Here is a 576,716-nt window from a genome sequence, read left to right on the forward strand (position 1 = left end):
GTTCTTTTTGATCATACATCTTGTTTGTCTCGTTTTGTAATCAATTACTGTTGGGCTTCAGTTGTATACAGGTGTTGGAAGCTATGGGTCTACACACTGCGTCTGCAACACATTGAATGATTGTTTTTTTGACTTTGTCAATGTGTTTTGTATCTGCCACTTAGCTCACAAGCATGCTGATTTTTAAGGGGAAAAATGGCTAGATTCTTTGGTATAAAAGTCCCCCTCAAATATTGTCCTATATACCTAACCCTCTTGGTTCCTGGAGGGTGTACTAGAGTGTTCTAACGTTGCCGGTCTATTTTCTTCATCATGACAAGCGGATCTCCTTGAGTTCTGCGTCTAGACACCTAGAGCCTTAAACGTTTAGTTATACAAATCCTAATCTTACTTCCACAGCTCATCTGAACTGTGTGAACATTGAGTCTGTGAATTATTGTTAACTATGGTTTCCTTCTCTTGCACAGTCAGTCACCTATCAGTTTCATACTCCTGTAGTTTAATACAGCTCTACACTCTTAGAAACAAAAAGGTGTTATCTAGAATCTAAAAGGGTTCTTCCGCTGTCCCCATAGGAAAACCCTTTGAAGAACCCTTTTTGGTTCCAGGTAGAACCCTTTTGAGTTCCAACTAGAACCCTTTCTACACAGCTGAAAAACCCTTTTGGAACCCTTTTTTCTAAGAGTGTACAGCCTAGATTGATTTTTTATTTATTCATTAAAAAAAAAGATTTCACCTTTATTTAACCAGGTAGGCTAGTTGAGAACAAGTCCTTTATTTAACCAGGTAGGCTAGTTGAGAACAAGTCCTTTATTTAACCAGGTAGGCTAGTTGAGAACAAGTCCTTTATTTAACCAGGTAGGCTAGTTGAGAACAAGTCCTTTATTTAACCAGGTAGGCTAGTTGAGAACAAGTCCTTTATTTAACCAGGTAGGCTAGTTGAGAACAAGTCCTTTATTTAACCAGGTAGGCTAGTTGAGAACAACTGCGACCTGGCCAAGATAAAGCATAGCAGTTCGACACATACAACAACACAGAGTTACACATGGAATAAACAAAACATACAGTCAATAATACAGTAGAATTTTTTTTACAAAAACTCTATATACATTGAGTGCAAATGAGGTAAGATAAGGGAGTTAAGGCAATAAATAGGCCATGGTGGCGAAGTAATTACAATATAGCAATTAAACACTGGAATGGTAGATGTGCAGAAGATTGAATGTGCAAGTAGAGATACTGGGGTGCAAACGAGCAATATAAATAAATAACAGTATGGGGATGAGGTAGTTGGATGGGTTATTTACAGATGGGCTATGTACAGGTGCAGTGATCTGTGAGCTGCTCTGACAGCTGGTGCTTAAAGCTAGTGAGGGAGATATGAGTCTCCAGCTTCATTGTTTTTTGTAGTTCGTTCCAATCATTGGCAGCAGAGAACTGGAAGGAAAGGCGACCAAAGGAGGAATTGACTTTGGGGGTGACCAGTGAGATATACTTGCTGAAGCGCGTGCTACGAGTGGGTGCTGCTATGGTGACCAGTGAGCTGAGATAAGGCGGGGCTTTACCTAGCAGTAACTTGTAGATAATAAGATGAGCAATGTGAATCATCAAGTCATGTCTCAGAGATTCTTATTTCAATATCTGGTGCTAAAGGTTGTAGTGATATTAATCATGTATTCAGGCCTGCCAAGTTGAAAAAGCAGTGACTTACTTGATATCTGGTATCAACATGAGGCACTTTAACTAGATGGACCTCCCATCCTTATTATTTGTTTGTATTTTATTTAACCTTTATTTAACTAGGCAAGTCGGTTAAGAACAAATTCTTATTTACAATGACGGCCTATCAAAAGGCAAAAGGCTTACTGCGGGGACGGGAGCTGGGATTAAAAATACTAAATAAATAAAATATAGGACAAAACACACATCACGACAAGAGATACACCATAACACTACATAAAGAGAGACCTAAGACAACAACATAGCATGGCAGCAACACATGACAACACAGCATGGTAGCAAAACCACATGACAACAACATGGTAGCAACACAACATGACAACAACATGGTAACAACACAACATGGCAGCAGCACAAAACAGGGTACAAACATTATTGGGCACAGACTACAGTACAAATGGCAAGAAGGTAGAGACAACAATACATCACATAAAGCAGCCACAACTGTCAGTAAGAGTGTCCATGATTGAGTCTGAATGAAGAGATTGAGATAAAACTGTCCAGTTTGAGTGTTTGTTGCAGCTCGTTCCAGTCGCTATCTGCAGCGAACTGAAAAGAGGAGCGACCCATGGATGTGTGTGCTTTGGGGACCTTTAACAGAATGTGACTGGCAGAACGGGTGTTGTATGTGGAGGATGAGGGCTGCAGTAGATATCTCAGTTAGGGGGGAGTAAGGCCTAAGAGGGTTTTATAAATAAGCATCAACCAGTGGGTGTATACAGAGATTACCAGTTTACAGAGGAGTATAGAGTGCAGTGATGTGTCCTATAAGGAGCATTGGTGGCAAATCTGATGGCCGGATGGTAAAGAACATCTAGCCGCTCGAGAGCACCCTTACCTGCCGATCTATAAATTACATCTCCGTAATCTAGCATTGGTAGGATGGTCGTCAGATAACGAAGCAATAACTGCATCCCAAATGGCAACCCCTATTCCCTATATAGTGCACTGCTTTTGACCAGAGCCCATAGTGGCCATGTAGGGAATAGGGGGTGCCATTTGGGACACAGCCCTTATCTGAACGGCTAGATGGACGGTGTGGAACATTTATAGGTGCTCCCCTGCATGTAGCCAATTACAGACCTGTGTCTGAAGCCTGCCCCTGCTGTCTGGGCCAGGGAAACCCCTCACATCCGTTGTCATATCACCATTCCTGTGTTATCTGCTCTCAGTCAGGCTGCTCTTTCTGCTCATTTACATTCCCAGGCATGTGTAGCCTGACTCTCTCTCCCCCTCTCTCTCTATCCCTCTCCTTCTCTCTCTCTTTCTCTCTCTCCCTCTCTCTCTCTCCTTGTTCTCAAACCCACTGCCTACTAGAGGGAGAGGGAGAGAGTGGGAGGGAGAGAGGGGGAGAGGGAGGGGAGAGAGAGAGAGAAAAATAGAAAGGGAGAGATTTCTTTATTCCTTCCTGCATGCCAGAGAAGGCCCCTCTCCGAGGATTACATTGGTTAAGCCCTTATCACTCCAGGAAATTCACTGCAAGAAAATCAAGGGGAAATGTTATTCTTTTTAACTTTCTCCCCCCTCTCTTTCTCTCTCTCTCTCACTCTCTCTTTCCTTATTCCCATGGAAAGTTATTATGGCCTTGAAGAAAAAGTATCTTTCTTTGGCAGCACTCAAGTTTTCTTTTTTTCGTAACTGCATTTCATATTTCCTGCTTCTCATTCCTTCTCTTTTTTTATTTAAAAAATGTCTGGTGGTAGAATATTAGAAGTGGAAAATGTGGCGGCAGGTGCTTGTGTGCGAGGAGGGGAGGGAGATTGAGGTCTCTCTGTGTGGCTCACTGTGAAGCAATGTTAAACATCCAGGGGAAATGTTTGCTATTCTAATGTGATGCCGCCATGGTAACAGCTTTTACACTCTCTCATGGCTTTGCGGGAAGGGTATGCATGTAATCTCCCCCCTAATTTATTTCAGGAGTTTCAGTGAATGTAATCAATCCACAGTATAACATTACCCAAGTTGCCCACTAATCTGTCTGTATTAATGTGAAATAATTGAAACTGAGCACAAGCTAGCCCTTATGATGATAATGAGCTAGCCCTGATAATGAGGAGTTAGCTAACCCGGATAATGAGGAGTTAGCTAGCCCTGATAATGAGGAGTTATCTAGCCCTGATAATGAGGAGTTATCTAGCCCTGATAATGAGGAGTTATCTAGCCCTGATAATGAGGAGTTATCTAGCCCTGATAATGAGGAGTTATCTAGCCCTGATAATGAGTAGTTATCTAGCCCTGATAATGAGGAGTTAGCTAGCCCTGATAATGAGGAGTTAGCTAGCCCTGATAAAGAACTATCCCTGATAATGAGCTAGCCCTGATAATGAGGAGGAGCTATCCCTGATGATGAGGAGGAGCTATCCCTGATGATGAGGAGGAGCTAGCTAGCCCTGATGAGGAGGAGGAGCTAGCTAGCCTTGATGAGGAGGAGGAACTAGCTAGCCCTGATGATAATGAGGAGCTAGCCCTGATGAGGAGGAGGAGCTAGCTAGCCCTGATGATGAGCTAGCTAGCCCTGATGATGAGGAGGAGGTAGCTAGCCCTGATGATGAGGAGGAGCTATCCCTGATGATGAGGAGGAGCTAGCCCTGATGATGAGGAGGAGCTAGCTAGCCCTGATGATGAGGAGGAGCTAGCCCTGATGACGAGGAGGAGCAAGCCCTGATGATGAGGAGGAGCTAGCCCTGATGTTGAGGAGGAGCTAGCCCTGATGTTGAGGAGGAGCTAGCTATCCCTGATGAGGAGGAGCTAGCCCTGATGAGGAGGAGCTATCCCTGATGATGAGGAGGAGGTAGTTAGCCCTGATGATGATGAGGAGGAGCTAGCCCTGATGATGAGGAGGAGCTATCCCTGATGATGAGGAGGAGCTAGCCCTGATGATGAGGAGGAGCTAGCTAGCCCTGATGATGAGGAGGAGCTAGCTAGCCCTGATGATGAGGAGGAGCTAGCCCTGATGATGAGGAGGAGCTAGCCCTGATGATGAGGAGGAGCTAGCCCTGATGTTGAGGAGGAGCTAGCTATCCCTGATGAGGATGAGCTAGCCCTGATGAGGAGGAGCTATCCCTGATGATGAGGAGGAGGTAGTTAGCCCTGATGATGATGAGGAGGAGCTAGCCCTGATGATGAGGAGGAGCTATCCCTGATGATGAGGAGGAGCTAGCCCTGATGATGATGAGGAGCTATCCCTGATGATGAGGAAGAGGTAGCTAGCCCTGATGATGAGGAGGAGCTAGCCCTGATGATGAGGAGGAGGAGCTATCCCTGATGAGGAGGAGCTAGCTAGCCCTGATGATTATGATGATGAGCTATCCCTGATGAGGAGGAGTTATCTAGCCCTGATAATGAGGAGTTATCTAGCCCTGATAATGATGAGTTATCTAGCCCTGATAATGAGGAGTTATCTAGCCCTGATAATGAGGAGTTATCTAGCCCTGATAATGAAGAGTTATCTAGCCCTGATAATGAGTAGTTATCTAGCCCTGATAATGAGTAGTTATTTAGCCCTGATAATGAGGAGTTAGCTAGCCCTGATAATGAGGAGTTAGCTAGCCCTGATAAAGAACTATCCCTGATAATGAGCTAGCCCTGATAATGATGAGGAGCTATCCCTGATGATGAGGAGGAGCTATCCCTGATGATGAGGAGGAGCTATCCCTGATGATGAGGAGGAACTATCCCTGATGATGAGGAGGAGCTAGCTAGCCCTGATGAGGAGGAGGAGCTAGCTAGCCTTGATGATGAGGAGGAACTAGCTATCCCTGATGATAATGAGGAGCTAGCCCTGATGAGGAGGAGGAGCTAGCCCTGATGAGGAGGAGGAGCTAGCCCTGATGATAATGAGGAGCTAGCCCTGATGAGGAGGAGGAGGACCTAGCCCTGATGATGATGAGGAGCTAGCCCTGATGATGAGGAGGAGCTAGCCCTGATGATGAGGAGGAGCTATCCCTGATGATGAGGAGGAGGTAGCTAGCCCTGATGATGATGAGGAGGAGCTAGCCCTGATGAGGAGGAGGAGCTAGCTATCCCTGATGAGGAGGAGGAGCTATCCCTGATGATGAGGAGGAGGTAGCTAGCCCTGATGATGAGGAGGAGCTAGCCCTGATGATGATGAGGAGCTAGCCCTGATGTTGAGGAGGAGCTAGCTATCCCTGATGAGGATGAGCTAGCCCTGATGAGGAGGAGCTATCCCTGATGATGATGAGCTATCCCTGATGATGAGGAGGAGGTAGCTAGCCCTGATGAGGAGGAGGAGCTATCCCTGATGATGAGGAGGAGGTAGCTAGCCCTGATGATGGGGAGGAGCTAGCCCTGATGATGAGGAGGAGCTAGCCCTGATGATGAGGAGGAGCTAGCCCTGATGATGAGGAGGAGCTAGCCCTGATGATGAGGAGGAGCTAGCCCTGATGATGATGATGATGAGATATCCCTGATGAGGAGGAGGAGCTAGCTAGCCCTGAGGATGACGAGGAGCTAGCCCTGATGATGATGAGGAGGAGCTAGCCCTGATGAGGAGGAGGAGCTAGCCCTGATGATGAGGAGGAGCTAGCTATCCCTGATGATGATGATGAGCTAGTCCGGATGATGATGAGGAGCTAGCTAACCCTGATGATGAGGAGGAACTGGAAAAAATTAAAAATATGGTTTGCTTAATATAAATGTCACGCCCTGACCATAGAGAGGGTTTTGTTCTCTATTTTGGTTAGGCCAGGGTGTGACTAGGGTGGGCATTCTATGTTCCATTTTCTATGTTTTGAGTATTTCTTTGTTTTGGCCGGGTATGGCTCTCAATCAGGGACAGCTGTCTATCGTTGTCTCTGATTGGGAGCCATACTTAGGTAGCCTTTTCCCACAGGGTTTTTGTGGGTAGTTGTTTTCTGTCTTGTGTTTTTCATCTGACAGAGCTGTGCGTTTTTTTCCACTTTGTTTTTGATTCAGTGTTCAGATAAAATAAATACCATCATGAACACGTACCACGCTGCACCTTGGTCTACTCCCTGCAACAGCCGTTACAATAAGGAATTTTTGATTATTTATACTTTTACTTTTGATACTTAAGTACCTTTTAAACCAAATACTTTTAGACTTTTACTCAAGTATTATTTTACTTTTACTTGAGTCATTTTCTATTAAGGTATCTTTACTTTACTTTTTCTACTACTGCCCTAGACTAGTTCTCCATCCCGAATGGCACCCTATTCCCTACATAGTGCACAATTCTTAACTTTTGAGTCCTATAGGCCCTGGTCAATAGTAGTGCACTATATAGGGAATAGGGTGCCATTTTGGATGTGACCTAGGAGAGAGACCAGTATGTTTGCTCGTCCTGACTAAAGGCGAAAGGCTGTCTTTCTGATTGAATCCCTTTCATTGATTACACTCTGTTGACTTACATGGTTTATTGTCCTTCAAGCAATTACTCCGTCCTCCACCTCCTCCCTGCTCCATCCTCCACCTCCTCCCTGCTCCATCCTCCACCTCCTCCCTGCTCCCTGCTCCATCCTCCACCTCCTCCCTGCTCCATCCTCCACCTCCTCCCTGCTCCATCCTCCACCTCCTCCCTGCTCCATCCTCTACCTCCTCCCTGCTCCATCCTCCACCTCCTCCCTGCTCCCTCCTTCCTGCTTCACTTCTCAGCCTGCTGTCACCTCAAATAGTTCATTTTAAGATAGTGTGTGTGTGTGTGTGTGTGTGTGTGTGTGTGTGTGTGTGTGTGTGTGTGTGTGTGTGTGTGTGTGTGTGTGTGTGTGCTTCTACTACTGTTCAGTCATACAACTGCAGGTTCTGACTAATGTTGATAGCATAATGCATGTGTTTGTTTGTTTGTTGTCCTAAAGTCTCTCTGAATGGAGATCTGTCCACTCACTGTGCATTACCAGCCGTACCCTGTGTGCTCAGCTGAGTATCATCCAATTGGAGTGTGATCCACGCATTAGGAAGTCTCCATATCTATCACTTCACACTGCCCAGGCTTCAGTTACCCAGCCTGATGGCAGCCTCTCCAAGAAATCTGAAGTACTGTGAAATATTGAAGAGAGAAAATGCCTCCCTGCCGATGTCTCTGTCTGTCTGTCTGTCTGTCTGTCTGTCTGTCTGTCTGTCTGTCTGTCTGTCTGTCTGTCTGTCTGTCTGTCTGTCTGTCTGTCTGTCTGTCTGTCTGTCTGTCTGTCTGTCTGTCTGTCTGTCTGTCTGTCTGTCTGTCTGTCTGTCTGTCTGTCTGTCTGTCTGTCTGTAAGGCAGTTATTGTCTGCATCCCAAATGGCCCAAAAGGCTCAGGTTATTTGGAGTGCACTATGAAGGGAATAGGGTGCCCACTATGTAGGGAATAGGGTGTCCACTATGTAGGGAATAGGGTGCCCACAATATAGGGAATAGGGTGCCCACTACTTAGGGAATAGGGTGCCCACTACTTAGGGAATAGGGTGCCCACTATATAGGGAATAGGGTGCCCACTAAATAGGGAATAGGGTGCCCACTAAATAGGGAATAGGGTGCCCACTATATAGGGAATAGGGTTCCCACTATATAGGGAATAGGGTGCCCACTAAATAGGGAATAGGGTGCCCACTATGTAGGGAATAGGGTGCCATTTTGAATGCAGACATCATTATAATGTGTGTCTTCTCTCTACGACTTTGGCAGAATGACAACATTGATCACATAAAAGATAATGCATCTCAGTAGATATTGACAAAAATAGTCCCATTCACTTTGAATATCCGTGATGCCATTAGCTTTGAATTAGTTATTAGTGTAAGAGTACGGTCCATCCTGGTCTAAAGTAGTGTTGATGAATAGGGAATAGGACTACAAAAAGAAAACCAGCCCCGTCGCGGACCCCGATATCTTGCTCCCAGACAAACTAAACAACTTCTTTGCTCGCTTTGAGGACAATACAGTGCCACCGACACGGCCCGCTACCCAAACCTGCGGGCTCTCCTTCACCACAGCCAATGTGAGTAAAACATTTAAACGTGTTAACCCTCGCAAGGCTGCCGGCCCAGATGGCATCCCTAGCCGCATCCTTAGAGCATGCGCAGACCAGCTGGCTGGTGTGTTTACGGACATATTCAATCTCTCCATATCCCAGTCTGCTGTTCCCACATGCTTCAAGAGGGCCACCATTGTTCCTGTTCCCAAGAAAGCTAAGGTAACTGAACTAAATGACTATCGCCCCAAAGCACTCACTTCTGTCATCTTGAAGTTCTTTGAGAGACTAGTCAAGAATTATATCACCTCCACCCTACCAGACACCCTAGACCTATTCCAATTTGCTTACCGACCCAATAGGGCCACAGACGATGCAATCGCCATCACACTGCACACTGCCCTAACCCATTTGGACAAGAGGAATACCTATGTAAGAATGCTGTTCATCGACTACAGCTCAGCATTTAACACCATAGTACCCTCCAAACTCGTCATTAAGCTCGAGACCCTGGGTCTCGACCCCGCCCTGGGCAACTGGATCCTGGACTTTCTGACGGGCCGCCCCCAGGTGGTGAGGGTAGGTAACAACATCTCCACCCCGCTGATCCTCAACACTGGGTCCCCACAAGGGTGTGTTCTCAGCCCTCTCCTGTACTCCCTGTACACCCATGACTGCGTGGCCATGCACGCCTCCAACTCAATCATCAAGTTTGCAGACGACACTACAGTGGTAAGCTTGATTACCAACAACGACGAGATGGCCTACAGGGAGGAGGTGAGGGCCCTCGGAGTGTGGTGTCAGGAAAATAACCTCACACTCAACGTCAACAAAACAAAGGAGATGATCGTGGACTTCAGGAAACAGCAGAGGGAGCACCCACCTATCCACATCGAAGGGACGGTAGTGGAGAAGGTGGAACGTTTTAAGTTCCTCGGCTGAATTGGTCCACCCACACAGACAGCGTGGTGAAGAAGGCGCAACAGCGCCTCTTCAACCTCAGAAGGCTGAAGAAATTTGGCTTGTCAGCAAAAACACTCACAAACTATTACAGATGCACAATCGAGAGCATCCTGTCGGGCTGTATCACCGCCTGGTACGGCAACTGCTCCGCCCACAACCGTAAGGCTCTCCAGAGGGTAGTGAGGTCTGCACAACGCATCACCGGGGGCAAAATACCTGCCCTCCAAGACACCTACACCATCCGATGTCACAGGAAGGCCAAAAAGATCATCAAGGACAACAACCACCCGAGCCACTGCCTGTTCACCCCGATATCATCCAGAAAACGAGGTCAGTACAGGTGCATTAAAGCTGGGACCGGGAAACTGAAAAACAGCTTCTATCTCAAGGCCATCAGATTGTTAAACAGACATCACTAACATTGAGTGGCTGCTGCCAACATACTGGCTCAAATTTCTAGCCACTTTAATAATTAAAAATTGGATGTAATAAATGTATCAGTAGTCACTTTAAACAATGCCATTTTATATAATGTTTACATACCCTACATTACTCATCTCATATGTATATACTGTACTCTATACCATCTACTGCATCTTGCCTATGCCGTTCGGCCATCGTTCATCCATCTATGTACATATTCTTATCCATTCCTTTACACTTGTGTTTAAAAGGTAGTTATTGTGAAATTGTTAGATTAGTCGTTAGATATTACTGCACGGTCAGAACTAGAAGCACAAGCATTTCGCTACACTTGCACTAACATCTGCTAACCATGTGTATGTGACCAATAAAATTTGATTTGATTTGGGTGTGCCATTTGGAATGTAGTCCTAGTGACACAGAAATACCGTAGAACTGTTTATTCAGTCTGTACTGCAGGGTCGTCGCCTTACTATGACCTCACAGATGATGACCTCACTGTTACAAATACATAGTTATTCTGGCAGACTGCCCTTGTCTCGACCCCAACAGGGAAGGCTACAGTATTAACTGATTAGGGTTTTTGTCTGTGTAAAAGCTGCCTCCCAAATTGCACTCCTATTCCCCGTATAGTGCACTACTTTAGCACCCTATTCCCTGTATAGTGCACTACTTTAGCACCCTATTCCCCGTATAGTGCACTACTTTCGCACCCTATTCCCCATATAGTGCACTACTTTAGCACCCTATTCCCCGTATAGTGCACTACTTTTGACAAGAGCTCTATGAAACCCTATTCTAAAAGTAGTGCACTATAAAGGGAATGTGTGTGTGTGTGTGTGTGTGTGTGTGTGTGTGTGTGTGTGTGTGTGTGTGTGTGTGTGTGTGTGTGTGTGTGTGTGTGTGTGTGTGTGTGTGTGTGTGTGTGTGTGTGTGTGTGTGTGTGTGTGTGTGTGTGTGTGTGTGTGTGCACTCGACACAGCTCCTCCCCAGGCAGGCCCACCGGGGGAAAACAAAGCTAATGAGAGTTGATCCCTAGCATGAGAGTCGACTCCTAGCGTGAGAGTCGACTCCTAGCGTGAGCGTCGACTCCTAGCGTGAGCGTCGACTCCTACCATGAGAGTCGACTCCTAGCATGATAGCATGAGAGTCGACTCCTAGCATGAGAGTTGCCTCCTAGCATGAGAGTTGACTCATCATTACAGAGCAGTGGAAATGAAAATACACAAACACACACATTTGTTTTACTGTCCTTTTGGGGACCAAAACAATTTATTCACATTCAAAATCCTATTTCCTATCCCTAATCCCTAACCCCTTTAACCCTAACCTTAACCCCTAGCTCTTAACCCTAAACCGAACCATAATTGTTACCCAAACTCTAAGCCTAACCCCAAAGCCTAATATACTATAGACATTTTCCTTGTGGGGACCGTCAAAATGCCCCCACTTGTCAAATTTTTTCTTGTTTTACTCTTTTACTAGGACTTATGGTCCCCACAAGGATACTAAAACAAAACACACACACACACACACACACACACACACACACACACACACACACACACACACACAGCTGCTATGATGAAAACACGACAGAAGAAAGTACAGAAAGTGAAGCCAACCAGTTGGTTTAATTTCGTTTTATTTCATTTATTTTGTTTAATTTAGTTTTATTTAGTTTAATTTAGTTTTATTTAGTTTAATTTAGTTATTTTCACAGATCCAGAAATCTAGATTTAATTTCAGCAATTTTCACACAAGATTCTAAGTAGGTGTATAATAACATAACAAATGAATATAATGCTCCTCCTATCCTCCTATGCCTTCAGTCAGTTTCAACCTACATTCACTGTTTTATCTACAAGTACATTCCAAAACAAGCCAGTTACTTTGCCCATTATTGCTGCTTCCTGCTGTAATACCCCTGTAACATCCCAGCCCCTCTCCTCCCTCTGACCCTCCCTCTGACCCTCCCCCTCCTTCCACCTGTCCTCAAAGTCTAGTTTGGTGATGAAACAAAAAAGTGATGACAGAGAAACTGTATGTGTTTTCATTGGGGTCCCATTATATTACGGCTGCAATAAGATGCTTTTTCATACAGGCGTGTTCTTACATTTTGCCATGTGATGTGACACTTCTGTTTTTTTATTTTTACACACACACACACAGACAGACACACACAGACACACACACACACACACACACACACACACACACACACACACACACACACACACACACACACACACACACACACACACACACACATACACACACACCCAGAGTGTATTTTTAGATTGGGTTTTAGCAGCAGGCCTGTCTGTGCTGGAGTGTGTTCTGGCTCTGAACTTTAACAGTGAGTAAAGTACTGGAGCTTCATACAACATTGTGGAGTTTGACAGGCTTCACACAACAAGGACTTCTCATACTGTTTAAATGGAATACGGCAGACAGATCGTTTCTGGAGTTGGGGGTCTCTCTCTCCCTCTTTCTCTATTTCCTATATACTCTCTCTCTCTCTGTTTTTGTCTCTGTCTGTCCGTCCGTCCGTCCGTCCCTCCCTCCCTCCCTCCCTCCCTCCCTCCCTCCCTCCCTCCCTCCCTCCCTCCCTCCCTCCCTCCCTCCCTCCCTCCCTCCCTCTCTGTCTCTCTCTCTGTCTCTCTCTCTGTCTCTCTCTCTGTCTCTGCTTCTGTCTCTCTGTCTCTCTCTCTGTCTGTCTCTCTCTCTCTCGGTCTGTCTGTCTCTCTCTCTCTACTCTTAAGCATCTCAGACTATGTAGGGGAATGTGTATCAAATGAATTTCAAACAGCTAGAACCTCCAGTCCAAACCCCTGTGCCCTCCCTGTCACCTCCCTGTCACCTCCCTGCCTTCTCCCTCATCCCTCCCTCTCCCTCCTCCCTCTGCCTCCTCCCTCCACCCCTCCCTCTCCCTCCTCCCTCTGCCTCCTCCCTCCACCCCTCCCTGTCCCATCCACCACTCACACATCTGACCATTCACTATGACTGAACCTTCTGCTTTATACATCTGACCCATATATTCACTATGACTGAACCTTCTGCTTTATACATCTGACCCATATATTCACTATGACTGAACCTTCTGCTTTATACATCTGACCCATATATTCACTATGACTGAACCTTCTGCTTTATACATCTGACCCATATATTCACTATGACTGAACCTTCTGCTTTATACATCTGACCCATATATTCACTATGACTGAACCTTCTGCTTTATACATCTGACCCATATATTCACTATGACTGAACCTTCTGCTTTATACATCTGACCCATATATTCACTATGACTGAACCCTCTGCTTTATACATCTGACCCATATATTCACTATGACTGAACCCTCTGCTTTATACATCTGACCCATATATTCACTATGACTGAACCCTCTGCTTTATACATCTGACCCATATATTCACTATGACTGAACCCTCTGCTTTATACATCTGACCCATATATTCACTATGACTGAACCCTCTGCTTTATACATCTGACCCATATATTCACTATGACTGAACCTTCTGCTTTATACATCTGACCCATATATTCACTATGACTGAACCTTCTGCTTTATACATCTGACCCATATATTCACTATGACTGCACCTTCTGCTTTATACATCTGACCCATATATTCACTATGACTGAACCTTCTGCTTTATACATCTGACCCATATATTCACTATGACTGAACATTCTGCTTTATACATCTGACCCATATATTCACTATGACTGAACCCTCTGCTTTATACATCTGACCCATATATTCACTATGACTGAACCTTCTGCTTTATACATCTGACCCATATATTCACATTTCCTTCCCTGACAATTCAGCAGGAAAAAAACTCTCTATTCTCAACATCTGTTTCCATATAGGTGTGTTTTGTGCTCTTTTCACATTTTTCATCCTCCTCTTCCACCACCTCCACCTCCTCCTCCTCCTCCTCTCCCCTCCTCCACCACCTCCACCTCCTCCTCTTCCTCCTCCTCCTCTTCCTCCTCCTCCTCCTCCTCCTCCTCCTCCTCTCCCTCCTCCACCTCTTCCTACTCTTCCTCCACCTCCACCTCCTCTCCCAGTCCCCATCCTGAACTGAAGTGCTGTTGGAGCAGCAGGAGCCCAACTTGACTCCAAAGTGTGTATGCTTGTCCGTGTGCAGGTCCAGACTAGAGAAGCAAGGTTTTCTTCTCCCTCAGAGAAGAGTATTGAAGGTGAAAGAGAGAGAGAGAGAGAGAGAACTGCTACTGATAACTGCAAAAATGCTCATTTAAAAAACCCACCACAGAGGAAGTTGCTGCACCTGTCATGTACTTCCTGTCCTAGAGCAGAAATTCTAATTTAGGTTCCACCTCGAAGACTGGCGCAGGCTGATAATACAATGCCTTATAAAGTATTTATACCTCTACATTTTGTTGTTACAGACTGAACCAGGTTTTCCTTTAGGATTAAGTCTGTGCTTAGCTCCATTCTGTTTATTTTTTATACTGAAAAACTCCCCAGTCTGTAATGATTTAGAAGCATACCCATAACATGATTCAGCCACCACTATACTTGAAAAGTTGAGGAGTGGTTCTCAGTAATGTGTTGTATTGGATTTGCCCCAAACATAACACTTTGTATTCAGGACAAAAACTTAATTGTTTAGCCACATTCCTTTCAGTATTACTTTATCGCCTTGTTGCAAACAGGATGCATTTGTTTTTTGTTTTTTTTATTTCACCTTTATTTAACCAGGTAGGCCAGTTGAGAACAAGTTCTCATTTACAACTGCGACCTGACCAAGATAAAGCAAAGCAGTGCGACGAAAACAACAACACAGAGTTACAATAGGGATAAACAAACATACAGTCAATAACACAATAGAAAAATATATACACAGTGTGCGCAAATGTAGTAAGATTAGGGAGGTAAGGCAATAAATAGGCCATATTGGCAAAATAATTACAATTTAGCATTAACACTGGAGTGATAGATGTGCAGATGATGATGTGCAAGTAGAGATACTGGGATGCAAAAGAGCAAGAAAAATAAATAACAGTATGGGGATGAGGTAGTTGGGTGGGCTATTTACAGATGGGCTACGTACAGGTGCAGTGATCGGTAATCTGCTCTGACAGCTGATGCTTAAAGTTAGTGAGGGAGATATAAGTCTCCAGCTTCAGCGATTTTTGCAATTGGTTCCAGTCATTGGCAGCAGAGAACTGGAAGGAAAGGCGGCCAAATGAGGTGTTGGCTTTGGGGATGACCAGTGAAATATACCTGTTGGAGCTCGTGCTATGGGTGGGTGTTGCTATAGTGACCAGTGAGCTGAGATAAGGCGGGGCTTTACCTATCAGATACTTATAGATGACCTGGAGCCAGTAGGTTTGGTGACGAATATCAAGCGAGGGCCAGCCAACGAGAGCATACAGGTCGCAGTGGTGGGTAGTATATGGGGCTTTGGTAACAAAACGGATGGCACAGTGATAGACTACATCCAATTTGTTGAGTAGAGTGTCGGAGGCTATTTTGTAAATTACATCGCTGAAGTCAAGGATCGGTAGGATAGTCAGTTTTATGAGCGTATGTTTGGCAGCATGAGTGAAGGAGGCTTTGTTGAGAAATAGGAAGCCAATTCTAGATTTAATTTTGGATTGGAGATGCTTAATGTGAGTCTGGAATGAGAGTTTACAGTCTAACCAGACACCTAGGTATTTGTAGTTGTCCACATATTCTAAGTCAGAACCGTCCAGAGTAGTGATGCTAGTCGGGCGGGCGGGTGCGGGCAGCAATCAGTTGAAGAGCATGCATTTCATTTTACTAGCATTTAAGAGGAGATGGAGGCCACGGAGGGAGTGTTGTATGGCATTGAAGCTCGTTTGGAAGTTTGTTAACACAGTGTCCAAAGAAGGGCCAGATGTATACAGAATTGTGTCATCTGCGTAGAGGTGGTCCAGAGAATCACATAGCAAGAGCGACATTGATATATACAGAGAAAAGAGTCAGCCCGAGAATTGAACCCTGTGGCACCCCCATAGAGACTGCAAGAGGTTCAGACAACAGGCCCTTCGATTTGACACACTGAACTCTATCTGAGAAGTAGTTGATGAACCAGGCGAGGCAGTCGTTTGAGAAACCAAGGCTATTGAGTCTGCCGATAAGAATGCGGTGATTGACAGAGTTGAAAGCCTTGGCCAGATCGATGAAGACGGCTGCACAGTACTGTCTTTTATCGATGTCGGTTATGATATCGTTTAGGACCTTGGGCGTGGCTGAGGTGCACCCATGACCAGCTTGGAAAATAGAATGCATAGTGGGGAAGGTACGGTGGGATTCGAAATGGTCTGTTTGTTAACTTGGCTCTTGAAGACTTTAGAAAGGCAGGGCAGGATTGATTTAGGTCTGTAACAGTTTGGGTCTAGAGTGTCTCCCCCTTTGAAGAGGGGGATGACTGTGGCAGCTTTCCAATCTTTAGGGATCTCAGACGATACGAAAGAGAGGTTGAACAGGGGTTGCAACAATTTCGGCAGATAATTTGAGAAAGAGAGGGTCCAGATTGTCTTGCCCAGCTGATTTGTAGGAGTCCAGATTTTGCAGCATTTCAGAACATCAGCTATCTGGAGTTTGGTGAAGGAGAAGCTGGGGAGGGTGTGCTTGGACAAGTTACTTCAGGGGGTGCAGAGCTGTTGGCCGGGGTAGGGGTAGCCAGGTGGAAAGCATGGCCAGCCGTAGAAAAATACTTTTTGAAATTCTCGAACATCGTAGATTTATGGGTGGTGACAGGGTTTCCTATCCTCAGTGCAGTGGGCAGCTGGGAGGAGGTGCTCTTATTCTCCATGGACTTAACAGTGTCCCAAAACTTTTTGGAATTAGTACTACAGGATGCACATTTCTGTCTGAAAAAGCTAGCCTTTGCTTTCCTAACTTTTTATTTTTATTTATTTCGTCTTTATTTAACCAGGTAGGCTAGTTGAGAACAAGTTCTCATTTCCAACTGCAACCTGGCCAAGCAAACTGACTGTGTATATTGGTTCCTGACTTCCCTGAAAATGTGCATATCGCTGGGGCTATTCGGTGCTAATGCACTACACCACAGGATGGTGTTGTGCTGGTCAAGGGCAGTCACGTCTGGAGTGAACCAAGGGCTATATCTCTTCTTAGTTCTACATTTTTTGAATGGGGCATGCTTATTTAAGATGGTGAGGAAAGCACTTTTAAAGAACAACCAGGCGTCCTCTACTGATGGGATGAGGTCAATATCCTTCCAGGATAACCAAGCCAGGTCGATTAGAAAGGCCTGCTCGCTGAAGTGTTTTAGGGAGCGTTTGACAGTGATGAGGGGTGGTCGTTTGACCGCGGACACAGGCAATGAGGCAGTGATCGCTGAGATCCTGGTTGAAGAATGCAGAGGTGTATTTAGAGGGCAAGTTGGTCAGGATGATATAGCCCATGATAGCCCATATTTACAGATTTAGGGTTGTACCTGGTAGGTTCCTTGATAATTGGTGTGAGATTGAGGGCATCTAGCTTAGGATGGCCGGGGTGTTAAGCATATCTCAGTTTAGGTCACCTAACAGTACGGACTCTGAAGATAGATGGGGGGCAATCAATTCACATCTGGTGTCCAGGGCACAGCTGGGGGCGGAGGTGGGTCTATAACAAGCGGCAATAGTGAGAGACTTACTTCTGGAAAGGTGGATTTTTAAAAGTAGAAGTTCGAACTTTTTGTGCACAGACCTGGATAGTATGACAGAACTCTGCAGGCTAACTCTGCAGTAGATTGCAACTCCGCCCCCTTTGGCAGTTCTATCTTGATGGGAAAATGTTGTAGTTGGGGGTTGAAATTTCAGAATCTTTGGTGTCCTTCCTAAGCCAGGACTCAGACACGGCTAGGACATCGGGGTTGGCAGAGTGTGCTAAAGCAGTGAATAAAACAAACTTAGGGAGGAGGCTTCTGATGTTAACATGCATGAAACCAAGGCAGAGGAGGAATAGGATAAGGGTATGGCTAAAAGCTATAAGAACTGGTTGTCTGGTGCGTTGGGAACAGAGAATAAAAGGAGCATATTCTGGGTGTGGTAGAGTAGATTCAGGGCATAATGTACAGACAAGGGTATGGTAGGGAGTGAGTACAGTGGAGGTAAACCTAGGCATTGAGTGACGATGAGAGAGGTTGCATCTCTGGAGGCAGCCGTTAATCCAGGTGAGGTCTCCGCATGTGTGGAGGGTGGTACAAAAGAGCTATCTAAGGCATGTTGAGCGGGACTGGGGGCTCTACAGTGAAATAAAACAATAAGAACTAACCAAAACAGCAGTAGATAAGACATATCGACATTAGAGAGAGGCATGAGACATAAAGCAATCACAGGTGTTGATCGGGAGAGCTAAGACAACAACGGGTAAATGGCGATGAATGGGTAGAGAGGGTCAGTTAGGTACACACAGGACCTGAGTTCGAGGCTGGGGCCGACAGATAAACAACATGAGGGACCATGTTAGTGAACAGTCCAGCAGGCATCAGCTGTGTAGCCGAGTGATCATAGGGTCCAATGAGCAGCAATAGGTGAGTCAGGGAGTCGTTCGGTAGTCGCTACTGCGCTAGGCGAGCGGGAGACGCGGCATTCAGAAAGATAGCGGGCCGGGGCTAGCAGATGTGTCTTCGGCGACATCGCAACGGAAAAGCCTGTTAAAGCCACATCGGACGATTACGTCGGCAGACCAGTCGTGATGGATCGGTGGGGCTCGGTGTCGACAATAAAGGATCCAGGCCAATTGGCAAAAGAGGTACAGTAGCCCAAGAGTTAGCTGGTATACATTCGTTGGCTAGCCGGGAGATGGGCCTAGCTCGAGGCTAGCTCAAGGCTAACTGGTGCTTGCTTTGGGACAGAGGTGTTAGCCAACAATAGCCACTCGGTTGCAGCTAGCTAGCTGCGATGATCCGGTGTAATGGTCCAGAGCTTGCGGCAGGAATCCGGTGATGTGGTAGAGAAAAGCAGTCCGATATGCTCTGGGTTGATATAGCGCTGTGCAGACTGGCAGGTATTGACCGAGCTAAAGCTGGCTGGTGTCCGAGCTAAAGGTGAAGACCGCTAGAAGTGGCTAACAATGACTAGTAGCTAGTAGCTAGTTAGCTGGCTAGCTTCTGATGGGGGTTCCAGTTATGACGTATAAAAATAGCAGATCCTTACCACATTGGGTGAGGCGGGTTGCAGGAAAGTATATTTAGATCGTAGATGGAAAGAGAGAATAAAATACATACAGAGGAAACAGACTATTTACACTGGACAAGACAAACACACGTCTGACTGCTATCCTATGCATGTTATACATGTGTTGGAATATGTCCTTCTTTTCACTCTGTCATTTAGGTTAGTATTGTGGAGTAAATGCAATGTTGTTGATCCATCCTCAGTTTTCTCCTATCACAGACATTAAACTCTGTAACTGTTTTAAAGTCACCATTGGCCTCAAGGTGAAATCCCTGACCGGTTTCCTTCCTCTTCGGCAACTGAGTTAGGAAGGACGCCTGTATTTTTGTACTGACTGGGTGTATTGATACACCATCCAAAGTGTAATTATTAACTTCACCATGCTCAAAGGGATATTTAATGCCTGCTGTTTTTTTTTACCCATCTACCAATAGGTGCCCTTCTTAGCGAGGCATTGGAAGACATCCCTGGTCTTTGTGGTTGACTGCCCGACTGAAGGGCCTCACAGATAACTATATGTGTGGGGTACAGAGATGAGGTAGTCATTAAAATTTTATGTTAAAACACTATTATTGCACACAGAGTGAGTCCATGTAACTTATTGTGTGACTTGTTTTTTACTCTTAAACTTAAAGGGTTGAATACTTATTGACTCAAGACATTTCAGCTTTTCATTTTTAATTACATTTTTAAAAAATGTATAGAAACATAATTACACTTTGACATTATGGGGTATTGTGTGTAGGCCAGTGAATTTTGTATTTATTTTTTTCAGCCTGTAAAACAACGAAATGTGTAAAAAGTCAGTTGTTTGGAGTACTTTCTGAAGGCACTGTACAGGAATTGGGGTTGGGAATGTTGTGGTGATTTCCACGTGTAGCAGAGAAATAACAACCAATATGGCACTGACTGACAGCTGTCAGTGTAACTAGTTAGCGTGCTAACCTTAGCTAGCACCATTTCAGTAAGTCAGGTGAAAATAATTATTTTGGAAAAAGACTACCAGCCTGCTTGTCAAAAGATCAATCTCAGCTAAATCAGTCTCAGCTGTACGACCTGTTGACATGTTGAGGGTTGACGTTTGTCTAACTCTTGCCGTTTGATAAGTCCAGTGAAACCGGGTCGGATTCCAGACGTCATTAATATTTGGACATGCACACGGATATTATCAAATAGCTATATTCTTTGTTCTCTCTGTTATCATTTCAGCAAGCTAGCTAGCTAACTATCAATGCATTATCTAAACTGCACAGCTATATATTTATGCATTATCTAAACTGCACAGCTATATATTTATGCATTATCTAAACTGTGTCCGTGAATCCACCATAGAAATAGAAAGAATATAATCTCTGGTAATATGTAGAGCCTAAATATTGGAACGGTTTGGATCATATATTGAAGCAATGGGCCAGATCATTTATAAGACTGTTCTATATATATATATATTTATTCAAATTAAAATAAGTGAAACTTGACAAAGTATCCAGTAGATTATGATAATTTGCTGGTAAAAAAAGGGAAGGTCCAAAAACATTTGTTTCACCCACTATTTTAATTTGCTCCATGGCAATGCTAACCCTGTCTATTTCTTAATTTGATCTTCTTAAAAGCGGATTTTAAACCTGACTCTCACATTAACCCTAACCTTAACCACACCGCTAAACTTAGCCTAACCCTAACCTTAAACTAAGACCAAAAAAAAGAAAATGAATTTGTACGATATAGCCATGAAAATATCCGAAGTGTCACATTCGGATTTGGCACTTCAAGACCAATTATATCATACTTTGCCATCGTCTTTCAGCGTTTTAGTGTAATGTGGAAGAGGACAATTGAATACCTAACTCCCTCCCTGCGAACCCAAAATCTTGTCTGTTTTAGATCTTAAGTACATTCCTTGGCATTCCTTCTTCCCTATCCGCCTGTCCTCTAACTCTGGCCAACACATTTTTGACCCTTGCTTTGAGGGAGCGAGAGAGAGATGAAGACTCAGGTCACTTCTGGGAAAATTGGAAAACACTGAAGAAACAACAACAGGAAGAGACACAGTAGCTACCCACAATGGAGATCACACTGGATTCTCCAATTACATTGAATGAACTACAGGACAAAATACAAACCCTCCAACCCAAAAAGGCCTGTGGTGTTGATGGTACGACACACCACGTATACACCCTGCACACCCTAATTGACCAACAAACAAACACTGTTGTTTCATCGGCAAACTTGATGATGGTGTTGGAGTCATGCCTGGCCATGCAGTCATGAGTGAACAGGGAGTACAGAAGGGGACTGGGCACACACACCTGAGGGGCCCCCGTGTTGAGGATCAGCGTGGATCAGCGCATATGTGTTGTTCCCTACCCTCACCACCTGGGGGCGGCCCGTCAGGAAGTCCAGGATCCATTTGCAGAGGGAGGTGTTTAGTCCCACTGACCTTAGCTTAGTGATGAGCTTTGAGGGCACTATGGTGTTGAACGCTGAGCTGTAGTCAATGAATAGCATTCTTACATAGGTGTTCCTTTTGTCCAGGTGCGAAAGGGCAGTGTTGAGTGCAATAGAGATTGCATCATCTGTGGATCTGTTGTGGCGGTATGCAAATTGGAGTGGGTCTAGTGTTTCTGGGATAATGGTGTTGATGTGAGCCATGACCAGCCTTTCAAAGCACTTCATGGCTACAAACGTTGAGTGCTGCGGGTCGAAAGTCATTTAGGCAGGTTACCTTCGTGTTCTTGGGCACAGGGACTATGGTTGTCTGCTTGAAACATGTTGGTATTACATAAAATACCACAGTGTGTAAGCCCAGCAGCAAAATTTGTGACCTGCTGCCACAAGAAAAGATAAACCGGTGGGTCAGAAACACCAATGTAAATATAACCTATATTTATCGGTCTATTGATTTCCCCCTTGTCATTCGTACAACACTGCATACTTTAAGTGACATTTTAAATCTTATACCACATTTTTTAACAGCTAATAATAGATTTTAAACATTGTTATTCTCTTGCTACTTTTTTGTGTGTAATGTTTACTGTCTGACTGTTTTTCTCTTTGTTTTGTTTAATTCACTTTGTTGGCTTTTGTCTGTTTTTTTTCTTCACTTTGTTGGTTTTTGTCATTCTTGTTTAGTTTTTACCTTGCTTTGGCAATGTAAACACATTTTTCCCATGCCAATAAAGCCACTTTGGAGAGAGAGAGAGAGAGAGAGAGAGAAAGAGACAAAAAATCAAGTCACTTCTGGGACAATTGTCCAGTGATCCCCTGAAGACATATCATCATATTATTTGGAAGATAGATTGGTAAAAACCACCCTGATTATTCCAGCTCCTCAGTGTTAGGATGCCAGCTCCATTTTACCCTGTTGGGTTTTTCATTTACGTAATTGGTAGTTATTCTCTGTTCCTTTTAAAGCAGTATAGGCACTAAAGGTTAATGCAATTGTGTTCCCCCATGGCCGTACAAATTGCAGGCCTGTACTGTGACACGTTACCTCCCCCTGCAGTGTTCCGCTCAGTGTGTGTCTGTGTTCCGCAATAAGCCCTAATGCCTTGTTCTAGCCGGGATGTGACAGCGTAATGAGGGCGACCTTGGACATTACCACAGCGACCTTGGTTCCAGCCGCTACATCTCCATATTGTATAATAACCTTTTGGAGGGAACAGGAGAACCAAGCCTGTCAATCACCATTCTGTATACATCTGGCCCTTCTTTGGACACTGTGTTAACTAACCTCCAGACGAGCTTCAATGCCATACAACACTCCTTCCGTGGCCTCCAACTGCTCTTAAATACTAGTAAAACTAAATGCATGCTCTTCAACCGATCGCTGCCCGCACCTGCCCGCCCGTCCAGCATCACTACACTGGACGGTTCTGACTTAGAATATGTGGAGAACTACTAATATCTAGGTGTCTGGTTAGACTGTAAACTCTCCTTCCAGACTCACATTAAGCATCTCCAATCCAAAATTAAATCTAGAATCGGCTTCCTATTTCGCAACAAAGCATCGTTCACTCATGCTGCAAAACATACCCTCGTAAAACTGACCATCCTACCGATCCTCGACTTCGGCGATGTCATTTACAAAATAGCCTCCAACACTCTACTCAACAAATTGGACACAGTCTATCACAGTGCCATATACTACCCACCACTGCGACCTGTATGCTCTCGTTGGCGGGCCCTCGCTTCATACTCGTTGCCAAACCCACTGGCTCCAGGTCATCTACAAGTCACTGCTAGGTAAAGCCCCGCCTTATCTCAGCTCACTGGTCACCATAGCAGCACCCACCCGTAGCACGAGCTCCAGCAGGTATATCTCACTGGTCATCCCCAAAGCCAATTCTTCCTTTGGCCGCCTTTCCTTCCAGTTCTCTGCTGCCAATGATTGGAACGAACTGCAAAAATCACTGAAGCTGGAGACTCATATCTCCCTCACTAGCTTTAAGCACCAGCTGTCAGAGCAGATCACAGATCACTGCACCTGTACGTAGCCCATCTGTAAAGAGCCCATCTAACTACCTCATCCCCATACTGTATTTATTTATTTATCTTGCTCCTTTGCACCCCAATATCTCTACTTGCACATTCATATATCTATATATATATATATATATATATATATATATATATACAGTGGGGCAAAAAAGTATTTAGTCAGCCACCAATTGTGCAAGTTCTCCCACTTAAAAAGATGAGAGAGGCCTGTAATTTTCATCATAGGTACACGTCAACTATGACAGACAAAATGAGAAAAACAATCCAGAAAATCACATTGTAGGATTTTTAATGAATTTATTTGCAAATTATGGTGGAAAATAAGTATTTGGTCACCTACAAACAAGCAAGATTTCTGGCTCTCACAGACCTGTAACTTCTTCTTTAAGAGGCTCCTCTGTCCTCCACTCGTTACCTGTATTAATGGCACCTGTTTGAACTTGTTATCAGTATAAAAGACACCTGTCCACAACCTCAAACAGTCACACTCCAAACTCCACTATGGCCAAGACCAAAGAGCTGTCAAAGGACACCAGAAACAAAATTGTAGACCTGCACCAGGCTGGGAAGACTGAATCTGCAATAGGTAAGCAGCTTGGTTTGAAGAAATCAACTGTAGGAGCAATTATTAGGAAATGGAAGACATACAAGACCACTGATAATCTCCCTCGATCTGGGGCTCCACGCAAGATCTCACCCCGTGGGGTCAAAATGATCACAAGAACGGTGAGCAAAAATCCCAGAACCACACAGGGGGACCTAGTGAATGACCTGCAGAGAGCTGGGACCAAAGTAACAAAGCCTACCATCAGTAACACACTACGCCGCCAGGGACTCAAATCCTGCAGTGCCAGACGTGTCCCCCTGCTTAAGCCAGTACATGTCCAGGCCCATCTGAAGTTTGCTAGAGATCATTTGGATAATCCTGAAGAGGATTGGGAGAATGTCATATGGTCAGATGAAACCAAAATATAACTTTTTGGTATAAACTCAACTCGTCGTGTTTGGAGGACAAAGAATGCTGAGTTGCATCCAAAGAACACCATACCTACTGTGAAGCATGGGGCTGGAAACATCATGCTTTGGGGCTGTTTTTCTGCAAAGGGACCAGGACGACTGATCCGTGTAAAGGAAAGAATGAATGGGGCCATGTATCGTGAAATTTTGAGTGAAAACCTCCTTCCATCAGCAAGGGCATTGAAGATGAAACGTGGCTGGGTCTTTCAGCATGACAAAAACACCGCCCGGGCAACGAAGGAGTGGCTTCGTAAGAAGCATTTCAAGGTCCTGGAGTGACCTAGCCAGTCTCCAGATCTCAACCCCATAGAAAATCTTTGGAGGGAGTTGAAAGTCCGTGTTGCCCAGTGACAGCCCCAAAACATCACTGCTCTAGAGGAGATCTGCATGGAAGAATGGGCCAAAATACCAGCAACAGTGTGTGAAAACCTTGTGAAGACTTACAGAAAACGTTTGACCTGAGTCATTGCCAACAAAGGGTATATAACAAAGTATTGAGATAAACTTTTGTTATTGACCAAATACTTATTTTCCACCATAATTTGCAAATAAATTCATAAAAAATCCTACAATGTGATTTTCTGGATTTTTTTTCTCATTTTGTCTGTCATAGTTGAAGTGTACTTATGATGAAAATTACAGGCCTCTCTCATCTTTTTAAGTGGGAGAACTTGCACAATTGGTGGCTGACTAAATACTTTTTTGCCCCACTGTATATATATATATACACTGCTCAAAAAAATAAAGGGAACACTTAAACAACACATCCTAGATCTGAATGAAATAAATAATCTTATTAAATACTTTTTTCTTTACATAGTTGAATGTGCTGACAACAAAATCACACAAAAATAATCAATGGAAATCCAATTTATCAACCCATGGATGTCTGGATTTGGAGTCACACTCAAAATTAAAGTGGAAAACCACACTACAGGCTGATCCAACTTTGATGTAATGTCCTTAAAACAAGTCAAAATGAGGCTCAGTAGTGTGTGTGGCCTCCACGTGCCTGTATGACCTCCCTACAACGCCTGGGCATGCTCCTGATGAGGTGGCGGATGGTCTCCTGAGGGATCTCCTCCCAGACCTGGACTAAAGCATCCGCCAACTCCTGGACAGTCTGTGGTGCAACGTGGGTTTGGTGGATGGAGCGAGACATGATGTCCCAGATGTGCTCAATTGGATTCAGGTCTGGGGAACGGGCTGGCCAGTCCATAGCATCAATGCCTTCCTCTTGCAGGAACTGCTGACACACTCCAGCCACATGAGGTCTAGCATTGTCTTGCATTAGGAGGAACCCAGGGCCAACCACACCAGCATATGGTCTCACAAGGGGTCTGAGGATCTCATCTCGGTACCTAATGGCAGTCAGGCTACCTCTGGCGAACACATGGAGGGCTGTGCGCCCCCCAAAGAAATGCCACCCCACACCATGACTGACCCACTGCCAAACCGGTCATGCTGGAGGATGTTGCAGGCAGCAGAATGTTCTCCACGGCATCTCCAGACTCTGTCACGTCTGTCACATGCTCAGTGTGAACCTGTTTTCATCTGTGATGAGCACAGGGCGCCAGTGGCGAATTTGCCAATCTTGGTGTTCTCTGGCAAATGCCAAACGTCCTGCACGGTGTTGGGCTGTAAGCACAACCCCCACCTGTGGACGTCGGGCCCTCATACCACCCTCATGGAGTCTGTTTCTGACCGTTTGAGCAGACACATGCACATTTGTGGCCTGCTGGAGGTAATTTTGCAGGGCTCTCGCAGTGCTCCTCCTGCTCCTCCTTGCACAAAGGAGGAGGTAGCGGTCCTGCTGCTGGGTTGTTGCCCTCCTACGGCCTCCTCCACGTCTCCTGATGTACTGGCCTGTCTCCTGGTAGCGCCTCCATGCTCTGGACACTACGCTGACAGACACAGCAAACCTTCTTGCCCCAGCTCGCATTGATGTGCCATCCTGGATGAGCTGCACTACCTGAGCCACTTATGTGGGTTGTAGACTCCGTCTCATGCTACCACTAGAGTGAAAGCACCGCCAGCATTCAAAAGTGATCAAAACATCAGCCAGGAAGCATAGGAACTGAGAAGTGATCTGTGGTCACCACCTGCTGAACCACTCCTTTATTGGGGGTGTCTTGCTAATTGCCCATAATTTCCACCTGTTGTCTATTCCACTTGCACAACAGCATGTGCAATTTATTGTCAATCAGTGTTGCTTCCTAAGTGGACAGTTTGATTTCACAGAAGTGTGATTGACTTGGAGTTACATTGTGTTGTTTAAGTGTTCCCTTTATTTTTTTGAGCAGTGTATATATTCTGCACATCTACCATTCCAGTGTTTAATTGCTGTATTGTAATTACCTCGCCACCATGGCTTATTTATTGCCTAACCTCCCTTATCCTACCTCATTTGCACATACTGTATATAGACTTTTTCTACTGTATTATTGACTGTATGTTTGTTTATTCCATGTGTAACTCTGTGTTGTTGTATGTGTCGAACTGCTTTGCTTTATCTTGGCCAGGTCGCAGTTGCAAATGAGAACTTGTTCTCAACTAGCCTACCTGGTTAAATAAAGGTGAAATAAAAAAAATTGATTCACCTTTTTTTGGCGGGGCCAGAATGAAAGTATTTTGTTCAATAACTACTATAGCAGTCAGTTGATTTATTTGAGTTCCAGTTGTTAAATCCTGTGTTTGTGGCACATTTATGTTTCTCTGGAGGACTCAGCATGACTGATTTGATACCTCTTTTCATCTCCGAGGGGCTTTTACAAGCAAGCACAGCATCCCTTTAGTTTAGTTTCCAGAACAGCTGGCCTCATTCCAGGTCTCTCTCTCTCGTTTTCTCTCTCTCTCTCTCTCCTGTTCTCTCTCTCTTTTTTTCTCTCTTTCTCTTTCTTTCTTTCTTTCTCGCTCTCTCTTTCTTTTTCTCTCTTTCTCTCACTCTCTCACTCGTTCGCTCTTTCCCTCTTTATTCAACTAAATGGTTTTTATTGTTTACATATGTTTATCTTTATCTCTAACATTCTTTTTCTTTCTCTCTCTGTCCCTGTCTCTCTTTCTCTCCCTCTTTCTCTCTCTCTCTTTCCCTCTATAGGGAGGGAACAGAGAGATGTTGTCAGTGTGATCGGATTGCTGAGCAGTCAGATCAGACACATTTTAAAGAGATGGGTTGGTTGGTTGGCCCTATAGGCCCTGGTCAAAAGTAGTGCACTCTATAGGGAATAGGGTTCCAGTTGGGACGCAGCCTGATATTTCTCCTCTGGGGCAGATTTTATCATCAGTTAAACTGGTCTAATTGAACTTGGGTTCTAAATGAAACCAACAGGCCAGTCTGATATGAACAAAACATCATTAGTGCTATAAAATATCCCTATACTTTATTTTGCCAGCTTGCTCCGGTCGTATTCTCACTTTGTTATGAGCGATACAGAGTAGTCATAAAAACATTCTCATCCTCTTTGGTTTTTTTTTTGTCCACTCAGGATATACTTTCAGTATCATTACTCTCTTTCCTCTGTCTGTCTCCTCTTCTCTGCTACTCACTCTCTACTCTTCATGTGTGAAGCGCTGTGTGTGTGTGTGTGTGTGTGTGTGTGTGTGTGTGTGTGTGTGGGTGTGTGTGTGTGTGTGTGTGTGTGTGTGTGGGTGTGTGGGTGTGTGTGTGTGTGTGTGTGTGTGTGTGTGTGTGTGTGTGTGTGTGTGTGTGTGTGTGTGTGTGTGTGTGTGTGTGTGTGTGTGTGTGTGTGTGTGTGTGTGTGTGTGTGTCGGAGGTGTACTGAAGGAGATAGAAAAGTCACACTAAGTTAACAAAGTTCCAAACCTCTCATATTGATCCACACTGAGTTAACGAAGCTCCAAACCTCTCATATTGATCCACACTGAGTTAACGAAGCTCCAAACCTCTCATATTGATCCACGCTGAGTTAACGAAGCTCCAAACCTCTCATATTGATCCACACTGAGTTAACGAAGCTCCAAACCTCTCATATTGATCCACGCTGAGTTAACGAAGCTCCAAACCTCTCATATTGATCCACGCTGAGTTAACGAAGCTCCAAACCTCTCATATTGATCCACGCTGAGTTAACGAAGCTCCAAACCTCTCATATTGATCCACGCTGAGTTAACGAAGCTCCAAACCTCTCATATTGATCCACACTGAGTTAACGAAGCTCCAAACCTCTCATATTGATCCACACTGAGTTAACGAAGCTCCAAACCTCTCATATCGATCCACAGAGCAACACACACACAGCAGAGTCACTCACACTATGATCAGTGTGACATCTAATTATGTTTAATGAACCCTCAGCACCAGATAGCATGACGAATGGGCGGGCACACACAGACGGGCTGTCTATGGTAATGAATAAAGTGCTTGGCAGCAGGGCTGCAGCATTTCTGTACCTTTGATAGAAACACTGTATAATCCTAGTAACACCAAGGTTGCAGGTTCAATTCCCACAGGTGTCACAATACACATACAAAAAATGGAAACACTCACCGTACTGCACTTTACTGTACTATGCTGTGCTGTACTTTACTGTACTTCACTGCACTGTGCTGTACTGTACTATACTGTACTGTGCTGTACTATACTGTACTTTACTGCGCTGTACTGTGCTGTACTGTACTGTGCTGTACTGTACTATACTGTACTATATTGTACTGTGCTGTACTATACTGTGAGTGGCGTAGGATGAATGTGTCTGCTAAGTGGGATATACAGTCCATTGGGAAAGTATTCAGACCCCTTGACTTTTTCCACATTTTGTTACGCTACAGCCTTATTCTAAAATTGATAACGTTTTTTTTTCTTATCAATCTACACAAAATACCCCATAATGACATCACAATACCCCATAATGACATCACAATACTCCATAATGACAAATCATAAAAGGCTTTTCCTCAGTAAAAGGCACATAACAGCCCGCTTGGAGTTTGCCAAAAGGCAACTAAAGAACTCTCAGACCATGAGAAACAAGATTCTCTCGTATGATAAAACCAAGATTGAAGTCTTTGGTCTGAATGCCAAGGATCACGTCTGGAGGAAACCTGGCACCACTTTTCAACCAACTGGTCAATACCATCCCTACGGTGAAGCATGGTGGTGGCAGCATCGGGCTGTGGGGATGTTGTTCAGCGGCAGGGCTGGGAGACTAGTCAGGATTGTGGGAAAGATGAACGGAGGAAAGACCTGAAAATAGCTGTGTGTCGACACCCCACATCCAACCTGACAGAGCTTGAGAGGATCTGCAGAGAAGAATGGGAGAAATTCCCCTAATACAGGTGTGCCAAGCTTGTAGCGTCATACCCGAGAAGACTTCATGCTGTAATCTCTGCCAAAGGTGCTTCAACAAAGTACTGAGTAAAGGGTCTGAATACTTATGTACATTTTATATTTCTGTTTTTATTTGTAATACATTAGCAAAAAAATTCTAAAAACCTGTTTTTTCTTTGTCATTATGTGTGTGTAGCTTGATGAGGGGAAAAAAGTTAATGTAATCCATTTGAAAATAAGGCTGTAACATAACAAAATGTGGAAAAAGTGAAGGTGTTTGAATACTTTCCGAAGGAACTGTTTATGCTTCTATAATCAATGTCAGCTACGAGTAAAATGAGAGCTGGAACAAGACAAACAGCAGGAGAGCCATGATGAAGCACGTTGATAGATCTTTGTATAGAATGTGAAGTATTTGTACCCGGCTATAAAGGCTGTGATGGCTGTTTGGAATGTATTCTTTCCGTCGTTCTACTGAGTAATGGGAACTGTCAAGTAAAGCGTCATTCATGATACAGTATTTTAAACACACCCCCTTAAGAACCTCAGCAGAATTAAAATAGCCCTGCGCCTAGAAAAAATATATATATTTTCCTTTTCCATGACTACCACCTCTGCTGGCATAAATGAAAATGCCCTCCCTTCCTGAAATAGATCATTTTTACCCTTCACTCGTCTAGTTTTATTTTAAGCTTTAGTGACATCATTCCTCATCATCACACCCAGATGTTCAGATGTTAAATTATAGGAGCCTAGAGAGGAACTCTGATACGTGGGCAGAGAAAGTGTCGTGTGTGTGTTGCCGTGTGTGTGTTGCCGTGTGTGTGTTGCCGTGTGTGTGTTGCCGTGTGTGTGTTGCCGTGTGTGCGTGCGTGTGTGTTCGTAACTAACTATTCTAACTGCACAGTAAGTCTTACTGTGGTCAGAGAACCAGAAGATTTCATTTCAGAACTGCCACTTAGGGCATTTTTTTTATTGTGAAGAAGTTGAAGTCATTCGTCTTTGGGTAAACAGTGAAAAATGTACATGTCGCTTTCCAAGTCCTCCCTCAAATAACAGCTCGACAGAAGTCAAACATCACTTTGTATCATTGTTTGCCTAGAAAACAACATGTCTGAACCTCTAACTGCCCTTATTAAATGTTTCGCCTGGATAGAAATGTTACAAAAAGTGCACCTCCGAGCTACTTTGATCACGGTGACCTGGAAAGGGGTTACGCCCTCTACTTCACAAGCTCTCTCTGATATTCTGGACACCCAATATACTCTAGCACTAAAGACTGAAAAATGACTTGAGCTTCTGCTTCTTTCTTACCCACAAGCCACTACTGGAGTGGATCCACAAACCAAAAATAGCATCCTATTCCCTATATAGCGCACTACTCTTCATCAAGCCCCCGTTGTACGCTGGTAAAAAGCAGTGGAGTATATAGGGTAGGGGGCCATTTTGGACGAAGCCTGGACGAAACAGGGGGGAGGCCTGCATGATTTTCTGAAAGGCCAGCCCAAGGCATTATTGGAACTTCAAACACGGAAACAGGAAAAAAAAAGTTTTAATAGGGAAAGGATGTTTTTTTTCTTCTCTTTGCATCAAAGCTGCATCCAAAGCATGGTTTGGAATAGACAGATGAATTGTGAAGTAGGAATTCATGTTGAGGTGAAAAATGTCCATCATAACTCTTTGATACTTTATGATGAGATCTAAAACTTTTTATTTAAAGCCTGCTGATATAATGGTTTATAAATTGTTATTAGCATGTATGAGATTTTAGGCTATGTGTCATTTTTTGTTTACTATAACTCAGTAAACTGTAGTTAGAGAAAGGTAAATTGAGCCTGTGTGTGATGAGAGGGAGAGCGACAGAGAGAGAGAGACAGAACGAGAGAGAGATTGCTTTGGCAATGTAAACATATGTTTCCCATGCCTATAAAGCCCCTTAAATTGAAATTGAAATTGAGAGAGAGAGGGACAGACGGAGGCGTCATGGTTTTTAAAGTTCAGTTCACCTCAGGGGATCTGATAGAGTCACAGCCCTTTGATCAGAGCGCTAACGTTAGGCTAACCGCGACAGAGTCTGGTTCCAGGACAGAGTCTGGTTCCCGTTCCTCTGACATGTTGGTACATTCTGACATGTTGGTACACTCTGACATGTTGGTACACTCTGACAGAGAAATGTCAGGGTCAATTAGGTAAGAGGTTTTGGGTTTTTACACATACACGCAAGCAAACATATCCACACACTTTCATGATCATTTCCCATTTCAAACACCTTTCATTTTACACAGATGGAAACATTGTGGCACCGTGACACAGCAACCCAAGGGCACTGACCCAGTCCTAGTCATTCCTAACCAAAGGCATTTTACATATTCGCATGATTGCATACAGTGTAAAGCAATATAAAGTAATTTATAAAGTAATGAGAATTTCCATTGACAGAACAAAAATTCCTCTAAAGACTGCATGAATATGTGAAGAAATATTCCCCCACTTAGTACCGTGTAGTACATTGTTACTTATGATTGACTACACGGGTACCCTCTATTCAGCGGTATTACTGTCTCTTTCTTTTACAATATGAAGGTCGCTCTTCCATTCACTCACTGCAAATGTCATATGCGCTTTAATGAGAGAGGTGCACTGTTCAGCCACAACGGAAGCTTTTCAGCTAGATTAAATGTATCACCAAACACAAGGACTTCCCCCCCTTTCTCTACCTCTATTGTGACACACATTGTGAAGATGAAAAACAAGTTTAAAGGAGACCACTATGAGAGAGAAGGGTGGTTTGGTGTGGCTTGCAGGAAAGTCTCGCTTCGGATTTCAACCTGCAACACAGAAGTGTTGTCTTACCTGATTTATTTTCATTCACACAATGAGCAGTCCTCCTGTTTCTCAGTAACCAGAGTCCAAACCAGACTCTTGTTTTCCCGTTAATCCGATACGTGAATGTTGCTTCCTTCAGAGCAGGGCCTTGGACCAGAGCCAGACACTTTGTCCTCTGTGGATTTCGCTGCCTTCTCTTTTCTTTTGATGGAACAGTATATGTTCTAAGAAACCATTTTAGATAAATGGTGAGGCCTAAACCACCCCTTACCACCCCTTACCACCTCTAACCACCCCTAAACACCCCTAACCACCTCTAACCACATCTAACCACCCCTAACCACCCCTAACCACCTCTAACCACCTCTAACCACCCCTAACCACCTCTAACCACATCTAACCACCTCTAACCACCCCTAAACACCCCTAACCACCTCTAACCACCTCTAACCACATCTAACCACCCCTAACCACCCCTAACCACATCTAACCACCCCTAACCACCTCTAACCACCACTAACCACCCCTTACCACCCCTAACCACCTCTAACCACCACTAACCACCCCTAACCACCTCTAACCACCCCTAACCACCCCTAACCACCTCTAACCACCTCTAACCACCACTAACCACCCCTTACCACCCCTAACCACCCCTAACCACCTCTAACCACCTCTAACCACCCCTAACCACCTCTAACCACCTCTAACCACCCCTAACCACCCCTTACCACCCCTAACCACCCCTAACAACCCTAACCACCCCTAACCACCCCTAAACACCCCTAACCACCCCTAACCACCCCTAAACAACCCTAACCACCCCTAAACACCCCTAACCACCCCTAACCACCCCTAAACAACCCTAACCACCCCTAACCACCCCTAAACAACCCTAACCACCCCTAAACACCCCTAACCACCTCTAACCACCCCTCACCACCCCTAACCACCCCTAAACAACCCTAACCACCCCTAAACACCCCTAACCACCTCTAACCACCTCTAACCACCTCTAACCACCCCTCACCACCCCTCACCACCCCTCACCACCCCTAACCACCCCTAACCACCTTTAACCACCTCTAACCACCCCTCACCACCTCTAACCACCCCTAACCACCCCTAACCACCCCTAACCACCCCTAACCACCTCTAACCACCTCTAACCAAGCCTAACTACCTCTAACCACCCCTAACCACCCCTGACCACCCCTGACCACCTCTGACCACCTCTGACCACCTCTAACCACCTCTAACCAAGCCTAACTACCCCTAACCACCCCTGACCACCCCTGACCACCCCTGACCACCCCTGACCACCTCTGACCACCTCTAACCACCCCTAACCACCCCTAAACACCCCTAACCACCCCTAACCACCCCTAAACAACCCTAACCACCCCTAAACACCCCTAACCACCCCTAAACAACCCTAACCACCCCTAACCACCCCTAAACAACCCTAACCACCCCTAAACACCCCTAACCACCTCTAACCACCCCTCACCACCCCTAACCACCCCTAAACAACCCTAACCACCCCTAAACACCCCTAACCACCTCTAACCACCTCTAACCACCTCTAACCACCCCTCACCACCCCTCACCACCCCTCACCACCCCTAACCACCCCTAACCACCTTTAACCACCTCTAACCACCCCTCACCACCTCTAACCACCCCTAACCACCCCTAACCACCCCTAACCACCCCTAACCACCTCTAACCACCTCTAACCAAGCCTAACTACCTCTAACCACCCCTAACCACCCCTGACCACCCCTGACCACCTCTGACCACCTCTGACCACCTCTAACCACCTCTAACCAAGCCTAACTACCCCTAACCACCCCTGACCACCCCTGACCACCCCTGACCACCCCTGACCACCTCTGACCACCTCTGACCACCTCTAACCACCCCTCACCACCTCTAACCACCCCTAACCACCCCTAACCACCCCTAACCACCCCTCACCACCCCTAACCACCCCTAACCACCCCTAACCACCCCTGACCACCTCTGACCACCCCTGACCACCTCTGACCACCTCTGACCACCTCTAACTACCTCTAACCACCTCTAACCAAGCCTAACTACCTCTAACCACCCCTGACCACCCCTGACCACCCCTGACCACCTCTGACCACCTCTAACCACCCCTAACTACCTCTTGTACATGACACTGTTGTTCTCATGACTTTCGAATGCCTCACCTTGTAACAGCGTATTGAATTGTACCTTGAAATTCTCTTATCATTCTTATAAAGCTAGAAATTAGCAGTAGTTTGATCATTCAGGGAGCTCTGTTTCAAACCATTTGCGCTCATGTTCTCTGTTAGACCACAGACTGTATGTCCGTACTGTATGTGTGGAGCTGTGGGGATTGCACTTGGTGATCATAACAGTAGAAACGTGATGCTAGTTTATACTATAATAGTCTTCCTGTGTGTGTGTGTGTGTGTGTGTGTGTGTGTGTGTGTGTGTGTGTGTGTGTGTGTGTGTGTGTGTGTGTGTGTGTGTGTGTGTGTGTGTGTGTAGAAACATGATGATACTAGTGTCACGTATTGACCAGTAAAGGGGTCATTTGTAATTGTATGGTCAGGGCGTGGCAGGGGGTGTTTGTTTTGTGTGGTTTTTTGGGGTTTTTTTTGGTTCTAGGGGATTTTGGTTCTAGTTTTCTATTTCTATGTTTCTTTTTCTATGTGTGGCCAAGTATGGCTTCCAATCAGAGGAAGGTGTCTTTCGTTGTCTCTGATTGGAAGCCATACTTAGGCAGCCTGTTTTTCCTGTGTTTTTGTGGGTGGTTGTTTTCTGTATAGTCTGTGTGCCTTATGGAACTGTTTCGTCGTCTGTTTATTTTGTTTTGAGTGTTCTTTCAAATAAAGAAGAAAGATGAGCACTATACCCGCTGCATTTTGGTCACCGTTCATCGACGCCTATGACAACTAGTGTATATTGTCTCGTGTTTGATGATGCTATAGTATTATATATGTACTGTATACATTATATATACTGCTCAAAAAAATAAAGGGAACACTTAAACAACACAATGTAACTCAAAGTCAATCACATTTCTGTGAAATCAAACTGTCCACTTAGGAAGCAACACTGATTGACAATAAATTTCACATGCTGTTGTGCAAATGGAATAGACAACAGGTGGAAATTATAGGCAATTAGCAAGACACCCCTAATAAAGGAGTGGTTCTGCAGGTGGTAACCACAGACCACTTCTCAGTTCCTATGCTTCCTGGCTGATGTTTTGGTCACTTTTGAATGCTGGCGGTGCTTTCACTCTAGTGGTAGCATGAGACGGAGTCTACAACCCACACAAGTGGCTCAGGTAGTGCAGCTCATCCAGGATGGCACATCAATGCGATCTGTGGCAAGAAGGTTTGCTGTGTCTGTCAGCGTAGTGTCCAGAGCATGGAGGCGCTACCAGGAGAGAGGCCAGTACATCAGGAGACGTGGAGGAGGCCGTAGGAGGGCAACAACCCAGCAGCAGGACCGCTACCTCCACCTTTGTGCAAGGAGGAGCATTGCCAGAGCCCTGCAAAATGACCTCCAGCAGGCCACAAATGTGCATGTGTCTGCTCAAACGGTCAGAAACAGACTCCATGAGGGTGTATGAGGGCCCGACGTCCACAGGTGGGGGTTATGCTTACAGCCCAACACCGTGCAGGAGGTTTGGCATTTGCCAGAGAACACCAAGATTGGCAAATTCGCCACTGGCGCCCTGTGCTCTTCACAGATGAAAGCAGGTTCACACTGAGCACGTGACAGACGTGACAGAGTCTGGAGACGCCGTGGAGAACATTCTGCTGCCTGCAACATCCTCCAGCATGACCGGTTTGGCGGTGGGTCAGTCATGGTGTGGGGTGGCATTTCTTTGGGGGGCCCCACAGCCCTCCATGTGCTCGCCAGAGGTAGCCTGACTGCCATTAGGTACCGAGATGAGATCCTCAGACCCCTTGTGAGACCATATGCTGGTGCGGTTGGCCCTGGGTTCCTCCTAATGCAAGACAATGCTAGACCTCATGTGGCTGGAGTGTGTCAGCAGTTCCTGCAAGAGGAAGGCATTGATGCTATGGACTGGCCCGCCCGTTCCCCAGACCTGAATCCAATTGAGCACATCTGGGACATCATGTCTCGCTCCATCCACCAACGCCACATTGCACCACAGACTGTCCAGGAGTTGGCGGATGCTTTAGTCCAGGTCTGGGAGGAGATCCCTCAGGAGACCATCCGCCACCTCATCAGGAGCATGCCCAGGCATTGTAGGGAGGTCATACAGGCACGTGGAGGCCACACACACTACTGAGCCTCATTTTGACTTGTTTTAAGGACATTACATCAAAGTTGGATCAGCCTGTAGTGTGGTTTTCCACTTTAATTTTGAGTGTGACTCCAAATCCAGACATCCATGGGTTGATAAATTGGATTTCCATTGATTCTTTTTGTGTGATTTTGTTGTCAGCACATTCAACTATGTAAAGATAAAAGTGTTTAATAAGATTATTTCATTCATTCAGATCTAGGATGTGTTATTTTAGTGTACCCTTTATTTTTTTGAGCAGTGTATATACACACACACACAAGCGGTTAAAAGTTTTAGATACCTACTTTTTCAAGGGTTTTTCTTTATTTTACTATTTTCTATATTGTAGAATAATAGTGAAGACAAAATATGAAATTACACATATGGAATCATGTAGTAACCAAAAAAGTGTTAAACAAATTTTAAAAATATATTTATTTGAGATTCTTCAAATAGCCACCCTTTGCCTTGATGACAGCTTTGCAAACTCTTGGCATTCTCTCAACCAGCTTCACCTGGAATGGTTTTCCAACAGTTTTGAAGGAGTTCCCACATATGCTGAGCACTTGTTGGCTGCTTTTCCTTCACACTGCGGTCCGACTCATCCCAAACCATCTCAATTTGGTTGAGGTCGGGGGATTGTGTGGGCCAGGTCATCTGATGCAGCACTCCATTACACTCCTTCTTGGTTAAATAGCCCTGGAGGTGTGTTGGGTCATTGTCCTGTTGAAAAACAAATGATAGTCCCACTAAGCCCAAACCAGATGAGATGGTGTATCGCTGCAGAATGCTGTGGTAGCCATGCTGGTTAAGTGTGCCTTGAATTCTAAATAAATCACAGACAGTGTCACCAGCAAGGCACCCCCACACCATAACACCTCCTCCTCCATGCTTTACGGTGGGAAATAGACATGCAGAGATCATCCGTTCACCCACAAAAACACGATGGTTGAAGTCAAAAATCTCCATTTTGGACTCCAGACCAAAGGACAAATTTCCAACGGTCTAATGTCCATTGCTCATGTTTCTTGGTACAAGCAAGTATCTTCTTCTTATTGATGTCCTTTAGTAGTGGTTTCTTTGCAGCAATTCAACCAGGAAGGTCTGATTCAAGCATGTCTCCTCTGAACAGTTAATGTTGAGATGTGTCTGTTACTTGAACTCTTTGGCAGTCCTCATGAGAGCCAGTGTCATCATCGCGTTTGATGGTTTTTGCGACTGCACTTGAAGAAACTTTTGAAGTTCTTGAAATTTTCCGGATTGACAGACCTTCATGTCTTAAAGTAATGATGGACTGTCGTTTCTCTTTGCTTATTTGAGCTGTTCTTGCCATAATATGGACTTGGTCTTTTACCAAATGGGGCTATCTTCTGTATACCACCCCTACCATGTCACAACACAACTGATTGGCTCAAACGCATTAAGAAGGAAAAAAATTCCACTAATTAACTTTTAACAAGGCACACCTGTTAATTGAAATGCATTCCATGTGACTACCTCATGAAGCTGGTTGAGAGAATGCCAAGAGTGTGCAAAAGCTGTCATCAAGGCAAAGGGTGACTATTTGAAGAATCTCAAATATAAAATATATTTTCATTTGTTTAATACTTTTTTGATTACTACATGATTCCATATGTGTTATTTCATAGTTTTGATGTTTTCATTATTATTCTACAATGTAGAAAATAGTAGGAATTAAAAAAACAACCTTGAATGAGTAGGTGTTCTAAAACTTTTGACCATTAGTGTAGATATATATTATTTATATATATATATTATATTATATCTCCTGTTGTTTTCAGAGTTTCTTCCTGACTGTGTCCTCAGAGTCAAACCTGAAGCTGGTGAAGCATACGTCTGAAAACAACAAGATCTTTGGCTTGAACCTCTTGGCTGCTTTCATCAGCCAGTTCTTCAAAGAGGCCATGATGAAGGTCATGCTGTACGTCGACATATAGTTTGGCAACGAGACAGTGAGTGAAACGGGCCATTTGTCAAAGGCTTTCCCCTGGATTGATGTGTTCTTTTTACACAGTTCAACAGTACATTGTTCTGGTTTAGTGGGGAGAGAGAAGGAGTGTGTCGGAGAAGCGGTGTGTGTGTGTGCTGTTCACTATTACAGGAATAATTCCAACCATGCCATACATTCCAATAATGTGGACTGACGTCTGGCTGTGGTTGTGTAACGTGTTTTTCAAGAGGTTGTGTCAGCGACACCACATCGCTATTGACTTATTGAGCTAGAGAGTTGGAGACAGTTAGGCAGAGAGATGGAGATGGAGACAGTTAGGCAGGGCAGAGAGTTGGAGACAGTTAGGCAGGGCAGAGAGATGGAGACAGTTTGGCAGAGAGATGGAGATGGAGACAGTTAGGCAGGGCAGAGAGATGGAGACAGTTAGGCAGGGCAGAGAGTTGGAGACAGTTAGGCAGGGCAGAGAGATGGAGACAGTTAGGCAGAGAGATGGAGACAGTTAGGCAGAGAGATGGAGACAGTTAGGCAGAGAGATAGAGACAGTAAGGCATGGCAGAGAGATGGAGACAGTTAGGCAGGGCAGAGAGTTGGAGACAGTTAGGCAGGGCAGAGAGATGGAGACAGTTAGGCAGAGAGATGGAGATGGAGACAGTTAGGCAGGACAGAGAGATGGAGACAGTTAGGCAGGGCAGAGAGTTGGAGATAGTTAGGCAGGGCAAAGAGATGGAGACAGTTAGGCAGAGAGATGGAGACAGTAAGGCAGGGCAGAGAGATGGAGACAGTTAGGCAGAGAGATAGAGATGGAGACAGTTAGGCAGAGAGATAGAGATGGAGACAGGCAGTGCAGAGAGTTGGAGACAGTAGGCAGAGAGATAGAGATGGAGACAGTTAGGCAGTGCAGAGAGAGTTAGGCAGAGAGATAGAGATGGAGACAGTTAGGCAGGGCAGAGAGATGGAGACAGTTAGGCAGAGAAATGGAGACAGTTAGGCAGGGCAGAGAGATGGAGACAGTTAGGCAGAGAGATGGAGACAATTAGGCAAAGAGATGGAGACAGTTAGACAGGAGAGAGATGGAGATGGAGACATTGGAGCATTATGTCCTCACCTTGCTAAAAGTAAAATGGATTACCTTGTTCCCTCTCACCTGTCGCTCTCCCTCTCTCTCTCTCCCTCCCCTTCTCTCTTTCCCTCTCTCCCTCTCGCTGTTTCCCCCTCTCCTGTCTCTCTATCCCTCTCTCCCTCTCCCCCCTCTCCTGTCTCTCTATCCCTCTCTCTCCCCCCTCTCTCTTCCCCTTCTCTCTTCCCCTCTCTCCATCCCCCTCTCTTTCCCTCTCTCTCTCCCTCTCTCTATTTACTTAGCCACCAGCCACCAGCCTATAAAGAGACAGATAAGAATTAGCAGGGTAATCATTCACCATTTCATGCCAGTTAATCTATAGATTTTTTTCCAGTCTGTGTGTAAGTGAGTAGTTGGTTGGAGGTCAGGCTGTGGTCACACACTATGTACGTCCCAAATGGCATGCTGTTCCCTTTATAGTGCACTACTTTTGACCACAGCCCTATGAGCCAAGGTCAAAACTTGTGCACTTTATAGCAGTTTTGGGCTCAGTTCAGAATTTTGGAATTGACTCCCATTCAACTCATGAGTTGAAATTCAAATCGAATTGGCCACACCCCACAGGATGTAGAATTAGAGTTTGAGTGACAGGAAGTAGAATTTAATTCAGTGGAATTCAAATAAATTCCACTCAGTCATAGAACATGAGAGTTTCATTGAATCTGACAGGTCACACTTCCAGATACCAAAGAATATATCACTTTTCTCGAGAAACAATGTTCATAGAGTTACTCTTTTAACCTTAGTGCTTAAAATAGCCAGTTATATTTCCACCCTCCATTTAATTTGTTTTGGTCAACTTGAGGGTTGAACTAATGCATTCTGGGAAATGCCGTTTTTTCTCCCATATTGAACAAAATTGAAGGGATTAATGAAATATAATAACTTAAGACTATTCGCATACATTTTATGTTTTCCTTGATCATTCATTTTAAAGGTAGACTCAGCAAAATGAACAAACAAACACCGCAGATATTGAGATGCGCGACTTTGCTCCAATAATCACACACTGTGCATGTGTTCACTTCATACTGTCACACCACTACGTTATAGTTAGATTTAGATGTAGTAATGGGTGGTGTATGTAGTCCACCACTAGGTTACAGTTAGATGTAGTAATGGGTGGTGTATGTAGTCCGCCACTAGGTTACAGTTAGATTTAGTAATGGGTGGTGTATGTAGTCCGCCACTAGGTTACAGTTAGATGTAGTAATGGGTGGTGTATGTAGTCCACCACGAGGTTACAGTTAGATTTAGTAATGGGTGGTGTATGTAGTCCACCACTAGGTTACAGTTAGATGTAGTAATGGGTGGTGTATGTAGTCCGCCACTAGGTTACAGTTAGATGTAGTAATGGGTGGTGTATGTAGTCCACCACGAGGTTACAGTTACATTTAGTAATGGGTGGTGTATGTAGTCCACCACTAGGCTACAGTTAGATTTAGTAATGGGTGGTGTATGTAGTCCACCACTAGGTTACAGTTAGATTTAGTAAAGGGTGGTGTATGTAGTCCACCACTAGGCTACAGTTAGATTTAGTAATAGGTGGTGTATGTAGTCCACCACTAGGTTACAGTTAGATGTAGTAATGGGTGGTGTATGTAGTCCACCACTAGGTTACAGTTAGATGTAGTAATGGGTGGTGTATGTAGTCCACCACTAGGTTACAGTTAGATTTAGTAATGGGTGGTGTATGTAGTCCACCACTAGGTTACAGTTAGATGTAGTAATGGGTGGTGTATGTAGTCCACCACTAGGTTACAGTTAGATTTAGTAATGGGTGGTAAATGTAGTCCACCACTAGGTTACAGTTAGATGTAGTAATGGGTGGTGTATGTAGTCCACCACTAGGTTACAGTTAGATGTAGTAATGGGTGGTGTATGTAGTCCACCACGAGGTTACAGTTAGATGTAGTAATGGGTGGTGTATGTAGTCCACCACTAGGTTACAGTTAGATTTAGTAATGGGTGGTGTATGTAGTCCACCACGAGGTTACAGTTAGATTTAGTAATGGGTGGTGTATGTAGTCCACCACGAGGTTACAGTTAGATGGAGTAATGGGTGGTGTATGTAGTCCACCACTAGGTTACAGTTAGATTTAGTAATGGGTGGTGTATGTAGTCCACCACTAGGTTACAGTTAGATTTAGTAATGGGTGGTGTATGTAGTCCACCACGAGGTTACAGTTAGATTTAGTAATGGGTGTTGTATGTAGTCCACCACTAGGTTACAGTTAGATTTAGTAATGGGTGGTGTATGTAGTCCACCACTAGGTTACAGTTAGATTTAGTAATGGGTGGTGTATGTAGTCCACCACGAGGTTACAGTTAGATGTAGTAATGGGTGGTGTATGTAGTCCACCACTAGGTTACAGTTAGATGTAGTAATGGGTGGTGTATGTAGTCCACCACGAGGTTACAGTTAGATGTAGTAATGGGTGGTGTATGTAGTCCACCACTAGGTTACAGTTAGATTTAGTAATGGGTGGTGTATGTAGTCCACCACGAGGTTACAGTTAGATTTAGTAATGGGTGGTGTATGTAGTCCACCACGAGGTTACAGTTAGATGGAGTAATGGGTGGTGTATGTAGTCCACCACGAGGTTACAGTTATATTTAGTAATGGGTGGTGTATGTAGTCCACCACTAGGTTACAGTTAGATGTAGTAATGGGTGGTGAATGTAGTCCACCACTAGGTAACAGTTAGATGTTGTAATGGGTGGTGTATGTAGTCCACCACTAGGCTACAGTTAGATTTAGTAATGGGTGGTGTATGTAGTCCACCACTAGGTTACAGTTAGATTTAGTAATGGGTGGTGTATGTAGTCCACCACGAGGTTACAGTTAGATGGAGTAATGGGTGGTGTATGTAGTCCACCACTAGGTTACAGTTAGATTTAGTAATGGGTGGTGTATGTAGTCCACCACTAGGTTACAGTTAGATTTAGTAATGGGTGGTGTATGTAGTCCACCACGAGGTTACAGTTAGATTTAGTAATGGGTGTTGTATGTAGTCCACCACTAGGTTACAGTTAGATTTAGTAATGGGTTGTGTATGTAGTCCACCACTAGGTTACAGTTAGACGTAGTAATGGGTGGTGTATGTAGTCCACCACTAGGTTACAGTTAGATGTAGTAATGGGTGGTGAATGTAGTCCACCACTAGGTAACAGTTAGATGTTGTAATGGGTGGTGTATGTAGTCCACCACTAGGCTACAGTTAGATTTAGTAATGGGTGGTGTACGTAGTCCACCACTAGGTTACAGTTAGATTTAGTAATGGGTGGTGTGCATAGTCCACCACGAGGTTACAGTTAGATTTAGTAATGGGTGGTGTATGTAGTCCACCACTAAGTTACAGTTAGATATAGTAATGGGTGGTGTATGTAGTCCACCACTAGGTTACAGTTAGATTTAGTAAAGGGTGGTGTAGGTAGTCCACCACTAGGCTACAGTTAGATTTAGTAATAGGTGGTGTATGTAGTCCACCACTAGGTTACAGTTAGATGTAGTAATGGGTGGTGTATGTAGTCCACCACTAGGTTACAGTTAGATGTAGTAATGGGTGGTGTATGTAGTCCACCACGAGGTTACAGTTAGATGTAGTAATGGGTGGTGTATGTAGTCCACCACTAGGTTACAGTTAGATTTAGTAATGGGTGGTGTATGTAGTCCACCACTAGGTTACAGTTAGATGTAGTAATGGGTGGTGTATGTAGTCCACCACTAGGTTACAGTTAGATGTAGTAATGGGTGGTGTATGTAGTCCACCACGAGGTTACAGTTAGATGTAGTAATGGGTGGTGTATGTAGTCCACCACTAGGTTACAGTTAGATTTAGTAATGGGTGGTGTATGTAGTCCACCACGAGGTTACAGTTAGATGGAGTAATGGGTGGTGTATGTAGTCCACCACTAGGTTACAGTTAGATTTAGTAATGGGTGGTGTATGTAGTCCACCACTAGGTTACAGTTAGATTTAGTAATGGGTGGTGTATGTAGTCCACCACTAGGTTACAGTTAGATTTAGTAATGGGTGGTGTATGTAGTACACCACGAGGTTACAGTTAGATTTAGTAATGGGTGTTGTATGTAGTCCACCACTAGGTTACAGTTAGATTTAGTAATGGGTGGTGTATGTAGTCCACCACTAGGTTACAGTTAGATTTAGTAATGGGTGGTGTATGTAGTCCACCACGAGGTTACAGTTAGATTTAGTAATGGGTGGTGTATGTAGTCCACCACGAGGTTACAGTTAGATTTAGTAATGGGTGGTGTATGTAGTCCACCACTAGGTTACAGTTAGACGTAGTAATGGGTGGTGTATGTAGTCCACCACTAGGTTACAGTTAGATGTAGTAATGGGTGGTGAATGTAGTCCACCACTAGGTAACAGTTAGATGTTGTAATGGGTGGTGTATGTAGTCCACCACTAGGCTACAGTTAGATTTAGTAATGGGTGGTGTATGTAGTCCACCACTAGGTTACAGTTAGATTTAGTAATGGGTGGTGTATGTAGTCCACCACTAGGTTACAGTTAGATTTAGTAATGGGTGGTGTATGTAGTCCACCACTAGGTTACAGTTAGATGTATTAATGGGTGGTGTATGTAGTCCACCACTAGGTTACAGTTAGATGTATTAATGGGTGGTGTATGTAGTCCACCACTAGGTTACAGTTAGATTTAGTAATGGGTGGTGTATGTAGTCCATCACTAGGTTACAGTTAGATGTAGTAATGGGTGGTGTATGTAGTCCATCACTAGGTTACAGTTAGATGTAGTAATGGGTGGTGTATGTAGTCCACCACTAGCTTACAGTTAATGTAGTAATGGGTGGTGTATGTAGTCTACCACTAGGTTACAGCTAGATTTAGTAATGGGTGGTGTATGTAGTCCACCACTAGGTTACAGTTAATGTAGTAATGGGTGGTGTATGTAGTCTACCACTAGGTTACAGCTAGATTTAGTAATGGGTGGTGTATGTAGTCCACCACTAGGTTACAGTTAATGTAGTAATGGGTGGTGTATGTAGTCTACCACTAGGTTACAGCTAGATTTAGTAATGGGTGGTGTATGTAGTCCACCACTAGGTTACAGTTAATGTAGTAATGGGTGGTGTATGTAGTCCACCACTAGGTTACAGTTAGATTTAGTAATGGGTGGTGTATGTAGTCCACCACTAGGTTACAGTTAATGTAGTAATTGGTGGTGTATGTAGTCCGCCACTAGGTTACAGTTAGATGTAATAATGGGTGGTGTATGTAGTCCACCACTAGGTTACAGTTAGATGTTGTAATGGGTGGTGTATGTAGTCCACCACTAGGTTACAGTTAGATTTAGTAATGGGTGGTGTATGTAGTCCACCACGAGGTTACAGTTAGATTTAGTAATGGGTGGTGTATGTAGTCCACCACTAGGTTACAGTTAGATTTAGTAATGGGTGGTGTATGTAGTCCACCACTAGGTTACAGTTAGATTTAGTAATGGGTGGTGTATGTAGTCCACCACTAGGTTACAGTTAGATTTAGTAATGGGTGGTGTATGTAGTCCACCACTAGGTTACAGTTAGATTTAGTAATGGGTGGTGTATGTAGTACACCACGAGGTTACAGTTAGATTTAGTAATGGGTGTTGTATGTAGTCCACCACTAGGTTACAGTTAGATTTAGTAATGGGTGGTGTATGTAGTCCACCACTAGGTTACAGTTAGATTTAGTAATGGGTGGTGTATGTAGTCCACCACGAGGTTACAGTTAGATTTAGTAATGGGTGGTGTATGTAGTCCACCACTAGGTTACAGTTAGATTTAGTAATGGGTGGTGTATGTAGTCCACCACTAGGTTACAGTTAGACGTAGTAATGGGTGGTGTATGTAGTCCACCACTAGGTTACAGTTAGATGTAGTAATGGGTGGTGAATGTAGTCCACCACTAGGTAACAGTTAGATGTTGTAATGGGTGGTGTATGTAGTCCACCACTAGGCTACAGTTAGATTTAGTAATGGGTGGTGTATGTAGTCCACCACTAGGTTACAGTTAGATTTAGTAATGGGTGGTGTATGTAGTCCACCACTAGGTTACAGTTAGATTTAGTAATGGGTGGTGTATGTAGTCCACCACTAGGTTACAGTTAGATGTATTAATGGGTGGTGTATGTAGTCCACCACTAGGTTACAGTTAGATGTAGTAATGGGTGGTGTATGTAGTCCACCACTAGGTTACAGTTAGATTTAGTAATGGGTGGTGTATGTAGTCCACCACTAGGTTACAGTTAGATGTAGTAATGGGTGGTGTATGTAGTCCACCACTAGGTTACAGCTAGATTTAGTAATGGGTGGTGTATGTAGTCCACCACTAGGTTACAGTTAATGTAGTAATGGGTGGTGTATGTAGTCTACCACTAGGTTACAGCTAGATTTAGTAATGGGTGGTGTATGTAGTCCACCACTAGGTTACAGTTAATGTAGTAATGGGTGGTGTATGTAGTCTACCACTAGGTTACAGCTAGATTTAGTAATGGGTGGTGTATGTAGTCCACCACTAGGTTACAGTTAATGTAGTAATGGGTGGTGTATGTAGTCTACCACTAGGTTACAGCTAGATTTAGTAATGGGTGGTGTATGTAGTCCACCACTAGGTTACAGTTAATGTAGTAATGGGTGGTGTATGTAGTCCACCACTAGGTTACAGTTAGATTTAGTAATGGGTGGTGTATGTAGTCCACCACTAGGTTACAGTTAATGTAGTAATTGGTGGTGTATGTAGTCCGCCACTAGGTTACAGTTAGATGTAATAATGGGTGGTGTATGTAGTCCACCACTAGGTTACAGTTAGATGTTGTAATGGGTGGTGTATGTAGTCCACCACTAGGTTACAGTTAGATTTAGTAATGGGTGGTGTATGTAGTCCACCACGAGGTTACAGTTAGATTTAGTAATGGGTGGTGTATGTAGTCCACCACTAGGTTACAGTTAGATTTAGTAATGGGTGGTGTATGTAGTCCACCACTAGGTTACAGTTAGATGTAGTAATGGGTGGTGTATGTTGTCCACCACTAGGTTACAGTTAGATGTAGTAATGGGTGGTGTATGTAGTCCGCCACTAGGTTACAGTTAGATGTAGTAATGGGTGGTGTATGTAGTCCTCCACTAGGTTACAGTTAGATGTAGTAATGGGTGGTGTATGTAGTCCACCTCGAGGTTACAGTTGGATTTAGTAATGGGTGGTGTATGTAGTCCACCACTAGGCTACAGTTAGATGTAGTAATGGCTGGTGTATGTAGTCCACCACTAGGTTACAGTTAGATGTAGTAATGGGTGGTGTATGTAGTCCACCACTAGGTTGCAGTTAGATTTAGTAATGGTGGGTGTATGTAGTCCACCACTAGGTTACAGTTAGATGTAGTAAAGGGTGGTGTATGTAGTCCACCACTAGGTTACAGTTAGATGTAGTAATGGGTGGTGTATGTAGTCCACCACGAGGTTACAGTTAGATTTAGTAATGGGTGGTGTATGTAGTCCACCACTAGGTTACAGTTAGATTTAGTAATGGGTGGTGTATGTAGTCTTCCACTAGGTTACAGTTAGATTTAGTAATGGGTTGTGTATGTAGTCCACCACTAGGTTACAGTTACATTTAGTAATGGGTGGTGTATGTAGTCCACCACTAGGTTACCTATAGATTTAGTAATGGGTGGTGTATGTAGTCCACCACTAGGTTACAGTTAGATTTAGTAATGGGTGGTGTATGTAGTCCACCACTAGGTTACAGTTAGATGTAGTAATTGGTGGTGTATGTAGTCCACCACGAGGTTACAGTTAGATGTAGTAATGGATGGTGTATGTAGTCCACCACTAGGTTACAGTTAGATTTAGTAATGTGTGGTGTATGTAGTCCACCACTAGGTTACAGTTAGATGTAGTAATGGGTGGTGTATGTAGTCCACCACTAGGTTACAGTTAGATGTAGTAATGGGTGGTGTATGTAGTCCACCACGAGGTTACAGTTAGATGTAGTAATGGGTGGTGTATGTAGTCCACCACTAGGTTACAGTTAGATTTAGTAATGGGTGGTGTATGTATTCCACCACTAGGTTACAGTTAGATGTAGTAATGGGTGGTGTATGTAGTCCACCACTAGGTTACAGTTAGATTTAGTAATGGGTGGTGTATGTAGTCCACCACTAGGTTACAGTTAGATTTAGTAATGGGTGGTGTATGTAGTCCACCACGAGGTTACAGTTAGATTTAGTAATGGGTGGTGTATGTAGTCCACCACTAGGTTACAGTTAGATGTAGTAATGGGTGGTGTATGTAGTCCACCACTAGGTTACAGTTAGATGTAGTAATGGGTGGTAAATGTAGTCCACCACGAGGTTACAGTTAGATGTAGTAATGGGTGGTGTATGTAGTCCACCACTAGGTTACAGTTAGATTTAGTAATGGGTGGTGTATGTAGTCCATCACTAGGTTACAGTTAGATGTAGTAATGGGTGGTGTATGTAGTCCACCACTAGCTTACAGTTAATGTAGTAATGGGTGGTGTATGTAGTCTACCACTAGGTTACAGCTAGATTTAGTAATGGGTGGTGTATGTAGTCCACCACTAGGTTACAGTTAATGTAGTAATGGGTTGTGTATGTAGTCTACCACTAGGTTACAGCTAGATTTAGTAATGGGTGGTGTATGTAGTCCACCACTAGGTTACAGTTAATGTAGTAATGGGTGGTGTATGTAGTCTACCACTAGGTTACAGCTAGATTTAGTAATGGGTGGTGTATGTAGTCCACCACTAGGTTACAGTTAATGTAGTAATGGGTGGTGTATGTAGTCCACCACTAGGTTACAGTTAGATGTAGTAATGGGTGGTGTATGTAGTCCACCACTAGGTTACAGTTAATGTAGTAATTGGTGGTGTATGTAGTCCGCCACTAGGTTACAGTTAGATGTAATAAAGGGTGGTGTATGTAGTCCTCCACTAGGTTACAGTTAGATGTAGTAATGGGTGGTGTATGTAGTCCACCACGATGGTTACAGTTGGATTTAGTAATGGGTGGTGTATGTAGTCCACCACTAGGCTACAGTTAGATGTAGTAATGGCTGGTGTATGTAGTCCACCACTAGGTTACAGTTAGATGTAGTAATGGGTGGTGTATGTAGTCCACCACTAGGTTACAGTTAGAATTAGTAATGGGTGGTGTATGTAGTCCACCACTAGGTTACAGTTAGATGTAGTAATGGGTGGTGTATGTAGTCCACCACTAGGTTACAGTTAGATGTAGTAATGGGTGGTGTATGTAGTCCACCACTAGCTTACAGTTAATGTAGTAATGGGTGGTGTATGTAGTCTACCACTAGGTTACAGCTAGATTTAGTAATGGGTGGTGTATGTAGTCCACCACTAGGTTACAGTTAATGTAGTAATGGGTTGTGTATGTAGTCTACCACTTGGTTACAGCTAGATTTAGTAATGGGTGGTGTCTGTAGTCCACCACTAGGTTACAGTTAATGTAGTAATGGGTGGTGTATGTAGTCCACCACTAGGTTACAGTTAGATTTAGTAATGGGTGGTGTATGTAGTCCACCACTAGGTTACAGTTAATGTAGTAATTGGTGGTGTATGTAGTCCGCCACTAGGTTACAGTTAGATGTAATAAAGGGTGGTGTATGTAGTCCACCACTAGGTTACAGTTAGATGTAGTAATGGGTGGTGTATGTAGTCCACCACTAGGTCACAGTAACATTTAGTAATGGGTGGTGTATGTAGTCCACCACGAGGTTACAGTTAGATGTAGTAATGGGTGGTGTATGTAGTCCACCACGAGGTTACAGTTGGATTTAGTAATGGGTGGTGTATGTAGTCCACCACTAGGCTACAGTTAGATTTAGTAATGGGTTGTGTATGTAGTCCACCACTAGGTTACAGTTAGATTTAGTAATGGGTGGTGTGGGTAGTCCACCACTAGGTTACAGTTAGATTTAGTAATGGGTGGTGTGTGTAGTCTACCACTGGGTTACAGTTAGATTTAGTAATGGGTGGTGTATGTAGTCCGCAACTAGGTTACAGTTAGATGTAGTAATGGGTGGTGTATGTAGTCCTCCACTAGGTTACAGTTAGATGTAGTAATGGGTGGTGTATGTAGTCCACCACGAGGTTACAGTTGGATTTAGTAATGGGTGGTGCATGTAGTCCACCACTAGGCTACAGTTAGATGTAGTAATGGCTGGTGTATGTAGTCCACCACTAGGTTACAGTTAGATGTAGTAATGGGTGGTGTATGTAGTCCACCACTAGGTTACAGTTAGAATTAGTAATGGGTGGTGTATGTAGTCCACCACTAGGTTACAGTTAGATGTAGTAATGGGTGGTGTATGTAGTCCACCACTAGGTTACAGTTAGATGTAGTAATGGGTGGTGTATGTAGTCCACCACTTGGTTACAGTTAGATGTAGTAATGGGTGGTGTATGTAGTCCACCACTAGGTTACAGTTAGATTTAGTAATGGGTTGTGTATGTTGTCCACCACTAGGTTACAGTTAGATGTAGTAATGGGTGGTGTATGTAGTCCACCACTAGGTTACAGTTAGATGTAGTAATGGGTGGTGTATGTAGTCCACCACTAGGTTACAGTTAGAATTAGTAATGGGTGGTGTATGTAGTCCAACACTAGTTTACAGTTAGATGTAGTAATGGGTGGTGTATGTAGTCCACCACTAGGTTACAGTTAGATGTAGTAATGGGTGGTGTATGTAGTGCACCACGATGTTACAGTTAGATGTAGTAATGGGTGGTGTATGTAGTCCACCACTAGGTTACAGTTAGATTTAGTAATGGGTTGTGGATGTAGTCCACCACTAGGTTACAGTTAGATTTAGTAATGGGTGGTGTATGTAGTCCACCACTAGGTTACAGTTAGATTTAGTAATGGGTGGTGTATGTAGTCCACCACGAGCTTACAGTTAGATTTAGTAATGGGTGGTGTATGTAGTCCACCACTAGGTTACAGTTAGATATAGTAATGGGTGGTGTATGTAGTCCGCCACTAGGTTACAGTTAGATGTAGTAATGGGTGGTGTATGTAGTCCACCACTAGTTTACAGTTAGATGTAGTAATGGGTGGTGTATGTAGTCCACCACTAGGTTACAGTTAGATTTAGTAATGGGTGGTGTATGTAGTCCACCACTAGGTTACAGTTAGATGTAGTAATGGGTGGTGTATGTAGTCCACCACGAGGTTACAGTTAGATTTAGTAATGGGTGGTGTATGTAGTCCACCACGAGGTTACAGTTAGATTTAGTAATGGGTGGTGTATGTAGTCCACAACTAGATTACAGGTAGATTTAGTAATGGGTGGGGTATGTAGTCCACCACTAGGTTACAGTTAGATGTAGTAATGGGTGGTGTATGTAGTCCAATACTAGGTTACAGTTTGATGTAGTAATGGGTGGTGTATGTAGTCCACCACGAGGTTACAGTTAGATTTAGCAATGGGTGGTGTATGTAGTCCACCACTAGGTTACAGTTAGATTTAGTAATGGGTGGGGTATGTAGTCCACCACTAGGTTACAGTTAGATGTAGTAATGGGTGGTGTATGTAGTCCACCACTAGGTTACAGTTAGATTTAGTAATGGGTGGTGTATGTAGTCCACCACGAGGTTACAGTTAGATTTAGTAATGGGTGGTGTATGTATTCCACCACTAGGTTACAGTTAGATGTAGTAATGGGTGGTGTATGTAGTCCACCACTAGGTTACAGTTAGATGTAGTAATGGGTGGTGTATGTAGTCCACCACTAGGTTACAGTTAGATGTATTAATGGGTGGTGTATGTAGTCCACCACTAGGTTACAGTTAGATTTAGTAATGGGTGGTGTATGTAGTCCATCACTAGGTTACAGTTAGATGTAGTAATGGGTGGTGTATGTAGTCCACCACTAGCTTACAGTTAATGTAGTAATGGGTGGTGTATGTAGTCTACCACTAGGTTACAGCTAGATTTAGTAATGGGTGGTGTATGTAGTCCACCACTAGGTTACAGTTAATGTAGTAATGGGTGGTGTATGTAGTCTACCACTAGGTTACAGCTAGATTTAGTAATGGGTGGTGTATGTAGTCCACCACGAGGTTACAGTTAATGTAGTAATGGGTGGTGTATGTAGTCCACCACTAGGTTACAGTTAGATTTAGTAATGGGTGGTGTATGTAGTCCACCACGAGGTTACAGTTAGATTTAGTAATGGGTGGTGTATGTATTCCACCACTAGGTTACAGTTAGATGTAGTAATGGGTGGTGTATGTAGTCCACCACTAGGTTACAGTTAGATGTAGTAATGGGTGGTGTATGTAGTCCACCACTAGGTTACAGTTAGATGTATTAATGGGTGGTGTATGTAGTCCACCACTAGGTTACAGTTAGATTTAGTAATGGGTGGTGTATGTAGTCCATCACTAGGTTACAGTTAGATGTAGTAATGGGTGGTGTATGTAGTCCACCACTAGGTTACAGTTAATGTAGTAATGGGTGGTGTATGTAGTCCACCACGAGGTTACAGTTAGATTTAGTAATGGGTGGTGTATGTAGTCCACAACTAGATTACAGGTAGATTTAGTAATGGGTGGGGTATGTAGTCCACCACTAGGTTACAGTTAGATGTAGTAATGGGTGGTGTATGTAGTCCAATACTAGGTTACAGTTTGATGTAGTAATGGGTGGTGTATGTAGTCCACCACGAGGTTACAGTTAGATTTAGCAATGGGTGGTGTATGTAGTCCACCACTAGGTTACAGTTAGATTTAGTAATGGGTGGGGTATGTAGTCAACCACTAGGTTACAGTTAGATGTAGTAATGGGTGGTGTATGTAGTCCACCACTAGGTTACAGTTAGATTTAGTAATGGGTGGTGTATGTAGTCCACCACGAGGTTACAGTTAGATTTAGTAATGGGTGGTGTATGTATTCCACCACTAGGTTACAGTTAGATGTAGTAATGGGTGGTGTATGTAGTCCACCACTAGGTTACAGTTAGATGTAGTAATGGGTGGTGTATGTAGTCCACCACTAGGTTACAGTTAGATGTATTAATGGGTGGTGTATGTAGTCCACCACTAGGTTACAGTTAGATTTAGTAATGGGTGGTGTATGTAGTCCATCACTAGGTTACAGTTAGATGTAGTAATGGGTGGTGTATGTAGTCCACCACTAGCTTACAGTTAATGTAGTAATGGGTGGTGTATGTAGTCTACCACTAGGTTACAGCTAGATTTAGTAATGGGTGGTGTATGTAGTCCACCACTAGGTTACAGTTAATGTAGTAATGGGTGGTGTATGTAGTCTACCACTAGGTTACAGCTAGATTTAGTAATGGGTGGTGTATGTAGTCCACCACTAGGTTACAGTTAATGTAGTAATGGGTGGTGTATGTAGTCCACCACTAGGTTACAGTTAGATTTAGTAATGGGTGGTGTATGTAGTCCACCACGAGGTTACAGTTAGATTTAGTAATGGGTGGTGTATGTATTCCACCACTAGGTTACAGTTAGATGTAGTAATGGGTGGTGTATGTAGTCCACCACTAGGTTACAGTTAGATGTAGTAATGGGTGGTGTATGTAGTCCACCACTAGGTTACAGTTAGATGTATTAATGGGTGGTGTATGTAGTCCACCACTAGGTTACAGTTAGATTTAGTAATGGGTGGTGTATGTAGTCCATCACTAGGTTACAGTTAGATGTAGTAATGGGTGGTGTATGTAGTCCACCACTAGCTTACAGTTAATGTAGTAATGGGTGGTGTATGTAGTCTACCACTAGGTTACAGCTAGATTTAGTAATGGGTGGTGTATGTAGTCCACCACTAGGTTACAGTTAATGTAGTAATGGGTGGTGTATGTAGTCTACCACTAGGTTACAGCTAGATTTAGTAATGGGTGGTGTATGTAGTCCACCACTAGGTTACAGTTAATGTAGTAATGGGTGGTGTATGTAGTCCACCACTAGGTTACAGTTAGATTTAGTAATGGGTGGTGTATGTATTCCACCACTAGGTTACAGTTAGATGTAGTAATGGGTGGTGTATGTAGTCCACCACTAGGTTACAGTTAGATTTAGTAATGGGTGGTGTATGTAGTCCACCACTAGGTTACAGTTAGATTTAGTAATGGGTGGTGTATGTAGTCCACCACGAGGTTACAGTTAGATTTAGTAATGGGTGGTGTATGTAGTCCACCACTAGGTTACAGTTAGATGTAGTAATGGGTGGTGTATGTAGTCCACCACTAGGTTACAGTTAGATGTAGTAATGGGTGGTAAATGTAGTCCACCACGAGGTTACAGTTAGATGTAGTAATGGGTGGTGTATGTAGTCCACCACTAGGTTACAGTTAGATTTAGTAATGGGTGGTGTATGTAGTCCATCACTAGGTTACAGTTAGATGTAGTAATGGGTGGTGTATGTAGTCCACCACTAGCTTACAGTTAATGTAGTAATGGGTGGTGTATGTAGTCTAGGTTACAGTTAGATATAGTAATGGGTGGTGTATGTAGTCCGCCACTAGGTTACAGCTAGATTTAGTAATGGGTGGTGTATGTAGTCCACCACTAGTTTACAGTTAATGTAGTAATGGGTGGTGTATGTAGTCCACCACTAGGTTACAGCTAGATTTAGTAATGGGTGGTGTATGTAGTCCACCACTAGGTTACAGTTAATGTAGTAATGGGTGGTGTATGTAGTCCACCACTAGGTTACAGCTAGATTTAGTAATGGGTGGTGTATGTAGTCCACCACTAGGTCACAGTTACATTTAGTAATGGGTGGTGTATGTAGTCCACCACGAGGTTACAGTTAGATTTAGTAATGGGTGGTGTATGTAGTCCACCACTAGGTTACAGTTAGATGTAGTAATGGGTGGTGTATGTAGTCCGCCACTAGGTTACAGTTAGATGTAGTAATGGGTGGTGTATGTAGTCCACCACTAGGTTACAGTTAGATTTAGTAATGGGTGGTGTATGTAGTCCACCACTAGGTTACAGTTAGATTTAGTAATGGGTGGTGTATGTAGTCCACCACTAGGTTACAGTTAGATGTAGTAATGGGCTGGTGTATGTAGTCCCCCACTAGGTTACAGTTAGATTTAGTAATGGGTGGTGTATGTAGTCCACCACTAGGCTACAGTTAGATGTAGTAATGGGTGGTGTATGTAGTCCACCACTAGGTTACAGTTAGATGTAGTAATGGGTGGTGTATGTAGTCCACCACTAGGTTACAGTTAGAATTAGTAATGGGTGGTGTATGTAGTCCACCACTAGGTTACAGTTAGATGTAGTAATGGGTGGTGTATGTAGTCCACCACTAGGTTACAGTTAGATGTAGTAATGGGTGGTGTATGTAGTGCACCACGAGGTTACAGTTAGATGTAGTAATGGGTGGTGTATGTAGTCCACCACTAGGTTACAGTTAGATTTAGTAATGGGTTGTGTATGTAGTCCACCACTAGGTTACAGTTAGATTTAGTAAGGGTGGTGTATGTAGTCCACCACGAGGTTACAGTTAGATTTAGTAATGGGTGGTGTATGTAGTCCACCACGAGGTTACAGTTAGATTTAGTAATGGGTGGTGTATGTAGTCCACCACTAGGTTACAGTTAGAATTAGTAATGGGTGGTGTATGTAGTCCACCACTAGGTTACAGTTAGATGTAGTAATGGGTGGTGTATGTAGTCCACCACTAGGTTACAGTTAGATGTAGTAATGGGTGGTGTATGTAGTGCACCACGAGGTTACAGTTAGATGTAGTAATGGGTGGTGTATGTAGTCCACCACTAGGTTACAGTTAGACGTAGTAATGGGTGGTGTATGTAGTCCACCACTAGGTTACAGTTAGATTTAGTAATGGGTGGTGTAAGTAGTCCACCACGAGGTTACAGTTAGATTTAGTAATGGGTGGTGTATGTAGTCCACCACTAGGTTACCTTTCGATTTAGTAATGGGTGGTGTATGTAGTCCACCACTAGGTTACAGTTAGATTTAGTAATGGGTGGTGTATGTAGTCCACCACTAGGTTACAGTTAGATTTAGTAATGGTTGGTGTATGTAGTCCACCACGAGGTTACAGTTAGATTTAGTAATGGGTGTTGTATGTAGTCCACCACTAGGTTACAGTTAGATTTAGTAATGGGTGGTGTATGTAGTCCACCACTAGGTTACAGTTAGATTTAGTAATTGGTGGTGTATGTAGTCCACCACGAGGTTACAGTTAGATTTAGTAATGGGTGGTGTATGTAGTCCACCACTTGGTTACAGTTAGATTTAGTAATGGGTGGTGTATGTAGTCCACCACTAGGTTACAGTTAGATTTAGTAATGGGTGGTGTATGTAGTCCACCACGAGGTTACAGTTATATTTAGTAATGGGTTGTGTATGTAGTCCACCACTAGGTTACAGTTAGACGTAGTAATGGGTGGAGTATGTAGTCCACCACTAGGTTACAGTTAGATGTAGTAATGGGTGGTGAATGTAGTCCACCACTAGGTAACAGTTAGATGTTGTAATGGGTGGTGTATGTAGTCCACCACTAGGCTACAGTTAGATTTAGTAATGGGTGGTGTATGTAGTCCACCACTAGGTTACAGTTAGATTTAGTAATGGGTGGTGTATATAGTCCACCACGAGGTTACAGTTAGATTTAGTAATGGGTGGTCTATGTAGTCCACCACTAAGTTACAGTTAGATATAGTAATGGGTGGTGTATGTAGTCCACCACTAGGTTACAGTTAGATTTAGTAATGGGTGGTGTATGTAGTCCACCACTAGGTTACAGTTAGATTTAGTAAGGGTGGTGTATGTAGTCCACCACGAGGTTACAGTTAGATTTAGTAATGGGTGTTGTATGTAGTCCACCACTAGGTTACAGTTAGATTTAGTAATGCGTGGTGTATGTAGTCCACCACTAGGTTACAGTTAGATTTAGTAATGGGTGGTGTTTGTAGTCCACCACTAGGTTACAGTTAGATTTAGTAATGGGTGGTGTATGTAGTCCACCACGAGGTTACAGTTAGATTTAGTAATGGGTGGTGTATGTAGTCCACCACTTGGTTACAGTTAGATTTAGCAATGGGTGGTGTATGTAGTCCACCACTAGGTTACAGTTAGATTTAGTAATGGGTGGTGTATGTAGTCCACCACGAGGTTACAGTTAGATTTAGTAATGGGTGGTGTATGTAGTCCTCCACTAGGTTACAGTTAGATTTAGTAATGGGTGGTGTATGTAGTCCATCACTAGGTTACAGTTAGATATAGTAATGGGTGGTGTATGTAGTCCACCACTAGGTTACAGTTAGATGTAGTAATGGGTGGTGAATGTAGTCCACCACTAGGTAACAGTTAGATGTTGTAATGGGTGGTGTATGTAGTCCACCACTAGGCTACAGTTAGATTTAGTAATGGGTGGTGTATGTAGTCCACCACTAGGTTACAGTTAGATTTAATAATGGGTTGTGTATGTAGTCCACCACGAGGTTACAGTTAGATTTAGTAATGGGTGGTGTATGTAGTCCACCACTAAGTTACAGTTAGATATAGTAATGGGTGGTGTATGTAGTCCACCACTAGGTTACAGTTAGATTTAGTAATGGGTGGTGTATGTAGTCCACAACTAGGTTACAGTAAGATTTAATAATGGGTTGTGTATGTAGTCCACCACGAGGTTACAGTTAGATTTAGTAATGGGTGGTGTATGTAGTCCACCACTAAGTTACAGTTAGATATAGTAATGGGTGGTGTATGTAGTCCACCACTAGGTTACAGTTAGATTTAGTAATGGGTGGTGTATGTAGTCCAATACTAGGTTACAGTTTGATGTAGTAATGGGTGGTGTATGTAGTCCACCACTAGGTTACAGTTAGATTTAGTAATGGGTGGGGTATGTAGTCCACCACTAGGTTACAGTTAGATGTAGTAATGGGTGGTGTATGTAGTCCACCACTAGGTTACAGTTAGATTTAGTAATGGGTGGTGTATGTAGTCTTCCACTAGGTTACAGTTAGATTTAGTAATGGGTGGTGTATGTAGTCCACCACTAGGTTACAGTTAGATTTAGTAATGGGTGGTGTATGTAGTCCACCACTAGGTTACAGTTAGATGTAGTAATGGGTGGTGTATGTAGTCCACCACGAGGTTACAGTTAGATGTAGTAATGGGTGGTTTATGTAGTCCACCACTAGGTTACAGTTAGATGTAGTAATGGGTGGTGTATGTTGTCCACCGCTAGGTTACAGTTAGATATAGTAATGGGTGGTGTATGTAGTCCACCACTAGGTTACAGTTAGATTTAGTAATGGGTGGTGTATGTAGTCCACCACTAGGTTACAGTTAGATTTAGTAATGGGTGGTGTATGTAGTCCACCACGAGGTTACAGTTAGATTTAGTAATGGGTGGTGTATGTATTCCACCACTAGGTTACAGTTAGATGTAGTAATGGGTGGTGTATGTAGTCCACCACTAGGTTACAGTTAATGTAGTAATGGGTGGTGTATGTAGTCCGCCACTAGGTTACAGTTAGATGTAATAATGGGTGGTGTATGTAGTCCACCACGAGGTTACAGTTAGATTTAGTAATGGGTGGTGTATGTAGTCCACCACGAGGTTACAGTTAGATTTAGTAATGGGTGGTGTATTTAGTCCACCACGAGGTTACAGTTAGATTTAGTAATAGGTAGTGTATGTAGTCCACCACTAGGTTACAGTTAGATTTAGTAATGGGTGGTGTATGTAGTCCACCACGACGTTACAGTTAGATTTAGTAATGGGTGGTGTATGTAGTCCACCACGAGGTTACAGTTAGATTTAGTAATGGGTGGTGTATGTAGTCCACAACTAGATTACAGTTAGATTTAGTAATGGGTGGGGTATGTAGTCCACCACTAGGTTACAGTTAGATGTAGTAATGGGTGGTGTATGTAGTCCAATACTAGGTTACAGTTTGATGTAGTAATGGGTGGTGTATGTAGTCCACCACGAGGTTACAGTTAGATTTAGTAATGGGTGGTGTATGTAGTCCACCACTAGGTTACAGTTAGATTTAGTAATGGGTGGTGTATGTAGTCTTCCACTAGGTTACAGTTAGATTTAGTAATGGGTGGTGTATGTAGTCCACCACTAGGTTACAGTTAGATTTAGTAATGGGTGGTGTATGTAGTCCACCACTAGGTTACAGTTAGATTTAGTAATGGGTGGTGTATGTAGTCCACCACGAGGTTACAGTTAGATTTAGTAATGGGTGGTGTATGTAGTCCACCACTAGGTTACAGTTAGATTTAGTAATGGGTGGTGTATGTAGTCCACCACTAGGTTACAGTTAGATGTAGTAATGGGTGGTGTATGTAGTCCACCACGAGGTTACAGTTAGATGTAGTAATGGGTGGTGTATGTAGACCACCACTAGGTTACAGTTAGATTTAGTAATGGGTGGTGTATGTAGTCCATCACTAGGTTACAGTTAGATGTAGTAATGGGTGGTGTATGTAGTCCACCACTAGGTTACAGTTAATGTAGTAATGGGTGGTGTATGTAGTCCACCACTAGGTTACAGTTAGATTTAGTAATGGGTGGTGTATGTAGTCCACCACTAGGTTACAGTTAATGTAGTAATGGGTGGTGTATGTAGTCCGCCACTAGGTTACAGATAGATGTAATAATGGGTGGTGTATGTAGTCCACCACTAGGTTGCAGTTAGATGTAGTAATGGGTGGTGTATGTAGTCCACCACTAGGTTACAGTTAGATTTAGTAATGGGTGGTGTATGTAGTCCACCACTAGGCTACAGCTAGATTTAGTAATAGGTGGTGTATGTAGTCCACCACGAGGTTACAGTTAGATTTAGTAATGGGTGGTGTATGTAGTCCACAACTAGATTACAGTTAGATTTAGTAATGGGTGGGGTATGTAGTCCACCACTAGGTTACAGTTAGATGTAGTAATGGGTGGTGTATGTAGTCCAATACTAGGTTACAGTTTGATGTAGTAATGGGTGGTGTATGTAGTCCACCACGAGGTTACAGTTAGATTTAGTAATTGGTGGTGTATGTAGTCCACCACTAGGTTACAGTTAGATTTAGTAATGGGTGGTGTATGTAGTCCACCACTAGGTTACAGTTAGATGTAGTAATGGGTGGTGTATGTAGTCCACCACTAGGTTACAGTTAGATTTAGTAATGGGTGGTGTATGTAGTCCACCACTAGGTTACAGTTAGATTTAGTAATGGGTGGTGTATGTAGTCCACCACTAGGTTACAGTTAGATGTAGTAATGGGTGGTGTATGTAGTCCACCACTAGGTTACAGTTAGATTTAGTAATGGGTGGTGTATGTAGTCCACCACTAGGTTACAGTTAGATTTAGTAATGGGTGGTGTATGTAGTCCACCACGAGGTTACAGTTAGATTTAGTAATGGGTGGTATGTAGTCCACCACGAGGTTACAGTTAGATGTAGTAATGGGTGGTGTATGTAGTCCACCACTAGGTTACAGTTAGATTTAGTAATGGGTGGTGTATGTAGTCCACCACTAGGTTACAGTTAGATGTAGTAATGGGTGGTGTATGTAGTCCACCATACTAGGTTACAGTTTAGATTGTAGTAATGGGTGGTGTATGTAGTCCACCACGAGGTTACAGTTAGATTTAGTAATGGGTGGTGTATGTAGTCCACCACTAGGTTACAGTTAGATTTAGTAATGGGTGGTGTATGTAGTCCACCACTAGGTTACAGTTAGATTTAGTAATGGGTGGTGTATGTAGTCCACCACTAGGTTACAGTTAGATTTAGTAATGGGTGGTGTATGTAGTCCACCACTAGGTTACAGTTAGATTTAGTAATGGGTGGTGTATGTAGTCCACCACTAGGTTACAGTTAGATTTAGTAATGGGTGGTGTATGTAGTCCACCACGAGGTTACAGTTAGATTTAGTAATGGGTGGTGTATGTAGTCCACCACTAGGTTACAGTTAGATTTAGTAATGGGTGGTGTATGTAGTCCACCACTAGGTTACAGTTAGATGTAGTAATGGGTGGTGTATGTAGTCCACCACTAGGTTACAGTTAGATTTAGTAATGGGTGGTGTATGTAGTCCACCACTAGGTTACAGTTAGATTTAGTAATGGGTGGTGTATGTAGTCCACCACTAGGTTACAGTTAGATGTAGTAATGGGTGGTGTATGTAGTCCACCACTAGGTTACAGTTAGATGTAGTAATGGGTGGTGTATGTAGTCCACCACTAGGTTACAGTTAGATTTAGTAATGGGTGGTGTATGTAGTCCACCACTAGGTTACAGTTAGATTTAGTAATGGGTGGTGTATGTAGTCCACCACTAGGTTACAGTTAGATTTAGTAATGGGTGGTGTATGTAGTCCACCACGAGGTTACAGTTAGATTTAGTAATGGGTGGTGTATGTAGTCCACCACTAGGTTACAGTTAGATTTAGTAATGGGTGGTGTATGTAGTCCACCACTAGGTTACAGTTAGATGTAGTAATGGGTGGTGTATGTAGTCCACCACTAGGTTACAGTTAGATGTAGTAATGGGTGGTGTATGTAGTCCACCACTAGGTTACAGTTAGATGTAGTAATGGGTGGTGTATGTAGTCCACCACTAGGTTACAGTTAGATTTAGTAATGGGTGGTGTATGTAGTCCACCACTAGGTTACAGTTAGATTTAGTAATGGGTGGTGTATATAGTCCACCACGAGGTTACAGTTAGATTTAGTAATGGGTGGTCTATGTAGTCCACCACTAAGTTACAGTTAGATATAGTAATGGGTGGTGTATGTAGTCCACCACTAGGTTACAGTTAGATTTAGTAATGGGTGGTGTATGTAGTCCACCACTAGGTTACAGTTAGATTTAGTAATGGGTGGTGTATGTAGTCCACCACGAGGTTACAGTTAGATTTAGTAATGGGTGTTGTATGTAGTCCACCACTAGGTTACAGTTAGATTTAGTAATGGGTGGTGTATGTAGTCCACCACTAGGTTACAGTTAGATTTAGTAATGGGTGGTGTATGTAGTCCACCACGAGGTTACAGTTAGATTTAGTAATGGGTGGTGTATGTAGTCCACCACGAGGTTACAGTTAGATTTAGTAATGGGTGGTGTATGTAGTCCACCACGAGGTTACAGTTAGATTTAGTAATGGGTGGTGTATGTAGTCCACCACTAGGTTACAGTTAGATTTAGTAATGGGTGGTGTATGTAGTCCACCACTAGGTTACAGTTAGACGTAGTAATGGGTGGTGTATGTAGTCCACCACTAGGTTACAGTTAGATGTAGTAATGGGTGGTGAATGTAGTCCACCACTAGGTAACAGTTAGATGTTGTAATGGGTGGTGTATGTAGTCCACCACTAGGCTACAGTTAGATTTAGTAATGGGTGGTGTATGTAGTCCACCACTAGGTTACAGTTAGATTTAGTAATGGGTGGTGTATATAGTCCACCACGAGGTTACAGTTAGATTTAGTAATGGGTGGTCTATGTAGTCCACCACTAAGTTACAGTTAGATATAGTAATGGGTGGTGTATGTAGTCCACCACTAGGTTACAGTTAGATTTAGTAATGGGTGGTGTATGTAGTCCACCACTAGGTTACAGTTAGATTTAGTAAGGGTGGTGTATGTAGTCCACCACGAGGTTACAGTTAGATTTAGTAATGGGTGTTGTATGTAGTCCACCACTAGGTTACAGTTAGATTTAGTAATGGGTGGTGTATGTAGTCCACCACTAGGTTACAGTTAGATTTAGTAATGGGTGGTGTTTGTAGTCCACCACTAGGTTACAGTTAGATTTAGTAATGGGTGGTGTATGTAGTCCACCACGAGGTTACAGTTAGATTTAGTAATGGGTGGTGTATGTAGTCCACCACTTGGTTACAGTTAGATTTAGCAATGGGTGGTGTATGTAGTCCACCACTAGGTTACAGTTAGATTTAGTAATGGGTGGTGTATGTAGTCCACCACGAGGTTACAGTTAGATTTAGTAATGGGTGGTGTATGTAGTCCTCCACTAGGTTACAGTTAGATTTAGTAATGGGTGGTGTATGTAGTCCATCACTAGGTTACAGTTAGACATAGTAATGGGTGGTGTATGTAGTCCACCACTAGGTTACAGTTAGATGTAGTAATGGGTGGTGAATGTAGTCCACCACTAGGTAACAGTTAGATGTTGTAATGGGTGGTGTATGTAGTCCACCACTAGGCTACAGTTAGATTTAGTAATGGGTGGTGTATGTAGTCCACCACTAGGTTACAGTTAGATTTAATAATGGGTTGTGTATGTAGTCCACCACTAGGTTACAGTTAGATTTAGTAATGGGTGGTGTATGTAGTCCACCACTAGGTTACAGTTAGATTTAGTAATGGGTGGTGTATGTAGTCCACCACTAGGTTACAGTAAGATTTAATAATGGGTTGTGTATGTAGTCCACCACGAGGTTACAGTTAGATTTAGTAATGGGTGGTGTATGTAGTCCACCACTAAGTTACAGTTAGATATAGTAATGGGTGGTGTATGTAGTCCACCACTAGGTTACAGTTAGATTTAGTAATGGGTGGTGTATGTAGTCCAATACTAGGTTACAGTTTGATGTAGTAATGGGTGGTGTATGTAGTCCACCACTAGGTTACAGTTAGATTTAGTAATGGGTGGGGTATGTAGTCCACCACTAGGTTACAGTTAGATGTAGTAATGGGTGGTGTATGTAGTCCACCACTAGGTTACAGTTAGATTTAGTAATGGGTGGTGTATGTAGTCTTCCACTAGGTTACAGTTAGATTTAGTAATGGGTGGTGTATGTAGTCCACCACTAGGTTACAGTTAGATTTAGTAATGGGTGGTGTATGTAGTCCACCACTAGGTTACAGTTAGATGTAGTAATGGGTGGTGTATGTAGTCCACCACGAGGTTACAGTTAGATGTAGTAATGGGTGGTTTATGTAGTCCACCACTAGGTTACAGTTAGATGTAGTAATGGGTGGTGTATGTTGTCCACCGCTAGGTTACAGTTAGATATAGTAATGGGTGGTGTATGTAGTCCACCACTAGGTTACAGTTAGATTTAGTAATGGGTGGTGTATGTAGTCCACCACTAGGTTACAGTTAGATTTAGTAATGGGTGGTGTATGTAGTCCACCACGAGGTTACAGTTAGATTTAGTAATGGGTGGTGTATGTATTCCACCACTAGGTTACAGTTAGATGTAGTAATGGGTGGTGTATGTAGTCCACCACTAGGTTACAGTTAATGTAGTAATGGGTGGTGTATGTAGTCCGCCACTAGGTTACAGTTAGATGTAATAATGGGTGGTGTATGTAGTCCACCACGAGGTTACAGTTAGATTTAGTAATGGGTGGTGTATGTAGTCCACCACGAGGTTACAGTTAGATTTAGTAATGGGTGGTGTATTTAGTCCACCACGAGGTTACAGTTAGATTTAGTAATAGGTAGTGTATGTAGTCCACCACTAGGTTACAGTTAGATTTAGTAATGGGTGGTGTATGTAGTCCACCACGACGTTACAGTTAGATTTAGTAATGGGTGGTGTATGTAGTCCACCACGAGGTTACAGTTAGATTTAGTAATGGGTGGTGTATGTAGTCCACAACTAGATTACAGTTAGATTTAGTAATGGGTGGGGTATGTAGTCCACCACTAGGTTACAGTTAGATGTAGTAATGGGTGGTGTATGTAGTCCAATACTAGGTTACAGTTTGATGTAGTAATGGGTGGTGTATGTAGTCCACCACTAGGTTACAGTCAGATTTAGTAATGGGTGGTGTATGTAGTGCACCACGCGGTTACAGTTAGATTTAGTAATGGGTGGTGTAGGTAGTCCACCACTAGGTTACAGTTAGATGTAGTAATGGGTGGTGTATGTAGTCCACCACTAGGTTACAGTTAGATGTAGTAATGGGTGGTGTATGTAGTCCACCACGAGGTTACAGTTAGATTTAGTAATGGGTGGTGTATGTAATCCACCACTAGGTTACAGTTAGATGTAGTAATGGGTGGTGTATGTAGTCCACCACTAGGTTACAGTTAGATGTATTAATGGGTGGCGTATGTAGTCCACCACGAGGTTACAGTTAGATGTAGTAATGGGTGGTGTATGTAGTCCACCACTAGGTTACAGTTAGATTTAGTAATGGGTGGTGTATGTAGTCCACCACTAGGTTACAGTTAGATTTAGTAATGGGTGGTGTATGTAGTCCACCACGAGGTTACAGTTAGATTTAGTAATGGGTGAGGTATGTAGTCCACCACTAGGTTACAGTTAGATGTAGTAATGGGTGGTGTATGTAGTCCACCACTAGGTTACAGTTAGATGTAGTAATGGGTGGTGTATGTAGTCCACCACGAGGTTACAGTTAGATGTAGTAATGGGTGGTGTATGTAGACCACCACTAGGTTACAGTTAGATTTAGTAATGGGTGGTGTATGTAGTCCATCACTAGGTTACAGTTAGATGTAGTAATGGGTGGTGTATGTAGTCCACCACTAGGTTACAGTTAATGTAGTAATGGGTGGTGTATGTAGTCCACCACTAGGTTACAGTTAGATTTAGTAATGGGTGGTGTATGTAGTCCACCACTAGGTTACAGTTAATGTAGTAATGGGTGGTGTATGTAGTCCGCCACTAGGTTACAGATAGATGTAATAATGGGTGGTGTATGTAGTCCACCACTAGGTTGCAGTTAGATGTAGTAATGGGTGGTGTATGTAGTCCACCACTAGGTTACAGTTAGATTTAGTAATGGGTGGTGTATGTAGTCCACCACTAGGCTACAGCTAGATTTAGTAATAGGTGGTGTATGTAGTCCACCACGAGGTTACAGTTAGATTTAGTAATGGGTGGTGTATGTAGTCCACAACTAGATTACAGTTAGATTTAGTAATGGGTGGGGTATGTAGTCCACCACTAGGTTACAGTTAGATGTAGTAATGGGTGGTGTATGTAGTCCAATACTAGGTTACAGTTTGATGTAGTAATGGGTGGTGTATGTAGTCCACCACGAGGTTACAGTTAGATTTAGTAATGGGTGGTGTATGTAGTCCACCACTAGGTTACAGTTAGATTTAGTAATAGGTGGTGTATGTAGTCCACCACTAGGTTACAGTTAGATGTAGTAATGGGTGGTGTATGTAGTCCACCACTAGGTTACAGTTAGATTTAGTAATGGGTGGTGTATGTAGTCCACCACTAGGCTAGAGTTAGATTTAGTCATGGGTGGTGTATGTAGTCCACCACGAGGTTACAGTTAGATTTAGTAATGGGTGGTGTATGTAGTCCACCACGAGGTTACAGTTAGATTTAGTAATAGGTGGTATATGTAGTCCACCACTAGGTTTCAGTTAGATTTAGTAATGGGTGGTGTATGTAGTCAACCACGAGGTTACAGTTAGATTTAGTAATGGGTGGTGTATGTAGTCCACCACGAGGTTACAGTTAGATTTAGTAATGGGTGGTGTATGTAGTCCACAACTAGATTACAGTTAGATTTAGTAATGGGTGGGATATGTAGTCCACCACTAGGTTACAGTTAGATGTAGTAATGGGTGGTGTATGTAGTCCAATACTAGGTTACAGTTTGATGTAGTAATGGGTGGTGTATGTAGTCCACCACGAGGTTACAGTTAGATTTAGTAATGGGTGGTGTATGTAGTCCACCACTAGGTTACAGTTAGATTTAGTAATGGGTGGGGTGTGTAGTCCACCAATAGGTTACAGTTAGATGTAGTAATGGGTGGTGTATGTAGTCCACCACTAGGTTACAGTTAGATTTAGTAATGGGTGGTATATGTAGTCCACCACTAGGTTACAGTTAGATTTAGTAATGGGTGGTGTATGTAGTCTTCCACTAGGTTACAGTTAGATTTAGTAATGGGTGGTGTATGTAGTCTACCACTAGGTTACAGCTAGATTTAGTAATGGGTGGTGTATGTAGTCCACCACTAGGTTACAGTTAATGTAGTAATGGGTGGTGTATGTAGTCCACCACTAGGTTACAGTTAATGTAGTAATGGGTGGTGTATGTAGTCTACCACTAGGTTACAGCTAGGTTTAGTAATGGGTGGTGTATGTAGTCCACCACTAGGTTACAGTTAATGTAGTAATGGGTGGTGTATGTAGTCCACCACTAGGTTACAGTTAGATTTAGTAATGGGTGGTGTATGTAGTCCACCACTAGGTTACAGTTAATGTAGTAATGGGTGGTGTATGTAGTCCGCCACTAGGTTACAGATAGATGTAATAATGGGTGGTGTATGTAGTCCACCACTAGGTTACAGTTAGATGTAGTAATGGGTGGTGTATGTAGTCCACCACTAGGTTACAGTTAGATTTAGTAATGGGTGGTGTATGTAGTCCACCACTAGGCTACAGCTAGATTTAGTAATAGGTGGTGTATGTAGTCCACCACGAGGTTACAGTTAGATTTAGTAATGGGTGGTGTATGTAGTCCACCACGAGGTTACAGTTAGATTTAGTAATGGGTGGTGTATGTAGTCCACAACTAGATTACAGTTAGATTTAGTAATGGGTGGGGTATGTAGTCCACCACTAGGTTACAGTTAGATGTAGTAATGGGTGGTGTATGTAGTCCAATACTAGGTTACAGTTTGATGTAGTAATGGGTGGTGTATGTAGTCCACCACGAGGTTACAGTTAGATTTAGTAATGGGTGGTGTATGTAGTCCACCACTAGGTTACAGTTAGATTTAGTAATGGGTGGTGTATGTAGTCTTCCACTAGGTTACAGTTAGATTTAGTAATGGGTGGTGTATGTAGTCCACCACTAGGTTACAGTTAGATGTAGTAATGGGTGGTGTATGTAGTCCACCACTAGGTTACAGTTAGATTTAGTAATGGGTGGTGTATGTAGTCCACCACGAGGTTACAGTTAGATGTAGTAATGGGTGGTGTATGTAGTCCACCACTAGGTTACAGTTAGATTTAGTAATGGGTGGTGTATGTAGTCCACCACTAGGTTACAGTTAGATTTAGTAATTGGTGGTGTATGTAGTCCACCACGAGGTTACAGTTAGATTTAGTAATGGGTGGTGTATGTAGTCCACCACTTGGTTACAGTTAGATTTAGTAATGGGTGGTGTATGTAGTCCACCACTAGGTTACAGTTAGATTTAGTAATGGGTGGTGTATGTAGTCCACCACGAGGTTACAGTTATATTTAGTAATGGGTTGTGTATGTAGTCCACCACTAGGTTACAGTTAGACGTAGTAATGGGTGGAGTATGTAGTCCACCACTAGGTTACAGTTAGATGTAGTAATGGGTGGTGAATGTAGTCCACCACTAGGTAACAGTTAGATGTTGTAATGGGTGGTGTATGTAGTCCACCACTAGGCTACAGTTAGATTTAGTAATGGGTGGTGTATGTAGTCCACCACTAGGTTACAGTTAGATTTAGTAATGGGTGGTGTATATAGTCCACCACGAGGTTACAGTTAGATTTAGTAATGGGTGGTCTATGTAGTCCACCACTAAGTTACAGTTAGATATAGTAATGGGTGGTGTATGTAGTCCACCACTAGGTTACAGTTAGATTTAGTAATGGGTGGTGTATGTAGTCCACCACTAGGTTACAGTTAGATTTAGTAAGGGTGGTGTATGTAGTCCACCACGAGGTTACAGTTAGATTTAGTAATGGGTGTTGTATGTAGTCCACCACTAGGTTACAGTTAGATTTAGTAATGGGTGGTGTATGTAGTCCACCACTAGGTTACAGTTAGATTTAGTAATGGGTGGTGTATGTAGTCCACCACTAGGTTACAGTTAGATTTAGTAATGGGTGGTGTATGTAGTCCACCACGAGGTTACAGTTAGATTTAGTAATGGGTGGTGTATGTAGTCCACCACTAGGTTACAGTTAGATTTAGCAATGGGTGGTGTATGTAGTCCACCACTAGGTTACAGTTAGATTTAGTAATGGGTGGTGTATGTAGTCCACCACGAGGTTACAGTTAGATTTAGTAATGGGTGGTGTATGTAGTCCACCACTAGGTTACAGTTAGATTTAGTAATGGGTGGTGTATGTAGTCCACCACTAGGTTACAGTTAGACATAGTAATGGGTGGTGTATGTAGTCCACCACTAGGTTACAGTTAGATGTAGTAATGGGTGGTGAATGTAGTCCACCACTAGGTAACAGTTAGATGTTGTAATGGGTGGTGTATGTAGTCCACCACTAGGCTACAGTTAGATTTAGTAATGGGTGGTGTATGTAGTCCACCACTAGGTTACAGTTAGATTTAATAATGGGTTGTGTATGTAGTCCACCACTAAGTTACAGTTAGATATAGTAATGGGTGGTGTATGTAGTCCACCACTAGGTTACAGTTAGATTTAGTAATGGGTGGTGTATGTAGTCCACCACTAGGTTACAGTAAGATTTAATAATGGGTTGTGTATGTAGTCCACCACGAGGTTACAGTTAGATTTAGTAATGGGTGGTGTATGTAGTCCACCACTAGGTTACAGTTAGATGTAGTAATGGGTGGTGTATGTAGTCCACCACTAGGTTACAGTTAGATTTAGTAATGGGTGGTGTATGTAGTCCAACACTAGGTTACAGTTAGATGTAGTAATGGGTGGTGTATGTAGTCCACCACTAGGTTACAGTTAGATTTAGTAATGGGTGGTGTATGTAGTCCACCACTAGGTTACAGTTAGATGTAGTAATGGGTGGTGTATGTAGTCCACCACTAGGTTACAGTTAGATTTAGTAATGGGTGGTGTATGTAGTCCTCCACTAGGTTACAGTTAGATTTAGTAATGGGTGGTGTATGTAGTCCACCACTAGGTTACAGTTAGATTTAGTAATGGGTGGTGTATGTAGTCCACCACTAGGTTACAGTTAGATGTAGTAATGGGTGGTGTATGTAGTCCACCACGAGGTTACAGTTAGATGTAGTAATGGGTGGTGTATGTAGTCCACCACTAGGTTACAGTTAGATGTAGTAATGGGTGGTGTATGTAGTCCACCACTAGGTTACAGTTAGATATAGTAATGGGTGGTGTATGTAGTCCACCACTAGGTTACAGTTAGATGTAGTAATGGGTGGTGTATGTAGTCCACCACTAGGTTACAGTTAGATTTAGTAATGGGTGGTGTATGTAGTCCACCACGAGGTTACAGTTAGATTTAGTAATGGGTGGTGTATGTAGTCCACCACTAGGTTACAGTTAGATGTAGTAATGGGTGGTGTATGTAGTCCACCACTAGGTTACAGTTAGATGTAGTAATGGGTGGTGTATGTAGTCCACCACTAGGTTACAGTTAGATGTAGTAATGGGTGGTGTATGTAGTCCACCACGAGGTTACAGTTAGATTTAGTAATGGGTGGTGTATGTAGTCCACCACGAGGTTACAGTTAGATTTAGTAATGGGTGGTGTATGTAGTCCACCACGAGGTTACAGTTAGATTTAGTAATAGGTGGTGTATGTAGTCCACCACTAGGTTACAGTTAGATTTAGTAATGGGTGGTGTATGTAGTCCACCACGAGGTTACAGTTAGATTTAGTAATGGGTGGTGTATGTAGTCCACCACGAGGTTACAGTTAGATTTAGTAATGGGTGGTGTATGTAGTCCACCAGGACGGGGGGGGGGGGTACTGTAAAATCGTGGTGGTGTATGTAGTCCACCACTAGGTTACAGTTAGATTTAGTAATGGGTGGTGTATGTAGTCCACCACTAGGCTACATACACACCCCACCCATTACTAAATCTAACTGTAACCTAGTGGTGGACTACATACACCACCCATTACTAAATCTAACTGTAACCTCGTGGTGGACTACATACACCACCCATTACTACATCAAACTGTAACCTAGTATTGGACTACATACACCACCCATTACATTTACATTTTACATTTTAGTCATTTAGCAGACGCTCTTATCCAGAGCGACTTACAAATTGGTGCATTCACCTTATAATATCCAGTGGAACAACCACTTTACAATAGTGCATCTAAATCTTTTAAGGGGGGGGGTTAGAAGGATTACTTTATCCTATCCCAGGTATTCCTTGAAGAGGTGGGGTTTCAGGTGTCTCCAGAAGGTGGTGATTGAGTCCGCTGTCCTGGCGTCGTGACGGAGCTCGTTCCACCATTGGGGTGCCAGAGCAGCGAACAGTTTTGACTGGGCTGAGCGGGAACTGTGCTTCCTCAGAGGTAGGGAGGCGAGCAGGCCAGAGGTGGATGAACGGAGTGCCCTTGTTTGGGTGTAGGGCCTGATCAGAGCCTGAAGGTACGGAGGTGCCGTTCCCCTCACAGCTCCGTAGGCAAGCACCACTACATCTAACTGTAACCTAGTGGTGGACTACATATCCCACCCATTACTAAATCTAACTGTAATCTAGTTGTGGACTACATACACCACCCATTACTAAATCTAACTGTAACCTCGTGGTGGACTACATACACCACCCATTACTAAATCTAACTGTAACCTCGTGGTTGACTACATACACCACCCATTACTAAATCTAACTGAAACCTAGTGGTGGACTACATACACCACCTATTACTAAATCTAACTGTAACCTCGTGGTGGACTACATACACCACCCATTACTACATCTAACTGTAACCTAGTGGTGGACTACATACACCACCTATTACTAAATCTAACTGTAACCTCGTGGTGGACTACATACACCACCCATTACTAAATCTAACTCTAGCCTAGTGGTGGACTACATACACCACCCATTACTAAATCTAACTGTAACCTAGTTACGGTTAGATTTAGTAATAGGTGGTGTATGTAGTCCACCACGAGGTTACAGTTAGATTTAGTAATGGGTGGTGTATGTAGTCCACCACGATTTTACAATTAGATTTAGTAATGGGTGGTGTACGTAGTCCACAACTAGATTACAGTTAGATTTAGTAATGGGTGGGGTATGTAGTCCACCACTAGGTTACAGTTAGATGTAGTAATGGGTGGTGTATGTAGTCCAATACTAGGTTACAGTTTGATGTAGTAATGGGTGGTGTATGTAGTCCACCACTAGGTTACAGTTAGATTTAGTAATGGGTGGGGTATGTAGTCCACCACTAGGTTACAGTTAGATGTAGTAATGGGTGGTGTATGTAGTCCACCACTAGGTTACAGTTAGATGTAGTAATGGGTGGTGTATGTAGTCCACCACGAGGTTACAGTTAGATGTAGTAATGGGTGGTTTATGTAGTCCACCACTAGGTTACAGTTAGATGTAGTAATGGGTGGTGTATGTTGTCCACCGCTAGGTTACAGTTAGATATAGTAATGGGTGGTGTATGTAGTCCACCACTAGGTTACAGTTAGATTTAGTAATGGGTGGTGTATGTAGTCCACCACTAGGTTAAAGTTAGATTTAGTAATGGGTGGTGTATGTAGTCCACCACGAGGTTACAGTTAGATTTAGTAATGGGTTGTGTATGTATTCCACCACTAGGTTACAGTTAGATGTAGTAATGGGTGGTGTATGTAGTCCACCACTAGGTTACAGTTAATGTAGTAATGGGTGGTGTATGTAGTCCGCCACTAGGTTACAGTTAGATGTAATAATGGGTGGTGTATGTAGTCCACCACGAGGTTACAGTTAGATTTAGTAATGGGTGGTGTATGTAGTCCACCACGAGGTTACAGTTAGATTTAGTAATGGGTGGGGTATGTAGTCCACCACTAGGTTACAGTTAGATGTAGTAATGGGTGGTGTATGTAGTCCAATACTAGGTTACAGTTTGATGTAGTAATGGGTGGTGTATGTAGTCCACCACTAGGTTACAGTCAGATTTAGTAATGGGTGGTGTATGTAGTGCACCACGCGGTTACAGTTAGATTTAGTAATGGGTGGTGTATGTAGTCCACCACTAGGTTACAGTTAGATGTAGTAATGGGTGGTGTATGTAGTCCACCACTAGGTTACAGTTAGATGTAGTAATGGGTGGTGTATGTAGTCCACCACGAGGTTACAGTTAGATTTAGTAATGGGTGGTGTATGTAATCCACCACTAGGTTACAGTTAGATGTAGTAATGGGTGGTGTATGTAGTCCACCACTAGGTTACAGTTAGATGTATTAATGGGTGGCGTATGTAGTCCACCACGAGGTTACAGTTAGATGTAGTAATGGGTGGTGTATGTAGTCCACCACTAGGTTGCAGTTAGATGTAGTAATGGGTGGTGTATGTAGTCCACCACTAGGTTACAGTTAGATTTAGTAATGGGTGGTGTATGTAGTCCACCACTAGGTTACAGTTAGATTTAGTAATGGGTGGTGTATGTAGTCCACCACGAGGTTACAGTTAGATTTAGTAATGGGTGAGGTATGTAGTCCACCACTAGGTTACAGTTAGATGTAGTAATGGGTGGTGTATGTAGTCCACCACTAGGTTACAGTTAGATGTAGTAATGGGTGGTGTATGTAGTCCACCACGAGGTTACAGTTAGATGTAGTAATGGGTGGTGTATGTAGACCACCACTAGGTTACAGTTAGATTTAGTAATGGGTGGTGTATGTAGTCCATCACTAGGTTACAGTTAGATGTAGTAATGGGTGATGTATGTAGTCCACCACTAGGTTACAGTTAATGTAGTAATGGGTGGTGTATGTAGTCCACCACTAGGTTACAGTTAGATTTAGTAATGGGTGGTGTATGTAGTCCACCACTAGGTTACAGTTAATGTAGTAATGGGTGGTGTATGTAGTCCGCCACTAGGTTACAGATAGATGTAATAATGGGTGGTGTATGTAGTCCACCACTAGGTTGCAGTTAGATGTAGTAATGGGTGGTGTATGTAGTCCACCACTAGGTTACAGTTAGATTTAGTAATGGGTGGTGTATGTAGTCCACCACTAGGCTACAGCTAGATTTAGTAATAGGTGGTGTATGTAGTCCACCACGAGGTTACAGTTAGATTTAGTAATGGGTGGTGTATGTAGTCCACAACTAGATTACAGTTAGATTTAGTAATGGGTGGGGTATGTAGTCCACCACTAGGTTACAGTTAGATGTAGTAATGGGTGGTGTATGTAGTCCAATACTAGGTTACAGTTTGATGTAGTAATGGGTGGTGTATGTAGTCCACCACGAGGTTACAGTTAGATTTAGTAATGGGTGGTGTATGTAGTCCACCACTAGGTTACAGTTAGATTTAGTAATGGGTGGGGTGTGTAACTGTAAAATCGTGGTGGACTACATACACCACCCATTACTAAATCTAACTGTAACCTCGTGGTGGACTACATACACCACCTATTACTAAATCTAGCTGTAGCCTAGTGGTGGACTACATACACCACCCATTACTAAATCTAACTGTAACCTAGTGGTGGACTACATACACCACCCATTACTACATCTAACTGTAACCTCGTGGTGGACTACATACACCACCCATTACTACATCTAACTGTAACCTAGTGGTGGACTACATACACCACCCATTACTACATCTAACTGTAACCTAGTGGTGGACTACATACACCACCCATTACTAAATCTAACTGTAACCTAGTGGAAGACTACATACACCACCCATTACTAAATCTAACTGTAACCTAGTGGTGGACTACATACACCACCCATTACTAAATCTAACTGTAACCTCGTGGTGGACTACATACACCACCCATTACTACATCAAACTGTAACCTAGTATTGGACTACATACACCACCCATTACTACATCTAACTGTAACCTAGTGGTGGACTACATACCCCACCCATTACTAAATCTAACTGTAATCTAGTTGTGGACTACATACACCACCCATTACTAAATCTAACTGTAACCTCGTGGTGGACTACATACACCACCCATTACTAAATCTAACTGTAACCTCGTGGTGGACTACATACACCACCTATTACTAAATCTAGCTGTAGCCTAGTGGTGGACTACATACACCACCCATTACTAAATCTAACTGTAACCTAGTGGTGGACTACATACACCACCCATTACTACATCTAACTGTAACCTAGTGGTGGACTACATACACCACCCATTATTACATCTATCTGTAACCTAGTGGCGGACTACATACACCACCCATTACTACATTAACTGTAACCTAGTGGTGGACTACATACACCACCCATTACTAAATCTAACTGTAACCTAGTGGTGGACTACATACACCACCCATTACTACATCTAACTGTAACCTATTGGTGGACTACACACCCCACCCATTACTAAATCTAACTGTAACCTAGTGGTGGACTACATACACCACCCATTACCAAATCTAACTGTAACCTCGTGGTGGACTACATACACCACCCATTACTACATCAAACTGTAACCTAGTATTGGACTACATACACCACCCATTACTACATCTAACTGTAACCTAGTGGTGGACTACATATCCCACCCATTACTAAATCTAACTGTAATCTAGTTGTGGACTACATACACCACCCATTACTAAATCTAACTGTAACCTCGTGGTGGACTACATACACCACCCATTACTAAATCTAACTGTAACCTCGTGGTTGACTACATACACCACCCATTACTAAATCTAACTGAAACCTAGTGGTGGACTACATACACCACCTATTACTAAATCTAACTGTAACCTCGTGGTGGACTACATACACCACCCATTACTACATCTAACTGTAACCTAGTGGTGGACTACATACACCACCTATTACTAAATCTAACTGTAACCTCGTGGTGGACTACATACACCACCCATTACTAAATCTAACTCTAGCCTAGTGGTGGACTACATACACCACCCATTACTAAATCTAACTGTAACCTAGTTACGGTTAGATTTAGTAATAGGTGGTGTATGTAGTCCACCACGAGGTTACAGTTAGATTTAGTAATGGGTGGTGTATGTAGTCCACCACGATTTTACAATTAGATTTAGTAATGGGTGGTGTACGTAGTCCACAACTAGATTACAGTTAGATTTAGTAATGGGTGGGGTATGTAGTCCACCACTAGGTTACAGTTAGATGTAGTAATGGGTGGTGTATGTAGTCCAATACTAGTTTACAGTTTGATGTAGTAATGGGTGGTGTATGTAGTCCACCACTAGGTTACAGTTAGATTTAGTAATGGGTGGGGTATGTAGTCCACCACTAGGTTACAGTTAGATGTAGTAATGGGTGGTGTATGTAGTCCACCACTAGGTTACAGTTAGATGTAGTAATGGGTGGTGTATGTAGTCCACCACGAGGTTACAGTTAGATGTAGTAATGGGTGGTTTATGTAGTCCACCACTAGGTTACAGTTAGATGTAGTAATGGGTGGTGTATGTTGTCCACCGCTAGGTTACAGTTAGATATAGTAATGGGTGGTGTATGTAGTCCACCACTAGGTTACAGTTAGATTTAGTAATGGGTGGTGTATGTAGTCCACCACTAGGTTACAGTTAGATTTAGTAATGGGTGGTGTATGTAGTCCACCACGAGGTTACAGTTAGATTTAGTAATGGGTTGTGTATGTATTCCACCACTAGGTTACAGTTAGATGTAGTAATGGGTGGTGTATGTAGTCCACCACTAGGTTACAGTTAATGTAGTAATGGGTGGTGTATGTAGTCCGCCACTAGGTTACAGTTAGATGTAATAATGGGTGGTGTATGTAGTCCACCACGAGGTTACAGTTAGATTTAGTAATGGGTGGTGTATGTAGTCCACCACGAGGTTACAGTTAGATTTAGTAATGGGTGGTGTATGTAGTCCACCACGAGGTTACAGTTAGATTTAGTAATAGGTAGTGTATGTAGTCCACCACTAGGTTACAGTTAGATTTAGTAATGGGTGGTGTATGTAGTCCACCACGACGTTACAGTTAGATTTAGTAATGGGTGGTGTATGTAGTCCACCACGAGGTTACAGTTAGATTTAGTAATGGGTGGTGTATGTAGTCCACAACTAGATTACAGTTAGATTTAGTAATGGGTGGGGTATGTAGTCCACCACTAGGTTACAGTTAGATGTAGTAATGGGTGGTGTATGTAGTCCAATACTAGGTTACAGTTTGATGTAGTAATGGGTGGTGTATGTAGTCCACCACTAGGTTACAGTCAGATTTAGTAATGGGTGGTGTATGTAGTGCACCACGCGGTTACAGTTAGATTTAGTAATGGGTGGTGTATGTAGTCCACCACTAGGTTACAGTTAGATGTAGTAATGGGTGGTGTATGTAGTCCACCACTAGGTTACAGTTAGATGTAGTAATGGGTGGTGTATGTAGTCCACCACGAGGTTACAGTTAGATTTAGTAATGGGTGGTGTATGTAATCCACCACTAGGTTACAGTTAGATGTAGTAATGGGTGGTGTATGTAGTCCACCACTAGGTTACAGTTAGATGTATTAATGGGTGGTGTATGTAGTCCACCACGAGGTTACAGTTAGATGTAGTAATGGGTGGTGTATGTAGTCCACCACTAGGTTACAGTTAGATTTAGTAATGGGTGGTGTATGTAGTCCACCACTAGGTTACAGTTAGATTTAGTAATGGGTGGTGTATGTAGTCCACCACTAGGTTACAGTTAGATGTAGTAATGGGTGGTGTATGTAGTCCACCACTAGGTTACAGTTAGATTTAGTAATGGGTGGTGTATGTAGTCCACCACTAGGTTACAGTTAGATTTAGTAATGGGTGGTGTATGTAGTCCACCACTAGGTTACAGTTAGATTTAGTAATGGGTGGGGTATGTAGTCCACCACTAGGTTACAGTTAGATGTAGTAATGGGTGGTGTATGTAGTCCACCACTAGGTTACAGTTAGATTTAGTAATGGGTGGTGTATGTAGTCCACCACTAGGTTACAGTTAGATTTAGTAATGGGTGGTGTATGTAGTCCACCACTAGGTTACAGTTAGATTTAGTAATGGGTGGTGTATGTAGTCCACCACTAGGTTACAGTTAGATGTAGTAATGGGTGGTGTATGTAGTCCACCACTAGGTTACAGTTAGATGTAGTAATGGGTGGTGTATGTAGTCCACCACGAGGTTACAGTTAGATGTAGTAATGGGTGGTGTATGTAGTCCACCACTAGGTTACAGTTAGATTTAGTAATGGGTGGTGTATGTAGTCCACCACTAGGCTACAGCTAGATTTAGTAATGGGTGGTGTATGTAGTCCACCACTAGGTTACAGTTAGATTTAGTAATGGGTGGTGTATGTAGTCCACCACGAGGTTACAGTTAGATTTAGTAATGGGTGGTGTACGTAGTCCACAACTAGATTACAGTTAGATTTAGTAATGGGTGGGGTATGTAGTCCACCACTAGGTTACAGTTAGATGTAGTAATGGGTGGTGTATGTAGTCCAATACTAGGTTACAGTTTGATGTAGTAATGGGTGGTGTATGTAGTCCACCACTAGGTTACAGTTAGATTTAGTAATGGGTGGGGTATGTAGTCCACCACTAGGTTACAGTTAGATGTAGTAATGGGTGGTGTATGTAGTCCACCACTAGGTTACAGTTAGATTTAGTAATGGGTGGTGTATGTAGTCCACCACTAGGTTACAGTTAGATTTAGTAATGGGTGGTGTATGTAGTCCACCACTAGGTTACAGTTAGATTTAGTAATGGGTGGTGTATGTAGTCCACCCCTAGGTTACAGTTAGATGTAGTAATGGGTGGTGTATGTAGTCCACCACGAGGTTACAGTTAGATGTAGTAATGGGTGGTGTATGTAGTCCACCACTAGGTTACAGTTAGATTGTAGTAATGGGTGGTGTATGTAGTCCACCACTAGGTTACAGTTAGATTTAGTAATGGGTGGTGTATGTAGTCCACCACTAGGTTACAGTTAGATTTAGTAATGGGTGGTGTATGTAGTCCACCACTAGGTTACAGTTAGATTTAGTAATGGGTGGTGTATGTAGTCCACCACTAGGTTACAGTTAGATTTAGTAATGGGTGGTGTATGTAGTCCACCACTAGGTTACAGTTAGATGTAGTAATGGGTGGTGTATGTAGTCCACCACTAGGTTACAGTTAGATGTAGTAATGGGTGGTGTATGTAGTCCGCCACTAGGTTACAGTTAGATGTAGTAATGGGTGGTGTATGTAGTCCACCACGAGGTTACAGTTAGATTTAGTAATGGGTGGTGTATGTAGTCCACCACGAGGTTACAGTTAGATGTAGTAATGGGTGGTGTATGTAGTCCACCACTAGGTTACAGTTAGATTTAGTAATGGGTGGTGTATGTAGTCCACCACTAGGTTACAGTTAGATTTAGTAATGGGTGGTGTATGTAGTCCACCACGAGGTTACAGTTAGATTTAGTAATGGGTGGTGTATGTAGTCCACCACGAGGTTACAGTTAGATTTAGTAATGGGTGGTGTACGTAGTCCACAACTAGATTACAGTTAGATTTAGTAATGGGTGGGGTATGTAGTCCACCACTAGGTTACAGTTAGATGTAGTAATGGGTGGTGTATGTAGTCCACCACTAGGTTACAGTTAGATTTAGTAATGGGTGGTGTATGTAGTCCACCACTAGGTTACAGTTAGATTTAGTAATGGGTGGTGTATGTAGTCCACCACTAGGTTACAGTTAGATTTAGTAATGGGTGGGGTGTGTAGTCCACCAATAGGTTACAGTTAGATGTAGTAATGGGTGGTGTATGTAGTCCACCACTAGGTTACAGTTAGATTTAGTAATGGGTGGTGTATGTAGTCCACCACTAGGTTACAGTTAGATTTAGTAATGGGTGGTGTATGTAGTCTTCCACTAGGTTACAGTTAGATTTAGTAATGGGTGGTGTATGTAGTCCACCACTAGGTTACAGTTAGATGTAGTAATGGGTGGTGTATGTAGTCCACCACTAGGTTACAGTTAGATGTAGTAATGGGTGGTGTATGTAGTCCACCACGAGGTTACAGTTAGATGTAGTAATGGGTGGTGTATGTAGTCCACCACTAGGTTACAGTTAGATTTAGTAATGGGTGGTGTATGTAGTCCACCACTAGGCTACAGCTAGATTTAGTAATAGGTGGTGTATGTAGTCCACCACGAGGTTACAGTTAGATTTAGTAATGGGTGGTGTATGTAGTCCACCACGATTTTACAGTTAGATTTAGTAATGGGTGGTGTACGTAGTCCACAACTAGATTACAGTTAGATTTAGTAATGGGTGGGGTATGTAGTCCACCACTAGGTTACAGTTAGATGTAGTAATGGGTGGTGTATGTAGTCCAATACTAGGTTACAGTTTGATGTAGTAATGGGTGGTGTATGTAGTCCACCACTAGGTTACAGTTAGATTTAGTAATGGGTGGGGTATGTAGTCCACCACTAGGTTACAGTTAGATGTAGTAATGGGTGGTGTATGTAGTCCACCACTAGGTTACAGTTAGATTTAGTAATGGGTGGTGTATGTAGTCTTCCACTAGGTTACAGTTAGATTTAGTAATGGGTGGTGTATGTAGTCCACCACTAGGTTACAGTTAGATTTAGTAATGGGTGGTGTATGTAGTCCACCCCTAGGTTACAGTTAGATGTAGTAATGGGTGGTGTATGTAGTCCACCACGAGGTTACAGTTAGATGTAGTAATGGGTGGTTTATGTAGTCCACCACTAGGTTACAGTTAGTTGTAGTAATGGGTGGTGTATGTTGTCCACCGCTAGGTTACAGTTAGATATAGTAATGGGTGGTGTATGTAGTCCACCACTAGGTTACAGTTAGATTTAGTAATGGGTGGTGTATGTAGTCCACCACTAGGTTACAGTTAGATTTAGTAATGGGTGGTGTATGTAGTCCACCACGAGGTTACAGTTAGATTTAGTAATGGGTTGTGTATGTATTCCACCACTAGGTTACAGTTAGATGTAGTAATGGGTGGTGTATGTAGTCCACCACTAGGTTACAGTTAATGTAGTAATGGGTGGTGTATGTAGTCCGCCACTAGGTTACAGTTAGATGTAATAATGGGTGGTGTATGTAGTCCACCACGAGGTTACAGTTAGATTTAGTAATGGGTGGTGTATGTAGTCCACCACGAGGTTACAGTTAGATTTAGTAATGGGTGGTGTATGTAGTCCACCACGAGGTTACAGTTAGATTTAGTAATAGGTAGTGTATGTAGTCCACCACTAGGTTACAGTTAGATTTAGTAATGGGTGGTGTATGTAGTCCACCACGACGTTACAGTTAGATTTAGTAATGGGTGGTGTATGTAGTCCACCATGAGGTTACAGTTAGATTTAGTAATGGGTGGTGTATGTAGTCCACAACTAGATTACAGTTAGATTTAGTAATGGGTGGGGTATGTAGTCCACCACTAGGTTACAGTTAGATGTAGTAATGGGTGGTGTATGTAGTCCAATACTAGGTTACAGTTTGATGTAGTAATGGGTGGTGTATGTAGTCCACCACTAGGTTACAGTCAGATTTAGTAATGGGTGGTGTATGTAGTGCACCACGCGGTTACAGTTAGATTTAGTAATGGGTGGTGTATGTAGTCCACCACTAGGTTACAGTTAGATGTAGTAATGGGTGGTGTATGTAGTCCACCACTAGGTTACAGTTAGATGTAGTAATGGGTGGTGTATGTAGTCCACCACGAGGTTACAGTTAGATTTAGTAATGGGTGGTGTATGTAATCCACCACTAGGTTACAGTTAGATGTAGTAATGGGTGGTGTATGTAGTCCACCACTAGGTTACAGTTAGATGTATTAATGGGTGGTGTATGTAGTCCACCACGAGGTTACAGTTAGATGTAGTAATGGGTGGTGTATGTAGTCCACCACTAGGTTACAGTTAGATGTAGTAATGGGTGGTGTATGTAGTCCACCACTAGGTTACAGTTAGATTTAGTAATGGGTGGTGTATGTAGTCCACCACTAGGTTACAGTTAGATTTAGTAATGGGTGGTGTATGTAGTCCACCACGAGGTTACAGTTAGATTTAGTAATGGGTGAGGTATGTAGTCCACCACTAGGTTACAGTTAGATGTAGTAATGGGTGGTGTATGTAGTCCACCACTAGGTTACAGTTAGATGTATTAATGGGTGGTGTATGTAGTCCACCACGAGGTTACAGTTAGATGTAGTAATGGGTGGTGTATGTAGACCACCACTAGGTTACAGTTAGATTTAGTAATGGGTGGTGTATGTAGTCCATCACTAGGTTACAGTTAGATGTAGTAATGGGTGATGTATGTAGTCCACCACTAGGTTACAGTTAATGTAGTAATGGGTGGTGTATGTAGTCTACCACTAGGTTACAGCTAGATTTAGTAATGGGTGGTGTATGTAGTCCACCACTAGGTTACAGTTAATGTAGTAATGGGTGGTGTATGTAGTCCACCACTAGGTTACAGTTAATGTAGTAATGGGTGGTGTATGTAGTCTACCACTAGGTTACAGCTAGATTTAGTAATGGGTGGTGTATGTAGTCCACCACTAGGTTACAGTTAATGTAGTAATGGGTGGTGTATGTAGTCCACCACTAGGTTACAGTTAGATTTAGTAATGGGTGGTGTATGTAGTCCACCACTAGGTTACAGTTAATGTAGTAATGGGTGGTGTATGTAGTCCGCCACTAGGTTACAGATAGATGTAATAATGGGTGGTGTATGTAGTCCACCACTAGGTTACAGTTAGATGTAGTAATGGGTGGTGTATGTAGTCCACCACTAGGTTACAGTTAGATTTAGTAATGGGTGGTGTATGTAGTCCACCACTAGGCTACAGCTAGATTTAGTAATAGGTGGTGTATGTAGTCCACCACGAGGTTACAGTTAGATTTAGTAATGGGTGGTGTATGTAGTCCACCACGAGGTTACAGTTAGATTTAGTAATGGGTGGTGTATGTAGTCCACAACTAGATTACAGTTAGATTTAGTAATGGGTGGTGTATGTAGTCCACCACTAGGCTAGAGTTAGATTTAGTAATGGGTGGTGTATGTAGTCCACCACGAGGTTACAGTTAGATTTAGTAATGGGTGGTGTATGTAGTCCACCACGAGGTTACAGTTAGATTTAGTAATAGGTGGTGTATGTAGTCCACCACTAGGTTTCAGTTAGATTTAGTAATGGGTGGTGTATGTAGTCAACCACGAGGTTACAGTTAGATTTAGTAATGGGTGGTGTATGTAGTCCACCACGAGGTTACAGTTAGATTTAGTAATGGGTGGTGTATGTAGTCCACAACTAGATTACAGTTAGATTTAGTAATGGGTGGGATATGTAGTCCACCACTAGGTTACAGTTAGATGTAGTAATGGGTGGTGTATGTAGTCCAATACTAGGTTACAGTTTGATGTAGTAATGGGTTGTGTATGTAGTCCACCACGAGGTTACAGTTAGATTTAGTAATGGGTGGTGTATGTAGTCCACCACTAGGTTACAGTTAGATTTAGTAATGGGTGGGGTGTGTAGTCCACCAATAGGTTACAGTTAGATGTAGTAATGGGTGGTGTATGTAGTCCACCACTAGGTTACAGTTAGATTTACTAATGGGTGGTGTATGTAGTCCACCACTAGGTTACAGTTAGATTTAGTAATGGGTGGTGTATGTAGTCTTCCACTAGGTTACAGTTAGATTTAGTAATGGGTGGTGTATGTAGTCCACCACTAGGTTACAGTTAGATGTAGTAATGGGTGGTGTATGTAGTCCACCACTAGGTTACAGTTAGATGTAGTAATGGGTGGTGTATGTAGTCCACCACGAGGTTACAGTTAGATGTAGTAATGGGTGGTGTATGTAGTCCACCACTAGGTTACAGTTAGATTTAGTAATGGGTGGTGTATGTAGTCCACCACTAGGCTACAGCTAGATTTAGTAATAGGTGGTGTATGTAGTCCACCACGAGGTTACAGTTAGATTTAGTAATGGGTGGTGTATGTAGTCCACCACGAGTTTACAGTTAGATTTAGTAATGGGTGGTGTATGTAGTCCACAACTAGATTACAGTTAGATTTAGTCATCGGTGGGGTATGTAGTCCACCACTAGGTTACAGTTAGATGTAGTAATGGGTGGTGTATGTAGTCCAATACTAGGTTACAGTTTGATGTAGTAATGGGTGGTGTATGTAGTCCACCACGAGGTTACAGTTAGATTTAGTAATGGGTGGTGTATGTAGTCCACCACTAGGTTACAGTTAGATTTAGTAATAGGTGGTGTATGTAGTCCACCACTAGGTTACAGTTAGATTTAGTAATGGGTGGTGTATGTAGTCCACCACGAGGTTACAGTTAGATTTAGTAATGGGTGGTGTATGTAGTCCACCACGAGGTTACAGTTAGATTTAGTAATGGGTGGTGTACGTAGTCCACAACTAGATTACAGTTAGATTTAGTAATGGGTGGGGTATGTAGTCCACCACTAGGTTACAGTTAGATGTAGTAATGGGTGGTGTATGTAGTCCACCACTAGGTTACAGTTAGATGTAGTAATGGGTGGTGTATGTAGTCCACCACTAGGTTACAGTTAGATTTAGTAATGGGTGGTGTATGTAGTCTTCCACTAGGTTACAGTTAGATTTAGTAATGGGTGGTGTATGTAGTCCACCACTAGGTTACAGTTAGATTTAGTAATGGGTGGTGTATGTAGTCCACCACTAGGTTACAGTTAGATGTAGTAATGGGTGGTGTATGTAGTCCACCACGAGGTTACAGTTAGATGTGGTTTATGTAGTTCACCACTAGGTTACAGTTAGATGTAGTAATGGGTGGTGTATGTTGTCCACCGCTAGGTTACAGTTAGATATAGTAATGGGTGGTGTATGTAGTCCACCACTAGGTTACAGTTAGATTTAGTAATCGGTGGTGTATGTAGTCCACCACGAGGTTACAGTTAGATTTAGTAATAGGTAGTGTATGTAGTCCACCACTAGGTTACAGTTAGATTTAGTAATGGGTGGTGTATGTAGTCCACCACTAGGTTACAGTTAGATGTAGTAATGGGTGGTGTATGTAGTCCACCACTAGGTTACAGTTTGATGTAGTAATGGGTGGTGTATGTAGTCCACCACGAGGTTACAGTTAGATTTAGTAATGGGTGGTGTATGTAGTCCACCACTAGGTTACAGTTAGATTTAGTAATGGGTGGGGTATGTAGTCCACCACTAGGTTACAGTTAGATGTAGTAATGGGTGGTGTATGTAGTCCACCACTAGGTTACAGTTAGATTTAGTAATGGGTGGTGTATGTAGTCCACCACTAGGTTACAGTTAGATTTAGTAATGGGTGGTGTATGTAGTCCACCACTAGGTTACAGTTAGATTTAGTAATGGGTGGTGTATGTAGTCCACCACTAGGTTACAGTTAGATGTAGTAATGGGTGGTGTATGTAGTCCACCACGAGGTTACAGTTAGATGTAGTAATGGTTGGTGTATGTAGTCCACCACTAGGTTACAGTTAGATTTAGTAATGGGTGGTGTATGTAGTCCACCACTAGGTTACAGTTAGATATAGTAATGGGTGGTGTATGTAGTCCACCACTAGGTTACAGTTAGATTTAGTAAGTGGGTGGTGTATGTAGTCCACCACGAGGTTACAGTTAGATTTAGTAATGGGTGGTGTATGTAGTCCACCACTAGGTTACAGTTAGATTTAGTAATGGGTGGTGTATGTAGTCCACCACTAGGTTACAGTTAGATTTAGTAATGGGTGGTGTATGTAGTCCACCACGAGGTTACAGTTAGATTTAGTAAAGGGTGGTGTATGTAGTCCACCACTAGGTTACAGTTAGGTGTAGTAATGGGTGGTGTATGTAGTCCACCACTAGGTTACAGTTAGATGTAGTAATGGGTGGTGTATGTAGTCCACCACTAGGTTACAGTTAGATGTAGTAATGGGTGGTGTATGTAGTCCACCACTAGGTTACAGTTAGATTTAGTAATGGGTGGTGTATGTAGTCCATCACTAGGTTACAGTTAGATGTAGTAATGGGTGGTGTATGTAGTCCACCACTAGCTTACAGTTAATGTAGTAATGGGTGGTGTATGTAGTCTACCACTAGGTTACAGCTAGATTTAGTAATGGGTGGTGTATGTAGTCCACCACTAGGTTACAGTTAATGTAGTAATGGGTGGTGTATGTAGTCTACCACTAGGTTACAGCTAGATTTAGTAATGGGTGGTGTATGTAGTCCGCCACTAGGTTACAGTTAGATGTAATAATGGGTGGTGTATGTAGTCCACCACGAGGTTACAGTTAGATTTAGTAATGGGTGGTGTATGTAGTCCACCACTAGGTTACAGTTAGATTTAGTAATGGGTGGTGTATGTAGTCCACCACTAGGTTACAGTTAGATTTAGTAATGGGTGGTGTATGTAGTCCACCACGAGGTTACAGTTAGATTTAGTAATGGGTGGTGTATGTAGTCCACCACGAGGTTACAGTTAGATTTAGTAATGGGTGGTGTACGTAGTCCACAACTAGATTACAGTTAGATTTAGTAATGGGTGGGGTATGTAGTCCACCACTAGGTTACAGTTAGATGTAGTAATGGGTGGTGTATGTAGTCCAAACTAGGTTACAGTTGATGTAGTAATGGGTGGTGTATGTAGTCCACCACTAGGTTACAGTTAGATGTAGTAATGGGTGGTGTATGTAGTCCAATACTAGGTTACAGTTTGATGTAGTAATGGGTGGTGTATGTAGTCCACCACGAGGTTACAGTTAGATTTAGTAATGGGTGGTGTATGTAGTCCACCACTAGGTTACAGTTAGATTTAGTAATGGGTGGGGTATGTAGTCCACCACTAGGTTACAGTTAGATGTAGTAATGGGTGGTGTATGTAGTCCACCACTAGGTTACAGTTAGATTTAGTAATGGGTGGTGTATGTAGTCTTCCACTAGGTTACAGTTAGATTTAGTAATGGGTGGTGTATGTAGTCCACCACTAGGTTACAGTTAGATTTAGTAATGGGTGGTGTATGTAGTCCACCACTAGGTTACAGTTAGATGTAGTAATGGGTGGTGTATGTAGTCCACCACGAGGTTACAGTTAGATGTAGTAATGGTTGGTGTATGTAGTCCACGACTAGGTTACAGTTAGATGTAGTAATGGGTGGTGTATGTTGTCCACCGCTAGGTTACAGTTAGATATAGTAATGGGTGGTGTATGTAGTCCACCACTAGGTTACAGTTAGATTTAGAAGTGGGTGGTGTATGTAGTCCACCACGAGGTTACAGTTAGATTTAGTAATGGGTGGTGTATGTAGTCCACCACTAGGTTACAGTTAGATTTAGTAATGGGTGGTGTATGTAGTCCACCACTAGGTTACAGTTAGATTTAGTAATGGGTGGTGTATGTAGTCCACCACGAGGTTACAGTTAGATTTAGTCAAGGGTGGTGTATGTATTCCACCACTAGGTTACAGTTAGGTGTAGTAATGGGTGGTGTATGTAGTCCACCACTAGGTTACAGTTAGATGTAGTAATGGGTGGTGTATGTAGTCCACCACTAGGTTACAGTTAGATGTATTAATGGGTGGTGTATGTAGTCCACCACTAGGTTACAGTTAGATTTAGTAATGGGTGGTGTATGTAGTCCATCACTAGGTTACAGTTAGATGTAGTAATGGGTGGTGTATGTAGTCCACCACTAGCTTACAGTTAGATGTAGTAATGGGTGGTGTATGTAGTCTACCACTAGGTTACAGCTAGATTTAGTAATGGGTGGTGTATGTAGTCCACCACTAGGTTACAGTTAGATGTAGTAATGGGTGGTGTATGTAGTCTACCACTAGGTTACAGCTAGATTTAGTAATGGGTGGTGTATGTAGTCCGCCACTAGGTTACAGTTAGATGTAATAATGGGTGGTGTATGTAGTCCACCACTAGGTTACAGTTAGATGTAGTAATGGGTGGTGTATGTAGTCCACCACTAGGTTACAGTTAGATGTAGTAATGGGTGGTGTATGTAGTCCACCACTAGGTTACAGTTAGATTTAGTAATGGGTGGTGTATGTAGTCCACCACTAGGTTACAGTTAGATGTAGTAATGGGTGGTGTATGTAGTCCACCACGAGGTTACAGTTAGATGTAGTAATGGGTGGTGTATGTAGTCCACCACTAGGTTACAGTTAGATTTAGTAATGGGTGGTGTATGTAGTCCACCACTAGGCTACAGCTAGATTTAGTAATAGGTGGTGTATGTAGTCCACCACGAGGTTACAGTTAGATTTAGTAATGGGTGGTGTATGTAGTCCACCACGAGTTTACAGTTAGATTTAGTAATGGGTGGTGTATGTAGTCCAATACTAGGTTACAGTTTGATGTAGTAATGGGTGGTGTATGTAGTCCACCACGAGGTTACAGTTAGATTTAGTAATGGGTGGTGTATGTAGTCCACCACTAGGTTACAGTTAGATTTAGTAATAGGTGGTGTATGTAGTCCACCACTAGGTTACAGTTAGATGTAGTAATGGGTGGTGTATGTAGTCCACCACTAGGTTACAGTTAGATTTAGTAATGGGTGGTGTATGTAGTCCACCACTAGGCTAGAGTTAGATTTAGTAATGGGTGGTGTATGTAGTCCACCACGAGGTTACAGTTAGATTTAGTAATGGGTGGTGTATGTAGTCCACCACGAGGTTACAGTTAGATTTAGTAATAGGTGGTGTATGTAGTCCACCACTAGGTTTCAGTTAGATTTAGTAATGGGTGGTGTATGTAGTCAACCACGAGGTTACAGTTAGATTTAGTAATGGGTGGTGTATGTAGTCCACCACGAGGTTACAGTTAGATTTAGTAATGGGTGGTGTATGTAGTCCACAACTAGATTACAGTTAGATTTAGTAATGGGTGGGATATGTAGTCCACCACTAGGTTACAGTTAGATGTAGTAATGGGTGGTGTATGTAGTCCAATACTAGGTTACAGTTTGATGTAGTAATGGTTGGTGTATGTAGTCCACCACTAGGTTACAGTTAGATGTAGTAATGGGTGGTGTATGTTGTCCACCGCTAGGTTACAGTTAGATATAGCAATGGGTGGTGTATGTAGTCCACCACTAGGTTACAGTTAGATTTAGAAGTGGGTGGTGTATGTAGTCCACCACGAGGTTACAGTTAGATTTAGTAATGGGTGGTGTATGTAGTCCACCACTAGGTTACAGTTAGATTTAGTAATGGGTGGTGTATGTAGTCCACCACTAGGTTACAGTTAGATTTAGTAATGGGTGGTGTATGTAGTCCACCACGAGGTTACAGTTAGATTTAGTAATGGGTGGTGTATGTATTCCACCACTAGGTTACAGTTAGATGTAGTAATGGGTGGTGTATGTAGTCCACCACTAGGTTACAGTTAGATGTAGTAATGGGTGGTGTATGTAGTCCACCACTAGGTTACAGTTAGATGTATTAATGGGTGGTGTATGTAGTCCACCACTAGGTTACAGTTAGATTTAGTAATGGGTGGTGTATGTAGTCCATCACTAGGTTACAGTTAGATGTAGTAATGGGTGGTGTATGTAGTCCACCACTAGCTTACAGTTAATGTAGTAATGGGTGGTGTATGTAGTCTACCACTAGGTTACAGCTAGATTTAGTAATGGGTGGTGTATGTAGTCCACCACTAGGTTACAGTTAATGTAGTAATGGGTGGTGTATGTAGTCTACCACTAGGTTACAGCTAGATTTAGTAATGGGTGGTGTATGTAGTCCACCACTAGGTTACAGTTAATGTAGTAATGGGTGGTGTATGTAGTCTACCACTAGGTTACAGCTAGATTTAGTAATGGGTGGTGTATGTAGTCCACCACTAGGTTACAGTTAGATTTAGTAATGGGTGGTGTATGTAGTCCACCACTAGGTTACAGTTAATGTAGTAATTGGTGGTGTATGTAGTCTACCACTAGGTTACAGCTAGATTTAGTAATGGGTGGTGTATGTAGTCCACCACTAGGTTACAGTTAATGTAGTAATGGGTGGTGTATGTAGTCTACCACTAGGTTACAGCTAGATTTAGTAATGGGTGGTGTATGTAGTCCACCACTAGGTTACAGTTAATGTAGTAATGGGTGGTGTATGTAGTCCACCACTAGGTTACAGTTAGATTTAGTAATGGGTGGTGTATGTAGTCCACCACTAGGTTACAGTTAATGTAGTAATTGGTGGTGTATGTAGTCCGCCACTAGGTTACAGTTAGATGTAATAATGGGTGGTGTATGTAGTCCACCACTAGGTTACAGTTAGATGTAGTAATGGGTGGTGTATGTAGTCCAATACTAGGTTACAGTTTGATGTAGTAATGGGTGGTGTATGTAGTCCACCACTAGGTTACAGTTAGATTTAGTAATGGGTGGTGTATGTAGTCCACCACTAGGCTAGAGTTAGATTTAGTAATGGGTGGTGTATGTAGTCCACCACGAGGTTACAGTTAGATTTAGTAATGGGTGGTGTATGTAGTCCACCACGAGGTTACAGTTAGATTTAGTAATAGGTGGTGTATGTAGTCCACCACTAGGTTTCAGTTAGATTTAGTAATGGGTGGTGTATGTAGTCAACCACGAGGTTACAGTTAGATTTAGTAATGGGTGGTGTATGTAGTCCACCACGAGGTTACAGTTAGATTTAGTAATGGGTGGTGTATGTAGTCCACAACTAGATTACAGTTAGATTTAGTAATGGGTGGGATATGTAGTCCACCACTAGGTTACAGTTAGATGTAGTAATGGGTGGTGTATGTAGTCCAATACTAGGTTACAGTTTGATGTAGTAATGGTTGGTGTATGTAGTCCACCACTAGGTTACAGTTAGATGTAGTAATGGGTGGTGTATGTTGTCCACCGCTAGGTTACAGTTAGATATAGCAATGGGTGGTGTATGTAGTCCACCACTAGGTTACAGTTAGATTTAGAAGTGGGTGGTGTATGTAGTCCACCACGAGGTTACAGTTAGATTTAGTAATGGGTGGTGTATGTAGTCCACCACTAGGTTACAGTTAGATTTAGTAATGGGTGGTGTATGTAGTCCACCACTAGGTTACAGTTAGATTTAGTAATGGGTGGTGTATGTAGTCCACCACGAGGTTACAGTTAGATTTAGTAATGGGTGGTGTATGTATTCCACCACTAGGTTACAGTTAGATGTAGTAATGGGTGGTGTATGTAGTCCACCACTAGGTTACAGTTAGATGTAGTAATGGGTGGTGTATGTAGTCCACCACTAGGTTACAGTTAGATGTATTAATGGGTGGTGTATGTAGTCCACCACTAGGTTACAGTTAGATTTAGTAATGGGTGGTGTATGTAGTCCATCACTAGGTTACAGTTAGATGTAGTAATGGGTGGTGTATGTAGTCCACCACTAGCTTACAGTTAATGTAGTAATGGGTGGTGTATGTAGTCTACCACTAGGTTACAGCTAGATTTAGTAATGGGTGGTGTATGTAGTCCACCACTAGGTTACAGTTAATGTAGTAATGGGTGGTGTATGTAGTCTACCACTAGGTTACAGCTAGATTTAGTAATGGGTGGTGTATGTAGTCCACCACTAGGTTACAGTTAATGTAGTAATGGGTGGTGTATGTAGTCTACCACTAGGTTACAGCTAGATTTAGTAATGGGTGGTGTATGTAGTCCACCACGAGGTTACAGTTAGATTTAGTAATGGGTGGTGTATGTAGTCCACCACTAGGTTACAGTTAATGTAGTAATTGGTGGTGTATGTAGTCTACCACTAGGTTACAGCTAGATTTAGTAATGGGTGGTGTATGTAGTCCACCACTAGGTTACAGTTAATGTAGTAATGGGTGGTGTATGTAGTCTACCACTAGGTTACAGCTAGATTTAGTAATGGGTGGTGTATGTAGTCCACCACGAGGTTACAGTTAATGTAGTAATGGGTGGTGTATGTAGTCCACCACTAGGTTACAGTTAGATTTAGTAATGGGTGGTGTATGTAGTCCACCACTAGGTTACAGTTAATGTAGTAATTGGTGGTGTATGTAGTCCGCCACTAGGTTACAGTTAGATGTAATAATGGGTGGTGTATGTAGTCCACCACTAGGTTACAGTTAGATGTAGTAATGGGTGGTGTATGTAGTCCACCACTAGGTTACAGTTAGATGTAGTAATGGGTGGTGTATGTAGTCCACCACTAGGTTACAGTTAGATTTAGTAATGGGTGGTGTATGTAGTCCACCACTAGGTTACAGTTAGATGTAGTAATGGGTGGTGTATGTAGTCCACCACGAGGTTACAGTTAGATGTAGTAATGGGTGGTGTATGTAGTCCACTACTAGGTTACAGTTAGATTTAGTAATGGGTGGTGTATGTAGTCCACCACTAGGCTACAGCTAGATTTAGTAATAGGTGGTGTATGTAGTCCACCACGAGGTTACAGTTAGATTTAGTAATGGGTGGTGTATGTAGTCCACCACGAGTTTACAGTTAGATTTAGTAATGGGTGGTGTATGTAGTCCAATACTAGGTTACAGTTTGATGTAGTAATGGGTGGTGTATGTAGTCCACCACGAGGTTACAGTTAGATTTAGTAATGGGTGGTGTATGTAGTCCACCACTAGGTTACAGTTAGATTTAGTAATAGGTGGTGTATGTAGTCCACCACTAGGTTACAGTTAGATGTAGTAATGGGTGGTGTATGTAGTCCACCACTAGGTTACAGTTAGATTTAGTAATGGGTGGTGTATGTAGTCCACCACTAGGCTAGAGTTAGATTTAGTAATGGGTGGTGTATGTAGTCCACCACGAGGTTACAGTTAGATTTAGTAATGGGTGGTGTATGTAGTCCACCACGAGGTTACAGTTAGATTTAGTAATAGGTGGTGTATGTAGTCCACCACTAGGTTTCAGTTAGATTTAGTAATGGGTGGTGTATGTAGTCAACCACGAGGTTACAGTTAGATTTAGTAATGGGTGGTGTATGTAGTCCACCACGAGGTTACAGTTAGATTTAGTAATGGGTGGTGTATGTAGTCCACCACGAGGTTAAAGTTAGATTTAGTAATGGGTGGTGTATGTAGTCCACCACTAGGTTACAGTTAGATTTAGTAATGGGTGGGGTGTGTAGTCCACCAATAGGTTACAGTTAGATGTAGTAATGGGTGGTGTATGTAGTCCACCACTAGGTTACAGTTAGATTTAGTAATGGGTGGTGTATGTAGTCCACCACTAGGTTACAGTTAGATTTAGTAATGGGTGGTGTATGTAAACTTCCACTAGGTTACAGTTAGATTTAGTAATGGGTGGTGTATGTAGTCCACCACTAGGCTACAGCTAGATTTAGTAATAGGTGGTGTATGTAATGTCCACCACGAGGTTACAGTTAGATTTAGTAATGGGTGGTGTATGTAGTCCACCACGAGTTTACAGTTAGATTTAGTAATGGGTGGTGTATGTAGTCCAATACTAGGTTACAGTTTGATGTAGTAATGGGTGGTGTATGTAGTCCACCACGAGGTTACAGTTAGATTTAGTAATGGGTGGTGTATGTAGTCCACCACTAGGTTACAGTTAGATTTAGTAATGGGTGGTGTATGTAGTCCACCACGAGGTTACAGTTAGATTTAGTAATGGGTGGTGTACGTAGTCCACAACTAGATTACAGTTAGATTTAGTAATGGGTGGGGTATGTAGTCCACCACTAGGTTACAGTTAGATGTAGTAATGGGTGGTGTATGTAGTCCAATACTAGGTTACAGTTAGATATAGTAATGGGTGGTGTATGTAGTCCACCACTAGGTTACAGTTAGATTTAGTAATGGGTGGTGTATGTAGTCCACCACTAGGTTACAGTTAGATTTAGTAATAGGTAGTGTATGTAGTCCACCACTAGGTTACAGTTAGATGTAGTAATGGGTGGTGTATGTAGTCCAATACTAGGTTACAGTTTGATGTAGTAATGGGTGGTGTATGTAGTCCACCACGAGGTTACAGTTAGATTTAGTAATGGGTGGTGTATGTAGTCCACCACTAGGTTACAGTTAGATTTAGTAATGGGTGGGGTATGTAGTCCACCACTAGGTTACAGTTAGATGTAGTAATGGGTGGTGTATGTAGTCCACCACTAGGTTACAGTTAGATTTAGTAATGGGTGGTGTATGTAGTCTTCCACTAGGTTACAGTTAGATTTAGTAATGGGTGGTGTATGTAGTCCACCACTAGGTTACAGTTAGATTTAGTAATGGTTGGTGTATGTAGTCCACCACTAGGTTACAGTTAGATGTAGTAATGGGTGGTGTATGTAGTCCACCACGAGGTTACAGTTAGATGTAGTAATGGTTGGTGTATGTAGTCCACCACTAGGTTACAGTTAGATGTAGTAATGGGTGGTGTATGTTGTCCACCGCTAGGTTACAGTTAGATATAGTAATGGGTGGTGTATGTAGTCCACCACTAGGTTACAGTTAGATTTAGAAGTGGGTGGTGTATGTAGTCCACCACGAGGTTACAGTTAGTTTTAGTAATGGGTGGTGTATGTAGTCCACCACTAGGTTACAGTTAGATTTAGTAATGGGTGGTGTATGTAGTCCACCACTAAGTTACAGTTAGATTTAGTAATGGGTGGTGTATGTAGTCCACCACGAAGTTACAGTTAGATTTAGTAATGGGTGGTGTATGTAGTCCACCACTAGGTTACAGTTAGATGTAGTAATGGGTGGTGTATGTAGTCCACCACTAGCTTACAGTTAATGTAGTAATGGGTGGTGTATGTAGTCTACCACTAGGTTACAGCTAGATTTAGTAATGGGTGGTGTATGTAGTCCACCACTAGGTTACAGTTAATGTAGTAATGGGTGGTGTATGTAGTCTACCACTAGGTTACAGCTAGATTTAGTAATGGGTGGTGTATGTAGTCCACCACTAGGTTACAGTTAATGTAGTAATGGGTGGTGTATGTAGTCTACCACTAGGTTACAGCTAGATTTAGTAATGGGTGGTGTATGTAGTCCACCACTAGGTTACAGTTAATGTAGTAATGGGTGGTGTATGTAGTCCACCACTAGGTTACAGTTAGATTTAGTAATGGGTGGTGTATGTAGTCCACCACTAGGTTACAGTTAATGTAGTAATTGGTGGTGTATGTAGTCCGCCACTAGGTTACAGTTAGATGTAATAATGGGTGGTGTATGTAGTCCACCACTAGGTTACAGTTAGATGTTGTAATGGGTGGTGTATGTAGTCCACCACTAGGTTACAGTTAGATTTAGTAATGGGTGGTGTATGTAGTCCACCACGAGGTTACAGTTAGATTTAGTAATGGGTGGTGTATGTAGTCCACCACTAGGTTACAGTTAGATGTAGTAATGGGTGGTGTATGTAGTCCAATACTAGGTTACAGTTTGATGTAGTAATGGGTGGTGTATGTAGTCCACCACGAGGTTACAGTTAGATTTAGTAATGGGTGGTGTATGTAGTCCACCACTAGGTTACAGTTAGATTTAGTAATGGGTGGGGTATGTAGTCCACCACTAGGTTACAGTTAGATGTAGTAATGGGTGGTGTATGTAGTCCACCACTAGGTTACAGTTAGATTTAGTAATGGGTGGTGTATGTAGTCTTCCACTAGGTTACAGTTAGATTTAGTAATGGGTGGTGTATGTAGTCCACCACTAGGTTACAGTTAGATTTAGTAATGGTTGGTGTATGTAGTCCACCACTAGGTTACAGTTAGATGTAGTAATGGGTGGTGTATGTAGTCCACCACGAGGTTACAGTTAGATGTAGTAATGGTTGGTGTATGTAGTCCACCGCTAGGTTACAGTTAGATGTAGTAATGGGTGGTGTATGTTGTCCACCGCTAGGTTACAGTTAGATATAGTAATGGGTGGTGTATGTAGTCCACCACTAGGTTACAGTTAGATTTAGAAGTGGGTGGTGTATGTAGTCCACCACGAGGTTACAGTTAGTTTTAGTAATGGGTGGTGTATGTAGTCCACCACTAGGTTACAGTTAGATTTAGTAATGGGTGGTGTATGTAGTCCACCACTAAGTTACAGTTAGATTTAGTAATGGGTGGTGTATGTAGTCCACCACGAGGTTACAGTTAGATTTAGTAATGGGTGGTGTATGTATTCCACCACTAGGTTACAGTTAGATGTAGTAATGGGTGGTGTATGTAGTCCAGCACTAGGTTACAGTTAGATGTAGTAATGGGTGGTGTATGTAGTCCACCACTAGGTTACAGTTAGATGTATTAATGGGTGGTGTATGTAGTCCACCACTAGGTTACAGTTAGATTTAGTAATGGGTGGTGTATGTAGTCCATCACTAGGTTACAGTTAGATGTAGTAATGGGTGGTGTATGTAGTCCACCACTAGCTTACAGTTAATGTAGTAATGGGTGGTGTATGTAGTCTACCACTAGGTTACAGCTAGATTTAGTAATGGGTGGTGTATGTAGTCCACCACTAGGTTACAGTTAATGTGGTAATGGGTGGTGTATGTAGTCTACCACTAGGTTACAGCTAGATTTAGTAATGGGTGGTGTATGTAGTCCACCACTAGGTTACAGTTAATGTAGTAATGGGTGGTGTATGTAGTCTACCACTAGGTTACAGCTAGATTTAGTAATGGGTGGTGTATGTAGTCCAACACTAGGTTACAGTTAATGTAGTAATGGGTGGTGTATGTAGTCCACCACTAGGTTACAGTTAGATTTAGTAATGGGTGGTGTATGTAGTCCACCACTAGGTTACAGTTAATGTAGTAATTGGTGGTGTATGTAGTCCGCCACTAGGTTACAGTTAGATGTAATAATGGGTGGTGTATGTAGTCCACCACTAGGTTACAGTTAGATGTTGTAATGGGTGGTGTATGTAGTCCACCACGAGGTTACAGTTAGATTTAGTAATGGGTGGTGTATGTAGTCCACCACTAGGTTACAGTTAGATTTAGTAATGGGTGGTGTATGTAGTCCACCACTAGGTTACAGTTAGATGTAGTAATGGGTGGTGTATGTTGTCCACCACTAGGTTACAGTTAGATGTAGTAATGGGTGGTGTATGTAGTCCGCCACTAGGTTACAGTTAGATGTAGTAATGGGTGGTGTATGTAGTCCTCCACTAGGTTACAGTTAGATTTAGTAATGGGTGGTGTACGTAGTCCACAACTAGATTACAGTTAGATTTAGTAATGGGTGGGGTATGTAGTCCACCACTAGGTTACAGTTAGATGTAGTAATGGGTGGTGTATGTAGTCCAATACTAGGTTACAGTTAGATATAGTAATGGGTGGTGTATGTAGTCCACCACTAGGTTACAGTTAGATTTAGTAATGGGTGGTGTATGTAGTCCACCACTAGGTTACAGTTAGATTTAGTAATAGGTAGTGTATGTAGTCCACCACTAGGTTACAGTTAGATGTAGTAATGGGTGGTGTATGTAGTCCAATACTAGGTTACAGTTTGATGTAGTAATGGGTGGTGTATGTAGTCCACCACGAGGTTACAGTTAGATTTAGTAATGGGTGGTGTATGTAGTCCACCACTAGGTTACAGTTAGATTTAGTAATGGGTGGGGTATGTAGTCCACCACTAGGTTACAGTTAGATGTAGTAATGGGTGGTGTATGTAGTCCACCACTAGGTTACAGTTAGATTTAGTAATGGGTGGTGTATGTAGTCTTCCACTAGGTTACAGTTAGATTTAGTAATGGGTGGTGTATGTAGTCCACCACTAGGTTACAGTTAGATTTAGTAATGGTTGGTGTATGTAGTCCACCACTAGGTTACAGTTAGATGTAGTAATGGGTGGTGTATGTAGTCCACCACGAGGTTACAGTTAGATGTAGTAATGGTTGGTGTATGTAGTCCACCACTAGGTTACAGTTAGATGTAGTAATGGGTGGTGTATGTTGTCCACCGCTAGGTTACAGTTAGATATAGTAATGGGTGGTGTATGTAGTCCACCACTAGGTTACAGTTAGATTTAGAAGTGGGTGGTGTATGTAGTCCACCACGAGGTTACAGTTAGTTTTAGTAATGGGTGGTGTATGTAGTCCACCACTAGGTTACAGTTAGATTTAGTAATGGGTGGTGTATGTAGTCCACCACTAAGTTACAGTTAGATTTAGTAATGGGTGGTGTATGTAGTCCACCACGAAGTTACAGTTAGATTTAGTAATGGGTGGTGTATGTAGTCCACCACTAGGTTACAGTTAGATGTAGTAATGGGTGGTGTATGTAGTCCACCACTAGCTTACAGTTAATGTAGTAATGGGTGGTGTATGTAGTCTACCACTAGGTTACAGCTAGATTTAGTAATGGGTGGTGTATGTAGTCCACCACTAGGTTACAGTTAATGTAGTAATGGGTGGTGTATGTAGTCTACCACTAGGTTACAGCTAGATTTAGTAATGGGTGGTGTATGTAGTCCACCACTAGGTTACAGTTAATGTAGTAATGGGTGGTGTATGTAGTCTACCACTAGGTTACAGCTAGATTTAGTAATGGGTGGTGTATGTAGTCCACCACTAGGTTACAGTTAATGTAGTAATGGGTGGTGTATGTAGTCCACCACTAGGTTACAGTTAGATTTAGTAATGGGTGGTGTATGTAGTCCACCACTAGGTTACAGTTAATGTAGTAATTGGTGGTGTATGTAGTCCGCCACTAGGTTACAGTTAGATGTAATAATGGGTGGTGTATGTAGTCCACCACTAGGTTACAGTTAGATGTTGTAATGGGTGGTGTATGTAGTCCACCACTAGGTTACAGTTAGATTTAGTAATGGGTGGTGTATGTAGTCCACCACGAGGTTACAGTTAGATTTAGTAATGGGTGGTGTATGTAGTCCACCACTAGGTTACAGTTAGATGTAGTAATGGGTGGTGTATGTAGTCCAATACTAGGTTACAGTTTGATGTAGTAATGGGTGGTGTATGTAGTCCACCACGAGGTTACAGTTAGATTTAGTAATGGGTGGTGTATGTAGTCCACCACTAGGTTACAGTTAGATTTAGTAATGGGTGGGGTATGTAGTCCACCACTAGGTTACAGTTAGATGTAGTAATGGGTGGTGTATGTAGTCCACCACTAGGTTACAGTTAGATTTAGTAATGGGTGGTGTATGTAGTCTTCCACTAGGTTACAGTTAGATTTAGTAATGGGTGGTGTATGTAGTCCACCACTAGGTTACAGTTAGATTTAGTAATGGTTGGTGTATGTAGTCCACCACTAGGTTACAGTTAGATGTAGTAATGGGTGGTGTATGTAGTCCACCACGAGGTTACAGTTAGATGTAGTAATGGTTGGTGTATGTAGTCCACCGCTAGGTTACAGTTAGATGTAGTAATGGGTGGTGTATGTTGTCCACCGCTAGGTTACAGTTAGATATAGTAATGGGTGGTGTATGTAGTCCACCACTAGGTTACAGTTAGATTTAGAAGTGGGTGGTGTATGTAGTCCACCACGAGGTTACAGTTAGTTTTAGTAATGGGTGGTGTATGTAGTCCACCACTAGGTTACAGTTAGATTTAGTAATGGGTGGTGTATGTAGTCCACCACTAAGTTACAGTTAGATTTAGTAATGGGTGGTGTATGTAGTCCACCACGAGGTTACAGTTAGATTTAGTAATGGGTGGTGTATGTATTCCACCACTAGGTTACAGTTAGATGTAGTAATGGGTGGTGTATGTAGTCCAGCACTAGGTTACAGTTAGATGTAGTAATGGGTGGTGTATGTAGTCCACCACTAGGTTACAGTTAGATGTATTAATGGGTGGTGTATGTAGTCCACCACTAGGTTACAGTTAGATTTAGTAATGGGTGGTGTATGTAGTCCATCACTAGGTTACAGTTAGATGTAGTAATGGGTGGTGTATGTAGTCCACCACTAGCTTACAGTTAATGTAGTAATGGGTGGTGTATGTAGTCTACCACTAGGTTACAGCTAGATTTAGTAATGGGTGGTGTATGTAGTCCACCACTAGGTTACAGTTAATGTGGTAATGGGTGGTGTATGTAGTCTACCACTAGGTTACAGCTAGATTTAGTAATGGGTGGTGTATGTAGTCCACCACTAGGTTACAGTTAATGTAGTAATGGGTGGTGTATGTAGTCTACCACTAGGTTACAGCTAGATTTAGTAATGGGTGGTGTATGTAGTCCAACACTAGGTTACAGTTAATGTAGTAATGGGTGGTGTATGTAGTCCACCACTAGGTTACAGTTAGATTTAGTAATGGGTGGTGTATGTAGTCCACCACTAGGTTACAGTTAATGTAGTAATTGGTGGTGTATGTAGTCCGCCACTAGGTTACAGTTAGATGTAATAATGGGTGGTGTATGTAGTCCACCACTAGGTTACAGTTAGATGTTGTAATGGGTGGTGTATGTAGTCCACCACGAGGTTACAGTTAGATTTAGTAATGGGTGGTGTATGTAGTCCACCACTAGGTTACAGTTAGATTTAGTAATGGGTGGTGTATGTAGTCCACCACTAGGTTACAGTTAGATGTAGTAATGGGTGGTGTATGTTGTCCACCACTAGGTTACAGTTAGATGTAGTAATGGGTGGTGTATGTAGTCCGCCACTAGGTTACAGTTAGATGTAGTAATGGGTGGTGTATGTAGTCCTCCACTAGGTTACAGTTAGATGTAGTAATGGGTGGTGTATGTAGTCCACCACGAGGTTACAGTTGGATTTAGTAATGGGTGGTGTATGTAGTCCACCACTAGGCTACAGTTAGATGTAGTAATGGCTGGTGTATGTAGTCCACCACTAGGTTACAGTTAGATGTAGTAATGGGTGGTGTATGTAGTCCACCACTAGGTTACAGTTAGATTTAGTAATGGTGGGTGTATGTAGTCCACCACTAGGTTACAGTTAGATGTAGTAATGGGTGGTGTATGTAGTCCACCACTAGGTTACAGTTAGATGTAGTAATGGGTGGTGTATGTAGTCCACCACGAGGTTACAGTTAGATTTAGTAATGGGTGGTGTATGTAGTCCACCACTAGGTTACAGTTAGATTTAGTAATGGGTGGTGTATGTAGTCTTCCACTAGGTTACAGTTAGATTTAGTAATGGGTGGTGTATGTAGTCCACCACTAGGTTACAGTTACATTTAGTAATGGGTGGTGTATGTAGTCCACCACGAGGTTACAGTTAGATTTAGTAATGGGTGGTGTATGTAGTCCACCACTAGGTTACAGTTAGATTTAGTAATGGGTGGTGTATGTAGTCCACCACTAGGTTACAGTTAGATTTAGTAATGGGTGGTGTATGTAGTCCACCACGAGGTTACAGTTAGATTTAGTAATGGGTGGTGTATGTATTCCACCACTAGGTTACAGTTAGATGTAGTAATGGGTGGTGTATGTAGTCCACCACTAGGTTACAGTTAGATGTAGTAATGGGTGGTGTATGTAGTCCACCACTAGGTTACAGTTAGATGTATTAATGGGTGGTGTATGTAGTCCACCACTAGGTTACAGTTAGATTTAGTAATGGGTGGTGTATGTAGTCCATCACTAGGTTACAGTTAGATGTAGTAATGGGTGGTGTATGTAGTCCACCACTAGCTTACAGTTAATGTAGTAATGGGTGGTGTATGTAGTCTACCACTAGGTTACAGCTAGATTTAGTAATGGGTGGTGTATGTAGTCCACCACTAGGTTACAGTTAATGTAGTAATGGGTGGTGTATGTAGTCTACCACTAGGTTACAGCTAGATTTAGTAATGGGTGGTGTATGTAGTCCACCACTAGGTTACAGTTAATGTAGTAATGGGTGGTGTATGTAGTCTACCACTAGGTTACAGCTAGATTTAGTAATGGGTGGTGTATGTAGTCCACCACGAGGTTACAGTTAGATTTAGTAATGGGTGGTGTATGTAGTCCACCACTAGGTTACAGTTAATGTAGTAATTGGTGGTGTATGTAGTCTACCACTAGGTTACAGCTAGATTTAGTAATGGGTGGTGTATGTAGTCCACCACTAGGTTACAGTTAATGTAGTAATGGGTGGTGTATGTAGTCTACCACTAGGTTACAGCTAGATTTAGTAATGGGTGGTGTATGTAGTCCACCACTATGTTACAGTTAATGTAGTAATGGGTGGTGTATGTAGTCCACCACTAGGTTACAGTTAGATTTAGTAATGGGTGGTGTATGTAGTCCACCACTAGGTTACAGTTAATGTAGTAATTGGTGGTGTATGTAGTCCGCCACTAGGTTACAGTTAGATGTAATAATGGGTGGTGTATGTAGTCCACCACTAGGTTACAGTTAGATGTAGTAATGGGTGGTGTATGTAGTCCACCACTAGGTTACAGTTAGATGTAGTAATGGGTGGTGTATGTAGTCCACCACTAGGTTACAGTTAGATTTAGTAATGGGTGGTGTATGTAGTCCACCACTAGGTTACAGTTAGATGTAGTAATGGGTGGTGTATGTAGTCCACCACGAGGTTACAGTTAGATGTAGTAATGGGTGGTGTATGTAGTCCACTACTAGGTTACAGTTAGATTTAGTAATGGGTGGTGTATGTAGTCCACCACTAGGCTACAGCTAGATTTAGTAATAGGTGGTGTATGTAGTCCACCACGAGGTTACAGTTAGATTTAGTAATGGGTGGTGTATGTAGTCCACCACGAGTTTACAGTTAGATTTAGTAATGGGTGGTGTATGTAGTCCAATACTAGGTTACAGTTTGATGTAGTAATGGGTGGTGTATGTAGTCCACCACGAGGTTACAGTTAGATTTAGTAATGGGTGGTGTATGTAGTCCACCACTAGGTTACAGTTAGATTTAGTAATAGGTGGTGTATGTAGTCCACCACTAGGTTACAGTTAGATGTAGTAATGGGTGGTGTATGTAGTCCACCACTAGGTTACAGTTAGATTTAGTAATGGGTGGTGTATGTAGTCCACCACTAGGCTAGAGTTAGATTTAGTAATGGGTGGTGTATGTAGTCCACCACGAGGTTACAGTTAGATTTAGTAATGGGTGGTGTATGTAGTCCACCACGAGGTTACAGTTAGATTTAGTAATAGGTGGTGTATGTAGTCCACCACTAGGTTTCAGTTAGATTTAGTAATGGGTGGTGTATGTAGTCAACCACGAGGTTACAGTTAGATTTAGTAATGGGTGGTGTATGTAGTCCACCACGAGGTTACAGTTAGATTTAGTAATGGGTGGTGTATGTAGTCCACCACGAGGTTAAAGTTAGATGTAGTAATGGGTGGTGTATGTAGTCCACCACTAGGTTACAGTTAGATTTAGTAATGGGTGGTGTATGTAGTCCACCACTAGGTTACAGTTAGATTTAGTAATGGGTGGTGTATGTAAACTTCCACTAGGTTACAGTTAGATTTAGTAATGGGTGGTGTATGTAGTCCACCACTAGGCTACAGCTAGATTTAGTAATAGGTGGTGTATGTAATGTCCACCACGAGGTTACAGTTAGATTTAGTAATGGGTGGTGTATGTAGTCCACCACGAGTTTACAGTTAGATTTAGTAATGGGTGGTGTATGTAGTCCAATACTAGGTTACAGTTTGATGTAGTAATGGGTGGTGTATGTAGTCCACCACGAGGTTACAGTTAGATTTAGTAATGGGTGGTGTATGTAGTCCACCACTAGGTTACAGTTAGATTTAGTAATGGGTGGTGTATGTAGTCCACCACGAGGTTACAGTTAGATTTAGTAATGGGTGGTGTACGTAGTCCACAACTAGATTACAGTTAGATTTAGTAATGGGTGGGGTATGTAGTCCACCACTAGGTTACAGTTAGATGTAGTAATGGGTGGTGTATGTAGTCCAATACTAGGTTACAGTTAGATATAGTAATGGGTGGTGTATGTAGTCCACCACTAGGTTACAGTTAGATTTAGTAATGGGTGGTGTATGTAGTCCACCACTAGGTTACAGTTAGATTTAGTAATAGGTAGTGTATGTAGTCCACCACTAGGTTACAGTTAGATGTAGTAATGGGTGGTGTATGTAGTCCAATACTAGGTTACAGTTTGATGTAGTAATGGGTGGTGTATGTAGTCCACCACGAGGTTACAGTTAGATTTAGTAATGGGTGGTGTATGTAGTCCACCACTAGGTTACAGTTAGATTTAGTAATGGGTGGGGTATGTAGTCCACCACTAGGTTACAGTTAGATGTAGTAATGGGTGGTGTATGTAGTCCACCACTAGGTTACAGTTAGATTTAGTAATGGGTGGTGTATGTAGTCTTCCACTAGGTTACAGTTAGATTTAGTAATGGGTGGTGTATGTAGTCCACCACTAGGTTACAGTTAGATTTAGTAATGGTTGGTGTATGTAGTCCACCACTAGGTTACAGTTAGATGTAGTAATGGGTGGTGTATGTAGTCCACCACGAGGTTACAGTTAGATGTAGTAATGGTTGGTGTATGTAGTCCACCACTAGGTTACAGTTAGATGTAGTAATGGGTGGTGTATGTTGTCCACCGCTAGGTTACAGTTAGATATAGTAATGGGTGGTGTATGTAGTCCACCACTAGGTTACAGTTAGATTTAGAAGTGGGTGGTGTATGTAGTCCACCACGAGGTTACAGTTAGTTTTAGTAATGGGTGGTGTATGTAGTCCACCACTAGGTTACAGTTAGATTTAGTAATGGGTGGTGTATGTAGTCCACCACTAAGTTACAGTTAGATTTAGTAATGGGTGGTGTATGTAGTCCACCACGAAGTTACAGTTAGATTTAGTAATGGGTGGTGTATGTATTCCACCACTAGGTTACAGTTAGATGTAGTAATGGGTGGTGTATGTAGTCCACCACTAGGTTACAGTTAGATGTAGTAATGGGTGGTGTATGTAGTCCACCACTAGGTTACAGTTAGATGTATTAATGGGTGGTGTATGTAGTCCACCACTAGGTTACAGTTAGATTTAGTAATGGGTGGTGTATGTAGTCCATCACTAGGTTACAGTTAGATGTAGTAATGGGTGGTGTATGTAGTCCACCACTAGCTTACAGTTAATGTAGTAATGGGTGGTGTATGTAGTCTACCACTAGGTTACAGCTAGATTTAGTAATGGGTGGTGTATGTAGTCCACCACTAGGTTACAGTTAATGTAGTAATGGGTGGTGTATGTAGTCTACCACTAGGTTACAGCTAGATTTAGTAATGGGTGGTGTATGTAGTCCACCACTAGGTTACAGTTAATGTAGTAATGGGTGGTGTATGTAGTCTACCACTAGGTTACAGCTAGATTTAGTAATGGGTGGTGTATGTAGTCCACCACTAGGTTACAGTTAATGTAGTAATGGGTGGTGTATGTAGTCCACCACTAGGTTACAGTTAGATTTAGTAATGGGTGGTGTATGTAGTCCACCACTAGGTTACAGTTAATGTAGTAATTGGTGGTGTATGTAGTCCGCCACTAGGTTACAGTTAGATGTAATAATGGGTGGTGTATGTAGTCCACCACTAGGTTACAGTTAGATGTTGTAATGGGTGGTGTATGTAGTCCACCACTAGGTTACAGTTAGATTTAGTAATGGGTGGTGTATGTAGTCCACCACGAGGTTACAGTTAGATTTAGTAATGGGTGGTGTATGTAGTCCACCACTAGGTTACAGTTAGATGTAGTAATGGGTGGTGTATGTAGTCCAATACTAGGTTACAGTTTGATGTAGTAATGGGTGGTGTATGTAGTCCACCACGAGGTTACAGTTAGATTTAGTAATGGGTGGTGTATGTAGTCCACCACTAGGTTACAGTTAGATTTAGTAATGGGTGGGGTATGTAGTCCACCACTAGGTTACAGTTAGATGTAGTAATGGGTGGTGTATGTAGTCCACCACTAGGTTACAGTTAGATTTAGTAATGGGTGGTGTATGTAGTCTTCCACTAGGTTACAGTTAGATTTAGTAATGGGTGGTGTATGTAGTCCACCACTAGGTTACAGTTAGATTTAGTAATGGTTGGTGTATGTAGTCCACCACTAGGTTACAGTTAGATGTAGTAATGGGTGGTGTATGTAGTCCACCACGAGGTTACAGTTAGATGTAGTAATGGTTGGTGTATGTAGTCCACCGCTAGGTTACAGTTAGATGTAGTAATGGGTGGTGTATGTTGTCCACCGCTAGGTTACAGTTAGATATAGTAATGGGTGGTGTATGTAGTCCACCACTAGGTTACAGTTAGATTTAGAAGTGGGTGGTGTATGTAGTCCACCACGAGGTTACAGTTAGTTTTAGTAATGGGTGGTGTATGTAGTCCACCACTAGGTTACAGTTAGATTTAGTAATGGGTGGTGTATGTAGTCCACCACTAAGTTACAGTTAGATTTAGTAATGGGTGGTGTATGTAGTCCACCACGAGGTTACAGTTAGATTTAGTAATGGGTGGTGTATGTATTCCACCACTAGGTTACAGTTAGATGTAGTAATGGGTGGTGTATGTAGTCCACCACTAGGTTACAGTTAGATGTAGTAATGGGTGGTGTATGTAGTCCACCACTAGGTTACAGTTAATGTGGTAATGGGTGGTGTATGTAGTCTACCACTAGGTTACAGCTAGATTTAGTAATGGGTGGTGTATGTAGTCCACCACTAGGTTACAGTTAATGTAGTAATGGGTGGTGTATGTAGTCTACCACTAGGTTACAGCTAGATTTAGTAATGGGTGGTGTATGTAGTCCAACACTAGGTTACAGTTAATGTAGTAATGGGTGGTGTATGTAGTCCACCACTAGGTTACAGTTAGATTTAGTAATGGGTGGTGTATGTAGTCCACCACTAGGTTACAGTTAATGTAGTAATTGGTGGTGTATGTAGTCCGCCACTAGGTTACAGTTAGATGTAATAATGGGTGGTGTATGTAGTCCACCACTAGGTTACAGTTAGATGTTGTAATGGGTGGTGTATGTAGTCCACCACGAGGTTACAGTTAGATTTAGTAATGGGTGGTGTATGTAGTCCACCACTAGGTTACAGTTAGATTTAGTAATGGGTGGTGTATGTAGTCCACCACTAGGTTACAGTTAGATGTAGTAATGGGTGGTGTATGTTGTCCACCACTAGGTTACAGTTAGATGTAGTAATGGGTGGTGTATGTAGTCCGCCACTAGGTTACAGTTAGATGTAGTAATGGGTGGTGTATGTAGTCCTCCACTAGGTTACAGTTAGATGTAGTAATGGGTGGTGTATGTAGTCCACCACGAGGTTACAGTTGGATTTAGTAATGGGTGGTGTATGTAGTCCACCACTAGGCTACAGTTAGATGTAGTAATGGCTGGTGTATGTAGTCCACCACTAGGTTACAGTTAGATGTAGTAATGGGTGGTGTATGTAGTCCACCACTAGGTTACAGTTAGATTTAGTAATGGTGGGTGTATGTAGTCCACCACTAGGTTACAGTTAGATGTAGTAATGGGTGGTGTATGTAGTCCACCACTAGGTTACAGTTAGATGTAGTAATGGGTGGTGTATGTAGTCCACCACGAGGTTACAGTTAGATTTAGTAATGGGTGGTGTATGTAGTCCACCACTAGGTTACAGTTAGATTTAGTAATGGGTGGTGTATGTAGTCTTCCACTAGGTTACAGTTAGATTTAGTAATGGGTGGTGTATGTAGTCCACCACTAGGTTACAGTTACATTTAGTAATGGGTGGTGTATGTAGTCCACCACGAGGTTACAGTTAGATTTAGTAATGGGTGGTGTATGTAGTCCACCACTAGGTTACAGTTAGATTTAGTAATGGGTGGTGTATGTAGTCCACCACTAGGTTACAGTTAGATTTAGTAATGGGTGGTGTATGTAGTCCACCACGAGGTTACAGTTAGATTTAGTAATGGGTGGTGTATGTATTCCACCACTAGGTTACAGTTAGATGTAGTAATGGGTGGTGTATGTAGTCCACCACTAGGTTACAGTTAGATGTAGTAATGGGTGGTGTATGTAGTCCACCACTAGGTTACAGTTAGATGTATTAATGGGTGGTGTATGTAGTCCACCACTAGGTTACAGTTAGATTTAGTAATGGGTGGTGTATGTAGTCCATCACTAGGTTACAGTTAGATGTAGTAATGGGTGGTGTATGTAGTCCACCACTAGCTTACAGTTAATGTAGTAATGGGTGGTGTATGTAGTCTACCACTAGGTTACAGCTAGATTTAGTAATGGGTGGTGTATGTAGTCCACCACTAGGTTACAGTTAATGTAGTAATGGGTGGTGTATGTAGTCTACCACTAGGTTACAGCTAGATTTAGTAATGGGTGGTGTATGTAGTCCACCACTAGGTTACAGTTAGATGTAGTAATGGGTGGTGTATGTTGTCCACCACTAGGTTACAGTTAGATGTAGTAATGGGTGGTGTATGTAGTCCGCCACTAGGTTACAGTTAGATGTAGTAATGGGTGGTGTATGTAGTCCTCCACTAGGTTACAGTTAGATGTAGTAATGGGTGGTGTATGTAGTCCACCACGAGGTTACAGTTGGATTTAGTAATGGGTGGTGTATGTAGTCCACCACTAGGCTACAGTTAGATGTAGTAATGGCTGGTGTATGTAGTCCACCACTAGGTTACAGTTAGATGTAGTAATGGGTGGTGTATGTAGTCCACCACTAGGTTACAGTTAGATTTAGTAATGGTGGGTGTATGTAGTCCACCACTAGGTTACAGTTAGATGTAGTAATGGGTGGTGTATGTAGTCCACCACTAGGTTACAGTTAGATGTAGTAATGGGTGGTGTATGTAGTCCACCACGAGGTTACAGTTAGATTTAGTAATGGGTGGTGTATGTAGTCCACCACTAGGTTACAGTTAGATTTAGTAATGGGTGGTGTATGTAGTCTTCCACTAGGTTACAGTTAGATTTAGTAATGGGTGGTGTATGTAGTCCACCACTAGGTTACAGTTACATTTAGTAATGGGTGGTGTATGTAGTCCACCACGAGGTTACAGTTAGATTTAGTAATGGGTGGTGTATGTAGTCCACCACTAGGTTACAGTTAGATTTAGTAATGGGTGGTGTATGTAGTCCACCACTAGGTTACAGTTAGATTTAGTAATGGGTGGTGTATGTAGTCCACCACGAGGTTACAGTTAGATTTAGTAATGGGTGGTGTATGTATTCCACCACTAGGTTACAGTTAGATGTAGTAATGGGTGGTGTATGTAGTCCACCACTAGGTTACAGTTAGATGTAGTAATGGGTGGTGTATGTAGTCCACCACTAGGTTACAGTTAGATGTATTAATGGGTGGTGTATGTAGTCCACCACTAGGTTACAGTTAGATTTAGTAATGGGTGGTGTATGTAGTCCATCACTAGGTTACAGTTAGATGTAGTAATGGGTGGTGTATGTAGTCCACCACTAGCTTACAGTTAATGTAGTAATGGGTGGTGTATGTAGTCTACCACTAGGTTACAGCTAGATTTAGTAATGGGTGGTGTATGTAGTCCACCACTAGGTTACAGTTAATGTAGTAATGGGTGGTGTATGTAGTCTACCACTAGGTTACAGCTAGATTTAGTAATGGGTGGTGTATGTAGTCCACCACTAGGTTACAGTTAATGTAGTAATGGGTGGTGTATGTAGTCCACCACTAGGTTACAGTTAGATTTAGTAATGGGTGGTGTATGTAGTCCACCACTAGGTTACAGTTAATGTAGTAATTGGTGGTGTATGTAGTCCGCCACTAGGTTACAGTTAGATGTAATAATGGGTGGTGTATGTAGTCCACCACTAGGTTACAGTTAGATGTTGTAATGGGTGGTGTATGTAGTCCACCACTAGGTTACAGTTAGATTTAGTAATGGGTGGTGTATGTAGTCCACCACGAGGTTACAGTTAGATGTAGTAATGGGTGGTGTATGTAGTCCACCACGAGGTTACAGTTGGATTTAGTAATGGGTGGTGTATGTAGTCCACCACTAGGCTACAGTTAGATGTAGTAATGGCTGGTGTATGTAGTCCACCACTAGGTTACAGTTAGATGTAGTAATGGGTGGTGTATGTAGTCCACCACTAGGTTACAGTTAGATTTAGTAATGGTGGGTGTATGTAGTCCACCACTAGGTTACAGTTAGATGTAGTAATGGGTGGTGTATGTAGTCCACCACTAGGTTACAGTTAGATGTAGTAATGGGTGGTGTATGTAGTCCACCACGAGGTTACAGTTAGATTTAGTAATGGGTGGTGTATGTAGTCCACCACTAGGTTACAGTTAGATTTAGTAATGGGTGGTGTATGTAGTCTTCCACTAGGTTACAGTTAGATTTAGTAATGGGTGGTGTATGTAGTCCACCACTAGGTTACAGTTAGATTTAGTAATGGGTGGTGTATGTAGTCCACCACGAGGTTACAGTTAGATTTAGTAATGGGTGGTGTATGTAGTCCACCACTAGGTTACAGTTAGATTTAGTAATGGGTGGTGTATGTTGTCCACCGCTAGGTTACAGTTAGATATAGTAATGGGTGGTGTATGTAGTCCACCACTAGGTTACAGTTAGATTTAGAAGTGGGTGGTGTATGTAGTCCACCACTAGGTTACAGTTAGATTTAGTAATGGGTGGTGTATGTAGTCCACCACTAGGTTACAGTTAGATTTAGTAATGGGTGGTGTATGTAGTCCACCACTAGGTTACAGTTAGATTTAGTAATGGGTGGTGTATGTAGTCCACCACGAGGTTACAGTTAGATTTAGTAATGGGTGGTGTATGTATTCCACCACTAGGTTACAGTTAGATGTAGTAATGGGTGGTGTATGTAGTCCACCACTAGGTTACAGTTAGATGTAGTAATGGGTGGTGTATGTAGTCCACCACTAGGTTACAGTTAGATGTATTAATGGGTGGTGTATGTAGTCCACCACTAGGTTACAGTTAGATTTAGTAATGGGTGGTGTATGTAGTCCATCACTAGGTTACAGTTAGATGTAGTAATGGGTGGTGTATGTAGTCCACCACTAGCTTACAGTTAATGTAGTAATGGGTGGTGTATGTAGTCTACCACTAGGTTACAGCTAGATTTAGTAATGGGTGGTGTATGTAGTCCACCACTAGGTTACAGTTAATGTAGTAATGGGTGGTGTATGTAGTCTACCACTAGGTTACAGCTAGATTTAGTAATGGGTGGTGTATGTAGTCCACCACTAGGTTACAGTTAATGTAGTAATGGGTGGTGTATGTAGTCTACCACTAGGTTACAGCTAGATTTAGTAATGGGTGGTGTATGTAGTCCACCACTAGGTTACAGTTAATGTAGTAATGGGTGGTGTATGTAGTCCACCACTAGGTTACAGTTAGATTTAGTAATGGGTGGTGTATGTAGTCCACCACTAGGTTACAGTTAATGCAGTAATTGGTGGTGTATGTAGTCCGCCACTAGGTTACAGTTAGATGTAATAATGGGTGGTGTATGTAGTCCACCACTAGGTTACAGTTAGATGTTGTAATGGGTGGTGTATGTAGTCCACCACTAGGTTACAGTTAGATTTAGTAATGGGTGGTGTATGTAGTCCACCACGAGGTTACAGTTAGATTTAGTAATGGGTGGTGTATGTAGTCCACCACTAGGTTACAGTTAGATTTAGTAATGGGTGGTGTATGTAGTCCACCACTAGGTTACAGTTAGATTTAGTAATGGGTGGTGTATGTAGTCCACCACTAGGTTACAGTTAGATGTAGTAATGGGTGGTGTATGTAGTCCAATACTAGGTTACAGTTTGATGTAGTAATGGGTGGTGTATGTAGTCCACCACGAGGTTATAGTTAGATTTAGTAATGGGTGGTGTATGTAGTCCACCACTAGTTACAGTTAGATTTAGTAATGGGTGGGGTATGTAGTCCACCACTAGGTTACAGTTAGATGTAGTAATGGGTGGTGTATGTAGTCCACCACTAGGTTACAGTTAGATTTAGTAATGGGTGGTGTATGTAGTCTTCCACTAGGTTACAGTTAGATTTAGTAATGGGTGGTGTATGTAGTCCACCACTAGGTTACAGTTAGATTTAGTAATGGGTGGTGTATGTAGTCCACCACTAGGTTACAGTTAGATGTAGTAATGGGTGGTGTATGTAGTCCACCACGAGGTTACAGTTAGATGTAGTAATGGTTGGTGTATGTAGTCCACCACTAGGTTACAGTTAGATGTAGTAATGGGTGGTGTATGTTGTCCACCGCTAGGTTACAGTTAGATATAGTAATGGGTGGTGTATGTAGTCCACCACTAGGTTACAGTTAGATTTAGAAGTGGGTGGTGTATGTAGTCCACCACGAGGTTACAGTTAGATTTAGTAATGGGTGGTGTATGTAGTCCACCACTAGGTTACAGTTAGATTTAGTAATGGGTGGTGTATGTAGTCCACCACTAGGTTACAGTTAGATTTAGTAATGGGTGGTGTATGTAGTCCACCACGAGGTTACAGTTAGATTTAGTAATGGGTGGTGTATGTATTCCACCACTAGGTTACAGTTAGATGTAGTAATGGGTGGTGTATGTAGTCCACCACTAGGTTACAGTTAGATGTAGTAATGGGTGGTGTATGTAGTCCACCACTAGGTTACAGTTAGATGTATTAATGTGTGGTGTATGTAGTCCACCACTAGGTTACAGTTAGATTTAGTAATGGGTGGTGTATGTAGTCCATCACTAGGTTACAGTTAGATGTAGTAATGGGTGGTGTATGTAGTCCACCACTAGCTTACAGTTAATGTAGTAATGGGTGGTGTATGTAGTCTACCACTAGGTTACAGCTAGATTTAGTAATGGGTGGTGTACGTAGTCCACCACTAGGTTACAGTTAATGTAGTAATGGGTGGTGTATGTAGTCTACCACTAGGTTACAGCTAGATTTAGTAATGGGTGGTGTATGTAGTCCACCACTAGGTTACAGTTAATGTAGTAATGGGTGGTGTATGTAGTCTACCACTAGGTTACAGCTAGATTTACTAATGGGTGGTGTATGTAGTCCACCACTAGGTTACAGTTAATGTAGTAATGGGTGGTGTATATAGTCCACCACTAGGTTACAGTTAGATTTAGTAATGGGTGGTGTATGTAGTCCACCACTAGGTTACAGTTAATGTAGTAATTGGTGGTGTATGTAGTCCGCCACTAGGTTACAGTTAGATGTAATAATGGGTGGTGTATGTAGTCCACCACTAGGTTACAGTTAGATGTTGTAATGGGTGGTGTGTGTAGTCCACCACTAGGTTACAGTTAGATTTAGTAATGGATGGTGTATGTAGTCCACCACGAGGTTACAGTTAGATTTAGTAATGGGTGGTGTATGTAGTCCACCACTAGGTTACAGTTAGATTTAGTAATGGGTGGTGTATGTAGTCCACCACTAGGTTACAGTTAGATGTAGTAATGGGTGGTGTATGTTGTCCACCACTAGGTTACAGTTAGATGTAGTAATGGGTGGTGTATGTAGTCCGCCACTAGGTTACAGTTAGATGTAGTAATGGGTGGTGTATGTAGTCCTCCACTAGGTTACAGTTAGATGTAGTAATGGGTGGTGTATGTAGTCCACCACGAGGTTACAGTTGGATTTAGTAATGGGTGGTGTATGTAGTCCACCACTAGGCTACAGTTAGATGTAGTAATGGCTGGTGTATGTAGTCCACCACGAGGTTACAGTTAGATTTAGTAATGGGTGGTGTATGTAGTCCACCACTAGGTTACAGTTAGATTTAGTAATGGGTGGTGTATGTAGTCCACCACTAGGTTACAGTTAGATTTAGTAATGGGTGGTGTATGTAGTCCACCACGAGGTTACAGTTAGATTTAGTAATGGGTGGTGTATGTATTCCACCACTAGGTTACAGTTAGATGTAGTAATGGGTGGTGTATGTAGTCCACCACTAGGTTACAGTTAGATGTAGTAATGGGTGGTGTATGTAGTCCACCACTAGGTTACAGTTAGATGTATTAATGTGTGGTGTATGTAGTCCACCACTAGGTTACAGTTAGATTTAGTAATGGGTGGTGTATGTAGTCCATCACTAGGTTACAGTTAGATGTAGTAATGGGTGGTGTATGTAGTCCACCACTAGCTTACAGTTAATGTAGTAATGGGTGGTGTATGTAGTCTACCACTAGGTTACAGCTAGATTTAGTAATGGGTGGTGTACGTAGTCCACCACTAGGTTACAGTTAATGTAGTAATGGGTGGTGTATGTAGTCTACCACTAGGTTACAGCTAGATTTAGTAATGGGTGGTGTATGTAGTCCACCACTAGGTTACAGTTAATGTAGTAATGGGTGGTGTATGTAGTCTACCACTAGGTTACAGCTAGATTTAGTAATGGGTGGTGTATGTAGTCCACCACTAGGTTACAGTTAATGTAGTAATGGGTGGTGTATATAGTCCACCACTAGGTTACAGTTAGATTTAGTAATGGGTGGTGTATGTAGTCCACCACTAGGTTACAGTTAATGTAGTAATTGGTGGTGTATGTAGTCCGCCACTAGGTTACAGTTAGATGTAATAATGGGTGGTGTATGTAGTCCACCACTAGGTTACAGTTAGATGTTGTAATGGGTGGTGTGTGTAGTCCACCACTAGGTTACAGTTAGATTTAGTAATGGGTGGTGTATGTAGTCCACCACGAGGTTACAGTTAGATTTAGTAATGGGTGGTGTATGTAGTCCACCACTAGGTTACAGTTAGATTTAGTAATGGGTGGTGTATGTAGTCCACCACTAGGTTACAGTTAGATGTAGTAATGGGTGGTGTATGTTGTCCACCACTAGGTTACAGTTAGATGTAGTAATGGGTGGTGTATGTAGTCCGCCACTAGGTTACAGTTAGATGTAGTAATGGGTGGTGTATGTAGTACTCCACTAGGTTACAGTTAGATGTAGTAATGGGTGGTGTATGTAGTCCACCACGAGGTTACAGTTGGATTTAGTAATGGGTGGTGTATGTAGTCCACCACTAGGCTACAGTTAGATGTAGTAATGGCTGGTGTATGTAGTCCACCACTAGGTTACAGTTAGATGTAGTAATGGGTGGTGTATGTAGTCCACCACTAGGTTACAGTTAGATTTAGTAATGGTGGGTGTATGTAGTCCACCACTAGGTTACAGTTAGATGTAGTAATGGGTGGTGTATGTAGTCCACCACTAGGTTACAGTTAGATGTAGTAATGGGTGGTGTACGTAGTCCACCACGAGGTTACAGTTAGATTTAGTAATGGGTGGTGTATGTAGTCCACCACTAGGTTACAGTTAGATTTAGTAATGGGTGGTGTATGTAGTCTTCCACTAGGTTACAGTTAGATTTAGTAATGGGTGGTGTATGTAGTCCACCACTAGGTTACAGTTAGATTTAGTAATGGGTGGTGTATGTAGTCCACCACGAGGTTACAGTTAGATTTAGTAATGGGTGGTGTATGTAGTCCACCACTAGGTTACAGTTAGATTTAGTAATGGGTGGTGTATGTAGTCCACCACTAGGTTACAGTTAGATTTAGTAATGGGTGGTGTATGTAGTCCACCACTAGGTTACAGTTAGATTTAGTAATGGGTGGTGTATGTAGTCCACCACTAGGTTACAGTTACATTTAGTAATGGGTGGTGTATGTAGTCCACCACGAGGTTACAGTTAGATATAGTAATGGGTGGTATATGTTGTCCACCACTAGGTTACAGTTAGATTTAGTAATGGGTGGTGTATGTATTCCACCACTAGGTTACAGTTAGATGTAGTAATGGGTGGTGTATGTAGTCCACCACTAGGTTACAGTTAGATGTAGTAATGGGTGGTGTATGTAGTCCACCACTAGGTTACAGTTAGATGTATTAATGGGTGGTGTATGTAGTCCACCACTAGGTTACAGTTAGATTTAGTAATGGGTGGTGTATGTAGTCCATCACTAGGTTACAGTTAGATGTAGTAATGGGTGGTGTATGTAGTCCACCACTAGCTTACAGTTAATGTAGTAATGGGTGGTGTATGTAGTCTACCACTAGGTTACAGCTAGATTTAGTAATGGGTGGTGTATGTAGTCCACCACTAGGTTACAGTTAATGTAGTAATGGGTGGTGTATGTAGTCTACCACTAGGTTACAGCTAGATTTAGTAATGGGTGGTGTATGTAGTCCACCACTAGGTTACAGTTAATGTAGTAATGGGTGGTGTATGTAGTCTACCACTAGGTTACAGCTAGATTTAGTAATGGGTGGTGTATGTAGTCCACCACTAGGTTACAGTTAATGTAGTAATGGGTGGTGTATGTAGTCCACCACTAGGTTACAGTTAGATTTAGTAATGGGTGGTGTATGTAGTCCACCACTAGGTTACAGTTAATGTAGTAATTGGTGGTGTATGTAGTCCGCCACTAGGTTACAGTTAGATGTAATAATGGGTGGTGTATGTAGTCCACCACTAGGTTACAGTTAGATGTTGTAATGGGTGGTGTATGTAGTCCACCACTAGGTTACAGTTAGATTTAGTAATGGGTGGTGTATGTAGTCCACCACGAGGTTACAGTTAGATTTAGTAATGGGTGGTGTATGTAGTCCACCACTAGGTTACAGTTAGATGTAGTAATGGGTGGTGTATGTAGTCCACCACTAGGTTACAGTTAGATTTAGTAATGGTGGGTGTATGTAGTCCACCACTAGGTTACATACAGTTAGATGTAGTAATGGGTGGTGTATGTAGTCCACCACTAGGTTACAGTTAGATTTAGTAATGGGTGGTGTATGTAGTCCACCACTAGGTTACAGTTAGATGTAGTAATGGCCGGTGTATGTAGTCCACCACTAGGTTACAGTTAGATTTAGTAATGGGTGGTGTGTACAGACACAGGATTTATTGCTTTTGCTGACTTCAGCTTTTCTTCTTTTTTTCCCTCCTCTCACAAGCTCCAAACACAACGACCTCTGTCTGCATGCAGTATGCCCCCCTACTTTTCTCTATAGTAATTGCTGTAAGGAACAACTCTTGTCTCTGTAAGTGTGGTTGGGTTTGTGTACATTTTGCAAACGTTCTGTATTTTGGGCTGGGTAGCTACAGTAGCTAGTGTAACACCTCCAGTCATTACAGTTTAATGACGGGGGATCATTATAAGGTTGGCTGGTGCTGAAAGAGCTGTGTAATGATTTTTGTGAAACAATACTGTTTCATAATGTTCTGGGGAATAAGTCAAAGTAAGTATTTCCCCCCCTTCATCTCTCTGATTCAGAGAGGTTGGTTTAAATGCGGAAGACATTTCAGTTGAAGGCATTCAGTTGTACATCTGACTAGGTATCCCACCTTTCCCTGAAATCTGATCCATTAAGCATCTGTTAACATCATCCCTGGTTAGGGTTGAAAATTCAAGAAAACATTCCTTAAAAAAAAGGCTCCCTATTCCCTACATAGTGCACTACTTTTGACCAAGGATCATTGGGCTCGGTTAAAAAGTAGTGCACTGTCTGATAGTGAACAGAGTGACATTTGGGACTCAGCGACAGACAGACTTCCATAGCCTGGAGTATGATGTCATAAGGGAAGGCTACAACATGTCTGTCTGTCTGTCTGTCTGTCTGTCTGTCTGTCTGTCTGTCTGTCTGTCTGTCTGTCTGTCTGTCTGTCTGTCTGTCTGTCTGTCTGTCTGTCTGTCTGTCTGTCTGCCTGCCTGCCTCCTCTACTCTCCTCGGCTCACACACTCTCAATAGATGAAGTTCCTTTATTCTCAGCTTCTTGCTGTATGAATTAAGTGTCACTGAGTGATTTCATTCCCTACCCTTAACCCTTAACCCTAACCGTTTTAAATTCCAACTTCAATGAGGTGACGTCAGATTTGGGACATCCCTACCCTTAACCCTTAACCCTAACCGTTTTAAATTCCAACTTCAATGAGGTGACGTCAGATTTGGGACATCCCTACCCTTAACCCTAACCGTTTTAAATTCCAACTTCAATGAGGTGACGTCAGATTTGGAACATCCCTACCCTTAACCCTTAACCCTAACCGTTTCAAATTCCAACTTCAATGAGGTGACGTCAGATTTGGAACATCCCTACCCTTAACCCTTAACCCTAACCGTTTCAAATTCCAACTTCAATGAGGTGACGTCAGATTTGGGACATCCCTACCCTTAACCCTTAACCCTAACCGTTTCAAATTCCAACTTCAATGAGGTGACGTCAGATTTGGGACATCCCTACCCTTAACCCTTAACCCTAACCGTTTTAAATTCCAACTTCAATGAGGTGACGTCAGATTTGGGACATCCCTACCCTTAACCCTTAACCCTAACCGTTTTAAATTCCAACTTCAATGAGGTGACGTCAGATTTGGGACATCCCTACCCTTAACCCTTAACCCTAACCGTTTTAAATTCCAACTTCAATGAGGTGACGTCAGATTTGGGACATCCCTACCCTTAACCCTTAACCCTAACCGTTTTAAATTCCAACTTCAATGGGGTGACGTCAGAGGATTCCATTTAGACTTTTCTTAGCAGTGCGTTTCGTTACCTGCTGCTGCAGTTGGTGTGGTGTGTGTGTGGTGTGTGTGTGTGCGCGTGCGCCTACCTGTCAGTGTATTACCTGCTGCGGATGTTGGAATGTGTGTGTGAACTGAGGGAGTTCCTGCCCTAGGTACTGGGAGATTGTGCTGCTGCTGTAACTCTCTCTCTCTCCTTTTTCCTCTCTCTCACTTATATAACAACCTCTGTAATTACTGCCCTTTTTGGGACATAGTGTTGTGAGTGTCTGACTCTGCTCTGTTCTGGTTTAGCCCAAACACACACACACACACACACACACACACTAAACCAAAGAGCTGCCTGTGTGTCTATGGCTGGGGCCACTGACATAGAGCTAGACGGCGGATGGTGAGGATAGAGAGATGGAGGATGTGTGAATGCGTTCAGTCAGACAGCAGACAGCAGCACTTCCTGCTCCACTTAAAATGTAGTGTGATAACCTGAACACAGCATAGGCCTAATTGAGTCCTCTCCTCTCCTCTCTCCTCTCCTCCTCTCTCCTGACTAGCTACCTGACATGAAGCCCTCCAGGGCATTACCATTCCTCTCCTCTTTCCTCACCTCACCTCTCCTCCCCTCTCCTCTCTCCTGACATGAAACCCTCCAGGACATTACCATTCCTCTCCGTTTAATAGCCACAGCTAATTAATTTCCAATGAGGGAGTAATTATTGCCCCAAAAAAACAACCACATGCCAGAGGATTCATTTGCCATGAAATGTAAAATTATTCCACACTTTGGTTTTGCCATTTGAGCATACCATCAAGATGGATTTGTATTGTGGGGTACGTCCCAAATGCCTATGCTATCCCCTATATAGTGCACTACTTTTGTCCAGGGCCCTCTATATAGTGCACTACTTTTGACCAAGGCGCCCTATATAGTGCACTCTATTTGACCAGAGCCCTACGGGAGCCCTATGGAGTCAAAAGTTGTGACCTAAAAAGGGAATAAGGTTCCAATTTGGGACGCATTTAGCCATATCATAGATAGACAAATGAAATGATTAATTGAGACCAAATGAATCACACTAACTGATGTGTCATAAGCCACAGTGATTAATTGCGGTTCGATTTAGATAGTTCCTGGTAATTGGGCTTTTTTTGTTCAGCCCTAAATGTGGGCGGCAGCATCAGAGAGCAGGATGAGTCAAACGGCAGCATAACAGACAGCACAGAGGTTGAATCAGTTTAGAAATGTGCTTCCCTCATTAAACAAACTGCAATGCTACTACAGATGAAGAGGCTTTAGGGTTATGCTCCACAACCAATTTCAATTTCTGTCTTTATAGTCCTACAGCCCATCTCCCCCATATGGGAGCTCATATAGGAGCTCCCCATGCCTTCCATCCCTGTCCAATCCATCCAGCACCTCCAGACTCCTCTGCTCTCAGGAGGAGCTTATTTTATGTGGGCCAAAGCCCATCTCCCAAACGAGAAGCCACCCACCATTGCAATTGAATACTCAATAGGCGAGCCATTTAACAAAAAGAGGGAGAAGAGAGTACGTCTATCTTATTAATATACCCTGCCCTGGCGAAGGAACCCGTCATCATTCTAGTCTTCAAGCTGTTTTTAAACAGCATTTAGCCCAAGTGATCCCATTGCTCCCTGGGCTATGAAAAGAGGGTATGACACTTCAAGAGATTTCTTCTTCGTCTACTTTCCCCCTCTGTGGTATGCCCGTGTCCCATTTTAGGAATGTTTCCCCACATAATATTGTCTGTGTGGTTTATCTTGCATTTTGGCTCCCAGCCGTGTTCTCTCTTTCTCTCCATCTGTGTGGGGTGGGGGTGGGGGGGTGGGGGGTGGGGGGGGTTAAGGAATTTTCCAGGACAGCTGAAGTGGGTTTCTGGGTGGAAAAGGCGGACACTGAGAAGGGATAGAGATACAGGGAAATATCAGGCCTGGGTTCAAATACTATTTTAAATCTTTCTAATACTTTGTAGTGTTTGCCTGGAGTGTCATGTGGGCAGGGTTTCATTGCAACAGGGAAGTCAACAACTCAACCAATTACAGCTAAAGTATTTGAAATGATTTCAAATAGTACTTAAACCCAGGTCTGGATAGATATAAGGGTCAATATTATGCTGGTGTTTTCTCTTCTCTTCTGCAACTTCTCCAGCAGTATGATTCATCATCCTGGCTTTGTCTGTTCCACTGACTGCTAGGAAGCCGTATCTCCATGCAGAGGCCTGTGGTTTTATATCGCCACGGTGATGTGCAGAGTGATGTGCTCTCTGCCTGCCAGTCAGTAGTGTGTGTAGGTGATGGGAAGTTTACTCAAGACCCCTGAGGGGATGACGGGAGGGGGGTGGGGGGTGGGGGGGGGGGTTCTCCTTGCGAAGAAAAAGAGAGAGAGAGAGAGAGAGAGAGAGAGAATTTCCCCTTGACAGCTCACCCACAGTGGTCTAGAGATGTGCTTCTGGTTCTCACAACAGTAGCTTGGGGAAATATCTTGTAGGTCGGCCGGTCGGCACGTCTCACTGGCTAAAACAAAGAGATGTGGAAGACAGATTATAGCTGAAACACCCTCATCTTCTAGAGCTCTCTCTTTTTCTCTCTCTCTCCTCATTAACCTCCCTGTGTTTACACCATGGCCTGAAGATGTCCAGCTGGGAGGTCTGATTCCGTATAGGAATTTTTATTTTATTTAACTAGGCAAGTCAGTTAAGAACTAATTCTTATTTTCAATGACGGCCTACCCCGGCCAAATCCTCCCCTAACCCGGACAACACTGGTCCAATTGTGCGCCGGCCTATGGGACTCCCAACCCCGGCCTGGTTGTGATACATCCCAGGATCGAACCCAGGTCTGTAGTGACACTGCGATGCAGTGCCTTACACCGCTGCGCCACTTAGGATCCCAAGTTACATATCAGTCTGGGGCCACAAGAAAGCAGCTAGTGGGCTTGATGTGGTCTCTGGGCAGCCAGTTTGAGAACCTTGGTTTACACCATGAGAATCCAACCAGGGCAGGACCCCTAGTCTGCATCCCAAATCACACCCTATTCAATATACATAATGCATTGGTTTTGATCAGGTCAAAAATACAGCACTATGTTAGGGAATAGGGTGTGATTTGGGATGCACACCTAGCCTGCGAAGTACAGAGGCATCATTCTCAGTGAAGCAGAACAAACATCATGTTTTCACCTGAGAGGAAAAAAAGCTGTTCTTCTTGTCTTTCACCACTGACTGTTACTTGAGTATCTGTGGTGATGAATCACAGGCCTGCTCTGCTGTGTTCAGTGCTGGAGTAGCAGGTTGACCTTCTGTGTGTGATGTGATGAACAGTCAATATGAGTCATACAAACGCATTAGCTGAGCTGGATCACTAAATGTGTCTGCGGTTGTTTTTTTTAAATTGAATAGTAGATCACATGAAGTACCGTTACAAGATGTTACAGCAGCCTGGATATATTAAAATCATCCCTAATATCACCCCTCCTACGTCTGACTGTATACATATAAGTGGCATCCAGGAAGTCGCGTTGGTCAGAAGACCTCTTTTACAAGGGAGACCTGGACAAGAGGACAACTCAATAAAAACAACAACCACTCACAGTATTGTACTGTCCATCCACAGTATCTCTCAACTACTCTCTCTCTCTCTCTCTCTTTCCCTCTCTCTCTCTCTCTCTCTCTCTCTCTCTCTCTCTCTCCTGGCCTGTCTGTAAGAGAGTCATAGTGGCACTTTGAGAGCCAGCATGTCTCCAGCAGTCGCCAGAGGAGCCCAGGATAACCACTGTAATCTACAGCTGATGGGCCGGCTTCCGGATCTCCAGGATTGAACCATGAAATATTTGAAATTGCCAGGGTTAAAAGAGGGTGGTAGTGCCATGGAAACACAGTGAGAGACCCATAGAGCAGGGGTAAGCAACTAGAATTAGCCGTCGGATGATTTTTGTCAGAGTGAACGGTCGAGGGGCAAGAAAATAATCATAATATTTCATACACTGCAAATTGTCGACAACTAAGCCCAAAAAGAGATTGTATTTTAATATAGCAAACGATCACATACAGTAAGTATTTTTTTTTTCTTTTTGTTGGAATACTTAGGAACAGATTCCTAAATATAACAAAAAAAATAATAATATTAAATATATATTTTTTTTAAATCACTGAATTCCTGGGGATTTTACATTCTTTTTTGACCAAAAACTAGAATCATTCCCCAGGGGTCAGCCTGTTGGTCTGGTATAGAGCATCTTAACAAGTATTCGGACACAAACTGACACACAGACACACCAACGCAGAGTTCGAGGAGATGTATTATAAGGAATAGTTACCGCTGGGAACAGATCAACAGTTACTGCTGGGAACAGATCAACAGTTACTGCTGGGAACAGATCAATAGTTACTGCTGGGAACAGATCAATAGTTACTGCTGGGAACAGATCAATAGTTACTGCTGGGAACAGATCAACAGTTACTGCTGGGAACAGATCAATAGTTACTGCTGGGAACAGATCAATAGTTACTGCTGGGAACAGATCAACAGTTACTGCTGGGAACAGATCAACAGTTACTGCTGGGAACAGATCAATAGTTACTGCTGGGAACAGATCAATAGTTTCTGCTGGGAACAGATCAATAGTTACTGCTGGGAGCAGATCAATAGTTACTGCTGGGAGCAGATCAATAGTTACTGCTGGGAGCAGATCAACAGTTACTGCTGGGAACAGATCAATAGTTACTGCTGGGAACAGATCAATAGTTACTGCTGGGAGCAGATCAACAGTTACTGCTGGGAGCAGATCAATAGTTACTGCTGGGAACAGATCAATAGTTACTGCTGGGAACAGATCAACAGTTACTGCTGGGAGCAGATCAACAGTTACTGCTGGGAGCAGATCAATAGTTACTGCTGGGAACAGATCAACAGTTACTGCTGGGAACAGATCAACAGTTACTGCTGGGAGCAGATCAATAGTTACTGCTGGGAACAGATCAATAGTTACTGCTGGGAACAGATCAATAGTTACTGCTGGGAGCAGATCAACAGTTACTGCTGGGAACAGATCAATAGTTACTGCTGGGAACAGATCAATAGTTACTGCTGGGAACAGATCAATAGTTACTGCTGGGAGCAGATCAACAGTTACTGCTGGGAGCAGATCAATAGTTACTGCTGGGAACAGATCAACAGTTACTGCTGGGAACAGATCAACAGTTACTGCTGGGAACAGATCAACAGTTACTGCTGGGAACAGATCAATAGTTACTGCTGGGAACAGATCAATAGTTACTGCTGGGAACAGATCAATAGTTACTGCTGGGAACAGATCAATAGTTACCTGAGCTGTAGATCAGTAGTGGCCTGAGTTTGGCTGGTGTCTGAAGCCAGTGTATATCTGGCACAGCAGGAGAAGAAGAAGAGAAGTGAGCACAGGAAGAGTGAACTTGTTCTTGCTGGAGAAGAAGACATTTGCGTCTCAAATGGCACACTGTTCTCCATATAGTGCACTACTTTCGACCAGGTCCTATAGAGCTCTGTTTAAAAGTAGAGCACTGTAAAGGGAATAGGGTGTGATTTGGGAGGTAGATCGTGACTGGTACTGTACAAGTTTAACACCACACACCACACCGCTGGGGGATTCTGAGACTCTGATACCCTGAGACCCTATTTCTGAGGCCCCGGGCCCTTATGATGCCTTTCCTGCCCAATTATGATCTAGTGGAACTTTGAGGCCCCTTGCTGCCTGCTGCTGGCTTCTCCCTGTTCTCTCTGACTCCTCCTCTTGTCTTATCTACAGTGTATTGGCTTGGCAGAGCCCACTAGCTTTTATTATCGTCTTCCCACAGTCCAGGGAATATACAGTATAGGCCTAGTCATGTTTCCCAGTGAGTTGGCTGTCTTGTACAGTGCATTCAGAAAGTATTCAGACTTCTTGACTTTTTCCAGATTTTGTTACGTTACAGCCTTATTCTAAAATTGATTAAAATGTTATTTTTTTCCCCCCTCATGAATCTACACAATACCCCTTAATGACAAAGCAAAACAGGTTTTAGTTTTTTTTTGCAAATATATTAAAATCCAGAAATATCATATTTACATAAGTATTAAGACCTTTCAGGTCTCTCCGGAGATGATTAATCGGGTTCAAGTCCGGGCTCTGGCTGGGCCACTCAAGGACTTTCAGAGACTTGTCCCGAAACCACTCCTGCGTTGTCTTGGCTGTGTGCTTAGGGTCGTTGTCCTGTTGAAAGGTGAACCTTCGCACCAGTCTGAGGTCCTGAGTGCTCTGGAGAAGGTTTTCATCAAGGATCTCTCTGTACTTCGCTCCGTTCATCTTTCCCTTGATCCTGACTAGTCTCCCAGTCCCTGCCGCTGAAAAACATCCCCACGGCATGATGCTACCACCACCATGCTTCACTGTAGGGATGGTGCCTAGGTTTCCTCCAGACGTGACGCTTGGCATTCAGGCCAAAGACTTCAATCTTGGTTTCATCAGACGAGAGAATCTTGTTTCTTAGGTCTGAGAGTCCTTTAGGTGCCTTTTGGCAAACCGGGCTGCCTTGTGCCTTTTACTGAGGAGTGGCTTCTGTCTGGCCACTCTAACATAAAGGACTGATTGGTGGAGTGCTGCAGAGATGGTTGTCCCATCTCCACAGAGGAACTCTGGAGCTCTGTCAGACTGACCAACGGGTTCTTGGTCACCTCTAATCAATTTGTAGAAACATTTCAAGAATGGTGAACGGAAACAGGATGCACCTGAGCTCAATTTCGCGTCTCGTAGCAAAGGGTCTGAATGCTTATGTAAGTAAGGTACGTTTAGTTTTTTTATTGTATTTTTGTGGGCCAAAAAATATAAAAACCTGTTTTCAGTTTGGCATTATGGGGAAATGTGTGTAGATTAATGAGGATTGTTTTATTTTTTTATCCATTTTAGAATACAGTTGTAACGTAACAAAATGTGGAAAAAGTGAAGGGGTCTGAATACTTCCCCGAATGCACTGTATAGGGTTAATTTATTAGTCTACTGTCATCCACAGGGAGGAGAAAGCAGGGTGTCAAAGAATTGTGCAGTTGTCGACTATGATCAAATGTAAAAAAAATATTAGTTTAGATTTTTGATAAATCGGGAATGTTTGTGAGAGACGGACACAAATATGGAGACCTTAGATTTTGTTAATGTAACTAAATCCCTCTAATTTCCTGATAACGATCTTGATTATGGTGAAATGATTTGTCAAAGTGCAGCTACTACTACTCTTGAACCTTTGGATGCCATCTACCATAGTGCTCTTTGTTGTTACAGGTGACAGTTTTGATACTCACCACTGTGTCCTGTATCAAAAGGTTTTCTGGACTTCATTATCCTGTTGGGGTGTAGGGGGCAGTATTTTCACAGCCGGATGAAAAACGTACCCAAATTAAACAGGTTACTACTCTGGCCAAGAATCTAGAATATGCATATTATTAGTAGATTTGGATAGAAAACACTCTGAAGTTTCTTAAACTGTTTGAATGGTGTCTGTGAGTATAACAGAACTCATATGGCAGGCAAAAACCTGAGAAAAAGTCAACCAGGAAGTGGAGGATCTGAGAATTGTAGTTCTTCTTTCTAGTCCCTTTCGAAACTACAGTATCTGTGGGGTTACGTTGCACTTTCTAAAGGCTTCCATTGGCTGTCTAAAGCCTTCAGAAAGTGGTTTGAGCCTTCTCCTGTCACTGGGCAGATAATAGGAGCTCAGTTACTCAGTGGACTGCCTGGCAACAAAGGGATTGGATATGCGCAGTCACGCGAGCACGCTGTTCCTTCTTTTTCTCCTTGAATGAATACGCTATTGTCCGGTTGGAATATTATCGCAATTTTACGTTAAAAACTTTGTCTCTGGTACCGCACTCGCACGTTATGCCTTTGGATAGTGCTCTGTACGCACGAACAAAATGGAGGTATTTGGACATAAATATGGATTATTTGGAACAAAAACAACATTTCTTGTGGAAGTAGCAGTCCTGGGAGTGCATTCTGCCAAAGATCAGCAAAGGTAAGAGAATATTTCTAATACTAATTCTGAATTTAGGATGCCCCGAACGTGGCGGGTGTCTGTATAGCTTGCTGTGATGGCTGAGCTATGTACTCAGAATATTGAAAAATGTGCTTTCTCCGTAAAGCTATTTTAAAATCTGACACACAGCGGTTGCATCCAGGAGTAGTCTATCTATAATTCTTTAAATAATTGTTATATATTTTGTCAACGTTTATGATGAGTATTTTTGTAAATTGTTGTGCACATTCACCGGCCGTTTTGGTGGGAATACATTTTCTGAACATCACGCGCCAATGTAAAATGCTGTTTTTGGATATAAATATGAACTTTATCGAACAAAACATACATGTATTGTGTAACATAATGTCCTAGGCGTGTCATCTGATGAAGATCGTCAAAGGTTAGTGCTTCATTTAGCTGTGTTTTGGGTTTTATTGACACATGTCCTTGCTTGGAAAATGGCTGTGTGATTATATTTGTCTATGTACTCTCCTAACATAATCTAATGTTTTGCTTTCGCTGTAAAGCCTTTTTGAAATCGGACAATGTGGTTACATCAAGGAGAAGTGCATCTTTAAAATGGTGTAAAATAGTTGTATGTTTTAGAAAGTTGAATTATGACATTTTGTTGTTTTTGAATTTGCCGCCCTGATATTTCACTGGCTGTGTCCCGCAGGTGGAAAGGTAGCGTCCCACATAGCCCTGAGAAGTTAAAGTCCGTTAGATCTCTACATTACTCCCTTTCTGTTTACAAGGCACTACTTCATAAACTTCAGTCTTATCTAACTTTGCTGTTAAAGTATAGACACCTGAGTTGACTAACCCCGTTCACAGGACTGGTTAAATATTGAGGTTCCTAACCCGTTCACAGGACTGGTTAAATATTGAGGTACCTAGGGATTCCACCGAGCTAGGTAAATCTGCTTTTAGTTTTAATATACCGTACTGCTGAAACAAAATTCAAAATACATTTAATCTTGATGTTCTGGTGCCGTTCGGGCAGTTTAGAGTATTATAATTTAAAGTATTGATTGGGACTTATTTGTGGAATGTAATTTTTTCTGGGTAATTTGTGATGTTTCATTTTTGCTTCCCATGACTGTGTTTTTGTATTTTAATGTGTATCTATACACTGAACAAAAATATAAAAGCAACATGCAACAATTTCAAAGGTTTTACTGAGTTACAGTTCATATAAGGAAAACAGTCAATTGAAATGTATTCATTTGGCCCTAATCTATTGTTTGTTTCAACGCCAAACTGCAGTCAGGTCAAGACCTTGGTGAGGATGACGAGCATGCAGATGAGCTTCCCTGAGACGGTTTCTGACAGTTGTGCAGAAATTCTTTGGTTGTGCCAACCTACAGTTTCATCAGCTGTCCGTTTTCAGAAGCCGGATGTGGAGGTCTTGGGCTGGCGTGGTTACACTTGGTCTGCGGTTGTGAGGCTTGTTGGATGTACTGCCAAATTCTCTAAAACGATGTCGGAGGTAGAGAAAAGACCATGAAATTCTTTGGCAACAGCTCTGGTGGACATTTCTGCACTCAGCATGCCAATAGCACGCTCCCTCAAAACTTGAGATATCTGTGGCATTGTGTTGTGTGACAAAACTGCACATTTTAGAATGGCCTTTTATTGTCCCCAGCACAAGGTGCACCTGTGTAATGATCATGCTGTTTAATCAGCTTCTTGATATGCCACACCTGTCAGGTGGATGGATTATCTTGGCAAAGGATAAATGCTCTTTAACAGGAATCTAAACAAATTTGTGCTCAAAATTTGAGAGAAATAAGCTTTTTGTGCATATGGAACATTTCTGGGATCTTTTTTGCAGTTCATGAAACATGGGACAAACAATTTACATGTTGCGTTTATATTTTTGTTCAAAATATATATTTTGTGTATAACGTATATATTTATGTTGTATCATACAGAGTGCATTTGAAAAAGATACACTATATATACAAAAGTATGTGGACACCCCTTAAAATTAGGGGATTTGGATATTTCAGCCACACCCATTGCTGACAGGTGTATAAAATCGAGCACACAGTCATGCAATCTCCATAGACAAACATTGGCAGTAGAATGGCCTTACTAAAGAGCTGAGTGACTTTCAACGAGGCATCGTCATAGGATGCCACCTTTCCAACAAGTCAGTTTGTCAAATTTCTGCCCCGCTAGAGCTGCCCCGCTCAACTGTAAGTGCTGTTATTGTGAAGTGGAAACGTTGAGGAGCAACAACGTCTCAGCCGTGAAGTGGTAGGCCACACAAGCTCACAGAACAGGACCGTCGAGTGCTGAAGAATCGTCTGTAAGACTCACTACCGAGTTCCAAACTGCCTCTGGAAGCAACGTCAGCACAAGAACTGTTCGTCGGGAGCTTCATGAAATGGGTTTCCAAGGCCGGGCAGCCGCACACGAGCCTAAAATCACCATGCTCAATGCCAAACATCGGCTGGAGGGGTGTAAAGCTTGCTGCCATTGGACAGTGGAAACACATTCTGTGGAGTGGTGAATCAATCATTGGAGCAGTGGAAACACATTCTGTGGAGTGGTGAATCACGCTTCACCATCTGGCAGTCCAAAGGACAAATCTGGGTTTGCCGGATGCCAGGGGAACGCTACCTGCCCCAATGCATAGTGCCAACTGTAAGGTTTGGTGGAGGAGGAATAATGGTCTGGGGCTGTTTTTCATGGTTTGGGCTAGGTCCCTTAGTTCCAGTGAAGGGAAAACTTAACACTACAGTATACAATGACATTCTAGACGAACATGTGCTTCTAACTTTGTGGCAACAGTTTGGGGAAGGCCCTTTCCTGTTTCAGCATAACAATGCCCCCATGCACAAGCGAGGTCCATACAGAAATGGTTTGCCAAGATCAGTATGGAAGAACTTGACTGGTTTTCACAGAGCCCTGACCTCAGCCCCTTTGAACACCTTTGGGATGAATTGGAACGCCGACTGCGAGCCAGGCCTAATCGCCCAACATCAGTGCCAGACCTCACTAATGCTCTTGTGGCTGAATGGAAGCATGTCCCCGCAGGAATGTTCCGATATCTAGTGGAAAGCCTTCCCGTAAGAGTGGAGGCTATTATAGCAGCAAAGGGGGGGACCAACTCCATATTAATGCCCATGATTTTGGAATGAGATATTTGATGAGGAGGTGTCCATATACTTTTGGTCATGTGGTATACGCAGGTCTCAATATGTCTTCCCTGTTAAAATAAAGGTTACATTTAAAAATATATATCAAAACATGATCAATTACAAATTGCATTGGATGTTCCGAACATCCCACCAAGTAATATCAAATGAATGGATGTTTACTTTCCACTAAGGATGCGATCTTGAATTTGTCTGACAAACCTCACTTACCTAAAGCTTCCCACTACTACTGCTACTCCAACTAGAACTGAATTAGCTGTTGTTTTGACCTTCATTATTGTGCCTCTGGTTGATTACATCATGCCAAGTATCTCCTCCTCAGAAAAGCTCTGCAGTTGCTTTCCTCTGTCTGCTCTGTAAAGCTTGTCACATGCTAGCTGGCATATGATTGGCTGTTGCAGGCAGGGGTCTTGTTCTCTTACTCTTAGCTTCTCATCTGGTGTGAGGCCATCTTACGCCAGATCATGAGATAACACGTTGCACATCATCTCAATTTTCATACGGCCAATTTATTCAAACAAAACTCCTCTCATCTCTCACATAGACACAAATGGTTTGAATTATTTCTCAAAGCTTTTTGTTTTTTTCTGCCTCCTACATTTTTATTGCATGCAAATCCCAAACAGAGCAGGGCAATGTAACCCAAATGGCACCCTATTCCCTACATAGTGCACTACGTTTGTCCAGAGGCCTATGGGTCGTGGTCAAAAGTATTGCACTATATAGGGAATAGGTTACCATTTGGGAAACCAAGTGAATTGGTTATAGTTTGTTTACCACAAGAGACTTGTTTGTTTTCTTGACCCGTTAGTCTGTTCTTAAGACGTCTCTCTCTGTCCGTGTCCATCCATCCATCCATAGTTCTGTCCGTCCATCCACCAACCCTCCCACCCACCCACCCGTCCGTCCGTCCGTCTGTCCCTCCATTCATCCATGCCTCCACCCGCCCACCCAACCTCAACATCTATCCATCCCTCTCTCGCTCCCTAGCTAGTCTTCTCTTCTGGTAGATTCCAGTCCTGTGTTGACCCCAAGGTAAAGAGGCGATAGAGATGTGTTAGAGACCCTTGCTGCTGATAAGTCTGCTGCACACAGCTACTGATACTGCTGCAGTAGAAGTAGAATCCCTTGAACAAGACTTCCCCATCCAAGTCAATGTCAGAGGCTTTGTCTGTTCTAGGGATTCTAGAACCACCATCCCCATTCAAGTCAATGTCAGAGGCTTTGTCTGTTCTAGGGATTCTAGAACCACCATCCCCATTCAAGTCAATGTCAGAGGCTTTGTCTGTTCTAGGGATTCTAGAACCACCATCCCCATTCAAGTCAATGTCAGAGGCTTTGTCTGTTCTAGGGATTCTAGAATCACCATCCCCATTCAAGTCAATGTCAGAAGGCTTTGTCTGTTCTAGGGATTCTAGAACCACCATCCCCATTCAAGTCAATGTCAGAGGCTTTGTCTGTTCTAGGGATTCTAGAACCACCATCCCCATTCAAGTCAATGTTTGAGGCTTTGTCTGTTCTAGGGATTCTAGAACCACCATCCCCATTCAAGTCAATGTCAGAGGCTTTGTCTGTTCTAGGGATTCTAGAACCACCATCCCCATTCAAGTCAATGTGAGGAGCCTTTTCATCTGTTCAGCGGATTCTATTTCTATGACTGCTGCTGTTCTCATTAGACTTGTTAAACCAGAAGGATAGAATGTAACAGAGCCTTATTCTGTTCATTACATCATCTGGTTATATCCTGTGTTAACTAACTCTCTATGCAACTCCATTTCCTCTCTGAGATCGCTATCGTCGGGAGATATTTATGTACTGCACATGTTTCCGATTGTTTAACCTCTGGAGCTCTGCTGTAACTGGAGGTATTGGTGCAACCAAAAACAGGGGCTTGCTAGAGAGAGCTCACTGCCTGGCCTTTTAGATAGTGAGATATATGGTGAGGGTGACGTTAGAAGTGGAGGCTATTATTGTAGCCGTGTAACACACAGTATGCCACTTAGCAGGCACTTTGATCCTAAGTGACTTACATTACAGTGCAAATACATATATTTTTGCAGCCAGGAATTGAGCCCACGACCTTAGCGTTGCTACTGTAGCGCCATGCTCTTACCAATGTAGACCTGGTGGTAGTATAGGGGTCATTAACTTGGTGGTAGTATAGGGGTCATTAACCTGGTGGTAGTATAGGGGTCATTAACCTGGTGGTAGTATAGGGGTCATTAACCTGGTGGTAGTATAGGGGTCATTAACCTGGTGGTAGTATAGGGGTCATTAACCTGGTGGTAGTATAGGGGTCAGGTCATTAACTTGGTGGTAGTATAGGGGTCAGGTCATTAACTTGGTGGTAGTATAGGGGTCAGGTCATTAACCTGGTGGTAGTATAGGGGTCAGGTCATTAACCTGGTGGTAGTATAGGGGTCATTAACCTGGTGGTAGTATAGGAGGTCATTAACCTGGTGGTAGTATAGGGGTCATTAACCTGGTGGTAGTATAGGGGTCATTAACCTGGTGGTAGTATAGGGGTCATTAACCTGGTGGTAGTATAGGGGTCATTAACCTGGTGGTAGTATAGGGGTCATTAACCTGGTGGTAGTATAGAGGTCATTAACCTGGTGGTAGTATAGGGGTCATTAACCTGGTGGTAGTATAGGGGTCATTAACCTGGTGGTAGTATAGGGGTCATTAACCTGGTGGTAGTATAGGGGTCATTAACCTGGTGGTAGTATAGGGGTCATTAACCTGGCGGTGGTAGTATAGGGGTCATTAACCTGGTGGTAGTATAGAGGTCATTAACCTGGTGGTAGTATAGGGGTCATTAACCTGGTGGTAGTATAGGGGTCATTAACCTGGTGGTAGTATAGGGGTCATTAACCTGGTGGTAGTATAGGGGTCATTAACCTGGTGGTAGTATAGGGGTCATTAACCTGGTGGTAGTATAGGGGTCATTAACCTGGTGGTAGTATAGGGGTCATTAACCTGGTGGTAGTATAGGGGTCATTAACCTGGTGGTAGTATAGGGGTCATTAACCTGGTGGTAGTATAGGGGTCATTAACCTGGTGGTAGTATAGGGGTCATTAACCTGGTGGTAGTATAGGGGTCATTAACCTGGTGGTAGTATAGGGGTCATTAACCTGGTGGTAGTATAGGGGTCATTAACCTGGTGGTAGTATAGGGGTCATTAACCTGGTGGTAGTATAGGGGTCATTAACCTGGTGGTAGTATAGGGGTCATTAACCTGGTGGTAGTATAGGGGTCATTAACCTGGTGGTAGTATAGGGGCAGGTCATTAACCTGGTGGTAGTATAGGGGTCATTAACCTGGTGGTAGTATAGGGGTCATTAACCTGGTGGTAGTATAGGGGTCAGGTCATTAACCTGGTGGTAGTATAGGGGTCATTAACCTGGTGGTAGTATAGGGGTCATTAACCTGGTGGTAGTATAGGGGTCATTAACCTGGTGGTAGTATAGGGGTCATTAACCTGGTGGTAGTATAGGGGTCATTAACCTGGTGGTAGTATAGGGGTCATTAACCTGGTGGTAGTATAGGGGTCATTAACCTGGTGGTAGTATAGGGGTCATTAACCTGGTGGTAGTATAGGGGTCATTAACCTGGTGGTAGTATAGGGGTCATTAACCTGGTGGTAGTATAGGGGTCATTAATCTGGTGGTAGTATAGGGGTCATTAACCTGGTGGTAGTATAGGGGTCATTAACCTGGTGGTAGTATAGGGGTCATTAACCTGGTGGTAGTATAGGGGTCATTAACCTGGTGGTAGTATAGGGGTCATTAACCTGGTGGTAGTATAGGGGTCATTAACCTGGTGGTAGTATAGGGGTCATTAACCTGGTGGTAGTATAGGGGTCATTAACCTGGTGGTAGTATAGAGGTCATTAACCTGGTGGTAGTATAGGGGTCATTAACCTGGTGGTAGTATAGGGGTCATTAACCTGGTGGTAGTATAGGGGTCATTAACCTGGTGGTAGTATAGGGGTCATTAACCTGGTGGTAGTATAGGGGTCATTAACCTGGTGGTAGTATAGGGGTCATTAACCTGGTGGTAGTATAGGGGTCATTAACTTGGTGGTAGTATAGAGGTCATTAACCTGGTGGTAGTATAGAGGTCATTAACCTGGTGGTAGTATAGGGGTCATTAATCTGGTGGTAGTATAGGGGTCATTAACCTGGTGGTAGTATAGGGGTCATTAACCTGGTGGTAGTATAGGGGTCATTAACCTGGTGGTAGTATAGGGGTCAGGTCATTAACCTGGTGGTAGTATAGGGGTCATTAACCTGGTGGTAGTATAGGGGTCATTAACCTGGTGGTAGTATAGGGGTCATTAACCTGGTGGTAGTATAGGGGTCAGGTCATTAACCTGGTGGTAGTATAGGGGTCATTAACCTGGTGGTAGTATAGGGGTCATTAACCTGGTGGTAGTATAGGGGTCATTAACCTGGTGGTAGTATAGGGGTCATTAACCTGGTGGTAGTATAGGGGTCATTAACCTGGTGGTAGTAGGGGTCATTAACCTGGTGGTAGTATAGGGGTCATTAACCTGGTGGTAGTATAGGGGTCATTAACCTGGTGGTAGTATAGAGGTCATTAACCTGGTGGTAGTATAGGGGTCATTAACCTGGTGGTAGTATAGGGGTCATTAACCTGGTGGTAGTATAGGGGTCATTAACCTGGTGGTAGTATAGGGGTCATTAACCTGGTGGTAGTATAGGGGTCAGGTCATTAACCTGGTGGTAGTATAGGGGTCATTAACTTGGTGGTAGTATAGAGGTCATTAACCTGGTGGTAGTATAGGGGTCATTAATCTGGTGGTAGTATAGGGGTCATTAACCTGGTGGTAGTATAGGGGTCATTAACCTGGTGGTAGTATAGGGGTCATTAACCTGGTGGTAGTATAGGGGTCATTAACCTGGTGGTAGTATAGGGGTCATTAACCTGGTGGTAGTATAGGGGTCATTAACCTGGTGGTAGTATAGGGGTCAGGTCATTAACCTGGTGGTAGTATAGGGGTCATTAACCTGGTGGTAGTATAGGGGTCATTAACCTGGTGGTAGTATAGGGGTCATTAACCTGGTGGTAGTATAGGGGTCATTAACCTGGTGGTAGTATAGGGGTCATTAACCTGGTGGTAGTATAGGGGTCATTAACCTGGTGGTAGTATAGGGGTCATTAACCTGGTGGTAGTATAGGGGTCATTAACCTGGTGGTAGTATAGGGGTCAGGTCATTAACCTGGTGGTAGTATAGGGGTCATTAACCTGGTGGTAGTATAGGGGTCATTAACCTGGTGGTAGTATAGGGGTCATTAACCTGGTGGTAGTATAGGGGTCATTAACCTGGTGGTAGTATAGGGGTCATTAACCTGGTGGTAGTATAGGGGTCATTAACCTGGTGGTAGTATAGGGGTCATTAACTTGGTGGTAGTATAGAGGTCATTAACCTGGTGGTAGTATAGGGGTCATTAACCTGGTGGTAGTATAGGGGTCATTAACCTGGTGGTAGTATAGGGGTCATTAACCTGGTGGTAGTATAGGGGTCAGGTCATTAACCTGGTGGTAGTATAGGGGTCATTAACCTGGTGGTAGTATAGGGGTCATTAACCTGGTGGTAGTATAGGGGTCATTAACCTGGTGGTAGTATAGAGGTCATTAACCTGGTGGTAGTATAGGGGTCATTAATCTGGTGGTAGTATAGGGGTCATTAACCTGGTGGTAGTATAGGGGTCATTAACCTGGTGGTAGTATAGGGGTCATTAACCTGGTGGTAGTATAGGGGTCATTAACCTGGTGGTAGTATAGGGGTCATTAACCTGGTGGTAGTATAGGGGTCATTAACCTGGTGGTAGTATAGGGGTCATTAACCTGGTGGTAGTATAGGGGTCATTAACCTGGTGGTAGTATAGGGGTCATTAACCTGGTGGTAGTATAGGGGTCATTAACCTGGTGGTAGTATAGGGGTCATTAACCTGGTGGTAGTATAGGGGTCATTAACCTGGTGGTAGTATAGGGGTCATTAACCTGGTGGTAGTATAGGGGTCATTAACCTGGTGGTAGTATAGGGGTCATTAACCTGGTGGTAGTATTGGGGTCAGGTTATTAACCTGGTGGTTAAGGGGTGAAACAGGCCAGCAGACAGACTCCAGGAGGGTGTCTGAAAGCCATGCATGGCTGCTCTGTGTTTTGATTGGTGTTTGTCCCAAATGACACCCTATACAACTATAGGTCTCTGGTCAAGAGTAGTGCACTATATAGGGAATAGTGTGCAATTTGGGAAGTAGTCTTGGTTTTCTATTCTTTTTTCACCGGAAGTGCTAGACATGAAATGCCAGTCAGTAAAATAGATGTACTGATTGGTGTCACTCTTAAGGGACTCCTTGCTGTATTTTGGGTTACGTTAACATTAGATTGCCTGTGAATGTGTCAAAATATCGTAATATTTCTCAAGGACACTTCCAAAACACTCCAACACTCCCTTGTGCAGTATAAAATAAAAAAATGTAATAACAAACATATTGTTAAACAACATTTAATCAGATGCTTTCAATCAGATCCCACAGCCCTTAAGAAGGATGTCTTCCTGTGCGTTTTAACTGTGATTTTGAGCAGGAACGCTACATTCCTTCTCCAGGAATCTCCAGGAGTCCTCAGCTCAGAGGTCACACACAGCCCTCCATTTGGCTGTGGGGAAGGAGGGAGGGAGTCTCTACCAGACCAGCTACATTATCATTTTAATAATCACCTGCACTACTTATGAACACACACACACACACAGTAGCTGAACTAACCCCATGGTGGGCTCTGACATTCTGACATACAGTAAGGATACGTCCCAAATAACACCCTACTTCATGTATAGTGCACTGTATAGGGAATAGGGAGCCATTTAGGAAGCATACCATGACCCGGAGGCCACTTCAAGGGGACTACACTGACTCACCCCACTGCTCCTGCTACTATTGCCACACACACACAGTGTATGTATGAGTGTGTGTGTGGAAGCAGCATTGAGCTGAATGCCAGATGTTGTTTTGTTGTTACTGTGCGTTAGGTTGAAGCTAAAGATGCTGAGGATGGCTGGCACTGGAACATGCAGTGTTGAATCATGAAGAACTGAACTGAAGACATACAATTTGAATTCCCACGGAAGTAGAATGCACTGTGGTCAGTCAATATTCTATTTAAGCAATAAGGCCAGAGGTGGTGTAGTATATGGCCAATATACCACGGCTAAGGGCTGTTCTTTTTTGCACGACGCAACGCGGAGTGCCTGCACACAGCCGTGCTATATTGGCCATATACCACAAACCCCCGAGGTGCCTTATTGCTATTATAAACTGGTTACCAACGTAATTAGAGCAGTAAAAATAAATGTTTTTTCATACCTGTGGTATACGGTCTGATATACCATGACTGTCAGCCAATCAGCATTCAGGGCTGGAACCACCTGTAACGAGTGTGCTGAGAGTCAGGAAGTAAGTTCAGGGAGTGTTTTAATAAATAAACAAACCAATAAACAGGAAACACAAACAACGCACCGACATGAAAACAGAGTCAATAACAGCTGAGGAAAGAGCCAAGGGGAGTGACACATATAGGGAAGATAATCAAGGAGGTGATGGAGTCCAGGTGCGCAAGACGATGGTGACAGGTGTACAGGATCATCAGCAACCTGATGACCTAGAGGAAGGAGAGGGAGTATACATGACACCACCTAGTTTATAATTTCAAGTTAATCATTGATGGGCATCTGCTCTTACTTTTTATTTTATTTCACCTTTATTTAACCAGGTAGGCAAGTTGAGAACAAGTTCTTATTTACAATTGCGACCTGGCCAAGATAAAGCAAAGCAGTTTGACACATACAACAACACAGAGTTACACATGGAGTAAAACAAACATACAGTCAATAATATAGTAGAAAAATAAGTCTATATATAAAGTGAGCAAATGAGGTGAGATAAGGGAGGTAAAGGCAAAAAAGGCCATGGTGGCGAAGTAAAAACAATATAGCAAGTAAAACACTGGAATGGTAGATTTGCAGTGGAAGAAAGTGCAAAGTAGAAATAGAAATAATGGGGTGCTAAGGAGCAAAATAAATAAATAAATACAGTAGGGGAAGAGGTAGTTGTTTGGACTAAATTATAGATGGGCTATGTACAGGTGCAGTGATCTGTGAGCTGATCTGACAGCTGGTGCTTAAAGCTAGTGAGGGAGTTAAGAGTCTCCAGCTTCAGTGATTTTTGTAGTTCGTTCCAGTCATTGGCAGCAGAGAACTGGAAGGAGAGGCGGCCGAAGGAAGAATTGGCTTTGGGGGTGACCAGAGAGATATACCTGCTGGAGCGCGTGCTACAGGTGGGTGCTGCTATGGTGACCAGCAAGCTGAGATAAGGGGGAACTTTACCTAGCAGGGTCTTGTAGATGACCTGGAGCCAGTGGGATTGGCGACGAGTATGAAGCGAGGGCCAGCCAACGAGAGCGTACAGGTCGTAGTATATGGGGCTTTGGTGACAAAACGGATGGCACTGTGATAGACTGCATCGAATTTATTGAGTAGGGTATTGGAGGCTATTTTGTAAATGATATCGCCAAGGTCGAGGATCGGTAGGATGGTCAGTTTTACGAGGGTATGTTTGGCAGCATGAGTGAAAGAGACTTTGTTGCGAAATAGGAAGCCAATTCTATATTTAACTTTGGATTGGAAATGTTTGATGTGAGTCTGGAAGGAGAGTTTACAGTCTAACCAGACACCTAGATATTTGTAGTTGTCCACATATTCTAAATCAGAACCGTCCAGAGTAGTGATGCTGGACGGGCGGGCAGGTGCAGGCAGCGATTGGTTGAAGACCATGCATTTAGTTTTACCTGTATTTAACAGCAGTTGGAGGCCACGGAAGGAGAGTTGTATGGCATTGAAGCTCGTCTGGAGGGTAGTTAACACAGTGTCCAAAGAAGGGCCAGAAGTATACAGAATGGTGCCGTCTGTGTAGAGGTGGATCAGAGACTCACCAGCAGCAAGAGCGACATTATTGATGTATACAAAGAAAAGAGTCGGCCCAAGAATTGAACACGAAAGAGGTTGAACAGGCTAGTAATAGGGGTTGCAACATTTTAGAAAGAAAGGGTCCAGATTGACTAGACCGGCTGATTTGTAGGGGTCCAGATTTTGCAGCTCTTTCAGAACATCAGCTGAATGGATTTGAGAGAAGGAGAAATGGGGAAGGCTTGGGCGAGTAGCTGTGGGGGGTACAGTGCTGTTGACCGCGGTAGGGGTAGCCAGGTGGAAAGCATGGCCAGCCGTCAAAAAATGCTTATTGAAATTCTCAATTATAGTGGATTTATCGGTGGTGACAGAGTTTCCTATCCTCAGTGCAGTGGGCAGCTGGGAGGAGGTGCTCTTATTCTCCAAGGACTTTACAGTGTCCCAGAACTTTTTGAGTTTGTGTTGCAGGAAACAAATTTCTGCTTGAAAAAGCTAGCCTTGGCTTTTCTAACTGCCTGTGTATATTGGTTTCTAACTTCCCTGAAAAGTTGCATATCACGGGGGCTGTTCGATGCTAATGCAGAACACCACAGGATGTTTTTGTGTTGGTTAAGGGCAGTCAGGTCTGGGGAGAACCAAGGGCTATATCTGTTCCTGGTTCTAAATTTCTTGAAAGGGGCATGCTTATTTAAGATGGTGAGGAAGGCATAAATAACCAGGCATCCTCTCTGAAGGGATGAGGTCAATATCCTTCCAGGATACCCGGGCCAGGTCGATTAGAAAGGCCTGCTAGCTGAAGTGTTTCAGGGAGCGTTTGACAGTGATGAGTGGAGGTCGTTTGACCGCTGACCCATTACGGATGCAGGCAATGAGGCAGTGATCGCTGAGATCTTGGTTGAAAACAGCAGAGGTGTATTTAGAGGGCAAGTTGGTTAGGATGATATCTATGAGGGTGCCCGTGTTTACGGCTTTGGGGTGGTACCTGGTAGGTTCATTGATAATTTGTATGAGATTGAGGGCATCAAGCTTAGATTGTAGGATGGCCGGGGTGTTAAGCATGTCCCAGTTTAGGTCACCTAGCAGCACGAGCTCTGAAGATAGATGGGGGGCAATCAGTTCACATATGGTGTCCAGAGAACAGCTGGGGGCAGAGGGTGGTCTATACTTAATTGGAGGCATTATAGATAATTATAGCTCCTCGATACATTTTTATGTTCAGATCTTTTTCTATTCTAGAAAAGTTTTTTTTAGGCATTCCTGATCGAAAATCTGTTGTTCCGTTAGATGTTGAGCTTTTGATGAGTCGTTCAAAAACGACAACAATCAGTTTGGCAATCAGTATTTTTAACAGTGTCTCTCTGCCCGGTTATATCACTCTTGTTTACTTGGTTTAGGCATCTCAATCACAGACAGATGAGAAATACTTAGTAACCTTGTCAGTTCACAAGCTAATTTCAAAACCAATCTTCAACAATACTTATCCGTTTGTCTATTTAAAATCGACCCAACCAATACACAATCTCAAACACCCATCAAAACAGCTTTTTATTGAAATGCCCACAAAGGGTGAAATAAACACAAGTCTTGTGTAAATAACATGTCAAATGTTGGGGTTAAGTTGGTTAAAATCTTTCTAGAAGTCACAGAGGATGCACAGAGTAACATGTACAATGTTGAAACTTTAGCAAGTATAGAATTGTCCAAGTGGTTTATATTTTAAAATTCAATATTTGTGCACAATTCATACTTAAAATATCAAAGGGACGCAAAAGCAACTAATTTCGTGGCTCGACCCTTGGGCTAACATGGTCAAGCAAATTCCTATTTTCCGAATGGCCTGAGGGAAGGAGTCATGCTTTTCAGCTTGTCAACTTTTATTAACCTTAGTACTGGGTTTTGCACTTTGATTTTTAAAGTCTTTGTGAAATTTCGATAATATGATTTCACTCTCTCTCTCTCTCTCTCTCTCTCTCTCTCTGTCTCTTTCTCTCCTCTCTCTCTCTCTCTCTCTCTCTCTGTCTCTCTCTCCCCTCTCTCTCTCTCTCTATCCTCTCTCTCTCTCTCTCTCTCCCCTCTCTCTCTATCCTCTCTCTCTTTCTCTCCTCTCTCTCTCTCTCTCTCTCTCTCTCTCTCTCTCTCTTTCTCTCTCTGTCTCTCTCTCTCCCCTCTCTCTCTCTCTCTCTCTCTCTCTCCCCTCTCTCTCTCTCCTCTCTCTCTCTCTCTCTCTCTCTCTCTCTCTCTCTCTCTCCCCTCTCTCTCTCTCGGTCTCTCTCTCTGTCTCTCTTTCTCTCTCTCCCCGCCCTCTCTCTCTCTCTCTCTCCCCTCTCTCTCTCTTTCTCTCTCTCTCTCTCTCTCTCTCTCGGTCTCTCTCTCTCTCTCTTCATTTTCTGTGACATATGTTCAACAACTTGTTACCGAGACGAAGACGTTGGTTTGTTAAACTGATTATTTCAGTTTTAATTCGATGACTTCTGTAATTGCATTTTCAACCACGTTTCTTGTGTGAATATCCTGACCTATCGAGCGGTGGCATTACAAGCAGTCAAACATGGTTGTGTATAACCTTGACTGTATTCCAAATGGCACCCCTCTATTCCCTATAAAGTGCACTACTTTTTTACCAGAACCTTATGGGCCCTGGTCAAAAGTAGTGCACTCAATAGAGAATAGGGTGCCATTTGGGACACTGATTGAGTCAGCTGAGATATTAATCTACAATATTTTTCTTATGAGAATCAGTGGACTGTAACAGTGTTATTAACGAGGTACACCAGTGCTTTCTATAATTTGAATCAAGCACAATGCAATGTTCACTGACTGTACAAAACATTAAGAAACACCTTCCTAATAATGAGTTGTAAAGGTGCACTATGCAGAAAATGCTCTGGCATTTCCAGGTTGTTAAAATTCTAAAAGTTTGCCTACTTTCAGTTTATATAACAAAACAAGCAAGTATCGTGTAGAGCCCTCAAAACTCAACTCTGGACCTCGAAGACAGTTCCACTGTGTTCTTTCATTGTTCCACTCTGATCAGGGACTGATTTATTCTGCAATTCATTATCAGGTAGAACAGAAAACCAGCAGGCTCCGGACCTTGTAGGGTAAGAGTTGAAGACGTTGTTTGAAGCTGGTGTACAAAACCGAAAGTAAAAGACGAACAAAATGTAACTTAAGAATGGGAACAATAGAAATGGCGCACATAGAACAAATCACCTCTTCTTGGACTTGCTTTCAATGAGAATGACAGATCTATAACTCCTTATTTCTATGTGAATTTGGTCAGGTCACCCAAAAAGTGACGTACTGCAGCATTAATATTCAGTCTGTATGAAGAAATCTTTGTTTTGATATGTCCAACAGTATATCCAGGGTCAGTATAATCCCTGCATGAAGCACGTCGGCTCCTGTCTCTCCTCTCTCTCCCCTGCGTGGGAGGAAGAAAAAAAACACTAAGGTGTCACAAGACAGTGGATAAACAACCATTGAAGGTGTCATCTTGGATTTCATGTATGGAAAACATGCTAGAATGCGATCAACACTAAATGCATTCAAGTTATTGCTGCCTTTGTGCTCTATCTCAGTTGGAAACCCAACTGGCGCATGCCAAGGCTATTTCTATGGGCATACTTGGCTATATCATACTTGGCTATATATCTGTACAGGACTAGTAAAACGTTTTTTTTTTTACATTCAAATGTTTCTACTTCCTGTGGCTACGGCTATATATAGGCTAGTAGGCAAGATTGCATTGTCTGCATAATTAAATAATCCCTCGAAAAGCTATTGTTCTGACGGTGGACTGATTGCAGTGGTTGAAAAAAGTACTCAGTTGTCATACTTGAGTAAAAGTTCAAACTATTCATCGAATTCCTTATATTAAGCAGACCAGATGGCACGATATTCTTTCCCCCCCAAAAAATGGTTGAATTACGGACAGACAAGGGCACACTCCAACACTCAGACATCATTTACAAACACAGTATTTGTTTTAAGTGAGTCCGTCCAGATGAGAGGTAGTAGGGATGACGTCGTATTATATTGATTGTTGTGTCTCAATTGGGCATTATTTCTTTTCCGCCGACTTGGAAATTAGTACTTGTAAGAAAATGTATGTATTTTCTTTAGTAATGTAGTGAAGTAAAAGTAAAAGGTGACAGAAATATAAATAGTAAAGTAAAGTACAGATACCCCCAAAATGACTTAAATAGTACTTTAAAGTATTTTTACTTAACTACATTACACCACTGACTGATTGTATTATTTGGCATTAATATACTGGTTTTACACAACACCAACTTTGTATGCAAGCTGCGAGAGAGAGAGGGGACAGCAAAGTTAGGCTATAGGCCTACAGGACAGTTGTATATAAATACAAAATCTATTGGTTACTGATTAATATGCTGTTGCATCGAAAATTCGTTTTACAATCTGCAATGTTTGAATTTCCCACTTTAATTACTGAACAAGTAAATAAATACTTTATTGTTGCCAACCAGCATTCGAAATAGCAGCGTTACCACGCCATAGGCCTGTAGCTTTGTGAAACGTAAACGTTAGGCTTAACATGAGAAAATGACCCCAAAAAACGAATCATCATGTATCCATTAAATCAAAGCTATAGGCTACTACAAGCACTAGCACCACAACATAATCTGATAGCCTATTGATAGGCAGCCGCGTAGACGTCTCAATTTCAGAACCATGGACAGCGATCGGTAGTCTATACTTTGCAAGGGATCCCGGAGAAACTGCAGCACACCAGTGCAAAAGTTTGAAGCTTTGAGAAATGCCCTATGCATGAAGTGAATTTCCTGTTTCGTTTTTTTCTTGGCAAGAAATGGTTGAATCCTTCCCTCCCCCCTCTGACTGGGGCTCAGGATTATTAGTTTAAGCCTTCTAAAAATATCTCTTTGACTGTACGAGCCCCTGACAGCAGAAACATCTCACACATTCTGATAGCTTTATACTAACTATGGCTGTATGTTCCCCAGTCAGTCTGTCTGCAGCTAGAGAGAGGGTTGATGTTCTTAGCTTTCCATGTTATATTTGACCTTTCTGTACACCTACGACCATACTCATCAACCTGCCACGTCACTTAAAGTTTCCTCACCCTTAACGTGCTTAGCTCTATGTGTCTGCATGTGCTGGGTGGAGTCACATTTTTTTGGGGAGACAAAGTGCACCTTTTGTTAATATGATACCTTACCGGTCAAGACTCCAAAATAGCAACATTCACAAGGGGGCAACAGAGGTTTTCTTGTTGTCTTCACGTTTGTTGTGAAAGCAAATAAGAGGTACCTCTTGTCTTGTTGTATAGAAAGTTATCTAAACTGTACTAGCTAGCTAGCCTTGTAGCCTCCCACATCTCCAAGTTGGCATATCCCTTGGCAAATATTCTTATACTTGCCGGTGTTACAACATTATCTCAGTTTGATTCTCTGCTTCAATGTATTCCTTCCCATAGAATGTTATCATTTTTGGTCACGAGAAAAGAAAAGCACACGTCTATCTGTTTTTAACGTTTCCAAATATCCTACAATAACTTTGTCACTTCTAAACAAACTACATTATGGGGGGATTCTAAAAAGGGTCTTGTTTGGTTTATTGTTTTAACAGTCGCTGAGATTATATTTATTTATCAATGCAAAATAGGTTAGCCTATAGCCTGTAGATCAGATCAAGGAATAATACGGGTCCGTTACAATTATCATGTGGCACGGGAGTATGTCAAATTTAGGAGCGCACTTCATGTCCTTTTGAGATATTACAACAACAAATAAGTTACTACAAACAAACAAAAAACTATTTTTTTTTTGTCCCACGGACATCATTGCACGCCAGATTGAACAGCAGAATATGTTCTGTCGTTTGTTTTTACCACTCTGCCTGACGCTCCATCCACAAAACCAGCTGTTTCCGCCTCATACGGATTCTATATTTAAAGAGGAGGATAAGGCTGCGTTTAGACAGGCAGCCCAATTCTGATATTTGGACCAATCACATCAGATCTTTTCACATCAGATCTTTTCAGAGCTGATCTGATTGGTCAAAATACCAGTTAGTGAAAATAAATATCAGAATTGGGATGCCTCTCTAAACACAGCCTAAGAGACTTGGATAAGCAAACGAAGGAAACATTTAATTACAGCGTTAAATCTTTAAACTAATGAGATGTTTTGCTGAGGACAATGATCCTGTCCAGATGTGGCTCGAAACACTTATAGAATAGGGTTGCAAAATTCCGGAAACTTTCTCCAGATTCCTGGGAATTTCTGGAGAAGTTGGGAATTTTTTTATAGTTTCTGGAATTTTGCAACCCCTAAGCACTTACTATTATAGTGAGGAAAAAAACCCATCAAACCCCCATATCATTGCACCAATGAATCAGTCATAAATTCAACGTGTTATCCTTTGGTAACCCTTTTTATATGAATGTATACGTTTGTTATAGGTCTGCAGGTTATTGATATACAAGGGCTGTAAATACATTCAACTTCATTCAACACAACTTTATTTGCATGCTTATATACTGTAATGTATTCACACATGAGTTGTATAGTGTGGTTTTAAGCTGTAAGCATTCATACCAGCTTGCTGCTCCATCTAGCCTAACAACCCATATAAATACATAAATGCCTACAATACATCACACACAGGTGGCTCATATAAATTGTTGCCACCAATATATTAATTTTCTATGCTGCCCACCAACACCCACTTATACAGAAGAGCATTTCACACACACAGAGATGCCACTGTAGCTAACTGGGTGACTGAAGGCTTCATCCAACCAACAGGACTATTATTCAACCTGCACTCGTGTGCCTTTTTAAAAGTTGTCCCAAATGGCACCATATATACTATACAGTGCACTACTTTTGACCAGGGCCCATATGAATCTGGTGAAAAGCAGAGCACTACATAGGTAATATAGGGTGCCATTTGGGATGCAAACCTTTGTTAAGGGGCTCCAGATAAAGTGTCCTTGTTTTGTTTACACATTTGATAAGGAGAAAAGTCAATATCCAGTAAATAAATGAACATGGTACCCACCACACTGTGTGTGTGTGTGTGTGTGTGTGTGTGTGTGTGTGTGTGTGTGTGTGTGTGTGTGTGGTGTGTGTGTGTGTGTGTGTGTGTGTGTGTAGTGTGTGTATGTGTAGTGTGTGTGTGTGTGTGTAGTGTGTGTAGTGTGTGTGTGTGTGTGTGTGTATGTGTGTTACTAGATGAATTGACATATCTCTGGCCCAGTAATGAGGGATCGGAGACAGAGAGGAATGTCTGTTCCCCCCTGGGCTCCATAACCTTATTGTTCCATGTTGTCTCCTCCTCTTCTGTTGACACACACACACACACACACACACACACACACACACACACACACACACACCACCACACACACCACACACACCACACACACTACACACACACACACACCACACACACACCACACACTACACACACACATACACTCACACACTACACACACCACACACTACACACACCACGCACACCACACCCATACACACATGCCACACACACCACACCCACATACACACATACCACACACACACCACACACACCACACACACACACACACACACACACACACACACACACACACACACACACACACACACACACACACACACACACACACACCACACACCACACACATACACACACACCACACACATACACACACACCACACACTACACACACACATACACTCACACACTACACACACCACACACGACACACACCACACACACCACACCCATACACACATGCCACACACACCACACCCACATACACACATACCACACACACACCACACGCACCACACACACCACACACCACACACACACACACACATACCACACACCACACACACCACACACACACATACACCACACACCACAGACACACACACACCACACACCACAGACACACACACCACATACCACACACACACATACACCACACACACCACAGACACACCACACACCACAGACACACACACACACACATACCACAGACACACACATTACTCCATCTCCTCCCTCACTTCTGTGAGGGGGACCAGATTGTCAACCTCTCTCTCCCGAAGGTCACACTGCCAGCCAAACCCCAGCCTCCTTTCCATATAATTGGATCATTTAGCATCATAGCATTGATTTATTGCTTTGTCTAAGGGTCAAAAGTGAGTTGAGCGAATGGACTTGTCACTGGTGATTGGTGTCCATTTCATCGGGCAACAGCCTACAGCAGTCTCTGGCCATTGATTAAACAGAGCTAATAACATCACCTAGCTGCTAGAAACCACCACAAGGCAAGTACACTCTAAATAATGCTGTGCTGTGGTCACTATTATTGAATTCCATTGGTGTAAACTGGGAAACCCCCTTATCCATCCATAGCTACTGTCTGTGTTACAGTGCACTATAAAGCAGTGCACTATAAAGCAGTGCACTATAAAGGGCACTATAAAGGGCACTATGAAGGCCACTATAAAGGGAATAGGGTGCCATTTGTGATGCAGGCATTGTCTTCTTCTCATGGGCTGTTGTTATTGTACAATTGGCTCATTGATCCCCTGTAACTATTCCGCAGGTCGATGCTGTAAATGAGAATGTGTTCTCAGTCAACTTACCTGGTAAAATAACGATATAAATAAATAAATGAAAATAAATAAATAGTAAGATGAGCTGAAGTGGGGCATTGAGATAAAGGGACTCATGCCATCCACTGTGAGTAGACTACTCATTCAGGAAGCAATGATGCAGCAGAATGGACTGGAGTTACTCATTCAGTCTCAAGTGTCTGGTCATCACACGTGTTAAGTCAGTCAGTGACTGGAGGAAGGAAGTAAGAGGAAGAAGGAAGTGACTGAAGGAACGAAGTGACCAGAGGAAGGACGCGACTGGAGGAAGTCAGAGTTATTTTTCTGCATGAAGTGACTAGAAGACGGAAGTGACCAGAGGAAGGAAGTGACTGGAGGACGGAAGTAAGAGGAAGAAGGAAGTGACTGAAGGAACGAAGTGACTGGAGGAAGGAAGTGACTGGAGGAAGTCAGAGTTATTTTTCTGCATGAAGTGACTAGAAGACGGAAGTGACCAGAGGAAGGAAGTGACTGGAGGAAGGAAGTAAGAGGAAGAAGGAAGTGACTGAAGGAAGGAAGTGACTGGAGGAAGGATGTGACTGGAGGAAGGAAGTGACTGGAGGATGGAAGTAAGAGGAAGAAGGAAGTGACTGAAGGAAGGATATGACTGGAGGAAGGATGTAAGAGGAAGGAAGTGACTGGAGGAAGGATGTAAGAGGAAGGAAGTGACTGGAGGAAGGAAGTGACTGGAGAAAAGAAGTGACTGGAGGAAGTGAGAGGTATTGTACTGCATGAAGTGACTAGATGACGGAAGTGACTTGAATAAGGAAGTGAATGGAGGAAGGAAGTGAGAGGAAGGAAGTGGCTGGAGGAAAGAAGTGACTGGAGGAAGGAAGTGAGAGGACGGAAGTGGCTTGGAAGAAGTGAGAGGTCTTGTACTGCATGCCAACACTTGTTGTGTCCTACACCCTATTTCCTATTTAGTGCATTACTTTGGACCCTATTGGTCCTGGTCAAAACAGGTACACTATATAGGGGATAGATTACCATTTGGGATGCTCCCACTGTGACAACCTGTTGACAACCTGTTCACAACCTGTTCACAACCTGTTCACAACCTGTTGACTCTGTAAAAATGTTTTTTGTGTTCTTTATTTTCTTTTTCAGGAACAGACACATTGGCCAAAGAACAAGGTTTCCAAGTAGGTGAGTTACTAACCAGATCCTAAAGGTTTATTTTTGCTGATAATTTAGTTATTTTTCTGGTCAGTGATTGATGTGCTATTATACTCTCCAGGCCTTGCAGCAGTTGCCATGGAAACCTGGCAGTCGTCATGTTTCTTTGTTCACCCATCTCTCTCTCTCTCTCTCTCTCTCTCTCTCTGCTCTCTGCTCTCTGCTCTCTCTCTGCTCTCTCTCTCTCTCTGCTCTCTCTCTCTCTCTCTGCTCTCTCTCTCTGTCTCTCTCTCTCTCTCTCTCTCTCTCTCTCTCTCTCTCTCTCTCTGTGTGTGTGTGTGTTATTATGACACACTCTGCTAGGTCTGCACCCAACATCGCCTACAGATGTTATGTATTGAATTTTGAAAAGCCTCTTGGGAAGCTGAGAAGTTGGGCATGGTTTCAAGCCTCTCCTCTCTCTCTGTCTGTCTCTTTCTCTCTCTCTCTTTCTCTTTCTCTTTCTCTTCTCTTTCTCTTTCTCTTTCTCTCTCTCTCTTTCTCTATCTCCCCCTCTCTTTCTTTCTCTGCCTCTCTCTCTACCTGTTTCTCTGTCTGCCCTCCCTCTCTGCCTCTCTCCCTCTCTGCCTCTCGCTCTCTCTCTCTGCCTCTCTCTCTCTCTTTGCCTCTTTCTCTCTCTGCCTCTCTCTCTGCCTCTCTTTCTTGCTGCCTCTCTCTCTCCCTCTCTGCCTCTCTCCCTCTCTGCCTTACTCACTCTATCTGCCTCTCTCTCTCTCTCTCTCTGCCTCTCTCTCTGCCTCTCTCTCTCTGCCTCTCTCTCTCTGCCTCTTTCTCTCTCTCTCTCTCTGCCTCTCTCCCTCTCTGCCTCTCTCTCCCTCTCTCTGCCTCTCTCTCCCTCTCTCTCCCTCTCTCCCTCTCTGCCTCTCTCTCTCTCCCTCTTTCTCTCTCCCACTCTGCCTCTCTCTCCCTCTCTCTCGCTCTCTCTCTCCCTCTCTTTGCCGCTCTCTCTCTCTCCCTCTCTCTCTCTCTCTCCCTCTCTCTCTGCCTCTCTCTTCCTCTCTCTCTCGCTCCCTCTCTCTTCCTCTCTCTCTCTCTCTCTCTCTCTCTCTCTCTCTCTCTCTCTCTCACCCTCTGCCTGTCCCTCTCTCTCTCTGCCTCTCTCTCCCTCTCTCTCTCTGCCTCTCTCTCCCTTTCACTCCCTTTCTCTCTCTGCCTCTCTCGCCCTCTCTTGCCCTCTCTCCCTCCCTCTCTGCCTCTCTCTCTCCCACTCGCTCTCGCTCTCTCCCTCTCTTTCTCCCTCTCTGCCTCGCTCTCCCTCTTTCTCTCTCTCTCCCTCTCTCCCTCTCTGCCTCCCCCCTCTCTCTCTCTCTCTCTCTCTCTTTCTCACTCACTCACTCACTCACTCACTCACTCACTCACTCACTCACTCACTCACTCACTCACTCACTCACTCACTCCCTCTCTCTCTCTTGCCCTCTCTCTCTTTCTTTCTCTCTTCAGGGGTTAAAAAGCTTCTCTCATTAGTATCATTACTCCCTGAGATAATATGTCTCCCCTCTCCCTACTACAGTATAATCCAGCACTAACACTAAATGGTATACTGTAGCTCACACACCATCCTTTCAATAACCAAATTACTGCCACCTGTGGTTTTAGATTCTGTAAATGAAAATTACAGGCTTGTTAGTACACAGAATGATGTATGTGTTTTAAGTGGGGCTGCGCCTTAAATTATGAATACATTTTTTTGCTTTGCCTGCCTCTGTACATTTTTCAACATCCTATATCCCTGCGTCACTTTTTAAACATGAATTTAAAAAGACAAACAAAACAGGTGAGTTTAAAAAGAAATGTGGAATCTGATTTAGATATGTTTAAGTGGTTTTCTCTCTTTCAAAAGTAGAGCTCTCCCTTGAATATAGTTCTTCTCTGCATGAATATTTGTCGTCCAGAATCACTTACGGTGTGATCAACGTGACTGGAATGGAAATGGATTCCCGATGGCACTGACAGCTTCCACAGAGAAGGAGAGGAGAGGGGGGTGAGGAGGGTGGGAGGGAGGGAGGAAAAATCTCACATTTCAAAAAGTAAATATAAAGGGCAAAGCATCTCCCAGTACTAACCAGTTCTCTGACATTTTCTGTGTCAACTTGATTTGCCAGAACACTGCAAAATTGCATCGGATACAGGGTGGGAAAATTAACACCTGCCAACTGCCAAACGGAATTTGGCAAAAAAGAAACAGATTTTATAGGGCCCTACTTAATGTAGCATGTTGCAGCACATAGCCAGGGTCAGCAAGCCAGTTCAGTACTATTTATGTTTTATTGAACAATATACCACATTACTTCTTACTAGTAGTACATGCTCCTCTGTTTGTTGTTGTTGCTGTTTTTGTTTTGGTTGTTGTTGTTGTTGTTGTTGATGTTTAATTATGTCAAAAAAATATATATTAGCTGGTAAAAAAATCTGAGTGGCTGGTAGATCTGGTAGATCACTGGTAGATCTGGTAGATCACTGGTAGATCTGGTAGATCTGGCTGGTAGATCTGGTAGATCTGGCTGGTAGATCTGGTAGATCTGGTAGAGATCTGGTAGAGATCTGGTAGATCTGGTAGATCGCTGGTAGATCTGGAAGATCTGGCTGGTAGATCTGGTATATCTGGTAGATATCTGGTAGATCTGGCTGGTAGATCTGGTAGAGATCTGGTAGATCGCTGGTAGATCTGGAAGATCTGGCTGGTAGATCTGGTATATCTGGTAGATATCTGGTAGATCTGGCTGGTAGATCACTGGTAGATCTGGTAGATCTGGCTGGTAGATCACATGTACTCATGTCTAGCTGGTTTGCGGTTCAATTATGTTTTTGTACATATATTTATCTTGCTGTCACTTTTGTTAAAAGTTTCCCTTAAAAAAAAAATGTTTTTAAAGAGTTTGGTTGGTGCAACCAGGTACTTCATATTGGCAAAAGGAAGACCAAGGACGAATTGCATAGCTTTTTCTGCTTCCTGCTTTCTAAATTTATATTAATAATTTGTATAATAACCATACCTAAATCATTATTTTTTTACCAGATATATACAATGTAGCCATGTCAATTACTATTTAACGTTTGTCTCTCTCGCTCAGTAAAGCCATCAGTACATCCTAACACACTTAGCAGTCGTTTCCTTGAGATGGCCACAGATGAGATGAGGTGTCAGGTGAGGTTTCTGATGAGGTGTCTGATGAGGTGTCTGATGAGGTGTCTGATGAGGTGTCTGATGGTGAGGTGTCTGATGAGGTGTCTGATGAGGTGTTTGATGAGGTGTATGATGATGAGGTGTCTGATGAGGTGTCAGATGAGGTTTCTGATGAGGTGTCTGATAATGAGGTGTCTGATGAGGTGTCTGATGAGGTGTCTGATGAGGTATCTGATGAGGTGTCTGATGATGAGGTGTCTGATAAGGTATCTGATGATGAGGTATCTGATGATGAGGTGTCTGATGAGGTGTCTGATGAGGTGTCTGATGATGAGGTATCTGAGGTATCTGATGAGGTGTCTGATGAGGTATCTGATGAGGTGTCTGATGAGGTTTCTGATGAGGTGTCTGAGGTATCTGATGAGGTGTCTGATGAGGTGTCTGATGAGGTATCTGATGAGGTGTCTGATGAGGTATCTGATGAGGTTTCTGATGAGGTGTCTGAGGAGGTATCTGATGAGGTGTCTGATGAGGTTTCTGATGAGGTGTCTGATGAGGTGTCTGCAGACCAGCAGTAATTTAATCTTTCCTTGGCACTGGTTGCGTCCCAAATGGCACCCAATTCCCCATATAGTGCAATAACTGTCAAAAGTAGTGCACTATATAGGGAGTAGGATGCCATTTGGGACTGAACCGCTGCCTCACTAACAGTCTCTCTGCACGGAGGAAGATACATTTTTCAGCGGCTTTGATACAGATGAACACCTTGATAAATCTGTCATATTCTGTGGTTGGAAAAAACTTCACATCATCTAAACCAACTGAAGTGTATATGCAGTCGATTTGGATCCGATCAATTATTGCACGAGGAATCATTTACACTTACTGCACAGTGAGTCATTTACACTTACCGCACGATGAAGAATTTACACTTACTGCACAGGGAATCATTTACACTTACTGCATAATGAATCATTTACACTTACTGCATGATGAATCATTTACACTTACTGCACGATGAATCATTTACACTTACCGCACGATGAATCATTTACACTTACTGCACAGTGAGTCATTTACACTTACCGCACGATGAATAATTTACACTTACCGCACGATGAATAATTTACACTTACTGCAAGATGAATCATTCACACTTACTGCATAATGAATCATGCATACTAACTGCACAATGAATCATGCATACTTACTGCACAATGAGTCATACACACTTGGGGGGGGGGGGGGGGGCTTTCTTCAAACCATAGTCACAATGCATCATGTGACCTAGACCTATATGTTTTGATAAGGTTTGTATCACAACTAAAGTGGCCAAATAGTTTACCATAATAGGCCAAGGACTCCTGGAACACAGTTGGAGTGCCAATAGCCTACAGAGCCTAGTGAAACATGACCCCTGGAACATGGTTGGAGTGCCAATAGCCTACAGAGCCTAGGGAAACATGACCCCTGGAACACAGTTGGAGTGTCAATAGCCTACAGAGCCTAGGGAAACATGTGTTCTTATAAGCACAGTCGTGTAATCATGTGTAAAAACAGAGTTTTCAATGGCCAGTGGTCACTTTTTAAAAGAGGATCCCAGCTTTCTCGTGCTGTTATATTTGTTGTTAAATTCTCAAAATGAAGCACATTAATCCACTTTACAACCTGTGTAGCTAACCTGGCATATTACAAATGTGACCAAGGGAAGGATTTCCTCCATTTGACTCCACTACATTCAAGTGCTTGTCAAATAGTGAATGAGAGACTGATGAAGTGTGTGCAGCCTGCGTAAGAAACAGAGCAGAGCTCATGTCTTTCATGAGATTTTATTCAAATCATCATTAGAGTTACATCATGCAGCCTTAGAATGTATTTAAAATCTAAACATATAGCCTAACATTTGTATCACAACTAAAGTTGCATAAATAACTCTAAATGAAGCATGTAGGAGAACCTGTTTCAAGTTACCACTTTGCTAACAGCTCAACACAGAATAGCCGCATGTGCGCAATCCCTCTGAAATGTTTTGGGAAAAATATCCTTTCTATTTTATTCAGCTATGTTCAATTGTATTCTTCTACCTATAAAATAATATCAAATAATGCCACAGGAATTATAAGCAAATCTTGTCTGCTTAATGAACTACAGTAGTGTAGCCCACAGCCATATGGCATAGTCAGATCAGGACCTAACATAAGGACAACTCAGAATATGCTATTCTGTTCTTCTGAAACAGACTATGTTTTCTTCATATCATAATGTTTATTTAGACCTGACTAAAATAAATAATGAATTTATTGTGATGCTGTAGGCTATATTAAATGGATTTATTAGACTTATTAAAATGTAGAGTGCCTGGATTGTAGGCTATGTGTAGAAGCTCAGAGATGCTAAACATATTTACGGTAATTAACGCTAAATTACCATGAGACCGGCAGTTATTTGCATGACAGTTACCGGCTGACAAAAATGTCATCACCGCCACAGCCCTACTCTCCATTAGCACTTAGAGTGTCACAACCATTTTTCCTCTGTCCAAGGTCTTGGCCGACCTCTTTAGACTGGTTTTAAAGGCCGTTTGGGAAGCATTTGGATGGGCTGGAGTGAGGAAGGCAGTGGAGCTGGCTGGTAGCGTTGCTTAGGAGCCCTGTCACTCTGATATCTTCCCGTTAGGATTTCTTTCATTTCCCTCAAGGTTCCTCAATGTAGATAAACAACCACACTGCTATGATTGTCTTAAAATATACTTGTTGTTGGATGCATTCTAACAAAAATATGATAATAAAAAAACGTAAAAAAATATAACGTAACGTAATACGATCATTTAGCAGACGTTTTGAATCCAAGGCGACTTACAGAACTGTCAACATTGACAGTAAATATTTCCCATGTTGGAATCAAATCTACAATCCACCATTCTCTAAAGCCCAATGCACTGAGCCACTGGAACCAAATGATCAAACCGCAGCGTCGTTCATGGTCCACCCTACTGTGAGCCACTGATAGAGACATTCCTGCTGCTCATTGTACATCATGATAAGTTACTAGTAAAGGAGGCATGACAGGTGTGGGGTTTTTATCCCTCTGATGATCAAAGAGAGGCTCAATAGAGAGTTGTGTTAGTCTCCAGGGTTATCCATTCTGTGCAGATACTGTCAAATGGCACCCTATTCCCTACATAGTGCAGTACTTTTGACCAAGGTCCATAGGGATCTGGTTAAAAGTAGTGCACTACTGTCTATAGGGAACAGTGTGCCATTTGGGATGTAGCCAGAGCCTGCTTCATGTATAACACCACCTAGCCTATCCCCACTCCTCATTTGGGTCCAGTATTGGGACTTGTTCTCTTTACTATTTATACTGTGGGAATAATATTGGTTTATCTGTTAATAAAACTTGTAATATTCATCTGTATGAGGACGACACTGTTACAGCGCATTCGGAATGTACTCAGACCCCTTGACTTTTTCCACATTTTGTTACGTTACAGCCTTATTCTAAAATTGATTAAATAGTTTTTTCCCTCATCAATCTATGTACACACAATACCCCATAATGACAAAGAGAAAACAGGTTTTTAGAATTTTTGGGGCGAATCTATATTAAAGACAAACCTGAAATATCACATTTACATAAGTATTCAGACCCTTTACTCAGAACTTTGTTGATGCACCTTTGGCAGCAATTACAGCCATGAGTCTTCTTGAGTATGATGCTACAAGCTTGGCACACCTGTATTTGGGGAGTTTCTCCCATTCCTATCTGCAGATCCTCTCAAGCTCTGTCAAGTCGGATGGGAAGCGATCCTGCACAGCTATTTTCAGGTCTCTCCAGAGATGTTCGATCGGGTTCAAGTCCAGGCTCTGGCTGGGCCACTCAAGGACATTCAGAGACTTGTCCCGAAACCACTCCCGCATTGTCTTGGCTGTGTGCTTAGGGTCTTTGTCCTGTTGGAAGGTGAACCTTTGCCCCAGTCTGAGGTCCTGAGTGCTCTGGAGTAGGTTTTCATCAAGGATCTCTCTGTACTTTGCTCTGTTCATATTTCCCTCGATCCTGACTAGTCTCCCAGTCCTGCCGCAGAAAAACATCCCTACAGCATGATGCTGCCACCACCATGCTTCACCGTAGGGATAGTGCCAGGTTTCCTCCAGATGTGACGCTTCACATTCAGCCATTTTTGGTTTCAACAGACGAGTGAATCTTGTTTCTCATGGTGTAAGAGTCATCAGGAGCCTTTTGGCAAACTCCAACCAGGCTGTGATGTGTATTTACTGATGAGTGTCTTCCGGCTGGCCACTCTACCATAAAGGCCTGATTGGTGGAGTGCTGCAGAGATTGTTGTCCTTTTGGAAGGTTCTCCCATCTCAACAGATTCTAGACCTCTGTCAAAGTGACCGTAGGGTTCTTGCTCAACTCCTTGACGAAGGCCCTTCTCCCTCGATTGCTCAGTTTGGCTGGGAGGCCAACTCCAGGAAGTGTCTTGGTGTTTCCAAACGTCTTCCATTTAAGAATAATGGAGGCCTCTGTGTTCTTGGGGACATTCAATGCTGCAGAAATGTTTTGGTACCCTTCCCCAGGTCTGTGCCTCGACACAATTCTGTATCGGAGCTCTATGGACAATTCATTCAACCTCATGGCTTGGTTTTTGCTCTAACATGCACTGTTAACTGTGGAACCTTATATAGACAGGTATGTGCCTTTCCAAATCATGTACAATCAATTGAATTTACCATTTTAGAATAAGGCTGTGACGCAACAAAATGTGGAAAAAGTCAAGGGGTCTGAATATTTCTGAAGGGACTGTATGTACACCATTGCCCCAACTGTTGACCTAGCTATGTTAGATCTACACTCTGACCTTGTTGTCTTATAGAAAGCCCTCGTTGGTTTAAAACGTGTACTTAATGTCGGAAAGACTCAATATATATTGTTCTCTCATTCTCGCAAAAATGTTTCAGATGGACTACATAACGGATGGACTACATATCCCATCGAAGAACATTGATCAATCACTCCTGTGAACCCTCACTGAGTGAAATGACTGAAATGGGCCCTTATATCAACCAGCAAAGCTGTAGTGGTGTGTTAATTTGGCTAATGTAGCAGAATCTTGTTATTTCAACAAAGTGGTGAAGCAATCATATCCTTTCTCCACAGATGGATGACATTGCAGAGATTTCCTGGAGGGCTCAGAGCCTGCCCAAGGTGAACAAGAAGAGACAACGAGTGCTGGTCTTCACTCAGGGCAAGGATGATATTGTGGCCACTATCGGTAGGCAAACAAACACATTTTTCTAAAACACATTTTGGTTCTTAAAGCCTACAGGTATGATGCTGTTATAACACATTGTAAGACTTGTCTAATCAGTTATAACCATCTCATAATAATCCTAACTAAATACCAGCCGTATTCTATTTTTAGGTTGCTTCCCTAATCGTCCCTCTCCATTCTCTCCTTCACTGTAGGGAATTTATAGCCTCGTACAACCATCCTGATCTTGCGAGCGTAAATGGCCGCTGTAAGGCATCTCTGCCCTTGACTCCAACCCCATATCTCACAATTTCAGAACATTGCCTTAAATACATGATGACAGATGACTGCTGTTTACTAGTCGCTGAATCGCAACAACATTTACTTTCATGTTTAACTTGACAGTTGACACTGAATGTTTACAGAGAGTCTGTGATAAACTCTACTGTCATTTAACGTGTAGTTAGTCATGTTTACCTTGAAAGTCTTTTAATGTGCCCCAAATGGCACCCTATTTCCTATATAGTGCACTACTTTTAACCAGGCTCTGGTCAAAGGAAGTGCACTATAAAGAGAATAGGATGCCCTTTGTGACACGGCCTTTGTGATAAGCTATTCTGACATTCAAAGAATCAGAGAGGTTAGAAGGGATCACGAGCTGGCATTGATTTGTGAAGTCTACTTTTTTTTTGCGCTCTTAGGCTGATTCCAGAAAGTCCTTAGCATTTTAAAAGTGTCAACTCTTTCTTTTTCACACCTCTCTCCTTTTTCCCCCCATTAGGCTACAGTACAGTATAACTGCTATCCTGGCATATTTGTATACCTGTGTTAGTGGACATTAAAAGGGAGGTGTCATCGTAACAGAACAGAGCAGGGCGTAGGGGTTGCAGCGCTGCCTGAGGTAAAGCTATGTGGGGAGAGATGATGGTTTCTGATTACAGCCTTTGTTTGGAGCCACGGGGTGTCTCTCCTCATTGCCCTTGCAGTTCAGACTACTGACACGATGTGCACAGGAGAAACACACACAGTCACCTACACACACTAAAACACACCTACACACACACACAGAGTGCACGGCGGAGGTGGGGGGGAAGATAGCCTCAGTTCAAGACTGGAACATATCCCTCGTCTCAGAGGACTGTAGGCAGGAGAAACATAGCAGTACTGGAGCTGGTAGTATACTACCCCTAGAAACAGATATAATCTGAAGGTTACAGTACTACTACCCCTAGAAACAGACATAATCTGAAGGTTACAGTACTACTACCCCTAGAAACAGATATAATCTGAAGGTTACAGTACTACTACCCCTTAGAAACAGATATAATCTGAAGGCCACAGTACTACTACCACTAGAAACAGATATAATCTGAAGGTTACAGTACTACTACCCCTAGAAACATATATATTCTGAAGGTTACAGTACTACTACCACTAGAAACAGATATAATCTGAAGGTTACAGTACTACTACCCCTAGAAACATATATATTCTGAAGGTTACAGTACTACTACCACTAGAAACAGATATAATCTGAAGGTTACAGTACTACTACCCCTTAGAAACAGATATAATCTGAAGGTTACAGTACTACTACCCCTTAGAAACAGATATAATCTGAAGGTTACAGTACTACTACCCCTTAGAAACAGATATAATCTGAAGGTTACAGTACTACTACCCCTAGAAACAGACATAATCTGAAGGTTACAGTACTACTACAGTACTACTACCCCTAGAAACAGACATAATCTGAAGGTTACAGTACTACTACCACTAGAAACAGATATAATCTGAAGGCCACAGTACTACTACCACTAGAAACATATATATTCTGAAGGTTACAGTACTACTACCACTAGAAACAGATATAATCTGAAGGTTACAGTACTACTACCCCTTAGAAACAGATATAATCTGAAGGTTACAGTACTACTACCCCTAGAAACAGATATAATCTGAAGGCCACAGTACTACTACCCCTTAGAAACAGATATAATCTGAAGGCTACAGTACTACTACCCCTAGAAACAGATATAATCTGAAGGTTACAGTACTACTACCCCTAGAAACAGACATAATCTGAAGGTTACAGTACTACTACCACTAGAAACAGATATAATCTGAAGGTTACAGTACTACTACCACTAGAAACAGATATAATCTGAAGGTTACAGTACTACTACCCTTAGAAACAGATATGATCTGTTTCATCCTCAACTCCAGACTGAGGATTAAACACATACCTTCCCATCTGTCCGCAAACTGAATTTGTCATAATGTAGTATTAGGCTAATATTTCTTATTGAAAATATGTATAACGTTGTTGTTAAATCATATGTCATAAAGGGTGTTCTTAACCAATGTTACAGTGTAAATGTATTCACATTCCTTTAAAACTTGCATTGCTGTTTGCGTGCGTGTGTGTGTGTGTGTGTGTGTGTGTGTGTGTGTGTGTGTGTGTGTGTGTGTGTGTGTGTGTGTGTGTGTGCGTGCGTGCGTGCGTGCGTGCGTGTGAGTGTGCGTGTGAGTGTGTGCGTGTGTTCAGCAGAGCCAAATAAATGTCAATGTAAAAAGATAATTAAAGATGTTCATTTCCCAGAGGCGGGACTCTAATAAACTTGTTCGTAATTTGTCCCCCTGTCAGGATTTGATCATTTGCCAGCCTCTGAACGTCACATTAAACCATTTTACAGTGATTAAGGACAGAGGAAAAAAGTGAATCCCCTTCCCCTGTGGTATCATTGCCAGAATAAAGAGATGTTATTGTAACTGCCACAGCCAGTCTAGCCAGTGAGACAGCCACACTCTGAAAATGCTGGGTTAAAAACAACCCAATTTGGGTAAATATTGGACAGAACACAATGTTGGGTTATTTTAACCAAGCCAGTTGGGTCACTTAGTTTGGTTGTCAGGTTATTGAGCAATAACCCACCGGTTCAGATCAGAAGACTGGAGGTGTGGCTTAGTGGGGGCGTGGCATGCAATTAGTTATTTTTGGTCACCCGTGAAAGTAAATTATATTCTGGTTAATCTATTGTGTTATATTGTCACCACATGTTAAGATTAAGCACTGACTCTTTGGTAGCTTACACAACAATATGAGTGCTTAAGTGCCTATGCATATCCCAATGTTGGGATATAACTACTCTGTTATAATATTTAAATAATTATATTTGAATATGTAATGTGTAAAAATATTTAAGGAAAATTTAAAATTTGCAGTGTACAAACTTAACATGAACAGGAATGGCGTTTAATCTCATGGTTGGCCAAAAACAACTATCTTAAAGCCATGCCCCCAATAGGCCATGCCTCCTGAAAGTAACCTGATTACCCAAACATGAGTTCATTTAACAATCAGTTCTTTTTTTTATTCACTTTCATGCTGGGTTGACCCACCAGCTGGGTCTTTTTAAATGTAATCCATAGGTTATTTTCAGGAGGCATGGTCTATTAGAGCTGTCCACTATTTAGTTGTTTTTAACCCAGCATTTATTTTAGTGCACTGACACTGCTGGACTACACTGGACCTTTGCTTATACACCCATTAAAGCACTAATGAAGATCACTGTGCCCTGAACCTTAACGGTGAGGTAATAAATGATGATTGAGCAGAGAGAGCGCTGTTGCTCTAATCACTGACAAGGACCAGATAGATAAAGCCTGACGTGGCTCACTCTGGCCGCATCCCAAATAGCACCCTATTCCCTTTATAGTGCACTAGGACCCATAGGGATCTGGTCAAAAGTAGTGCAGTGTAAAGGGAACATGGTGCCATGTGGGACGTACCCATAGAGATGTATAGAGGACTTACATGCCCAAAAGCCTGTTTTAGCATGGGCACCGCTGTTGAGGACTTTAACCATTTTGAAGTAGTCAACTGCATGGGACTTATTATGGGTTAAGGAAGGATCACATCATTCCATCCAGGTCATCAGGAGGGATCAGCCAATGAATTGTACTTATGAGCAAATATTTCATAACTGCAGGTGGCAGGTGGCATAACTGCAGGTGGTATATATACATATATATATATATATATATATATATATATATATATATATATATATATATATATATATATATACATATAATAAAGAAAACAGGAGAAATAAGAGACTCAGCTATATACAGGGTCGTGTCCCCCCCGTCCCCCCCGGGATTTCCGCCCCTGTATACAGGGTCAGTGGAGTTTTTGAGGTAGATATGCCCATGTATGTAGGGATTAGGAGAAAGTGACTGGTAACAGGATCCATAATAATAATAATAATAATAATAATAGTAAACAGTAGTAGGTGAATATACATGTAAGCAGGGCTGAACAGTGACTGGTAGCAGGAATATATATAAATACTGTGGTAATATACTAGGCTCCCGAGTGGCACAGCGGTCTAAGGCACTGCATCTCAGTGCTACAGGCATCACTACAGAATCTGGTTCAATTCCAGGCTGTATCACAACTGGCTGTAATTGGAAGTCCCATTGGGTGGTGCACAATTGGCCCAGTGTTGTTAGGGTTATGGCCGTGGTAGGCCGTCGTTGTAAATAAGAATTTGTTCTTAACAGACTTGCCTAGTTAAATGAAGTACTAATGCTGATATATACAGGAGCTATAGAGCAGAAGCTGGGATGTTTGACACTATATGAACACTGTTGAATCTGCTGTCATAAAATAGTCTTTCTTAAATCAATGTATTTTCAGTTAAATACATCAGGTACTGTATTATCATAGAAGAAGTGCTTCTGATCTATGATCAGGTCCCCCCCTGTCCATGTAAACATATTCATTATGAGTTATCAAGGGGAAACTGATCCTAGATCAGCACTCTGTGATGCTTAATGAAGACGGGCCCTGTTTGCATTTCATATTCCAGCAAGTGATGTAATCAATTAGCAGCTGACTCTGTGAGAGTGACCTCTGCTCTGGTCCTTAACATCTCCTATCAGTGATTTCTCTCATCGCTCATCTCAAAGGGATCTTTGTCTCGTCTGCGGCAATGATCTTTTGGCGTGTGGTTACACTACAGTAATTACAGTCATATGTTTTAGTTTTTTTGTGAAATAAAGATGCTGGGTTATGATACAGAAACAGATTGAATGTCAACTTCTCTGCCTGCTAATCCGACGTGTTTGCCAAGAAAGTGGTAATGTTGTTTTCTCTCTCTGAGACACAGTTTGGAAGTGTTCCAGAATTTTTTTATTATTATTCATTGTGCAAGTGTCTCACACTCTCTCACAGAAGAGCTGAATGTTGTATTTTAACTCTGCAGTACGGTTGAGCGCATACCACGGAGAAAAACACACATTAGTCATTTTGAATGTCTGACAAGCTTCCCGTTTATTATGACAGGGGTTCCCAAAGTTTATCACTCAGGCCCCCCTTCTATCACTGTGACGTCTTTTTCTATGGGCACAAGTTCTGTTCATGACACAAACTGTTCACACCACTCTTGTTGGTGGATAGAACACACTGCGTGTTTAAAGCTGATTTCCTGTAATTCTACCCATTTTGTCAAGCGGTGCAGAGAAATGTTTGCTGTTTTAAAGCTAATTTCCTGCAATTCTATACATTTTGCCATGTCTAAAGTGTATTCGTGTGATATCTGAGTGACTCGAACATTACAACAAAATCTATGGGCTAAAAACGTTAGCTGACATGGGCTAGTTGATCTGGACATTTCTGACAAGTTATAAATATCTCTCTAAGGTTTGTAATGACTGACAGGACAAGAGGAACTGATGATGCACTACCTAATTTTCGAAATTGCCCCTCGTGCATTCTACTATTAAAAACGTTCAAGAGTAAGTTGAAAGCCCGACTGAGTGTTCCGCACCCCACCGTTTGGGAAGCACTGTATTATGATGTGACCACCCGAGCCACTGCCTGTTCACCCCGCTACCATCCAGAAGGCGAGGTCAGTACAGGTACATCAAAGCTGAGAACGAGAGACTGAAAAACAGCTTCTATCTCAAGGCCATCAGACTGTTAAACAGCCATCACTAACACAGAGAGGCTGCTGCCTACACACAGATTTTAAAGCACTTGGCCACTTTAAAATAAATAGATCACTAGTCACTTTAATAATGCCACTTTAATAATGTTTACATATCTTGCATTACTCATCTCATACACTATACTTCATACCATCTATTGCATCTTGCCTATGCCGCTCGGTCATTGCTCATCCATATATTTATCTCAAATCAAATCAAATGTATTTGTCACATACACATGGTTAGCAGATGTTAATGCAAGTGTAGCGAAATGCTTGTGCTTCTAGTTCCGACCATGCAGTAATATCTAACAAGTAATATAACCTAACAATTCCACAACAACTACCTTATACACACAAGTGTAAAGGAATGAGATATGAGATGAGTAATGTAGGGTATGAGAACATTATATAAAGTGGCATTGTTTAAAGTGGCTAGTGATACATTTAATTACATCAAGATGGCAAGATGCAGTAGATGGTATAGCGTACAGTATATACATATGGGATGAGTAATGTAGGGTATGTAAACATTATATAAAGTGGCTAGTAATAAATTGATTACATACATTTTTCCATTATTAAAGTGGCTGGAGTTGAGTCAGTATGTTGGCAGCAGCCACTCAATGTTAGTGATGGCTGTTTAACAGTCTGATGGCCTTGAGATAGAAGCTGTTCAGTCTCTCGGTCCCCGCTTTGATGCACCTGTACTGACCTCGCCTTCTGGATGATAGCGGGGTGAACAGACACCTGGTGATGCGTTGTGCAGTCCTCACTACCCTCTGGAGAGCCTTCCGGTTATGGGCGGAGCAGCTGCCGTACCAGGCGGTGATACAGCCCGACAGGATGCTCTCGATTGTGCATCTGTAAAAGTTTGTAAGTGTTTTTGGTGACAAGCCGAAATTCTTCAGCCTCCTGAGGTTGAAGAGGCGCCTTTTTAAAAATCCCCGGCTACAATAAATGCAGCGTCAGGATATGTGGTTTCCAATTTACACTGAGTCCAATGAAGTTCTTTCAGGGCCGTCGATGTGTCTGCTTGGGGGGGAATATACACGACTGTGATTATGATCGAAGAGAATTCTCTTGGTAGATAATGCGGTCAGCATTTGATAGTGAGTCAGGTGAACAAAAGGACTTGAGTTCCTGTATGTTGTTATGATCACATATTCTTATTCCATTCCTTACTTAGATTTGTGTGTATTAGGTTGTTGTTGTGGAATTGATAGATATTGCAATACTGTCGGAACTAGAAGCACAAGCATTTCGCTACACTCACATTAACATCTGCTAACCATGTGTATGTGACCAATAACGTTTGATTTGATTTGGTTTGACCTCTCCCTGTTGGTCTAGTGGTTAAGATTCAGAGCTCTCACTGCCGCGGCCCGGGTTCGATTCCTGGTCAGAGAGTGAATAGCTTTATGTGGCGCAGCGGTCTAAGGCACTGCATCTCAGTGCTAGAGGTGTCACTACAGACCCTGGTTCAATTCCAGGCTGTATCACAACTGACTGTGATTGGGAGTCCCATAGGGTTAAGGATTGGCTGGGGTAGGCCGTCATTGTGAATAAGAATTTGTTCTTAACTGACTTGCCTAGTTAATAAAGGACACCATTTTTTTCTGTTACTGATTAAACTGTCATTGTTGAATTAGCCTATGTAGTGGAATGTATTAGTAGTGTTGACTTACAGTACACTGTTCTGCCAAAGCATGCATTAAAACTTTTACCTGATGTCTGTCACAATACATTGATTTCTAATATCATGATGTACTCACCATCCAGTAGGCTAAATATCCAAGGTATAAATATCTTTATTTTTTGCATAACAGTAGCCTATATTTATCTCAAGTTAATGGTGTGAAAAATAATAGTTAACAAAGTACTTAATCTGTGCAAAATGCCAAAGTGAGTCGCTGTGTACAAAGAATTCCTTGAGTGAATGATTAGCAAACCGTTCAAGCCTAGTTCATTAGAGAGTTGCCGAGGTCAAAGAGAACAAAAGTCAGACAATTGCAAATGGTTAGCAAGGATGTATTTCATTCTAAAATCAAATCCCTGTTTGTTTCTTTCTTGAATCAATGCTACAGGTTAAGTTGTTAGCGACTGTAACACTTTAGTCAACCCCCCACACAGCAAGCTAACCAGGCACATTGTTGAATCAATTTACAAATTCACCATATCATCAGTATTTTTGAATTCTATTGCTTGAAGTATTCTGGCTAACACCTAGCTCTCCAAGTCCTCCTGACTTCAGAGTCTGGAATAGCTCTCTGATGGGGCCGGCACAATGCGTCGATAATGAAGGAGGGGCTGTGCTTTTACTGGTTGGCTCTCCTCTGTGTCTTTTTCACTCAAACACAGCCCTCGAGCGCTGCCCCCCCCCCTCCCCCATCCAATACAACGGTTAGAACATTTGAGAGAACCAATCAAACCCCTCGCACAATTTCTGAGCGATTATATTGCATTAACAAAACGGTGTCCTTTCCAGACCAGTGTGTCGCAGTTCTCCCTGTACTTTGAGTTACATGGGTCGCGTCAGCCAGGCTTTGCTTGAAGAGCCTGAGCTGTGTAAGAACAGTTGAAGTTAAAATGACTGACTGCACTTGGTCACCCTCCCCTCATTACAGACAGTGAAATGTGAAGTTATTACAGCAAAGTGATGTTTTCAGACATGCCATCAGCCAACGTCAACAGAGACACAGATTTTTGGCAGGAACCTGTTCGTGAACATTTCCAATTTACTGAGTCCCAAATGTTACCCTATTCTCTATGTAGTGCACTACTTTTGATGGACTCTGGTCTAAAGTAGTGCACTACATAGGGAATAGGGTGCCATTTGGAACAAATAACCATGACAGTTCTCTGCCAATGAGCTCTTTGTGTCTTTGTGTTTCCACATCGCTGGGAGTATGGTGTACTTGTAACCTGAGCTAATGTTTAGTCAAGTACTAATTTGACTCTCCGAAGAAGTTATGTGAACTTTCGTGTCCTTGGTGAAATGAAATACAATGAAAGGAAGGATTGGCAGACAGAGGGATGACGGAATGGAGTGTTATACTGTGGTGGTGTGATGTTTATGTACAGTGCATTCAGAAAATATTCAGAACTCTTGACTTTTTCCACATTTTGTTACATTACAGCTGTCACGTCCTGACCATAGTAAGATGTTATTTTCTATGGTAGAGTAGGTCAGGGCGTGACAGGGGGTGTTTTTCTATGTTTTGTATTTCTATGTCGGGTTTGTTTGGGATGATCTCCAATTAGAGGCAGCTGGTCCTCGTTGTCTCTAAATGGAGATCATACTTAAGTAGGGGATTTTTCCACCTGGGTTTGTGGGAGATTCATTTTGAGTAGTGTATGTTTCACCTCTGTGTCACGGTTTGTTGTTTTTTGTCATTCAGTTTATTTATGTATTGCATAGTTTCACAGTATAAATAAAATGTGGAACGACACACACGCTGCACTTTGGTCCGCTCATTCCTACGACAACCGTGACAACAGCCTTATTCTAAAATGGATTACATTGTTTTTTTCATCATCAATTTACAAACAATAACCCATAATGATGAAGCAAAAACAGGTTTTTAGAAGTGTTTGCAAATGTATTAAAAATAATAAACTGAAATACCACATTTACATAAGTATTCAGACCCTTTACTCAGTACTTTGTTGAAGCACCTTTGGCAGCGATTTCAGCCTCAAGTCTTCTTGGGTACGAAGCTACACGCTCGGCACACCTGTATTTGGAGAGTTTCTCCCATTCTTCTCTGCAGATCCTCTCAAGCTCTGTCAGGTTGGATGGGAGCGTCACTGCACAGCTATTTTCAGATCTCTCCAGAGATGTTCGATCAGGTTCAAGTCTGGGCTCTGGCTGGGCCACTTAAGGACATTCAGAGACTTGTCCTGGAGCCACTCCTGTGTTGTCTTGGCTGTGTGCTTAGGGTTGTTGTCCTGTTGGAAGTTGAACTTTTGCCCCAGTCTGATGTCCTGAGCGCTCTGGAGCAGATATTCATCAAGGATCTCTCTGTACTTTGCTCCGTTTATCTTTGCCTCGATCCTGACTAGTCTCCCAGTCCCTGCCGCTGACAAACATACCCACAGCATGATGCTGCCACCACTATGCTTCACCGTAGGGATGGTTTTTGCTCTGACATCCACTGTCAACTGTGAGACCTTTATATAGACACGTGTTTGCCTTTCCAAATCATGTCCAATCAATTGAATTTACCACAGGTGGACTCCAATCAAGTTGTAGAAACATCTCAAGGATGATCAATGGAAACAGTATGCACCTGAGCTCAACTTCGAGTCTCATAGCAAAGGGTTTGAATACTTATGTAAATAAGGTATTTCTGTTTTAAATGTTTTATACATTTGTAAACATTTCTAAAACCTGTTTTGATGAGGAAATATCTTTATTTCATCCATTTTAGAATAAAATGAATAAAAAGGATCAGCTCAACGGTGAAAAAGCATGTCAATATCTTTATCCGGTCAAGCAGTAGAGATGCTATTAGTCAAGGAACATTATTTTTCAGTAGCCTACAATTCTTCTCTTTATCTAGTTTAAATATAGGTTATGTCATGACCATGGATAGTTTTGTAGGTTATGTGTGGTTTTGTAGTCTTCTAACAGGATGGTGTGAGTTAGTAGGTTAGAGTAAGATATGTGATTGCCATTACAAAGTTCATGTTTATAACCCATTAGCCTCTTCTGTTTCCAGCTGCTTACATCTCAGATGTGTGATTTCTCCTCTTCCTCCTCAATTCCTCCTCCTCCTCCTCAATTCCTCCTCCTCACCTTCTTCCTCCTCCTCCTCCCCTTCCTCCTCCTCCTCCTTCTCCTCCTCCTTCCCTTCCTCTTCCTCATCCTCTTCCTCATCTTCTTCCTCCTCCTATTCATTCTCATCCTCCTCTGCTGCCCACTCTGGAAACCTTAATGAGGAAATAACCTTTTGTTTGAAACTGTGTAAACATATTTAACTTCACCATTTTGTTTGATATTCTTGGGGCTATTGAACAGAACGTCTGCGGTAATAATACGTGTTTGGAATCCATGCTCAATAATTATACTGGATTCTATTATTCTATTATAAAGAGAGCTCATCTCTACATTTCAAATGGGCACTCTGTTCCCTATGTAGTATGCTACTTTTGACCAGGGCCCTATGGGTAGTGCACTATAGAGGGAATAAGGTGCCATTTGGGACGTAGACATGCGCTCGTATTGGTGTTGTTAATTAAACCCTCTCTTTAAATAAACACACGTCTCGCAATTGATCATTATAATCTGTTAACTGTAGAATAATTAATTATAAGCACAATTTACATGTTAATATGTCAAGTGGTTAATAATTTTCAAGAGGGAGGAGGAGGGAGGGTCCACATGCTTCATTTGCAACATTAATTAAGCAAAGTCATTATGGAGCTAATTAGCTGATCTTAAAAGGATCTTGGTTTTATTGTAATTTATTATCAAAGTGACAATCAGCTGCTTTCTTGAAAAGGGGGGAATGTTCTTTCAAGGAAGCCACATGAGTGATTATTAATGTTATCTAGTCAAGTTAGGCTACATCTATCAAAGACCTTTAGTATCTGTCACCTTGTCAGTTCATTTATTTCATGTGCTACTTTCACGTGGTGGCTTGATTTGTTTTAAATAGTATCCAATTATCTACAGTATAATATAATGTACATACAAAAACATTCAAAGGCCATTTTCTCAAAAGTGAGGTTACAAGTTTATCAACTTTCAAAGCAGAATTACTTTCCCATTATTCCTCAAATGCAGTGTATGATATACCATTTTGTAGCTCTTTGTCTGCTTTTATCCAATGTAAAAAAATGAATTAAAAAAAAATCGAATTTTGCTGCATAAGACTGAATCAAGGCGGTCGGTCACATAATGCGTCTGTATGCAGTGCAATTCACGAGAACTAGGCCTTGTGTACCTTATTCATGAGTACACAGTGGACTCTGAGGACGTTCTGGAAGCTTGTTGAAATTCATGAGGCAGGGTTGAATCAGGGTTGAATCAGTGAACTGTTGTTCCATTAGCAGGGGGTCTCGTCATTTTACATTCTGTTTGTCGTCGTTAGCTTTTTCTTTCTCTTTAAAGGTGCAATCAGCAATATTACCGCTATATATAGTCGTTCGAGTTAGTGATAGCCATTTTAAAAATTATTACAGATTGTGGCTTTAAATCCTAAACTCGAAGGTCTTTCGAATCTCTGTCAGTCTCCTCGTGTTCCTTTCATCCAAACTTCAGGCTTTAGTGCACTACTTTTGATAGGGCTCTGGTTAATAGTAGTGCACTAAATAGGGAATAGGGATCCAGTGTGTGGTGCAGATTGGGATCCATTGTGTGGTGCAGATTGTACTGACAGAAGTTGTTGATTTAATGTCATTCTACACCACAAGACTTTGTCATCTGGTACATTTTCTCTTGCTTTTCTTTTGTTCCCTCTGCCAATTTCCCTTCTTTTTTTTACTCGTGCTACTGATAACTGAAGCAATACATCCCGCTGAAGATCATATACAGCACTCATTTAAATAATTTATTAAATTGAAACCAAGTAACTGTTTTTTCATTTCCTAGAACCCTGATCCATCTTGATATGATACTGATCCATCTTGATATGATACTGATCCACCTTGATATGATACTGATCCACCTTGATATGATACTGATCCACCTTGATATGATATTGATCCACCTTGATATGATACTGATCCACCTTGATATGATACTGATCCACCTTGATATGATACTGATCCACCTTGATATGATACTGATCTACCTTGATATGATACTGATCCATCTTGATATGATACTGATCCATTTTGATATGATATTGATCCACCTTGATATGATACTGATCCACCTTGATATGATACTGATCCACTGTGATATGATACTGATCCATCTTGATATGATATTGATCCACCTTGATATGATTCTGATCCACCTTGATATGATGCTGATACACTGTGATATGATACTGATCCATCTTGATATGATATTGATCCACCTTGATATGATACTGATCCACCTTGATATGATACTGATCCACCCTGATATGATACTGATCCACCTTGATATGATATTGATCCACCTTGATATGATACTGATCCACCTTGATATGATACTGATCCACCTTGATATAATACTGATCCACTCTCCTTCCAGACTCACATTAAGCATCTCCAATCCAAAATTAAATCTAGAATCGTCTTCCTATATCGCAACAAAGCATCCTCCACTCATGCTGCCAAACATACCCTCGTAAAACTGACCATCCTACCGATCCTCGACTTCGGTGATGTCATCTTTAAAATAGCCTCCAACACTCTACTCAACAAACTGGATGCAGCCTATCACAGTGCCATCCGTTTTGTCACCAAAGCCCCATATACTACCCACCATTGCGACCTGTACGCTCTCGTTGGTTGGCCCTAGCTTCATACTCGTCGCCAAACCCACTGGCTACAGGTTATCTACAAGTCTCTGCTAGGTAAAGCCCCGCCTTATCTCAGCTCACTGGTCACCATAGCAGCACCCACTCGTAGCACGCGCTCCAGCAGGTATATCTCACTGGTCACCCCCAAAGCCAATTCCTCCTTTGGTCATCTTTCCTTCCAGTTCTCTGCTGCCAATGACTGGAACGAACTGCAAAAATCTCTGAAGCTGCAGACTCATATCTCCCTCACTAGCTTTAAGCACCAGCTGTCAGAGCAGCTCACAGATCACTGCACCTGTACATAACCCATCTGTAAACAGCCCATCTATCTACCTACCTCATCCCCATACTGTATTTATTTATTTATCTTGCTCCTTTGCACCCCAATATCTCTACTTGCACATTCATCTTCTGCACATCCTACCATTCCAGTGTTTAATTGCTGTATTGTAATTACTTCGCCACCATGGCCTATTTATTGCCTTAACTTACCTCATTTGCACTCACTGTATATAGACTTTTTGTTTTCTTTTGTTCTACTGTATTATTGACTGTATGTTTTGTTTATTCCATGTGTAACTCTGTGTTGTTGTATGTGTCGAATTGCTATGCTTTATCTTGGCCAGGTCGCAGTTGCAAATGAGAACTTGTTCTCAACTAGCCTACCTGGTTAAATAAAGTGAAATAAAAAATATAAAAAAATATGATACTGATCCACCTTGATATGATACTGATCTTCCTTGATATGATACTGATCCATCTTGATATGATACTGATTTTCCTTGATATGATATTGATCCACCTTGATATGATACTGATCTTCCTTGATATGATACTGATCCACCTTGATATGATATTGATCCACCTTGATATGATACTGATCCACCTTGATATGATATTGATCCACCTTGATATGATACTGATCTTCCTTGATATGATACTGATCCACCTTGATATGATACTGATCCATCTTGATATGATATTGATCCACCTTGATATGATACTGATCCACCTTGATATGATACTGATCCACCTTGATATGATACTGATCCATCTTGATATGATACTATCATACTATCATGGTCTCGTGTGGCTCAGTTGGTAGAGCATGGTGTTTGCAATGCCAGGGTTGTGGGTTTGATTCCCATGGGGGACCAGTACAGAGAAAACATGTATGAAATGTATGCATTCACTACTGTAAGTCGCTCTGGATAAGAGCGTCTGCTAAATGACTAAAGTGTAAATGTAATACTGATCCACCTTGATATGATACTGATCCGTCTTGATATGATACTGATCCATCTTGATATGATACTGATCCACCTTGATATGATACTGATCTTCCTTGATATGATACTGATCCACCTTGATATGATACTGATCCGTCTTGATATGATACTGATCCGTCTTGATATGATACTGATCCACCTTGATATGATACTGATCCACCTTGATATGATACTGATCTTCCTTGATATGATACTGATCCACCTTGATATGATACTGATCCACCTTGATATGATACTGATCCGTCTTGATATGATACTGATCCACCCTGATATGATACTGATCCACCTTGATATGATACTGATCCACCTTGATATGATACTGATCCATCTTGATATGATTCTGATCCACCTTGATATAATACTGTTCCATCTTGATATGATACTGATCCATCTTGATATGATACTGATCCACCTTGATATGATACTGATCCACCCTGATATGATACTGATCCACCTTGATATGATATTGATCCACCTTGATATGATACTGATCCACCTTGATATGATACTGATCCACCTTGATATGATACTGATCCATCTTGATATGATACTGATCCACCTTGATATGATACTGATCCACCTTGATATGATACTGATCTTCCTTGATATGATACTGATCCACCTTGATATGATATTGATCCATCTTGATATGATACTGATCCACCTTGATATGATACTGATCCACCCTGATATGATACTGATCCACCTTGATATGATATTGATCCACCTTGATATGATACTGATCCACCTTGATATGATACTGATCCACCTTGATATGATACTGATCCATCTTGATATGATACTGATCCACCTTGATATGATACTGATCCATCTTGATATGATACTGATCCATCTTGATATGATACTGATCCATCTTGATATGATACTGATCCTTCTTGATATGATACTGATCCACCCTGATATGATACTGATCCACCTTGATATGATACTGATCCGCCTTGATATGATACTGATCCACCTTGATATGATACTGATCCATCTTGATATGATACTGATCTACCTTGATATGATACTGATCCACCTTGATATGATACTGATCCACCCTGATATGATACTGATCCACCCTGATATGATACGGATCCACCTTGATATGATACTGATCCATCTTGATATGATACTGATCCACCTTGATATGATACTGATCCACCTTGATATGATACTGATCTACCTTGATATGATACTGATCCATCTTGATATGATACTGATCTACCTTGATAGGATACTGATCCATCGTGATATGATACTGAGCTGAAAGTGTAAAACCTTATCACCGCTATGCATTTTTACTGTATTGTGAAGTCAGACAAAAATAACCTTGTGGCATTACACCTGAAGATACAATCTCATGTGAAATTACACTCTACTGACTGATCACAGTGTGTATGACATTTGGAAGCATGGTATTCTTTGTTCCTCGACCCAGGGTCATATAGGTAACAATAATTAACTAAACAATATGACTTATCCTCAATTTCTCCCTTCGCTCTCTGTCGTTGTCCCCCAGGTGAGAAGGTGACCGTGTTCCCTATCCTGGACATTGACCAGAGCAACATCGTGGACACTAACGGAGAAGGAGATGCCTTTGTGTGAGGTACAGTACACTAGTCTGTCTCCTCCCTGGTTTCTCCTTGGTTTCTCCCTGGTTTCTGCCAATCATCCTCACCACGTACATAGATGCCAACTTAACCAATCATGTCCATGTTCCATTTCTACATTTTTCACCAGCCCTCCCTAGCCCCGTCATTCAAACTGTGCTCTGTCAAATGATATATTAAGGAGTGACACTTTAATGATATTTTCTTCTCAGCTCTGCTCTATTCTTTTTTTCTTTGACCCCTGACCCTTGCCTCTCTCTCCTCCCAGGCTTTCTGTCTGGAGCTGGTCCTCCAGGAGAGGCCGATGGAGGAGTGTGTCCGTGGGGGCCACTACGCAGCCAACGATATCGTCAGACGGGCAGGATTTACCTTCCCTGAGACTTCCATTGATGCATCCGACCATTATCCCCCAAGCACTGTGCTTTGATTTCCATGTATTTTCCTTAAAACACCTGCTGCATTAAGCTGTGTGTATGTGCCTCAAAGTTGTGTAAAGTTTGTGTATCCCTTAGCCTACAATTTCCACGCCCCAGCAGAAATCGAATTAACATAATAAAAAAATAAGGAAATCCCGATTATAATCCATCTGTTCAAGCTATATTTATATACATATATACAGTACTGTGCAAAAGTTTTAGGCAGGTGTGAAAAAATGCTGTAAAGTAAGAATGCTTTCAAAAATAGACATGATAATAGTTTATATTTATCAATTAAGAAAATGCAAAGTGAGTGAACAGAAGAAAAATCTACATCAAATCAATATTTGGTGTGACCACCCTTTGCTTTCAAAACAGCATAAATTCTTCTAGGTACGTTTGCACACAGTTTTTGAAGGAACTCGGCAGGTAGGTTGGCCCAAACATCTTGGAGAACTAACCACAGTTCTTCTGTGGATAGAGGCAGCCTCAGGTGCTTCTCTCTCTTCATGTAATCCCAGACAAACTTGATGATGTTGAGATCATGGCTCTGTCGGGGCCATACCATCACTTCCAGGACTCCTTGTTCTTCTTTACGCTGAAGATAGTTCTTAATGACTTTTGCTGTATGTTTGGGGTCGTTGTCATGCTGCAGAATACATTTTGGGCCAATCAGATGCCTCCCTGATGGTATTGTGTGATGGATGAGTATCTGTCTGTACTTCTCAGCATTGAGGAGACCATTAATACTGACCAAATCCCCAACTCCATTTGCAGAAATGCAGCCCCCAAACTTGCAAAGAACCTCCACCATGCTTCGCTGTTGCCTGCAGACACTCATTCGTGTACAGCTCTCCAGCCCTTCGGCGAACAAACTGCCTTCTGCTACGGCCAAATATTTCACATTTTGACTCATCAGTCCAGAGCACCTGCTGCCATTTTTCTGCACCCCAGTTCCTGTATTTTCATACATAGTTGAGTCGCTTGGCCTTGTTTCCTCGTCGGAGGTATGGCTTTTTTGGTCGGAGGCCTTCCATGACGGCCACTTCTGACCAGACTTCTTGATGGGTGTACCAGGGACCCACTGTTTTCTGCCAATTCTGAGCTGATGGCAATGCTGGACATCTTCCGATTGCGAAGGGAAGTAAGCATGATGTGTCTTTCATCTGCTGCAGTAAGTTTCCTTGGCTGACCACTGCGGCTATGGTCCTCAACGTTGCCCGTTTCTTTGTGCTTCTTCAAAAGAGCTTGGACAGCACATCTGGAAACCCCTGTCTACCTTGAAATTTCTGCCTGGGAGAGACCTTGCTGATGCAGTATAACTACCGTGTGTCTTGTTGCTGTGCTCGGTCTTGCATGGAAGAACATCAATAAGCCAGTGACTCAGCCCCTGTAATAGGGTTAGAGGCAGAGAATCCCAGTGGAGAGAGGGGAACCGGCCAGGCAGAGACAGCAAGGACAGTTCGTTGCTCCAGAGCCTTTCCGTTCACCTTCACACTCCTGGGCCAGACTACACTCAATCATAGGACCTACTGAAGAGATGAGTCTTCAGTAAAGACTTAAAGGTTGAGGCCGAGTCTACATCTCTCACATGGGTAGGCAGACCATTCCATAAAAATGGAGCTCTATAGGAGAAAGCCCTGCCTCCAGCTGTTTGCTTAGAAATTCTAGGGACAATTAGGAGGCCTGCATCTTGTGACCGTAGCGTACGTGTAGGTATGTACGGCAGGACCAGATCGGAAAGATAGGAAGGAGCAAGCCCATGTAATGCTTTGTAGGTTAGCAGTAAAACCTTGAAATCAGCCCTTGCCTTAACAGGAAGCCAGTGTAGGGAGGCTAGCACTGGAGTAATATGATCAAATTTGTTGGTTCTAGTCAGGATTCTAGCAGCTGTATTTAGCACTAACTGAAGTTTATTTAGTGCTTTATCCGGGTAGCCAGAAAGTAGAGCATTGCAGTAGTCCAACCTAGAAGTAACAAAAGCATGGATGAATTTTTCTGCATCATTTTTGGACAGAAAGTTTCTGATTTTAGTTGTTACGTAGATGGTAAAAAGCTGTCCTTGAAACAGTCTTGATATGTTCTTCAAAAGAGAGATCAGGGTCCAGAGTCACACCGAGGTCCTTCACAGCTTTATTTGAGACGACTGTACAACCATCAAGATTAATTGTCAGATTCAACAGAAGATCTCTTTGTTTCTTGGGACCTAGAACAAGCATCTCTGTTTTGTCCGAGTTTAAAAGTAGAACGTTTGCAGCCATCCACTTCCTTATGTCTGAAACACAGGTTTCTAGCGAGGGCAATTTTGGGGCTTCACCATGTTTCATTGAAATGTACAGCTGTGTGTCATCCGCATAGCAGTGAAATGTAACATTATGTTTTCGAATGACATCCCCAGGAGGTAAAATATATAGTGAAAACAATAGTGGTCCTAAAACGGAACCTTGAGGAACACCGAAATTTACAGTTGATTTGTCAGAGGACAAACCATTCACAGAGACAAACTGATATCTTTCCGACAGATAAGATCTAAACCAGGCCAGAACTTGTCCGTGTACAGTGGCTTGTGAAAGTAGGGCAGTACCGCAATACAGACAACTCTCTGACAACTCTGGGTGTCAAGTCTGCGTACGCGTTCAGCAGGAGACAGCCTAGCCCTGCCGAGCTGCATCGGTTCGGGAAGAGGTGAATCAGCAGTCTTCGGAGGCTCTTGGAGGAACTCGGGTAAGCTCGGATCCTCTCGGGGACGTAGACGCTGGGAACTTCCGGAGTTCCTCAGATGCAAGGTGGGATCCTTGAGTGAGCGATTGGGACTGCAATCAGACCTCTTCTCCCTCCTACGTTCCCGTAACCGACCATCCTGCCGAAGCTGGAGTAACTTCCTGGTAGCCTCTCTCCCGGACACCGGAGCCTCAAACTTTTTTCACCTCCACCATGAATTCCCCCAGACTGAAGCAAACGGCCGACTGTTGTTCCCAAATGGCCGTAGCCCAGGCGAGGGCCCTCCTGGACATCAGCGTGATGAGTTACACTATCTTAGAGCGGTACAAAGGGAAGGAGGAAGGATGCAGCTCCATAACAAGGGAACACTGAGCGAGAAAATGCCCAACAGGTGCCCAATTCTCCATTGAAGTGCTCGGGGGAGGTAAGCGGGGTTCCCAGGAAACCGGGGTGATGGCGCTGCTACCAGCCGGGTTACTGAGGGGCTGAGAGGTTACCATCGTGGTAGGCTGCCTAGTAGGCAACCCACGGACTTGCTCCGGCAAAATGTCCAATGCTTGGTCATGACGTTTGGCCGTGGCCTGGAACCCCTCCATCAGACCACGAAGGAACTCCTCGTGCCTACCAATGGTGGCTCCTTTGGAGGAGATGGCGCAGCGGAGCTGGTCCAAGTCTGCTGGGTCAGTCATGGCCAGTTCGTACTATCACGTTTCAGGTATGACCCAAATGCAGACTGTGTTGATGTAGCAATGTTTATTACAGCAATAGGGGCAGGCAAACTACAGGTCAAGGCAGGCGGCTGTCGATAATCCAGTGTAGTGGGGCAATGGTACAGGACGTCAATCAGGGGCAGGGCGGGCAGAAAAGGTCAAAACCGGGAAAAAAAACAGTAACAAGCAATAGACAGGAACAGAGGGGAAAACGCTGGTAGGCTTGACGATACAAAACAAACTGGCAACAGACAAACAGAGAACACAGGTATAGCGGTTCTGGGGGGGGGGGGGGGGGGCCTAAATGTGGAGTATGAAATAATTTTTACATAACTAATTTTTGCTATCATTCTTTTTTTACATCCGTTATTAGACTGTGGCAACGCGGAACACTAATTTAACCCACACATTTTCTAGAGGGACAGCTTTAGGCGGAACACAACAGTATCGTACCACATGCAAAACGATATGACAACAATAACGTCTAACGTAACTGGCCCCTCTAACAATACAACTGGCCCCAGCTTGGCCCCCCCCCCCCCCCCCCCCCCCACCCCAGTTGAAATGGTCTAGAACCGCCACTGCACCTGGAGGGGGGTGGAGACAAGCGCAAGGACAGGTGAAACAGATCAGGGCGTGATAATCGTTTGTATGACCATATGAAAACTATTCCATATATTAGCTGAGAACCCCCCCTTCCTGGCTTAGACTCTATAGGGTTAAAGTGTACAGTAATTCCATGGATATGACAGTTCATCAACATTGTCGCTAAGTGTTGTAGCTTAACTTACAATACATTATGGTCTCCCTATGGGTGCTGGTCAAAAGTTGTGCACTATATATAGGGAATAGGGTGCTATTGGGAAGGATAGATCCAAGGCTGATGGAGGTAATTTCTCTCAGTTATGGGATTAGGGGTGCCTCTTCATAGTGGTCATTAGAGAGCCCTGGAATCTAGGTTTATCCCCCCCTTGCAACCAGCTGTGCTGTCGCCAGGTGTTGGAGAGGGGAGACAAGGATCACGGAGAGGCCCCAGTCTGTCCCTCCCTCCCTCCAGGCATGGATGGAACAAATGTAGGGTTACTGCCAAATGGTACCCTATTCCCTATAGTTGACTACTTTTGACCAGAGCCACTGCAGTATGTAGGGAATAGGATGTAGTGCTCTGGTCTACTATAGTTATACACTATATAGAGAATAGGGTGTCATCTGGGGTGCACCCTAAGTGTTCAGCTCATACCACACTGCACCTATACCAGTAGTAGATACAAACTGAAGCCTATACTACCTATATATACCATTATCTGTCACGGCTGTCTGAAGAATGGGACCAAAGCGCAGCGTGTGTATCGTTCCACATTTTATTTAAACTGTGAAACTATGCAAGACATACAAATAAACTAATAAACAAAACAACAAACCGTGACAAAGCAGTGCAACATACTCTTACTCAAAATAATCTCCTACAAAACCTAGTGGGAAAAACAACAACTTAAATATGATCCCCAATTAGAGACAACGATGACCAGCTGCCTCTAATTGGAGATCATCCCCCCCAAAAAAACATAGAAATACAGAAACTAGAACCCCACATAGAAATACATAAACTAGACAAAAACCCCAGCATAGAAAAAAGAAACTAGAACCAACATAGACATAGATAATCTAGACAAAACCCCCCTGTCATGCCCTGACCTACTCTACCATAGAAAATAAAAGCTTTCTATGGTCAGGACGTGACATTATCATAGGCTGCGGTCCAAAAAAAAGTCTGCAACAACAAAAACCCATTACGCTATATACCATTTATTATCATATTGTGTCTAAATAATACTGCACAGCCAACCTGTTAGCGTTTCATCTTTTTCCTTTCATTTCTGGGCTCATTGAATGTTAAGAGAGTTCCCATTCAAACGCCTCTTATTCAAAGGGCTGTAGTTCAATTTAAAGAGGCTGAGTTTATGCGCTTATGCTAATTTGGGGGGCATCTAGGTGAACACCAAAAATGTTATTACCAACTTTGAGACACTTCTCTTTTTTTTTCATCAGCATTTTTAAGGTTTCACACAGATGCGCTTTGAAAAAGCACTACGTTTCTGATTGGCTGAGATCACACTCCGTAGCAGCTGGTTCATTTGCTTCTCAACATGACAGATGGCAAAACACAAACACAAAGTATGCGTGACCATTGGCACCCTATCCCCTATTTAGTGCACTACTATTCCCCATAGGGCTTTGGTCAAAAGTAGTGCACTACTGTATATAGGGAATATAGGTACCATTTGGAGCACAAACACAGAAAGATGGAGCCAGTAATGAGAATGAAGAATCCTTAGCTACCACGAGAAGGACGACTATTTACCAGTTTCTTCCTTCAGTTTACTTTCTTTTTTTCTTACTTTTATTTTTATAGAAATGAAATACATCAGTTATCTAGTCTAGTAGTATTGTGTCTGTTTCAACAACTAACTGGTTAACTAGTCTGGTAGTATTGTCTCTCTCTCAACAACTAACTGGTTAACTAGTCTGGTAGTATTGTCTCGCTCTCAACAACTAACTGGCTAACTAGTCTGGTAGTATTGTCTCTCTCTAAACAACTAATTGGTTAACTAGTCTAGTAGTATTGTCTCTGCTTCAACAACTAACTGGTTAACTACTCTGGTAGTATTGTCTCTCTCTAAACAACTAATTGGCTAACTAGTCTAGTAGTATTGTCTCTGCTTCAACAACTAACTGGTTATCTAGTCTAGTAGTATTGTCTCTGTTTCAACAACTAACTGGCTAACTAGTCTAGTAGTATTGTCTCTGTTTCAACAACTAACTGGCTAACTAGTCTAGTAGTATTGTCTCTGTCTCAACAACTAACTGGCTAACTAGTCTAGTAGTATTGTCTCTGTTTCAACAACTAACTGGCTAACTAGTCTAGTAGTATTGTCTCTGTCTCAACAACTAACTGGCTAACTAGTCTAGTAGTATTGTCTCTCTCTCAACAACTAACTGGCTATCTAGTCTAGTAGTATTGTGTCTGTTTCAACAACTAACTGGTTAACTAGTCTGGTAGTATTGTGTCTGTTTCAACAACTAACTGGTTATCTAATCTAGTAGTATTGTGTCTGTTTCAACAACTAACTGGTTATCTAGTCTAGTAGTATTGTGTCTGTTTCAACAACTAACTGGCTAACTAGTCTAGTAGTATTGTCTCTGCTTCAACAACTAACTGGTTATCTAGTCTAGTAGTATTGTCTCTGTCTCAACAACTAACTGGCTATCTAGTCTAGTAGTATTGTCTCTCTCTCAACAACTAACTGGTTAACTAGCCTGGTAGTATTGTCTCTGTCTCAACAACTAACTGGCTAACTAGTCTAGTAGTATTGTCTCTGTCTCAACAACTAACATCCCTATTTTCTCCCTTGGGCTGTGCAATTCCCAAGTCCTAATTCTGCTAACTTCTAATAACTTTGATTATACATGCAAGGATCAATTAGAAGGGGCTGGTGGAAGAACATATGTCATTTTGGGGCAGATTTGGGCTTATCATAGCCTACTACAGTTATACTGTCAAAGAAAAATACACCACAACTTGTCGATGTGGTATGTACCATCACGTGGTTTCATTCATGACCTCCCTCCATCCCTTCTTTGAAAAGCAAATGTGTTCGTGCATCTCAAATAGCACCCTATTCCCTATACAGTGCACTACTCTTGACCAGAGCCCTTGGTGCACTACATAGGGAATAGGGTGCCATTTGGGATTCACACTGACTGACTGGGGACATTGCCAGAGCAAACCAGACCAGAGTTTTGCACCGCAGATGGGCAGCAGTGTTCCTGAACAGCACTGGGTGGCAGTTGGCAGGGATTGAGAGAGAGGAGGGGGGGAGGAAGAGGGAGAGAGAGAGAGAGAGAGAGAGAGAGAGAGAGAGAGAGAGAGGGATGGAGAGAGAGGGAGCGATTTGGGGGGATGGGCAGACTGTGGTTGGCACATGCTCCCGTCTCTGTCCCAAATGGCTCCATATATAGTGCACTACCCTGGTCAAGAGTAGTGCACTATATAGGGAATTGGGTACCATTTGAGACACAAGTGCCAATTCAAATGCTCCTGCTGGACCCATGCATGGGATGCAGCAGTGTGGGGCTCTGGGAGTCAGGGGGACCTGCTGCCTGGCCTGCTGGGGCCCAGGGTGACATTCATTATACACACACACACACACACACACACACACACACACACACACACACACACACACACACACACACACGGAAAGAGAGACTCTCTCTCACACACACGCACATGTGCTTGGTACTCTTCCTTTCTCTTGATACCATGGACAATCCAATCATAACAACACTTGTTTCACGTCCTCATGTCAATCATACTGTGATTTAAATGTCCCGTGAAATAACTATTGTTTATATCAGATTAGCTAATAATAATACTTAACAAGTATTGACATGGTAAACATGTGTTTATAAAATATATGTTTTATAAAAGATGTGGTATATTGTCACTCAAATTTAATACAAATATTATGTGTTATTATTATGTAACTACCTCAAAATTAGGTTACCATCGTCAACAAAAGATTACTTGCAAACATCCAAACCATTACGTAATAGTTTAGAATAGGCCTATCCAAACTTTTTACATACCAGTTCAATATTTACTTATTATGTTTAACAAGATTATCTTGTTGAGGCAAAAAGGCTATCCAAACTTTACGTAATAGTTTAGAATAGACTATCCAAACTAAATTGCCTATCCAAACTTTACGTAATAGGTTTTCAAACCAGTTCAATATTTACTAACTACACAACACAATAGTCTCCCTCCTTCCCTCCACAGTGTATCTATGTCCAAAATGGCACTCGATTTGGCACACTATTCCCTACAGGGTTAGGCTAAATGCAGAAGACACATTTTTTTTATTTAATTTAACCTTTATTTAACTAGGCAAGTCAGTTAAGAACAAATTCGTATTTACAATGACGGCCTACCACGGCCAAACCAGACGACGCTGGGCCAATTCAGCGCCGCCCATGGGACTGCCAATCACGGCCGGATGTGAAACAGCCTGGGTTTGAACCAGGGACTGTAGTGACGCCTTTTGCACTGAGATGCAGTGCCTTAGACCACTGTGTCACCCAGGAGCCCATTTCGGTTGAATGCATTTAGTTGTGCAACTGACTAGGTATCCCCCTTTCCTTTATATAACGTACTACTCTTTACCAGAGCCCTATGGGCCTTGGTCAACAGTAGTGCACTTTTAAGGGACTAGGGAGCCATTTGGGAATGATAATGGGTCATGTTGCTCGTGTCTGTATGCCTGTAACGATGACACAGAATGGGATGTCACCACGTGTATGGGTCACATTACACATGTTGTGTTACTGCTGTTGTAAAATGAGATTGCTGTTACATACATGTTATAATGCCAGATATGATGTAATGCAGGACAATATACTGTAGGTAGGAAGCCGCTGTAACATCTTGAGCTTGTTGATGGATCATTTCCATAATTTGAATGAATCATACGGTCGATTTGACTTGGTGTTTGTCCATTTGATAGACTATACCTGAGTGATTCTGAAGGGGTTGTCTTCTTGTCTGTCTTGATTTAAAACGATATAGGTTGGTATCCTGTTGTGACGGAATGAAATACTAAATCAATTTTGTGTCTAAAGACAGACGTGTTATATGGTGACATTATTCATAATGTAATGATTTAGTGTCATGACCAAGAACTTGTGATGTGTTCATTATTAGGATTGGGTCAACCTCTGTGTAAAAATAAACACATGAATATGGTATGAACCCAAGATGCTTGGGAACAAGGTGGTAAGCTAATAGACTGCATTAAGTTATTCCAAGATTTTGTATTTATTTTTTTATTTCACCTTTATTTAACCAGGTAGGCCAGTTGAGAACAAGTTCTCATTTACAACTGCGACCTGGCCAAGATAAAGCAAAGCAGTGCGACAAAAACAACAACAGAGAGTTACACAAACGTACAGTCAATAACACAATAGAAAAATCTATGTACAGTGTGTGCAATTGGGGCCCCCTAGATAGCATATGAACACATCATAAGCTATGGGAAAATGTGTAGAATTGCAGGAAATTAGCTTAGCTAGGCAGTAACTCCTCCAGTATGTGTTGAGGTAATTTCACAGGATTTGTTTTAGGTCAGAAACTGTAAAGATCTGTCAGAAATGGCACTTCTGTAAGCAAATATCTTATTCATACATTTTAATTTAAAAAAAATATCAGCATTAAATTACCTGGTATGATGATGCATTAATCAGTTATACAGTTTAAAGACTTTGTTTTTGCAATCAGCCTTTGCAGTTGACCTTTAAAGTAACTGTCCAGTGATTCCAGATTTCTATGAAATACACAGTATATTCCTAAAGTATGTGGACACCCATTCAAATTTGTGGATTCGGTTATATCAGCCAAACCCGTTGCTGACAGGGGTATAAAATCAAGCACACCGCCATGCAATCTCCACAGTCAAACATTGGCAGTAGAATGGCCTTAATGAAGAGCTCAGTGACTTTTAACGTGGCAACTTCATAGGACTCCACCTTTCCAACAAGTCAGTTGGTCAGATTTCTGCCCTGCTAGAGCTGCCCCGTTCAACTGTAACTGATGTTATTGTGAAGTGGAAAGGTCTAGGAGCAACAACAGCTCATCCGCAAAGTGGTAGGCCACACAAGCTCCCAGAACGGGACCACCGAGTGCTGATGCGCGTAGCTCGTAAAAACTCTGTCTTCGGTTGCAACACTCACTACCAAGTTTCAAACTGCTTCTGGAAGCAACGTCAGCACAATAACTGTTCGTCGGGAGAATTCATAAAATGGGTTTCCATAGCCGAGCAGCCGCACACAAGCCTTAGATCACCATGGGCAATGCCAAGCATCGACTGGAGGGGTGTAAAGCTCGCCGTTGTTGGACTATGGAGCAGTGCAAACGTGTTCTCTGGAGTGATGAATCAAGCTTCACCATCTGGCAATCCGATGGGCGAATCTGGGTTTGGTGGATGCCAGGAGAACTCTACCTGCCCAAATGCATAGTGCCAACTGTAAAGTTTGGTGGAGGAGGTATAATGCTGTGGGGCTGTTTTTCATGGTTCGGGCAGGTAGAGAATGGTGTGGGCGTATACTGGTCATTAAAAATATTAATGCGAGTAGACTGCTGATTGGCCAGCTCATCCTCCTCCTCTTTGAGGATATAGCAAGCGTTTGTTAAATGGACTGTTTGAGGTTGTTTTCTTATATATTTTTACTCCAATGTATGCTTTGGCCACAAATACGAGTATAGGATTAGTCAACAACATTATTTGGGTATGAGTTAACAGAATAGGAACTTCTAAAAGTGAGATTTTCACTAGACAGTTACTTTAAAACTGCAACATTTTCTTTCAGCCTCATGGTAAAATGTGTAGAATAGCAATATAAAACTGCACATTTGTGCTTAAAAACGGCAATATTTTGTCTCATCCCCATGGCAAAATGTGAAGAATAGCATGAAATGAACTATAAAACAGCACAATTTTCTCTCTGCCTCATGGCAAAATGTGTAGAATTATGGGGAATTAGCTTTAAAACTACAGCATTTTCTCTCGGACTCATGACAAAATGTGTAGAATAGCGTTATAAAACTGCACATTTTTCTCTCAGCCCCATGGCATCTCCTTCCTGCACATTTGAATGTGTTCAAGTTAAAGTGACATTACATTTGCCTATGATCATTGTTGAAGCGCTGCTGCTACACAGGGGCGCCGGTCCGCTCGGTTTACACTGACTGAAGTGGGGATGTCTACAGTGAAGAAGAAGAAGCAGAAGAAGCAGAAGGGGGAGAGAGGTACCACTTTGTCACAGGCTGCTATGTAGATTAACCTTTCAATTAGTTGTTATCCGGTCCTCTCTGTCTCAACGCGAGCATTTAGTGTATCCTTTAGAGATAAAACATACAAGGAAACCTCCTATGGATGTGCCGCTGTGAGTGTTTATATCCGATCGTCGTTTCCGTCATCCTGATAATGAAGAAGAGGACTGTATCTGAGAAAAAACTTGAGGTAACTACCAGCAAATATTTACGGTAGCTAGCCGATGCTTTTTTCCCCTCACTGGTTACATGTTCATCCTTGCATGAAACTTGAGTAATTTGTTTTGCCTCCTCGCCCAGCGGCGGCACATTGTGTAAACGATTTATATTTCAAGGAGGCTGTATATCACGGACTATTAATGTGTAAACGAGAATGGACCCGCGAGTCGAGTGAGAAATGGATGGATCGCGAAACTGTAGCGATAGGTTACATTTATTCTTGAGGATCAGTGAAGATGATGTTACTCTTACCAGGTTCAACTTCTTAGTTTGTATGTGGAATTTCCCCCATGTGCTCATTTTTTTTCTAGTTGGAAATGCAGGGCAAAATAATTCCCATAAGAAGTGTTGTCATGATTTACGTAGAACGTTAATAATCGCTATAGCCTAAATGCAGGCAGGCGCTCCTGCAATGTGGAGAAATTCTACCGCTTGATGGATATGAAATCCTGAATGATTATTTATAGGTTGCCCTACTTATTCTTTAGCCCCACGTTTGGTACATGAGTTTAGGTTAGTGAAAAAAAAATGATTTCTTTAGTGGGTTTACACAAGAGTGGAAAATAAAAAAGAGAAGTACAGGTTCTAATGGTGGGAAAATAAGTGTCGGATAGCATACACAACACTAGCACGATAATAGCCCATCTCACCTTCAAACCTTTTAAAAACTTGCTGCTTTAAATCAGCAGTCAAGTCTTCACCATGTTTGCAAATAAATGATGGATATAACAAACAACCAATTAAAGTCAAAAAATGATCCAAATCATTTTCAAGTGTAACCAATTGTTTCAAGGAGTCGTAGTAAAGGTGGGCTGGTGTTTGACACTGGATATAGCCTAAATCATTAATTTAGACAACAATCTGTGATAACTATTATGTTAATGAATGATCATATAAATTATATATATATGTGCCTATTAAATTGTCCTTGTAGTGCACTCATTTATTCAAACGATAAGTGTTCTGGGTAAATAAAACATCAATCCATGATAGGAGAAGACACCTTAAAAGGCGGGTCAAGTAAGTGTAGTGACAGATCAAGCAGCAAACGCAGTCCCTTCTAAACTGAGCTCATATATTATATTATAATGATTGGCATGTACTTTATCAAACCAGAAATCGGATCTTGTCTTTACAGCCAATATTAAAGTTGCTAGGGAGGGTACATTAGTGTAGGTAAGGTTTAATGAGACTCCATTGGATTGTAATCATCGTCATGTCGGATTTATGTAAACTACAACATTGTAACAAAATGGCGACTGTTTAGGTCACGTCAGTAATGCAGGCCAGCACTGTTATTTCTTACAACTCAACTGATACAAGTCAAGGTTTGTTACATATTATCTTCTCGCTCGTTTGCGTTTCATGTTAATTTGAACATAAATTGTCATCATAAATTTCCGGTAACCATCCCTCGACAGCTGTCAAAAAGCTCAACAATATGAATTGACGGTGTGCGGCTGACATTCAAGCTAAAATGAACAAAATCCTTGTTTGTCGCTCGTTACGTATCCAAGCTGTCAAACTCACGTTCAAAAAGTCAAACTCCATTGCCCTTCTTGCGCTACTTGGTACTAATATGAAAACGATATGATTGATGAAAACACTAACTTCGCCACAGAGTAGCCTGACGTTACCCCAGTCAGCTGGTGATGTTGCAATGAAACATTTTATCTAACAGATAACGATATCACGAACAATTGTAACATCTATTTAACTGGTTACATTTCGTCTCCCTTGTCGTGATGGTTATAGTCAGTGTGTCATGACTAATGAATCTTAACCTAATGTAGTACTGTGGTAAAATAAAGATTATGTCAATCAATGGATTATGTTATCAGACTCAGACTACGGATTTAAGGCCAATTCCATGGCAACAGAGTGAGACAGATTTTTTTTTCTTCACTTTAAAATGTATGTCAAACGAAAACCAATGATTGCGAAGTTAAACAAACCATATAACTGCACAACGACTACTTTGAACAAGTTTCATGCAAGAACAGTGCAGATGCGAAGTTTGATACCAGAATGACTGCTGTTCTTCAATTAAATTGTTTTTATTTCATTTTCTGTGTGAAATTGTTAAAAGTAGACATTGTGCATAGTCAGTTTTTTTGCAACTTTTTTGTTGTTGTTGTAACATTTTAAAGTGAAGGATTTGGGTTGCTGTGTTACTGTGGAATTGCCCTTAAATAACATTAGCCTTTCCCTAACCACCCTAGAATGTCTTAATCTTAAAACTGTCTGAACTGCTTTATAACCCATCTGTTTCTCTAGAATGTTATTGACCTTCATTTTATGTTTTGTAATGCTTCTCAGTATTAAACTGATGTTATGGTGATGTCTCAGAATGTAAGAGACTACTAATCCAATGTGTCAAGTGTATACTAGGGTGTATCCCTCCACAAATTTCTACCAGTAATCAAATCAATCTGGTCTTTGACTAATGTGACTATTGACGAAATGTGTGCTAGGCTAGCCCACTAGTACATTGATACTCTACAGTAAAGGTGCTGGGTAAAAATGATGGTTCTGTTATTGATTTTGTTATATTACAGTATTACTTATTCTTGACTTGTGATCTTGTTTTTGTTTTTCTTTTAAGGAATTGTATGACCTCATATGAAGGAATTGTGTTCTAGGTCGTTTGGTAACAGTCCCAACCTTCAAGGAATTTACGTTCTGGCTACTTTTGTCTTCTTTTGTGAGGTGACGTGAGTTACTACCTTGGATGAGGATTTACAGCAGTATTGTATGTATTGATTCCGAGGTGGAACAGTACCTTTTTGACCTTTTCAAGATGTGTTGGATGTACCAAATGTTTCACAACAAGTGGGAATCTCTATGGGTAATTTTTTCCTGAATCTCATCGATTTAACCATGGTGAAACTTACCAACCCTCTGTACACAGAGTGGATTCTAGAAGCAATACAGAAGATCAAAAGGCAAAAACAGAGGCCTTCCGAGGAGCGGATTTGTCATGCGGTGGCTACCTTACACAGATTGGACAAGCGGACCGTTCTGGAACAGTTGGATTTAAGTGTTCATGATGGTTCCATTCTCAAAGTCACCAATAAGGGGAACGTGTCATACAAAGACCCCAAGCACCCTGGGAGAGGATTATTATTATCATCATCATCATCATCGCTCAAACCTGTAAGTGCAAACCTCTCTATTCCATCGTCTAAAGGATCTATATGGAAGCCGAGTGACCTACGCCATGTTGATTGGAATAAAGTCCTGAGGAGGGCCATCGAGGGTCTGGATGATAGCCGTGGTTCCTCTCTGAAGAACATCCAGAGGTACCTGAGGAACCAGGATGATCCATCACACGTCCAGGACAACCCGGGGTTCCAGCAGAGGTTACGGCTGGCCGCTAAATGGGCAGTCAAAAACGGCCGGCTGGCAAAGGATGGTCCGCGCTACAGGTTGAACCAGGGGGTTAATGGAGCTGAGGGTAGGAGCCAGAGGTGTCCAGGTGCTTCCCCATTGGCTCTTCTGTGTGTCACTCTTCTTCCACATGAGAGAGACCAGGTACAGTATACTGATACTTGCCTCCTGTCTTCCTCTGTTTCTAGTGGTCTATGCTGATAATACTGTATCCCCTTCTTTCACTGTAGATACACCATGCTACTCATAGCCTCTGAATCCTTTTCAGGCTATCGCTTATGTTGATGTTACATCTCCTTCTTTCACAACAGTTTATTTTTATATTATAGAGGCCGTGTTTATTTTAGTCATGGATCAATCGGCGCACCCACTGGCAAAATAATAGTTTATGTCCTTTCCCTCTGTAGCTCAGTTGGTTGAGCATTGTGCTTGTAACTCTAGGATAGTGGGTTCGATTCCTGGGACCCCCCCACCCCCATACTTAAAAAATAAATGTACGCATGACTAAGTCATTTTGGATTAAAGCATCTGGTAAATGGAATGTATTATATTATCCCATTAGCCAGCTAAATAGACACTTGATTATTGTGTTTGACCAATATGTCTCATTTCTAAATATTCAGTCAGATTTGGTTTCAGTTAAGGACTTGTGAGGCTCTCACTAATAGGCTTCAAGTACTGGTTGATGAAGCTGCTCTTGAGGAATGCAATTGGATGATAGCTGACTGTTGTGATGAATAGGGTAGCTCACTGTGGGCTTGAATCAAGCTGTTGTGATATAATAATGCTGCTTGGAAACACAGCAGTAGATCTTGTTGCTAGTTTAGTGTGTACTTGAGAACTAGGCATTGTTGACATTTTCTCTGCTCGGGGAAAATGCTTTGTAACTAACTGGCCGTGCTTGTATTTGACAGAATAGATGGACTATGTTATTATAGACGGAGAGTAAATAACGGACAGTAGCTTTGAAGTTATTTGAGATAACACGGGAGGGAGGGAGGGGGGAATGCCTTGGGGATATACAGTATAGCCTATGATATAGGGCCATAAAGACTTCCTCTTAGCCTTCATTGTTTTTTTCTTGACTATGACACAAGACTTATGCTTTTCAATCTGCAGAGATTGTGGCTCGAACACTGACACTACGCAGTAACTCATGCTGCAGGTGAACAATACAGTATTGACAATAGTTTTGTACTTAACCCTCCTGCTGTATTCCAGTCGAATTGGACCGGTTTGCAAGTTTTCTCTCTGAAAAATGTAGTTCATTTGATCCGATTGTCATAAGGTTCCATGACTTTGTCCACACAGGGCATCTGAACACACACACACAAAATACATTTTGATGATTTTCATTACATTTTTGTTTTTTTTATTTAACTTTTGTACACCTGTGGTGTTCCCGGTCAAAAATGAACGGTCATTAGAAATTAATGGGTGAGACTACAATTAGTGTATAAAATTGAGTTCAGGCACATGCCCATTCATCAGATGGACACACTTCCTCTCCCAGACCCCCACATGCATGTGTATTTGAGCACACACACACCTCACTCCCCTTCTTGGTTCCATGGCAACCCCCACGGGAACCTTTCCCCAATATAATATTTTCCCCCACGGTAGCCATACCTGTTGGCATTCTCACAAACAATTGCAACATTGTTTCAATAACAAACTCAGCAAAAAAATAAACATCCCTTTTTCAGGACCCTGTCTTTCAAAAATAATTTGTAAAATCCAAATAACTTCACTGCTCTTCATTGTAAAGGTTTTAAACACTGTTTCCCATGCTTGTTCAATGAACCATAAACAATTAATGAACATGCACCTGTGGAATGGTCGTTAAGACACTAACAGCTTACAGACGGTAGGCAATTAAGGTCACAGTTATGAAAACTTAGGACATTAAAGAAGCCTTTCTACTGACTCTGAAAAACACCAAAAGAAAGATGCCCAGGGTCCCTGCTCATCTGCGTGAAGGTGCCTTAGGCATGCTGCAAGGAGGCATGAGGATTGCAGATGTGGCCATGGCAATAAATTGCAATGTCCGTACTGCGAGACGCCTAAGACAGCACTACAGGGAGACGGGACGGACAGCTGATCATTCTCGCAGTGGCAGACCAGGTGGAACAACACCTGCACAGGATCGGTACATCCGAACAGCACACCTGCGGGACAAGTACAGGATGGCAACAAAAACTGTCTGAGTTACACCAGGAAAGCACAATCTCTCCATCAGTGCTCAGACTGTCCGCAATAGGCTGAGAGAGGCTGGACTGAGGGCTTGTAAGGCAGGTCCTCAACCAGACATCACCGGCAACAATGTCGCCTATGGGTACAAACCCACTGTCGCTGGACCAGACAGGACTGGCAAAAAGTGCTCTTCACTGACGAGTCACGGTTTTGTCTCACCAAGGGTGTGATGGTTGGATTCGCGTATATCGTCGAAGGAATGAGCGTTACACCGAGGCCTGTACTCTGGAGCGGGATCGATTTGGAGGTGGAGGGTCCGTCATGGTCTGGGGCGGTGTGTCACAGCATCATCGGACTGAGCTTGTTGTCATTGCAGGCAATCTCAATGGTGTGCGTTACAAGGAAGACATCCTCCTCCCTCATGTGGTACCCTTCCTGCAGGCTCACCCTGACATGACCCTCCAGCATGACAATGCCACCAGCCATACTGCTCGTTCTGTGCGTGATTTCCTGCAAGACAGGAATGTCAGTGTTCTGCCATGGCCAGCGAAGAGCCCGGATCTCAATCCCATTGAGCATGTCCTGGGACCTGTTGGATCGGAGGGTGAGGGCTAGGGCCAATCCCACCAGAAATGTCCGGGAACTTGCAGGTGCCTTGGAAGAGTGGGGTAATATCGCACAGCAAGAACTTTCAAATCTGCTACAGTCCATGAGGAGGAGATGCACTGCAGTACTTAATGCAGCTGGTGGCCACACCAGATACTGACTGTTACTTTAGATTTTTGACACCCCCACCCCCATTTGTTCAGGGACACATTATTCAATTTCTGTTAGTCACATGTCTGTTGTTGAACCTTGTTAAGTTTGCTGAAAATAAACGCAGTTGACCGTGAGAGGATGTTTCTTTTTTTTGCTGAGTTTATGTAGAACTTTTCTCACAGCTCTGGTATATAATGCTTTTTTGAGGCCTTGCTCACAATTCATTCTGTGGCAGCACAATGACCAAACGATATACTGTACGTGAGGCTTTTTGTCATGACACTGGAGAGGTAGGAGAGAGTCCTTGTTAAACTTTGACAGAAAGTAGTCTTTGATAAATAGCACTATGTTTTCTGAGTATTTGTCATAGTCCAAATAATGCATACATTATGCTTTTGTTTTACTCAAAAACGAGTTGTATGAGCTCAAGTCAATGAGGCCTACAGGCCATGAATAGCAAATAGAAGTTCTAAATTTGTAATGTTCACAAGAACTTAAGTTGATAAAAAGATCTAACGCAACATTAGGTGGTAATATGTATTATTATGGATTTATAATCAGCTTTAATGGGGTGGTCATTTTGGACTGGGAACACAGAATTAATATACATGAAATGAACACAACAGCAGGGTTAAAAATGGAAGAGAACTTCACAGTGAAGGCCAAAGCATTGGAAGTGTACCATTTTCTGTTGCTTTAAACAACTGTCTAGGTGTTGCTAAGTAGGGTCTTAACACACACCCACCATGGAAACCCACTAGATTTGCCTGATATGAGACAACCTGAAGGAAAGAGAACCCCCACCAACTTAGGTTAGGGAGTAACAACAAACCAATCAGGGGAGACACAGGATAAAACTTTGTTTAACAACACAGAGGAAGAACTAAACAGCTGTGTATCTTTTCCAACATCTCTTATGCCATTTCAAGCACTGGCTCAGCAGCACTGGCCCAGCAGCTGTGGCCCTTCACACTCGCACCCGTATAAGTGTTTGAAAATGGCAGATTTGGACACTAAGTGCCTAAATATAAACGCAGTGGCTGTACAGTAACATGCTATACATGACGTCAGAGCTCAGGGTCTCTGCTTCACAGCTCTATATGGGTTTTGACTGACATGTTGACCCATCCCTCCCTCTAATTGGACAACTCTTGCACATTTTTGGTTGTCTGAGTGAGGGAAATACTGTAAATGAAGAGGATTTGATTAGATATTAATGTATTTTGAAAGATGAGACGTTGAAGACTAATAAATATTGCTTTGATGTCGTACAAGTAAGCCAAAACACCTGTGAGTCCAAACGTGCACTTCACATTTCCATATCATTAAAGTCATGTAATATACAGTGTCAACGTTTATGATCTCTGTGTTTTGATGTACAGTTACATGATGACATGGCGTTATACCCTGGGTTGTCCTGAACAGAATGAGCCTATGTTTGTCCTATTGTGAAGCAAATTTGCCCCGGGCCATGCATCTGAATGCACAAATGACTCCATTCTATGCGGACCTAAAGTACGATTTGCTTCTCTGAATTCTCTACTGAAAGCCTAACACTGTAAGATCGTATTTTCTAGTTTAGCAAGTCATGTTGTAATAGAACAAGCTTTCAAATGATGCCCACCTGACCCAGATTGCGATTTATAATGGACCGTTTTTGGATTGTGTAAACAACAGCGGGGATGCAGGGTTGTGTTCCAAACTTAACAGCTACAAGTGTGCTTGTTCTAGTTCCTCAACAGCACAGCTAGGAGAGCTCAAAAAAACACCTTATAGTTGAAGACTCTTCTGAGTCATAAAAGTGCATTGAAATTACTTAGGAACTGTGGACACTTTGGAGAGGTGTGTGTGTGTGTGGCCACTTGGAAACACCAGTTACATTTTAGTAATTTAGCAGACACTCTTATCCAGAGTGACTTACACTTAGTGCATTCATCTTAAAACTAGGTGGACAACCACATCACAGGCATAACAAGTACATTTTCCCTCTTTAGTAGCTATCACCAAAGTCGGGGAGGGTCGGGGGGAAATTCCCACGAGTGTAAGGGGTTAAATATAACTTGTGACATCACAGGTGCAACACACAGGCTGACGAGGTGACTCCAATCAGTGTGCACCCCATGCTATTGAGAAACCCGTAACACCTCCCCCATTTTTAAGACAATAAATATAGACGCATCTCTTTGCTCACGTTCTCCAAAATAAAAACACTCCCAATAACATGGGTAACCGGGACTGTCCCGGGAACACTTCACATTTCCCGAAAATATAAAATGATGACCTGGGGAAATCCATTTTTCCCCCTATGTCTAACGCAATTCCACAAAATACACAACATGCGCAGCAGCAGATAAAATATATTTTTTTTTATAAACTGTCTGTCTTTTTCGGAGGGGGTTGGGTTAAAAGTGGAAGTCAGATTTTGTTTAGACCTTGTGTGCAATTTATCAATAAAGTAATCTTATCCTATTTTGTTCTGTTTCAATTTAGGACACTGAGAGACTGTGTCCTTTCTCTCATGGCGTTAATGACAAACTGCTGGATACAAAGAACCAGGTTTCTGGCGATTTCTTGTCTTTGGGCACTGTAGAAAATGTTTGAATCCTTGCTGTAGGAGGTGACTTCTGGATTGCTTTTTGTGTAGGGATAACAAAACATATCTGCAAGGACTTGAGCTTTCTCAAGAATGAGTAAATGTAGGTAGCAACTCTTTCATGAAAGTAATTGTTGAAGTAGTATGAGCGTCTTTTCAATCCTCGAGGGCCTTGACCTCGTGAACCACGCCACCGATCAAAAAGACATTGCTTGTTCTCTTGCAAATTCAACAGGACTTTGCGACACTGTTTTTCGTTATTTACGGAACTGTTGTATGTATGCCTCTGGGACCAACTTGTAAGCCTGAAGGGTAGTTTAACAGTGTCATGAGCTAAAGTGACGTACACTTTCTGAGCTTTTACCATAAGGAGCAGTCACCAGATATCTCATGGCCATTTTAGAGATGTGGCAATCAGCTCAAACAAAGTAAAATATACGTCCACCTCCTTTTTCTTTGAAAGGCGGTACAAGCCAGCTGTTCTGACCAAGATCTAACTCTTTTTATGGTACAGGATGGCTTGACTGCATTCAAAATGCTTCCATCTCTATCTCTTTTTAATGGAATGCTCACGTTCTCTGGCTGAACGTTCGTCTTGTTCTAGTGTAGCTTTGGTGGCCTCCCAGTTCTATCTGGTTTTTAAACAAATGACCTGCTCCAACTCCAATCTCCGTTGCGCCCATTTAGCCTTTTGTTCTTTTGTTCTATCTCAGGTGCACGTCTACGGGTTTTACTCTATAGCCCATAGGACCCTTTTCATAATGCTTTGCAAGGATGAGCTGTTATTTCCTTTTTGTACATTTTATCCAGTTTTTCCCAGGTAGGGTTCCCCACAAATGCTTGCATATCAAAGTGTGAGTGTTTTTTTTATGCAAGTTTCCACTGATTTCACCAATCTTAGAACGCTTCTGAGTGGTTGTCAGTGACAAACTCTACCACAAAACTGCCCTTTGAACACTCATATTCCTGCACAGTAGAGCTTCAGAGTAGGTGATTTAGAGTGACTACCGTACTCATGGGAAACAAGATCCCGGATGAGCCCCCATTTTGTTACGTTCCCCAACAAGAACTCCAACAAATCGTCACTCAGAACAAAAATGAAACTTATAAATGAACCACTGACATCAAAATGAAACAGGTGGGGTTTTGAAATTGGTTCTGGAAAGCCGGGTCTTAACAAACACCCACCATGGACACCAACTAGATTTTCTTGATATCAGACAAGCTAAAGGAAAAGAAAACCCCCGCCAACTTAGATTAGAGAGTAAAAATAAATGTGTAGCAAACCAAACAGGGGAGAGACAAGGTAAAAGGCTGTAACAACTTAGAGGAAGAGCTGAACAGCCGTATAGCTCTTCCAACATCTCTCATGCCATCTCAAGCACTGGCCTAGCAGCCCTTAAATATCACCTGCGTTCAGCACAATGTGCACCCCATTACCAACATGCCTACAGCAAACCATTCTAGATTGCCATTTCCACTATTGGAGACATTATCTACCCTTCAGTTTCATTATGAATATCAGGAAATAACACCCTCGACTGTGCAGTGACAAGTTTCGGTGTCTGGTCAGACCCAAGTGAAACTGAAATGTTAAGACACTGTCCTCCTGTAATAAAAAGCGTATTATTGATTGAATTTTTGGGGGGGAATCTCCTCATTTGAAATGTCTAGGCCCGTCTCCTTTTGTAGACTTACAATAACACTCTGCTCTCATGCTATTTTGGTGGTGACATCACTAAGCTCTTCTAGTTCACTGTGTATTTCATAAGGATGTCCTAGTCCTTGCAGTTAGCGAGTAACAACTCATAACTAGTGGGTATAGGAAATGAGAAAGTCTTGGAAAAGAGCATTCTTGGGTGAAAGTTTATTATATTCTAAAGTGTTTGGCAGGAACAAAGGTAAGGAATGAGATTTTTTTTTTTTTTTCTCCACTCCCCTCACTGTTATGTAACCTGTTCTTCAGTGCAGCTCTGCCTGGCTTCTAGAACAGCAGCAGTGTTTTAATAGAGCTGCACCCCCCCCCCCCCCCCCCCCCTTTGCGGAACACAACTGTGTCTTTTTCAAGCACTCTAATTTCCTGTAATGTACTTCATTTGGAATCCCCTAGTCAATCAGTGGAATCTTCTTCAGCTGTGTATTTTTTTATTTTTTTTCTGTTCTTTTTCAGATGAGCTCCACTTTGAGGTTTTCTTTATTTTTTTATTTCTCTCGGTTTAATCACCAGTCACAAGCTTTTCCCTGCTGGAAAACAACTCCAATGACAAGCCCAGTCTGGACCAGACTATACTTTTTTAATTTGTTAGCCACATTCGCTTTTATTCATTTTTGAAGTGCCATGTAACTTGTGAGATTTGACTTTATCAACTACAGATGCACTGCACTTGTTATATCATCTTAGGCTCATATGCTCAGGTTAGCTGTGATGTAACGCTCTAAAAAGGCTCATATGCTCAGGTTACCTAAAAAGTGAGTCCTATCTCTAGCTAGTCCCTGAGACGGGCCAACTAAGGTCTGTCCTTAATGTAACAATGCCTTTATTTTTCATGCAGTCCCACGGGCCTTTTGTTTAGTTATCACAATGAAAAGCTTGTAGCTATTTCACTATAACATCCCTGCAGATGAATATTTGTTCCAAACACCTAGGCCTTTCACATCCAGTTAAATATTAATTTGCAGCTTTTGGGGGATACAGGGGATGTAAAGTAGCCTATGCTTGTGAATGATTTATTGTGATCAAGTGAAAGCCTATTTAGATACTTACTAGAGTTTGAACAGTTCTGGTGATTGGAATTAGTTTGAACAGAAATGCTCCAAACACCTATGGCCTTTCACATGAAGTTGAATCTGAATTTGCAGCTTTTGTGGAAACAGTAGTTTTGTGATGGGATATACAGTTGAAGTTTACATATACCTTAGACAAATACATTTAAACTCAGTTTTTTACAATTCCTGACATTTAATCCTAGTAAAAATGCCCTGTCTTAGGTCAGTTAGGATCACCACTTTATTTTAAGAATGTGAAATATCAGAATAATAGTAGAGATTTATTTCAGCTTTTATTTCTTTCATCACATTCCCAGTGGGTCAGAAGTTTACATACACTGAATTAGTATTTGGTAGCATTGCCTTTAAATTGTTTAACTTGGGTCACACGTTTCGGGTAGCCTTCCACAACCTTCCAACAATAAGTTGGATGAATTTTGGCCCATTCCTCCTGACAGAGCTGGTGTAACTGAGTCAGGTTTGTAGGCCTCCTTGCTCGCACACGCTTTTTCACTCCTGCCCATACATTTTCTGTAGGATTGAGGTCAGGGCTTTATGATGGCCATTTCAATACCTTGACCTTGTTGTCCTTAAGCCATTTTGCCACAACTTTGGAAGTATACTTGGGGTCGTTGTCCATTTGGAAGACCCATTTGCGACCAAGCTTTAACTTCCTGACTAATGTCTTGAGATGTTGCTTCAGTATATCCACAATTTTCCACTCTCATGATGCCATCTATTGTGTGAAGTGCACCAGTCCCTCCTGCAGCATAGCACCCCCACAACATGATGCTGCCAGCCCCGGGATGGGGGCTTGCAAGCCTCCCCGTTTTTCCTCCAAACATAACGATGGTCATTATGGCTAAACAGTTCTATTTTTGTTTCATCAGACCAGAGGACATTTCTCCAAAAAGTGCGGGTTTGGAGCAGTGGCTTCTTCCTTGCTGAGTGGCCTTTCACGTTTTGTTGATATAGGACTCGTTTTACTGTTGATATAGATACTTTTGTACCTGTTTCCTCCAGCATCTTTACAAGGTCTTTTGCTGTTGTTCTGGGATTGATTTGCACTTTTTGCACCAAAGTACGTTCATCTATAGGAGACAGAACACGTCTCCTTCCTGAGCGGTATGACGGCTGCGTGGTCCCATGGTGTTTATACTTGCGTACTATTGTTTGTACAGCTGAACGTGGTACCTTCAGGCATTTGAAGGAAAAAAAGGAAACCACACACTGTTCTTGATAGTATCACTGATATTTAATAAGCTTACGTATCGGCCTAACGGCCTTCGTCAGAGCTTTTGTGAATTTTCTGAAAACAGCACCTCTATGTAGACCTAGCCCCACCCACATCCGTTCCACGTATGGAAAGGGGTTGGAGGCAAAGTAAAATAAATAAATAAGTGCTACCAAACATAACAATATGTATTTCACAAATATTACAAAAGTGTATAGACAATCCAACTCCAGAGACTTCGAGAGAAAGAAACTCGTTTGTTCCTGCATGGCACCACTCTTAGCGAGTATTGGCGCAACAAGCGCATTCCAAGAGGACTGAGAATACAGAAGGAGCCTACAATAGGGAAAAACGACAAAACTTTCGTTCATCAATGGAGTGATATACTCAATAAATGTTCACTAGATTTAATGTTATTAATCGTTGAGCATGTGTCGAAGGAAGCAAAAGAAGTTGTAGTTAAGATTAGCGAACATGAGGTTGTTATGAAGGAGATTCTAGGCCTTAATTTTACAGCCATAGACGACGCGATCAACCAGTCCATTGGGAAATACAGAGACTCTTTACAAGCAACAAAGATCAAGAAATATCAGCGTTACACAGAGGATTACCAGCTTAACCAGGTGTATGCATGGGAAGGCCCAAGGACAGGAGCACGGAGAGGCCGACGTAGGGACACACCACTTATTGAGGGACGCAGATACGCAGCAGCAGGAGGACATGGAAATGTGGACACAGAGGCATCCACCGAGAGCGAATTCCCTACAGACAGTGACTCCAGCTACCATGGCACACAGCCGGTTTTTCTAGCCCGGAAGCAACACAAGGCTCTACGAAAGAAAAGAAACGATGTAGGAGAGGCAAGCGGTCGAAGAGGAGACCAGGATCACAGGCCGTGGACACGGCGCTACAGCAGGACGCGGTAATTAACCTCTCCAAAAAAGACCTTACTGACGCTCAAGTCTCAGTCTTATCTAAGGGTCTCTCTTTTGTACCTACATGTACAGATAAACCATTTGATACGAAAGTAGATCTGTTCAAATTCTTCCGTAAGATTAAACTTAAGCATGTGTTTTCACAAAACACTGTTTCGGGCCAAGAAACACATCAACGAACTGGCACACATTTTAAGCCCAAAAGCAAATTCTGTCCCATAGTTAACCTCTATGGGCTAGGCGGAACGAATTCGTCCCACCTACGTAACAGCCACTTGAAGCTGTGGCGCGATTTAAAACCTTAAAAATCCTATTACTTCAATTTCTCAAACATATGACTATTTTACAGCTATTTAAAGACAAGACTCTCGTTAATCTAACCACACTGTCCGATTTCAAAAAGGCTTTACAACGAAAGCAAAACATTAGATTATGTCAGCAGAGTACCAAGCCAGAAATAATCAGACACCCATTTTTCAAGCTAGCATATAATGTCACCAAAACCCAGAAGACAGCTAAATGCAGCACTAACCTTTGATGATCTTCATCAGATGACAACCCTAGGACATTATGTTATACAATACATGCATGTTTTGTTCAATCAAGTTCATATTTATATCAAAAACCAGCTTTTTACATTAGCATGTGACGTTCAGAACTAGCATACCCCCCGCAAACTTCCGGGGAATTCGCTAACATTTTACTAAATTACTCACGATAAACGTTCACAAAAAGCATAACAATTATTTTAAGAATTATAGATACAGAACTCCTCTATGCACTCGATATGTCCGATTTTAAAATAGCTTTTTGGTGAAAGCACATTTTGCAATATTCTAAGTACATAGCTCGGGCATCACGGGCTAGCTATTTAGACACCCGGCAAGTTTAGCACTCACCATAATCATATTTACTATTATAAAAGTTTGATTACCTTTTGTTGTCTTCGTCAGAATGCACTCCCAGGACTGCTACTTCAATAACAAATGTTGGTTTGGTCCAAAATAATCCATCGTTATATCCGAATAGCGGCGTTTTGTTCGTGCGTTCCAGACACTATCCGAAATGGAACAGAAGGGTCGTGCGCATGGCGCAATTCGTGACAAAAAAATTCTAAATATTCCATTACCGTACTTCGAAGCATGTCAACCGCTGTTTAAAATCAATTTTTATGCCATTTTTCTCGTAGAAAAGCGATAATATTCCGACCGGGAATCTCCTTTTCGGCAAACAGAGGAAAAAATCACAAAGACGGGGGCGGTCAAGTCACGCGCCTAAGCCCAGAGTCCCTTGATCAGCCACTTGAGAAAGGCGATAATGTGTTTCAGCCTGGGGCTGGGATGACGACATTCTGTTTTTTCCCGGGCTCTGAGCGCCTATGGACGACGTAGGAAGTGTCACGTTAGAGCAGAGATCCTTAGTAAAAGATGGAGATGGAAAAGAAGTTCAAGAAATGGTCAGACAGGCCACTTCCTGTAAAGGAATCTCTCAGGTTTTGACCTGCCATTTGAGTTCTGTTATACTCACAGACACCATTCAAACAGTTTTAGAAACTTTAGGGTCTTTTCTATCCCTATATAATAAGTATATGCATATTCTAGTTACTGGGTAGGATTAGTAACCAGATTAAATCGGGTACGTTTTTTATCCAGCCGTGAAAATACTGCCCCCTAGCCATAAGAGGTTATTAAGGACATTACATCAAGTTGGATCAGCTTGTAGTGTGGTTTTCCACTTTAATTTTGAGTGTGACTCCAAATCCAGACCTCCATGGGCTGATAAATTGGATTTCCATTGATTTATTTTTGTGTGATTTTGTTGTCAGCACATTCAACTATGTAAAGAAAAAAGTATTTAATAAGATTATTTCATTCAGATCTAGGATTTGTTATTTTAGTGTTCCCTTTTTTTCTGAGCAGTGTACATCCACAGGTACACCTCCAATTGACTCAAATGATGTCAATTAGCCTATCAGAAGCTTCTAAAGCCATGACATTTTCTGGATTTTTCCAAGCTGTTTAAAGGCACAGTCAACTTACTGTATGCAAACTTCTGACCCACTGGAATCGTGATACAGTGAAATAATCTGTAAACAATTGTTGGAAACACTACTTGTGTCATGCACAAAGTAATGTCCTAACCGAGTTTCCAAAACTATAGTTTGTTTACAATAAATGTGTGGAGTGGGTTTAAAACGAGTTTTAATGACTCCAACCTAAGTGTATGTAAACTTCCGACTTCAACTGTATTGTGATCAAATGCAAATGTCCAGCCTATTTAGGCGTACTAGAGACCGACAGCCCTGCTGATTTGAAGTAGTTTAAAGGACAGAGCTTGAAAAATCAACTATTTGATAGAGCAACTTACTGTTTCTACTTTCTTTGACCCATTGTTCACAATGACATAATGCCCGTCTAGCCAAGGTCGTGAGTTCAGTTCCCGTGGTGAGCGATACTCGTACTAAATATGCACCCCCTGTACCATACTGTAAGTCACTTTGGATGAGTGGCATATCCGCCAAGTGGCATATTTAAGCAATAAGGCCTGAGGAGATGCGGTATATGGCCAATATTCCACCACTAAGGGCTGTTCTTAAGCACGCCGTGTTGCGTCATGCGTGGATACAGCCCTTAGCCGTGGTATATTGGCCATATATCACAAACCCCCGAGGTGCCTTATTGCTATTATAAACTGGTTACCAACGTAATGAAAGCAGTAAAAATAAATACAAATTGTCATACCTGTGGTATACCGTCTGATATTCCACGGCTGTCAGACAATCGGCATTCAGGGCTCGAACCACCCAGTTTATAATATCCTACATTCTGTTCAACTATAATAGTTTGTTTAAGAGCTGATGAAAGTGTGGTGTAGGCTATCCTACAAGAATGAAGCACCTGGTTAAATAAAGGTGAAATAAATCCAAAATCTGCACTATAGCATTCATTCAAGAGTTATTGTTTTAACGTAGACTTGAGGCAAGCTGATATTTAGGGTTGAGCAGTATGCAGACGTTCATACCGTTACAGTAGCATACCGGGGTATACGGTATTACCGGAAGTGCACACAAAGGGGCTCTATCTAAAAATATGTTATTCAAAGTTTTTGGGGACGCACAAAACAATTCAGGCAACGGGGATCTTGATATAGGAGGTGCCTTTTGGCAAACTCCAAGCGGACTGTCATGTGCCTTTTACTGAGGAGTGGCTTCTTTCTGGCCACTCTACCATAAAGGCCTGATTGGTGGAGTGCTGCAGAGATGGTTGTCCTGGAAGGTTCTCCCATCTCCACAGAGGAACTCTGGAGCTGTGTCAGAGTGATGATCGGGTTCTTGGTCACCTCCCTGACGAAGTTCCTTCTTCCCTGATTGCTCAGTTTGGCCGGGCGGCCAGCTCTATGAAGAGTCTTGGTGGTTCCAAACTTCTTCCATTTAAGAATAATGGAGGCCTCTGTTTTGGGGACTTTCAATGCTGCAGAAATGTTTTGGCAACCTTCCCCAGATCTGTGCCTCAGCACAATTCTGTCTCTGAGCTCTACGGACAATTCCTTCGACCTCATGGCTTGGTTTTTGCTCTGATATGCACTGTCAACTGTGGGACCTTTATATAGACAGGTGTGTGCCTTTCGAAATCATGTCCAATCAATTGAATTTTCTACAGGTCTGAATACTTTTTCGTTTATTTTTTTATTTTTTATAAATTTGAAAACATTTCTAAAACTGTTTTCGCTTTGTCATTATGGGGTATTGTGTGTAGATTGAGATGTTATTTAATATATTTTAGAATAAGGCTGTAATGTAACAAAATTGAGAAAGTCAACGAGTCTGAATACTTTCTGAATGCACTGTATTGAGGGATAGAGTGACTAGGCAACAGGATAGATGATAAACAGTTGCAGCAGTGTATGTTATCAGTCAAAAGGCTCAATGCAGATAGTCCGGGAAGCTATTGGTTAACTATTTAACAAACTATTTAGCAGTCTTATGGCTTCGGGGTAGAAACTGTTCAAGGTTTTATTGGTTCTAGACTGCTTGCTGTGCGGAGAGTCTATGACTTGGGTGGCTGGAGTCTTTGACAATTTTTAGGGCCTGCCTCTGACACCCCCCTGTTATAGAGGTCCTTGACTCTTTGCAGTGAGAGAGAGCGATACAAAGCCATAATATAACATGTCTCTTTGGGAAACTTTTGTGTGTTTACTGTTTTTCACTTTTGTTTATCTATTTGTAAACATGTTTCCCATGCCATAAAAGTCCATTGATTTGAGATCTTGTCTAACTGTAGGGTAAAGCTTTCTTAATTGGATTAAGCCCCTTTTTTAAAACTCACCTTTTCTGATGATCACATCCCCTTTCAGATTGAATGGCTGAAGGCCCATCTTTTACATATATTACGGTACAGTACCTCTGTACAAAGGGTACACGTACCTTACAGTACTGAGGGCTTATGAGGGCTTATGATGACTTTATCTGCATCCATTAGAACATTGTTTGTCTTTCATATACAGCATGCCAGAATACAGATATTATTTACAGCATATCATGGTTCTCCTCGTACATTCTGACACTTTCTACTGACCCCATTTCAAAATGCAGTTTGTGTTTCTCTTCCCCAGCTATGCTTTGACCCCATCCCAATATGCATTACTTTTTATATGTTAGTAATTTAGCAGATGCTCTTATCCAGAGAAACTTACAATAGTGAGTTCATAATTTTTTTTGTACTGGTCCCACGTAGGAGTCGAACTCACAACCCTGGCATTTCATGCGCCGTGCTCTACCACATGGGACCATGCAGTTTCTGTTTCTCTGCCCAGCTACGCGCTGATCCCATCCCAATATGCAGTTTCTGTTTCTCTGCCCAGCTACGCGCTGACCCCATCCCAATATGCAGTTTCTGTTTCTCTCCCCAGCTACGCGCTGACCCCATCCCAATATGCAGTTTGTGTTTCTCTCCCCAGCTACGCGCTGACCCCATCCCAATATGCAGTTTCTGTTTGGGAACGAAAGAGTCCAATCGGGACAAGAGGTCAGAGGAGCTTCTGTCCTGTGCAGACTGTGGAAGCAGCGGTAAGTTCATAACCTTTTTACACTACAGAGCTGAAGTGGACCGAGCTGTACTGGGCTGGCCTAGTTACAGATCCACCATATCTGTTACCTAGAGAGCATCGGTCCACTTTACAAGATGTACGTGTTTTGAGATCTCACTACTTGGCAGTCAGACTACACAGAATAACTGATGTAAATCACCTTGCATCCCACATAACTATGCTACTCGTAATGTAATCAAGCTTAGTGATTATTCTGCGCCTTACCTTACTCAAACGGATTCCCTCCAACAAACTGGCCATATCCTAGTTGGTCTGTGTACTAATAGTACTAAGTACTACTGTAATTTCCGGACTATTAAGCGCACCTGAAAATAAGCCACACCCACTGAATTTAAAAATGTTTTTTATTTTGAAAATAAATAAGCCGCACATGTCTATAAGCCGCAGGTGCCTACCGGTACATTGAAACAAATGAACGTTACACAGGCTTTAACGAAACACGGCTTGTAACAAAAATAAATAGGCTTTAACGAAACACGGCTTGTAACAAAAAATAAAAAATTAGCAGTAAGCTTTAGTTGTCTTTGCACTGAGTCAATTCCTAACGCTGCTGTTTCCAACGTCTTATCATCGACTCATTAAGACCAAGCTCCCGTGCAGCAGCTCTATTTCCTTTTCCAACAGCCAGATCAATTGCCTTCAACTTGAAAGCTGCATCATATGCATTTCTCCGTGTCTTTGCCATGAGGGTGACAAAATGAGTACCGTAATCAGAATGATGGGAGATTTGAGAGCGCTCGATTTAATCTAAACAGTAAACAAAAAAGTTGTTTGACCTTAACCCGTTCGGCAATTTCATTGGTCTAATGAAAGCTTCATGCCGCCAAAAAACTGAGCACGTCACAGAATGTGTTTTTCTGAAAAAAAAAAAAATTGAAAGCGGGAAAAATCCATATATTAGCCGCGTCATTGTTTAAGCCGTGACGTTCAAAGCCTGGGAAAAAAGTTGCGGCTTATAGTCCGGAATTTACCGTATTTATAATTTACTATTTAGTAAAAATGTAACTAAATCAACACAACATCGCCGAGCTTATCTCTCATCTTTTTTAACCTGTTTCTCCTCTCTGAGGAAGTTTCCAGTGCTTGGAAGGCAGCCATGGTGCGTCCTTTTATAGGCCAATTTCTTTCTTGCCTTGTTTATCAAAACGTGTTAATAATCAACTGACTGGTTTTCTTGATGTCTATAGTATTCTTTCTGATATGCAATCTGGATTCTGCTCAGGTTAATGATGTCACTGCAACCTTAAAGGTTCTAAATTATGGCGTCATTGCCCTTGAGTCTAAGCAGTGTATTTTTATTCACTTGGCCAAAGCTTTTGATACGGTAGACCATTCCATTCTTGTGGGTCAGCTAAGGAGTATTGCTGTCTCTGAGGGGTCTTTTGGCCTGGTTTGCTGACTACCGCTCTCAAAGTGTGCAGTGTATTAAGTCAGAACATCAGCTGTCTTAGCCACTGCCTGTCACCAAGGGTGTACCCCAAGGCTCGATCCTAGGCCCCATGCTCTTCTCAACATAGCTCAGGCAGTAGGAAGCTCTCTCATCCATTTCTGTGCAGATAATAGTCTTATACTCAGCTTGTCCCTCCCTCTATTTTGTGTTAAACGCTCTACAACAAAGCGTTCTTAGTGTCCAACAAGCTTTCTCTGCCCTTTAACCTTGTTCTGAACACCTCCAAAACAAAGGTCATGTGGTTTGGTAAGAAGAATGCCCCTCTCCCCACAGGTGTGATTACTACCTCTGAGGGTTTAAAGCTTTAGGTAGTCAACTCATACAAGTAATTGGGAGTAAGGCTAGACGGTACACTGTCCTTCTGTCAGCACATATCCAAGCTGCAGCCTAAGGTTAAATCTAGACTTGGTTTCCTCTATCGTAATCGCTCCTCTCACCCCAGCTGTCAAATGAACCATGATTCAGATGACCATCCTACCCATGCTAGATTTATAGATTGGCAGGTAAGGGTGCTCTTGATCGACTAGATGTTCTTTACCTTTCGGCCATCAGATTTGCCACTAATGCTCCTTAAAGGACACATCACTGCACTCTATACTCCTCTGTAAACTGGCCATCTCTGTATACCTGATGCAAGACACACTTGTTGATGCGTATTTATAAAACCTTCTTTGGCCTTCTTTGGCCTCACTTCCCCCTATCTGAGATATCTACTGCAGCCCTCATCCTCCACATACAACAGCCGTTCTGCCAGTCACATTCTGTTAAAGGTCCCCAAAGCACACACATCCATGGGTCTTTTCAGTTTGCTGCAGCTAGCGACTGGAACGAGCTGCAACAAACACTCAAAATGGACAGTTTTATCTCAATCTCTTCATTCAAAGACTCAATCATGGACACTCTTACTGACAGTTGTGGCTGCTTTGTGTGATGTATTGTTATCTCTACCTTTTTGCCCATTGTGCTGTTGTCTGTGCCTAACAATGTTTGTACCATGTTTGTGCTGCTGCCATGTTGTGCTGCTGCCGTGCCGTGCTGCTGTCATGTTGTGCTGCTGCTGCCGTGCCGTGCTGCTGCCATGTTGTGCCGTGCTGCTGCCATGTTGTGCCGTGCTGCTGCCGTGCCGTGCTGCTGCCATGTTGTGCCGTGCTGCTGCTGTGCCGTGGCGTGCTGCTGCCATGTTGTGCTGTGCTGCTGCTGTGCCGTGCCAGGCTGCTGCCATGTTGTGCTGTGCTGCTGTGCTGTGCTGCTGTGCCGTGCCGTGCTGCTGCCATGTTGTGCCAGGCTGCTGCCATGTTGTGGCGTGCTGCTGCCATGTTGTGCCGTGCTGCTGCCGTGCCGTGCTGCTGCCATGTTGTGCCATGTTGTGCCGTGCTGCTGCCGTGCCGTGCTGCTGCCATGTTGTGCCGTGCTGCTGCCATGTTGTGCCGTGCTGCTACCATGTTGTGCCGTGCTGCTACCATGTTGTGCCGTGCTGCTACCATGTTGTGCCATGCTGCTGCCATGTTGTGCCGTGCTGCTACCATGTTGTGCCGTGCTGCTGCCGTGCCATGCTGCTGCCATGTTGTGCTGTGTTGCTACCATGTTGTTCTGTGCTGCTGCCATGCTGTGTTGTCTTAGGTATCTCTTTTATGTAGTGTTCTGGTGTATCTCTTATCGTGATGTGTGTTTTGTCCTCAGTTTTTTTTGTATTTTTAATCCCAGCCCCCGCAGGAGGCCTTTTGCCTTCTGGTAGGCCGTCATTGTAAATAAGAATTTGTTCTTAACTGACTTGCGTAGTTAAATAAATAAACAGGCTCACCCATACTGAGAATGCGTCATCTATTGAGCAGTTGCGTTGTTTCCTGTCATTCATTACACCTTATCACATTAACCCTTATCTCATTATCAGCTGTTGTCAAGAACACGTGGGTCTGAAAAGATGATTCTCTTCCTCAATGGCACGCAGGGAATTCCACTAGGTGAAGGTTAAAATGAGTATGATGTTCTGGCATTTATCACATACTGGAATATATATATATATATATATATATATATTTTTTTTTTCTTCACATACTATAAAACCTATTTGGGCAAACCCAGTCAGCCTATTACTTAGAACGCAAGTACTGCGAACCGGACTCAGTCACTGTCTGAATCCCAAACTGCACCCTATTCCCTACATAGTGTCCTATGGGTCCTGGTCAAAAGTAGTGCACTATATAGGGAATAGGGTGCCTCATTTGGGATGAAGCCACAGAATGACAGGGGGAATCCCTCTGGAGGTCCAAACCTCCACAAAACAACATAGCCTGACTGAGCCAGGTTGTATGTAGCTCGTGGTAGCAGAGATGGTTTCAAGGTCAATCTGCTATTTGTCTGTGGTTTAAACAGTGAGAGGGGTATACCCTGAGATGGTAGCAACTCTAGTGCTATTGGGACCGATGCCATATTCCACCTGCAGCATGATGTTCTCCTGCTTTAGGCTTAACCTCTCTCCTTTAAGAACTTATTAGAGGAACATTGTTGAAATTGGATAGTTGAGGGATCAAAATCGCTACCAACCCATGATGGACTGAGGAAGGCAGATTCTGCTTAGGTGCCCATTTTTTTTATTTTGAAATCACTCTTCGTTGAGTGAATGGAGCTCGTAGCTCTCAGAATCAGAATGCACCAGCACTCTGAGAACACGCCAGGCAGCGATGAAAGAGGGTCAAAGGTCATCCATTTTCCACAGCTGTCGATTAGTGGCATTTTCATTTACTGTTCTTTTTTGTTCCAGACAAAATTTGCTGCTGCTAGCCCTACATAAAATGCAGTCTGCTAAGTAGTGGATTGTTTAAGGAACAGTTCTCCCAGTGACATTTTATATAGCTCAAATTTGACTAAGTAACGTTGAGGTGGTTTTCATTAACCGCTCTGTAGTGTACACACATTGTTCTGGGTGTAAAACAGCTGTTTTACACCCATGAGAGGGATACGGGTGAGAGGAGTCACGCTTTTTAAATGACTTTCATGGATGGGCCCCCATTAGACTGAGTGCTGCTACTGTTTCTGCCTCATTAAGATCAAATTATCTTTAATTAACTGCTCAGATGTTTGATCATACTCTTCTTTTTTTTTTTTTGACGCCGTTTGTGGAAAAAAAGAGGTCCGTGGACCCATACGCACCCAAGTACAAACGCTGCTCAACATTGTTGATGATGCAAAATGTTAATATTTAAAGTGGAATTGACAGTGTTTTAGCAACATGAAATCTTATTAAAATCGGTTCATTTACACCCCCCAGGAAGAATGATGCCTTTTTCCCCCACATTTTCTGACAGGCGAGGACATAGATATGGTCATTTTAAAGTTTTTATACTTTCATAGAGTGGGAAAGTGGCCATACATTTGGACAATTTCTAGACATTGCAGTAAATAAAACCTAGTCAAGACGTGTCAGTCTTGTCCCAGCCCAGACTACACAGACCGGTGCACCATAGCCAATCAGAGCTACACTAGGCCTATATGCAAATAACACATTTGCCATACGGGCATTCCATCATTAACTTTGAACTGGACTGTGTATTTACAGGAAGTAGCAACAGTGCAACGTTAGATCATTAGAAAGGATTCTCCAAAAGCCACGAAATACACCTGAATGGATTTCTGCAAATATGTCAGTGTAACCGATGTGAAATGGCTAGCTAGTTAGCGCGCTAATAGCGTTTCAATCTGTGACGTCACTCGCTCTGAGATCTTGAAGTAGTTGTTCCCCTTGCGCTGCTTTTGTGGAGCAATGGGTAACGATGCTTCGTGGGATGCAGTTGTTGTGTGCAGAGGGTCCCTGGTTCGAACCCAGGTGGGGCGAGGAGAGGGACGGAAGCTAAACTGTTACATAAGTATTACAGAAGTCCTTGTACATTTGGGAACTTTACAGTCCAATTTATCTAACAACTGTGAACAGGTAGGCTACCTCTTTCTCAGTTGCCTATAAGATCAACAACCAATGTTAGCCTTAGCGAGATGAGCTAAAATCTAACGAGGGAACAGTAGATAAACTTTTTCAGCTTTAGTTGGCTGATAAACAATGGAATACTAGCCCACAACTGAATGGGAACTTTCCTGCTTGCCCGCTAATTCTATCGATGACAAATACATTTTTATTGAAAACTAAGAGCTATGCTAACTGTAGATAAGAGTTATTCAAGTTCAGCATAGCTAGCTATCAAAGTGACTCACATTTCTTTCTATCAAAGTGACTCACCCATCCTTCCAGCAGCTAGTTAGCTAGGCTCCGGGCTTTGTTTGCTAAATACATAGTTACATGAATAGATAAGCGAGCCTATTAGCCACGTTAAGACTGACTTGTGATTAGGGGTGAACATATCAGAATCGGACGATATTGGCAAAAAATGCCAACATCGGTATCGGCCCGATGTCTAGTTTAATGCCGATGTAAAAAAAACGATGTCAAAGCTGACATGCATACCTATATAACGTAGGTACAGGATGTAATGATACCCTGATGAAGACAGCTTGTCTGTCAAAATGTTGGTTATTAAATTATTGCATCTGAGCTCCTAGAGTGTGCGGCTCTCCTTTAATTTTACAGAACATAATGACGCCACGTAAAATGTTGCGCTACACATGCAACACAGCATTCCTAACCTAGCCCACAATGTCTGCTGTGTGGACCGAGCAGTCAACAAGTCGAGCAGTCATTTGAAAGAGTAAGAAACATTTCAGCAAGACAACTCAAAGGTGAAATCCATTATGGAATTCATTGCCCTTGACAATCAACTGTTCTGTCGTGGGTTACGTTGACTTTCGCCGATTCGTCGAGAACCGGTACACATTATCAAGTGCACTATTTATCAGATGTTTCCCTACCGGACACAGTAATAACGTCACTGCTATTAGCTTCACGACATCAATACTATGGAATGCCGTTTGGGTCTTTGCGTGTCAAAAAAGATAGGGTTGCACTGTCAAAGCAGTACAAAAAAGTCTGCAAACACCGGCCACGGACAATGTTTACAATACTGCGTTGGTAATAAAGCATCATTTGTTCGACCGCAACTTCTGGGGTAGCTAGCTTTAGCTTGGTACCAAGCTAGCACCAGTACAATCAGCCTGAAAACAATGACAAGTAGAAACTGCAGTCATTTTCATTATTTTTAGCAATGATTTAGGAATCCTTGTGAGTAAGTATTATCTAGGTTGCCACTTGTTGTTCGCCTATTGAAATTGAACTTCAGTTCATGAAAATAAATAGCTAGCCAGCTACTTAGCTTTGGGCAACAGGGTTAACGTTATAAGCAGCCAGCTAGCTTCATCTGGCTAGTGAGGCTCAACCAGCCCGGGTTATGTGTTGTGAAGCTAGCCACAATAAGGATTAGGCACAATAGTGAAATTTGCAGTATGCCTTCAACATAAGTGTCATTGACAGTGACACAAATGAATACATAGTATAATTATGCCATACTTTTATTTTGAAAGCTAACCGGAAGGCCCACTTGTGGCTAATCCTTATTGTGGCTAGCTTCATATAGATGTGTCCAACCACCATTAATCAAATAAGAACGGTCTTATAAATTAGGGTTATTTTAGATGATGTCACCTAGCTATAGCTACTGAAACAGATGATGTCATTTTGCTATGTTTTTGGGGAAGAACTGCATTGTTTGCATCCATCAGCTAGCTAACTTTTTTTATGACCAGCACTGTAGGTGCACGAGACAACTCTACCAGCATCATAGCATACGTATCGATGAATCGTTGTGACATATGAAATATGAGTGATCATTTTTTACGGAGTTATTACACTAATGAACATGTTAAATAATTATTTAACGTGCAGTCATATTCAGGTCCTGATTGGTCAACAAGCTTATATCTAGATATGTATTTCTAGAACTACAACCCTAAACCTAAATGCTTGTTCTAAGGCAACTCATTACAATTCTCTTTCTCACAAACATGAGCAAGCTCACAATTATTGTCAATAACTACGTGATATCACACTAAAAGGACCATCATCACCTTGGTCTTTTACTGGGAAATTGTGCAGAAATGTTTTGTAATTCAACTTTTTTGCCTTGTGAAAATATGTAAATAATTTGAGATGCAATGTACAGAGGCGTAGAAATACTGATTGGCAATCAATTTAGGTTTTCTTTTCTTCTAAGTTACTAACTGCATTGATTCAGTTTCATGATTTAGTATTTAATGTGAATTATTATTGACGTGATTATAGTGTTATTTGATGTGAATCTTTTTTGACACGCAAAGAACCAAACGGCGTTCCATAGAGTTCCTGGTTGAGAATGAAACAAATGAACAACGAAACAGCACAGCAAGTACGTGAAAGAAATAGGTAATGGGGACATGCGTAAATGCCAACAAAATATCTTTGTGTGTGAACTTTATTTAACTAGTCAGTTAAGAACAAATTCTTATTTACAATGACGGCCCGGGCGATGCTGGGCCAATTGTGCACCGCCCTATGGGACTCCCAATCACGGCCGTATGTGATACAGCCTGGAATCGAACCAGGGACTGTATTGACGCCTCTTGCACTGAGATACAGTGCCTTAGAACGTGTGTGTGTGTGTGTGTGTGTGTGTGTAACTATTTAACTGTACTAGAATGCTTAAAAAGCTGCTAAAATTGTAAATATCGGTATCGTTTTTTTGGGGGCAAGGAAAATATTGGATATCGGTATCAGCCCAAAAATGTCATATCGGTGCATCACTACTTGTGATCAATGTTCCCTCTAAAAGAAATATCATCCCGTGCAGAGAAGCACGAGATTGAACTTCAGTCAACTTTCTGGAGTTTTTCCCCCTTAGTTAACACTATCAAGATTTAGTATGCTAAACTAATTATGCAAGATATTTTCTTGTAGGCGGAATGCATTTGAATAGAGTTCTATTGCATTTACAGGCACAACTCAGCCTGTACTTCACACAGACCGGTGCAGCATGACCAATCAGAGCTGCAGTAGGCCTATATACAAATAGATCATTGCTATATATGGATCTGTGCCATTCACTTTCAACTGGACTGTATTATTTTTTTTTAAATGTACTCATTTTTTCTCCCTAATTTCGTGGTATCCAATTGTCCCATCGCTGCGATTCCCATACGGACTCGGGAGAGGTGAAGTTCGAGAGCCCTGCGTCCCCCGAAACACAACCCAGCCAAGCCACACTTCTTCTTGACACAATGCCTGCTTAACCCGGAAGCCAGCCGCACCAATGTCGTAGAGGAAACACTACACCTGCATCGTGTGCATTGCGCCCACCACAGGAGTCATTAGTGTGCAATGGGACAAGAAAATCCCTGCCGGCCAAACCCTCCCCTAATCCGGACGACGCTGGGCCAATTGTTCACCGCCCCATGGGTCTCCCGGTTGCGACTGGCTGCGACAGAGCCTGGACTCGAACCAGGATCTCTAGTGGCACAGCTAGCACTGCGATGCAGTGCCTTAGACCACTGCGCCACTCGGGAGGCCCTGAACTGTGTTTACAGCATGAGCAGTCGCGAGTAGATGAGCTAGTTTTGAGATCATAGCAAGAGCTGCATGTAGCCACGTGCACATTTTTTATTTCCTATCCTTTGCTAGTTAGTTAGTTATTAGCCCAGTTATAGATCATTTGTAGTCAGCAATGGTGGAGTGATTGCTTCCTACAAGAGCACAAAATGTGTAAATTCTTTCTGTCATAAACTCTGATACCTCCTGCACCTCGAACTGTTTCGGTCTGTTTCTGAAGTTTTTTATTTTGTTCATAAGTCTGGACTGGATGTTTACCAACTAGCTAGGTTGCAATTGAGCCCAATTTGCCTGGAATAGCAAACAAACGTTTTCAGCGCTGTAGAAGCTGTTTATTACGCTCTTGCCTGGTACCATAGTGACAATCCGGAGTTCCAATGCAGCAATTGTTTGCTTACAGAGGATTACAGAAATGAGGTAGCTATCCTTTGCAAGCAAATTTCAATTCTTATGGGGAAAATGCTAATTGGAACTTTATTGTTCTCAACTCCTGTGGCTGGACGCCGCTGGGCTTGATGGATGTATCCCTGCCTTGACATCTGTCCCTACCCGAATGGCCTGTGCTACCTGGAACTTGCCTGCTAAGGAAGTTGTCTCCATCTACTTCTCCTCCTCCATCTTGTAGTGGAGTATAACGAGAACAGCAAGAGGATTTGCTCCAATCAGCGATGGTCACAAGTCATGGAAACAAAAGGCAGCAGCATGCTGCTAAATGGACTAGAGTGTCTGCGAGAGGTCCGGAGCAGATCGACATGAAGAATAGCTTCGCCGCTCTGGTGCCTGATCTACCTGTTCCTTCATCGCTGGGACTGCCTGTGTCTGCGGCAGCTTAGCTGACTTCAACTACGCTGACTCAAGCAGCGGATTCGTCGTCCAGTTCGGCTCCTTTCACTCTCTCTGGATCTGACGGGGCAATGCCTGCTATGGAAGGTCTGAACCTATAGCCGGGAGTTGCGGGCATACGCTATCCTGCTTCTGGTGGGCCCGTGAAAGGTTCCACAAATTGTGTGAGGGGTAGGAATGGGTTGATTTCTCCATCCCCTTCTCCGGCTGTTGTATTGGGCAGTGCAATGGTGAGAAATGTCTCAGTCCCTGGTGCAAAAACTTGCTATACAGCAACATGAGTACAGGACATCAATAAGCTGCACCCAAACATTTTAAGACTACATTTCCTGATGCAGGTTATCTTAGTTCATGTGGGATTCAATGAAGGGCAGCACAGAACAGCTGAAGATGGGTTTTAAAGAACTGATTGGGTCTCTGCTTGACACCAACAAAAGCCCCATAATATCTAGCCCTGTGCCCTCCCTCAATCGTGGCATTAAATGGTCCAGCAGACTTTTAGCCCTCCATAACTGGCTACGTGACTATTGCAGCTCCGTGGGTGTAACATTTATTGACAATTTTTAAGCCTTATGGAAACAAAGCTGGTTTTATAAGGGGGATGGGATCCACCCAAATAATTCCGGTTCCTGGATCTTTTCACAGCATTATGAGGCTGCATTGAGACAATGACTTATCAATGACCCAAGCCCAGCTCAGTTAATCCCTACCATTGTGTTGCTAAGTAGTCATAATGCTTCAGCTAATGTACATTATCCCAAGGGCGTTGGAAGACAATGTGTGTAACCTAATTTATGTCCCTCTAACTGCGCTGTATGCTTCTGCTGATCCTACAGCTATTGTATGCAGCAATTTTTTATTTATTTATTTATTTCACCTTTATTTAACCAGGTAGGCAAGTTGAGAACAAGTTCTCATTTACAATTGCGACCTGGCCAAGATAAAGCAAAGCAGTTTGACAACATACAACACCACAGTTACACATGGAGTAAAACAAACATACAGTCAATAATACAGTAGAAAAATAAGTCTATATACAATGTGAGTAAATGAGATGCGATAAGGGAGGTAAAGGCAATGGTGGCGAAGTAAATACAATATAGCAAGTAAAACACTGGAATGGTAGATTTGTAGTAGAAGAAAGTGCAAAGTAGAAATAAATGATGGGGTGCAAAGGAGCAAAATAAATAAAATGAATAAATACAGTAGGGGAAGAGGTAGTTGTTGGGGCCAGATTATAGATGGGCTATGTACAGGTGCAGTGATCTGTGAGCTGCTCTGACAGCTGGTGCTTAAAGCTAGTGAGGGAGATAAGTGTTTCCAGTTTCAGAGATTTTTGTAGTTCGTTCCAGTCATTGGCAGCAGAGAACTGGAAGGAGAGACGGCCAAAGGAGGAATTGGCTTTGGGGGTGACCAGAGAGATATACCTGCTGGAGGGTGTGCTACATGTGGGTGCTGCTATGGTGACCAGTGAGCGGAGATAAGGGGGGACTTAACTAGCAGGGTCTTGTAGATGACCTGGAGCCAGTGGGTTTGGCAACGAGTATGAAGCGAGGGCCAGCCAACGAGAGCGTACAGGTCGCAGTGGTGGGTAGTATATTTTTACATTTACGTCATTTAGCAGACGCTCTTATCCAGAGCGACTTACAAATTGGTGCATTCACCTTATGATATCCAGTGGAACAACCACTTTACAATAGTACATCTAGGATTACTTTATCCTATCCCAGGTATTCCTTAGAGAGGTGGGGTTTCAGGTGTTTACGGAAGGTGGTGATTGACTCCGCTGTCCTGGCGTCGTGAGGGAGCTTGTTCCACCATTGGGGTGCCAGAGCATCAAACAGTTTTGACTGGGCTGAGCGGGAACTGTGCTTCTGCAGAGTTAGGGGGGCCAGCAGGCCAGAGGTGGATGAACGCAGTGCCCTTGTTTGGGTGTAGGGCCTGATCAGAGCCTGAAGGTACGGAGGTGCCGTTCCCATCGCAGCTCCGTAGGCAAGCACCATGGTCTTGTAGCAGATGCGAGCTTCAACTGGAAGCTAGTGGAGTGTGCGGAGGAGCGGGATGACATTAGAGAACTTGGGAAGGTTGAACACCAGACGGGCTGCGGCATTCTGGATGAGTTGTAGGGGTTTAATGGCACAGGCAGGGAGCCTCGCCAGCAGCGAGTTGCAGTAATCTAGACGGGAGATGACAAGTGCCTGGATTAGGACCTGCGCCGCTTCCTGTGTGAGGCAGGGTCGTACTCTGCGAATGTTGTATAGCATGAACCTATAGGATCGGGTCACTGCCTTGATGTTACCGGAGAACGACAGGGTGTTGTCCAGGGTCACGCCAAGGCTCTTAGCACTTTGGCAGGAGGACACAATGGAGTTGTCCACTGTGATGGCGAGATCATGGAAAGGGCAGTCCTTCCCCGGGAGGAAGAGTAGCTCCGTCTTGCCGAGGTTCAGCTTGAGGTGGTGATCCGTCATCCACACTGATATGTATGCCAGACATGCAGAGATGGGATTTGCCACCTGGTTATCAGAAGGGGGAAAGGAGAAGATTAATTGTGTGTCGTCTGCGTAGCAATGATAGGAGAGACCATGTGAGGATATGACAGAGCCAAGTGACTTGGTGTATAGCGAGAATTGGAGAGGGCCTAGAACTGAGCCCTGGGGGACACCAGTGGTGAGAGCACGTGGTGCGGAGACGGATTCTCGCCACACCACCTGGTAGGAGCGACCTGTCAGGTAGGACGCAATCCAAGAGTGAGCCGCGCTGGAGATGCCCAACTCGGAGATGGTGGAGAGGAGGATCTGATGGTTCACAGTATCAAAGGCAGCAGATGGGTCTAGATGGATGAGAGCAGAGGAGAGAGAGTTAGCTTTAGCAGTGCGGAGAGCCTCCGTGACACAGAGAAGAGCAGTCTCAGTTGAATGACCAGCCTTGAAATCTGACTGATTTGGATCAAGAAGGTCATTCTGAGAGAGATGGCAGGAGAGCTGGCCAAGGACGGCAAGTTCAAGAGTTTTGGAGAGAAAAGAAAGAAGGGATACTGGTCTGTAGTTGTTGACATCGGAGGGATCGAGTGTAGGTTTTTTGAGAAGGGGTGCAACTCTCGCTCTCTTGAAGACGGAAGGGACGTAGCCAGCAGTCAAGGATGAGTTGATGAGCGAGGTGAGGTAAGGGAGAAGGTCTCCGGAAATGGTCTGGAGAAGAGAGGAGGGGATAGGGTCAAGCGGGCAGGTTGTTGGGCGGCCGGCCGTCACAAGACGCAAGATTTCATCTGGAGAGAGAGGGGAGAAAGAGGTCAAAGCATAGGGTAGGGCAATGTGAGCAGGACCAGCGGTGTCGTTTGACTTAACAAACGAGGATCGGATGTCGTCGACCTTCTTTTCAAAATGGTTGACGAAGTCATCCGCAGAGAGGGAGGAGGGGGAGGAGGATTCAGGAGGGAGGAGAAGGTGGCAAAGAGCTTCCTAGGGTTAGAGGCAGATGCTTGGAAGTTAGTGGTAGAAAGTGGCTTTGTAGAGGGGAGGGAGTGAAAAAGATGCCAGGTCCGCAGGGAGGCTAGTTTTCCTCCATTTCCGCTCGGCTGCCCGGAGCCCTGTTTTGTGAGCTCGCAATGAGTCGGAGCAGGAGGGGAGGACCGGGCCGGTCGGGAGGATAGGGGACAAAGAGAGTCAAACGATGCAGAAAGGGAGGAGAGGAGGGTTGAGGAGGCAGAATCAGGAGATTGGTTGGGGAAGGATTGAGCAGAGGGAAGAGATGATAGGATGGAAGAGGAGAGAGTAGCAGGAGAGCGAGAGCGAAGATTGCGACGGCGCAATACCATCTGAGTAGCGGCAGAGTGAGTAGTGTTGGAGGAGAGCGAGAGGGAAAAGGATACAAGGTAGTGATCGGAGACTTGGAGGGGAGTTGCAGTGAGATTAGTAGAAGAACAGCATCTAGTGAAGATAAGGTGAAGCGTATTGCCTGCCTTGTGAGTAGGGGGGGATGGTGAGAGGGTGAGGTCAAAAGAGGAGAGGAGTGGAAAGGAGGCGGCAGAGAGAAATGAGTCAAAGGTAGACATTGGGAGGTTAAAGTCGCCCAGAACTGTGAGGGGTGAGCCATCCTCAGGAAAGGAACTTATCAAGGCGTCAAGCTCATTGATGAACTCTCCAAGGGAACCTGGAGGGCAATAAATGGTAAGGATGTTAAGCTTGAATGGGCTAGTGATTGTGACAGCATGGAATTCAAATGAGGAGATAGACAGATGGGTCAGGGGAGAAAGAGAGAATGTCCACTTGGGAGAGATGAGGATTCCAGTGCCACCACCCCGCTGACCAGATGCTCTCGGGGTGTGCGAGAACACGTGGTCAGACGAGGAGAGAGCAGTAGGAGTAGCAGTGTTTTCTGTGGTAATCCATGTTTCCGTCAGCGCCAAGAAGTCGAGGGACTGGAGGGTAGCATAGGCTGAGATGAACTCTGCTTTGTTGGCCGCAGACCGGCAGTTCCAGAGGCTGCCGGAGACCTGGAACTCCAAGTGGGTCGTGCGCACTGGGACCACCAGGTTAGAGTAGCAGCAGCCACACGATGTGAAGCGTTTGTATGGCCTGTGCAGAGAGGAGAGAACAGGGATAGACCGACACATAGTTGATAGGCTACAGGAGAGGTTACGCTAATGCAAAGGAGATTGGCATGAAAATTAACTAAACAACTGGGGAAGCGAGAGAGCAGGGCCTCCCTCACTAACAATTCACTGAAACACTAAAATATAACTTTTCTACCTACCACTAGAAATTAAAATTGATGTAAACTACAGTGGTTCAATGTTTCCAGAAATAGGCTCAAACTTAGTTTATTCCGCTAGATAACTTGGTACAGTATTCTTCCGTGAAATCCCACCTAGTGCACCGTGTCCTATGACGCCGTAGCTAACTAGCATGCTAGCATCCTATAACACACGGTTAGCACCAATACTTGGTAACAACAAGCTACCAATGGATCATTCGTGTCCGTGTCTAGTTCATGACGCAGAAGTAATTAAACGTTGGCTAGCTAACACAAAGTCAGTCCTGCTAGCTACACAGTGGACTACACATCTCTAATATTCAGAAATGTAAGATTACGTTGCAAAAATCTTATTGACTAAAAATGATATAGCTAGCTGGTAGGGTTAGCTAGCTAGCAGTGGGCGTGTTGTTGACTATGTTAGAAAATGTAGCTGGCTAGCTAACCTCGATAGTTACTCTGTACTACGTCTTTATCTTGATTCAAAGACAACTATGTAGCTAGCTAACATTATACTAGTCAAATCGTTCCGTTGTAATGTATATAGTTTCTACAGTACTGCTAATTGGTAAAGTTGGCTAGCTAGCAGTGGCAGTGGTGTTGTGGTAATGACGCCGTTTCGAAAATGGCACGAACGAACGAATACAGCTGGCTAGCTAACCTTGTTAGTTCCTCAGAGCTACACCTTTATCCTTGATACAAAGACAGCAGAGACAACAGCAGAGACAACTATGTAGCTAGCTAACAATACACTAATCAAATCGTTCCAATGTAATGAAATGTAATATTACCCGCGGAGCGAGGTGCAGCACGACTACTCACTTCAGCATCCGGGCCATGGTGACAAAACGGATGGCACTGTGATAGACTGCATCCAGTTTATTGAGTAGGGTATTGGAGGCTATTTTGTAAATGACATCACCGAAGTCGAGGATCGGTAGGATGGTCAGGTTTTATGAGGGTATGTTTGGCAGCATGAGTGAAGGATGCTTTGTTGCGAAGTAGGAAGCCAATTCTAGATTTAACTTTGGATTGGAGATGTTTGATGTGAGTCTGGAAGGAGAGTTTACAGTCTAACCAGACACCTAGGTATTTGTAGTTGTCCACATATTCTAAGTCAGAAGCGTCCAGAGTAGTGATGATGGATGGGCGGGCAGGTGCAGGCAGCAATCGGTTGAAGAGCATGCATTTAGTTTTACTTGTATTTAAGAGCAGTTGGAGGCCACGGAAGGAGAGTTGTATGGCATTGAAGCTCGTCTGGAGGTTTGTTAACACAGTGTCCAAAGAAGGGGCAGAAGTATACAGAATGGTGTCGTCTGTGTAGAGGTGGATCAGAGACTCACCAGCAGCAAGAGCGACATCAATGATGTATACAGAGAAAAGAGTTGGCCCAAGAATTGAACCCTGTGGCACCCCCATAGAGACTACCAGAGGCCCGGACAACAGGCCATCCGATTTGACACACTGAACTCTATCAGAGAAGTAGTTGTTGAACCAGGCGAGGCAATCATTTGAGAAACCAAGGCTATTGAGTCTGCCGATGAGGATGTGGTGATTGACAGAGTCGAAAGCCTTGGCCAGGTCAATGAATACGGCAGCACAGTATTATTTCTTATCGATGGCGGTTACGATATCGTTTAGGACCTTGAGCGTGGCTGAGGTGCACCCATGACCAGCTCTGTAACCAGATTGCATAGCGGAGAAGGTGCGGTGGGATTCGAAATGGTCGGTAATCTGTTTGTTGACTTGGCTTTCAAAGACCTTAGAAAGGCAGGGTAGGATAGATATAGGTCTGTAGCAGTTTGGGTCAAGAGTGTCCCCTCCTTTGAAGAGGGGGATGACAGCAGCTTCTTTCCAATCTTTTGGCATCTCAGACGACAGGAGAGGTTGAACAGGCTAGTAATAGGGGTTGCAACAATTTTGGCAGATAATTTTAGAAAGAAAGGGTCCAGATTGTCTTGCCTGGCTGATTTGTAGGGGTCCAGATTTTGTTCAGTTCAGATCAGTTGACTGGATTTGGCAGAAGGAGAAATGGGGAAGGCTTGGGCGAGTAGCTGTGGGGGGTGCAGTGCTGTTGACCGCGGTAGGGGTAGCCAGGTGGAAAGCATGGCCAGCCGTAGAAAAATGCTTATTGAAATGCTCAATTATAGTGGATTTATCGGAGGTGACGGAGTTTCCTATCCTCAGTGCAGTGGGCAGCTGGGAGGAGGTGTTCTTATTCTCCATGGACTTTACAGTGTCCCAGAACTTTTTTGAGTTTGTTTTGCAGGAAGCAAATTTCTGCTTGAAAAAGCTAGCCTTGGCTTTTCTAACTGCTTGTGTATATTGGTTTATAACTTCCCTGAAAAGTTGCATATCACGGGGGCTGTTCGATGCTAATGCAGAACTCCACAGGATGTTTTTGTGTTGGTTAAGGGCAGTCAGGTCTGGAGAGAACCAAGGGCTATATCTGTTCCTGGTTCTAAATTTCTTGAATGGGGCATGCTTATTTAAGATGGTGAGGAAGGCATTTAAAAAAAAATAACCAGGCATCCTCTACTAACGGGATGAGGTCAATATCCTTCCAGGTCAGGTCGATTAGAAAGTGGAGGTCGTTTGACTGCTGACCCATTACGGATGCAGGCAATGAGGCAGTGATCGCTGAGATCTTGGTTGAAAACAGCAAAGGTGTATTTAGAGGGCAAGTTGGTTAGGATGATATCTATGAGGGTGCTCTTGTTTACAGCTTTGGGGTGGTACCTGGTAGGTTCATTGATAATTTGTGTGAGATTGAGGGCATCAAGCTTAGATTGTAGGATGGCTGGGGTGTTAAGCATGTCCCAGTTTAGGTCACCTAGCAGTACAAGCTCTGAAGATGGATGGGACGGCAATCAGTTCACATATGGTGTCCAGAGCACAGACGTAACATCCTGATTTGGCACTTTCAAAGTGCAATTTGGACATTTGTAATGGCATTTGGCCATGGTTCACTGACTTTTGACTTCCTATGATATCATATTGCAAATGGACATAACATCCTGATTTGGCACTTTCAATACTTTCATACGGCATTTGGACATTTCTTATGGCATTTGGCAATGGTTCACTGACTTTTGACTTCGACTTTTGAACTTCCTATGATATCATATTGCAAATGGACAAAACATATGCCTTATGGACAAATAAAAAAATATGACAAAATATGACAAAGGTATGTTCATACAGTTCTTATACATGTATAATTGACAAACAAAATCGAAAATAAGCAGTTTTTTAGAGGGTGATACATTTTAGATTTTTTTTCCAAATTTTCTAAATTTGACACTTGTCCATTTGGAATATGAAAATTAACGGTGGACCGCGCTCGCCATCTTTGGGATTTTTGCTGTTTGACACTTGACATTTGCCATATGACATTTTCCATAAGCTTTGAATGATCTGCCGTCCATTTGAGCGGTATTTGCCATCGTGTATATGTTTCGTACACTGCCAATATGATCCCATAAATTTTTGTCCATTTCAGGGTTTTTTCCCCTTACACAAATGATTGATTGGCTGAGTGAAATTGATGATTAAAATGTTTGGGAGCTGTTTTATTAGACTTTTGACATTATCAATCATAGTCTGCTGATGGGATAAACTTGTGTCATGGCTTTAGACACCCTGCGATATTGTGGATAAAGAGTTCCCTGTCTAACAGAACACAGTGTTTCTTTAATTGAAGCCTCTCCAACATAATCCAGGTAGAATCAGGAATTCCCCAGGGCAGCTGTCTAGGCATGTTACTTTTTTCAATATTTACTAATGACATGCCACTGGCTTTGAGTATAACCAGTGTGTCTATGTATGCAGATGACTCATCACTAGACACGTTGGCTACTACAGTGAGTGAAATCACTGCAACACTTAACAAAGAGCTGCAGTTAGTTTCAGGACGGCTGGCAAGGAATAAGTTAGTCCTAAATATTTAAAATCATTCACGAAACCCTAAACCTCAACTAAATCTTGTAATAAATAATGTGAAATTGAGCAAATTGAGGTGACTAAACTGCTTGGAGTAACCCTGGATTGTAAACTGTCATGGTCAAAACATGTTGATACAACAGTAGCTAAGATATGGAGAAGTCTGTCTATGATAAAGTGTTGCTCTGCCTTCTTAACAACACTATCAACAAGGCAGGTCCTACAGGCTCTAGTTTTGTCACACCTGGACTACTGTTCAGTCATGTGGTCAAGTGCCACAAAGAGGGACCTCGGAAAATTACAATTGGATCAGAACAGGGCAGCACTGCTGGCCCTTAAATGTACACAGAGAGCTAACATTAATAATATGCATGTCAATCTCTCATAGCTCAAAGTGGAGGAGAGATTGACTTCATCACTACTTGTTTTTGTAAGTGTTGACATGGTGAATGCACCAAGCTGTTTGTTTAAACTAATAGCACACAGCTTGGACACCCATGCATACCATGCATGCCACCAAAGGTCTCTTCACAATCTCCAAGTCAAGAACAGACTATGGGAGTAGCACAGTACTACAGAGAGCCATAACTACATGACTGTGAAGAGAGACGCGCGCACACACACGCACAGACACTCACACGCACAGACACATACACATGAGTCGGACTGCAGAGTGAAGGAAAAGCAGCCATCAAGTGCTCAGCATATGTGGGAACTCATTCAAGACTGTTGGGAAAGCATTCCAGGTGAAGCTGGTTGAGAGAATGCCAAGAGTGTGCAAAGCTATCATCAAGGCAAAGGGTGGCGACTTTGAAGAATCTCAAATATAAAATATATTTTGCTTTGTTTAACACTTTTTTTTGGTTACTACATGATTCCGTATGTGTTATTTCATAGTTTTCATGTCTTCACTATTATTCTACAATGTAGAAAATGGTAAAAATAAAAACGCTTGAATGAGTAGGTGGTGTTAAACTTTGGACTGGTAGTGTATGTGAAAGTAGAGTTGTGGCCTGAGGGAACACACTTAATGTGTTGTGAAAAGTGTTATCAAATGTAATATTAAAAATTGTGTATATAACTGCCATAATGTTGCTTCCCCAGGAAGAGTAGCTGCTGGGATCCTTAATAAATACAAATACATATTTGAAAAGTGAGTAGGGTAGAGATTATTTTTGTCTTACTGTTGTATATTGAGACAGGCTTGAATAAGCTGAGTAGCCAATAGGCAGATGATAGAATAATTTATCTGATTCTCTGTAATAGTGGTATGGGAATAATATTGCGTTTTATTTTGTTAAGTGGTTTATTTCATCAAACACATTTTCAGTCACTTCCTTGTCTGAAGGATAAACAGGTTAATGTTAAGACCTACATGTTTTTTGTAGTCTCATGGAATGTAGGCCTACATTGAACACCACACATTTGCTGCTACTGTAGACTGAATGATAGAACAGCTATTTCCATGTTAAAAATGTTATGGGATGCATTGTTTTTGATGGTAGGCCTAAATTATGATCAAATAGCCACAGTAGCCAACTTGATCACTGTCTAAAACTGTGACTTAAAGTGGGTACGGCCTAAGTATTCACAGTAAACGCCAGTCATTGAAACTGAAACAGTGCATCCCGAAGGGCTGGAGGCAGCAAACAATTTACACGCTGTGATTTACAAGTTGATAGCAATATTTGTTGGACTACCAAGCAATATATTGGTGAATTATATTAATCATGCTTAGATGATCTGCATCTGTCTATTCTAAAAACACTACCTTACTCTGTGTAATGTCATTTTTCTGTCAGATAGAACCTATTTTTAAAACTATATAAAGTTGGTTTGATATTTTTTACTAATATTATGATTGTCTGTTTTTCATATCCACGAAGTAGTTAAAACACTGTCAGTTTCACTTTTAACCTTCTTGTGTGAACATGATGGGAAGGTCGAGTCTACTGCTCTGTGAAACTGATACTAAACAATATGTCCCAAGTAGCACCCTCTTCCCCATTCAGGCTTCAGAATGCATTCACAGCCCTTTACTTTTTCCACATTTTATTGTTACAGCCTGAATTTAAAATGGATAAAATGTAGATTTTGTGTCACGGATCTACTCACAATACCCCATAATGTCAAAGTGGAATTATGTTTTTAGAACATTTTACAAATTGAATAAAAAATGAAAAGCTGAAATATCATGAGTCAATAAATAAGTATGGCAAGCCTAAATGCATTGTGTAAAAATGTGCTTAACAAGTCGGATAATAAGTTGCATGGACTAACTCTTTGTAGAATAAGGGTGTTTAACATGATTTGTTTAATGACTACCCTACCTCTGTACCCCGTTCGTACAATTATCTGTAAGGTTAAGAGCAGTTAATTTCAAACACAGATTCAACCACAAAGACCAGGGAGGTTTTCCAATACCTTGCAAAGAAGGGCACCTATTTGGATTGGTATAAAAAAAAAAGCAGACATTAAATACCCCTTTGAGCATGGTGAAGTCATTAATTACACTTCGAATGGTGTATCAATACACCCAGTCACTACAAAGATACAAGCGTCCTTTCCAACTCAGTCCTGAGTGGCCTAGTAACAGTTTTGACTTAAATTGGCTTGAAAATCTGTGCCAAGACTTGAAAATGTCTGTCTAGCAATGATCAACAACCGACTTGACAGAGCTTGAAGAATTAAAAAAATACAAATGGGCAAAAATTGTACTTTCAAGGTTTGCAAAGCGCTTAGAGACTTACCCCAAAAGACTCTCAGCTGTAATTGCTGCCAAAGGTGATTCCAACGTATTGACTCAGGAGGTCGAATACGTATCTAATTAAAATATATTGGTGTTTTATTTTTATTTATTATAATAATAATAATATTTCAGTTTAACATTACAGAATATTTTGTGTTGATGGTTGACAAAAATTACAGTTAAATCCATTTGAATCCCGCTTTAACACAACAAAATGTCGAAAAAGTCCATGGGTGTGAATGCTTTCTGAAGGTTGTGTAGGTCTCTCTCGGCCCTGGTTAAAAGTAGTGCATTACATAGGGAATATGGTGCTGTTTTGGAAGTGAACCAAAATATGTTTGAAATGTACAAGAACACTAATATGCTCCTCTTTAATTACCTCTACAGGGCACCCGTCTTGTCTGAAGTTTTCCCCAGAGCTGACCACTAACGTCAAGAGATTGCGATGGCAATGTATAGAATGTAAAACATGTAGCTCCTGTCAAATACAGGGCAAAAACGCTGTAAGTATTATAATGATGTAATGTTGTTCTAATTGCTGTTTACAAACCATTTTAACCCGTGATATAGATCAATAATACCTTCATAGTGAGTCTAACGTCTCAAGGCATTGTGGGTAGTACATGTCCTCTTAATGATATTGGCTGTTCCCAAATAGCACCCTAGTCACCATATAATGTACTACGAAGGTCAAATGTAGTGCACTATATAGGTAATAGTGTGCTGTTTGGGACACAAACAATATCATTACAGATGTTTTCAAACATAGGTCAGCCTTTTCCCGGGCAACATGTTGTACATTGAAGACGCACCACCCTTTCTTCATTCAAAACAAAAATCACCTTCTCATCCATATTAAACTAAACGGACGTGCACCTCCTTTAGAGTGAAATGACAGAAGGTTTAACATCTATGCAACTACAGGGAAGCCACCACACAGCCCCACACATGCCTCCTGTCTCCTTGCAGGATGAGATGCTGTTCTGTGACTCCTGTGATCGGGGGTTTCACATGGAGTGCTGCGACCCGCCTCTCTTAAGGATGCCAACAGGTAAAGGTGTTTTATACACAGTGTGTCATGTCTGGCTCCTTAGTTTTGTCTGAGGTTGTCTCTCTCTCTCTCCTTATGTCTGTCTTTTTCTCAGTCTCTATCTTTCTCTCTCTCTCTCTCTCTCTCTCTCTCTCTCTGTCTCTTTCTGTCTCTCTCTCTCTCTCTCTCTCTTTCTGTCTCTCTCTCTCTCTTTCTGTCTCTCTCAATTCAAGGGGCTTTATTGGCATGGGAAACATATGTTAACATTTGCCTTAGCAATTGAAGTAGATAATATACAAAAGTGAAATAAACTATAAAAATAAACAGTAAACATTACACTCACAGAAGTTCCAAAAGAATAAAGACATTTCAAATGTCATATGTATATATACAGTGTTGTAACGATGTACAAATGGTTAAAGTACAAAGGGGAAAATAAATAAGCATAAATATGGGTTGTATTTACAATGGTGTTTGTTCTTTACTGGTTCACAAATCTTGCTGCTGTGATGGCACACTGGTATTTCACCCAGTAGATATGGGAGTTTATCAAAATCTGGTTTGTTTTTGAATTCTTTGTGGATATGTGTAAACTGAGGGAAATATGTTTTTATTTTTTAATTTTACCTTTATTTAACCAGGTAGGCCAGTTGCTCATTTACAACTGCGACCTGGCCAAGATAAAGCAAAGCAGTGCGACAAAAACAACAACAGAGTTACACATAAACAAACGTACAGTCAATAACACAATAGAAAATAAAAATAGAAAAATCTATGTACAGTGTGTGCAAATGTAGAAGAGTAGGGAGGTAGGCAATAAATAGGCCATAAAGGTGAAAATAATTACAATTTAGCATTAATACTGGAGTGATAGATGTGCAGATGATGATGTGCAAGTAGAGATACTGGGGTGCAAAAGAGCAAAATAAAGAGGGCAAGTAATAATATGGGGATGAGGTAGTCGGGTGTGCTATTTACAGATTGGCTGTGTACAGGTATAGTGATCGGTAAGCTGCTCTGATAGCTGATGCTTAAAGTTAGAGAGGGAGATATAAGACTCCAGCTTCAGTCATTTTTTTAATTCGTTCCAGTCATTGGCAGCAGAGAACTGGAAGGAAAGACGGCCAAAGGAAGTGTTGGCTTTGGGGATGACCAGTGCAATACACAGTGAGGGGAAAAAAGTATTTGATCCCCTGCTGATTTTGTTCGTTTGCCCACTGACAAAGAAATGATCAGTCTATAATTTTAATGGTAGGTTTATTTGAACAGTGAGAGACAGAATAACAACAAAAAAATCCAGAAAAACGCATGTCAAAAATGTTATAAATTGATTTGCATTTTAATGAGGGAAATAAGTATTTGACCCCTCTGCAAAACATGACTTAGTACTTGGTGGCAAAACCCTTGTTGGCAATCACAGAGGTCAGATGTTTCTTGTAGTTGGCCACCAGGTTTGCACACATCTCAGGAGGGATTTTGGCCCACTCCTCTTTGCAGATCTTCTCCCAAGCCATTAAGGTTTCGAGGCTGACGTTTGGCAACTCGAACCTTCAGCTCCCTCCACAGATTTTCTATGGGATTAAGGTCTAGCGACTGGCTAGGCCACTCCAGGACCTTAATGTGCTTCTTCTTGAGCCACTCCTTTGTTGCCTTGGCCGTGTGTTTTGGGTCATTGTCATGCTGGAATACCCATCCACGACCCATTTTCAATGCCCTGGCTGAGGGAAGGAGGTTCTCACCCAAGATTTGATGGTACATGGCCCCGTCCATCGTCCCTTTGATGCGGTGAAGTTGTCCTGTCCCCTTAGCAGAAAACCACCCCCAAAGCATAATGTTTCCACCTCCATGTTTGACGTGGGGATGGTGTTCTTGGGGTCATAGGCAGCATTCCTCCTCCTCCAAACACGGCGAGTTGAGTTGATGCCAAAGAGCTCTATTTTGGTCTCATCTGACCACAACACTTTCACCCAGTTGTGCTCTGAATCATTCAGATATTCATTGGCAAACTTCAGACGGGCATGTATATGTGCTTTCTTGAGCAGGGGGACCTTGCGGGCGCTGCAGGATTTCAGTCCTTCACGGCGTAATGTGTTACCAATTGTTTTCTTGGTGACTATGGTCCCAGCTGCCTTGAGATCATTGACAAGATCCTCCCATGTAGTTCTGGGCTGATTCCTCACTGTTCTCATGATCATTGCAACTCCACGAGGTGAGATCTTGCATGGAGCCCCAGGCCGAGGGAGATTGACAGTTCTTTTGTGTTTCTTCCATTTGCGAATAATCGCACCAACTGTTGTCACCTTCTCACCAAGCTGCTTGGCGATGGTCTTGTAGCCCATTCCAGCCTTGTGTAGGTCTACAATCTTCTCCCTGACATCCTTGGAGAGCTCCTTGGTCTTGGCCATGGTGGAGAGTTTGGAATCTGATTGATTGATTGCTTCTGTGGACAGGTGTCTTTTATACAGGTAACAAACTGAGATTAGGAGCACTCCATTTAAGAGTGTGCTCTAATCTCAGCTCGTTACCTGTATAAAAGACACCTGGGAGCCCAAAATCTTTCTGATTGTGAGGGGGTCAAATACTTATTTCCCTCATTAAAATGCAAATCAATTTATAATATTTTTGACATGTGTTTTTCAGGATTTTTTTGTTGTTATTCTGCCTCTCACTCTTCAAATAAATCTACCATAGAAATTATAGACTGATCATTACTTTGTCAGTGGGCAAACATACAAAATCAGTAGGGGATCAAATACTTTTTTCCCTCCCTGTACCTGCTGGAGCGCTTGTTATGGGTGGGTGTTGCTATGGTGACAAGTGAGCTGAGATAAGGCGGGGCTTTACCTAGCAAAGACTTATAGATGACCTGGAGCCAGTGGTTTTTGGCGACGGATATGTAGTGAGGGCCAGCCAACGAGAGCCTACAGGTCGCAGTGGTGGGCAGTATATGAGGCTTTGGTGATAAAATGGATGGCACTGTGATAGACTACATCCAGTTTGCTGAGTAGAGTGTTAGTGGCTATTTTGGTCAGCCGTGGAAAAATGCTTATTGTAATTCTCGATTATCGTAGATTTATCGGTAGTGACAGTGTTTCCTATCCTCAGTGCAGTGGGCAGCTGGGAGGAGGTGCTCTTATTCTCCATGGACTTACAGTGTCCCAAAACTTTTTGGAATTAGTGTTACAGGAAACAAAGTTCTGTTTGAAAAAGCTATCCTTAGCTTTCCTAACTGGCTGAGTATATTGGTTCCTGGCTTCCCTGAGAAGTTGCATATCGCGGGGGTATACGATGCTAATGCAGAACGCCTCAGGATGTTTTTGTGCTGGTCAAGGGCAGTCAATTCTGCGGTGAAGCAAGAGCTATATCTGTTCTTAGTTCTACATTTTTTGAATGGGGCGTGCTTATTTAAGATGGAGAGGAAAGCGCTTTTGAAGAGCAACTAGGCATCCTCTACTGACGGGATGAGGTCAATATCCTTCCAGGATACCCGGGGGATCTGTGGGGTGTGCTTGTCAACAGAGCCCCAGGACCAGCTTGCTTAGGGGACTCCTTCTCCATGTCCATCTCTCTGTAGGTGATGGCTTTGTTATTGAAGGTTTGGGCATCACTTCCTTTTAGGTGGTTGTAGAATTGAATGGCTCTTTTCTGGATTTTGATAATTAGCGGGTATCGGCCTAATTCTGCTCTGCATGCATTATTTGGTGTTCTACATTGTACACAGAGGATATTTTAGCAGAATTCTGCATGCAGAGTCTCAATTTGGTGTTTGTCCCATTTTGTGAATTCTTGGTTGGTGAGCGGACCCCAAATTTCACAACCATGAAGGGCAATGGTTTCTTTAACTGATTCAAGTATTTTTAGCCAGATCCTAATTGGTATATCGAATTTTATGTTCCTTTTGATGGCAAAGAAGGCCCTTCTTTCCTTGTCTCTCAGATCGTTCACAGCTTTGTTTAGGCGCTGATGTTTAGGCCAGGGTATGTATCGTTTTTTGTGTGCTCGAGGGAAACGGTGTCTAGATGGAATTTGTATTTGTGGTCCTAGCGACTGGACCTTTTTTGGAACACCATTATTTTGGTCTTACTGAGATTTACTGTCAGGGCCCTGGTCTGACAGAATCTGTGCAGAAGATCTAGGTGCTGCTGTAGGCCCTCCTTGGTTGGTGACAGAAGCACCAGATAATCAGCAAACAGTAGACATTTGACTTCAGATTCTAGTAGGGTGAGGCCAGGTGCTGCAGACCTTTCTAGTGCCCTCGCCAATTTGTTGATGTATATGTTGAAGAGGGTGGGCTTTAGCTGCATCCCTGTCTCACTCCACGGCCCTGTGAGAAGAAAGGTATTTTTTTGCCAATTTTAACTGTACACTTGTTGTTTGTGTACATGGATTTGGAAAATGTCGTATGTTTTTCCCCCAACACCACTTTCCATCAATTTGTATAGCAGACCCTCATGCCAAATTGAGTCGAAGGCTTTTTTGAAATCAACAAAGCATGAGAAGACTTTGCTTTTGTTTTGGATTGTTTGTTTGTCAATTAGCGTGTGCAGGGTGAATACGTGGTCTGTCGTACAATCATTTGGTAAAAAGCCAATTTTGACATTTGCTCAGTACATTGTTTTCACTGAGGAAATGTACGAGTCTGCTGTTAATGATAATGCAGAGGATTTTCCCAAGGTTGCTGTTGACGCTTATCCCACGGTAGTTATTGGGGTCAAATTTGTCTCCACTTTTGTGGATTGGGGTGATCAGTCCTTGGTTCCAAATATTGGGGAAGATGCCAGAGCTAAGGATGATGTTAAAGAGTTTTAGTATAGCCAATTGGATCATTTCATTGAGGATACCATCAACATCACAGGTCTTTTTGAGTTGGAGGGTTTTCATTTTGTCCTGTAGTTCACTCAAGGGAATTGGAGAATCCAGTGGGTTCTGGTAGTCTTTAATAGTTGATTCTAATATTTGTATTAGACCCTGTCTTTCAAAGATAATTCGTAAAAATCCAAATAACTTCACAGATCTTCATTGTAAAGGGTTTAAACACTGTTTTCCATGCTTGTTCAATGAACCAAAAACAATTCATGAACATGCACCTGTGGAACGGTCGTTAAGACACTAAAAGCTTACAGACGGTAGGCAACTAAGGTCACAGTTATGAAAACTTAGGACACTAAAGAGGCCTTTCTACTGACTCTGAAAAACACCAAAAGAAAGATGCCCAGGGTCCCTGCTCATCTGCGTGAACGTGCCTTAGGCATGCTGCAAGGAGGCATGATGATTGTAGATGTGGCCAGGGCAAGAAATTGCATAAATGTCCATACTGAGAGACGCTTAAGACAGCACTACAGGGAGACAGGACTGACAGCTGATCATCCTCGCAGTGGCAGACCAGGTGTAACAACACCTGCACAGGATTGGTACATCCGAACATCACACCTGCGGGACAGGTACAGGATGGCAACAACAACTGCCCGAGTTACACCAAGAACGCACAATCCCTCCACAATAGGCTGAGAGAGGCTGGACTGAGGGCTTGTAAGGCAGGTCCTCACCAGACATCACCGGCAACAACGTTGCCTATGGGCACAAACCCACTGTCGCTGGACCAGACAGGACTGGCAAAAAGTGCTCTTCACTGATGAGTCACGGTTTTGTCTCACCAGAGGTGATGGTTGGATTCGCGTTTATCGTCAAAGGAATGGGCGTTACACCGAGGCCTGTACTCTGGAGCGGGATAGATTTGGAGGTGGAGGGTCCGTCATGGTCTGGGGCGGTGTGTCACAGCATCATCGGACTGAGCTTGTTGTCATTGCAGGCAATCTCAACGCTGTGCGTTACAGGGAAGACATCCTCCTCCCTCATGTGGTACCCTTCCTGCAGGTTCATCCTGACATGACCCTCCAGCATGACAATGCCACCAACCATACTGCTCGTTCTGTGCATGATTTCCTGCAAGACAGGAATGTCAGTGTTCTGCCATGGCCAGCGAAGAGCCCGCAATCCCATTGAGCATGTCTGGGACCTGTCGGATCGGAAGGTGAGGGCTAGGGCCAATCACACCAGAAATGTTTGGGAACTTACAGGTGCCTTGGTGGAAGTGTGGGGTAACATCTCACAGCAAGAACTGGCAAATATGGTGCAGTCAATGAGGAGGATATGCACTGCAGTACTTAATGCAGCTGTTACTTTTGATTTTTGACCCTCCCTTTGTTCAGGGACACATTATTCCATTTCACTTAGTCACATGTCTGTGGAACTTGTACAGTTTATTTCTCAGTTGTTGAATCTTATGTTCATACGAATATTTACACATGTTAAGTTTGCTCAAAATAAACGCAGTTGACAGAGAGGACGTTTCTTTTTTTGCTGAGATTATATGTTTTTGCTGTTTGTTCTTTGTTATAGAGCCAAACAGATTACATCTCCATTTTGGATAGATAATTCTTTGTGTTGTTGTTTGTTTAGTGTTTTCCATTTTTCCCAGAAGTGGTTAGAGTCTATGTATTCTTCAATGACATTGATCTGATTTCTGACATGCTGTTCCTTGTTTTTCTGTAGTGTATTTCTGTATTGTTTTATTGATTCGCCATAGTGAAGGCGTAGACTCAGGTTTTCCGGGTCTCTATGTTTTTGGTTGGACAGGTTTCTCAATTTCTTTCTTAGATTTTTGCATTCTTCATCAAACCATTTTGTCATTGTTGTTAATTTTCTTCGGTTTTCTTATATATATATATAATTTTTTTTTTGTCATGTAGCAGACACTCTTATCCAGAGCGACTTACAGTAGTGAATGCATACATTTCATACATTTCTTTTTTTTTGTCCTGGCCCCCCGTGGGAATCGAACCCACAACCCTGGTGGTGCACACACCATGCTGGCGTTGCAAACGCCATGCTCTACCAACTGAGCCACAGGGAAGACTATTTGAGATTTTTAGATTTGATAGGGAAGCTGAGAGGTCAAATATACTGTTAAGATTTTCTACTGCCAAGTTTACACCTTCACTATTACAGTAGAACGTTTTGTCCAGGAAGTTGTCTAAAAGGGATTGAATTTGTTGTTACCTAATTGTTTTTTGGTAGGTTTCCAAACTACATTTATTCCATCTATAGCATTTCTTAATATTTCTCAGTTCCTTTGGCTTTGATGCCTCATAAATGAGTATTGCTCTGTTGAAGTAGACTGTGATTTTGCTGTGGTCTGATAGGGGTATCAGTGGACTGACTGTGAACGCTCTAAGAGACTCTGGGTTGAGGTCAGTGATAAAGTAGTCTACAGTACTACTGCCAAGAGATGAGGTATAGGTGTACCTACCATAGGAGTCCCCTCGAAGCCTACCATTGACTATGTACAGACTCAGCATGCGACAGAGCTGCAGGACTTGTGACCCGTTTTTGTTGGTTATGATATCATAGTTGTGCCTAGGGGGGTATATGGGGGAGGGAATGCTGTCACCTCCAGGCAGGTGTTCGTCCCCCTGTGTGCTGAGGGTGTCAGGTTCTTGTCCGGTTCTGGCATTTCGGTCGCCACAGACTAATACATGTTCCTGGGCCTGGAAATGATTCATTTCCCCCTTCAGGATGGAGAAGCTTCTTCATTAAAGTATGGGGATTCTAGTGTGGGGATATAGGTAGCACACAGGAGGACATTTTTCTCTGTTAAGATCATTTCCTTTTGAATTTCTAGCCAAATGTAAAATGTTCCTGTTTTGATTAATTTAATGGAGAGAGTTAGGTCTGCTCTATACCAAATTGGCATACCCCCTGAGTCCCTTCCCTGTTTCACACCTGGTAGTTTGGTGGATGGGACTACCAGCTCTCTCTAACCTAGAGGGCAACCAGTGGGTCCGTCTCCTCTATACCATGTTTCTTGTAGGATGACAATGTCTGTATTTCCGATTTCTTTGATGAAGTCCAGGTTCCTGCTCTTTAGGCCAAAGGCAGATGACCTCAGGCCTTGGATATTCCAGGATGAGGTAGTGAAGGCTTTGTGTTCCATAAAGTGTCCAATGTTGTTAGCCGTGTGGTTTGGCCTCAGACAAGTAAGTGTGAGCAGAGCCTGCTGAGCATCTGGTACATTCCATTGGCTTGTGCTAGTGTAAGAGTGGGGGTTGGGCCTGTTTGCCTGCTCACAGCTTGGGCGTATGTGTGACTTCCATGTTGAGGCCCTCTTTGCCGGAGTGGGGGGAATGGGGTGGGCAGGAGGAGCATACGTCTGATCTGAGGGGGCCTAAATGGTGTGGGGGGGGGGGGGTGTTGATCGGTTGGGGTGGTGGTGTGTTTGTGGCTGGTGGTGTTGTGGTCTGGATGTAGGTCCTCTATGTGTAGGTCCGGGGGGGTCCCGCAGGTCTGGGAGAGTGTCCCACTGGTCTGGGAGCGGTGTCTATTGATCTGTTGCTGCTGTGTGAAGTGTTGGGCTGCATTTGAGAGCGATGTCCTTTAGGGTCCGGGCGAAGGTGAGCACTGCTGCCTTGTATAGGTGGACCTGGTCATAGAGGTTGATCAAATCCACTGTGGAGTGGTGGGCCAGGAAAACATTTGGTTTTGAGGCACAGTCACTGGAAATACTTGCGCTGTATGGTAGCAATGTGGAAGTCTTTTTCCTGGTAGCATGGTGGAGATAACCACTTGTGCGTTGGGGAAAGTAGAAGAAGCTTTTTCAACCACTCCCTTCAGTGCTGTGGCCACCCTTTCCTGCTGTGCTCTCAGGTCGTTTGTGCCTGTGTGCATTATTATGTGGCTGGGTGAACCTAGTTGGTCCTCAGACAGAAGGTCTAGGGCACGCTGGGTGTTTGAACAACGGAGTTTAGACACTCTGTGTTTGGGCAAAAGTTTTTTTTTCTTCTATGTATTTCCCATTTGAGCTGGCTTCTCTGTCTCCTTATGTCGGGAGCTGAGGTGGGCTGTTCTGCTGGCTTCTCTGCGGGGGTGGCCACCTCTCTAGTGGTTGTTCTGTCACGCTATCCTCCTCAACCTCTCCTCCAGCAGTCTGATCGTCTCCTAGTGCTCTGTTCTTCTCCTGCTCTTGCTTTTTATATCGTTGAAGTTGTCTCACCACAGTCCAGAGTGTAGATATGTCTCTCTCCACCTCCAGCTCTCCGGGTCTGGTTAAGGGGGTGTTGTTGTGCTGGACTGTTGTCTGGGTCTGTGCTGACTGGAGTGTAATCACCTGCTGTTCCAGCTCCACCTGTCTTACCTCCAGCTGGGTGAATTTATCCTTCATTTCAATGAGGGAGTAGTACTCTGTGCTGGGAGGTTGGCTTTCCACTTGGGGTTGCTCGTCTGTGGGGTTATATAATGAAGACGTCTGGTCTGACCCGCTCGGGGTGGGGCTATCTTTCTCAAGGGAGAGCTTCTCCTGCTGAGCTAATTCTTTGATTAGGTGAAAGTCCAGCTGAAACTGTTTGGGGTTGCCCTGTACCAATACTGTTCCAGACGTATAGAGATTTAGATTAGCTGACTGTGTCCTCGTTGTCTAGTATCCTGAGTTTCAACCCCTCGTTAACACCCCCTCTCTTAACCTCTATGGGCTAGGTGGGACGCTAGCGTCCCACCCGTGGTGCACTCCATCAACAGCAGGTGCATTTCAAGAGCGGCAAATTTGAATCCAAATAAATGTCAAAATTCAAATTTTTCAAACATACAACTATTTTACACCCTTTGAAAGATAAACATCTCCTTAACCTCTTGGGGCTAGGTGGGACGCTAGCGTGCCACCCGTGGTGCACTCCATCAACAGCAGGTGCATTTCAAGAGCGGCAAATTTGAATCCAAATAAATGTCAAAATTCAAATTTTTCAAAAATACAACTATGTTACACCATTTCAAAGATAAACATCTCCTTAATCTAACCACGTTTTACGATTTCAAAAAGGCTTTACGGCGAAAGCATAAATTTAGAGTATGTTAGGACAGTACATTTACAAGAGTTGTGTGTAATGTTTTGTCAATTCAAAGACAGGGTCATCAAAACCATAAAACCAGCTAAAATGATGCACTAACCTTTTACAATCTCCATCAGATGACACTCCTAGGACATTATGTTAGACAATGCATGCATTTTTAGTTCTATCAAGTTCATATTTATATCCAAAAACAGCGTTTTACTATGGCATTGATGTTGAGGAAATCGTTTCCCTCCAATAACCGGCAGTCAAGTCAACACCACAAATTAAATAATTAAAATTAGAAAACATTGGTAAAATATTATATTGTCATTTAAAGAATTATAGATTTACATCTCTTGAACGCAATCAACTTGCCAGATTTAAAAATAACCTTACTGGGAAATCACACTGCAATAATCTGAGCACTGCGCCCAGAAAAATACGCGTTGCGATACAGACTAGACGTCATGTTGGGGAGATCTAAAATCGAAAATACTATGTAAATAATCCATTACCTTTGATTCTCTTCATCAGATGTCACTTCCAGGTATCACAGGTCCATAACGAATGTAGTTTTGTTCAAAAAAGCTCATCATTTATGTCCAAAAATCTCCGTCTTGTTAGCACATGATCTAAGCCAGCCGGACTTCTCGTCATGAACGAGGGGAAAAAATATATTTACGTTCGTTCAAACATGTCAAACGTTGTATAGCATAAATCATTAGGGCCTTTTTTAACCAGAACATGAATAATATTCAAGGTGGACGAATGCATACTCTTTTATAACGTATTGGAACGAGGGTACCCAACATGAACTCGCGCGCCAGGTGTCTAATGGGCCATCATCGTTCCATGGCTCTTGTTCGGTCAGATCTCCCTCCAGAAGACTCAAAACACTTTGTAAAGGCTGGTGACATCTAGTGGAAGCAATAGGAAGTGCCAAAATATTCCTCAGCCCCTGTGTTTTTCAATGGGATAGGTTTAAAGGTAATACAACACATCAGGTATCCACTTCCTGTCAGAAAATGTCTCAGGGTTTTGCCTGCCAAATGAGTTCTGTTATACTCACAGACACCATTCGAACAGTTTTAGAAACTTTAGAGTGTTTTCTATCCATATATAATAAGTATATGCATATTCTAGTTACTGGGTAGGATTAGTAACCAGATTAAATCGGGTACATTTTTTTTATCCAGCCGTGCAAATACTGCCCCCTAGCCCTAACAGGTTAACAGAGGGGTAGTGTGCTAATATAGCACTGTGCCATAGCAGGGGATGGTCTGGTTAATATAGCACTGTGTCAGGGGATGGTCTGGTTAATATAGCACTGTGCCAGGGGATGGTTTGTGTGGAAGGTGAGGTTGCTGATGTTCCCATTTTTATAATAGTCAGCAAAAAGTGTCTCTTGATTTTCCATAAGGAGCTTCATTTTGTGATCTTTTCTTGCCTTGTCATTCTTTACATAAACAGGGTTCTGTATTTAATTACCTCTGAACAGCAGGAGGCAGCTTCTAAAGCCTCTCCATTTGGTTGGCGTAGACTGTGCGACTCTCCTGCCATTGTTGGGCTAAAGGGCTTTGACACCTCTCACTTGACACGTCAGTGCTAATTGAAGTTGTCTCAAGCTCGGCAGCCTTAATTTAGCATTCAGTCCTTATAAAGTAATGTAATGTATTTTTCTTCTTGGCTTGTGGAAATAAAATATAGCTTCAGACTGAACGTTACTCAGTTCCAGGTTGGATGGTTTTTTCAGATATCTGTTGTTTTCCAGAGCATTTTCTGTATAGTTTGGGAATAATAATCTTTGGTAGTTGTAAGTCTTCCAGGTAATTCCGTCCAAAATCAGGTTGTAGGTTTTGAGTTTTGATTTGGAGTGAAGGTTATGTTGTGGAGGGTAGTATCCTGTATATGTTCCTGACAAAAAAAATCCAAGTTTATTTAACTCTAAATCTATCTTTTTTTAAGAACATGCTGAAAATGCAGGAACTCATCTGATCATGATCTCTCGTTCTTTCTTTCGTTCTTTCTTTCTTTCTTTCTTTCTTTCTTTCTTTCTTTCTTTCTTTCTTTCTTTCTTTCTTTCTTTCTTTGTCTCAGCGTAGTGAAGCAGACATGGCTTATTAGGAGTTAGCATACATATGAAATGATTCCCCAGTCCCAGGGGTGATGTATTATCTGTAGATTACAGTACAGGGCCTACAGCTATACTTGTAATGATTGAACATGTACTGAAGTGTAGGACGCTTGGCAGACAGACTAATATTCACACAGTCGAATCGCTTTGCTCAAAAAACATGCTGACATGGGCAGCGTCCCAAATGCTAGCCTATTCTCTCCACCGGTCAAAGTGTTGCACTGTAGAGGGAGTTGCCAGTTGGGACCCAGACTAGAAGTCTATTTGGGTGGAAGTTTCTTTCTTATGGATTTCCCTGCCTTGTGTTGATTTAATTGATTGTAGTTTGTTGTGAGGAGTGTTTCTCTCTCCCTCTCTTTCTCCGTTCATTGTAAGAAGTGGGTAGGAGTGTTTCTCTCTCCCTCTCTCTCTCCGTTCGTTGTAAGAAGTGGGTAGGAGTGTTTCTCTCTCCCTCTCTTTCTCCGTTCGTTGTAAGAAGTGGGTAGGAGTGTTTCTCTCTCCCTCTCTCTCTCCGTTCATTGTAAGAAGTGGGTAGGAGTGTTTCTCTCTCCCTCTCTCTCTCCGTTCATTGTAAGAAGTGGGTAGGAGTGTTTCTCTCTCCCTCTCTCTCTCCGTTCATTGTAAGAAGTGAGTAGGAGTGTTTCTCTTCCTCTCTCTCCGTTCATTGTAAGAAGTGAGTAGGAGTGTTTCTCTCACTCTGTTTGTTGTAAGATGTGGGTAGGAGTTTCTCTTCCTCTCTCTCTCTCCATTCGTTGTAAGAAGTGAGTAGGAGTGTTCCTCTCTCTCTCCCCCTCTGTCTGCATTAAAAGGAAATGTTTCAAATGAATGTGTCCTGTGAATTGATGAAGCCTCACAACAGATTTTGTCTCTCCCTCTGTGTGTGTGTGTGTGTGTGTGTGTGTGTGTGTGTGTGTGTGTGTGTGTGTGTGTGTGTGTGTGTGTGTGTGTGTGTGTGTGTGTGTGTGTGTGTGTGTGTGTGTGTGTGTGTGTCCAGGTACCTGGGTCTGTCAGGTCTGCAGGCCCAAGGAAAATGGAAAGACATTTCTGCATATGAAAGCCGATCAGATCAAACGTCGATATGCAAAGCCAATCGGGAGGCCCAGAAATAAGCTCAAACAAAGAATGTAAGTTTATCATTATGGTCTGTTCTTACTTTGTTGTACCAATAAATGATTGTTCAGAGTGTCTGTAAACCACCTTATTGACTCCAGGAAATTAACCAGCTTTTTATCGCAATATTTTGTTATTGAGTTATGACTAAGTTGTTAGTACTTACATTCTCATAAAGTTTAGCTTTGTTTCTCTGTATAGCTTTTATTTATGACTCTTTGAAAACAATTTGGTATCCTAACCCGATGTTGTTTTGTTTTCTAGGTCTGTAAGCAGTGGTGATGGCTCCATGCTAGCCCGGGGAGGAAGGGGGTCACCTGGTAGGGGTCAAAAGCTTACCGTCTGTTCCACACCTTCATCTGGTCATGCAGCATCTGTGAAGAACGCCACAGACAGATTGGCTGTTGCTACAGCTGACCCCTGTTGGGCAGGTGACGCTGTCACCCCCACTCCCCAATTCACCACCTCCTCCTCCACCCTCTCCACCACTCCCCCCCTCACGCCCACCTCGTCCTCCTCCTCCACCCCAGCAGCTATACTCACCGTTAACAAGAAAACCAAAGGGCTTATCGATGGGCTTTCCAAATTCTTTACCCCCTCGCCTGTCGGTCGTAGGTCGTCGCGAGCCGGCGAGATCTTAGACCCCTCAGCCTCGAAAGGGTCACAGTCTTGTTCTCCTGCTAGGAAAAAGCCTGTCCCTCCGCCAAAACTATGGAAACTAAGTCAATCTCCGTCAGTTGTTGGCATGGCTGCAAAGCTAACCCCCACCAGCCTATCTCCCTGTACACTCCCCCTCTCTCCCCCACCCACGTTGTCTGGACAGGGCTCCACCACCTCCCAGGTATTCTCCACCTCTGCTAACTCCCCTCAGAGTTCTTCCAGCCAGTCTAGCGTCCCCTCCCTTACTATTTTGTCTGATCACAACCAGCTTAAGGGACTCTTTGACGGACTCTCCCATATCTATGCCACTCAGGGACAGTCTCGGAAAAAGGGACTGCCTTGTTACGCACCACCTAAGCGCAGGCACCATAAGGCATCCAAAACGTGTCCTCTCATTCCCCATCCTTCCCAGCAGCACCTTGGAAAGAAAGAGAGAATAAAGAATCGGTTGCTGTTGTTGTCCCATTCATCCCCTAACGCCTCTTCCCATCCTGGGCACGGCCGGCCAAGGGGGCGCCCCTTTAAGTTGGTCAGTCATTTCAGACGTAACCCCTTTTTTAAAAAGCACAGAACGCTAGGCAGGCTAAGATATAGAATGACCCCTCAGAAGGGAACCCAGGAAATGACCCCTCAGAAGGGAACCCAGGAAACACCAGGAAAGGGAGACATGACAGACGAAGGAAGAATTAAGACAGAGCACCACCATGGTAAGAAAAGGCTTGAACGCTCCGACCCAAACTACCTGCGTCTACTGCTATCTTTTTTTTTTTAAACCCCAAGGCTTGTCACAAATTGCCTGGCTATTTATAAAAATGTATACTACTGTATGAGCTAGCTAATGTTTTCTTTTAAAGAGTGAACAAGCACATTGTGGCTTTACCTCACTTTTATTAAATAACATTTTAACAAGTTTCTACTACTAATCTTTTCTTTTTACCACATACTTTTAATTAATTAATTTCAATTTGTTTAACCTGTTTATTTGCGTATTTTGACTTGAATTGATGTATTTTAGTCTAGCAACGCGGCTTCAGTTCCATCTCGCTGTCGCCGGCTCCTTTATTATAGTAGTGCATCATATTAGTGCATGACCTAAACCCTAAACCCTCATACTGCTTCCTCTGTCCTCCTGTCCATGACCTAAACCCTAAACCCTCATACTGCTTCCTCTGTCCTCCTGTCCATGACCTAAACCCTAAACCCTCATACTGCTTCCTCTGTCCTCCTGTCCATGACCTAAACCCTCATACTGCTTCCTCTGTCCTCCTGTCCTTGACCTAAACCCTCATACTGCTTCCTCTGTCCTCCTGTCCATGACCTAAACCCTAAACCCTCATACTGCTTCCTCTGTCCTCCTGTCCTTGACCTAAACCCTCATACTGCTTCCTCTGTCCTCCTGTCCATGACCTAAACCCTAAACCCTCATACTGCTTCCTCTGTCCTCCTGTCCTTGACCTAAACCCTCATACTGCTTCCTCTGTCCTCCTGTCCATGACCTAAACCCTAAACCCTCATACTGCTTCCTCTGTCCTCCTGTCCATGACCTAAACCCTCATACTGCTTCCTCTGTCCTCCTGTCCATGACCTAAAGCCTAAACCCTCATACTGCTTCCTCTGTCCTCCTGTCCATGACCTAAACCATCATACTGCTTCCTCTGTCCTCCTGTCCTTGACCTAAACCCTCATACTGCTTCCTCTGTCCTCCTGTCCTTGACCTAAACCCTAATACTGCTTCCTCTGTCCTCCTGTCCTTGACCTAAACCCTCATACTGCTTCCTCTGTCCTCCTGTCCATGACCTAAACCCTCATACTGCTTCCTCTGTCCTCCTGTCCATGACCTAAAGCCTCATACTGCTTCCTCTGTCCTCCTGTCCATGACCTAAAGCCTCATACTGCTTCCTCTGTCCTCCTGTCCATGACCTAAACCCTAAACCCTCATACTGCTTCCTCTGTCCTCCTGTCCATGACCTAAACCCTCATACTGCTTCCTCTGTCCTTGACCTAAACCCTCATACTGCTTCCTCTGTCCTCCTGTCCATGACCTAAAGCCTAAACAGTCATACTGCTTCCTCTGTCCTCCTGTCCATGACCTAAAGCCTCATACTGCTTCCTCTGTCCTCCTGTCCTTGACCTAAACCCTCATACTGCTTCCTCTGTCCTCCTGACCATGACCTAAAGCCTAAACCCTCATACTGCTTCCTCTGTCCTCCTGTCCTCCTGTCCTTGACCTAAACCCTCATACTGCTTCCTCTGTCCTCCTGTCCATGACCTAAAGCCTAAACCCTCATACTGCTTCCTCTGTCCTCCTGTCCATGACCTAAAGCCTAAATCCTCATACTGCTTCCTCTGTCCTCCTGTCCTTGACTTAAACCCTCATACTGCTTCCTCTGTCCTCCTGTCCTTGACCTAAACCCTCATACTGCTTCCTCTGTCCTCCTGTCCTTGACCTAAACCCTCATACTGCTTCCTCTGTCCTCCTGTCCATGACCTAAAGCCTAAACCCTCATACTGCTTCCTCTGTCCTCCTGTCCTTGACCTAAACCCTCATACTGCTTCCTCTGTCCTCCTGTCCATGACCTAAACCCTCATACTGCTTCCTCTGTCCTCCTGTCCATGACCTAAAGCCTCATACTGCTTCCTCTGTCCTCCTGTCCATGACCTAAAGCCTAAACCCTCATACTGCTTCCTCTGTCCTCCTGTCCTTGACCTAAACCCTCATACTGCTTCCTCTGTCCTCCTGTCCTTGACCTAAACCCTCATACTGCTTCCTCTGTCCTCCTGTCCATGACCTAAACCCTCATACTGCTTCCTCTGTCCTCCTGTCCTTGACCTAAACCCTCATACTGCTTCCTCTGTCCTCCTGTCCTTGACCTAAACCCTCATACTGCTTCCTCTGTCCTCCTGTCCATGACCTAAACCCTAAACCCTCATACTGCTTCCTCTGTCCTCCTGTCCATGACCTAAACCCTCATACTGCTTCCTCTGTCCTCCTGTCCATGACCTAAAGCCTAAACCCTCATACTGCTTCCTCTGTCCTCCTGTCCTTGACCTAAACCCTCTTACTGCTTCCTCTGTCCTCCTGTCCATGACCTAAAGCCTCATACTGCTTCCTCTGTCCTCCTGTCCATGACCTAAACCCTAAACCCTCATACTGCTTCCTCTGTCCTCCTGTCCTTGACCTAAACCCTCATACTGCTTCCTCTGTCCTCCTGTCCATGACCTAAACCCTAAACCCTCATACTGCTTCCTCTGTCCTCCTGTCCATGACCTAAACCCTCATACTGCTTCCTCTGTCCTCCTGTCCATGACCTAAACCCTCATACTGCTTCCTCTGTCCTCCTGTCCTTGACCTAAACCCTCATACTGCTTCCTCTGTCCTCCTGTCCATGACCTAAACCCTCATACTGCTTCCTCTGTCCTCCTGTCCATGACCTAAACCCTCATACTGCTTCCTCTGTCCTCCTGTCCATGACCTAAACCCTCATACTGCTTCCTCTGTCCTCCTGTCCATGACCTAAACCCTAAACCCTCATACTGCTTCCTCTGTCCTCCTGTCCATGACCTAAACCCTCATACTGCTTCCTCTGTCCTCCTGTCCTTGACCTAAACCCTCATACTGCTTCCTCTGTCCTCCTGTCCATGACCTAAACCCTCATACTGCTTCCTCTGTCCTCCTGCCCTTGACCTAAACCCTCATACTGCTTCCTCTTGTCCTTGACCGTCTGCCATTGTGCACTGCCTTCGCCCACGGGGATCGTTATCTACCTGTAGTGTATTGTGGTTGCATTATTAGCATCCCCCCCCCGTTCCACCCACCACTACCCCACTACCACCAGTGGCACTGTCACCATTCACCCTCACCTCCAACTGTCATTAGACTGACACATACACCCTAGTGATTAACATTCACCTACCATTGACGATTCACACTTGACACTCGACTATTGATCAGCTATTGATCTATCTCTCCATCATATGGTGTCATAGGTCTGGTTTCCCGGACACAGATTTAGCTTGGTCCTAGACTAAGAAGCACGTCCAATTTTAGATTCTCAATTGAGCTTTTTAGTCCAGGGCTTAATCTGTGTCTAGGAAACCGGACCTAAAGGGCTAAGATCCCGTTTTTTTGTTTTTAAGGATATGGATTGGATTTGAAGGGGTTGTTAACAGAGGTGTGACCAAGTCACTGTTATTCAAGTCACATGGTCTGAGTCTCAAGTCAAGTCCAAAGTAGAACGGATCGAGTCTGGAGTCAAGTCCAAGTCGTGCATTCTAAGAGCGAGTCGCGTCTCAAGTTACTTTTCCAAGTTGAGTCTCAAGTAAAGTAAAAAAAATAATTATAATCTATACATGCAATGACTGGTTTAACCTCTATGGGCTAGGCGGGACGAATTCGTCCCACCTACGTAACAGCCACTTGAAGCCTGTGGCGCGATTTTCAAAACCTTAAAAATCCTATTACTTCAATTTCTCAAACATATGACTATTTTACAGCTATTTAAAGACAAGACTCTCGTTAATCTAACCACACTGTCCGATTTCAAAAAGGCTTTACAACGAAAGCAAAACATTAGATTATGTCAGCAGAGTACCAAGCCAGAAATAATCAGACACCCATTTTTCAAGCTAGCATATAATGTCACCAAAACCCAGAAGACAGCTAAATGCAGCACTCACCTTTGATGATCTTCATCAGATGACAACCCTAGGACATTATGTTATACAATACATGCATGTTTTGTTCAATCAAGTTCATATTTATATCAAAAACCAGCTTTTTACATTAGCATGTGACGTTCAGAACTAGCAAACTTCCGGGGAATTCGCTAACATTTTACTAAATTACTCACGATAAACGTTCACAAAAAGCATAACAATTATTTTAAGAATTATAGATACAGACCTCCTCTATGCACTCGATATGTCCGATTTTAAAATAGCTTTTTGGTGAAAGCACATTTTGCAATATTCTAAGTACATAGCCCAGGCATCACGGGCTAGCTATTTAGACACCCGGCAAGTTTAGCACTCACCATAATCATATTTACTATTATAAAAGTTTGATTACCTTTTGTTGTCTTCGTCAGAATGCACTCCCAGGACTGCTACTTCAATAACAAATGTTGGTTTGGTCCAAAATAATCCATCGTTATATCCGAATAGCGGCGTTTTGTTCGTGCGTTCCAGACACTATCCGAAATGGTAAAGAAGAGTCGCGCGCATGGCGCAATTCGTGACAAAAAAATTCTAAATATTCCATTACCGTACTTCGAAGCATGTCAACCGCTGTTTAAAATCTATTTTTACGCCGTTTTTCTCGTAGAAAAGCGATAATATTCCGACAGGGAATCTCCTTTTCGGCAAACAGAGGAAAAAATCACAAAGGCGGGGGCGGTCGGGTCATGCGCCTAAGCCCAGAGTCCCTTGATCGGCCACTTGAGAAAGGCGATAATGTGTTTCAGCCTGGGGCTGGGATGACGACATTCTGTTTTTTCCCGGGCTCTGAGCGCCTATGGACGACGTAGGAAGTGTCACGTTAGAGCAGAGATCCTTAGTAAAAGATAGAGATGGAAAAGAAGTTCAAGAAATGGTCAGACAGGCCACTTCCTGTAAAGGAATCTCTCAGGTTTTGACCTGCCATTTGAGTTCTGTTACACTCACAGACACCATTCAAACAGTTTTAGAAACTTTAGGGTGTTTTCTATCCATATGTAATAAGTATATGCATATTCTACTTACTGGGTAGGAGTGGTAACCAGATTAAATCGGGTATGTTTTTTATCCAGCCGTGTCAATACTGCCCCCTAGCCCTAACAGGTTAACTACAAATCTTTGTCTATGTATTGAGGCTATCAGGTGGCCCTTTTCATTATTTTGTCTACAACACATTTTGATTATGTGTTTTTTAAATAGGGACCTTAAAACAGTCTTTTTATTACATTTTGGGGGTATTTTACCTCCTTTTTCTCCCTCATTTTGATCTTGTCTCATCGCTGTAACTCCGTAACGGCTCAGGAGGCAAAGGTTGAGTCTTGGTTCCTCCGAAACATGACACACCAAGCCACGCTTCTTAACACCCACCTTCTTAACCCGGAAGCCAGCCGCACCAATGTGTCGGAGCAAATCATCATTCAACTGTCGACCGAGGTCAGCCTGCAAGCCCCCGGCCCGCCCCTAGGAGACGCTAGAACACGATGAGCCAAGTAAAGCCCCCTTGGCCTAACCCTCCCCTAACGCGGATGACGCTGGGCCAATTGTGCGCCGGCCTATGGGACTCCCGATCACGGCCAGTTGTGACACAGCCTGGGAACGAACCTGGGTCTGTAGTGACACCTTAAACCGCTGCGCCACTCACGAGGCCCAACTTGTAACAGTCTTAAAGACATGCTTCTGAATTTTGGCAATGAGGCGCTTTATCTACTTTCCCAGAGTCAGATGAAGTAAGGGAATACTATATTTATGTCTCTGTCCTGTATGAAGGAAGTTAGTGGTAGTTTTGCGAGCCAATGCTAATTAGCGTTAGCACAATGACTGGAAGTCTATGGGTAGCTACTAGCATGCTCATTGCAAAAATCCCATAGTATCCCTTTAAGGGCCTGAAGTCAGCAGAAGGCAAGTCAGGTTGATGTGCTCAATGTAGATTTAGTTACAGGTCTTGTTGATCCAATGATGAAAGTGCAATATCATCAACATATGCAAAAGAACATATGCATCAGCAAAAATCACTGAAGCTGGACACTCATATCTCCCTCACTAACTTTAAGCACCAGCTGTCAGAGCAGCTCACATTTCACTGCACCTGTACATAGCCCATCTGTAAATAGCCCATCCAACTACCTCATCCCCATACTGTTATTTATTTTATTTATTTTGCTCCTTTGCACCCCAGTATCTCTACTTGCACATTCATCTTCTGCACATTTATCACACCAGTATTTAATTGCTATATTGTAATTATTTCGCCACTATGGCCTATTTATTGCCTTACCTCCCTTATCCTACCTCATTTGCACACACTGTATATAGACTTTTTCCTATTGTATTACTGACTGTATGTTTGTTTATTCCATGTGTAACTCTGTTGTTTGTGACGCACTGCTTTGCTTTATCTTGTCCAGGTCGCAGTTGTAAATGAGAACTTGTTCTCAACTAGCCTTCCTGGTTAAATAAAGGTGAAATAAAATAAAAATATACAAGTAGATTTACCAAATATACATGGGCAATAGCCCAAAATAAATAGCCTCTGTATCAGACTTAACCTGTCATAACTGAATGGCCCCAGTGGAGGGCCAAACTGTACTGCCAAGTTCCCCTTGAGGAACCAAAAGGAGTCCGATATAAGCACTTGGCCCTTCCCAGGACCATACAATTACCCAATTGGCAATTACACAACCAATAAACTGGTTCTACAATGTAAAAGGCAATTTCCACATCCATTGTTACATTCTTCTTAATCAGAATGAATGATTATTAATGATATTTCATCACCATTCATACATGGAACAAACATTTTATCTTATTCAACATACTGACTCCAAAGCGTGGCGCGCAGGGCACTTAGCGTAGTCTATGCCCACTGAGGCGTTGCCGCTTCTATTACACACGACCAGAATGACAGACGAATAGGACACAAACACACGGAGCTCCGACATAACCTGGGAAACATGAACAAGGGAAGCCATTCGTTGAATTAATTGAACAGAACTTCTACCTCAATAAACAATGAACATCGCGCCCACCCAGAGCGTAAGAAATGGTCAATGAAAATGTATTGTATCAAACATGAAACAAATAAAACCTACGGTGATGGAATGATGAAACACAATTATTGTAGTATTAGATAAACTATAGATTTCCCACACATGGCCCTTTAAACGTGCAAAAGCACCAGCAAACATTTCAACCACAGAACAAAGCACACGCTCCACTGACGGGAGTTTGGAGTGCGCAAGTGGAGAAACGCGCCTATGATGCCTCTTTACCACAAAATAAAAAATACAAACTTCATAAATAAATTATACATTTCAAGGATTTTTTACATGCCAAAAGACCAGTAGGCATAAGTGTTGTTTGATGCCCCATTGCTAGTGTTGTTAAGTGTTGTTTGATGCCCCATTGCTAGTGAGCATCCAAAGTAAAAGTTAATATTCTTGATCACCAATCATATTTATTTATTATGTCAATCCTCTGTCCCTAAAATGTGATGTTTGCACTGCACTATAGCTGCACTATAGCACTGCACTATAGCTGCACAGCAAATCAGCAATCTCTGCTCGCTCATCCGACCTGTGTTGAGTGACAGTTTGCTGGTCCAATCAGAGGGCAGACTGTGCGTTTTCAGTACGCCAATCTGTTTCGCTTTTTTTTTTTTTTGCAAGGGTGACACTGCCGTTACTGTCTCTGGCTGCATGGAGAGTAATCCACAAAATAAGTGAAAAAAAAAACATTACAAAACCTGGCCCGATAATTTCAAGTAATCCGTTTCAAATTGAGTGCCCGAGTCTTGAGGCTCCAAGTCTCAAGTAATTTTATTTTCTGTCGAGTCTCAAATCATAAAATGTGTGACTTGAGTCAGACTCGAGTCCAAGTCATGTGACTGGAGTCCACAACTCTGGTATAGAAGCAATAGTGTTTTCATTTGAAAGCCATCTACATAATTTAAAACTCATACTTAAGTCTCAAGCTAATCTCTGTAATTATTGATTTGTTTATGTATAATTTACACTTATTGTAACACATTCTGTTTTGTTGGTGTATAATACATCATTTCAAGTGTTTTTTTATTAAATTTATGCTAAAGCTGCTTGCTTAGGTTTTCAACAAAATTGTTGTTTCATCGTATTCTCCACACTCTGCTCCTGTCACTGCCTTGGCTTTTTAACTCATGGTCATTTGTCCCAAATATTCCCTATATAGTGCACTACTTTAGATCAGAGCCCTATGGGTTGTATTGGTCGTGGTCTAAAGTAGTGCGCTGTATAGGGAATAGAGGGCCATTTGGGACGTAGCCTTGGTGGGATAACATAAGCACATGAAAGCAGTTACGTAATTAGTGATTTAGTTTCACATCATTACATTAGGGATTTTCAAATGCACATCCAGAGATGAGATATACATTATCATTATGATATATAAATACATGATGCATACGTACATGATACATACATTATAATACATACATTATGATGTATACATACATGATGCATACATTATGATATATACATACATGATGCATACATTATGATACATACATGATATATACATACGTGATGCATACATACATGATATATACATGCATGATGCATACATTATGATATATACATACATGATGCATACATACATGATATATACATACATGATGCATACATTATGATATATATATACAGTTGAAGTCGGAAATTTACATACACTTAGATTGGAGTCATTAAAACTCGTTTTTCAACCACTCCACACATTTCTTGTTAACAAACTCGTTTTGGCAAGTCGGTTAGGACATCTACTTTGTGCAACACACAAGTAATTTTTCCAACAATTGTTTACAGACAGATTATTTCACTTATAATTGACTGTATCGCAATTCCAGTGGGTCAGATGTTTACATACACTAAGTTGACTGTGCCTTTAAACAGCTTGGAAAATTCCAGAAAAGTATGTCATGGCTTTAGAAGCTTCTGATAGGCCAATTGACATCATTTGAGTCAATTGGAGGTGTACCTGTGGATGTATTTCAAGGCCTACCTTCAAACTCAGTGCCTCTTTGCGTGACATCATGGGAAAATCAAAAGAAATCAGCCAAGACCTCAGTAAAAAAATTGTAGACCTCCACAAGTCTGGTTCATCCTTGGAAGCAATTTCCAAACGCCTGAAGGTACCACGTTCATCTGTACAAACAATAGTACGCAAGTATAAACACCATGGGACCACGCAGCCGTCATACCGCTCAGGAAGGAGACGCGTTCTGTCTCCTAGAGATGAACGTACTTTGGTGCGAAAAGTGCAAATCAATCCCAGAACAACAGCAAAGGACCTTCCCTGTAGCTCAGTTGGTAGAGCATGGTGTTTGCAACACCAGGGTTGTGGGTTCGATTCCCATGGGGGGGCAGCACAGAAAAAAAAATGTATGATATGTATGAAATTGTATGAAATGTATGCATTCACTACTGTAAGTCGCTCTGGATAAGAGCGTCTGCTAAATGACTCAAATGTAAATGTTGTGAAGATGCTGGAGGAAACGGGTACAAAAGTATCTATATCCACAGTAAAATGAGTCCTATATTGACAAAACCTGAAAGGCCGCTCAGCAAGGAAGAATCCACTGCTCCAAAACCGCCATAAAAAAGCCTACGGTTTGCAACTGCACATGGGGACAAAGACCGTACAAAGTCCTCTGGTCTGATGAAACAACAATATAAGTATTTGGCCATAATGAAAATTGTTATGTTTGGAGGAAAAAGGGGGAGGCTTGCAAGCCGAAGTACACCATCCCAACTGTGAAGCACAGGGGTGGCAGCATCATGTTGTGGGGGTGCTTTACTGCAGGAGGGACTGGTGCACTTCACACAATAGATGGCATCATGAGAGAGGAAAATTATGTGGATATATTTAAGCAACATCTCAAGACATCAGTCAGGAAGTTAAAGCTTGGTCGCAAATGGGTCTTCCAAATGGCCAATGACCCCAAGCATACTTCCAAAGTTGTGGCAAAATGGCTTAAGGACAACAAAGTCAAGGTATTGGAGTGGCCATCGCAAAGCCCTGACCTCAATCCTATAGAAAATGTGTGGGCAGAACTGAAAAAGTGTGTGTGAGCAAGGAGGCCTACAAACCTGACTCAGTTACACCAGCTCTGTCAGGAGGAATGGGCCAAAATTCACCCAACTTATTGTGGGAAGTATGTTGAAGGCTACCCAAAACATTTGATCCAAGTTAAACAATTTAAAGGCAATGCTACCAAATACTAATTGAGTGTATGTAAACTTCTGACCCACTGGGAATGTGATGAAAGAAATAAAAGCTGAAATAAATAATTCTCTCTATTATTATTCTGACATTTCACATTCTTAAAATAAAGTGGTGATCCTAACTGACCTAAGACAGGGAATATTTACTCGGATTAAATGTCAGGAATTGTGAAAAACTGAGTTTAAATGTTTTTGGCTAATGTATATGTAAACTTCCGACTTCAACTGTACATGATGATACATTCATTATGATACATACATTATGGTATATACATTATGATACATACATTATGCATATATACATTATGATACATTATGATACATACATTATGATATATACATAATGATACATACATTATGATATATACATTATGATACATACATTATGATATATACATTATGATATATACATTATGATACATACAGCATGATACATTCATTATGATACATACAGCATGATACATATATTATGATACATACAGCATGATATATACATTATGATACATACATTATGATATATATATTATGATACATATATTATGATATACATTATGATACATACATTATGATATATATATATATTATGATACATACATTATGATACATACATTATGATACATATATTATGATATATACATTAGGATATATACATTAGGATACATACATTAGGATACATACATTGTGATATATGCATTGTTATATATGCATTACAAGCACATTAAAACCAAATGCATTTACTAGCGAATTGACATGCGCTACAGAACACCGTTCCCCATCTGCTGTATAAAGAACTGATGATCCACCATGTTTGATTATACACCTCTGATGTGAATGTAACATGCTGTTTGGTTACTGTGACTGTAACAGTGTAACAGGCTGTTCCATGCTGTTTGGTTACTGTGACTGTAACAGTGTAACAGGCTATAACATGCTGTTGGTTACTGTGGCTGTAACAGACTGTAACATGCTGTTTGGTTACTGTGACTGTAACATGCTGTTTGCTTACTGTGACTAACATGCTGTTTGCTTACTGTGACTGTAACATGCTGTTTGGTTACTGTGACTGTAACATGCTGTTTGCTTACTGTGACTGTAACATGCTGTTTGGTTACTGTGACTGTAACATGCTGTTTGGTTACTGTGACTGTAACATGCTGTTTGGTTACTGTGACTGTAACATGCTGTTTGGTTACTGTGACTGTAACATGCTGTTTGCTTACTGTGACTGTAACATGCTGTTTGGTTACTGTGACTGTAACATGCTGTTTGGTTACTGTGACTGTAACATGCTGTTTGGTTACTGTGACTGTAACAGGCTGTTTGGTTACTGTGACTGTAACAGGCTGAAACATGCTGTTTGGTTACTGTGACTGTAACATGCTGTTTGGTTACTGTGACTGTGACTGTAACAGGCTGTTTGGTTACTGTGACTGTAACATGCTGTTTGGTTACTGTGACTGTAACAGGCTGTTTGGTTACTGTGACTGTAACATGCTGTTTGGTTACTGTGACTGTAACAGGCTGTTTGGTTACTGTGACTGTAACCAGGTTGTTTGGTTACTGTGACTAACGGATTGTAATGTTTGGTTGCTGTAACAGGCAGTGAAGTGGGGCTGAGGGTGAAGCAGGAACCTGGCTTTGTAGCGGTCTCCAGGGAACACGTCACAGAGGAAGATGTGGAGATATTCACACAGGTCCAAGAGCTCTCGTCGCAGGTGAGGAAACTGTTCAAAATAAACCTCTCTCAATCACACTTCTCACACCTATCACCTGATCAATACAAGTTAGATCTAGCCTGTAGTTTATTTAACATGACAAATTCTAAATGTGTCTTTTTTTTTTCTAACATGAAGAGTAGTTTAGTGTCAAGAAGGGTCCACATCCCATTGTTGAAGTTGCTGTCTGTGTCAGACTGTTTGAATGCTTGTGGTATGACATTTTCTTTTGTTTTGTCATGTTTAGAGAAATGGAACCATGACCATCACTGACTCTGGACGATTCCCTGCCTTCATAGAGTTTGGGAAGTATTGTATCCAAACCTGGTACTCTTCGCCTTACCCACCTGAATACTCAAGGTAAGCTTCATTTTTTACTCAGCCAAATTAGGACCAATCAATGTTATTAGACCCAGTTTAGAAAACATTGTCCTTGTCCTATAGAAATACTGTATTTTGAGAGCATTATACCAGTGTTCGGATTTACTGTGTTTTCTAGGCTTTTAATTTGCAAGCTGAAATACAAATTGTCTTGTTGTCTCTGTCGTTGGCAGATTGCAAAAGCTTTACCTGTGTGAGTTCTGTCTGAAGTACATGAAAAGCAAGAACATCCTACAGCGACACACCAAGAAGTGTGGCTGCTTTCACCCTCCGGCCAATGAGATTTACAGGAAGGACGACCTTTCAGTGTTCGAGGTCAGAGGTCACTCTTCACAGTAGTAAAGCAATGGTTGTGTCCCAAATGGCAGTATATTCCCTATATCTAGTGCACTACTTTTGACCATATATATATATATATATATATATATATATATATATATATGTGTGTATATGTATATATGTGTATATGTATGTATATGTATATGTGTATATGTATATGTATGTATATGTATGTTTCTGGCCATTTTGAGCCTGTAATCGAACCCACAAATGCTGATGCTCCAGATACTCAACTAGTCTAAAGAAGGCCAGTTTTATTGCTTCTTTAATCAGGACAACAGTTTTCAGCTGTGCTAACATAATTGCAAAAGGGTTTTCTAAGGATCAATTAGCCTTTTAAAATGATCAACTTGGATTAGCTAACAAAACGTACCATTGGAACACAGGAGTGATGGTTGCTGATAATGGGCCTCTGTACGCCTATGTAGATATTCCATAAAAAATCTGCCGTTTCCAGCTGCAATAGTCATTAACAATGTCTACACTATATTTCTGATCAATGTGATGTTATTTTAATGCACAGAAAAAGTGCTTTTCTTTCAAAAACAAGGACATTTCTAAGTGACCCCAAACTTTTGAACGGTAGGTGTGTGTGTGTGTGTGTGTGTGTGTGTGTGTGTGTGTGTGTGTGTGTGTGTGTGTGTGTGTGTGTGTGTGTGTGTGTGTGTGTGTGTGTGTGTGTGTGTGTGTGTGTGTGTGTGTGTGTGTGTGTGTGTGTGTATAAGACAATTAGATCCATTTGAATCCCACCTTGTAACACAACAAAATGTGGAAAAAGTCAAGGGGTCTAAATACTTTCTGAAGGCACTGAATTATAGTGCACTACTTTGAAGCAGATCCTTTATTGGCCTGGTCAAATTGCAGTGCACTTAAAAGGGAATTGAGTTCCATTTGAGACGCTGCCCCGTGATCATGGTGCTGCATCTGTATGACATGTGACTGAATGGTTTTGAGGGACAGGAAGAAAGAATCTACTGTTGGTTTTGAATTTTAACAATGTTCTTATGCTGGTCTTGTTCTGTGTTTAGGTTGATGGAAATGTCAGCAAGCTCTTCTGCCAAAACCTCTGCCTGTTAGCCAAGCTGTTCCTAGATCACAAGACCCTATATTATGACGTGGAGCCTTTCCTTTTTTACATACTAACAAAGAACGACAACAAAGGCTGTCATCTTGTGGGTTATTTCTCCAAGGTGAGGATTTTCAATAGCATGAAAAATGTTTTTCTTTCATCCAGTTGGACAAGTGTTTGATTAATGCAGTGACACTGTCTTTACTGTGTTAGTCATGATTAATGCAGTGACACTGTCTTTACTATATTAGTCATGATTAATGCAGTGACACTGTCTTTACTATATTAGTCATGATTAATGCAGTGACACTGTCTTTACTGTGTTAGTCATGATTAATGCAGTGACACTGTCTTTACTGTATTAGTCATGATTAATGCAGTGACACTGTCTTTACTATATTAGTCATGATTAATGCAGTGACACTGTCTTTACTATATTAGTCATGATTAATGCAGTGACACTGTCTTTACTGTGTTAGTCATGATTAATGCAGTGACACTGTCTTTACTGTGTTAGTCATGATTAATGCAGTGACACTGTCTTTACTATATTAGTCATGATTAATGCAGTGACACTGTCTTTACTGTGTTAGTCATGATTAATGCAGTGACACTGTCTTTACTGTGTTAGTCATGATTAATGCAGTGACACTGTCTTTACTATATTAGTCATGATTAATGCAGTGACACTGTCTTTACTGTGTTAGTCATGATTAATGCAGTGACACTGTCTTTACTGTATTAGTCATGATTAATGCAGTGGCACTGTCTTTACTGTGTTAGTCATGATTAATGCAGTGACACTGTCTTTACTGTGTTAGTCATGATTAATGCAGTGCCACTGTCTTTACTATATTAGTCATGATTAATGCAGTGACACTGTCTTTACTATATTAGTCATGATTAATGCAGTGACACTGTCTTTACTATATTAGTCATGATTAATGCAGTGACACTGTCTTTACTGTGTTAGTCATGATTAATGCAGTGACACTGTCTTTACTGTGTTAGTCATGATTAATGCAGTGACACTGTCTTTACTATATTAGTCATGATTAATGCAGTGACACTGTCTTTACTGTGTTAGTCATGATTAATGCAGTGACACTGTCTTTACTGTGTTAGTCATGATTAATGCAGTGACACTGTCTTTACTATATTAGTCATGATTAATGCAGTGACACTGTCTTTACTGTGTTAGTCATGATTAATGCAGTGACACTGTCTTTACTGTATTAGTCATGATTAATGCAGTGGCACTGTCTTTACTGTGTTAGTCATGATTAATGCAGTGACACTGTCTTTACTGTGTTAGTCATGATTAATGCAGTGACACTGTCTTTACTGTATTAGTCATGATTAATGCAGTGACACTGTCTTTACTGTGTTAGTCATGATTAATGCAGTGACACTGTCTTTACTGTGTTAGTCATGATTAATGCAGTGACACTGTCTTTACTATATTAGTCATGATTAATGCAGTGACACTGTCTTTACTGTGTTAGTCATGATTAATGCAGTGACACTGTCTTTACTATATTAGTCATGATTAATGCAGTGACACTGTCTTTACTGTGTTAGTCATGATTAATGCAGTGACACTGTCTTTACTGTGTTAGTCATGATTAATGCAGTGGCACTGTCTTTACTATATTAGTCATGATTAATGCAGTGACACTGTCTTTACTATATTAGTCATGATTAATGCAGTGACACTGTCTTTACTATATTAGTCATGATTAATGCAGTGACACTGTCTTTACTGTGTTAGTCATGATTAATGCAGTGACACTGTCTTTACTATATTAGTCATGATTAATGCAGTGACACTGTCTTTACTGTATTAGTCATGATTAATGCAGTGACACTGTCTTTACTGTGTTAGTCATGATTAATGCAGTGACACTGTCTTTACTGTGTTAGTCATGATTAATGCAGTGGCACTGTCTTTACTATATTAGTCATGATTAATGCAGTGGCACTGTCTTTACTATATTAGTCATGATTAATGCAGTGACACTGTCTTTACTGTATTAGTCATGATTAATGCAGTGACACTGTCTTTACTGTATTAGTCATGATTAATGCAGTGACACTGTCTTTACTGTATTAGTCATGATTAATGCAGTGACACTGTCTTTACTGTATTAGTCATGATTAATGCAGTGACACTGTCTTTACTGTATTAGTCATCTTAAAAGCTAAATGTATTCATAAGGGATTGTGCGCGTTCATGTACGTGTGTGTGTGCACATTTGTGTGTGTGCCTTGGACAAGGACAGCGACAGGTGCATTAAATTGCCTGCTTCAGCAGAGCTCTGACATACTTGATCTGTTTCCCCTTCCGTCAGGAAAAGCTTTGCCAGCAGAAGTACAATGTCTCCTGTATAATGATCATGCCTCAGTACCAAAGGCAAGGCTTTGGAAGGTTCCTCATTGATTTCAGTAAGTCCCTTAATGCGTTCTAAGAACATCAAACTCAATGCCAGCTTGATTCTAGAATGCTTGCCTGATTTTTCAAATGTTTCCTCAGGCTTAGATTTGTGTCAGTCAGGTGCTTGTGATTTCATTGATATGTGTAAATCAAGGCAATTTATACTGATCAAAAATATAAACGCAACATGCAACAATTTCAAAGATTTTATTGAATTAGAGTTCGTATGAGGAAATCAATCAACTGAAATAAATTCATTAGGTCCTAATCTATGGATTTCACATGACTGGGAATATGCATCTGTTGATCACAGAGACATTAAACGAAATGGGCGTCAGGATCTCATCATGGTATTTCTGCGCATTAGAATTGCCATTGATAAAATGCAATTGTGTTAGTTGTCTGTAACTTATGCCTGCCCTTACCATAACCCTAACGCCACCATGGGGCACTCTGTTCACAACATTGACATCAGCAAACTGCTCGCCGACATGACGCCATACATGTGGTCTTCGGTTGTGAGGCCGTTTGGACATACTGCCAAATTCCCTAAAACTAAGTTGGAGGTGGCTTATGGTAGAGAAATTAACATTCAGTTATCTGGCAACAGCTCTGGTGGACATTCCTGCAGTCAGCATGAAAATTGCATGCTCCCTCAAAACTTGAGACATCTGTGGCATTGTGTTGTGTGACAAAACAGCACATTTTAGAGTGGCCTTTTACTGTTCCCAGCACAAGGTGCACCTGTGTAATGATCATGCTGTTTAATCAGATTACTGATATGCCTCACCTGTCAGGTGGATGGATTATCTTGGCAAAAGAGAAACGCTCACTAACAAGGATGTAAACAAATGTATGCACAAAATTTGAGAGAAATTAGCTTTTTGTGCGTATGTAAAATTTCTGGGATCTTTTATTTCAACTCATGAAACATGGGAGCAACACTATGCATGTTGCGTTTATACTTTTGTTCAGTGTACATGCATAAGAGTGTGTTTTCAATAATATAATCGGGACGTTCTGGGGTACTTCTGAAAACAACTTCTGCCTAGAGATGGCATCGTGTTTATGTGCCAGATTTGGACAGTTTGTCATAGCTATTTTATTAGTACACTCTTTTCCTCTTTGGAGGAGTGGTGTGCGTGCGTGTGTGCGCACGCGTGCATGTGTACGTGGAAGAGATGTAATAGAGCGTTTGATTTCCTGCCCATTTTGTTCACTATTGAGACACATTGAGAGAGAGAGAGAGAGAGAGAGAGAGAGAGAGAAGAGAGCGAGAGAGAGAGAGAGGCTGGATGTGTGATATTGACAGTGTGTTGATAACAGAGAGAGAGGGATTAAGAAGAGATTGAACACAGCTGAGTTCTGAGCTCAAAGAGGGCTTTATTGGAAAATGTGTTGTGTCCTAAATGTCACCCTATATAGTGCACTACTTTTGACCAGGGTCCTACAGGGTTGTAGAGCACTAACTAGGGAAAAGGGTGCCATTTGGACTGTACACTGTGGCTTTGGAACTGGAAGTTGTTCCGATTAAAAATGTTCTGCTTTTATTGGATTGTATTAGAGAAACACTTTGTCTCAGGTAGCTTCGCTGCGAGAGGGAAAGCATTAGCTCCGTTTGCCAGCGTGAATAATGCATTTGTTTTCTCTCTAATCATTACCCCCAGAGGATTTTGAATAGGCTCTTTTTGTTAAGATTTACAGATGGTAAATCACAGCAAATACATTTAGTAAAACACACAGAATAAAATATGACTTGTTAGTGTTACGTTATTATTTTCTGTGTTTTACTTATTCATCTGTTCTAGCAGCATATTTATTTTTTGGTAAATTATTGACTATTCTCTCCTTTCTCCTGAGCTTTGGGTAATGAATATTGTCATAATGACTGGAATATTATGTATTCAGTGTTTGGTGATTAGATGTGCTTGTTTGGTTCCTGGTAGTGGGTGCACACATTAAAAGACATTAATTAATTTCAAGCTGCTTATAATGGATGACCCTTGACAGGACAGCTCTAAAACAAATTACATACAGACACCGCTACCTTTTTACGTTTCGTTTTTTTTTCTTCTCTCTCTTCATCTCTAATAAGTGCAGCCTTTTGTGAGAAATGACATCCAGCTGCTTCTCCTCCATTTGTTCTGTGGCTTTGTTTCCTCTCCCCCCCCCCCCCCCCCCCCCCCCCTCTTCTCCGCTCCCCCTTCCTCTCCATCTCATTTTGTTGCCCTTGGCAGCATGTATCATAGCTGACAGAGGTTGAAGGAGAGGGAAACTGATTGCCTCCCTTTCTACTGTTTGAAGGTGAAAATGGATCTGCTCCTCAACACAGGATGTCACGTCATATTATGAATGTCATTTTTGACAGGACGGAGATTGAAATGAAATCTAAGACATGCAGCTGTCTCTGGCTAGCATGTGTTTTTGTCTTTTTTTTTTTTTTTTTACATACTAGCCTACTTTCTCACAATTGTATTCTTTGAATGTGGTCGTGTCCCCAAATCTGGCTTGTCTACTACTTATTTAAACTGCATACTGTGTACTAATCGTACAACATACTATTTAGAACATACTGTTTAGTTAAAACGAATGCAGGAAGCATCAAATAACTGCACGCTAGGCTCCTCCTACTGAGAATGCATCATCTAATGTACAGATGTGTTGATTTCCGCCATTCATTCATTTTAGTACAACCTGTCCCCTCAGCTGATTATCAGCTGTTGTCAGACCACATGGGTCTCCGAATAGGATTCTCTTCCCCAATAGAGTGAATTCTACTAGAAGAAAGACTAGAACGAGTATGACATCCTGGCATCTAAAACATACAACATCATCTGAATTGGGTTGTCTATGTAAACGCAGTATTGTTTCATTTGAATGTCTTTTTTTAGGTTACCGTACTGTTGGAGACTATCTGACTTGAGCCCGTTTTTAATGTCATAATCAGACCATTTATGTATGGGATAATTATCGAGGGGCTATGCGTTCCATAGAAGGTGTGTTCCACGGCGCGCTATAACTGAGTGGAACTAACCTTCCACAGAGTGGCAATATTTTCCACAGAACATTTACATTTTACGTCATTTAGCAGACTCTCTTATCCAGAGCACCTTACAGTAGTGAATGCATACATTTCATACAATTTCATACATTTCATACATTTTTTATCTGTGCTGGCCCCCCGTGGGAAACGAACCCACAATCCTGGTGTTGCAAACACCATGCTCTACCAACTGAGCTACAGGGAAGGCTGAACACATAGAGCCCCAAGTTCCTTTTATACCATGGCTATAATTTAGTACTTTTTACCACTAGACAGTAGTTGCCTTGGTAACCAAACAGACTTGCTAGTTTAGCTAACCAAACCATCAGTCCTAGTTTGCTATTATGTAGGGCTGTCCCCAATTAGTTGACTGGTCAATTGTTTGGTCGTTAGGCTGTTGGTCGACTGAGATTGTTTTAGTCGAGCTGTAACAAATACAGTACCAGTCAAAAGTTTGAACACACCTACTCATTCAAGGGTTTTTCTTAATTTTTACTATTTTCTACATTGTAGAATAATACTGAATACATCAAAACTATGAAATAACACACATGGAATCATGTAGTAACCAAAAAAGTGTAAAACAAATCAAAATATATTTTATATTCTTAGCCACCCTTTGCCATGATGACAGCTTTGCACACTCTTGGCATTCCCTCTACCAGCTTCATGAGGTAGTCACCTGGAATGCATTTCAATTAACAAGTGTGCCTTGTTAACCTCTTACATCTAGACGTTCCGCTAGCGGAACACCTGCTCCAATATCCAATGATAGGCGTGGCGCGAATTACAAATTCCTCAAAAATACAAAAACTTCAATTTTTCAAACATATGACTATTTCACAGCATTTTAAAGATAAGACTCTCCTTTATCTAACCACACTGTCCGATTTCAAAAAGGCTTTACAGCGAAAGCAAAACATTAGATTATGTCAGCAGAGTACCCAGCCAGAAATAATCAGACACCCATTTTTCAAGCTAGCATATAATGTCACAAAAACCCAGAAGACAGCTAAATGCAGCACTAACCTTTGATGATCTTCATCAGATGACACACCTAGGACATTATGTTATACAATACATGCATGTTTTGTTCAATCAAGTTCATATTTATATCAAAAAACAGCTTTTTACATTAGCATGTGACGTTCAGAACTAGCATACCCCCTGCAGACTTCCGGAGGAATTTGCTAACAATTTACTAAATTACTCACGATAAACGTTCACAAAAAGCATAACAATTATTTTAAGAATTATAGATACAGAACTCCTCTATGCACTCGATATGTCCGATTTTAAAATAGCTTTTTGGTGAAAGCACATTTTGCAATATTCTAAGTACATAGCCCAGCCATCACGGGCTAGCTATTTAGACACCCGGCAAGTTTAGCACTCACCAATATCAGATTTACTATTATAAAAGTTTGATTACCTTTTGTTGTCTTCGTCAGAATGCACTCCCAGGACTGCTACTTCAATAACAAATGTTGGTTTGGTCCAAAATAATCCATCGTTATATCCGAATAGCGGCGTTTTGTTTGTGCGTCCCAGACACTATCCGAAATGGTAAATCAGGGTCGCGCGCATGGCGTAATTCGTGACAAAAAAAATCTAAATATTCCATTACCGTACTTCGAAGCATGTCAACCGCTGTTTAACCTCTTACATCTAGACGTTCCGCTAGCGGAACACCTGCTCCAATATCCAATGATGGGCGTGGCGCGAAATACAAACTCCTCTAAAATACAAAAACTTCCATTTTTCAAACATATGACTATTTCACAGCATTTTAAAGATAAGACTCTCCTTTATCTAACCACACTGTCCGATTTCAAAAAGGCTTTACAACTAAAGCAAAACATTAGATTATGTCAGCAGAGTACCAAGCCAGAAATAATCAGACACCCATTTTTCAAGCTAGCATATAATGTCACAAAAACCCAGAAGACAGCTAAATGCAGCACTAACCTTTTATGATCTTCATCAGATGACAACCCTAGGACATTATGTTATACAATACATGCATGTTTTGTTCAATCAAGTTCATATTTATATAAAAAAACAGCTTTTTTTTTACATTAGCATGTGACGTTCAGAACTAGCATACCCCCCGCAAACTTCCGGGGAATTCGCTAACATTTTACTAAATTACTCACGATAAACGTTCACAAAAAGCATAACAATTATTTTAAGAATTATAGATACAGACCTCCTCTATGCACTCGATATGTCCGATTTTAAAATAGCTTTTTGGTGAAAGCACATTTTGCAATATTCTAAGTACATAGCCCAGGCATCACGGGCTAGCTATTTAGACACCCGGCAAGTTTAGCACTCACCAATATCAGCTTTACTATTATAAAAGTTTCATTACCTTTTGTTGTCTTCGTCAGAATGCACTCCCAGGACTGCTACTTCAATAACAAATGTTGGTTTGGTCCAAAATAATCCATCGTTATATCCGAATAGCGGCGTTTTGTTCATGCGTTCCAGACACTATCCGAAATGATAAAGAAGGGTCGCGCGCATGGCGCAATTCGTGACAAAAAAATTCTAAATATTCCATTACCGTACTTCGAAGCATGTCAACCGCTGTTTAAAATCAATTTTTATGCCATTTTTCTCGTAGAAAAGCAATAATATTCCGACAGGGAATCTCCTTTTCGGCAAACAGAGGAAAAAATCACAAAGGCGGGGGCGGTCGGGTCACGCGCCTGAGCCCAGAGTCCCTTGATCGGCCACTTGAGAAAGGCGATAATGTGTTTCAGCCTGGGGCTGGGATGACGACATTCTGTTTTTTCCCGGGCTCTGAGCGCCTATGGACGACGTAGGAAGTGTCACGTTAGAGCAGAGATCCTTAGTAAAAGATAGAGATGGAAAAGAAGTTCAAGAAATGGTCAGACAGGCCACTTCCTGTAAAGGAATCTCTCAGGTTTTGACCTGCCATTTGAGTTCTGTTATACTCACAGACACCATTCAAACAGTTTTAGAAACTTTAGGGTGTTTTCTATCCATATGTAATAAGTATATGCATATTCTAGTTACTGGGTAGGAGTGGTAACCAGATTAAATCGGGTATGTTTTTTATCCAGCCGTGAAAATACTGCCCCCTAGCCATAACAGGTTAAAATCCATTTTTATGCCATTTTTCTCGTAAAAAAGCGATAATATTCCGACCGGGAATGTCCATTTAGCTAAACAGAGGAAAGAAAACAAAGCTTTCGGTCGACGCGGGCACGAGCCTGAGTCTCACAGTACTGTAACCAGCCACTACCCAAACGCGCTACTTTGTTTCAGCCAGAGCCTGCAAAGCCACGATTCAGTATTTTGCCGCCTTCTGAGAGCCTATGGCAGCCGTAGGAAGTGTCACGGGACAGCTAAGATCCTCACTCTTCAATAAACAGAGACAAGAAGAACGACACCTTGTCAGACAGGCCACTTCCTGCATGAAATCTTCTCAGGTTTTTGCCTGCCATATGAGTTCTGTTATACTCACAGACACCATTCAAACAGTTTTAGAAACTTTGGACTGTTTTCTATCCAAAGCCAATAATTATATGCATATTCTAGTTACTGGGCAGGAGTAGTAACCAGATTAAATCGGGTACGTTTTTTATCCAGCCGTGAAAATACTGCCCCCTATCCATAACAGGTTAAAAGTTAATTTGTGGAATTTCTTTCCTTAATGTGTTTGAGCCAATCAGTTGTGTTGTAACAAGATAGGGTGGTATAGAGAGGATAGCCCTATTTGGTAAAAGACCAAGTCCATATTATGGCAAGAACAGCTCAAATAAGCAAAGAGAAACGACAGTGCATCATTACTTCAAGACATCAAGATCAGTCAATGCGGACATTTTTTTGAATTTTGAAAGTTTCTTCAAGTGCAGTCGCAAAAACCATTAAGCATTGGGCCAGTAACAGAAAGGCTGCTAGATCGAATCCCCGAGCTGACAAGGTAAAAATTTGTCGTTCTGCCCCTGCGCTTAGTTGGACTATTATTTGTTTTTCAACAGGACAATGACCCAAAACACACCTCCAGGCTGTGTAAGGGCTGTTTGACCAAGGAGAGTGATCGAGTGCTGCATCAGATGACCTGGCCTCCACAATCACCCGACCTCAACCCAATTGAGATGGTTTGGGATGAGTTGGACCGCAGAGTGAAGGAAAAGCAGCCAACAAGTGCTCAGCATATGTGGGAACTCCTTCAAGACTGTTGGAAAAACATTACAGGTGAAGCTGGTTGAGATAATGCCAAGAGTGTGCAAAACTGTCATCAAGGCAAAGGGTGGCTACTTTGAAGAATATAAAATATATTTTGTTTTGTTTAAAGCTTTTTTGATATCTTCACTATTATTCTACAATGTAGAAAATAGTCAAAATAAAGAAAAACCCTTGAATAAGTAGGCGTGTCCAAACTTTTGACTGGTTCTGTAGCTCCGTACCGCATCGCCTTGCACCTCCCAGACGTCGGATTGTCCATGCACCCAGATACACAATGCACGTCTCTCACCAGAATGTGCTCTCTCGCTCTCTCCAATTAGTGCACATTCATTGTTTTATAACTTAATTGTTTGAGTTTGATTGTTAGTGTATATCAATTCCCCATTGTATATATATCACCAGTAGTACATTTACCATTAATTCTTATAATTTCAAATCTACAATATTTGTTACTTTGGTTACGGTAATTTATTTTAATGCATTCAATATTATTATTCCAGTCTTCCTGTTCTCATTGTCGGAGTGGACACATTGTTTGCAGTGCACAACCTATGCAACACTTGAGGGAAACAAGTTTTGGTTTATTTCATTCCGTTTACTAGTTTTGTCGATTTAGTCTTTTGTTTGAAGCGCTCCTGTCAATGTTGAGTAAGGACGCGCAGGCATAGAAGAAGGCCTATAGGCTACCTAGCCTGCGTGCAAATGTAGGCTTGTAAATGTGTTCATTTGGGGATTTGATAGTATTCCTGATTGGCCCTAACGCACCTCCACTAATGACCTATAGAGCTTCTCAAAGTAATGTTTTCTTCACCTCAAACAGCAAGCAAACAAAGTCTGTTTTTCCATCCATTGAGAATTACAATAGTTCCGCAATGTATTTGAAAAAATCTTTTGAGCGCTCTCCCTTTCGATAACCACACAGCGTGAAAGGGAAAAATGTCATGCTCTGATCTAGTGGAAATGTCATAAAATAGGCCAGTCGTATTTCAGTGCTTGACTTGTGCCGAAAAGCTCCCCCCTGCCAGAATCTCCCCCCCCTTCACGTGAACGTGCACGCACTCAATTCTTCATTGCTGCGACTTGCTTGCTAGTTGAGATTTCTGATCACGTTAGGCTGCGTTTCATTTTTATTATTTTATTTTATGACGGTTTGTTTGCGGGGGAGGCATTGCGGGGGAGGCATCTGCAGTTTTCGGTTTGGCTATTTGTTTCAAGTGTATTAGCCTATTAATTATTCATTTCGGTTGCCTATCGTGATGTGAAGTTTGTTCTATAGAAAGTATTTGACTCTAGCCGCAAAATTAAGGAAATTAGAGGGGGGGGGGGGGGCGGATTTCCCAGGTCGCAATTGTAAATGAGAACTTGTTCTCAACTTGCCTACCTGGTTAAATAAATGTGAAATAAAAATAAAATAAATAAATACATTTCGGCAAGGCTATTGTCTTGCCTGCCGAAATTCTCCCCCCTTCTATTTTGGGACTGCAAGGCCTGGCACACTTCTGAATCATTTTGGTAGCTCTTGTTGACCAGGTGTGTGTGTGCCACAGAAAGTATTGGACTATACAGTATCTCACAAAAGTGAGTACACCCCTCACATTTTTGTAAATATTTGAGTATATCTTTTCATGTGACAACACTGAAGAAATGACACTTTGCTATAATGTAAAGTAGTGCGTGTACAGCTTGTATAACAGTGTAAATTTGCTGTCCCCTCAAAATAACACAACACACAGCCATTAATGTCTAAACCACTGGCAACAAAAGTGAGTACACCCCAATCTGAAATTTAGGATGAAAAATGTTAATATATTTAAAACATGAAATACATTTTCTTGAATCACAATTATTTCATTATCAGACAAAGTGGATAATACTACCTCTAGAAATATTACTGCTTATACAAGTTCGTACTCGTAAAAATGTACCTTTTTAGAAGTGAACAAGCAATTACCCAGGTAGTGTCTTTCTCATTATTGTCCATCTCCCCACAGAAGTGGCACAGTTAGCTCAGGTCAAGTAGTCTATACATCTATACATGTATTTTTCTGAGCGAACAGAGAACAAGGGAATAGTGTTGGTTTCTTGTAACAAAATGATTTAAACACATGTGTTTTAGTGGCTATCTAGTCAGAAGTTGGATCAAAGATAACCTTGAAAGATCCCAATAAATGTTTTTTTTATTTTTTTTTTATCTACAATTATATTAAATTATAAATTGAACATACCAGTGTTTTGGAGGTGAGTGACTGTATTTCTTCTCTCATGATGTTATCATCTTTGTATTTGAAAAGACAATCGACTCCTCCTTCAGAACACATTTAGCAAACTGGGGGAAAAATGTGATGGGCATTTCAGTTTTCCCCAACAAAATTATGTTACACTTAAGATTATAATTTGCAAGTATACAACGACACAGCTATAATATAATTTGACAGTTATGTTTTTGCTTTTTAGTCAGTATACTTTCAGTAGGTTAATTGTACATGACTTATTCTCTCATACTTACTTTCAAGGCAAAGACCCCACAAGAAGTAACATTTTGTGAGGAAGGGTACCACACCCCCATCTGGAGATATTACACCCCTTCTCTCTCAGGAATGATCTGAACATATATGTTAATAAAAGTACAGCATTTTGAAACACTTTATTGATTACAATATAGAGATTAATAACAGTATAGCATGTTAAAGACTTTATTGATTCCATTGTAATTTTTTTAATTAAAAGCAGTTTTTACCTTGTCATCCCCTGGCATCTTTTTATCTTTCTGGCCCTTTCCCCCATTGGGTCGAGGAACAGAGCCCTCTTTTGGGATGGCAGCATAACCTTTCACGTTTAGACAGACAGACACATACATTACACACACATAAATACACACATATTACACACGCATAAATACACACATATTACACACGCATAAATACACACATATGGCACACACACATTTTACACACGTGTATATTCTGTATTATGTATGTATTTCTTAGTACTGCCTTAGCAGCTCTTACCGTCACAGTCCAGTGGTTGTGTTCATTGATGATGTCAATAATGTACTTGTACATCATTGGATCAATCTGAAATTTAAAAGAGCAAGGATACAGTTGCTTGAGTTCAAAAATCTGTCAAATATAATATATAATATTATGAGAATAATCCAACCAACCTTAAGTTTTGATTTCTTTCTCCCCCTAAATGCCAGTCATTTTAAAGTTGTCATTGTAGAAAGCTTGCTCGGTTGACAGCTTGTTAAAATTCTGCACCAGATGGAACATGCCGGCATTGATGGTCTGACGGGAAGAAAATAAAAAGAAAGACAATGAAGGTAAATCTGTTACATGGAAAAACAACCATTTAGGTTTTCCTTATAAATACACAGATTAATCACACACATACAGTGTTTACATAGACTGTATGTGCAACACAGTCTTACCTCACTTTCCAGCTCCATCTTTGGACCAGGAGATCCTGATAAAAGGAGATCCTGATAAAAGATTTTATATGGGCCGATTCTAGACAACAGCACATATTCATATTTTCCTCTCCAAGCCTCTGCAACACCTGGAAAAATGTACCTGTAAGTGTACTGAGATATATAAATGGATCAACCTGACAAGATTACATACATACATTTGTTTATATCAGTAGCTGCTGCTGCTGCTGGTGTGGTGGCTGAGGAGGTGGAGGCTGCTGGTGTGGCTGAGGAGGTGGAGGCTGCTGGTGTGGTGGCTGAGGAGGTGGAGGCTGCTGGTGTGGTGGCTGAGGAGGTAGAGGCTGCTGGTGTGGTGGCTGAGGAGGTGGAGGCTGCTGGTGTGGTGGCTGAGGAGGTGGAGGCTGCTGGTGTGGTGGCTGAGGAGGTGGAGGCTGCTGGTGTGGTGGAGGTGGAGGCTGCTGGTGTGGTGGAGGTGGAGGCTGCTGGTGTGGTGGAGGCTGCTGGTGTGGTGGAGGTGGAGGCCGCTGGTGTGGTGGAGGTGGAGGCCGCTGGTGTGGTGGAGGTGGAGGCCGCTGGTGTGGTGGAGGCCGCTGGTGTGGTGGTTGTGGAGGCTGTTGGTGTGGTGGTGTGGAGGCTGTTGGTGTGGTGGTTGTGGAGGTGGAGGCTGTTGGTGTGGAGGCTGTTGGTGTGGTGGTTGTGGAGGTGGAGGCTGTTGGTGTGGAGGCTGTTGGTGTGGTGGTTGTGGAGACTGTTGGTGTGGTGGAGGTGGAGGTGGAGGCTGTTGGTGTGGTGGTTGTGGAGGTGGAGGCTGTTGGTGTGGAGGCTGTTGGTGTGGTGGAGGTGGAGGCTGTTGGTGTGGAGGCTGTTGGTGTGGTGGTTGTGGAGGTGGAGGCCGTTGGTGTGGTGGTTGTGGAGGTGGAGGCTGTTGGTGTGGAGGCTGTTGGTGTGGTGGTTGTGGAGGCTGTTGGTGTGGTGGAGGTGGAGGCTGTTGGTGTGGAGGCTGTTGGTGTGGAGGCTGTTGGTGTGGAGGATGTTGGTGTGGAGGATGTTGGTGTGGAGGTGCAGAATGCTGGTGAGGTGGTTCTGGAGGCTGCTGATTTTATTTTATGAGGGATCCGAGGAGTCTCTTCTATATGAGGCCTCAGGTGATCCACACTTGTTTTAGGGAAGATAATCCCCTTGTCATCTTCCAAATCTGCGATTTTCCCTTCAAGACCTCAAATCCTATATGTCTTTCCTCTGCACTCATGTTGACATATATATTTGAACTTAATTTTTCGCCCAGAGTACAAAGTTTTATTTATTATTGTTATTATTATTTTATTACTACTACTGTACCTACATTCTTAAATGATAAAACAGAAAAAGGTTTTTTTTTTAAATGTAGGAAAAGCCATAAGAGGGAAAAGCCATGATGGGATAGGGGATTGAGGGATGGGTAGAGAGAACAGTAGAGGGCTCTGAAAATGATCATTGCTGAATTAATCACTTTCTTTTGTGACTAGAGCCTAATACTTCCTGTGGCACACATCAGGTGGCATGATATTTCCCCCCTTCTAATTTCCTTAATTTTGTGGCTAGAGTCAAATACTTTCTGTGGCACACACTACTGGTCAACATGAGCTACCAAATTAAAGAAACATTTAAGATCCAGGCAGCCTCTCGTTTTAACAATAAATTGTCGAGGTCACTCCCTTTCCTAGGGAGGGTGACGTGTTCGATGCTGATATAACGAAGGGCCGAAATAGTGGTTCACTTCCAAAAAGTGGGCCGCAACTGGGTAAGTCGTGTTTTTGCACCTAATTGTGCTACGATGCTCCAAGATTCTTACTATTAGTTTGCGCTTCATTTTACCCACATCATTTTTACCACAAGGACAAGTTATAAGATAAACAACTGCCTTAGTGAAGCATGTGATAACACCTTTGATTGGGATTTGTTTCCTTGTTTGAGGGTGTTTGAAGGATCAACATTTGTAATTGCCATTACATTAAGCACGGCCATTACACTTGTAGTTTCCGTCCGGTAGAGGCGCAAATAGACGTTGTGTGGGAGTGGTAAATCAGAGTTTACCAATTGATCTCTGAGATTTCTGCCCATTAACGATACTGTCATTGGATTTTAGAATGTGCCAATGTTTGAACGATTCCCTTAATTTGTTCAGATCACTTTGAATAGCGTGTAGTTAGAACACAAGAATGCTTCTTTTTGCGAGACTGTCCTTGAAAGAGATCATGTCTCGATTTGTTTGGGATTTTCTCAATGGCGTTATTAATATGACCATTTTTGTACCCCTCTTCTTGAATTTTCTTTGCATCTCAGTCTGATTTCTGTCAATCTTATTTGTTTTTTGATTCGACAGAGTTGGCTATAGGTTAAACTGTTTTTCAAGAGAAGCGTGTGACAACTATCAGACCTCAACAAACTGTTAAGATCAGTAGGTTTCCTGTAAAGATCAGTGTATAGAACGTTATCCTCACACAAAGTCAAAAGATCAAGGAAATTGATTTGACGTGTGTCAGACTGCATAGTAAATCTCAGGTGCTCAGAACAAGAGTTAAGAAAAGCATGGAAGTGCCTGGAGCCGTTTTGCATCACCCCTCCATAGAACAAAAATATCATTAATGTACCGTTTCCAAAATAATAATGTTAGGTAATAATTAAAAAAAAAAAATACTGTTGTATCTATGATGCATTTTATATGTTCTGTTTGTATCTGTTAATCAACCAATGACATCAAGCCACACCCAGCCATGATTACAGACACCTGTGTGTCCTTCAAAACTATGTAAATGAGTGTTTGTCGTTATACATCGGAGCTCCTAGAGTGAGGCTCTCTTATTGGTTAGCTAAACTAGCAAGTCTGTGTGTTTGGTTACCACGGCAACTACTGGAGCTATCTAGTAAACTTGCCAGCTAGCTACTTCAGGGAATGTTGAACACATTTCTACCAGCAAATGTGTTAAATTACCGGCAGGGAGCAGGTCTCGAACCCTCGACCTTCTAGCCCAAAGTCCAGCGCGCTATCGACTGTGCCGCAAAAGCACGCTCGAGCGGCAGAGTCGATATCTGGCGTTTATAAACCCAGGGTCGTTACACTATGACAGGGATAATAAACTCAGGGCTCTACGTGTTCTCTGTGGAAGGTCGCACCTTCCACGTAGGTCATTATTTTCCATAGAATGCATAGCTCCTCGTTGATTATCCCTTACATAATCAGCGTATTAGTAGTAATAACTTGTTGTTGGTTAGGATGTTGGAGCGTATGTGTATTATTGCAGTGACAAGGGGAATTACAGAAAGTGTCTATCTGTCCACTATCATTATTATATTTCTAAGGAAGTAGGTAAAGAGCAACAGTTGAGTCTCAGTTCCTGATAAGTTAGGCTAGACACTGAAACTAGGGCAAGGAGAGATGGGGAGCTCAGCATCGAGGTAAGGACAACAGTTGAAGAGAGAAGAAACCTCTGGGAGTGGGGGCCAGAGGGGCCCACACATCATTTGAATGTGTCTTTTTAGGTTACCTACCTTCTCAAACATGGTTTGTAAAAATACTATTTGGTCTTTTGACCAATCAGATCAGCTCCTTTGCCAATAATTGGGCAATAGATCAGAATTGGTCCGCATTTGTGTTTTTAATTTGAATGTGTATTTTTAGGTTACCTACCTTCTCACAAAATTGTTGTTTTTGTTATAATAAGTCATTTTAGGTAAGCTACTGTGTCTTTTCCAAGTTATGTCTTCATCTTCTCACACCATTTTGTTTTGTTTGAATGTGTCTGTTTCAGGTTACCTTCTCACGAGGCAGGAAGGACAAGCTGGCTCCCCAGAGAAGCCTCTGTCAGATCTGGGTCGCTTATCCTACCTGGCATATTGGAAAAGTGTCATGGTGGAGTACCTCTATAAGCAGCCAGATAAACACATCAGCATTAAAGGAATAAGCAAGGCCACTGGGATGTGTCCACATGACATTACTGCTACTCTCCACAACCTCCGCATGATTGACAGACAGGACGGCAGGTCAGTCTTAACTCACACACTTGCTCTCTGTCTGTCTGTCTGTCTGTCTGTCTGTCTGTCTGTCTGTCTGTCTGTCTGTCTCTGTCTCTGTCTCTGTCTGTACGTACGTGTTCCCTCCTTCCTGACATCAGGCTACTGGGTGTTTTGAACGTGTTCTCCATTAATGCAGCAGAATGTTGACAGAGTCAGGTTAAGTGACAGACAGACAGAAGAGCACCTGCTGCTATTCCATCATGGGAATCCTCTGTTTCAGCTTTATTAACTTATGCCATGCATGCAGTGCCATGCATCATGTGGATTTATCCTTATGCAGATGGTCTTTTTGTTGTAGGTTTACTGTTTAAGCACTTTGACAGTACTTACTGACAATTGCTAATGTAAAAAAATATATATATATTGTTTGATTAATTGGTGTATGATTTCTATCTAGGTTTGTAGTGATCAGAAGATATCGATTGATGTTCAGTTGTATAACAACAAAAAAATATTTTTGAAAGCTGGTGCTTTTTGACATAGTTTATGATCGCTCCTCTCTAGGTTTGTGATAATCAGAATAGATTGATTGATTGATCTTGTTGATTATTACTCTAGGTTTGTGGTAATCAGAATATGCTCAGTGTTTCCCCTGTATTAATTTAGCAGTAGTGGGCTACTCCAGAATATATGATTTAAAAATATATATTTTAAATACATAAAAAAAATTGGGATGGTAAAACATTTTCAGTGTAAACTTAAATGAATTAAACCATATATAAAGTATGTAGAAAAGATAATGGACCAATATATATTTAAATAACATCGTCTTTGAGAACTAACAATCAACAAAATGAAAACTACAGTCGGGGAGAATCAAACGTTTAAAAAATGTCATGGCGTGGGGGCCCACATTGATTTTGTTATAATTTGCAAAATAACATGAAATAAGCCATGGCAAAATGTGTAGAATTGCAGTAAATTATCTTTAAAACTAGTGCTGATTGATTAGTATTTTTTGAGGTCGTTTCGGTTCGACCAAACCGTTCGGACGCTATAGACGATTTTGTGAGAAGACCAATTTTTCGGGTTGTCTCATGGTCTGACAAACACCACTCTAACTCTGTCATCTTTCAAAAGTGCGAGGACATCGACCTTAGGGGGTTAATGGGAATTCCGAAATATTCCAAAACATGCATCCTGTTGGCCACAAGGCAATAAAGTAATACTGCAACAAATGTGACAAAGCAATTCACTTTTTGTCCTGAATACAAAGTGTTATGTTTGGGGCAAATCCAACACAACACATTACTGAGTACCACTCTCCATATTTTCAAGCATGGTGATGGCATGTTATGGGTATGCTTGTAATTGTTAAGGACTGGAAAGTTTTTCAGGATAAAAAAAAGAAACGGAATGGAACTAAGCACAGGCTAAATCCTAGAGGGAAACCTGGTTGTCTGCTTTCCACCAGACACTGGGAGATGAATCCACCTTTCAGCAGGACAATAACCTAAAACACAAGGCCAAATCCGCGCTAGAGTTGCTTACCAAGAAGACCGTGAATGTTCCTGAGTGGCCGAGTTACAGTTTTGAATTTAAATCTGAATGAAAATCTGTGGAAAGACCTGTAAATGGTTGTCTAGCAATGATTAACAATCAATTTGACAGAATTTGAAGAATTTTTAAAAGAACAATGGGCAAATGTTGCACAATCCAGGCATGGAAAGCTCTTAGAGATTTACCTAGAAAGACTCACAGCTTTAATCGCTGCCAAAGGTGATTCTAACATGTATTGACTCAGGGAGTTGAATACTTATCTCATCAAGATACTGTATATTACTGTTTTGATATTTTTTTTGCTGTTTTTTTCACAAATGTTTTTCTTCTACTTTGACAGAGTTTTGTGTGTAGATCGTTGACAAAAACGATCTACACACTTGGTAACACAACAAAAGGTGGAACAAGTCAAGGGGTTTGAATACTTTTTGAGGGCAGAGTATATGTGTATTAAAGTAGTCAAAAGTCTGGTATTTGGCCTCATATTCATAGCTCACAATGATTACATACAGCTTGTGACTCTACAAATTTGTTGGATGCATTTGGTTGTGTTCCAGATTATTTTGTGCCCAAAAGAAATGAAGGGTAAATAATGTATTGTGTCATTTTGGAATCACTTTTATTGTAAATTGGAATAGCATATATTTCTAAACACTTTTACTTAATGTGGATGCTGCCATGATTACGGATAATCCTGAATGAATCGTGAATAATTTTTAGAAAATTACAGATGCACAAATATCTTACCTCCAGAAAAATGCTAACGTCCCTTGTTATTGTAATGGTGAGAGGTTAGCATGTCTCAGGGGTATGATATAAAATGCTAACCTCCCCTGTTATTGGTAATGGTGAGAGGTTAGCATGTCTTGCGGGTATGATATAAAATGCTAACCTCCCCTGTTATTGGTAATGGGGAGAGGTTAGCATGTCTTGGGGGTATGATATAAAATGCTAACCTCCCCTGTTATTGGTAATGGGGAGAGGTTAGCATGTCTTGGGGGTATGATATAAAATGCTATCCTCCTTTGTTATTGTAATAGTGAGAGATTAGCATGTCTTGGGGGTATGATATTTGTGTGTATGTACAGTGCATTCGGAAAGTATTCAGACCCCTTGGCTTTTTCCACATTTTGTTACGTTACAGCCTAATTCTAAAGTAGATTAAATAGTTTTTTCCCCTCATCAATCTACCCCATAATGACAAAGCAGAAACAGGTGTTTAGTAATGTTTGCTAATTTATTTAAAAAAAATGTAAAACTTTATTGTCAGGTTTACATAACTTTTCAGACCCTTTACTCAGTACTTTGTTGATGCACCTTTGGCAGTGATCACAGCCTCGAGTCTTCTTGGCTATGACCCTACAAGCTTGGCACATCTGTATTTGTGGAGTTTCTCCCATTCTTCTCTGCAGATCCTCTCAAGCTCTGTCAGGTTGGATGGGAAGCGTCGCTGCACAGCTATTTTCAGGTCTCTCCTCTGATGTTCGATTGGGTTCAAGTCTGGGCTCTGGCTGGCCCCCGAAGGACATTCAGAAACTTGTCCCGAAGCCACTCCTGCGTTATCTTGGATGTGTGCTTAGGGTTTTTGTCCTGTTGGAAGGAGAACCTTTGCCCCAGTCTGAGGTCCTGAGCGCTCTGGAGCAGGTTTTCCTCAAGATCTGTTGCTCCATGTAGTGAATCTGTGATCCATGTAGACCAGGGCTATCCAACCCTCTTCCTGGAGATCTACTGTCCTGTAGGTTTTCAGTCCAACCCTCTTCCTGGAGATCTACTGTCCTGTAGGTTTTCAGTCCAAACCTCTTCCTGGAGATCTACTGTCCTGTAGGTTTTCAGTCCAAACCTCTTCCTGGAGATCTACTGTCCTGTAGGTTTTCAGTCCAACCCGAATTTAGCAGTTCTGATTCAGCTAGTTAAGGTCTTGTTGAACAGCTAATTAGTAGAATCAGGTGTGTTAAATTAGGTTTGGACTGAAAACCCACAGGATGGTAGATCTCCAGGAAGAGGGTTGAGCAGCACTGATGTAGGGAATCAGTATAGATTGATTGATTGATCTTGTTGATTTATTACTCTAGGTTTGTGGTGATCCGAAGAGAGCGATTGATCCAGAGACACATGGAGAAGCTGCGAGTCAGCCCCAGGCTGAACCAGGTCGACCCTGACGCCCTGCGCTGGACCCCCACTGTGGCCCTCAACTCTGTCCTGTCTGAGGAGGAGAGAGAGGCTGAGATGGATGTAAGTCTCATAAAGACACACACCACATATACACAGTGTTATTCCACTTTCCTCCTCAAGAGATATGCAGTGTTTTTGTTGTTTCAGCTCATCACTAAAACCCGAGTCTCAACTAATCATGGTCTTCAGTCTGGTCTAGATCATGATTAGGTAAATCAGGTGTGTTTGTGCTGGGCTGGTACAAAACCCTGCACACCCAGTACCTCTGCTTTAGTTCTATAGGCTTAGTCAGTGTCTTCAGCTGAGGCTGTGTGATCATTCTACCCCCCCCCCCCCTTTACAGTCTGTTAAATGTATTGTTTGGTTAGCTTTCAGAGTTCAAACCAAGGACATTAATGAACAAAGCCTGTTCACTGTCACTAGGAATTTAATGTGGTGCAAAATTGCCCCAAATCAGTTCACTACATAATTAATAGTACTAAATATTCCATGAAATGCAATCTCTCCATGGTTGCTTAACAGCAAATTCTTCCTCTGCTTTGACACACACGCACACACACACACACACACACACACACACACACACACACACACACACACACACACACAAACATCCAATCAACAAGCAGAGGCAGTCTAGTCTCGTTATCATCATGGTGATTGAAATGTCATGATGTTAATTCAGATTGTGTTTGTTTGCCCCACGTACCAGTATAGTGAAATGCTTAACGTGCAAGCCCTACCCAACAGTGCAGTGTTGAATATCAAAGTAAACCCAATAATACAATTCAAATAAAAAATATTAGAAATTAGAGGGGAAGCTACACACTGAGTGTACTAAACATTCGCAAACACCTTCCTAATAATGAGTTGCAACCCATTTTGTCCTCAGAACAGCCTCAATTCGTCGGGACATTTACTCCACAAGGTGTTGAAAGCGTTCCACAGGGATGCTGGCCCATGTTGACTCCAATGCTTCCCACAGTTGTGTCAAGTTGGCTGGATGTCCTTTGGGTGGTGGACCATTCTTGATACACACGGGAAACTGTTGAGCATAAAAAAACACAGCAGCGTTGCAGTTCTTGACACATTCAAACCGGTGCATCTGGCACCTACTACCGTACCCCGATCAAAGGCACAAATCACCCTCTGAATGGCACAAATACACAATCCATGTCTCAATTATCTCAAGGCTTAATAATCCTCCTTTAACCTGTCCCCACCCCTTCATATACACTGATTGTAGTGGATTTAACAGGTGACATCAATAAGGGATCATATCTTTCATCTGGATTCACCTGGTCAGTCTATGTCATAGAGAGAGCACGTATAGGGAGCGATAAGGAGAAAGTTACGTGTGTGTGTGTGTGTGTGTGTGTGTGTGTGTGTGTGTGTGTGTGTGTGTGTGTGTGTGTGTGTGTGTGTGTGTGTGTGTGTGTGTGTGTGTGTGTGTGTTTGTGTCAAATAATCAACTAATCATGTGCTGTGGAGACCTTATTCTATTGTCAGTGGTCATGTCTAAGGCAGGCAGACAGACTAAACCTTATTGTATTGTCAGTGGTCATGTCTAAGGCAGGCAGACAGACTAAACCTTATTGTATTGTCAGTGGTCATGTCTAAGGCAGGCAGACAGACTAAACCTTATTGTATTGTCAGTGGTCATGTCTAAGGCAGACAGACAGACTAAACCTTATTGTCAGTGGTCATGTCTAAGGCAGACAGACAGACTAAACCTTATTGTATTGTCAGTGGTCATGTCTAAGGCAGACAGACAGACTAAACCTTATTGTATTGTCAGCGGTCATGTCTAAGGCAGACAGACTGAACCTTATTCTATTGTCAGCGGTCATGTCTAAGGCAGACAGACTGAACCTTATTGTATTGTCAGCGGTCATGTCTAAGGCAGACAGACTGAACCTTATTGTATTGTCAGCGGTCATGTCTAAGGCAGACAGACTGAACCTTATTGTATTGTCAGCGGTCATGTCTAAGGCAGACAGACTGAACCTTATTCTATTGTCAGCGGTCATGTCTAAGGCAGACAGACAGACTAAACCTTGTTCTATTGTCAGCGGTCATGTCTAAGGCAGACAGACAGACTAAACCTTATTGTATTGTCAGTGGTCATGTCTAAGGCAGGCAGACAGACTAAACCTTATTGTATTGTCAGTGGTCATGTCTAAGGCAGGCAGACAGACTAAACCTTATTGTATTGTCAGTGGTCATGTCTAAGGCAGACAGACAGACTAAACCTTATTGTCAGTGGTCATGTCTAAGGCAGACAGACAGACTAAACCTTATTGTATTGTCAGTGGTCATGTCTAAGGCAGACAGACAGACTAAACCTTATTGTATTGTCAGCGGTCATGTCTAAGGCAGACAGACTGAACCTTATTCTATTGTCAGCGGTCATGTCTAAGGCAGACAGACTGAACCTTATTGTATTGTCAGCGGTCATGTCTAAGGCAGACAGACTGAACCTTATTGTATTGTCAGCGGTCATGTCTAAGGCAGACAGACTGAACCTTATTGTATTGTCAGCGGTCATGTCTAAGGCAGACAGACTGAACCTTATTCTATTGTCAGCGGTCATGTCTAAGGCAGACAGACAGACTAAACCTTGTTCTATTGTCAGCGGTCATGTCTAAGGCAGACAGACAGACTAAACCTTATTCTATTGTCAGCGGTCATGTCTAAGGCAGACAGACTGAACCTTATTCTATTGTCAGCGGTCATGTCTAAGGCAGACAGACTAAACCTTATTCTATTGTCAGCGGTCATGTCTAAGGCAGACAGACTGAACCTTATTCTATTGTCAGCGGTCATGTCTAAGGCAGACAGACTAAACCTTGTTCTATTGTCAGCGGTCATGTCTAAGGCAGACAGACTGAACCTTATTCTATTGTCAGCGGTCATGTCTAAGGCAGACAGACTAAACCTTATTCTATTGTCAGTGGTCATGTCTAAGGCAGACAGACTAAACCTTATTCTATTGTCAGCGGTCATGTCTAAGGCAGACAGACTGAACCTTATTCTATTGTCAGTGGTCATGTCTAAGGCAGACAGACTGAACCTTATTCTATTGTCAGCGGTCATGTCTAAGGCAGACAGACAGACTGAACCTTATTCTATTGTCAGTGGTCATGTCTAAGGCAGACAGACTAAACCTTATTCTATTGTCAGCGGTCATGTCTAAGGCAGACAGACAGACTGAACCTTATTCTATTGTCAGCGGTCATGTCTAAGGCAGACAGACTGAACCTTATTGTATTGTCAGCGGTCATGTCTAAGGCAGACAGACTGAACCTTATTCTATTGTCAGTGGTCATGTCTAAGGCAGACAGACTAAACCTTATTCTATTGTCAGCGGTCATGTCTAAGGCAGACAGACAGACTGAACCTTATTCTATTGTCAGCGGTCATGTCTAAGGCAGACAGACTGAACCTTATTGTATTGTCAGCGGTCATGTCTAAGGCAGACAGACTGAACCTTATTCTATTGTCAGCGGTCATGTCTAAGGCAGACAGACTAAACCTTATTCTATTGTCAGCGGTCATGTCTAAGGCAGACAGACTGAACCTTATTCTATTGTCAGCGGTCATGTCTAAGGCAGACAGACTAAACCTTATTCTATTGTCAGTGGTCATGTCTAAGGCAGACAGACTAAACCTTATTCTATTGTCAGCGGTCATGTCTAAGGCAGACAGACTGAACCTTATTCTATTGTCAGCGGTCATGTCTAAGGCAGACAGACAGACTGAACCTTATTCTATTGTCAGCGGTCATGTCTAAGGCAGACAGACTGAACCTTATTGTATTGTCAGCGGTCATGTCTAAGGCAGACAGACTTGCGTACGCGTGTCTGTTTATTTCCCCATTAGCCTATGGATGAGGATGTTGAGTCTCTGCCTGCCAGTGTGTTTCTCCGAGATGGTAATAATGTCTGTTGATCTGGGTGTTAATTTCAGGCTGAGCGACTTAAGGAGCAGGCTAGTTGTTGGGAGAAGGAGGAGAGAGAGGTGGTCTACTTGATGACTCACCCTCGTCCTCCCACTAAGGTCTACAGTAAGAAGCCCTACAGAACCTACCAGCGTCGCCCCACCGCCGGAGAACAAGCCCTGCACGTCTCTGAGGAGTGCAGTGAGGACGATGAGGATGGTTCTGATTGGTCGCTACCCGTCCTAGCGAAGGCCCACGCAGTACTTGGAGTCAAGAGAAAGGTGACCACTAGAAATGTGTTATTTGTCACATTGCCACAATTGAAGGGTCAGGTGACTGCTGTTGTCCCGTAGGATTGGCTGATTGTAGTCTTTACATAGGGATGGAAAAACAAAGGAAATAAATAGAATGTTATGCAATAGTTTCATAAATTAGATTGTTTTCAATCATTATATATTGTGACTTAGTTTGTAGACAACACATCTTAACATACTAAGAGAGGGGGATGTGGTGAATACTCAAACCTCTTTTTGGGCCTGACAGTACAGCAGATAAACAGTTGTGAATTCTCTGGTGCTGTGGAGACTGTTGTCTAGCATTCATACAGACTGAACCTTGTTCTATTGTCAGTGATGGAAAAAGTACCCAATTGTAAAACTTGAGTAAAAGTAAAGATACCTTAATAGAAAATGACTAAAGTTAAAGTCTCCCAGTAAAATACTACTTGAGAAAGTCTATATACATTTACATTTAAGTCATTTAGCAGACGCTCTTATCCAGAGCGACTTACAAATATATGTATTTGGCTTTAAATATACTTAAGTATCAAAAGTAAAAGTATACATAATTTTAAATTCCTTATATTAAGCAAACCAGATGGCACAATTGTCTTGTTTTGAATGTACTTACATGTACTGAGAGCCAGGGGTACACTCAGACATAATTTACAAACAAATAATTTGTGTTTAGTGAGTCTGCCAGATCAGATGCAGTAGGGATGAACAGGGATTTTCTCTTTAAGTGCCTGAATTTGAAAGAAATTCTGTTCTGCTATGCATTTCACATTTTTGGGTGTCATGGAAAACTTATAGAGTAAAAAGTACATTATTTTATTTATAAATATTGAAGTACAGATACCCCAAAAAACTACTGAAGTAGTACTTTAAAGTATTTTTACTTAAGTACTTTACACCACTGTTCTATTGTCAGTGGTCATGGCTAAGGCAGACAGACTAAACCTTGTTCTATTGTCAGTGGTCATGGCTAAGGCAGACAGACTAAACCTTGTTCTATTGTCAGTGGTCATGGCTAATTTAAACCCCTCCATGGTTGTTTTAACATCTGTGTTGTCTATAGGCAACTGCCCCCTTGTGGTGAAGATAATATTACACCAGATTGTGTTTTCCAACCCTGTTAGGGGGTTGAGGGGTACTTGAGGACCAGGGTTGGGCTGTTGAGGGGTACTGGAGGATCAGGGTTGGTCTGTCGGGGGGTACTGGAGGATCAGGGTTGTGCTGTTGAGGGGTACTGGAGGATCAGGGTTGGGCTGTTGAGGGGTACTGGAGGACCAGGGTTTGGCTGTTGAGGGGTACTGGAGGATCAGGGTTGGGCTGTCGGAGGGGTACTGGAGGACCAGGGTTGGGAAACACTGATCTAGAAGTTAGGAAACCTCTCTATTTCACACAGCAGTAATATGGACATCCAGATAAGACTGGCTGCTAATGATTGTTGCAGTTAACTAGTGAATTGGTTACAGGATTGGTTTCATACTCTTCCCTGGGTTTAATCACTACAACGAAAAAAAAACCATGCCATGCTTGTGATACTCAGTTAGTGGAAAACAAGATGATATGTAGAATGAGGCCTGTGATCTGAGTTAACTCTGCCGGTCTCATTTGTGGTTCTCTGAACCAGGCAGCCTTCATCTGTGGGAAAGAGTTGCTCAAGCGTTGAGGCTCACATCGTGTGGTTGGAGCATTTTGCATTCAGAACAAGAGTTTAGGATGAGGTCCGGTCCTCCCTTCAGACTTTTAACCAGAGTCTTTAGAATCGCCCTCTCTGTAGCTAGTAAACTGCAGAAAGAGTTTAGAGGAAGTTATGTTGAACATTTTATCTGTTTTCCTGTCTTGGAGTGCAGTTCTGCTCAGAAAGTACTATTTTTAGTCCATTCCTAGGATTAATCTTTGTCCAGGAAAGGTTGTGTTTGACATTTGATCTGTGTGTTCCAGAGAGAGAGAGATGAGAGAGCTCTGGTCCTCAAGAAGAGAGGTCAGGAGAGGAGAGGGATAAGTAGCAGTGTGACAACCGAGACCATCTCGGAGACGACGGAGGTTCTGAACGAACCGTTTGACAACTCGTCAGACGAGAGGCCCATGCCCCTGTTGGAGAGGACCTGCAGGGTGGGAGAGACGGAGGAGGAGCTGCTTAGGAAACCAGTAAAGAGACGCAGAGGTCGTCCACGGCTAGAGAAAAACATGTACAGAGACAATCACTGGAACGAAGGTAACTAAATCTTTCAGATGTTTTTAAAGCTTTATCACTATGTATACTGACCGTATACATTTTAAAATGTGAACAAATTCACAAAACACCAATTTTCTCATCACTAATGATGTTTTCTCTTTCTACATTCTAGGGGCCGGTGTGCTTGTGAAGAAACCGGGCAGACCTCGAGCAGTAAAGCGCAAGAAGGGCTGGCCCAAAGGAGTGAAACGGGGGCCTCCAAAATGGCGTCTGAAGAAGGAGAGGAAGATGGGATTCAAGCTGAACCTGTACACACCCCCGGAGACGCCGCTGGAGGCCGAGGAGCCCCACATCCAGGCCGAAGACCCCAAGGAGGAGCTGGACCAGGCCTCTCCCATCACGGAGGCAGGGTCAGAGCCCGGCAGAGGCCTGGCCAGTCGGGAGATGGACCAGGCCTCTCCCATCACGGAGGCAGGGTCAGAGCCCGGCAGAGGCCTGGCCAGTCGGGAGATGGACCAGGCCTCTCCCATCACGGAGGCAGGGTCAGAGCCCCGCAGAGGCCTGGCCAGTCGGGAGCTGGACCAGGCCTCTACCATCACGGAGGCAGGGTCAGAGCCCGGCAGAGGCCTGGCCAGTCAGGAGATGGACCAGGCCTCTCCCATCACGGAGGCAGGGTCAGAGCCCCGCAGAGGCCTGGCCAGTCGGGGGCTGGACCAGGCCTCTACCATCACGGAGGCAGGGTCAGAGCCCGGCAGAGGCCTGGCCAGTGAGGAGATGGACAAGAAGCTAGCCTTGGAGCCTTCAGAGCCTCGCAGAGGCCTGGCCAGTCGGGAGATGGACAAGAAGCAAGCCTTGGAGCCTTCAGAGCCCTACAGTCCCATGGAGGAAGAGCGCTCCCCTGGGGTGTCTCCTGTGACTTCTCCCATGGCCTGCTCTCTGGTAGCCTCCCCTATAGCCTCTAGAGCTAGCTCCCCCGTCTGCTCCCCCATCAGCTCCCCCAGTCGTGACAACAGTCAGGAGATGTCAGTGCCACCAGAGGATGACCCACAGGACAAGGAGCACGGGGCCTCTCCATCCCCCTCTCTGTCTCCACCCAAAGAGCTGAAACACAGCACTGAACGATCAGCTGAGGAGGAAGAGGCCACGCACCTGGATGTGGACGATCAAGATGGGAGTCACATTGAGTCGACAGCAGAGCCAGAGAAACACGGAGACGTGCAGCAGCTGGAACCAGGGCCTTGTAAAGAGCCTCCTAAAGCCCAGTCCTACATCACACCGGCTTTTTTCCATCTGAACCGTGAGGATTCTGAACAACGTCCAGAGGAGGAGTCTGTAGTTGTGGCTTATAGGTGCGAGGAGGAGCAGACTGTCAACACCGGAGAAGAGAGAAGCAAACATATCCATGAACAGGCACTGACAACATCAGCAGCAGCAGACTCTGACCACCCCGTTGACTCAGAGAGCAGCAGTCAGGAGGCTCCTCACCAGCCACAGAACGCTAGAGAGAGGCTTGGAGCGCTGAGTCCTGCTGTCGTACTAAGAGACAGAGAGGAGGACAGAGAGGAGATGGATCCCCCGGTGTACCCTGAGCCTGACGTGGACCAGGAGACGGCCCAGGCCGTACAGAGCCTCACCCAGGAGACGGAGCTCGACCCAGAGACAGATAGCGTCAGCTCGGTGTTCCACCAGGACTGTGTCGAGAGAGAGACCCAGGAGGCGTGCCGGAGCCTGCAGACTTACACCCACCATGTGGCCCCCCAGAGTCCCCCTCATACCCTAACTTCGCTGGACGAAGGCTGTCCCCAGTCTGACCACAGCAGCCCCCTGTCCTCGGCCCAATCCCACCCCAGCCAGTCGGTGCGCTCCGTCAGCAGTCCGGCTGTGTCCATCCTGGAGAGTAGTGGAGGCAGCGGTCCGGCTGTGTCCATCCTGGAGAGTAGTGGAGGCAGCGGTCCGGCTGTGTCCATCCTGGAGAGTAGTGGAGGCAGCGGTCCGGCTGTGTCCATCCTGGAGAGTAGTGGAGGCAGCGGTCCGGCTGTGTCCATCCTGGAGAGTAGTGGAGGCTACACCCAGATCAGCCCAGACCACGCCTCCATCTCTGTCCCCTCCTCCCTCCACAACATGGCAACCAGCCCCATGATGGATGTGCCGTCAGTGTCAGACCACTCGTCCCAGCAGGTGGTGGACAGTGGCTTCAGTGACCTGGGCTCCATCGAGAGCACCACAGAGAACTACGAGAACCCCAGCTCCTACGACTCCACACTGGGGGGCAGCATCTGCGGTGGGGCCGGGGGTCCCTCTCAGAACAGCTGCTCCTACGGCCCCCTCCCCCCTAGCGGCCTGGCGCAGAGCAGCTGTGCCGTCAGCCAGCAAATGGCGGGCGTCAATCCTGGCAGCTGTGGTATGATTCAGCAGAATAGCCTGAGCTCTCCGCAGCACTGCAACGTCAAGTCACCACAGGGCTGTGTGGGAGTGGTGGAGAGACCACCAAGTCACAGTCAACACAGTCACAGTCAACACAGTCACAGTCAACACAGCCATACAATCACACACAATCCCCATGGCCATACTAGGCACACAATCACTCCACACAGTCTGCCTCACGGTGCGCCACACAATCAACACAGCCAGCTAACGCAACACAACCCATACACACACCCGCATACACACCCTGCACACAGCCAGCTACATAGTGTACGACACAATCAGCTCAGCCAGCACGGTCAACACACCCTTCACACTCAACACGTCACCAGCCAGCACAGCCACTGTCAGCAGCAGACCATGGCACAGTGTGTCATTCCCACCAACTTCACCGTGCCCATGCAGCTAGCTGACAGCCCAGATTCAGGCAGCTCCAACCTGAGCAGCTTCTACGAGAGGATAAACCAGGAGGGCTATAGCAGCGGTCATTACTCCCAGCCCTCGGCCACCTTCAGCCTGGCCAAACTACAACAGTTGACCAACACCCTGATTGACCACCCACATTCTCTGCCTTTCAACCACCCTCACTCAACCTCCCACCCCCACTCAGTCTCCCACCCCCACTCAGCCTCCCACCCCCACTCAGCCTCCCACCCCCACTCAGCCTCCCACCCTCACTCAGCCTCCCACCCTCACTCAGCCTCCTACCCCCACTCAACCTCCCACCCCCACTCAGCCTCCCACCCCCACTCAGCCTCCCACCCCCACTCAGCCTCCCACCCCCACTCAGCCTCCCACCCACACTCAGCCTCCCACCCTCACTCAGCCTCCTACCCCCACTCAGCCTCCTACCCCCACTCAGCCTCCCACCCCCACGCCATCACATCCTATACAAACAGTGCCTCCCTGTCATCGCACTCTCAGCACTCTGGCCTGGTGTCTCTGTCCCAATCCCCACATCCCCATGGCCCCCACGGGGTCACTCCTCACCCTGGGGCCTCCCAGGTCCAAGTACAGGCCACCATGACTCCCCCTCCGCCCTCCTCCCACCCCCTTAGCTCCCCTCAGATGATGTTGCAACGCAACGCCATGGGTATCCCCAACATCACCCCCTCCCAGAGGACTCTACAGGCTCAGATGGCCTCCGGGGGACACAAGGGCCCCACACACATCTCCATGCGCTCCAAGTCAGCGGCCCCTGGTCACTCCGCCCACCAGCAGCAGCAGCACCAGCAGCAGATGTACAGCCATGCCCACGGGGCCCCCCAGACAGTCACCATGCAGGCCCCCTCGTCCCGGACGCTTGCAGCCATGCCCAGGGGCATGAACTTGGGCACGGTCAACATCATGCCGGCTTCCTACAACCACGCTGTGAACATGCCCACTGCCGCCGCCATCAACCACGCCATGAATGGCTACCGCGTCAACGGTGGTTACCCCGGCAGCCAGATATCGAGTCAACAGATGGCTGCGGCCTACATGAACCAGTCGCCCGGGTCCCAGTACGCCACTATGCAGATGGGCATGATGGGAACGCAACCATACCCCCAGCAGCCCATGCAGGCTCCGCCCCACGGCAACATGAGGTTCTCTTCAGCTGGTCACCATGGATACATGACCAACACCGGACCTATGTCCAAGCAGACACTCAAAGGGCCTTTCATCAGACGGTAACCCACGGTTACTAACCTAACCGTTAACTAACAGTAACTACCGACAGACTGAATCAATCTGACTGGATGTTTAAATCACACAAATGTGCATTATTAATTATTACTATTAGTTCCTGATGCACACATTTGGCCTTTTTGGTTGTTGATAATGTTTGTTTGTTGTAATTTTGTTAATAGTTACTTAAAAACCAGCACTTGGAAAGAATGCATCAAGTTTGATCAACAAGCAAACTTTCTACAAAAAGCTACTATCTATCTATGTCAAAGTATTTTTGTTCCTAACAGATGGGAAGCCTTACGTCATAAAGATGAACATTTATTTAATTAGCATTAGTTTCCCTGATCAGTCCGTAGGATAGGCGGGGTAGGGGCCAGGGGGGAGACGGGCGAGAGATTTCATCACCGGGAGGGAGAGCGTGAGTGTAGTTATGTAGCAGCCTCAAAACGAAGCCATCTAATGTGCCTGCTACAAACAGATTTAAACTATTGGATATTCCTAGAACCTGTTCAGTGTACCTGTCTAACAGTGCTGACAATTAGTTTGTACTATACTCATGCCTTTGTATATGTAAATTATTGTACTTATTTTGTAAAGTGACAATTAGCATGCTTCGGTCTTCGGTCTCCATTAGTAACAGTGCATTGAGTAGTACTGTACAAGTGTTGTGCTTAATAGCAAGACATTTTAAAGACATTTTTGGCCTTTTGTTAGGTTCCCTCGCTTACAAAGCGGGGGAGAAAGATGAAACTATATTTTGTTAATTCTAATAATAATGTAAAAAAAAATGGTCAACTTCTTTAATCCTGTTCTTCTGTACGGTTGAGAGGTTTTATTACCATGTATGTATAATTCTGAAGTCTTTTGTAACAGATATCTTTGAGGCAGCTTTCTGTTTTATAATGCAGAAGACTTCTGTCAAGATAAATAAGCATATTGCACCCCTCACTCTGATTTTGTTTTTAAATTTCAGAGGTGTACCAATGTCGAAAGTGTTGACAAAAAAATAACAATAAAGAAATATAAATTTAGTCCAAAGTTGATATTTTACAATTTCTTTAAAAAGTTACATTTTCATTCCATCTGTAGATTTGTTTTCTATCTTGATAAAATGTTGGATTTATATTTTACAAAGTGTAGGAGAAGAGAGGATGTAAATAGACCAAACTAAGCTAACAGATTGCATGTAAAAAGCCACTTGTACTTGTGTTTTTGTTAATATTGCTCTTTTGTAGCCTTTACCTGTACAGAATGGCTGGTAGGGACAGTCACAGGGGGAGACCTGGCTATGTGCACAAACAATTGGACAGAATGACAGTCTTGTATTTATGACTTTTCTCCTTTGGCAGTCACTTATAAATGCTGTACATTTTAGCATAAAATAAATGATGATTGACCATGCACACGATTCTGCTCCTTTGACTTCCAACTGACTGAACTTCAAATTAATTGGGAGTTTTGAAGTTCAAAATGTACAAAGACAGAAATGTAAGCTAAGGCAATATCCTCTTTATTCCCAATAAAACTTTAGCATTTAGTTTAAATCTTACATTTAGAGTACAATTGGAGTACTTGATTCTATTACGGTACTCTACTCCAATGGTTTCCAAACTGTGGGGGGGCGCCCCATGGGTCGGCAGGGGGGTGGGGGGTTATGAACAGTGCTTGTGCCCATAGAAATAGACGAGGCGTGTGCATGCGGGATGTTCCTCAATGCGGGAATGGTATGGAACCCCTGCTCTACTCAACAAAAGTACTCTACTAAAGAAATATACAAAAGTACTCTTTAATAGTACTCTACTAAAAAATATATATATAAGTACTCTACAACAGTACTCTACAATAGAGCCACTACATATATATATAGTACTCTACAATAGTACTCTACTAGAATATATATATATATAAGTACTCTACAACGGTACTCTACAATAGTACTCTACTAAAAAAATATAAGTACTCTACTACAGTACTCTACTCTACTACAGTACTCTACTGAAACCTATATATAAGTACTTTACTCTACAACAGTACTCTACTAAAACATATATATAAGTACTCTACAACAGTACTCTACTCTACTACAGTACTCTACTGAAACATATATATATATATAAGTACTTTACTCTACAACAGTACTCTACTCTAGAACAGTACTCTACAACAGTACTCTACAGACTGTCTGGCAGTATTTTTGAAGTACTAGGAAACCTACTTGTAAGACTTTTTATATTTTCATTTCATATGGAACTAAATGATCCAAATGAAATGTTTCCTTTTCTCAGGATGCATCGATCACATTTATCATTATTTTCAACCTCCTATTTCTCCTAGTCTTTTCTTCTTTCTCCTTTTCACCTGTTCCTCTGTTCCTCTGTTCTAAGAGGTAGGTGTCCAGCTGTCTAAGCTGTTTCGGGAAGCCCCTGTCGGGGATGCTGTGTTGCTTCCGTGGTCCATGGCATCCACCACGGTCATTTTCTTACAGATCATCAGGTAGGCCAGGAACAGGGTGGCTGACCTGCTTCTCCCCATCACACAGTGGACTCGTAGCTTATCTGGAGATGCAGAATAATAGTAATACTCTTCGAATACACGGAAAAGAAAAACAAGACATTAAGGTATTTGTTATTAGGAGACATGGTAAGCTACCACTGTATAATCACTTTAATGAATAAGCAGTCATAACCTAAAAGTATTCCTAAATAAGTTTAATTTGTAAACCTGTATAAACATTTGGAAGCATTTTTAAACATTACAATTCATAAGTATTGATAACAATGATTTATAAAGCCTTTTTAAACAATTACAATGTCTAATCAAATGTCTAAAACGAACTCAAAGGTAAACTGAAGGTTTGGTTGATGAACTGTGCTGCAGAAAAGTACTGGCTGAGGTCAAAAGGTGAAGAATCCTCTGCCACGACCCTATAGTAGACCACCCCTGTGTCCACATTGTTCTATGTCCCCTTTTCTGCGTTCAGGATGCCCAACTTCTTCGGATTTGATTTTGTCTTTGGCTCTGTCAAAATTAGGATTTACTAACCTGAGAGCCAATCTGTTTGTACTATCATGCCAACTCATTGTCACTTATTGTCATGCCAAATGTTTTGGAATTGGCAAGAGCACAAACCCAGACGTTAACAAACCCAGATGTTAATGCGAGTGTAGCGAAATGCTTGTGCTTCTAGTTCCAGCAGTGCAGTAATATCTAACAATTTCACAACAACTACCTTATACACACACACACGTGTAAAGGAATGAATAAGAATATGTACATATAAATATATGGATGCGCTATGGCCGTGCGGCATAGACAAGATGCAGTAGATGGTATAAAGTACAGTATATTCATATGAGATGACTAATGTAGGATATGTAAACATTATTAAAGTTGCATTATTTAAAGTGACTAGTGATATAAGTCTGTATGTTGGCAGCAGCCTCTCTGTGTTAGTGATGGCTGTTTAACAGTCTGATGGCCTTGAGATAGAAGCAGTTCTTCAGTGTCTCGGTCCCAGCTTTGATGCACCTGTACTGACCTCGCCTATTGGATGATAGCGGGGTGAACAGGCAGTGGCTCGGGTGGTTGTTGTCCTTGATGATCTTGTTGGCCTTCCTGTGACATTGGGTGCTGTAGGTGTCCTGGAGGGCAGGTAGTTTGCCCCCGGTGATGCGTTGTGCAGACCGCACCATCCTCTGGAGCGCCTTGCGGTTGAGGGTGGTGCAGTTGCCGTTCGGTGCAGTTGATACAAACCGACAGGATGCTCTCGATTGTGTATCGGTAAAAGTTTGTGGGTTTTAGGTGACAAGCCAAATTTCTTAAGCCTCCTGAGGTTATAGAGGCGCTATTGCACCTTCTTCACCACGCTGTCTGTGTGGGTGGACCGTTTCAGTTTGTCCGTGATGTGTACGCCGAGGAACTTAAAACTTTCCACCTTCTCCACAGCTGTCCCTTCGATGTGGATGGGGGGGTGCTCCCTCTGCTGTTTTCTGAAGTCCACGATCATCTCCTTTGTTTTGTTGACGTTGAGTGAGAGGTTATTTTCCTGACACCACACTCCGAGGGCCCTCACCTCCTCCCTGTAGGCTGTCTCGTCGTTGTTGGTAATCAAGCCTACCACTGTAGTGTCATCTGCAAACTTGATGGTTGAGTTGGAGGCGTGCATGGCCATGCAGTCATGGGTGAACAGGGAGTACAGGAGAGGGCTGAGAATGCACCCTTGTGGTGCCCCAGTGTTGAGGATTAGTGGGGTGGAGATGTTGTTTCTTGCCTTCACCACCTGGGGGCGGCCCGTCAGAACGTCCAGGACCCAGTTGCACAGGGCGGGGTCGAGACCCCCAGGGTCTCAAGCTTAATGATGAGTTTGGAAGGTACTGGGGTGTTGAATGCTGAGCTGTAGTCAATGAACAGCATTCTTACATAGGTATTCTTCTTGTCCAGATGGGATTGTGCAGTGTGATGGTGATTGCATCATCTGTGGACCTATTGGGTCAGTAAGCAAATTGGAGTGGGTCTATGGTATCAGGTAGTGTGGAGGTGATATGATCCTTGACTAGTCTCTCAAAGCACTTCATGATGACAGAAGTGAGTGCTTTGGGGCGATAGTCATTTAGTTCAGTTACCTTAGCTTTCTTGGGAACAGGAACAATGGTGGCCATTTTGAAGCATGTGGGGACAGCAGACTGGGATAGAGATTGACTGAATATGTCCGTAAACACACCAGCTAGCTGGTCTGCGCATGCTCTGAGGATGCGGCTAAGGATGCCGTCTGGGCCGGCAGCCTTGCGAGGGTTAACACATTTAAATGTTTTACTCATGTTGGCCATGGAGAAGGAGAGCCCACAGTTTTTGGTAGCAACCCGTGTCGGTGGCACTGTATTGTCCTCAAAGCGAACAAAGAAGTTGTTTAATTTGTCTGGGAGCAAGACGTCGATGTCCGCGATGGGGCTGATTTTCTTTTTGTAATCCATGATTGTACCCTGCCACATTCGTCTTGTGTTTGAACCGTTGAATTGTGACTCTACTTTGTCTCTGTATTTACGCTTTGCTTGTTTGATTGCCTTGCAGAGGGAATAGCTACACTGTTTGATTTCGGTCATGTTTCCAGTCGCCTTGCCATAATTTAATGCGGTGGTTCACGCTTTCAGTTTTGCGCGAATACTGCCATAAAGCCACGGTTTCTGGTTAGGGAAGGTTTTAATAGGCACAGTGAGTACAACATCTCCAATGCACTTCCTAATAAACTCACTCACTGAGTCAGCGTATACGTCACTATTATTGTCTGAGGCTTCTTGGAACATATCCCAGGCTAAAGATGTATAGTGATATGTACTTCAGGTAGGAGACTAACACATCAGAAACTAGGTAACTGTTATGTATTACAGTAATACCCAGATATAATAATGTACACATGTTTACCAGGAACAGAAAGTAAATAATAAACTGGGTACCAGTCTGTCCTCTCTTGCCAACTCCTTACGCAATTGCCAAGCCAAAACATTTGGCATTACAATGAGTGACAAGGAGTTGGCATGACAACACAAACAGTCTGGCACTCAAGCTAGGTAAATAATGCGACTTTATAAATGAATCCTACAGACGATGAACCATATAATGATAATTTTGGGGGATGGAATTAATAAATCAAAGTATGGAAAAGAAGACTGAAATCAAAAAGGAACATAATTAAAATAGAGAAGTGTAATGACATATTTCCATAATGATGTCCTTGATGTGGTAGACACATTCCAAAACACAAATATTTGACAATACAGAATTTTCTAAACATATGTGATTCTTCATTGCAAGGGTTCAAAATCTTGAATTTGATCTGTTACAGAACACGTACTTGTCTCGGTTTTAAGGGTAACTCCACCCAAAAACTATATTTTGGTATTGGTTTCATTAGTCCATGGTTGACACATAAAATGCATCATATGGGATGATTTTTGTATTTAGAAAGTGACTTACTTAAGCAAAACATTTTGGGACTATGTCAACAATGGACTTTTTTTAATTTCACCTTTGGGACTAATGAAACCAATACCAAACGATAGTTTTGATGTGGAGTTTTCCTTTAAGGCTTTTCTCCAGCTCATAGCCTCCAGATGTGACACATTCCACCACAGGTTCAGGTGGCTTTGTCTTAGGAACAAACTACTTCTTCTCAGTTACTCACCTCTTGGAGCTGTGAGACGCCATGTTTCTCACAATAGCTTCCTGCTTTCACACAGGATCCATTCCCTTGAGGGGGGAAAAAAACTTTTTTGATCTGTAGCTATTTCCTTCCAACCTGCTGAACAGGCAATGTAATAAGTTTGGTAACTAGGGCACATTTTAGTTAACATGCATTTTAGGCATTACTTAAATCCCTAACATGCATTGGCAAATGTTAGAATTAGAATTCTGGTCAAATATATATATTTTTTACATTTATTTTATTTGACCTTTTATTTAACTAGGCAAGTCAGTTAAGAACAAATTCTTATTTACAATGAAGGCCTACCAAAAGGCACAAGGCCTTGGGGGCTAGGATTTTAAAAAATGTAAGTAATATACAAGAGATTCCACTGAAGTGTACTATTACATTGTAGTACACTTCGTCACCTACATTGCCTTTGGAAAGTATTCAGACCCCTTGACTTTTTCCACATTTTGTTATGTTACATCCTAAAATGGATTTCATTTTTTTTTTTAAATCCTCAGCAATCTACACACAATACCCCATAATGACAAAGCAAAAACTGGTTTTCAGACAGTTTTTACAAATGTATTAAAAATTAAAAACAGAAGTACCTGCATCCTGTTTCCAATTGATCATCCTTGAGATGTTTCTACAACTTGATTGGAGTCCAACAGTGGTAAATTCCATTGATTGAACATGATTTGGAAAGGCACACATTTGTCTATATAAGGTCTTACCGTTGACAGTGCATGTTAGAGCAAAAACCAAGCAATGTCGAAGAAATTATCCGTAGAGCTCCAAGACAGGATTGTGTCGAGGCACAGATCTGGGGAAGGATACCAAAACATTTCTGCAGCATTGAAGATCCCCAAGAACACAGTGGCCTCCATCATTCTTAAATTGGAATTAAAGGAGAGGAGATCCAGGGTCTCCCTCTACAAATTGAAAAGGGACCGTTTCCCGCCAAAACTCTAACACGTTCTAATGCAAATACTGGAACAATATTTCTAAGATAGAAGGTGGGGAATGGTCAGAGACGATCTAAAGAATAATAATGTCATATGGGTTGTTATTTTGTGATGCCATTAAAAGTGTTATAAAGGAAATACTGTAACTTAAAGTATATACACCACATGCACGAAGTCTCCATCCTTAACGTTGTATATGAAATACGAAAAATTATGAATGTATTTTTGTTAACTTCTTTCGGCTCATCGACAACATCCGGTGAAATCTCAGAGCGCAAAATTCAAAAAACAAAAGTAGTAATATTAAACATTCATAAAAATACAAGTGTTATACACCATTCTTTAGCTTAGAATCGTGGTAATCGAACCGCTGAGTCCGATTTACAATAGGATTTACGGCGAAAGCATAGCATTTGATCGTCTGAGGACAGCGCCTCACCCACTTCCTGCATTAACATGAATTCATAACCTGCACAGGTGTCACAAAACTAAAAAATAGAGATAAAATAAATCACTTACCTTTGAAGATCTTTCTTTTTGCAATGCAAAGGGTCCCAGTTACACAATGAATGGTCGTTTTGTTCGATAAAGTCCTTCTTTATATCCCAAAAATGTCCGTTTACTTGGCGCATTTGATTCAGAAATCCACCTGTTCCAACTCGCCCAACATGCCTACATTTACATTTAAGTCATTTAGCAGACGCTCTTATCCAGAGCGACTTACAAATTGGTGCATTCACCTTATAATATCCAGTGGAACAACCACTTACAATAGTGCATCTAAATCTTTTAAGGGGGGGGGGGGGGGGGGGGGGGGTTAGAAGGATAACTTTATCCTATCCCAGGTATTCCTTGAAGAGGTGGGGTTTCAGGTGTCTCCGGAAGGTGGTGATTGACTCCGCTGTCCTGGCGTCGTGAGGGAGCTTGTTCCACCATTGGGGTGCCAGAGCAGCGAAAAGTTTTGACTGGGCTGAGCGGGAACTGTGCTTCCTCAGAGGTAGGGAGGCGAGCAGGCCAGAGGTGGATGAACGCAATGCCCTTGTTTGGGTGTAGGGCCTGATCAGAGCCTGAAGGTACGGAGGTGCCGTTCCCCTCACAGCTCCGTAGGCAAGCACCATGATCTTGTAGCGGATGCGAGCTTCAACTGGAAGCCAGTGGAGAGAGCGGAGGAGCGGGGTGACGTGAGAGAACTTGGGAAGGTTGAACACCAGACGGGCTGCGGCGTTCTGGATGAGTTGTAGGGGTTTAATGGCACAGGCAGGGAGCCCAGCCAACAGCGAGTTGCAGTAATCCAGGCGGGAGATGACAAGTGCCTGGATTAGGACCTGCGCCGCTTCCTGTGTGAGGCAGGGTCGTACTCTGCGAATGTTGTAGAGCATGAACCTACAGGATCGGGTCACCGCCTTGATGTCAGTGGAGAACGACAGGGTGTTGTCCAGGGTCACTCCAAGGTTCTTAGCACTCTGGGAGGATGACACAAGGGAGTTGTCAACCGTGATGGCGAGATCATGGAACGGGCAGTCCTTCCCCGGGAGGAAGAGCAGCTCCGTCTTGCCGAGGTTCAGCTTGAGGTGGTGATCCATCATCCACACTGATATGTCTGCCAGACATGCAGAGATGCGATTCGCCACCTGGTTGTCAGAAGGGGGAAAGGAGAAGATTAATTGTGTGTCGTCTGCATAGCAATGATAGGAGAGACCATGTGAGGATATGACAGAGCCAAGAGACTTGGTGTATAGCGAGAATAGGAGAGGGCCTAGAACAGAGCCCTGGGGGACACCAGTGGTGAGAGCACGTGGTGCGGAGACAGATTCTCGCCACGCCACCTGGTAGGAGCGACCTGTCAGGTACGACGCAATCCAAGCGTGGGCCGCGCCGGAGATGCCCAGCTCGGAGAGGGTGGAGAGGAGGATCTGATGGTTCACAGTATCAAAGGCAGCAGATAGGTCTAGAAGGATGAGAGCAGAGGAGAGAGAGTTAGCTTTAGCAGTGCGGAGAGCCTCCGTGACACAGAGAAGAGCAGTCTCAGTTGAATGCCCAGTCTTGAAACCTGACTGATTAGGATCAAGAAGGTCATTCTGAGAGAGATAGCAAGAGAGCTGGCCAAGGACGGCACGTTCAAGAGTTTTGGAGAGAAAAGAAAGAAGGGATACTGGTCTGTAGTTGTTGACATCGGAGGGATCGAGTGTAGGTTTTTTCAGAAGGGGTGCAACTCTCGCTCTCTTGAAGACGGAAGGGACGTAGCCAGCGGTCAAGGATGAGTTGATGAGCGAGGTGAGGTAGGGGAGAAGGTCTCCGGAAATGGTCTGGAGAAGAGAGGAGGGGATAGGGTCAAGTGGGCAGGTTGTTGGGCGGCCGGCCGTCACAAGACGCGAGATTTCATCTGGAGAGAGAGGGGAGAAAGAGGTCAAAGCACAGGGTAGGGCAGTGTGAGCAGGACCAGCGGTGTCGTTTGACTTAGCAAACGAGGATCAGATGTCGTTAACCTTCTTTTCAAAATGGTTGACGAAGTCATCCGCAGAGAGGGAGGAGGGGGGGGGGGGAGGATTCAGGAGGGAGGAGAAGGTAGCAAAGAGCTTCCTAGGGTTAGAGGCAGATGCTTGGAATTTAGAGTGGTAGAAGGTGGCTTTAGCAGCAGAGACAGAAGAGGAAAATGTAGAGAGGAGGGAGTGAAAGGATGCCAGGTCCGCAGGGAGGCGAGTTTTCCTCCATTTCCGCTCGGCTGCCCGGAGCCCTGTTCTGTGAGCTCGCAGTGAGTCGTCGAGCCACGGAGCAGGAGGGGAGGACCGAGCCGGCCTGGAGGATAGAGGACAGAGAAAATCAAGGGATGCAGAGAGGGAGGAGAGGAGGGTTGAGGAGGCAGAATCAGGAGATAGGTTGGAGAAGGTTTGAGCAGAGGGAAGAGATGATAGGATGGAAGAGGAGAGAGTAGCGGGAGAGAGAGAGCGAAGGTTGGGACGGCGCAATACCATCCGAGTAGGGGCAGAGTGAGAAGTGTTGGATGAGAGGGAAAAGGATACAAGGTAGGTGTCAGAGACTTGGAGGGGAGTTGCAATGAGATTAGTGGAAGAACAGCATCTAGTAAAGATGAGGTCAAGCGTATTGCCAGCCTTGTGAGTAGGGGGGGAAGGTGAGAGGGTGAGGTCAAAAGAGGAGAGGAGTGGAAAGAAGGAGGCAGAGAGGAATGAGTCAAAGGTAGACGTGGGGAGGTTAAAGTCACCCAGAACTGTGAGAGGTGAGCCATCCTCAGGAAAGGAACTTATCAAGGCGTCAAGCTCATTGATGAACTCTCCAAGGGAACCTGGAGGGCGATAAATGATAAGGATGTTAAGCTTGAAAGGGCTGGTAACTGTGACAGCATGGAATTCAAATGAGGAGATAGACAGATGGGTCAGGGGAGAAAGAGAGAATGTCCACTTGGGAGAGATGAGGATTCCAGTGCCACCACCCCGCTGGCTCGATGCTCTAGGGGTATGCGAGAACACGTGGGCAGACGAGGAGAGAGCAGTAGGAGTAGCAGTGTTATCTGTGGTAATCCATGTTTCCGTCAGCGCCAGGAAGTCTAGGGACTGGAGGGTAGCATAGGCTGAGATGAACTCAGCCTTGTTGGCCGCAGACCGGCAGTTCCAGAGGCTGCCGGAGACCTGGAACTCCACGTGGGTCGTGCGCGCTGGGACCACCAGGTTAGAGTGGCAGCAGCCACGCGGTGTGGAGCGTTTGTATGGCCTGTGCAGAGGGGAGAGAACAGGGATAGACAGACACATAGTTGACAAGCTACAGAAGAAGCTACGCTAATGCAAAGGAGATTGGAATGACAAGTGGACTACACGTCTCGAATGTTAAGCTTACGTTGCAAAAATCGTATTGACTAAAATGACGAAAATGATACAGTACTGCTGGCTGGTGGAGTAGGCTAGCTAGCAGTGGCTGCGTTGTTGACTTTGAACGTGTAGCTGGCTAGGTAACCTCGATAGTTTCAGTACTACACCTTGTCATGATACAAAAGCAACTTTGTAGCTAGCTAACATAACACTAATCAAGACGTTCCTTTGTAATGTATTTAGTTTCTACAATGCTGCTCGTCGGTAATAGTTGGCTGGGTTTGGAAAAATGGCGTCGCGGGGGACGGAAATAGCTGGCCAGCTAACCTCGATAATTACTAAACTACACAATTATCAAGCTATGACAAAGACAACTATGTAGCTAGCTAGCTAACACTGCACTAGTCAAATCGTTCCGTTGTAAAGTATTAGTATCTACAGCGCTGCTAGTCGGTAACGGTTGGCTAGCTAGCAGTGGGTTAATGATGACTAGGTGTGTTGACTAAGTCTGGCGTCGCGTTGCGGCTGGCTAGCTAGCCTCGATAATTACTCTAACTACACAATTATCTTAGATGCAAAGACAGTAAAGATAACTATGTAGCTGGCTAACTAACACTAACACTACACTAATCAAGTCGTTCCGTTGTAATGTAATAGTTTCTACAGTGCTGCTAGTCGGTAGAAGTTAGCTGGTTGGCTAGCTAGCAGTGTTGACTAGCTAGCTAGCAGTGATGACTACGTTAGGAGGACGAAGATAGCTAACCTCCTGCCTACAAAGGAATCTAAAAAGTTACCTGTAAAGTTAGTCCAAACAATTCAAACAACGTTTCTAATCCAACCTCAGGTACTCTAATAGATAAATAATCGATAAAATTTAAGACGGAATACACTCATTCACGCGCGCCAAAAGACTAGAGTCCTTCTGAGGGATACTTCGAAAGAATATGAATACTTATTAATTTTTCAAAAAACAAGCATGAAACAATTTCTAAAGACTGTTGACATCTAGTGGAAGCCATCGGAACTGCAATCTGGGTCCTAATTATTAGACTTTCCCATAGAAAAGCATTGAAAAGTCCAATGACCTCAACAACAAAAAAATCCTTGATGGATTGTCCTCGGGGTTTTGCCTGCCAAATCAGTTTTGTTATACTCTCAGACATTATTTTAACAGTTTTAAAAACTGTTTTCTATCCAATACTACTGTATATGCATATCCAAGCTTCTGGGCCTGAGTAACAGGCAGTTTACTTTGGGCACCTCAGTCATCCAAACTTCCGAATACTGCCCCCTAGCCTTAAAGTTAAGATAGGAATGTGATTTTAGGAGCCATAAGAGATCATTTGTCTCCTATAAACTTTGCACAGTAAGTAGCCACGCCCCGAGTGAGGTCAGAGAGCATGTCAGCCTGATGGAACCGCCCCTTTCGACCAGAGTGCATAAAGTATTGGTTAAGAAATGAACATTCAGACCAAAGAGGCATGTAGATGCAGCTCACGTCCAAAGTGGTTCGGACTCTGAAATCTCAACACGAGTTAGAGACGATAGTCACCTCCCGGACAATCACTGGTACGGCTGATTAGCTGTCCTAAGTAAAGTATATAGAAAGCTCATTTAAGTGGGACCACTCTACTACAGTCGTGGCCAAAAGTTTTGAGAATGACACACATATTAATTTTCACAAAGTTTGCTGCTTCAGTGTCTTTAGATATTTTTGTCAGATGTTACTATGGAATACTGAAGTATAATTACAAGCATTTCATAGGTGTCAAAGGCTTTTATTGACAATTACATGAAGTTGATGCAAAGAGTCAATATTTGCAGTGTTGACCCTTCTTTTTTAAGACCTCTGCAATCTGCCCTGGCATGCTGTCAATTAACTTCTGGGCCACATCCTGACTGATGGCAGCCCATTCTTGCATAATCAATGCTTGGAGTTTGTCAGAATTTGTGGGTTTTTGTTTGTCCACCCGCCTCTTGAGGATTGACCACAAGTTCTCAATGGGATTAAGGTCTGGGGAGTTTCCTGGCCATGGACCCAAAATATCAATGTTTTGTTCCCCGAGCCACTTAGTTATCACTTTTGCCTTATGGCAAGGTGCTCCATCATGCTGGAAAAGGCATTGTTCGTCACCAAACTGTTCCTGGATGGTTGGGAGAAGTTGCTGTCGGAGGATGTGTTGGTACCATTCTTTATTCATGGCTGTGTTCTTAGGCAAAATTGTGAGTGAGCCCACTCCCTTGGCTGAGAAGCAACCCCACACATGAATGGTCTCAGGATGCTTTACTTTTGGCATGACACAGGACTGATGGCAGCGCTCACCTTGCCTTCTGCGGACAAGCTTTTTTCCGGATGCCCCAAACAATCGGAAAGGGGATTCATCAGAGAAAATGACTTTACCCCAGTCCTCAGCATTCCAATCCCTGTACCTTTTGCAGAATACCAGAAGTCTTCGCCTCACTGTGCGTGCAGATGCACTCACAACTGCCTGCTGCCATTCCTGAGCAAGCTCTGTACTGGTGGTGCCCCGATCCCGCAGCTGAATCAAATTTAGGAGACGGTCCTGGCGCTTGCTGGACTTTCTTGGGCGCCCTGAAGCGTTCTCCACAACAATTGAACCACTCTCCTTGAAGTTCTTGATGATCCGATAAATGGTTGATTTAGGTGCAATCTTACTGGCAGCAATATCCTTGCGTGTGAAGCCCTTTTTGTGCAAAGCAATAATGACGGCACATGTTTCCTTGCAGGTAACCATGATTGACAGAGGAAGAATAATGATTCCAAGCACCTTTTGAAGCTTCCAGTCTGTTATTCAAACTCAATCAGCATAACAGAGTGATCTCCAGCCTTGTCCTCGTCAACACTCACACCTGTGTTAACGAGAGAGTCACTGACATGATGTCAGCTGGTCCTTTTGTGGCATGGCTGAAATGCAGTGGACATGTTTTTGGGGGATTCAGTTCATTTGCATGGCAAAGAGGGACTTTGCAATTAATTGCAATTCATCTGATCACTCTTCATAACATTCTGGAGTATATGCAAATTGCCATCATACAAACTGAGGCAGCAGACTTTGTGAAAATTAATATTTGTGTCATTCTCAAAACTTTTGGCCACAACTGTACTCTTCTCAAATCACCGTAGTACGCTACTCTCATCACCCAATGGGAACTATCGACCCTGCTGGCTAGCCTATCTTCAAAGGAGCATCTTCCAGAGTGAACAACAGTAGAAGAGACGGGTCCGGACCCTTTTGGACAATCAGAGCCTTACAAGGGTCCCGCTGAAAGGCCCAACACCCTTCCTAAGAAGGCCTGGTTCTGACAGATACATGGCATACGAAGACATTCACACGTAATTACATTCTTGATTTCTTACTCCAAACGGGCGGCGGTTCGTGTGCAAAGTATATGATTACTGTGAGAGTGGTTTCTAAAATGTATCAACGATAAGTGTCTCTCTTTCTCTCTCTCGCTCTCTCCAGATTGTATAACTGGCCAGTGACAGGACAGGCATCAAATGGAAGGGATATATTTAGGACTAGTATGTGGCAGGCAGAGAAGGCCCCTGAACTTAGTGGCTGTAGTGGAAAAACCTCCTCAGTTATAACATTTGTCCCAAATGAGACACTATTCCTGGTCTAAAACGAATGCATTATACGGGGAATACGATGCCATCCTGGACTCCCGAGTGGCGCAGGGGTTTAATTAAGGCACTGCATCTCAGTGCTAGAGGCATCACTACAGACCCTGGTTCGATTCCAGGCTGTATCACAACCGGCCGTGATTGGGAGTCCCATAGGGCTGCACACAATTGGCCCAGCGTTGTCCCGGTTAGGATTTTGCTGGGGTAGGCCGTCATTGTAAGTAAGAATTTGTTCTTAACTGACTTGCCTATTTAAATAAAGGTTACATAAAGTCCTGAACAGAGCTGGTAACTTTACTCTCTGCAGCTGTGCTGTGCTTAGCCACCCTATGCCAAAAGACATATTGCACTCCAGTGATCAGGGTATGCCAAGCGTCTGTTGGAATTCTGTCAGTTTACATATCACAGTCTTAAAGCAAGGGCCGTGGGATTCTAAAAGAGCAGTATATCTCACAGGTTATATAGTCAAAGAAATATGTAACTTTGATGTGTGTTTCTAGGATGAAAGATCATTGAAATGTGTTAAGATAGGGAAAGGAAGATGTTCTGTATAAAATGGTACAGGGCTTGAGTTCACTGATCTTCTAAAGGCTCCTCAATGATCGCCAAAGAACAGATTAAGGATAATGATTGCGATGTGGAAAGGAGTTTAATGAAGCATTGTAACATGTCAGATTTCTGTTTTTAGACCAATTCCCTCTTCTGTCTTCAGATCTTCATGCTCTGACATCATTCATTCTGACAGTGAAATCATCTCACCTGTGATATACAATTTTTATCATCACAACGAGCGTTTCTCTCTACAGTACGATGCTCCGAAGAGCAAACATCTCGTAAAATGGCTCCATCGCTTTTCACAGTTTGACCTGGATCATCTGTATACATGCTTTGAACCACAGTTGAACCATATTTCTGTCATAGTATATCACCCCTCTTACTGTGAGACATTACAGTTTTAACAGCTTCCATGTAGATTTCAACAGGTTGTTTTTTAGGTGCATTATTCTGAGAGATTAAGTGACTGAATAAGTATAATGCTATTTCTGGATAAAGGTATGCATGCAGACACATGGATGTAACCCACATGTTGTTCTCTCTGTTATTCTCCATCTGTCTGTATATATATATTTCTATCAAGCAAAGATAGAATCAGAATAATTTATGTTAGTGCTCTTGTATTAGAGAGTGATAACATACAGCAATAGTCTTTCACATTTATACCATGAGTCATTATTCATTTCCCCCCATCCTTTCCAGAGATAAGGATGTGCTCAGATGGTACAGTCGGTCGGACTGGCCATCTGGCATTTCGGGCAAATGCCAGATAGGCTGGTCCATTTTTAGCCCGGTGGTCCTGTTTAACTTGGGTTGTTTGCGCAAAATGATAATTATTTGGCTAATTACGGGAGCCTCAATGTGTCGCGGCCTCAAGGGGGAAAAAAGGGGGCCGTGTGTTAGAAATGCCAGGGCCGATTTCTGATCCCAGTCTGCCCCTGGGTACAGTTGGCGTAGACATCCAGTGTTGGGGAGAAGCTGAGAATCCCTTGGCCCTGGCAGGGTGGGTGGTTCTGGGCTGTGTTTCTCTCTGATGACAGAAGAGTGTTGGAGGCCAGGGACCTGCTGTTGTAGCACATTAACAGCAGGTGGTAGAGAGACCAGAACAACACCAATGTACCCCTCCAGATGTGATTCTGCTAATTGAAGCTAATTAGAGGACCTGTTTTTCAGAATGTCGTCATTAGCGTTTGGTGCTCGTCGCAATCTGTCATTTGTAATGTTGGTTGTTGTAGAAAGAAGGGCGTTGGTGGTAATTAATGAATGTTCAGTACTTATGTTTCCATGGTTTTGTACGTTGTGTCTGTATGCGGACATGTTTCTTCTCATTGTGAAACAACGGTTATCTCACATAAGTCTTTGAATGATAAAAGCTGAATGTGTTAATTTATTTCTGACAAATGACTTTATAGTGAAGAATAAAACAGCACAACCTTCTACAGTATGAGTATACAGTACAGTTGTCTCCTACCAGACTACCAGTCTACAGTATGAGTATACAGTTGTCTCCTACCAGACTACCAGTCTACAGTATGAGTATACAGTTGTCTCCTACCAGACTACCAGACTACATTATGAGTATACAGTTGTCTCCTACCAGACTACCAGTCTACAGTATGAGTATACAGTACAGTTGTCTCCTACCAGACTACAGTATGAGTATAGAGTACAGTTGTCTCCTACCAGACTACCAGTCTACAGTATGAGTATACAGTACAGTTGTCTCCTACCAGACTACCAGACTACAGTATGAGTATACAGTTTTCTCCTACTAGACTACCAGTCTACAGTATGACTATACAGTACAGTGGTCTCCTACCAGACTACAGTATGAGTATATAGTACAGTTGTCTCCTACCAGACTACAGTATGAGTATACAGTTGTCTCCTACCAGACTACCACTCTACAGTATGAGTATACAGTACAGTTGTCTCCTACCAGACTACCAGACTACAGTATGAGTATACAGTACAGTGGTCTCCTACCAGTCTACAGTATGAGTATACAGTACAGTTGTCTCCTACCAGACTACCAGACTACAGTATGAGTATACAGTTGTCTCCTACCAGACTACCAGTCTACAGTATGAGTATACAGTACAGTGGTCTCCTACCAGTCTACAGTATGAGTATACAGTACAGTTGTCACCTACCAGACTACCAGACTACAGTATGAGTATACAGTTGTCTCCTACCAGACTACCAGTCTACAGTATGAGTATACAGTACAGTGGTCTCCTACCAGTCTACAGTATGAGTATACAGTACAGTTGTCTCCTACCAGACTACCAGACTATAGTATGAGTATACAGTTGTCTCCTACCAGACTACCAGACTACAGTATGAGTATACAGTACAGTTGTCTCCTACCAGACTACCAGACTACAGTATGAGTATACAGGTGTCTCCTACCAGACTACCAGTCTACAGTATGAGTATACAGTACAGTGGTCTCCTACCAGTCTACAGTATGAGTATACAGTACAGTGGTCTCCTACCAGACTACCAGACTACAGTATGAGTATACAGTACAGTGGTCTCCTACCAGTCTACAGTATGAGTATACAGTACAGTGGTCTCCTACCAGACTACCAGACTACAGTATGAGTATACAGTACAGTGGTCTCCTACCAGTCTACAGTATGAGTATACAGTACAGTGGTCTCCTACCAGACTACCAGCCTACAGTATGAGTATACAGTACAGTGGTCTCCTACCAGACTACCAGACTACAGTATGAGTATACAGTACAGTGGTCTCCTACCAGACTACAGTATGAGTATACAGTACAGTTGTCTCCTACCAGACTACCAGACTACAGTATGAGTATACAGTTGTCTCCTACCAGTCTACAGTATGAGTATACAGTACAGTGGTCTCCTACCAGACTACCCGTCTACAGTATGAGTATACAGTGGTCTCCTACCAGTCTACAGTATGAGTATACAGTACAGTTTTCTCCTACCAGACTACCAGTCTACAGTATGAGTATACAGTACAGTTGTCTCCTACCAGACTACCAGTCTACAGTATGAGTATACAGTGGTCTCCTACCAGTCTACAGTATGAGTATACAGTACAGTGGTCTCCTACCAGACTACAGTATGAGTATACAGTACAGTGGTCTCCTACCAGACTACCAGACTACAGTATGAGTATACAGTACAGTTGTCTCCTACCAGACTACAGTATGAGTATACAGTACAGTTGTCTCCTACTAGACTACCAGACTACAGTATGAGTATACAGTACAGTTGTCTCCTACTAGACTACCAGACTACAGTATGAGTATACAGTACAGTTGTCTCCTACCAGACTACCAGTCTACAGTATGAGTATACAGTACAGTGGTCTCCTACCAGACTACAGTATGAGTATACAGTACAGTTGTCTCCTACCAGACTACCAGTCTACAGTATGAGTATACAGTTGTGTCCTACTAGACTACCAGTCTACAGTATGAGTATACAGTACAGTTGTCTCCTACCAGACTACCAGTCTACAGTATGAGTATACAGTTGTCTCCTACCAGACTACCAGTCTACAGTATGAGTATACAGTACAGTTGTCTCCTACTAGACTACCAGACTACAGTATGAGTATACAGTACAGTTGTCTCCTACGAGACTACCAGTCTACAGTATGAGTATACAGTTCAGTTGTCTCCTACCAGACTACCAGTCTACAGTATGAGTATACAGTTGTCTCCTACCAGACTACAGTATGAGTATACAGTTGTCTCCTACCAGTCTACAGTATGAGTATACAGTACAGTTGTGTCCTACCAGACTACCAGTCTACAGTATGAGTATACAGCAGTTGTCTCCTACCAGACTACAGTATGAGTATACAGTACAGTTGTCTCCTACTAGACTACAGTATGAGTATACAGTACAGTGGTCTCCTACCAGACTACCAGTCTACAGTATGAGTATACAGTACAGTTGTCTCCTACTAGACTACAGTATGAGTATACAGTACAGTGGTCTCCTACCAGACTACCAGACTACAGTATGAGTAAACAGTACAGTGGTCTCCTACCAGACTACAGTATGAGTATACAGTACAGTTGTCTCCTACTAGTCTACAGTGTGAGTATACAGTACAGTTGTCTCCTACCAGACTACCAGTCTACAGTATGAGTATACAGTACAGTTGTCTCCTACTAGACTACCAGGCTACAGTATGAGTATACAGTACAGTTGTCTCCTACCAGACTACCAGTCTACAGTATGAGTATACAGTTGTCTCCTACCAGACTACCAGTCTACAGTATGAGTATACAGTACAGTTGTCTCCTACTAGACTACCAGACTACAGTATGAGTATACAGTACAGTTGTCTCCTACGAGACTACCAGTCTACAGTATGAGTATACAGTTCAGTTGTCTCCTACCAGACTACCAGTCTACAGTATGAGTATACAGTTGTCTCCTACCAGACTACAGTATGAGTATACAGTTGTCTCCTACCAGTCTACAGTATGAGTATACAGTACAGTTGTCTCCTACCAGACTACCAGTCTACAGTATGAGTATACAGCAGTTGTCTCCTACCAGACTACAGTATGAGTATACAGTACAGTTGTCTCCTACTAGACTACAGTATGAGTATACAGTACAGTGGTCTCCTACCAGACTACCAGTCTACAGTATGAGTATACAGTACAGTTGTCTCCTACTAGACTACAGTATGAGTATACAGTACAGTGGTCTCCTACCAGACTACCAGACTACAGTATGAGTAAACAGTACAGTGGTCTCCTACCAGACTACAGTATGAGTATACAGTACAGTTGTCTCCTACTAGTCTACAGTGTGAGTATACAGTACAGTTGTCTCCTACCAGACTACCAGTCTACAGTATGAGTATACAGTACAGTTGTCTCCTACCAGACTACCAGACTACAGTATGAGTATACAGGTGTCTCCTACCAGACTACCAGTCTACAGTATGAGTATACAGTACAGTGGTCTCCTACCAGTCTACAGTATGAGTATACAGTACAGTGGTCTCCTACCAGACTACCAGACTACAGTATGAGTATACAGTACAGTGGTCTCCTACCAGTCTACAGTATGAGTATACAGTACAGTGGTCTCCTACCAGACTACCAGACTACAGTATGAGTATACAGTACAGTGGTCTCCTACCAGTCTACAGTATGAGTATACAGTACAGTGGTCTCCTACCAGACTACCAGCCTACAGTATGAGTATACAGTACAGTGGTCTCCTACCAGACTACCAGACTACAGTATGAGTATACAGTACAGTGGTCTCCTACCAGACTACAGTATGAGTATACAGTACAGTTGTCTCCTACCAGACTACCAGACTACAGTATGAGTATACAGTTGTCTCCTACCAGTCTACAGTATGAGTATACAGTACAGTGGTCTCCTACCAGACTACCCGTCTACAGTATGAGTATACAGTGGTCTCCTACCAGTCTACAGTATGAGTATACAGTACAGTTGTCTCCTACCAGACTACCAGTCTACAGTATGAGTATACAGTACAGTTGTCTCCTACCAGACTACCAGTCTACAGTATGAGTATACAGTGGTCTCCTACCAGTCTACAGTATGAGTATACAGTACAGTGGTCTCCTACCAGACTACAGTATGAGTATACAGTACAGTGGTCTCCTACCAGACTACCAGACTACAGTATGAGTATACAGTACAGTTGTCTCCTACCAGACTACAGTATGAGTATACAGTACAGTTGTCTCCTACTAGACTACCAGACTACAGTATGAGTATACAGTACAGTTGTCTCCTACTAGACTACCAGACTACAGTATGAGTATACAGTACAGTTGTCTCCTACCAGACTACCAGTCTACAGTATGAGTATACAGTACAGTGGTCTCCTACCAGACTACAGTATGAGTATACAGTACAGTTGTCTCCTACCAGACTACCAGTCTACAGTATGAGTATACAGTTGTGTCCTACTAGACTACCAGTCTACAGTATGAGTATACAGTACAGTTGTCTCCTACCAGACTACCAGTCTACAGTATGAGTATACAGTTGTCTCCTACCAGACTACCAGTCTACAGTATGAGTATACAGTACAGTTGTCTCCTACTAGACTACCAGACTACAGTATGAGTATACAGTACAGTTGTCTCCTACGAGACTACCAGTCTACAGTATGAGTATACAGTTCAGTTGTCTCCTACCAGACTACCAGTCTACAGTATGAGTATACAGTTGTCTCCTACCAGACTACAGTATGAGTATACAGTTGTCTCCTACCAGTCTACAGTATGAGTATACAGTACAGTTGTGTCCTACCAGACTACCAGTCTACAGTATGAGTATACAGCAGTTGTCTCCTACCAGACTACAGTATGAGTATACAGTACAGTTGTCTCCTACTAGACTACAGTATGAGTATACAGTACAGTGGTCTCCTACCAGACTACCAGTCTACAGTATGAGTATACAGTACAGTTGTCTCCTACTAGACTACAGTATGAGTATACAGTACAGTGGTCTCCTACCAGACTACCAGACTACAGTATGAGTAAACAGTACAGTGGTCTCCTACCAGACTACAGTATGAGTATACAGTACAGTTGTCTCCTACTAGTCTACAGTGTGAGTATACAGTACAGTTGTCTCCTACCAGACTACCAGTCTACAGTATGAGTATACAGTTGTCTCCTACCAGACTACCAGTCTACAGTATGAGTATACAGTACAGTTGTCTCCTACTAGACTACCAGACTACAGTATGAGTATACAGTACAGTTGTCTCCTACGAGACTACCAGTCTACAGTATGAGTATACAGTTCAGTTGTCTCCTACCAGACTACCAGTCTACAGTATGAGTATACAGTTGTCTCCTACCAGACTACAGTATGAGTATACAGTTGTCTCCTACCAGTCTACAGTATGAGTATACAGTACAGTTGTCTCCTACCAGACTACCAGTCTACAGTATGAGTATACAGCAGTTGTCTCCTACCAGACTACAGTATGAGTATACAGTACAGTTGTCTCCTACTAGACTACAGTATGAGTATACAGTACAGTGGTCTCCTACCAGACTACCAGTCTACAGTATGAGTATACAGTACAGTTGTCTCCTACTAGACTACAGTATGAGTATACAGTACAGTGGTCTCCTACCAGACTACCAGACTACAGTATGAGTAAACAGTACAGTGGTCTCCTACCAGACTACAGTATGAGTATACAGTACAGTTGTCTCCTACTAGTCTACAGTGTGAGTATACAGTACAGTTGTCTCCTACCAGACTACCAGTCTACAGTATGAGTATACAGTACAGTTGTCTCCTACTAGACTACCAGGCTACAGTATGAGTATACAGTACAGTTGTCTCCTACCAGACTACCAGTCTACAGTATGAGTATACAGTTGTCTCCTACCAGACTACCAGTCTACAGTATGAGTATACAGTACAGTTGTCTCCTACTAGACTACCAGACTACAGTATGAGTATACAGTACAGTTGTCTCCTACGAGACTACCAGTCTACAGTATGAGTATACAGTTCAGTTGTCTCCTACCAGACTACCAGTCTACAGTATGAGTATACAGTTGTCTCCTACCAGACTACAGTATGAGTATACAGTTGTCTCCTACCAGTCTACAGTATGAGTATACAGTACAGTTGTCTCCTACCAGACTACCAGTCTACAGTATGAGTATACAGCAGTTGTCTCCTACCAGACTACAGTATGAGTATACAGTACAGTTGTCTCCTACTAGACTACAGTATGAGTATACAGTACAGTGGTCTCCTACCAGACTACCAGTCTACAGTATGAGTATACAGTACAGTTGTCTCCTACTAGACTACAGTATGAGTATACAGTACAGTGGTCTCCTACCAGACTACCAGACTACAGTATGAGTAAACAGTACAGTGGTCTCCTACCAGACTACAGTATGAGTATACAGTACAGTTGTCTCCTACTAGTCTACAGTGTGAGTATACAGTACAGTTGTCTCCTACCAGACTACCAGTCTACAGTATGAGTATACAGTACAGTTGTCTCCTACTAGTCTACAGTGTGAGTATACAGTACAGTTGTCTCCTACCAGACTACCAGTCTACAGTATGAGTATACAGTACAGTTGTCTCCTACTAGACTACCAGGCTACAGTATGAGTATACAGTACAGTTGTCTCCTACTAGACTACCAGACTACAGTATGTCCAAAAGTCTCATCAAAAGTGCCTATAGATGTCCTCATTGTCATCTAGCCTGGTAGTGGAGATGGCTGTCCAGGCCTCGGCGCTGCTCCAGGAATCCAGCATTGGAAGAGATGTTTCTGTTTGCAGCCTTGTTGGTATCCACCAGGGGTCAGTTCCTCGTTGATCATCAGGTAGGCCAGGACCAGACTGGAGGGGCGACTCAGACCCATCGCACAGTGGACCAACATCTTACCTGTCAGGCCTGGGGGAGCGAAGAAAGGTAGGCACACTTAGTCAGCTCTCATTTAGTTACATTTAGAAGACGACACGGGTACAAAGGTAATTCCATTACATGTGTAATACTTAAATACATAGGTAATAAAATTACATTGTTACTTAAAAACATACTTTTTTTTTTTTTTTTCCTTAACTGCATTGTTGGTTAAGGGCTTGAAAGTACCAATTTCACTGTAAGGTCTGTTGTTTTCAGCGCATGTGACAAATAACATTTGATTTGATAAAAAAAAATACAAAAATACAAAAATATGTAACGTAATTTCATTCACTACCTAAGTGATGTCTCAACTCACCCAAATTCCTGGCAACAGGGGTTTCATTTAAAGTATCCCATTTACGTAGTAGAAGAACATCGCATGGATTACTTGTTGTTCATTTCATATTGTGTCAAACTGAATTACAGACCTGTAGGCTTAATATAAAAATTGAGTACTTTTTTAAATTGCTTTCCTCCCAAAAGTTTTCTTTCAACAATGTTGCAACAAATGTTTCTACACGGTAATCCGTGGTTTCTCTTATCCTACTTAGGAGCTTAGGGCCCATAGGAGCGGGTAATTGAACTGTCTTCCAGCCTGTGTTTCTGCTAGGGATTACTATAGGCCCCGATACACACTGAAGCACTAGTCAGATCAGCCAGCCAGCATGTGGAGGAGGGGAGGGGAGGGGAGGCATCATATGCGTCCCAAATATTAACCTATTCCCTACATAGTACACAACTATTTACTAGGGTCCCATGGGGAATGGGAATAGGCAACAGGGTGCCATTTGGGACACAGGCATCATCTAATTACTGCCATGTCATATATTGGATCACTCTGCATAACAGGGACAGGAAGTAGCAACTCTGTTACAGCACAAGGCCACAAACATAATTGTGTAATTTCCATGTCCAATGAAAGTGTTGCTTACAAATTACCAGGGCAATCCATTTAAAACCAATTTTCTTGTCCAAGGTTCCTGGCTTATGAGGAGTTCACTGTGGGGTACGATATTAACTTGATATTGCCCTGTCCAAGGTCCCCGGCTTATGAGGTTACTGTGGGGTACGATATTAGCTTAATGTTATGTTTTAGCAGCTTTGTGATTTGCATTTTAACTGCTAATGGAATGGAAGGGAGGATTGCTGCATGTTGTTGGAACTGACAGACGAATTATATTTGAATATACAATTCATTCACAAACAATGTAATTTTAATGGTACATTTATAGGTAATTATACAGAGTGAATAGACTAAAAGAGAAAGCCTTCTGCGTGGTAAAACGAAAAGCCTTCTGCATAGTAAAAGAGAAAACATTTTGCATGGTAAAACGAAAAGCCTTCTGCATAGTAAAAGAGAAAACATTTTGCATGGTAAAAAGCTTCTGTAAAACACTTTGCGACAACCGGTGATGTAAAAAGGGCTTTATAAAATACCTTTGATTGATTGCTTACCGTTGGGCGAGCTCAGGGCGGTCTTGATGAATTTGGCTGCAGAGCAGAAGAAGGGGCAGAGGTCAAAGGAGGCCATGTGGAATGGCTCTAGTCCATGGGGTTTGTAGTGTCCCTGTAGTAGCCCGTGTTTGCCTTAAACTTCCAATCCGCTGCGTTCAGGACGTGGGTTACGTGATGAGCCTAGAGTGTCTTCTTGTCTTTGGCTGCATACCTAACGACACAGAATCACAAGAGGTCAGGGTTCATTTTAATTCAAGTTTAGTCAATTCAGGTCAGGAAGTAAAGGAAAAGAATCGACGGACATTGGAATTTTAGTTTGCTTCCTGAATTGAATTAATTGAATTGGAATGTCAGTATATTTCCTGAATTGACTGAATTGAAATGTAATTGGAATTTCAGTATACTTCCTGAATTGAAATTGACCCCAACCCTGTATTTTCTTCTCTGGTTCAAACCATCAACTCATGCCCCCTCAACTCACATCACTCCTTACACAGCAAATGTATCTAGTGTTGATTTTTCAGTGTAACATTTCTAGGTTAAGTGTTAAATTAACATTAATTGGTGTAAAAGAACCCCAGTGTTGTTGTTAATAACCAGTGTTAAAGCAAAACCACGCCCAACATTATCATATTTCCCAGGATGCTCTATTGCAGGTTGATTTTTTTAGAATTGGTTGTTTCAATATGTATGTTTTTGCATGTACATTGATTTATTAATTAATCTTGTCACATTGTGTTACAGCCTGACTTTAAAATGGATAAAATAAAAAAAAATCTCACCCATCTACACACAATGCACCATAATGAAAAAGTGAAAACATGTTTTTAGAAATATTTACATGTGTATTGAAAAATAAATACAGCAATATCGAATTGATATAAGTATTCTCACCCTTGAGTCAATACTTTGTAGAAGCACCTTAGACAGCAATTACTGCTGAGAGTTTTTCCGGGTAAGTGTCTAAGCGCTTTCCACACCTTGATTGAGCAGTATTTGCACATTATTATTTTTGAATGTCTTAAAGCTCTGTCAAATTGGTTGTTGATCATTGCTAGACAACCATTTTCAGGTCTTGCCATAGATTTTCAAGTAGATTTAAATCAAAACTGTAACTCGGAACATTCACTGTTTTCTTGGTAAGCAACTCCAGTGTAGATTTGGCCTTGTGTTTTAGCAATTTATCCTGCTGAAAGGTGAATTCATCTCCCAGTGTTTGGTGGAATGCAGATTTTACCAGGTTTTCCTTTTGGATTTTGCCTGTGCTTAGCTCCCTTCCATTATTTTTTTTTCCTGAAAAACTCCCCGGTCCTTAACAATTACAAGCATAACCATAACATGATGCAGCCACCACTATGCTTGAAAATATGAGTGCTACTCAGTAATGTTGGAAAACCTCCCTGGTCTTCTTTTTACATGTCTATTTTCAAAGGATTAAACTAAGAACATGAATAATTTCATAGTTAAGAACACTATAACAATATGGAAGAAAAATAAACGTATTCTATAAGAAATAATATCATTCCCTATAAACACAACCTTATGGAACATTCCTTGGATAACTTTTCAGAATTCACCTATAAATTGATCCACATGGAAAACTAATGGCAATTACCTGGTAATAGGAAATACATTTATTTCTATGACAGCTTTAAAAAGCTATTTTGGATTGACCAATGTAGATATTTTCAAAAAATACATGCAACTTAAAAGTTTTATATCACAAAATTTCGATTTGAAATCTTTTGGGCATCAACACAATCTTATTTGAGTTAGAAAATGATGTTCATATGATAGGGAAGATATACTAAACCCGGCAGAGAGCCTATCCAACTGACAATCTCGTAGGAAAAAAAATATTAACTATTGGAACCAAGACTTAAAAAATAACTAATATTGGCACAAGATGGAAGGAATGTTGGAACATAACTAACGATATTACAGTTAGGGAAAATGTACGTTTAATCCAGTATAAATGAATGTATAGAATGTATTATACAAGAGACAAAATTCACAAGTTCTACAACACAACGTGTCTGAAGTGTAAAACAATAAGGGTGATGTTGTGGATGTTTGTATGATGTTGTTTGTATGTGTACGTTTTGTATTGTTTATAAAATATATAAAATTAAATCGTACAAAAAAAAACTCCTTGGTCTTTGTGGTTAAATATCTGTTTGAAATTCACTTCTCGGGGGACCTTACAGATAATTGTATGTGTGGGTTACAGAGATGAGGTAACACTATTATTGCACACAGAGTAAGTCCACGCAACTTATGTGACTTGTTAAGCAAATCTTTACTCCTGAACTTATTTAGGCTTGCCATAACAAAGGGGTTGAATATTTATTGACTCAAGACATTTCAGCTTTTCATTTTTAATGAATTACTTTTTTTTTTTTTATTGAAAAACATAATTCCACTTTGACATAATGGGGTATTGTATGTGTCTCAATTTAATCAATTTATATTCAGGCTGTAACAGAACAAAATGTGGAAAAAAGTCAAGGGATGTGAATACTTTCTGAAGGCACTGTAAATAACATAAATTTGTTTTAGTTTTAGAGTCCTCACACGGGGGCACCAAATATGTCGTGTCTTTGGGGTACCATTAAACTGAAGACATGTTTATCAATTAACTCCCTGTAATTATTATCACGCGATTAAACTGATTAATCGTTTAATTGTAATCAACTAGGAGATCAGGGCACCAAGGAGAATATTCAGATTACAAAGCTATAATTTTCCTAATATAACTTTCCTATATTATAATATTATATTCTATTATAGTATAGGCCGATTATCTTCTGGTTTAAATGGTGTATTTTACCTCGCGTCCAGTCTCATTCCAAACGTCGTATATTGTTGTATCTGCACGAACCCAGTCTTTACTAAAATCATCCATACATCAATTGTCTTAAAATAATTGATTTACTACACTAAGTAACTAACAGAAAACATACAAACAGTAATTATCGTCACAAAGGATTGGTAGAGGAATGTGCCCTTGTGGGCTAAACAGGCAGGTCGGCCTGTTGAGCAATGGATCATAAACGGTCAGCTGAGAAGGTACACAGAGTTCATTAATATTAACAATTGACAATTGAAGGCTCGCTCATTCGGGAACAATTGCAATCAATATATATTTACGCTCATGTGTCGTCGGGATCCTTGCTCGAGCGTCGTTCTGATGGAGAGTTCTCTCTCTCGGTTAGAATGGATCTTTCAAAGCGACATTCATTAATGTCGTTATAGAATGGTGGTTTCGTTGGTCTTCGCATTCGATGATATAATTTACTTAGCTGCAGACTAATAATTAATATCACAGACTTGTTCTTATTCTGTCGGTCTCAATAGTCTAAAAGTTAACCACGTGGTATAGTTCACTTTCAGTAGAGGAATTGGATGGTAAAACCTATTGGCCATGGAGTGGAGGCCTGGTCTGGAGAAATGTAGCTCAGGGTATAGTTTTATAGTGACCATAGAACAGGCTTGTCAAATGACGCCTGGTCCTGTATGTGTCCCTGGGGGCGTGCCTATGACTGAGTTAGACTTGGTACAGAAATACAATTCTATCACATTAACATCAGTACATCGCATCTCAATGTATTACAAAAGCTTTATCCTTATTAATACATTCTATACAACCATGTGTATGCCAGTCTCAAGGCTGAGTCTATTATATAAACCGTTTTATGGTAATATGGCTATATTGTCTCTTCTGAGTATCACAAAATTGTACCAAGCGGACCAGTTCGTAGCTGGATTCTTCACCAATCTTCCATACCTTCTCCAGAACACACCTGTCGCTCGGTTCTCCAATTCTATGAGTTGGAAGAATTTCCTTTGTCTCTCTATGAAACATGTGGTAGGAGACGCTCCTCTTAGAGTTTTTACAACCCTTTCACACAGGGCCTGGGTTGGGGGGAAGGTAGGTTGGGGGATGGTACAAAGGGGAGGGGGTCAACTGTCCTCCCTGTACCAAAAGAGGCCAACGTCATGACAAAACTAATCCAATCTGTTACTTGGATTTATGGCACCCGTTACTGAAATGCTTGTTCAAGTTTAGATGGTTTAGGTTGTTCCATATCTTTGTCTTCCCGACCCTGCAGTCATTCTGAATACAGGTTCTGGATGAATCGAAATAAAAAATGTTGGATATCCCCACCCTGACTGGATGCCAATAGGAATTACACATCACTTTGCAAGCCATCATAATGTGATTTGCAAACCCTTGAGTTTCAGGCCACTATACTAGGGTAAAACTATGCCCTGAGAATAAGGCCTAATTAAATAGTTGTATTGGATGTAATTTTAATGTTATTATATTCACTTAGGATCTCACTTGCTGGGAGCCACAGAACACAAAAAAAAAGATACCGCAACAACCAAGTCTCTGTTACTAACAAATACAGTCATGGGTGGTAACTCTACAATTCACCAGAAATGAAAGGCATTCTGGGAAATAGGGAAATAAGGATTTACACTAAGCAGTGTGTGTATTTAACACTGAAAAGTGTGGACCCGTATAGACACTGGGCCAGTGTTCAATTTAACACTCTGTGTTGATTTAACAATGGAGAATTTGCTGTGCAGCAGACATTTTTAATACTGTGAGTACAGTACAGTACAGTACAGTACAGTGAGTGCATAAAGCACATTTTAGTATTTGCATGTGATCCCTGCGGGACTTGATCCCACATTCTTGTGGCAGTAGATGTCACTAGCAGGCTTGTCAAACATTTGAACTTAATAATGGATGAGCCTCAGTCAACCTGATGAAAGGGTGGTCCTCCTGGGTTATGCCAAGGTCATGGGTTCAAAAGACCGCACATACAGCACATACCAACACATACAGCACATAACAACACATACAGCACATACCAACACATACAAACACATACCAGCACATACCAACACATACAGCACACATACAGCACATACAATCACATACAGCACATACAAACACATACCAGCACATACAAACACATACCAACACATATAAAACACATACCGACACATATAAAACACATACAACACATACAGCACATACCAACACATATAAAACACATACCGACACATATAAAACACATACAACACATACCAACACATACAGCACATACCAACACATACAGCACATACCAACACATACAGCACATACCAACACATACAGCACATAACAACACATACAGCACATACCAACACATACAAACACATACCAGCACATACCAACACATACAGCACACATACAGCACATACAATCACATACAGCACATACAAACACATACAGCACACATACAAATACATACAAACACATACCAACACATACAGCACATACCAACACATACAAACACATACAGCACATACCAACACATACAGCACATACAAACACATACCAGCACATACAAACACATACCAACACATATAAAACACATACCGACACATATAAAACACATACAGCACATACAACACATACAGCACATACCACACATATAAAACACATACCGACACATATAAAACACATACAACACATACCAACACATACAGCACATACCAACACATACAGCACATACCAACACATACAGCACATACCAACACATACAGCACATACAAACACATACAGCACATACAGCACATACCAACACATACAAACACATACCAACACATACAGCACATACCAACACATACAGCACATACCAACACATACAGCACATACCAACACATACAGCACATACCAACACATACAAACACATATAAAACACATACAAACACATACCAACACATACAGCACATACCAACACATACAAACACATACCAACACATACAGCACATACCAACACATACAGCACATACCGACACATACAGCACATACCAACACATACAGCACATACCAACACATATAAAACACATACCAACACATATAGCACATACCAACACATACAGCACATACCAACACATACCAACACATACAAAACACACATACCAACACATACAAACACATACCAGCACATACCAACACATACAGCACATACCAACACATACCAACACATACAGCACATACCAACACATACAGCACATACCAACACATACAGCACATACCAACACATACAGCACATACCAACACATATAAAACACATACAACACATACAAATACATACAAACACATACCAACACATACCAACACATACAAACACATACAAACACATACAGCACACATACAAACACATACCAACACATATAGCTCATACCAACACATACAGCACATACCAACACATACAAACACATATAAAACACATACAACACATACAACACATACAAACACATACCAACACATACAAACACATACCAACACATACAGCACATACCAACACATACAGCACATACCAACACATACAACACATACCAACACATACAGCACATACCAACACATATAAAACACATACAACACATACCAACACATACCAACACATACAAACACATACAAACACATACAGCACATACAGCACATACAGCACATACAGCACATACCAACACATACAAACACATACAGCACACATACCAACACATATAGCACATACCAACACATACAGCACATACCAACACATACCAACACATACAAACACATATAAAACACATACAAACACATACCAACACATACAGCACATACCAACACATACAGCACATACCAACACATACAGCACATACCAACACATACAGCACATACCAACACATACAGCACATACCAACACATATAAAACACATACAACACATACCAACACATACCAACACATACAGCACATACCAACACATACAAACACATACCAACACATATAGCACATACCAACACATACCAACACATATAAAACACATACAAACACATACCAACACATACAGCACATACCAACACATACAGCACATACCAACACATACAGCACATACCAACACATATAAAACACATACAACACATACCAACACATACCAACACATACAGCACATACCAACACATACAAACACATACCAACACATATAGCACATACCAACACATACCAACACATATAAAACACATACAACACATACAAACACATATAGCACATACCAACACATACCAACACATATAAAACACATACAACACATACAAACACATACCAACACATACAGCACATACCAACACATACAGCACATACTACCAATGTAGAAACATCTAAGTAGTCCTATGTACAGTGGCTTGTGAAAGTATTCACCCCCCTTGGCATTTTCCCTATTTTGGTGCCTTACAACCTGGAATTAAAATGTATTTTACTTTTCACCCCCCCCCCCCCCCCCCAAAGTCAATACTTTGTAGAGCCATCTTTTGCAGCAATTACAGCTGCAAGTCTCTTGGAGTATGTCTCTATAAGCTTGGCACATCTAGCCACTGGGATTTTTGCCCATTCTTCAAGGCAAAACTGCATCAAGTTGGATGGGTCCACTTGTGTACAGCAATCTTTAAGTCATACCACAGATTCTCAATTGGATTGAGGTCTGGGCCATTCCAAGACACTTAAATGATTCCCCTTAAACCACTCGAGCATTACTTCAGCAGTATGCTTAGGGTCATTGTCCTGCTGGAAGGTGAACCTCCGTCCCAGTCTCAAATCTCTGGAAGACTGAAACAGGTTTCCCTCAACAATTTCCCTGTATTTAGCGCCATCCATCATTCCTTCAATTCTGACCAGTTTCCCAGTCCCTGCCGATGAAAAACATCCCCACAGAATGATGCTGCCACCACCATGCTTCACTGTGGGGATGGTGTTCTCGGGGTGATGTGAGGTGTTGGGTTTGCGCCAGACATAGCGTTTTCCTTGATGGCCAAAAAGCTCAATTTTAGTCTTATCTGAATAGAGTACCTTCTTCCATAAATTTGGGGAGTCTCCCACATGCCTTTTGATGAACACCAAACATCTTTTCTTGAAGCAATGGCTTTTTTTCTGGCCACTCTTCCGTAAAGCCCAGTTCTGTGGAGTGTACGGCTTACAGTGGTCCTATGGAAAGATACTCCGATCTCCGCTGTGGAGCTTTGCAGCTCCTTCAGGATTATATTTGGTCTCTTCGTTGCCTCTCTGATTAATGCCCTCCTTGCCTGGTCCGTGAGTTTTGGTGGGCGGTCCTTTGTTGGCAGGTTTGTTGTGGTGCCAGTTTCTTTCCATTTTTTAATAATGGATTTAATGGTGCTCAGTAGGATGTTCAAAGTTTCAGATATTTTTTTGTAACCCAACCCTGATCTGTACTTCTCCACAACTTTGTCCCTGACCTGTTTGGAGATCTTCTTGGTCTTCATGGTGCCGCTTGCTTAGTGGTGTTGCAGATTCTGTGGCATTTCAGAACAGGTGTGTATATATACTGCGATCATGTGACAGATCATGTGACACTTAGATTGCACACAGGTGGACTTTATTTAACTAATTATGTGACTTCTAAAGGTAATTGGTTGCACCAGATCTTATTTAGGGGCTTCATAGCAAAGGGGGTGAATACATATGCACGCACCACTTTTCCATTTGAATTTTTTTTTTTTTTTTTTAGTAGGAGGCGATCGAATAAACCCCCACTCCCCTCAATTCTGCTCGCATACATGCAATCTTTGGACAATAAAACGGACGAGTTACTGGGAAGATTAAACTACCAACGGGACATTAAAAACTGTAACATCTTATGCTTCACGGAGTCGTGGCTGAATGATGACAATGTCAACATACAGCTGGCTGGTTATACGATGAACCGGCAGGATAGAACAGCTGCGTCTGGTAAGACAAGGGGCGGCGGTCTATGTATTTTTGTAAACAACAGCTGGTGCACAATATCTAAGGAAGTCTCGAGCTATTGCTCGCCTGAGATATAGTTTCTCATGATAAGCTGCAGACCACATTACCTAACGAGAGAGTTTTCATCTATATTCTTAGTAGCTGTTTACATACCACCACAGTCACTAAGACAGCATTGAATGAGCTGTATTCCGCCATAAGCAAACAAGAAAATGCTCACCCAGAGGCGGCGCTCCTAGTAGCCGGGGACTTTAATGCAGGAAATCTTAAATCAGTTTTACATCATTTCTATCAGCATGTTAAATGTGCAACCAGAGGGAAAAGAACTCTGGACCACCTATACTCTACACACGGTGATGCATACAAAGCTCTCCCGTGCCCTCCATTTGGGAAATGTGATCATAATTCCACCCTCCTGATTCCTGCTTACAAGTAAAAATTCAAGCAGGAAGCACCAGTGACTAGCTCAATAAAAAGGTGGTCAGATGAAGCAGATGCTAAGCTACAGGACTGTTTTGCTAGCACAGACTGGAATATGTTCCGGGATTCCTCCAATGGCATTGAGGAGTACATCACATCTGTCATTGGCTTCATCAACAAGTGCAACGATGACGTCGTCCCCACTGTGACTGTACGTACATACCCCAACCAGAAGCCATGGATTACAGGCAGCATCCGCACTGAGCTAAAGGCTAGAGCTGCCGCTTTCAAGGAGCGGGACTCTAACCCGGAAGCTTATAAGAAGTCCCACTATGCCCTTGGATGAACCATCAAACAGGCAAAGCGTCAATACACGACTAAGATCGAGCCGTACTACACCGGCTCTGACGCTCGTCGATGCGGCAGGGCCTGCAAACCGTTACAGACTACAAAGGGAAGCACAGCCGAGAGCTGCCCAGTGACACAAGCCTACCGGACGAGCTAAACTACTTCTATGCTTGCTTCGAGGCAAATAACACTGAAACATGCATGACAGCACCAGCTGTACCTGAAGATTGTGTGATCACCCTCTCCGCCTCCGATGTAAGACCTTTAGACAGGTCAACATTCACAAGGCCGCAGGGCCAGACGGATTACCAGGACGTGTACTGCGAGCATGTGCCTACCAACTAGCAAGTGTTTTCACTGACATTTTCAACCTCTCCCTGTCTGAGACTGTAATACCAACATGTTTCAAGCAGACCACCATAGTCCCTGTGCCCAAGAACACTAAAGTAACCTGCCTAAATGACTAGGTAGCCATGAAGTGCTTTGAAAAGCATGGCTCACATCAACACCATCATTCCAGAAACCCTAGACCCATTCCAATTTGGATAATGCCCTAACAGATCCACAGATTATGCAGTCTCTATTGCACTCCACACTGCCCTTTCACACCTGGACAAAAGGAACACCTGTGGGAGAATGCTATTCATTGACTACAGCTCAGCGTTCAACGCCATAGTGCCCTCAAAGCTCATCAATAAGCTAAGGACCCTGGGACTAAACACCTCCCTCTGCAACTGGATCCTGGACTTCCTGACGGGCCGCCCCCAGGTGGTAAGGGTAGGTAACAACACATCCGCCATGCTGATCCTCAACACAGAGGCCCCTCAGGGGTGCATGCTCAGCCCCCTACTGTACTCCCTGTTCACTCATGACTGCACGGCCAGGCACGACTCCAACACCATCATTCATTTTCCCGATGACACAACAGTGGTAGGCCTGGTCACCGACAACAACGAGACAGCCTATAGGGAGGAGGTCAGAGACCTGGCCGTGTGGTGCCAGGACAACAACCTCTCCCTCAACGTGATCATGACAAAGGAGATGATTGTGGACTACAGGAAAAAGAGGACCGAGCACACCCCCATTCTCATCGATGGGGCTGCAGTGGAGCAGGTTGAGAGCTTCAAGTTCCTTGGCGTCCACATCACCAACAAACTAACTTGGTCCAAGCACACCATGACAGTTGTGAAGAGGGCACGAAAAAAAAACTATTCCCCCTCAGGAGACTGAAAAGATTTGGCATGGGTCCTCAGATCCTCAAAAGGTACCACAGCTACACCATCGAGGGCATCCTGACTGGTTGCATCACTGCCTGGTATGGCAACTGCTCGGCCTCTGACCACAAGGCACTACAGAGGGTAGTGCGAACGGCCCAGTACATCACTGGGGCCAAGCTTCCTGCCATCCAGGACCTCTATACCAGGCGGTGTCAGAGGAAGGCCCTAAAAATTGTCAAAGACTCCAGCCACCCTAGTCATAGACTGTTCTCTCTGCTACCGCACGGCAAGCGGTACTGGAGCACCAAGTCTTGGTCCAAGAGGCTTCTAAACATCTTCTATCCCCAAGCCATAAGACTCCTGAACATTTAGTCAAATGTCTACCCAGACTATTCACATTGCCCCCTCCCCCTCTCCACACCACTGCCACTCTCAGTTGTCATCTATGCATAGTCACTTTAATTAACTTTACCTACATTTACATACTACCTCAACTAACCGGTGCCCCCACACATTGACTCTGTACCGGCACCCTGTATATATTGTTATTTTTTTACTGCTGCTCTTTAATTACTTTCATCTCTTATTCTTATCCGTATTTTTTGAAACTGCACTGTTGGTTAGGGGCTCGTAAGTAAGCATTTCACTGTAAGGTCTACACCTGTTGTATTCGGCGCATGTGACTAATGTATTTTGATTTGATTTGAGTATGTCTCCTGTGTAGATCCTGGGCTGGACCTCGTCCATATGGCCACGGGTCCCTGGTTTGGTCCACGTCTGCCTCTCAGAGCCCTCCAAACAGCTGTTTGTGCTGCTGCCCCGAGGCTTGTCTGGCTGTCTGGGTGGTGCTGGTGCTGGTTTTGGGGCATGAAACTCCTGTTGGTGGTAAACCTCCTACTTAGTCTGCTATTGGAGTCAGACATTGGCATTTTTATTAGAGATTCCAATATGATATGATAGAATACGGCACAATACTATTCAATAAAACACAACTATATTTGTCCACCTGTTACATCAGAAATGCACCATCTGCTCTGCCCTCAACCCCATTCATAAACAACACAAAAACACTTATTTTGAGATAAGCACTCTAAGTCCTTTGATCTGAGGTATTTATTGTATGTATGACTAATCAGGTAGTCCAGATAAAATTGCCATACAGTTTACAATAACTTGTCTTTAATACAGTAACACTCAAATAAAACAAATTGCTTTCCTCAGAATCAGTATTCTATATATACACAGTATAACTAATACTGTATAATATATAAAATATATCCCTTTTTTCCTTCAAACGAGAGCAACATTTACACACTGGGAATGCGAAAAGCCTTATATATTATTCATACTGTATATATTTGCTTTTGTTTAGCTAGGACTGATTCTGCTCTAGGCATTGGCTAGAGATCATACTTATTTATCCTATTCATTGTCATTGTAAATAATCCATTAGCAATGCAGCTGCAGCTTATTTTTTTATTCTAGTTGGGGTGTAGAGATTTAATGTGATGCTCAGTGGTGGGCTTTGGAGAATTATTGTCATGCCCGTGGGGACGAGTCATTGAGACCAAATCTGTTTCTTTGACCTTTCGTAAAAGCGGCCTGGTGTAGCATATGGAAGTGCACTGCAACATTTTGATAGCTTTATCCATCTCTCTGTCACACACGTACACACAAATGTACACACACACACGTGATATTAGCACGTGTGTGTGAGAGAGGTACACTGTAGAATGTTGTTTTGACAGTATTATACAATAAAACATTCAAGTAAAGGACTGTATTAATTATTTACAGTAAATTGTAGTAAATGGCAATGCACTCTTGGTGATTTTAGGCATAAACCGTAAATTATACTGTAAATTCCAAATAAACTTGGTTTAACAGTACTTTACTGTAACCGCACAGCATTTAGACCTCCCTAGTGGCACTGCATCTCAGTGCAAGAGGTGTCAAAAATCTTTGACCAGAATTCTAATTCTATCATTTGCCAATGCATGTTAGGGATTTAAGTAATGCCTAAAATGCACATTGTGGCAAACGGTGACTTATACAGTTGTTGTGTCTTTGGCATCATTAAACTGAAGACATATTTATCAAATAACTCTGTAATTATTATTACGCGATTAAACTGATTAATCGTGTAACTGCAATTAACTAGGAGGTCGGGGCACCAAGGAAAATATTCAGATTAAAGTTACAATTTTCCTAATATAACTTTCATATATTATAATATCTGATCTCTGAGTCCTCTGATTAATGATGTGTTATTTACCTCGTCAGTCTCATTCCAAACGTCGTAAATTGTTGGTTATCTGCACGAACCCAGTCTTCACTATGAGTCATCCATACATCAATTGTCTTAAAATCATTTATTTACTAATCTTAGTAATTCACAGAAATGCATAACAAACAGCTATGGTTACAATGAAATGATAGGAGAAGGCCTGTGGGCTAAACCGGCATGGCGGCTTGGTACACAAAGAAAGGGGGTTGGGCTTGAATGAAAGAGCGGGAAGACTGAGGAACACAGAAAGCAGCTATGCTATCGTAAATACAGTATCGTATGCATTCTAAATTACCGCCCATTTGGAAAAGGAAAATGCAATTAATATTTACTCTGAGCTGCGCTTCGGTAGGTTGGTCGCAGATGCTGGCCAACAGAGATCTTCCAGTCCTCGGAAGAATGTCACTGGTGGTAAAATGGATACGTTGTGTGTTAGACTGGATACGTCGTCCGTCCTTTACTAGCCCATGTCTACAGCGGCCGCTGCTAACTCAACGGCTAGGAAGTATCACTTCTGTAGTGAATAAGGGTTCAAAGTTCATACCATTTGCAACCAAAGCTCACGTTGAGGTTGGCTTAGTTCTGTACTTGACATGTGAGTCCTTTTAACGCAGAGGCTGCAGACCTCACGTACCCGGAACAGGCTGGTTACATTTTCATCACTGACTTATATAGTGGCGAGGGGAGAAGGGTGTGTTTCATCATTTATAACCCCTGTCTCTTCACAGGGGCGGGCCACTGATTGGTCAGGGCTCTTTCCTTATGAAAACCCAATTCTGTCATTTGGAAGCTAAAATTACATTTAATCTCCTAACAAACAGTTTCAATATCAAACATTTAAATTGCACAACAATTCCATGTGAATCTGACTAGAATGTGTAGACTTTCCCAGGTACAGTTTGTCATAATGTCTCAGATGACAACCAAACTGACATCCATACTCATTAACCTGTTGGGGCTACAGGTTAGCAATGAACCCCGAGTCGGGATTGCTAACAAGGCTGGAAATTCAAAACATCAAAAATCTAATAATTTCAATTTCTCAAACAATCAACTATTTTACACAATTTAAAAGATAAACATCTCCTTAATCTAACCACATTGTTCGATTTTCAAAGAGGCTTTACGGCAAAAGCATACAGTTAGATTATGTTAGGACAGTACATAGCCACAAAAGTACAAACATCCATTTTCAATTCAAGGTCAGGCGTCACCAAAAGCAGAAACCAGCTAGAATTATGCACTAACCTTTGTCAATCTCCATCAGATGACACTCCTAGGACATTATGTTATACAATACATGCATTTTTTGTTCCATCAAGTTCATATTTATATCCAAAAACAGCATTTTACAGTAGCGTGAAATTCAGATTTTTTTCTTCTCTGAAATGCTTCCGGTGAACATAACAAAATTAATATTCGAAAACATTGGTAAATTATAATATTGTCATTCAAAGAATAATATATTATCATCTCGTAATTGCTACCGAATGGCCAGATCTCAAAATAACTTTACTGGGAAATCACATTTTGCAATAAACGGGGTGCTATGCTAAGAACAACAAGCTATGCTATACAGTTAGCATCATCTAATATCGATAATAACATTGTAAATATCCCCTTACCTTTGATTATCTCCATCAGGAGGCACTGCCAGGATTTCCCAGGTCCGGAACAAATGTGGTTTCTTTTGACAAAGTTCATAATTTATGTCCAAATAACACCAAGCAGTTAGCGTTCATTATGCTCCCACAAAACGTGGTGGGGGGGGTTGTAAAATCACGCCGAAAAGCTAAAAAAACCTAGTAAATAATCTATTTACGTTCGTTCAAACATGTCAAACCTTGTTTAGCATCAATCTTTTGGTCCATTTTTAACGTTAAACATCAGTCATATTTTCACACAACCTATCCTATGTCTTGATAAACAATTAATGACAAACTCACGCTTCTCAGATTTATGCGCAGGCGCAAAAAAATGAAGTGATGACATGTCAACTTCCCTGCATTGTAATTTGCTCTCTGTTTATCATAGACGCTTCAAACAACTTTATAAAGATCGTTGACATCTAGTGGAAGCCGTAGGTGTTGCGAAATGAATCCTTTCTCACTATGGTATCTATAAAACAATGACAATAAATAGTACAGTCACAAAATTCACATTTTTTTTAAATCTATTTTTCACAGGTTTTTGCCTGCAATATGAGTTTTGTTATACTTACAGACACCATTCAAACTGTTTTAGAAAATTCAGAGTGTTTTCTATCCGAATGTGTTAATAATATGCATATCCTAGCTTCTGAGTTGGTGTAGGAGGCAGTTAAAAATGGGCACATATTTTTTTCAAAATTTCTCAATACTGGCCCCGAGCCCCTTATGAAAACCCAATTCTGTCATTTGGAAGCTAAAATTACATTTAATCTCCTAACAAACAGTTTCAATATCAAACATTTAAATTGCACAACAATTCCATGTGAATCTGACTAGAATGTGTAGACTTTCCCAGGTACAGTTTGTCATAATGTCTCAGATGACAACCAAACTGACATCCATACTCATTAAGTACCTGGTATATTTCCAACTGGTTCTATTACCGAAATATGGTTCCTTTCCCCCCACTTGTTTGATGTTCCCAGACTCTCTATATTTAATAAAAGCTATTCAAGAGTCCTTCAGTAGAGTCAGAGAGAGAGGGGAAGGGAGAAAGGTATTTATGGGGGGGTCATAAACCTTACCCACAGGCCGAGGTCATGACACAGTAAATTACTGCAAAGTATGGTTGTTACGCACGCCTCTAGTAAGAGGGAACGCAACACCCTGCTACAACTCAACTCTCCGTGGTGTGAAAGAGGTATGGACTGTAGGTGTGAGTAAGGATGACAAAATTCAGAGAATACCGTTTACAGGGAATTTATTCCTTCGCACGGTAAGTTTGGGGAAAAGGGGCTGGACGGAACCAAAGCAAAGAAAGTAAATATCAAAGCCCCCTCTCCTACCTTACCTGCCTACCCACTACTTACCCAACTACCACCACCTGGTGCACTAACCAAAATACAGGGGGTGGTCCGCCCAGGTCTTACCTAGTGTGCATTGACAGTAAACTACTACGGGTTATGTATGCCCGCGGGCCTCTTGCCTAAGCACTCCCTAGGTGCCTTCCCCTTCCCCCCTGGGAACAAATGAAACAGAATAAGTTAAATAATCTAAACACTGCATCCTATTGACACAAAACCAATCAGCTCCCTCAGCAACATGCTATAACCATCAGCCTCCTCTCTCAGCAAATATCGCTCTGCAATCATCTCTCCTTCTGAGCAACAGAACACTGGCTTATATAGCTTTAGGTGGGGTTGGTAATTGGAGACAGCTGGGTCCTGACGAGGGGGCGGGGTCAGCTCTCCAATCAGCAATGGGGCCGACCAATCAGCTGCTTGGGGAACTTCAGGAAGCCATTACCTGAAACACACTCACAAATACACAAACTACAACACAGAAACTGGGGAACGTAACAATGGTGCATTGTGGGAAAATGTTGTGGGCAGGAAAATAATTGCTGTATTTAGAATGGTGCTATAATCCCCCCACACACACAGAATAAAGTACTGTACCGTATTTTTGGAGCGCCAAAAACCTTTTGACCACTAGAGGTTGCATGGTATTGTGTTTCTGGCTCATTAACATGTTTTGAGTTGTGCCTTATAAGAGCCTAAATTAGTGCCACCTGTGAGTGAGAGTCCTGTGCCAATTTAACTGATTTGTCATAATAGTGTTCCTACACTTAAATGTGTATAGGGGACAGATTGGAGAGGTGGCAAGTCTCACTATTTGCCATGTCCTTTGGCCTGTTTTACCCTGTATTCACTGCCAGTGTGGGAGCCTTTGTTAAGGCCTCTTGAAGTGAAAGTGATATTAAACACATACATTTGGTCTTTTATACCCCCTAACATTATTGTAAAATACTGTAAAAACAAACCTCTTCTCCCCTTAGTTGTTTGTAAATTACAGTAAAAACAACAGGAAAGGTTTTACGGTGTAGCTAAAGTGTGTCTCTGCACAAGTACAAATCATTGTGCTTTATACTAAGTATCTTCTTTATCTATAAGTACATATCCTCCTCTCTTCTCCTCAAGTCAGGGGCAAAAAGCTGATTTCCATGGTGTTCATGTTAAGCTGCAGCTCTGCTCTATACTGAACAAAAATATAAACGCAACATGTAAAGTGTTGGTCCCATGTTTCATGAGCTGAAAAGAAAAGAACCCTGACATTTTCTATATGCACAAATAGCTTATTTCTCTCCAATTTTGTGAACACATTTGTTTACATCCCTGTTAGTGAGCAATTTCCTTTGCCAAGATAATCTACCTGACAGGTGTGGCATATCAAGAAGCTGTTTAAATAGCATGATCATTACACAGGTGTACCTTGTGCTGAGGACAATCTCTTTGTGAGACGCGATGTGGGTGAACGGATGATCTCCGCATGTGTATTTCCCACCGTAAAGCATGGAGGAGTTGTGACACTGATTTATTTAGAATTCAAGGCACACTTAACCAGCATGGCTACCACAGCATTCGGCAGCGATACGCCATCCCATCTGGTTTGGGCTTAGTGGGACTATCATTTGTTTTTCAACAGGACAATGACCCAACACACCTCCAGGCTGTGCAAGGGCTATTTTACCAAGAAGGAGAGTGATGGTACTGCCTCAGATGACCTGTCTTCCACAATACCCCGACCTCAACCAGATTGAGATGGTTTGGGATGAGTCGAACCGCAGAGTGAAGGAAAAGCAGCCAACAAGTGCTCAGCATATGTGGGAACTCCTTCAAGCCTGTTGGAAAAGCATTCCAGGTGAAGCTGGTTGAGAGAATGCCAAGAGTGTGCAATGCTGTCATCAAGGCAAAGGGTAGCTATTTGAAGAATCTCAAATACCAAATATATTTTGATTTGTTTAACACTCTTAGTTACTACATGATTCCATGTGTGTTATTTCATAGTTTTGATGTCTTCACTATTATCCTACAATGTAGAAAATAGTAAAAATAAAGAAAAACCCTTGAATGAGTAGGTGTTCTAAAACTTTTGACTGGTAGTGTAAATACTGTATTCGATTCTACTGTATTTTAGTCAATGCCACTCCGACATTGAGCAATGTCATATTTATAAATTCCATTATTTTACTTTTAGATGTATTGTTAGATACTAATGCACTGTTTGAGCTAGGAACACAAGCGTTTCGCTACACCCACACTAAAATCTGCTAAATATGTGTATGTGACCAATAAAATGTGATTTGGTAGTAAGTGCCAGGTGCACCGGTGTGATTGTGTCAAGAACTGCAACGCTGCTGGGTTTCACGCTCAACAGTTTCCCGTGTGTATCAATAAAAGGTCCACCACCCAAAGAACTTCCAGCCAACTTGACAACTGTGGGAAGCATTGGAGTCAACATGGGCCAGCATCCCTGTAGAACGCTTTAGACACCTTGTAGTCCATGACCCGACGAACTGAGGCGGTTCTGAGGGCAAAATGAGGTGCGACTCAATATTAGGATGGTATTTCTAATGTTTCGTACACTCAGTGTATATCCAAATTGATATTGTGCAGAGATGATTCTTCCAACAGACTACTTACTCATAAAACATATTAGAATCTGATTAAACCGGATCTCTTGTACATGTATTCTAGCAGGACAACTGGCTGTAGGTAGTAGACATCTGCCTTTACTCTTCCTTTCTATTTAAACACCTGAATGACCTCGGCTCAAAATTATTCTGGCATCTCTTCTGCATACCACCAGTAGGTATGGAGAGTAGGAGTGGACACACCATTTGGTTTTGTCGGCAGCGACAAAATAGCTTTAGAGATACTGCTCATGCCTTCTGTGTTGATATTTAATTGAAAGGATGTTCCTTCACTGTGTGGACACAGCCCTTGTCTGAGCTCTGTTTACCAATGACCACGTTTGATGGCACTGCTGAAAATAGAGGAAGTCTTTTTTTTTTTTAAACATCCATACAACATCCATAATGCCAATAACAGTCTGCTCTTTCAAATGTATTTTAAATCCCCAAAAATGTTGCAACATATTTTATTCTACATACCGTATGTAGGTGTAACGTCCGTTGTTAAAGGTAGACCAAGGCACAGCGTGGGTTCATCATATTTTATTTAACGGTGAACCAGCCAAAAACAATGCACAAAAAGTTTTGCAGGCTACTAACAGCAATACAAAAACAAGATCCCACAAACACAGGTGGAAAAAGGCTGCCTAAGTATGGCTTCCAATCATAGACAACGATAGACAGCTGCCTCTGGTTAGGAACCATACTCGGCCCAACACAAAGAAATACAAAACATAGAATGCCCACCCCACACCCTGACCTAACCACATAGAGAAACAAACCCTCTCCCTCAGGTCAGGGTGTGACAGTAGGTGAGGTATACTTGTTTGTTTTAGGTAGTTTGTGCACTAGAAAGGGATTTGACATAGATTCATTCCCACTTGATTTGAAAATCAACTTCCTCTTTTTAAGCTTCTTCGTTGTGCACTGATACAAATATTAACTTGTGGCATTTGGTCTGTTTTGCTGTGTTCTGATCTCTACAGAATCAGACAGGTTTTCCATGTTTTCTGTTTTCTCTTCAGCTGAAGATCTAGGTCCAGCAGCAGAGCCAGGAAGTTCCTGTTAGGGTAAATGGCTCTTTTCTGGATTACTTTCTGAAGAGCACAATGGAGGGGGATGTGACAATACAACATGAGGTATGCCAACACCAAGGTAGACGATCTGCTCATACCCATAATGCAATGGACGAGAATCTTTCCTGGAGAGGAGAGAAGAGAGGATAATTGTTTGTTTATTTATTTATCCTTAATTTATCCAGGCGAGTCAATTAAGAACTAATAGTTATTTAGAATGACGGCCTGAGTAGTGGTGAGAGAAGATGAAAGGAGAGAAGAAAGTGATGGAGAGGGATTAGTGAGAGGCCACCATGTTATTAATATCATACATGACTGCCCGCCTCAAACTGTGGCCTTTCTGTTCCCCTCAGAGATCTAAAAATAGTTTCCATAATTCATTGCCTTTGATCATTTAAGTTGCCTTTGCAGAGAGAGAGGCCTAGGCTGTCCTCTGGTGGTGAAGCTCTCTGAGATGATCCATGGTTAGACTTCAGAAAGTACTGCAAGGGAAGATGTATTTTTCTTGTTTGTGTGGATTGGAAGTAGTTACTGTATAACTAACTATTCAATGTGTGTTACAGGGACAGGCTTGGGTACTGTGGGAATGGGTTGAGGTCAGTGCTATACAGGGACAGACTGGGGTACTGTGGGAATGGGTTGAGGTCAGTGCTATACAGGGACAGACTGGGGTACTGTGGGAATGGGTTGAGGTCAGTGCTATACAGGGACAGAGTGGGGTACTGTGGGAATGGGTTGAGGTCAGTGCTATACAGGGACAGAGTGGGGTACTGTGGGAATGAGTTGAGGTCGGTGCTTTTGTAAAGACAAAATGTAAGCCTAACAGATGAAATGTGTCAACTTGAAATTATCTTTTTTGGTGTTCATAACTCTGCTTAAAGATATCCTAGAGAAAATTAAAGGGAAAATCCGCAGTTGCTGCATCCATTTTTGGACTTATTCTTGAAGGATATAACTTAGAAATGCTTAGATGAACTGTCGTAGCCTATCAGAACCCAAAATATAAGCTTGTTTTACACCAATGTTCATAAACATTGGAAATGTAAACGAACACTGTACAGCCTCAAAACATGGTTCAAACTATAATGTAGATATCATGGATGGTCAGTCTTTGCATCCATAGCTGGGGCGGCAGGTAGCCTAGTGGTTAGAGCATTGGACTCGTAACCGAAAGGTTGCAAGATCAAATCCCCGAGCTGACAAGGTAAAAATCTGTCGTTCTGCCCCTGAACAAGGCAGTTAACCCCACTGTTTCTAGGCTGTCATTGAAAATAAGAATTTGTTCTTAACTGACTTGCCTAGTTAAATAAAGGTCAAATAAATAGCTCTGTCTATGAATTTGAGAGTGATTCCATTTTTTTTCAGCTTTTTACCGATACAGAGCCAGGCAAAAAAAAAAACTTTGTTATAGTTTCAACTGCTGATTGGCCCTACTTGACTTAGAATAGGAGTCTTACCATCTGGTTGTTTCAATGCTTTATGAATGAAATCAGCTGCGGGCTTGAAGTAAACATCCAGATCAAAGTGAGTCGAGTCCTCTGCTGGAATACCATAATAAACAAAGCTGTTGCCATAAAATCTGTGGTCCCCTATGCTGCCTCGCTTGGAATGAGCAGCGTTTAACACATGGGTGACGCCTAACTTCTGCAAGGTACTCCTGTTTTGGGCTATTGCCCTGGTAAGACAAAGAGAGAGAAGGTGGTGAGACTGAACTATTGTGAATGTACTAGCTACATTAGTTTGTCAAATAGTTTTCAACTCGTCAGAAACTGTACAAACGATAAAATAATACTTCTGTTTAATTACATTAGATGTTTGCAGTAGCCTATGATATGACCTTGGGTTATAGTTGATCTGTTTACTATGACTTCGACATAGAATTGATCATAACTGCTTGAGTATTTTTTATTTACAAATGCTTGAACTATAAACTAAGTGTAATGCAGTTAAGATTAATAATTATTCAAATTAATACTTACACATTTCCTATGAATATGTTCGGCCAAACCTCATTTATCTGGCTCAACCGCAGCGTGCAAGAATCCAAAATCTTTTCCAAGTCTTTCACAGATAGGTACTCTTTCCTGGGTTCTTTTTTGGTCTTCAGGACTGCCATTATTCCAATTCCAAATCCCCCTCAAATTACAAATCAATGACTAGGCTACTACTCAATGTTTTCAATGTGTTAAAGCAGCAGTACACTCTATACTCCTACTTCAGCTGATATGTGTGAGCTGGTGTTTGTTTACCCTGACTGGGACAGTTACCCAATGTAGCGCTCAGGCTAGCGTGTAAGTCAGGCAGAGGGCAGGATGTGACTGTGTCCTTTCACACCACCCGGGGTCTGTGTCCCGAATGGCACCCTATTGCTTATGACTACTTTTGATCAGAACCCTATGGGCCCTTGGTCAAAAGTAAAGCAGTATACAGGGAATAGGGTTCCGTTTGGGGACGCAAACAAAGACCCTTAATTCAATAAACCACAAACAGAGAGGAAGCATCTGACGAGCACGGATGATTTTACATCATGGACATGTTAAAGATGTGTTTCTACAGTATACTGTAGAGTAGATTAAAATCGTTTTTATTCGTCCACTTTTCATGTCCAACCCGAAATTTGACTTCCACTTTAATCCCAACCTCCGAAAGACACACACATATTAGAGAAGTTGGAGAGCCACGCTGGGTGCCCATGGAGCAGTTGTTGTGGGGGCTTAAAATGGCAATGGATTTTGCTATCACCCATCCTACGGTTGCAGCTTGCTTCCAACCACATTTTTCCCCGTTAGATCCAGGATTCGAAATGACAACTCTCCGTTTGCTGGCTCACCTCCTTATCCACTACACTACCTGCTGTCATTGTATTGAGTTGGTAGCGTATTTCAGGAACAGAAAGACAAAGCTGTAAAACAGTGCTGCCTATTTATTGTAAATGGGTCAAATATAATACAGAAAGAAGCAAAAAAATATATATTTCCAGTGAAAAGTGCATCATACGGAAGAGCATTAGGGCCAAATAAAGAGATAAAACAAAATATTTGATGGGGATAGTTCTTCAAAAACTCGTAATACTTTGACAATAAAGTCAAAATTGAACTTTGTGAATAAATTTGCAATATTCTGAGAATATTCAACTTCAAGAATATAGTCAAAATATTTTGAGAATCAACTCAACAAAAAAATTGGGAGAATAAAGTCAAAATGTTGAGAATAAAATAGACATCTTGAGAATAGAGTTGCAGTTATATTTAAAGATTAATGTAGGAGATATGGTTATTAATTACATGCCTTCCTGGCTCCCTGTTGTTGGGCGTGCAACCTTTGAAATGCCTGGGTTAGATGACCTGGTGACACTATACTTTAGAATTGGCTTTAGTAGCAAAGAAATTCATGCTTTTTTTTTGCATATAATAACCATATTACTATAGTGGTAAGTAATCCCTGTCATGGTGCACTTCTAATTCGCTACAATGTTATCCTCAATCCCCAGAGTATGCCAACACCTTAGACAGTATCTTAGACAGTAACAGCAGCTAGGCCAGCAGCCTATTATATCGAAACAAAAGGGTTATTTTCAAAGCTGTAATGGCATGGTGTTTTATGTACACTTCCAATGAAGTACACACTAAAAACAAAAGGTTCTGTACAGTGCCTTCAGAAAGTATTCACTTGTTCCACATTTTGTTGTAATACAGCCTGAACAAAGAATTGATTAAATTTACATTTTTTGTCACTGGCCTACACACAATACCCCGTAATGTCAAAGTGGAATTGTGTTTTTAGACATTTTTACCAATTAATAAAAAATTGAAAGCTGAAATGTTACAGCAAGCCTAAATAAGTTCAGGAGTAAAAATGCCACTTAACAAGTCACATAATAAGTTGCATAGCTCACTCTGTGTGCAATAATTGTCTTTAACATGATTTTTAAATGTCTACCTCATCTCTGTACCCCATACACACACACACACACAATTATCTGTAAGGTCCCTCAGCCGAGCAGTGAATTTCAAACACAGATTCAACCACAAAGACCAGGGAGGATTTCCAATCCTCAAAAAGAAGGGCACCTATTGGTAGATGGGTAAAACAAATTAAAAGCAGATATTGAATATCCCTTTGAGCATGTTGAAGTTATTAATTACACTTTGGATGGTGTATCAATACACCCAGTCACTACAAAGATACAGGCGTCCTTCCTAAGTCAGTTGCCAGAAAGGAAGGGAACAGTTTAGGGATTTCACCATGAGGCCAATGGTGACTTTAAAACAGTTACAGAATTTAATGGCTGTGATAGGAGAAAACTGAGGATGGATCAACAACATTGTAGTTACTCCACAATACTAACCTAATTGACAGAGTGAAATGAGGAAGCCTGTACTGAATAAAAAAATATTCCAAAACATGCATCCTGTTTGCAACAAGGCAATAAAGTAATACTGAAAATAATGTGGCTAAACAATTAACTTTTTGTCTCAAATACAAAGTGTTATGTTTACAACACATTACAGAGTACCATGTTTTCAAGCATAGTGGTGGCTGCAAAACCTGGTTCAGTCTGCATTCCACCAGACACTGGGAGATGAATTCACCTTTCAGCAGGACAATAACCTAAAACACAAGGCCAACTCTACACTGGAGTTGTTTACCAAGAAGACAGTGAGTTGCCGAGTTACAGTTTTGACTTAAATCTACTTGATAATCTATGGTTGTCTAGCAGTCCACCTGAAAATGGTTGTCTAGCAATGATCAACAACCAATTTGACAGAGCTTAAAGACTTTTGAAAAGAATAATAGGCAAATGTTGCACAATCCAGGTGTGGAAGCTCTTAGAGACTTACCCAGAAAGACTCACAGCTGTAATTGCTGCCAAAGGTGTTTTTACAAAGTATTGACTCAGGGGTGTGAATACTTATGTAAATTACATATTTCTGTATTTCATTTTCAATAAATTTGCAATTAATTTTTCAAATTATTTTTGTCATTATGGGATATTGTATGTAGATGGGTGAGACAAAAAAAATGTAATCAATTTTGAATTTAGGCTGTAACACAACAAAATGTGGAATAAGTCACGGAGTATGAATACCTTCTGAAAGCATAAATTAGGGTTATTTGGCTTGTAGCCATAGCATAACCCTTTTCTGGTGCTATATGGAACCTTTTTTTGAAGATTCTATGAAGAATCATGCTCATAAGGTTTTCTAAGGTTCTATAAAGAACCATTTAAAAAAAAATCGATATACTGTAGCACCAAAAAAATGGTTCCGCTATGGTTACAACCCTTTTGGGGGCTATTTATAAAACTATTTTTATGGCTCTTTATAGAACCTATATGGAAAATGGTTCTAGAAAGATCCTTTTGAAGAACCATACAGGTTATTTTATTCTGGTTAGCCATATTATATTGTTACAATTCCTAAGGTGTTGTTATTGTGTTAATTGAGAAGTTGAATCAGGTGTGCTAGCCCTGCAATGGCTGGGGGTCCCTGAGGAGAGAATTGATAACCACTGATTTAGTCAACTGTTCTCAATTGACACAAGACCATACGTGAGCAGAGTACGAATTATACCATGACATTCGGGGGGGTTCTCAATTTTTTTATTGGGAATTATTTTTATGAGTCTAATAGTAAAGACATGTAATTTAATGGTAAAAATGTAATTACCATTTAATGTGGCATAAACACAACCAGTCATTATGTTTTCATCTGATTGTCAAACAAATCACTTCAAAAAGTAGGCTACCTGCACAAGTTTGTCCACTCCAAAGTAATTTCAGAATCCAAATCCAAGCCATTTGATGAATGGAAAGACACATCCGTTATAAAACACAAAAAAAAGTGACATTCGGCCATTGTCATTAGGCCTACACTCTTGTTGCCCGAATTAATTGATGCGTCTTGCTGACAAATTGACCTTTTTGTAAAAAGAAAAGTGATAACACCTGAAAAGGGCTGAAATATGGGACCGTCCCGGGTGCAATAAGTCCAAGTAACAGATTGGAATAGTTTAGAAAATGTATGTTATTTATATTTAAGTAGCATAAGATTAATTAATCAATCAATGTACATGCAAAAACATTGATATTGAAACAAACAATTATAAAAATCAACCTGCACTAGAGTATGTTGGGAAATATGATAATGGTTCAACTCTGGTTATTAACTCCAACACTGGGGTTCTTTTACAATACTGAGTGTTAATTTAACATTTTACAGTGTTAATTTACCTATTGAATAACCACTAGAAATTTTACACTGAAAAAAATCAACACTAGTTAACACTGGCCAATGTGCTGTGTGCTATGAAAGGGACACATCTGCAGGCTTCCAGAACCATTCAAGAACCTTTTAGAATTCTGAAGAATTTTTAACTCAAAGGTTCTTTTTCAGGCAAGAGTTCTCCAAGGAACCATAAGAGCTGAGGAAGAACCATTTAACAACTGTTACTTTTTAAAGTGTACTTCCAACACACAAATCAAATAAAAGTGTATTTGTCATATGCACAGGATACAGTGTAGTATAATATATAGTACAATGAAATGCTTACTTGCAAGCTCTTCTGTCAAACAATGCAACAGCTGTACATGATATTCAATAGAACACACATACAGTCTGCTATAAATGGCTCTCATGAGACATCAGCTATCTTTCCTTTTCATTTTCTGATGTTGTAGGATGGTAATTAGCCTAGTTGAGGCTTTAGGCTTCTGTATAGTGACAGGAACAGGTGTTGTTCCTTCGCCTCAGTCTAAAATTAAAATGACCTGATTGATGTCTGTTTGTGTAATTGAACTTAGACCTATGTCTTAAATCTTATTATATGTGTCTTGCAACTTTACATAGAGCTAATGTTGGCTACAGTGACTTACCTAATTGAAATCTATTCTACATTATGCAACCTGGACTCAGGGTTAGATGTAACAAAGTAAATGTAAATCCACCAAATGGTATGATATGTTACGTCTCGTATGGCATGTACTAATTTGTGGGTGTCATCAACCATTTTGTATATGTTACAAATTACAATTAGTATGATATGTTACAAATTGCAATTCGTACAATACATTATGAATTGTAATTCTTACAAATAGTCACAAAATAGCTAATTCCAATTTGTTGTGGCTAATGTTAGCTAGTTGGCTAGGTGGCTAACGTTAGCTAGGCTAGGGGTTAAGGTTAAGGTTATGAGTTGGGTTAAAGGGTTAGGAGTAAAAAAAAAAGTAGTAAGTAGTTGCTAAAATGTTAAAGTTGTCCGTGATGAGATTCAAACACCAAACACACAACCTTTGGGTTGCTCGACATATCTTTCTGTCTTATGTATCCATACCAAACATAACATACCCATATTAAATTAAGTCTCCTGGATTACCCATTTACTATGTTACGTCTAGTTTCTGAGACCAGGCTGACATGACGTTAGGTTACTTTATTGGTCATCAACAATACATTGTTTCAGAGTACATACTGTGCTGCTGTCTTTGCATACCGATACTGTCATTTCACCAGTAGAGGTCAGTATAGTGGCTATATATTGAGATATGAGCAATGTTCTGCTCATTACGAGAAAACTACGTGGTGCGCGGCTCTTCCAGTGTTTACGGAGCGCCTTCAGTAATGTCAACAGCAAAGCAGATGCTAACCAGCAGCGGAACGAAATGATTTGCTTCAATCGTTTTATCACCGTAAACGTAAATATAGTTTCGTCAGACTCATGTGAGATGCCATATAGTCAATTTACTCTCCGCGGCAGCTAACTAACAGTTGTGTCTGAATTCCGGTGAGTATTTACTGCTAGATTGCTAACTAGCTAACATATCAGGCTAACGTTTGCATACCAACAAGCTGGTGACGTTATACCGGAATGTACACGTTGCTGATAGCAAATGTATTCTGAGCGTTGAAATGTGTTTTACATAGCTAGCCTATCCACACAGCAAGCTAACTGGGCTTGGAGGTATATCAGTCACTCGTACACTTAGCTAACTCTGTAGTTAAAGCCAAAGCGGTGTATGGCTGGCTGGCTAGCTAGCTAGCTACTGTTAGCTAACTAACCCCTGCCTGGCCTGCTGGAGACAGTTGGCTGTTGCCAGAGTAGCGGATATACGAGAACGGAGTTCAGCGTTCCTCGGCTATTGCCAGAGATGTCACCACCCTTCTCGCTCTCTGTCTGTCTTGTTGTTTAGTATAATGAGTGACCTGTGCATATTAGCACCCCACACTAGTTCTCTGTATTGCGTTTTAATGGTTGCAAGAGGTGAGTGGGGAAATGCAATCGCATGGGGACATGCCATGGGACAGTTTGTCTTGCCAGGGACACTGACCTCTATGTAGTCTGATTTTTAACTAGGCTGTATTACACAATTACTTGTCTGACAGTGTACTGTAGGCTAGACTTAACGTTAGTCCTTTAGAAGTTTAGCTGAAAACTGCTTTGAGTGACTACAATTTAACCAGACTGGAAGAAATGGATAAGATTGTCTTGAAGCAGTGGAAAGTAAGTCCCTCGTGTAGAAATGTTATGCTAGACACGGAACCAGACTATTGCTGATTCAGTGAAACATGGTGACTGCCTAGTTCATCAGTGGCTTGTGTAATGACAGTGTTTTCTCTTTAGAAATGGTACTGGCTCCTCCAGTCGATATGTGGACTTTGTCTATTCCATACAGTGCATATCTTTTCATGTGATATGCATGTTTCCTGTGACAATCTTAAAGAGCGACTGCCCTTTAAAAAGCTTGTCTCGTTTTGAAAATGGCTTATGTGGCATCGTTATGAGTTTGAAACATTTTATTCTAGTGTCAAAATTGACTACAACGTGTAAAGTCAGTCTCGTCCGAAACAGAGATTTACAAGATGGGGGGATGTTAAGTCACGGAATGAAGGGTACAGTAAGTTTTCCTTGTTTATTTCAATCCTGCTGGCAGCACCTAAGTAATCAATTCAGAGCGCAGCTGTACGCGACCCGATCCTTAGCATTTACATTTTAGTCATTTAGCAACTTACAGGAGCAATTAGGGTTAAGTGCCTTGCTCAAGGGCACATCGGCAGAGCATTTTTTTCTTCTCCTCTCCACTTAGTCGATTCTATAGATGGGTTTGCTGAGAACGTAACGAAACCCATGCTTCAATGGGACAGATGTTCGTGTTGTGATTCCGGATGGCCAAATGGCTAGCAACAATGACAAGAAACTGCCATGTTGGGGAATGCTAAGTGGCTCGTTTCATTACGGGTTTTTTTTCTTCTTGATTCCTTGTTTTGACTATGTTAATATGGCAACAACAAAAAAATCGCTAACCAACAACTGTAACATTATATTTGATAGACAACAAGTGCTCATTGTGCAGCTGTATGTTGACAATGTTTATTGAATACAATCTAAACCAACCCCGTCCGTTTTGTCCCATAGTTGCTGAACAATCCAACCTGGATAGTTAGACCATCAGTAAATTACACAATGCACATCAGTAAATTACACAATGCACATGGGACAATATTTTAAAAGTTCAATAGCTCCAAATTTAATGACTTAACCTCAAACCAATTGTAAATTGTAGAAATTCCTATACAACTATTGAAAGCATTTAATGAGACAACTAAAAGATGTGCGACATGAAAATATTTGAAGGTCCAGAACTGTCCCCCAGAGATGAGGTAACCAAATTTGCAACGTCAAACAGCAGCCTGCTGAAGCTAATTGGTGAAATAATTTGGCTAACTCTTCCCACCTGTGAGACCCACATCAAACCACACCCCAGACACAAAGTCATGTTTGAATTCAGTCACGGACACTAGCATTTCTTAATGAATCACATATAAAACGAGGTCAAATCAGGAATGCAGTCTCCCTTTTTGAGAGCACGTGTTTGATTTGGTTTTGGAGTCGAGATTAATCTTGTCGTTTTGTTTTTGTCTTCTACAGTTTACAGAGTGAAGGGGAGATGTCTAGTAGTACCCAGCTGAGCATCCGGCATTGGACCACCAAGCATGTAGCCAAGTGGCTGAAGGACGAGGGCTTCTGCCATTATGTAGACCTACTGTGCAACAAGCACCGTCTGGATGGCATGTCCTTACTCACCCTAAGTGAATATGACCTCCGCTCTCCCCCGCTGGAACTCAAGGTGCTGGGGGACATCAAGAGGCTGATGGTGTCCCTCCGCAAGCTGCAGAAACAAAACCTAGACATCCTGGAGGAGCTGGGGGTCCCGTTCGACGGACACTCGCCTCAGGGTGGGGACTGGCACTGCAACGGAGACTCCAGTAGAGAGTGCGATAACTCTAACGCTGACACAGCACCGGTTGGAGAGCAGTATCTTCAGTATAGGAATGGGAAGTACAAGCATGGAGGGAGCGGGAGGCTGGACCCTGAGTACTGGAAGACGGTGCTTAGTGCCGTCTATGTGGTGTTTGTGTTTGGATTTACCTCTTTCGTCATGGTGATCGTGCACGAGAGGGTGCCGGACATGCGCACCTACCCGCCCTTGCCAGACATTTTCTTAGACAGGTGTGTTGCTCATGTTGTTCCCCTACATCCTAAACGATGTATGTACATTTAGACCGACTTGATCTTGTGACTTTTCAGAAAGCACCTCTTTTCCGATTGTCAACATAACTGATGCTTTGGTGACGACATGTTACAAGGAACCAAATACAAGCGAATTAAATGGGGGAGGAACTAATCTGAATTTAATTCATTTTAAACTCTTTTTTTTTATAGCAAAAATGTTTTCCGTTTGGAGTAAATGGCTTCCGTTGCAAAATGTATTCATTAGTCGGACACCGACTAATGAATACAACCCTGACTAGGCTCTCAGAGCAGCAGTGAAAGTTTGTCTTGACAGTGAAATTATACATGATGGTGCACATGCAGCATCTTGTGATCTGTTAAAACAAGCAATCAAGCTGTTGAGGGGGGAATCAGTCTGGATGGACATTGTGATACTTGCCCTACTTTCTGATAGCAACTGTCTATTATAAGCCTGACATGGTGTGTGTGTGTCCCAAATTGCTCCCATGAAGTGTACTACTACTCTATGGGCCCTGGTTGAAAGTAGTGCACTATATAGGAATGGGGTGCCATTAAGTGTTCTTGGATTGTCTAATCTTCTGTTCACAATGACTTCCATTGGGCGGCGCTTGAATGTCCGGCTTGTTCTCACCGAGTGCTGAGTCCGACTTACTCGTGGTGTGATAATGTGGCAGATTACTGTTGGCGAAATGACTAAGCAGTAACTAGGCTGAATGTAGCTCTATGTTTATGGTCTAGCAGGACTAGAGGTTGACGTGGAGACGCGGCATAGTGAAATAGCAAAAGGTTTAGCCTTTTGTGAGAACTTTTAATGCAGGTTTGTCAGGTGTTATCCCAGTTGCGCTGGATGACCCTTTTTGCATCCTTTAATTGGGATAGAAATCTACTAGGCTATTTAGTTTGTTCCAGTTAAGTAATGTTGAATATATAGGTTAATACTTTCCATCTGGTTATTAGTGATTAGGCGTCAGTGACTCTTTTTTTTTTTTTTTTTTTTTTAAATAAAGTTCTCTAAGCCTGGGAGAATAACCCACAGTGCTTCGTAGCAGACAGCTTGAAGATCAGCCTATAACCATTTTTCTTTCTTTTTAACAGTGTACCTAGAATACCATGGGCCTTTGCCATGGCAGAGGCATGTGGAGTCATCCTGTGTAATATCTGGCTGCTAGTTCTGCTTCTGCACAAGCACAGGTAGAGTACTGGCTACTGACTGGTCCATAGGAAAACATGTTCCTCACACAGCCTAGTCTTTATTATTATTATATTGTTTTTTTTGAGCTAGTGTCTAGAATTTCTCCCTGACTAGAATAGAGGAATCGTGTCGAATAGGAGTGTGTTGTCCAGGAGTTTTCAAGCTTCTCCTCCAGGTAACCTGTTTCATGTATTCGATCTATTCCAGAGCTAGCACACCTGATTCAACTAGCCAACTAAACATTAGGCTTTTGACTACATGAATCAGGTGAGCTAGTTTTTAAGGCTACAACAAAATTGTGAAACTTTTAAGGGTGCCTGAGGAGAGGTTTGAAAACCATTGGCCTAGTTATTGAAGTTGTGGTAAGTGCTATGTTAATGTGTGTGTAATGTTTGCTCTGCTTAAGGTCCATTCTACTGCGGCGGCTGTGCAGCCTCATGGGAACAGTGTTCATGCTGCGTTGCATCACCATGTTTGTGACCTCCCTGTCAGTGCCAGGACAGCACCTGCAGTGCTCAGGAAAGGTACCACCACTCTAAATCAAAACTAAATCAAAACTGTTTAGAAATGATGGACCTACATTTATAGTCTTCACTCTGTCCAGCTTGATAAAAAAAATTCCAAAAGTGATGGTCATATCCATCTTTTTAGCAAATTTTGACGTCGTGCAAATGTAACTAATTTTAAGTTTGGCCCTCTGAAGTCGCACCGCGGGTCGCATTCGGTGAAGATGGAATGCGACCCGCGGTGGGGATTAGTTTACCCCCCCCCTGCTGTACACAGGCTATGGGTGGCAATTTACACTTCTCACAACAGGCTAGCATATCAATTGTGACTTTTTCCTTCTCTTTCCCCTAGGTGTATGGTGACATGTGGGCCAAACTGCATCGAGCTCTGGCCATATGGAGTGGATTTGGAATGTCCCTCACAGGGGTCCATACGTGTGGGGACTACATGTTCAGCGGTCACACGGTGGTCATCACCATGCTCAACTTCTTTGTGACAGAATGTAAGTGTTCCATATCATTTATTGTTACTGTCCTCTTGGTGCAGACTGTAAGATGTCAATGACTGTAGTGGGAAGAACTTCTGTACGTCGTGTGTCCATCAGCTATGACTACATGAAGACCAGACCACTGACGTCTATAAACTGTTATATCAATCTACAGGATCACTTGAAGTTGTCATTCTCTTCCTGATTGGAACAGAACATAACTGAAACTCAAAACCATCTTAACACATTGTTCAATGTTCTGCTTGTATGTATTCACTAACAGATACCCCGCGAGGCTGGAACTTCATCCACACCTTGTCCTGGGTCCTGAACTTGTTTGGCATCTTCTTTATCCTGGCGGCCCATGAACACTATTCCATCGACGTCTTCATCGCCTTCTACATCACAACCAGGCTGTTCCTGTACTACCACACGCTGGCTAACACCAGGGCCTACCAGCAGAGTCGCAGGGCCCGCATCTGGTTCCCCATGTTCTCCTTCTTCGAATGCAACGTCAATGGCCCCGTGCCCAACGAGTACGGCTGGCCCTTCTCTAAACCCGCCATGATCAGGAGCATGATTGGGTACTAGGTGGTCTGCGACGCAGCCACGACGACGTTGATCTCTTCTAACACTGTTTACTCTGAGCCCCGTCGTGTCATTCTGCTGCTGCCTTCAAGGAGTTGCCAACTGTGGTTGTGTGATTATTGACTTTATATTCCAATAGCTGCAGAGACTGCAAACTGAGATGTCTTGTAGGATCCTATTGGTGCGACAGGGTACGGGAGACTTGACTACTCATATTCTGTGACTTAGTGGTTGGCGTTTGTCCCACGGCAGCCTGTTGAAAGGGATTAAACTAAGGATGTGTCCAAAATGACACCCTACTCATTTTATAGTGCACTACTATAGACCAGAGCCCTATGGCCTCTCGTCAAAATAATGCACTACATAGGGAATAGGGTGCTGTGTTGGGATACATGCTAAAGACTAATCCTCTCCACTTCCTCTCTTCATTTGAAAAGGGATTGAGATTTTTGAAGATATTTCCCACACCTTTTGCCATGATCAATAACCAGGTTACAGATATGATGTAAGTGCTTTAGTCAACTCATCTCTTGTTATGCCTTACTGTTTATGGCATGACAGCGAACTCGACAGAGGAGTTGGCTAAAGCACAAACTGACCTGCTACTGCCAGGCTAGCATTTCCGCTCTTAACTTGCAGTCTGAGTGAACGTCGAAGGTAATGGCAAGCTAGAGGTTTTGGGGAAAAACATGAAAGCAGAATTCTCAGGCAGCCTATTGTAACCAAAAATGTTTATTTTTTAAGTCCAATAGAATTTGTTAATCTAAAGTTCAACAGTATTATAGTAAAACAAACTCTTGTTCATTTAGATATCCTGAGAAATTAGGGTATAATATTATTGTGGTGTTTTTATCTGGCTCTAATACAGGTACGGCCCGTTTTTTTTTTTTTTTAAAGCAATTTTCAAAATGTCACAGATGATACTGTACCTGAATTTCTGTATAACAATATCTAAGTTCCAGATGTTGTGACTGGTCTTGTTACTTTCTTTATTACTTTAGGTAGTGTGAAAAGCTTCTGCATTCCTTAAGACACTACTGTGGATTTTGGCTGTATTACTAGAATGCTGAATTAGTCACATTGACATGAACTACATTACATGACCAAAAGTATGTGGACATCTGCTTGTCGAACATCTCATTCCAAAATCATGGGTGTTAATATGGAGTTGGTCCCCGCCCCTTTGCTGCTATAACAGCCTCTATTCTTCTGGGAAGGCTTTCCACTAGATGTTGGAACATTGCTGCTGGGACTTGCTTCCATTCAACCACAAGCATTAGAGGTCGGGCGTTGATGTTAAGCAATTAAGCCGGGCTCGCCGTTGGTGTTTCAATTCATCCCAAAGATCTTCGATGGGGTTGCGGTCAGGCCTCTGTGTAGGCCAGTCAAGCTCTTCCACACCGATCTCGACAAACCATTTCTGTATGGACGTCGCTTTGTGTACAGGGGGCAGTGTCATGTTGAAAAAGGAAAGGGCCTTCCACAAACTGTTGCCAGAAAGTTGGAGGAACAGAATTGTGTAGAATGTCATTGTATGCTGTAGCGTTAAGCTTTCCCTTCACTGGAACTAAGGGACCTAACCCGAACCATGGAAAAACAGCCCCAGACCTCAGTAGTGAGTGTTGCAACCGAGGACAGACATTTTTTTTTAAATGTATGCGCTTTAGCACTCGGCGGTCCCGTTCTGTGCGCTTGTGTAGCCTACCACTTTGCTGCTGAGCTGTTATTGCTCCTAGATGTTGCCACTTCATAATAACCACACTTGCAGTTGACCAGGGCAGCTCTAGCAGGACAGAAATGTGACGAACTGGCTTGTTGGGAATGTGTCATCTGAGCTCATCAATAAGGCCATTCCACTGCCAATGTTTGTCTGTGAAGTTTGCGTGGCTGTGTTCGTTTTTATTTTATAAAAAAAAAAAAATGTAATTGTTGATTTTATACATCTGTCAGTAACGAGTGTGGCTGAAATGGCCGACTCCACTAATTTGAAGAGGTGTCCACATACATTATACACACGCGTATGTGGTTTCCTTTATAATATTTGTATTGTTCAGGTATCCTACCTTTTCTGAACTATACCTTGCCGTAAACGGAGATTGCAAAAAGCAGCCAAAACTATGGAATGGAAAATGGTGAACAATCGTTTTTAAATATCATTCCATTTGCCAATAACTTTAGGTGTTATAGTAACATTGTCTTTTTATAAGAAATGCATATCTCAGATGTTGTGTACTCGCTTGTAATTTAGTAAATGCCCAGGCTTCGATAACATACAAGGATATAAATCCTTATAAAATAATAGTTTTACTACTTCCATAGATCCCTTGGACTGTCTTAATTTATTTAATTTTGTGTATGTCAATAGAATTTGTTTTATTTTATTAAATATTTGATATACAGAAAGGATATTGCAATATACACTTGAACAGGAATATGTTTACAGTTGTGAGGAAATATATTTGTTTAAAACACAATGTGCTTTTATGTATAGGATTGATTTTCAGAATCACCCTCTCACCCAAATCATTAAAACAAATTCTCTTCTCCCCCCCCATACAGTCCCTCAAATCAGATCTGAGATGGCCATTAATGGTTACAACCCACTTTTGTAAGACAAGTATTACTTTACTGGGCAAAGACGTCAGTTCAACCTCTAGTTTTTATCCTACATTTGATTGAATTCACGCAAGTTGACAACTCTCAATGTAAGAAAATCTATATTTGAACCATGTCATTGGATATAAGTTAGGTGAAAAAAGGACACATTTTCCAAATTCCTTTTATGTTGATGACTTGAGAATCGGCTCAGTTTTCCACCTTGATTCATCATCACATTTGTTTCTACGTCATAGATTTTTTTTTATGTTGATTCTACCGGTTTGTGTCCAGTGGGTTAAGTCTCATCTCCATCCCATGTTTTATTTGGAATTTCAGCTGTGGAATAGTTACTAGATCCCTTACATGCTATGAGTCTTTATTACACCCCCCCCCCCTCCCCCCCCCCCCCCCCCCATAAAGTAATGCATTGAACTTCTGGTTTGACTAATGCTAACTGCAAATCTATCATTTGCTGCTAAGATTTTTTTTATTTTTTAGATATGTACAGGAGAATTATGACTTTTCTCTCATGTATTTGTTATTGTCATTTTTAACCCCCTCTAATAAATTGTTACTAATCCTTAACACTGGTGTGGTTATAATGTTATGTTACATACCTCCAAGATGCAGTAATTGGCTACCATTTTTGAAATGTAGCAATCACACAAAGTGTGGTTGTATTGGGTTAATTAATGTCCTGCAAATGACATGTCTTTACCGTCATTAAACAGTTGACATCAATGATGTGATTCTTCAGAAGAGAAGGGTTTGCGAGTAGTGTGACATTTTCCCTATATGCCGACCTTGTTGCAGTTTCCCTACAAATGGTTAAAGTTAGTATTGGGGAGGGGTGAAAAGTCACCCTGGAGCACTGTGGGCAAGGCTGTAATTCAGTTAGCTACACGGTTAGAGGACGTGGTGACACATCTGCACGGGATAGAGCCAGAGTGCAGTGGATTTAAGCGGATTCTGGGAATCGGCTCAGAGCTATCCCGAGCAGTTTACATTTTTGAAATCCCGTCCAGTTGATGGCCATGGTTCCTACTGTGTCTGAGGTCCAGTGTCTAATCATGGATTTAACCTACTACTGAGTTTACATGCCAGGTCTGTCTGCTATGGAAAACCAGCATGTCTGTTCAGCCTGATCTTATTAGCTTAGTTAGTACCACTTCAGGTTAAGTCCTCTGACGGTGCTGATTCAGTGTTTACTGTTTTTAGTTAGCTAGACCACCGGTTTCTGTTTTGACCACCAAAAGCTTTCTTCAACCACACTGCAGCCCTCAGCTAGCAGCACAGTGATCAGCTCCACTGCAGCCCTCAGCTAGCAGCACAGTGATCAGCTCCACTGCAGCCCTCAGCTAGCAGCACAGTGATCAGCTCCACTGCAGCCCTCAGCTAGCAGCACAGTGATCAGCTCCACTGCAGCCCTCAGCTAGCAGCACAGTGATCAGCTCCACTGCAGCCCTCAGCTAGCAGCACAGCGATCAGCTCCACTGCAGCCCTCAGCTAGCAGCACAGCGATCAGCTCCACTGCAGCCCTCAGCTAGCAGCACAGTGATCAGCTCCACTGCAGCCCTCAGCTAGCAGCACAGTGATCAGCTCCACTGCAGCCCTCAGCTAGCAGCACAGTGATCAGCTCCACTGCAGCCCTCAGCTAGCAGCACAGTGATCAGCTCCACTGCAGCCCTCAGCTAGCAGCACAGCGATCAGCTCCACTGCAGCCCTCAGCTAGCAGCACAGTGATCAGCTCCAGCAAATGTTTATTTCATCACAGCTCAGTTCGTGTAATTCCTTACCATGCAGAATTCTTCCAGTTAAGGGTTGTTGAAGTGTTTTTGACAGCTCCTGTTATAGTTGCTAATCCAGCTGTCAACAAAATGCAAACCTCCTGAAACTGTACAGAGAAAAGATGACTGCTAGACATATTACCAGGATGTGTACTCTGAGCATGTGCTGACCAACTGGCAAGTGTCTTCACTGACATTTTCAACCTGTCCCTGACTGAGTCTGTAATACCAACATGTTTTAAGCAGACCACCATAGTCCCTGTGCCCAAGAATACTAAAGTAACCTGCCAAAATGACTACTGACCCGTAGCACTCACGTTGGTAGCCATGAAGTGCTTTGAAGGGCTGGTCATGGCTCACATCAACACCATTATCCCAGAAAACCTAGACGCACTCCAATTTGCATACCGCCCCAACAGATCCACAGGTGACGCAATCTCTATTGCACTCTACACTGCCCTTTCCCACCTGGACAAAAGGAACACCTATGTGAGAATGCTATTCATTGACTACAGCTCAGCGTTCAACACCATAGTGCCCTCAAAGCTCATCGCTAAGGACCCTGGGACTAAACACCTCCCTCTTCAACTGGATCCTGGACTTCCTGATGGGCCGCCCCGAGGTGTAAAGGGGAGGTAACAACACATCCGCCACGCTGATCCTCAACACGGGGGCCCCTTGGTGGTGCGTGCTCAGTCCCCTCCTGTACTCCTGTTTACTCACGACTGCATGGCCAGGCACGACTCCAACACCAAGTTTTCTGATGACACAACAGTGTTAGGCCTGATCACCGACAACGATGATAGAGCCTATAGGGAGGAGGTCAGAGACCTGGCCATGTGGTGCCAGGATGACAAGCTCTTCCTCAACGTGATCAAGAAAAAGGAGATGATTGTGGACTACAGGAAAAAGAGGACCGAGCACGCCTCCATTCTCATCGATGGAGCAGGTTGAGTGCTTCAAGTTCCTTGGTGTCCACATCACCAACAAAATATCATGGTCCAAACAAACCAAGACAGTCGTGCAAAGGGCGCGACAAAGCCTATTCCCCCTCAGGAGACTGAAAAGATTTGGCGTGGGTCCTCAGATCCTCAAAAAGTTATACAGCTGCACTATCTAGAGCATCCTGACTGGTATGGAACTGCTCAGCTTCCGACCGCAAGGCACTACAGAGGTTAGGGCGTACAGCCCAGTACATCATTGGGGCCAAGCTTCCTGCCATCCAGGACCTCTATACCAGGCGGTGTCAGAGGAAGGCCTTAAAAATTGTCAAAGACTCCAGCCACCCTAGTCTTAGACTGTTCCCTCTGCTGCCGCACGGCAAGTGGTACCGGAGCGCCAAGTCTAGGTCCAAAAGGCTTCTTAACAGCTTCTACCCCCAAGACAAAAGACTCCTGAACAGCTAATCAAATTGCTACCCAGACTATTTGTCTTGTCCCCCCCTCTCTGTTTATTATCTATGCATAGTCACTTTAACTCTACCTACATGTACATATTACCTCAATTATCTCGACTAACCTGTGCCCCCGCATATTGACTCCCTGTATAGCCCCTGTATACTGTTATTTTTACTGCTGCTCTTAAATTCAAATTACATTTTTTTGACTTATTTTTTTACTTAACACTTCTTTTTCTTAAAACTGCATTGTTGGTTAAGGGCTTGATAGTGAGCATTTCACTGCAAGGTCTACACCTGTTGTATTCAGCGCATGTGACAAATACAATTTGATTTGATATTATTAGCTGGCTGCTAGACCTATCGTGTTAGGTAAAGCACCGTGGTTTCTATGGTGATAAAGACATCTTCCAGCTGCCAGGTGTATTATTTGTAAAGACAATTGTATTAAGTAAATTAATACACAAATGTTACAGTGTTTTAGTCTTATATTAACAAAATTATTAAATATGGACATAGAAATACTCAAATAAACCCAGAACTCAGTCATCCTACTTTGATTTAGACAGGCAAAGAAACGAACACCTATATGTATAGGGTCCTGCGATCCTGGGGTCATGAGAGGTTGTTTTGCTTTCGCTGTTTCTCCTTCATCGCCCTCCAGCTGGATAGGACTGTCGCGACGCGGTGTTAGAAACTGCTTGAAAACAACGAACCAACTATCTGCACCAACGCAAAACTTCCAGTAAGTAATTGCCATAGTTCTGTTTGCTATCTAATTAGGTACCTTACTTGCCAGCTAACTAGCTAAACGTTAGCTAGGTAGGGGACATGGCCGGGATCCAGCGCTGAGAAATCTAGCCAGATAGCTAACGTTACATGGATAGCTAACTAGCTAACGTTAGTCCATTGTCAAGGGTAAATACATGTCCCGATCTTTGACATATTAACTACAGTATAACTAATTACATTTTGACTTTTATTCGAGGTCGAAATATGATGTGCCATTGCCTAGCTACGTCTTCTTATTGTCTAGTTCAAGTTGAGAGAACAGATTGCTGCTGTGAACAAATCCCTGTCTGTGATGTAATGGCTTGTTAACTTGCTCGCCGGCTAGCTATTTTGCTAACGGCTACTAGCTAGCTAACTTGACTTTCAGTGAACCAGCCGCCAGTCACATTGATATTGCATATTGTAACGATCTACTGTAGCTAGCAACTTGAGACTTGGCGGGGGCTTTTGACGTGCTAATATCGCCGTCAAGATGGCTGCTTGCAGATAACCTTGTTCTTCAAAGCTTTACGTGTGTAGAGATGGTTGTGTAGCTCTGGCTATATCCCATAAAATGTGTTCACAGTCCTACGAGGAGATGATCCGTACATTCCCTATTATCTGATCAGTTACTTGGTGGTGGAGTACACTGCTACTAGTTAATAAATGGCGAACAACATGCATGTTAGGACTATCCCTTTGTGGCAATACCATCTATGTCCTACATTTGCTGCAATAGGCTACATGCTGAACTCGGTCAGTAGTACTATGATAGCATAATTTGTCATCTGCCATTTTCCTTCTTGTCACAGGTAGAATGGCTGTCCCTCCATCATATGGTGACCTTGGTAAATCTGCAAAGGACATCTTCAACAAAGGATATGGTAAATGTCTTTGAAACTGGTTGGTTTACGCCTGTAGGAATGATGAGCAGGACACACATTGACATTTAATGTAACAGGGGCCTCTTCAGACAACTTAAAACGTTCACATCACTTTCGTTTGGCCTCTCTTGAGCCCGTAAGGGAATGTTTCCATCAATGCACAGAACACATTTCACACTGACATGACATTTTACAAGGAAGTTAACATAACACCCAGGCATTCAATTTGTTCAAGACATGTCACAATTGGGCCGACTGGATCAGTATTCTCCATGTAGTAGTCCATTTGGCAAGTATTTAAATGTTAAGGAGATGCTAATCAAAACAAGGTTAACGCCACTACCTTAATATGTAATGGAATATGTGGTGTTCTGAATGTTATGGTTTGTTCTTTTATTAGGTTTTGGATTGGTGAAACTTGATGTCAAGACTAAGTCTTCAAGTGGAGTGGTGAGTTTGGCTTTTCAATCCTGCCAGGGTTACTGTACATTCTGGTCCTCCATAGCAAGATATAGGCGTGCTAAGTCTGTCATTATTGTTATTTAGGAATTCAAAACCTCTGGCTCATCCAACACTGACACCAGCAAAGTCAATGGCAACCTGGAGACCAAGTACAAATGGGCTGAATACGGCCTGACGTTTACAGAGAAGTGGACCACAGACAACACTCTGGGGACTGAGATCACCGTTGAAGACCAGGTAGAGAGGAGAAACCAGTCTATACTGTAATTTGTGAGCTTTCTATTCAGATATGCTTAGTTTTTTTTCTTCCATAGATCACCAAAGGACTGAAACTTACGTTCGACACCCAGTTCTCACCAAATTCTGGGTTTGTGGCTTTTTTAAATTTCAAGCACAACTAAATGTTTCTCACCAGTCTTTGAAACCCTGAGGTGGATAACATTTATTGTGCATGTTCAGCACTGCATAGTCCACCAATCTTCCTTTATTGAAAATAATCTGTGATGACTGAACTAGAACAACAGAAATATGAGACTGATGTTTATTAATCCTATTTTCCTCCTCTATTCTCCTTCTAACAGCAAGAAGAGTGGTAAGGTGAAGACTGCGTATAAGCGTGAATACGTCAACTTGGGCGTGGATGTAGACTTCGACTTTGCCGGCCCGGCCATCCATGGGGCAGCGGTGGCCGGATATGAGGGATGGCTGGCAGGCTACCAGATGACCTTCGACACGGCGAAGTCCAAAATGACCCAGAGCAACTTCGCTGTTGGCTACAAGACGGGAGATTTCCAGCTGCACACCAATGTGTAAGCTTCATATGGATTGTATTTTTGGAGGACTTGTGTCTCAGCATTGAAGTGAAAAGTATGACTGTTTCTACTAGAAAGATGTTCTCCTTTGTGCTTATTGGTAACTATGGTCTTAACAAGTTACATCGATTTTTAATAAGTTGGGTATATATTTTATATATATTTTAGATTGTCTATATATATATTCTTTATCATTGTTATTATCTATATCGTTACAAAATGTAATGCATTTAATTTATTGATTTGAGCGTTTCAGTTCATCTTTTGTTGAGTTATCATTAAACAAAAAGGGCTTTTCATCAGACAAGGATAACACAATGTTTGTATGTTTATGTCCTATATCCCAGTAATGATGGCACAGAGTTTGGAGGGTCCATCTACCAGAAGGTGAATGACAAGCTGGAGACTGCTGTGAACCTGGCCTGGACAGCAGGCAGCAACAGCACGCGCTTTGGCATCGCTGCCAAGTATCAGCTGGACTCCAGTGCCTCCATATCTGTGAGGGCTGCTCTTTTGGTTGTCTTGTTTATCAGCCTGACGGCTGTTTTAATATTCAGACTGGTTCTGCAGGATTAGTAGTTTATTAAATGGGAATGGGTTGTGTCAAATGAGATATTTTAGGAAGTAACTGGACAATTAAGTGACGTTCTTACGCAATGCCAATAATTATCATAACCCGTTGTATTCCATTGTTAATTGTATGTGTTTGTTTTATTTTCCAGGCTAAAGTTAACAATGCCAGCTTGGTGGGAGTGGGCTATACCCAGACGCTGCGACCAGGTAAGAACTGGCTCACTAATGTGCAATAGCACTGCCAGCCATCACCAAAGTGGGTTGTTGTAGCTAAGTTATTTATTTTTCCTGTTCTGCAGGTATGAAACTTGTCCTGTCTGCACTGGTCGACGGTAAGAGCATCAACGCCGGTGGCCACAAACTGGGACTGGGCCTGGAGCTAGAGGCATAAGTATCTAGCTATCCTTTCTAGTGAAGTCTTCATATTTGAATATTTGAGGGAATATCAGAAGAATTTGGCCTTATTTATTTCCAACCCAACAACCAGTAAGGGATGTCTCAAAGGAAAGTGATGAATCTAATCTAAAACATCCTCAACATAGCCCTCAGTTCTGTCAGTTAGATGGATCCCTGACCTATCAGCCACTGTCATTTCCTTTCAGTTGGTTTGTAGTCAGTCATCCTGTGTGTCCTATGACAGTAGCCCAGTACTACTAAGCCTGTTATGTATTGGTTTGTAGTCAGTCATCCTGTGTGTCCTATGACAGTAGCCCAGTACTACTAAGCCTGTTATGTATTGGTTTGTACTCAGTCATCCTGTGTGTCCTATGAACAGTAGCCAGTACCACTAAGCCTGTTATGTATTCAGTCATGTATTCCTGTACTGTACCACTAGTGAAATACATCCTCCTTCTCAAAGAGCGTGTTCATTCTGCATGTTTTACGTTTGTTTTATTGGTTTGGCTCGGACAATCCGAGGAGGGTTATATTAAGATGTATACTTTGATTTAATTCTATATATAATAACAATGTTATTATGTTGTCATTATGTGACAATCCTGAACTGTTGTTTTGCACACTAGCAAATTATATTATACCTTAATTTATATCCTTTCTTTCCCTGTTTCATTTGCACATATAGTAGCCTTCGGTTAGCAACGCTTTGCCTGTTGTCAGGACGACTCAGAATGTTCATCACGTATTCTAGAGACCTTAAACCTCTATTCTATTGGGTGATGATCTATTTAGATCATATTCTTGAGGACATGTTAATTAATTATGCTTACTGCTTCGCCACCCATTCTGCGGTCTTTGGCAGATCCATACGATCTTGATTACCTAACCTGTTTCCTAGTTGAACATGGTAATATAAATTGCACGACATTGCCAAATGGGATTTTCTGGGTGTCATTAGAAAGGAAAAGGGGAAACTATTATAACTGAGCGAATCCTCCACCTCCCCTTCCCTTAGCTGTGTATAAATGATATGACTGGGAAACCAGAAACCAAGTCCACTTGTCTATGTCTACCTTTACAATAAAGTCTTTAAACAAGTCAGTCCTTTGTTCTTGGATATGTCATGGTGCCTTCACACGGTTGGACAACATGAAACTGTACATGACAAGTCACTTGTTTTCCAATTTAATGAACATTTAAAACAACCTTAACAGTGAAAGTATGACTCACCTGAGTACAATATGTGTAGAACTGTAAACATTACACATTACTTTGGTCCTTTCTAGGGCCATCAAGTTTTATTTAATCACAGGGTTTGCTGTGAATTATCACATCTTCAGAATTTGCTTAAATTAAGGTGTGATTTAAGATTTTTCATTAAAAATCAAGAATATTGACATCTAAAGTAGCGGTTGGCAAAATGATGTAAATTGAGAAAGCAGACATTTCACTTGTTTTTGAGGTATGTTTTCAGTATATTTTTGAATGCTTTCAGACAATGATATTAATCATGATTTTTTTTAAAGTGCACTAAAATTACAAAGTTACCTGATTAACTCCGACAGTCCTAGTTCTTTCATTTAAACCTTTTCAGGTCACATATATTCAAGGGCAGCATTACACACATGGATTTAATGACATATAAACAACAATTTGAAAAGTCAGCACTTGTACCATCAGATTATCATACCGTAAAGCTACTTCTCAGTAATTGGGTACTACAGTTTACCACAGTAAAGGCCAGTGTTGGTCAATCATAACCCAAAGCCACTTGTCACTAATTCGATACCATAGTACAGACCAGTGTTGGCCAATCTCCCATTTAGTACTATAGTTTTAAGACGTGTCTCCTACATAGTGTTAGAGTTTGAAGGCCAGTGTCACGCCGTCTCCCACAGTGAGCATGCTGATGTTGATCCTGACATCCCGGTACAACTTCTTGTTCAGCTTGTCAATGGCCTGGGTATCAATGTCATCAGCAGCAGGGTTCACCACCTTCCCACTCCACAGAACCTAAAGCACAGAGCAGCATCATCATTCTAATGTGTGTATATGTGTATATATATATTACCATTCAAAAGTTTGGGGTGACTTAAATGTCCTTGTTTTTGAAAGAAAAGCAACAAAAAAAGCAGTTAAAATAACATAAAATTGATCAGAAATACAGTGTAGACATTTAATGTTGTAAATGACTATTGTAGCTGGAAATGGCTGATTTTGAATGGAATATCTACATAGGTGTACAGAGGCCCATTATCAGCATCCATCACTCCTGTGTTCCAATGGCACGTTGTGTTAGCTAATCGAAGTTTATAATTTTAAAAGGCTAATTGATCTTTAGAAAACCCTTTTGCAATTACGTTAGCACAGCTGAAAACTGTTGTTCTGATTAAAAAAGCAATAAAACTGGCCTTCTTTAGACAAGTTGAGTATCTGGAGCATCAGCATTTGTGGGTTCGATTACAGGCTCAAAATGGCCAGAAACAAAGAACTTAGAAATAATCTCTAACCAGAATAGAAAGAGTGGGAGGCCCCGGTGCACAACTGAACAAGAGGTCAAGTACATTAGAGTGTCTAGTTTGAGAAACAGATGCCTCACAAGTCCTCAACTGGCAGCTTCATTAAATAGTACCCGCAAAACACCAGTCTCAACATCAACAGTGAAGAGGCGACTCCGGGATGCTGGCCTTCTAGGCAGAGTTGCAAAGAAAAAGCAATTTCTCAGACTGGCCAATAAAAAGAAAAGATTAAGATGGGCAAAAGAACACAGACACTGGACAGAGGAACTCTGCCTAGAAGGCCAGCTTTCAGGAGTCGCCTCTTCACTGTTGACGTTGAGACTGGTGTTTTACGGGTTTTGTTTCTGGCCATTTTAAGCCTATAATCGAACACACAAAACGCTGATGCGACAAATACTCAACTAGTCTAAAGAAGGCCAGTTTTATTGCTTCTTTAACTCAGGACAACAATTTTCAGCTGTGCAAACATAATTGCAAAAGGCAAGTCAGTTAAGAACAAATTCTTATTTTCAATGACGGCCTAGGAACAGTGGGTTTACTGCCTTGTTCAGGGGCAGAACGACAGATTTGTACCTTGTCAGCTCGGGGATTCAAACTTGCAACCTTTCGGTTACTAGTCCAATGCTCTAACCACTAGGCTACCCTGCCGCCCCTAATAATCAATTAGCCTTTTAAAATGATAAACTTGGATTAGCTAACACAACGTGCCATTGGAACACAGGAGTGATGGTTGCTGATAATGGGCCTCTGTACGCCTATGTAGATATTCCATATAAAAAAATCAGCCGTTTCAGCTACAATAGTCATTTACAACATGAACAATGTCTACACTGTATTTCTGATCAATTTGATGTTATTTTACTGGACAAAAAAAATGGGCTTTTCTTTCAAAAACAAGGACATTTCTAAGCGATATCTTTTAGTTGCTTACGGCTGTCCATGTGATTTGAGACTACAGCCCTCATATTGAAACACTCACGTTATCAATGGCAATAATGCCTCCTTTCCTCACTAGCTGGAGGGATTTTTCATAGTAGTTGTCATAGTTTGCTTTGTCTGCATCGATGAAGACGAAGTCAAATGTCTCGGCCTCGCCATTGGCCAGGAGGTCATCTGAGGAAGAGGAGTGAGTGTGAATACATTTGTTCATTGTGTTGTTTGTAATGGATCTGTTATAAACATGTTATTACTATACCTAGAGTTTTCAATGCCGGCTGGATGCGTAGATCTATTTTCTGTGCCACTCCAGCCTGCAAAGAAAGCACAGAGGTAGACCTGGTGGTTGAGTTATGCATGGTTACGCATGACTTTTTCTGACACAATTTTCTACTCTGCTTACAATGTCGACAAGAAGGGCTTTTCTTGAAGGTGGTAGGTGAGAACGTCTGTTATCAGGTGAGACCATTAGTAATGGATGCTCTGACAGACTCTCTCTATGATGGATTAGATTACTTTCACATTCCCATCAATCTAGCACACAACCAGTCTCTCAAAAGCTTAAATTGATTTTGAGGAGGAACTGTGAAAAAGCATGTCTGAGTTTATATTTTTTTTTGTAAAGTCCAGAATATCAGCAGTGTACTGTACATCTACAGGTTCACAGCTATGGGATTAATTATGAACTTAAAGGTCTTTTTTTTCATAACAGAGTGTTTTGTGCTTGCTATCTTAGCTCCATAAAAGCAACAACCATAACAAGCTGCACACCCATCAAGCTGCACACCCATCGAGCTGCACACTCATCGAGGTGCTCATCCATCGAGGTGCACACCCAGAGGTGCATACCCATTAAGCTGCACACCCATCGAGCTGCACACCCATCAAGCTGCACACCCATCGAGCTGCACACCCATCGAGCTGCACACCCATCAAGCTGCACACCCATCGAGGTGCTCATCCATTAAGCTGCACACCCAGAGGTGCACACCCATCGAGGTGCTCACCCATCAAGCTGCACACCCATCAAGGTGCAGCTAGTTCTTAGCCCAGTGAGACAGCTTTTCTGATGCCATGCAAATGTTTTTTTTTTATTGTTTTATTACCAGGTAAGTCAGTTGAGAACAAGTTCTTATTTACAACTGCGACCTGGTCAAGCTAAAGCAAAGCGTCACAAACAACAGAGTTACACATGGAATAAACAAACATACAGTCAATAACACAATAGAAAAATCTATATACAGTGTGTGCAAATGAGGTAAGATTAGGGAGGTAAGGCAATAAATATGCCATAGTGGCGAAATAATTACAATATAGCAATTAAACACTGGAGTGATAGATGTGCAGAAGATGAATGTGCAAGTAGAGATACTGGGGTGCAAAGGAGCAAAATAAAATAAATAACAGTATGGGGATGAGGTAGTTGGATGGGCTATTTACAGATGGGCTATGTACAGGTGCAGTGATCTGTGAGCTGCTCTGACAGCTGGTGCTTAAAGCTAGTGAGGGAGATATGAGTCTCCAGCTTCAGTGATTTTTGCAGTTCGTTCCAGTCATTGGCAGCAGAGAACTGGAAGGAAAGGCGGCCAAAGGAGGAATTGGCTTTGGGGATGACCTGTGAGATATACCTGCTGGAGCGTGTGCTACCGGTGGGTGTTGCTATGGTAACCAGTGAGCTGAGATAAGGCGGGGCTTTACCTAGCATAGACTTATAGATGACCTGGAGCCAGTGGGTTTGGTGACGAATATGAAGCGAGGGCCAGCCAGCGAGGGCATACAGGTCGCAGTGGTGGGTAGTATATGGCACTGTGATAGACTACATCCAATTTGTTGAGCAGAGTATTGGAGGCTATTTTGTAAATGACATCGCCGAAGTCAAGGATCAGTAGGATAGTCAGTTTTACGAGGGTATGTTTGGCAGCATGAGTGAAGGATGCTTTGTTGCGAAATAGGAAGCCATTTCTAGATTTAATTTTGGATTGGAGATGTTTGATGTGAGTCTGGAAGGAGAGTTTACAGTCTAACCAGACACCTAGGTATTTGTAGTTGTCCACATATTCTAAGTCAGAACCGTCCAGAGTAGTAATGCTGGACGGGCGGGCAGGTGCAGGCAGCGATCGGTTGAAGAGCATACATTTAGTTTTCCTTGAAAATGTAGCTTGAGTGCCAGTCTGTTTCATCATGCCAACTATTACCATCATGCCAACAATTACAGCAAAGGAGTTGGCAAGAGCACAAACAGATCTGGGACCAGGCTATAGAAGGAGACAACAGATCTGGGACGAGGCTAATGTGAATAAAATAGTTTCAGAATGTAACTTGTTACCTGGGGAGCTTGACAAGGCTAGTGGTGCTATCCCTTACAAATACACCCATATCTGGCCTGCACACGCCAGAATCACTACAATGGTGTGAGAGATGACATATAGTCAATCAAATGATTCTGCCAGCTCGCTGAAATGCCTGTCTAAAAGAGTTACGTCAACAGTAGGTCGCGTAGCACTGGTGTGTCAGAGAAAGCAAACACAAATCCACATATCACCTCTTTCCAGAAGGGTTTGCCGATGTTGGGGTATTCGTCTTTGATGTCACAGGCCACCATCTTCCCGTCGTCTGGCAGAACCAGCGCTATGCTCAGAGTGTTGTACCCTGTGTATACTCCTACAGGGAATACAAATAAAACAAGTATTATGATACTCGTATACAGTAAATGTTTTACAGAAAAACAGTATTTATTTTTGCGAGCCAATATGGACTAGAATTACACTATGCAACATTAAATAAAATCCTAGGCTACAGAAACTAGTGAGAAGAGATTATTACATGTGATAAAGAGTTTAATGTGAATCATGTTTACCGATTTCTATAGCTTTTTTGGCTTTGATGAGTCTTGCCAGGTTAGCCATCAGCTGAGACTGCTCAGCGGCAACCATGATGAAGTTCCAGGAATCATCCATCGTCCTCTGGAAGATAAAACAGAAGAAAGGAGATGTTCATGTTTAGTTTTTCTCCAAAAATAGAAAAGTTAACATGATAAACAGCCTGTTTACTAAGTGTACATTTATATTTACAAGTCTCAGACCCAGACACTTGTGAACAGAGAGTGTGTGCTTAGTCCCCTCCTGTACTCCCTGTTCACCTACGACTGCATGGCCAAGCACGACTCCAACAACATCATTAAGCTTGCCGATGACACAACAGTGGTAGGCCTGATCACCGACAACGATAAGATAGCCTATAGGGAGGAGATCAGAGACCTGGCAGTGTGGTGCCAAAAATTTGGAATTGGTCCTCTGATCCTCAAAAAGTTCTACAGCTGCACCATCAAGAGCATCCTGACTGGTTGCATCACTGCCTGGTATGGCAACTGCTTGGCATTCGACCGCAAGGCACTACAGAGGGTAGTGCGTACAGCCCAGTACATCACTGGGGCCGAGCTTCCTGCCATCCAGGACCTCTACACCAGGCGGTGTCAGAGGAAGGTTCTAAAAATTGTCAAAGACTCCAGTCACCCTAGTCTTAGACTGTTCTCTCTGCTACCGCGCGATACCAGAGTGCCAAGTCTAGGTCCAAAAGGCTTCTTAAACAGTTTCTACCCCTAAGCCATAAGACTCATGAACAGCTAATCAAATGGCTACCCGGACTATTTGCATTGTGCAGTCGTAAAATCCATCAAGCGCTATGATGAAACTGGATTTCATGAGGACCGCTACAGGAAAGGAAGACCCAGAGTTAACTCTGCTGCAGAGGATACGTTCATTAGAGTTACCAACCTCAGAAATTGCAGCCCAAATAAATGCTTCACAGAGTTCAAGTAACAGACACATCTCAACATCAACTGTTCAGAGGAGACTGCGTGAATCAGGTCTTCATGGTCGAATTGCTGCAAAGAAACCACTATTAAAGGGCACCAATAATAAAAAGAGACTTGAAAGGGCCAAAAAACACGAGCAATGGACATTAGACCGGTGGAAATCTGTCCTTTGGTCTGATGAGTCCAAATTGGAGATTTTTGGTTCCAACCGACGTGTCTGTGAGACCCAGAGTAGGTGAACGGATGATCTCCGCATGTGTGGTTCCCACCATGAAGCATGGAGGAGGAGGTGTGATGGTGTGGGGTGCTTTGCTGATGACACTGTCTGTGATTTATGTAGAATTCAAGGAACACTTAACCAGCATGGCTACCACAGCATTCTACACCGATCTGGTTTGGGCTTTTTATTTGTATTTTTTTTTTCAACAGGACAATGACCCAACACACCTCCAGGCTGTGTAAGGGCTATTTGACCAAGAAGGGTGGAATGCTGCATCAGACCTGGCCTCCACAATCACCTGACCTCAACCCAATTGAGATGGTTTGGGATGAGTTGGACCGCAGAGTGAAGGAAAAGCAGCCAACAAGTGCTCAGCATATGTGGGAACTCCTTCAAGACTGCATTCCAGGTGAAGCTGGTTTAGAGAATGCCAAGCGTGTGCAAAGCTGTCATCAAGGAAAAGGGTGGTGACTTTGAAGAATCTCAAATATAAAATATATTTTGATTTGTTTAACACTTTTTTTGTTACTACATGATTCCATGTGTTATTTCATAGTTTATGTTTTCACTATTATTCTCCAATGTAGAAAATAGTAAAAAAATAAAAACGTTTGACTGGTACTGTACATATTGCATCAATTACCTCGACTGGCCTGTGCCCCCACACATTGACTCTGTACTGGTACCCCCTATATATAGCCTCACTACTGTTATTTTATTGTTACTCTTTAATTATTTGTTATGTCTATTTTCTTTTACATTTTTTTACTTCAGTTTATTTTTGTAAATACTTTCTTAACACTTATTTTTCTTAAAACTGCATTGTTGGTTAAGGGCTTGATAGTGAGCATTTCACTGCAAGGTCTACACCTGTTGTACTCAGCGCACGTGACAAATAAAATTAGATTTGATGTGATTTGTGCAACATAATAAATGGTTCCCCCTTGTGGCAAAAGACAGACACCATGGACTTTGGACAGTTTCTACTGTTAGGCAAATATATGAACATATTAGATAATGAAGATCCGGACCTTCTTACCAGTCGGAGTTTTTTCAGGGCCGGATGCTCCCTCAATGAATGATTGAGGACATACTGCATCAAGGGGTTATCTTTTGCCCCAGAGTGACTCTTGAAGATGTCCATGGAAAATGTGGATCTTCTTTTGCCTGGAGGGAGCAATCATGTGGTTTAAGTGTTTGATAATTTAACAATAATGGGAAACAATACACGATTACTCTCTGTCATATTTGACTGTTCAACGTCATCTTGACATGTGATGAAATTGATAAGTTGATTCTACCCCCCCTTACCAATGTAATAACCAGCCACAAAGACAACCCCAAGTGTAGCGGACCCGATCAATGCTTCTCTGGATACACTGTGAAAAGACATTGTAACAATGTATCTCCTCGCTTATTCATTGACCGTTTGACAGATCAAGGACGTCTTAACGTGTAACAACCTGTTTCCTTGTTTGCTATACGTAACCGCGGAGCTGTAATATAGTGGCGCATCCTAAATATAATGCATACACATGAACGGACAATATATCAAATTGCGCTTATATTACAATGTGCTAGGTCAAATTAATAATTAGCGCCTGCACGTGACCGTTCATGTGCTAAAACCACCCCAACGGCAATATCGCCCATAGCCACAAGTGGTCTGCAATTGAACTAAATTTTTACTTTGAGCAAGATACTGTTGAATTGTTGACTTGTCATCCAACTCCATTCAGACACTGACATTTTCGTATCATTATATCTTATGGCTGCAAAATTATCAGAAACATTTGTACAAAGTTCGTCATCAACATGAAGAAATAAACTGATCTTCACATATGGAGCACGTTTAGCACCAAAAGTAATGCGTACAGTAACTTACTTACCGCGTATAAAGAGATGAAATCGACGAACTACGAATCTGCGTGGTGCCAGTTATGTGGTTCACTGTATAAAATGGCCTCTGAGAAAAAGGGAGGGATGGAGGGAGGGTCTCTGATCCCTAATCCACGAATAATCAATTTAACACTTGCTTCACCAAATCTAGATAATGGTATTGCTTTATCATATGCTCATAACCATGGTAGTTTTACACAAAGACCTAGTGATAGTTACCAAAGTTGTGAGGCTTCTGGGGTCTCTGTAAAGTGTTGTATTGTGTTACGGACAGTTCCCTCTATCCTATTCCATTTCTGGTTTGTGCAACATACAGTTCCATGGACCCCGCTGTCACAGAAACAACAACAGAGTCTCCTACAACACTTAGAGAATGTGGACACGTTGGTTGTCATTGGTTGTTTATTTTGAACTCAATGTAAAACTCGTCTTGACAATAGTTCCAGTAGGAATATGTGAATAGGCCATGTCCAAAAAGAAAAAAAACATATCATTCTAGACTACTATAATTTTGCAATGTAATTGTTGAATTGCAAATTGTATAATCTTAATGACTACAGTCAGTGTCCCAGGTAGGGAGTTATTTACTTCTCTACCGCAGCACAGTCAGAAACCATGGAAACCGTGGACTATTCTTTACCTTTTGATGTAATTTCAGATACCTTACCAGGGTAACGACACTGTCACCCTCCAGTTGATTCTGTATCACAGAAAATCCAGGTCAACCCTACCTACCTCAAACCCTTGATCATCTGGCCTGTTTGTGACTGTCTGAAATACATCTTTAGAGCATCCATGACGCATGTAACGTGATCATGAGAAAATAAATAGCTGGGGGGGATGACCAACATGTGATGCATACTTTTGTACAGAGAGGGGCGCTGTTGTCATGTCAATGTTCAGTATACTGTATTGTTGGAGATGTCTATCCACTGGGCCTTATAACAATATGCTCTTGCATGTCAGCTCATTGAGTTATTTTCTATCGTATTAAAAAGCAGTATGATTTTTCACTAGGCTACACCATGTCAACACTGTAACATAGACCGACACTCTGCCTCTGTGGTATTTTGACCCAGTTACATACAGTATGTGTTGGTGTGTTGATCAGCAGGCCAGTGGGAGTTGATATCTCTGATCTGTGGCTGAAGTGAATAGCAGTCTTCTCCTCAGGGCCTTTTAGTTCCACAACCATAGCGTGTGATAGTGTGGTGACAGACCACTGAGAGACGAGTCTCTGCATGGAGAGATGGCTGGAGGACGGGGGCGGGGGGGGGGGGGGGGCGTCATCACAGGGCCCTGTGTAGGATCCTAATAGTGCCAGACACACACCATAGCTACATCCCAAATGGCATCCTATTCCCTATTTAGTGCACCACTTTTGACCAGGACCCATAGGGCTCGATCTGGTCAAAAATAGTGCACTATGTAGGGAATAGGGTGTTATTTGGAATGCGCACATCCCATATCAGCGGTTAATCCAGTCATGAGGGGGACGACTCCCTTACATCTGCTGCTCTGAGACACATGAGCACAAGGTCAAGAGCAGCTGGCGTTATGTCAGAGACAAATGGTGTAGATAATTAACTTCAGGGTAAAGAGGGGGATGAGAGAGGAGGGGAGTGAGGAGGGGAGAGGGAATGAGAGAGGAAGGGCGAGAGGGGGAGAGAGAGGGGATGAGAGAGGAGGGGCGAGAGGGGATGAGAGGGGGTGAGAGAGGGGGAGAGGGAATGAGAGAGGAGGGGAGAGAGGAGGAGAGAGAGGAGAGAGAGGAGGTGAGAGAGAATGAGAGAGGAGGGGAGAGGGAATGAGAGAGGAGGAGAGAGAGGAGGGGAGAGAGAATGAGAGAGGAGGGGAGAGAGGAGGGAAGAGGAGGGAAGAGAGAGGGTGAGAAGGAGGGGAGAGAGGAGGGGATAGGAGGGAAGAGAGAGGGTGAGAGAGGAGGGGAGAGGGGGAGAGAGGAAGAGAGAGAGGAGACACTGAAAATGTCAGTGCCTCCATGACTATGTCATTACATAATCTAAAATCATTATTGACTGCATTAGTTCAGGATATGCCTCAGTTTTAAGAGCTTTGGATGATGATCTGCCTCAGTTTTGACAAGCACAGGGCAGAATAAACTCAGGATAACACAGTGACTAACCAATTATATTATTATTTCTCGTACCCAGGAGAAAGTTCAGGGCAAGCAGCTGCCAGGTGTGCCACTAGAGGGGTGCAAATAGCACCAATTAATTTACAGAGAGAGAGAGAGAGAGAGAGAGAGAGAGAGAGAGAGAGAGAGAGAGAGAGAGAGAGAGAGAGAGAGAGAGAGTATGCCACTTTGTGACCTCAGCGGCATACATTGTGAATAGAAGAGTATTATCTCAGAGACCTGGTGAGTAACAAAGTTCCCAATATAAAATACAAATCACGTGAAGTGATACACAGTTCCAGAATCTGTCTGTCTGAGTGTCTGCAGGTTCCATCCTGTCCAGTTTCAACCGTGAATACAGAATCTGTCTCTCTGAGAGAGTATTTCTCCATGGGGACCAAACATGGGAGCTCAAAGACAGAGCTGAGGTGAGGAAAAGTCTGGAGGAGTCTAACCCTAACCGCTGGTAAGGGAGTAAAGGCAATATCACACCATCACACAACAAATCCAGGTGGGATGCATTACTCCTCTGTATGTCTGGGAAATTGCTGTGGTGTGAAGGATATAATTACAAATGCCATTCTATTTCTCTGATCTCTACAGTCTTAGGCTACTGTGAAGGATAATATCATGAATACCGTTCTATTTCTCTGATCTCTACAGTCTTAGGCTACTGTGAAGGATATCATCATGAATACCGTTCTATTTCTCTGATCTCTACAGTCTTAGGCTACTGTGAAGGATATCATCATGAATACCGTTCTATTTCTCTGATCTCTACAGTCTTAGGCTACTGTGAAGGATATCATCATGAATACCGTTCTATTTCTCTGATCTCTACAGTCTTAGGCTACTGTGAAGGATATCATCATGAATACCGTTCTATTTCTCTGATCTCTACAGTCTTAGGCTACTGTGAAGGATATCATCATGAACACCGTTCTATTTCTCTGATCTCTACACTCTTAGGCTACTGTGAAGGATATCATCATGAATACATTTTTGTACGTAATGTTGCCGCTACCGTCTCTTATGACCGAAAATAACTTCTAGACATCAGGACTGCGATTACTCACCACGGACTAGCAGAATTATTTTCCTTCTTTGAAGACTCTGACGAGCACGAGGTGGATGATATACGGCTCCCTCGGGAACAGGCCCCGAGCCCCATGATCTACGTGAAGAGGAGGCGGAGAAAGAGAGATCGGAGGGCGGGCTGCCTGCTGAGGAGTAGGAGGCGATCGAATAAACCCCCACTCCCATCAATTCTGCTCGCAAACATGCAATCTTTGGACAATAAAATGGACGAGTTATTGGGAAGATTAAACTACCAACGGGACATTAAAAACTGTAACATCCTATGCTTCACGGGGTCGTGGCTGAACGACGGCAATATCGACATATACGGTTGTACGATGTACCGGTAGGATAGAACAGCGGCGACTGGTAAGACAAGGGGCGGCGGTCTATGTATTTTTGTAAACAACAGCTGGTGCACAATATCTAAGGAAGTCTTGAGCCATTGCTTGCCTGAGGTAGAGTTTCTCATGATAAGCGGCAGACCACATTACCTACAGAGAGAGTATTCATCTACATTCTTTGTAGCTGTTTACATACAACCACAGTCAGAGGCTGGCACTAAGACAGCATTGAATGAGCTGTATTCCGCCATAAGCAAACAAGAAAATGTTCACCCAGAGGCGGCACTCCTAGTAGCCGGGGACTTTAATGCAGGGAAACTTAAATCAGTTTTACCTCATTTCTATCAACATGTTAAATGTGCAACCAGAGGGAAAATAACTCTGGACCACTTATACTCCACACACAGAGATGCATACAAAGCTCTCCCTCGCCCTCCATTTGGCAAATCTGACCATAATTCTGTCCTCCTGATTCCTGCTTACAAGCAAAAATTCAAGCAGGAAGCACCAGTGACTAGATCAATAAAAAAGTGGTCAGATGAAGCAGATGCTAAGCTACAGGAGTGTTTTGCTAGCACAGACTGGAATATGATCCGGAATTCCTCCAATGGCATTGAGGAGTACACCACATCTGTCATTGGCTTCATCAATAAGTGCAACGATGACGTCGTCCCCACAGTGACTGTGCGTACATACCCCAACCAGAAACCATGGATTACAGGCAGCCTCCGCACTGAGCTACAGGCTAGAGCTGCAGCTTTCAGGGAGCGGGACTCTAACCCGGAAGTTTATAAGAAATCCTGCTATGCCCTCCGACGAACCATCAAACAGGCAAAGCATAAATACAGGACAAAGATTGAGTCGTACTACACCGGCTGTGACTCTCTTCGTATATGGTCTGCAAACCATTACAGACTACAAAGGGAAGCACAGCCAAGAGCTGCCCAGTGAAATGAGCCTACCGGATGAGCTAAACTTCTTCTATGCTCGCTTTGAGGCAAATAACACTGAAACATGCATGAGAGCACCAGCTGTACTGGAAGACTGTCTGATCACGCTCTCCACAGCCGATGTGAGTAAGACCTTTAGACAGGTCAACATTCACAAAGGGCCAGACGGATTACCAGGACATGTACTGCGAGTATGCACTGACCAACTAGCAAGTGTCTTTCAACCTCTCCCTCTCTGAGTCTGTAATACCAACATGTTTTAAGCAGACCACCACAGTGCCTGTGCCCAAGAACACTAAGGTAGCCTGCCAAAATGACTACTGATCCGTAGCACTCAGATCTGAAGCCATGAAGTGCTTTGAAAGGCTGATCATGGCTCACATCAACACCATCATCCCAGAAACCATAGACCCACTCCAGTTTGCATACCGCACCAACAGATGCACAGATGAGGCAGTCTCTATTACACTCCACACAGCCCTTTCCCTCCTGGACAAAAGGAACACCTGCGTGAGAATGCTATTCATTGACTACAGCTCAGCGTTCAACACCATAGTGCCCTCAAAGCTCATCACTAAGCTAAGGACCCTGAGACTGAACACCTCCCTCTGCAACTGGATCCGAGACTTCCTGATGGGCCGCCCCCAGGTGGTAAGGGTAGGTAACAACACATCCGCCACACTGATCCTCAACACAGGGGCCCCTCAGGGGTGCTTCCTCAGCCCCCTCCTGCACTCCCTATTCATTCATGACTGCACGGACAGGCACGACTCCAACACCATCATTAAATTTGCCGGTGACACAACAGCCTGATCACCGACAACAACGTGACAGCCTATAGGGAGGAGGTCAGAGACCTGGCCATGTGGTGCCAGGACAACAACCTCTCCCTCAACGTGATCAAGACAAAAGAGATAATTGTGGAATACAGGAAAAAGAGGACCAAGCACGCCCCCATTCTCATCGACCGGGCTGTAGTGGAGCAGGTTGAGAGCTTCAAGTTCCTTGGTGTCTACATGACCAACAAACTGATATGGTCCAAGCACACCATGACAGTTGTGAAGCATGCACAACAAAACCTATTCCCCCTCAGGAGACTGAAAAGATTTGGCATTGGTCCTCAGATCCTCAAAAGGTTCTACAGCTGCACCATCGAGAGCATCCTGACTGGTTGCATCACTGCCTGGTATGGCAACTGCTCAGCCTCTGACCACAAGGCACTACAGTGGGTAGTGCGAATGGCCCAGTACATCCCTGGGGTCAAGCTTCCTGCCATCCAGGACCTCTATACCAGGCGGTGTCAGAGGCCCTAAGAATTTTCAAAGACTCCAGCCACCCTAATCATAGACTGTTATATCTGTTACAATACTGCAAGAGGTACCGGAGCGCCAAGTCCAGGTCCAATAGGTTTCTAAACATATTCTACCCCCAAGCCATAAGACTCCTGAACATCTAGTCAATTGGCTACCCACACCACTGCCACTCCCTGTTGTCATCTATGCATAGTCACTTTAATTAACTTTACCTACATGTACATACTACCTCAACTAACCGGTGCCCCCACACATTGACTCTGTACCGGCACCCTGTATATATTGTTATTTTTTACTGCTGCTCTTTAATTACTTGTTACTTTTATCTCTTATTCTTATCCGTAGTTTTTTGTCGGTTGGGGGCTCGTAAGTAAGCATTTCACTGTAAGGTCTACGCCTGTTATATTGGGTGCATGTGACTAATAACATTTGATTTGATTTGAATACCTTTCTATTTCTCTGATCTCTACAGTCTTAGGCTACTGTGAAGGATATCATCATGAATACCGTTCTATTTCTCTGATCTCTACAGTCTTAGGCTACTGTGAAGGATATCATCATGAATACCGTTCTATTTCTCTGATCTCTACAGTCTTAGGCTACTGTGAAGGATATCATCATGAATACCGTTCTATTTCTCTGATCTCTACAGTCTTAGGCTACTGTGAAGGATATCATCATGAACACCGTTCTATTTCTCTGATCTCTACACTCTTAGGCTACTGTGAAGGATATCATCATGAATACATTTTTGTACGTAATGTTGCCGCTACCGTCTCTTATGACCGAAAATAACTTCTAGACATCAGGACTGCGATTACTCACCACGGACTAGCAGAATTATTTTCCTTCTTTGAAGACTCTGACGAGCACGAGGTGGATGATATACGGCTCCCTCGGGAACAGGCCCCGAGCCCCATGATCTACGTGAAGAGGAGGCGGAGAAAGAGAGATCGGAGGGCGGGCTGCCTGCTGAGGAGTAGGAGGCGATCGAATAAACCCCCACTCCCATCAATTCTGCTCGCAAACATGCAATCTTTGGACAATAAAATGGACGAGTTATTGGGAAGATTAAACTACCAACGGGACATTAAAAACTGTAACATCCTATGCTTCACGGGGTCGTGGCTGAACGACGGCAATATCGACATATACGGTTGTACGATGTACCGGTAGGATAGAACAGCGGCGACTGGTAAGACAAGGGGCGGCGGTCTATGTATTTTTGTAAACAACAGCTGGTGCACAATATCTAAGGAAGTCTTGAGCCATTGCTTGCCTGAGGTAGAGTTTCTCATGATAAGCGGCAGACCACATTACCTACAGAGAGAGTATTCATCTACATTCTTTGTAGCTGTTTACATACAACCACAGTCAGAGGCTGGCACTAAGACAGCATTGAATGAGCTGTATTCCGCCATAAGCAAACAAGAAAATGTTCACCCAGAGGCGGCACTCCTAGTAGCCGGGGACTTTAATGCAGGGAAACTTAAATCAGTTTTACCTCATTTCTATCAACATGTTAAATGTGCAACCAGAGGGAAAATAACTCTGGACCACTTATACTCCACACACAGAGATGCATACAAAGCTCTCCCTCGCCCTCCATTTGGCAAATCTGACCATAATTCTGTCCTCCTGATTCCTGCTTACAAGCAAAATTCAAGCAGGAAGCACCAGTGACTAGATCAATAAAAAAGTGGTCAGATGAAGCAGATGCTAAGCTACAGGAGTGTTTTGCTAGCACAGACTGGAATATGATCCGGAATTCCTCCAATGGCATTGAGGAGTACACCACATCTGTCATTGGCTTCATCAATAAGTGCAACGATGACGTCGTCCCCACAGTGACTGTGCGTACATACCCCAACCAGAAACCATGGATTACAGGCAGCCTCCGCACTGAGCTACAGGCTAGAGCTGCAGCTTTCAGGGAGCGGGACTCTAACCCGGAAGTTTATAAGAAATCCTGCTATGCCCTCCGACGAACCATCAAACAGGCAAAGCATAAATACAGGACAAAGATTGAGTCGTACTACACCGGCTGTGACTCTCTTCGTATATGGTCTGCAAACCATTACAGACTACAAAGGGAAGCACAGCCAAGAGCTGCCCAGTGAAATGAGCCTACCGGATGAGCTAAACTTCTTCTATGCTCGCTTTGAGGCAAATAACACTGAAACATGCATGAGAGCACCAGCTGTACTGGAAGACTGTCTGATCACGCTCTCCACAGCCGATGTGAGTAAGACCTTTAGACAGGTCAACATTCACAAAGGGCCAGACGGATTACCAGGACATGTACTGCGAGTATGCACTGACCAACTAGCAAGTGTCTTTCAACCTCTCCCTCTCTGAGTCTGTAATACCAACATGTTTTAAGCAGACCACCACAGTGCCTGTGCCCAAGAACACTAAGGTAGCCTGCCAAAATGACTACTGATCCGTAGCACTCAGATCTGAAGCCATGAAGTGCTTTGAAAGGCTGATCATGGCTCACATCAACACCATCATCCCAGAAACCATAGACCCACTCCAGTTTGCATACCGCACCAACAGATGCACAGATGAGGCAGTCTCTATTACACTCCACACAGCCCTTTCCCTCCTGGACAAAAGGAACACCTGCGTGAGAATGCTATTCATTGACTACAGCTCAGCGTTCAACACCATAGTGCCCTCAAAGCTCATCACTAAGCTAAGGACCCTGAGACTGAACACCTCCCTCTGCAACTGGATCCGAGACTTCCTGATGGGCCGCCCCCAGGTGGTAAGGGTAGGTAACAACACATCCGCCACACTGATCCTCAACACAGGGGCCCCTCAGGGGTGCTTCCTCAGCCCCCTCCTGCACTCCCTATTCATTCATGACTGCACGGACAGGCACGACTCCAACACCATCATTAAATTTGCCGGTGACACAACAGCCTGATCACCGACAACAACGTGACAGCCTATAGGGAGGAGGTCAGAGACCTGGCCATGTGGTGCCAGGACAACAACCTCTCCCTCAACGTGATCAAGACAAAAGAGATAATTGTGGAATACAGGAAAAAGAGGACCAAGCACGCCCCCATTCTCATCGACCGGGCTGTAGTGGAGCAGGTTGAGAGCTTCAAGTTCCTTGGTGTCTACATGACCAACAAACTGATATGGTCCAAGCACACCATGACAGTTGTGAAGCATGCACAACAAAACCTATTCCCCCTCAGGAGACTGAAAAGATTTGGCATTGGTCCTCAGATCCTCAAAAGGTTCTACAGCTGCACCATCGAGAGCATCCTGACTGGTTGCATCACTGCCTGATATGGCAACTGCTCAGCCTCTGACCACAAGGCACTACAGTGGGTAGTGCGAATGGCCCAGTACATCCCTGGGGTCAAGCTTCCTGCCATCCAGGACCTCTATACCAGGCGGTGTCAGAGGCCCTAAGAATTTTCAAAGACTCCAGCCACCCTAATCATAGACTGTTATATCTGTTACAATACTGCAAGAGGTACCGGAGCGCCAAGTCCAGGTCCAATAGGTTTCTAAACATATTCTACCCCCAAGCCATAAGACTCCTGAACATCTAGTCAATTGGCTACCCACACCACTGCCACTCCCTGTTGTCATCTATGCATAGTCACTTTAATTAACTTTACCTACATGTACATACTACCTCAACTAACCGGTGCCCCCACACATTGACTCTGTACCGGCACCCTGTATATATTGTTATTTTTTACTGCTGCTCTTTAATTACTTGTTACTTTTATCTCTTATTCTTATCCGTAGTTTTTTGTCGGTTGGGGGCTCGTAAGTAAGCATTTCACTGTAAGGTCTACGCCTGTTATATTGGGTGCATGTGACTAATAACATTTGATTTGATTTGAATACCTTTCTATTTCTCTGATCTCTACAGTCTTAGGCTACTGTGAAGGATATCATCATGAATACCGTTCTATTTCTCTGATCTCTACAGTCTTAGGCTACTGTGAAGGATATCATCATGAATACCATTCTATTTCTCTGATCTCTACAGTCTTAGGCTACTGTGAAGGATATCATCATGAATACCATTCTATTTCTCTGATCTCTACAGTCTTAGGCTACTACTTGATGTGGCTATGACTTACTGGACTTGACTCATTCCTTTCAGCTCCTAGCGGAGTGAAGGGCCTCAATGGCCGTTGGCATGGCAGGTACCCTAGTGGTTAGAACACTGGGCCAGTAACCGAAAGGTTGCTAGATCGAATCCCTGAGCTGACAAGGTAAAAATCTGTTGTTCTGCCCCAGAACAAGGCAGTTAACCCACTGTTCCTAGGCCATAATTGTAAATAAGAATTTGTTTTTAACTGACTTGCCTAGTTTAAAAAAAAAACAGAGTATCTCCAGCTAACTGTGTTGATATTGTGGTATTCCAGGAGGTCTACCCCGGGGGGGGGGGGGGTGGTAATAGAGGGGAGGCACGTGCTGCAACGTTGGCTCCCTCTGCTGGGAGTACACGAGCTGAGCACTCTGACAAGGATGGCTCCAAGTGGAGGTAATTAGGGGAAAATGCCAAACAGCTGTGGAGGCCACATAAAAGGAGCACTGTGGCACACTGTGGGAGAGACCGACAGAGAGCCAAAGCTGCAAAAAAGGACCGAGCCAAGCCTATGGGATTTTCTTTATTATGTTTATTTTATGGCCTAGTAAAGTCATGTTTGCTGACTAAAACCTCCTGGTCTCTGTGTTAATCACTGCACGCTCAACCCAACACCCCACGGTTTACAGCAATATGTTATGAAAGATACAAATAAATTCAGGAAGACTATATTGACCGGTATGGTATGTAGTCTAGCTGAGTTGCTTACGGCATGCGTAAATCATAACCTACAAGTCAAGTGTGCTTTTGTTGAAATGCTATGTATCTACAGTATGTGTGTGGTGTGGTAATACTTCCTCATTCATATCAGAGAGGCTATACCCTATCATCGGCTACCCAAACGGCACCCTGTTCTCTACTTAGTGGTCCCTGGTCAAACGTAGTGCACTATGTAGGGAATAGGGTGCCTTTTGAGAAACAACCTTTTTCCTGAGGACCCGTTAAGTTTATAAAAATACCCTTCAAATACCTCTCTATTACCCGGCTCTCACTGTGAAATGTTAGTTTGTCAGAATACCCTTCAAATATCTTTCTATCACCCAGCTCTCACTGTGAAATGTTAGCTTGTCAGAATACCCTTCAAATACCTTTCTATCACCCAGCTATCACCGTGAAATGTTAGCTTGTCAGAATAACCTTCAAATACCTCTCTATTACCCAGCTCTCACTGTGAAATGTTAGCTTGTCAGAATACCCTTCAAATACCTCTCTATTACCCAGCTCTCACTGTGAAATGTTAGCTTGTCAGACAACTCCGTTTCTCTCAACTCTTCAATTTGACTTTGGCAGGAGTCTTTCTCCATTGATTGACAGATGAGCGAGCAATAAGGCTTCATCCAAAAGTGCAGTCTTGACGGTTCGATTTGACAGCCCTCTTCAAGCTAAATATACTCATACTGCATCATCTTGACAACAGAGTGAAGTGAGAGACAAAACCTAGTGTTGAGGAGGTTGATAGTCTTATTCTGCTTCATTCTTTTTACCCGGTCAAATCCGTACATATTATATTATATATTCCGTAACATAATATGTAATATTACTGTTTTATTTGTATTTGTATTTATTATGGATCGGCATTAGTTCCTGTCAAGGCAGCAGCTACTCTTCCTGGGGTTTATTATGGATCCCCATTAGTTCCTGTCAAGGCAGCAGCTACTCTTCCTGGGGTTTATTATGGATCCCCATTAGTTCCTGCCAAGGCAGCAGCTACTCTTTCTGGGGTTTATTATGGATCCCCATTAGTTCCTGCCAAGGCAGCATCTACTCTTCCTGGGGTTTATTATGGATCCCCATTAGTTCCTGCCAAGGCAGCAGCTACTCTTTCTGGGGTTTATTATGGATCCCCATTAGTTCCTGCCAAGGCAGCAGCTACTCTTTCTGGGGTTTATTATGGATCCCCGTTAGTTCCTGCCAAGGCAGCAGCTACTCTTCCTGGGGTTTATTAAGGATCCCCGTTAGTTCCTGCCAAGGCAGCAGCTACTCTTCCTGGGGTTTATTATGGATCCCCATTAGTTCCTGCCAAGGCAGCAGCTACTCTTCCTGGGGTTTATTATGGATCCCCGTTAGTTCCTGCCAAGGCAGCAGCTACTCTTCCTGGGGTTTATTATGGATTCCCATTAGTTCCTGCCAAGGCAGCAGCTACTCTTCCGGGGGTTTATTAAGTATCCCCATTAGTTCCTGCCAAGGCAGCAGCTACTCTTCCTGGGGTTTATTATGGATCTCCATTAGTTCCTGCCAAGGCAGCAGCTAATCTTCCTGGGGTTTATTATGGATCCCCATTAGTTCCTGCCAATTCATGTATCCCCATTAGTTCGTACCAAGGCAGCAGCTACTCTTCCTGGGGTTTATTATGTATCACCATTAGTTCCTGCCAAGGCAGCAGCTACTCTTCCTGGGGTTTATTATGGATCCCCGTTAGTTCCCGCCAAGGCTACTCTTCCTGGGGATTATTATGGATCCCCGTTAGTTCCTGCCAAGGCAGCAGCTACTCTTCCTGGGATCCAGCAAGAGGTTCGAAGACCAGATAAATATAATGTATACTACATCTGGCCCTTTAAAAGCCATTCAAGTTTTATTTCTCAATTATTCATCTGTAATCTGAAATGTGTTTTGCCATTAGCAATGCCGTTCTGATTATTTTGTTACTTCTGCTGTCTACATTTGGAGAGGGTTAATTCAAATCATTGTGATGTGCTTACATTCCGTTCCCCCATTTAGCTAATAAAAAGCATAAATGATTCATGCCATATACCATTTACATAATTCCTAATTAAATCGCAACTCGATGGGGTGGAATTTATTAATTGTGAAAATGCATGTGCCGCCATCATAATACACAAATTAATATATTTGGTTTTAATTGGCACATTGCTCGCTCAGCTGTAGTCGGAGATGCTAGGTGTAGTTATGGGGTAGGACTAACAACAATTGATCTGTCCGTTTAAATGGGATATGGGAGAGGGGGGGCTCACATCACAGTGATGGCTACAATATGCATTTGCCTTAAGAACTTTAATGTGGAATCTCTTCTATTGAACTTGTCACATGCTCGGGGTAATCAGTTTGAACACTGTTGAAGATTAGAGATAATTCCTTTCTGTCCTCCGGCTAGACTGCAGCGCGCAGCCAGAGCTGCAGGCCTATACGGCTGCTCTGGAGATGAGGCTCTGAGACCTTTCCTACAGTCCACTGAACACATTAAGTATCTACTTCCTGATGGAAATGTCTACGGCCGTTGGTTCATAACGATAAGCAGTGGCGGCAAAAAGTGTCTTAGTTTCATGCAATTTTCAGAGTAATTCACAAAAAATGTTATTTAGAATTTAGCTTGACTTGACTTTCAGGTCAACTTCTAAAGTAGAAATGTCTTTGTCCACAGGTGAAGAGAGAATCTCAGGTTGTATAACTTATGGTACCTTATTCCCTTTATAGTGCACTTTTGACAGAAGTAGTGCACTATATAGGGAATAGGGTGCCATTTGGGATGGGCTGGCCTTTCACCATTAGACAAACAAAGAAGTCCTCTCCACTAATGGCCCCTCAGGGTTCACGAGAAAGCCGTGACTATCTATTGGTCCGCTGTCACCCCCTTTCTGTGTGACTTACTCCTCCCCTAATTCCCATTACCGTGTACATTGTGGTCTTATCAGTGAGAACAATTTGCCTTGTGTCACTCAGGGTGGAAATATGGGTGGATAGTGTGTGAGGAGGGAAAACATGAGGTTGAGTTGGTGCGTGCATGTGTACGTCTGTGTGTGTGTGTGTGTGTGTCTGTGTGTGTGTGTGTGTGTGTGTGTGTGTGTGTGTGTGTGTGTGTGTGTGTGTGTGTGTGTGTGTGTGTGTGTGTGTGTGTGTGTGTGTGTGTGTGTGTGTGTGTGTCTGTGTGTGTGTGTGTGTGTGTGTGTGTCTGTGTGTGTGTGTGTGTCTGTGTGTGTGGTGTCTAACTTAGGAATGTTTGCAGATGAATCAGAAAATTGGATCTTGCTCATTTCATAAAGAGTAGCAGCTCCAAAAATAAAGAGCTAGCCCCTTCTGCTATTAACCTGTCACCGAGATATGTCTCTACCAATGATGATACTCAATCCCCTTTCCCCCTCCAGTCCCCCCTAGCTCCCAGAGCCGCTAGCTAGCCACTATCTCTTCCTTTCAATTATATGTTTCTCTGCTCTTTTAGACAAAGAGTAATAAAGCTATAAATCGTGTATCCTGCTGCAGTTATAGACGTTTTGTCTACGAGCTGCTGTTGAAACTGCCATAAACCACCCACAAAGTCAAAGATAAGGATTTACAGTTATTTAACATTCACCTCGTCCCCTAAATCACAGTGATAAGGTAATTAAGTGATGACTATAGGTTCTTTGCTCTCTGGATATTGATGTTTCTAACAGAGAGACCCCACCGGCAGCAGTGTTTTTATTGAGTACCCTATTGGCTTACAGTTTACTCCGTACTCTGCTAGTTCTTTGATTCAGACAGAATTTTATGTACACAAATACGCAATGTCTTGATCTAGCAATTGACCCCAGATTTTATTTCAGAATTGTTATTTCCAAAATGCTTTTTAAAACACCATCTTAGGTTACATTTGTATAAACGTCAGAGTAGACAAAGCTCAAGTCAAGTTGTTGTTAGCATCAGCTATTTTCAACTCTCATCTTTACAACCCATCGGTGGCATTCCTTACATTGTAGCAACTCTGAACTAAGCCAGGTCAAGGCGCAACCTGGTCTCAGTGCATTTTATATTATTCTGTATGTAAATCCAAGACACTTAAATTTAGTATATGTTAATTCATTAAGGCAAAACTGAAAGGAGGGTGGTTGGTGTGGATGGGTAGATGTATAACGCGAACGTCTAGCAACCCAAAGGTTGGAATCTTATCACTCCTAAACTTTTTTGTTGTTACCTTTATTTAAGTAGGCAAGTCAGTTAAGAACAAATTCTTATTTTCAATGATGGCCTAGGAACAGTGCCTTGTTCAGGGGCAGAACGACAGATTTTTACCTTGTCAGCCCGGGGATTTGATTTTGCAACCTTTCAGTTATTAGTCCAATGCTCTAACCACTAGGCCACCTGCCGCCCCAACTTAACCTTAACCCTAACCCCTTATTCGAATTGTAATTCATAACATAGCATTCAAAATGGGTAATGCACATCCACATCCACAAATGAATAATACATACAGTATGAAATGTAACATATCATACTTAGGTTTGGGTTGAGGTTAAGTTTAGGAGTAAGGTTAAAGGGTTAAGGTTAAGGTTAGGTAATGGTTTAGTTAAAAGGGTTCAAGTTAAGGTTAGGGTCAGGGGAAGGGTTAGCTAACATTCTAAGTAGTTGCAAAGTAGCTAAAAAGTAGTTGAAAAGTTGTTAATTAGCTAAAATGCTAAAGTTGTACGTGAGGACATTAGAATTCACAACATTTGGGTTGCTAGGCATTCGCGTTATACGTCTACCCATCCACACCAACCAACCACCCTCCATTCACTTTTGCCTTAATTAACCATCTGTCTTATGTAACCATACCAAGCATTACATATACTAAATGGAGTGTCTCGGATTTACGTACAGAATAATACGAAATGCTTTGAGACCAGGTTGTAGGGCGAGGTCAGATCAGAAAGATTGTTTTTCTAAACAACAGTGGTTGGGAATCTGCCTGTCCTGTTTTGGTGGTTGAAACCAATCCCAGTGAGCAAAACTGGTTGAAATGACATCATTACAACCGGAAAATGACGTCAGAAAATTGTAACCAGCTATAACCAATTTAGCTGTTGGGAGATGACTTGAAATGCTGGGTGCTAATCAACAATACAGCTACCAGTGTTGTAAGGTACTTTAAATAGCTGGATAGTAGATATAGCTGAACTGTATTCATCATATTACAAGAGGTATCGGTCTGTCCTGTAGATATAACCTCTTAAGATAATTTTTTTTAACATTATTGTGTTCTCAGAAACATATTTCTCTAGAATAGTCAGTGATATTTATATTAAATTGACCAAATAATAATCCTAATCGGCTTGTTAAGGCACCCATTGTTTTGTTGCCTATTCTCTCAAGAATATGCCTTTTTATGCCCAGCACGTTCCAATTTAGACAAAGATGAGTTTGGCTTAGGGCAAGTTAGTCTCTCATTTCAGCGTGAAATCACTAGTGTTGATTGAGAGAACACAAAGCAGAAGGACCCCATTTAATGACTCAGTGGCGTTAAGCTTGACGATCGGTGTGTGTGTGTGTGTGTGTGTGTGTGTGTGTGTGTGTGTGTGTGTGTGTGTGTGTGTGTGTGTGTGTGTGTGTGTGTGTGTGTGTGTGTGTGTGTGTGTGTGTGTGTGTGTGTGTGTGTGTGACACCACTGCCAACCAACCCATCATCTCACTATTGACTGACAAAGCAGACGGCTCTGTAATGCTACTTTGTTATCCTACTAAAAAGGATGAAGGCCTATATTCATCTTTTATTTAACCTTTACTAATAAATAAAACTATTTTTAAAGAGACCAGAACCAAGACAGCAGCATCAACCCATGAGTTTCAGACAATCAACCAGACAAAGATGTATAAATGTAAAAAGCAGCAAAGAACATGTGACGAACATGACATAAGTCCGAAAAAACTGGCAGGTCCATCATACACCCAGTCTTATCCATGGGTGTTTTGTTCATTTGTCTTTGAGAACTGTCAATTTCATTTCCATATCACTGAATGAGACATAGAGGCTGGTATGTCATATCAACTCATCATTAATACTCACATGATTACAATGAATAAACAAGCAACACATTACATTGACGGGTGTTATCGGGTGTGATCGGTGTCCCTCCACCGGGACGGTTGAGCTAACGTGCGCTAATGTGATTAGCATGAGGTTGTAAGTAACAAGAACATTTCCCAGGACATAGTGTTAGGTGGAGAGGCACAGGGGAACCCAAGAGCTGACTCAGATGAGGAAACTGGATGAATAAATAAAAGTATTTATTACAAAAACAGGGAGAGATGAAGTGCAGGCCAGAGGAAGCTCAGGTGGGTTGTAGGAAACCAGATACAGAGGCTGAGGTTGGGGTGAACGGGATTAGAACAGGGTAAGCAGGTCCGGAGGTGAATCCAAAGGATTAGTAGTGTGCCAAAACCACAACAGGTGGAAGTGGCAGGACTGAGTATTTGTAGAGGTCTTGATTATGGAATGGGTTGCAGCTGGTGGGGATCTGCTCTGACTCCAGCACACCTGTCTCCAACCACACAATCACACACAGAGAGGGAGAGAGAGAGAGAGAGTGTGTGTACTGGGGGAGTGGCTGCGGGTCAAGGAGACACCGGATGAACACAAGAGGGCATAGCAGGAACAGATATGGGCAGAAAGCTTAAATTCTTGTTAATCTAACTGCACTGTCCAATTTACAGTAGCTATTTCAGTGAAAAAAATGCCATGCTATTGTTTGAGGAGAGTGCACAACATCAAAAAACTTGTATCACGGCAACTGGTTTGATACATTAATCTAATAATGCGCTTACATGGTTCAATCTGAAACTTTGCACACCCACTGCTGCCATTTAGTGGCCAACATCTAAATTGCGCCTAAACTGCAAATATTGCATTATGGCCTTTCTTTTGCATTTCAAAGATGATGGAGAAAAAAAAGAATATATATATATATATATATAAAACCAAATGTTGTTTTCTTTGTATTATCTTTTACCAGATCTAATGTGTTATATTCTCCTAAATTAATTTCACATTTTCACAAACTTCAAAGTGTTTCCTTTCAAATGGTTTCAAGAATATGCATATCCTTGCTTCAGGTCCTGAGCTACAGGCAGTTAGATTTGGGTATGTTATTTTAGGAGAACATTTTAAAAAAAGGTTCCAATCTTAAGAGGTAAGAAATAAGGCCCAGATTCAATCAGATCAAGTTTTAACCGGTGATAGCAGACACCCGCATAGCGGTTGTTTTGACGGTGCTGGAGGTGGAACTGTGTTGGAGCTGTCAAATCTGTGAGCAGCTGCTCTTGATCATTGTCACGAAGCCACACCCATCCTAATATGGCTATTATATTGATCACAATATAGTAGCCATATCTAGGAAAACCAAAGTTCCAAAGGCTGGGCCTAATATAGTGTATAAGAGGTCATACAAGAAGTTTTGTAGTGATTCATATGTTGATGTAAAGAATATTTTCTGGTCTGTGGTGTGTAATGAGGAGCAACCAGACACTGCACTTGACGCATTTATGAAACTACTTATTCCAGTTACTAATAAGCACCCATTAAGAAAATGACTGTTAAAACTGTTAAATCCCTGTGGATTGATGAGGAATTGAAAAACGGTATGGTTGAGAGGAATGAGGCAAAAGGTATGGCAAATAAGTCTGGCAGCACAACTGATTGGCAAACGTACTGCAAATCATGTGACTATCCTAAATAAAAATAAACTACACTATGAAACAGAGATAAATGATATAAAGAATGACAGTAAAAAGCTTTGGGGCACCTTAAATGTGCATGTCATTATTTCTATAAAGCCTATACTTTCTCATTCTGAACTTCTAACGTGATTTGTATTTTGTATTTGTATATTATGGATCCTGGGGCCCAGCAAAATTAAGGCAGTTTATACAATTTTTAAAACATTACAATACATTCACAGATTCCACAACACACTGTGTGTCCTCAGGCCCCTACTCCACCACTACCACATACAGTGCCTTGTAAAAGTATTCATCCCCTTTGCATTTTTCCTATTTTGTTGCATTACAACCTGTAATTTAAATGGATTTTTATTTGGATTTCATGTAATGAACATACACAAAATAGTCCAAATTGGTGAAGTGAAATGAAAAAAAGAACTTGTTTCAAAAAATTTGAAAAAAGCCATTGCTTAAAAAAAAAATAAGCAAACATATTTGGTGTTCGCCAAAAGTGGGAGACTCCCCAAACATATGGAAGAAGGTACTCTGTTCAGATGAGACTAAAATTTAGCTTTTTGGCCATCAAGGGAAATGCTATGTCTGGCGCAAACCCAACACCTCTCATCACCCGAGAACACCATCCCCACAGTTTATCATGGTGGAGGCAGCGTCATGCTGTGGGGATGTTTTCATCGGCAGGGACTGGGAAACTGGTCAGAATTGAAGGAATGATGGATGGCGCTAAATACAGGGAAATTCTTGAGGGAAACCTGTTTCAGTCTTCCAGAGATTTGAGTCTGGGACGGAGGTTCACCTTCCAGCAGGACAATGACCCTAAGCGTACTGCTAAAGCAACACTTGAGTGGTTTAAGGGGAAACATTTAAATGTCTTGGAATGGCCTAGTCAAAGCCCAGACCTCAATCCAATTGAGAATCTGTGGTATGACTTAAAGATTGCTGTACACCATCGGAACCCATCCAACTTGAACGAGCTGAAGCAATTTTGCGTTGAAGAATGGGCAAAAATCTCAATGGCTAGATGTACCAAGCTTATAGAGACATACCCCAAAAGACTTGCAGCTGTAATTGCTGCAAAATGTGGCTCTACAAAATATTAACTTTTGGGGGGGTGAATAGTTATGCACGCTCAAGTTCTGTTTCTTTGTCTTATTTCTTGTTTGTTTCACAAAAAAAAATATTTTGCATCTTCAAAGTGGTAGGCATGTTGTGTAAATCAAATTATACAAACCCTTCAAAAACCTATTTTAGTTCCAGGTTGTAAGGCAACAAAATAGGAAAAATGCCAATGGGGGTGAATACTTTTGCAAGCCACTGTATATACAGTACTAAATCCATGTGTATTTATTGTGCGTGTGTGTGTGTATGCATGTGTCTGTGCCAATGTTTGTGTTGCTTCACATTCACTGCTGTTCCATAAGGTGTTCTTTTATCTGTTTTTTAAATCTAATTTTACTGCTTGCGTCAGTTACTTCATGTGGAATAGAGTTCCATGTAGTCATGGCTCTATGTTGTACTGTGTGCCTCCCATAGTCTGTTCTGGACTTGGGGACTGTAAAGAGACCTCTTGTGGCATGTCTTGTGGGGTATGCATGGGTGTCCGAGCTTTGTGCCAGTAGTTTAGACAGTTTGGTGCATTCAACATGTCAATACCTCGTAAATAAAAGTAGTGATGAAGTCAATCTCTCCTCCACTTTCAGCCAGGAAAGATTGACATGCATATTTGTAGGAACTGCCTTGTTGATAGTGTTGTTAAGAAGGCAGAGCATCGCTTTATTATAGACAGACAGATGTTTTGACTGTGAGACAGATGTTTTGACTGTGACAGTTTACAATCTAGGGTTACTCCAAGCAGTTTAGTCATCTCAACTTGCTCAATTTCCACATTATTTATTACAAGATTTAGTTGAGGTTTAGGGTTTAGTGAGTGCTTTGTTCCAAATACAATGCTTTTAGTTTTAGAAATATTTCGGGCTAACTTATTCCTTGCCACCCACTCTGAAACTAAATGCAGCTCTTTGTTGAGTGTTGCAGTCATTTCAGTCACTGATGTGTATAGTGTTGAGTCATCCGCATACATAGACACTCTGGCTTTACACAAAGCCAGTGGCATGTCCTTAGTAAAATTGAAAAAAGCAAGGGGCCCAAACAGCTACCCTGGGAAATTCCTGATTCTAACTGGATTATATTTGAGAGGCTTCCATTAAAGAACACCCTCTGTGTTCTGTTCGACAAGTAACTCTTTATCCACATTATAGCAGGGGGTGTAAAGCCATAACACATACGTTTTTCCCAGCAGCAGACTATGATCGATAATGTCAAAAGCTGCAATGAAGTCTAACAAGACAGCCCCCATAATCATTTTATCATCAATTTCTCTCAGCCAATCATCAGTCATTTGTGTAAGTGCTGTGCTTGTTGAGCATCCTTCCCTATAAGCATGCTGAAATTCTGTGAAATAGCATTGTATCTGGTCAAACACCATTCTTTCCAGAAGTTTACTAAGGGTTGGTAAGAGGCTGATTGGTTGGCTTTTAGAGCCAGTAAAGGGGACTTTACTATTCTTGGGTAGCGGAATGACTTTAGCTTCCCTCCAGGCCTAAGGACACACACTTTCTAGTAGGGTTAAATTGAAGATGTCTCAAATAGGAGTGGCAATATTGTCTGCTATTATCCTCAGTAATTTTCCATCCAGATTGTCAGACCTTGGTGGCTCATTGTTGATAGACAACAATACTTTTTTCATCTCTTCCACACTGACTTTACAGAATTCAAAAGTACAATTCTTGTCTTTCATAATTTGGTCAGATATACTTGGATGTGTAGTGTCAGCGTTTGTTGCTGGTATGCCATCCCTAAGTTTGCTTATCTTGCCAATGAAAAAGTCATTAAAGTAGTTGGCAATATCAGTGGGCTTTGTGATGAATGAGCCATCTGATTCAATGAAGTTGGCTTTTTTCCCCCCCAAATTTCATTTGAACATTTCTTACCCTTAAGACAACACAAGGGTTAAGATCCTTGGTCAGGAGCACATTGACAGATCTTTCAGCATGTCAGCTTGGGGATTCAAACTTGGGGCCCAACACTCTTACCACTAGGCTACCTGCTACCCCTGTATGACTCTTTGTTATTTCACTTTACAAATGTGGGCAGTGTGTACACGTCTTTCCATCTGGTTCCTGCCTTCTTCGTCTCACAAGGTGGTATTATTGTGAACTTCTCACGATCCTGGCTAGATTACAGAATATGGTTAGGTCAGCTCTCTGAACCAGCTCTGTGGTCTCTCAACAGAAGATTTGTGTCTACTTGGGCTCCCGGGTGGTGCAGCGGTCTAAGACACTGCATCTACAGTGCTAGAGGCGTCACTACAGACACCATGGTTCAAATCTAAGCTGTCTCACAACCAGCTGTGTTTGGGCGGCGCACAAGTGGCCCAGCGTCGTCTGGGGTAGGCTATCATTGTAAATAAGAATTTGATCTTAACTGACTTGCCTAGTTCGATAATAAATAAATGGAAGTTAAATAAGAGACATATTATGTTTGAATGTAGGATAACAAAGCAGATTATATTATTGCAAAATCCTCAGGGGCGTCTTTTCAAAGATTTCCGTTTGTCATTAATCAAGACTATTGCCGTGCGTCTCCATACAGGAGGTAGATAAACAGTTTGTTTAATAATTTCTCCGTGTTTATGACCACCTAGACAGGTGTAAAAGAGCACGCATGGCAATCAAGTCCTCTTAAGGGTGTCATCCACCCAATGCTAAATCACAGATGAACAAAACAACAGTCAAGACTAAGGCCTAAGCATTTGAATTGCACAACATGCTAAGAACAAGTTATTGTAGGCTATATTTTACCCGAATACACCGTATACTATATCAATCTGTCTTCATCCTGTACGTCGATGAGAAACAGAAGGTTTTAATGTAATTGCATGTGGCAGCGAATCTTCCCTAATGCTTGGATTTAAAGGGCTTTGAAAGATGCCGTTTCCCCCTGTTAGCTTATGTGAAGTCGATTTCCTTTACCGTATGAATCACAGGAGGAATCATTACTAAACTAGACTCTTTCATTATGAATCACAGGAGGAATCATTACTAAGCTAGACTCTTTCATTATGAATCACAGGAGGAATCATTACTAAGCTAGACTCTTTCATTATGAATCACAGGAGGAATCATTACTAAGCTAGACTCTTTCATTATGAATCACAGGAGAAGTTATTACTAAGCTAGACTCATTATGAATCACAGAAGGAGTCATTACTAAGATAGACTCTCATTATGAATCACAGGAGAGGTCATTACTAAGCTAGACTGTTTCATTATGAATCACAGGAGGAGTCATTTCTGAGCTTGACTCTTTCATTATGAATCACAGGAGGAGTCATTTCTAAGATAGCACTCATTTCAATGAAATGAGTGCTATCTTCTTCTCTACCTCAGGCCTCTGGTAGAACACACTGTACATCCTACAGAGAGAAAACACATTGAAGGCAGCAACGTGTTACTTCATTCATCCCACTAATGTATAACATTGATTCTCGGTGGAAAAAAATAGCTTACAACAGATTCTCTACATCAGTCTACATCATTAAGCTTTCAATATTTTACATCTGGTTGGTGTGATAATATGTACACTGATCAAAGTGAAATTGGGCCTAGTAGGTGATAAATGCAGTTGAAAAATCTTGCACTTATCTAAAAGAGTAATACGAACAGCGCTGGAAATGCATTAATACAAAATGTACTGGCTACACCCAAATAGAAGCCAGAATACCTTCACATGATATGTTTTAAAAACACTTTAAATTAGATCGTTGATAACGGATTACTTTACTCCAGATTGCTCTCCCTTAGAATACATTTCTCTCTCTCACACACCAACTCAGACACTGTATTGACTCTCCAAATGAAAATACATTAATGTAGATAAGGGCCATTTTGAATTCTCATTAGTCATTGGGGTTTCACTGCCAATCTGGAGACATTGTCGATATATTAACAATGGTGTTCACGGCTAGTTATTAACGGAGAAATAAAATATTAAATGAATCCAATCTTGAAGGATGAATGGCTGCTGTTAATCTTGTTGGGGAACATTGGGTTGTCTGCTTTGTATTTAGTCGTTTGTGTCCACTTCCTGATAATGCATTTATTCTGAATAATGCTCTAGAGATAATGTAGTAAACACTACTAAATGGAAAGCCACCTTTAAAAGCGGCTGCCTCTCCCACCGTGGATCACATCCAACCATTCATTGAACATGGTGTGTAGTACACTTAACTGTCTACATTTTCAACTATACATTGTGGACCCATTAAAATCAATGTGCATTGGTACAGTTTCAATTCTACGATCTTGTTTAGGACAACCTTTATTTAACTTGGCAAGTCAGTTTAAGAACAAATTCATATTTACAATGACGCCCTTTAAACAAACAGTAGTTCCCTAAAAATAATTTGTGGTTAATTTGACAACTCCACAACCTCTACACATGAAGTCATCGCCCTAAGATAGCCAAGATGCTGTCATAGTGGTGCATAACGTCATGAGCATATGGGACATGAAACGATAAGTGGTGATGAAGTTTTCCATTGTAATACACACGGCTGACATCACAAATCACATGCAAAGGCTGTCGAGCCTCAGCCCTTTATCCTTCTGCATCCAAAATGACACCCTGTTACTTATTTAGTGCACTACTTTTGACCTAGAGTGGGGTTTTGGGGCCTATGGGGCTCTGGTCTAAAGTAGTGCACTAAATAGGGAATAGGGTGCCATGTGGGACAAATCCCTTCTTTCCAGTCATCCTGAAGTGGCTCTGACAGCCGGAGCATCTGCACCTCTGGGTTGTTGACAAGGGTCCTGAGAACCAGGCAGGAATGCCAGAGCAGCAGGCAGGGCCTTATGGATTAGCTTCCCCTGTCTAGTCACCCAGGAAGAAGCTCCTGACTGAGTCCTGAGCTCACTGATAGTGATAGGGAGTGTCAAAATGTGTTCGTTTACAGCCGGGAAAGTTCTGGCAGATTTTTAAGGCGGTTCTGTCAGCAACATCCTTGCACTCCCGACTTAAGAGTGACTGCTACGGACCACTGATGACAAACAATGTTGACACTGAGCTCAGCTCAGTGATTAATTGTGTTGTAGAGTTTACTGGAGGACTGAGGCCAAAACATACAGAGAGGAATAGCTCTGTTTGACATAGTACTGTAATCCAAAACACACAGAGAGGAATAGCCCTGTTTGACACATAGTACTGTAATCCAAAACACACAGAGAGGAATAGCCCTGTTTGACATAGTACTGTAATCCAAAACACACAGAGAGGAATAGCCCTGTTTGACACATAGTACTGTAATCCAAAACACACAGAGAAGAATAGCCCTGTTTGACATAGTACTGTAATCCAAAACACACAGAGAGGAATAGCCCTGTTTGACACATAGTACTGTAATCCAAAACACACAGAGAGGAATAGCCCTGTTTGACATAGTACTGTAATCCAAAACACACAGAGAGGAATAGCCCTGTTTGACACATAGTACTGTAATCCAAAACACACAGAGAAGAATAGCCCTGTTTGACATAGTACTGTAATCCAAAACACACAGAGAAGAATAGCCCTGTTTGACATAGTACTGTTATCCAAAACACACAGAGAGGAATAGCCCTGTTTGACATAGTACTGTAATCCAAAACACACAGAGAGGAATAGCCCTGTTTGACACATAGTACTGTAATCCAAAACACACAGAGAGGAATAGCCCTGTTTGACACATAGTACTGTAATCCAAAACACACAGAGAGGAATAGCCCTGTTTGACACATAGTACTGTAATCCAAAACACACAGAGAAGAATAGCCCTGTTTGACATAGTACTGTAATCCAAAACACACAGAGAGGAATAGCCCTGTTTGACACATAGTACTGTAATCCAAAACACACAGAGAAGAATAGCCCTGTTTGACACATAGAACTGTAATCCAAAACACACAGAGAGGAATAGCCCTGTTTGACACATAGTACATAGTACTATACAGAAAACCCTCAAACTGCTGAGATAGGACTGTGTTGGCATCAGAATGATCAGCGTACCCCAAATCTAGAGATCGTGAGTTCAAATCACGTGTGTGGACATATTGAAAAGTCAATACTAAGTTATCATGTTGTTGTTGATTAAAGATTTGTATCACTATTTTAGCTGAATAACGTACAACTTACCTTAAAACAACCATACAATTTCATTACTTCCCTTACCCCCTTCCAAAAAAATCATGTTAAATTTGCAGTTGCAAAAATTGAAATAACTGTTTTCACATGTTGAGTTGAACATTTCACATGTAAAAACAAAAGAGACACACGTGAGGTCAGTTGTTATAAATGTATTCAATATAGAGTTCACGTGTTAACGCCACCTCTTCACACGTGAGGAGAATAACATGTTTCCAACTTACATGTGAATTGCAGAATTTGCGGTTATCACGTGGAAAACACTCAGATGTGAAATTCAGATGGAGGTCGGTGCTGTTTAAGGTTTAAGGTTATGGAGGTCGGTGCTGTTTAAGGTTTAAGGTTATGGAGGTCGGTGCTGTTTAAGGTTTAAGGTTATTGAGGTCGGTGCTGTTTAAGGTTTAAGGTTATGGAGGTCGGTGCTGTTTAAGGTTATGGAGGTCGGTGCTGTTTAAGGTTTAAGGTTATGGAGGTCGGTGCTGTTTAAGGTTATGGAGGTCGGTGCTGTTTTAGGTTATGGAGGTCGGTGCTGTATAAGGTTATGGAGGTCGGTGCTGTTTAAGGTTATGGAGGTCGGTGCTGTTTAAGGTTATGGAGGTCGGTGCTGTTTAAGGTTATGGAGGACGGTGCTGTTTAAGGTTATGGAGGTCGGTGCTGTTTAAGGTTATGGAGGTCAGTGCTGTTTAAGGTTTAAGGTTATGGAGGTCGGTGCTGTTTAAGGTTTAAGGTTATGGAGGTCGGTGCTGTTTAAGGTTATGGAGGTCGGTGCTGTTTAAGGTTATGGAGGTCGGTGCTGTTTTAGGTTATGGAGGTCGGTGCTGTTTAAGGTTTAAGGTTATGGAGGTCGGTGCTGTTTAAGGTTTAAGGTTATGGAGGTCCTTGCTGTTTAAGGTTATGGAGGTCGGTGCTGTTTTAGGTTATGGAGGTCGGTGCTGTTTAAGGTTATGGAGGTCGGTGCTGTTTTAGGTTATGGAGGTCGGTGCTGTTTAAGGTTATGGAGATCGGTGCTGTTTAAGGTTATGGAGGTCGGTGCTGTTTAAGGTTTAAGGTTATGGAGGTCGGTGCTGTTTAAGGTTATGGAGGTCGGTGCTGTTTAAGGTTTAAGGTTATGGAGGTCGGTGCTGTTTAAGGTTTAAGGTTATGGAGGTCGGTGCTGTTTAAGGTTATGGAGGTCGGTGCTGTTTAAGGTTATGGAGGTCGGTGCTGTTTAAGGTTATGGAGGACGGTGCTGTTTAAGGTTATGGAGGTCGGTGCTGTTTAAGGTTATGGAGGACGGTGCTGTTTAAGGTTATGGAGGTCGGGTGCTGTTTAAGGTTATGGAGGTCGGTGCTGTTTAAGGTTATGGAGGTCGGTGCTGTTTAAGGTTATGGAGGTCGGTGCTGTTTAAGGTTATGGAGGTCGGTGCTGTTTAAGGTTATGGAGGTCGGTGCTGTTTAAGGTTATGGAGGTCGGTGCTGTTTAAGGTTATGGAGGTCGGTGCTGTTTAAGGTTTAAGGTTATGGAGGTCGGTGCTGTTTAAGGTTTAAGGTTATGGAGGTCGGTGCTGTTTAAGGTTATGGAGGTCGGTGCTGTTTAAGGTTATGGAGGTCGGTGCTGTTTTAGGTTTTGGAGGTCGGTGCTGTTTAAGGTTTAAGGTTATGGAGGTCGGTGCTGTTTAAGGTTTAAGGTTATGGAGGTCCTTGCTGTTTAAGGTTATGGAGGTCGGTGCTGTTTTAGGTTATGGAGGTCGGTGCTGTTTAAGGTTATGGAGGTCGGTGCTGTTTTAGGTTATGGAGATCGGTGCTGTTTAAGGTTATGGAGATCGGTGCTGTTTAAGGTTATGGAGGTCGGTGCTGTTTAAGGTTTAAGGTTATGGAGGTCGGTGCTGTTTAAGGTTATGGAGGTCGGTGCTGTTTAAGGTTTAAGGTTATGGAGGTCGGTGCTGTTTAAGGTTATGGAGGTCGGTGCTGTTTAAGGTTATGGAGGTCGGTGCTGTTTAAGGTTTAAGGTTATGGAGGTCGGTGCTGTTTAAGGTTATGGAGGTCGGTGCTGTTTAAGGTTATGGAGGTCGGTGCTGTTTAAGGTTATGGAGGACGGTGCTGTTTAAGGTTATGGAGGTCGGTGCTGTTTAAGGTTATGGAGGACGGTGCTGTTTAAGGTTATGGAGGTCGGTGCTGTTTTAGGTTATGGAGGTCGGTGCTGTTTAAGGTTATGGAGATCGGTGCTGTTTAAGGTTATGGAGGTCGGTGCTGTTTAAGGTTATGGAGGTCGGTGCTGTTTAAGGTTATGGAGGTCGGTGCTGTTTAAGGTTATGGAGGTCGGTGCTGTTTAAGGTTTAAGGTTATGGAGGTCGGTGCTGTTTAAGGTTATGGAGGTCGGTGCTGTTTAAGGTTATGGAGGTCGGTGCTTTTTAAGGTTTAAGGTTATGGAGGTCGGTGCTGTTTAAGGTTATGGAGGTCGGTGCTGTTTAAGGTTATGGAGGTCGGTGCTGTTTAAGGTTATGGAGGACGGTGCTGTTTAAGGTTATGGAGGTCGGTGCTGTTTAAGGTTATGGAGGACGGTGCTGTTTAAGGTTATGGAGGTCGGCGCTGTTTAAGGTTATGGAGGTCGGTGCTGTTTAAGGTTATGGAGGTCGGTGCTGTTTAAGGTTATGGAGGTCGGTGCTGTTTAAGGTTATGGAGGTCAGTGCTGTTTAAGGTTTAAGGTTATGGAGGTCGGTGCTGTTTAAAGTTTAAGGTTATGGAGGTTGGTGCTGTTTAAGGTTATGGAGGTCGGTGCTGTTTAAGGTTATGGAGGTCGGTGCTGTTTTAGGTTATGGAGGTCGGTGCTGTTTAAGGTTTAAGGTTAAGGAGGTCGGTGCTGTTTAAGGTTTAAGGTTATGGAGGTCCTTGCTGTTTAAGGTTATGGAGGTCGGTGCTGTTTTAGGTTATGGAGGTCGGTGCTGTTTATGGTTTAAGGTTATGGAGGTCGGTGCTGTTTAAGGTTATGGAGGTCGGTGCTGTTTAAGGTTAAGGAGGTCGGTGCTGTTTTAGGTTATGGAGGTCGGTGCTGTTTAAGGTTTAAGGTTAAGGAGGTCGGTGCTGTTTAAGGTTTAAGGTTATGGAGGTCCTTGCTGTTTAAGGTTATGGAGGTCGGTGCTGTTTTAGGTTATGGAGGTCGGTGCTGTTTAAGGTTATGGAGGTCGGTGCTGTTTTAGGTTATGGAGGTCGGTGCTGTTTAAGGTTATGGAGATCGGTGCTGTTTAAGGTTATGGAGGTCGGTGCTGTTTAAGGTTATGGAGGTCGGTGCTGTTTAAGGTTATGGAGGTCAGTGCTGTTTAAGGTTATGGAGGTCGGTGCTGTTTAAGGTTATGGAGGTCAGTGCTGTTTAAGGTTTAAGGTTATGGAGGTCGGTGCTGTTTAAGGTTTAAGGTTATGGAGGTCGGTGCTGTTTAAGGTTATGGAGGTCGGTGCTGTTTAAGGTTATGGAGGTCGGTGCTGTTTTAGGTTATGGAGGTCGGTGCTGTTTAAGGTTTAAGGTTATGGAGGTCGGTGCTGTTTAAGGTTTAAGGTTATGGAGGTCCTTGCTGTTTAAGGTTATGGAGGTCGGTGCTGTTGTAGGTTATGGAGGTCGGTGCTGTTTAAGGTTATGGAGGTCGGTGCTGTTTTAGGTTATGGAGGTCGGTGCTGTTTAAGGTTATGGAGATCGGTGCTGTTTAAGGTTATGGAGGTCGGTGCTGTTTAAGGTTTAAGGTTATGGAGGTCGGTGCTGTTTAAGGTTATGGAGGTCGGTGCTGTTTAAGGTTTAAGGTTATGGAGGTCGGTGCTGTTTAAGGTTTAAGGTTATGGAGGTCGGTGCTGTTTAAGGTTATGGAGGTCGGTGCTGTTTAAGGTTATGGAGGACGGTGCTGTTTAAGGTTATGGAGGTCGGTGCTGTTTAAGGTTATGGAGGACGGTGCTGTTTAAGGTTATGGAGGTCGGTGCTGTTTAAGGTTATGGAGGTCGGTGCTGTTTAAGGTTATGGAGGTCGGTGCTGTTTAAGGTTATGGAGGTCGGTGCTGTTTAAGGTTATGGAGGTCAGTGCTGTTTAAGGTTTAAGGTTATGGAGGTCGGTGCTGTTTATGGTTTAAGGTTATGGAGGTCGGTGCTGTTTAAGGTTATGGAGGTCGGTGCTGTTTAAGGTTAAGGAGGTCGGTGCTGTTTTAGGTTATGGAGGTCGGTGCTGTTTAAGGTTTAAGGTTATGGAGGTCGGTGCTGTTTAAGGTTTAAGGTTATGGAGGTCCTTGCTGTTTAAGGTTATGGAGGTCGGTGCTGTTTTAGGTTATGGAGGTCGGTGCTGTTTAAGGTTATGGAGGTCGGTGCTGTTTTAGGTTATGGAGGTCGGTGCTGTTTAAGGTTATGGAGATCGGTGCTGTTTAAGGTTATGGAGGTCGGTGCTGTTTAAGGTTAGGAGGTCGGTGCTGTTTAAGGTTATGGAGGTCGGTGCTGTTTAAGGTTTAAGGGTATGGAGGTCGGTGCTGTTTAAGGTTATGGAGGTCGGTGCTGTTTAAGGTTATGGAGGTCGGTGCTGTTTAAGGTAATGGAGGACGGTGCTGTTTAAGGTTATGGAGGTCGGTGCTGTTTAAGGTTATGGAGGACGGTGCTGTTTAAGGTTATGGAGGTCGGTGCTGTTTAAGGTTATGGAGGTCGGTGCTGTTTAAGGTTATGGCGGACTATTTAGTTTTTTATGAGCATGGCCTTATTTCTATTACAGCATGTTGGATGACTGTCATTCATATTCCATTCACCCAGTTCAATGTAACATGGATAGGTTTAAGCTACTACATGATACTACATGATACCCATCACAACCTAGCCTATGAATGAAAGTTTACAACGTAGGTGCACAGGTCGAGAGACAAATTGGAGAAATTTGAGTAATCGGTGCTGTTTAAGGTTATGGAGATCGGTGCTGTTTAAGGTTATGGAGGTCGGTGCCGTTTAAGGTTTAAGGTTATGGAGGTCGGTGCTGTTTAAGGTTATGGAGGTCGGTGCTGTTTAAGGTTTAAGGTTATGGAGGTCGGTGCTGTTTAAGGTTATGGAGGTCGGTGCTGTTTAAGGTTATGGAGGTCGGTGCTGTTTAAGGTTATGGAGGTCAGTGCTGTTTAAGGTTTAAGGTTATGGAGGTCGGTGCTGTTTATGGTTTAAGGTTATGGAGGTCGGTGCTGTTTAAGGTTATGGAGGTCGGTGCTGTTTAAGGTTAAGGAGGTCGGTGCTGTTTTAGGTTATGGAGGTCGGTGCTGTTTAAGGTTTAAGGTTATGGAGGTCGGTGCTGTTTAAGGTTTAAGGTTATGGAGGTCCTTGCTGTTTAAGGTTATGGAGGTCGGTGCTGTTTTAGGTTATGGAGGTCGGTGCTGTTTAAGGTTATGGAGGTCGGTGCTGTTTTAGGTTATGGAGGTCGGTGCTGTTTAAGGTTATGGAGATCGGTGCTGTTTAAGGTTATGGAGGTCGGTGCTGTTTAAGGTTAGGAGGTCGGTGCTGTTTAAGGTTATGGAGGTCGGTGCTGTTTAAGGTTTAAGGGTATGGAGGTCGGTGCTGTTTAAGGTTATGGAGGTCGGTGCTGTTTAAGGTTATGGAGGTCGGTGCTGTTTAAGGTAATGGAGGACGGTGCTGTTTAAGGTTATGGAGGTCGGTGCTGTTTAAGGTTATGGAGGTCGGTGCTGTTTAAGGTTATGGAGGTCGGTGCTGTTTAAGGTTATGGCGGACTATTTAGTTTTTTATGAGCATGGCCTTATTTCTATTACAGCATGTTGGATGACTGTCATTCATATTCCATTCACCCAGTTCAATGTAACATGGATAGGTTTAAGCTACTACATGATACTACATGATACCCATCACAACCTAGCCTATGAATGAAAGTTTACAACGTAGGTGCACAGGTCGAGAGACAAATTGGAGAAATTTGAGTAATCGGTGCTGTTTAAGGTTATGGAGATCGGTGCTGTTTAAGGTTATGGAGGTCGGTGCCGTTTAAGGTTTAAGGTTATGGAGGTCGGTGCTGTTTAAGGTTATGGAGGTCGGTGCTGTTTAAGGTTTAAGGTTATGGAGGTCGGTGCTGTTTAAGGTTATGGAGGTCGGTGCTGTTTAAGGTTATGGAGGTCGGTGCTGTTTAAGGTTTAAGGTTATGGAGGTCGGTGCTGTTTAAGGTTATGGAGGTCGGTGCTGTTTAAGGTTATGGAGGTCGGTGCTGTTTAAGGTTATGGAGGACGGTGCTGTTTAAGGTTATGGAGGTCGGTGCTGTTTAAGGTTATGGAGGACGGTGCTGTTTAAGGTTATGGAGGTCGGTGCTGTTTTAGGTTATGGAGGTCGGTGCTGTTTAAGGTTATGGAGGTCGGTGCTGTTTTAGGTTATGGAGGTCGGTGCTGTTTAAGGTTATGGAGATCGGTGCTGTTTAAGGTTATGGAGGTCGGTGCTGTTTAAGGTTATGGAGGTCGGTGCTGTTTAAGGTTATGGAGGTCGGTGCTGTTTAAGGTTATGGAGGTCGGTGCTGTTTAAGGTTTAAGGTTATGGAGGTCGGTGCTGTTTAAGGTTATGGAGGTCGGTGCTGTTTAAGGTTATGGAGGTCGGTGCTTTTTAAGGTTTAAGGTTATGGAGGTCGGTGCTGTTTAAGGTTATGGAGGACGGTGCTGTTTAAGGTTATGGAGGTCGGTGCTGTTTAAGGTTATGGAGGACGGTGCTGTTTAAGGTTATGGAAGTCGGTGCTGTTTAAGGTTATGGAGGTCGGTGCTGTTTAAGGTTATGGAGGTCGGTGCTGTTTAAGGTTATGGAGGTCGGTGCTGTTTAAGGTTATGGAGGTCAGCGCTGTTTAAGGTTTAAGGTTATGGAGGTCGGTGCTGTTTAAAGTTTAAGGTTATGGAGGTCGGTGCTGTTTAAGGTTATGGAGGTCGGTGCTGTTTAAGGTTATGGAGGTCGGTGCTGTTTTAGGTTATGGAGGTCGGTGCTGTTTAAGGTTTAAGGTTATGGAGGTCGGTGCTGTTTAAGGTTTAAGGTTATGGAGGTCGGTGCTGTTTAAGGTTTAAGGTTATGGAGGTCGGTGCTGTTTTAGGTTATGGAGGTCGGTGCTGTTTAAGGTTATGGAGGTCGGTGCTGTTTTAGGTTATGGAGGTCGGTGCTGTTTAAGGTTATGGAGATCGGTGCTGTTTAAGGTTATGGAGGTCGGTGCTGTTTAAGGTTATGGAGGTCGGTGCTGTTTAAGGTTATGGAGGTCAGTGCTGTTTAAGGTTATGGAGGTCGGTGCTGTTTAAGGTTATGGAGGTCGGTGCTGTTTAAGGTTTAAGGTTATGGAGGTCGGTGCTGTTTAAGGTTATGGAGGTCGGTGCTGTTTAAGGTTATGGAGGTCGGTGCTGTTTTAGGTTATGGAGGTCGGTGCTGTTTAAGGTTTAAGGTTATGGAGGTCGGTGCTGTTTAAGGTTTAAGGTTATGGAGGTCCTTGCTGTTTAAGGTTATGGAGGTCGGTGCTGTTGTAGGTTATGGAGGTCGGTGCTGTTTAAGGTTATGGAGGTCGGTGCTGTTTTAGGTTATGGAGGTCGGTGCTGTTTAAGGTTATGGAGATCGGTGCTGTTTAAGGTTATGGAAGTCGGTGCTGTTTAAGGTTTAAGGTTATGGAGGTCGGTGCTGTTTAAGGTTATGGAGGTCGGTGCTGTTTAAGGTTTAAGGTTATGGAGGTCGGTGCTGTTTAAGGTTATGGAGGTCGGTGCTGTTTAAGGTTTAAGGTTATGGAGGTCGGTGCTGTTTAAGGTTAAGGTTATGGAGGTCGGTGCTGTTTAAGGTTATGGAGGTCGGTGCTGTTTAAGGTTATGGAGGACGGTGCTGTTTAAGGTTATGGAGGTCGGTGCTGTTTAAGGTTATGGAGGACGGTGCTGTTTAAGGTTATGGAGGTCGGTGCTGTTTAAGGTTATGGAGGTCGGTGCTGTTTAAGGTTATGGAGGTCGGTGCTGTTTAAGGTTATGGAGGTCGGTGCTGTTTAAGGTTATGGAGGTCAGTGCTGTTTAAGGTTTAAGGTTATGGAGGTCGGTGCTGTTTAAGGTTTAAGGTTATGGAGGTCGGTGCTGTTTAAGGTTATGGAGGTCGGTGCTGTTTAAGGTTAAGGAGGTCGGTGCTGTGGTTTAGGTTATGGAGGTCGGTGCTGTTTAAGGTTTAAGGTTATGGAGGTCCTTGCTGTTTAAGGTTATGGAGGTCGGTGCTGTTTAAGGTTATGGAGATCGGTGCTGTTTAAGGTTATGGAGGTCGGTGCTGTTTAAGGTTAGGAGGTCGGTGCTGTTTAAGGTTATGGAGGTCGGTGCTGTTTAAGGTTTAAGGGTATGGAGGTCGGTGCTGTTTAAGGTTATGGAGGTCGGTGCTGTTTAAGGTTATGGAGGTCGGTGCTGTTTAAGGTAATGGAGGACGGTGCTGTTTAAGGTTATGGAGGTCGGTGCTGTTTAAGGTTATGGAGGACGGTGCTGTTTAAGGGTATGGAGGTCGGTGCTGTTTAAGGTTATGGAGGTCGGTGCTGTTTAAGGTTATGGCGGACTATTTAGTTTTTTATGAGCATGGCCTTATTTCTATTACAGCATGTTGGATGACTGTCATTCATATTCCATTCACCCAGTTCAATGTAACATGGATAGGTTTAGGCTACTACATGATACTACATGATACCCATCACAACCTAGCCTATGAATGAAAGTTTACAACGTAGGTGCACAGGTCGAGAGACAAATTGGAGAAATTTGAGTAATCAAGGTGGCAGACAGTGACACATTCAATACAGCCTTGCACACTCTTGCCTGCATCTAGCTGATCTAGGGTGTAATCATTAGTCCAACAGTTGCAAACAAGACTTTGTATTGGACAAATTCAGGTAGGTTTATCTCCATTTCATTCCGTTTGCTTCCGTTTAAGAAACGTTTTTCAACAGAATCGTTGGAATGAATACACCCCTAATCCCCCCCCCCCCCCCCCCCACCCCCCCCCCCCCCCCACACACACACACACACACACACACACATACAGTTCACTTTCATCAATCAATCAAATGTATTTAATTCAATCAAATGTATTAATAAAGCCCTTTTTACAACAGCAGATGTCACAAAGTGCTATACAGAAACCCAGCCTAAAACCCGTAACAACAAGCAATAACAGATGTAGAAGTGACTAGGAAAACCTTCCTAGAAAGACCGGAACCTTTAAAGAAACCTAGAGAGGAACCAGGCTCTGAGGGGTGGCCAGTCCTCTTCTGGCTGTGCCGGGTGGAGATTATAAGAGGACATGGCCATTAAGGCCAGATTGTTCTTCAAGATGTTCAAACGTTCATAGATGACCAGCAGGGTCAAATAATAATCACAGTGGTTGTAGAGGGTGCAACAGGTCAGTACCTCAGGAGTAAATTGGCTTTTCATAGCCACTTTCATAGCAGCCACATACAAACAGCATCATCATTTTGTTTGATGTTGTTGTCTCACTTCAATGCACAACATAACAGCTGTCTGTGACCAGGCGAAAAATCCTTTCCAAGCCAAACCTTCATATCATAACCGCTAACCACTACACACAGCCTACATCGTTGTCACCATTTTAGCTGACATAGTCAACATAGCTACTAGATCTAACTCGTTAGTAAACCCGCTACAATCATGCAGTACAGTACAGTCAGCAAGAAGACTTAGCAGTTACACCGGCGGGCCCCGGTGGCAATAAATTAATAAAACCAAAGGCTTACCTTGACTTGGAAGAATTCCAGTGTTGGATAGTCTTGGCCATCTAGTTAACATAAATAGCATTCCTATCTGTTTGAGCCGGGTGTTTGAGTAGGATAAACTATCTAGCTGCAATAAGTAGCTACAGTAAGTAAGTGAAATAAATACAACGAAATATATGTTTCTCTCTCTCTCTCTCTCTCTCTCTCTCTCTCTCTCTGCTGCTTCTCCTTAATTTTTAAAGAAATGAATTTGTTCAAAACCTGTTTAACTATTCTCTTTATCTCTTTGAGTAAACTACGCACCACATTTTATGCACTGCAGTGCTAGCTAGCTGTAGCTTATACTTTCAGTACTAGATTAATTCTCTGATCCTTTGATTGGGTGGACAACACGTCAGTTCATGCTGCAAGAGCTCTGATTGGTTGGAAGACATCCTCCGGGAAGTCATCATGGAAAGGGGATGAGAAGTGTTTTATGGAAGTCAACGCATTCAGATGAGGATAGAAGCTAGCCGTCCTCCTGCTACACCATGGTGCTACCCTACAGAGTGCTGCTGAGGCTACTGTAGATCTTCATAGCAAAACAGTGTGTTTTAATCAGTTATTTGACGACGTGAATATATTTACTATAGTTTATCAAAAAATATAACTTTTTTTAGCGTTTCGCAATTTAGATTTTTATGAAATTCAGTGAGTAAAATGGTCCTCCCCTTCCTCCTCTGAGGAGCCGCTACTGATGGAATTGCATTTCTATATGTGAAAAACTGTCACGTGAAAATTGCAGTTTTACTTTCACATGTAAAAATCAAACTTTCACATGTGAAATTCGAATTGGCACTTTCACACATGAAAATCTTTCAAATATTGTCACGTGTAGTTTCATGTTATCACATGTTGCTTTTACATAAATCATGACACACGTGATCACGTGAAATTCATGTGGTTTTTCCTTAAGGGGTGCTAGTCTTCCATCCAGTCTTCACTATATACTGATCTGCATTCTTCAGTGCCAGTAGCCAATGAAGGTTCTCTTGATATCTTTCCAACCATTTCTTGCCCTGTGTTACACTATGTTTAGTTTGAATACAATAACGTTTGATTTAATTGAATGATATATTGTTTCAGAATGCTGCTTTTATTCCCAGCATGCACCTCAGAACTGAAGAACACTGCTGACATATGTCAACAATGAAATACACAACACTTAAACCCATCAAAATGGTGGATCCGAAGCCAAGCATAATCTTCAAGGCAAAGGACCAAACTGCAATTGGGAACAAGAGAGAGAAATTTCCCACACTCCTGTGAATTCCTTCATAAAGACGGATAATATTGACTAATTCTTTCAAATTACCCAAACATCATGTAGCCCTTTCATTTCAGCAGACGGTTTCATCTCCGTCAAGAGTATTTGCTGTCATATCATGTCTGAAACACTCCTCTGGCTTTGACAGTACATTGTCTTTTGATGAGCCATAAAAGGCTTGGTTTGATGGATGATGACTTGGGGCATCTCTCTTTGTTGTGGGCTGGTGATGATGGAGTGCATGTGAGATGTGAGGAGAAGACAGCACGAACGGAAGATGTCAGAGATTTTCTGGGGTATGAGTGTGTGTGTGTGTGTGTGTGGTGTGTATGAGTGTGTGTGTGTGTGTGTGTGTCATGTGACTGGCAGGCGTAATTATTAGTCTGTGATCATTCTGAAATGATAACAAAGTAAACACAGAAAACAGATTCAATTTCACCGTAATGTCTGGAATAATAACGCAACATGTAAAATGTTGGTCCCATGTTTCATGAGCTGAAATAAAAGATCCCAGAAATGTTTCATATGCACAAAAAGCTTATTTCTTTAAAATGTGGTGCACAAATGTGTTAACATCTCTGTTAGTAAGAATTTGTCCTTCGCCAAGATAATCCATCCACCTGACATATGTCATATATCAAGAAGCTGATTAAACGGCATGATCATTACACAGGTGCACCTTGTGCTGGGGACAATAAAAGGCCACTCTAAAATGAGTAGTTTTGTCACACAACACAATGCCACAGATGTCTCAAGTTTTAAGGTAGCGTGCAATTGACATGTTGACTGCAGGAATGTCCACCAGAGCTGTTGCCAGAGAATTTAATGTTAATTTCCCGACCATAAGCCGCCTCCAACATCATTTTAGAGACTGTTTTGTTCCGGAACCTATTTGCCAGAATCAGGTACCTCTCCTGGCATGAAAAATAATTTTCACAGTTTGCAATGTAAACATTGTAAGTATCATGCCCCTTTAAAAAAAACGTGGCCTAATGTGAAAATGTTGATTTTCAGCCCACGCCTGATATTCTAAGAATTGATTCAGCCCAGGTTTATGATTTACGCAACATTGTAGCCTAGAGACCAACACATGGCAGTTGCTGTGGTGTGAGAGAGAAGCTTGCCTGTATCTCTCACAGAACCAGAATGTGATTCACTTTCTAGGATCTCTCTCCCTCTCTCGTCTGATAGACATGAGCCTGTAACTCTCATCTCTCCTGCGTTACATTTGATCATTTATTTCTTTATTGAATCATAGCCATGGGTATAATGTTGTCAACGAACAGCATGCAGCCAAAACAGGCCTTTTGCAATATTTCAAACACAATTGTGGGATAGCACAGGTTGGAAAGCAAATGGCTCCTGCTGAAACAAAAATACTATTCTGTCTGTAGGCTAGTTGATCAACTTCCAAATAGGCCTAACTTCCAAATAGGCCTATGGAGCGAACAGCATTGTTTTTACAAACTAAAACGAAAGAGATAGGCTTTTGGCACATCGGCCATCGCTGGTTAGTGAGCTGCGAATCATTGGGTGAGTCAGTGAAACTGTAAAGCATTTTTAGGACTATAATATCCTCCTCATATTGTACTCCACACACCTTTTTATTGATCTCACATTCTCAGTTTGGCAGTGTCAAAGTAGCCTGACATTTCAATAATTTGTGCGATATTAAAAAATAATTCTGCAAAAGTCTCCAGTCATGTAAAATGACATAGAATTGCATGAAATGCGTTTATGAAAGGCTCAATTTTTCCCGGACCCTAGGCTACAATCGCCTCTACTCTTCTGCTCTAGTCTAGACTGCTACGCACATGGGACGATGTGCATTCAGTGATTTATTATAAAGGGGATTTTCTGGTACCTCAGAGCTTCCCAGGTCACCTCCCTCTCGCTGTTTTCCGGTACCTCCCGATTTACAAATGAAGCACATCTGCAGATCATGTGTAACCGCGCCAACTCAGAATCTCCACATCCAGCTTCTTCACCTGCAGGAGCGTCTGAGACTAGCCACCTGGACAGCTGATGGAACTATGGGTTTGTACAACCAAAAGAATTTCTGCAAAAACAGTCAGAAACCTTCTCAGGGAAGCTCATCTGCGTGCTCGTCATCCTCACCAGGGTCTTGACCTGACTGCAGTTCGGCGTCGTAACCGACTTCAGTGGGCAAATGCTCACCTTCAATGGCCACTGGCACGCTGGAGATGTGTGTTCTTCACATACGAAATCCCGGTTTCAACTGTACCGGGCAGATAGCGGTTTGCTGATGTCAACGCTGTGAACAGAGGGAACCGTGACGAGATCCTGAGGCCCATTGTTGTGCCATTTATCTGCCGCCATCACCTCATGTTTCAGCATGATAACACATGGCCACATTTCACAAGGATCTGTACACAATTCCTGGAAGCTGAAAATGTCCCAGTTCTTCCATGGCCTGCATACTCACCAGACATGTCACCCATTGAGCATGTTTGGGATGCTCTGGATCGACGTGTACGACGGCGTGTTCCAATTCCTGCCAATATCCACAAACTTCACACAGCCATTGAAAAGGAGTGAGACAACATTCCACAGGCCACAATCAACAGCCTGATCAACTCTATGAGTGGGCGATGTTTTGCGCTGCATGAGGCAAGTGGTCACTCAAGATACTGACTGGTTTTCTGATCCACACTCCTACCTTTTTACATATCTGTATTCCCAGTAATGTGAAATCCATAGATTAGGGCTTAATTTATTTATTTCAATTGACTGATTTCCCTATATGAACTGTAACTGAAGTAAAATCTTTGAAATTGTTGCATGTTGCGTTTATATTTTGGTTCAGTGTAGCTTAGCTGTAAAAGAATGCGTGTCTGCACAGTTTCACATTGTACATCCCTCTGATGTCTAATGACTTGTCAAATGTGTCATTCTGATAACCCATTCGTATGTAAAGCAGCACACTGTCATACAGTAAACCATAGCAACGTACAGTACAACGTACAGCACGCCGTACCATACATAACAATTACCTAGACCACTTGTAGACTACCATACATTGTAAAAAAAAAAACAATCCTGTTGTTTTTATGGTAACTTACTGGCAGCCAGTTACCTGTAAGTTACTGTAAACAAAGGTACAGTATATTACCGTAAATCCCAAGGAAACTTTGGTTTAAAGAACATTACCGTCAACCGTAAAAACAACAGGATTTTTATACAGTGTATCCCAAGTGTTTCTATACATATAAGCTTGATTTAAAAATACTGAATGTACTGTAGATATACTATTTATGTATTTATATATTCATGTCTTAGAACAGTATTTTCTTTGCTGTTTTTCTTTCAGCTTTTGAGTTATGCAACAGTACCGTGGGAATCCCTGTGTTCTTGATTTAGACCAGCCTAAATCCTGTATACATACCACAACAAAGCTGCTATGATAATGGGAAAGTAAACATCTACTTGGTGTCCATTTTAGCTTCTTCTATTAGATGGCTTACAGTATACCTAGCCAGTCTCGGACACTGCCTTGCCTGGTTGCCAAGTTGTACGTTTCAATACGACTGGGAGATTGTATTGTAATGTATCCTATAGGGAGGCTGTCAAAGAGAAATATTTGAGTTGTAATAGAACTCCTTTTGGCAGAAAGAGATGTCTCGAGTAACCTTCTGAAGTTCAGATCAATGAGTATGATATACCATTACAACAGTGCTATAGATCATTATGTATTGTCTTGTGTCTGATACTTCAGTGTCCTCTATCTCATTTTCAGTACATTTTAGTTACAGTCAATTGACTTTCGGAGTCTTGTTTACAATGGCTTACATCAAGCTTCCTGAGACTTACCGTTAAGTGGCAATATTAGATGCTATTATCCTCACACAATACTGTGTTGAAGAGTGGTTTTGTTCCTTACATATTACATAACGTATTATACTTAGGGCAAATAAATAGCTAAGTAATCGTATAACCAAGGTGAGAGGGTGATCCATACTCTTTAAGTGTTAATAAAAGGTCACACAGGAGAAATCAATTGAAGTCTTTGGGTGGAGAAAATTCACTAGGTGTTACTAGAACATTCATCGACGTTGTTCAGCGATCAATGTTCACCTTCACGTGGTGGTTTGTTGACTAGTTTCTTGAGGTTGTTGTCATCCCTCTTTTGAGTTTGGATAATGGGACAATAACCCTGATACTTAGCGATGATACTTAACACGAAGCATCAAAAGATTCGATGTGAACTTTTATACTTACAGTATGCCTACAGTTAACCTTTCAACTTACAGGTCAACCAAACTGAATAGGTAGTATGCATGTCTTTAAAAAGAATAGGAAGATTTATTGAGAAGATTAACAAAACATGGCATTGGACCTCTGATCTAGTCTCACAAATATAGTGTTCTCTGAAAAGCAGCCTGTCATTCAGCCAGGTCTTGGGTTAGCTGGGATCTCTGCTGGTTCCACAACATCTGTTCAGGCACCTACTCTGTTGATATATTAGCAGTGACTCGCACAGTAAGAGCTGGTCAGGTGTTTTCAGCTTGAGCCAGGAAACATCAAAAACACCCTGTGCTCTAAACGTTCCAGTTCAACTGAATTTAAATGTTTGAGTCACCAGCAGTTTTAACTGATAGTAAAACACACAGATAATGTCTGGCTGGCTGCTTGATTTGCAGGTGGCGAGGGATATGTCATACATGTCCCAAATGGCACCCTATTCCCTACATAGTGCACTACTTTTGACCAGAGCCCTGTGGGCTTGTAGGGAATAGGGTGCCACTTGGGACGCACACCATTTTTGCTTAGTGGTGTAGTTGCAAACAAACTGGAAATGTAATTGATTTCAGATGAGGGAGAAAATGAATGTCTCCTCATATCCTGACATCTCCATGGAAAGCCTGTTGGATAGAAGATAGAATTTACACACTAAATCGTAGTGAATAAGGGGATTTGTGATGCTAATTCATTTTATGAATATTGCGACTTTGGAAGAGTTATGAAACAATTTTACATCTCACACAAGTAGCCTACAGCAGGCTACAAAAAAAGCTCAAACTCAGTATTGTGGCTGGGAAAAGAAAAGCCCCCCCCCCCCCCACACACACACACACACACACACACACACACACACACACACACACACACACACACACACCACACACACACACACACACACACACACACACACACACACACACACCCTCTGTACCCAAACCTGTTCAAGTGGGGAAATGTATTTCAATTGTACCGTGGTGTTGATGCTGATCTCAACCTCAGAGTTTTTAACCAGGGCAGTAGAATCACACCTCAGGGTATTTAACCAGGGCAGTAGAATCACACCTCAGGGTATTTAACCAGGGCAGTAGAATCACACCTCAGGGTATTTAACCAGGGCAGTAGAATCACACCTCAGGGTATTTAACCAGGGCAGTAGAATCACACCTCAGGGTATTTAACCAGGGCAGTAGAATCACACCTCAGGGTATTTAACCAGGGCAGTAGAATCACACCTCAGGGTATTTAACCAGGGCAGTAGGATCATACCTCAGGGTATTTAACTAGGGCAGTAGAATCACACCACAGGGTATTTATCCTGGGCAGTAGAATCACACCTCAGGGTATTAAACCAGGGCAGTAGAATCACACCTCAGGGTATTTAACCAGGGCAGTAGAATCACACCTCAGGGTATTTAACCAGGGCAGTAGAATCACACCTCAGGGTATGTATCCTGGGCAGTAGAATCACACCTCAAGGTATTTAACCAGGGCAGTGGAATCACACCTCAGGGTATTTAACCAGGGCAGTAGTATAACACCTCAGGGCTTTTAACCAGGGCAGTGGAATCACACCTCAGGGCTTTTAACCAGGGCAGTAGAATCACACCTCAGGGCTTTTAACCAGGGCAGTAGAATCACACCTCAGGTGTTAACGCTGTGTAAGGGAGGCGAAGTCAGGTGCAGGAGAGCAGAGTAGAGTAAACAGGCGCACTTTTATTCCGTTCAACAATAGGCACAAAAAATGACATAAGTGCCCAAAACCACGGAACAAAAACTATAAAATTATCGTGCGTGAACGTACACCATTAACAACGAACAATTACACACAAAGACATGATGGGGAACAGAGGACTAAATACATGTAGATTGATTGGGGAATGAAAACCAGGTGTCTATGGAACAAGACAAAACAAATGGACACATGAAAAATAGAGCGGCGATGGCTAGAAAGCCGGTGACGTCGATCGCCGAAGGTCGCCCGAACAAGGAGAGGAGCCGATTTCGGCGGAAGTCGTGACATCAGGGTATTTAACCAGGGCAGTAGTATCACACCTCAGGGTATTTAACCAGGGCAGTAGAATCACACCTCAGGGTATTTAACCAGGGCAGTAGAATCACACCTCAGGGTATTTAACCAGGGCAGTAGAATCACACCTCAGGGTATTTAACCAGGGCAGTAGAATCACACCTCAGGGTATTTAACCAGGGCAGTAGAATCACACCTCAGGGTATTTAACCAGGGCAGTAGAATCACACCTCAGGGTATTTAACCAGGGCATTAGAATCACACCTCAGGGTATTTAACCAGGGCAGTAGGATCATACCTCAGGGTATTTAACCAGGGCAGTAGAATCACACCTCAGGGTATTTAACCAGGGCAGTAGAATCACAACTCAGGGTATTTAACCAGGGCAGTAGAATCACACCTCAGGGTATTTAACCAGGGCAGTAGGATCACACCTCAGGGTATTTAACCAGGGCAGTAGAATCACACCTCAAGGTATTTAACCAGGGCAGTGGTATCACACCTCAGGGTATTTAACCAGGGCAGTAGGATCACACCTCAGGGTATTTAACCAGGGCAGTAGAATCACACCTCAAGGTATTTATCCTGGGCAGTAGAATCACACCTCAGGGTATTTAACCAGGGCAGTAGAATCACACCTCAAGGTATTTAACCAGGGCAGTGGTATCACACCTCTGGGTATTTAACCAGGGCAGTAGAAACACACCTCTGGGTATTTAACCAGGGCAGTAACATATAACAGACAGCTTTATATTATAACAGACAGCTTTATGTTATAAGAGACAGCTTTATGTTATAACAGCGCGCGACAGCTTTATGTTATAACAGACAGCTTTATGTTATAACAGACAGCTTTATATTATAACAGACAGCTTTATGTTATAACAGACAGCTTTATGTTATAACAGACAGCTTTATGTTATAACAGACAGCTTTATGTTGTAACAGACAGCTTTATGTTATAACAGACAGCTTTATGTTATAACAGACAGCTTTATGTTGTAACAGACAGCTTTATGTTGTAACAGACAGCTTTATGTTGTAACAGACAGCTTTATGTTATAACAGACAGCTTTATGTTGTAACAGACAGCTTTATGTTATAACAGACAGCTTTATATTATAACAGACAGCATTATGTTGTTACTGCAGTGTTATGTTATAACATGCAGCGTTATACTATTACAGGCAGCGTTATACTATTACAGGCAGCGTTATACTATTACAGGCAGCGTTATACTATTACAGGCAGCGTTATACTATTACAGGCAGCGTTATACTATTACAGGCTGCACTCTGTCTTTTAAAGCCACCTGGTCTTCATATCCTGCAACGTGCAAGATGGCGGGAGTAAGCGAGTGAGCCTGGTTTGAACTGGGGGGATAATGCAGTCAGTAGGGTCTCATATTATCACATGTTGATGACTCAGGGCAGGCACTCTCAGCTGTAAGCAGCCAATGATTTATAGACATCCAGTGAACTCTAGCAGGAATAAGCCAAAGTCAGAGTTCAGAGATGTCACAGTTGCGATGGCTGCAGTCCAGACCAGGGTTCAAATACTATTTCAAATCATTTCAAGTACTTCATATGGGCTTGATTGAGCGTTCCTGGCACAATGGAACCAATAGATTAGTCACGAAACTCCAACCCCCACTGATCTGGCACTCCAGGCAGAATAGAGCAATCACTCAAGGTATTTAAAAGATTTCGAATAGCATTTGAACCCAGGTCTGCGGCTTGCTTGATGAATCCCCCCCTCCCCTCCCCTCTCCCTCCATTCATGCCAAAGTATTTCACACGGCAATTAGCTCCATCCTCATTTAGTCTGCAATCCCAGAGGGTAAGGAAAGTGATTCATCAACCTCACTACCCCTAATTATTCAGCTTCAGTTTCAGGTAGAGATGTTGTAATAGACTAGTCAGTTACTGGTCCACTATGTTGTTATAGACTAGTCAGTTACTGGTCCACTATGTTGTAATATGCTTCTCAGTTACTGGTCCACTATGTTGTAATATGCTTCTCAGTTACTGGTCCACTATGTTGTAATATGCTTCTCAGTTACTGGTCCACTATGTTGTTATAGACTAGTCAGTTACTGGTCCACTATGTTGTTATAGACTAGTCAGTTACTGGTCCACTATGTTGTTATAGACTAGTCAGTTACTGGTCCACTATGTTGTTATAGACTAGTCAGTTACTGGTCCACTATGTTGTTATAGACTAATCAGTTACTGGTCCACTATGTTGTAATATGCTTCTCAGTTACTGGTCCGGTCCACTTACATGGCTGGCTTGCTTCTACAATGAGTTGAAGTGGAGATACATTCTTGGCTTGGGAGTCTGACATCTATCCACCCCCTGTCATACATCATATACCTTTTTGCAAGTCTGTAGGCTAAGGAACAGGGTTAGGGTTAGCCTGTAGGCTAAGTAAAACAGGGCTAGTGTGTAGGCTAAGTAAAAGGGTTAGTGTTAGTGTGGAGGCTAAGTAAAACAGGGCTAGTGTGTAGGCTAAGTAAAAGGGTTAGTGTTAGTGTGGAGGCTAAGTAAAACAGGGCTAGTGTGTAGGCTAAGTAAAAGGGTTAGTGTTAGTGTGGAGGCTAAGTAAAAGGCTTAGGGTGGGCTAAGTAAAAGGGTAGTGTTTGTAGTGTGTATGCTAAGTAAAAGGGTTAGTGTGTAGGCTAAGTAAAAAGGTTAGGGTGTAGGCTAAGTAAAGGGGTTAGTGTTTGTGTGTAGGCTAAGTATAAGGGTTAGGGTGTAGGCTAAGTAAAGGGGTTAGTGTTTGTGTGTAGGCTAAGTATAAGGGTTAGGGTGTAGGCTAAGTAAAAGGGTTTGTGTGTAAGCTAAGTAAAAGGGTTTGTGTGTAAGTTAAGTAAAAGGGTTAGTGTGTAAGCTAAGTAAAAGGGTTAGTGTGTAAGCTAAGTAAAAGGGTTAGTGTGTAGGCTAAGTATAAGGGTTTGTGTGTAAGCTAAGTAAAAGGGTTAGGGTGTAGGCTAAGTAAACGGGTTAGGGTTTAGGCTAAGTAAAGGGGTTAGGGTGTAGGCTAAGGCAAAGGGTTAGGGTGTAGGCTAAGTAAAAGGGTTAGGGTGTAGGCTAAGTAAAAGGGTTAGGGTGTAGGCTAAGTAAAAGGGTTAGGGTGTAGGCTAAGTAAAAGGGTTAGGGTGTAGGCTAAGTAAAAGGGTTAGGGTGTAGGCTAAGTAAAAGGGTTATGGTGTAGGCTAAGTAAAAGGGTTAGGGTGTAGGCTAAGTAAAAGGGTTATGGTGTAGGCTAAGTAAAAGGGTTAGCCTGTAGGCTAAGTAAAGGGGTTAGGGTGTAGGCTAAGTAAAGGGGTTAGTGTTAGTGTGCAGGCTAAGTAAAAGGGTTAGGGTATAGGCTAGGAAAAGGGGTTAGGGTATAGGCTAGGAAAAGGGAAAAGTAATTTCACATGACTCCTTTGTCATAGTGTAACTAAATAAACTGACCCTGGGAATCTAGATGTATGTCACGTCCTGACCATAGAAAGATGTTATTTTCTATGGTAGAGTAGGTCAGGGCGTGACAGGTTTTTTTTTCTATTTCTATGTTGTCAGGTTGTAGTTTTGTAATTCTATGTTGGGTTTTGTTTGGGATGATCTCCAATTAGAGGCAGCTGGTCCTTGTTGTCTCTAATTGGAGATCATACTTAAGTAGGGGTTTTTTTCCACCTGGGTTTGTGGGAGATTGTTTTTGAGTAGTGTATGTTTCACCTCTGCATCACGGTTTGTTGTTTTGTTCTTTAGTTCATGTTTATGTATTGCATAGTTTCACAGTGTTAATAAAATGTGGAACGACACACACGGTGCACTTTGGCCCGCTTCTCCTTACGACAACCGTGACAATGTAGGCCGATAGGAATTAAGAGCACTATTTATGGAAGGCATATAGTTTGCCACATTGGACCCTTCATAATTCTTAGAAAACATGAAAATTGTTCCAACGGTTTTTCCGCCATTCAGTTTTTACATCGTGAAGTTTACCCCAAAAATGTCCTTAATTTGTATTTTGTGTAGGCTTACCTTGGCGTGAGGTTTTGATAGCCGTGTAATTCTCTCTCGGACAAGGTGAGTTTTATCAATATATTGGCCTCAATTTACTCTCAAATATTCACAACACTAATTATTGATGAAAGTGACCTTGTCCGAGAGGGATTTGTGCTGAAATAGGAAATCTCAGATGGAAAAATGAATGATGAAAAAAATGATTGGAACCATGTCTGGGTTTTATGACTGTGGTACTCAGATTGTATCAGATTTAAAATCGGATCTACAAAGTTGTTGTATTTATGGAATTCATATTATATACATTTTGAGGTCATGAGAAAAGGTTTATTCAAGAACCAGTGTATTTTAAGAGATCTTTTTGATATTATGAGGACTTCGAGACTTAATTTAATGTACTGTAAGTTATGGTAACCATGATACAGAGATAAGACTTGGAGACCTTGTATGACCTTGTTAAAATATTAAAGCCCAGCCCATTAAAGCCATGTTTAAGGTTGAACCATGGCCTTCTGTGAGCCAGTAATACTCAAACATGTTGGATCTGCTGGACATATTAATATAATGTCCAAATGCCTACAGGGCATCATTAATACACATATTTTTGCAGGCTGCTGTAATAATAAAATACAACCTGCTGGATACAACATTCTCAGGGAAATAAGGCAGGTTTTTTTTTTTTTTGTGCTTCACAAACTGTCACGTCCTGACCAGTAAAAGTGGTTATTTGTCATTGTAGTTTGGTCAGGGCGTGGCAGGGGGTGTTTGTTTTGTGTGTTTCGGTGTTTTTGGTTTAGGTTCTATGTTTCCTATTTCTATGTTTATTATCTAGTTTTCTATTTCTATGTTGGTTTTTGGCAATGACCTCCAATTAGAGGCAGCTGGTTGTCGTTGTCTCTAATTGGAGGCCATATTTAGTTGTGTTTGTTTCACTTGTGTTTTTGTGGGTGGTTGTTTTCCTGTATAGCCTGTGTTGCCTTACAGAACTGTTTCGTCGTTTGTTTATTTAGTTTAGTGTTTTCTTTAAATAAATTAAGAAGATGAGCACTTTACCCGCTGCGCCTTGGTCCAGTCCTTACGACGCCTATGACAGAACCACCCACCAAACAAGGACCAAGCAGCGGGGATTGGAGCACCGAGGAGAAGGATGGACGTGGAAGGCAGAACGACGTTTCTGGGAGAGGAAATTAAGGGAGCTACATGAGGCCGAGAGGCATCCCCAAAACATTTTTTTGGGGGGGCACACGGGGAGTTTGGCAGAGTCAGGTTGGAAACCTGAGCCAACTCCATGTGCTTATTATGGGGAGAGACGGATCAAGCAAGCACCTTGTTACGCAGAAATGCGCACGGTGTCGCCCATACGCACGCACAGTCCGGTGCGGCGAATAAGGGCTCCGCAGCGTTGCTGGGCGAGAGTTGGCTGGCAGCCAGGAAGAAGCACTGGTCTCCAGTGCATCTCCTCGGCCCAGTTTACCTTGCGCCTGCTCTACGCACGGCAGCCCTCATTCCCGAGCATAGCCCAGTTCGCCCTGTGCCAGCGCTCCGCCCGTGCTGGGCTACAGTGACCATCCAGCCAGGACGGGTTGTGCAGGCCGTGCGCTCCAGACCTCCAGTGCGCCTCCAAGACCCAGTGTACCCTGTGCCTGCTCCACACACTCTACCTCCAGTGCGCCACCATAGCCCGGTAAGGCCGGTGCCTGCTGTGAGCACGTGGTCTGAAGTACATCTCCCCAGTCCGGTGAGACCAGTTCCAGCGCCCCGAAGGAAGCCTCCAGTGATGGTCAATGGTCCGACGTCTCCAGCGATAATCCATGGCATGAAGCCTCCAGTGATGATCCATGGCCCGGAGCTTGTAGTGTTAATCCATGGCACGAAGCCTCCAGTGAGGATCCATGGCCCGGAGACCGTAGGGATTATCCAAGGCACGAAGCCTCCAGTGATGATCCATGGCCCGGAGCTTGTAGGGATGATCCATGGCACGAAGCCTCCAGTGATAACCCATGGCCTGGAGCCTCCAGTGATAATCCATGGCACAAAGCCTCCAGTGATTATCCATGATGCGGAACCAGTAGTGATGACCCATGGCACGGAGCCTGTAGCGAAGGTCCCCAGTCCGGAACCTACAGAGATGCTCTTCAGCCCGGAGCCTCCAGCGACGCTCCTCAGCCCTGAGCCTCCAGTGACGCTCCTCAACCCTGAGCCTCCAGCGACGCTCCAAAGCCCTGAGCCTCCAGCGACGCTCCTCAGCCCTGAGCCTCCAGCGACGCTCCTCAGCTCGGAGTCTCCAGCGACGCTCCTCAGCCCTGAGCCTCCAGCGACGCTCCTCAGCCCTGAGCCTCCAGCGACGCTCCTCAGCCAGGAGCCTTCAGCGACGCTCCTCAGCCCGGAGTCTCCAGCGACGCTCCTCAGCCCGGAGACTCCAGCGACGCTCCTCAGCCAGGAGCAGTTTTTGTTTTTGAGGTGCATTCGGGGTCTTCACCTTTGGTGGCGGGGGGGGGGGGTACTGTCACGTCCTGACCAGTAAAAGGGGTTATTTGTCATTGTAGTTTGGTCAGGGCGTGGCAGGGGGTGTTTGTTTTGTGTGTTTCGGTGTTTTTGGTTTAGGTTATATGTTTTCTATTTCTATGTTTATTATCTAGTTTTCTATTTCTATGTTGGGTTTTTGGCAATGACCTCCAATTAGAGGCAGCTGGTTGTCGTTGTCTCTAATTGGAGGCCATATGTTTGTTTCACTTGTGTTTTTGTGGGTGGTTGTTTTCCTGTATAGCCTGCGTTGCCTTACGGAACTGTTTCATCGTTTGTTTATTTAGTTAAAGTGTTTTCTTTAAATAAATTAAGAAGATGAGCACTTCACCCGCTGCGCCTTGGTCCAATCCTTATGACGCCCATGACACAAACTTTTGCTTTATAGCATACTCAGGTATCTAAAGAGGATCATTACTACCCCACTTGTTCGTGTGTAAACGCATATGAAATATTTTAATATGTTGAACCAATATTGCACTGCTCTGTAAAATAAAAGTAACAATACATACTAACATACTATTAGAGCCATGTAGATACATGTATAATGCTTCATAACCTACTATTAGAGCCATGTAGACACATGTATAATGCTTCATAACATACTATTAGAGCGATGTAGACACATGTATAATGCTTCATAACATACTATTAGAGCCATGTAGACACATGTATAATGCTTCATAACATACTATTAGAGCCATGTAGATACATGTATAATGAGACTTGTTTTTTAACACATTATGGGATTTTCAAAAAAGGGACAATCAGCTGTTCTTAAAATACATCATTTCTCCTAATAAGGCTGATAATGTAACCAAATGATGTGTTCTCTGTTTCCTCCTCAGTCCTCATCCTACAGCTGCACTATCCCATTGAAGTGAAAGCCCAGAGAGAGCAAGAGAGGGAGAGGTTACTGGGAGTATCAGAGGGGACTAATTGTCAAGGTTAGGTCTGGGAGGATGATTGATGTCGGGCCAGGCTGTTTTTTGTCAGCCTGTCAGGTGGCTGGAATGTTTAATGTTCTCATTATTAGTTGCTATGTTACGTGTATTTCTCAGTCAGTGTCAAGCAGACCCATCTGAACTGCTTCTCAGTCAGCGTCAAGCGGACCCATCTGAACTGCTTCTCAGTCAGCGTCAAGCAGACCCATCTGAACTGCTTCTCAGTCAGCGTCAAGCGGACCCATCTGAACTGCTTCTCAGTCAGCGTCAAGCGGACCCATCTGAACTGCTTCTCAGTCAGCGTCAAGCAGACCCATCTGAACTGCTTCTCAGTCAGCGTCAAGCGGACCCATCTGAACTGCTTCTCAGTCAGCGTCAAGCAGACCCATCTGAACTGCTTCTCAGTCAGCGTCAAGCAGACCCATCTGAACTGCTTCTCAGTCAGCGTCAAGCGAACCCATCTGAACTGCTTCTCTGTCAGCGTCAAGCAGACCCATCTGAACTGCTTCTCAGTCAGCGTCAAGCAGACCCATCTGAACTGCTTCTCAGTCAGCGTCAAGCAGACCCATCTGTACTGCTTCTCAGTCAGCGTCAAGCAGACCCATCTGTACTGCTTCTCAGTCAGCGTCAAGCAGACCCATCTGAACTGCTTGTCTGTCAGCGTCAAGCAGACCCATCTGAACTGCTTGTCTGTCAGTGTCAAGCAGACCCATCTGAACTGCTTCTCAGTCAGCGTCAAGCAGACCCATCTGAACTGCTTCTCAGTCAGCGTCAAGCGGACCCATCTGAACTGCTTCTCAGTCAGCGTCAAGCAGACCCATCTGAACTGCTTCTCAGTCAGCGCCAAGCAGACCCATCTGAACTGCCAAAGCACTTCAAAGGCCTTCAGGTCATCCGTCTTCCTCCTGACGTCCGCAATGTTCAGCCTCAGCTGAGTGCCGGTGATTTGTTATGACTCCATAGCCGCAGTTGACAGACAGGACAGGACAGGACAGGACTCCTATTAAAAACACCACAGGAGACATTTCCCTTTTGTGGTGCGGTGCGGAAAGTGAAAATATCACTGTGGAAACATCACCGGCCTAATGGGCGACAACTGTCACAGTAGGCTGACACCTGACAGTTGTGTTGTCTCGCTAATTTGCTGGAGTTGGACTGACTGAATGACTTTTTTTTTCTATTTATTTTTTTACTCACACCCCATCACACTTATTCTGGTTATGATGTCATAGGCTGTTGCTGAAATGTCCCCCTATTCTCTGGTGCAGTTGTTTTGACTGGGGCCTGGTATTCCCTATGGGCCCTGGTCAAAAGTAATAAACTACATACAGAATAGGGTGCCATTTTGGATGTAGCCACAGATGTGTACAGGTCACAATCTGTGGCGGGCGTACCAGGGGAATGGGCGGTAGGCAGCGAGGAATGATCACTACGCTCAGGCACATTTTCAAGTCATATTCATCAACAGTGACACTAGTATACCATTTATGATGTGGCACTGAGCAGAGAGCGATGGAGATGCAGATAGTGTTAGCCACATAGCCAAACCTGAAGAGAGATGGAGAGAGGTGCAGAGAAAGAAAAAGTGAGAGAGTGAGCGAGAGAGAGAGAGTGAGAAAGCGAAAGAGAGAAGGAGCCTTGTCTGAAAAGTAGACACTGAAAACTAGAGGTTGAGAAATGAAATCGGAATCTAGATTATTTTCTCAGGCCGTGACAAGATTGATTGTGTTCTGCTGATCTAATTTAGGAACATGGGAAAATAGTCTATCCGTCTTGAAGAGAAATGATGTGAAAGCTGAAAAAGATTAAAGAGAAACTCTCGTCCTTAGACCTAATCACGAGCCGTAGATGATTCTGTCCCCAGACGGTAAGGCTTGATTCGGCAGCTCCTCCTGTATATTAATGAACACCAGTCTGTTCTATTTGACTCAGGTAAGTGAGATGTCCATCACCCATAATGATCTGCCAGCTGGCATTATGCATGTTTTTACACTCTAATGTCCTAGCGGCATTCTTCATTCACCACATCCTCCACTACATCACCCACCACATCACCCGCTACATCCTCCACTACATCACCCACTACATCATCCGCTACATTATCAACTACATCACCCACTACATCATCCGCTACATTATCAACAACATCACCCACCACATCATCCGCTACATCATCCACTACATCACCCACCACATCACCCGCTACATCCTCCACTACATCACCCACCACATCACCCGCTACATCCTCCACCACATCACCCACTATATCATCCGCTACATTATAAACTACATCACCCACCACATCATCCGCTACATTATCAACTACATCACCCACCACATCACCCGCTACATCACCCACTACATCATCCCCTACATTATCAACTACATCACCCACTACATCATCCGCTACATTATCAACTACATCACCCACCACATCATCCGCTACATTATCAACTACATCACCCACCACATCATCCACCACATTATCCACTACATCACCCACTACATCACCCACTACATCATCAGCTACATCATCCACTACATTATCCACCACATCATCCACCACAGTATCCACCGCATTATCAACTACAATTCCACCACATTATCAACTACATTATCCACCACATAATCCACTACATCATCCACCACATCACCCACTACATTATCCACAACATTATCAACTACATCACCCACTACATAATCCACTACACTATCCACTACATCATTCACTACAATTTCCACCACATTATCAACTACATAATTCACTACATTATGGTGGAACATTTTTGTTTCCATCATTGTCAATGCCTGGCCAAACAATATCTTTCACCTGGCAAATAAATAATTTAATCTGGAAAAAGCACACATTAATCGGCCACAGCTCTTTTCTTCCCATAGGTCAAGTCTATTCTTCTGGCACTAAAACCATCACCCTGGGCGAGGCACAACAAGTTCCATAGTAACTTGATTAAGTTAGCCCGTCAACATAACTGCAAAAAAAAACGGCAATATGTTAACAAACGTAATTATAGGAGGCACGTGGGTGATAAAATGTGTGCGATGGCTACAGCATATCTCGCAAGGCATGTGTCGGCTAGCACAGTGTGCATCCCATTCCCTACATAGTGCACTACTTTTGACCAGATCCCTATGGGCCCTGGACAAGTTAAGTATACTAAATAGGAAATATGGTACATTTGGGAACTTTCAATTTTTGTTGGGAATATTGTTTGTTAGTCTGTACTAAATGTTGTGTTCGTACAAGTGTGTATGTTTCCTCAGTGCCCATCAGACAGGAAATAATTGGATTTGTCTGTTTTGATTGAAATTCAAATCGATGTTGAATTTTGACGGAGAACACCCCCAGAGACAGTTGTTTTTACGGTACACAGAAACGTTAAAGAAGTCAACTGATTGCCTTGTCCCAGTTAACTATGTTTAAAAGAAAGTGCTGAAAACTCTTAAAAGGGAAAAGAGTACATGCCTGCCAGGTTAGTATCTCAGAAATACCCTACATGAATAGCCCGATCCTAATTTTAAACCAACAGCGGGGGAAACTTGGACTGCAGTCTCCAAACTGTTCGAGAGCACGAACAGTGCAGAGGCATAATGCCAGTATGTCATACATTTAAACACTGTTAAATTATAGCCTGTTTACTATTCCTGGAAAGACCATTCATCTTACTCAACATTGGTCTGCTGCTTACAAATGTGTCAGTAAGAGCTTCCACATGCCAAGGTTTCTGCGAGTGGGAGGAAGGGAGCGAGGAAAGAGTTCAGGTTATCAGGAAAGATTTTCATAGCGTGTCTTCACTCAGTCTGCAGTTAATTAGTGAGCCTCTACACAATAAGGCCATAAGTCATTAATCATGGCCCTAGCAGCAGTCAGTGTGCTGAGACCTGGGATCAGTCCCAAAGGGCACAGTATTCCCTATATAGTGCATTACTTTGATGAGGGACCATAGGGTCAAAAGCAATGGACTGTGTAGGGAAAAGGGTGCCATTTGGAACGCAAATCCAAAGACGTTGGTGGGAGACATAAAATGTGCTTTCTCTGAATGCTATGGTGGTCGGACATGTTGTCTGACTTCAGTTGAGAATGGATCCTGGCTGGATGACTGGACTGCCAGTAGACTAGTGTATAAATTACAGGACCGTGTTGTCGGTCTTCGGTCGACTGCCAGTAGACTAATGTGAAAATGGCAGGGACATGCTGTCTGTCTTCAGTTAAGAATGGGTCCTGGCTGGATGACTGGACTGCCAGTAGACTAGTGTATAAATTACAGGGCCATGGAGAGTACTGGCAGACAAGGAACCATTGTTCCACTCACTGCTGCCCCCCCCCCCCCCCCCCCCCCCCCCCAGTATTCCTACAGAGAATAGAGAGAATAGTCTGAGAATAGCAGTGTAGATGGCACCCGTTTTCTAAGTGCAGAGATGTATTATAGGTAATTAATGTTTAAGGAAAGATCAGCGTAAGGTCATAGGTACACATAAGGTACCTTCAGAGGTACACGTAGGAACTCACATGGTGATGGTCGGTACCTTTTAGGGTACATGTGCAGATAATCTAGTATAATGATACATTTTTTCTACCCAATACATTGAACAGAAATCTGCATTCGTAATCATGTGGGAAGAGAGAATTTACCAGTTGTGAAGTCGTAAATACCAGTTGGATGCATTCACGTGCTTTGAAATCGTTGGGAAATGGAAATTGGCTAAGAGACAACAAACTTCTTCAACCATAAACTAAAAGTACAGCTATCATACTTGAAAACAAATTATAGAGTTCAAAAACCATATGAATAGATTTTTTTATAAATCATGTTTTGTTGTTACGTTTAACTGACAAAAAAATCTGTTATTGAGGTCATTACCGTAGTAGGTGACGTCCAAGGTCAGCATGTGTGAGAAATCGGAGCTCAAAGATGATAGATGTGTTTCTCACCAGTAATTACCAGTTGGAAGGCCCTTCAATATAATTTTTCCCAGTTGTATGTGGTAAATTCCCACTTGGTTACAAATGCAGCATTAAGGTACACTCATTACTGCACTTTGAAATTTAGGTGGGGCAAAGTGTTGCCGGCCTTCCATTAGCATATTTGAGGGCATGTTGTCTTTGTGGCAAACGTCAGTGGAAATGTTGTCCCAGTTTGTGGTTTTATGATTATGTTGATGAAGGTTGAGATTGTCTTTTGAAATTGTCATTTTTGCAATCTTAGTAAGAAGATTGTGACAATCAAGAGCTGCATTGAGTGTGCAAAGCTGTCAAGGCAAAGGGTGGCTACTTTGAATAATCTAAAATATATTTTGATTTGTTTAACACTTTTTTGGTTATTGCATATGTGTTATTTCATAGTTTTGATGTCTTCACTATTATTCTACAATGTAGAAAATAGTAAAAATAAAGGAAAACCCTTGAATGAGTAGATGTGTCCAAACTTTTGACTGCTACTGTGTGTGTATGTATATATATATATATATATATATATATATATATATATATATATATATATATAAAAATAAAAACATAGCACCTCAACCCCCAAACTACTTATTGTAACTTACTGACAAGTAGCTTCCAGTAGTTTCCAGTTAAGAAATGACAAATTCACAGCATGTCACGTCCTGACCACAGAGAGCTCTTATTTTCTATGGTAGAGTAGGTCAGGGCGTGACTGGGGGGGGGGGGGGGGGGGGGTTAGTTCTATGTTCTTTGGTTCTAGTTTCTGATGATGATCCCCAATTAGAGGCAGCTGGTCATCATTGACTCTAATTGGGGATCATATTTAAGTAGTTGTTTTTCCCACCTTTGTTTGTGGTAGATTATTTTGAGGTAGTGCATGTAGCACGTCTGTCGTCACGGTTTGTGTTTTGTTTATTAGTTTATTGTTTGTCTTGCATAGTTTCACATTTTAAAAATAAGATGTGGAACGATACCCATGCTGCACTTTGGTCTCCTTCCTACGACGAACGTGACACAGCAACTTCTGGCTACAAGTTGCCATTGAGTTACTGGAAAATGCACAATAACCTCTTCACAGTGTAGCTAATTATTTAGCTATGGGCTGTGTCTCAATCCACCGCATCCATCGATGTCGGCTTTTTGCCATTGCGGTGAAAAGTGGCAGAGCTACAGAGCTGTTTGTTAGACCAGGAGTCGTTCTCGTTGCATCTTCGGTTAAAGGAAGCGGGTTCTTTTTTAGTTATTGCAAAGAGAAACTCGACAGTATAAAGTCTTAACATCGCAAAGACGGTTTATTTCCAACATGACAGCAGATACAACGTAGCAGGTTCCGAGCTGAGTCCATCTGCACCCGCTCAAAGGAAGCACACGTGAATACCCTGGCCCAAAACCAATGAGGCCCTGCCAATTAAGCTATGGAAATCCAATCAGATACGTATTTCTAATATCACGCACTGAACACGTGCATACCATTTCAACCAGGTGTGCATAATAACATGCTGCTTATCTCTCAAACACTACAGTTACGAAAATCTGTCTTCTCAAGAAAACGTCTGTGGCGTCCGTATAGGTTTGCCTACAAACTAATTTACTACTCTATGGAAAGGGGAGACTCACGAACACGATGGTGTTCCCCGTTTAGTTCTACCTGTACCAATTTCGAAAAGGAATGGAAGTAGTTTTGTGCCCCGCAAAAAAAAGGGGTTAAATATGTTTAAAAAAAACATCTTACAAATAATCCCTGAGCTTTCTTATATCTCAATACCTTATTCCTTATGATGTATTTTTTGTACTGTCTGTTTTGCCCTTTATGAATGTGTTATTCAATGTATTTCTATGGGCTATAGCAGTAAAGGCCGAATTCTATATTTTAATTTTTTTTTTTTTAATACCTACAGGAGTCCTAAAATTCCAAATCAAATAGCAGTGTGTTAGCTTAGTACAATGCAGAGTTCACATGTGTCTTTTTTCATAACTCCCCCTGTTTAAGGTCTGGCTTAGGTCCGAAATGCCACACTATTACCTAAATAGTGCATTACTTTTGCCCAGAGCACTATGGGGCTTGGTCAAAAGTAGTGCACTATATAGGGAATAGGGTGCCATTTTGGATGTAAGCGGTTTACTCTGCCCTGTCAGTATCAGGATGTGATGAAGTGGTGATTAATATGGCTCTTGTTTGGAGAACTAAAGTCTTTCTCTAGCAAAAATAAACCAGCCTTTTTTCTCACAATGATTGAATACACACTTCTCAGTTGATTGAACAGGCAAAAGGTCATCTGTTTTCCTATGCCTTTGTAAACAGTGAGCCAGCAGCAGCGAAGCAGTGAGTAGTGAACAGTCTTCTTTCCAGGACCAGCAGTGTACATAACCATTGTGGAAGGTTTATCCAAGCAAGCCAGCCAACCAACACTAAAGTTGAGGTAAAAACAGGGTCTCTTGATTAGGTCATTTACTTAGAACTACAAGGCTAAGTCCATAGTCACCTTAATAACTCTACGTAAATGTACATATTACCTCGACACCGGTGCCCCCGCACATTGACTCTGTACTGGTAACCCCTGTATATTGCACCGCTATTGTTATTTACTGCTGCTCTTTAATAATTTGCTATTCTCATCTCATACTTTTTTTTCTTAAAACTGCATTGTTGGTTAAGGGCTTGTAAGTAAGCATGTGACAATTATTTTTTTTTTGATTTACATTTACTATGTTACGTCTAACCCTGAGTCCAGGTTGCACCTGTAGTCAGATGTGGCTTGTACTAAGCCAAAGTGAGTCAAAGGTAAAAACACACAGAACATATATATATATATATATATATATATATATATATATATATATATATACATACAGTTGAAGTCGGAAGTTTACATACACTTAGGTTGGAGTCATTAAAACTTGTTTTTCAACCACTCCACAAATGTCTTGTTAACAAACTATAGTTTTGGCAAATCGGTTACGACATCTACTTTGTGCATGACACAAGTAATTTTTCCAATAATTGTTTACAGACAGATTATTTCACTTATAACTCACTGCATTGAAATTCCAGAGGGTCAGAAGTTTACATACACTAAGTTGACTGTGCCTTTAAACAGCTTATAAAATTCCAGAAAATGGTGTCATGGCTTTATAATCTTCTGATAGGCTAATTGACATAATTTGAGTCAATTGGAAGTGTACCTGTGGATGTATTTCAAGGCCTACCTTCAAACTCAGTGCCTCTTTGCTTGACATCATGGGAAAATCAAAAGAAATCAGCCAAGACCTCAGAAAAAAATTGCAGACCTCCACAAGTCTGGTTCATCCTTGTGAGCAATTTCCAAACGCCTTAAGGTATCACGTTCATCTGTACACACAATAGTACGCAAGTATAAACACCATGGGTGTTACGCTCATCGATGGAAGGATTGGACCAAGGTGCAGCGTGGTAGGCGTACATTTTAATTTATTAATTGAACACCGAAACAAGACAAATACAAACGTAACGTTCAGTAGGGCATACAGCACAGTACCAAAAACAAGATCCCACAAACTAAGGTGGGAAAAAGGCTGCCAAAGTATGATCCCCAATCAGAGACAACGATAGACAGCTGCCTCTGATTGGGAACCATACCCGGCAAACAAAGAAATAGAAAAACTAGAATGACCACCCAAATCACACCCTGACCTAACCAAATAGAGAAATAAAAAGGCTCTCTAAGGTCAGGGTGTTACAGTACCCCCCCCCCCCCCCCCCCCAAAGGTGCGGACTCAGGCCGCAAAACCTGACCCCATAGGGGAGGGTCTATCTAGCCTCGGTGGCCGCTCCGGTGCGGGACGTAGACCCCGCTCCGCTCGCGGATCCGCCATCCACCTGATGTGTTGAATTACCTTTAAGCCTATGCCATTGAAACACACAGGGGCTGATTAATGTTTTGGCACTTCCTATTGCTTCCACTAGATGTCACCAGCCTTTACAAAGTGTTTTGAGTCTTCTACTATGAGATCTGACCGAACAAGAGCCTTGGAACGGTGATGGCCAATTAGACTCTGGCGCGCGAGGTCATGTTGGGTACCCTCGTTCCAATACGTTTTAAAAGAGAATGCATTCGTCCACCTTGAATATTATTCATGTTCTGGTTAAAAAAGGCACTAATGATTTATGCTATACAACGTTTGACATGTTTGAACGAACGTAAATATATTTTTTCCCCTCGTTCATGAAGTGAAGTCCGGCGGGCTTAGATCATGTGCTAACAACACGGAGCTTTTTGGACATAAATGATGAGCTTTTTTGAACAAAACTACATTCGTTATGGACCTGGGATTCCTGGAAGTGACATCTGATGAAGAGAATCAAAGGTAATGGATTATTTACATAGTATTTTCGATTTTAGATCTCTCCAACATGGCCGTTTGTCTGTATCGCAAAGCGTATTTTTCTGGGCGCAGTGCTCAGATTATTGCAAAGTGTGATTTCCCAGTAAGGTTATTTTTAAATCTGGCAAGTCGATTGCGTTCAAGAGATGTAAATCTATAATTCTTTAAATGACAATATAATATTTTACCAATGTTTTCTAATTTTAATTATTTAATTTGTGGTGCTGACTTCCTGATTTCCTGAACATCAACGCCATAGTAAAACGCTGTTTTTGGATATAAATATGAACTTGATAGAACTAAAAATGCATGCATTGTCTAACATAATGTCCTAGGAGTGTCATCTGATGGAGATTGTCAAAGGTTAGTGCATCATTTTAGCTGGTTTTATGGTTTTGGTGACGCCTGTCTTTGAATTGACAAAACATTACACACAGCTATTGTCAATGTACTCTCCTAACATAATCTAACTTTATGCTTTCGCCGTAAAACCTTTTTGAAATCGGACAACGTGGTTAGATTAAGGAGATGTTTATCTTTCAAAGGGTGTAAGATAGTTGTATGTTTGAAAAATTTGAATTTTGACATTTATTTGGTTTCAAATTTGCCGCTCTTGAAATGCACCTGCTGTTGATAGGGTGCACCACGGGTGGCACGCTAGCGTCCCACATAGCCCCAAGAGGTTAAAATTAAAGCAGGAAGCACCAGTGACTCGGTCTATAAAAAAGTGCTCAGATGAAGCAGATCCTAAACTACAGGACTGTTTTGCGAGCACAGACTGAAACATGTTCTGGGATTCTTCCGATGGCATTGAGGAGTATCAGTCACTGGCTTTATCAATAAGTGCATCGAGAACATCGTCCCCACAGTGACTGTACGTATATACCCCAACCAGAAGCCATGGTTTACAGGCAACATTCGCACTGAGCTAAAGTGTAGAGCTGCCGCTTTCAAAGTGTGCGACTCTAACCCGGAAGCTTACAAGAAATCCTGCTATGCCCTGCGACGAACCATCAAACCGGCAAAGCGTCAATACAGGGCTAAGATTGAATCATACTACATCGACGCTCGTCTTATGTGGCAGGGCTTGCAAACTATTACAGACTACAAAGGGAAGCACAGCTGCGAGCTGCCCAGTGACCCCCGCCTACCAGACGAGCTAAATCACTTCTACACTCGCTTCGAGGCAAGCAACACTGAGGCATGCATGAGAGCATCAGCTGTTTTGGACGACTGTGTGATTACGCTCTCCGTAGCTGACGTAAGACCTTTAAACAGGTCAACATACACAAGGCTGCGGGGCCAGACGGATTACCAGGACGTGTGCTCCGGGCATGTGCTGACCAACAGGCAGGTGTCTTCACTGACATTTTCAACATGTCCCTGATTGAGTCTGTAATAACAACATGTTTCAAGCAGACCACCATAGTCCCTGTGCCCAAGAACACAAAGGCAACCTGCCTAAATGACTACAGACCCGTAGCACTCATGTCCGTAGCCATGAAGTGCTTTGAAAGGTTGGTAATGGCTCACATCAACACCATTATCCCAGAAACCCTAGATCCACTCCAATTTGCATACCGCCCAAACAGATCCACAGATGATGCAATCTCTATTGCACTCCACACTGCCCTTTCTCACCTGGACAAAAGGAACACTTATGTGAGAATGCTATTCATTGACTACAGCTCAGTGTTCAACACCATAGTGCCCTCAAAGCTCATCACTAAGCTAAGGATCCTGGGACTAAACACCTCCCTCTGCAACTGGATCCTGGACTTCCTGACTGGCTGCCCCCAGGTGGTGAGGGTAGGTAGCAACACATCTGCCACGCTGATCCTCAACACTGGAGCTCCACGGGGGTGCGTGCTCAGTCCCCTACTGTACTCCCTGTTCACCCATGACTGCATGGCCAGGCACAACTCCAACACCATCATTAAGTTTGCAGACGACACAACAGTGGTAGGCCTGATTACAGACAATGACGAGACAGCCTATAGAGAGGAGGTCAGAGACCTGGCCGTGTGGTGCCAGAATAACAACCTATCCCTCAATGTAGCCAAGACTAAGGAGATGATTGTGGACTACAGGAAAAGGAGGACCGAGCACGCCCCCATTCTCATCAACGGGGCTGTAGTGGAGCAGGTTGAGAGCTTCAAGTTCCTCGGTGTCCACATCAACAACAAACTAGAATGGTCCAAACACACCAAGACAGTCATGAGGAGGGCACGACAAAGCCTATTCCCCCTCAGGAAACTAAAAAGATTTGGCATGGGTCCTGAGATCTTCAAAAGGTTCTACAGCTGCAACATCGAGTGCATCCTGACTGGTTGCATCACTGCCTGGTATGGCAATTGCTCGGCCTCTGAATGCAAGGCACTACAGAGGGTAGTGAGTACGGCCCAGTACATCACTAGGGCTAAGCTGCCTGCAATCCAGGACCTCTAAAAATTGTCAAAGACCCCAGTCACCCCAGTCATAGACTGTTCTCTCTAATACCGCATGGCAAGCGGTACCGGAGTGCCAAGTCTAGGACAAAAAGGCTCCTCAACAGTTTTTACCACCAAGCCGCAAGACTCCTGAACAGGTAATCAAATGGCTACCCGGACTATTTGCATTGTGTGCCCCCCCAACCCCCCCCCAAACCCTCTTTTTACGCTGCTGCTACTCTCTGTTTATCTTATCTGCATAGTCCGTTTAACTATACATTCATGTACATACTACCTCAATTGGGCCGACCAACCAGTGCTCCTGCACATTGGCTAACCGGGCTATCTGCATTGTGTCCCGCCACCCACCACCCGCTACTGCTACTCTCTGTTCATCATATATGCATAGTCACTTTAACCATATCTACATGTACATACTACCTCAATCAGCCTGACTAACCGGTGTCTGTATGTAGCCTCGCTACTTTTATATCCTCGCTACTGTATATAGCCTGTCTTTTTACTGTTGTTTTATTTCTTTACTTACCTATTGTTCACCTAACACCTTTTTTGCACTATTGGTTAGAGCCTGTAAGTAAGCATTTCACTGTATTCGGCGCACGTGACAAATAAACTTTGATTGGATTTGAAATTTATTGAAAATGAAATACAGAAATATCTCATTTACATAAGTATTCACACCCCTGAGTCAATACTTTGTAGTAGTACATTTGGCAGTGATTACAGCTGTGAGTCTTTCTGGGTACATCTCTAAGAGCATTCCACACCTGGATTGTGCAACATTTGCCCATTATCCTTTTAAAAATTCTTACATCTCTTCCAAATTGGTTGTTGATCAAATTTTGAGAACCATTTTCAAGTCTTGCCATAGATTTTCAAGTAGCTTTACATGAAAACTGTAACTCAGCCACACAGGACCATTCACTGTCTACTTGGTAAGCAACTCTAGTGTAGATTTGGCCTTGGGTTTTAGGTTATTGTACTGCTGAAAAGTGAATTCATTTCCCAGTGTCTGGTGGAAAGCAGGCTGAACCAGGTTTTCCTCTAGGATTTTTCCTGTACTTAGCTCCATTCCATTTCTTGTTTATCCTGAAAAACTCCCCAGTCCTTAATGATTACAAGCATACCCATAACATGATACAGCCACGACTATTCTTAAAAATATGGAGAGTGGTACTGAGTAATGTGTTGTATTGGATTTGCCCCAAACATAACACTTTATTTTCAGGACAAAAAGTTAATTGCTTTGCCACATTTTTGCAGTATTACTTTAGTGCCCTTGTGGCAAATTGGATGCATGTTTTTGAATATTTTTATTCAGTACAGGCTTCCTTCTTTTCACTCTGTCAATTAGGTAATTATTGTGGATTAACTACAATGTTGTTGATCCATCCTCAGTTTTCTCCTATCAGAGCCATTAAATTCTGTAACTGTTTTAAAGTCACCATTGGCCTCATGGTGAAATCCCTGTGTGGTTTCCTTCCTCTCTGGCAACTGAGTTAGGAAGGGCACCTATATATTGGTAGTGACTGGGTGTATTGATACGCCATCCAAAGTGAAATGAATAACTTTACCATGCTCAAAGGGATGTTCAACGTTTTTTTTTACCCATCTACCTATTGGTGCCCTTCTTTGTGAAGCATTGGAAAATCTCCCTTGGCTTTGTGTTTGAATCTGTGTTTGAAATTCACTGCTCAACAGAGGGACCTACAGATCATTGTGTGTGTGGGGTACAAAGATGAGGTAGTCATTCAAAAATCATGTTAAACACTATTACTGCACAAAAACTTTTATGCGACTTGTTAAGCAAATGTATACACATGAACATATTGAGGCTTGCTATAACAAAGGGGTTGAATACTTATTGCCTCAAGATATTTCAGCTTTTAAAGTTTATTAATTTATAAACATTTCTAAAAACATAATTCCACTTTGACATTATGAGGTATTGTGTGTAGGCAAGTGACAAAAAAAGCCTCAATTTAATAAATTTTAAATTCAGGCTGTAACACATCAAAATGTGGAAAAAGTTAAGGGGTGTAAATACTTTCTGAAGGCACTCTATTTAACCCTTTTATTTTGTTGCCGCAAAACTACTTCCATACATTTTTAATACCAGGTTACCTTCAGACGAGTCCCGCCGACATGGGAGGATACGGTGGATTGAGAGGCAGCCCAGATATCTCTAGCTTAAACTGATCGATTTTGATGGGATTTTTGTATTATTTGTTAATTATGTTACTTAGATCGAAGCACGGGTGCATCAATAGACTCTTAAGGATTAAGGTGTCTCCAGAGCCTTTCAAGCATTACCACTGTGGTGTTCAGTAGCGACCCGTCATTCTGGGCAGGTGCCCCACCTGTTTTGAGCCCCACCTGTTTAGATAAAAAGAAATGTTTTGCCTGTTTTGCATGTTATTTTTGCATCAATACGTGTCACATATCAGTTTGCAAACAATGTAAAAAAAAAAGAATCATTGAGTTAATAAAGCCGAATACAAACATGGTATTTTTTGCTTTATTGAGTAAGGCAACTCCTAAATGCAGGTGTTTCAGCCTAGCCAAGCGCTTTCTGTGATGGTGAGGCAGCCAGCGGAAAATACAGAGTGCAGGGGTTGGTAATGTTCTCTAGTTGCGCCGTAATTGGCTCAGTGTTCTGTCACTCATGGGGACACTACATCACCGTACAATCGATGGGGAGAGCTCAAAATTCAAGCCCCTTGGGTGCTGCCATAGATTTACTTTAGAAGTGCCCATCCAAGAAGGCTCAACGTCATTGGCCACAGATAAAATTACGTCAAATCACGTTATATCTGATTGGACTGATCATGTCAACATCATACTTTCAAAATATTAGCTAGCAGACATCATCATAAATCAAGTCGACAATCTACTGGCAAAAACTTTTCAATCCTTGTCATATGAAGAGAAATTATGAAGAGAAATTATAGATAAAACGTATCGGTGCTCATCAGCCATTGGACATAAATATTACACAAGTTGGAAATCGCAAATTCAACAATTAGTGGTTTTGAAGGAATCAGTGGCTAACTGCAAGTGTTGCAAAGCAATCATTAGCCTGCTATTCAGTGGAGAGGGTGTGGTCCAAGTTTGGGTTTAAGGGTCTCTTTTTCAAGCTTAAAAGGATAAACATTCACATGCAACACCATGGGCCAAGAAAAGATTGAATACATTGATCATGCTGTCAATCCAGCATGACGTATGTATGTTCAAAACTACTGGAAACTCGGAAATGGGAAATCTCAGACTTCAATGAGTTCAAGACAACTGGGAACTCTGAAAGAAAATAGCTCCCACTGGGAAAATACATTTTGATCGGTCATCCAACACGGAATTCCAAGTCAGGAACTTTAATGCACCCTAAATTCAGACAATGCCAGACTTTGATGACAAAGTTTGATGACACAATTTGCCCACAAGAAGGACCACCACACCACCTTCATGTTCAAGTGAGCAGAGCACAATAAGGTGAGTCCAACAATGTATTGTATGCTGCTGCATAAATTATGTAATATGCCAGGGAGATATGTATACTGTAAGTAAGTAATACTAAGTGTTTGTTGTGCAGTAAGCTGTTAGTAGCCCATGTGCCTCACCCTAATAATTTGGTCCCTTTCCCCCTCATAACTTAGCCTACCGTTCTGACTTGGTGGTGCACATGTAGCCTATGGCCTGTTTTAGAGAAATGTCATCATTGAATATTGTAAGAGCTTTCATTGTCTGCTTATATGCCCCCTTCGTTTATCCTACAGTTCTGATTTGGTGTACAGGGAGAATACTGTAAGAACGGCTCATGTTCTGAATTCTGTCGCTGTACATTTCAAAAGTGCTGAAAAAAAGTCTTAGCTCGCTCATTAATGTCTTAATCGAAATTACAGATTGCCTCTTATCCTCTCATCTGTCCCTCATGCCATAGTTTGTACATCTCAATTCTTGGTAGAAACCACATTTGTTTAAGCAAGTCAGCCATATCATCTATGTTTTTTAAAAAGGCATTAAATGAGGCTGAATTAACTGTTTCGCTGCCATACAAGGCTCTGCTGATAGCCAGCTGTAGTGGTGCTAAGGATTCACTCCATGGTGCTGAAAAGAAAGCTCTACTGTTGGAATAGCTTTATGTAGGCCTTAAAAGTTTGTGGGCACCGTTTGTCACTGTTATAGTACAATTAATATATTTAGTTTAGTGTTGTGTAGTGGCTTTGCTGGCATGTATTAAAAAAAATTGAGTTTACCCCACCAAGATTTACATCCTAAAATCTGGAAGTGTTTAAGACAGTAACAGCTCCAACACACTATACTGACCACACACACACACACACACACACACACACACACACACACACACACACACACACACACACACACACACACACACACACACACACACACACACACACACACACACACACACACACCACTCCACCACATGGTGTGCAGCTGTGCAGCACAAATGATGGGCATGCCCATAGTGTACAGCCCAGGCCCAGACGTACATACACCATTCTTAATGTCAGCATTTGTCTGTTGCACGTCATGGTACACTGCTATGTTCTCTGGGCCAGAAGGGGCCAGATGTCGTCCTAGCATTGGAATTCAAAGTAAAACAGGTGGCAGGCTGGAGATTCAGTGTGAGGCACCAAACCATCTAGTCTCTCATGTTAAGTCTATATCACCTTGACAACATGTGGAAAAGCAGATTCTATCATTTCCATGTGATTTAGGGGGACATAATCCAATGGTAGGTTGGATGGGATGTGGTAGAGGAGAGGAGAGGAGAGGAGAGGAGAGGAGAGGAGAGGAGAGGAGAGGAGAGGAGAGGAGAGGAGAGGAGAGGAGAGGAGAGGAGAGGAGAGGAGAGGAGAGGAGAGGAGAGGAGAGGAGAAGGGAGGTATTTCAGTACACTCTGCAAGGGGAAGACAATGTTTTGAGTGGAGATATTCAGGGTTATTGCCTGCTGTTTTCATTTTTTTGCACAATGTACAGTATGCATTAATATGTATGTATGTGCCGTTTATGTACAGTACATATATGGAAACATGTACAGTATACACTGAATGAACAAAAAAATACGAACACCTTCCTAATATTGAGTTGCAACAGTTCAAACCCAAAACCAGGAAGACCCCAAAACAAGGAAGTCCCCAAAACCAGGAAGTCCCCAAAACGTGAAAAGATACATGAGCTACATGAGTGACATCATTTATATTCTCACATGTTCTCCAAATCACATTGATGTGCCATTTGTAAATGAGAAACAGGCCCCACGTCATTGAGACAGCAGGCTGATTGGGGTGGTGAGTTGTGGGCTAGCATCATGCATCATGGGAGAGAAGGATAGTAAAGAATTAATCTGTTGAAAAGGGCTGGTCAAGTTGATGAATATGACTTGTGACCATTAATAATGATGTTGATTTTATCTCTTGGGAATAGATGTGATTTACTCTGGGATGGGTAATGACAGAATAGATGTGATTTACTCTGGGATGGGTAATGACAGAATAGATGTGATTTACTCTGGTTTGGGTAATGACAGAATAGATGTGATTTACTCTGGGATGGGTTATGACAGAATAGATGTGATTTACTCTGGGATGGGTAATGACAGAATAGATGTGATTTACTCTGGGATGGGTTATGACAGAATAGATGTGATTTACTCTGGGATGGGTTATGACAGAATAGATGTGATTTACTCTGGGATGGGTAATGACAGAATAGCTGTGATTTACTCTGGGATGGGTAATGACAGAATAAATGTGATTTACTCTGGGATGGGTAATGACAGGATAGATGTGATTTACTCTGGGATGGGTAATGACAGAATAGATGTGATTTACTCTGGGATGGGTTATGACAGAATAGATGTGATTTACTCTGGGATGGGTTATGACAGAATAGATGTGATTTACTCTGGGATGGGTAATGACAGAATAAATGTGATTTACTCTGGGATGGGTAATGACAGGATAGATGTGATTTACTCTGGGATGGGTAATGACAGAATAGATGTGATTTACTGTGGGATGGGTAATGACAGGATTGATGTGATTTACTGTGGGATGGGTAATGACATTGTTTGCTTGATTATCTATCTGATATGGTTAAGGAGATGATGTAATGTGTTAGGCCTTGCTTGAATCCATCCTATCTGCTTCATATGGCTTCAATACTGCAATCACAAAAGCTGTGTAAATATCTCACATTGGGGGTCATCGTAAATCACTGTTTGGCACAGCTGCCATTTATTTCAATTAGACAATTATTTATTTGTTCACAAAATAAGGTGTGATCTCATAATTTAACTGGGAGGATTAAAATTCTTCTTTTGATAAATCATTTTGGAATGTTTAAATGAATTAATGCAGCTTGGTATGTGTTTATATTGACATACATCCACACACACACACACACACACACACACACACACACACACACACACACACACACACACACACACACACACACACACACACACAGTCATTATTAATTACGGTTGTAATGTTGTCCTAATACATCATATAGTGGGAATAGGTGCGCAGCCTAGTGACGTGATGTGTGCGTGCGTGTAGGTCTACTATGCTTAAAGACGCGTCAGCAGTGGCGCGGTCCCTTTTCCTCAGGAGCAGGATGGAGGTTTTCATTTTCCAGATTGTACAATCATAAAACAAGTGATCCCCCCCATTCCTTAGTAGATTATGTAATAACAATCCTCTCAAAACAGCAATAGGCCTACACTTGATGTCCCTTCTTGACGGCAGTAGCCTGTAAGTATTATCAGACAGCTATAGATTATTTCGCCCGCATGTCGGTTTCTTGGTTGAGTGCCTCGAATATTGATCTGTGCAAGGATTGTATCGAAAATACATGCGTACTTATGGAGTGGTCTATCTGATTTAAGATATTGTGTTCTCCATCATTTGATTGACATTCAATAACTGTAGTTTGACAATATAAACGTGTGTAGGTTTGTCCTATATGGTAGGCTATGGAGCAAAAACATCTTCCAGAACGTGTCGTTTTTCTTTAAATAAATTGATAAAGAAAAACATTTCAACGCAATGGACTACAACCCTCACAATCTAAAACATAACGCCATAACCTAAAATAAAACAGCATTTTTTGCAGAATAAAGAGTGATGACTTTGGGATAAATTAGATGATGTGACCCATAGGGCGGCGTACAGCGTCGTTCGGGTTTAGTGTTTGCCGGGTGTAGGCCATCATGGTAAATAACAATTTGTTCTTAACATTCTTGCCTAGTTATAAAGGTTAAATAAAAATAAAATAAATAAACAGATCATATAGGCAATATTGCGCCCTGTACACAGTATAGCCTAAACTAAATATTTACCCTAACAAAAAGAATAGGTCTAATTGTTTTTAGAGCAAATGTATAAATGTATCTAATCCCACTTTCCCGTTATGAAAAACTCTCTGCTCAGACAAATAAGCCAATGTCCAAAAGTAATCGTGCGAGACGAAAACAAGACCCCAAAACAATCCTTCATGTTCTTTGGGATGTTACTTTTTACGATTGTTCTTTCACAACGTGCTGCTGAATTGAATATTTTTACGGAAAACTACACGCGGCTAACTTCCTCATTCGGATTTTATCTGACTGAGACCATCATTCGTTCGAAGGTGTAGGCTAAATATAATTTGTAAAAAAATAATGCTACATTTTCTAATGGCATGTTGAAATGAATATCGGTGAAAGATCATTAGGCTACTGCCTAAATTACTGCTAAAATAAAAATAAAAATAAAAAATTACTCTATTGCACATTGAGTGGCGAAATGCATTTGTGGCAGATGACAGTAACCTAGGCTGCAATTTGGTTTCATTATTTTAAAAGTTGAACAAAATATATTTTGCAGTCTTAAAGGTATGAAATGTGAATAAAATGTGATTCGAATAAAATGTTACTAAAATTAAGTTTATGTGGCACAGACTTAAAATAGAAATAGGGCTACACACATCTTAAATACAATTCCACAAATTAAATTGCATTGATTTTTTTTTTAACAGACCAATTATGCTCATGTCTCACATTCTCAAGTGTTTATCATGAAGTCATTTTTTAGGTCTAATTATTTATTCCATAAACAACCTACCAAGTTCATAAACCTGATTTAGCTTGTGGAATGAATAATGTAATTTATGAAGAAATATGAGATAGCCCAATTTACCAGAAAAATGATCTAAACATGTCATTCTAAGGCATAGCCTAACGTGGAAAAGTGATTTGCAATGTGCGGTATAGGCCCAACAGACACAGAAATAGGCGACCACTTTTCCGATGAAAAACACAATAATAAAAATAAAAAGTATAGGCTGCAGACTTTTGTATGTAGGAAACATAAAAGTCAAAAAATTTGCATTTCAAAAAACAACATATACACACTGACTTGTAATGTCAATGTAACATCAAAACGGCGTCATCAAATAAAGCCTACATCTTAATTGTAAAAAAAAAAAACTAAAAGAATGCACCTTGAGCTTCTTACCAATTATATTATAATGACTTTATTTTTGTCACGCTTGGAGCTATCGCAAATAAATACATTGAGCCCACGGATCCCGTCCTGCATGAAATACACCCAATATAATGTCATTTAGGCCTAGAATCTCCTTTATAAATGTATAGTTCTTGTCCGTATGTCCGACCGTCCTGCATTTTCTACTGGTATCCTAATGCGGATGCCGTGGTGAGTCTCTGTCCATACAAGGCATAGGGAGAGTAATATGAACCTGTTGCAGCGGGCATCTGAATCGAAGCGCCGGGTGGCAGGGGGCTCTTTGAATAGGGGTGATAACGCGTACTCAGTCCCAGAGGGTGATGCGGGCTCCTGAGGGTGAGCGTTCCAGGGCTACCCGGCGCCCCGTTCGGGGGCATGTGCATATGGCAAGCCATGGCGGCCGCGGCAGCGTTGGCTAGCGAAGATGAACCCGGGTACCCTGATATTAACTTCTCCGTCCCCACAAAAGCAGTGTGAGTCCTTAGGTGATTGAGAAGCTCTTCTGAGGAAGAAAAACGCTTGTCACAAGGTCCGTTAGCCGACACCCAATTACAGACGTGTGGCAGAGGATCATTTGGGAGCATGAAGCCATAGGGGTATAACGGGTGTCCAGCAAAAGATGGCGGCGAGGAATGCACGCTATGCAAAGGGTGAGTTGGGTACATGAGAGGGTATCCTGACTTCAAAGCCGAGGATTCATGGCACTGCGAGGCACCGGAGGCACCGGATAAGTGGCTCGGGCAGTGGTAACTCAGGCAGTACGGGTCTCTGCACAGGCTAGCAGACATTAGAGACGGAGGAGAAGACCTGGACAAGGGGCTCCCAGCCTTACTGCATTGAAGTTGGCTGGCAGCGGCAAACTGAGCGCTTAGTAGTTGACTGCTAGATTTCGTCGGGTCTAAAGTCATTCCATGAGGGATAAAGTGTTGGGGATAGCCTGCATACGCACCTGCTAAACTTCCAGGGTAGGTCATGCCGGAATGCGGTAGGGGAAAAACACTGTGACCAGGTTTGTAGGGAGAGACGGGCGCTACGAGTCCTCCTGAACCCAGAACAGATGATGACGAGGAGACAGATGTGAGTGAGTCTGATGTGATAGCCTTTGAACCAGAAGTGTTCTCCTGGCGTTGGTTAACCTCACCATTAACCCCACATATCCGGCTGTGACTGCTGCTGCCCTCCGTTGTACTGTTTTTATTGCTATCAAATTCCTTCTTCTTTTCTTCGGTGTCTCCCTGCTTACCATCTGACGGCAGCGGAGACACGGAGCGGCAGGAGCTGGGGCTGCCTGTCCTGGGGGTGAACGGCTGGCAGGTGGCGCTAGGCACTCGGAAACTAGCTTTATCTCCACTCAGACTGCCGCTGCCGAATGAGGAGTCCTTGTTCTTCTCCGATGATTTGGAGTAGGGTTTGAAGCTAGATTTGTCTTCATTTCCAATGTCACTCATTTTTAGTGGTCCAGGTTTGGTCTCTTTGTCACTAGATCCATTTGAGGTTACGGATGAGATTTTGGAAGAGGACGAAGAGTCTGGTTTACCGATTTGAGAGCAGGTCTGTGCTAGGAGAGCCAACGGACTTTTCTTGGCATCCAGCTGCGAAATAAGAGAAAATAATACTTATTATTCACGTTTTTACTGTATTGTTTTTTTATGGGGTGTTTAACCAGTATGTTCCTGTTATATATGCAGTACTTTATGGGCCGCTGGAGAACACCGTTAAATTACGCACAAGTGAATGTATCAACACCTTATACATTCATCTCCAGTTCATTTTACAATTACAATATGATAATAAACTGATATAGTTACAAGAAAAATGGCTTAATACTACCGATATGAAAAAAATATGAAGATTCATTTGTAACTGCCCAAAATCACACTTTTGCTATCTTTATTTTATCACGTCCCCCGTAGCCCGTAGCCTTTGTGGTGCTTACCTCGATGGGACTGATAGGGGTTGATGGCAAAGGTTGAAGGTACTCCGGGTGCAAAATATGACCTCCCCGTGCGGTAAGCATTTTCAAAATCTTTATGGGTATACGATTAGCCTGCCTTAAAGGGTCTGAGGGAGAGACGAGATGAAGAAATGGCTTGTTGATTATCGCTGCGTCCTTCTCCCCTGAAGAACTGCTCTCCCAAACCGGATTCACGACACTATTTCTCAGTACAGACAATGCAGGCGATGTGATCATGACCTAATTCTCATTGAAATGGGAGAAAAAATACATTTGATGTTCACGAAGAAAACAAAAAACCCGCATCAAAGTAACATGTTGTTATATAGCACCGTAGTTCGATATTAAAAACAGTAAATAGATAAACTTCGTCTAATCCTTATTGGAGGAGGAGAAGATCAGAACATATCCCGTTCATATCGCGGCAGGAGTGTGCGGCTGCATCCTTTCTCAGTGTCGCTGTGTGCGAGTGTGTCAGTGGCAGCAGCACGTCTTGTGCGTTTGCTCTCTACGTTGGATGCAGTAGAAAAACTCTTCTCCCTTCAGCAGCATCTGAATTTGTCTCGAGATTAAAGCCTTTGCCGCCTTCCAATCAAATGAGCCCCTGAGGTGATTGGAGGGTCAAGGGAATGTGACGTCGCCTCATCAAACGGGCGTATTATTTATCCTGGGGATATCCTGGGAATTACTTAAACCATGTCCATTGACATAAATAGTCTATTCGTTTTATGGGAAGTGTTGTTGTTGTAAACATGTTATGCATGTAGAATAAATGTAATATCAACAGTACGTATATACCCCAACCAGAAGCCATGGATTACAGGCAATATCCGGACTCCAACCCAGATGCTTATAAGAAATCCCGTTATGCCCTCCGACGAACCATCTAACAGAGTCCTACAACACCGGCTCCGACGCTCGTTGGATGTGGCAGGGCTTGCAAACTATTATGGACTACAAAGGGAAGCACAGCCGTGAGCTTCCCAGTGACACAAGCCCACCAGACGAGCTAAATGACTTTTATGCTAGCTTCGAGGCAAGCAACACTGAAGCATGCATGAGAGCACCAACTGTTCTGGACGACTGTGTGATCACTCTCTCCGTAGCCGATGTGAGTAAGACCTTGAAACAGGTCAACATTCACAAGGCCGCAGGGCCAGTCGGATTACCAGGATGTGTACTCCGACCATGCGCTGACCAACTGGCAACTGTCTGACATTTCCAACCTGTCCTTGACCGAGTGTGTAATACCAACATGTTTCAAGCAGACCACACAGGTCCAATTCTGTGAGCTTGTGTGGCCTACCACTTGTGTGGCCTACCGCTGAGCCATTGTTGCTCCTAAATGTTTCCACTTCACAATAACAACAGTTACAGTTGACCTGGGCAGCTCTAGCAGGGCAGAAATTCGACAAACTGACTTGTTGGAAAGGTGGCATCCTATGACGTTTTCACCTTGAAAGTCACTGAGCTCTTCAGTAAGGCCATTCTACTGCCAATGTTTGTCTATGGAGATTGCATGGCTGTGTGCTCGATTTTATACACAACAGCAACGGGTGTGGCTGAAATAGCCGACTCCACTAAATTGACAAGGGTGTCCACATACTTTTGTATACATAGTGTACATGCGTGCGGCTTTTCAGTATGGTTAGTTATTCTCCATTGAAACACTCGCTGACATCAGTGTGCTGTGGCACTACCGTAGAATGTGCATGTCCCAGGTGTTCACCCCCACACACTCCCAAGCCCTCGGTCAATCATACTCTTTGTCATCTGTCAATTTGTCCCTATACTGCCAGTTATGTGTCAGTTGTCTAGATTCAGGTCATCTGCAGCAGTAGCAGTCAAAGTGAAAGAGGAGAGGAGATAGTGTGCCAGCCTGATCCTCCTTCCAATGCCCGAGGTTTCCATTCCAAATAGAACCCTATTCCCTATCTAGTGCACTACCTTTGACCGAAACAGTATGGGCTCTGGTCAAAAGTAGTGCACTATATAGGGATTAGTGTGCCGTTTGTGACGCAGTCTAAAGTAGACAACTCTCATGTCATCATATTTCACCACCACTGAAGACTGACATACTCGATTAGGCAGCGCAGCTCCAAGGGACAGTAATTCAGGGTTGATAGAAAATATCAAATATTGTTTTCGTATTTTGAGTTGAAAAGTGCACAATGTTTGTTTATATTGACTGTGGTTCAAATTCAATTTATTCACATGTTTGTTCTCTCATAATATTGTAAAATGTCGCCTAGTATTGTTTGTCTTTTCATTAGGCCAATGTGTCAGAATTCAAATATGACAACTGGAGAAAAAAAATTGACTGATGCATAAAGTCCCCAAAATACCAAACTCCTTATTTTCAATTTATCTGATGGGAAACCCTAAAATCAGTAGTTTGACATTTGATTTAGTTTAGATTGAGGTACTCAATTTGCCCAATCAAAATTATGATAAACATAATTTGTCACATCTAAACAAGATATTATGAATGCAATCTGCCCTATAGGATAATTTCCCCTGACAACAAGTAAAAATACTTGGGGTATCTGTACTTTATTTGACTATTTATATTTTTTGCAAACTTTTACTTTTACTTCACTACATTACTTACATTTTCCCTGACACCCATAAGTACTCGTTACATTTTGACAGGGAAATGGTCCAATTCACACACTTATCAAGAGAACATCCCTGGTCATCCCTACTGCCTCTGATCTGGTGGACTCAATAAACACACATGCTTTGTTTGTAAATTATGTCTGAGTGTTGGAGTATGCACCTGGCTATCTGTCAATAAAAAACAAACAAGAAAATTGTGCCGTCTGGTTTGCTTAATATAAGGACTTTGAGATGGTTTACACTTTAACTTTTAATTTGATACATAAGTACATTTTATCATTCCATTTACTTTTGATACTTAAGTATATTTACAACCAAATACTGTTAGACTTTTACTCAGGTCATATTTTACTGCGTGACTTTCACTTTTACTTGAGTGATTTTCTATTAAGCTATCTTTACTTTTACTCAAGTATTACAATTGAGTACTTTTTCCACCACTGCTGACAACTTGCATACTACGTCACTCACATGATAAGATGCCTGTTGCATTTTACCAATTATACAAGCTAAAAGGCTCAACAACTATTTGTCATTCATTTGATTTTAGTTTGTTCCTAAACCAAAACGTCATAGCGTAATATCACCTAATTTAAGTGTAATGCTGATCAGACGTATTTTTTATTGATAACTGCTGTTTTTGGCAACGGCTGTCAGGCTCCCAACACAGCGTGTGAGTTATTAGGGTGACCATACATTTCCAACGTCAAGCAAAAACTCATTTTATTGTCCACGTGATGGATAGCCCACTGCACCCGACACCAAGTACTCGACATTATCCTTAATCGGAAACATATTTTTTTCCGTTGCCATAATTCTTGACATTCAAATATAATGTTTGAAATCCCTACCCATATTTTCACACCAGTGACGTGTTTATGGATCACTCTCTACATGATGCAAATATAATTATGTATAATTATTTACAGCACAGACTCTCTGAGGACAGTCACGGTGGTTGGAGATTAATGCAGGATGGGTAACTGATTCTCTCCTACAATATGTATTTTGTTTTATTTAACTTTTATTTAACTAGGCAAGTCATTTAACTTGGCAAGTCACAATATAGGCATACAGAAGGCTTTTTTGTGCATTTGTTTAATAGTAAATGTTTTATTGTGTTACTGTACTGTATATATATATATATATATATATATATATATAGTTGATGTCGGAAGTTTACATACACTTAGGTTGGAGTCATTTAAACTCATTTTTCAACCACTCCACAACTTTCTTGTTAACCTCACTAGGGTAGGGGGCACTATTTTCACCTCCGGATGAAAAGCATGCCCAAAGTAAACTCCCTGCTACTCAGGCCCAGAAGCTAGGATATGCATATAATTGGTAGATTTGGATAGAAAACACTCTAAAGTTTCCAAAACTGTTAAAATAATGTCTGTGAGTATAACAGGCAAAAACCTGAGAAAAATCCATCCAGGAAGTGGGATTCTTTTATGTTTGTAGTTTTCTATTGAATGCCATTACAGTATCCATTGACTTAGGACTCAAATTGCACTTCCTATGGCTTCCAAAAGATGTCAACAGTCTTTAGACATTGTTTCAGGCTTGTATTCTGAAAAATGAGGGAGTAAGACCACTTTGAGTGAGTGGACCCTGGGAAGTCGCCAGACCTGTTTCTGCACATGACTGAGAGTGCGCCTTTCTTGTTTTTCTTTTATATTACGACGCTATTATCCGGTTTAAATATTATGAATTATTTAGGTTAAAAACAACCTGAGGATTGATTATAAACATTGTTTGACATGTTTCTACGAACTTTACGGATACTATTTGGATGTTTCGTCTGCCTGTTGTGACTGCTTTTGAGCCATTGGATTACTGAACAAAACGCGCCAACAAAACGGTTGAGGTTTTTGGATATAAAGAGGGACTTTATCGAACAAAACAAACATTTATTGTTTAACTGGGAGTCTTGTGAGTGCAACCATACGAAGATCATCAAAGGTAAGGCATTTTTTTATTTCGATATTTCTGACTTTTGTGTCGCACCTGCTTGGTTGAAATATGATTTTCATGCTTTTGTATGCGGTGTGCTGTCCTCAGATAATCGCATGGTTTGCTTTCGCCGTAAAGGCTTTTTGAAATCTGACATGGTGGCTGGATTAACAAGAAGTTAAGCTTTATTTTGATGTATAACACATATATTTTCAAGAATGTTAAATATTTGAATTGAGTATTTTTGAATTTCGCGCTCTGCAATTTCACTGGATGTTGGCCAGGTGGGACACTACCGTCCCAGGTACCCAAAATAAGTTTTTAACAAACTTTAGTTTTGGCAAGTTGGTTAGGACATCTACTTTATGCATAACACAAGTAATTTTCCCAACAATTGTTAACAGACAGATTATTTAACTTATAATTCACTGTATCACAATTCCTGTGGGTCAGAAGTTTACATACACTTAGTTGACTGTGCCTTTAAATAGCTTCCAAAAAATTCCAGAAAAAGATGTCATGGCTTTAGAAGCTTCTGATAGGCTAATTGACATCATTTGAGTCAATTGGAGGTGTACCTGTGGATGTATTTCAAGGCCTACCTTTAAACTCAGTGCCTCTTTGCTTGACATCATTGGAAAATCAAAAGAAATCAGTCAAGACCTCAGAAACAAAATTGAACCACAAGTCTGATTCATCCTTGGGAGCAATTTCTAAATGCCTGAAGGTATGACGTTCATCAAATCAAATCAAATCAAATTTATTTTTATATAGCCCTTCGTACATCAGCTGATATTCTCAAAGTGCTGTACAGAAACCCAGCCTAAAACCCCAAACAGCAAGCAAAGCATGTGAAAGAAGCACGGTGGCTAGGAAAAACTCCCTAGGAAAAACTCCCTAGAAAGGCCAAAAACCTAGGAAGAAACCTAGAGAGGAACCAGGCTATGTGGGGTGGCCAGTCCTCTTCTGGCTGTGCAGGGTGGATATTATAACAGAACATGGTCAAGATGTTAAAATGTTAAAATGTTCATAAATGACCAGCATGGTCAAATAATAATAATCATAGTAGTTGTCGAGGGTGCAACAAGCACGTCCGGTGAACAGGTCAGGGTTCCATAGCCGCAGGCAGAACAGTTGAAACTGGAGCAGCAGCACGGCCAGGTGGACTGGGGACAGCAAGGAGTCATCATACCAGGTAGTCCTAAGGCATGGTCCTAGGGCTCAGGTCCTCTGAGAGAAAGACAGAAAGAGAGAAAGAGAGAATTAGAGAGAGCATATTTAAATACACACAGGACACCGGATAAGACAAGAGAAATACTCCAGATGTAACAGACTGACCCTAGCCCTCCGACACATAAACTACTGCAGCATAAATACTGGAGGCTGAGACAGGAGGGATCAGAAGACACTGTGGCCCCATCCGATGATACCCCCGGACAGGGCCAAACAGGCAGGATATAACCCCACCCACTTTGCCAAAGCACAGCCCCCACACCACTAGAGGGATGTCTCCAACCACCAACTTACCGTCCTAAGACAAGGCCGAGTATAGCCCACAACGATCTCCGCCACGGCACAACCCAAGGGGGGGGCGCCAACCCAGACAGGAAGACCACGTCAGTGACTCAACCCACTCAAGTGACGCACCCCTCCCATGGACGGCATGGAAGAACACCAGTAGGCCAGTGACTCTGTACAAACATCTGTACAAACAATAGCGCTCAGGAAGGAGACGCGTTCTGTCTCCTAGAGATGAATGTACTTTGGTGCAAAAAGTGCAAATCTATCCCAGAACAACAGCAAAGGACCTTGTGAAGATGCTGGAAAAAACAGGTACAGAAGCATCTATATCCACAGTAAAACGAGTCCTATATCGACATAACCTGAAAGGCCGCTCAGCAAGGAAGAAGCCACAGCTCCAAAAGCGCCATAAAAAGCCAGACTACTGTTTGCAATTGCACATGGGGACAAAGATCGTACTTTTTGGAGAAATGTCCTCCGCTCTCACGAAACAAAAATAGAACTGTTGGCCATAATGACCATCATTATGTTTGGAGGAAAACGGGGGACGCTCGCAGACCCAAGAACACCATCCCAGCCGTGAAGCACATGGGTGGCAGCATCATATTGTGGGGGTGCTTTTCTGCTGGAAGGACTGGTGCACTTCACAAAATAGCTAGCATCATGAGGATGGAAAATTATGTGGATATATTGAAGCAACATCTCAAGACATCAGTCAGGAAGTTAAAGCTTGGTCACAAATGGGTCTTCCAAATGGACAATGACCCCAAGCATACTTCCAAAGTTGTGGCAAAATGGCTTCAGGACAACAAAGTCAGGGTATTGGAGTGGCCATCCCAAAGCCCTGACCTCAATCCTATAGAAAATCTGTGGGCAGAACTGAAAAATCGTGTGCGAGCAAGGAAGCCTACAAACCTGACTCAGTTACAACAGCTCTGTCAGGAGGAATGGGCCACAATTCACCCAAGTTATTGTGGGAAGTTTGTGGAAGGCTACCCGAAATGTTTGACCCAAGTTAAACAATGTAAAGGCAATGCTACCAAATACTAATTGAGTGTATGTAAACTTCTGACCCACTGGGAATGTGATGAAAGAAATAAAAGCTCAAATAAATCATTCTCTCTACTATTATTCTGACATTTCACATTCTTAAAATAAGGTGGTTAAGGTGGTGATCCGAACTGACCTAAAACAGGGAATTTTTGCTAGGATTAAATGTCAGGAATTGTGAAAAAGTGAGTTTAAGTGTATTTGGCTAAGGTGTATGTAAACCTCCGACTTCAACTGTATATATATATATATATATATATATATATAAATAAATAAATAAATAAATAATATATATATATATATATATATATATATATTTATTTATTTATTTATATATAAAGGACTTAAACACTGCATTTGATAGTGTGTTGATGTTTTATTTTAATGTCCAATGTTGATTTTTTTCAAGTACATTTCTCAATTCCTGTAAAGTAAAAGTCATTTATGGCTTAGCCTTCATAGTGTTGTTTTGATATGATGTAGCTAGCTTAGGTTCCGCTATTTCAACAGCTAAAACTCTCTCAGAATAGGCTATAGTGAATATTTTGGGCCTCAGTACTTTTTCAGATATAGTCTGGGAAACATTACCTAAACAGCAGAGACCTTCAGTAGAATCAATTAGCTAAACAGCAGAGACCTTCAGTAGAATCAATTAACTAAACAGCAGAGACCTTCAGTAGAATCAATTACCTAAACAGCAGAGACCTTCAGTAGAATCAATTAACTAAACAGCAGAGACCTTCAGTAGAATCAATTAACTAAAACAGCAGAGACCTTCAGTAGAATCAATTAACTAAAACAGCAGAGACCTTCAGTAGAATCAATTAACTAAAACAGCAGAGACCTTCAGTAGAATCAATTAACTAAAACAGCAGAGACCTTCAGTAGAATCAATTAACTAAAACAGCAGAGACCTTCAGTAGAATCAATTAACTAAAACAACAGAGACCTTCAGTAGAATCAATTAACTAAAACAGCAGAGACCTTCAGTAGAATCAATTAACTAAACAGCAGAGACCTTCAGTAGAATCAATTAACTAAAACAGCAGAGACCTTCAGTAGAATCAATTAACTAAACAGCAGAGACCTGCAGTAGAATCAATTAACTAAAACAGCAGAGACCTTCAGGAGGAGCAATTAACTAAAACAGCAGAGACCTTCAGTAGAATCAATTAACTAAAACAGCAGAGACCTTCAGTAGAATCAATTAACTAAAACAGCAGAGACCTTCAGTAGAATCAATTAACTAAAACAGCAGAGACCTTCAGTAGAATCAATTAACTAAAACAGCAGAGACCTTCAGTAGAATCAATTAACTAAAACAGCAGAGACCTTCAGTAGAATCAATTAACTAAAACAGCAGAGACCTTCAGTAGAATCAATTAACTAAAACAGCAGAGACCTTCAGTAGAATCAATTAGCTAAAACAGCAGAGACCTTCAGTAGAATCAATTAACTAAAACAGCAGAGACCTTCAGTAGAATCAATTAGCTAAAACAGCAGAGACCTTCAGTAGAATCAATTAACTAAAACAGCAGAGACCTTCAGTAGAATCAATGAACTAAAACAGCAGAGACCTTCAGTAGAATCAATGAACTAAAACAGCAGAGACCTTCAGTAGAATCAATTAACTAAAACAGCAGAGACCTTCAGTAGAATCAATTAACTAAAACAGCAGAGACCTTCAGTAGAATCAATTAACTAAACAGCAGAGACCTTCAGTAGAATCAATTAGCTAAACAGAAGAGACTTTCAGGAGGAGCAATTTGAGGAGATGAGTCCATAAATTATACATTCTATTATATAGGCTCTTAATATCCATGAGCTGGACTGTCTCCTCCACTCTGTTAGAGACTACATTCATTTTTAATAATTGTTTTAATTACCAGGGGAACTTATTGCAGATAGTAATTATTATGACATGTTATTATTATGACTATCGTCATGCATTGTACATTACCCTACAGACAATATAAGTGCAAATACAATTTACAGCAGTTTTTTTGCTATTCATGAGCACTGTAGTATTCATTTGTTCTCAACTCAGGAAGTCTCTACTCTCCCAATTAACGTCAAACATGCAACGAAACACACGCATGCAACTTATCCCATGCTGTAGCTATGTTTACACACCCTTCATGCAATTCCAATGACAAAGTTGTTTGTTATTTACAGGAGAATTACCCCAATGAATAATAACTCTTCTACTGATACTTTGCTGTTTTTGTTAATGTAAATATATTTGACCTCGACTATCAAATGAACCGTAGTGTTGTCTACTAACATATCTTTGTCTGCCACCTTGAAATATTTATGTAGCGGCAAGGCCTAATGCTACAATAACAAATACCTGCATTAGAATCATCTTAATACAATGTGTCTGTAATTTCACTGAAGGATGCTATTTAAGCGCTCCTGACTACTGTATCACAGCTAAGCCCTGCTGTGTATGAATAAAGAATCAGGGCCCGATTTCCCAAAAGCATCTTAAGGCTAAGTACATATTAGAACCATTGAGCTCAATGGTGAAGGCTAAATGCATTGTTAGAACCATTGAGTTCAATGGTTAAGGCTAAGTTAATCGTTAGAACCATTGAGCTCAATGGTTAAGGCTAAGTTAATCTCAGCAGACAGGCAGACAGACAGGCAGACAGGCAGACAGACTACTGGGTCTGACAGGTGAAAAGGGGAGCTGATGATTAGAAGGTGTTATTGTTTCCTACATCTGTTCCTGTCTTGTCAGTGTCAGGTGGTGCAGGGCAGAGTAGAGCCCACAGAGTCATGAATAATGCCCTAACTCTTTGTCACATGGAAGTGGTCCTAAGCAGTTCAAATACTATCTGAAATCCTTTCAAATACTTTATCTGTGCTTAATTGAGCTTGTCTGGCTTAATGGAGCTGATAGAATCATCCAAAAACTGGAGAGGCTAGTCATATGGCACTCAGGGCAGGCTAAAGCCAATTCTCAATGTATTTGATCCCGGGATTGACTCTTTATCACATGGAAGCGGTCCTAAGAGTTATCCGTTCCAGGGCCTGGGACTGAGTTGGGATAGAAATTGCTCCTGTTTAATTGATTGGCTTTGCCCGGAGGGCTGTCACATTAATAATGGTAAAGTACATGGCTCTACCGTATCGCACAGAGTGGCGTGTTTATCAGGAAATTAAAACCCCTAGCTAATGAACTGAACTGGGGTGTCTTTGGAGCCTTGAGAGGAGCATTGACACTCTATTCCCTATTTCGTGCACTTCCTTTGATCAGAACACATAGGGCTCTGTTCTAAAAGTAGTGCACTATGTAGGTAATAGGGTGGCATTTTTTTGAGTGCTATTTAGAGAATAGGGTGCCATTAGCATGCCATTTTCACAGGTGTAGCTTGATTAAATTTAAAGTGACAATGACACCTTTTTGAGAGAAAAAAAATTTGGACTGATATTCTGATGACCTGTTTGTTTCATTTCTACAAAGTAGACATTTCAGTTCTTCTTTAACTCAATATTTCATCATAAACTGGTCACCATGGATGTTTAAAGCAGTGTTTTTTATGTTGGCTCTGTTTTTGTGATGTCTGCTTTGTTGTGGATCTGTTGTAATGGAATTTATAGTTTGGAATGGATACTCTCAATCCTAAATGTTGTGGAATGTGACTAGTTGATTCAAATCTGTTTAATGTTTGTTTTGTGTTTGTAATTAGGCAGATGCCTTCCCTGATTAGGTTCTGAGTGAGCCTCTTGGTATTTGTGTATAACTGATCTCACTCAACTTTGAAGTGCATATTTGTTCTTGTCTGTTGCCAACGTGTAAATGGACTCCTCCTCAGCCCGTTTCATTTTGTAGATTGTTGTAACATGTAGCTTGACTAAGCTGCGTTATAGTGTATTTTGGCGACCTACGAAGATATCATAGGACATCTGCAGGGCACTACATCTGAAACAGGAAAGCACACACTTTATCAAAAACAAGGCAGACTACTGGATTCATTGTGTTTTTTTTAAAACAGGTGCTAGTCCAGAATGTTCCCAGATGATGCATTGTTTGATCCTCTAGAACAAAAGGGGGGTTTGACAATATGTTTTAAGGGTCTAAGGCCAAAGCTTTGCGTATGGAAATACAGTCCTGAATGAACCAGAAATAGGCTGAGGATAAACTAGATAAAGCCTGACAATGACTCTCAACCAATCATGCTATTTTGTTTGTTTTTTCACGTTGTTTGTAACTTGTTTTGTACATAATGTTGCTGCTACCGTCTCTGAGTCGGATGCGAGGGATATACTGCAGACACCCGACCAGGCCTTGATCCCCGTGATTCGCTGGAGAAGGAAACTGAGATTTCAAGGCAAAAGATCAGGGTGCCTTGCGAGCATCAGTCGACGAGTGGCTAATCTGCCTTTGCCCTCCATTCTGCTAGCTAACGTTCAATCGCTGGAAGATAAATGCGACGAACTGAAAGCACGTATATCCTACCAACGGGACATTAAAAACTGCAATATCTTATGTTTCACAGAGTTACGGCTGAACGACAACATTAAGAACATACAGCTGGTGGGTAATACACTCTATCGGCAAGACAGAACAGCAGCCTATTGTAAGACATGGGGCGGGGGCCTATGCATTTATGTAAACAACAGCTAGTGCATGATATCCAAGGAAGTCTAAAAGTTTTGCTCGCCTGACGTAGAGTATCTCATGATAAGCTGCAGACCACACTATCTACCTAGAGAGTTTATCTGTATTTTTCGTAGCTGTCTACATACCACCACAGAGCGAGGTTGGCATTAAAACCACACTCAATGAGTTATATTACGCCATAAGCAAACAGGGAAATGCTCATCCAGAGGCGTCGCTCCTAGTGGTCGTTGACTTTAATGCAGGGAAACTTGAATCAGTTTTACCGAATTTCTATCAGCATGTTAAATGTGCAACCCCAAAAAATTCTAGACCACCTTAACTTCACACACAGAAACGCGTGCATAGCTCTCCCTCGCCCTCCATTTGCCAAATCTGACCATAACTCTATTTTCCTGATTCCTGCTTACAAGCAAACATTAAAGCAGGAAGCACCAGTGACTTGGTCTATAAAAAAAGTGGTCAGATGAAGCAGATGCTAAACTACAGGACTGTTTTGGTAGCACAGACTAGAACATGTTCTGGGATTCTTCCGATGGCATTGAGGGGTACACCACATCAGTCACTGGCTTTATCAATAAGTGCATTGAGGACGACGTCCCCACAGTGACTGTACGTGGGGACAGGTCAACATACGTGGGGACAGGTCAACATACGTGGGGACAGGTCAACATTCACAAGGCCGCTAAGCCAGACGGATTACCAGGACGTGTACTCCGAGCATGCGCTGACCAACTGGCAGTGTCTTCACTGACATTTTCAACCTCTCCCTGTTTAAGTCTGTAATACCAACATGTTTCAAGCAGACCACCGTAGTCCCTGTGCCCAAGAACACTAAGGTAACCTGCCCAAATGACTACCGACCCGTAGCACTCACATCTGTAGCCATGAAATGCTTTGAAGGGCTGGTCATGGCTCACATCAACACCATTATCCCAGAAACCCTGGACCCACTCCAATTTGCATACCGCACCAACAGATCCACAGATGATGCAATCTCTATTTCACTCCACACTGCACTTTCCCACCTGGACAAAAGGAACACCTATGTGGGAATTCTATTCATTGACTACAGCTCAGCGTTCAACACCATAGTGCCCTCAAAGCTCATCATTAAGCTAAGGACCCTGAGACTTAACACCTCCCTCTGCAACTGGATCCGAGACTTCCTGATGGGCCGCCCCCAGGTGGTAAGGGTAGGTAACAACACATCCACCATGCTGATCCTCAACACGGGGGCCCCTCAGGGGTGCGTGCTCAGTCCCCTCCTGTACTCCCCGTTCACTCATGAGTGCACGGCCAACACCATCATTAAGTTGCTGATGACACAACAGTGGTAGGCCTGATCACCAACAACGATGAGACAGTCTATAGGGAGGAGGTCAGAGACCTGACCGTGTGGTTCAAGGACAACAACCTCTCCCTCAACATGATCAAGACAAAGGAGATGATTGTGGACTACAGGAAAACTGCTCAGCCTCTGAACACAAGACACCACAAAGGGTAATGCGTAAGACCCAATACATCACCGGGGCCAAGCTTCCTGCCACCCAGGACCTCTATACCAGGCGGTGTCAGAGGAAGGCCCTAAAAATTGTCAAAGACTCCAGCCACCCTAGTCAAAGACGGTTCTCTCTGCTACTGCACGGCAAGCGGTACCGGAGCACCAAGTCTAGGTCCAAAAGGCCTCTAAGCAACTTCTACCCCAAGCCATAAGACTCCTGAACAGCTAATCAAATGGCTACCTAGACTATTTGCATTGTTGGTTATGGGCTTGTAAGTAAGCATTTCACTGTAAGGTCTACGCCTGTTGTATTTGGCGCATGTGACAAATAATGAGAGGGTATATGCTGAATACAATAACCATTATGAGGGTATGTACTCACTACAATACCCATTATAAGAGGGTATATACTGAATACAATAACCATTATGAGAGGCTATATACTCACTACAATAACCATTATGAGAGGGTATATACTCACTACAATAACACTTATGAGAGGGTATATACTGAATACAATATACTCACTAATATACTCACTATATAGACTCACTACAATACCCATTATGAGAGGGTATATACTGAATACAATAACCATTATAAGAGGGTATATACTCACTACAATACCCATTATGAGAGGGTATATACTGAATACAATAACCATTATAAGAGGGTATATACTCACTACAATAACACTTATGAGAGGGTATATACTCACTACAATAACACTATGAGAGTGTATATACTGAATACAATAACCATTATAAAAGGGTATATACTGACTACAATACCCATTATGAAAGGGTATATACTGACTACAATAACCATTATAAGAGTGTACAGTACATTCGGAAAGTATTCAGAACCCTTCCCTTTTTCCACATTTTGTTGCGTTAAGGCCTTATTCTAAAATGGATTAAAAACTTTTTTTTATTTTAGCAAATCTATAAAATAAAAAAATCAGAAATACCTTATTTACATAAGTATTCAGACTCTTTGCTATGAGACTCGAAATTGAGCTCAGGTGAATCCTGTTTCCAATTGATCATCCTTGAGATATTTCTACAACTTGATTGGAGTCCACAAGTCGTAAATTCAAATGATTGGACATTATTTTGAAAGGCACACACCTGTCAATATAATGTCCCAAAGTTGACAGTTCATTTCAGAGCAAAAACCAAGCCATGAGGTCGAAGGAATTGTCCGTAGAGCTCCGAGACAGCATTGTGTCAAGGCACAGATCTGGGGAAGGGTACCCAAACATTTCTGCAGCATTGAAGGTCCCCAAGAACACAGTGGCCTCCATCAATCTTAAATGGAAGAAGTTTGGAATTACCAAGACTTTTCCTAGTGCTGGCCGCCTGGCCAAACTAAGCAATCGGGGGAGTCAGGAAGGTAACCAAGAACCCGAGGGTCACTCTGACAGAGCTCCAGAGTTCCTCTGTGGAGATTGGAGAACCTTTCAGAATGACAACCATCTCTACAGCACAGCAGCATTCAGGCCTTTATGGTAGAGTGGCCTGACGGAAGCTGAGTGGCCTAAAAGGCACATGACAGCCCACTTGGAGTTTGCCAAAAGGCACCTGAAAGACTCACACCATAAGAAACAAGATTCTCTGGTCTGATGAAACCAAGATTGAACTCTTTGGCCTGAATGCCAAGTGTCAAGTCTGGAGGAAACCTGGCACCATCCTTACGGTGAAGTATGGTGGTGGCAGCATCATGCTTTGGAGATGTTTTTCAGTGGCAGAGACTGGGAGACTAGTCAGGATCATGAGAAAGATGAACGGAGGAACGTACAGAGAGATCCTTGATGAAAACCTGCTCAGGAGCTCAGACTGGGGCGAAGGTTCGTCTTCCAACAGGACAACAACTCTAAGCACACAGCCAAGACAATGCAGAAGTCGCTTCGGAAGTCTCTGAATGTCCTTGAGTGGCCCAGCCAGAGCCTAGACTTGAACCCGAATGACCATCTCTGGAGACACCTGAAAATAGCTGTGCAGTGACTTTCCCCATCCAACCTGACAGAGCTTGAGAGATCTTCAGATAATAATGGGAGGAACTCTGAATACTTTCATACTGCACTGTATATACTGACTACAATAACCCTGTCTTTAAGTGTGGGAATTGGACTCTGAGTTAAAAGATACCATTCAACGTTAAATGGCAAGGAACTAGACTGCTTTCTCCTGTTCTGCACCCAAAGACTAAAAAGTAGAAACCATCACAGAAGCTGTCAGGGAAAAGGTTTGGAGAATGTGTCACAAAGTAAAAAAGATTTTAGGCGCTCAGGACGTTTCCGTTACTTAGAGAAGGAATACTCCTCATTTCATTACCTTCAACTGTCTGTGCGCTGGATGGAAGATTTTTACCCTCTAAGTAGCACTGATATAATTTCTAAAAATTTAACTCAGAGAGCGCTGACACATGAAAGTATCATGATGCCTCTCATCACACCAGAAGTGAGACAACGTGAGATCAGGTGTAGTTAGTATGTTATGACTGAAACAGAAAAGTTGAGGTGAAAACCTAGAAGGGTCTTTTTCAGGCTGTCTCATCAATTAGCTAACACTGTGGTCTGAAGAGCTTTGAGGTGGAGTACAGCCTGAAGCCTGAAGAACAGCCTGGAGAGGAGATTACGTTGTTGATCTGTCGGTCGTCCACTTCTTGCCACCAGGTAGATGAGGAGGAACATGACAAGCTGCAGTCATGGTATAGACCGGCTCTGACTGGTATAGATCGGATCTGACTGGATCTGACTTCACCTCACCTCTTTGTTAGGACTGGAACCAATGTGTGGCATGGCTGGAGCATCACAATTAAACAGCTGCCATATTACTGCCCTTGGAAATTTAAGGAAACTTCAGGAAGAAGCCTATTAAACGGTTCTCTCTTCCTAAAAGTCTTACAGGAGATGAAGGAAATGGAATCAAGACTAAATCCTATTGACATGATTTAGGTACATTTCTTATTATTTTATAATAAGTAAAATAACAACCCTAAATAGAATGATCACAAAGACAACAAGAATGACATACTGCTTTTGAAATGTACAGTATAAACAAGAGTATTTTTATGATGGAAATCAATACTATACCAACATTTATTCCAAGTACAGTTCACATGCTGAATAGCATTCAGTGAGTGCAACATAGTTTGTTCGTTCACTGATCCCATATTTTTTTACTAATTTAAGATTTAATTGAAGAGTGTTGAGCCGGGCTGGAAAGGGAGCAGGTAGCATGTTGACCGTGGGAAGGAGTGGTGCAGGTTGGGATGACTGTCGGTGGTAGGCAGATTATTTATCTTAAAGTAGATCCAAAGAATGATCTTGTCACATTTCACAGGTCGGATTAAGGATATAACCGGGGGGGAGCTTCAATCAGGACTTAGTGTCACGCGGTAGGGGACTGGATAGCAGGCAGGCAGGCATCGATGCATGCAAGGCATTTATGATGGCAGGAACTGGAAGTTAGAGTTGGTTTGGACGCTGCCTTGCAGCAAGGTGCTGCAGCTTTGGGGTTTTTCCTTTGGGATCAAATACTAGCCTGGACCCAAGACTGTTTGTACTTCCTTGTTAACTCCTATGGTCATTGTCTATAGCCATTGTCTATGGTCATTGTCTTTGGTCATTTTTTGGCGTGGCAAGATCAAACCGACCTGCCTGGGACCGGACAAATCAGATACACTGATTGGTGGTTGTTGCTGTGTTTATAAAGTGGATTGTTTCTCTTTTTGTTATTCTTTTCCCTTTTATCAGTAACGTATTTTATCAGCACCTTCTTTCATCAGTACCTTATTTTATCAGCACCTTCTTAAAGTCATCATTAGAGAATGATGTACTTGACAACATACTGCACATTTCAATCTGTTTTGAGAAGATAATAGTATACTACTGGCATCTGTCATTAAAGACAAGTGTTTTGCTATTAAATGAAAATATCACGAATGTCATGTTGGATTTTAAATGAAAGTGATTTAAATGTCCCCATTGGTTGTCAGAATGAGACGTTACTTCCGTGATGAAAAGAGAACAAAAAGACAAAGTAAGATAGTCCAGGATAGAGTGACAAATTAAGTAAAATATGTCAAGAATTGCACCCTATTCCCTACATAGCGCACTACTTTTGCCAGAGACCTACAGCATGGGCCCTGGTGTAAAAATGGTGCACTAAAAAGGGAATACGATACCATTTGGGAGGCAGTCAAAGTAAGATAGTCTTGGATAGAGTGACAAATTAAATGTAACCTTGTATGACCTGTCAGTGGTGCCGTTTGATATTCATATCTAAAGATAATTCTGGTTTATCGTAATGCAGCTCCCAGCTTCTTATCGTAATGCAGCTCCCAGCTTCTTATCATAATGCAGCTCCCAGCTTCTTATCATAATGCAGCCTCCAGCTTACTATCGTAATGCAGCCTCCAGCTTACTATCGTAATGCAGCCTCCAGCTTACTATCGTAATGCAGCTCCCAGTTTACTATCGTAATGCAGCCTCCAGCTTACTATCGTAATGCAGCCTCCAGCTTACTATCGTAATGCAGCCTCCAGCTTACTATCGTAATGCAGCCTCCAGCTTACTATCGTAATGCAGCCTCCAGCTTACTATCGTAATGCAGCTCCCAGTTTACTATCGTAATGCAGCCTCCAGCTTACTATCGTAATGCAGCCTCCAGCTTACTATCGTAATGCAGCCTCCAGCTTACTATCGTAATGCAGCTCCCAGTTTACTATCGTAATGCAGCTCCCAGTTTACTATCGTAATGCAGCTCCCAGTTTACTATCGTAATGCAGCTCCCAGTTTACTATCGTAATGCAGCTCCCAGTTTACTATCATAATGCAGCTCCCAGTTTACTATCATAATGCAGCTCCCAGCTTACTATCATAATGCAGCTCCCAGTTTACTATCATAATGCAGCTCCCAGTTTACCATCATAATGCAGCTCCCAGTTTACTATCATAATGCAGCTCCCAGTTTACCATCATAATGCAGCTCCCAGTTTACTATCATAATGCAGCTCCCAGTTTACCATCATAACGCAGCTCCCAGTTTACTATCATAATGCAGCTCCCAGTTTACCATCATAATGCATCTCCCAGTTTACTATCGTAATGCAGCTCCCAGTTTACTATCATAATGCAGCTCCCAGCTTACTATCATAATGCAGCTCCCAGTTTACTATCATAACGCAGCTCCCAGTTTACTATCATAATGCAGTTCCCAGTTTACTATCATAACGCAGCTCCCAGTTTACTATCATAACGCAGCTCCCAGTTTACTATCGTAATGCAGCCTCCAGCTTACTATCATAATGCAGCTCCCAGTTTACTATCGTAATGCAGCCTCCAGTTTACTATCGTAATGCAGCTCCCAGTTTACTATCATAATGCAGCTCCCAGTTTACTATCGTAATGCAGCTCCCTGGAGATTAGAAGTGAGCTAGTAGGAGAGACAGAAAAGTCTGTCTGGAGAGAAGAAGTGAGGCAGTAGTTGAGACAGAAAAGTCTGTCTGGAGAGAAGAAGTGAGGCAGTAGTTGAGACAGAACAGTCTGGAAATGAGAAGTGAGGCTGTAGGAGAGACAGCACAGTCTGTCTGGAAATGAGAAGTGAGGCTGTAGGAGAGACAGGACAGTCTGTCTGGAAATGAGAAGTGAGGCAGTAGGAGCAACAGAACAGTCTGGAGATGCGAAGTGAGGCAGTAGTTGAGACAGAAAAGTATGTCTGGAGATGAGAAGTGAGGCGGTAGTTGAGATAGAATAGTCTGGAGATGAGAAGTGAGGCAGTAGGAGATCCAGAACAGTCTGGAGATGAGAAGTGAAGCAGTAGGAGAGACAGAACAGTCTGGAAATGAGAAGTGATGCAGTATGAGACACAGAACAGTCTCTCTGGAGATGAGAAGTGAGGCAGTAGGAGATCCAGAACAGTCTGGAGATGAGAAGTGAGGCAGTAGGAGAGACAGAACAGTCTGTCTGGATATGAGAATTGAGACAGGTGTTGAGACAGAACAGTAAAAAATGAGAAGTGAGGAAGTAGGAGAGACAGAACAGTGTCTGGAGATGAGAAGTGAGGCAGTATTTCAGACAGAATAGTCTGTCAGGAGATGAGAAGTAAGGCAGTAGGAAATCCAGAACAGTCTGGAGATGAGAAGTGAGGCAGTAGGTGAGACAGAATAGTCTGTCTGGAGGTGAAAAGTGAGGCAGTTGGAGAGACAGAACAGTCTGTCTGGAAATGAGAAGTGAGGCCGTAGTTGAGACAGAACATTCTAGAAATGAGAAGTGAGGCAGTAGTAGAGACAGAACAGTCTATGTGGAGATGAGAAGTGAGGCAGTAGGAAAGAAAGAATAGTCTGTCTGGAGATGAGAAGTGAGGCAGTAGCTGAGACAGAACAGTCTGTCTGGAGAAGAGAAGTGAGGCAGTAGGAAAGACAGAACAGTCTGTCTGGAGATGAGAAGTGAGGCAATAGTTGAGACAGAACAGTCTGGAAATGAGAAATGAAGCAGTAAAAGAGACAGAACCGTCTCGAGATGAGAAGCGAGGCGGTAGAAGAGACAGAAAAGTCTGGAAATGAGAAGTGAGGGAGTAGAAGAGACAGAACAGTCTGGAGCTGAGAATTGAGGAAGAAGTAGAGACAGAACAGTCTACAAATGAGAAGTGAGGCAGTAGGAGAGACAGAATATTCTGTTTTGAGAATAGAAGTGATGCAGTTGGAGAGACAGAACAGTCTGTTTGGAGATGAGATGTGAGGCGGTAGTTGAGACAGAACAGACTGGAGAATAGAGGTGAGGAAATAGGAGACACTGAACAGTCTGGAAAAGAGAAGTGATACAGTAGGAGTGACAAAACATTATGTCTGGAGATGAGAAGTGAGGCAGTAGGAGAAACAGAACAGTCTGCTCTGAGATGAGATGTGAGGCAGTCGTTGAGACAGAATAGTATGTCTGGAGATGAGATGTGAGGCAGTAGGAGAGACAGAACAGTATGTCTGAAGATGAGAAGTGAGGCAGTAGGAGAGACAGAACAGTCTGGAAATGAGAAGTGATGCAGTAGGAGAGACAGAACAGTCTGGAAATTAGAAGTGAGGCAGTAGGAATGACAGAACAGTCTGTCAGGAGATGAGAAGTGAGGCAGTAGGAGAGACAGAACAGTCTGGGGATGAGAAGTGAGACAGTAGGAGAGACAGAACAGTCCAGAGATGAGAAATGAAGCAGTAGAAGAGACAGAACAGTCTGGAGATGAGAAGTGAGACAGTAGGAGAGACAGAACATTCTGTCTGGAGATGAGAAGTGAGGCAGTAGGTGAGACAGAACAGTCTGTCAGGAGATGAGAAGTGAGGCAGTTGTTGAGACAGAAAAGGCTGTCTGGAGATGAGAAGTGAGGCATTAGGTGAGACAGAACATTTTGTCTGGAGATGAGAAGTGAGGCAGTAGGAGAGACAGAACAGTCTGGAAATGTGAAGTGAGACAGTAGGAGAGACAGAACAATCTGTCTGGTGATGAGAAGTGAGGCAGTAGGTTGAGACAGATCAGTCTGTTCTGAGATGAAAAGTGAGGCAGTCGTTGAGACAGAATAATATATCTGGAGATGAGAAGTGAGGCAGTAGTTGAGATAGAACAGTCTACAAATGAGAAGTGAAGAAGTAGGAGAGACAAAACAGTCTGTCTGGAGATGAGATGTGAAGCAGTAGGAGAGATAGAACTGTCTGGAAATGAGATGTGAGGCAGTTGGAGAGAGAACAGTATGTCTGAAGATGAGAAGTGAGGCATCAGTTGAGACAGAACAGTCTGGAAATGAAAAGTGAAGCAGTAGGAGAGACAGAACAGTCAGGAAATTAGAAGTGAGGCACTTGGAATGACAGAACAGTCTGTCAGGAGATGAGAAGTGAGGCAGTAGGAGTGACAGAACAGTATGTCTGGAGATGAGAAATGAGGCATTAGGTGAGACAGACAGTCTGTCTGGAAATGAGATGTGAGGCAGTAGGAGAGACAGATGAGTCTGGTGATGAGAAGTGAGACAGTAGGAGAGACAGAACAGTCTGGAGATGAGAAGTGAGTCTTACAGATGGACTATGTACAGTTGCAGCGATCGGTTAGCTGCTCAGATAGCTGATGTTCAAAGTTAGTGAGGGAAATGTAAGTCTCCAGCTTCAGCGATTTTTGCAATTCGTTCCAGTCACTGGCAGCAGAGAACTGGAAGGAAAAGCGGCCAAAGGAGGTGTTGGCTTTGGGGATGACCAGTGAGATATACCTGCTGGAGCGCGTGCTACAGGTGGGTGTTGTTATCGTGACCAGTGAGCTGAGATAAGGCGGAGCTTGACCTAGCATAGACTTGTAGATGACCTGGAGCCAGTGGGTCTGGCGACGAATATGTAGCGAGGGCCAGCCGACTAGAGCATACAAGTCGCAGTGGTGGGTGGTATAAGGCACTTTGGTAACAAAACGGATGGCACTGTGATAGACTGCATCCAATTTGCTGAGTAGAGTATTGGAAGCTATTTTGTAGATGACATCGCCAAAGTCGAGGATCGGTAGGATAGGCAGTTTTACTAGGGTAAGTTTGGCGGTGTGAGTGAAGGAGGCTTTGTTGAGAAATAGAAAGCCAATTCTAGATTTGATTTTGGATTGAAGATGTTTGATGAGTCTGGAAGGAGAGTTTACAGTCTAGCCAGACACCTAGGTATTTGTAGTTGTCCACATATTCTAGGTCAGAACCGTCCAGAGTAGTGATGCTAGTCGGGTGAAAAGCATGTATTTGGTTTTGCTAGCATTTAAGAGCAGTTGGAGGCCATGGAAGGAGTGTTGTATGGCATTGAAACTCTTTTGGAGGTTAGTTAACACAGTGTCCAAAGAAGGGCCAGATGTATACAGAATGGTGTTGTCTGCTTAGAGGTGGATCAGAGACTCACCCGCAGCAAGAGCGACATCGTTGATATATACAGAGAAAAGTCGGCCCGAGAATTGAACCCTGTGGTACCCCCATAGAGACTGCCAGAGGTCCGGACAACAGGCCCTCTGATTTTACACACTGAACTCTATCTGCGAAGTAGTTGGTGAACCAGGCGAGGCAGACATTTGAGAAACCAAGGCTATCGAGTCTGCCAATAAGAATACGGTGATTGACAGAGTCGAAAGCCTTGGCCAGGTCGATGAAGACGGCTGCACAGTACTGTCTTTTATCGATGGCAGTTATGATATCGTTTAGTACCTTGAGCGTGGCTGAGGTGTACCCATGACCAGCTCGGAAACCAGATTGCACAGCTGAGAAGGTACGGTGGGATTTGAAATGGTCAGTGATCTGTTTATTAACTTGGCTTTCAAATACTTTAGAAAGGCAGGGCAGGATAGATATAGGTCTGTAACAGTTTGGGTGTAGAGTGTCACGCCCTTTGAAGAGGGGGATGACCGCGGCAGCTTTCCAATCTTTAGGGATCTCGGACGAAAAGAAAGAGAGGTTGAACAGACTGGTAATAGGGGTTGCAACAATGGCGGTGGATAATTTTAGAAAGAGAGGGTCCAGATTGTCTAGCCCAGCTGATTTGTACAGGTCCAGGTTTTGCAGCTCTTTCAGAACATCTGCGATCTGGATTTGGGTGAAGGAGAAGCTGGGGAGGCAATTAGCTGCGAGGGGTGCGGAGCTGTTGGCCGGGTTTGGGGTAGCCAGGAGGAAAGCATGACCAGCCGTTGAGAAATGCTTATTGACATTTTTGATTATCATGTATTTATCGGTGGTGACCGTGTCGCCTAGCCTCAGTGCTGTGGGCAGCTGGGAGGAGGTGCTCTTGTTCTCCATGGACTTTACAGTGTCCGAAAACTTTCTGGAGTTAGAGCTACAGAATGCAAATTTCTGTTTGAAAAAGCTAGCCTTTGCTTTCCTGACTGACTGTGTGTATTGGTTCCTGACTTCCCTGAACAGTTGCATATCGGGCTATATCTGTTCTTAGTTCTACATTTTTTGAAAGGGGCATGCTTATTTAAGATGGTGAGGAAATTACTTTTAAAGAATGACCATGACTGACGGGGTGAGGTCAATATGCTTCCAGGATACCTGGGCCAGGTCGATTAGAAAGGCCTGCTCGCAGAAGTGTTTTAGGGAGCGTTTGACAGTGATGAGGGGTGGTCGTTTGACCGCAGACCCATATCGGATGCAGGCAATGAGGCAGTGATCGCTGAGATCCTGATTGAAAACAGCAGAGGTGTATTTGGAGGGCAAGTTGGTCAGGATAATATCTATGAGGGTGCCCATGTTTACGGATTTAGGGTTGTACCTGGTGGTTTCCTTGATAATTTGTGTGAGATTGAGGGCACCTAGCTTAGATTGTAGGACTGCTGGGGTGTTAAGCATATCCCAGTTTAGGTCACCTAACAGAACGAACTCTGAAGATAGATGGGGGGCAATCAATTCACATATGGTGTCCAGGGCACAGCTGGGAGCTGAGGGAGGTCTATAACAGGCGGCAACAGTGAGAGACTTATCTCTGGAGAGATACATTTATTTAATTAGAAGCTCGAACTGTTTGGGCATAGACCTGGAAAGTATGACAGAACTTTGCAAGCTATCTCTGCAGTAGATTGCAATTCCTCCCCCTTTGGCAGATCTATCTTGACGGAAAATGTTGTAGTTGGGTATGGAAATGTCATAATTTTTGGTGGCCTTCCTTAGCCAGGATTCAGACATGGCAAGGACATCGGGGTTGACGGAGTGTGCTAAAGCAGTGAGTAAAACAAACTTAGGGAGGAGGCTTCTGATGTTAACATGAATGAAACCAAGGCTTTTTCAATTACAGAAGTCAACAAGTGAGAGTGCCTGGGGACACGCAGGGCCTGGGTTAGCCTCCACATCACCCGAGGAACAGAGGAGGAGTTGGATGAGGGTACGGCTAAAGTTCTATCAAAACTGTTCGTCTAGTGCGTTGGGGACAGAGAATAAAAGGAGCAGATTTCTGGGCGTGGTAGAATAGATTCAGGGCATAATGTGCAGACAGGGGTATGGTGGGGTGCGGATACAGTGGAGGTAAGCCCAGGCACTGAGTGATGATAAGAGAGGTTGCATCTCTGGACATGCTGGTTATACTGGGTGAGGTCACCGCATATGTGGGAGGTGGGACAAAGGAGGTATCTGAGGCATCTACAGTGGGACTAGGGTCTCCGCAGTAAACTAAAACAATGATAACTATCCTACACAACAATATACAAGGCATATTGACATTTCAGAGAGACATAAAGCGAGGCATAAAGCAATCACAGGTGTTGATTGGGAGAGCTAGCTAAGACAACAACGGGTAAGTGTAATAAACATAATCTAACGTTTTACCTAATGATATATAAGGAGGGCATTTGCACAACATGTTTCACAACAGCACACAACAAAATTCCAGAGACATATTGAGCGACCAACTGATACCAATCACGACCACACCCAGAGACAGATGGCTGACTTAAGCCCTAGCCACACGAACTGACCACTGGTGTAAAGAACAACATTCCATGAATATCGCAAGCACCCAGACACGAATTACCAGAAATACACACACACACACACACACACTTAGGTGTGTTGGACTCCGAGGACAAAGGACACTGCCAAGGGCCAATGGGAAGTCGACACCACCTGGAGAGTGGACCGTCCCTCCACTCATCGACCAGTCAGGAGAGCGGACCTACTAGACTCAACGTCAACACACTGTTATTTCATTGTATGAATTGGATGTACACTATGTTTCGGGGCTCTCTTCTGCTAGTTCCCTATGAGCTAAACGAAGGAGTCCGTGCACGCTTTGCCAAATATCTTTGTCTCATAATAAACTGCCTTACTATAAACTGAATCACCCGGTCCAGCGTCTTGACTTGTCTCCTTCTCAAATAACTAATCATCAACATAAGACACCAACAGCTAATCAGCTAAGACAACAACAACAGCTAAAATGGCGATGAATGGGCAAAGAGGGTCGGTTAACTACACACAGGGCCTGAGTTCGGGGCCGACAGATAAACAAAGGTAAACAAAGTGGAGTATCGTGATAAATGAACAGTCCAGCAGGCATCAGCTATGTAGCCAAGTGATCATAGGGTCCAGTGTACAGCAATAGATGAAACAGGGAAGCCGCTAGGTAGTCGTTACTACGCTAGCACGCGGGAGACACAGCATTTAAAGTTAGCAGTCCGGGGTAAGTAGAAGCTTCTGCTCCGTCATCCGGCAAAGGCCGGTTGAAGGCACAGCTGATGGAATTACGTCTGCGGACCAGTCGTGGTGGTACGGCAGGGCGCCGTGTCGACGAAGGGACCGGGCCAGATGGCGAAAGAGGTATTGTAGTTGTGGGAATTTAGTTTGCTAGCCGGGAGATGCGCCTGGCTCAGGACTAGCTTCGGGGCTGGGTCACTCAGTTGAAGATAGCTAGCTGTGATGATCAATGGTCAGCAGGAATCTGGTGTTGTAGTGGAGAAATACAGTCCGAGGCTGGCAGGTATTATCCAGGCAAAAAAAAAAAACGGCTGGTGCCTGAGCAGAGGGTAAAGGCCGCTAGCAGTGGCTAACAATGACTAAATGGCTAGTAACTTAGCTAAATTAGCTGGTTACCTTCTGATGAAAGTTTTGGCTATAGGGTCTAAAATAAATAGTGGATCCGTGTCACATTGAGTGAGGCGGGTTACCGGAAGGTATATTTAATTTCAAAATGGAAAAAGAGATTGAAAAATAAATTGGAATATAAACAAAAAAAGACAAAAAAGACAAAAAGTAAACGAGAGGACAACAAACCACGTCTGCACTGCTACGCCATCTTGGAATGAGAAGTGAGGCAGTTGGAGAGACAGAACAGTCAGTCTGGAGAGGAGAAGTGAGTCAGTAGGTGATATAGAACAGTCTAGAAATGAGAGGTGAGGGAGTAGGAGAGACTGAACAGTAGTGAGTATTAGAAGTGAGGCAGTATAAGAGACATAACAGTCTATCTGGAGATGTGAAGAGAGGCAGTAGGAGAGAGAACAGTCTGTCTGGAGTTGAGAAGTGAGGCAGTAGGAAAGACAGAACAGTCAGGAAATGAGAAGTGAGGCAGTAGGAGAGACGGAACAGTCTAGAAATGAGATGTGAGGCAGTAGGAGAGACAGAACAGTCTGTCTGAAGATGAGAAGTGAGGCAGTAGGAAGACAGAACAGTCTGTCTAAAGATGAGAAGTCAGGCAATAGGTGAGACAGAACAGTCTGGACAGCAATCAAAGGACTGGAGATGAGAAGTGACATCAGTCAGAGGACTGGAGATGAGAAGTGACATCAGACAGAGGACTGGAGATGAGAAGTGACATCAGTCAGAGGACTGGAGATGAGAAGTGACACCAGATAGAGGACTGGAGATGAGAAGTGACATCAGACAGAGGACTGGAGATGAGAAGTGACATCAGACAGAGGACTGGAGATGAGAAGTGACATCAGACAGAGGACTGGAGATGGGAAGTGACATCAGACAGAGGACTGGAGATGGTAAGTGACATCAGACAGAGGACTGGAGATGAGAAGTGACATCAGACAGAGGACTGGAGATGGGAAGTGACATCAGACAGAGGACTGGAGATGGTAAGTGACATCAGACAGAGGACTGGAGATGAGAAGTGGCATCAGACAGAGGACTGGAGATGGGAAGTGATATCAGACAGAGGACTGGAGATGGGAAGTGACATCAGACAGAGGACTGGAGACAGTCACAGGCCTGCTTAGGGCTCTGTCAATATTACTGAATATGGCCATGTGGGGCCATTTCAGATGCAGGACATGGCCCAAACTATCAACTTTCATTTAAATTTGAACACTGAAATATTATTGCACAGGGTTTTTCCTATTGTCATTTTACCATGCAGAAAAGTGAATTGCTTATATATTAGACCTCTTACATCTACACTGACAGATACTGTTGGCTTCAGGACCGGGTTACACACTTCAATATTTAAGGCAGTTTCAAAAAACATGTTAACCATCTCTCTGAGTACATCAGTCATGTATAAATAGCTCACTGTAAATCAATGGGGTTTCTGCCAGTCATAGTTCAGTAGGACCTCTTCAATAATCAAAACAAATGCTGCTTCATAGCCTTCACTATAGGCCGAACCCCTCACCACCACACACAGGCTTCACCTAAAACGGCACCCTATTCCCTATATAGTGCGCTACTTTTTGGCCAGGGCCTATAGATGCCTGGTCAAAAGTAGTGCACTTGGCTATATAGGGAATAGGGTGCTGTCTGGGACCGACAGTCACTACTACTGTGAATATACCACTTAAGGCTACTATCTCCCAACTCTGTAATACAGTCATAAAAATAATATTTGGGCCAACTGAAGAAAGTCAGACAATTTTTTTCCTCAAGAAAATTACCTTTTTAGTTTACACTATTTTCAGTCATTCATGGTTTCTGTTTAAACTCGATCCATAGCATGAAAATGTGTGGTGTAGTGCTGCTGGGTTTATGAGCCCCATTACAGAGGTTTTATTGTGTATCCTTCCACTAATGGCCTTCTATAGTCCCAATAATTTATTGCCTGTCGGCTCTGTGGCTGTCCATTAGAAAAGCAGATTGACACACAGCCAATGGTTAGATGAAGTGCCAGACCTGGTTTCAAACACAATTTGAAATAATTTCAAATACTTTATCTGTGCTTGATTGAGCTTGCCTGGACTAATAGAATAGTCCCATAACTGTAAACCCCACCCATCTGGCACTCTAGGCAGACTACAGCAAACAAAAAAGTATTTGAAAGATTTTAAATAGTATTTTAACCCAGGTCGGAGAAGTGCCCGACACTGTTTAGTTGGGGGGAAAGGAAGTAACGTGTCATACCTGAAAGCCAAGCGTAATATGTTGTCTCTTAATTAAAACCTTCCAATGCCATGCTGTTGTCATGGTTTCAAGGTTTATTAAGCATATCAACAGCTTTATTTTCTTGGTTCTCTGACATCCTTTTCTGCTTCATGTGTGGTTTATAAGTGTGTTTGGGAAAGATCACATTGTTCCCATGGAGATTGATTGACAAAATGGACACTTCTCCAATTAGGGTGGACAGAAAGCCTCATTAGTTTCTTAAGGGTTTTTGACAGAGAGCCCAATAATTTACCATAAACTCAAGACTTCATGTTTGGGAAATAAAAGTCTCATAAAGCAATGTTTAAATACTTAATTAATACTTTATGATGTTCTCTAAAATGTGGTGCTCGTACATAATTGAATATTTAAACACCCAGTTAAATTGTTGCGTTTCATTACGGGAACTTATTTTCAGCATTTATTTGGTGGTGTGTGTTTATGGTTAGATGGTTGTCGTCAGTTAGTGAGCGGTGACGCGAAGTGCTCATGGCCCTAAGACCAGCTTTCAGACGCTGGCATGATTTTCTGGTTCCTGGTGAGAGACATGATTTGCATTCTAAATGGTACACTATTCCCTGTGTGGTGCACTACTTTTGACAAGGTCCAATAGGGCTGTGGTTTTTAGATGTACTTTTTACTCAACGGGAGGGGGGGAGAGAATTCACTGTTTTTTCTCATGAACTTTTCCAGAACGGAAAAAAGAAGCTAGAACATTTGGAACAAAATAATTTCTTTTTTTTTTTTTACGTGGAAATCAGTTACTTCGCTTTCCCTTGTCTACTTCCTCAGTCTCTTGTTCAGTCAGTGGTGTGTTGTGAGAGACAGCAGAGTAATGGGGTAACTTGGGTCATTGATCTTTAGCAGGATTTAACATTGGACTATGCCTCCAACAACCTGGAGTTTAGGATATGGGGGAAAGGGGGGATACATAGTCAGTTGTACAACTGAATGCCTTCAACTGAAACGTGTCTTGCGCATTTAACCCAACCCCTCTGAATCAGAGAGATGCAGGGGGCTGCCTTAATCAACATCCACGTCTTTGGCGCCTGGGAAACAGTTGGTTAACTGCCTTGCTCTGGGGCTGAAAGACAGATTTTTAACCTTGTCAGCTCGAGGATTCAATCCAGCAACCTTTCAGTTACTGGCCCAATGCTCTAACCACTAGGCTGGTTGATGGTTTATGGTTTGTTTATGAGGACATTATTGACAATAAATGCAGAGAATCTATTGAATCAGTAGATTCACAGGTTAAATATTGAAACATGAACAAGGTGGAAACAAAATGGAAGATTAAAAGCGAGGCAGAGCCCTGCATGTCAGCAGGAGACAGTGAACTGAATTTAACAATAATCTTTCAATAACATTAATGTTTATATTGCATGTCAGTACGGTTTACGGAAATGGGAAAGAATGTTTAATTTAAATGGGATCGTACCAGGATCAGGGTACAAGGCTAGACATCTCATGCTTTTATCTCAGTTGGCTTCTCAACAACCCTACTGCATTTTATAATGTACAGCTGGACTAAGTTGAAATCTTCTTCAGTCATAGACTTATATGTCCTTATTACCAGGTAATCTACAATAAAAGTACAATGCATTATACTTCCCTTGGTAATCTGTGCTTTGAGTGTTCCTTAAACCTTATTAAGGAAGATCCTCGTGGAATTAGAGCAAAGTTTACCGTGGCCATTTAGGGTTGCCTCTGAAATGGAACACACCAACTGTAAGTTAAACTGTTGAAGATGCAATTAGGGGTGCAGCACCCTCTCCCCCCCAAAAAAACATATATATGTATGTACTGTACCAGCCAAAAGTTTGGACACACCTACTCATTCAACGGTTTTTCATTATTTTACTATTTTCTACATTGCAGAATAATAGTGAAGACATCAAAACTATGAAATAACACATCTGGAATCATTTAGTAACCAAAAAAAGTGTTAAACAAATCAAAATATGTTTTTATATTTGAGATTCTTCAAAGTAGCCACCCTTTGCCTTGATGACAGCTTTGCAAACTCTTGGCATTATCTCAACCAGTTTCATGAGAAATGCTTTTCCAACAGTCTTGAAGGAGTTCCCACATATGCTGAGCACTTGTTGGGTGCTTTTCCTTCACTCTGCAGTCCAACTCATCCCAAACCATCTCTATTGGGTTGAGGTGCGAGAATAGAAGAAACACGCACACTGCTCTTGCTAGTATCACTACTTGTTGTTAAGCTTTACGTATCGGCCTCAAGGCCTTCGTCAGAGCTCTGTAAAGCTTAATAAAGAGCAGTGATACTAGCAAGAGAGAGAGAGACGTGGGCAGGGGGTAGGCAAGTGATTCCTAGGAGGAGGAGCTGGTTATGCTTCACACAAAATAAATTCTGGCCCTTGGTATTGGCCAGTCAGCAGGGGTGTATGGGGGGGGGGGGGAGTTTCCCGGGACCAGGGTCTCTCTGACTTTTTCATGAGGTACTGTTTGAAGTTTTAAAACCCTATAGAGGATTCTTGGGGGTGATGAATGAATCTAAAAAGGGGGATAGTGCAGTTTAAAGTTGAGACGTCACGTCATCATGAATAAGGAGGACTTTTGGCCGTTTTTTATTTTAAGGCTCCTGAGTGGTGCATCAGTCTAAGGCACTACACCTCAGTGCAAGGGGCGTCAATGTCGTCCCTGTTTGGAATCCAGGCTGCGTGACATCTGGCCGTGATTGGGAGTCCCATAGGGTTGCACACAATTGGCCCAGCATTGTCTGTGTTTGGCCGGGGTAGGCCGTCATTGTAAATAAGAATTTGTTCTTAACTGACTTGCTTAGTTAATAAATAAATGTTAACTAATAAAAAGGGGGAAAAAGGGGGAACATTTCTTCATCTGCAAGAGTTTTCTTAAGTGATTTAATTAAGCGTTTTTTAAAAAAAAGTGATCTATAACTGGCACTTTAAACTGAGAGTATCTTATCCTGCTCTGTTCTGGAGAAAAAGTGGGCCAGAATTGCAGAGGAGATTGACTTGCTAGCATATATTCTCCAGGAGACAGTGGAGGGTAGAGCTGTCTGGCCAGCTGGGATTCACGTGATGGGGATGAGCTTAGTGAGGGGGTGGGGCTGACAATGACATGGTTGAACACTCCCAGTCCTGGTGGTCTTGTCTTTCATTCATTCAATCTCGAAATTATTCCCTGGTTCCGAGGTCGATGTCTGTGCTGAAATCGGTGACGTCATCACATAAAAAAAAACTCTGTGTGTTTTACGCTAACAACTTCCTGTTTTTTTGCACGGGCTGTGTCACAATCCACTGAATCTGCCGTTGTCAGCCATTCGCCTATGCAGTAGACAGGTGCTTTAGAAAATCTGTGTTTGTCAGACATGAGAGGATGCCGAAAAGTAATTTTTCACGAAAACATCTGTGAAGTCCGGAAAGGTTTGAGCTAGAAAGTATTTCGTCCACCATGGAAAGCTGAGACTCTCAGAAAAAGGACATGTCGGCTGTTTTGCTCAGCCTGGTCTCATAGGCTAGACGTAACATAGTAAACGTAAATCCGGAACACTCAAATTAATATGATGTTATGTTTGGTATGGTTACATTCGACAGAAGGTTACTTAAGGCAAAAATGAAAGTAGGGTGGTTGGTCGGGGTGCATGAGTGTTTAAATCTCATTATGGACAACTTTAGCGTTTTTGCTAATTAGCAACTTTTTTAGCTAATTAGCAGCTACTTTTTAGCTAACTTATAACAACTTAGCATGTTAGCTAACCCTTCCCCCAACCCTTTAACCTAACACTTAACCCTAACCTTAACCCAAACCCCTAACCTTAACCACTAGCCTAGCTAATGTTAAAGTTAGCCACCTAGCCACTTAGCTAACGTTAGACACAACAAATTGGAATTCATAACATATGACACATTCTGTGAATTTCTAACATTTTGTAGGAATTGCAATTCATAACATATCATACGAATTGCAATTTGTAATATATAATGCGAAATGGATGATGAACATCCACAAATTAATACATACTAAAACGTAACTTATCATACTAATCAGAGAATTCTGGATTTACATTTACTATGTTATGTCTACCCCTGAGTCCAGGTTGTTTTGCTCTATGACCCCCATAAGCTTTACAAGAGTTGTCTGAAGGTAACCAGGGCGATAAAAATGCATTCTTCAAAACATACATCATTTTGGTTTATTTTTTGACTTATCTGTTTTGCAATGTTATTGGTTAAGGGCTTGTAAGTAAGCATTTCACTGTTGTATTTGGCGCATGTGACAAATACAATTTGATTTGATTTTATTTGAATGTGTTGTTCAATGTGTTTCTATGGGCTAACAGCAGTGAGGCAAAAAAAATTCTAAATCAAATAGCTAAATGATCCATGTTATGACCATCTTAAAACAATTCCATATGTTAGCTTAGTAGAAGCTGTAAATTGGTGCACTAAATAGGGAATAGGGTCCCATTTGGGACGCACACTTCCTTTAACAGATGCTGCTTCTGCCTGCCTGCAAGAGCTCATGAAAGCGATCATGTCCTAGGTCTGGTGGAAGGCACACCCTTCCTTCCATTTGCTGTATAAATATATCTCTCTGACAAGGGTAATTCATCTCCATCCACGAATCACATCAATGTTAAAAAGATAGCTCGTTGAGACCTTTATGCTTGTTAGGGCCAGTTCAGCAGTCCAGATGCCGGCCATGTAAACTCATTGACATGTCTTCCCTGCCTTTGACAGTAGTTGTAAATCTGATTTAGCTGTAGCACGGGAGGCCAGGCAGAAGGACATTAATAATGTGATATGATTTCAAAGGAGTGATATCTAGAGGGCTAATTCGTGACACCGATGGTACTGCCTGAAATGGATCAAAAGATCTAGCAGGATGTAAGGATGTACAGTACCAGTCAAAAGTTTGGACACACGTACTCATTCAAGGGTTTTTCTTTACTTTTACTATTTTCTACATTATAGAATAATAGTGAAGACATCAAAACCATGAAATAACACATATGGAATCATTTAGTAAGCAAAAAAGTGTTAAACAGATCAAAATATATTTATATTTTATATTATTCAGAGTAGCCACCCTTTGCCTTGACGACAGCTTTGCACACTCTCAACCAGCTTCACGAGGGATGCTTTTCCAACAGTCTTGAAGGAGTTCTCACATATGCTGAGCACTTGTTGGCTGCTTTTCCTTCACTCTGCAGTCCAACTCATCCCAAACCGTATCAATCTGAGTGAGGTTGGGTGATAGTGGAGTCCAGGTCATCTGATGCAGCACCATCACTCTCCTTCTTGGTCAAATATCCCTTACACAGCCTGGAGGTGTTTTTTGGGTCATTGTTCTGTTGAAAAACAAATGATAGTCCAACTAAGAGCAAACCAGATGGGATGGCATATCGCTGCAGAATGCTGTGGTAGCCATGCTGGTTAAGTGTGCCTTGAATTCTTAATAAATCACAGACAATGTCACCAGCAAAGCACCCGCACACCATCACACCTCCTCCTCCATGCTTCACGGTGGGAACCACACATGTGTTCACCTACTATGCGTCTCACAAAGACACGGCGGTTGGAACCAAAAATCTACATTTTGGACCAAAGGACAGATTTATGTCCATTGCTTGTGTTTCTTGGCCCAAGCAAGTCTCTTCTTCTTATTGATGTCCTTTAGTAGTGGTTTCTTTGTAGCAATTCGACCATGAAGCCCTGATTCATGCAGTCTCCTCTGAACAGTTGATGTTGAGATGTGTCTATTACTTGAACTCTGTGAAGCATTTATTTGGGCTGCAATCGGAGGTGTAGTAACACTAATGAACTTATCCTCTGCAGCAGAGGTAACTCTGGGTCTTCCTTTCCTGTGGCTGTCCTCATGAGAGCTAGTTTCATAATAGTACTTGATGGTTTTTGCGACTGTACTTGAAGAAACTTTCATTTTCTGGATTTTCTGGATTGACTGACCTTCATGTCTTAAAGTAATGATGGACTGTCGTTTCTCTTTGCTTATTTGAGCTGTTCTTGCCATAATATGGACTTGGTCTTTTACCAAATGGGGCTATATTCTGTATACCACCCCTACCTTCTCACAACACAACTGATTGGCTCAAATGCATTAAGAACTAAATAAATTCCACAAATTAACTTTTAACAAGGCTCACCTGTTAATTGAAATGCATTCCAGGTGACTACCTCATGAAACTGGTTGAGAGAATGCCAAGAGTGTGCAAATCTGTCATCAAGGCAAAGGGTGGCTACTTTGAAGAATATAAAATATAAAATATATTTTGATTTGAACACTTTTTTGGTTACTACATGATTCCATGTGTTATTTCATAGTTTTGATGTCTTCACTATTATTCTACAATGTAGAAAATAGTAAAAAATAAAGAAAAATCGTTGAATGAGTAGCTGTGTCCAAACTTTTGACTGGTACTGTATGTCTACGGTTGGGTCCCAAATGGGAGTTTATTCCCAATATGGTCGAATGTAGTGGACTATATAGAGAATAGGGTGCCATTTGGGATGAAGCCTGTGCATGGTGGTGAGGGGTTTGGGACAGTTAAAAGAAAAACATTTGGCTGTGTGTTGTTCTCACCCCTCAAACCCACACTCCCCTCATTCTCCTGTTATTTCCAAGATGGCGGCGTCGGTCATGTGAGGCGCCCTGAAAATAGAGAACTCTGGGAGGGTGTCAAAGGAGTTATTTACTGGTAGATTGATGGGAACAGGCGATAAGAGGGTGGTCTGTCTATCGGTGGTCACATCCTGTGACCATCGGCATGGGAGTCATGCTAGTTATTCAGGGCTGCAGCTGAACATGAGTTCCTGTACTTACTCACCCGAGCTGCAATCTATGCACAGAATCTACATCCCAAATGGCACAATATTCCCTACATAGTGCACTACTTTTGACCAGAGCCCCCTGGGAGCCCTATGGGCCCTGGACAAAAGTAGTGCACTTCATAGGGAATTGGATGCCACTTGAGATGCGCACAGAGATATTTGGACGCCTTACAAGAGGTTTATCACCACAGTTCACAGTTCAGGAAATGTCAAGTTGTCATGTTGTTTATGACTTGAAAGCGTGCATATGTGCATGTTCAGCAACAAGAATGCATTTCAGCAGATGGTATTTTACTTTGCATGTAACTTCATCCACTGAATTTTAGAATGACTAACAAATAGGCAGACAAAACAATCCGATTTTAATTAATTTATCAACAACACATTTCCTGTCTTTTATCTGACAGACAAAACCAGCTGGAAAATTTCAACCTTGACATCAAGACGATGTGAAACTGGTCGTCAACGTAGGCCTACATAGTAACGGGTTCTGACATTCTCCATTTCGCCACGTTTTAGACAAAGTCTTTAGAAGGTTCCTACTTCTATGTGCATGACTAAAACCAATCGGAGAGGTAAAGGCATTAGATGACACTGGTATGACCATGTTGAAAACACACTGACTGCTATGAGATCCTTTAGGAGGGAATAACATGTCTCACCACATTGAACAGGTAAATCACTTGATCAAAGTCATCTGTCGGGTAGGTTGTTTGTGCAGGTGGCGGGGAGTGTGTGTGTGTGTGTGTGTGTGTGTGTGTGTGTGTGTGTGTGTGTGTGTGTGTGTGTGTGTGTGTGTGTGTGTGTGTGTGTGTGTGTGTGTGTGTGTGTGTGTGTGTGTGTGTGTGTGTGTGTGTATACCGGTAATGAATCCCTACCTTTGAAATTGATCCTTTTTAATGTGTCCATGTTCCAGTTGCTGAAATGTAGTTGTACTGTACACAATACAGGCCTGTCGAGTGACAAGAACTAACGAGTGAATACAGCATGTTACAAGAGACAACGTTTTTTTTTATGTAAGTGCAATGTTATAAAGATATGAATTTAAAAGGTAAATTGAGTTACACTATGACAAAAACAGAAGGATTTTTTTAATAGACAATAAGTAGAAAATAAAAATGATCAATGAAGTTTGTCGTGGTGACATAAGGGGTTAACAGTCGCAGTTATTACAGTCATGTGAATATTCCTTTCAGACGCAGTGTAAAACAGGGTCAGAAAAGTTCCCAAACTCTAACCCCTTGCATTTTTGACAAGCAAACACTCAAAGATTTAAAATAGTATCTGAACACAGATCTGTCACAGAGAAAGGCATCTGAACCACAGCAGGTCTGACTGAGTGAGCTAGGTCATCTAGGGGCCAACAGGGGCTCTCTCTCTCTCTCTGCTGATTAAGGCTCCTCTCTGCTTTCTGTCCACGACACAGACAGGGATGAATGATGGCCTGCAGAGTAAATGCCAAGACTATAAATGTTATCCAGCACTGACCCAAAGCTCCTTTAAGGTTTATTTACGTTTCCACATAGCATCCACCCTCGAATGTCTATGTTTACGTTTTTCAAGACAGAATGAATGGATTAGTGACCCGGTTTAAGCGTAGCATGCAGTGTTGTAGTACTAGAAACCGGTCTCCAGACCACATGTTGAGTGTCTCTGTGTCAGATACATTTTTACTTTGTCTTGACTCGGTCTTGACTCAGTCTCAGACAATGAGGACTTGTAATGGTCCCGTGTGGCTCAGTTGGTAGAGCATGGTTTTGGCAATGCCAGGGTTGTGGGTTCAATTCCCACGGGGGACCAGTACAGAATTTTTTTAAATGAAATGTATGCATTAAACTATACCCATGTATGTAAGTCGCTCTGGATAAGAGCGTCTGCTAAATGACTAAAATGTAAAAAATGTAATCTCTTGCCATGAACAACTGAGACCAACTGAGACCAACGGAGTGAAGAACACATACTTATCAGCTCTCATTCACTCAGCCCATAAAACCGCTTCGCCAGGCCAAATAACCACACCTCTTTCACGACACATTATCATCCTATTGAAACCTACTTTACTCTACTGCCCATTATAATATTGCCTATTGAAACCTACTTTACTGTCCTTTATGTTATAGCCTATTGAAACCTACTTTACTGTCCTTTATGTTATTGCCTATTGAAACCTACTTTACTGTCCTTTATGTTATTGCCTATTGAAATCTACTTTACTGTCCTTTATGTTATAGCCTATTGAAACCTACTTTACTGTCCTTTATGTTATAGCCTATTGAAACCTACTTTACTGTCCATTATGTTATTGCCTATTGAAACCTACTTTACTGTCCTTTATGTTATGGCCTATTGAAACCTACTTTACTCTACTGTCCTTTATGTTATGGCCTATTGAAACCTACTTTACTCTACTGTCCTTTATGTTATGGCCTATTGAAACCTACTTTACTGTCCTTTATGTTATAGCCTATTGAAACCTACTTTACTGTCCTTTATGTTATGGCCTATTGAAACCTACTTTACTCTACTGTCCTTTATGTTATAGCCTATTGAAACCTACTTTACTGTCCTTTATGTTATAGCCTATTGAAACCTACTTTACTGTCCTTTATGTTATGGCCTATTGAAATCTACTTTACTGTCCTTTATGTTATGGCCTATTGAAACCTACTTTACTCATAACACTACTGTCCTTTATTTTTTCACCATTCTGAATGTCTAAAAAAATGCATTAACGTTCTTCTGAAATATGAACACAGAAATCTGCCTTACAAAAAACGATTGCAGTTTTGAAACTGCAATAAAAGTTCAGTAACTGTAGTCGACTGTGGTATTTTGAAAACAGTAATTGCAGAATAACTACAGTGTGCTGCAGCTAAACTGCAGTAAAACTGCTAAATTATTTTGGACGCAGTATTTGCAGCATACTGCAGTTATACTGCAATCTGACTGCAATATTTTTTCGCAAGGGACTGGGCATTTTAGACTTATTATGGTGGTAATTTGACACTATTAAAACCATCGTCTTGAATTGGACTCCTGGTCTCGGTCTTGACTTGGTCTCGGACCTCTTGCCCCTCGTCCCCCTCCCATTTCGGTCTAGACTCGGTCTCGCCCCACCCCCTCCGAACTCGCCCCACTCGACTCGATTTGCACTAGTCTTGGTCTTGAATCGGTTTAGCTTTAGGTGGTCGTGAAAATAACACTCATTCTCTTGCCTTTAAAACAGGTTCATGTGTTGTGGGTTGTGCGCTAACTGAGTTTAATGTCCAGTAGAACTGGGTATAGTTTAATGTCCAGTAGAACCGGGTATAGTTTAATGTCCAGTAGAACCGGGTATAGTTTAATGTCCAGTAGAACTGGGTATAGTTTAATGTCCATTAGAACTGGGTATAGTTTAATGTCCAGTAGAACTGGGTATAGTGTAATGTCCAGTAGAACCGGGTATAGTTTAATGTCCAGTAGAACTGGGTATAGTGTAATGTCCAGTAGAACCGGGTATAGTTTAATGTCCAGTAGAACTGGGTATAGTTTAATGTCTAGTAGAACTGGGTATAGTTTAATGTCTAGTAGAACCGGGTATAGTTTAATGTCCAGTAGAACTGGGTATAGTTTAATGTCTAGTAGAACTGGGTATAGTTTAATGTCCAGTAGAACTGGGTTTAGTTTAATGTCCAGTAGAACTGGGTATAGTTTAATATCCAGTAGAACTGGGTATAGTTTAATGTCCAGTAGAACTGGGTATAGTTTAATGTCCAGTAGAACCGGGTATAGTTTAATGTCTAGTAGAACTGGGTATAGTTTAATATCCAGTAGAACCGGGTATAGTTTAATGTCCAGTAGAACCGGGTATAGTTTAATATCCAGTAGAACTGGGTATAGTTTAATGTCCAGTAGAACTGGGTATAGTTTAATGTCTAATAGAACTGGGTATAGTTTAATGTCCAGTAGAACTGGGTATAGTTTAATGTCTAGTAGAACCGGGTATAGTTTAATGTCCAGTAGAACCGGGTATAGTTTAATGTCCAGTAGAACTGGGTATAGTTTAATGTCAAGTAGAACCGGGTATAGTTTAATGTCCAGTAGAACTGGGTATAGTTTAATGTCCAGTAGAACTGGGTATAGTTTAATGTCCAGTAGAACCGGGTATAGTTTAATGTCCATTAGAACTGGGTATAGTTTAATGTCCAGTAGAACCGGGTATAGTTTAATGTCCATTAGAACCGGGTATAGTTTAATGTCCAGTAGAACTGGGTATAGTTTAATGTCCAGTAGAACTGGGTATAGTTTAATGTCTAATAGAACTGGGTATAGTTTAATGTCCAGTAGAACTGGGTATAGTTTAATGTCCAGTAGAACTGGGTATAGTTTAATGTCCAGTAGAACCGGGTATAGTTTAATGTCTAGTAGAACTGGGTATAGTTTAATGTCTAGTAGAACTGGGTATAGTTTAATGTCCAGTAGAACCGGGTATAGTTTAATGTCTAGTAGAACTGGGTATAGTTTAATGTCCATTAGAACTGGGTATAGTTTAATGTCCATTAGAACTGGGTATAGTTTAATGTCCATTAGAACTGGGTATAGTTTAATGTCCATTAGAACTGGGTATAGTTTAATGTCCATTAGAACTGGGTATAGTTTAATGTCCAGTAGAACTGGGTATAGTTTAATGTCTAGTAGAACCGGGTATAGTTTAATGTCCAGTAGAACCGGGTTTAGTTTAATGTCCAGTAGAACCGGGTATAGTTTAATGTCCAGTAGAACCGGGTATAGTTTAATGTCAAGTAGAACTGGGTATAGTTTAATGTCCATTAGAACTGGGTATAGTTTAATGTCCAGTAGAACTGGGTATAGTTTAATGTCCAGTAGAACTGGGTATAGTTTAATGTCCAGTAGAACCGGGTATAGTTTAATGTCCAGTAGAACCGGGTATAGTTTAATGTCCATTAGAACTGGGTATAGTTTAATGTCCAGTAGAACTGGGTATAGTTTAATGTCCAGTAGAACTGGGTATAGTTTAATGTCCAGTAGAACCGGGTATAGTTTAATGTCCAGTAGAACTGGGTATAGTTTAATGTCCATTAGAACTGGGTATAGTTTAATGTCCAGTAGAACCGGGTATAGTTTAATGTCCAGTAGAACTGGGTATAGTTTAATGTCCATTAGAACTGGGTATAGTTTAATGTCCAGTAGAACTGGGTATAGTTTAATGTCCAGTAGAACTGGGTATAGTTTAATGTCCAGTAGAACCGGGTATAGTTTAATGTCCAGTAGAACTGGGTATAGTTTAATGTCCAGTAGAAACTGATGTATTCCAACGTCAAAATGGCTCTTGGAATACAGCCTAGGTCCATAAATTACAGTAGTGAGCGCCCATAGCTGACACATTTTTACATGTCATAAATAAATAAATAAATAAATAAATAAGCCCATGCAACACCCTTTGGTTTTAAACTTTCCCATGGGCTTTGCAGGCAGAGTCTGAGTTGGAGGCAGGGCAGTGTGTGGTTGATGTGGACAGCTAAAGAGTGTGTCCCAATTGGCACCCTATTCCCTATATAGTGCACTACTTTTGACCAGAATCCTATGGACCCTATATGTGGAATAGGGTGCAATTCAAGACATAGCTTTATCACCTGGGAGAGAAAAAGAAAGGCTCTGCTCTTTAAATATTTGTTACTTTTATTTCTTATTTTTCTTTAGGTAGTTTTCTTAAAACTTACTTCATTGTTGGTTAAGGGCTTGTAAGTGAACATTTCACTATAAGGTCTACACCTGTTGTATTCAGCGCATGTGACAAATACAATTTGATTTGATTTGATCCTGTTGTGGTTACCCAGGGCTACCCTGTGGTTCAAAGAGGTTTTGTGTGTGTGTGTGTGTGTGTGTGTGTGTGTGTGTGTGTGTGTGTGTGTGTGTGTGTGTGTGTGTGTGTGTGTGTGTCCGTCTGTCCAAAGAATTAGCTGAGGCTGCTACCTAGAGCCAACCATGTAACTGCCGTTAGTCTCTACAACCTCTACTACAGTAAGTACTAAAGAAATGAGCTCTTCTAATGCAAACAACCAAACCTACGTGTTAAACATTCAAGCTTAATGACAATATACTGCACCTCTTATCGAAAACCCTGAAAATACACAATTCTCAATGCCTTCAAAGTGTATGACAGTGGCTAAACTAAAACACTACTGCCACACAGCCAGGAAGCAGCTCTTATGAAATATAACTTTCTCAACAGAGACCTGTAAAAAAGGAGAAGAAAAAAAGAGCAATGTATATCTGCTGTCATGTATACTGTAACACATATTCTGTCAAATATATTCTGTCAAATATATTCTGTCATGTATACTGTCAAATATATTCTGTCAAATATATTCTGTCAAATATACTGTAATATATTCTGTCACATATTCTGTCATATATTCTGTCAAATATATTCTGTCAAATATACTGTCATGTATACTGTCATATATTCTGTCAAATATATTCTGTCAAATATATTCTGTCATGTATACTGTCAAATATATTCTGTCAAATATATTCTGTCAAATATATTCTGTCAAATATACTGTAATATATTCTGTCATATATTCTGTCATATATTCTGTCAAATATATTCTGTCAAATATACTGTCATGTATTCTGTCATGTATACTGTCAAATATATTCTGTCAAATATACTGTAATATATTATGTCATATATTCTGTCATATATTCTGTCAAATATATTCTGTCAAATATACTGTCATGTATACTGTCATATATTCTGTCAAATATATTATGTCAAATATACTGTCATGTATTCTGTCATGTATACTGTCAAATATATTCTGTCATGTATACTGTCATATATTCTGTCATATATTCATTCATATATTCTGTCAAATATATTCTGTCAAATATACTGTCATGTATACTGTCATATATTCTGTCAAATATATTCTGTCAAATATACTGTCATGTATTCTGTCATGTAAACTGTCATATATTCTGTCATGTATACTGTCATGTATTCTGTCATGTATACTGTCATGTATTCTGTCATGTATACTGTCATGTATTCTGTCATGTAAACTGCCATGTATACTGTCATATATTCTGTCATGTATACTGTCATGTATTCTGTCATGTATACTGTCATAAATTCTGTCATGTGTACTGTCATATATTCTGTCATGTATACTGTCATGTATTCTGTCATGTAAACTGTCATGTATACTGTCATGTATATTGTCATGTATACTGTCATGCATATTGTCATGTATGCTGTCATATACACTAACGTTCAAAAGTTTGGGGTCACTTAAAAATGTCCTTGTTTTTTAAAGTAAAATAACATCAAATTGATCAGAAATACAGTGTAGAATGTTGTAAATGACTATTGTAACTGGAAACGGCTGATTGTTAATGTTGTAAATGACTATTGTAACTGGAAACGGCAGATTTTTTAAGCTATATCTACATAGGTGTACAGTGGCCCATTATCAGCAACCATCACTCCTGTGTTCCAATGGCACGTTGTGTTAGCTAATCCAAGTTTATTATTTGTCAAATATATTCTGTGAAATATACTGTCATGTATACTGTCATATATTCTGTCAAATATATTCTGTCAAATATATTCTGTCATGTATACTGTCAAATATATTCTGTCAAATATATTCTGTCAAATATACTGTCATATATTCTGTCATATATTCTGTCATATATTCTGTCAAATATATTCTGTCAAATATACTGTCGTGTATACTGTCATATATTCTGTCAAATATATTCTGTCAAATATACTGTCATGTATTCTGTCATGTATACTGTCAAATATATTCTGTCAAATATACTGTAATATATTATGTCATATATTCTGTCATATATTCTGTCAAATATATTCTGTCAAATATACTGTCATGTATACTGTCATATATTCTGTCAAATATATTATGTCAAATATACTGTCATGTATTCTGTCATGTATACTGTCAAATATATTCTGTCATGTATACTGTCATATATTCTGTCATATATTCATTCATATATTCTGTCAAATATATTCTGTCAAATATACTGTCATGTATACTGTCATATATTCTGTCAAATATATTCTGTCAAATATACTGTCATGTATTCTGTCATGTAAACTGTCATATATTCTGTCATGTATACTGTCATGTATTCTGTCATGTAAACTGCCATGTATACTGTCATATATTCTGTCATGTAAACTGTCATATATTCTGTCATGTATACTGTCATGTATTCTGTCATGTATACTGTCATAAATTCTGTCATGTGTACTGTCATATATTCTGTCATGTATACTGTCATGTATTCTGTCATGTAAACTGCCATGTATACTGTCATGTATATTGTCATGTGTACTGTCATATATTCTGTCATGTATACTGTCATGTATTCTGTCATGTAAACTGCCATGTATACTGTCATGTATATTGTCATGTATACTGTCATGCATATTGTCATGTATGCTGTCATATACACTAACGTTCAAAAGTTTGGGGTCACTTAAAAATGTCCTTGTTTTTTAAAGTAAAATAACATCAAATTGATCAGAAATACAGTGTAGAATGTTGTAAATGACTATTGTAACTGGAAACGGCTGATTGTTAATGTTGTAAATGACTATTGTAACTGGAAACGGCAGATTTTTTAAGCTATATCTACATAGGTGTACAGTGGCCCATTATCAGCAACCATCACTCCTGTGTTCCAATGGCACGTTGTGTTAGCTAATCCAAGTTTATCATTTTAAAAGGCTAATTGATCATCAAAAAACCCTTTTGCAATTATGTTAGAACAGCTGAAAACTATTGTGCTGATTAAAGAAGTAATACAACTGGCCTTCTTTAGACTTGTTGAGTATCTGGAGCATGTAGATTTTTCATAAAAAAATCTGCTGTTTCCAGCTACAATAGTAATTTACAACATTAACAATGTCTACACTGTATTTCTGATCAATTTCATGTTATTTTACTTTCAAAAACAAGGACATTTCTAAGTGACCCCAAACTTTTGAACAGTAGTGTGTGTACAGTTATATGTACTGTCATATCTACTGCCAGATATTTTGTGTAGTTGAATGAAAATAATAAGTAATCCTTACTCCCATTTTGTGGTGTGGTGTGGGTGGGAAGCATGGCCTCATTTGAGAAAAGGGAACATGCATAAGTTATTAGAGTGGGACGACCATCTGTCAAATCCTGGCTGTTTTGGCATGGCGCATACCGCTGCTGAGATCAGAGAGGTAGATTCTGCTTGCAATTACTGCTAAAGGACCTTGGATGGAGGCAGCTAGCTATTAATTCTCGCTCTGCCTCCTTGGCCTCAGACACTTTGACAGGTCAGATATGGCATGGCTCCCAAATAACACCCTATTCCCTATATAGTGCACTACCTTATTGGCTCTGGTCAAAATAAGTGCACTATAAAGAGAATAGGGTCCCATTTGGGACTCATGCGTTCTCTCCTGACTGTGTTCTGTTCTGTTCTGCCACGGCACGGAGAGGAAAAGGTCTCTACTGGCCAAACCTTGTGTTGTAATTCATACCGTCATTAGGGTAATTTCTATCACTCAGCACGCAGCTTTTTCTCAATTACTTCACGTGATATGATATTTTATAATGAAGTGGAAATTTGAGGGTAGTGTTTGAGTTGAATGCAATTTGATGCATACAAAGCTCTCCCCCGCCCTCCATTTGACAAAAACTAAAGCAGGAAGTACCAGTGACTCACTCAATGCGGAACTGGTCAGATGACGCGGATGCTACACTACAGGACTGTTTTGTTAGCACAGACTGGAATATGTTCTGGGATTCATCCAATGGCATTGAGGAATACACAACCTCAGTCATTGGCTTCATCAATAAGTGCATTGACAACGTCGTCCCCACAGTGACTGTACGTACATATCCCAACCAGAAGCCATGGATTACAGGCAACATCCGCATCGAGCTAAAGGGTAGAGCTGCCGCTTTCAAGGAGCAGGAGACTAATCCGGACACTTAAAAGAAATCCCGCTATGCCCTCAGACGAACCATCAAACAAGCAAAGCGTCAATACGGAACAAAGATTGAATCCTACTACATCGGCTCTGACACTCGTCGGATGTGGCAGGGCTTGAAAACTATTACGGACTACATAGGGAAACCCAGACGCGAGCTGCCCAATGACGCGAGCCTACCAGACTAGCTAAATTCCTTTTATGCTCGCTTCGAGGCAAGCAACACTGAAGCATGCACGAGAGCACCAGCTGTTCTGGATGACTGTGTGATAACGCTCTCGGTAGCCGATGTGAACAAAACCTTTAAACAGGTCAACATTCACAAAGCCGCTGGGCCAGACGTATTACCAGGACGTGTACTCAAAGCATGCGCGGACCAACTGGGAAGTGTCTTTTCAACCTCTCCCTGACCGAGTCTGTAATACCTACATGTTTCAAGCAGACAACCATAGTCTCTGTGCCAAAGGAAGCAAAGGTAACCTGCCTAAATGATTACCGCCCCGTGGCACTCACGTCGGTAGCCATGAAGTGCTTTGAAAGTCTGGTCATGGCACACATCAACAGCATCCTCCCGGACACCCTAGATCCACTCCAATTCACATACCACCCCAACAGATCCACAGATGGCGCAATCTCAATCGCACTCCACACCCCCTTTCTCACCTGGACAAAAGGAATATCCATGTGAGAATGCTGTTCATTGACTCCAGCTCAGCATTCAACACCATAGTGACCACGAAGCTCATCACTAAGCTAAGGACTCTGGGACTAAACCTCTCCCTCTGCAACTGGATCCTGGACTTCCTGATGGGCTGCCCTGAGGTGGTAAGAATAGGCAACAACATGTCTGCCACACTGATCCTTAACACTGGGGCCCCTCATGGGTGTGTATTTAGTCCCCTCTTGTATTCCCTGTTCACCCATGACTGCTTGGCCAAACACGACTCCAACACCATCATTAAGTTTGCTGATGACACAGCAGTGGTAGGCTTGATCACCGACAACGATGAGACGGCCTATAGGGAGGAGGTCAGAGAACTGGCAGTGTGGTGCCAAGACAACAACCTTTCCCTCAATGTGAGCAGGACAAAGGAGCTGATCGTGGACTACAGGAAAATACGGGCCGAACAGGCCCCCATTAACTTCAATGGGGCTGTAGTGGAGCGGGTCGAGAGTTTCAAGTTCCTTCGTGTCCACATCACCAACGAACTATCATGGTCCAAACATACCATGACAGTCGTCAATAGGGCACAACAAAATCTTTTCCCCCTCAGGAGACTGAAACAACTTGTCATGGGCCCCCAGATCCTCAAAAGGTTCTACAGCAGCACCATCGAGAGCATCCTGACCAGTTGCATCACCGCCTGGTATGGCAACTGCTCGGCATCTGACCGTAAGGCGCTACAGAGGGTAGAGCGAACGGCCCAGTCCATCACTGGGGCCAAGCTTCCTGCCATCCAGGACCTATATAATAGACGGTGTCAGAGGAAAGCCCATAAATTTGTCAGAGACTCCAGTCACCCAAGTTATAGACTGTCTTCTCTGCTACTGCACGGCAAGCTCCTCAACAGCTTCTACCCCCCCAAGCCATTAGACTAACAGTTCATAAAAATCGCCACCGGACAATTTACATTGACCCCCCCCCCCCCCCCCCCCCCGTTGTACACTGCTGCTACTCGTTGTTTGTTTGTTGCCTATGCATAGTCACTTCACCCCCACCTACATGTACAGATTTCCTCAACTAGCCTGTACCCCTGCACACTGACTCGGTACCGGTGCCCCCCTGTACAGTATACAGCCTCGTTATTGTTATTCTTATTGTGTTACTTTTTATTACTACTTTTTATTTTACTTGCTAAATATTTTCTTCTTCTTGAACTGCACTGTTGGTTAAGGGCTTGTAAGTAAGCATTCCACGGTAAAGTCTACACTTGTTGTATTCAGCGCATGTGAGAAATAAAGTTTGATTCGATTTGATTTGATATGCATTTAGAGTTGAATGCATTTCATGTTATTAGTAGTAGAAAGTTATTTGTAAAGTAATGTCTGAGAAGATTTCACAAAACATCCTGTCAAAAACAAACATGGAAATTACTTTAATAACTGGGACTGTTAACCCTTACCTCACTATGACTCTGTCGATTAATACATATATACAGTATTTTCTTAGGCATATAAACAAAGGCAAGATATATAAAGATTTATACAAAAGAGGCAATGGTGTAAAGTACTTAAATTGTAATTTGAAGTATTTTTACTTAAGTCGTTTTTTAGGGTATCTGTACTATACTATTTATATTTTTGGAAAACTTTTACTTTTACTTCACTACATTCCTAAAGAAAATAATATAGTTTTTACTCCATAGGTTTTCCCGGACACCCAAAAGTACTCGTTATATTTTGAATGCTTAGCAGGACAGGAAAATGGTCCAATTCACACACTTATCAAGCGAACATCCCTGGTCATCCCTACCAGTGGTGTAAAGTACTTAAAGTAAAAACACTTGAAATAACTACTTAAGTAGTTTTTTGGGGTATCTGTACTTTACTTTACTATTTATATTTTTGACAACTTTTACTTTTCCTTCACTACATTCCCAAAGAAAATAATGTACTTTTAACTCCACACGTTTTCCCTGACACCCAAAAGTACTCATTACACTGGTTACATTTTGAATGCTTAGCAGGACAGGAAAGCAGTCTAATTCACACACTTATTATTACATTTACATTTTAGTCATTTAGCAGACACTCTTATCCAGAGCGACTTACAGTAATGAATACATTTCATTTCATGCATTTTTTTGTACTTGCTCCCTGTGGGAATTGAACCCACAACCCTGGTGTTGCACACACCATGCTCTACCAACTGAGCCACAGGGAAGGAGAACATCCCTGGTCATCCCTACTGCGTCTGATCTGGCGGAATCACTAAGCACATGTTTCATTTGTAAATGATGTCTGAGTGTTGGAGCATGCCCCTTGCCCCTTGCTATCCATAAATACATGTAAAAAATAAAATGAGTTTGTCTGGTTGTGAAATGGTGTGAAATGGTTTATACTTTTACTTTTGATACTTAAGTACATCTTAGCAATTACATTTACGTTTGATACTTAAGTTTATTTAAAAGCAAAATACTTTTTAGACTTTTACTCGAGCCATTTTCTATTAAGGTGTCATTACTTTTACTCAAGTGTGACAACTGAGTACTTTTTCCACCACTGAAAAGAGGAATATGCTAAAGTATCAGAACTGATTATATTAGATTTATATGAACGTCTAAGTGTGTTTTAACTCGTCCGTAGTTTTCCCCCAAGCCAACACAGCCAATAAAGTTCAAAAAATCCAGAGGTTGCCTTTATTCATCCAAAAGTTGGAGAATATGATAACATGAAGGAAGGAAGAAGATGTGCTTAATGTTGCTTAAGACTTAATGAGTTTGGCAACCTTTCAGAACTCTCTCTGCAGGCTATAGTAATGCTGTATAACACATTGTGCAGTGCTGTAAAGCTATACTGAACAAAAATATAACTGCAACATGAAACAATTTCAAGTTACAGTTCATATAAGGAAGTCAGTCAATTGAAATAAATTCATTAGGCCCAAATCTATGGATTTCACATGACTGGGCAGGGGCACAGCCATGGATGGGCCTAGGAGGGCATACGTAGGCCCACCCACTGGGAAGCCAGACCCAGCCAATCAGAATAAGGTTTTCCCCACAAAAGGACTTTCCTACAGACAAAAATACTCCTCAGTTTCATCAGCTGTCCGGGTGGCTTCTCTCAGACGATCCCGCAGGTGAAGAAGCCGGTTGTGGAGGTCCTGGGCTGGCGTGGTTACACGTGGTCTATGGTTGTGATACCGGTTGGACATACTGCCAAATTCTGTGGAATGACTTTGGAAGCGGCGTATGGTCGAGAAATTAACATAAAATTCTCTGGCAACAGCTCTGATGGACATTCTTGCAATCAGCATGCCAAATGCACGCTCCCTCAAAACTTGAGACATCTAGCATTGTGTTGTGTGACAAAACTGCCTTTTATTGTCCCCAGCACAAGGTGCACCTGTGTAATGATCATGCTGTTTAATCAGCTTCTAGATATGCCACACTTGTCAGGTGGATGGATTATCTTGGCAAAGGAGAAATGCTCACTAACAGGGATGTAAGGATATTTGTGCACAAAATTTGAGAGAAATAAGCTTTTTGTACGTATGGAAAATTAATTGGATATTTTATTTCAGCTCATGAAACATGTGCCCAACACTTTATATGTTGCGTTTATATTTTTGTACAGTATAAATAAAACCTAATAAAGGCTATGACGTCTTTAAGTAAAGTTACATTTATGGTAGATTACTCCTATGAATGTAGCAATTACATACATGTTTCTTGTTTAACTCATTTACAATTATTGTAGCATACAAGTTCTATAGTACAATGCTGAGTCAAATAATATCCCATGTACAACACTGTTTCCAAATCTGTCATTCAGCATTAAGCAGTATATTTGAGTGCATATCCTTTTAAACAAAATGACTAGCCCAAATACAATTAATCAAGAAAACTATTCACAAAAGTTATTTTGAGCAGACATTTTTGAAAATAACACAACATGACAGTCTTGTGAAAGTAAATCAACAACCGCTGAGATAATAATCGTTTGAGGTGCACACAAGATGCTATTTCCTTCCCTTTCTCCTCAGTATGTCTCTCTCTCTCTCTCTCTTCACTGAAATCAGATATTGTTGCCTGCAGAGATAGGCATCATAATTCAGGGCAGTTCAACCAAAGTTCATAACAGAACTACAACAAACACTTAGTATACGTCCCAAAGGTCACCCTATTCCCTATATAGTGCACTAGAGCCCCATAGGCCCTGGTTAAATGTAGTGTACTAATAAGGGAACAGTGTACCATTTGGGATGGCAGTCTTTTCCTCCATTTGGTAGGCAGCCTTTTCCTCCATTTAGGAGGCAGTATTTTCCTCTGTCTGGGAGGCAGCTTTTTCCTCCATTTAGGAGGCAGTATTTTCCTCTGTCTGGGAGGCAGTCTTTTCCTCCATTTAGGAGGCAGTCTTTTCCTCTGTCTGGGAGGCAGCCTTTTCCTCCATTTCGGAGGCAGTCTTTTCCTCTGTTTGGGAGGCAGTCTTTTCCTCCATTTGGGAGGCAGCCTTTTCCTCTGTTTGGGAGGCAGTCTTTTCCTCCATTTGGGAGGCAGCCTTTTCCTCTGTTTGGGAGGCAGTATTTTCCTCTGTCTGGGAGGCAGCTACACCCTGTATAGAGACCCCTCCCTCCCTCCCTCCCTCCCTCCCTCCCTCCCTCCCTCCCTCCCTCCCTCCCTCCCTCCCTCCCTCCCTCCCTCTGTACTCCAACACTGGCCCTCCCTCCCTCCCTATCCCAACACTGGCCCTCCCTCCCTCCCTCCCTCCCTATCCCAACACTGGCCCCCCAACCTCTTCCCTCCCTCCCTCCCTCCCTCCCTCCCTCCCTCCCTCCCTCCCTCCCTCCCTCCCTCCCTCCCTCCCTCCCTCCCTCCCGCCGTATCCCAGAACGAAGCTTAGAGACCTGATGTGTTTGATGAAGGCTTATCCCTCTGCTGACATATCGTTGGACAGGCTGCTAGCTGTGCCAAAAGAACAAGTTAAGCAAAGGATTAGCGAGCACACTCGTACTAATGCAGTCAACCTGTCACCGAGATCAAAGCCGTTCACTACAGATTAGGACCAATTAAAGCAGGTGGCCCTACGCAAATGAATAGCTAGATCACAGGGCGCTCACCTGTTAAACGGAGAAACAGCTGAATGTCTTTGTTTAAAGGGTGAAAATGCTTGATTAGGTTTCTCATATGTTCGGACTAATAAATGCTGTTATCATCATGACATTGTCACACATGATTTGGAATAGATATTTGAAATACTGTATGTGACTTATTTTGGCCTACTGTGAGAAGAGAATAAATAGATGCTGAAAGTACATGTAGCGAAAGCCATCATTTTTCTTATAATTTTGAGTTAACTGTCCCTTTAACTGCAGGCACCTCTGAGCCATAGATACAGGGCCGGCGCCAGAACGAATCAGTTGGACGGGCCTTTGATTTCCTTAGGTGGGCACGTTTTGTCATGGTACTTCCTATGTTTTCACGCGCTTGCGCTTTCCAAATGTTTTTAATGGGTGTTATAGTAAAGACCATAGGCAGTTCGTAAGTTTCAAGTTTGGGGAAGCTTACAATTTATCCTACTATTTCTACCGATCTGCGTACCTAAAGCTGACAAAGAAAAACAGTAGAAATTATTCTGATGAAAATTCCTGTTCTATCATTTTTATATTTTTTATATTTCGTTGAAACAGTTTAATTTTAACAATAATGTTTGAGTTTCTCAAAATCATTAAAATTATAAAAATGATAAACATCTAAAAGTTAAAATTGAACTACGGCGAGAGGACCAGCCTCTGCCATGCTGACACATTGATACACTGGGATCCATTGAAGACTAAAGAAATGAGAGCATAGAACTCAGAGATGGCCTATAGACCAGCATTTCCCAAACTCGGTCCTTGGGACCCCAAGGGTGCACGTTTTGGTTTTCCAAAACTTGATGATTAGTTGATTATTTTAAATTAGCTGTGTAGTGCTAGGGCAACAAAACAAAACGTTCACCCCTTGGGGTCCAGAGGACCGAGTATAGGAAACCTTGCTATTGGCCAATGCAGCAGTAGCCCTATAACTTACATTGTTAACTAAGTAAAATACATAGGCCTAAAGCCGACAAAAAAAACCAGTAGAAATTATCCTATTGAAAATTCCTGTTCTATCAATCACATTCATCTCTCTTCTCCGCCTGTCTGCCTCCCTTTCTACCTGTCTTGACTTGAGCTATTGCAAAAGAAGTGCAACATTGCATCAAATCATCACTGGGTCCGGACCGAAGCTGTCTCTAGCGAAGTTGTGACATTGTATCAACAAGCCTATTCCTGGCCCTCAGAGTTTTCTGCGCCAGTGAGCTTGGGACAGACAGCTGTTTTTTTTTTTAATGATGTTTCCACTGGATATATGGTATCATCAGATTATGATATTTCTCTCATTCACACTGAGTCTTGGTGATTATCGATGCCGAGAGTGTTGGAAAGATTTTTCAAATACGAAGGAATTGTTATTGGCAATGGATGTAAAAAAAAAAATATGATTTCGTTGACCTGTGTGAGGTGAAGGAAAAAAATGATTTCGTTGACCTGTGTGAGGTGAAGGAAAAAAATGACGAAATAGCTAAGCAATCAGAAATCAGACAAATGGGAACTTTCCTACATCTGAATGCATTGTGGAGAGAGACTAAACACATCTTCTTCCACACACACCCTCCCCTTCTTCTTGATGTAACATTTTAAATTATACTCAAGATACAGTTTGTCATCACACACATTTTTGATTATTTTCTCTGACTGCCGCAACTCAATCAGCTCAACCTATTGCCACATGCAGACTTCTCAAATACAGTAGGCATAAGCCTGCACGCTCCCAGGAGAAGTATTTTGAATGATTTATTTAGATATTATTTAACTTTTGGCGGTAACAGAAATTTACTTTAGGGCAATCCAGCATCCTAACAGTGCACTGTGCACCTGCCAACTTTCAGTTTTTCCACCATTAATTTTTCCACATAGGTTTTTTTTTTAGAAACACTTAAAATAAAGGCTGTGTTTCGTGTAGGCTTCCCCCGACCTAAAAACCATGTAAATCTCTCTCGGACAAGGTGACTTTTATCAATATAATAGTAATTAGAAGATGTTGCATAATCCAGGTGAGGAAAGCTCTTAGAGACTTACCCAGAAAGACTCTCAGCTGTAATCACTGCCAAAGGTGCTTCCACTAAATATTGACTCAGTGGTGTGAATATTAATGTAAATTACATATTTCTGTATTACAGTTTCAACAAATTTGCAAGAATTCTAAAAACATGTTTTCACTTTGTCATTATGGGGTATTGTGTGTGGATTGATGAGTAAAAAATATGTATTTTATCCATTTTAGAAGAAGGCTGTAACGTAAAAATGTGGAACAAGTGAAGGGGTCTGAATACTTTCCAAATGCATTGTATGCAAAGGCTGTAAAACATATTGGTGGAACTACTGTCAGATTGATGGAGTTACCATGGCTACTCCCGTAGTAAGAGGACCTACTTTCAGACTGATGGAGTTACCATGGCTACTCCCGTAGTAAGAGGACCTACTGTCAGATTGATGGAGTTACCATGGCTACTCCAGTAGTAAGAGGACCTACTTTCAGACTGATGGAGTTACCATGGCTACTCCCATAGTAAGAGGACCTACTTTCAGACTGATGGAGTTACCATGGTTACTCCCGTAGTAAGAGGACCTACTTTCAGACTGATGGAGTTACCATGGCTACTCCCGTAGTAAGAGGACCTACTTTCAGACTGATGGAGTTACCATGGCTACTCCCGTAGTAAGAGGACCTACAGTCAGATTGATGGAGTTACCATGGCTACTCCAGTAGTAAGAAGACCTACTTTCAGACTGATGGAGTTACCATGGCTACTCCCATAGTAAGAGGACCTACTTTCAGACTGATGGAGTTACCATGGTTACTCCCGTAGTAAGAGGACCTACTTTCAGACTGATGGAGTTACCATGGCTACTCCCGTAGTAAGAGGACCTACTTTCAGACTGATGGAGTTACCATGGCTACTCCAGTAGTAAGTGGACCTACTGTCAGATTGATGGAGTTACCATGGCTACTCCCGTAGTAAGAGGACCTACTGTCAGACTGATGGAGTTACCATGGCTACTCCCGTAGTAAGTGGACCTACTGTCAGATTGATGGAGTTACCATGGCTACTCCCGTAGTAAGAGGACCTACTGTCAGACTGATGGAGTTACCATGGCTACTCCCGTAGTAAGAGGACCTACTTTCAGACTGATGGAGTTACCATGGCTACTCCAGTAGTAAGAGGACCTACTTTCAGACTGATGGAGTTACCATGGCTACTCCCGTAGTAAGAGGACCTACTTTCAGACTGATGGAGTTACCATGGCTACTCCAGTAGTAAGTGGACCTACTGTCAGACTGATGGAGTTACCATGGCTACTCCCGTAGTAAGAGGACCTACTGTCAGACTGATGGAGTTACCATGGCTACTCCCGTAGTAAGTGGACCTACTGTCTGATGTAGTTACCATGGCTACTCCCGTAGTAAGAGGACCTACTGTCAGACTGATGGAGTTACCATGGCTACTCCCGTAGTAAGAGGACCTACTTTCAGACTGATGGAGTTACCATGGCTACTCCAGTAGTAAGAGGACCTACTTTCAGACTGATGGAGTTACCATGGCTACTCCCGTAGTAAGAGGACCTACTTTCAGACTGATGGAGTTACCATGGCTACTCCAGTAGTAAGTGGACCTACTGTCAGACTGATGGAGTTACCATGGCTACTCCCGTAGTAAGAGGACCTACTGTCAGACTGATGGAGTTACCATGGCTACTCCCGTAGTAAGTGGACCTACTGTCAGACTGATGGAGTTACCATGGCTACTCCAGTAGTAAGAGGACCTACTGTCAGACTGATGGAGTTACCATGGCTACTCCCGTAGTAAGAGGACCTACTGTCAGACTGATGGCGTTACCATGGCTACTCCCGTAGTAAGAGGACCTACTGTCAGACTGATGGCGTTACCATGGCTACTCCCGTAGTAAGAGGACCTACTGTCAGACTGATGGAGTTACCATGGCTACTGCCGTAGCAAGAGGTCCTACTGTCAGACTGATGGAGTTACCATGGCTACTCCAGTAGTAAGAGGACCTACTGTCAGACTGATAGAGTTACTATGGCTACTCCAGTAGTAAGAGGACCTACTGTCAGACCGATGGAGTTACCATGGCTAATGCCGTAGTAAGAGGACCTACTGTCAGACTGATGGAGTTACCATGGCTACTCCCGTAGTAAGAGGACCTACTGTCAGACTGATGGAGTTACCATGGCTACTCCTGTAACAAGTGGACCTACTTTCAGAACTGGTGCTTCTACTAGTTCAGAAATCTGTTCAGAATTCTTGCTGCCATTATAATCTGTTCAGAAATCTTGCTTCCATTATTTGCTGTGTCAATGGACACTTTGACAGTAAATACAATTTACTTCATAGCTTTCATTGGAAAGCAGAAATGCCAGGTTGAAGATTATTGTGGATACGGAAAGTTATTAGGTGTAACAGATGTTACTGTCGACATGATTTTTGAAATGCTGTATAATCTTAAGGATGGATTGTCTCAGCATGATAGACATAAAGTTTGAAGGGAGGGGGATGGGTTTGCCAGGGTTTTGGGGAAGGTTGGTCAAAGTAAGTCAGGATTTATTTGTTTATTCATTTATTAGTACAGAATTAGGCTAACCCATTAATCGCACACTCAAGCGCACTCCAGCACACTCCAGAACACTCCAACAACCTCCAACAACCTCCAACACACTCCAACACACCCTAGCACACTCCAGCACACTCTATGCCATTGCAGCACACTGCAGCACACTCCATCACACTCCAGCACACTCCAGCACACTCCAGCACACTCCTGGACACTCCTGGACACTCCAGCACACTCCAGCACACTCCTGGACACTCCAGGACACTCCAGCACACTCCAGCACACTCTAGCACACACCAGGACACTCCAGCACACTCCAGCACACTCCAGGACACTCCAGCACACTCCAGCACACTCCTGGACACTCCTGGACACTCCTGGACACTCCAGAACACTCCAGCACACTCCTGGACACTCCAGGACACTCCAGCACACTCCAGGACACTCCAGGACACTCCAGGACACTCCAGCACACTCCAGGACACTCCAGCACACTCCTGGACACTCCTGGACACTCCTGGACACTCCAGGACATTCCAGCACACTCCTGGACACTCCAGGACACTCCAGGACACTGCAGCACACTCTAGCACACACCAGGACACTCCAGGACACTCCAGGACACTCCAGCACACTCCAGCACACTCCAGGACACTCCAGCACACTCCAGGACACTCCAGGACACTCCAGGACACTCCAGGACACTCCAGCACACTCCAGGACACTCCAGCACACTCAAGCGCACTCCAGCACACTCCAGAACACTCCAACAACTTCCAACACACTCCAACACACCCTAGCACACTCCAGCACACTCTATGCCATTGCAGCACACTGCAGCACACTGCAGCACACTCCATCACACTCCAGCACACTCCAGGACACTCCAGCACACTCCTGGACACTCCAGGACACTCCAGGACACTCCAGCACACTCTAGCACACACCAGGACACTCCAACACACCCTAGCACACTCCAGCGCACTCCAACACACCCTAGCACTCTCCAGCGCACTCTAGCACACTCCAGGACACTCCAGGACACTCCAGGACACTCCAGCACACTCCAACCTCCAACACACTCCAATAATCTCAGCATTGCTCTCACCAACTTTATGTAGCCTTAGTAGTAGACTATAGACAAGAGAACACTATATAGTATGCTATACAAGACAAGAACAGTATTGTAGCCTATAGTCCAGTGGTTCTCAAACCTCTCTTCAGGGACCCCCCTGACGTTTCACAGTTTTGTGGTAGCCCTGAACTAGCACACCTGATAATTAGTTGACTAATTGAATCAGGTGTGCTAGCTCTGGAATAGTTCAAATTCATGGAACGGCAGGGGGTCCCCGAGGAGAGGTTTGAGAACCACTGGACTATAGGCTACAATACTGTTCAATACTGTTCTCTCTGACCATTATGTGGTCAGAGAGGTTCAGGCTAGCCTAGCATAGCATGCTAATTTGAAATATTAGGCCTTCATTTTCTGCTCAGGTTGTCAGCTAAATATAGCTTCCTAGCTTGGCTAGCCACCAAATATCCTCACCTAACTGCCTCTGGCCCCTCTGGTCCCTCCAAAGCCATCTTTAATTAGTCCTATGCTTTCATTTGTTTCCTTCCAAGGCCCATTTTGCTGCTCCACCATCCATCAGAAAATAGGAAAGAAAAATATGAGGTGTTTGGGGACGGCATGGCATTCAAAGCAAGGTGACTCACTACCGGACGTGAACACAAGGTAAGAATGAATTAATTGTCCATAGTGCCATGGCCATCACCAGCTGGCTGGGACAGTCTGAGCACTCCCAGTTAGGGAGTCCACAGAGAGGCCTTCATGGCACAGCTGAGTTTGTCTTGTAAAAGTGCAGCTGTCCAGAACATGACGGCTACAGCATTAGCAGGGCCATTAAGAGGTGTAGAACATTTCCAGGGAAACGATTTGAAAAATGACAACTCCTGGCTACAGTGAGGTATTAATTATACTCGGCACCCCATGGCAAATAGCGCTTTCTAAAACGGTTGGGAGGACAAAGGGCTGCCTTGTTTTCTGTGCTCTCGCTCTCGTGCTCATTCGCTCTCCGATCGAGCATTTAATATGCAGGAATGAAAAAAAGTTACATGTGCTTGGACAGGTAACACAATCCTTCGTAACCATGTGACAAAGCCACTTTGTCACTCAGAGCAAGGGTTGGTGAACCTCTGGGTAAGGTGGGTTTGACTCTGAAACAGGTATGCTGTTAGAGACGGTGCTCTTTGATGTGGAAGCAAAGCCTCATATATTTTCTTGTTTGAAACAAAAGAGAAATGTTGGTAACAAAGGACCACTTCATTGTTAGTGTGGACCGTAGATATCCTATAATTATTTGATTTGATATATAATTATATGGTGGGAAGCTGCAAGTTGCTTCTCTACTTTCTTTATATTTATAAATAACAGACATTTCAAAAATATCTGCCCTTATTATATGAAACATCCATCTCAATTTGTAACTGAACATAAAAGAGTGGTAACATAAACCTCAGTAACCAAGTGTTTTATTACATTTTTTATTTAACCTTTATTTAACCAGGAAGATCCCATTGAGACCCAGAGTCTCTTTTTTAAGGGAGACCTGGACAAGAAGTCAGCAACAATCAATACATTACAGATTTAAAACATACAACAATGCAATACAATAACATGATCCAGCCTAAAAAAAGTATTTACACTCTTCTGTAACAGAGTCTCCCATCAATATTTTAAATTCATTCAGTGGCACTAACATATCTAGATGAAGCATGGATTGTAGACTATTCCATACTTCTGATGCACAAGACGAGAAGGCAGTCTTGCCTAATACTGTGAATGTCCTGGGGACTTTAAGTAGCAACCACCTAGCAGACCAGGTATGGTAACTGCTGGTGGTGAAGGAGACCAGACTACAGAGGTAAAGAGGGAGTTTACCCAAAAGGAATTTGTAGATGAACGCATAGTTGTAACATTACAAAACGTACTGGTAACATAAACCTCAGTAACCAAGCTGTAACATACTATAAAGGACTGGTAACATAAACCTCAGTAACCAAGCTGTAACATACTATAAAGGACTGGTAACATAAACCTCAGTAACCAAGCTGTAACATACTATAAAGGACTGGTAACATAAACCTCAGTAACCAAGCTGTAACATACTATAAAGGACTGGTAACATAAACCTCAGTAACCAAGCTGTAACATACTATAAAGGACTGGTAACATAAACCTCAGTAACCAAGCTGTAACATACTATAAAGGACTGGTAACATAATCCTCAGTAACCAAGCTGTAACATACTATAAAGGACTGGTAACATAAACCTCAGTAACCAAGCTGTAACATACTATAAAGGACTGGTAACATAAACCTCAGTAACCAAGCTGTAACATACTATAAAGGACTGGTAACATAAACCTCAGTAACCAAGCTGTAACATACTACAAAGGACTGGCAACATAAACCTCAGTAACCAAGCTGTAACATACTATAAAGGACTGGTAACATAAACCTCAGTAACCAAGCTGTAACATACTATAAAGGACTGGTAACATAAACCTCAGTAACCAAGCTGTAACATACTATAAAGGACTGGTAACATAAACCTCAGTAACCAAGCTGTAACATACTATAAAGGACTGGTAACATAAACCTCAGTAACCATGCTGTAACATACTATAAAGGGCTGGTAACATAAACCTCAGTAACCAAGCTGTAACATACTATAAAGGGCTGGTAACATAAACCTCAGTAACCACGCTGTAACATATTATAAAGGACTGGTAACATAAACCTCAGTAACCAAGCTGTAACATACTATAAAGGGCTGGTAACATAAACCTCAGTAACCAAGCTGTAACATACTATAAAGGACTGGTAACATAAACCTCAGTAACCAAGCTGTAACATACTATAAAGGACTGGTAACATAAACCTCAGTAACCACGCTGTAACATACTATAAAGGGCTGGTAACATAAACCTCAGTAACCAAGCTGTAACATACTATAAAGGACTGGTAACATAAACCTCAGTAACCAAGCTGTAACATACTATAAAGGGCTGGTAACATAAACCTCAGTAACCACGCTGTAACATATTATAAAGGACTGGTAACATAAACCTCAGTAACCACGCTGTAACATACTATAAAGGGCTGATAACATAAACCTCAGTAACCAAGCTGTAACATACTATAAAGGGCTGGTAACATAAACCTCAGTAACCACGCTGTAACATATTATAAAGGACTGGTAACATAAACCTCAGTAACCAAGCTGTAACATACTATAAAGGGCTGGTAACATAAACCTCAGTAACCAAGCTGTAACATACTATAAAGGACTGGTAACATAAACCTCAGTAACCAAGCTGTAACATACTATAAAGGACTGGTAACGTAAACCTCAGTAACCACGCTGTAACATACTATAAAGGGCTGGTAACATAAACCTCAGTAACCAAGCTGTAACATACTATAAAGGACTGGTAACATAAACCTCAGTAACCAAGCTGTAACATAATATAAACGGCTGGTAACATAAACCTCAGTAACCACGCTGTAACATATTATAAAGGACTGGTAACATAAACCTCAGTAACCAAGCTGTAACATACTATAAAGGACTGGTAACATAAACCTCAGTAAGAAAAAAGGCAGCCTGACATACTGCTGTTAAATATATACTATCCCATTTCCAATGTGTCATCAGTCTGGCAGCTATTGATCCTGTTGAGGCCGTTAATTATCCTCACCTTATTTGCTGTTACAGTGTATGTAAGGAAAGCTGCAATACCAAAATAAAAAGGTGCCTGTCTCATTTAATTGCCAAACGGTTCAGTTGTGCCAGTCGTAAAATTGACTTAGTGCTTCGCTGTGAAAGATGAGCCATTGTATTATACATTTGCACCGTGAAGCTGTTGCTAGAGTTCTGTGGGGAGCTGTAAGAGGCAGTAAAGGTCAGGCGTGGGCTAACCCAGTAGTAGCCATGTGTGGGGGAAGGGTGGAGACAGACCCAGGGCAATGCTTTTTTTCCCCTGTCACGGATTGAACTGGTAGTCAGTTTACATAGTGGTTGTTTTAATCCCTTCATAGCTAGTAGCTGCTGCTTATTTTTTCAAAGCTGTTTGGTAATGACGAAAATCTGCTCATTCTTTTAACTGGGGAATTAATTTGCAGTGTTTCCATTATATCAGTCGTGGGTTATCTAATCTGACTAGGCACCTTCCTAATTAAAATCACAGGTTGTGTAGTGCATATAGGTTCCCCAGTGACTACACCCAATAATTGGTTATAGTCTAAACTGTGTTCAGGACTTGTTTACTGTGAACCTGGTGAGAATGGACAGCTATATGTTTAGACATGTATACAGTATATGGATATACAGCTGAAGTCGGAAGTTTACATACACCTTAGCCAAATACATTTAAACTAACTTTTTCACAATTCCTGACATTTAATCTTAGTAAAAATTCCCTGCCTTAGGTCAGTTAGGATCGCCACTTTATTTTAAGAATGTAAAAAGTCTGAATAATAGTAGAGCGAATTATTTATTTCAGCTTTTATTTCTTTCATCACATTCCCAGTGGGTCAGTAGTTTACATACTAAATTAGTATTTGATAGCATTGCCTTTAAATTGTTTAACTTGGGTCAAACGTTTCGGGTAGCCTTCCACAAGCTTCCCACAATAAGTTGGGTGAATTTTGGCCCATTCCTCCTGACAGAGCTGGTGTAACTGAGTCAGGTTTGTAGGCCTCCTTGCTCGTACACTCTTTTTCAGTTCTGCCCACAAATGTCCACAACTTTGGAAGTGTGCTTGGGGTCATTGTCCATTTGGAAGACCATTTGTGACCAAGGTTTATCTACAAAATGTTCATTTTTCATGATGCCATCTATTTCGTGAAGTGCACCAGTCCCTCCTGTAGCAAAGCACCCCCACAACATGATGCTGTCACCCCCGTGCTTCAAGGTTGGGATGGTGTTCTTCGGCTTGCAAGCCTCCCCCTTTTTCCTCCAAACATAACGATGGTCATTATGGCCAAACAGTTCTATTTTTGTTTCATCAGACCAGAGGACATTTCTCCAAAAAGTACGATCTTTGTCCCCATGTGCAGTTGCAAACCGTAGTCTGCGTTGTTTATGGCAGTTTTGGAGCAGTGGCTTCTTCCTTGCTGAGCGGCCTTTCAGGTTATGTCGATATAGGACTCGTTTTACTGTGGATATAGATACTTTTGTACCTGTTTCCTCCAGCATCTTCACAAGGTCCTTTGCTGTTGTTCTGGGAGTGATTTTCACTTTTCGCACCAAAGTATGTTAATCTCTAGGAGACAGAACGCGTCTCCTTCCAGAGCGGTATGGTGGTCCCATGGTGTTTATACTTGCGTACTATTGCTTGTACAGATGAACATGGTACCTTCAGGCGTTTGGAAATTGCTCCCAATGATGAACCAGACTTGTGGAAGTCTACAATTTTTTTCTGAGGTCTTGGCTGATTTCTTTTGATTTTCCCATGATGTCAAGCAAAGAGGCACTGAGTTTGAAGGTAGGTCTTGAAATACATCCACAGGTACACCTCCAATTGACTCAAATGATGTCAATTAGCCTATCAGAAGCTTCTAAAGCCATGACCTAATTTTCTTGAATTTCCCAAGCTGTTTAAAGGCACAGTCAACTTAGTGCATGTAAACTTCTGACCCACTGGAATTGGGATACAGTGAGTTATTTGTGAAATAATCTGTCTGTAAACAATTGTTGGAAAAATGAGTTGTGTCATGCACAAAGTAGATGTCCTAACCGACTTGCCAAAACTATTTGTGGAGTGGTTGAAAAACGAGTTTTAATGACTCCAACCTAACTGTATGTAAACTTCTGACTTCAACTGTATATACTCAATAGACTTTCAGATAAATATATTCTATACAATTCTGTTAACAAAGAAAATTCTTGGCAAATAAGTTATTGAGCAAGACTCGAAAATCAGAATCTGTCAAGAAGAGGAGGACATAATGCATTTGTATTGGTACTGTTCGACAGTGTGCTTATTTTAGCTACTGGTTCAAGGCTGGCTTTCCCATTACGCCATCAAACTACATATTAATCCTCAGATTATCATCTTGGACGACCTCAAAGTCCGTAGTCCTTCAATTAACAGCACAATACTTCTGATAGGCAAAATATCTATATTCAAAACATGAAATCGGATATCTCTAACACCCAAACTTCTTAACAATTTGTTAGACACAGATTCATCCTTGAAAGTACAAATGCTATTATGAATCAGAAAAATAAATTAAAGAAAGTGGGAGACGCTAAGGAAGGGAAGGTGTTGGGAAACTTTTTTAGGCATATTTCTTTGACTAATTTGCCTAGATTTCCATTTAACAATATTAATTAAAGCAAATAAATGTTTTTATGAGGGCAAAATGTTCCATATGCCATGGAATGTAAGCTAACAACGTTTTGTCCTTATTTATTTTTGTATTAGGTTACACCATGGCATTGCTTATAATTGTCTTGTCCAAATGTGTTGTATCGTGTGTGTGTCATGAGTATTGTCATGATCATTGTCCTCAGTTCCTATTGTTGTCTTGTCAAAAAAATATATATCATAAAGGAAACGTATTTTCCTGTGTTTCATATATTTTTCCACACTAAGGTTGGAATAACATGGTGAACATGATAATGGTCTTTTAGCATAAGAACAGTTTGAAAGTTTAGCCTGTATTGGTGGGATGGAGTTTTGTCCTGCTTGGTGACATTACCAGGCTGTAAATTAGTTAATAGACCAATAAGAAAGAGTTCCAAACCTCTCTGCCAATTACAGCTAATTTTCAGTTTTCCCCTACCCACTCATACCACTCCCAGAGAGTCCTAGCAAAATTCTTGCTTAAGAAATTTCTCTTTGCTAAGAAGATATTTTTGTTTATTTTTTCCCCTTATAAATTTAAAACAATCACAGTAAGATACTTAATTGTTACAGAGAAATTATTTGATATTGAGATAAAATAAACGGATGAAAAATTACTGCATCGACAGGACAGTAGTGGAGAAGGCGGAAAATGTTAAGTTCCTCGTCGTACACATCATGGACAAACTGAAATGGTCCACCCACACAGATAGCGTGGTGAAGAAGGCACAATAGCGCCTCTACAACCTCAGGAGGCTGAAGAAATGTGGCTTGTCACCTAAAACACTTACAAACCTTTACAGGTGCACAATCGAGAGCATCCTGTCGGGCTGTATCACCGCCTGGTACGGCAGCTGCTCCGCCCACAACCGCAATGCTCTCCAGAGGGTGGTACGGTCTGCACAACGCATCACCAGGGGCAAACTACCTGCCCTCCAGGACACCTACAGCACCCAATGTCACAGGAAGGCCAAAAAGATCATCAAGGACATCAACCACCTGAGCCACTGCCTGTTCACCCCGTTATCATCCAGAAGGCGAGGTCAGTACAGGTTCATTAAAGCGGGGACTGAGAGACTGAAGAACAACTTCTATCTCAAGGCCATTAGACTGTTAAACAGCCATCACTAACATAGAGTGGCTTCTGCCAACATACTGACTCATCTCTTGCCACTTTAATAAATGTAATAAATGGATTTAATAAAGGTATCACTAGTCACTTTAAATAATGCCACTTTAATATTGTCTACATATCCTACATTACTCATCTCATATGTATATACAGTACTCTATACCATCTACTGCATCTTGCCTATGCCGCACGGCCATCGCTCATCCATATATTTTCACTGACTTTTTTACTGTTGTTTTTGTTTCTTATCTATTGTTCACCTAATAATTAAAAATTGCACTGTTGGTTAGAGCCTGTAACTAAGAATATCACTGTAGGGCCTAAACCTGTTGTACTCGGTGCACGTGACAAACAAACTTTGATTTGATTATTTATGTGTATATATTCTCATTCATCCCTTTACATTTGTGTGTATTTGTGTGGATAAGGTAGTCGTTGTGAATTTGTTAGATTACTTGTTAGATATTAATGCACTGTCGGAACTAGAAGCACAAGCATTTCGCTACACTATGCTACACTATGCTAACGCTACACTATGCACTATGCTACGCTACACTATGCTAACCATGTGTATGTGACCAATAACATTTGATTTGATTTGATAAGCAGCTCTTCCCCCCCTCTTATCCCATTGTCCTAGGCCTGCTCCATCCACCCTGAGCCATACAAGTTAATCAGCACTCACTACCACTTACACTTTACTCTAGTCCTCCCATCCCTCTCTCTCTCTCTCTCTGATATGATAATATGTGTGAACTGAAATGTTTTTTCTCCCGAAGGGGGCTTTGAACTGTTTGATTTGCATACTCTAGAGAAAATTATATTAGATGGGCATATTGATTTTTACTTGTCTAGTTAAATAAAGGTTACAAAAACAACAACAAAAAAAAAAAAATATATATACATATATATAATAAATGTTATTTAATTTTATAGCACTGTTAATAACGGTATCATAAATGCGTCATCACTTTATGATCTGTTCAGAATGGGGTTGATGGCTGTATTAGCAAGGGGCTTGTCTTGTACTGCGATGGGAAGGGTATAACGTAAGTCAGATGATGGTGAAGAGTTTCAATGATTTGATTTGATTTCATAGGATATTGAGTCTCAAATGTACAGAAAACTATAATGTGGTCTGGCAATAGAATATCATATGCACTTTGGTACAATAACCAGTACTATAACCTGAACTGATGAAAGAGGCTTATAGCCTACTTTAAAATCCCAAAGCCAGCTCCATCAGTATTATATATAAGATGTATATTTCTCTTAAATAGCCCTTTGTGAGGTGTATTGTTAAGTTTCTCCATTACATTGTGTGGGGTGTTTCATAAGAGGCTTTGCTTTCATTTACCTCACAACTTTCAGAGAATTACAAGTCTTAAATAGCGACCTGCATGCTTTAAACAGATACAGTAACTCAAATCGGAATCATGTGTACTGTAAAGGTATTTGTGTGTTTTTATGTAATGAAGAATGTAATCTGTATATAGGGAGGTATATACTATGTGCTTCCCTTCCACAACTCTGAAACGCAACACAGTCTCATGGACTATATTATGTACCATTTCAACGTCTGTGCAAAATAGTTGTATATTAAAAATGTATTTCTGCAGTAAAACGTTGCATCAGTCACGGCATAATATAATTAACCCAAGTAGTTCATTGTGAGGATGGAAATGGGGATTCTACACAGGACAAACGATATATCCACTTCTGCCTCCAGCTGAATTCAGATCTTTACAAATGGATTCCTAGAGAGTGCAATTTATCTAAATGAGCAAAGAGCATGATACCAGATCTGCATTATTCTCTATTTTATGCGGCGTTATTGAGCAGGAGGATATCTCTTTAGTGGCCTCATGGGTGGAATGTTATTTATATTTATTTATATTTTTTCATAATTTCATACTTCATAAACATTATTTCAAAAAGCCTTTAGAAAATCCGGTGTTTCTATGTCAAAATTTGTGTTTTTGTTCTATTTCAGTCTTCTGTGATGTATATAAAGTGTAATATTGGGATGCAAACTAAAAATGTAATACATTTAAACCCTATATCTGACATGGTGCAGGTGTCTTTTTTCTTTGTTTAATTAAGCCCATAACCATGTGATTTGTTTAACAGCGAGAAACACTCTGTGTGCCCATGATTTAACCCACTGCAGTAAATAAAACTCAGCACATGAGTGGTCTGGGTGGGCTTGAAAGGGAAGAGGGCTTGAGTACATTCCTCAATCCCCTCTCTATCTTCTCTTACCCTCTGTTTTCTCTCCTTCCCCACGATAACACAAAGCATAATGAGCAATGTACTTTCTTGCGTACGCCAGCCACCCTCCCTCTGTCCATCCCCCCCAATCCCTCCCCCATCGTCCTATACATCACTGGTGGCCCAGCTCAGCTATGGGTTTGGTCCTGGGTTGGAGAGAAGGGAGTAGTAGAGAACTCTGGGGTAGATTGGCGGTGGCTGAAGCGGAGTGTCTGAAGTTGATTAATGGTCCTGTGAGGTTGAGAAACTCCAGGATCAAGCTGCAGGGTCCATCACAGTGGCATGTGACGCTGATTGGCTTTGTCCTGTGCAGGCGCAGCAGAGGAGCGGACATGAAGATTAAGTGACGCTGTCGTGTCAGGGAGCAGTGCACTGCATCATCCCGGCCGGGAGACAGCTGCGCTGGTTAATCCTTCATCACCGGGGGGAGTGCTGCCTGCCAGGGAGAGCACAGATATACAGCCAAAGATAACCCTCCATAACTTCTCCTAAAGATCAGGAAACTTTGAGTTCCATCATGTTGTGATACATCCATCTGGTGCCTCCAGTCCTCACTTAAAAATTAGCAATGAGATAGAGATGTGAAGACAGAAATATAGAACAAACTATCAAATTAAATCCAGATGAGAGAGAAGAAAGGAGTGGAAGAGTAGAGAGGGGGTAATTAATGTACTCAATAAATAAAATCCAGATGGGATGAATGTTAGTGTAAATCAAAGATTAGAAGTAATCCCAGTGCATCTAACACAGAGTAAGTAGTCTACTGTACGGTTCATCACCTCTCCTAAAACGGAAACGAGGAAACGAAGGTAAACAGAAATCCCCTATATGGACCCATGTTATTTCTCTCATGTGACTGCATGGCTAACTAACAGACAGGTGTTTACTTCATCACACATTCTGTCTGCTTCCCAAATGGCACCTTGTTCCTTTCATGGGCTCCGGTAAAAAGTAGTGCACTATATAGGGAATAGGATGCCATTTGGGACCTAGTTACATTCTGCGTTCTGGGCTGGGAATTTCCCATAACATCAGATGGAAAAAAAATTGAGTTAAAAAGAGGATGTGAAAAAAACAAGACCACTACCACAAGTGGCAGAGCTAAAGTAGTCTATTTATGTGTATATAACACTTGGCGTCAGCATATTTTATACTGCTGGGCTTTGCATGTTTGTAGTTGGTTTGATGCCGCTGTCTAAAGGTGATGGATGAGCGCCATCATGTAAAGAGTAAAAGGAACAGGCCTCTGTACTCAGAGAATGCATCCCAAATGGCACCCTATTCCCTATTTAGTGCACTACTTTTGACTAGAGCACTATGATCATTAACATTTAGGACACACATGAGAGAGCAGAGAACAGCAGATATGCTGCATAGCTGCCCCCTTAGTCCAAACCCAAACACTCATTCACACTGGCCTCTTTTCATCCAAACACTCATTCACACTGGCCTCTTTTCACCCAAACACTCATTCACACTGGCCTCTTTTCACCCAAACACTCATTCACACTGGCCTCTTTTCACCCAAACACTCATTCACACTGTTATCTTTTCATCCAAACACTCATTCACACTGGCCTCTCTTTTCATCCAAACACTCATTCACACTGGCCTCTTTTCACCCAAACACTCATTCACACTGGCCTCTTTTCACCCAAACACTCATTCACACTGGCCTCTTTTCACCCAAACACTCATTCACACTGGCCTCTTTTCACCCAAACACTCATTCACACTGGCCTCTTGTCACCCAAACACTCATTCACACTGGCCTCTTTTCACCCAAACACTCATCCACACTGGCCTCTTTTCACCCAAACACTCATTCACACTGGCCTCTTTTCACCCAAACACTCATTCACACTGGCCTTTTTTCACCCAAACACTCATTCACACTGGCCTCTTTTCACCCAAACACTCATTCACACTGTTCTCTTTTCACCCAAACACTCATTCACACTGGCCTCTTTTCACCCAAACACTCATTCACACTGGTATCTTTTCATCCAAACACTCATTCACACTGGCCTTTCTTTTCATCCAAACACTCATTCACACTGGCCTCTTTTCATCCAAACACTCATTCACACTGGCCTCTTTTCACCCAAACACTCATTCACACTGGCCACTTTTCACCCAAACACTCATTCACACTGGCCTCTTTTCACCCAAACACTCATTTACACTGGCCACTTTTCACCCAAACACTCATTCACACTGGCCTCTTTTCACCCAAACACTCATTCACACTGGCCTCTTTTCACCCAAACACTCATTCACACTGGTCTCTTTTCATCCAAACACTCATTCACACTGGCCTCTTTTCACCCAAACACTCATTCACACTGGCCTCTTTTCATCCAAACACTCATTAACAATGGCCTCTTTCAATTCAAAGCCAGGAACGTTCCAGCAGTGCATTTAAGGTTAACATATTACGACTTTGACAACTACTGTAGCCTATGGGCGGCAGGTAGTCTAGCGTTTGACCAGAAACCGAAAGGTCGCTGGTTCGAATTCCCGACACACAACAAGTAGGTCACATGGGGGAGAGGTGTAGCTTTATTAGTTTTTTTTAAGCCAGGTTTGTTTTTCACTTGCACTATATACGATGGAAGGGAATTCCATGCACTCATGGCTCTGTATAATACTGTTTCCTTGAATTTGTTCTGGGCCTGGGGACTGTGAAAAGACCCCTAATGGCATGTTTGGTGGAGTAAGTGCCAGTTCTGTGAGTAAATCGACTATGCAAACAATTTGGAATTACCAACACAATGTTTCTTATAAAAACAAGAAGTGACGCATTCAGTCATTCTTCAACTCTTAGACAAGAGAGACTGGCATGCACAGTATAAATATCAGCCCGCTGATTACAATGAAGAGCTTTGTGGAGCGTGGTGTCGAGAAAGCAGAGCATCTCTTTATGAATGCGTTCAGTTGTGCAACTGACTAGGTATCCACTTACTCTGTCCACATTAAAATGACTTCTGGGAGGAAGACACCTATTTCCCTCTGTTAGATGATATACACTGATATATAGTGCTATTTCAGCCACATGTATAAAATCGAGCAAACAGCTATGCAATCTCCATAGAAAAATATTGGCAGTAGAATGGCCTTACTGATCATCTAAGTGACCTTCAGCGTGGCACCGTCATAGGATGCCACCTTTCCAACCAGTCAGTTTGTAAAATTGCTGCCCTGCTAGAGCTGCCCCGGTCAACTGCAGGTGCTGTTATTGTGCAGTGGAAATATCTAGGAGCAACAACGGCTCAGCCGCAAAGTGGTAGGCCACACAAGCTCACAGAAAGGGACCACCAAGAACTGAATCGCGTAACGCGTAAAAATCATCTGTCCTCGGTTGCAACACTCACTACTGAGTTCCAAACTGCCTCTGAATGCAACGTCACCACAAGAACTGTTCTTCGAGTGCTTAATAACATGGGTGTCCATGGCTGAGCAGCCGCAGACGAGCCTAAGATCACCATGCGCAATGCCAAGCGCGGGCTGGAGTGGTGTAAACCTCACCGTCATTGGACTCTGGAGCAGTGGAAACACGTTCTCTGGAGTGATGAATCACGCTTCACCATCTGGTAGTGCAACGGACAAATTTGGGTTTGGAGGATGCTGGGAGAACGCTACCTGCCCCAATGCATAGTGCCAACTGTAAAGTTTGGTGGAGGAATAATGATCTGGGGCTGTTCTTCAGGGTTCGGGCCCCTTAGTTCCAGTGAAATGAAATCTTAACGCTACAGCATTCAATGACATTCTAGACGATTCTGTGATTCCAACTTTGTGGCAACAGTTTGGGGAAGAAGACCTAAGGGTCGACACGTTGATATAAATAAATATCACCTGGGAGCATGAGCAGCAGTGAACAGCATTTTTCTTTCTGTTTCCATGAGTTTTCCTACAACTTCAGAACCTGCGGAAAGTACTTGGATGTGCATATGTTCTTCAGCTTTTGTAACAGTTTGGTGAAGGCCATTTCCTGCTTCAGCATGACAATGCCCCCGTGCACAAAACGAGATCCATACAGAAATGGTTTGTCGAGATCAGTGTTGAAGAACTTGACTGGCCTGCACGGAGCCATGACCTCAACCCCATCGAACACCTTTGGGATGAATTGGAAGCCAGGCCTAATCGCCCAACATCAGTGCCCAACCTCACTACTGATCTTGTGGCTGAATGGAATCAAGTCCCATCAGCAATGTTCCACCATCTAGTGGAACGCCTTCCCAGAATAGTGGTGGCTGTTATAGCAGCAAAGGGGGGACCAACTCCATACTAATGACCATGATTTTGGAATGAGATGTTGGAACGGGTGTCCACATACTTTTGCTAATGTAGTGCATTTAGTATCGCTGCCGAAGCATATTGTGTTACATTTCATAATTTGTTTTTACTTTTGTTGATTTGGTAAATAGTTTCTTAACTCTTTCTTGAACTGCACTGTTGGTTAAGGGCTTGCAAGTAAGAATTTGTTCATTGTAAATAAGAATTTGTTCTTAACTGACTTGCCTAGTTAAATAAAGGTTAAATAAAATGTACAAAATGTTTACATTTTAAAAGTAAGCATTTCATGGTAAGGTCTACACTTGTTGTATTTGGCGCATGTGACAAATAAAGTTTGATTTGATTAATGTGAAAGAAACGCTATAACCACCTCCCAGCCACATCCAGCTAAATGGGTTTTTTTTTATTTTTTTTTATTTCACTTTTATTTAACCAGGTAGGCCAGTTGACAACAAGTTCTCATTTACAACTGCGACCTGGCCAAGATAAAGCAAAGCAGTGCGACAAAAACAACAACACAGAGTTACACATGGAGTAAACAAACATACAGTCAATTACAAAATAGTAATGTCTATATACAGTGTGTGCAAATGAAGTAACGAGGTAAGGCAATAAATAGGCCAATAGTGATGAAGTAATTACAATTTAGCAATTTACACTGGAGTGATATATGTGCAGATGAGGATGTGCAAGTAGAGATACTGGTGTGCAAAAGAGCAGATAAACAAAAGCAAATATGGGGATGAGGTAGGTATAGTTGGTTGGATGGGCTATTTACAGATGGGCTATGTACAGCTGCAGCGATCGGTAAGCTGCTCTGAAAGCTGACGCTTAAAGTTAGTGAGGGAGACATAAGTCTCCAACATGTACACATGTTCATGAAATACAATAGACGGCCATAACCACCCCCAGACACACACCTGGCTAACATTAGGCTATAACTAGCAATGCAAATAGCTTTCTGCGATAGCAGTAATATTACTACACAGATCATACATGTATCGTCTGCTAGTGAGCCATTAAGCTAACGTTCGCTAGCTAGCTAACAGTACGCTTGAACTTGCAATGAAAATGACTTTTTTTACAAAATTAGAAACGTATAATATCTGAAAATGTAGCTAGACTCTTACCCATATACAATAACGAATGCTACATGATAGACTGGAACCACTTTAATTAAGTAAGTCTAACGGCTGTGTCGTTTCTGTTTTGTTTGTAGCTACAGCTTGTTAGGCCCGTGGTATCAAGTCACTCCTGTTCACACTGACCGTGTGCAGAAAGTAGACCATCACAACTTTTCCCCACTGATCTTTGTCGATAGGGCTTGACTTGCTAATATCAGGGCAGCAATGTTGTTGAGAGCAGTAGCAACACTTTTGCAGTTCTCCATGGCTAACGATATATCTTTCCAAAAAGACTCGGTAGAAAGAATTATCTACACATACTGAGCAGCTCATTTTATGGACAGATGCGTGCTACATGGCATACCAATCAGAACTTATCTCTCGGTATCCATTATATCAGCCAATCATGGCTAGCAGAAAGGTTCCTCTCTTTTTCTGTGGCTTAACCAACTAGATTTATAATTTAACTATTTTATTCATATTACAGATGGCATACAAGTTAGTTATTAAGGCACTTGTTCAATGCATTTCTGGTTAAAAAAAAAAAGCATTTTGATAGAAATAAAAAAATATATGTTCATAGGCCTCTCCTGAAGTAGTGACGTGCGACACACATCTAGCTTCCTGGAACGGGTCACATTTGGGATGCAAGCCCCTAGAGGGAAGGAGGAGTGAATAGTAATGGATGGAGTTTTGTTGGAGTTGGCAAAGGGCTAAAATGCTAAAATGGATTTGACGGTGACAGAGGAGGCACAGATTGATAAATGCATTATCTTTCTGGGGACCTGTGTAAGGGGAACCAAGGCCACAGCATTTTTTATTTATTATTTAAGTATACATTTTTTTTTTGCTTGTTACTTAAAGGAGTCTACTGACCCTGAAAGAGAAGGAAGTAGGAAGAAGCTAGTCATACCATTTGATGTTCAGTACAGTGAGATGTATCTTCTGAATTGTTGGGTCATCTCAGCCCGTTGGCCTGTCAGACCTCGGGTAAATTTTACAGTGCATTCGGAAAATATTCAGACCCCTTGACTTTTCCCACATTTTGTTTTGTTACAGCCTTCTTCTATTATTGATTAAATTGTTTTCCCCCTCATCAATCTACACACAATACCCATAATGACAAAGCAAAAACAGTTTTTAGATTTTAAATAAATTATTCAGACCCTTTACTTGGTACTTTGTTAAAGCCCCTTTGGCAGCTATTACACCCTCAAGTCTTCTTGGGTAAGACGCAACAAGCTTGGCACACCTGTATTTGGGGAGTTTCTCCCATTCTTCTCTAGCAGATCCACTCATGCTCTGTCAGGTTGGATCGGGATCGTCACTGCATAGATATTTCCAGGTCTCTCCAGAGATGTTCGATCGGGCTCTGGCTGGGCCACTCAAAGATAATCAGAGACTTGTCTTGTCTTGGCTGTGTGCTTAGGGTTGTTTTCCTGTTGGAAGGTGAACCTTCGCCCCAGTCTGAGGTCCTGAGCGATCTGGGCCAGGTTTTCATCAATGATGTCTTTGTACTTTGCTCCATTCAACTTTCCCTCAACCCTGACTAGTTTCCCAGTCCCTGCCGCTGAAAAACATCCCCACAGCACGATGCTGCCACCACCATGCTTCACTGTAGGGATGGTGCCAGGTTTCCTCCAGACATGATGCTTGGCATTCAGGCCAAAGATTTAAATCTTGGTTTCATCATGCTCTGAAAGTCCTTTAGGTGCCTTTCGGCAAACTCCAAGTGGGCTGTCATGAGCCTTTTACTGAATAGTGGCTTCCATCTGTCCACTCTACCATAAAGGCCTGATTGGTGGAGTGCTGCAGAGATGGTTGTCCTTCTGGAAGGTTCTCCCATCTCCACAGAGGAACTCTGGAGCTCTGTCAGAGAGACCATCATGTTCTTGGTCACCTCCATGACCAAGGCCCTTCTCCCCTGATTGCTCAGTTTTGCTGTGCAGCCAGCTCTAGGAAGAGTGTTGGTGGTTCCAAACTTCTCCCATTTAAGAATGATGGAGGCCATTGTGTTCTTGGGGACATTCAATGCTGCAGAAATATTTTGGTACCCTTCCCCAGATCTGTGCCTCGACAATTCTGTTTCGGAGCTCTACGGACAATTCCTTCGACCTCATGGCTTGATTTTTGTTCTGACATGCACTGTCAACTGTGGGACCTTATATAGACAGGTGTGTGCCTTTCCTAATAAATTAAATACCACAGATGGACGCCAATCAAGTTGTAGAAACATCTCAAGGATGATCAACGGAAACAGGATGCACCTGAGCTCAATTTCAGGTGCATATGTAAATAAGGTATTTCTGTTTTATTGATAGTAAATGTGCAAAAATGTCTAAAAACCTGTTTCCCCTTTGTCATTATGGGGTTTTGTGATGTGATTATGGGGTATTGTGATGTCATTATGGGGTATTGTGATGTCATTATGGGCTATTGTGTATAGATAATGCTGTAACGTAACAACATGTGGAAAAAGGGAAGGGGACTGAATACTTTACGAATGTGTTTTTCTTAAGAGCAATCGTTTCAGTCCTGGGTCAGTTTCCTTGTGTCATGTGAATAGTTTCATGTTAGTTTCTTTGTGTCGTGTGGAGTTTCATGTTAGTTCCTTGTGTCATGTGAATAGTTTCATGTTAGTTTTGTTGTGTCATGTGAGTAGTTTCATGTTAGTTTTCTCGTGTCAGTTTCATTGTGTCATGTGAGTAGTTTCATATTAGTTTTGTTTTGTCATGTGAGTAGTTTCATGTTAGTTTCCTCGTGTCATGTGAGTAGTTTCATGTTAGTTTTGTTGTGTCATTTGAGTAGTTTCATGTTAGTTTTGTTTTGTCATGTGAGTAGTTTCATGTTAGTTTCCTCGTGTCATGTGAGTAGTTTCATGTTAGTTTTGTTTTGTCATGTGAGTAGTTTCATGTTAGTTTCTTCGTGCCATGTGAGTAGTTTCATGTTAGTTTCTTCATGTCATGTGAATACTTTCATGTTAGTTTTGTTTTGTCATGTGAGTAGTTTCATGTTAGTTTCTTCGTGCCATGTGAGTAGTTTCATGTTAGCTTCCTCGTGTCATGTGAGTAGTTTCATGTTAGTTTTGTTGTGTTATTTGAGTAGTTTCATGTTAGTTTTGTTTTGTCATGAGAGTAGTTTCATGTTAGTTTTGTTTTGTCATGTGAGTAGTTTCATGTTAGTTTTGTTGTGTCATTTGAGTAGTTTCATGTTAGTTTTGTTTTGTCATGTGAGTAGTTTCATGTTAGTTTCCTCATGTCATGTGAGTAGTTTCATGTTAGTTTTGTTTTGTCATGTGAGTAGTTTCATATTAGTTTTGTTTTGTCATGTGAGTAGTTTCATGTTAGTTTCCTCGTGTCATGTGAGTAGTTTCATGTTAGTTTTGTTGTGTCATTTGAGTAGTTTCATGTTAGTTTTGTTTTGTCATGTGAGTAGTTTCATGTTAGTTTCCTCGTGTCATGTGAGTAGTTTCATGTTAGTTTTGTTTTGTCATGTGAGTAGTTTCATGTTAGTTTCTTCGTGCCATGTGAGTAGTTTCATGTTAGTTTCTTCATGTCATGTGAATACTTTCATGTTAGTTTTGTTTTGTCATGTGAGTAGTTTCATGTTAGTTTCTTCGTGCCATGTGAGTAGTTTCATGTTAGCTTCCTCGTGTCATGTGAGTAGTTTCATGTTAGTTTTGTTGTGTTATTTGAGTAGTTTCATGTTAGTTTTGTTTTGTCATGAGAGTAGTTTCATGTTAGTTTTGTTTTGTCATGTGAGTAGTTTCATGTTAGTTTTGTTGTGTCATTTGAGTAGTTTCATGTTAGTTTTGTTTTGTCATGTGAGTAGTTTCATGTTAGTTTCCTCATGTCATGTGAGTAGTTTCATGTTAGTTTTGTTTTGTCATGTGAGTAGTTTCATGTTAGTTTCCTCATGTCATTTGAGTAGTTCATGTTAGTTTTGTTTTGTCATGTGAGTAGTTTCATGTTAGTTTCTTCGTGTCATGTGAGTAGTTTCATGTTAGTTTCTTCGTGTCATGTGAGTAGTTTCATGTTAGTTTCTTCGTGTCATGTGAATACTTTCATGTTAGATTTGTTGTGTCATGTGAGTAGTTTCATGTTAGTTTTCTCGTGTCAGTTTCATTGTGTCATGTGAGTAGTTTCATATTAGTTTTGTTTTGTCATGTGAGTAGTTTCATGTTAGTTTCCTCGTGTCATGTGAGTAGTTTCATGTTAGTTTTGTTGTGTCATTTGAGTAGTTTCATGTTAGTTTTGTTTTGTCATGTGAGTAGTTTCATGTTAGTTTCCTCGTGTCATGTGAGTAGTTTCATGTTAGTTTTGTTTTGTCATGTGAGTAGTTTCATGTTAGTTTCTTCGTGCCATGTGAGTAGTTTCATGTTAGTTTCTTCATGTCATGTGAATACTTTCATGTTAGTTTTGTTTTGTCATGTGAGTAGTTTCATGTTAGTTTCTTCGTGCCATGTGAGTAGTTTCATGTTAGCTTCCTCGTGTCATGTGAGTAGTTTCATGTTAGTTTTGTTGTGTTATTTGAGTAGTTTCATGTTAGTTTTGTTTTGTCATGAGAGTAGTTTCATGTTAGTTTTGTTTTGTCATGTGAGTAGTTTCATGTTAGTTTTGTTGTGTCATTTGAGTAGTTTCATGTTAGTTTCCTCATGTCATTTGAGTAGTTCATGTTAGTTTTGTTTTGTCATGTGAGTAGTTTCATGTTAGTTTCTTCGTGTCATGTGAGTAGTTTCATGTTAGTTTCTTCGTGTCATGTGAGTAGTTTCATGTTAGTTTCTTCGTGTCATGTGAATACTTTCATGTTAGATTTGTTGTGTCATTTGAGTAGTTTCATGTTAGTTTCTTCGTGTCAAGTGAATACTTTCATGTTAGTTTTGTTGTGTCATGTGAGTAGTTTCATGTTAGTTTCCTCATGTCATGTGAGTAGTTTCTTCGTGTCATGAGAGTAGTTTCATGTTAGTTTCATTGTGTCATGTGAATACTTTCATGTTAGATTTGTTGTGTCATTTGAGTAGTTTCATGTTAGTTTTGTTGTGTCAGTTTCATTGTGTCATGTGAGTAGTTTCATATTAGTTTTGTTTTGTCATGTGAGTAGTTTCATGTGTGTTTCCTCGTGTCATGTGAGTAGTTTCATGTTAGTTTTGTTGTGTCATTTGAGTAGTTTCATGTTAGTTTTGTTTTGTCATGTGAGTAGTTTCATGTTAGTTTTGTTTTGTCATGTGAGTAGTTTCATGTTAGTTTCATTGTGTCATGTGAGTAGTTTCATGTTAGTTTTGTTGTGTCATTTGAGTAGTTCATGTTAGTTTTGTTTTGTCATGTGAGTAGTTTCATGTTAGTTTCCTCATGTCATGTGTATAGTTTCAGGTTAGTTTCTTCATGTCATGTGAGTAGTTTCATGTTAGTTTCTTCGTGTCATGTGAGTAGTTTCATGTTAGTTTCTTCGTGTCATGTGAGTAGTTTCATGTTAGTTTCTTCGTGTCATGTGAATACTTTCATGTTAGTTTTGTTGTGTCATTTGAGTAGTTTCATGTTAGTTTTGTTGTGTCATGTGAGTAGTTTCATGTTAGTTTCTTCGTGTCATGTGAGTAGTTTCATGTTAGTTTCCTCGTGTGCTTTAGACTAACCTATTCTACATACAGTTGAAGTCTGAAGTTTACATACACTTAGGTTGGCGTCATTAAAACTCGTTTTTCAACCACTCCACAAATTTCTTGTTAACTAACTATAGTTTTGGCAAGTCGGTTAGGACATCTACTTTATGCATGACACAAGTATTTTTACCAACAATTATTTACAGACAGATAATTTCACTTATAATTCACTGTATCACTATTCCAGTGGGTCAGAAGGTAACATACACTAAGTTGACTGTGCCTTTAAACAGCTTGGAAAATTCCAGAAAATGTCATGGCTTTAGAAGCTTCTGATAGGCAAATTGACATCATTAGAGTCCATTGGAGGTGTAACTGTGGATGTATTTCAAGGCCTACCTTCAAACTCAGTGCCTCTTTGCTTGACATCATGGGAAAATCAAAAGAAATCAGCCAAGACCTCAGAAAAAAATTAAAATGTAGACCTCCACAAGTCTGGTTCATCATTGGGAGCAATTTCCAAACGCCTGAAGGTACCACGTTCACCTGTACAAAAAATAGTATAAACACCATGAGATGCGTTCTGTCTCCTAGAGATGAACATACTTTGGTGCGAAAAGTGCAAATCAACCCCAGAACAACAGAAAAGGACCTTGTAAAGATGCTGGAGGAAACAGGTACAAAAGTATCTATATCTACAGTAAAACGAGTCCTATATCGACATAACCTGAAAGGCCGCTCAGCAAGGAAGAAGCCACTGCTCCAAAATCGGCATAAAAAAGCCAGACTACAGTTTGCAGCTGCACATGGGGACAAAGATCGTACTTCTTGGAGAAATGTCCTCTGGTCTGATGAAACAGAAATATAACTGTTTGGCCATAATGACCATCGTTATGTTTGGAGGAAAAAGGGGGAGGCTTGCAAGCCAAAGAACACCATCCCAACCGTGAAGCACGGGGGTGGCAGCACCATGTTGTGGGGGTGCTTTGCTGCAGGAGGGACTGGTGCACTTCACAAAACAGCTGGCATCATGAGGATGGAAAATTATGTGGATATATTGAAGCAACATCTCAAGACATCAGTCAGGAAGTTAAAGCTTGGTCGCAAATGGGTCTTCCAAATGGACAATGACCCCAAGCATACTTCCAAAGTTGAGGCAAAATGGCTTAAGGACAACAAAGTCAAGGTATTGGAGTGGCCATCACAAAGCCCTGACCTCAATCGAAAAATAACATTTGTATACAGAACTGAAAAAGCATGTGCGAGTAAGGAGGCCTACAAACCTGACTCAGTTACACCAGCTCTGTCAGGAGGAATGGGCCAAAATTCACCCAAATTATTGTGGGAAGCTTGTGGAAGACTACCCGAAATGTTTGACCAAGTTAAACAATTTAAAGGCAATGCTACCAAATACTAATTTAGTATGTAAACTTCTGACCCACTGGGAATGTGATGTAAGAAATAAAAGCTGAAATAAATCATTCTCTCTACTATTATTCTGACATTTCACATTCTTAAAATAAAGTGGGATCCTAACTGACCTCAGACAGGGAATTTTTACTAGGATTAAATGTCAGGAATTGTGAAAAAACTGAGTTTAAATGTAATTGGCCGAGGTGTATGTAAACTTCCGACTTCAACTGTATATTGCAGGCTACCCTGTATTAGATCCATTTTAAAATTCTATCAATGATAAAACGCAAGCAGGAAACTTGTTCAGTTATTTCCATAATACATGAAATAAAAATATTAAAATTACTTGTCATCATGTCTTCCTCTATAGTCCAATCTCTAGCCCTCAGTGTGCTAAGGGCCCTAAAATAAAGAGCTAGCATGGTTGTCTGTCTGTTGAGAGCTTGCCAGAACCTCCAAACCTCCTGTCACTTCTTACTTCTGTTTAGTTACAGCAGAGCACCATCCTCTGATGTCAACAGCACTGGCGGTGCTGCCAGTCAAGATGCATACTTTATGAGGGGTAGGAAATATGATAGATACTGTACCGATGTACGCTGAGAGTCGGGAAGCAAATTCCAGGGAGTGAATACATTTAATAAATAAATGAAACAAAACAAGAAACACAAACAGCGCATCGACGTGAAACAGCAGCAATGACGACTGGGGAGGAAACCAAAGGGAGTGACATATAAGGGGCAGGTAATCAAGGAGGTGATGGAGTCCAGGTGAGGGTCATTATGCGCATACCGCTGGTGACAGGTGTGCGTCCTAACGAGCAGCCTGTTGACCTAGAGGTGGGAGAGGGAGCACATGTGACAGATACCATTGTTAGAAACAACATTCTGACAGATCAGATTTGTATAAACTGGATTATTACATGAAATGAATTTGTATTAAAGACAATCTTAATTCATACAAGTATTGTTAGTGTTTCAATCTGGGACACTGTGCTGATTCGTCAATCTTCATGGAGTCACGCCATTTTAAGGTTCAGTGCAGAGTTGAGAGGTCATTGTTTAAATGTTTTAATGTCACGTGCACAAGTACAGTGAAATGCCTTTCTTGCAAGCTCTAGACCCAATAAGCCCCTGTACATGTACATTCCACTTCATCATGGCATTGCAACACTCCTCTGTCAAACCTCTCCAATGGCCCTCCAATGGTACTTACAACCATTGACTCATACTGAGTAAGAAGGAGAGTTCAACCATCTGCTAGCTGTCACTATGGTCCTCATTCAGCACGCCTCCCATTGTTCTAGACTGCTCCGCTCATTCCCCCTCGCACATCTCCCATCAACCCACTGCATTAGGCACGACTGCAGCGAGCATCAGCCATCCAGCCTCCGAGCTCCGACCCACTAAAAGGCCCAGCCCCGTCCCCAGCCCCATCCCCATGAATTAAACGAGAGGGTTGGTAGTTGTGTGTGCTGCTTTCGGTGCCGCTGAACATTATACTGACACAAATGCTGAGACTCTTTGTCAGCTATTATTTCAATACATGACTGTGTGGTGCCTTGTCCGTCCCTTTCCCATATCCTCCTCCTGCTCCCCTGCCCTTCCAATCCCTCAGACAAACCATAGCTCTCCCTTGTCCATCCCATTCCTTTAACCTCCTCCTGCTCCCCTGCCCTTCCAATCCCTCAGACACACCATAGCTCTCCCTTGTCCGTTCCCCTTCCATTTGAAGCATTGTCGTACTGTATGCCCTCAGATGTTAATACTGTATTTTACAGTGTAAAGGCCTCCACATAAAGCCACGGATAAAGGTGTTCTTTACACCTGAAGGATTACATGAATGAATTAACTTGATGATATATTTATTGATGGTGCGTAACCATGGTCTTTCTTTTGTTATTCTAATGTCATCAGAGATGTGTCTTCGCTACAGGTCTATGTGATCTATCAATCCAATGTATCCAAATAACGTACAATAGTCAATCGTAGACACACTGGATGGCTTCTACAGTACCATCTACACCACTATCCCCTTGCCTGCCGACCGACTATTTTCTCTCTCTTTGTTTCGGCTTCTACATTTTATAGGAAGAGACAGGTGAGTTAGTGCACGCTCAAATTCAAAGCGTAATTGTTTTCATACGGAATGAAGAGTCGCGAAGTAGACACGGATTGTAGAGGAACAACCGGGCTGATTAGCGTCGGTTAGATTTGCTTGCTGTAACGTTTTGACACCTGTCTCCCTGCTTTCCCTAAAAGCTGGGCTTGATCCCTCTATGCTATACTGTCACTCTCACATGACTAGAGAGAGAGAGAGAGAGAGACAGAGACAGAGAGAGATACAGAGAGACACAGAGAGAGAGAGAGAGAGAGAGAGAGAGAGAGAGAGAGAGAGACAGAGATAGAGAGACACAGAGAGAGAGAGAGAGAGAGACACAGAGAGAGAGAGATAGAGAGAGAGACAGAGAGAGAGACAGAGATAGACAGACAGAGATAGAGAGACAGAGATAGAGAGAGAGAGAGAAACAGAGAGAGACAGAGATAAACATTTTACTACAGAGAATGTATTTATTTATTTATTTATTTATTTCACCTTTATTTAACCAGGTAGGCAAGTTGAGAACAAGTTCTCATTTACAACTGCGACCTGGCCAAGATAAAGCAAAGCAGTTTGACACATACATCAACACAGAGTTACACATGGAGTAAAACAAACCTGCAGTAAATAATATAGTAGAAAAATATGTCCATATACAAAGTGAGCAAATGAGGTGAGATAAGGGAGGTAAAGGCAAAAAAAGGCCATGGTGGTGAAGTAAATACAATATAGCAAGTAAAACACTGGAATGGTAGATTTGCAGTGGAAGAAAGTGCAAAGTAGAAATAGAAATAATGGGGTGCAAAGGAGCAAAAATAAATGAATAAATAAATACAGTAGGGGAAGAGGTAGTTGTTTGGGCTAAATTATAGATGGGCTATGTACAGGTGCAGTAATCTGTGAGCTGCTCTGATAGCTGGTGCTTAAAGCTAGTGAGGGAGATAAGTGTTTCCAGTTTCAGAGATTTTTGTAGTTCCTTCCAGTCATTGGCAGCAGAGAACTGGCAGGAGAGGCGGCCGAAGGAGGAATTGACTTTGCGGGTGACCAGAGAGATATACCTGCTGGAGCGCGTGCTACAGGTGGGTGCTGCTATGGTGACCAGCGAGCTGAGATAAGGGGGAACTTTAATAGAAGGGTCTTGTAGATGACCTGGAGCCAATGGGTTTGTCGGCGAGTATGAAGCGAGGGCCAGCCAACGAGAGCGTACATGTCGCAATGGTGGGTAGTATATGGGGCTTTGGTGACAAAACGGATGGCACTGTGATAGACTGCATCCAATTTATTGAGTAGGGTATTGGAGGCTATTTTGTAAATGATGTCGCCGAAGTCGAGGATCGGTAGGATAGTCAGTTTTACGAGGGTATGTTTGGCAGCATGAGTGAAAGATGCTTTGTTGTGAAATAGGAAGCCAATTCTAGATTTAACTTTGGATTGGAGATGTTTGGTGTGAGTCTGGAAGGAAAGTTTCCAGTCTAACCAGACACCTAGGTATTTGTAGTTGTCCACATATTCTAAGTCAGAACCGTCCAGAGTAGTGATGCTGGACGGGCAGGCAGGTGCAGGCAGCGATCGGTTGAAGAGCATGCATTTAGTTTACTTGTATTTAAGAGCAGTTGGAGGCCACGGAAGGAGAGTTGTATGGCATTGAAGCTTGTCTGGAGGGTAGTTAACACAATGTCCAAAGAAGGGCCAGAAGTATACAGAATGGTGTCTTCTGTGTAGAGGTGGATCAGAGACTCACCAGCAACAAGTGCGACATCATTGATGTATACAGAGAAAAGAGTCGGCCCAAGAATTGAACCCTGTGGCACCCCCATAGAAACTGCCAGAGGCCCGGACAACAGGCCCTCCGATTTGACACGCTGAACTCTGTCAGAGAAGTAGTTGGTGAACCAGGCGAGGCAATCATTTGAGAAACCAAGGCTATTGAGTCTGCCGATGAGGATGTGGTGATTGACAGAGTCAAAAGCCTTGGCCAGGTTAATGAATATGGCTGCACAGTATGGTTTCTTATCGATGGCGGCTAAGATATCGTTTAGGACCTTGAGCGTGGCTGAGGTGCACCCATGACCAGCTCTGAAACCAGATTGCATAGCGGAGAAGGTGCGGTGGGATTCGAAAAGGTCGGTAATCTGTTTGTTGACTTGGCTTTTGAAAGACTTTAGAAAGGCAGGGTAGGATAGATATAGGTCTGTAGCAGTTTGGGTCAAGAGTGTCCCCCCTTTGAAGAGGGGGATGACCGCAGCTGTTTCCAATCTTTGGGAATCTCAGACGACACGAAAGAGAGGTTGAACAGGCTAGTAATAGGGGTTGCAACAATTTCAGCAGATAATTTTAGAAAGAAAGGGTCCAGATTGTCTAGCCCGGCTGATTTGTAGGGGTCCAGATATTGCAGTTCTTTCAGAACATCAGCTGACTGGATTTGGGAGAAGGAGAAATGGGGAAGGCTTGGGCGAGTTGCTGTGGGGGGTGCAGTGCTGTTGACAGGGGTAGGGGTAGCCAGGTGGAAAGCATGGCCAGCCGTAGAAAAATGCTTATTGAAATTCTCAATTATAGTGGATTTATCGGTGGTGAAAGAGTTTCCTATCCTCAGTGCAGTGGGCAGCTGGGAGGAGGTGTTCTTATTCTCCAAGGACTTTACAGTGTCCCAGAACGTTTTTGAGTTTGTGTTGCAGGAAGTAAATTTCAGCTTGAAAATGCTAGCCTTGGCTTTTCTAACTGCCTGTGTATATTGGTTTCTAACTTCCCTGAAAAGTTGCATATCACGGGGGCTGTTCGATGCTAATGCAGATCGCCACAGGATGTTTTTGTGTTGGTTAAGGGCAGTCAGGTCTGGAGAGAACCAAGGGCTATATCTGTTCCTGGTTCAAAATTTCTTGAATGGGGTATGCTTATTTAAGATGGTGAGGAAGGCATTTAAAAAAAATAACCAGGCATCCTCTACTGAAGGGATGAGGTCAATATCCTTCCAGGATACCCGGGCCAGGTCGATTAGAAAGGCCTGCTAGCTGAAGTGTTTCAGGGAGCGTTTGACAGTGATGAGTGGAGGTCGTGTGACCGCTGACCCATTACGGATGCAGGCAATGAGGCAGTGATCACTGAGATCTTGGTTGAAAACAGCAGAGGTGTATTTAGAGGGCAAGTTGGTTAGGATGATATCTTTGAGGGTGCCCGTGTTTACGGCTTCGGGGTGGTACCTGGTAGGTTCATTGATAATTTGTGTGAGATTGAGGGCATCAAGCTTAGATTGTTGGGTGGCTGGGGTGTAAAGCATGTCCCAGTTTAGGTCACCTAGCAGCACGAGCTCTGAAGATAGATGGGGGGCAATCAGTTCACATATGGTGTCCAGAGAACAGCTGGGGGCAGAGGGTGGTCTATAGCAGGCGGCGATGGTGAGAGACTTGTTTTTAGAGAGGTGGATTTTTAAAAGTAGAAGTTCAAATTGTTTGGGTACAGACCTGGATAGTAGGACAGAACTCTGCAGGCTATCTAGAATGATATAGAATGACACTTGGAAATGTGTAGAAGATATATGGAAGTAATTACATTAATTAATCAAGATTGTAGATTATTGTTTCATATGGGCACTTTTATTTGCTAGCTCATTTTGAACTCTATGTTTAAATAGAGATGCTATTGGGCGTATTTGACCACGCAATGTATGTGGTTATTAATCTGATGTAGCCAGCCTGTATGTGGTTATTAATCTGATGGTCAAGCTCAGGGTTGGAGACCGAGCACCTCAGCTTGGTATCATTTTGGGGTGGCAGGTAGTCTAGTGGTTAGAGCGTTGGGCCAGTAAGTGAAAGGTTGCTCGATCGAATCCCTGAGCTGACAAGGTAAAAATCTGTCATTCTGGCCCTGAACAAGGCAGTTAACCCACTGTTCCTGGTTGACCGTCATTGTAAATAAGAATTAGTTCTTAACCGACTTGCCTAGATAAATTTAGGTTAAATAAAAAATATAAAAAATAAATAACAACAGCTGGTTTCACAGTCGTAATCACGAGCTGGTTTTCATACCTTAAAATAAGGTTAGGTGGGGTTATGAAAACCACAGGCTGATTTCAAGATTTTCCCAACAGAAAATCTATTTTTGATTCTTCAAGTGCAGTCAACACCTACCCAGTAACCAAATGATAATCCTTCAATATGTCTTTCTGAATGTCTGATATACTTGAATGAATGTGCATTGACGCAAGTGAGCAAATAGTTATTTCTCTCTAAGTACGATCCCTGGGTCCTAGCCAGAATGCATATTCCTTGCAGCAGCAGACGGAGACAGGCATTCCTAAAATTCATCTGACAGGTAAATAAGAGGGAGGGTGTGTGTGGGTGTGGGTGGGTGGGTGAGATCTATCTGCTGGCTGGCCATGGACAGGTTAGGCCTGTGGGCTTGAATGTCCTTGCCAGAAAGTCAATACAATTTAATGAGGCAACCAAACCTTCTCAACACACCCAGGTTATGTCTGGGTTAAGGCTATGTCTCAAATGGCACCATATTTCCCTATATAGTGCACTACTTTAGATCAAGGCCCAAAAGACGCTGGCCAAAAGTAGTGTACTATGTAAGGAATAGGATCTAAAGTAGTGTACTATGTAGGGAATAGGGTCTAAAGTAGTGGACTATGTAGGGAATAGGGTCTAAAGTGGTGGTCTATGTAGGGAATAGGGTCTAAAGTGGTGGTCTATGTAGGGATTAGGGTCTAAAGTAGTGGACTATGTAGGGATTAGGGTCTAAAGTAGTGCACTATGTAGGGAATAGGGTCTAAAGTAGTGTACTATGTAAGGAATAGAGTCTAAAGTAGTGTACTATGTAGGGAATAGGGTCTAAAGTAGTGGACTATGTAGGGAATAGGGTCTAAAGTGGTGGTCTATGTAGGGAATAGGGTCTAAAGTGGTGGTCTATGTAGGGATTAGGGTCTAAAGTAGTGGACTATGTAGGGAATAGGGTCTAAAGTAGTGGACTATGTAGGGAATAGGGTCTAAAGTAGTGTACTATGTAGGGAATAGGGTCTAAAGTACTGGACTTTGTAGGGAATAGGGTCTAAAGTAGTGGACTATGTAGGGAGAAAGGGTCTAAAGTAGTGTACTATGTAGAGAATAGGGTCTAAAGTGGTGGTCTATGTAGGGATTAGGGTCTAAAGTAGTGGACTATGTAGTAGTGGACTATGTAGGGAATAGGGTCTAAAGTAGTGGTCTATGTAGGGAATATTGTCTCAATCTTCTGGAACAAAGTTATCAATGATTGTTTGAATAATGAGATTCGTCAGCGAGACATTGTAAGTAGTGAACAATCTTCAGATGTATTGGGGAAAAGGTGTTTAAAGAATAGTAATTAGGGGAAGGAGCTGTTTATGTCTGAAAGAATGATCTTTTTTATGACCTCTAATATATTTTCATTGAAGAATAGACTTCGTAATATGTTATTGTTATTGTTGCATGACAAACTAATATATCATCTACTTTAAAGCCAGAATCCTTAGTCGCTACATCAATTTCTGGACTTATAAATGAACTATATATACCCATTGATTCTTGAAGAATATACCTTATACAGTTGAAGTCGGAAGTTTACATACAACTTAGCCAAATACATTTAAACTCAGTTTTTCACAATTCCTAACATTTAATCTTAGTAAAAATTCCCTGTCTTAGGTCAGTTAGGATCACCACTTTATTTTAAGAATGTAAAATGTCAGAATAATAGTAGAGCGAATTATTTATTTCAGCTTTTATTTCTTACATCACATTCCCAGTGGGTCAAAAGTTTACATACTAAATTAGTATTTAGTAGCATTGTCTTTAAATTGTTTAACTTGTGTCAAACATTTCGGGTAGCCTTCAACAAGCTTCCCACAATAAATTGGGTGAATTTTGGCCCATTCCAACTGACAGAACTGGTGTAACTGAGTCAGGTTTGTAGGCCTCCTTACTCGCACACACTTTTTCAGTTCTGCCCACACATTTTCTATGGGATTGAGGTCAGGGCTTTGTGATGGCCACTCCAATAGCTTGACTTTGTTGTCCTTAAGCCATTTTTCCACAACTTTGGAAGTATGCTTGGGGTCATTGTCCTTTTGGAAGACCCATTTGCAACCAAGCTTTAACTTCCTGACTGATGTCTTGAGATGTTGCTTCAATATATCCACATAATTTTCCTGCCTCATGATGCCATCTATTTTGTGAATTGCACCAGTCCCTCGTGCAGCAAAGCACCCCCACAACATGATGCTGCCATCCCCGTGCTTCATGGTTGGGATGGTGTTCTTCGGCTTGCAAGCCCCCCCCCCCTTTCCCCCCAAATATAACGATGGTCATTATGACCAAACAGCTCTATTTTTGTTTCATCAGACCAGAGGACATTTCTCCAAAAAGTACAATCTTTGTCCCCATGTGCAGCTGCAAACCATAGTCTGGCTTGTTTATGGCGATTTTGGAGCAGTGGCTTCATCCTTGCTGAGCGGCCTTTCAGGTTATGTCGATATAGGACTCATTTTACTGTGGATATAGATACTTTTGTACCTGTTTCCTCCAGCACCTTCACAAGGTCCTTTGCTGTTGTTCTGGGATTGATTTGCACTTTTCGCACCAAAGTACGTTCATCTCTAGGAGACAGAATGCATCTCCTTCCTGAGCGGTATGACGGCTGCGTGGTCCCATGGTGTTTATACTTGCGTACTATTGTTTGTACAGATGAACGTGGTACCTTCAGGCGTTTGGAAATTGCTCCCAAGGATGAACCAGACTTGTGGAGGTCTACAATTGTTTTCTGAGGTCTTGGCTGATTTCTTTTGATTTTCCCATGACGTCAAGCAAAGAGGCACTGAGTTTGAGGGTAGGCCTTAAAATACATCCACAGGTACACCTCCAATTGACTCAAATGATGTCAATTAGCCTGTCAGAAGCTTCTAAAGCCATGACATCATTTTCTGAAATTTTCCAAGCTGTTTAAAGGCACAGCCAACTTAGTGTATTCAAACTTCTGACCCACTGGAATTGTGATACAGTGAGTTAGTTAGAAGTGAAATAATCTGTCTGTAAACAATTTTTTGAAAAATTACTTATGTCATGCACAAAGTAGATGTCCTAACCAACTTGCCAAAACTATAGTTTGTTATAGAAATTTGTGGAGTGGTTGAAAAATGAGTTTTAATGACTCCAACCTAAGTCTATGTAAACTTCTGACATCAACTTTAAATGCTTCATGAGCTTAGTTCAACTGTCGTCGCCCATCAGAACGTAAAACATAAGCCTGTTTTAATCCAATGTTTGTAAACAAAGCAAATGAAAACTGTCTCAGCCTCCAGTATTTATGCTGCAGTAGTTTATGTGTCGGGGGGCTAGGGTCAGTCTGTTACATCTGGAGTATTGCTCTTGTCTTATCCGGTGTCCTGTGTGAATTTAAATATGCTCTCTCTAATTCTCTCTCTCTTTCTCTCTTTCTTTCTTTCTCTCGGAGGACCTGAGCCCTAGGACCATGCCTCAGGACTACCTGGCATGATGACTCCTTGCTGTCCCCAGTCCACCTGGTCGTGCTGCCGCTCCAGTTTCAACTGTTCTGCCTGCGGCTATGGAACCCTGACCTGTTCACCGGACGTGCTTGTTGCACCCTCGACAACTACTATGATTATTATTATTTGACCATGCTGGTCATTTATGAACATTTTAACATCTTGACCATGTTCTGTTATAATATCCACCCGGCACAGCCAGAAGAGGACTGGCCACCCCTCATAGCCTGGTTCCTCTCTAGGTTTCTTCCTAGGTTTTTGGCCTTTCTAGGGAGTTTTTCCTAGGGAGTTTTTCCTAGCCACCGTGCTTCTTTCACATGCATTGCTTGCTGTTTGGGGTTTTAGGCTGGGTTTCTGTACAGCACTTTGAGATATCAGCTGATGTACGAAGGGCTATATAAATACATTTGATTTGAATTTGATTTGAAAACAAACACTGTATAGCCTCGAAACACGTTTAAAAAACTATAATGTAGATATCATGGATGGTCCTTGCATCCATAGCTCTGTCTATGAATTTTAGTGGTTACATTTCTCCAGGCCCATCCATCAGCTTTTTACCAAAACAGAGGCCCACTTTGTTATTGTTTGAATTAATTGTTTCATGTATTATCTTTATATTCGCTTTCCAAAGAAACTCCAATCATTTATCATTGAAGTCTTCTAAGCAAACCCCTTTCTTTCATATGCATGACACATTACAAAGACTGAGGAGAAGGAGAATTCCCTCGTAATGAACAATCCTTACCTTAAGTCAAGTTGAACAAATGAACTATTCCCTGGGAAGGACTTAGTTTAAACAGTAACTGTGGGTACCACAGGCCTACCATAGCACAATGTGAGAAGAGCCATGAAAATCATCAATTAACATGGTTTATGGTTTAGGGGGACTAGAATTTAGACTGATCTGAGTGTTATGCCCATAAATACAAACAGAACTGGACTCTGTTCCAAATGGAACCCTATATTCTATGGGGTTCTGAACTGGGCTCTGGTCAGAAGTAGTTCACTATAGGGATACAACCCTCTTCCTAAAGGGAGATGTTATTAGGAAGGCTGTGGTTTGGTAGCTGCATCGTTCTGCTGTGCTGGCATGCATTTGTAAATGCAGCTACTGTGTGTGGAGGGCCTGACCCTTTTCCATCACGGGGTTAGAAGGTCAAACCCCAGGCTGAAGAGTTGAAGTGTGGGGGATGAACTTAAGGCCTCCCCTAATGTAAAGGGACAAGAGGCTGAAAATATAGTTTCTGATCAGAAGGCCTAGCTAGGCCTTCCACGCCACCCAAGGAGTAGTTAATTCACCCCTCTATCTGTGTTTAAAATGTTACTTAGGTGAGGTAGTGTGTTGATGATATAGAGTTTGAGACTTCCCCCTGAGGATACAGAAGGAAATAGGCCATCTAATTGGCCATCCTAGTTTTACTGTAACATTTAGATATATTTAGATCCACTCAGATACAATCAGGTAAGAGTTCTAGTTTGAGAAATCCCTGTGAGGCTACACAGGAACACGATGTCCTCTTAGAACTCTGACCTCTTCTAGAACTCTGGAATGATTTTCAAAGATTCCAATGAATGTCATGTGGAGGTCAAAATGTCAGATCTTCTTGGTTCTAAATCTGTGTCACACTGTTCTGTCATAGAACTGATGAAAGGTCCAACTATCTGACCCACGCATTCTGCAGTAGGTCAAATATGCTCTTTCAGGTTGTGGAATTTGGTCCTTTCTTGCGACCTGGGCAGAGTTCAGCTGCTCTGTTTGACCAATGACAGATTTACTAGTTTGCTAAAAACATGTTAATTGCCAAACTGTCTCTTCTGGTTGATGTATCATTTCTAATACTGCCCACAAAGGTGATTTTAGTTTCACATGAGGTGTGTCCCAAATGTCTCAGTACCTATTTTTCACGGTCAAAAAAAGTGCACTACATACATTGCAATTGGAAAGTATTCAGAGCCCTTGACTTTTTCCACTTCTTCTAAAATTGATTAAATTGTTTTTTCCCCTCATCGATCTACACACAATACCCCATAATGATGAAGCAAAAAATGGTTTTAAGAATGTTTGCATTTTTATAAAAATACATAAAACTGAAAAATAACATTTACATAAGTATTCAGACTCTTTACTCAGTACTTTGTTGATGCACCTTCGGCAGTGATCACAGCCTTGAGTCTTCTTGGCTATGACGCTACAAGCTTGGCACATCTGTATTTGGGGAGTTTCTCCCATTCTTCTCTGTAGTTTGAATGGGGAACGTCGCTGCATAGCTATTTTCAGGTTTCTCCAGAGTTGTTTGATCGAGTTCAATTCCGGGCTCTGGCTGGGCCACTCAAGGACATTCAGAGACTTGTCCTGAAGCCACTCCTGCGTTGTCTTGGCTGTGTGCTTAGGGTTGTTGTACTGGTGGAAGGTGAAACTTCCCCCCAGTCTGAAGTCATGAGAGCTCTGGAGCAGGTTTTCATCAAGGATCTGTTTGTACTTTGCTCCGTTCATCTTTCCCTCGATCCTGACTAGTCTCCCAGTCCCTGCCACTGAAAAACATTACATTTACATTTTAGTCATTTAGCAGATGCTCTTATCCAGAGCGACTTACAGTAGTGAATGCATACATTTCATACATTTTTCTTCCGTACTGGTCCCCCGTGGGAATCGAACCCACAACCCTGGCGTTGCAAACACCATACTCTACCAACTGAGCCACACGGGACCAAAAACATCCCCACAGCATGATGCTGCCACCACTATGCTTCACCGTAGGGATGGTGTCAGGTTTCCTCCAGAAGTGATGCTTGGCATTCAGGCCAAAGAGTTAAATCTTGGTTTCCTCAGACCAGAGAATGTTGTTTCTCATGGTCTGAGAGTCCTTTAGGTGCCTTTTGGCAAACTCCAAGCGGGCTGTCATGTGCCTTTTACTGAGGAGTGGCTTCCGTCTGGCCACTCTGCCATAAAGGCATGATTGGTGGAGTGCTGCAGAGATTGTTCTTCTGGAAGGTTCTCCAATCTCCACAGAGAAACTCTGGAGCTCTGTCAGAGTAACCACCGCGTTCTTGGTCACCTCTCCCCCGATTGCTCGGTTTGCCGGGTGACCAGCTCTGGGAAGAGCCTTGGTGGTTCCAAACATCTTCCATTTAAGAATGATGGATGCTGCTGTGTTCTTGGGGACCTCCAATGCTACAGACATGTTTTGGTACCCTTCCCCAAATCCTGTCTTGGAGCTCTGCGGACAATGGCTTGGTTGTATAGATGAACAAGCCTCATGGCTTGGTTTTTGCTCTGACATGCACTGTCAACTGTGGGACCTTATATAGACAGGTCTGTGCCTTTCCAAATCATGTCAAAGCAATTTAATTTACCATAAGTGGACTCCAATCAAGCTGTGGAAACATCTCAAAGATGATCAATGGAAAAAGGATACACCTTAGCTCAATTGTGAGTGTCATTACATAGGGTCTGAATACTTATGTAAATAAGGTACTTCTGTTTTTTTATTTTAATAAATGTGAAAACATTTCTAAAAACATGGTGTTGCTTTGTCATTATGGATTTTTGTGTTTTGATTGATGAGGATTTGTATTTGTTTTTATACATTTTAGAATAAGGCTTTAACGTAACAATATGTGAAAAAGGTCAAGGTGTCTGAATACTTTCTGAATGCTCTGTAGCTAATAGGGGGCCATGTTTGAGGCAGACACGTGCTGTCACTGACGGCTGGTTGGTGTGTAAGTTGCGCTTCAGTGGAGACAAACATTCATGAAACATACAAACCCTGTGTGTAATAAATGTTACATTTTAACATTCAGTACTCGTCTTAATGTTCAGTATTAGCTTAATGTTCAGTATTAGCTTAATGATTAGTATTAGCTTAAGTTCAGTATTAGCTTAATGTTCAGTATTAGCTTAACGTTCAGTATTAGCTTAATGTTCAGTATTAGCTTAATGTTCAGTATTAGCTTCCCAGAATACATAGACACACAATTAAAAGGAACATAGATTCTTACTTGATCATAACATAAGACCATAATATCAAACACATCGTCCAGGGCTACATGACAGGTAATACTAATCAAATATCATGTGCTGTGTGGATAGCTTCAGCAGCAGTCATCTAATTGTTAAATCGATAAATGTTTCGGAGCGGTTGGCTGTATTGTTCAAATCAATACAAATTGATTTACATGTGTCTGCAGAGAAACACATCCACGTCTTCCTCTTTCATCCCCAACACGTCACTCCATCCCTCCATCCCTCCTCATCTCCTTCCCTCCATCCCCTCCTCATCTCCTTCCCTCCATATATCCTTTCTTCCATCCCTCCTCATCTCCTTCCCTCCATCCCTTCATCCTATTGGATCCTGAAGTGCACATAAAGACATGGTCCTATAGACGTCTGAACCCACATGCCCTGTCCTTATCTTTCTGGAAATAGTATAAGACCCATATAATCTCTCCTAGATGAGAAACCATTTACTTTGCACTGTCCTTCTATAAAAATTAAAAGCTGCCATAAAAACAAGATGCAGGAGGGGTCAGGTGTGCAGGAAACGCTGTCATCCTAAATCACAGACGTCCATCTTCCTCTCGTTCTTCTCCAAGCTGATCCTGAATATTTCATGGCTCTATTTTATTCCCCATATTCCCTATAAAGTGCACAAATGTTGACCAGGGCCAATAAGGAGTAGTGCACTATACAGGGAATAGGGTGCAATTTGTGACACCCCTGTAGTGTTACACAAGGAAATAAAGCACTGATGAAGGCAGCCTGACTGTCATAGAGGTTAGTCAATTGTAAATGGTCCTATCAGTCTCCTCCCCTTACTGATAATCGGTGGAGGCTGTAGACACGGTGAGCGATGTGATTCTATATCCGCTGCTGCTCCTTTAGGAATTGTACAAACATTCATCATGGAATCACCAGGCCGTGCTTAATTGTAAGTTGTATATCATGGTCATCTGTGGGAGAGGGAGAAGGAAACTCATTATTGCTGTCTCATAAAATAGAGTGCCTCTATCTTCAAACCTACTTCCTCCCTCCTCCACACCTGGGCCACATTCTCAATCAGGGAGAAGTGCTAATTCATTGGCTGATTTCGTTTAAGGATCTCAGACGGGTAAATGCTACACTACAACCAGTTAATAATAAGTGTCATAGCTGTTCAAGTGTGTGAATAAGACGTTACAGTGCAAACACCTTCGAAATGCATCTGGTACATTCAAACCGTTTGCCAATAGGGCATGTATTGCACTGCACAAAATACTGGATGTAAAGTATTAAAATACACACGAGTATTAAAATTATATATATTTATTGAACCTTTATCTTGACAGGGAGTCAGGCTGAGATCAAGGTCTCTTCTACAGATGAGACTGTGTAATTATAAAAAATGTACACATCAATACACCACGAAAAATCCCACAGAGGTTTCACAACACAGTCATAGAAAACAAACCCATTCTTCAGTAAAAAGGTCCTGTAATCAGACGTCTAATTTGCGCTAGAGGCACTAAATCATCACATTTTTGAGAGTTTTGGAGATTATTGAATCAAATAGATTTATAAAGCCCTTCTTACATGAGCTGATGTCACAAAGTGCTGTACAAAAACCCAGCCTAAAACCACCAAACAGCAAGCAATGCAGGTGTAGAAGCACGGTGGCTAGGAAAAACTCCCTAGAAAGGCCAGAACCTAGGAAGAAACCTAGAGAGGAACCAGGCTATGAGGGGTGGCCAGTCCTCTTCTGGCTGTGCCGTGTAGAGATTATAACAGAACATGGCCAAGATGTTCAAATGTTCATAGATGACCAGCAGGGTCAAATAATAATAATCACAGTGGTTGTAGAGGGCGCAACAGGTCAGCACCTCAGGAGTAAATGTCAGTTGGCTTTTCATAGCCGATCATTCAGAGTATCTCTACCTCTCCTGCTGTCTCTAGAGAGTTGAAAACAGCAGGTCTGGGACAGGTAGCATGTCCGGTGAACAGGTCAGGGTTCCATAGCTGCAGGCAGAATAGTTGAAACTGGAGCAGCAGCACGACCAGGTGGACTGGGGACAGCAAGGAGTCATCAGGCCAGGTAGTCCTGAGGCATGGTCCTAGGGCTCAGGTCCCCCGAGAGAGAGAAAGAAAGAAAGAAAGAAAGAGTGAAAGAAAGAGAGAATTAGAAAAAGCATACTTAAATTCACACAGGACACCGGATAAGACAGGAGAAATACTTCAGATATAACAGACTGACCAAAACCCCCCGACACATAAACTATTGCAGAATAAATACTGGAGGCTGAGACAGGAGGGGTCGGGAGACACTGTGGCCCTGTCCAACGATTTCACAAGTAAGCTTAAAAAAAAATCTAAATAAAAGCAGATTCAGTTAACTCAGTGGAGATAGAAGGGATCTATAGAGTTATCCGTCCCTGAGACTGGGTCTGATAGCTCATATGTCTATAAATTAAAAAGAGTGCAACACATCGATCCACAAGACTTCAAAAGAGGGCCAGCCTACATCCTGATACAGTGTCACATCCTGACCAGTAGAGTAGAGGATATTTTGTTATTGTAGTTTGGTCAGGACGTGGCAGAGGGTAGTTTATTTATGTATTACGGGGTTTTTGGTCACTGGTCTATGTTTGTATTTCTATATGTATATTCTAGGGTAGTTTTTCTATGTGTAGGTTGGGTGCTGGACTCTCAATTGGAGGCAGGTGTTTCTAGTTGCCTCTGATTGGGAGTCCTATAAATAAGTGTGTGTTTTGTTTGTCACTTGTGGGTAGTTGTTTGAGAGCACTGCTTTTGTTGAGCCTGCTTCTCTGTTCCTGTCGTTAGTTTGTTTATTGTTTTTCCGTGGTGTTCTCATTTTATTTAATAAATATGTTGAGCACGCAACCCGCTGCGCCTTGGTCCCATTCTCTCTTCCACGACAGCTGTGACATACAGAAACCAGTGACGTGTCCTGAACCTGTATCCCATAATAAAGCATAAACTGTGTCCACTGGCTTCAATATAGTGGCAGCTGCATTTATATAGACGTTATCGGCATAATCTATAACCAATATGAATGCTGACTGAATTATTTTGGGGTTTTTTGCTAGTTAACGAAAGGCTTATGACTTATTATGATCAATTGGTAGATAATCAATATAGTGGACCAGTCATACTGTATATTAGGTCGTAGTATTTCAATATGAATACCAGTGCCATATTCTTCATAATTTCTCTACCGTAGGTGTATTTTTTTCTTCCTCTACCTCCCAAAGTCTTCGACTGACGGCCGGTAAAGCACCGTCCCTGGTCTTCAATTCCCCCTATTCCCCTGGTCTAGTGTTCTCAGGCTCAGGAGGGATGAGCAAAAGGTTTCAGACTCAATGCTTAAGGAGCAAAGGGCTGCTGGTATTGTGAGTTATTTTTCATGCTGGATGTGATAAGTAGTAGATACAGGTCGGAGGGATCGGTGATGTATTGCTCTGTCGACCGCCACTAGCGTGCAGGATGAATACCACGCAGTCAGCTCTGTTCATCCTCTCAATCACCCCTCCCTTTCTCTCTCTCTCTCTCTCTCTCTCTCTCTCTCTCTCTCTCTCTCTCTCTCTCTCTCTCTCTCTCTCTCCCTCTCCCCCTCTCTCCCTCCCTCTCTCTCTCTCTCTGTCTCTCGTTCCTTCAATTCAATTGAATTTAAGGGTTTTATTGGCATGGGAAACATGTTTACATTGCCAAAGCAAGTGAAGTAGATAATAAACAAAAGTGACTGTCTGTCTGCAGTCTCTCTCTCTCTCTCTCTCTCTCTCTCTCTCTCTCTCTCTCTCTCTCTCTGTCTGTCTGTCTGTCTGCAGTCCTTCTCTATCTCTCTTTCGGTCTCTTTCTCTTTTCACTCTCTCTCTCTCTATTCTTCACAACACCCTCCCATTTCATGCCAGGGTGCATAAACAGTCTCTCTTTATTTTGATGCCCATGTTTCTATTTGTTCTTCCCAGAAACCTGGGGAACGGTTGGGTTTAAACGTCCTGTTGTATTGACACACTATATTAAGGTTGTTGAGTTGGGTTTAAACGTCCTGTTGTATTGACACACTATATTAAGGTTGTTGGGTTGGCTTTAAACGTCCTGTTGTATTGACACACTATATTAAGGTTGTTGGGTTGGCTTTAAACATCCTGTTGTATTGACACACTATATTAAGGTTGTTGGGTTGGCTTTAAACATCCTGTTGTATTGACACACTATATTAAGGTTGTTGGGTTGGCTTTAAACATCCTGTTGTATTGACACACTATATTAAGGTTGTTGGATTGGCTTTAAACGTCCTGTTGTATTGACACACTATATTAAGGTTGTTGGGTTGTCTATTTTTGTCTGCAAACTGACATTAGGAAATTGGAATTCGTTTAGACTCCATTTGTGTTATTGTTGTTCTAGTTTGAGGTACACAATTCAATGGAAAAGGGCCTATTTTTCCATGATGAAACTGAGAAAGAGAGGATTAGTGTTCCTTACCATAGAGCCTTGTTGATGCTATTTTGCCTTTACGTACAACCTCAATGCTGGAAAAACTATTTCCTCCATTCCTACATATACTCTATCAATAAATGACAACAACATCAGCTGTGGCCTCAGTGAAATGTTATGCTCTATGCCACATCAACCATGTTTCGGTTTGACCTACAACGTTATCCAACAGTGCCAATGTTAATAAAATGGTACGACGTTGAAGTGGACATACTCGGTATTCATAACCCGAAAGAAAGAAATGATCTCACTACAATACATTTTTATAGAAAGTTAGCATAAATAGATAAGATCTTGCTACCATGGATAGGAAAATACCTGTCTATTTGTGAAAAAATAGCAATGATTAACTATTTAGTCATATCTGTCACGACTTCCGCCAAAGTCGGTTCCTCTCCTTGTTCGGGTCGGCGTCACTGGTCCTCTAGTCATCATCGATCCACTTTTCATTTTCCATTTGTTTTGTCTTGTCTTCTCACACACCTGGTCTCTGTTTTCCTCATTACATGTTGTGTATTTAACCCTCTGTTCCCCCCATGTCTTTGTGCGGAATTGTTTATTGTAAGTGCTTGTGCACGTGTTGATTAGTGTGCAACGGGGTTTTGTACCCAAATGTCTTGTTATTTTTATGCCGTGGGTTTTGCTATTAATAAACTGCTCCGGCTATTACCAAGTTCTACTCTCCGGCATCTGACTTCCCTGCTACCAATTATGCACCCCTTAAAATATCTCAGTTTACCTATTTGATTCAGGCCTTGTCTACAGCTAGAGACGTGTTTTTTAATTAATATGAACAAAAATATTCAATTTTATTTGGAATGGTAAACCAGAAAAAATGTAAATGACCTTTCCATGTAATGAATATGAATTCGGAGGGCAGACATTTTTTATACTAAAGCATTAGTCCTCAGCACCAAAGGCTTCAGTCATAAAAAAAGTTATACTTAAATCCAACCTGGTTCACTAGCAGATTAGTATGAATGTCTCACCCCATGTACAAGAATGGCCTTTTCCATTTATTAAGATTACATCATCTCACTTTCGGTTATTTGAAAATTAAATAATCTCCAAAATATCGCTACTTTTAAAACAAGCCATAGAAAGTTTGTTGCAATTTCCATTTAATCCACCAGAAAAGACAGAACAGGTTAAACTGAAATATACTAATAGATTTAAAAAACATATTTTTTTATATATATTTTTTTGAACTGTATAATCCTTGTAAATGATATCATAAATAGGACTGGTGGAGTTATGTCACACATGCAGCTAACAAAAATATATGGAAATGTCTGAGCTACCCAAAATTAGAACCAACTAATTGCAGCATTACCGCAAAAATGCTAGCGGCATTAAAGACCAAAATTGGTTAAAGAAAATTGTGATAAATAAAAATGTATACTAATTTAATTTAAGGACCAAAGAATTGACAGCTTTGCCATGTAGATTGCAAAGTAGTTGGGAAGAGATTTTCGATGTACTTATTCCATTCTACAATGTTGAAAATAGTAAAAAATAAAGAAAAATCTTTTGAATGAGTAGGTGTGTCCAAACTTTTGACTGGTACTATATATATGTATATAGTAATATATAGTAATATAATAAACAAATGCATATATGAGAGATTGGAGATAATACAGAAAATTAGGTTAATGTTAACGTCACAATCTATCTGCAGTATTAAAGCTGATCTACCCCTTAAAAAAACAGTTTGAATGTTATCCAACAGTGCCAACCTAATAAAATGAGTTATTCAGTATTCTCCATAGGTCATGTAATCGTGTTAAAAAAACATTCATGGTTCGAGAGGATTATATTATAGAAGTATCGCTTAATTGGATAAACAGTTTTTTAGGGTCATAAACACACTTTATACCCAATTTATTCACCCATTGATATTGTTGTTTACATGGTGCGGTATTAACGTAAGTGGAACTGACTTTGTAAACAGCCATAGGCCTATTCTACTATTATAGTGAGTGTTTAATGAGCCACATTTGGTGGCAGCAGTGAGATCCAGTGCGGGCTAAATTAACCACATTTGGTGGCAGCAGTGAGATCCAGTGCGGGCTAAATTAACCACATTTGGTGGCAGCAGTGAGATGCAGTGGGGGCTTAATAAACCACATTTGGTGGCAGCAGTGAGATGCAGTGGGGGGCTAAATTACCCACATTTGGTGGCAGCAGTGAGATGCAGTGGGGGCTTAATTAACCACATTTGGTGGCAGCAGTGAGATGCAGTGGGGGCTAAATTACCCACATTTGGTGGCAGCAGTGAGATGCAGTGGGGGCTTAATTAACGACATTTGGTGGCAGCAGTGAGATGCAGTGGGGGCTTAATTAACCACATTTGGTGGCAGCAGTGAGATGCTTTCTATGTTTGCGTGCCAAATTGCACCCTATTCCCTATATAGTGCAGTACTATTGTAGTCCATCATATAAGGAAAAGGGATCCATTTGAGACACAGACTATGAGAAAGGCTGAAAGCAAAGTGAGGTATCAGGGAAAACACTTAGCTCACATGTCAACGCTGCGGACATGTGCTTGGCAAGAGCCAGCGAGCACGGCGGCAACGGCGTTTAATTAATATGAGAAATAGCTTTTGTGTCTCCCGTAAATGACTTGAGTAAAGCAACCGCTTTGTTGTCTAAGCCTGCTCAGCTGAGTGTTTCATGTTTTTTTTTCTTCTGTAATCTGTGAATAACATTACACACACACACACACACACACACACACACACACACACACACACACACACACACACACACACACACACACACACACACACACACACACACACACACACACACACACACACACACACACACACACACACACACACACACACAAACACACACTACCACTTCAAATTAGTACATATTTGTCTTCTAGAGGGTGGATCAGCTTAATATTGCGAGTAGATTGAGGTTTCCATCAATGTAATTGCCTGCATCATTTCCAATCCCCCACATATTTTTGGGGTAAATATAAACACACTGCTCAAAAAAATAAAGGGAACACTAAAATAACACATCCTAGATCTGAATGAATGAAATAATCTTACTAAATACTTTTTTCTTTACATAGTTGAATGTGCTGACAACAAAATCACACAAAAATAATTAATGGAAATCCAATTTATCAACCCATGGAGGTCTGGATTTGGTGTCCCACTCAAAATTAAAGTGGAAAACCACACTACAGGCTGATCCAACTTTGATGTAATGTCCTTAAAACAAGTCAAAATGAGGCTCAGTAGTGTGTGTAGCCTCCACGTGCCTGTATGACCTCCCTACAACGTCTGGGCATGCTCCTGATGAGGTGGCGGATGGTCTCCTGAGGGATCTCCTCCCAGACCTGGACTAAAGCATCCGCCAACTCCTGGACAGTCTGTGGTGCAACGTGGCATTGGTGGATGGAGTGAGACATGATGTCCCAGATGTGCTCAGTTGGATTCAGGTCTGGGGAACGGGCTGGCCAGTCCATAGCATCAATGCCTTCCTCTTGCAGGAACTGCTGACACACTCCAGCCACATGAGGTCTAGCATTGTCTTGCATTAGGAGGAACCCAGGGCCAACCACACCAGGATATGGTCTCACAAGGGGTCTGAGGATCTCATCTCGGTACCTAATGGCAGTCAGGCTACCTCTGGCGAGCACATGGAGGGCTGTGCGGCCCCGCAAAGAAATGCCACCCCACACCATAACTGACCCACCGCCAAACCGGTCATGCTAGATGTTGCAGGCAGCAGAATGTTCTCCACGGCGTCTCCAGACTCTGTCACGTCTGTCACATGTGCTCAGTGTGAACCTGCTTTCATCTGTGAAGAGCACAGGGCGCCAGTGGCGAATTTGCCAATCTTGGTGTTCTCTGGCAAATGCCAAACGTCCTGCACGGTGTTGGGCTGTAAGCACAACCCCCACCTGTGGATGTCGGGCCCTCATACCACCCTCATGGAGTCTGTTTCTGACCGTTTGAACAGACACATGCACATTTGTGGCCTACTGGAGGTCATTTTGCAGGGCTCTGGCAGTACTCCTCCTGCTCCTCCCTGCACAAAGGCGGAGGTAGCGGTCCTGCTGCTGGGTTGTTGCCCTCCTATGGCCTCCTCCACGTCTCCTGGTGTACTGGCCTGTCTCCTGGTAGCGCCTCCATGCTTTGGACACTACGCTGACAGACACAGCAAACCTTCTTGCCACAGCTCACATTGATGTGCCATCCTGGATGAGCTGCACTACCTGAGCCACTTGTGTGGGCTGTAGACTCCGTCTCATGCTACCACTAGAGTGAAAGCACCGCCAGCATACAAAAGTGACCAAAACATCAGCCAGGAAGCATAGGAACTGAGAAGTGGTCTGTGGTCCCCACCTGCAGAACCACTCCTTTATTGGGGGTGTCTTGCTAATTGCCTATAATTCCACCTGTTGTCTATTCCATTTGCACAACAGCATGTGAAATGTATTGTCAATCAGTGTTGCTTCCTAAGTGGACAGTTTGATTTCACAGAAGTGTGATTGACTTGGAGTTACTTTGTGTTGTTTAAGTGTTCCCTTTATTTTTTTGAGCAGTGTATATCTATATATACACAGTTCAAGTCGGTAGTTTACATACACTATTGTTGGAGTCATTAAAACTCATTTTTCAACCACTCCATGAATTTCTTGTTAACAAACTATAGCTTTAGCAAGTGGGTTAGGACATCTACTTTGTGCATGACAAGTAAGTTTTCTGACAATTGTTGATAGACAGATTATTTCACTTATAATTCACTGTATCACAACTCCTGTGTGTCAGAAGTTTACATACACTAAGATGACTGTGCCTTTAAACAGCTTGGAAAATTCCAGAAAAGGATGTCATGGCTTTAGAAGCTTCTGATAGGCTAATTGACATCATTTGAGTCAATTGGAGGTGTACCTGTAGATGTATTTCAAGGCCGACCTTCAAACTCAGTGCCTCTTTGCTTGACATCATGGGAAAATCAAAAGAAATCAGCCAAGACCTCAGAAAACAATTGTAGACCTCCACACGTCTTGTTCATACTTAGGAGCAATTTCCAAACGCCTGAAGATACCATGTTCATCTATACAAACAATAGTACGCAAGTATAAACACCATCGTACCACGCAGCCGTCATACCGCTCAGGAAGGAGACGTGTTCTGTCTCCTAGAGATGAACGTACTTTGGTGCGAAAAGTGCAAATCAATCCCAGAACAACAGCAAAGGACCTTGTGAAGATGCTGGAGGAAACAGGTACAAAAGTATCTATATCCACAGTAAAACGAGTCCTATATCAACATAACTTGAAAGACTGCTCAGCAAGGAAGAAGGCACTGCTCCAAAATTGCCATAAAAAACCCAGACTACGGTTTGCAACTGCACATGGGGACAGAGATTGTACTTTTTGGAGAAATGTTCTCTGGTCTGATGAAACAACTATAGAACTGTTTGGCCATAATGACCATCGTAATGTTTGGAGGAAAAAGGGGGATGCTTGCAAGCCGAAGAACACCATCCCAACCATGAAGCATGTGGGTGGCAGCATCATGTTGTGGGGGTGCTTTGCTGCTGGAGGGACTGGTGCACTTCACAAAATAAATAACATCATGAGGCAGGAAAATTATATGCTTATATTGAAGCAACATCTCAAGACATCAGTCAGGAACTTAAAGCTTGGTCTAAAATGGGTCTTCCAAATGGACAATCACCCCAAGCATACTTCCAAAGTTGTGGCAAAATGGCTTAAGGACAACAAAGTCAAGGTATTGGAGTGATCATCACAAAGCCCCGACCTCAATCCAATAGAACATTTGTGGGCAGAACTGAAAAAGCGTGTGCGAACAAGGAGGCCTGCAAACCTGACTCAGTTACACCAGCTCTGTCAGGAAGAATGGGCCAAAATTCACCCAACGTATTGTGGGAAGCTTGTGGAAGGCTACCTGAAACGTTTGACCCAAGATAAACAATTTAAAGGCAAAGCTACCAAATACTAATTGAGTGCATGTAAACTTCTGACCCACTGGGAATGTGATGAAAGAAATAAAAGCTGAAATAAATAATTCGCTCTACTATTCTGACATTTCACATTCTTAAAATAAAGTGGTGATCCTAACTGACCTAAGACAGGTAATTTTTATGAGGATTAAATGTCAGGAATTGTGAAAAACTGAATTCAAATGTATTTGGCTAAGGTGTATGTAAACTTCCAACTTCAACTGTACATACATTCACATACCCACATACAGTACCGTTCAAAAGTTTGGGGTCACTTAGAAATGTCCTTGTTTTTGAAAGAGAAGCAAAAAAATATCATTAAATTGATCAGAAATACAGTGTAGACATTGTTAATGTTGTGAATGTGTCAAGGTTGTCGGAAGGATCAGACCAAAACGCAGCGGAAATATGTATACTCTTTTTTTTAATTGGCAGAAAGAAGGAAAAACCATAACAAAAACACACGTATACCAAAATGATAACGAAACAGCCCTGTCAGGTGCACAAACACTAAACAAGGAACAACTACCCACAAAATCCCACAGAAAAACACCCCTCTTAAATAGGACCTTCAATTAGAAGCAACTAGGAGCAGCTGCTTCCAGTTGAAGGTCAACCCCATTAACTAAACATAGAACTAGACATACATAGAAATATACTTACATAGAACATAGCCCAACAAACCCCGAAACACTCTAAACAAACACCCCCTGCCACGTCCTGACCAAACTACAATAACAAATAACCCCTTATACTGGTCAGGACGTGACAGAATGACTGTTGTAGCTGGAAACGGCTGATTTTTTAATGGAATATCTACATAGGAGTACAGTGGCCAATTATCAGCAACCATCACTCCTGTGTTCCAATGGCCCGTTGTGTTAGCTAATCCAAGTTTATCATTTTAAAAGGCTAGTTGATATACACATATACATATATATACACATACACATATACATATATATATACACATACACATTTCTATATACATATACACATATACATATATATAAACATACACATGTACATATACATATATACACATACACATATATACACATACACATATACATATATACACATACACATATACATATATATACATATACACATATACATATATATACATATACACATATATACATATACACATATACATATATATACATATACATATATATACATATACACATATACATATATATATATATACATATACACATATACATATATACATATATACATATATACACATACACATATACATATATACACATACACATATACATATACATATATATACACATACACATATACATATATATACACATACACATATACATATACACATATACACATATACATATATACACATACACATATACATATATATACATATACACATATACATATATATATATACATATATACATACACAGTACATATACATATATACATATACACATACACATATATATACTGATTGAGAGTCCTATATATGGGTATGTGTTTGGTTTAGTGTTTGTGGGAGATTGTTTCTTGTTTTGCTGAGTGTGCCTGACAAGACTGTTTCGTTGTTCTTTTTGGTGTTCTTGTTATTTAAATAAATATACAAGATGAGCATCCACATTCCTGCTGCGTTTTGGTCCTCCATTCCAGACGACAACCGTGACATATATATACATATATACACATACATATACATATATACACATACACATATACATATATATACATATACATATACATACATATACTGTACATAAATACATCTTTTTAGAATATACCATCCTTTATTCAAACCCTACCTCCCCTCCTCCAATTGGAATTGAAAACGAATAAACAACAACACTTAGGCTTCTACTCCAGCTTATACACACTATACACATTTTACAGACACAATCTATTTTACAGTCGTTATATTTTGTTTGTTTTTAGTCCTGGCCTTCCTCTATTTCTGATGTCCATCCAGTTTGATTTCTATTTGCCGTAAATTTGTAACTGTGCTATCTCACTCGGTAGCACTTAGCAACAGCTGAATTGTCCTCGCATGGAGGAGCGAGAGCCTTTGTTGTTATGCTGTTGTGTGTGAGTCTCTCTCTCTGTGTATGTGTGTAATGTGTATGGGTGTGTGTTGATCATTATATCTCAAACCCTCTCTCTCCTTTTTCTTCTTGCTACAGCAGCTTCTCTCTCTCTCTCTCTCTCTCTCTCTCTCTCTCTCTCTCTCCCTCCCTCTCAGCAGCCCAGGGTCCCAGATGTCATGTTACAGCTCAGCTGAGTATCTGACTACTTTATAGGTTCCATTTTTACCCTACACACTGTTATTTATGGACTTGTGTTTGTTTTGGGCCCTCATTACTAACAATACGTTTAATGGCGACATTTGTTAACCTAGGCGGCCGGCCAGAGGGAGCTGCTGGTGCCGGTGCTCTGGACGATGTGGGGCAGTGAAGTGAGAAGACTCATTTCGAGGGGCAGAGGAAAAGGCTTGACAGGCCCCCCCAGTTATAACGAGATCATTCTAAAACCTACAGGGTATTAATAACCCTCTATTGGAGTATAATTAGTGTGCGTCCCAAATGACACCACATTCCCTATATAGTGCACTACTTTTGACCTGGGGCCATAGCAAACTCAACCTTTATGTCGCAGCAATAGAAGGGTTCATTTAGTTATTTTGGTTTTTAATCGTAGTTTCTATTGAAGTGGGAAAGTGAAGGATGATTCCCGTCCAGGGACCCCAGACAGTATATTTTGATTAGTTAACCACTTCACAAGTGTATTTATCATTATCGATGTGTATCATTTTAAACGTGTGTTGTTTGAGGATATAACCATCCTATAAACTAAATAATGTAGAAAAAATATATAATTAGTGTATTTTGGGATTTCCTCATCAGAATTACCTTTATTCATCAAGTAGATTTACACCTACTCAGAATGTTACCTGGTGATATGGTGCTGCTAGTGATAGACAACATACTCAGAATGTTACCTGGTAATATGGTGCTGCTAGAGATAGACAACATACTCAGAATGTTACCTGGTGATATGGTGCTGCTAGAGATAGACAACATACTCAGAATGTTACCTGGTAATATGGTGCTGCTAGAGATAGACAACATACTCAGAATGTTACCTGGTGATATGGTGCTGCTAGTGATAGACAACATACTCAGAATGTTACCTGGTAATATGGTGCTGCTAGAGATAGACAACATACTCAGAATGTTACCTGGTGATATGGTGCTGCTAGAGATAGACAACATACTCAGAATGTTACCTGGTAATATGGTGCTGCTAGAGATAGACAACATACTCAGAATGTTACCTGGTGATATGGTGCTGCTAGAGATAGACAACATACTCAGAATGTTACCTGGTAATATGGTGCTGCTAGAGATAGACAACATACTCAGAATGTTACCTGGTGATATGGTGCTGCTAGAGATAGACAACATACTCAGAATGTTACCTGGTAATATGGTGCTGCTAGAGATAGACAACATACTCAGAATGTTACCTGGTAATATGGTGCTGCTAGAGATAGACAACATACTCAGAATGTTACCTGGTAATATGGTGCTGCTAGAGATAGACAACATACTCAGATTGTTACCTGGTAATATGGTGCTGCTAGAGATAGACAACATACTCAGAATGTTACCTGGTAATATGGTGCTGCTAGAGATAGACAACATACTCAGAATGTTACCTGGTAATATGGTGCTGCTAGAGAAAGACAACATACTCAGAATGTTACCTGGTAATATGGTGCTGCTAGAGATAGACAACATACTCAGGATGTTACCTGGTAATATGGTGCTGCTAGAGATAGACAACATACTCAGAATGTTACCTGGTAATATGGTGCTGCTAGAGTTAGACAACATACTCAGAATGTTACCTGGTAATATGGTGCTGCTAGAGATAGACAACATACTCAGAATGTTACCTGGTAATATGGTGCTGCTAGAGATAGACAACATACTCAGAATGTTACCTGGTAATATGGTGCTGCTAGAGATAGACAACATACTCAGAATGTTACCTGGTAATATGGTGCTGCTAGAGATAGACAACATACTCAGAATGTTACCTGGTAATATGGTGCTGCTAGAGATAGACAACATACTCAGAATGTTACCTGGTAATATGGTGCTGCTAGAGATAGACAACATACTCAGAATGTTACCTGGTAATATGGTGCTGCTAGAGATAGACAACATACTCAGAATGTTACCTGGTAATATGGTGCTGCTAGAGATAGACAACATACTCAGAATGTTACCTGGTAATATGGTGCTGCTAGAGATAGACAACATACTCAGAATGTTACCTGGTAATATGGTGCTGCTAGAGATAGACAACATACTCAGAATGTTACCTGGTAATATGGTGCTGCTAGAGATAGACAACATACTCAGAATGTTACCTGGTAATATGGTGCTGCTAGAGATAGACAACATACTCAGAATGTTACCTGGTAATATGGTGCTGCTAGAGATAGACAACATACTCAGAATGTTACCTGGTAATATGGTGCTGCTAGAGATAGACAACATACTCAGAATGTTACCTGGTAATATGGTGCTGCTAGAGATAGACAACATACTCAGAATGTTACCTGGTAATATGGTGCTGCTAGAGATAGACAACATACTCAGAATGTTACCTGGTAATATGGTGCTGCTAGAGATAGACAACATACTCAGAATGTTACCTGGTAATATGGTGCTGCTAGAGATAGACAACATACTCAGAATGTTACCTGGTAATATGGTGCTGCTAGAGATAGACAACATACTCAGAATGTTACCTGGTAATATGGTGCTGCTAGAGATAGACAACATACTCAGAATGTTACCTGGTAATATGGTGCTGCTAGAGATAGACAACATACTCAGAATGTTACCTGGTAATATGGTGCTGCTAGAGATAGACAACATACTCAGAATGTTACCTGGTGATATGGTGCTGCTAGAGATAGACAACATACTCAGAATGTTACCTGGTAATATGGTGCTGCTAGTGATAGACAACATACTCAGAATGTTACCTGGTAATATGGTGCTGCTAGTGATAGACGACATACTCAGATTGTTACCTGGTAATATGGTGCTGTTAGTGATAGACAACATTACCTGGTGATATGGTGCTGCTAGTGATAGACAACATACTCAGAATGTTACCTGGTGATATGGTGCTGCTAGTGATAGACAACATACTCAGAATGTTACCTGGTGATATGGTGCTGCTAGACAACATACTCAGAATGTTACCTGGTGATATGGTGCTGCTAGTGATAGACAACCTACTCAGAATGTTACCTGGTGATATGGTGCTGCTAGACAACATACTCAGAATGTTACCTGGTGATATGGTGCTGCTAGTGATAGACAACATTACCTGGTGATATGGTGCTGCTAGTGATAGACAACATACTCAGATTGTTACCTGGTAATATGGTGCTGCTAGTGATAGACAACATAATCAGAATGTTACCTGGTGATATGGTGCTGCTAGAGATAGACAACATTACCTGGTGATATGGTGCTGCTAGTGATAGACAACATTACCTGGTGATATGGTGCTGCTAGTGATAGACAACATACTCAGAATGTTACCTGGTAATATGGTGCTGCTAGTGATAGACGACATACTCAGAATGTTACCTGGTGATATGGTGCTGCTAGAGATAGACAACATCACCTGGTGATATGGTGCTGATAGTGATAGACAACATTACCTGGTGATATGGTGCTGCTAGTGATAGACAACATTACCTCATGATATGGTGCTGCTAGTGATAGACAACATTACCTGGTGATATGGTGCTGCTAGTGATAGACAACATTACCTGGTAATATGGTGCTGCTAGTGATAGACAACATTACCTGGTGATATGGTGCTGCTAATGATAGACAACATTACCTGGTGATATGGTGCTGCTAGTGATAGACAACATTACCTGGTAATATGGTGCTGCTAGTGATAGACAACATTTAGAGACAGAATACAGACAGAGGAGTTTCAACAAAGTTTACATACATTATTATTACATTATATCGAATCCCAAGGAAACATACTGCTGTAAATACACCTCTGAATCTACCACCTCTCACTCACTCACTCTTTTTCTCTCACTCACTCTCTTTCTCTCTCTCACTCACTCTCTTTCTCTCCTTTTCACTCACTCTCTTTCTCTCTCACTCGCTCTCTCTTTCTCTTTCTCACTCACTCTCTTTCTCTCTCTCGCTCTCACTCACTCGCTCTCTCTTTCTCTCTCTCACTCTCACTCGCTCACACTGACTCTCTTTCTCTTTCTCACTCACACTCGCTCTCTCTTTCTCTCTCTCGCTCTCTCTCACTCGCTCTCTCTTTCTTTCATCTCTCTCTCTCTTTCTCGCTCACACTCGCTCTCTCTTTCTCTCTCTCTCACTCACTCACTCACTCTCTCTTTCTCACTCACACTCGCTCTCTCTTTCGCTCTCTCTCTCACCCACTCACACTCGCTCTCTCTTTCTCTCTCTCTCACTCTTTCTCTTTCTCTCACTCACTCACTCTTTCTCTTTCTCTTTCTATCTCTCTCTCTCTCTCTCTCTCACACTCACACTCGCTCTCTCTTTCTCTCTCTCACTCACTCTCTTTCTCACTCACACTCGCTCTGTCTTTCTCTCTCTCTCACTCACTCTCTTTCTCTTTCTCACTCACACTCGCTCTCTCTTTCTCTCTCTCACTCACACTCGCTCTCTCTTTCTCTTTTTTTCTCTCTCACTCACACTCGCTCTCTCTTTCTCTTTCTCTCTCACTCTCACTCAGTCTCTCTCACTCTCTCTCTCTCTCTCTCTCTCTCTCTCTCTCTCATTCACTCTCTTTCTCTTTCTCACTCACACTCGCTCTCTCTTTCTCTCTCTCTCTCACTCTCTCACTCTCTCACTCGCACTCTCTTTTTCTCTCTCACTCTCACTTGCTCTCCCTTTCTCTCTCTCTCTAGCTCTCTTGTTCTCTCTCTCTCTCTCTCTCTCTCTCTCTCTCACTCACTCACTCACTCACCCTCTCGCTCTCACGCAATCTCTCGTTCTCACTTATTCTCTCTGTCTCTGTCTCTCTCTCTCTCTCTCAACAAAGTGTAGATGACACTGCGCTTATCAACTTCTAATTAGTGATACATTTTCTCCATGTGATGTGTATTGATGTAGTTGTGTGTGGGAGAAGGCTGACTTAAGTGTGAATTCCTTTCAGTAAATTATCTAGTCCTCCCTCCCTCAATCTCACCTCATTAACTCTCTCTCTCCCTCCCTCCCCCTAGTGTGGGGAAACGAAGTGCAGCATAAATGTTTTTTGTTTGCCTGTGCAATAGAAATAGAAAGCTTGGGCTCCGGCCTCATCAGGGGCCCTGTCAGCAGATGGGAGGTAGAGATGCAGATAGGAGGTGAAAAAGATCCCTATTGGCAGCCTGTCAGTCTCAGCCACCCAGGCCCTGGTCTACTCCCCTCTGAGGTGGAGCAGAGGAGAGTAGACCAGAGAGGAGCAGAGAAGAGTAGACCAGAGAGGAGCAGAGGAGAGTAGACCAGAGAGGAGCTGAGGAGAGTAGACCAGAGAGGAGCAGAGGAGAGTAGACCAGAAGAGAGGAGCAGAGGAGAGTAGACCAGAGAGGAGCAGAGGAGAGTAGACCAGAGAGGAGCAGAGGAGAGTAGACCAGAGAGGAGCAGAGGAGAGTAGACCAGAGAGGAGCAGAGGAGAGTAGATCAGAGAGGAGCAGAGGAGAGTAGACCAGAGAGGAGCAGAGGAGAGTAGACCAGAGAGGAGCAGAGGAGAGTAGACCAGAGAGGAGCAGAGGAGAGTAGATCAGAGAGGAGCAGAGGAGAGTAGACCAGAGAGGAGCAGAGGAGAGTAGACCAGAGAGGAGCAGAGAAGAGTAGATCAGAGAGGAGCAGAGGAGAGTAGATCAGAGAGGAGCTGATGAGAAGTAGATCAGAGGGAAGCAGTCTCCTCTGCTCCTCTCTGGTCTACTCTCCTCAGCTCCTCTCTGATCTACTCTCCTCTGCTCCGTTCAGCTCCGCTCCTCATATACTCTGCTCCAGTGTGATTGCAGCAGTCAGTCTGTCTCAGTCACCCAGACCAGTCCCTGTTCTGCTCCCCTCTTATCTGCTCCCCTCTGCTCTGTTCAGCTCTGCTCCTCTATACTCTGCTCTGGTGTGATTGCAGCCGCCAGCCAGGATCAAGTCAGCACTGACAAAGTGCTCCTAATGATGGATGGACAAAGCCAGGAACTGGATGTGAGAATGGATGGGGGCTGAGTGGGAATGTAACACAGACAAACAGAATGAAAGATGGAGAGAAATGACGTGCTAAACTCCCTGAGCTGTTGACTTGCTGCTAACTGAGCATTGGAGGATCGCTTGTGTAGGTACAAGTGGGCCTTGACGGAGGGGAATGGTTTTCATTCAGATAGGCAGGCATGGGGCTGTAGGCTGATTTCACATGACTGTTTTATGATTGCCTAGGCTAGCGGATTTTCAGGTAGTCACATACCTACATATAACTTCACTTCAGATCCATATATGTTAAGAGATAGGGCACGCACACGCACACTCACACTCACACTCACAAACACACACTAAGCTGTATAACAGACTAGGTTTAAATCATCTGTGTGTTTAAGCACAGGTCAAGTTCAAAGCCCAGAATAAAACATCAGATATTATAGGTACCTCATGGTCTGCATAGAACTAATAGCCACCGAAACCAAAAGGCACAGCCAATAACCTTCCCTAATCCTAGGCCCATATACCTAGGTCTATACCTAATTATGTAGGGGGAGGAAAGTCTCAATCTGAGTCCCAAATCATATCCTATTCCCTATATAGTCCCTACGAGCCCTGGTAAAAAAAACAGTAGTGCACTATAAATTTAGCAGGGTGCCATTTGGGACACAACCTATGTGGAGGAGAGGAATGTATCAGGCTGACCCCTTCCCTTGCTGGAGGAAGAAGTAATTCAAACAATCAATCAAATGTATTAATAAAGCACTTAAAAAAAAAAATATCATCAGATATCTCAAAGTACTGTACAGAAACCCAGCCTAAAACCCCAAACAGCAAGCAATGCAGATGTAGAAGCACGGTGGTCAGGAATAACTCCCTAGAAAGGCAGGGACATAGGAAGAAACCTAGAGAGGAATCAGGCTCTGAGGGGTGGCCAGTCCTCTTCTGGCTGTGCCGGGTGGAGATTATACGAGTACATGGCCATTTAAGGAGTACCAGTGCTCCATCCACCAGGACCACTGACATGTAAAGGATTCTCAGTACCATTTCACTAATACTCCTTTACATGTCAGTGGTCCTGGTGGATGGAGCACTAATACTCCTTTACATGTCAGTGGTCCTGGTGTATGGAGCACTGGTACTCCTTTACATGTCAGTGGTCCTGGTGGATGGAGCACTAATACTCCTTTACATGTCAGTGGTCCTGGTGGATGGAGCTGTGGAAGGTGATGACTAATGCCGTTGACCTCAGGAACTCCAATTAGAACCATTCTCATTAATCAGTGACCTGAGAGAGGGAAGCAATTTAACGGCATGGTCGTCTCAGAGCAAGGGTCAGGGCAGAACCCCATCACTGAAACTCTGGTGGTGGGACACATGCGCGCACGAACACACACGCCCAACACAGACAAATACAACACAGGTTTATCTGGTCAGATGAATTGGAAGTGAGCATCGGGCTGACTGGACTTCATGTGTCCTTGGTTGACATAATGAAGGAGTTGTGTGTGTGTGTGTGTGTGTGTGTGTGTGTGTGTGTGTGTGTGTGTGTGTGTGTGTGTGTGTGTGTGTGTGTGTGTGTGTGTGTGTGTGTGTGTGTGTGTGTGTGTGTGTGTGTGTGTGTGTGTGTGTGTGTGTGTGTGTCTGTGTTTGCGTGTGTGTTTGCGTGTGTGTGTGTTTGCGTTTGCGTGTGTGTGTGTGTCTCCTTTCATTTTCCCAGAATCGTACCAAGATTATAAACCATAGGTAGAATACAATAACACAAGATGGATCATTCTCTCTATGGCTATTTGTCTCTCTGTGTGTCCATGTACAAGCCAAGGTTATAGCCATGCACTTTGAGTCCAATGGGAATGGAAGGACAAACAAGTATAACTGGGTCCCAAATGCTACCCTATTCCCTATGTAGTACACTACATTTGACCTGAACCCTAGGGAATAGGGTTCCATTTTGTGCCGTAGCCTATCTCTCAGGCGAATGCTTCTCAATTAACACCTGCCACCGCTGACAACTCACCGTGTGAAGTCTGTGACACTAAAAATAATGTTGTTTTCAGGTTGTTAACCAACCAGGGAACAACATAACAGAGGGACTGTGACATTGGAGTCAATCAAATCAAATCAAATCAAATCGCATTTGTCACATACACCTGTTTAGTATATGTTATTGCGGGTGTAGCGAAATGCTTGTGTTTCTAGTTCCAACAATGTAGTAATATCTAACAAGTAATAACTAACAATACACACAATCTAAAGTAAATAAATGGAAATAAGAATATATAAATATTTGGACGAGCAATGTCAGAGTGGCCTCGACTAAGATACAGTAGAATAGTATAGAATACAGTATATACATGAGATGAGTAATGCAAAATATGTAAACATTATTAAAGTGACTAGTGTTCCATTATTAAAGTGGCCAGTGATTCCAAGTCTATGTATATAGGGCAGCCACCTCTAAAGTGCTAGTGATGACTATTTAACAGTCTGATGGCCTTGAGATAGAAGCTGTTTTTCAGTCTCTTGGTCCCAGCTTTAATGCACCTGTACTGACCTCGTCTTCTGGATGATATCGGGGTGAACAGGCAGTGGCTCGGGTGATTGTTGTCCTTTATGATATTTTTGGCCTTCCTGTGACATCGGGTGCTGTAGGTGTCCTGGAGGGCAGGTAGTTTGCCCCTCGTGATGCGTTGTGCAGACCGCACTACCCTCTGGACAGCCCGACAGGATGCTCTCTATTGCTCATCTGTAAAAGTTTGTGAGGGTTTTTGGTGCCAAGACAAATTTCTTCAGCCTCCTGAGGTTGAAGAGGTGCAGCTGCACCTTCTTCACCACACTGTCTGTATGGGTGGACCATTTCAGTTTGTCAGTGATGTGTACGCAGAGGAAATTGATGCTTTCCACCTTCTCGATGTGGATGGGGGGTGCTCCCTCTGCTGTTTCCTGAAGTCCACAATCAACTCCTTTGTTTTGTTGAAGTTAGGTGAGAGGTTATTTTCCTGGCACCACACTCTCAGAGCCCTCACCTCCTCCCTGTAGGCTATCTCGTCATTGTTGGTAATCAGGCCTATTACTGTTGTGTCGTCTGCAAACTTGACGATTGAGTTGGAGGCGTGTGTGTCCACGCAATCATGGGTGAACAGGGAGTACAGGAGGGGGCTGAGCACGCACCCTTGTGGGGCCCCAGTGTTGAGGATCAGCAAAGTGGAGGTGTTGTTTCCTACCTTCACCACCTGGGGGCGGCCTGTCAGGAAGTCCAGGACCCAGTTGCACAGGGCGGGGTTCAGACCCAGGGCCTCAAGCTTAATGATGAGCTTGGAGGGTACTATGGTGATGAATACTGAGCTATAATCAATTAACAGTATTCTTACATATGTATTCCTCTCCAGATGGGATAGGGCAGTGTGGAGTGCGATGGCGATTGCACCGTCTGTGGATCTATTGGGGCGGTAAGCAAATTGAAGTGGGTCTAGGGTATCAGGTAAGGTGATATGATCCTTGACTAGTCTCTCAAAGCACTTCATGATGACAGAATTGAGTGCTACGGGGCGATAGTTATTTAGTTCAGCTACCTTCTGCTTTCTTGGGCACAGGAACAATGGTGGACAACTTGAAGCATGTGGGGACAACAGACTGGGATAGAGAGAGATTGAATATGTCCGTAAACACTCCAGCCAGCTGGTCTGTGCATGCTCTGAGGATGCGGCTAGGGATGCCGTATGGGCACTCATTGGCACCCTATTCCCTGTCTAGTGCACTACTTTGACAAGGGCCCAAAGGGAAACCCATAGGGCTCTAGTCAAAAGTAGTGCACTACAAAAGGAACAAGGTGCGATGTCTGTAAACATAGAAGGAGGGAGATGTAGATGGACCATCATAAATCTTACATGCCATGTCGTATCATTTCCTTCAGCTGACCTTGGGGAGGCTGTTGGTCTGGACTCAACGGGGAGGGCGGGGGGGGTGTGTGTGTGTGTGTGTGTGTGTGTGTGTGTGTGTGTGTGTGTGTGTGTGTGTGTGTGTGTGTGTGTGTGTGTGTGTGTGTGTGTGTGTGTGTGTGTGTGTGTGTGTGTGTGTGTGTGTGTGATGTTATATAAAAGTGAGAGGAACGAGGTGAGCCATGAATCAGTGGCCAGTGATTAGTGGTGAAATCCTGCAAATGTGATCCTTTCTCTCTCGCGCTCGCTCATCACATGTCAATGTATCAGTTCCTGTCCTATCCCTGTCGGCCCTCAAAAAGCAATCCTCAGATAAATTACTTCAAAATGAGTAGGATGTCAATGATGAATTAATACATGAATGTTCCCTTGCTGTGCTGCTTCGATACAGTTAGTAATTCTGTGAAAAATTTATTTTGCAGTTCACGTTTGTTGACTCTATGCAGGCTGTTCTATCACTAACAACAGGCCAATCCTCATTGTTTTTCTCTCTTTTCCCCTTTATAACCTACTCATTAGCAGGTCACGATCAGCAGGTTCTGATGTATTGAATAGGGGATCACCCCAGAGCCTGTCGATATGGTAATGACTTTTCCTCATTGTTATGGTTATAACAGTCATAAATCATTCCCTTTACCAGAATGCTTTGCAGCTGTTGCAACAATCTCTTGGAACTCCGGCTAGGAAAAAAATACTGCCCTTGGTGATTAATGCCCCAACAGTCTGCTGCTTCTGCACCGATTGTTTTCAGATTTAAAAAAAAAAAAAAAGTTTGGGATGGATGGATTGTATATCAATAAAACTATAAGTCAATGAGTTACAACAAAGAGGGGATGGTTAGGAGTAAATCATAGGGGTTTGGTTTTTACCTATTCAACTCTCCATGCATTCTGGTTATAGAGTGCAGGATAATGTAATAAAGTGCCTTCAGAAGTATTTACACCATTTGATTAATTCCACATTTTGTTATGTTACACCCTGAATTCAAAATTGATCAAACAGTTTTTTTTTCTTCTTACTCATCTACATACAATATCCTGTAATGACAGAGTGAAAACATGTTTTTTAATTAAAATCCATTCCAGGTGACTATGTCATGAAGCTGGTTGAGAGAAGCTGGTTGAGAGAAAACAGAAATATCTCATTTACATAAGTATTCACACCCCTGAGTCAATGCATGTTAGAATTCACCTTCAGCTGCAGTTAGAGCTGTGAGTCTTTCTGGGTAAGTCTCTAAGAGCTTTTCACACCTGGATTGTGCCACATTTGTCCATTATTCTTTTCAAAATTCTTCAAGCATTGTCAAATTGGTTGTTGATCATTGCTAGACAACCATTTTCAGGTCTTGCCATAGATTTTCAAACACATTTAAGTCAAAACAGTAACTTAGTCAATCAGGAACATTCACTGTCTACTTGGTAAGCAACTCCAGTGTATATTTGGACTTGTGTTTTAGGTTATTGTCCTGCTGAAAGGGGAATTCATCATCCAGTGTCTGGTGGAAAGCAGACTGGACCAGGTTTTGCAGCCATCACTATGCTTGAAAATATGGAGAGTGGTACTCAGTAATGTGTTGCATTGGATTTGCCCCAAACATAACACTTTGTATTCAGGACAAAAAGTTAATTGCTTTGCCACATTTTTTTTGGTATTACTTTAGTGCCTTGTTACAAACAGACTGCATGTTTTGGAATATTTATATTCTGTTCAGGCTTCCTTTTTTTCACTCTGTAATTTAGGTTAGTATTGTGGAGTAACAACAATGTTGTTGATCCATCCTCAGTTTTCTCCAATCACAGCCATTAAACTCTGCAACTGTTTTAAAGTCTCCATTGGCCTCATGGTGAAATCCCTAAACTGTTCCCTTCCTCTCCGGCAACTGACTTAGGAAGGACGCCTGTATCTTTGTAGTGACTGTTTTTTTTTACCCATCTAATAATAGGTGCCCTTCTTTGCGAGGCATTGGAAAACCTCCCTGATCTTTGTGGTTGAATCTGTGTTAGAAATGTACTGCTTGACTGAAGGACCTTACAGATAATTGTTTGTGTGGGGGTACAGAGATGAGGTAGACGTTCAAAAATCGTGTTAAACATTATTATTGCACAGAATGAGTCCATGCAACTTATTATGTGACTTGTTAAGCACATTTTTACTCCTGAATTTATTTAGGCTTGTCATAACTAAGGGGTTGAATACATATTGAGTCAAGACAGTTCAGCTTTTCATTTTTATTAATTTGTAAAAATTCCACTTTGACATTATGGGGTTTTGTGTGTAGGCCAGTGACAAAAAAATCTAAATTGTATCCATTTTAAATTCAGTCTGTAACACAACAAAATGTGGAAAAAGATAAGGGGTTTGAATACTTTCTGAAGGCACTGTATAAAGATTTATACAACGAGTGGGTCTAATCCTGAATGCTGATTGGTTAAAACTGCATTCCAGTCGGTGTCTATTGCACAAATTACCACCGGCGAAATCTATGACGTTATAATGCCTATTCACTCTGTTCCATCTGACTGCACAATCCACTGTCTCATCAGCCACTATCTCCACTATAAAAAGCATCTGGACATTATCTCACATTTCTTTTAGACTAACATTTAGTTTTCAACAGCAGAGAGTTGTATAAACATTGCTGTCTGTATCTGTCCATAGTAATGATCGTGTCGGGAGTCGGGATTAGACAGACAGACAGGCAGCTTTTCTTTCTAGTTTGCTGTCTTTCCAGCTTCAGTTTGATTGTGTTGGCTGTGTTGTTGGCTAGCTCCTCTGAACAATAGTGTCCTGATGAGAGAGCACACTTTCTACGCCAGGCAAAATCCCGCATCATTAGCTCATTGTTATGGATGTATCCAAATAAATGTTACTAGAAAACAGCTTAAACAAGTGCAAATGCAGCTACTTTGTTGTTATTCTGGCTGCACTGTTTGACGTGACTTTAAATTAGCCGTAGTTGGCTAGCTAGTAAGAAAGGGATAAGAACGTTGCCAGCCAATGGAACATTTAATACAAACAACTGGGTCACATCCATTGATACAGAACAAAAAGACTGAACGACTGGGTAACGTCCATTGATACAGAACAAAAAGACTGAACGACTGGGTCACGTCCATTGATACAGAACAAAAAGACTGAACGACTGGGTCACGTCCATTGATACAGAACAAAAAGACTGAACGACTGGGTCACGTCCATTGATACAGAACAAAAAGACGGAACGACTGGGTAACGTCCATTGATACAGAACAAAAAGACTGAACGACTGGGTCACGTCCATTGATACAGAACAAAAAGACGGAATGACTGGGTCACGTTTCTGGCAACCGAGCCGACGGATAGAACGAATGACCAGACGGCTTGGGTAGTCACCCTAGAGTTGTGTCGGAACTATATGTTGTGGAAGGGTGAAATAGTATGAATAAATTAATAAATAAAAAATTATATTTTTATATATATATATATATATATATATATATATATATATATATATATATATATTATATGTATATGTATATGTATATATATATATATGTATGTATGTATGTATGTATGTATGTATGTATGTATGTATATGTAAATCCTCCAAACACTAGCTTCTTGGGAATTATCACTTAATTAAACCATGGCATTGTTGAGTAATTATTTCTGATTGGCTTGAAGGGCATTCTATTATTTCCCTATAACGCACAGTATATCAGCGCTGTAGAATTCAATGGCTATAGTTCATTCTTGTTCTACAGCATGATTGAGGGGCTTTGGAATGCATAAATTGAATTGAAAACATTATTGACATTGTTGAATTAGAGTTTCGTACTAGCAAGCTAGGACTGATGATTTGGTTAGCTAAACTAGCAAGTCTGTGTGTTTGGTTACCAAGGCAACCACTGTAGCTATCTCATAAACTTGCTAGCTAGCTACTTCAGTTGATGTGGAACACATTTCTACCAGCAAATTAGCAATTTTTGTTGTTGTTGTGGTGCGTGTGTTCAATTAGTGCCATTGTAGGAAAGGGTTTATAATCAACTCAGGGCTCAATGCGTTCTCTGGAAAATAATGCAACTCTGTGGAAGGTAAGTTCCACTTCGCTAGCGCGTCGTGGAACACACCTTCCACGTCGTTCATTATTTTCCAGAGAATACATAGCTAGCCCCTCATTGATTATTCCTTACATATAAAGGTACTATTTAAAGTTACACATTGGCTGGTGTCAATCTATGTAAGTGTGCACCATTCACAGTTTAAGTAGAAAAAATAATAAATTAATGTTATAGTTATAGTGTAACAAACATTTTACCATTCACAACACAGACTTCTTTATCAGTAAAAATCTGCCATTAAATGTAAAACTTCTCATAAAACATCAGGCTTTGAGAAATGACACTTTGAGGGCTATTGTCTTGTAAACCTGAGTGTTATGTGTTGCTTGTGACTATATCAACCAATACTAGTATATATTACTGCAGAATATAACTATCTGCCAGTACATTACTCATTACTATAAAACATCAGAGGGTTTGAGTAGCCCTATTGCTGCAACAGATAGACGATGCCAGGGCCAAATATAATGTATTATTTATCAGGGCCATGTGTGTGTGTTTGTGTGTTCAGTGTGTGTTCAGTGTGTGTCCGTGTCCGTGTGTCTCGGTGGAAAAATGTGATAGTTGTTTCCTCTCAATGAATCACACGGCGGGCAGGATGCACAGCCGATGCAAAGTGGATTGTTCAGTGTACTGGTAACATCTTAAATCCTGTTATGGTTAATGCTACGGTAATGCTGTTGTAAAAATTGAACATGACACTCAAACAATTTATTATCTCTTTTGTTTTTAACCTTTGTTCATCCAAGCATATCCTTTTGATTCTCCTGTAAGTGTACTGTAGATAAAAACATGAATTTTTCATTGCATAGAGATTGGTGTTTGTAGTAGAGAGAGAGAGAGAGAGAAATGGAATAAAGTGAGAGAGACGGAGGAGAGATGAGAGACGCTTCGACCACTAAAAATGCCTGTAAGCACAGCACGTCAAAGCTCTGTTGGAAAGAAATACCAATTTAAGCCTGTAGCAATTTATTTGTAAATTCATGAGTCACCCACGGCAGATGATTTTCTTTGACTAATATATTATTGTATGATACACTAACTACATCTATAACGTCAAGCTCTTTTGTCAAATTGGAAACTTGGAAACATTATTGCACGAGTCAATGAACATGGTACTGTCTCTGGCTGTAAGTGTGTTGCTTGTGTAGCTTTGATAGAGACTTGTGCAAGATGGATCATCTTATTTACAGTAACTCATATCATCACATTATTTTCTCATAGACATTATCTCTGAAAATATCTACCTATAATGTCAATGGAAGTTAAAATGTGTTTTTTTGATTATGGCCAAACCATTTTTTAACAGAATCCCAGCTTTATAATTTGTGCTGTTTTCAGCAAACGGCATGTTGTTTTGGGATGTCAGTTGCCAAATAATTGTTGATTATTGCATATCCTAAAATTGCACCTGATTAAGACTGTATATATTACCATTTAATAAACTCTATCACTGGGATTTGGCCAATATCTGTTAATTCCTCTCCCAGCAGCAGTGGTTTGAATGTATTTGCTGACCAAGGGTTCCTACTGAAGTAGGCCTGTCCGCCTTATCCCTGTTATGCGCCTTAACCTCTTTAGTTCCCTTCTCTCTTCTCTCCAGCTGTCAGCTCCCTCCAGACCCAGCTGGTAATCCCCTAAAAACATTCCACAGCCAATATCCTGACCTCTCCTCAAATCCCCTCCAAAATCCCCTCCTCAGACCCCTCCTCAGACCCCTCCTCAGACCCCTCCTCATTGTTATTGGGGAATTTTCTCTCCTCTCTCCCTCTCTCCCCTCTCCCCCTTTCTCCTCTCTCCCTCTCTCCTCTCTCTCACCCATCTCCCCTCTCCCCCTTTCTCCTCTCTCCCTCTCTCCTCTCTCTCACCCATCTCCCCTCTCTTCCCTTATTACTTAATCTCCTCCCTCCCCCTCTCCCCTTTTCCCTCTCTCCCTTTTCCCCCTTTCTCGTCTCTCCTCTCTCTCACATTCTCCCCTCTTTCCCCTTGTCCCCCATTCTACTCCCTCTTCCCCTCTCCCCCTCGCCCCTTTCTCCTCTCTCCCCTCTCCCCCTTTCTCGTCTCTCCTCTCTCTCACATTCTCCCCTCTTTCCCCTTGTCCCCCATTCTACTCCCTCTTCCCCTCTCCCCCTCGCCCCTTTCTCCTCTCTCCCCTCTCCCCCTTTCTCGTCTCTCCTCTCTCTCACATTCTCCCCTCTTTCCCCTTGTCCCCCATTCTACTCCCTCTTCCCCTCTCCCCCTCGCCCCTTTTCCCTCTCTCCCCTCTCCCCCTTTCTCGTCTCTCCTCTCTCTCACATTCTCCCCTCTTTCCCCTTGTCCCCCATTCTACTCCCTCTTCCCCTCTCCCCCTCACCCCTTTCTCCTCTCTCCCCTCTCCCACTTTCTCCTCTCTCCCCCTCACTCCCTCTCCCACTTTCCCCCGGTGACACCAGTTCTACAATCTCCTTAGTAAAGAAAATAGCTTTCTGATAGGAGCTCATCTGTTTGTGATGCTTGAAAAGGAAACAATTTAAATACTGACAAAGTTGTTATCTGTATAACATGGGTACTATGTCTGTCCTGCACACATGCTGGAGTGCTTCCTCTCCACCAGACGGTATATATCACAGTCCCTAGGAACAGTTTGTGTTGCACAGTATTCCAAACCTGCCTGATGCCCATCAGCCATTCGCCTCATAAGCTTACACACACACACACACACACACACACACACACACACACACACACACACACACACACACACACACACACACACACACACACACACACACACACACACACACACACACACACACACACACACACACACACTATTGTATAGGACCTCTTCAATGAGAACAGCTGTAGCCAATCTCTGTTCTCTCCTCTGGATCCCTCCACCATTGCTCTATCCTATATGGTACCCTATTCCCTACATAGTGCACTACTTTAGACCAGGGTACATAGGGTTCTGGTCAAAAGCACTATGTAGGGAATAGGGTGCCATTTGGGCCACAATAATATATGACGATTCATTGATTCCCTGTTTGTCTCACGGAAAGGAAAATACATTTTAATGTAGCCCTGTTTTCTCCAGCATTAGAATTTTGTACATGGCAGGTAATTTACCTTTTTAATTATGCATGAAGGTAAAACCATGATAAAGTGGGGCTGTCGCTACGAAGCTAATGCCAGCGGCTCAGACTCCTCTGTCGTGGCTTGTGTTGAGACAGCAAGACACACACACACACACACACACACACACACACACACACACACACACACACACACACACACACACACACACACACACACGTAAGCCTCAGATAAATAATATACTATGTGCATTTACATGCTGTACATCTCTGTCCCAGCTAGACAGGAACTAGACAGGAATTACACAGGAACCAGACAGGAACTAGACAGGAACTAGACAGGCAGCTCTTGTATCAATAGCCTGTACATCTCAGTCCCAACTAGACAGGAACTAGACAGGAACCAGTCAGGAACTAGACAGGAACCAGACAGGAACTAGACAGGAACCAGACAGGAACCAGACAGGAACCAGACAGGAACTAGACAGCCAGCTATTTCATCAGTAGCCTGTACATCTGTCCCAACTAGACAGGAAGTAGACAGGAACCAGTCAGGAACCAGACAGGAACTAGACAGGCAGCTCTTTTATCAGTAGCCTGTACATCTCTGTCCCAACTAGACAGGAACTAGACAGGAACCAGTCAGGAACTAGACAGGAACTAGACAGGAACTAGACAGGAACTAGACAGGAACTAGACAGGCAGCTCTTTTATCAATAGCCTGTACATCTCAGTCCCAACCAGACAGGAACCAGACAGGAACTAGACAGCCAGCTATTTCATCAGTAGCCTGTACATCTCTGTCCCAACTAGACAGGAACTAGACAGGAACCAGACAGGAACTAGACAGGAACTAGACAGGAACTAGACAGGAACTAGACAGGCAGCTCTTTTATCAGTAGCCTGTACATCTCAGTCCCAACTAGACAGGAACTAGACAGGAATTACACAGGAATTAGACAGGAACCAGACAGGAACCAGACAGGAACTAGACAGGAACTAGACAGGAACTAGACAGGCAGCTCTTTTATCAGTAGCCTGTACATCTCTGTCCCAACTAGACAGGAACTAGACAGGAACCAGACAGGAACTAGACAGGAACTAGACAGGAACTAGACAGGCAGCTCTTTTATCAGTAGCCTGTACATCTCTGTCCCAACTAGACAGGAACTAGACAGGAATTACACAGGAACCAGACAGGAACTAGACAGGAACCAGACAGGAACTAGACAGGCAGCTCTTTTATCAGTAGCCTGTACATCTCTGTCCCAACTAGACAGGAACTAGACAGGAACTAGACAGGAACTAGACAGGAACTAGACAGGCAGCTCTTTTATCAGTAGCCTGTACATCTCTGTCCCAACTAGACAGGAACTAGACAGGAACCAGTCAGGAACTAGACAGCCAGCTATTTCATCAGTAGCCTGTACATCTGTCCCAACTAGACAGGAAGTAGACAGGAAATAGGCATGCAGCTCTGTTCTCAATAGCCTGGAAGGTCAAAGGGAGAACGTTTGTCCAAAGTGATGATGTCTATTTGGAGCGCATCAATCATTAAATCAGGAAATAGGCTATCTAACGGACCTGGGGCTCTGTTTTTTTTGTTTTTACTATGGATTCTCTGTGGCTAAATAATGCTCTATGGTGTATTTTGAAAATTGAGAGCGTGCTCCTGTAAGCCCCTGCATTATTCCGGCCCTGCTAATAGCAACAGATAGGATTAGTGTTATTTCTATTACAATCCATAGAACAACAAACAAATAAAATATATATACACGTGTGTATATATATATATATACAGCTCTGGAAAAAATTAAGAGACCACTGCAAAATTATCAGTTTCTCTGGTTTTACTATTTCTAGGTATGTGTTTGGGTAAAATGAAAATTTTTTGTTTGTTTTATTCTATAAACTACTGACCACATTTCTCCCAAATTCCAAATAAAAATGTTGTCATTTAGAGCGTTTATTTGCAGAAAATGACAACTGGCCAAAATAACAAAAAAAGATGCAGTGTTGTCAGACCTCAAATAATGCAAAGAAAGAAAGTTCATATTAGTTTCTAAACAAGACAATACTAATGTTTTAACTTAATCACAGCTTTCATGCGTCTTGGCATGCTCTCCACCAGTCTTTCACATGATGTTGGGGGACTTTATGCCACTCCTGGCTTTGTTTGATGGCTTGTGACCATCCATCTTCCTCTTGATCACATTCCAGAGGTTTTCAATGGGGTTCAGGTCTGGAGATTGGGCTGGCCATGACAGGGTCTTGATCTGGTGGTCCTCCATCCACACCTTGATTGACCTGGCTGTGTAGCATGGAGCATTGTCATGCTAGAAAAAAATATCCTCAGACAAGGGGAACATTGTCAGAGCAGAAGGAAACACGTTTTCTTCCAGGACAACCTTGTATGTGGCTTGTATCACGTGTGCTCCCTCTCCGGCCTCTAGGTCACCAGGCTGCTCGTTATGGCGCACACCTGTCACCATCGTTACGCACACCTGCGTGTCATCAGACTCACCTGGACTCCATCACCTCCCTGATTACCTTCCCTATATATGTCACTCCCTTTGGTTCCTTCCCTATATATGTCACTCCCTTTGGTTCCTTCCCTATATATGTCACTCCCTTTGGTTCCTTCCCTATATATGTCACTCCCTTTGGTTCCTTCCCTATATATGTCACTCCCTTTGGTTCCTTTCCTATATATGTCACTCCCTTTGGTTCCTTCCCTATATATGTCACTCCCTTTGGTTCCTTCCCTATATATGTCACTCCCTTTGGTTCCTTCCCTATATATGTCACTCCCTTTGGTTCCTTCCCTATATATGTCACTCCCTTTGGTTCCTTCCCTATATATGTCACTCCCTTTGGTTCCTTCCCTATATATGTCACTCCCTTTGGTTCCTTTCCTATATATGTCACTCCCTTTGGTTCCTTCCCTATATATGTCACTCCCTTTGGTTCCTTCCCTATATATGTCACTCCCTTTGGTTCCTTTCCTATATATGTCACTCCCTTTGGTTCCTTCCCTATATATGTCACTCCCTTTGGTTCCTTCCCTATATATGTCACTCCCTTTGGTTCCTTCCCTATATATGTCACTCCCTTTGGTTCCTTCCCTATATATGTCACTCCCTTTGGTTCCTTCCCTATATATGTCACTCCCTTTGGTTCCTTCCCTATATATATCACTCCCTTTGGTTCCTTCCCTATATATGTCTCTCCCTTTGGTTCCTTCCTGTATATGTCACTCCCTTTGGTTCCTTCCCTATATATATCACTCCCTTTGGTTCCTTCCCTATATATGTCACTCCCTTTGGTTCCTTCCCTATATATGTCACTCCCTTTGGTTCCTTCCCTATATATGTCACTCCCTTTGGTTCCTTCCCTAGATATGTCACTCCCTTTGGTTCCTTTCCTATATATGTCTCTCCCTTTGGTTCCTTCCCTATATATGTCACTCCCTTTGGTTCCTTCCCTAGATATGTCACTCCCTTTGGTTCCTTTCCTATATATGTCACTCCCTTTGGTTCCTTCCCTATATATGTCACTCCCTTTGGTTCCTTCCCTATATATGTCACTCCCTTTGGTTCCTTCCCTATATATGTCACTCCCTTTGGTTCCTTCCCTATATATGTCACTCCCTTTGGTTCCTTCCCTATATATGTCACTCCCTTTGGTTCCTTCCCTATATATGTCACTCCCTTTGGTTCCTTCCCTATATATGTCACTCCCTTTGGTTCCTTCCCTATATATGTCACTCCCTTTGGTTCCTTCCCTATATATGTCACTCCCTTTGGTTCCTTCCCTATATATGTCACTCCCTTTGGTTCCTTCCCCAGGCGTCATTGTTTCTGTTTCTTTGTCATGTCTGGGCATTGTTCGTGGTTCTTGTTTTGTATTATGTTGTGTTAATTTATTAAAACACTCACTCCCTGAACTTGCTTCCCGACTCTCAGCACACATCGTTACAGCTTGATTCATGTGTCCTTCACAAAGACAATTCTGCCCGATTCCAGCCTTGCTGAACCATCCCCAGATCATCACCGATCCTCCACCAAATGTCACAGTGAGTGTGAGATCTGGAGAGGCCTACAAGCCACAGTGTCTCACACCCACTGTGAGACCTGGAGAGGCCTACAAGCCACAGTGTCTCACACCCACTGTGAGACCTGGAGAGGCCTACAAGCCACAGTGTCTCACACCCACTGTGAGACCTGGAGAGGCCTTCAAGCCACAGTGTCTCACACCCACTGCGAGACCTGGAGAGGCCTACAAGCCACAGTGTCTCACACCCACTGTGAAATTTGGTGGCGGATCGGTGATGATTTGGCCGTGGCTCAGTTGTTATTTTGACTAGTTGTCATTTTCTGCAAATAAATGCTCTAAATGACAACATTTTTATTTGGAATTTGGGAGAAATGTTGTCAGTAGTTTATAGAATAAAACAAAGATGTTCATTTTACCCAAACACATACCTATAAATAGAAAAACCAGAGAAACTGATCATTTTGCAGTGGTCTCTTAATTTTTTTCCAGAGCTGTATATATAACCTCTAAAAATGCATCATGGATTTATTCAAATATTCATTATGTTATCGTCAGGATATTTACAGAGATAGAGGTCAATAGACATTCACTATAATGACATGGCTTGCTTGATAAAAACACAATAGGAACATTCTAATAAAACACTTCACATTTCATTCAATGTAAAACTTTTAAATTGTCTATGTGCTATAACTAAAACCGAGCGGCAAAGAGGCCTCAGTCTTATTTTATTTTAACTTCCAATCCTAATTCATTCATATTGCCATTTCCAAATATGTTTGTCACTGATTATGAGGGTTTTTCTGCTGGTGTTTCTCTCTACGCCTTGTATTGGCCATGAATTCCACTCATTTTATGAACAGATTTCACTGGTCAACATGGCTGGTAATCAACAATCAGTAAACATCTGTTACAAATATTAATGATGCAGAGCAGCAAATTTATGGCAGGGTCCTGCCTGCATATAAATCTAATTTACCACCAAAATATGAGTTGGTAGCCCTCTATTCTGAAGCTGTTTATGAGGGAGAGGAGAGAGAGAGAGGGAGAGGGAGTGATGAAAAAGTGAGAGAAATGAAAGAGCGAGACAGGAAGAGAGAAAGAAATTAGAGTGGTAGAGGCAAATGATTTAGCGAGAGCGAGAGACAGAGAGAGAGAGAGAGAGATGAGCGAAAGAGAGCGAGAGAGAAATATGTGAGAGGGAGAGAGAGAGAGAGAGAGCAGCAGACAGCCTAATGAAACAGGTAAATGACCTACACCAGATGGAATCTTAAGAAAAGTCGTTCTGAATAAGAGCGTCTGCTAAATGACTAGAATGTAAATGTACATAACAAATGTGTAGAGTTGCTGAGTTGCCAGTAGCACAGCAGTGGGTGATGATTTGTAGATCACATTCTCTGCTTGTTAATGGGTCACTCATACACTATGAATGAACACAAATGAAGCTATTCAAGGTGACACACGCTAGATAACAACAAGCTGAGAACAGCAGCAGTCAGATAACCCTTAGCTACTGAACTAGCTAGCTAGGCAACCAGCCAGTCAATCAACCCAATCACAAACCAACCCATCCACAAACCAACAAACCAACCAACCCACAAAACAACCCACCCACCAACAAATTAACCAACCCACCAACCAGTCAAACCACCAACCAACCAACCCACCAACCAACCAATCAACCCACAAACCAACCAACCAGCCCACCCACAAACCAAACAACAAAAACCAACACACAAACCAACCAACCCACCCACCAACCCACAAACAAACCATCCAATCCACCAGCCAGCCAGCCAGCCAGCCAGCCAGCCAGCCAGCCAGCCAGCCAGCCAACCCACAAACAAACCAACCAACCAACCCACCCACCCACCAACCAACCCACAAACAAACCAACCAACCAGCCCACCAACCCACCCACTAACCAACCAACCCACAAACCAACCAACCCACTAACTCACCCACTAACCAACCCACCCACCAACCCACAAACAAACCATCCAATCCACCAGCCAGCCAGCCAGCCAGCCAGCCAGCCAGCCAGCCAGCCAGCCAGCCAACCCACAAACAAACCAACCAACCAACCAACCCACAAACAAACCAACCAACCAGCCCACCAACCCACCCACTAACCAACCCAAAAACCAACCAACCCACTAACTCACCCACTAACCAACCCACAAACCAACCAACCAACCCACCAGCCAACCCACAAACAAACCAACCAACCCACAAACCAACCAACCCACCAGCCAAGCCACAAACAAACCAACCAACCCACAAACCAACCAACTCACCCACCCACCAGCAAACTCACTAACCAACCTACCAGCCAGTCAACTAAATGATTTGGGCCCAGGGTTTTTTCTTTCCTGGGTTGCAGGTTATTGATTGTATGAAAAGCTGTGGCACATGATGTGTCATATATCAAAGGCAGGGCATCTGTAATCTTAGCTCAAGGACACGGATAGCAGGCAGATAGACATGTGAATAAGACGGAGGGATAGTGGAGGAAGGGAGGGTGGAGAAAGGAGGAGTGGAGGGACCCTTTCTGCTATCACCACAGAGAAGATAGAGGAAGATGCACAGTACATTGTAGACCACATACCAGCACACTGCCCACCTTTCATCCCTCCCTCCCTCCTTCCAGCCCCTGTTTCCAAAACACAACATACTAGGGAGAGCAATCTTGTTGTCCATCAGGTATTTTTGGAGAAACCCCCCCCCCCCCTCTATATTGGTATGTCTATACTGTTATGCCTATATTCAAATCAAATCAGATTGTATTTGTCACATGTGCCGAATACAACACGTGTAGACTTTACAGTGAAATGCTTGCTTACAAGCCCTTAACCAGCAATGCAGTTTCAAGAAAACTACAAAAATAATAAAATAAAAGTAACAAATAATTACAGAGCAGCAGTAAATAACAATAGAGAGGCTATATACAGGGCGGTACCCGTACAAAGTCAATGTGCGGGGGCACCGGTTAGTCCAGGTAATTGAGGTAATATGTACATATGGGTAGAGTTATGAAAGTGACTTATGCATAGATAATTGGTATGTCTATATTGGTATGTCTATATTGGTTTCTATATTGGTATGTCTATATTGGTATATCTATATTGGTATGTCTATATTAGTATATCTATATTGGTATGTCTATATTGGTATGTCTATATTGATATATCTATATTGGTATGTCTATATTGGTATGTCTATATTGATATATCTATATTGGTTTCTTTATTGGTATGTCTATATTGATATATCTATATTGCTATGTCCTGATTCGTATGTCTAAATTCATATGTCTATCGTCGTATGTCTATATTCATATGTCTGTATTCGTATGTCTATATTGGTATGTCTATATTCGTATGTTTAGATCGTATGTCTATATTGGTATTTCTATATTGGTATGTCTATATTGGTATGTCTATATTGGTATTTCTATATTGGTATGTCTATATTGGTATTTCTATATTGGTATTTCTATATTGGTATGTCTATATTGGTATTTCTATATTGGTATGTCTATATTGGTATGTCTATATTGGTATGTCTATATTGGTATGTCTATATTGGTATGTCTATATTGGTATGTCTATATTGGTATGTCTATATTGGTATGTCTATATTGGTATTTCTATATTGGTATGTGTAGATTCGTATGTCTAGATTCGTATGTCTAGATTCGTATGTTTAGATCGTATGTCTATATTGGTATGTCTATATTGGTATGTCTATATTGGTATGTCTAGATTGGTATGTCTATATTGGTATGTCTATATTGGTATGTCTATATTGGTATTTCTATATTGGTATGTGTAGATTCGTATGTCTAGATTCGTATGTTTAGATCGTATGTCTATATTGGTATGTCTATATTGGTATGTCTATATTGGTATGTCTAGATTGGTATGTCTATATTGGTATGTGTAGATTCGTATGTGTAGATTCGTATGTCTGTATTTGTTTTTAGCACACTAGTTCAAGCACATTAGACTTTGATACTTAATACACAGATGGTCTGGACTCTTTCAGCCATCGTTGAAATGCAGGCATTTGTAATGCTGTCAAGTTGGCCACATCGTACGTGCTTTACTTTATAGGGTTATTTGACACGGACAACGCCACAGGAGTTGCGTGTTTTGTTATAATATACCTGTGACAGTTTATTTTCATTATGACAAGTGTCTGCGGTTGAAATGGCCCCATGAATGTAATGAGGCACCTGGATTATAGGTGACAGCTTTTATATTACTCTAAAGGAGAACAGGGTGACTCACTGGAGTGCAGTACTGCAGTCATAGGCTGGTTGGTTCCCAAATGGCACCCTATCGCCCTATATACTACTTTTTGACCGGAGCCCATATGGTTCTGGTTAAACGTAGTGCACTAGAGGATTACATTTGGGATACGTAGTCACAGTTAAGTGATACTTCCTTAAAAAAGGTCTGAGAAGGAGAAGTATCATCTGTCTACTAGAGTGAGAAGTACCATCTGTCTACTAGAGTGAGAAGTACCATCTGTCTACCAGAGACTGAGAAGAACCATCTGTCTACCAGAGAGTGAGAAGAACCATCTGTCTACCAGAGAGTGAGAAGAACCATCTGTCTACTAGAGATTGAGAAGAACCATCTGTCTACCAGAGAGTGAGAAGAACCATCTGTCTACTAGAGAGTGAGAAGAACCATCTGTCTACCAGTGAATGAGAAGAACCATCTGTCTACCAGAGAGTGAGAAGAACCATCTGTCTACTAGAGATTGAGAAGAACCATCTGTCTACCAGAGAGTGAGAAGAACCATCTGTCTACCAGAGAGTGAGAAGAACCATCTGTCTACCAGAGAGTGAGAAGAACCATCTGTCTACCAGAGAGTGAGAAGAACCATCTGTCTACCAGTGAATGAGAAGAACCATCTGTCTACCAGAGAGTGAGAAGAACCATCTGTCTACTAGAGATTGAGAAGAACCATCTGTCTACCAGAGAGTGAGAAGAACCATCTGTCTACCAGAGAGTGAGAAGAACCATCTGTCTACCAGAGAGTGAGAAGAACCATCTGTCTACTAGAGATTGAGAAGTACCATCTGTCTACTAGAGTGAGAAGTACCATCTGTCTACTAGAGTGAGAAGAACCATCTGTCTACCAGAGAGTGAGAAGAACCATCTGTCTACCAGAGAGTGAGAAGAACCATCTGTCTACCAGTGAATGAGAAGAACCATCTGTCTACCAGAGAGTGAGTAGAACCATCTGTCTACTAGAGAGTGAGAAGAACCATCTGTCTACCAGAGAGTGAGAAGAACCATCTGTCTACCAGAGAGTGAGAAGAACCATCTGTCTACTAGAGATTGAGAAGAACCATCTGTCTACCAGAGAGTGAGAAGAACCATCTGTCTACCAGAGAGTGAGAAGAACCATCTGTCTACCAGAGAGTGAGAAGAACCATCTGTCTACTAGAGATTGAGAAGTACCATCTGTCTACCAGAGAGTGAGAAGAACCATCTGTCTACTAGAGAGTGAGAAGAACAATCTGTCTACTAGAGTGAGAAGTACCATCTGTCTACTAGAGTGAGAAGAACCATCTGTCTACTAGAGAGTGAGAAGTACCATCTGTCTACTAGAGTGAGAAGAACCATCTGTCTACTAGAGAGTGAGAAGTACCATCTGTCTACTAGAGTGAGAAGAACCATCTGTCTACTAGAGAGTGAGAAGTACCATCTGTCTACTAGAGTGAGAAGTACCATCTGTCTACTAGAGTGAGAAGAACCACCTGTATACTAGAGAGTGAGAAGAACCACCTGTCTACTAGAGATTGAGAAGTACCATCTGTCTACTAGAGAGTGAGAAGAACCATCTGTCTACCAGAGAGTGAGAAGAACCATCTGTCTACTAGAGAGTGAGAAGAACCATCTGTCTACTAGAGAGTGAGAAGAACCATCTGTCTACTAGAGAGTGAGAAGTACCATCTGTCTACCAGAGTGAGAAGTACCATCTGTCTACTAGAGTGAGAAGAACCATCTGTCTACTAGAGAGTGAGAAGAACCATCTGTCTATCAGAGAATGAGAAGAACCATCTGGTTACCAGTGAATGAGAAGAACCATCTGTCTACCAGAGAATGAGAAGAACCATCTGTCTACCAGAGATTGAGAAGTACCATCTGTCTACCAGAGAGTGAGAAGAACCATCTGTCTACCAGTGAATGAGAAGAACCATCTGTCTACCAGAGATTGAGAAGTACCATCCCTCTACCAGAGAATGAGAAGAACCTTCTGTCTACCAGTGAATGAGAAGTACCATCCCTCTACCAGAGATTGAGAAGTACCATCTGTCTACCAGAGAATGAGAAGAACCATCTGTCTACCAGAGAGTGAGAAGAACCATCTGTCTACCAGTGAATGAGAAGAACCATCTGTCTACCAGTGAATGAGAAGTACCATCCCTCTACCAGTGAATGAGAAGTACCATCCCTCTACCAGAGATTGAGAAGTACCATCTGTTTAGCAGGGCATGGATTATTTCTGAAGAGCACAGCTGGTGCACTCCCCCAGGATGACTTTAATTCATCGTCTGCTATCATCCGTCATTTAAAAAGTCTTCATAAATTAAATGTCCCGGTGGGTGCATGCATGCCCGCCACATGCAGCGTACTTTTAGTAATATCCTTCAAGGGGAGGTAGGAGGAATGTGCTTTAATGTTGGTGCAGCTATTATATTACTATGACCGGATTTAAATAAAAATCTAATAAAATTAAATGTTATTTGTCACATGCGCCGAATACAACATGTGTACACCTTTTTATAGTGTATTTGAATAGTGATAAGAGTTGATTAAATAACCCCTGGAGTTGAGATCAGTGCCCACGTGGAAAATCCCTTCACCCAGCTTTCATCCACTTTCATTCCGCTTGTGTTTGAGCTAGAAACATCTAGGTACTGAATCTGCTGATGTCCAGTATTGGCTTATTAGCGCCGAGCCCAAATCAACACAAGATGATTGTGCGGTAAAATGAATGGAATGCAATAGCACTTTTTGTTCTACACAGAAGATCATACACAATTACTGCCTTTAGCATGATCGTCCCTGAAGTTTTCCTCAGCTTTCCAATACCTTTCTGATTCATTTCAGACACTTTAAACCATACTTCCTTCAGATTTAAAGTTTACTTTTTTGATTTGCTTGGACACCTGTATTTGGGGAGTTTCTCCCATTCTTCTCTGCAGATCCTCTCAAGCTCTGTCAGCTTGGATGGAGAGTGTTGCTGCACAGCTATTTTCAGGCCTCTCCAGACAAGTTTGATCAGGTTCAAGTCTGGGCTCGGGCTGTGCCACTCAAGGACATTTAGAGACTTTTCCCGAAGCCACTCCTGCGTTTTCTTGGCTGTATGTTTGGGGTCGTTGTCTGAGGTCCTGAGCCCTCTGGAACATGTTTTCATCAAGGATCTCTATGTACTTTGCTCCGTTCATCTTTCCCTCGATCCTGGCTAGTCTCCCAGTCCCTGCCACTGAAAAACATCCTCACAGTATGATGCTGCCACCACCATGCTTCACCGTAGGGATGGCTGCAAGTTTCCTCCAGAGGTGACGCTGGACATTCAGGCCAAAGAGTTCAATCTTGGTATCATCAGATGAGAGACTCTTGTTTCTCACAGTCTGATAGTCTTTAGGTGCCTTCTGGCAAACTCCAAGCGGGCTGTCATGTGCCTTTTAGGAGTGGCTTCCGTCTGGCCACTCTACCATAAAGGCCTGATTGGTGGAGAGCTGCAGAGATGGTGGTCCTTCTGGAACGTTCTCCCATCTTCACAGAGGAACTCTGGAGCTCTGGGTTCTTGTTCACCTCCCTGACAAAGGCCCTTCTCCACTGAATGCTCAGTTTGGCCAAGCGGCCATTTAACAATGATGGGGGCCACTGTGATCTTGGGGATCTCAATGCTGCAGAAATGTTTTGGTACCCTTCCCCAGATCTTTGCCTCGACACAATCCTGTCTCGGAGCTCTATGGACAATTCCTTCTACCTCATGGCTTGGTTTTTGCTCTGACATGCACTGTGAACTGTGGGACCTTATATAGACAGGTGTGTGCCTTTCCAAATCATGTCTAATCAATTGAATTTACCACAGGTGGACTCCAATCAAGTTGTAGAAACATCTCAAGGATGATCAATGGAAACAGGATGTACCTGAGCTCAATTTCAAGTCTGAATACTTATGGAAATAAGGTATTACTGTTTTTTATTTTTAATACATTTGCAAAAAAAATCTAAAAACCCATTTGTCATAATGGGTTAATACATGTAGATTGCTAAATAAATTGTTTTATTTAATCCATTTCAGCATAAGGCTGTAAATAAATGTGGGAAAAGTCAAAGGGTCTGAATACTTTCCAAAGGCACTGTATATACACTGAGTGTTGAAAACATTACGAACACCTTCCTAATATTGAGTTGCAGCCCCTTTGTCCTCAGAACAGCCTCAATTCGTCGGGGCATTGACTCTACAAGCTGTTGAAAGCATTCCACAGGGATGCTGGCCCATGTTGACTCCAATACTTCCCACAGTTGTGTCAAGTTGTCTGGATGTCCTTTGGGTGGTGGACCATTCTTGATACACAAGGGAAAGACTCATACCAGTGCGTCTGGCACATACTACCATACCGTAATCAAAGATACTTAAATATTTCTTCTTGCCCAATCACCCTCTGAATGGCACACACACAATCCATGTTTCAATTGTCTCAAGGCTTAAAAATCCTTATTTAACCTGTCTCCTCTCCTTCATCTACACTGATTGAAGTGGATTTAACATCAATAAGAGATCATAGCTTTAACCTGGATTCACCTGGTCAGTCTCTGTCATGGAAAGAGCAGGTGTTGCTAATGTTTTGTACACTCAGTGTATATACAGTGAATCCAGGTGAAAGCTATGATTCCTTATTGATGTCACTACTATATAGTGCCAGTGGTCGCCATTGATGAAAGAGGACAAAGAAGGCTGACACAACCAAAAAGCTGAAAAATAAGAAAATGTGGTTGCAGTGGCCTAAGGAACGAAAATACTGGACACTGGAGAATGTGAAAAACATTGCCTGGTCTGATGAAAAACGGTTCCTGCTGTTTCATGGTGATGGGAGTACTAAGGTATGGAGAAAACCACATGGGTACATGCCATGTGTCAACAATGCAGGTTGCTGGTGGTGTGATGGTGTGGGATGTGTTTTCATAGTCCCACTAAGTGCAAACCAGATGGGATGGTGTATCGCTGCAGAATGCTGTGGGAGCCATGCTGGTTAAGTGTGCCTTGAGTTCTGAATAAATCACAGACAGTGTCATCAGCAAATCACCCCACACCATCACACCTCCTCCTCCATGCTTCATGGTTGGAACCACACATGCAGAGATAATCCATTCACCTACTCTGCATCTCACAAAGACAAGGTGGTTTGAAGCAAAAATCTCAAATTTGGACTCATCAGATCAAAGAACAGATTTCCACCTGTCTAATGTCCATTTCTCGTGTTTCTTGGCCCAAGCAATTCTCTTCTTCTTATTGGTGTCCTTTAGTAGTGGTGTCTTTGCAGAAATTCAACCATTAAGGCCTGATTCACACAGTCTCCTCTGAACAGTTGATGTTGAGATGGGTCTGTTACTTGAACTCCATGAAGCATTTATTTGGGCTGCAATTTCTGAGGCTGGTAACTCTAATGAACGTATCCTCTGCAGCAGAGGAAGCTCAGTTCTTTAAATTTTCCATATTGACTGACCTTCATGTCTTAAAGTAATGATGGACTGTCGTTTCTCTTTGCTTATTTGAGCTGTTCTTGCCATAATATGGCCTTGATCCTTTACCAAATAGGGCTATTTTCTGTATACCACCCCTACCTTGTCACAACACAACTGATTGGCTCAAAAGCATTAAGAAGGAAATAAATTCCACAATTTAACTTTTAACAAGGCACACCTGTTAATTAAAATACATTCCAGGTGGCTATGCCATGAAGCTGGTTGAGAGAATGCCAAGAGTGTGCAAAGCTGTCATCAAGGCAAAGGGTGGCTACTTTGAAGAATCTCAAATATGAAATATACACTGCTCAAAAAAATAAAGGGAACACTTAAACAACACAATGTAACTCCAAGTCAATCACACTTCTGTGAAATCAAACTGTCCACTTAGGAAGCAACACTGATTGACAATAAATTTCACATGCTGTTGTGCAAATGGAATAGACAACAGGTGGAAAATATAGGCAATTAGCAAGACACCCCCAATAAAGGAGTGGTTCTGCAGGTGGTAACCACAGACCACTTCTCAGTTCCTATGCTTCCTGGCTGATGTTTTGGTCACTTTTGAATGCTGGCGGTGCTTTCACTCTAGTGGTAGCATGAGACAGAGTCTACAACCCACACAAGTGGCTCAGGTAGTGCAGCTCATCCAGGATGGCACATCAATGCAAGCTGTGGCAAGAAGGTTTGCTGTGTCTGTCAGCGCAGTGTCCAGAGCATGGAGGCGCTACCAGGAGACAGGCCAGTACATCAGGAGACGTGGAGGAGGCCGTAGGAGGGCAACAACCCAGCAGCAGGACCGCTACCTCCGCCTTTGTGCAAGGAGGAGCAGGAGAAGCACTGCCAGAGCCCTACAAAATGACCTCCAGCAGGCCACAAATGTGCATGTGTCTGCTCAAACGGACAGAAACAGACTCCATGAGGGTGGTATGAGGGCCCGACGTCCACAGGTGGGGGTTGTGCTTACAGTCCAACACCGTGCAGGACGTTTGGCATTTGCCAGAGAACACCAAGATTACCATTGGCGCCCTGTGCTCTTCACAGATGAAAGCAGGTTCACACTGAGCATGTGACAGACGTGACAGAGTCTGGAGACGCCGTGGAGAACGTTCTGCTGCCTGCAACATCCTCCAGCATGAACGGTTTGGTGGTGGGTCAGTCATGGTGTGGGGTAGCATTTCTTTGGGGGGCCGCACAGCCCTCCATGTGCTCGCCAGAGGTAGCCTGACTGCCATTAGGTACCGAGATGAGATCCTCAGACCCCTTGTGAGACCATATGCTGGTGCAGTTGGCCCTGGGTTCCTCCTAATGCAAGACAATGCTAGACCTCATGTGGCTGGAGTGTGTCAGCAGTTCCTGCAAGAGGAAGGCATTGATGCTATGGACTGGCCCACCCGTTCCCCAGACCTGAATCCAATTGAGCACATCTGGGACATCATGTCTCGCTCCATCCACCAACGCCACGTTGCACCACAGACTGTCCAGGAGTTGGCAGATGCTTTAGTCCAGGTCTGGGAGGAGATCCCTCAGGAGACCATCCGCCACCTCATCAGGAGCATGCCCAGGCGCTGTAGGGAGGTCATACAGGCACGCGGAGGCCACACACACTACTGAGCCTCATTTTGACTTGTTTTAAGGACATTACATCAAAGTTGGATCAGCTTGTAGTGTGGTTTTCCACTTTAATTTTGAGTGTGACTCCAAATCCAGACCTCCATGGGTTGATAAATTGGATTTCCATTGATTATTTTTGTGTGATTTTGTTGTCAGCACATTCAACTATTTAAAGAAAAAAGTATTTAATAAGATTATTTCTTTCATTCAGATCTAGGATGTGTTGTTTAAATGTTTTGAGCAGTATATTTTGATTTCACACTTTTTTGGTCACTAGATGATTCCATATGTGTTGCTTCATACAATATAGAAAAACCCTTGAATGAGTAGGTGTGTCCAAACTTTTGACTGGTACTGTATATATATATATATATATATATATATATATATATATATAATATATATATATATATATATATATATATGTATCTGTCACCAGTCATGTGAAATCCATAGATTTAGGCCTAATTAATTCATTTCAAGTGACTGATTTCCTCATATGAACTGTAACTCAGTAAAATATTTGAACTTTTTGCATGTTGCATTCATATTTTTGATCAGTGTATATTGCAGTCGATAGTACACCATGGGGAGAGGAGAAGACAAGGAGGCAGCTAGCCATCTCGTCTGTATCAGGTTGCTTCTCTGCCAGGAACCATTGAGCGACTCCGAACCGACAGCCATTGTCCCAAACGGCACCCTATTCCCTATATAGTGTGCACTACTTGGCGGAACCATTTGAGATGCAGGATTCCACTGCTACGATTGTAAAGGAATATCTGTTATAATCCGGAGATGCAACCACTTTAAGATGACCTTGTCCCGAATGGCACCCTCATCCCTATATACTGTAGTAGGGCTGTCGCGATACTAGTATCAAGATACTCTGAGGTATCTAGGCACGGAAACAGAACATGACTACATTTCCTGAGGAAAACAGTACTAATGTTCAAAAAACAAACAGCCCGATGTTGTCACCCAGAATCACATGTTTATTTCCCAAGCTATATCACACTATATGTTATATGTTATGTTGTATTAACGTTTATTTAAACAAGAAGCCTACACACAGTAGGTTTTATTTTATGAAACTTTATTTAAACAAGGAGCCTACACACAGTAGGTTTTAGTTTATGAAACTTTATTTAAACAAGAAGCCTACACACAGTATGTTTTATTTTATGAAACTTTATTTAAACAAGGAGCCTACACACAGTATGTTTTATTTTATGAAACTTTATTTAAACAAGGAGCCTACACACAGTATGTTTTTATTCTATTAAAGTTGTTTTTAAACAGGGTGCCTACACACGGAAGGTTTTAAAGGACCAAACAGTCTAATTTGTGTTTTCCTTCTTGCCAAGCAAAATCTGGTATTATAGTATCTCTGGTATCATAGTATCTCTGGTATCATAGTATCTCTGGTATTGTAATATCTCTGGTATCATAGTACCTCTGGTATCATAGTATTATAGTATCACTGTATCGTAATATCACTGGTATCGTAGTACCGCTGGTATCGTAGTATCTCTGGTATTGTAGTATTACTGGTATCGTAGTATCATAGTATCTCTGGTATCATAGTATCTCTGGTATTGTAGTATTACTGGTATCGTAGTATCATCGTATCACTGGTATCGTAGTATCACTGGTATCGTAGCACCTCTGGTATTGTAGTATCATAGGTATTGTAGTACCACTGGTATTGTAGTACCACTGGTATTGTAGTACCACTGGTATCGTAGTATCTCTGGTATTGTAGTATCACTGGTATTGTAGTATCACTGGTTTCGTAGTATAATTTTATCACTGGTATCGTAGTATCATAGAATCATTGGTATCGTAGTATCTCTGGTATCGTAGTATCTCTGGTATCGCAGTATCACCAGTATCGTAGTATTACTGGTATCGTAGTATCTCTGGTATCGCAGTATCACCGGTATCGTAGTATCTCTGGTATCGTAGTATCTCTGGTATCGCAGTATCACCGGTATCGTAGTATCTACTGGTATCGTAGTATCATAGTATCTCTGGTATCGCAGTATCATAGTATCTCTGGTATCGTAGTATCTCTGGTATCGCGTCACGGTATCATAGTATCTCTGGTATCGGTACCGGTATCATAGTATCTCTGGTATCGTAGTATCTCTGGTATCGCAGTATCACTGGTATCGTAGTATCTCTGGTATCGTAGTATCTCTGGTATCATAGTATCTCTGGTATCGTAGTATCACTGGTATCGTAGTATCTCTGGTATCGTAGTATCTCTGGTATCGTAGTATCTCTGGTATCGTAGTATCTCTGGTATCGTAGTATCATAGTATCTCTGGTATCATAGTATCTCTGGTATTGTAGTATTACTGGTATCGTAGTATCACTGGTATCGTGACAACCCTACTATATAGTGCAATACCTGGTCAAAAGTAGTACACTATGTAGGGAATAGGGTGCCATTTGGGACTTAGAGGGATGTCATTAGTCCTGAGGAGAAGGGGAAGAAGGGGGAAGTGTCTGTGTCCGAGCGGGCGCTATCTAGGGGGATATCCTCCCTCACAGCAGTACTGAGGGAAGAAAGGGAAGACCGACGCCCTCCTCAACACAAAGGGCCGCTTCACTCCCTTCTTAGTAGCTGTTTACTTTTAGTCATAACATCCACATACAATGGAAAGTAGTGTGGGTCAAGGTGAGGCTAGGAGGGAGGGTGCCTGAGGAACAACAAACAGATGTTCTTTGATGATAGCTAGCTCGTAAAAGTGTACACTTGCTGAGGCCCTCTCCTGATCTCCCCTCAAGCACCAGGTTTTTTGTTTTGCCCCCAGGAGTCAGTCCTTACCTGCTGTTGTACCATTCATTACCTTACTCACCAGCAGTCCACACCACCTCAACTCTGCACAACAAAATCTCAATGCCAAAATTCTTAATCTTGAACCGACCTGGGGGGAAAAAGTAGCTTGTTGATGTTGATTGTCATTAGTCTTGTTTTGGAAGCAGACCTGGGTGATTTCCCTTTAGACAGGCCAGCTAGATGTTTTTTTTGGTCTTAATTTAAGGTTACGGTTAGGCA

General features: G+C 42.3%; 6 protein-coding genes, 1 long non-coding RNA gene, 1 other non-coding gene and 1 pseudogene across 15 annotated transcripts; 5 read left to right on the forward strand and 4 right to left on the reverse strand.

Annotated features, from left to right (window-relative positions):
- The first annotated feature begins 39,041 nt into the window (after nucleotides 1-39,041).
- Nucleotides 39,042-174,010, forward strand: LOC106589881 (uncharacterized). Its single transcript, XR_001324965.3, has 5 exons — nucleotides 39,042-39,189; nucleotides 148,633-148,671; nucleotides 156,986-157,100; nucleotides 173,350-173,436; nucleotides 173,709-174,010. It is a non-coding gene; the product is annotated as an uncharacterized LOC106589881 (long non-coding RNA).
- An 11,043-nt stretch (nucleotides 174,011-185,053) lies between these two features.
- LOC106589879 (histone acetyltransferase KAT6B) lies at nucleotides 185,054-287,660 on the forward strand. 4 transcript variants are annotated; one of them, XM_045710443.2, is made up of 17 exons: nucleotides 185,054-185,365; nucleotides 188,000-188,928; nucleotides 204,221-204,329; nucleotides 226,016-226,131; nucleotides 226,553-226,679; nucleotides 239,668-239,797; nucleotides 240,048-241,150; nucleotides 253,004-253,119; nucleotides 253,367-253,479; nucleotides 253,674-253,815; nucleotides 254,868-255,029; nucleotides 257,260-257,353; nucleotides 271,825-272,056; nucleotides 275,662-275,821; nucleotides 279,731-279,982; nucleotides 281,930-282,203; nucleotides 282,337-287,660. In XM_045710443.2, exons 2-17 carry the CDS (start codon nucleotides 188,239-188,241, stop codon nucleotides 286,260-286,262), a joined length of 7,746 nt encoding a protein of 2,581 aa, XP_045566399.1. In that variant the 5' UTR covers nucleotides 185,054-185,365; nucleotides 188,000-188,238; the 3' UTR covers nucleotides 286,263-287,660. The 4 variants fall into 4 exon arrangements, with proteins under 4 accessions (XP_045566399.1, XP_045566403.1, XP_045566398.1 ...); XM_045710447.2 differs by lacking the exon at nucleotides 185,054-185,365 and adding an exon at nucleotides 186,443-186,722 and having other exon boundaries at nucleotides 279,821-279,982; XM_045710442.2 differs by lacking the exon at nucleotides 185,054-185,365 and adding an exon at nucleotides 186,444-186,722.
- Nucleotides 287,661-288,540: 880 nt separating this feature from the next.
- On the reverse strand, nucleotides 288,541-316,086 carry LOC106589869 (dual specificity phosphatase 29-like; annotated as a pseudogene).
- Nucleotides 316,087-330,565: 14,479 nt separating this feature from the next.
- On the reverse strand, nucleotides 330,566-333,401 carry LOC106589878 (dual specificity protein phosphatase 13A). The gene is made up of 3 exons (XM_014180290.3): nucleotides 333,094-333,401; nucleotides 332,572-332,789; nucleotides 330,566-331,239 (listed from the first exon to the last, which is right to left on the reverse strand). The coding sequence occupies exons 1-3, from the start codon at nucleotides 333,228-333,230 to the stop codon at nucleotides 331,019-331,021; spliced, it is 576 nt and encodes a 191-aa protein (XP_014035765.1). The 5' UTR covers nucleotides 333,231-333,401; the 3' UTR covers nucleotides 330,566-331,018.
- A 5,264-nt stretch (nucleotides 333,402-338,665) lies between these two features.
- Nucleotides 338,666-347,601, forward strand: LOC106589877 (sphingomyelin synthase-related protein 1). 4 transcript variants are annotated; one of them, XM_014180285.3, is made up of 6 exons: nucleotides 338,666-338,896; nucleotides 341,039-341,620; nucleotides 342,740-342,835; nucleotides 343,243-343,360; nucleotides 343,695-343,845; nucleotides 344,114-347,601. In XM_014180285.3, exons 2-6 carry the CDS (start codon nucleotides 341,058-341,060, stop codon nucleotides 344,419-344,421), a joined length of 1,236 nt encoding a protein of 411 aa, XP_014035760.2. In that variant the 5' UTR covers nucleotides 338,666-338,896; nucleotides 341,039-341,057; the 3' UTR covers nucleotides 344,422-347,601. The 4 variants fall into 4 exon arrangements, with proteins under 4 accessions (XP_014035760.2, XP_082826708.1, XP_045566157.1 ...); XM_045710201.2 differs by lacking the exon at nucleotides 338,666-338,896 and adding an exon at nucleotides 338,976-339,613; XM_014180287.3 differs by lacking the exon at nucleotides 338,666-338,896 and adding an exon at nucleotides 338,976-339,373.
- A 3,264-nt stretch (nucleotides 347,602-350,865) lies between these two features.
- On the forward strand, nucleotides 350,866-355,194 carry LOC100846953 (voltage-dependent anion channel 2). Its single transcript, NM_001252349.1, is given in 9 exon segments — nucleotides 350,866-350,944; nucleotides 351,783-351,854; nucleotides 352,255-352,304; nucleotides 352,401-352,553; nucleotides 352,631-352,683; nucleotides 352,898-353,125; nucleotides 353,476-353,626; nucleotides 353,851-353,908; nucleotides 354,001-355,194. Coding segments are annotated over 8 exon segments (852 nt in total). The 5' UTR covers nucleotides 350,866-350,944; nucleotides 351,783-351,787; the 3' UTR covers nucleotides 354,093-355,194.
- Nucleotides 355,195-355,269: 75 nt separating this feature from the next.
- LOC106589876 (catechol O-methyltransferase domain-containing protein 1) lies at nucleotides 355,270-363,711 on the reverse strand. Of its 2 annotated transcripts, none has more exons than XM_045709971.2 (7): nucleotides 363,476-363,711; nucleotides 362,626-362,753; nucleotides 360,410-360,515; nucleotides 360,095-360,213; nucleotides 357,812-357,866; nucleotides 357,596-357,729; nucleotides 355,270-356,110 (listed from the first exon to the last, which is right to left on the reverse strand). In XM_045709971.2, the coding sequence occupies exons 2-7, from the start codon at nucleotides 362,728-362,730 to the stop codon at nucleotides 355,958-355,960; spliced, it is 672 nt and encodes a 223-aa protein (XP_045565927.1). In that variant the 5' UTR covers nucleotides 362,731-362,753; nucleotides 363,476-363,711; the 3' UTR covers nucleotides 355,270-355,957. The 2 variants fall into 2 exon arrangements, with proteins under 2 accessions (XP_045565927.1, XP_014035759.1); XM_014180284.3 differs by lacking the exon at nucleotides 363,476-363,711 and adding an exon at nucleotides 362,898-362,994.
- Nucleotides 363,712-434,160: 70,449 nt separating this feature from the next.
- Nucleotides 434,161-436,622, reverse strand: LOC106589875 (zinc finger protein 503). Its single transcript, XM_014180283.3, has 2 exons — nucleotides 436,106-436,622; nucleotides 434,161-435,761 (listed from the first exon to the last, which is right to left on the reverse strand). The coding sequence occupies exons 1-2, from the start codon at nucleotides 436,358-436,360 to the stop codon at nucleotides 434,331-434,333; spliced, it is 1,686 nt and encodes a 561-aa protein (XP_014035758.1). The 5' UTR covers nucleotides 436,361-436,622; the 3' UTR covers nucleotides 434,161-434,330.
- Nucleotides 436,623-472,803: 36,181 nt separating this feature from the next.
- Nucleotides 472,804-472,879, forward strand: trnaa-ggc (transfer RNA alanine (anticodon GGC)). The gene has a single exon. It is a non-coding gene; the product is annotated as a tRNA-Ala (tRNA).
- Nucleotides 472,880-576,716: the final 103,837 nt, after the last annotated feature.

Source organism: Salmo salar, chromosome 28, assembly GCF_965601325.2.
Source record: "Salmo salar chromosome 28, fSalSal1, whole genome shotgun sequence".
Lineage (NCBI taxonomy): Eukaryota > Metazoa > Chordata > Actinopteri > Salmoniformes > Salmonidae > Salmo > Salmo salar.

What these genes read in the sequence shown, in the direction of transcription:
- LOC106589879 (XM_045710443.2), top strand. Translation starts at nt 188,239, where the DNA reads ATGGGTAATTTTTTCCTGAATCTCATCGATTTAACCATGGTGAAACTT. An exon ending in TACCCACCTGAATACTCAAG is followed by an intron (nt 253,480 to 253,673) that starts GTAAGCTTCATT and finishes TGTCGTTGGCAG; the next exon opens with ATTGCAAAAGCTTTACCTGT. An exon ending in ACGACCTTTCAGTGTTCGAG is followed by an intron (nt 253,816 to 254,867) that starts GTCAGAGGTCAC and finishes TTCTGTGTTTAG; the next exon opens with GTTGATGGAAATGTCAGCAA.
- LOC106589878 (XM_014180290.3), bottom strand. Translation starts at nt 333,230, where the DNA reads ATGGCAGTCCTGAAGACCAAAAAAGAACCCAGGAAAGAGTACCTATCT. An exon ending in AACATATTCATAGGAAATGT is followed by an intron (nt 332,790 to 333,093) that starts GTAAGTATTAAT and finishes TTGTCTTACCAG; the next exon opens with GGCAATAGCCCAAAACAGGA. An exon ending in AGCATTGAAACAACCAGATG is followed by an intron (nt 331,240 to 332,571) that starts GTAAGACTCCTA and finishes TCTCCTCTCCAG; the next exon opens with GAAAGATTCTCGTCCATTGC.
- LOC106589877 (XM_014180285.3), top strand. Translation starts at nt 341,058, where the DNA reads ATGTCTAGTAGTACCCAGCTGAGCATCCGGCATTGGACCACCAAGCAT. An exon ending in CCAGACATTTTCTTAGACAG is followed by an intron (nt 341,621 to 342,739) that starts GTGTGTTGCTCA and finishes TCTTTTTAACAG; the next exon opens with TGTACCTAGAATACCATGGG. An exon ending in ACCTGCAGTGCTCAGGAAAG is followed by an intron (nt 343,361 to 343,694) that starts GTACCACCACTC and finishes TCTTTCCCCTAG; the next exon opens with GTGTATGGTGACATGTGGGC.
- LOC106589876 (XM_014180284.3), bottom strand. Translation starts at nt 362,979, where the DNA reads ATGTCTTTTCACAGTGTATCCAGAGAAGCATTGATCGGGTCCGCTACA. An exon ending in TGTGGCTGGTTATTACATTG is followed by an intron (nt 362,754 to 362,897) that starts GTAAGGGGGGGT and finishes TGCTCCCTCCAG; the next exon opens with GCAAAAGAAGATCCACATTT. An exon ending in GCATTATTGCCATTGATAAC is followed by an intron (nt 356,111 to 357,595) that starts GTGAGTGTTTCA and finishes TCTGTGCTTTAG; the next exon opens with GTTCTGTGGAGTGGGAAGGT.
- LOC106589875 (XM_014180283.3), bottom strand. Translation starts at nt 436,360, where the DNA reads ATGATCACATCGCCTGCATTGTCTGTACTGAGAAATAGTGTCGTGAAT. An exon ending in CCCCTATCAGTCCCATCGAG is followed by an intron (nt 435,762 to 436,105) that starts GTAAGCACCACA and finishes CTTATTTCGCAG; the next exon opens with CTGGATGCCAAGAAAAGTCC.